General features: G+C 42.4%; 5 protein-coding genes and 2 non-coding genes across 8 annotated transcripts; 3 read left to right on the forward strand and 4 right to left on the reverse strand.

The window, feature by feature from the left end:
• Positions 1 to 10595: 10595 nt before the first annotated feature.
• Positions 10596 to 17760, forward strand: LOC132817669 (T-cell-specific surface glycoprotein CD28-like). The gene is made up of 3 exons (XM_060828168.1): positions 10596 to 10782; positions 15956 to 16062; positions 17584 to 17760. The coding sequence occupies exons 1-3, from the start codon at positions 10596 to 10598 to the stop codon at positions 17620 to 17622; spliced, it is 333 nt and encodes a 110-aa protein (XP_060684151.1). The 3' UTR covers positions 17623 to 17760.
• Positions 17761 to 24581: 6821 nt separating this feature from the next.
• On the forward strand, positions 24582 to 44199 carry LOC132817599 (cytotoxic T-lymphocyte protein 4-like). 2 transcript variants are annotated; one of them, XM_060828103.1, is made up of 5 exons: positions 24582 to 24669; positions 36583 to 36954; positions 39248 to 39348; positions 40518 to 40650; positions 42430 to 44199. In XM_060828103.1, the coding sequence occupies exons 1-5, from the start codon at positions 24606 to 24608 to the stop codon at positions 42462 to 42464; spliced, it is 705 nt and encodes a 234-aa protein (XP_060684086.1). In that variant the 5' UTR covers positions 24582 to 24605; the 3' UTR covers positions 42465 to 44199. The 2 variants fall into 2 exon arrangements, with proteins under 2 accessions (XP_060684086.1, XP_060684087.1); XM_060828104.1 differs by lacking the exon at positions 40518 to 40650.
• Positions 44200 to 106158: 61959 nt separating this feature from the next.
• On the reverse strand, positions 106159 to 406840 carry bmpr2b (bone morphogenetic protein receptor, type II b (serine/threonine kinase)). The gene is made up of 13 exons (XM_060827667.1): positions 405475 to 406840; positions 269637 to 269816; positions 245275 to 245448; positions 155650 to 155760; positions 144489 to 144580; positions 142241 to 142471; positions 125853 to 125967; positions 124711 to 124871; positions 123768 to 123915; positions 121616 to 121752; positions 117537 to 117721; positions 109740 to 111022; positions 106159 to 108150 (listed from the first exon to the last, which is right to left on the reverse strand). Exons 1-13 carry the CDS (start codon positions 405536 to 405538, stop codon positions 107894 to 107896), a joined length of 3138 nt encoding a protein of 1045 aa, XP_060683650.1. The 5' UTR covers positions 405539 to 406840; the 3' UTR covers positions 106159 to 107893.
• Positions 218524 to 224347, forward strand: LOC132817274 (uncharacterized). The gene is made up of 2 exons (XM_060827668.1): positions 218524 to 219741; positions 222354 to 224347. The coding sequence occupies exons 1-2, from the start codon at positions 218662 to 218664 to the stop codon at positions 222795 to 222797; spliced, it is 1524 nt and encodes a 507-aa protein (XP_060683651.1). The 5' UTR covers positions 218524 to 218661; the 3' UTR covers positions 222798 to 224347.
• Positions 406841 to 455201: 48361 nt separating the features above from the next.
• On the reverse strand, positions 455202 to 489309 carry nop58 (NOP58 ribonucleoprotein homolog (yeast)). The gene is made up of 15 exons (XM_060828105.1): positions 489230 to 489309; positions 487644 to 487720; positions 486665 to 486717; positions 483009 to 483133; positions 480883 to 481019; positions 479316 to 479380; positions 478373 to 478507; positions 470511 to 470656; positions 468003 to 468129; positions 465759 to 465922; positions 463456 to 463590; positions 463224 to 463285; positions 461158 to 461303; positions 458858 to 458973; positions 455202 to 455463 (listed from the first exon to the last, which is right to left on the reverse strand). Exons 1-15 carry the CDS (start codon positions 489272 to 489274, stop codon positions 455416 to 455418), a joined length of 1581 nt encoding a protein of 526 aa, XP_060684088.1. The 5' UTR covers positions 489275 to 489309; the 3' UTR covers positions 455202 to 455415.
• On the reverse strand, positions 470111 to 470194 carry LOC132817754 (small nucleolar RNA SNORD11B). Its single transcript, XR_009644920.1, has one exon. It is a non-coding gene; the product is annotated as a small nucleolar RNA SNORD11B (small nucleolar RNA).
• On the reverse strand, positions 487476 to 487561 carry LOC132817755 (small nucleolar RNA SNORD11B). The gene has a single exon (XR_009644921.1). It is a non-coding gene; the product is annotated as a small nucleolar RNA SNORD11B (small nucleolar RNA).
• Positions 489310 to 505408: the final 16099 nt, after the last annotated feature.

A 505408-nucleotide genomic window follows, 5' to 3' on the forward strand; every position in this document is an offset into this window, starting at 1 on the left:
TGAATAGGAAGAGTTTAGAGGGATATAGGCCAAATGCTGGTAAATTGAACTAGATCAGTTTAGGTTCCATAAGGTCTAGGTCTAGTTGGCATGGATGATTTGGACCGAAAGTCTGTTTCCATGCTGTATAATATTATGATTCTATGACTTTGTGACTCTCCAATGTGGGAATTTGCAGCAAACTGCAAATGCTGAAAATCTGAAATAAAAACAGAAAGTGTTGGAAAATTCTAGCAGGTCTGACGGTTCTGCAGAGACAGAACTGAGGTAACAGTTAGAAACTGAGGAAAGTTAGAAAAGTAATAGGTTTGAACAACAGGTGGGTGGAACAAGTGAAGAGGAAGGTCTTTGATCATGTGAAATACAGGAGAGGTTAAAGAACTAGTCTCCCAGAGTCAAAAGAAGGAATGATGGAGGAAAAAACAGAAGACGTGTCCAGAGCATGTGGGTCGCTGACTCTGAGCAAAACCAAAGAGAAAACTAAAACAACAAAGAAAAGGAAACAGAATAGGCATGTAGATTTTGGTGTAAAATTGTTGAACTCAATGTTCAGTCCTAAAGGGTGCAACGCTTCTAATCAAAAGATGTATTGTTCCTGAAGCTTACATTGATACTCACTGGAGCACTGCAGTCAGCCAAGAAAAGTCAGTGTCACTGAGAGAAGGAGAATTTAATGACAGGTTAACTGAAGCTTGGCATCATGCTTGCTGACTGAATGGAAGTATTTTCCAAAATGGTCACCCAGTCTGTGTTTAGTTTCGCCAGTGCACAGGAGACCACGTTGTAAATAATGACTACAACAGTGTGGAGGGAAGTATAAAGAAATTGTTCCTTCCTCTGATTGGAATGTTAGGGGTCTCAGAGAGTGAGGAGAGGAGATGCAAGGACTGGTCTTATACCTCCTGGAACTGCACAGGAAGGGAACAGGGTGCTGAGGGGGATGGCAGATTGGATCAGGGAGGGAACAGTCCTTTCAAAATGTTGACATGGGAGGGGAGGGGAAGATGTGGTTAATAGTGGCATTACACTTGAGATGATAGGAATGGTGGAAAAGGAACCATTGAATTATGAGACTTATGGTGTGGAATATGAGAAAAAGAAAAGTCCTAATGTGACTGTAGGAGAGAGGGGAAGGAGTGAGAACAAAAGTGTGTAAAATGTGCTTGACGTTATCAGGGACCCTATCAGCCACAGGGGTGTAGAATCGTCATCCAAGGACAAAAGAAGACACGCTTTCTTGTGGAATCTTAGACCTTCAGACCAGACGGATGATGCCACTGAGGGGGAACGTGGATGGGAATAGGAAGAGGCTAAGGCTAATCCCACGGGGTTTTCAAGAGATAATAGCATTGGTGTCTGTCTCTAATCACAGTGGCTCAGTGATAAGCACTGCTGCCTCACAGCGCCAGGGACCCGGGTTCGATTCCAGCCTCAGGCAACTGTCTGTGTGGAGTCTGCACATTCTCCCCGTGTCTACTTGGGTTTCCTCTGAGTGCTCCAGTTTCCTCCAACATTCCCAGAGATGTCTAGGTTGGGTGAGTTGGCCATGCTAAATTGCCCATAGTGTTCAAGGATGTGTAGCTCAAATGCACTAGTCAAGGGAAACATAGAGTAATGAGGTAAGGGAATGGGTCTGGGTGAGTTACTCTTCAGAGGGCCGGTGTGGACTTGTTGGGCCAGTTTCCACACTGTCGGGATTCTATGATAATCACCTCAGAGAAGGTGATGGTGAGTTACCTTCCTAAACTGCTGCAGTCCATGGTTACTCAGAATGCCATAAAGAAGGGTATTCCCGAATTTTAACTCAGTGACAATGAAGTGCCGACAGCATGGTTACCAATTGGGATGGCATGTGGCATGGAGGAGAACATGCAGATGGTAGTGAACCCATGTCTTTCTAGATGATGGATGCTGCTGGATTGGAAAGTGCAGTGAAAGGAGCCTGTGTGAGTTGCTATAGTGCATCTTGTAGATGGAATACCTGACTGTGTGTCGGTGGCGAAGGCAGTGATTATGGGCAGTGATGGATATGGTGCCAGTCAAGTGGATCATTTTATCCGAGGTGGTGTTGTTGGAGCTACACCAATCTGCATGGATAGGTATTAAATAGCGGTCCTAGCCAGTGCTGCTTACAAACAATCAAACCTATCTGAGGATGGGAAGCCTGGTAAGGGATGTCCAATTGCTCTGCACAGTGGAGGAAAGCCATTGAAGAAAAACATCAACCATCTCAAAGAGAAGAGAATATGACAGGGGAAAATGTGTTCATGGGTTGCAGTCACAGAGGATAACATCTACGCTATTGGTAAAAGCTGTTTATAAGTGTACTTGTTTGGAAACTTGACAGACTGGAAAGGTTTAAGCATGGAGATTGGAGACACCAGCGCCATCAAGGGCTGAGAAAAGGAAAAGGATGGGACAGGAAGTTTTGGTTGATAGATGGTCAAATATGATTTTTTTTTAAAAGAGCATCAATCTAATTTCTTTCCATTTCCACTGACCCCCTTCGCACTCACTCTCTTTCGTTATTGACTGCCCCTCACTGATACACTCATCTAACGGGTCTCTCAGTGAACATTTCAGCACAGTGCACGACCGGCCACATCTGGATCTGAGTCTTTCAAGAGGATCAAGCCCAGGAGGCGGTGAAGCCACAGACAGGAACCACAACGACAAGCCCAAAAGCTGACATTGTTAGAAAGGAAGTAGCAGTGTACCTGTGTGGCTGAGCAGGAGGCAGCTCTGGGCTTCCTGTTTACAGTGTTTCTTCATCGTTAGTTCAGTTTTTGTTATGAGTCAGGGTATTGGGATAGAGATCACTCTACTTCCATATCAGGCTGTCCATTCAATAACTGGCCTGCATGCCGAACAATTACTGACTTAAAAGTGAGCTCTGAATTTCCTGACTCACCTATTGCACAAAACCAAAAACACTCCGACCGCGTGGCTCAATATAAAAGCCTTGTCAAGTAAATACCGGGATAGTAACAAATCCCCGAAAGACTAGTGAGTCTCGGAAAAAATTTCAAATTGAAATTGATACCATTTGATTAGTTGAGAGTATTGAAGGATATGGAATAAAGTGGGTACACAGAATGAACATACAGATCAGCTTTAATGTGACTGAAAGGTGGGTAAAATCTCAAAGGATTCTATCTCAATATTTCTATCTGTGCCAACTTTTAGTCTAAGCCATAATAGTACTAGATTTCCTTCAATCCGACTCAGCATCATCTTGCTAGGCTGTAGGTCACTGCTCAGTGGAAACTCAACAGATTTAAGCGTGAGGTAAAGACGTAGACAAGTTTGGTGCTAATACCTTCTATGGCGTAATATCTTCAAATATTGCATGAGGTATTATGGGCAGCACGGTGGCACAGTGGTTAGCACTGCTGCCTCACAGCACCAGAGACCTGGGTTCAATTCCCGACTCAGGCGACTGACCATGTGGAGTTTGCACATTCTCCCCGTGTCTGCGTGGGTTTCCTCCGGGTGCTCCGGTTTCCTCCCACAGTCCAAAGATGTGCAGGTCAGGTGAATTGGCCATGCTTAAATTGCCCGTAGTGTTAGGTAAAAGGGGTAAATGTAGGGGAATGGGTGGGTTGCGCTTTGGCGGGTCAGTGTGGGCTCGTTGGGCCGAAGGGCCTGTTTCCACACAGTAAGTAATCTAATCTATTACAGGGCATTGGTGTCAGGGAAAATTCAATGCACTAAAGCTCTCTGCACTTTTAAGACCACATGGATAGAGTTCAAAGGATTCTGGTTATTGTAGACAATTTAGCACTAACGTGACCAATACTGGGAGGTTGAACCAGGCAGAAAACAAGCCAACTATATGCCAGGACCATCAGTGACTGGATAGATTGGGTCAAAAGCAACTTCTGTACGTCTGCCTTGTTCAAAGTGTCCAATTATTAAACCTAGCGTTAAGACAGACTAACCCATTCTCAGTATCCCTAATCCATGGATGAAAGATTCTCAAGGGTCTGAAGGACTGTAGAATTGAGGTTAAAATCCTGAAGCCATCGCATTTTTGGTCCACACTCCAAAATCCAAAATAATAAATGACTCCATCCTTCCCTGGCAACTGTCTGAGATTAAATAAATCTATCCACAAACTTGATGTCGTATTAAGTACCATGGTATGCTTCTGACTGGATATTTGTGCTGTCACTAAGACCACCATTTTCCACCTCTGTAACATTGCCTGATTCCCCTTGCCTCAGCTCATATGCTGCTGAAACCCTCATTAACACTAAACCGTTCCAACAACCTCTTGCTGACCTCAATCCCTGAAAACCTGAGGTTATCCTAAATGTTATTGCCTGTTCATTAGCATGTAACAATTCCCAGTTGGCCCTGTGCTCACAGACACCCATTGGCTCCAAATCAAACAAAGTCTCAATTTCTAATTTCCATGTTTGCTTTTAATTGTGGTTCTGACCCTCACTATCTCTACTGCAACCACCCCATAACCCTCCGAGATATCTCCACTCTGCTAATTCTGGCCTTTCGTGGATCCTCAGTTGCTTTAATACTGGGGGTTGTGTCTTCTATTACCTCAGACCTAATCTCTTAAGTTCTCTCCCTACATCTTCCCACTTCTCTTTGGTTAATAATGCTCCTGAAAAGTGTCTTGTGAGGTTTCAGTATGTTAAGGGATCTATGGAAATGATTGTCGTTGATTAGATTAGATTACTTACACTGTGGAAACAGGCCCTTCGGCCCAACAAGTCCACACCAACCCGCCGAAGCGCAACCCACCCATTCCTCTACATTTACCCCTTTATCTAACACTACGGGCAATTTAGCATGACCAATCCATCTTTGGACTGTGGGAGGAAACCGGAGCACCCAGAGGAAACCCACGCAGACATGGGGAGAACATGCAAACTCCACACAGTCAGTCGCCTGAGTCTGGAATTGAACCCGGGTCTCTGGCGCTGTGAGGCTGCAGTGCTAACCACTGTGCCGCCGTGCCGTCCACCGTTGAGTTAGAAATGAACAGTTTTAGTGAGTCAAGAGCCATCCAGTTCAGTCATGAGGAGAATTTTGATTACTGATTGGTTGAGTAAGATGGACATAGTATGCAATGAGCATGGCCACGCAGAGATTAAAGGGATAGTGGAGACAGGAGGCAATGAACTAAAAGCATCTAACCAGACTTGGCAATCCTAAATTCACCTTTAGTATTTTGAGCAAGTTAGAAGGGCATACAACTGTGCCAGGGCAAGACACGATCACCCCCTCCCCCAGACCTACTGTCATCAGCTGCAGATTCCAAGTTTTCATGTGCGAGACCTTCATCCAAGAATACCAAGACATCAAAACTATCCATCATTCCCTTTTTAGTTAAAACAAACTTCCCAACTTGGGCCTGGATCTCACCATTGAATATCATCAGGAGTGGAGAGGAGCGGATTATTTTGAAATATCAGCAACTAAGATTTTAAAGAAAATTGAGTGAGGCTCTGTTTGGATTGGATCAGTGAGAACTCACATGAAAAGGAAAAGATTCAATATTTAGCACTATTAGAAAATAGGCATTAATAGATTTTACACAAAATGCAACCTATTGGGATTCGGCACTGCTGTTCAATGTCTTCCTGCTTGAGGGTTAAATCCTACAATGTCTACTTGCTGCTCAGTTTCCAGACAAAACAAAGGTGTAATGTATGTGTTACAAGACAGAAACTGGTCTTTCCAACCAAACAATCTGTCTTGGTGCTCACCCCTCAACGAAACAAATATCTCAACTCAATTTACCCTCCCTGTTACCAAAACTCTTCTCTCCCCTCCCTTTATTCACTTATCCAAAATAATCCTGAACATTGACATATATCCTGGCTCATCCACAAAGGGGATTTCACTGCTTTAACCTTTACTCTGTGGCTGTGTTGCAATCTGGTTCCTCTGCACCTAATTTAATTTGTCAGTTCACAATGAGCTTTACTGTGGCCTTTATCTTCCTTTATTCACTTGTGAGATGTGGAAGTTGCTGACTAGCCCGCATTTATTGCCTGGCCCCTGGTTGCCTTTGCGAAGTGGGTGGTGAGCTGCCTTCTTGAACCATTGCAATCGATGTGCTTTAGGTTGACTCACAATGCCATTATGAAGGGAATTCCAGGATTTTGACCCAGCAACAGTGAAGGAACAATGACATATTTCCAAGTCAGGATGCTGAGTGGCTTTGAGGGGAAATTGCAGGTGGTAGTGTTGCCAAGTATCTGCTGCCCTTGTCCATCTCGAGGGAAGTGGTCATGGGTTTGGAAGGTAAATTTCTGCAATGTATCTTGCAGATAGTATACACCGCTGCTACAGAGCATTGGTGATGGAAGGTGTAGATGTGGTGCCATTCTTAGACAGTACAAGCTTCTTGAATGTTGTTGGAGCTGCATCCATCTAGGGAAGTGGAGCAACTGCTTCGATTTCAGTATCTGAATTATAGAACTGCTAGTGCAGAAGAAGGCCATTCAGCCCCACACCAACCCTCCAAAGAGTATCCAACCCAGACTCAGAACCCTACCCTATAACCCTGCATTTTCCATGGCTAATTCATTAGTCCTACACATCTCTGGACACTATGGACAATTTAGCATGGCCAATCCACTAACACACACATCTTTCAACTGTGGAAGGAACTCCACAAAGACAGTCAAACCCGAGACAGCAATGCTAACTGCTGAGTCATCGTGCCATCCACCTAATCCATTTAACTTGAGAATATACAAATAGATAAGTCCTCTGGGCCAAAATAATCCTGAATACTGACATATATCCTGGGATTTATCCTAGGATTCTCTGGGAAGCCAGGGAGGAGATTGCTGAGCCATTGGCTTTGATCTTTATGTCACCATTGTCTACAGGAACAGTGCCATAAGACTGGAGGATAGAAAATGTTATCCCCTTGTTCAAGAAGGGGAGTAGAGACAACTCTTGGTAATTATAGACCTGTGAGCCTTACTTCAGCTGTGGACAAAGTGTTGAAAAAAGGTTATAAGAGATAGAATTTATAATCATCTAGAAAGGAATAAGTTGTTTAGGCATAGTCAAGACAGTTTTATGAAGGGTAGGTCGTGCCTCACAAACCTTTTTGAGTTCTTTGAGAAAGTGACCAAATAGGTAGATGAGGATAAAGTGGTTGATGTGGTGTATATGGATTTCAGTAAGGTGTTTGACAAGGTTCCCCACGGTAAGTTATTGCACAAAATATGGAGGCATGAGACTGAGGGTGATTGAGTGGTTTGGGTCAGAAATTGGCTAGCTGAAAGAAGACAGAGGGTGATGGTTGATGGAAAATGTTCATTCTGGAGTTCAGTTACTAGTGGTGCACTGCAAGGATCTGTTTTAGATCCACTGCTGTTTGTTGTTTTTATAAATGACCTAGGTAGAGCGTAGAAGGATGGGTTAGTAAATTTGTGGATGACACTAAGGTTGGTGAAATTGTGGATAGTGCAGAAGGATGTTGCAGGTTACAGAAGGACATAAATAAGCTGCAGAGCTGTGCTGAGAGGTGGCAAATGGAGTTTAATGCAGAAAAGTGTGAGGTGCTTCACTTTGGAAGGAGCAACAGAAATAAAGAGTACTGGGCTAATGATAAGATTCTTGGCAGTGTAGATGAGCAGAGAGATATCGGTATCCATGTACATAGATCCCTGAAAGTTACCACCCAGGTTGATAGGGTTGTTAAGAAAGCATATGGTGTGTTAGCTTTTATTGATAGAGGGACTGAGTTTCGGAGCCACGAGGTCATGACGCAGGTGTACAAAATTCTGGTGCGGCCGTACTTGGTGTATTGCGTACAGTTCTGGTCGCCACATTTTAGGAAGGATGTGGGAGATTTGGAAAGGGTTCAGAGGCGATTTACCTAGGATGTTGTCTGGTATGGAGGGAAGGCCTTATGAGAAAAGGCTGAGGGACATGAGGCTGTTTTCGTGACAGAGAAGTAAGTTGAGAGCTGACATAATTAAGACATATAAGATAATCAGGAGGTTAGATAAGGTAGACAATGAGAGCCTTTTTCCTCAGATGGTGATAGCTAGCATGAGGGGACATAGCTTTAAAATGAGGGGTGATAGATTTATGACAGATGTCAGAGGTAGTTTCCTTACTCAGAGAGTAGTAGGGGTGTGGAATGCCCTGTCTGCAACAGTAGTAGACTTGCCAACTTTCAGAGCTTATAAATGGTCAGTGGATAAACAGACGAATGAAAATGGAATAGTGTAGGAAAGATAGGCTTCAGATTGGTTCCATGGGTTGGCGCATCATTGAGGGCCAAAAGGCCTGTACTGCTGCAATGTTCTATGTTCTAAATTAGGAGCAGAAGAAGGACATTTGGCCCATTCAGCCTGCTCCATTTACACAGATATGAAGCTGGCATAAGCAGTCTGTCCCACACTATGCTATCGAGACCCGTCCAAACCAGACCCTTCAGGCATTCTACTTAGATCGCACCCACTCCTGAATTTTTGTATCCTCACCATGGAGACACCAAATAAAAAGATTTTTAAAGGGCCAATAAACGAAAATAAATATACTGGAAAGTTCCTCTCCACCATCCTCGGCTGATCAAATCTAACCCAGGAGAGTCACACAGACAAAATGTTAGCTGTACAGACCATTTACCTTTCCTTCTGCTCCAGATGTCAGATACAGGGACTCAACAGTCATGACAACAGGCACCAGTATAATGCAATGGTTCACTCCTGAATTGGAGTAGTTTGCTGCTACCCTGCACATTCAGTTTCTTCTCTCCCACTGGAAATTCTGACTCCTTATTATACCAGTACTAACCTGTGCTTGTTAGATCCCATAACGTGCTGCCATGTTGGTGGGAGATCTCTGTGGTGCATTTGTTTTTTTGCCTGTCGTAAGAAAAATATAAGAAATAGTAGCAAGATTAGGCCTTTCGGTCCCTTGAACCTGATCAGATTATGGACCTTTTATTGTCAAGACCCCATCATCCTCCTCCTGCCATAATTAGATATCCATCTTTGTCTGCCCTGAATATAATCAATGACCTTGTTTCCACTGCTCATTGGGAAGAGAATTCCAAAGGTCAGGCATTCTTCTAAAAAAAAATTTCTTCATGTCAACCTTAAGTGGGAGAGCCTTATTTTTAAACCATGTTACCTAGTTCCACCTTCCATCCATGTGAGAGCATGATGTGGAGTAGGATGGAATCCAAGAAGCACGGGTTAGTGCTTCACATCAATCATGTCAATCCCCATCAGCATCTTTAATGTTTCAATAAGGTCACTTCGCATTGTTCAAAACTCCAATAAACATAGATTCATAAGCTCAATCTTTCCTCATAAAACATCCCGGGAATCACCTTACTGAACCTTCTCTGAACTACCTCCAGTGCAAGTGTATCCCTACTTAAGTGAGAAGGCAAAAATTGTACACAATATTCTAGATGCAATCTCACCAAAGCCCTGTACAACTAGATCAAGACTTCCACTCATTTATGTAATTAAGGCCAATGTTCCACTTGCCTTCCTAATTTCTATCCCCATCTCATGATAACCTTTTGTGGTTCATGTTCAAGCACACCCAGATCCCTCTGCACCACAGCATTCCACAGCCTCTCTCCACTGAAATAATATACTGCTTCTCTTTTTTTCTTCAATGTCACAGTTACTGACATTGTATTCCATCAGCTAAATGTTGATCTACTCACATTACCTAATTATAAGTCCCGTTTCCTTCCATCTCAGCTCCTATTGTCCTCTCTCCTGTAATTTCATCTCTTCCTCCACAGATGCACAGCAATTCTCTTGAGCTTGCATCTCACATCATATCCTTACTCCTGAGATCCCAATCACTGACAAGATCATCTCTGAGCCTGTTCCTGCCCCTCTCACCTCCTCCCTGCCCTGTCCCAATCTAACCGCAACACTCTTCAGTTCCTTCCAGCCATTTAAAAATCCCAAATTTGACAGTCCAATTGTTTGTGAGGTTTCTGAAGTAGCAGTTCTGACACAAATCAGGACAAAGCAGTCCTTTTAAGGGCACACGAACCAAGGCATGATAGCTGGAGTGTTTTTGATCTGCAAAATGCAACTCATGACTCCTTTGTCAGCAATATCCGAGCACAGCACCTAAATCATCAAATAGGATTAGGCAGCAGCTGCAAGGGAACACCAGCCCAACAGGTCACACACCATTCTAACTTGGAAATGAGTCACTGTAATTTCATCATCACTGGGTCAATAGCCTGTAACTCTCTCCTCCTCAATCAGCGGGAGGTCCACATGGGCTACAATGGTTCAAGGCTGCAGCTCTCAAGAGCTGCTCTGGGATGGGCTATAATTGGCAGCCTTGCCAGTGGGGTCCAAATCATCAGATGCAGAAAGCTAGCTTACAATCATGAAACATCTTCACATTATTTCATAGAGCCAAACGTGGACATCTTCAACCTGCACTTTGTGAAAGCCAACCACAGTGGCGAGGCCAGCCTGGCGTGTGGATTTGGGCGCCGTCAGAGGGGTGAAGAATTCCAAGTTGTCCTGTACAAGGGCATATGGAGGAATAAAAACACCGAGGTTTGTACATCTTACTTCATCAATGGAACAATGAAAAGTTCAAAGAGGATGGGCCTGTTGCACTGCAAGGTTTCGCTGAGTCGGAATAACGTATCAATAACCATCAAGGGCCTCAACGCAACTGACACAGATAGGTACATCTGTGTAGTTTTAAACACACACCCGCCGCCATTTTATGAGAGCTCTGGGCAATGGACTATCATCTACATCAACCAGGCAACTAGCTGTCCTGTAGGTGAGTGCTCAGTGTAACCTGCTTCCTTTATATCTCAGCAAAACATTGGGAGACTCGTCTTCAAGTGTCCGCTTCAACTGTGCACACACTGATTCCCAGCCCCAATTTCCAATCCATCGTGAGCTCCCTAGCTTTGGAAAGGTTGCCTCTACAATCAGTGAGCCTTCAGAATGGAGGGGAAACAAGCTAGACAAGACCCTGTGGCGCAAACACTCAAAAGATGGCCTGAACCCTCTCCTTGGTTCACTCTTGAGCTGTGTGTGAAATTGCTCTAAAATACGCCCAGCCATTGCCACCCTTGATCTAAACATTACATAACTTGCTGAGGGCCTCTGTTGGCAGCTTACAATTACTACAGTCTTGCATCCTCACTGAACAGCAACACCGAAACCTAGAACCGTGCAGGAGACTCACCGCTACTCCTCGAACTCCTCACTCACTTAGTGGTCAGATTTTAACCCTGTGTGAGTGAAAGGGATTTAAGTGAGTTAAACTCGGAATGACATCCAATTCCACTTGGAGGTAAAAAAGCAGAAAATTAGCTCTCGCAGATTGAAGAGAAATATGGCCTAGGCTCAGTATTAGGAACACTGCATTTTTATTAAAAAAATTTATGAGTAGGACTGGGGATACAGAGATTAAAGTCAAGACGTGCAGATCCTGTAAAAGCCAGAATTATTTGCGACAGATCTCAGGAGAATACATTCAGGCTTATAAATCACGGGGCCACATGTCAGGTAAGATGGATTGCAAAGGAATGTTGAACAATGGATTTTTCTTGGAAGAATGAGGGTGGAATTTGAAGGGATTGCAGGAACAGAGAAGACCGGAGATGTACATACACAAGTCTTTGAAGTTGACTTGTTGCCCAAAAAGAGTTTGCGATCTTTGCCTTTGAAAACAGAGCCTTAAAGTACAAAAGTAATGACACTATGCTGAACATTTCTAAGGCTCTGGGTGACTCCAGAAGAACAGTTAATCCAGTTCTGGGGCACCACACTTCATGGTGAAGTTAAGGCCAAAGAGAGACCACAGGAAATAATGACACAAGTGGAACCATGGATTGGGACGTGAGCCATGTGGAGAGACTAGAGTGGCCCAGGATTGTTCTTGTTAGAATACTGAAGGAGATTTAATGGAAGTGCTCAAATTCATGAAAGGTTTTGATGGAATAAATAATGAGAACATAGGAATATATGAATGAAGAGCAGAATGTTGCAGCTGCACAGGACATTGGTTAGACATCTTATGGAACATTTTACGCAGTTCTGGTTTCCCTCTTATAGGAAGGATGTTGTGAAAGCTGAAAGGGTTCAGAAAAAATTCACAAGGATGTCGTCTGGATTGAAGGGTTTAAGCTATAGGGAGAGGCTGAATAGGCTGGAGCTGTTTTCCCTGGAGCATGGGAAGCTGAGGGGTGACCTTATTGAGGTTTATAAAATAATGAGAGGCATGGACAGGGTAAAAAGACAAGAGAACTAGAGGGCATGGGTTCATGGTGAGAGGGGAAAGATGTGAAAGGGACTAAGGGCGCAAAGGGTGGTGCATATATGGAATGAGCTGCCAGAGGAAGTGGTGGAGACTAGTACAATTACAGCATTTAAAAAACATCTGAAAAATGTGTTGCTGGAAAAGCGCAGCAGGTCAGGAATGAAGAAGGGCTTATGCCCAAAGCATCGATTCTCCTGCTCCTTGGATGCTGCCTGATCTGCTGCGCTTTTCCAGCAATACATTTTTCAGCTCTGATCTCCAGCATTTGCACTCCTCACTTTCTCCTAGTTTAAAAAACATCTGGACAGGTATGTGAATAGGAAGGGTTTAGAGGGATATGGGCCAAGTGCTGACAAATGAGATTAGATTAATTTAGAATATCTGGTTGGCATGGACAAGTTGGAATGAAGGGTCTGTTTCCATGCTGTTACATCTCTATGACCCTAAATAGGCCATTAAGCCCCTCCGCCATTCAATAAGATCATGACTGATCCAATTCCTCCATATTCCCACCAATCACACCCCAATAAATTCTCCTGCCCTTTGGCACCACCCTCTATCTATGTAAGACAGTGCCTCTGCAGCTTCCACTGTCCCTCCCCTGAGTATCCTTGGATGCATCTCTACCAGTCCTCATGCCTTATCGACTTTAAATACAGATAGACTATCTAATATTTCCTTTTAATCAATTGTAAACTCTTCTTGTAATTTAATTATCCCCGCTTTCTCCTTGCCCTACACAGCATCTTCTGTGACAGTGACCCATGTCTCACTCCCCAACTATTTCCATCTACCATAGATGTACAGATGTTTTATGGTAGGAAAGGAAGCCATTCAGCCCATCGTGCCTGCATCAGCTCTCTGGTCAGTTTAATGTAATGCTATTCTCTTGCCTTTTTCTTGCACATTGTTTATTTTAGATTAGATTCCCTACAGTGTGGAAACAGGCCCTTCGGCCCAACAAGTCCACACCGACCCGCCGAAGCGGGTAAATGGGCATCCAAAGTCTCATTAAACCTGGCACCACCACACTCTCAGGCAGCAAATTTTATCCACTTAGTTAAAACGGTTTTCTCTCAACTCGCATTTAATTCTTTTGCAAAACTGTGCCCTCTGGTTCTCAATCCATTTATAAGTGAGAACAAGTCATCTTATCTACTCTGTCTAGGCCCATCATGATTTTGAAACCTTCCATCAAATCTCCTTTTAGCTTTCTCCCCTCCAAGAAAAACATTACAACTTGTCAAATCTTTCCTCATAAACATGTGTCTCATCCCTGGAACCATTCGCCTCAACCTCTTCTGAGCTTTCTCCAAGGTACTTACAACCTTCCTCTCATGTGGTGCCCAGAACTGCAAACAATACTCCAGCTGAGATCTTACCGGTGTCATATATACGTTCCTACCTGTCCTTATACTCTATGCCTTATGCTCGAGGGATTTAGGAGCCCGAGTTCATGATTTTCTTAAGGTTATCAAGCAGGTTCAGTTGGTAGTTAGGAAGGCAAACACAATGTTAGCATTCATTTTGAGAGGACTAGAATGCAAGAGCAGGGATGTCCTGCTAAGGCTGTATAAGGCTCTGGTCAGACTGCATTGGAATATTGTGAGCAGTTTATGCCCTGTATCTAAGGAAGGATGTGCTGGCCTGGGAGTGATCCAGAGGAGGTTCACAAGAATGAATGGCTTGTCATATGAGGAGCTGTTGAGGACTTTGATTCTGTATTGGATGGAGGTTAGAAGGATGAAGGGGATTGAATCTTCCACAATGCTTAGGAGGTCTGGGTAGCTTGGATGTGGCAAAGATGTTTCCATTAGTAGGATCCAAGGACACAGACCCTTTTCATCTGGGATGAGGAGAAATATTTTCAGCCAGAGGGTGGTTAGTCTGTGAACCTCATTGCCACAGAAGTCTGTGGAGGCCAAGTCACTGAATATATTTAAGACAGAGATAGATAGGTTCTTGATTAGTAAGGGGGGGGTCAAAGGTTATGGGCAGAGGCAGGAGAATGGGGTTGGGAAACAAAATCAGTCATGATCGAATGGTAGAGCTGACTCCATCAACCGAATGGCCTAATCCTGCTCCAATATCCCATGATCTCTAAATAAATTGTTTCTGTTAGCAATATTTTGAGAAGAGTTTTAGCTCAGGTTGGTGACATGTATGTGAGTTAGCTCGCTGAGCTTGGAGGTTTGTTTACAGATGTTTTATCACCATACTAGATAACATCATCAGTGAGAGTCCCCGGTGAAGCGCTGGTGGTATGTCCTGCTTCTCTATTTATAGGTCTTGGTTTCTGAAGGTGGGCGACATCAATTTTGTTTTTTTTAAGGGAAGGTAGATAGGATCTAAATTGTTTCTGTCCTTGAACCCTCTAAGATATTCTGCTTCTGAGTATTGCAATGCTCTCCTTATCCAAAGACACCATCCCTCCTAATTTCCTTTCCTAGCCTTTCTTAATAACGTGTAACCAGGAATATTTAACATCTGCTCCTATTCTTCCTTGAGCCACATCCCTGTTACCACCACACATCATAATCCCACAACATAATCTGTGCCTATCATTCCCCAACCGGATTCACACACATGCAGTTTAACCCTGATATAGCCTGCATTATTTTCAACTGTATTCTAACTCTATCCATTAATTTCCTATTCTTTATTTAGGATAGATGTTCGGCACAACATCGTGGGCCGAAGGGCCTGTTCTGTGCTGTATTGTTCTATGTTCTATTTTAGTGGTGTTCACCTCTCCCAGCATTTTATGCATCATGATAGCACTTTCTAATATCCTTATTGGTTCTCACAACTGATCTGAGCTAGTTTAAAACCTCCCCAGCAGTTCTAGCAAATGCACTGTAAGGAACTCAGTCCTGACTTTGTTCAGATGCAAACTTTCCAGATTTTGCAGGTGCTATTTCCTCACCATCTAGTCCCAGTGTCAAGGGAATCTAAATCTCTCTTTCCTGCATCATCTTCCCAGCATCAATCTGCTTTATTTTCCTATTTCTGTACTCACTGGCATGTGGCTTTGGGGGTAATCTGGGGATTATTACTTTCAATGACTTGAGTGCTAATTTCGTACCCAGCTCTGTAAATTCCAACAGCAGGACCACATTCCCCTTCCTACGGGTGTCATTAGTGTCAAAGTGAACCATGACCTCACTCTGTTTGTCCTTCCCCAGGAGAATGTCCTGCAGTAGTTTTGTGACACCCTTGACCCTTGCACCAGGGAAGCAAAAATCTATCATGGAGTCACTGCAAGTCACACCTATCTGTGCTCACAACTAAAGAATTCCCTAAAACTGCTGCCTTTCCTTTCTTCTCCCTACCCTCCTTCATTCTGCCTCCAGCTTTCCGTCCTTTCACACAGAAACTGTACAAATCCAATTCCAAATCCTTATGGTAAGAGCAGGTACTCTGTCCCACCACCTGCCCTATCCCACAGGCACTGTAACCCATCTACATTTCAAACATTTATCCAATGCATCCAAGAAGCAGTGTCCCACTCAGCTCCCCACGCTTTCTCAGGGACACTGTTGCCAATCTGACTCCACACCTTTCCGCAGACATACTGTATCTTTTCAACGTACTACTCTTTTGCAAAGCCTGTGCATTTAATCACTATTCCCACTGGGAATCCTGGAGTCTGTGGATTACACTGGGATGCTTTCTATTTCAGATGAGGGAGCCAGCAATGGATTTTTGCCGACTATAATTCTTATCGTCCTTGCCGCACTGCTGTTCCTGTACAGTGCATCCTTGACAGTGTTGTACTTCAAACACAAGGTATGTATTTGAAGAATTTATCCTGCACTGTCTTCTGATAACTCCCTGTCACACACAACCAACAATAAAGCCCCCCAGTACGTCCCACACATTTCCATTTAGAGTTAGCTAAAAATTGTAAGCTTGTGAGTTTATATTCAGTTGTGCGGTTATCTCGGGCAAAGGCATTGGAAACTGATTTCTACTGTTGCCCCCAGGACTCTCTCATAGTCTCCTGGTTTTAATCTTTCCGTGACTTATATACCTTCTAACTCATTCATTTTTCCATTACATAGTCCTTTAATATTTGTTGGTATTAAATGATCCCCCAACACCCACCCTGACAGTCTGACAGATTTATTCACTATTGCTGGCGAAAGTCTACACAATGCGGTGACTTGGAGTCACTGATACCAACTGATGTTACTACAGGACAAGAATGATGTCCATCATATTTTGTTTAAATTTAGTGTGATGGTCCATCACTGACTCATAAACACAGCAGGCTGCAAAATTTGTTTTACCAAGAAAACAGGAGTCTATTACACAAAAGAAATAAAGATAGAATAAAAAATACCATGCTATCTATATATAACGCAGTATGAAAGAAAGGTTTGGAGGCCAAGCACTCAGGTGGGACTAGTTTGGTTTGGGAACATGGTCTGTGTGGACTGGTTGGACCAAAAGATCAGTTTCCATGCTGTATGACTCAAAAAAATGGTAAAACAAAATCTCATCTAATCCCCCTCATCATCATTTTATAATTAAACAAAATCCAGAGAAATTTTCCTTCTCTGTTCAATCTATAGGTTTAATTTAACTGCTTCTTCACAGTTCCCCTCCTATGAGCCGTGAAGACACACAGAATTAAGAGTTTTGACTTTCTCAGCTTTGAATAACCATTTCATGTTTCTAGTCTGACTTCAGTGAGACTACACACGCTCACTGAGGTAACGTATTCCCTAACAGCACGGAACAATCTCCTTTTTCTAGGAGGGATTATAGTTTCGCTGACCCCATGCAATTCTCCTTCAAACTGAACCCAAAAGCTATTGAATGAAAAAAACACTTGCTCATCCTCGATACTACAACTGCTAATGGTTTAATGCTTTCTATCTCATGTTGTAGAACCCCACAAAATAAACTTCCATTTACACTCCAGGGGTCCTTGCATTCTATGGTACATGCGGATTTAGAAAATCATGGTTCCAGAAAAACTGACCTGATTAATTTTAAACCCCTTCTCAAAAAGAGGTCAACATGAATACAGCACTAGTTTGAAATCCAAACTCTAACAAAAATAAGATGTACCTATAAAAAAACACATCTTTCATCACACTTTTCTTTTGTAACCTAAAGCCATCAAGGGAACAGCCTTCCTCATTGTACACTTGTACTTACTGATTGGGCTGTTATGCTTTTGTTTCTTACATAACGTTACCATTGTTATCAGCCAGCTGCCCTACCTAGTCTCAATAACAATTGATACAATAAACCAAACTTGTACTTTGTCTTGATTGTATCTTTCTTCTTACTTCTCAGATGAAGGACGATACTATTTACATAAATGTCCGGAAGTAGCAGCATTGTGGAGTGATCTGATGTTATTCATTTCTTCATCTACAGTTTATGTGATCATCCTATAGCCACGTCCCCTTCCCACTTACTATCTGAGATATCCTACTTCAATGATCACTAAATCTCTTGACTTATTGATCTTATAAAGTATTTGATAGTGTGATTGCCATTTCAGTCACATTCAATTCACACATTCAACCAATGTCAAGACATGTCAATGACTGATTCACCACAGTCCCTCAGTGTGGACAGGAGTACCTGGCTCTGTGATGTGTCTTGACTATTGAACGCCTATTCTATGCTCACTGACTCCCAGTTGCCACATGTGACTCTGGGCAGCTCTACGCTATTGCATAATGACTGGTCAAAACCAGATAGGAAGCAACTCAAACAGGTAATCTTCAAAATGTTGCCTGAACTGTATGCTCTTGTCACTGCTGTGCGTGATATTCTTATTCAATAAAGGTCAGGGTTGAGTGATGACCTGGATTGGAGAAAGATCATCACCAGCTGCATCTACTTTATTTGACGCATACCGGGATGATGTATCTTCCTCAGAGATAAGAATAGATGACTCACCTCAGGCAAATAGTGCAACAAGAAAATACCTAAGAAACATTGAGGACAGATGATGACTCTATCAAAACACAAGCCTAAATGAAGGAAAGAACATCAAACGTACTCACACCTACTGTCTATCATGCCCAATGCCAAAAGCTTATAGGGACTGAGGACAGTAACATTGCTGATAATCCACTGAGAACCATTTGTCAACTATGAGATATTGTAGAGGACAGTCTGTTCCAAACACCAGTAAGGCAGCACCATCAGTACAACGACTGCAAACAATTTGAAGAGGAGAGGGAATGGGTTTGAGTAATATTGGCTTTCCAGTGTTTCCCTGTAGTGGGGAAATGTAGTATGTCAATATGACACTGAGAAGCTGAAAGCAAGATCATTGGATGTAGACCCAGTGTTGTTGCTGAGTGTCTGCCACATTGGATATTATTTGCAACTCAACACATTTCTATAAACAATTATTTGTTATTGAGCTTCCTGCTCACTGAGTAGATATTACAATGTAATAAAATGGCCTATCTGATCAAATCCTATTGTAATCTGAGGTAATCTTCTTTACTGTCCACTACACTTCCAATTTTGGTGTTATCTGCAAACTTACTAACTATACCTTCTATGCTCACATCTAAATCATTTATATAAATGACGAAAAGTAGTGGACCCAGCACTGATCCTTGTGGCACTCTACTGGTCACAGGCCTCCAGTCTGAAAAACAACCCTCCACCACCACCCTCTGTCTTCTACCTTTGAGCCAGTTCTATATCCAAATGGCTAGTTCTCCCTGTATTCCATGAGATCTAACCTTGCTTAGCAGTCTCCCATGGGTACCTTGTCAAATGCCTTACTGAAGTCCATATAGATCACGTCCACCACTCTGCACTCATCAATCCTCTTTGTTACTTCTTCAAAAAACTCAATTAAGTTCATGAGACATGATTTCCCCCACACATAGCCATGTTGACTATCCTTGATCAATCCTTGCCTTTCCAAATACATGGACATCCTGTCCCTCAGCGTTGAAAATGTGTTGCTGGTTAAAGCGCAGCAGATCAGGCAGCATTCCAAGGAACAGGAAATTCGACGTTTCGGGCATAAGCCCTTCATCAGGATTACCTACAACAACTTGCCCACCACTGACGTCAGGCTCACTGGTCTACAGTTCCCTGGCTTGTCCTTACCACCTTTCTTAAACAGTGGCATCATGTTAGCCAACCTCCAGTCTTCTGGCACCTTACCTGTAACTATCGATGAATCAAATATCTCAGTAAGAGGCCCAGCAATCACTTCCCTAGCTTCCCACAGAGTTCTAGGATACACCTGAGCAGGTCCTGGGGATTTATCCACTTTTATGCATTTCAAGACATCCAGCACTTCCACCTCTATAAAATTGACATTTTTCAAGATGTCACCATCTATTCCCCTCCATTCTATTTCTTCCATGTTCTTCTCCACAGTAAACACTGATGCAAAATATTCATTTAGATTAGATTACTTACAGTGTGGAAACAGGCCCTTCGGCCCAACAAGTCCACACCGACCCGCCGAAGCGCAACCCACACACTTACCCCTTACCTAACACTACAGGCAATTTAGCATGGCCAATTCACCTGACCCGCACATCTTTGGACTGTGGGAGGAAACTGGAGCACCCGGAGGAAACGCATGCAGACACAGGGAGAACGTGCAAACTCCACACAGTCAGTTGCCTGAGGCGGGAATTGAACCCAGGTCCCTGGCGCTGTGAGGCAGCAGTGCGAACCACTGTGCCACCGTGCCGCCCTGCAGCACAAGGATCAGAGCTGGGTCCACTCCTTTTTGTCATTTATATAAATGATTTAGATGTGAGCATAGAAGGTATAGTTAGTAAGTTTGCAGATAACACCAAAATTGGAAGTGTAGTGGACAGTGAAGAAGGTTACCTCAGATTACAACAGGATTTGATCAGATAGGCCAATGGGCTGAGGAGTGGCAGATGGAGTTTAATTTAGATAAATGTAAGGTGTTGCATTTTGGGAAAGCAAATCTTTGCAGGACTTATACACTTAATGGTAAGGTCCTGGGGAGTGTTGCTGAGCAAAGAGACCTTGGAGTGCAGGTTCATAGCTCTTTGAAAGTAGAGTCACAGGTAGATAGGACAGTGAAGAAGGCATTTGGTATGCTTTCCTTTATTGGTCAAAGTATTGAGTAGAGGAGTTGGGAGGTCATGTTGCAGCTGTACAGGACATTGGTTGGGCCACTGTTGGAATATTGTGTGCAATTCTGGTATCCTTCCTATTGGAAGGATGTTGTGAAACTTGAAAGGGTTCAGAAAAGATTTACAAGGATGTTGCCAGGGTTGGAGGATTTGAGCTTTATGGAGAGGCTGAGTAGTCTGGGTTATTCTCCCTGAAGCATCGGACTCTGAGGGCTGACCTGACAGAGATTTATAAAGTCATAAGGGGCATGATTAGGATAAATAGACAAGATCTTTCCCCTGGGGTGGGGGAGTCCAGAACTAGAGGGCAGAGGTTTAGGGTGAGAGAGGAAAGATATAAAAGGGACCTAAGGGGCAACATTTTCACACATGTATGGAGTGAGCTGCCAGAGGAAGTGGTGGAGGTTGATACAATAGCAATATTTAAAAGGCATCTGGATGGATATATGAATAGGAAGGGTTTGGAGGGATATGGGCCAGATGCTGGCAGGTGGGACTAGATTGGATTGGGATATCTGGTCGGCATGGGCGGGTTGGACTGAAGGTCTGTTTCCCTGCTGTACATCTTGATCACTCTATGACTCTATTTAAATAACATTCAGCTTCTATGTTCTTATCATAGCGTTTAACCTCACATTTTCCCACATTGTAACTTCAAAAGTGCTTCAATAGCTGTAAAATCAGGTGGTCGTGAAAGGTGCTACGCAACTGCAGCCTTGCTTTCATTCCTGACTGCTAAACTGGGTGTGAAGAGTAAGAAGCTGAGCCAATTGTTTGTTATACCCAATCACATCCTCTTAGATCCTCAGAGGAGATAGCAGAGCTAATTTACGGTCAACTGTTTGATGAACGCAACGAGGCAGAAACAGTAGCGTGTTTCAGTTACTCTAATTTTAACTGGGACACCATCTGTGTGAACACCATGGAGGCCACTGAATTTCCTAAGTTGCTTTCAGGAGCCAGTGTGTAGTCTGTCCACCAAATTCCAAGTTTCCTTTGAGGGAACAATCTGGGTAGATGGAAGCAGTTTCAATGGGAGGAAGTTTTGGAGCAATAGTGGTCATGATTGATTTGGATGTACATCTTATTGTGCATTTTCCATCTCTTCATTTGTTTAAAAAAAAATCCTTTCATCTTTCTATTCCTCTATCATTTAGTATCTCCCCCATCTCTTGCGGCTCCACACAAAGGCCGCCTTACTGATCTTTAAGGGGCCCAATCTCTCCTTAGTTACCCTTTTGACCATAATGTATTTGCAACAACCCTTTGGATTCTCCTTAATTCTGTTTGCCAAAGTTATCTGGTATCTCCTTTTTGCCCTCATGATTTCCCTCTTAAGTATACTCCTACTGCCTTTATACTCATCTAATGATTCACTCAATCTATCCTGTCTACACCTGACATATGCTTCCTTCTTTTTCTTACTAGATCCCAATTTCTCTCATCATCCAGCATTCCCTATACCTACCAGCCTTTCCTTTCACCCTGACAGGAATATACTCTCTCTGAACTCTCGATATCTCATTTCTGAAGGCTTCCCATTTTCCAGCCGTACCTTTATCTGCGAATATCTGCCCCCAATCAGCTTTTGAAAGTTCTTGCCTAATACCGTCAAAATACCCTTCCTCCCAATTTAGAACTTCAACTTTTAGATCTGGTCTATCCTTTTCCATCACTATTTTAAAACTAATAGAATTATGGTCACTGGCCCCAAAGTGCTCCCTCAGTGACACCTCAGTCACCTGCCCTGCCTTATTTCCCAAGAGTAGGTTGGGTTTTGCACCTTCTCTAGTAGGTGTTTGCTGAAAGTCTGCAGAAAGCTACAGAACAGAGGGATTTAAGATACCTCATTCATGAATCACTAAAAGCTTGTACCCAAGTTCAAATGGGAGAGCAAATGGAATTCAGGGCTTTATCTCAAAGGGAATAGAGTACCAAAACAAGGTGGTTTTGCTAAAACTGTATAAGGCTCTATTCAGAAGGCATTTGATAGGTTATCACATGTTCAGCTACTTAAGAGCCCAAATTATTAGAGGTGCAATCTAGCATGAACAAAGGATTGGCTAATTAATGGAAGACAGAGATAAGGGAGCATTTTCAGGATGGCAACCTGTAACTAGTGGAACACCACAGGGATCAGTGTTGGGGCCACAATTATTACAATACGTATTCATGACTTGGATGAGGGGAGTGAATGTACCACAATCAAGTTTAAATGGAGAAAGACTGCAGAATAGGGGGATCCAATAGTCTTTGTTCAGGTATGGAGGGACTGTCTTAGAGAAGTTGAGAACTTTGGGCCTTTACTTGTTGGAATATAGAAGAATGAGAGGCAAACTTATTGAAGCACACAAGATGCTTATGGGCTGAACATGTTGATGTGGAGAAGTTGTTTCCCTTGTAGAGTCCAGGATCAGAAAGAATAATCTCAAAATAAAGGATTGGACATTTTAAAAATTCATAAGGAGGAATTTCTTCTCTCTGAGGGTAGTGGAATTATTCACCACGGAAGGTTGTTGAGGCTGGGTCATTAAGTATATTAAAGGTTGAGGTAGACAGATCATTAATTCGTAAGTGAATTGAGGGTTATGGGGAAAAGCAAATGAGGTTTATCAGAGCAGCCATGATCCCATTGAGTGGCAAAGCAGAGTCGATGGACTGCATAGTCTTCTTCACTCCTATGCCTTATGGTCTTAAACACGGCAACTAAAATGTGTGGGAAAATCCCCCACAAACAGCAATGAGACAATGGTCAGAGCATCTAGTTTGGTCACCTTGATTGAAGGATAAATGTTGGTCAGGACACTGGAAATGCCATCCCTATTTTTCTTTGAAATAATGCTATCTTTTATCTCCAATTGGAAGGGTCGAAATGGCTTCAGTCTAATGTCTCATTCAAAAGGCAGCACTTCCAAAAGGTCAACACTCCCTCAGTACTGAATTGGAGTTTCTGATGTATAGTGAATGGGACTTGAACCCAAAGAGCTTGGGCCACAGAGGCAGAGTGCTCCAAACTGAACTCTGACTGACACAGCAATTGAAATCTCACATAGTAGCCGTGGGGTCTGACCTCAGCAAGACAATTCAATGGCACCCATAGACCTGCTCTCCAGAAGCCTTGACAAGCTAACATATCCAAGGGGCAGTAGGAGGTCTCCTGTCAGGGTCCTGGATGCGTTAGGAATGTTAAAATGCAGAACCTTCTCATACCTTGTCAGGGTGGAGAGCCCATTCTCAACAGCTTTCAGCCAATCAGAGACCAGGCTGCCCATGATTGGTCCAGATCCAGTCTTCATTGAAGGGAAGGGGAAAAGTGATCTCCAGCCCATACATCCCACCTCTTGAACACATGCTGCATTGCACACACTCCTGCCCCCTGCCCTTGACCCCTGAACCCTGACACCTGCCCCCTACTCCTTATGCTGGACCTATACTGGAAGTAATTGATGGGGACATTTAGAGGGAGAAAGTGAGGCCTGCAGGTGCTGGAGATTAGAGCTGAGGGTGTGGTGCTGGAAAAGCACAGCAGGTCAGGCAGCATCCGTGGGGCAGGAAAAATCAACGTTTTGGGCAAAAGCCCTTCTTCAGGAGCTTTAATCCGTATCTAACCCCATGCTATCCATGCCCTGGGAACGTTTGGTGTGAGTAGTTTAGAAGGAGCTTTACCTTATTTCTAAGCCTGTGCTGTAACAGTCCTGGGAGTGTTTAATGGGGAGAGTGTAGAAGGAGATTTACTCTCTATCTAAACCTGTGATATATCTATCCTGAGAGTGTTTGATGTGAACAGTGGGGAGGGAACTTATTGCTAATAACTTATTGTTGACTGTCTGGTAGGATTCAGTGAGATTCCTCAATTGAACTCCCAGGACAGATATCCCTCATCTCAAAGAGTGAAATATTCATAAAGTCTCAACAGGGCACCAAACAGGAAACGGATGAAGTCCCAAAATGTAGGGGTTATCTCAGTAAACGTGCTTTGCTGCTAGGTGTTTGAATAATTCTGAATCAACTGAATGGGAGTTACTGTGTTGTATAAGATAGCTTTCTAAACTGTGAAACAGAAAATCTCCCTCGTCAGCCTCCTACACAGTTTTGTTATCTAGGCCAGGCTGCTTGTAGAGAAGCGACCACATCCTGTCAGTTAATTGGCTTCCTTGTGACTATAATAGTCATTGTTCCTGCTTCATCTGAGAAGGATAAACCACGGGCATCATGAAGCGTCTGGGTCACTTTGCCGCTTGGTTCCTCTGCCTTCTAGAGGTCCTGCACACACCAGGTAACTATTTCTGCTCTTTTCTCCTCTGGTCTATTATATTACTATGCAGTCTAGATTAGAGTGGTGCTGGAAAAGCATAGCAGGTCAGGCAGCATCCGAGGAGTAGGAAAATTGACGTTTCGGGCAAAAGCCCTTCATCAGGACTGAACCCATTGATGTGCAAGAGAAGGATTTATATTTTGATTCATAATCTGTTTGATCACCCAGCTGACCAGTGCTGGAATGGGCTGTTGGCTTCGATCTTGGAACATCACCCACTAAGGTTGACTTTTTGGTATTAAGTGTTAAATCAAGGAGGTTTTGGAAAACTTGCACAACATGTAAACTTTCAGCATCCAGTTCTCAGCGTTGCTCTATAATGGGGATGTAAGGATCATGGAATCACAAGGGTGGCAAGAGAAACGAGGGAATGCATGGTGAATGGTAGGACCCCGGGAAGCACCAAGAATCAAAGGGACAGAATCCCCACAGTGTGGAAACAGGCCCTTTGGCCCAATAAGTCCACATCAACCCTCCGGGCCGTTCCCCTACCCTATTATCCTACATTTACCTTTGATCAATGCACCTAACCTATACATCCCTGAACACTATGGGCAATTGAGCATGGCCAATTCACCTAACCCGCACATCTTTGGACTGCGGGAGGAAACCAGAGCACCCGGAGGAAACCCATACAGACACAGGGAGAATGTGCAAACACCACACAGACAGTCGCCCAAGGCTGGAATCGAACCCGCTCCCTGGAGCTGTAAGGCAGCAGTGCTAACCACTGAGCCACCTTGATGTGCCTGTAAGCCATTCCTTATGGTATCAAGGAGGTGGATAAAATGAAAATCCTTTATTAGCCAAGGTGTAGAGTTTAAGAGCAGGAAGATTATGCTGGAATTGTATAAAATGTTGGTTTGGCCACATTTATTACGTGTGGTTCTGGAATCCATGTTATAGGAGCCATGTGACTACACTAGAGAAGGGGCAGAGGTGATTTACTAGGATGTTGCCTGGGCTGGGGAGTTTCAGTTGTGAAGAGAGATTGGAGAGAATGGGGTTGTTTTACTGAAAGCAGAGGAGATTGGGAAGGGCCATGATTGGGATGGATAAAATTATGAAGGGTATAGTTGGCATAAACAGGAAGAAACTTTTCTCATAATAGAGGGATCAATGATCAGGGACATAGATTTAAGGTAAGGGGCAGGAGGTTTAGAGGAGATGTAAGTCAAAACAGTTTCACCCAGAGAGTGGTGGTAATCTGGAACTGTCTGCCTGTAAAGGTAGGAGAGGCAGAAACCCTCATAACGTATCTGAGGGATACCAGCCTATGGACTGAGTGCTAGAAATAGAATTAGAATAGTTAGGCGATTGTTTCTGACCGGCAGGGACGTGATGGGCTGAAGGGCCTGTTTCTGTGCCGTGGATCTCTATGAATGTATGACTTTATGACTCCAGCTATGAGGGCCTTGAGATTAAGAGGAAAGGCTCATTTGGGCCTTTTCTCTTGCAGAGAGGATAGATGGGGAGTGTTGGGAAATTTTGAAAGACTTCAAGAGACTGATTAGGGAATGGCTGCTTCCAATGGTTTGCAAGATGTTAAGAAGATTGAAACTAAACAATCCCAAAAGGAATTGTGAGAAATGGTTTCACACAATGTTAAAAGGATTTAGACGGCTATACATTTGATAACAAAGAATCTAAGAGTATATGAGGAACTTGAGGTTACAGCAGATAGCTTCAGGTGAAGAGTTAGCAACAGACAACAAGACAGCTCACAGAGCCTCCAATGTTACAATAACAATGATTGATTATTTGGCCTCAGTACCCCTGGATTTAGCTTGTTCCTGACATAAGTGATCAAGTGATTCCTGCTCATGAGTCTGAATGGATCGTGAGCTGAAAGTGGGATTCAGGATTGTGAGAGTCTCCAATCTAGTTCCCATTAACATCCGCTGGAAGCAAAAGACTTGCATTTTTGTTGTGTCTATCACAAGTTCAGAATGTCACAGGGTGTTTCAAGTCAATAAAACAACTGGGAAATATAATCATTGTGAAAGCGGAGTCAGCACAGCAGCCAATGTATGAGATAACAAGACGCTGTGACAATGAGATTAGTAACCAGATCATCTGTTTTAGTGTTGTTAGCTGAGAGATAAGCCCTGACCCCAGGAAGAATCCCCTGCTCTACATGCCTGAGCAGGCAGGAACATGCTCATTTAATTGTTGTCACCTCTGGCAGTGTGGCATGCCCCAAGTGCCACACATGTTGAACTGAAAACTCTGGATGGGGCTGGGGTTTGGTGTGGTACTGGGAAGGGGGGACAGCGAGATAGAATGTAGCTAACGTCTCTGAGACCAGGAGACTTGAATTCCACCCTCACCCATCTTTCAAAAAGAATGGCCTCAAATAACATTCATCGCGTGTTTAGGTCTGAAGAATTGTACTTTGTGCCAGACCTGGCCAATGATTGAAGTGGGAAATTTGACCTCATTGTTGCAACAAAGTGTCAGAAGAGGCTGACTGGGCATGCTCACTCAAAGAACAGGTGCATGTAACAAATACCAAGAAAGTGCTGGAGAAACTCAGCAGGTCTGGCAGCATCTGTGGATAGAGAAACAGAGTGAAACTGGTTCAAGTGCAGTCGGAATCCTTTTCGTACAAAGTCATCCTGCACTCAGAATTTTAACTCTGACTCTCTCTCCACGGATGCTGCCAGATCTGCTGAGTTTCTCCAGCATTCTCCATGTTTGTCTCAGATTTCCAGCATTGACTGCATTTTACTGAGATTGGAATAGGAATCTGTGGGTTTCAGAGTGGTACCCTCCACTTTGACAGTCTCTCAGCACTGACAGGCGTCACTGCCATACCCTGGAGTCCTGGGGACACAGTGCTGGCAGTGCCTTCCAGTACCTCACGCAGGTAGGCCTCAGTCTCAGTTTAGCTACATACGCTTTGCAGACTGTATGCTGAAGAGAAAGAGCCAGGGCTGTTCTCTACCCAAGCAGCATCTTGTGCCTGGCTCAGAGACAGGGAGCAAGTGCAAGGAGCCCTGGAGGACTTTGACTCACCAGTGTCCTAGCCAAATGCAGAGCTCCTCCATAACTGGGACTTGGGTGCCTGAGCTTGAAAAGCCAGCATACAGATGGGGTCTTTGATTCGCCATCACATCAAAATCCACAGCGCAAATCTTTTGCTTGAGGTTTTAATCCCTTATTTGGAAATCGAAAACCTGAAATTCGGTTACTTAAAGGGTGAATGTTTAGAGGCATTCTATTTCACAATTTCATTCATAACATTCTGTAAGGCAGAAGGGAAATGATCAAAGGGGCACAGATGGAGTTCTGATACAGAATAGTTCTGATCTAATTGAACAACAGAGCAACCAGAAAGATATGGGCACAAGTATTGTTTCACTGAAAAACATCTCAGAGAGAAAAACAAAAACGTTGCATATTTTTCTATGTATTTGTTCATGGAACGTGGGTGCCACTGGCTTGGCCAGCATTTATTCCCCCATCTCCAGTTACCCTTGGGAACGTTGTTGTGAGCTGCATTCTTGAACCACTGTTGTTTATGTGCTGTCCATAGGCCGACAATGTCATTAGGAGGAATTCCAGGATCTTTATCCAATGACACTGACAAAAACAACAATACATATGGAATTACACCATTTCCCCACTCCACCACACTCTCCCGAAACACAATCCTGTCACTGTTTCTCGAAATCCTATAATTGCCAGTCTTCCACCCCAATTCACTGTGCACTTCCAAGTACTCTGCAATCTCATTCTTAATAACAGATCCCAAAATCTTATGAATGGCTGTAATCAGGTTAAAAAGCCTATAACTTCCTGTCTTCTGCCTCCCTAATATCTTAGTCAAGGAGTGTCACGTTAGCCATTTTTCAGTCCTCTGAGACCCTCCCTGACTCCAAGTGATTTCGGAAAGATCGCCACCAATGCCTCTCCAATCTCTTCAACTAACTCCTTCAGAATTCTGTAGGGATAATCGTGGGAAATACAGACCAGTCTGTCTTAGGTCAGTGGTGGGCAAAGTATTGGAGCGGATTCTGAGAGACAGGACTAATGATTACTTGGAAAACCATAGTTTGATTAGAGATAGTCAACATGGCTTTTCGAGGGCAGGTCATACCTCACAAGCCAAATTGAATTCTTTGAGGATGTGACAAAACACGTTTAAGAAGGTAGAGCAGTGGATGTGGTGTATATGGATTTTAGGAAGGCTTTTGATAAGGTTCCCCATGGTAGGCTCACTCAGAAAGTAAAGAAGCATGGGATACATAGAATTGGCTGGCCCATACAGGACAGAGGGTGGTGGTAGATGTGTACAGTGTGGAGCTAGGTGACCAGTGGTGTTCCGCAGGTATCAATTCTGGGACCTCTGCTCTTCGTGATTTTTATAAATGACTTGGATGAGGAAGTAGAAGGGAGGGTTCGTAAGTTTGCCGATGACACAAAGATTGGTGTATTTGTGGATAGTGTGGAGAGCTGTTGTAGGTTGCAACGGGACATTGACAGGATGAAGAGCTGGGCTGAGAAGTGGCAGATGGAGTTCAACCTGGAAAAGTGTGAAGTGATTCATTATGGAAGGTCGACTTTGAATGCAGAGTACAAGGTTAAAGGCAGGATTGTTGGCAGTGTGGAGGCACAGAGAGATTTTGGGGTCCTTGTCCATAGATCCCTCAAAGTTGCCACCCAGGTTGATAGGCATATCAAGAAGGCATATGGTGTGTTGGCTTTCATTAGCAGGGGGATTGAGTTTAAGAGCCATAAGGTTATGTTGCAGCTCTATAGATTCCTGGTTAGACAATGCTTGGAATATTGTGTTCTGTTCTGGTTGCCTCATCATAGGAAAGATGTGAAAGCATTAAAGAGGGTGCAGAGGAGATTTAGCAGAGTGGTGCGTAGACCAGAGGGCATGTCTTATGAAGAAATGTTGAGGGAGCCAGGACTTTTCTCATTAGAGCAAAGAAGGATGAGAGGTGACTTCGTAAGTGGTGTACAAGATGTTGAAAGGCATAGATGGAGTGGGTAGTCAGAAAATTTTTCCCAGGGCAGAAATATCTACAATGAGGGGCACAATTTTAAGGTGATTGGAGGAAGGTTTAAGAGAGATGTCAGAGATAGGTTCCGTACTCAGAGAGTGATGTGTGTGTGGAATGCACTACCAGCAAATGTAGTAGAGTCAGATACATTAAGGATATTTAAGCAACTCTTGGATAGGCACATGGAAGTTAGTACGATGAAGGGTATGTAGGTTAGTCTGATCTTGAGGGCTGAAAGGCTGTATTGTGTTGTCCTGTTCTATATTCTGTGTTCTATGTTCTAGTCCATCCAGTCTGGGTGATTTATTCACCTACAGACCTTTCAGTTTCCCCAGCACCTTCTCCACGACACTCACCTCTGTCCCCTAACTCGCTTGAAGGTCTAGTATGCTGCTGGTGTCTTCCACTGAGAAAATTGATGGAAAGTACCAATTCAGTTCCTCCGTCATTTCTTTCCTCCCCATTATTACTTCTCCAGCCTCATTTTCCAGTGGTCCAATGTCCACTTATGTCTCTCTCTTCCCTTTTAGATATCTGAGAAAAATACTTGCAATCTTCTTTTATAATTCTAGTTAGCTTACTCTTATATTTCATCTTCTCCCCCTTCATAGCTTCTTTAGTTATCCTCTGCTAGCTTTCAAAGACTTCCCAATCTGCTGGCTTCCCATTAATTTTCACCAAATTGTATACTTTTTCCTTTGCTTTTATGCTGTTCATCACCTCCCTTGTCAGCCATGGTTGCCTTTAATATGTCTCATCTTCCTTGGGATGAATTTCTGCTGTACCTCCCAAATTACTCCACAAAATTCCTGCCATTGCTGCTCCACCATCTTCCCTACAAGGCTCCCTTTCCAATCGACTTGAGCTAGCTCCTCCCTCATGCCTTTGTAGTTACCTTTAGTCAATTGTCGTACTATTACATTCTATTGCAGCTCTCGTCCTCAAATTGCAAGATGAATTCTAACTTATTATGGCCACTGACCCCTCGGTGTTCCTGCACTTCAAATTCCCTAATCCAGTTTTCCTCATTACACATCACCAAATCCAGAATTGCCTGTTCCCCTCAAGAGTTCTATCACAAGCTGCTCTGAGAAAGAAAACATCCTTGCGGACGTTCCATAGACAACTTTTCTTGGGATCGGCGACCAACCCAGTCCACCTGTCGATTGAAATATTCAAGCTGTAGGTTGTGACTGCCTGGAACACAGCATCAATGTAACTCTCCCACCCCCACATCCGCCACAGCTTCTGAAGTTCTGATCCCAGCTCATTAACTCTGAGCTGAGGATCCTTGAGCTACAGCCACTGATTGCAGGTATGGCTCCTATGTCATGCAAGAACAACACATCGCCTTTTCTCACATAGTTAATTAGCTTTTTCACGTATTGTTCAGAAAATCTCATTTTCAGATAGTCCCCAATTCATCATACGCCGTTCTGAACCTAGTATTATTATTTAAGGCTAGTCCCTAATGTAAGTCCTTCATTAGCCAATCGGTTGACAGTTTCTCTGTGATGTCACTTAAAATAATTTAAAACAACATGAACACCAGAATGATCAAAATCCCTGGGTTGAGGTAGCGCTGCCTTTCCCTCACTCAAGTGAATCTGGACACATTTTCCGTTGCATAGGCCACACAATCCTTGGGTTTAAATGGTACTCCTTACCCCTGGCACTGCCCTTCCCCCACTCGTTTGTGACTCATGAATCCCGTTTAGAACATACTTTGTTTCCTAGATTGATATGCATGTGGCTTTGTTTAAATGTCAACAATGGCACACAACGCAGGCACCAAAAATAGATCATCATCCAGATTAACAGTATGCTGGCGGTAGGTCCATGCTCTGTCGTCACGCAGAGCTGTCGATCTGTCTCTCAGTGGAACAAGCTGCAGTCCACTGACAAAGAATATAGGCTCATCTATGTCATTCACTCCCACACCTTGCACACACAAAGGTTGGCCTCTTGATTCAGCAGAGGACCTCTCCCTCTACAGTTGCTATAAATAATGGACCAACCCCAACATCATTTCTGTTGATTGTTTCTGCTCAACCTGCAGCCAGACAGGATGCTCGAAGGAAAGCCCAGTAAAACTTGTGAATGGTCTGACTTGTTTTGTATACCTCAGAACAGCGCTCCAGTCTGACCAGTACACTCATTTGCGGGTGTTCTTGCTTTATTTACTGGTTTTTCCCTCTGGGCTGTGACTGGAGTAATGGAGAATAATGAGGGCCAGTGGCCTGAATTTAGTGCCTGAGTTGATGGGGGGGCAGTGGATTGTTGGAAATCAGGGGCCAGTAAGTTACAACTTGCTTCTTGCAATATAAGACTGGGGCAAATTTTCATCCTCCTCCCACAATTCACAGTGCAGAAACAGGCCGTTCAGCCCAACTGATCTGTCCCAGTGTTTATACTCCAGATGCACCACGTCCCACTTGAATTCAGTCTTATCCCCCCGCCCCTGTATCTGTCTCTATACGACTATACCAAGCATGCAGCAAGTGTCCCAACTTCTCCCTCTGCTATCCCTTATACACACCAGTAGTGTCAGTCCCCACTCTACCTGCTCCTGGTCATGGCTCCTGCCATGTTTAGTTCTGTCATAGGGCCATATCTGTTCTGTCAGTATGAAATGACAGCCCTGCGGATTACAAAATCTAATTCTGTGCCTGGACAATCATGATGGTTCTAACCTGACCACAGCTAAACAAGCTGCCTGGCTTTATGGTTTGTCCTCTCCTCATACTTTATCTTGTGGTTCAAACTCTGTGGCTTTGTTGTGTGTGGCTAACTAGCAGTCATTACCTGTAGAAAACCACGCAGAAGTCTCGACTGACCGGCATATGTTACGAAACAGCCCTTTCAGAACTGGCTGTCTAGTTCTATTTATCCACTTTCCCCTTTCAGCATAAATTAGTCAAATCTAACCAACAGTCTCTCCCTAATCTGTTGCTTTCCTTGTCTCTTTTTATCAGACTTGATACTCGGCACTCGCTCCTTCCTCTCAGATCTCTGAATTCCCCATCCTCCCTGGATTGATAACAAGGGCCATCAAATCCCTCTCCTCAAACACATTTTTTCTAAGGACTTCAACTCAGGCAAACCCTCACCTTCTCCTGATCCCATTCGTTCACGTGAAGAACGCTGTGTCTGACGAAAGGCCCTTACTCATTGTCTGCTAATGCTTCACCTGAGCCAATTTTCTTGGCAGTTATTTTAAAATATTCTTAGTTTACCATTTCCCTCTACACCCTGGGTGTGGGTAAAGAACAGATCCGGAATCTACCTCAGGCAGTTGTTATTTTGAACTGCATGCCTCCAACTTGTTAAATGAGCTAACCACTACAAAACAGTAACTTGAAATAAAAACCTGACAGGGAGAAAGTGAGGACTGCAGATACTGGGGATGAGAGCTGCAATCTTCTTCCTGACTTCTCCGCTCCCACCCCCTCTCTGGCCTATCACCCTCACCTTAACCTCCTTCCACCTATTGCAATCCCAATGCCCCCTCCCCACCCCCCACCCCCCCAAGTCCCTCCTCCCTACCTTTCATCTTAGCCTGCTTGGCAAACCCTCCTCATTCCTGAAGAAGGGCTTATGCCCGAAACGTCAATTCTCCTGCTCCTTGGATGCTGCCTGACCTGCTGCGCTTTTCCAGCAACACATTTTTCAGATAAAAACCTGACAGTCCATTCATCACTTGCCAACAATTTATATCATCACATAGAATCCCTACAGTGTGGAAACGGGCCCTACAAATCCACACTAAGTCTCTGAAGGGTAACCCACCCCACTACTCTACATTGACTAATGCACCTAACCTATACATCCCTGAACACTATGGGCAATTTAGCATGGTCAATCTGCCTAACCTGCACATTCTTTGAACTGTAGGAGGAGACCAGAGCACCCAGAGGAAACCCACGCAGACACAGGGAGAATGTGCAAACTCCACACAGTCACGTAAGGCTGGAACAGAACCTGGGCCCCTGGCACTTTGAAGCAGCAGTGCTAACTACTCAGCCACTGTGCCACCCACATCAAATGCATGTTGATCACTTGTACTGAATGTGGCTCCTCCTCTGTTCTTTTGCTATAATTTGAAGTCCATTGCTACTTCGGGGGTTGTCGTACAGTTTTGATCCTCTATCCAATTATTTTATGACCCTAACAAAATCATCAGATTATGTTACAATCTGGTTAGGAGCCAGGAACCTTTATTTTTAAAGTAAAATGAAGGTATGATCCAGGGGACTTACAAAGAGGAAAAAGCCGCAAGTTTTACAGATCTCAGAAGTCAAGATTTTACTACACAATTTAGGACAGTAATACAACGTACAACACATATCTTAGATTAGATCACTTACAGTGTGAAAACAGGCCCTTCGGCTCAACAAGTCCAAACTGACCCTCCGAAGAGCAACCCACCCATACACCTACATTTAGCCATTCATCCATCACTACGGGCAATTTAGCATGGCCAATTCACCTAGCCTGTGGGAGGAAACTGAAGCACCCGGAGGAAACCCACGCAGACACAGGGAGAATGTGCAAACTCCACACAGACTGTTGCCTGAGGCGGGAATTGAACCCAGGTCTTTGGCGGTGTGAGGCAGCAGTGGTACCCACTGTGCCACCATGCCGCCCATATGTGACTTATTTCTCGCACCAGAATTGACATGGTAACCATAGGTAATTGACTATGATTGAACAACCCATCGTTCACATCAAATAACAAATGTTAGATTCATAGAGTCATAGAGATGTACAGCATGGAAACACACCCTTTGGTCCAACCTGTCCATGCTGACCAGATATCCCAACCCAATCCAGTCCCACCTGCCAGCACCCGGCCCATATCCCTCCAAACTCTTCCTATTCACATACCCATCCAAATGCCTGTTAAATATTGCAATTGTACCAGCCTCCACCGCTTCCTCTGGCAGCTCATTCCATACACGTACCACCCTCTGCGTGAAAAGGTTGCCCCTTAGGTCTCTTTAATATCTTTCCCCTCTCACCCTAAACCTGGGCTCCCTGACCCCAGGGAAAAGACTTTGTCTATTTACCCTATCTAATCCCCTCATAATTTTGTAAACCTCTATAAGGTCACCCCTCAGCCTCCAACGCTCCAGGGAAAACAGCCCCAACCTGTTCAGCCTCTCCCTATAGCTCAAACCCTCCAACCCTGGCAACATCCTTGTAAATCTTTTCTGAACCCTTTTAAGTTTCAAAAACATCTTTCCGATAGGAAGGAGACCGGAATTGCACACAATATTCCAACAGTGGCCTTATCGAGTCAAATCCCATGGCTTTCTCAGTAACTCCCTCCGGATGTTAATGATATAATGGGTCACCAAATCTTCTTAATATTTAAGAAGGATTATAGTTCTATACTTTGCCAAACATTCTCTCAGGAGACAGGCCAGCATGGACTGCCTCAGTAACTGCTCCTGTTATGGTTGATCACATACTGGCCAGTCCTGGGTTCACACTCCCGAGGCTCTGAAACAATTCTCCAGTGTGTATTTGCCAGCACAACTCCAACTTTTCACTGACAGCTAACTTCACCAATCTAAACCTGTCTCTGGGTATTTCCCGAGCTCTGCCCTTGCTCAATGTATGATCCCGTCTCATCCTCACAGCTGCACTGACGTATTAATGCTTGTAGGCTTCTTCTGAGCTCCCCATGGCTTCCCCCAATATGTCGTCCCATTTCAGATCCCAGGAGTCCAACTCTTGGCTACCTTTTTGTTCCTAGTCCCTGTGTTTGTTCAAGTAGCACAGAACCACCCAAATGTCTAGACTTTTTCTCCGTTAAACAGTTATAATTCATTCATCCTAACATGGGGCCTGCCCCTATCTCCGTCTCTTTTTACAACTGTCTGTGACCTCAGAATGGATTCTCAGTGGCCCTTGTATGGTCCTAAGTGACCTATTGAAATCCTTACAATAAGACCCATCAGTTCTGCAGGGCAGTATTGAACACTGCCTACCCTCTACTCCAGAACTGAAGTTGCCCCGCATGTTACATTTCACAGAGATTCCTTGGTCCACCTGCATATGCAGAACACAAATTTTATCACACCATCTTGTTTTTAATTATCCTGCTAAAAACTACAGATTTGCTAAATCATTAGAATTAACCATCACAAATAAAAATTGTCTATAATGATGTTTTACTTCCTTTGATGGGCCATATTGGGTTGATGATAAGTGATTGAAGTCTCGATTGACAACTTCCTCCACCTCTCTCACACACTTTGCAGGCCCTCCTCCCCCAACCCTTCCACCCTCCTTCACTCACAGCAGCCCTATTCCCATCTCCCTCCACCCTCACCCACTCAGCAGTTCTTCTTCCCACTCCTTCCAGCTCATGTGTCTTTTGGAGATGGCTCCACCTGTTGTCCTCAACCAACAACCAGTGACCAGAAACTTTCCTTCGATGACAACTTCCACTTCCATCTGGAAGGGCAGATACATGGAACACCATCACCTACATGTTCCTGTCCGAGCCACTCACCATCCTCATTTGGAAAATATTGTCGTTCCTTCAGTGTCACAGGGTCAGAATACTGGAACTCCCTCCTTAAGGCAATTGTGGGTCTTCCTACAACACAGACTGCAGTACTTCAAGAAGGCAGCTCACCACCACCTTCTCAAGAGCAACTAGGGATAGGAAGTAATTGCTTGCTCAGCCAACAACACATATGGCCCATGAAAGAATAAAGGAGACTTCTTACATTTTGACAGTTGAAGCCACAGGTTAAATGATAGTGTTTGACCCACTGTTCAGTAGTTATTTGTTTCTGCTTAAGATTAAGTTCTTTTCCTTTGTCTTTCCCCCTCTCTGCCTCAGCTCTCGCGCTTCAAGTCCTTCAGCCTAGACGAATCCTGGCAGACAGCCACAATGTCACTCTCGAGTGTGCGTACGATACCACTGGAGATGGACCTTTTGAGCAGTTTGGCATCATCATTTATAAAGGAGAACCCACGAATGACACTGAGGTCTGTGCTATGTTCTTCAATAACAGTGCCAATCATTTCAAGACGGCAACTGCTCCAAACTGTCAGGCACAAATCCAGAACGGCAGTGTCTCAGTAACGCTCAGTGGGCTGAACACATCCCACAGTGACTTGTACATTTGCCACATGGCGAAAATACATCCGCCTCCCTACATCGAGGGCAAAGGAGATGGGACTTGTATTTTCATCGCTCCAGAGATGCCTGGTGAGTGCAGACATCTGAAATATAAACAAAATAACTCTCCACGTACTTTGGGTAGCAACTCTGGATTGAGAAAGACACACAATTAGCATTTAAGTCTCACAGTCTTTTATGCAGGAGAGGCGTTTACAGAGAATAGGTTTTTAGAAGGAAGATCTAAAGCAACAGACAGGAATGAATAGTGAGATTCTAAAGGATACTCAGGCTTGTTTCCTGCATCAATAGAACCAACAAGGAGGAATCTCAATTTTTACTTTCTTCATCCATTGGATATGGGCATCTGTTGCCCATATCTAACTGCCCCTGAACTGAGTGTCTCACTCAGGGGTTGGTCAGACCGGCAGATTTCCTTCCCTGAAGGATGTTAGTGAACCATTCACTTTTCCACTTGACAATTGTTTCATGTTGTCACCGTTGAGACTAGCTTTTTAATTCCAGTTATTATTAATTAAATTTAAATTCTTCCTGTTGTCCTGATAAGATTTGAATGTGCATCCCTAAAACATGACCCTTGCATCATAAGACCATAAGAAACAGGAACAGCAGTAGGCCATTCAGCCCCTCAAACTTGCTCCACCATTCAATAACATGATGGCTGATCTGACGTTCCTCACATCCATTTTCCTGCCTTTTCCCCATAACCCTTGATTTCCCTACGGTTTGAAAATCTATCTATCTCAGCCTTAAATATAACCAAGGAGCCTGCTCTCTCTGTGGCAAGGAGTTCCACAGATTCTCAACTCTCTGAGAGAAGAAATTCCTCCTCATCTCAGTCTTTAATTGGGCCCACCCCTTTATTCTGAGACTATGACTTCTGGTTCTAGACTCTCTCATGAGGGGGAACAGCCTCTCAGCAATTACCCTGGCAAACCCTTAAGAATGCTACATGTTTCAATGAGACCAAATATATATTTTCTAAATTCCAATGAGTAGAGTCCCAACCTGCTCAACCTTTGCTCATTAGACCATCCCTCCATACCAGGGATCATCCCAGTGAACCTTCTCTGAACTGCCTCCAGTGAAACAACATCATTCCGTTACATTATATTTAGTAAAATGAGTGGCTCTATTGGAGTAGGTACATTTATTTTCTAGCAATCATGAGGTCAGACTGCCCAGGAGTGCTGAGGGCAGTTTGGGCATCAGACCTTAGGGTGAATAATGATGGACTTGGAGGAAGTACAGTACAGATTTAACTGAATGATGTCTGAATTCCAAGGGATAAGGTTGAATGAGAGACTAAACAAGCCAGGTTGCATTCTCTGGAAGTTACTAAGTGGAAATGTAAAAGACACTGAGGTGGACAGACAGAGAGAATCCATTTAGATTGAGGAATGTAGGGCTCATGACCATCATCTAAAAATTCGACTTTTCAGGAATGAAGTTAGAAATTTGGAACTCTACATCAAATAGTAATTGATGCTGGAAATTTGGTTAATTTTCTCAGTAAAATTGAGAGTTCTCTGATAGGTAAAGGTACATAAAGATTTAGGCTCCAATCAACTGTGATCCTATTGAAAGGGAGAACTGGTTCCAGGGTCTAAATGGTCTCCTCATCCCTATTCCTACATTATGGGGTGGATTAAATGACCAGAGTGCTTTACTGTCACTTTATAGAGTGCAATAAAAAGGAGGCAGTGATAATAGACACCAGTCATGGAAAGGGAGAATTAAGCACAAACTGCTTCTGAAATGCTTTCCATTTGAAAGAATTGTCAATGCCGCCAGTGACAGAAAGGAAGAGAGAGTCAGAAATGGAGATTCAAAACTGTGAAAATACAGTGGAGGCAACAGGGGCAGAGAGGAAGACTCAATTAGTTCTTAGGATGTTAGCGTGACTTACTAGCAACACTGAGAGCAGTTGTCTCAGTGGCTGGTGAGCTCTCTGTTGACTTGCTGCAGACCTTGGAGTGTAGGATCACCCATAGCATTGACAAGGCTTTTGACCCAGCGACAGTGAAGGATGACAAACATAGTTCCAAGTCAGGATAGTGAGTAGTATGGAAAGAGAAAAAGACAGAGCCTATGAATGGAAATGACAACACACATGGACTGAATCAGAGAGGGTAAAATATGGAAAAAAAGTAAGAAGAGAGAGAGAGAGGGACAGTGAGAGAGAAGACAAGAGAGATGACACAAGGTGAGAGACAGAGGAAAAACCAAACTATTCCTGCACAGTCTGCATCTGTAAGAATTAGGGTGCTGGTGATTTAATGTTTAAAGATGCTCTCTGCCTCACTGACCAGTTCTGCTGTCAAGACAGAAAACTGTGATAACATTGTTCTGTGTGTTTCAGAGGCAAAGCCATGTCCAGAATTCACTCAGTCCTTTATGATTGTATTGGTCATCGCTGCACTCTTCATGTTCTCCAGTATCTTCATTTCCTGCATACACTGGGTAAGTATCACAAAGGTATGGAAATGGAAAAGCTAAAATTGACTTCATTGAATGTTAACTATAGTTTGCCAATGGCTTACTGGGTGTCAATACAATCTATCAATACCAAGTGTCTCATAGGAGAGTTTAAACAAGGCCAGAGGACAGATTGCTGGCTACAGGATTGTGAGATCATGCTTACAGACCAAGGTATTGGTTAATGAGTGTACAGGACAAATAAGCCTAGGTTATCAAGTAACAAGTGCAGGTTACCAAAGATTGAAAACAAATTGTCAAATACTAATTACTGAGCGCAGGTGACTGAACACAGTGTACACATTATGAAAGAGTCAGGTCAAGTTATTGTGTACACACTAACCCCAAGTCTACCTAATCACTCCCTCCCTCAGGCCTACCTTCCCACTTCCTCCCTCAGTCCAATCTCCTCACCTCCTGCCCTCCAACTGGAAACAACCTCTTCTAACCCTACTGAGCTCCTTAACCTATCCCTCACTCTATCTTCCACCTACCCACATCAAAAGGAGTGAGACAGACACAGGGAGAGACAGACTAACAGACAGGTAGACAAAGAATTGGATAAAGGTAGATAACAAAAGAGGAGGAAAGAAAGATTGATAGGGACAGAGAGAGAGAGAGAGAGGCAGATAGGTAGAGGGACAGACAGAGATGGAGAGAAAGAGACCAAGAGCCAGAGAGAAAGAAAGACTCAGAGTGATACTTCAAAATCTCCAAGTAACTCAGACCTATTCCTTGCAACACCTGGTGTTGAGGAAGTCAGTAAATTATAGAGACCACGAAGAACTACTACCCCAAGACAAAAGGAGCTGCCCCCTCCATCAACCCTAGCCCAACACCAAACACGGCCATTGAGTCAATTCACAGGGAATTCCCTAACAAGCACCATGTGCAGTCACCTCAAACAAAGCACACAGCAGTGGAAACCCATTCAGCTGGAGCTGAAAGTAACACCTGGTCAAGAGGTCAATGGCCAGCTCCCCCTTCACAATCTCACCTTTCACACTCACATGCACCCCTACTTTTCTCCTGCCCTCTTCCTCTCTTCCTCCCCCTTGCCGTTCCTTGTGCTCTGCTCCTCCTGTCTGTCTCTCCGTTGTGTTTTGTCATGTTAATGTGTTTCTCTGCTCTGTGTTCAATTTCCCCCTCCACAGCCTCTTGGTACCACCGCTTGTATTCTCAGGATGAAGGAGGCAGTTGACATGAAATGTGAACTGATTCACAATTATGACGAGCCTGCTACTGCTACATGGACTGGCCAGCGCTGGGAGACAGGCCCAAGGCAAGGCAAGTACATCCAAGCTGGACTCTACCACTCTCTCAAGCCTCTGTGCCATCTCCCCTGCATCCCTCTTCAAAATATATTTTCAAGATGCCGTTGGCAAGTTCGGCAAATTCCTACTCACCCTTCTGAAGGGTGGGCTTATGTTCCTTGACCAACTGGTAACAGAGTGACTCACTGGACGGGCTTTACAAAGTAGTTACAAATCAACGATATTAGTGTAGGACTGGAGACCAACTATTAATGGTAGGTTACCTTCCTCCAATGACAGTCATGAGGCAATCAGCTTTTAATGACAATCTGTCTGCATCATGGTCGCTCACACTAGTTTTAATTTCCAGAACCTTTACTTGCTGAATTTAACTTCCCAATTAGCCACAGAGGGGAAGGCATGTCCACCTTGCCTATTCAGTAATATGACCCACCATACCACCATGCCCTTTATACTCCTTTGTCAAGCTTGTTGCTTTCTCTGCAGCATTGTTTCTGCTATAGCTTACGCCTTGTGTCCACACTTTTCTTTGTCAGTCACCCCTCCCCCAGCACACTGACACTATCCCAGAATGGATGACTCCAATCACCTCCCCTCGGCTCATGTCAACAAGAGATGTTCAGGACAGCTGATTTTTTTTTTGGACTCGCACTACACCATGAGAAGGATTTCTAACTCACCTTTCGAACTGATTTTCTCCTGTCCACCGTCCATGATTGAACACCCTCCAACCCATTTACAGCTAGTTCACAAATCCCTTTCCCCTTACACAGGTTCCTCCTTCCAGTTTGGAGGCACACTGATTCTGTTCAATGATGGAAGAGAACTTGGTTCATTACCAGTTGACTGATGGGTTTCCAGAATTCCCCTGAGTTGGGAAGACTTGGTGTGATCTAATTAGTGTTTAAGAGACGAGCAGGATATGGACTGGCAAATACAGAGGAGCTGCTTCTTCTGTTGGAGAAGGTACAGAAAGGAAAGTCAGCTTGGAACAAGAATTGGGTCAATTGTGAGGGGTATCAGAATCCCCTTTTCTAATAGGCAGCATGGTGGCTCAGTGGTTAACACTGCTGCCTCTCAGCACTAAGGACCCAGGTTTGATTCCACCCTCGAGCAACTGTTTGTGTGGAGTTTGCACATTCTTCCCATGTCAATGTGAGTTTGCTCTGGTTTCCTCCCACAGTCCAAAGGTGGTTTGGCCATGCTAAATTGCCCATAGTGCCCAAGGATGTGCAAGCTAGCGGTGTTAGCCTTGGAAAATGCAGGGTTATAGAGAGAAGACATACAGGTGTGTCTGGGTGGGATGCTCTTCAGAGGGTTGGTATGGGCTGAACAGTCTGCTTCCACACTGTTGGGACTGTAATGAAGGATGATGGGTCTCTGGAGCTGGGCCATTTGGGCAGTCAAGAATGAGATTGACCAATTTTGTTGGTTAAAGGATATCAATAAACAAAGGGCAAAAGGAGGAGAATAAAACAGAGGTGCACATCGGCTGTGACCTAACATAATAGTGAAGCAGCCCATGGGGCAGAATGGCCACATCCTATTCTAACTCCCTTCATGTTTGGATGAATGGTATCATTCCCTTCTAGAACCAGCAGCAAGACAACAGTGGCTTATTACCATATCAGTTGAATTTTGATATAAATTTTCAATTGACAGTCCTTAACCCAAGATGTCAGGAAGTAGTGTGAGTCTGCTATTGGGGCTGAAGGATGACCCTGAGTAATATTGCCATGCGTCAATCTGAGCCGCTTGGATTTACAAAGTCTTTCTCTGTCTGTTCCTTTAGAAGTTGCTAAAGAACCGAGAAGAACAGAACAATGAATACGTCAACATGGAACCTCCTGAACACAGCTCTGGAAGAAGACGAGGGAACCACATGGGCTACCGCATGTAACACAATGTCATGTATCAAACTCACCGAGCGGTGCAACTGAGGCCTCTCCTGGAGAGATCTGGGCAAATCCTGGAAGATTCCTGAAGGAGCTTCACCCTCTTCATCTTTTCCACGTCCCTCAATGAGCTGGCGTAAATGCCACTGACTTGGGTGTTATTTGAATTCTCTCCAATGTTTGTCGAAGGCAGCAGGCTTGTGCAGTTCAGAAACACAGGCACTGCAAGCTAATATTTAACCTCTGTCACACACAGGAAATTGGAGCTGGGCCAATCCTCCCAGAGGCCCAGGCTTCATTGCAGTTGAGTCAAGCCCTTCCACATCCAACAATACTCCACATTATATTCCCTTCATTGAAAAATTTCAAAAATAACATGGGAGTGGGAACCCAGTCAAGTAAGGCTGACTTGCCCAATTTCATTAACATGTTTCTTAATGTTCCTTTCTTAATCCCCCTTCCCCATAACCCCTGGCTACCTTCCCAATTACACCATATGCGACTCCAAGGGTTGAGAACATCCCTTGATATCCACTCCCTCATTTCCTTTCTCCCTCTTTGTCTCTCTTTCTCTGACTACACACTCTTTTTCCAACCCTCTCTCTACCTCCTCCTCACTTTCTTCCCTTCCCTTTCTTTTCCTTCAGTCCCTTTCATTTTTGTCCCTCAGTCTCCTGATTGGGAGGCCACGCAGTGACAGAACAGACAGATACAGTCAGACATTGTGAGACATAGTCATCAACATGAGAAGACACATTCAGCACCAGAATGAAGTTTACTTGAGTTGGTATTCAAGCAATATTAATGTAGCTGATCATACCATTGCTATCAATATTTGTGTCTTTGTATATTGTGTCGTTTTGTGTGTCTGTGTCCTCATATGTAACTGCAATTGTGCTATGTCCGTGTGTGTGTGTGTGTGTCTATCTCTGTGTATGTGTTTCTCTCTTTCTCTCTCTATGTTCACTTTCTCAGTTCCTTTTTCCTGTGAACTCACAGGAATGTCAACGCAAGTGTTATATGGATGTGCCTTCGTGTTCACCTGTAAAAAGCCTTATCAGTCCCAAAACTATTTCAAGATTCCTTCTAAATTGTAAAAAGTGTAAAAGTTATCATCATCCTATGAGACAGGAACGATGAAGTAGTATTTTAATATGCTTATGTAAACAATCTACTATTTATGTCAGGTTATTACTGGGTTTGTATCAGCATTTCCACTATCTCAAATTTTGTGTTACCCAAATATTGCTGTACAAAGTGGTACACCAACCAGGTCCTGGCTCTTTAATATGTCACATATGAGCATACAGACCAGCTGATCCACCAGCCTCCTCATACTAACAGGCTGTACAGAGGGAAGGTGCTCACACAGAGGTGGTCCTTGATAGGAGGTTCTGAAAGGCCACGTCAGCACAGCCTCACACTGGACACAGACTGGAGCAGAGCAGGTACAGAACCAAGCACCAGCTCCAATGATACCTGGATCTTGAATGATTGTTCAGAGACACACGAACTCAAGCTCACAAGATTGTTGCCAGCCGATACTACAGATTGCTTGCTCTTTTCTTCAGTAGGTGGACTTAGTATGATGTCAACAATGAACATGCTTGTGTGATAATTGCTACTTGTAGACATCTGTTCCTCAATAAATTGTCACATTGAACTCATTCTGCCCATATTGTGAATTCATGTTAATCAACCGTTAAGTGATAAATGGACCCTTGTCATCACCAAGACTTCTATACTTTTTCAGACTGTGCATATCACCATTTAGGGGGAGACGCTGGTCTTGTGGTATTACTGCTGGACTATTAGTTTAGAGACAGAGTAATGTTCTGGGGACCTGGATTCGAATTCCACCACAGCAGATGGTGAAATTTGAACTCAGTAGCAATCTGAAAACAAAATTCTAATGCTGAATTCGTTGCTAATTGGGAAAAATCCATCTGGTTCTGCAACGAAGGAAATCTGCCATCCTTACCTTTCTCTGGGATGGCATAGGGGATTTCAGTTGCAGTCTGAGGCTGGTTAACCCTCCTCCTCAGTACTTTCCCAGAGGTCTCACTGCACCTTTCTTCACTCAGATACTTTACACTTAACAGCAGTGGTGAGAACTGAGCCACGCTCAAGGATCCCAAGGGCAAGAGTGTCATTTGCCTGGTGCTGCTGAAGAGAAGCACTACAGGGAGGTAGTGGCTGCTGCTGGTGTGACACCCACCTCAGGCCTTGAATTGCCTCTGCATCTGGGCATCCTGCTCCATGAATCACTGAAGGCTGGTTAACAATGGCAGCAAGTAACCAGGAGAATAGTAGAATGTTTTCGTTTGTCACAAGGGGAACTGAATACAAAAGTAGGATTATTCTGCTTCAGTTACATTTCAGGGCATGCTGAGACCACATCTGCAGTGCTGTGCACTGCATTATTCATCTAAGGAAAGATGTAAATGTGTTGCAGATAGTTCACATAGGCTTTACTAGACTAATGTTGGAAAACGTGGTGCTGGAAAAACTCAGCAGGCCAGGCAGCATCCGAGGAGCAGGAGAATCGACATTTCAGGCATAAGCCCTTCTTCTGCCCGAAACGTCGATTCTCCTGCTCCTCGGATGCTGCCTGGCCTGCTGAGTTTTTCCAGCACCACGTTTTTCAACTCTGGCCTCCAGCATCTGCAGTCCTCACTTTTTCCTTTTACTAGACTAATACCTGGAATGGTCAGGTTGTTTTATGAAGGAGGATTGGACAGGCTATGTTATAACCACTGAAGGTTAGAAGGTCTGACTTGATTGCAACATAAAAGATCCCTGACAGGACTCGACAGAGTAAACATGGAGAGGATGTTTTCTCTTGGGGCAGACTAGAACGAGGGGTCACTGTTTAAAATTCAGGGATCATCCATTTAAAACAGAAATGAGGCCTTTTTTTCTCTCAGACAGTCGTGATTCATACAATCATACAGCTGGGTAACAGACCCTCTGGTCCGACTTGTCAGTGCTGACCAGACATCCCAATCTGACCAATTCCAGTTGCCAGCATTTGGCCCATATCCCTTTAAACCTTTCCTATTCACATTTAATTTGGGAGGCACAGCGGGAATTCACCCCAAGGAAGAAGAAACATATTAAGGGGAGGATGACAAGGCAGCCATTGCTGTCAGGAGACGTCAGGGACAATAAGTCTGCAAGGCTCAACGTTTTACCAAATCTCCTCAGAGTGCACTTCTTTGTTCAGATATTTATGCACTCAAATCCCTTTAATTCTCTGCCTTACACAACGTGGCTCCCGGAAGGGTGTAACTGGGTTGAGTATTTGCATTTATTCAAATTAAAGATCATTTCAAATCATGTAATACCAGCCACAAGGCTAATCTCACAAAACAGCAGGAAGTTTCTAAAGGTCAGTGGTCCCAAGGTTAATTTATTAGCTTTGATAGTGGATTGGCTAATCAACTGAAAGCAGAGAGTTGGGATGAATCGGTCTTTGGCTGCACATAAATGCAAATATGAGAGGTGGCAAATGTTTTTTTCTCTCATTGGCAAGATGTAAATAGTGGGTCTTCAGGCCCCAGGTACTTAACCATCTAGACAAGTGGTTTAGATTCAGGGGTAGAAGGTACTATAGTCATACTTGCAGATGACTCTAAAATAGATGGGAAAGTAAGTTGAAATGAAGAAATAAGAAATTTACAAGTGGATATGAATACGTTAGAAGAATGGTCAAAATTTAGCAGATAAAGTGCAAAGCAAGAAAGCGTGAGGTCATCCATTTTGGTCATCGGGACGGAAGGGTCTTTTTTTTCGAAATGGAGAGAAACTTCAAAATGCTTCAGTGCAGTGGGATCTGGGTGACCTCTGTATGAATCACAGAAAGCTAGAATGCAAGTACAGAGTGTAATTGAACAAAGAATAATAATAAAGAAAACAAAAGGGATTCTGCCATTTATTGCTCAAGGAATAAAATGCAAAAGTATTGCTGCAAATGTGCAAAACATTAGTGAGATCGCACCTGGAGTACTGCATATAAATTTCCTTTATTTTCAGTTATGGGATGTGGGCATCACAGGTTGGCCAATATTTATTACCCATCCCTAGTTACCCTACAGGAGATGCTGCCTTCTCGAACTGCTGCAGTCCGTATGCTGTGGGTTTGCCCACAATGCCATTAGGGAGGGAATTCCAGGATTTTGATCCAGTTCAGGGAAGGAACAGTGTTGGTGAGGTTGTCAGTCAGGTCGGTGAGTGATTGGGAGGGGAACTTGCAATTGGAGGTGTTCCCTTATATCTGCTGCCCTTGCCCTTCGAGATGGAAGTGGTCACTGGCCTGGAAAGTGCTGAATAAGAAGCTTTCGTGAATTTCTGCAGTGTATCTTCCAAAATGCATCACCTCGCGTTTGCCTGGATTGAACTCCACCTTCCATTTCTCTGCCCAACTCTCCAATCTATCTATATTCTGCCGCATTCTCTGACAGTTCTCTTCACTATCTGCTATAATGAGAGAAGGTCCACTGCACTGATTGTAGCGATGAGGGGTTTGGCTTATGAACAGTGTAGTTTAGGCATATAGAGTTCAGAAAAAAAAGGAGATCTAATTGAAATATACAAGATGCTGAAGAGATTGATAAAGAATAAAGAACAGGAACAGACCCTTCAGCTCTCCAACTCTGTGCCAATCCAGATTCTCTATCTAAACCCTTCGCCTAAGGATCTGTATCCCTCTGTTCCTTGCCCATTCATGTATCTGGGAGAAAGTGAGGACCACAGATGCTGGAGATCAGAGCTTAAAAATGTGTTGCTGGAAAAGCGCAGCAGGTCAGGCAGCATCCAAGGAGCAGGAGAATCGACGTTTCGGGCATAAGCCCTTCTTCAGGAATGAGGAAAGTGTGCCCAGCAGGCTAAGATAAAAGGTAGGGAGGAGGGACTTGGGGGAGGGGCGTTGGGAATGCGATAGGTGGAAGGACGTTAAGGTGAGGGTGATAGGCCGGACTGGGGGTGGGGGCGGAGAGGTCGGGAAGAAGATTGCAGGTCAAGAAGGCTGTGTGAGTCCAAGGGTTGGGACTCAGATAAGGTGGGGGGAGGGGAAATGAGGAAGCTGGAGAAATCTGCATTCATCCCTTGTGGTTAGAGGGTTCCTAGGCGGAAGAGGTGGCGCTCTTTCTCCAGGCGTTGTGTTGCCATGGTCTGGCGATGGAGGAGGCCAAGGACCTGCATGTCCTTGCCGGAGTGGGAGGGGGAGTTAAAGTGTTCAGCCACAGGGAGGTTGGGTTGGTTGGTGCGGGTGTCCCAGAGGTGTTCTCTGAAACGTTCCGCAAGTAGACGGCCTGTCTCCCCAATATAGAGGAGGCCACATCGGGTGCAGTGGATGCAATAGATGATGTGTGTGGAGGTGCAGGTGAATTTGTGGCGGATATGGAAGGATCCCTTGGGGCCTTGGAGGGAAGTAAGGAGGGAGGTGTGGGCGCAAGTTTTGCATTTCTTGCTGTTGCAGGGCAAGGTGCCGGGAGTGGAGGTTGGGTTGGTGGGGGTGTGGACCTGACAAGGGAGTCGCGGAGGGGCTAGTCTTTCCAGAGCGCTGATAGCGGTGGGGAGGGAAATATATCCTTGGTGGTGGGGTCAGTTTGGAGGTGGCGGAAATGACGAAGGATGATACGATGTATCCGGAGGTTGGTGGGGTGGTAGGTGAGGACCAGTGGGGTTCTGTCCTGGTGGCAATTGGAAGGGGCAGGGTTCAAGGGTGGAGGAGCGGGAAGTGGAGGAGATACGGTGGAGAGCATCGTCAACCACATCTGAGGGGAAATTGCGGTCTTTGAAGAAGGAGGCCATCTGGGCTGTACGGTATTGGAACTGGTCCTCCCGAGAGCAGATGCAGCGGAGGTGAAGGAATTGGGAATATGGGATAGCGTTTTTACAGGGGGCAGGGTGGGAGGTGTAATCTAGGTAGCTGTGGGAGTTGGTCGGTTTATAGTAAATGTCCGTGTTGAATTGGTCACCCGAGATAGAAATGGAGAGGTCTGGGAAGAGGAGGGAGGAGTCTGAGACGGTCCAGTTAAATTTGAGATCAGGGTGGAAGGTCCTAGTAAAGTGGATGAACTGTTCGTGGGAGCACGAGGTAGTGCCGATATAGTCATCGATGTAGCGGAGGAAAAGGTGGAGGCTGGTGCCAGTGTAGCTGCGGAAGATGGACTGTTCCACATATCCGTTGAAGAGGCATTCATGCATCTGTCTAAATACTTCTTAAATGACTCTACTGTGCTCCCTCTACCACTTCTGCTGGCAACGTGTTCCAGGCACCCACCATCCTCTGTGTATAGAACTTTCCACACATATTTCCCTTCAACTTTTCCCCTCTCACTTTAAACTTGTGACCCCCTAGTAACTGAAGCCCCCACTCTGGGAAAAAGCTTCTTGTGATCCACCCTGTCTATACCTCTCATGAATTTGTAGACCTCAATCAGGTTCCCCCTCAATGCTAATGAAAATAATCCTAATCTACTCAACCTCTCTTCATAGCTAATGCTCTCCATACCCAGGCAACATCCTGGTGAACCTCCTCTGCACACTCTCCAAAGCATCCACATCCTTTCGGTAATGTGGCGACCAGAACTCTACACAATATTCCAAATGCGGCCAAACCAAAGTCCGATACAACCGTAACATGACCTGCCAACCCTTCTACTCAATGCCCTATCCCATGAAGGAAAGCATGCTGTATGCCTTCTTGACCACTCTATTGATCTGCATTGCCACCTTCAGGGTACAATGGACCTGAACACCCAGGTCTCTCTGTATATCAATTTTCTGCAGGCCTTGTCCATTTACCGTATAGTTCGCTCTTGAACAGGATCTTCCAAAATGCATCACCTCTCATTTGCCTGGATTGAACTCCATCTGACGTTTCTCCACCCAACTCTCCAATCTATCCACATTCTGCTGTATTCTCTGACAGTCCCCTTCACTGTCTGCGACTCCACCAATCTTAATGTCATCTGCAAACTTGCTAATCAGAGACCACCTATACCTTCCTCCAGATCATTTATGTATATCACAAACAACAGTGGTCCCAGCACAGATCCCTGTGGACCACCACTGGTCACAGGTCTCCATTTTGAGAAACTATCTTCCACTACTACTCTCTGTCTGCTGTTGCCCAGCCTGTTCTCCCTCCATCTAGCTAGTATATCCCTGGACCCCATGCAACTTCACTTTCTCCATCAGCCTACCATGTGGAATCTTGTCAAACACCTTACTGAAGTCCTTGTATATGAAATCTATAGCCCTTCCTTCATCAATCAACTTTGCCACTTCCTCAAAGGGTTCTATTAAGTTGCTAGAACATGACCTTCCCTGCACAAAATCATGTTGCCTATCACTGATTAGCCCATTTTCTTCCAAATGGGAATAGATCCTATCTCTTAGTATCTTCTCCAGCAGCTTCCCTACCTCTGACATCAGGTTCACCTATCTATAATTACCACAATTATTGCTGTTCACCTTCTTAAACAAGGGGACAACATTAGCAATTCTCCAGTCCTCCAGGACCTCACCCATGTTCAAGGATGCTGCAAAGATATCTGTTAAGGCCCCAGCTATTTCCTCTCTCACTTCCCTCTGGATAGATTCCATCTGGACCTGGGGATCTGTGCATCTTCATGCCTTTTAGAATATCCAACACTTCCTCCTTCCTTATGCCAACTTGACCTAGAGTAATCAAACATCTATCCCTAACGTCAACATCTGTCATGTCCCTCTCCTCAGTGAACACTGACGCAAAGTACTCATTAAGAATCTCACCCATTTTCTCTGACTCTACACATAACTTCCCTCCTTTGTCCTTGAGTGCGTCAACCCTTTCCCTAGTTACCCTCTTGCTCCTTATATACGAATAAAAGGCTTTGGGATGTTCCTTAACCCTGTTTGTTAAAGATATTTCATGACCCCTTTTAGCCCATCTTAATTCCTCATTTCAGATTGGTCCTACATCCCGGTATTGTGCCAAAGCTTCATCTGTCTTCAGTCGCCTAGACCATATATACGCTTCCTTTTTCCTCTTAGCTAGTCTCACAATTTCACCTAGGAGAAAGTGAGGACTGCAGATGCTGGAGATCAGAGCTGAAAATGTGTTGCTGGAAAAGCGCAGCAGGTCAGGCAGCATCCGAGGAGCAGAAGAATCGACGTTTCGGGCATTAGCCCTTCTTCAGGAATTCCAGCTACACATTTTCAGCTCACAGTTTCACCTGTCATCCATGGTTCCCTAATCTTGCCATTTCTATCCCTCATTTTCACAGGAACATATCTCTCCTTTACTCTAATCAACCTCTCTTTAAAAGTCTCCCACATGTCAAATGTGGATTTACCCACAAACAGCTGCTCCCAACCCACATTCCCCAGCTCCTGCCGAAGTTGGCCTTCCTACAATTTGGCACTCTTCCTTTAGGACCACTCTCGTCTTTGTCCATGAGTATTCTAAAACATACGGGATTGTGATCACCTCTGCTGAAACTTCAACCACCCCAACACCACGTCCAGTCTGACCCCTTCCCGAGTTGGACTCATCCAAATGGAAATAGATCATATCCCTCAGTATCTTCTCCAGCAGCTTCCCTACCGCTGACATCAAGTCGACATAGAAAGGGTGTTTCCTAATGTGGAGCAGTCTAGAATGAGAGGCCATGGGATTTAGAATAAAGGGAAGCAGTTTTAAAACAGAGGTGAGGTAGAATTACTTCGCAGAAAGTGTTGTGAAATTGTGGAATTCTCTATTCCAGAGTGTGGTGGATGCTGGGCCAGTGATTGAATTTAAGGAGGAGGTAAGCAGATTTTTAATGAGTAGTGGGTTGAAAGGTTATGGGTAGCAGGTGGGAAATTGGAGTTAAGCTTGAGATGATAGTATCAAACTGCAGAGCATGCTCAAAGGGCTGAATGGCCTACTCGTGCTCCTAGTTCTCACGCTTTTTTGTCAAGTCATTGAGCATCATTTACGATCTTAACGTTTGCATAAATCTCTGCATCATCTGCAACTTTGAAGTTCAAGACCCAGCACAATATTTGAATTATTCATAAAAATAGTAAAGTGCCAAGTCTGACATTTGCGACGCCGACGGTCATCAGTCTTCAAACACATCTCAGTCTATCTATGACTAATCTTGACCCGTGTCCTTTCAGTCAATTCTCAATCCAGTGAAATATCTTCACAGTAACATAGATCATGGAAAATAGGCCCATGAACAGACCTTTGAACTTACTCCCCCATTCAAAATGATTATGGTTGATCTTCCAACTTAATACCCTCTTCTTGCTTTCACTACTGGTCTTTGATCTCTTTAGTGCTAAGAACTATATCTAACTCCTTCTCAAACACATTCAATGCTTTGGCCTCAACCATTTTCTGCGTAGAAAATTCCACAGGGTCACCACTGTCTGGTAGAAGAAGTTTCTGCTCATTTCAGTCTTAAATGGCCGACCCTGTATTCTCACACTGTGGCCGCTGCCTCTGGACTCCCTGCTGCCTCACCCTGATAGAAATTTACATAAGTTTTTCATGAAATCTCCCTTATTCTTGCAAACTCCTGTGAAAGTAGTCCTAACGGATCCAGTCTGCCTTCATACATCATTTCTGCCATCCCAGGAATCAATCTGGTAGGAGAGACATCAACCTCATCAAATATTTTTTGGATGCTAATGACATTCCCTTATCCATCTAGTCAGAGAGGTGAAGAATGCATTGGCAATAGGATAGCAGACATATGCTAGATGTACCTACTCCCCACATGCCCATCTGAACAGCGGGTGCAGTATTTTATTCCAGCTGATTACAGATAAATACTACAACTGAAGCAAGACATGCGCATTTCTGTCTCTCTCTGTCTACAAGTCACAACATAAATCTAAATGCACTTTGGAAGGTCAACCTCAAATGTTGAATATAGGATTAAAGACAGGATTCTTGGCAACATGGAGGAACAGTGTTCAAGTGCATAGATCCCTCAAAGTTGCCACCCAAGTGGGTAGGGTTTTTGAGAAAGCAGATGGTGTTTTGGCTTTCATTAACAGGGGGATTGAGTTTAAGAGTCGCGAGGTTTTGCTGTAGCTCTACAAGACCCTGGTGAGACCACACTTGGAACATTGTGTCCAGTTCTGGTTGCCCTACTATAGGAAAGATACGGAGGCTTTGGAGAGGGTGCAAAGAAGGTTTACCAGGATGCTGCCTGGACTGGGGGGCTTGTCTATGAAGATAAGTTGACTAAGCTCAGACTTTTCTCTCTGGAGAGAATGAGGAAGAGAGGTGACCTGGTCGAGGTATACAAGGTAATGAGAGGCATGGATAGAGTCAACAGCCAGAGACTTTTCCCCAGAGCAGGATTGACTGACAGGAGGGATCATAGTTTTAAGAGATTAGGAGGAAGGGATAGAGGAGTCATCAGAGGAGGGTTCTTTACGCAGAGAGTTGTGAATGCATGGAATGTGTTGCAAGTGATGGTGGTGGAAGCAGTCATTAGGGAAATTCAAGTGACTGCTGGACATGCACATGGATAGCAGTAAATTGAGGGGTGGTAAGTTAGGTTATTTTATTTATATTAGAATTAATCCTCGGCACAACATTGTGGGCCGAAGGGCCTGTTCTGTGCTGTACTTTTCTATGTTCTATGTTCTAAATGTTTTACCCAGACAGATGACACACACACACAAAACTTTCTCTGTAGGTGCCAATTTTGAAAGAAAATTATGTCATCCAACACTTCTTTGTTACATCGAATGCAGAAAAATGCAGCACGCGGACAGGCCCTCTATCCTATGTTGTGCCACACATAATGCTAAATTAAACTAATCCCTTCTACCTCCCATTGGGTCCATATCCCTCCAATTCTCGTATAGTCACGTGCTAATCTAAAAGTCCCTGAAATACCCCCATGGGACATACCTCCACCAACACCCCTGGCAGCAAGTTCCAAACTCCTATCACTCACTGTACAAAAAAACTTGCCCCTCACATCTCCTTTGAACTTTTCCTCTCTCAGAGCGGAAAAATCACTCTGACTTGTCAACCCTATCTGTGTATCTCATAATGTGATAGACAAGTTCTCCCCTCAGCCTCCACTGCTCCAGCGAAACCAACCCAATTTTTTCCAGCATCTCCTTATAGCTTATACCATCTAATCCAGGCAGCAGTGCTTGAGAGAAAACAGGATAAGGTAGATTTGAGATGGCTTTCTGTGCTCTGGCACATATAGACAGGTGTCATTAAGCACAGGCAATTGTCACCGGGACCTTTTGAGGCCGTTCACTCAGGAAACATTGACAATGACTCTTTCAGAGAAATGTGGCACATGTTTTGCAGTTAATCTAGTCAGCTGGAGGCATGTGACTTGTGGTAAGTTCAGCAGTTCCACAGGCTCAGCTGCTTTTTCAACTCAAACCATACTATTTGTAATAAGTGTTTTTTTTTTGTCTACTCGCCTTTCCATGACCTGGTTTAAAAAAAACAGTTCGGAGTTGAGTTTGGAAAAAAAAAACTGATGGTCAGATCCTGGCTCTAGCTGTAGTTGTGTTGGACCAGTCCGCATTGTTCTCAAGCACATATCATTGGGCTTGGCTACAAAGGATGTGTGGCTTCAGGACTCCTTACTGCTTCAAGCAAGATAAATCAGTCATGTGCTTCACTCACCTCAGGAGGCCTTGGCAGACACTTTGATATCTAATCTGATGATCAACGCTGCTTTTTTTTTAGTTCATTCTTGCATTGTTGGCAAGGCCAGTATTTATTGTCCACCTCTAATTGCCCTGATAAACCATTTCACCCTCATTGCTGTGGGTCTGGAATCACATGGAGGCCAGAACAGGTGGAAGATGGCAGCCTTTCTTGCCTGGAGGACTTTTAGTGAACCAGATGGGCTTTTACAACAATTGGCAGTAGTTTCATGGGCACTATTAGAGTAGCTTGTAATTCCATAGGGTTTTATTGAATTCAGATTTCACCATCTGCTGTGATGGGAATTGAACCCATGTTTCCAGAACATTATTCTGTAATTCTGGGTTACTAGTCCAGTTAACATTATGGCTATATTAGACCACAATCAAAAGGAGAGGGTACAAACCAACCTGTAGCAGAAAGAAAGCAGGTTAAAGAGATGAGCAGCACTCCTTTGTGCGGGTCAGGGATGCAAGGATGTGCCAGACATTCTGAAGGCAACTTTAATTGAGAAACTCACTGCACTACACTGATCCTGAAGGGCATCTTGAATTTGGCTTTGGATGACTAGGGTCTTGTCCTTGTTGATTCCCATCCACACCTCCAGCTCATAAATCCCACCTCACACCACTGTGACTGCCCTGGAGCAGTTTCAAGACATTGACCTTCCTGGGTCTGTTCTGACTGCGATCAACAGTGTCTAGTCAAGTGCAAAATGGAGGGTACCCCGAGATTTGCCTTAGTCAGTGAGAGGCAGCTATTATATCTTCACAGCATAGCCGCAGTGTTGAAAACATCAGCTCTGTTATCAAACCGAAAATCGTAGCTTTCTGTATCCTCCCTCACCCCCCCAACAGAGAAACCAAATGTTATATCCTCTGATCAAAGTTGACAAAGTGCCCTGACCTCATTCGCTTTCATAAACATGCAGAAGGCAATAATTAACAGACTCTTACATAACTTGCTCTAGATAATAAAAGGTGAAAACAACTAACTCAATCTTGCTCAAGACCCATTGAAACTGGGAGGTGGCTGTTATTTTCCCAGCAGCAACCTCAGACTTTAGGAACTTGTCATGAAGCATTGGCTACTCCCTGCATCCCCACAACCAACCCGCACATCCCCACCTTGGAGTGCAGGTTCATAGTTCCCTGGAAGTAGAGTCGCAGGTAGATAAGATAGTGAAGAAGGCGTTTGGTATGTTTTCCTTTATTGGGCAGAGCATTGATTATGGGAGTTGGCAGGTCATGTTGTGGCTGTACAAGACATTGGTTAGGCCACTTTGGGAACATTGCATGCAGTTCTGGTCTCCTTCCTGTTGGAAGGATGTTGTGAAACTTGAAAAGGATCAGAAAAGATCTACAAGGATGTCGCCAGGGTTGGAGGATTTGAGCTATAAGGAGAGGCTGAATAGGCTGGGGTTGTTTTCCCCAGAGCGTCGGATTCTGAGGGCTGACCTGACAGAGGTTTATAAAATCATGAGGGCCATGGATAGGATAAATCGACAAAGTCACAGGAGGCTCCCAAGTACTGAGGATGTCACCTAGACAGGGGACGAAACGTCTGCAACACAAACTCCCAGCTCGGCAAACAGAACCACAACAACAGACAAAGTCTTTCCCCGGGGTGGGGGAGCCCAAAACTAGAGGGAACAGGTTTAGAGTGAGCGGGGAAGGATATAAAATGGACTAAGGGGCAACTTTTTCATGCAGAGGGTGGTGTGTATGTAGAATGAGCTGCCGAGGAAGTGGTGGAGACTGGTAGAATTGCAACACTTTAAAGGCATCTGGATGGGTGTATGAATAGGAAGGGTATTAGAGGGATATGGGCCAAGTGCTGGCAAATGGAATCAGATTAATTTAGGATATCTGGTCAGCATGGATGAGTTGAACTGAAGGGTCTGTTTCCATGCTGTACAACTCTATAATGCTATGACTCTATGACTCTTTGTAGCCTTCATTAGTCTTCAAAGCTCCCAATCCCCTGCCATCCCCCCACTTACACGCACCCCCATTTCCCTGTTACCCGTCCCCATTACCCTGAACCTGTGTCTCCTCCCTAAATCTTCCACCACCAATGGCACCTTCCCCTGATCCCACTCCAACATCTCCAGACTTCCCAGACCTTGAACTGTCAAAGTAAAATCTAAACCTCGGACTTGCCTGGCTGAACTAAACAGCGAATATGCTGACTATCTGGGACCTGTGTCTGTGGCGCTCAGGGCCGGTCCGCGTACACTCATTGTTACGTGTTCTGCCTGAGGAAATTTCCAAACGTATTCGGCCCCTTGGGCCTGCTCTATCATCCAATAAAGCTGTTCTGACTACCCCATTTTCTCAGCTCCCCGCAATAACCTTTCACCCCACCTTGTATACCAAGAGTCTATCTGTCAATGCCTTGAAAATATTCGAAGATTCAGCATCCGCTGCCTTTTGAGGAACACAGTTCCAAAAAAAAACTCGCAACTCTCTGAGAGAAATAATTTCTCCTCATCTCTGTCCTAGAAATGCCAGGCCTCATTTTTAAACAGTGATCATTCCCCCGCCCCACTCACCAATTCCATCTTTCTACAATCAGAAAGATGGAAGGGTGGGTGACCTCAGTGTAAGATGTCTCTATTTATAGCCTGAAGCTAGAGTTAGGGACAGAGATGGTGTTGGCGTGAAACGCAATGGGACTGTCACTGGTGTAACCAGACATCTGCTTCATTTGATTTATTTGTTGTCCCATGTGTTTTGTTACAAAATGCAATGAAAAGTGCTGTATTGTGTCGCTACTCGCTGGGGTCATCTTAAAACACAGAAAGATAAACCAAAACACAGAATATAAAGATAGAAGAATAAAGAAATAAAGAGAAAATGTTGAACTTATAGTCCTTTGTTAAGTACTCTACCATGGGACATGGGTCTGCTGGTCAGGCATGAGCCCCCTTCACAGCGTCACTATCACTGGGTGGCACGGTGGCTCAGTGGTTAGCACTGCTGCCTCATAGTGCCAGGGACTCGGGTTCAATTCTTGCCTTGGGTGACTGTCTGTGTGGAGTTTGCACATTCTCCCCGTGTATGTGTATGCGTGGGTTTCCTCCAGGTGATCCGGTTTCCTCCTGGAATCCAAAGCTGTGCAGGTCAGGTGAATTCAGGTGAATTGGCCATGCTAAGTTGTCCATACTATTAGCTGCATTAGTCAGGGGTAAATATAGGCTAGGGGAATGGGTCTGGGTGGGTTACTCTTTGGAGGGTTGGTATGGACTTGTTGGGCTGAGGGCCTGTTTCCATACTGTAGGGATTCTAATTCTAATTAAAAGTCACCACACTCAGCGCCATCTCACTTCCACCAACACCCTTGCTACTAGGGGGTCCTTGCGAGACCTAGCCAAGGCAGATCCCCATTGGCCCAAACCCACCTCTGCTGCCACTTCCAAGAAACTGTGCTGTACTCAGATGCCACTGGAAACCAACCTCATCTCCACCGCAGCAGCCCTGAGTCAACGATACACCCAACCTCTCCCAGCGCGCACTGGGCCTACTTGCTGATGATGCTGTTGCTGTGAGTCCTCAAGCCCTTCAACAAGAGGTAAGTGAAATAAAAGAGATAGAGCTGCAGGTTAAGGGACACACAAAACAAGTGGGTCTCAAAGACTTTCTGATCATTGCCAGGCATTGATAACATCATTTTAGATTAGATTAGATTGCCTACAGTATGGAAACAGGCCATTTTAGCCCAACAGGTCCACACTGACCCTCCTAAAAGTAACCCACCCAAACTCATTCCCTCACCCCATATTTACCCGTGACTAACGCACCTAATGCTACCATGGGTCAATTCACCTGACGTGCACATCTTTGGATTGTGGGAGGAAACCGGAGCACCCCCCACACAGACACGGGGAGAATGGGCAACCAACTCCACACAGAAAGTGGCCCAAGCCAGGAATCAAACCCAGGTCCCTGGTGCTGTGAGGTAGTCATGCTAATCACTCAGCCACCATACCGCCTAGATTTTAACACATTCAATAACTTTGCCAGCACTTTCCCAAGGAGAAAACGCCGGCCCAGCCAGTGACACTCACAACCCATGAGCAAACGTCAAGAACTGGTCAACTTCAATGCTTACCTTGAAAAATGTCATGGAAATGTTGCAAAGTTCACGAGGACATGATTGGAGCAAGCAAGGGTAGCACTTGGACCATTGCTGAATCCTTAAGGTGCTGCGATCACCTTAGACAATATCCCAACCCAAAGTCAGAAAAGCAACAAAACAAATGCAAAACAGGACAGAAAATCTGAAAGCAAACAGCAGACCTGAGGAGTTCACTTAGTTTCTTATCGACAGATGCTGCCTAACCTGCTGAGTATTCCCAGCTCTCTGTCATTTAATATCCAAAATACCTACTTGCTATGTGTATGGTGGCTCAGTGGTTAGCACCGTTGCCTTACAGTGCCAGGGACTGACCTGCTCCCAACTCCAGTCGCTGCCAATTGCTGAGACATGCTGCCAGGTTACTTTAATACCCCTCCACCAATTGTCCCATGATTTAGAGGCAGTTAGTGAACTTCTTCCTGGATTAAAGGACATTCTGGGCTTCTGCAAGAATTTCTAGTGCCCCTCAGGGGTTCAATGGTGATATTTGATTATTACAGGGCACGCACCAGGGACTTAATTTACCACCAGTTGCGGTGGCAATTATATAAAATTGTGGCGTTATCAATTCAACACTCTCTGAAATGACAGAGACAATTCAAAGGTCTCATCCTCCAATCATCTCTTTCATTTATTCTCACACCTTTCAAAACCTCAACGTAGCTGTATGTGCCAATGAGTTCTGTTGACTATGTTATGTGTGAAACACAACAGCTTTTTTACACAGATCCCAGAAACAGCAATGTGATGGAGTCGCTACTGTGTGAGAAGAGGCCATTCAGCCCATCAAATCTGAACCGATTCTCTGAACAGCAACCTACCCACGCCTAACCCCGCATTTACCATGGTTCATCCACCTAGCTTGATCATTCCTGGACACCACAGAACAATTTAGCATGGTCGATTCATCTAACGAGTGTATTTTTGGAGGAAACCCATGCAGACACAGGGAGAACATGCAAACTACAGACAGGCAGTTACCCAAGGTTGGAATCAAACCCATAATTGCCACTGCAACTGAAGTAAATTAAGTCCCTGGTGCGTGCCCTGTAATAATCAAATATCACCATTGAACCTATACACTTCCCAACAGCTCCTGGTGACATTCCCTGAGGGGCACTAGAAATTCTTGCAGAAATCCAGAATGTCCTTCAATCCAGGAAGAAGTTCACTAACTGCCTCTAAATCATGTGACATTTGGGGTAGGGGTATTAAAGTAACCTGGCAGCATGCCTCAGCAATTGGCAGCGACTGGAGTTGGGAACAGTTCAGTCCCAGTTTGTAGACAGCAGTGACTTCAGCTCTTGTGAGACAATTGGCCAGGTAGCCTCAGCAGAGCAGAGGTGGACTCCCTATGATGGGGTGAGGAGGTTGGGTGGGGGGGGAGGCGGTGGTGCTATCAAACCTTGGAGCTTCTCCAGCAATAATCCAGCACTTTCCCCATCCGCTGGGACAGCATTGCTCCCATTTGATCCCTGCAGCAAAGTGGATCTCCTCCCAGTTTAAAGGATCCCTGGGTATCAGTCAAGGAGCCAACTCAACAGTCAGCCAACACAGAGTCATTCACATCAGCAGCAAAGGCTCCATTAAATGATATAAGGCCCTCTTGACCCACGTCTTTCCTGATATATGAAGGGCTTATGCCTGAAGCCTCAACTCTCCTGACCTTCAGATGCTGCCTGACTGCTGTGCTTTTCCAGCGTCACACTTCTTGACTCTGACCTCCAGCACTTGCGGTCCTCACTTTCTCCTGACACATTCCTGATCAAGACCTTATGCTCGAAACATCGACTCTCCTGATCCCAGCACCAAGGGGCAACATCAAGGACTTGTTGAGCCGGCATACATTTGCCGGTGACTTGCAACGATACGATGTGAATGGGCTCAGAATCCCAAGGGCGTATTTGTGATCCATCCTGTCAGAATCCTTCTCCTGACACAGGGAAGGAAACACAAGCGAGGGAGCAGTCCTTTGGCACTGCTTGGCCAGGCTGAAGGTCAGTGCTATGTCCAACAGTGGATCATGTGGGATGGATCATTGTGGACCAGCCCAGCCACTTCACCAACGCCAGCAGACATTTCCCAGGCTGAGATCTTCCAGGCCGCGTTGAGGAAGGAGACTGGAAAGCTGCTTTGAGGCAGGGGAAAAGTTACCCTACTTGAATATGGTAGGCTGCCCCACATCGATGAGGCATCTCCCCAGTTACCAGACCTATTCCCCCACCACCCAGATATCCCAGCATCCACTGTGGAATGCTCCTGTCAGCCCCCACCCAGTGCCGGAGACTTGCCCCACACAAAGGTAGGAGAGCACCATCTGCTCTGCCAGACTTAGTCAAGTGTCACGTAGCCCAGTGCCTTTTGGGATGACTTCCACTCAGCCAAGTGAACCTTCTCTGAACTGCTTCTAATCGAGTACAAACCTTCCTCAGTAAGGAGACCAAAACTGCACTGAGTACCAAGATCCTGCCTCAGTAAGCACTGCACAGCATTTACACTGCATCCACCATCTCATTTACACTGCATCCACCATCTCCCTTACACTGCATCCACCATCTCCCTTACAATAAAGGCTAACATTCCATTTCCCTCCCTCTTCACTTGTTGTACCTGCATGATGTGTTTATGTGATTCACATACAGATCCCTCTATATCATAGAGTTCTGCAGTCTCACTCCATTTAAATGGAATTCCCTCCATAATGGACACAGCACATGGACTGAAGCAGTTCAAGAAGGCAGCTCACCTACTCAAGGGCAACTAGGGACGGACAATAAATGCTGAACTAGCCAATGGGGGCCCACGAATGAATTTTAAAAGTTAAATGTTTTAAAAACACTCTTTCCTGTCTGTATGGCTTTGTTTCATTTTCTTTTCTTTCTTTTGTGCAATAATATTCTATTATTGAAGAACACCTTCAGCCTTGTGTGACCAATCACCATGGTAACCAACTGCAAGCCTTAAATGTGTGATCTCTGAGGCCAGGGTTCATTCTGGACTGGTTTAGTAATGCTACCAGCTATGATCATACCATATCCCACCAACGCTAGTCTTTTCCTTTTTATGTTGTTTGTTACCATCCAGTTGGGGGGCGCAAATAGATTCCATTCTTTGTCCCAGCTATATAGATATTCAACAGTACAGAGTTCAGTATCAAAAACAATTCAGGCAAGGCCCCTTAACAAATAAAGGAATAGTTTACTACAAATAATACCTACTCGAGCTTGGATGTCCAAACAACAAACGAAGATTGAAACTATGTAAATATATATTACTCCCTTTCTAGAAAATTAACATGCACACAAGGAACCTCCAAGCCTCGACAAAATGTAAAACTGCTGTGTTAACTCGGAAGTATCTCTGCCAAGTAACTGTTATATTTTGAAAAAAGAACTAAGTTACAGATTATCTTAACTGTTGCTCTACAGCCAAAATAATTTTGTCCGTTTGACTTCAAAATCTGAGAAAAAAAATTGTTGAATACACGCAGTGGGGCTTATGCTCGAAACGTCGAATTCTCTATTCCTGAGATGCTGCCTGGCCTGCTGTGCTTTGACCAGCAACACATTTTCAGCTGTGATCTCCAGCATCTGCAGACCTCATTTTTTACTCGAATACACGCAGTGATCCAGCCTCCACAGCCTTCTGGGGCAGCACGGCAACTTAGTGGTTAGTGCTGCAGCCTCATAGTGTTAGGGACCCGGGTTCGATTCCAGCCTCGGGTGGCAGTCTGTGTGGAGTTTGCACATTCTCCCCGTGTCTGCGTGGGTGTGCTCTGGTTTCCTCCCACAGTCCAAAGATGTGTGGGTTAGGTGAATTGGCCATGCTCAATTGCCCGTAGTGTTAGGTGCATTAGTCAGAGGGAAATGAGTCTGGATGGGTTACTCTTCAGAGGGTTGGTGTGAACTTGTTGGGCCGAAGGGCCCATTTCCGCACTGTAGGGAATCTAAATATAAATATAAAACGAATTCAATAGGTTGACTCCCCTGTGAATGAGGAAATGTTTCCTTCTCTCAGTCCTAATTGGTCTAACCTGGCTCCTGAGACTGTCCCCTCTGGGTTCTGGACTTGCCAAGCAGGGACACATCTAGCCTGTCCAGCTCTGTTAGAATTTTATGTTTCAATCAGACCTCCTTTCATTCTTCTAAACTCAAGTGAGTACAGGCCTCGTCGAACCAATCTGTCCTTGTCGAACCAATCTGTCCTGCAATCCCTGGTTTCAATCAAGTGAACCTCCACTGTCACTTCATCTGCGGCAGGTATATTAGATAGGGATTCTGGATTAGTGGTGCTGGAAGACCACAGCAGTTCAGGCAGCATCCAAAGTGCAGCGAAATCGACGTTTCGGGCAAAAGCCCTTCATCAGGAATAAAGGTAGAGAGTCTGAAGCGTGGAGAGATAATCTAGAGGAGGGTGGGGAGAAAGTAGCATAGAGTACAATGGGTGAGTGGGGGAGTGGATGAAGGTGATAGGTCAGGGAGGAGAGGGTGGAGTGGATAGGTGGAAAAGGAGATAGGCAGGTAGGACAAGTCCGGACAAGTCATGGGGACAGTGCTGAGCTGGAAGTTTGGAACTAGGGTGAGGTGGGGGAAGGGGAACACTTTCCTCATCAATGTGGACTTCAACAGTTTCCTCATTTCTCCTTCCCCCAATCATGCGCCCTCTCAATCTCCTCTGCTCCTTGGAAAATAACCCCAAGTCTGTACAATCTTCCTTCATACCTGAAACTCTCCAGCCCAAGTAACATCCAGGTAAATCTCCTCTGTACCTTCGCCAGTGGTGTCATATTCCTTTTGTAATGTGAATTCCAGAGCTACACACAATACTCTTGCTGTTATCTAACCAACATTTTACACATTTCCAGCATAACCTCCCTGCTTTTAAACTCTATGCCTCACCTGTCCTGATACCTTCCGGGTAAAAAATGAGGTCTGCAGATGCTGGAGATCACAGCTGCAAATGTGTTGCTGGTCAAAGCACAGCAGGCCAGGCAGCATCTCAGGAATAGAGAATTCGACGTTTCGAGCATAAGCCCTTCATCAGGAATCACTGATACCTTCCGGGGCCAGGGTATATGTACAGCAAGATCCCTTCAAGCTTCAGTGCTTCCCAGGACCCGACCATTCATCATGCCCTCCTTTGCCTTGTCTTTGTCAATCTTTTTCGATTCACATATAGAAGATTATACCATCAGTTGTTTTTTATTTCCCCTGCATATTTACTCTCATTTTCTATTTTACCCTTTCTGGTCAATATTTTAGTCCTTTTTTGCTCCCAGTCCTTAGGCTTACTGTTTTTTCTTGCAATATTTATACCACTTCTTTGCTTCTAATACTACCCCTAATATGTTTCGAAAGGTATGACTGAATCACCTTTCCTGTTGTATTTTTGCGCCAGAAAGGAATGTTCTAATTTATGCATATGCTCCTTAAATATTAATGATTGCCTATCCAATGACAACGCTTTTAGTAAGGGTCATCAATCCAGTCATTGACAACTCATGCTTCACACCCTGATAATTCCCATTATTTAGATTGAGAACAAAATATTTCCATATGTGAAAATAGTTAGTGCAGTTTAGGCAGTTTAACTGCATGACCATAAAAAAAAGCAGTCAATGGTTATGTAATGTTTTATACTGCTAAACATAACCATGTGGAAAAGCTTGGGGTACAGGAAGCTGGTGTTGAGAATGGTTAAGCCCTGAAAATTTTCCATTAGCAGAAGGTCTGGCAAAACAGAAGTTGCAGCACAAACCACAGAGGTTATGAAGGCCAGGATTAATAGGATATGAAACAATAAACTACAGGCTAAAAGGGGTAGCAATTAACACTTGATTGGCATGTAGTCTATTCTGGAGCAATGTTGCATGGTATTTTGCTCTTAGCTCTACTCTCTACTGCATTTCCCAAGTCATTTCCTATTGTGTGTCATATTTCACAGTATTATGTTCCTCTCCTCTCTTCCTTACCATTAGATTAGATTAGATTAGATTCCCTACAGTGTGGAAACAGGCCCTTCGGCCCAACAAATCCACACCGACTGTCTGAAGAGTAACCCACCCAAACGCCTTTTCCCTCTGACTAATGCACCTAACATTATGTGCAATTTAGCACTGCCAATTCACCTGACCTGCACGTCTTTGGACTGTGGGAGAAACCGGATCGCCCGGAGGAAACCTACGCAGACACAGGGAGAATGTGCAAACTCCGCACAGACAGTTACCTGAGGTTGGAATCGAACCCTGGTACTGTGAGGCTGTCGTGCTAGCCACCGAGCCACTCTTCACCGCTGTGAGCATTCTTCATGTTCACAGAGATGAAGAGTGAAGCAGATAAATCCAAAACTAGCGTAGTGAATCTCAGAGCCCCCACCACCTGCACTATCTCCCCTCACCCGCATGATCTTGACGCCCCATTCACACTATCTCACCCCTCCCTTCACACTGTCTCACTGAGGTCCTCCTTCCCTTCACTCACTGCTTTGTGCTGTGTGTTGTCTTGATCCAAGCTTGTTTCTTACAAAAACACGTTCCTTCTATCGCTGCAGCCAGTGCTGTTTGCTTTGCAATTTTTTCTTTCCAAAGGTTGAACTAAATATGTCCAGTTGATGTTATCCACATTGTTTTCTCAGCAAACGCATCTTCATAACAGCCCCATAGAAGCTTTCCCTCTCTGTTTTTCTATTTCTTGCTAGCTTTCTCTCAAAATCCAGCTTTTTACTGGTTTTCAATCAAATTTTGATGGTTTCTACAATGTGCTGACCTACCATTATAATTTGTAGCATTGAACAATTTCTTTGGGTTTAATACTACCCTTAACCTTCATAGTTAGCAATGCATTGTGCAGGTTTCCCATGGAATAATTCATTCTTCATGGAAGACATTTTTTTGAGAGTTTAGAAGTTTCTTTTAATATGTTTGCCACTGCTTCTCTTACCTTTTAACCTAGATTTCCAGTCTGTCTTCAAACCTTGTTAAATGCCTTTATTCAATAAGGCACAAGTCAGGAGAGTAATGCAATAACTCCCCACTTGCCTGATCGAGTGCAGCTCCAACAACACTCAAGAAGCTTGAACACCACATGGGACAAAGTAACAATTGACTGCACACTGTTGTTAACATTCACACTCATCCTGTGGCATAACATGACCGTGATGCAAACCAACTACAGGATGCAAAGCAGCACCACACCAATGTTCCTTCACCAGCACCACTCGACCTACATCCTCTGTCACATCATAGAACAAGAGCAACAGATGTGTAGGACACCACGTTCCCAAGTTCCCCAAACACAATGCTGCTTTGTTGTTTCAATGTCACTGGGTCCAAGTCCTGGAGATCTCTTGCTAATGGCATGGGGGATGGTTAAAGATTGGAGCGGGAAAAGGCGTTGGAAGCAAAGTTGTAGAAACCCTACAATGCAGAAGCAGGCTAGTCAGCCCATCGGGTCCATACTGACCCTCCGAAGAGCATCCCACCCAGATCCACCTTATCCCTCTAACCCTGCATTTCCCATGGCTAAACCAACTATGGGCGCAACACGCTACAACTTGCCCGAAGATGGGAAAGGAATGCCATCCGAGAAAGTTCCACCTGCGAACAACTGTCCTTATAAATAGAAAGCAGGAGACAACAGCTTTGCTTCACTTGGAGGTCGCCACTGATGATGTTACCTAGCCAGGTAATGAAATGTCTGGATATCAAACCTGCAGCTCAGCAAGCAAACCTACACCCTAAACCTCAAACTGAGCTACAAACCTTCACAAACCTTGCACAAACTAACTACCGTCCACACTAACAGCAATGTAGCTTTGCCAATCCACCTAACCTGAACATCTTTGGACTGTGGGAGGGAACCAGAGCAAACCTAGCAGAATGTGCAAGTCAGTCACTTGAGGGTGGTCCCTGGTGCTGTGAATTTGTCGTGCTAACCACGGACCCACCATGCCACTCTTGAATACCCTTCAGACAGAAGCAGATGGTTAAGCAAGGGGTGAAATGCTATCAGAGTAGGGAGAAATGTGGATTTGAAATTATAATCAGATCTTTTTGAAAGGTGGAGCAGGTTTGAAGGGCTGAATGGCCTCCTTCCTATCCTTGATTCATAAGGAGTATGAACTCTCAAAGGTATGGACAAGAAATGATTCGTTGCCAGTGATGTCCATATTGCAGGAATTAAGAGACAGACTGTCTTCCTGGTGAGTTAGGTTTGGATTTTACATTGGTTCCTGGGATAACTATACCTCAATTTGAAAATCTTTCCATGGCCCCACCTTCCTCCTTCTCTGTAGCCTCCCTCACATCTACAATCCAGTAAGACCAAGTCACAGAGTCATGGCTCTCCTCTTCTGACTCTGGATTCTCTCCATCCCCAATTACTGTACACTGATTTCACAGTCAGTCACGTGTTGTGAAGAGCTGGCTTTCTAACATGTGAAAATATCACAGTCTGCTTCTCTGACCTAATTCCTGAACTTTGGTTCTGGCCAGGAGCCCATTGAAGGATGGAGGAGCACATGGCTTTAGAGGAGGCTTGGAATCAGTGCAAATGTGGCAGCAGCAAGACAAGGAAAGTCCAATGCATCAACGTCTGTGTTTACCCAAGGAATATGCAACATATCTCCCTCCAGTGAGATGGGGTCAGAAAGGGAGTATGTGAAAGTGTTAACTGCACCGCTATTTTAAACAGCATTTCAATTTCATGGCGCATGCTTTTGCAAGCGATTGAAGTCAAGAGGAGATGGGTTGTACAGCAATCTGTTGGCTCATTAAAAGTCAGGCAAACACTGGAACAACTAGCATCCACTGCTGCCTTCACATTTCTCACCAGGACAGAGTTTGTTGACAGAAGCTACGGTGGGTGGCCAATCACAACATTAAATGCAAAATGAATCTCGGTGGTGCCATGCGATGCCTATAATAGATTGGATCTGGGATGAAGAGTGAGATGATCTTCAGTTACACCCATCAGTACAGTGATGTGCATAGGGAGAGCTCAGAGGGGAACAGCACAGATTGAGGAACACGGGACATTGGGGGTGGTGGGTGTGGTTATGGGAGGTATTACCTGCATATCAGAGAGAGAGAGAGAGAGAGAGAGAGTACAGGCAGAGGCTCAGGAACGACAATTGTGGAAACATCCTGCAAAAGTATAATCCTCTACTTGACTTCGCCCAGGGTGTCATTGACTGCATACACATGCACACCACAATGGTCCCTGAAACATTTCCAAAGGAGATGCATTTACTAAGGGCAGCACGTCACTGCCCATCTCCTTTTCCAAAAAGGATGTGAGTTTGGGGAATCAACATACCATCCCTGAAGGTTAAGGTGAAGTAGTTTGACTCACTCTTGTTGGACAGGGCCATTGTCTGGCACTCAGTGAACCAGTTGTGTTCGTCCAAGATGAAGGTTGTCAGTGCCATCTAGAGGCTAAGCAGTGACTGGTCAGACTACGGTCAGGCAGAAGCAATGAGGTCATAGACGGGGGATTACATCTCACTGGTCAACAAAGGCTTTGAGCCCAGATTGTTCAGGTGAAAGATCAGTGCCTGACCCACTCTGTCTCAGGACCTTCTCGAATTCCACCACTTAAGCATTAAACCAGAAAAGAAACCAATGTTTTTCGTGAAAGATAAACCTGTGGCTACCTCTTCGGGGGAACTCCCTGTGAGAATAACATCAGATCATTCTCCTCCTTTTGACAATAACAGGCTGCTATTTTTCTGCCGATTATGATGAGTCATCAGCTCGTTGAGGTTTGAGGGCAGTTTGTGGAGTTAGAATGAGAAACGCAAAGTGGTGACTGCTCCTCAAAGGGGTTCAGCTCTGCACTTGACATGCCTATTGCCCTCTCCCGCCATCCATTATGGCAATTGAGAACACGCACTTCTACAGGCACCACAGCCATTCGTGGCCACAGATATGTCCACCTTTCATGCATGAGAGCTGGGTCTTGGAGGGAGCCAGTGATGTGTTTGTATGTGTATAAAAGCAGCCTATGATGCCTTTGATTGAAGTGTTTGCTGGAGCACTGGAAACAGATTCTTACTCTTGTCTCTAGAACAGGAGTCACAATGTCAGAGGGTTCAGGTCTCATAGGATTCAGTCCAAAATCCCAGTTGACCCCCCAGTACATTTCTGAGGGAGTGCTGAATTGTCAAAGGTGCTTGTCTTTTGTTTGAGGTATTAACAAGGGTCTCCAACTGATGTAAAAGATCTTCTACATCCTATCATCCGTCGCCATTTCCGCCACCTCCAAACGGACCCCACCACCAGGGATATATTTCCCTCTCCTCCCCTATCAGCGCTCCGAAAAGACCACTCCCTCCGTGACTCCCTCGTCAGGTCCACACCCCCCACCAACCCAACCTCCCGGCACCTTCCCCCTGTAACCACAAGAAATGCAAAACTTGCGCCCACACCTCCTCCCTTACTTCTCTCCAAGGCCCCAAGGGATCCTTCCATACCCGCCATAAATTCACCTGCACCTCCACACACATCATTTACTGCATCTGCTGCACCCGATGTGGCCTCCTCTCTCTTGGGGAGACAGGCCGCCTACTTGCAGAACGTTTCAGAGAACACCTCTGGGACACCCGGACCAACCAACCCATACACCCTGTGGCTCAACACTTCAACTCCCCCTCCCACCCCACCAAGGACATGCAGGCCCTTGGACTCCTCCATTGCCAGACCATAACAACACGATGGTTGGAGGAAGAGTGCCTCATCTTCCGCCTAGGAACCCTCCAACCACAAGGGATGAATGCAGATTTCTCCAGTTTCCTCATTTCCCCTCCCCCCACCTTGTCTCAGTCCCAACCCTCGAACTCAGCACCACCTCCCTAACCTGCAATCTTCTTCCTGACCTCTCCGCCCCCACCCCACTCCGGCCTATCACCCTCACCTTGACCTCCTTCCACCTATCGCATTTCCAACGCCCCTCCCCCAAGTCCCTCCTCCCTACCTTTTATCTTAGCCTGCTGGGCACACTCTCCTCATTCCTGAAGAAGGGCTCATGCCTCGAAATGTCGATTCTCCTGCTCCTTGGATGCCGCCTGACCTGCTGCGCTTTTCCAGCAACACATTTTCAGCTCTGATGTAAAAAATCCCCTGATACTACTTCAAAGAGATCCCAAAGAAGGTCCGATTTTTTGACCAATATCTAACCACCGATCGAAATCACAGAAAGAGTTCATCTGGGTGTTAGTGCATTCCTCTTTGTTAAAGTTGCTGGATGCAGATTAGCTACTGCATTTTTGATCTGACAATGGTATCTTAAGTTAGAGTAGAGAAATAAGTGAAAAGACAGAATTAAAGGCTCTTTATCTGTATCTATTACAAAATAAATGAATTGGGAGCAAAAATATAAATAATAGAAATGGTTACAAGTGAGCAAGGCTCAGACCTGAACATTCAAGGGCATTTAACATATTTGAATGACCAAATGAGAGGAAAGGAGGTATCAGTCAAGGATTGCTCAGTGCAGTAGCGACAAATGATCTTGGTTCACAAGATCAGAGTCGAGAAACAATTTGGGTTAAGACAAGAAATGACAAAGAGGTCACTGTTGGTAGCCATGGATAGGCCTTGTAACCATTACTACACTGCAGGACAGAGTACTAATTGATAAATATTGGGGATTTGTGAGAAAGGTAGAGCAAAAATCATAGACAATTTTAATTCATACAAACTGGATGGATCAAATTGGCAGCAATGAACTGCAAGATGATTTCATAAAGTATATTCAAGGAGTACTTCTTAAAAAAATACATTCTGGAACCAATGAGGTTATTTCAGACCGGTTAATGTGAAATGAGACAATACGAGTTAATGACTAATAATAGATGTCTAGGAAAGACTGACATTAATGTGTTAGAATATCACATTCAGTTTTGAGGGTGAGTAAACTGTGCCTGAAACTAGTACCCCAAATTTATAAACAGTTATATGAGTCTAATAAAAGAGATGATAATGTGCAACGGGAAATTAGGTTAACCGTCAGGGCATTAGAAAAATATTGAAGAAGGTAGTTCATAACTCACAACAAAAGCATGTTCCATTGAGAAAAGATGGTTCTATGAGATAGATGCGCGATCCATAGTTAACAAATGAAGTTATGAACAGTATCAAATTGAAAGAAAAGGCATCCAATGCCGTGAAGATTGGTGGCAGGCTAGAAGATTGGTTAAACTTTAGAAACCAGAAAAGCTTGACTGAAATAAAAGAGGTAGAAATTAGATTATGAGAGAAACCCTGAATGAAGCAGACTGCTGGGCATCTACAAGTGGGGAATTAATAATTGGAAATGAGGAAATGGCTGGAGCAATTACTTTGTAACATCTCAGCGGAAAACACAAAGTGTTTCTCCAAGGAAAGATTGAGAAGAGGCAGAAGGGACTGACAACAATCATAACACAAGAGAAACAACGCAGGGAAAACTAAAGGCTGAGAAGCCCCCTGCGCCAGTTGGTTTGTATACAGGGGTCTTAAGTGAAATGGCTCATTTCCAAAATTCTGGAAGGTTCCAGCATATTAAAAACTACAGATTTAACACTACGATTCAAGAAAAGAGGATAGCAGAAAGCTGGAAACTGTATTCTAGCTAGCACCTATCTGTGGGAAAAGGCTAGAATTCATCTTTAAGAAGGTAGGAGGGAACATTTCAATAATAATAATACATTAAGGCAGAAAGAAATGATTTTGTGGAAAGGAAATTGATGACTTTATTAGAGATCCTTGTAGCTGCGATAAAAGGGGTGGATAAAGGGGTACCAATATATACAATATATTTGGATTCTGAAAAAGTATTCAATAAGGTGACATATTAGCATTGAGAGAAGTCTGGCTAAGTGATAGGAAACTGAGAACAGGAATAAATTGATCACTTTCAGGATGGCAAGCTATCACTAGTGGATGCCACAGGGATCAGTGCTGGGGCCACTATTTACACCCAATATTTATAGAACATAGAACATAGAACATTACAGCGCAGTACAGGCCCTTCGGCCCTCGATGTTGCACTGCCCTGCCAGACTAATCCGAAGCCTATCCCACCTACACTATTCCATGTACATCCATTTGCCTGTCCAATGACGACTTAAATGCACTTAAACTTGGCAAATCTACTACCGTTGCAGGCAAAGCATTCCATACCCTTACTACTCTCTGAGTAAAGAAATTACTTCTGACATCTGTCTTATACCTATCTCCCTTTAAATACAAAGGGAAATTATGTCTGACCAACTCGTAGGAGTTTTAAACATGTCTCAACCAGAGTGGAGAAAGGGGAACCAGCAGATGTGTTGCATTTGGTCTTCCAGAAGGCATTCAACGAGGGGGAGATAGTGTATTGGCGAGGATATAGTATTGATTAATGGGTATGAAGCAGCCAATAGGGGTTAGGGTTTTTTGGGTTGGCGACCCATGACCAGTGAGGCTTCACTGGGATCAGTGTTGGGACCGCAACTGTTTACAATATATAATAATGACTTGGAGCAAGGAAGTGAATCTACTGTAGCTAAATTTGCGGACTGCACAATAATAGGTGGGAAGGAACATTGCGAGAGGGATACATACAGTCTGCAGACAGATATTAATAGTTTAAATGAGTGGGCAAAAACATAGCAGATGGAATACAATGTGGAAAAATGTGACGTTGTTAATTTGGAATGGAGAACAAAAGAACACTATTATTTAAATGGAAAAAACTGCAGAAAGCTGAAACATTAAGGATTTTGGAGGTACTTGTGCTGGGAACACAGAAAGCTAACACATGGGTGCAGCGGGCAATCAGGAAGGCTAATGGAATATTGGTCCTTATTTCAAGGGGGTTGGAGTATAAGAGTAGAGAAGCCTTACTGCACCTGTACAAGGTGCTAGTGAGACCACATCTGGAGCACTGTGAGCAATTTTAGACGCCTTATTTAAGGAAAGATATTTCATTGGAGATAGTTCATAGACAGTTCATTAGGATGATCTTTGGTGTCGAGGGATTGCCTTATGGGCAAAGATTACTCAGCTTGGGGCTGTACTCAGTGGAGAATGAGAGGTGATCTCATTGAAACATAGAGGATTCCTAAGGGATTTGATAGTGTAAAGGCTGAGAAGATGTTTCCCTTAATGGGGGAATCTAGGTTTAGAAGGCAGAATCTCAGAATAAAGGGATTCCAATTTAAGGCTGAGATAAGAAGGAATTCTTTTTTTTAAGAGTCTTGAGGGCATTTAGAACTGCCTACCACAGAGTCCTTGTGTACATTTAAGGCTTAATCAGTAGGAGAATCGAGGATAATGGGGAACAGACAGGAAAATGGATATGAGAAATGACAGATCAGCCATGCTCCTATCGAATGGTGGAGCAGGCTCAAGAGTCTACACCAATTCATAATTCTTGTGGTCTTATGTACCGTTCCCCCCCCCATTGAAGCTCCGGGCCATGGACAACGTACTTCCTACTGTGAAGATACTATGGTTTTAAGAGGTGTATTGCATCAATTTTTTCTTAAAGAGAGGTTTGAACCATAGGCATGGAGCTGTCAATTAAACAGCTCGTGAGGCCTTGCAGGCATTTTTTAAAAGTTAGAACCATCGAAGCAGCACGGGTGACACTGTGGCTCAGTGGGTAACACTGCCGCCTCACAGTACCAGGGACCTGGGTTCGATTCCAGCCTCAGGTGACTGTCTGTGTGGAGTTTGCACATTCTCCCCGTGTCTGTGTGGGCTTCCTCTGACTCCGTCCCGCAATTCAAAGATGTGCAGTTTAGGTGAATTGGCCATGCTAAATTGCCCATAGTCTTTAGGGATGTGTAGGTTGGTTGCATTAGTTAGGGTAATGGGTTTGGGTGGGATACTCTTCAGAGGGTTGGTGTGGACATGTTGGGCCTTAGGGCCTGATTCCACACTGTAGAGATTCTATGACCATGAATTAGTGGAGTCAGGCTCCCACAGAACTGTAGTTTTAGTGCAATTTTTGGCAGTTGTCAGGATTTTTAAATTGTCCATGGAAACTGTGGCTCTCTTTCTACCTGACCTTTCTCTCTGTTACAGCTAAATCTTAGAACATGGAACACAGAACATAGAACAGCACAGGCCTTTGATGTTGTACCGAGCTTTTATCCTATTCTAAGATCAAACTAACCGCACACTCTTCATTTTGCCATCATCCATGCCCCTATCCAGGAATTGCTTAAATGTCCCTCACGTATCTGACTCTACTACCACTGCTAGCAGTGCATTCCACACACCCACCACACTCTGTGTAAAGAATTGACCTCTGACATCTCCCCTATACTTTTCTCTAATCACATTATTTCCGCCCTGGGAAAAAGTCTCTGGCTATCCACTCTATCTGTGCCTCTTATCATCTTGCACACCTCTATCAAGTCACCTCTCATCCTTCTCTGCTCCAATGAGAAAAGCCCTAGGTCCCTCAACCTTTCCTCATAAGACATGCCCTCCAGTCCAGGCAGTCCATCTCCACTGCACCTTCTCTAAAGTTTCCACATCCATCCTATAATGAGGCAACCAGAACAGAACCCAATATTCCAAGTGTGGTCTAACCAGGGCTTTATAGAGCTACAGCATAACCTCACGGCTCTTAAACTCAATCCCCCTGCTAATGAAAGCCAATACACCATATGCCTTCTTAACAACCCTATCAATCTGGGTGGCAACTTTGAAGGATGTATGGATGTGGACCCCAAGATCCCTCTGTTACTCCACACTGCCAAGAGTCCTGCCTTTAACCCTGTATTCTGCATTCAAATTTGACCTTCCAAAGTGAATCACTTCACACTTTTCCAGGATGAACTCGATCTGCCACTTCTCAGAACAGCTCTGCCTCCTGTCAATGTCCAGTTGCAACCTACAACAGCTCTCCACACTATCCACCACTCCACTGACCTTCGTGTCATCAACAAACTTACTAAACCACCTCATCCAAGTCAGTTATAAAAATCACAAACAGCACAGGTCCCAGAACAGATCCCTGCGGAACACCACTGGTCATTGAGCTTCAGGCTGAATACTTTCCATCTACTACCACCCTCTGTATTCTATGGGCCAACCAATTCTACATCCAGACAACCAAATTACCTTGTATCCCATGCCTCCTTACTTTTTGAATGAGCCTACCATGGGGAACTTTATCAATCACCTTGCTAAAGTCCATATACACCACATTCACTGCTGTACCTTCATCAATGAGTTTTGTGATTTCCTCAAAGAATTCAATAAGACTTGTGAGGCATGACCTGCCCCTCGTAAAGCCATGCTATCCATCTCTAATCAGTCAATGATTTTCCAAATAATCATAAAACCTGTCTCTCAGAAGCATCTCCAATAACTTGCCCACAACCAACGTAAGCCTGACTGGTCTGTAATTCCCACAGTTATCCCCATTCCCTTTCTTGAACAAGGGGATAACATTGGCCACCCTCCAATCATCTGTACTACTCTAGTGAACAGTGAGGACACAAAGATCATTGCTAAAGGCACAGCAATCTCTTCCCTCCCTTCCCGTAGTAACCCTGGGTATCATAGAATCCCGACAGTGAGGAAACAGGCCATTTGGCCCAACAAGTCCACACTGACCTAATGCACCTAAACTACACATCCCTGAACACTAAGGGCAATCTAACTTGGCCAATTCACCTCAGGGGCACATCTTTATATGGATTGTGGGAGGAAACTGAAGCATGCTGAGGAAACCCATGCAGTCACGGGGAAAATGTGCAAATTCCACACAGAAAGTCAACCGAGGCTGGAATCGAACCCGGACCCCTGGCGCTGTGAGGCAGCAGTGCCAACCACTGAGCCACCGTGCCACCCTGGCCCAGCGTACTTGTTTATCCTCATGCTTTTCAAAATTTCCAGCACACCCTCCTTCCTAACATCAACCTGTTTGAGTGATTCAGCCTGTTTCACTTAGTCCTCATTTGCCCTCTCACTAGTGAATACTGAAGCAAAGTATCCATTAAGGACCTCTTCCTTCAATTGTCCTTCTCCTCCCTGAATCACGTGTGTGACGATCTATTTTACTGATTATGTCTTTGTCAAAGGAGTGTTCATGGGATGTTACTATGCTGGAACAGTTGTTGTTTCATAGTTAAACAATCTACTTTTCTATTAAGCTTTCCAACAGAGTTAGAGGTAACGCCAATTCTTCTTTCTTTTGTTTACATTTTAACTGGGAGTAAGAATAAAATGTAGTTTCCTCAAAGCTGACTAGAGTGACCAATTGAATTACATCTACAACACTTGCCTTTGAATAAGATAAAAGTTACGCTCTAGGTTATCTTGATATATTTGCAGGAGGTTTGGTCTGGCCCAGAGTTAAAAAGCTCTCTTGGACACATTTTAAGAATTTTGGCCCCTCTAAACCTTTCTCAGTTTGCCTATCCCAGTTAAAGTGCGAATCCCCAGTATCATTATCCTACTATTTTTACACTTCTCTGAAATGTGCCTACATCCTTGTCCTTCTGTCGCTCCCTGACTGTTTAGTAATCTATAGTACAGTTCCAAGAATGTGATTGTCCCATTTTGTTTTTACATTCTACCTACATGGTATCAATTAAAGAGCTTTCTAAGGGATCATGCCTCCTTACTGAAGTAGATGGTACTTGGTCAATATCACGACATTAACTCGCCTTTTCTAACCTTGCTTGTCTCGCCCGAGGATCAGTCCCCCTGGAATATTGAGCTGCCTGTCCTGCCCCAAACTCAAACATGTCTCTGCGTGAAGTGAGAGTTCAACCATCCTCCTCCTTGCAATGATTAGATGACGCGCAATTTTATTTGTTCATCCGTTTATTCAAAGGAGAATCCCACATATTTAAAGATGGCGAACACACTCTGCTGATTTTTGACCTTATCATTGATAGCGAGGTAGTTGGCTCTTTGATCCATTCTCTGGTTCCTCCTCATGGCAGATGGATATACGCCTCCCAGTGGAGGCTCATACCCCTGTTAATGCCAACAGCTAGGACCTCCCACACTACTGCTGCCCAATTAGGAGCAGCCTGTTGCAATTCCTGCAGAGAGATTAGTTGGGGGAGCTACTACCTTTCCATCCATTCTCCATGCTCCGTTGAAGTCTTTGTGTGCTCCCCACCTTTCCCAATCTAATCAGACAACCCAGAAGCTTGGCACAATCTGGGACAAAGCAGCTTACTTAATTGTCCCCTCATCCTCAAACATCCACTCCTTCCACCATCAATGCTCAGTAGCAGCAGTGTGTACCATCTACAACATGCACTACAGAAGTTCACCAAAAATCCTTAGACAGCACCTTCCAAACCCACCACCACCTGCAAGGACAAGGGCAACAGATACATGGCAACACCACCACCTGCAAGTTCCCCTCCAAGCCACTCACCATCCTGACTTGGAAGTATATCAATGTCACTGGGTCAATATCCTGGAGCTCCCTCCCTAAGGATATTGGGGGCCAACCTACAGCATGTGGACTGCAGCAGTTTAAGAATGTAACTCACTATCACCTCCTGCAATAAATGCTGGCCATCAGTTTTGCCCATGTCCCATGAGTGAGTTGAAAAAACTCTCCCTTGGCTGCTTCCTTACTAATCCCTGATGGTAACCTCAGGAATACCCTCCCGCATGAGTAAGTCTTTCACTGCTGCTACAAACTCCTCTCCTTCATGATCAGTCAGATCCCTCGTAGCCTTATCCACCAAGCTTTTTTCTAACTATTCTGGTATGTCTATTTTCCTCAGCACTTTGACTTTAATCACTGCCAGCTCCTGAGGTATTTCTACGGCCTCCAATAACTCTGACTAATATTTCATATTGAATCGCAAGGTGACAAGATGTTACATATCCCCTCTGGCTCCATGGTCTCAATATAATCATGGATCAGTCTGAATTCGAACCAGCTGTCAGTGGAAATATTCACTCTCTTGCCTCCTGTTCAGTTAACAGCCTAGATTCATTGTTAAACATCACACAACACTAGGTTATAGTCATTCAATTCATTGTGTAAGTTCTGCAACTTGGGCTGAATTTTCCTCAGACAGGCATTCCTAGGCTACTATTCTTTCTCCATCTTCTACTGCTGCCCAATCAGTTCAAGAGATTTACAGTCATAGATTCATAGAGATGTACAGCACGGAAACAGACCCTTTGGTCCAACCCGTCCATGCCGACCAGATATTGCAACCCAATCTAGTCTCACTTGCCATCACCTGGCCCATTTCCCTCCAAACCCTTCCTATTCATATACCCATCCAAATGCCTTTTAAATGTTGCAATTGTACCAGCCTCCACCACTTCCTCTGGCAGCTCGCCCCTTTGGTCTCTTTTTAGGCCTCTCACCCTAAACCTGTGGCCTCTAGTTCTGGACTCCCCCACCCCAGGGAAAAGAGTTTATCCATTTACTTTATCCATGCCCCTCATGATTGTATAAACCTCTATAAGGTCACCCCTCAGCCTTCCACTCTCCAGGGAAAACAGCCCTTTTCTCCAGGTCGAACTACATGTAAGGTCAGATCCTCCTAAACTAAGGATTCCTCCCTAACTGTGTCGTTTCAATATCTTAAACTATACGAGGGGAGCTGTTGCCAATAGTCTCCACCTGAAACGTCGACATGCCTGCTCCTCTGATGCTGCCAGACCTGTTGTGCCTTTCCAGTTCCACATTTTATCAACTCTGACTTCCAGCATCTGCTGTTCTTACTATCTCCAAGTCTCTGACTATTCAGCCTTTTCTCGGAAGAGCCTCCCCCTTTGAGCTACATTGACTTGCTGCGACTTGTCACACGCTAAGTGCCTGTGAGAAGACAGAAGTCGATTTAGTCTTACCTCCTGGGCATAGTCCTATCACCAAAGAGTGACTCAAGTAATCTCCCATTCATGGTTTAATTACAAATGGCGAAGCTGATGTGTGGTTCTGTTCCAGTATTCTTACAAACTCTATTACCTCTCACTAAGTGGAATGGCCCATAATCCATTATCCATAATCTCTGAATAATATCAACTGAGATTTACCAGCCTCAATTCAGTCTGGTATTCTCCACTTCCCAACCTACAGATCATTCATCCAGTAGTATTAAAATTATTCAGTGATCCACCTTGTGGATACTCCTCACTCAGTGTCCTAACTCCCAAGATCCTAATTGTTCCAATTTGAATTCTCTTCCTTTAGACTTTGATTTTGTTCATTTCAGCGGGTATCAGTGTGTGTACGTGCACATATACATGATATTCAAATACCATGACTTACATTCTTTACACTCATGTGATCTTAGCTAAAGATCTGTGAATTATTTTCCTATTTCCTACATATGATCCTGAAGGCTTGAGTGATGGCTCATCTGTCAGCTCTCTTATAAGTGGACAAACATCATCAAGAGAATGCTATCAAGTTACTCCTCTTATCTAAGCCTCTCTTTCATTAAAACATGTATTGATACCAAATTGATACACTATTGTGTCGAGGCACAGTGAAAAGCTTTGTCTTGCGAGCAATACAGGCAGATCACAGAATGAAGCAACATAGATAAGTCAATAACAGGTAAACAGCGGCAAATTTCCTCAGCTGCCTGAGGAAGAAGAGATGTTGTTGGGCCTTTGTAACCAGTACATCCACATGAAGGGCCCAAGAAAGTTTGTAGTGGATGACCACTCCCCAGGAGCTTGACACTCTCCACTCTGTGCTGTTAATGTAGGGGGGGGCATGAGTAACATCCCGCCGAAAGTCAGTAATGAGGATTTAAGGCATTGGGGCAAGCGTTTTTGGATGTAATTATATTATCACCTCTTTCCTTCAAACAAAGTTGAAAGCCATGTATGTAGTTTCTCTGAACAAAGAAAGTCACTCAAGGAAAGTCACATTCAAACAAAAGATTACTGAACACAGTCAAGTACAAAAACAAACTTCTCAAATACAAATATCTTTATTTTATTTCCAAATGACTGTCTTTTTAACTTCTCGGTTGCTAATAGAGGTTCGAGAGTGTGGTGCTGGAAAAGCACAGCAGGTCAGGCAGCATCCAAAGAGCAGGAGGATCAACTTTTCAGGCATAAGCCCTTCATCATAAGCCTGAAACATCGATTCTCCTGCTCCTCGGATGCTGCCTGACCTGCTGTGCTTTTTCAGCAACACACTCTTGACTCTAATCTCCAGCATCTGCAGTCCTCATTTTTGCATTACTAATAAAGGTTGGTTAGTGAGTGAGCAGGATGTATGTTTTCCCGCATATGACTTGCCCGCCACCCTTGTTTTTAGCTTAAGTATTAGAAGAGCTCATATTTTGCTCTTACAGCCAAGGTAAATAATTAATACATTTAGATGTTTTGATGAGTTTTTAATATTTTGATAACAATAATGTCTTATCCTATGTGTCAATCAGTCCTCTCTACACAACAGCCTTACTTGCAGACTGCTTACATGAAAACAAAGGCCATCTCAACTTTCTCTGTGTCCTACCTTAACCATATAAGCTCCATCTGCAAGACTGACTTGGCCTTCCTATTACAGTTGCCTGTACGTCACCCACTATTGCACCTCCACTCCATTCCCATTCCCTTGTCATATTACTTTACACCCCCATCAGCAGCACTAGCAAACACGCCACAGTTTTTAAAGGAATTATTGATGCCATACTAAGGTCAGCGATGCCGTTGCTTTGACGACTTCACACACACCTCGCCTCAGGAGTTCACCTCTTTGGTTCAAGGCTGCATCGAGGTGTTTCAAAAACTGTAAAGCTGTATCAGGTGGTGAAGGAGCAGTGCTCTGAAAGCTAGTGCTTCCAATTAAACCTGTTGGACTATAACCCGGTGTTGTGTGATTTTTAACTTTGTACACCCCAGTCCAACACCGGCATCTCCAAATCACATAGCCACATGGTACTGGCATAAAGGAAACTCGGGGAGTAATGAGCAGGTTATTGCTGAGTTAGTGCGGCTTGATAGCACAATCTATGGCATCATTGATCACTTTGGGAGCGGACTGCCAGGATTGATTTCATTCTGTTTTCTGAGAGGAGTTTTCCACAGTGCTCAGTAGGTGCTCTGTTTCAGCTGTCATAGAAATGTTTAGATAGAAATGCAGCTGGTTCAGGGGCACAACTCTCGGGAATTCTGGTCTTCACTGTATTCCGTTCCTTCAGCTTTTCCCCGTCGAGGCTAAGATGGACCATCCTTTCAGTATTTCAGGCTAAAGATGGCTGTAAATGTTCCAACCTTGTTCTTTTTGCCCTGAAGTGTTGGGCCACTGACTCGTGGAGGATGGGGATATTTATGGAGTGTCTCCGTAGAATTAGTTCATAGAATCCTTACAATGTGGAAGAAGGCCATTCAGCCCACACCGACCCTCTGAACAGTAACCCAGCCAGATACCCACACCCCACCCCCCACCACAACCCCCACCCTTTCCCTGTAATCCTACATTTACTGTGACTAATCCACCCAGCCTGCACATCCATAGACACAATGGGCAATTTAGCATGGCCAAATCACCTAGCCTTAGGGGGGAACCTGGAGCACCAAGAGGAAGCCCACGCAGACATGGGGAGTATGTGCAAACCCCACACAGACCGCAGTCTGTTGAGCTACTATAGTGTCCCTAACTGTTGTTTAACTGTACACTGCACATGGCAGGACTACAGAAGCTTCAGTTGATCCGTTGATTGACGGATCACTTAACTCTGACCATTGCATGCTTCTTCGGTTTTTTATCATGGCATGCAACTCCGTGGTTGGGGGCTTCCCCAGCTTGGCGCTCCATTTTACAATATGCCTGGTGCTACGTCCCTTGTTGAACCAGGCGTCATCCTGTCACTGGAGGGCAGAAGTGGAATGAGAGATGCCAAGCCATGAGGGTGTCGATTGGAATGGAATATAATTTTCTTGCTAATAATGACTCTCAGACCTCATGAAAGTCAAGTTTAAAGCTACCGGACTTGATCTAAACGTGCCCTATTTAGCACAGTGTAGTGCTACGCAATGCGATGGGCATTGTTCTCATTGTGAAGGTGGTGTTTTGTCTCCCATAGAACGGTGCACTGATGTATCCACTCAATATAATGATGGACAGAGCACCTACAGCAAATAGACTGACTATGGGCGGCACAGTGGCACAGTGGTTAGCACTGCTGCCTCACAGCGCCAGAGACCCGGGTTCATTTTCCGCCTCAGGCGACTGACTGTGTGGAGTTTGCACGTTCTCCCCGTGTCTGCGTGGGTTTCCTCCGGGTGCTCCGGTTTCCTCCCACAGTCCAAAGATGTGCGGGTCAGGTGAAATGGCCATGCTAAATTGCCCGTAGTGTTAGGTAAGAGGTAAATGTAAGGGTATGGGTGGGTTGCGCTTCGGTGGGTCAGTGTGGACTTGTTGGGCCGAAGGGCCTGTTTCCACACTGTAAGTAATCTAATATGCCCTTCAAGATTGAGCTGCTATTGAGATAATCTGGTGATGGATGTTGAAGTCCCTGTCTCAGAATACATTCTGTGCCCCTACCACCCTCAGTTCTTCCTCTGAATGATTTTTTCATCAGGAATAGGAACGAGCAGAAGGTTACCTTGCCATGAAACTTTGTGGGGTATGGAATTAACATTGAGGATTCAGAGAGTTACTCCAACCCAAAGGTTTATGACTGTGCCACCAAATTTGACGGATCCAAGATGCTGATAGGACAGGGAATGCCCACAGATGGTGATGTTGGTGTCTGGGACACCATCTGTAAGATATGATTCTGCGAGAATGACTATGCCAGGCTGTTGCCTGGATAATCAGTGATGGATAGAGCTCCCAATTTTGATACAAGTCCCTGGAGAAAGGTTCTTTGCAAGGTGTTGGCTGTTCCAGTTTTATTCTTCTTAGCATTTTGGAGCAGTTTGAGTCGGTTTTCTGGGCCATTTCAGAGGGCACTTGAGATTCGATGATGGATCTGGATAATGCATTTGTGAGAATTGCAGTGATTTACCAGAATGGTTCCAGGGTAGAGGGCTTTTAGCTACAGGGTTAGGTTACAGAAACCTATGGCTGCTATCTTTCGAGAAAGGATGTTTGAAGGTAGGTCTGGGAGAGACATACAAAGCTACGACTGGTTTAAACAAAATGTGAAGATGCTGGTGTTGGACTGGAGTGGACAAAGTCGGAATTTACACTTCACCAGGTGGTGGTCCAACAGCTTTTATTTAAAATTACAAGCTTTTGGAGCACTGCACTTCACCTGACAAAGGTGTTTTGGTAGTACATAGTAGGGACCTCAAACCTATTGCCTCCGCGGGTGGAAGCAGAGATAATTGATGATTTTACAAGAAAATTGGACAAGCACTTGAAGGAAATAAATTTGCAAAGGCCTGAGGGAATGGATGAAAGAATGAGAACTGACTGAATTACTTTACAGAATCAGAGTTATTTTCGTAAGACCTAGTATTGAACTGAAAGACCAAACAATCTCCTTTTGTACCGTAAGTGCTAGGTTTGACTAATTATTTGAATTCAAATTTCCCAGCAGGCATGATGGGGTTTGGACCTAGAGGTAATTAATTCAGCCTCCTCACCAGCAACAATCACTGTGCTGTTACACCCACAGATTCAGTCTAAAGATACGGTATTTGATTTGATTTGATTTATTATTGTACCTAGATACAGTGAAAAGTTTTGTTTTGCCTGCAGTACAGGCAGATCATAACATACAAGGGCACACAGATAATTGCGTGATCGAACAGAGCTCGAACATACAGAGTAAAAAATGAGGTCTGCAGATGCTGGAGATCACAGCTGCAAATGTGTTGCTGGTCAATGCACAGCAGGTCAGGCAGCATCTCAGGAATAGAGAATTCGACGTTTCGAGCATAAGCCCTTCATCAGGAATAAGAGAGAGAGAGCCAAGCAGGCTAAGATAAAAGGTAGGGAGGAGGGACTAGGGGGAGGGGCGATGGAGGTGGGATAGGTGGAAGGAGGTCAAGGTGAGGGTGATAGGCCGGAGTGGGGTGGGGGTGGAGAGGTCAGGAAGAGGATTGCAGGTTAGGAGGGCGGTGCTGAGTTGAGGGAACCGACTGAGACAAGGTGGGGGGAGGGGAAATGAGGAAACTGGAGAAATCTGAATTCATACCTTGTGGTTGGAGGGTTCCCAGGCGGAAGATGAGGTGCTCCTCCTCCAGCCGTCGTGTTGTTGTGTTCTGCCGGTGGAGGAGTCCAAGGACCTGCATGTCCTCGGTGGAGTGGGAGGGAGAGTTAAAGTGTTGAGCCACGGGGTGGTTGGGTTGGTTGGTCCGGGCGGTCCAGAGGTGTTCTCTGAAGCGTTCCGCAAGTAAGCGGCCTGTCTCACCAATATAGAGGAGGCCACATCGGGTGCAGCGGATGCAATAGATGATGTGTGTGGAGGTACAGGTGAACTTGTGGCGGATATGGAAGGATCCCTTGGGGCCTTGGAGGGAAGTGAGTGTGGAGGTGTGGGCGCAAGTTTACATTTCCTGCGGTTGCAGGGGAAGGTGCCGGGGGTGGAGGTTGGGTTGGTGGGGGGTGTGGATCTGACGAGGGAGTCACGAAGGGAGTGGTCCTTGCGGAACGCTGATAGGGGAGGGGAGGGAAATATATCCTTGGTGGTGGGGTCCGTTTGGAGGTGGCGGAAATGGCGGCGGATGATACGTTGTATGCGGAGGTTGGTGGGGTGGTAGGTGAGAACCAGTGGGGTTCTGTCTTGGTGGCGGTTGGAGGAGCGGGGCTCAAGGGCGGCGGGCTCCCAGGAGGAAATGCCATCCCATATTCCCAATTCCTTCGTCTCCACCGCATCTGCTCCCAGGAGGACCAATTCCAACACCACACAGCCCAGATAGTCTCCTTCTTCAAGGACCGCAGATTCCCCCCAGACGTGATCGACGATGCCCTCCACCGCATCTCCTCCACTTCCCGCTCCTCCGCCCTTGAGCCCCGCTCCTCCAACCGCCACCAAGACAGAACCCCACTGGTTCTCACCTACCACCCCACCAACCTCCGCATACAACGTATCATCCGCCGCCATTTCCGCCACCTCCAAACGGACCCCACCACCAAGGATATATTTCCCTCCCCTCCCCTATCAACGTTCAGCAAGGACCACTCCCTTCGTGACTCCCTCGTCAGATCCACACCCCCCACCAACCCAACCTCCACCCCCGGCACCTTCCCCTGCAACCGCAGGAAATGTAAAACTTGCGCCCACACCTCCACACTCACTTCCCTCCAAGGCCCCAAGGGATCCTTCCATATCCGCCACAAGTTCACCTGTACCTCCACACACATCATCTATTGCATCCGCTGCACCCGATGTGGCCTCCTCTATATTGGTGAGACAGGCCGCTTACTTGCGGAACGCTTCAGAGAACACCTCTGGACCGCCCGGACCAACCAACCCAACCACCCCGTGGCTCAACACTTTAACTCTCCCTCCCACTCCACCGAGGACATGCAGGTCCTTGGACTCCTCCACCGGCAGAACACAACAACACGACGGCTGGAGGAGGAGCGCCTCATCTTCCGCCTGGGAACCCTCCAACCACAAGGTATGAATTCAGATTTCTCCAGTTTCCTCATTTCCCCTCCCCCCACCTTGTCTCAGTCGGTTCCCTCAACTCAGCACCGCCCTCCTAACCTGCAATCCTCTTCCTGACCTCTCCGCCCCCACCCCACTCCGGCCTATCACCCTCACCTTGACCTCCTTCCACCTATCCCACCTCCATCGCCCCTCCCCCTAGTCCCTCCTCCCTACCTTTTATCTTAGCCTGCTTGGCTCTCTCTCTCTTATTCCTGATGAAGGGCTTATGCTCGAAACGTCGAATTCTCTATTCCTGAGATGCTGCCTGGCCTGCTGTGCTTTGACCAGCAACACATTTGCATCCATGGATGAGAGATTGGCTTGCATGATAGTCTGGGCCGTGTTCATAACTGTCTGTAGTTTCTTACGGGTGTCCTGGCAGAGCAGATGGTGAACCAAGCCGTGATGCATCCAGCTAGAATGCTTTCTATGGTTCATCGATAAAAGTTGATGTGGTTCCTTATGGACGTGCCAAACTTCCTAAACCTCCTGAGGAAGGAAGGAGTGTTGTTGTGCCTTCTTGACTGTTGCATCCACATGGGAAATCCAGCACAGATTGTTGGTTATCTTCACTCCTAGGAACTTGATGCTCTTGACTCTGTCTACCCCAGCTCCATTGATGTAGATAGGGATGTGCCCTCCTCCGTGCTTCCTGAAGTCAATGATCAGCTCTTTAGTTTTGCTGACATTGAGGAAGAGATTGTTATCTTTGTACCACAGCACCAAGCATTCCATCTCCTTCCTGTATTCTGTCTCGTCATTGTTTGATATCTGGACTACCATGGCGGTGTCATCAACAAAGCTGTAGATGGAGTTCAGAAGACATTTGGCGACATAGACACGAGTGTACAGGGTGGGGCTGAGTATGTATCCTTGCAGGGTGTCAGTGTTGAGGATTATCGTGGAGGAGGGGCAGTTGTCTATCTCCACTGATTGCGGTCTGTAGGTCGGGAAGCTGAGGATCCAGTTGCAGAGGGTGGAGCTGTGACGTAGGTCTCAGAGTGTGGAGATTAGTTTGAATGGGATTATCGTGTTGAAGGTGGAGCTGTAGTGGATAAGTAGAATCCTGACTATCCAGATGTTCCAGGGCTGAGTGTAAGGCTAGAGAAATGGCATTTGATTTGGATTGTTTTGTCGGTATGCAAATTGTAAGGGATCAGGGCTAGAGTTGCTGTGAGCCATGACTAACTTCTCGAAGCACTTCATAATCACGAAGATCAGAACCACCGGGCAGTAGTTGTTGAGGCACATTGCATTTGTTTTCTTTGGTACCGGGATGATGGTGGTCTTCTTGAAGCAGGTGAGGACGTCAGATTGGAGTAAGGAGAGGTTAAAGACATCAGCAAATGCCACCACTAGCTGGTCTGCACAAGATCTGAGTGCACAGCTGGAAATTCCATCTGGACCAGTCACTTTCTATGGGTTCACTCTTAAGAACGCCGACCTGGTGTCTGCAGCGGTGACTGAGGGAACAGGCATATCTGCGGCTGTTTGGGCTGGTGACACCATTTCATTGGAATTCTGCTTGAGCTGAGTGTAAAAAACATTGAGCATATTAGGAAGGCATATGTTTTTGGCCACTATTCTGTTCTGTTTCATTTCGTATCCCATTGTATTCCTGTACGGAAGAAGCATAATACCTAATGCAATGTATTTGTTCTGGGAGTGTTTGATGAACAAAGTGTAGAAGCAGCTTTACGCTGTATCAATCCCATGCTGTACCTATGTTGGGAGTGTTTGATGGGGATGGTGTTGTGGGAGCTTTAGACCATGTATTTAATCCCATGCTGTACCTCTCCTAAGGGTATTTGATGGGGGACACCATTGAAGGAGCTTTACTCTGTATCTAACCTTGTGCTGTACCTGCCCCCAGGGTGTTTGATGGGGGACAGGACAGAGGAAGCTTTACTCTATACCTATCCCTGTGATAAGTTAAAAATCACACAACATCAAGTTATAGTCCAACAGGTTTAATTGGAAGCACAATTAAACCTGTTGGACTATAACCTGGCATTGTGTGAGTTTTAACTTTGTACACCCCAGTCCAACACCAGCATCTCCAAATCATGACTACTATCCCTGTGTTGTATTTGTCCTGGGATTTTTTATAAAGACACTGCCAAGGGAGTTTACTTTCATTTTACTTTCAAATTAAAAGTAGAGAGCCAACTCTACTTTCAGTTTAAAAGAGTAGAGGGAATTTTACTCTGCATCTAACCTGGTTCTGTCCCTGTCCCAGACATGTTTGATATGGACTGCATTGAGGGAATGTTACTTTCAGTTGAAAAGAGTTGGGAGAGCTTTTCTGTCAGTTTAAAGGATGGAGAAAGTTTGATTGTGTACCTAACCGTGTGGTGTACCTGACCTGACAGTGTTTGTTGGGGACAGTATAGAGGAACCTTAACTCTGTATCTAACCCCATTCTGCCCTGGGAAGTTTGATGGGACAATGTAAGGGGGTTTTACTCTGCATATTTGAATTGCATCAATTTAGTGTCTACTGCTGAAATTGGTGAGGTTTCTGTAGTATGCCCTGTGACTCCGTTTCCCCACCCCCCCCAAACCCCAACCCCAACCCTAACCCTAACACCCTCCTTCCCCTTCTCACTTCCTTTCGCACTTTGAAAATCTTGATGACATTTGAGATTCTTGGCAGGTGCAGTTCCAACCAAATTAATCTTGATATTTGTTCTGCCGTGTGGGTGGTTTTATATTGTGGCTGACATCGTCAGTTGCAGGAAACGTATTTATCGATCATTTCATCGCGTCAAGTTGTGCTGAATTGCAAGTCTCCCCTGTGTGGCTGCGCTGCACTCAGCCTTGTAAAATGTTGCATTTTACTCGGAATGACAGCCCCTTTGTATCAGGTTCCTGCTGCCTTCTTCAAGTGGGGGACTCGCATCTCTTGCACCTCCTTTTCCTCACCCACAAATGGCCAGGTCAGGAGCCAATGCAGCACTGACAGCTAATGCGCTGGCTCAGGTGTGTACACAAGTATACGACAAGGAACATGGGTAGGCCACACAGCCCTCCAAAGTCTGCTCTGTCCATCCACGGGATTACAGCTGATCTGATTTTAATCTCAACTCTATCCCTGATAATCTTTCATCTCCTTCAAGAATCAATCGCCCTCTGCCTTTAAAGATTCTGTAACCATTGTCTTTTGAGGAAGGGAACTGAGAGAGAAAAAAAAATGTTTCTATGCCTTTGTGGTAAATGAGCGATCCTTTATTTTTTAATAATGACCCCCAGGTCTAGACTTTCCCACAAGAGGAAACATCCTTTCAGCATTGACTCAGTCAAGCCCCCTTCAAAATTTATATGCTTCAATTGAGTCACCTCTTACTCCTCTCAACTTCAGAGAGACAGCACTAGCCTGTCTAGCCTTTCTTCATAAGGTAATCCACTCATTCCAGGTATTAAATCAGTAAACCTTCCCTGAACTGCTTCCAACACATTCACATCCTCTTCGAAGTAGTGACATCAAGACAAATGAAGGACACTATTAAATTTGTCCCTGGCACAGCTCTTCACCCATTGACCTGACTCAGCAACCTTCAGCCAGTAATTGAGGCAATGAGAGTTCATATCCACATTAATGCAGCATAAAGAAACATTGGGAGTAAAATAGTGGTATCAGTAAAAATCTGCACAAGGCTGCTGGACCATCTTTAAAACCCTAACACTAATGCCCTTTATGTCCTGCTATCCCGACCTATTTATGAGCCGTGTTCACAGCTAGCATGGTTGACAGTAATAAGTGGAATCTGAAGTGGCTGAGCAAGGCACTCAGTTGTACAAAACATCATGAGGTTATTCAAGGAGGTAGCCCACGACCAACCTCTTAAGGGTCAGAAAGATTGGAAATAAATGCTGATCTCAGAATCAAAATCTAATTTTTTCTTTTACAGATTCTCTCTTTCCCACCACCCCACTGTTTTTTTTATCGCCCTCTCTTTCTGAGCCATTTCAAGCTATGCAGAAGAGACATAGCACACACAATAATATATAGATGATTTGGAGCTGGGGGCCACGTGTTATGTATCAAGGTTTGCAGATGACACTAAGATGAGTGGCAGATCAAAGTCTGCTGAGGACTGTGAAATTTTACAGACGAACACATACATTAAAGTGAGCGGGCAAAGGTCTGGCAGATGGAATACAATGTTAATAAATGTGAAGTCTTCCATTTTGGTGGGAATAACAGTAAAAAGGATTATTACTTGAATGGTAAAACGTTGCAGCGTGCTGCTGTGCAGAGTGTCCTTGTGCATGAATCACAGAAGGTTGGTCTGCAGGGACAACAGGTAATTAGGAAGGCAAATGGAATTTTGTCCTTCATTGCTAAAAGGATTGAGTTTAAAAGCAGGGAGGTTATGTTGTAGCTATACAGGGTGCTGGTGAGGCCACACCTGGAGTACTGCGTGCAGTTTTGGGCTCCTTACTTGAGAAAGGATGTACTGGCACTGGAGGGGGTACAGAGCAGGTTCACTAGGTTGATTCTGAAGTTGAGAGGGTTGCTTTATGAGGAGAGACTGAGTAGACTGGGATTATATTCATTGGAATTCAGAAGAATGAGGAGGGATCTTATAACAGTATATAAAATTATGAAGTAGGGAGATTTTTCCATAGGCGGGTGAAACTAGGGACAAGAGGGCACAGCCTCAAAATTAAGAGGAACAGATTTAGGACTGAATTGAGGCGGAACTTCTTCACCCAGAGGGTTGTGAATCTATGGAATTCCTTGCCCAGTGAAGTAGTTGACGCTTCTTCAGTAAATATTTTTAAATGCCAAGATAGATATTTTTTGAACAGTTAAGGAATTAAGGGATACAGTGGTGAGGCGGGTAAGTGGAGCTGAGGCCATGAAAAGATCAGCCATGATCTTATTGAATGGTGGAGCAGATTCAAAGAGCCATGTGCCTTACTCCTGCTCATATTTCTTATGTTCAGACTTGAAATGTTTACTCAGTTTCTCTCTCTCCTCAAACACTGAGTTTCTCCAGCATTCTCTGGGGTTTCTTTCCCCAGATTTCCAGCATCCTCAGTATTTTGCTTTTTCCACTTATGATCTATCTGAATGAAGTGATACTCCTTCCTACCCTGGTCCCACCAGTCCTGAACTTGTTTCTTTCTCAGTCTGTTTCTGCCCGTTTTTGTTTTGTTCTGTAGTCATGCTCAGGATGAGTTCTGCTACAGACACCATGTATCCCCTTGGTCAGACAGAGAAAGTACAACACCCAACCTGTTAGCAACAGAGACGGATCAGCTTCCTTGCTTTGTGAGCTTTGCGGAGAAACGGCAAGGCAGGAGAGGGGTGTGTATATGGCAATCTGGTCCAAGTGCCCCCAGCTAACATAATGGTGGAGGGAACTGGGCAACTGGGGGGAGGCAGTAAATGCTGGCCCAGCTAGCATCACCAACACCCCATGAATGAATTTAAAAATGTCTGATTACCAGAATTCCAGTATTCACTTGGCACTATACATCTTCAAAGCAAGTTAGAAGAGAAGAGAAGTCAAAGCTAACATTTCGGGTCCGGTGACCCTTCCTCAGAAGAACAACTCCCCACCCAACTAGGAAAATTTGCCATCCACATTCTCCTCCATGGCGAATTAACTGGGGCTAAAGAGACTGAGTAACAGGAAGGGGGCGTATCAAAGTGAAATTGAGAACCTTTGATGGAAACAAGGTTGAGCTCTTGAAGATCATTGACATAATAAATGATTAATTTCTAGAAATATTTCTGACGAAACTTTACTGATGTATTTGTGATAGAGAGGACATTCCCTGCACTGAGATGGGGTAAATAGTCTGGTTGTAGCTCTCAGTCAGAAATCGGGTAAGAAAGGATGATGCTGCAATAAAGGAAGCTCTAGGATTTTTTTGTTCATTTAAATTATTTGTTACGAGCAGAAAGCAAAATTGGAACACAGCACACACTGTTTGAATGGACTGAAGTTATTTGCCATCACTCTGACTGAGACGAAATACTGAGGATGCTGGAAATCTGAAACAAACTGCTGCCAGACCAGCTGAGCTTTTCCAGCAACTTCTGTTTTTGTTTCTGAGGGGTTGCTGTGCTTGACCTCCCTGTTGGTCCCACCCCACCCTTCCCTGCTACCATTTTAACTCCCAGGTTTTTAACAGGGTCACTGATTCCACTGCAAGCAGACTCGGGCCTTGCGAGTTTTGAAATGTCACAATTCAGAGCCCAGCATCATGTCAACAAAGAATCTCATGGATTGCTTACAGCCACAGACCTATCTACTGTTACACACACTGAATTAACCACATAGAACCATGGGCCTATAACATGTGATGAAAACTTTGTGAAGTTATCATAACTCCCCCCAAATGACCTGCTCCTAAATCCCACCTCAGGCGACTGACTGTGTGGAGTTTGTACGTTCTCCCCGTGTCTGCGTGTGTTTCCTCCGGGTGCTCCGGTTTCCTCCCACAGCCCAAAGATGTGCAGGTCAGGTGAATTGGCCATGCTAAATTGCCCGTAGCGTTAGGTAAGGGGTAAATGTAGGGGTATGGGTGGGTTGCGCTTTGGCGGGTCAGTGTGGACTTGTTGGGCCGAAGGGCCTGTTTCCACACTGTAAGTAATCTAATCTAAAAAATTTACTAGCTTCGATATACACTTACTATGAAGTTTTCTAACACCATTTATTTTACGTAAAAGAGGAATAACTATTTATTAATAATGAAAGGTACTTCACAAATTCTAAGAATGGAAATGATGCAAAGTCTTAAAACCACCAACTAACTACATGGACTATTCACCCAAAATCCCCCTTTTTCCCTTAACTGGCACTTAAACCTGACAGACAAGTCAGAAGGTTAGGAGTGGAGGTTAGATATTATTAAAGATAGAGAGAAATGTGGCAAGTCACGTGGCTAGACTCAAAGCATTTGAAACTCAGGTTAGCAGTTCTAAACTCTGATTGTGTTAAACCCTTCTAAGCAGCTCTCAGATAGTTTGGTGAGGAAAGAACTTAAACCTTCGATAGAGTTACAGAGTTGGGTTGGTTCCTTCTTCTGGGCAGTATTCTGGTGGTACAACGCCAATTGGCCACTCATGAATTGGCTTCTCACTGAAAACGGTCTTCCAGTTGACCTTTACTGCTCCAGTCACAGTTATCCGCGCTTTGCTTCAGGCAGCGCTCCCCCATGGTTCCCGAGTAAGCAGCACTCCTCCTCTCCTGGAGCAATCCTTTCTCAGATCTCACTGCCAAAACTTTAGCTGCTGACTCCTCAGACAGGGATGCTGGGTTGATTGTACAACTCCAGCCCTTTGGTTTTCCCTCCAGATTATAACTGTTCTGAATGGTCACTTTTGTATGTGTTGCCAGGTTCAGGGAGTTAAACTCCTCCTTGACTTTCTGTAGCACGGGGATGACCGATCAGTAGACAATCCGGATCTATGCTGACTCCTGCAGTCTGTAAGGTTGATGCCCCAGTGGGGTCGGGTAACTGAATCATGAACTTTACGCAGAATCTCACTGTTGACTCACGGCACCAATGACCCAGTTTGGATTCCAGCCTCCGGTGACTGTCTGTGTGAAGTTTGTACATTCTCACCGTGTCTGTGTGGGTTTCCTCTGGGTGCTCCGGTTTCCTCCTGCAGTCCAAAGATGTGCAGGTCAGGTGGATTGGCCATGCCAAATCACCCATAATGTCCAGGCTATGTGGGTGAGCCATGGGAAATGCAAGGTTACAAGGATGGAGTGGGTCTGGATGGGATGCTCTTCAAAGGGTTGGAGTGGACTCGATGGGCCAAATGGCCTGCTTCCACACTGTAGTGGTGCTGAGAACTTTTTTAAAAAAATGATATTAGAACTTAGTTATAGAATGAAACATTAGAAAGTACAGATAGGGGTAAAACACAGCAAAACTGGACATTGACCAGGAAATGTTTGGTCTGGATTTTTCAATAGCTAAATACTCATTTCTGCATTGAGACTCTGCAGAATCCCTGACATAGCAAAGGGAACAGCCGGGGAAATTGAAGATCCTGCTATGTAATTCCCCAGTGCCTGGAATCCTCTGAAGATATCCATTTAAATTAACGAATCCAGAGGGTCTGCTGAGTTTAACATTTACTAAGGAAAAACTAGGAAAATTCAGTCTAACTTCTGAGTAGCTATTCAACTAATTCCCCCAAGTTACGACACACACCCTCAACTACCTAAACACTAACCCTCTACCCTCAACACCTCATCTCCCTCTGGGACCCAATATCACCACCGAGGACACAACACTTCTCACTCACCATGAGATACAGAATCCACTATCGCTAGACCTGACAGCCCCCTCCCCGAAGACTGGAACTGATACCATTCTCTATCCAACATTCCCCTTTCTGCCCTGGGCATCCCCTCCCCACTATAAACCACCCTGGGACCAGATAGATCCCTAAAGCCCCCAAGACCTGACAGACCCCAAACCTGTGGTACCTTCACCACACCCCTGGGGTCCAATAACCTTCCTGGGACTGGACACACCCTTGAGGCCTGATACCCTCCCCAGCAGGAACCTCTAATGCCCTGGCACCTTAACCTCACAAGTTACCTTATATCCTGCAGAAGTGGCCGTCTGAGATGACAAACATTTAAATTAACAGAACACAGCAACCGATTGCTTTGAAAAAGATGGGACTGTCTGCCTTCCCCCACTATCCTGTTGTTTAGATTACTTACAGTGTGGAAACAGGCCCTTCGGCCCAACAAGTCCACACCAACCCACCGAAGCGCAACCCACCCATACCCCTTACCTAACATTACGGGCAATTTAGCATGGCCAATTCACCTGACCTGCACATCTTTGGACTGTGGGAGGAAACCGGAGCACCCAGAGGAAACCCACGCAGACACGGGGAGAACGTGCAAACTCCACACAGTCAGTCGCCTGAGGCAGGAATTGAATCCAGGTCCCTGGTGCTGTGAGGCAGCAGTGCTAACCACTGTGCCGCCGTGCCACCCACTATTAACCCAATGTATTCAATAACCCAAAATATTTACTCTTAAGTTTAATTGTAGGCTATCATAGAATAGAATCATAGAATCCTTACAGTGTGGAAGAGGTCACTTGGCCTGTCAAGCCCACACTCACTTAACCCATATATCCCTGAACATTATGGACAATTTAACAAGCCAACCCACTTGACCTGCATATCTTTGGACTATGGGACGAAACGGAAGTAGCTGGAGGAAACCCATGCAGACACAGGGAGAATGTGCAAACTCCACACAGTAACCTGAGGGTGGAATCAAACCCAGCTCCCTGGCACTGTGTGGCAGCAGTGTGGCATGGTAGCTCAGTGGTTAGCACTACAGCCTCACAGTACCAAGGACCCAGGTTCAATTCCAGCCTCGGGTGACTGTGTGGAGTTTACACATTCTTCTTGTGTCTTTGGGGGATCCCCCCCACAGTCCAAAGATGTGCAGGTCAGGTGGATTGGCCATGCTAAATTGTTCATAGTGTTAGGTGCATTAGTCAGAGGGAAATGGGTCTGGGAGGGTTACTTTTCAGAAGGCTGGCGTGGACTTGTTGGGCCGTAGGGCCTGTTTCCACACTGTAGGGAATCTAATCTGCTAACCACTGTCTTGCCCCAAAGGCTGCTTGCACTTTCTTTTCTGAAGTTTACGACACATAGCGCATTAAAGCTTTTCGGATTGGAAAAGCCTCCTGCTCCTCAGATGCTGCCTGACTGGCTGTGCTTCTCCAGCACCACACTTTTTGATCTCCAGCATCTGCACTCCTCACTTTCTCCTATTGTATTTATGTGGTCAGTCCAGTTGAGTTTCTAGTCAATGGTAACGCCCTAAAACCCAACCAAACCCCCCCCACCCCACCCCCAACAGTGATGCTGATAATGGGCAATTCAGCAATAGTAACACCATTGAATGTCAAGGGTGGTGGTCAGATTGTCTCTTCTTGGAGATGTTCATTCTCTGGCATTTATGTGGCATGGATGTTACTTGCCAGTTGTCTGGTCAAACCTGGATATAGTTGCATTTGAATCTGGGTGGCACAAAATGAGCTCTCAGCTGCATATTCACACTATTTCAACTTACATATGTCAAAAACATCTCCACTACTAACCTTCCCAACTCTACTCTTCCTCATCTGCTGAAACACTCAGTTGTATCTTTATTACCTCTAGACCTGACTATTCTCTGCACTCTGACTGACTTCCTGTCCCCCACCCTGTATCAATTTAATGCCATCTGTCTGCTGTTTATATCCAAACTCGTACCTTGTCCTACTCACCTATCACCACTCCCCCCCACTCCTTTCTTGCTGAACTACCCTGGCTTCTGGTTGAGCAGTGCTTCAATTTTAAAATTCTTATTTTTGTCTCCAAATCTCTCAATGTCTCCACTCTTGCTACTTCTGTAGCTTTCTCCTGCCTTACAGCACTCCACAATACCTGGACTCCGTCAATCTGATTCGCTTGCGAACCCCTGATTTGGTTATTTATTTGATAGCTGTACATTCAGGCGCCAAACCATTGGAGTCAGCTCCCTAAACCTCACTCCTTCCCTTTCCTCATTTAAGACACACCTTAAATGCTGCCTCTTTATCAATGCCCTAGTATCACCTTATTTGGCTTCGTTTTTGATAATACTGCTGTGAAGCACCTTAGGCCTTTTACATGATTTCTTCTCAAAAGACGCAATTCTATAAATGGAAAGATATGTTCTTCAGAAAATCACCACTTTGCTGAAAGAGTGACAGAATAAGAGTCACTGAACTAGCTAATGGAAACCTAGCAGGTTGCTGAAATAAACAGGTTAACCACCTAAAGGTGACAGAAATCAGTACTACCAGGAGAGCTGAGGCCAGCGAGAAAACAACCAATAAAACCCAATCGTCTGGGAACTGATGTCACAAGGGAAGAACATGGTGAACTTAACAATAATTGCAAACCTCAAATACGTAATATCATTATTAAAGAAAATGAGGCTAGCTTATCTATTCATGATTTGGAGATGCCGGTGTTGAACAGGGGTGTACAAAGTTAAAAATCACACAACACCAGGTTATAGTCCAATAGGTTTAATTTCAATTAAACCTGTTGGACTATAGCCTGGTGTTGTGTGATTTTTAACTTTATCTATTCATGACAAACTAACACAGCAAAACCTTCCAGTCTCATTTTAAGGTGTCGAATTTATTGTGTGGATTGGGGAATTATTAGTTTACCTGGCATAAAATCCAAGGTTACTGGTGCCCCAACATATAGTCCTAGATTAGGAAGACCATCTTTGGCCAGTTTTACTGACCTGATCTCAAACATTGACTTTAACAAATAGAAGACATGTTTCTCAATTGTCACTGGGATAGGGTATTAAAATATGTTGTGCCTGCATCTTCTCTCTTCCTGTTCACTGTCGGGAGCTGAACTAGACTTTTCACTTTTGGTTTTGCACTTAACCATGAAATGATACTTTAATCATTTATCCACTACATCACCAAGGTGGTCTGTTTCTACCTTCGGGCCTCAGATCCTTTGCTCCTGAAATTCTTGCCCGTACCTTTATTACCTTTTGACTCAACTGTTCAAATACTATCGTAGCTGGCCTCCCATCTTCTACCCTACATGAAGCTGAACTCGCTATCACAAAGATTAATCAACAAGGGAGCCAGAGTGTTTTTGGGAGCGGAGAGGATGGCAGAAGGCAGGAAAGTGGAGTTAGAACTACGATCAGATTAACCATGATCTTAATGAATGGCAGAGCAGATTCATCGGGCTGAATGGCTCACACCTGCTCAGACTTAAGTTCTTTCTTATTAAGCTCTGCTATCCATTTCCTAACTTTTAAAACGTCCTGCTAAATCATCACCTTTGCACATGCAGACTGATGCAGCAAATCTCATATGTAAAATTCTCAGTCTTCCTCACAAAATCGTCCATGGCATCACCCCCTATATTTCTGTTACCTTCTTCAGGTTAACTTAAAATCCTTCAACATCCATGCAACTCATTGATACTTGCCTCCTTAGCGCATTTGAAATCCATTGCTCAACCATGTACCTCTAACTGCCTGGACCAGAAGCTCTGGAATTCCCTCAGTAATTCTTGCCACCTCTTCACGTTCCTGATTTAAGACATTCTTCAAAAAACTATTGTGTGGGCAATTGTATCAATTGGTAGCTTGAAATCAAATTTGTTTGGTCACACTCTTAGGAAGTATTTTGAGGTACCTTATTATGTTCAAGGTTCTATCAAGTTGCATCTTCTGTATTTGAGTCAAATCTTTTAGGAGTATTGGTACTGAGGGTGACTTTGTATTCACAATCTCTCTCAGATTCTCAGCACTTTCATGTGAATGTGAGGCATGCAATAAGGAGAGATGATATCTCGGAAGGGTCCTCAAATGAAGCTTTGTGGGTAGAACTTAGGAATGTTAAGGGACAGCCAGATGACTGGGAATGTACTATAGGCCCCAAAGAGTCAGAGGAAGATAGAGGAGCAAATATGTAGACAGTTCACAGAGGTGTGTAAGAGTAATAAATGGGTAATTATCCTAGGGGAACTTCAACTTTCCCAAATTAAATTAGGATAGCCATAGTGTTAAGGGTTTAAGAGATGGTGAATTACTCCAAATACATTCAAGAGAATTTTTTATATCATTATGCAGGAGGCCCAACAAGGGACAGCACAGTGCTAGATCTGGCTCTGGGGCAAGAAGCCAGACAAATGTTTAATGTGGCAGTTGGGGGTGGTTTTATAATGATCACAACATGCTGCTGTTCAAATTTGTTTTGGACAAGAAGAAGGATAGCCCGAGAAAGATGGCTTTTGATTCGGGGAAAAGGCAGATTTCTTAAAAATAAGCAGGATCGCCAAAATTGCCTGGTAATTCTGCAGCAGAGCAAAGGGGGATATTCAAAAAGGAGCTGAGGAGAGTACAAGTCCAACATATACCTTTTGGGGAATTGTAGCAGCAATAAGTTTAGAAACTCTGGATGTCTAGAACAATTCAGGACCAGATGAGGAAGAAGTGAAAGGCATTCAGCAAGTCCAAAGGAAGTGATTCTGCTGTGGTCCTAGTTGAATATCCTGGCAATTCTGGTATAATATGTGCTTTGTTAACATGAGTTGGCTATGTGAACTTTCTATTGAATGGGTACAGCGATTTTCTATAGCAATCTTCTATAGCATGATTTTCTATAGCGCGGGATTGTTGAAGGTTGCAACTGTTGTGTTATAGCATAATGATCCGTAGGAAATACAAGAAGGAAATTAAGGAAAGTAATTGGTAGAGTAAAAAGGGAGCTTGAGAAAGGACTTTTTAACAAGGACTGGGAACAATTCTAAGATATTTTATAAATACATTAAAGGCAAGAGGTTAACCAGAAAAAGAACAGGGTCCATTAAGAACCAAGGGGATAACCTGTATGTGAAACTGCAGGGTATCATGGTTCAGTAGTTACTACTGCTCACAGCAGCAGAGACCTGGGTTCAATTCCAGCATCTGGTGACTGTCGGTGTGGAGTTTGCACATTCTCCCCGTGTCTGTGTGGGTTTCCTCCGGGTGCTCCGGTTTCCTCCCACAGTTCAAAGATGTGCAAGTTAGGTGAATTGGCTATGCTAAATTGCCCATAGTGTTAGGTGCATTGGTCAGAGGGAAATGGGTCTGGGTGGGTTACTCTTCAGAGGGTCGCTGTGGACTTGTTGGACCGAAGTACCTATTTCCACACTGTAGAGAATCTAATTTTTAAAAAAATCCTCGTGTCTGCGTGAGTTTCCTTCAGGTGCTCCTGTTTCCTCCCACAGTCCAAAGATGTGCAAGTTAGGTGAATTGGCTATGCTAAATTGCCCATAGTGTTCAGGGATGTGTAGGTTAGGTGCATTAGGTGGATATAGGGTCAGTGTTGGGCCGAAGGGCCTGCTTCCACACTGTATGGATATCCAGGTCCCTTTGGTCCTCATATTGGAAGGTTAGTAAATGAATACTTCAGTTCAGTGTTCACTCTCTGGAAAAGAACAACATAGGTACAAAATTCAGGAAAAGAGATTGTGAGGAAGTTGCAGTTTGATGTAAGAAATGGGAAAGTATTGGAGGCACTGTCATGTTTAAAATGGACAAATCCCTTGGCCCAGTGAATTGCACCCCAGGCTGCTGTGGGAGGCGAGGCAGGAAATTGCAGGGCTTCTAACACAAATATGTTATTCTTTGCTGGCCATAGGAGAAGTGCCAGAGGACTGAGGGATGGTAGAAATAAACCAGGAAAGTACAGTCTGGTAAGTATCTCGTCAGTGATGGGGAAACTGCTGTAAAAATTTCTAAAGGAGAGAATTAATATCCACTTGGAAAGGCATGGGTTAATTAGGGCTAGTCAATATGGCTTTGTTGAAAGAGATCAAACCCAACAAATTTCTTAGAATATTTTTGAAAAATGTGATCAAGTGTATGGATGAGGGAAATTCAGTTGATGTGGTTGATATGCATTTTTGCAAATCTTTTGACAAGCTCCTGCATGGGACACTGATTGTGAGGATTTAAGTATATGGAACTCACTTGTCTTGATGGATCAGAAACTGGCTTAATAATAGGACACAAAGGTTAGTGGTAGAAGACTGAGTGACTGGAGGCCAGTGTCCAGCGGTGTACCGTAAGGACCAGTACTGGGGACTTTCATTGTTTAATATAGATGAAAATGTGGGGGGAATGTTCAATAAATTTTCAGATGAAATCAAGATTCATTGAGTTTTTAATAGGGAAAATGGTTGTATGTTACAGGAAGATAAAGATGGTTTGGTCAGATGGGTAGATGGCATTTAACCCTGACAAGTGGAGATGATGCACTTTGGAAGAAGAAAGATGAGGGAGTATATAATGAATGGCAGGACACTGGGTAGCTTAGAGGAGTAGAGGGATCTTGGGGTAATTATTCACAGATCCCTGAAGTCAGCAGAGCACATGAATAGGATAGTTAATAAGGCATATGGGACACTTGTTTTCAATAGGCATGGCGTACAGTGTAAGAGCAAGGAGGTAATGTCAGAGTTGTACAGAGCGTTGGTTAGGCTACAACTTAAGTAACTGTGTGCAGTTCTGGTTACCTCACTACAGGAAGGATCTGATAGCCCTAGAGGAGGTACAGAGGAAATTGGGATGGGATGGGATGCAGAGTATGGAATGGAGAAATTGAGTTATTAGGAGAGATTAGATAGGCTTGGATTGTTTTCGTTAGAGCAGTGAAGACTGAGAGGGGACATGATTGAGGTGCATAAAATTGAGGGATATGGACGGGTGAATAGAGAGCACTGTTCTTCTTGGTTGCGGGGTCAATCAGGAAGGGCTACAGTCTCAGGGTAAGGGGCAGGAAATTCAGAGGGGACTTGAGAAAAAGCTTTTTCTCTTCGAGAGTGGTGGGAACCTGGAATGCACTGCCTGGGAAGGTAGTAGAGGCTGGAAACCTTGAAATCTTTAAAAAGATATTTGGACGAGCACTTGAATTTATAACATTCAAGGATATGGGGCAAGTACAGGAAATTGGGATGAGCAAGTCTTTAGTGGTAGTTATGTCAGTGCAGAATTAATGGACCAAAGGGCCTTTTCTGCACAGTGTCACTCTCTGATGATGATTCTATAACATCCTTCCCTATAGTGAAGGAGCCAAACAGTGAAGACTCCTGATTCAGAGACTGACTTTTGCCCCAATTATCAGATCTTATTTCTGTTTCTTCTCAGCCAGCATCACAATGTGATGTTAAATAATGAAAGAGTGACACCTGTAAAGACAAACAAGGAGGGTGCGTCGTGTATGTTAGCTGCTCCAGTATGGTCCTTTAGTTTTTTTCCTGTACGTAAAAGTAGTTTGGTATTAGAAGAGGTGCCTTCCAAATGATATGTGATTCTTTGATGCATGTCCCCGAGTGGATTATTTATCTAACATGCTTCTTATGCTGTGATACATATAAAACAAACATCAATAATGACTTAATAGTTAGCTGTGTGAGTCTTTTGACCCTATGAGTTCAAGACCCAACTTTAGTACAAAACAGCCGCCTGTTCAGTGAAATACCAAAGGGGCACTGCATTGCCAGAGGTGACATCTTTCTAATTAAATATTAAAACAAATACCTCACTGGCCACTGGGGTGGTTGTGTCTACCTTGGATTCCAGCATCCACAGTAAAAATTTCCACAGCAATATTTTGAAGAAAAGCAGAATCTTTCATCCCAATGCCCTGGCCAATACCAACACTAAAAACAGACGAACTGCTCATTCATTACATTGCTATTACCAGGACCACGCTGTCCACAAATTGGTTGAATCTGACATCAAGACAATCACTATGTCTAATTGTAAAGGGGTTAGAGATGTCATGCAAATATTGTTCGTCCTGTTGCTACAGGTTTCATCAGTCATGGCATCCAGTGTAAGAGCAAGGAGGTAATGTTACCTGGATACCTCTCCTCCAGGTATTTTCAGCCTCCTGGAGCACCATCTCAATATGGCTCTTCCATTGTTCTCTTGATTGTTCCCCAACCCTTCACCTTATCCAAATTCAGTTGCTCTAGTCCCACTGCAGGACAATGGTCACTAGGTCCTTGCTGTACAGCTGAAAGTGATATGAGCTATTTGTTTTATTATCCCACACATTTGGAGAGGCAAAGGAATGATTGGGGTAGTCAGCATTGTGTGAGGGATATTCTGTCTCACAAACTTGAGTTTTTTGTGGAAGTAACCAAAAAGATTGATAAGGGCAGAGGGGTAGACGCTGTTTACTTGGAATTTAATAAAGCCTTTGATAAGGTTTCACATGGTAGATTAATTAGGCAAGTTAGATCACATGGGATGTAGAGTCAGTTGCTAGTTGGATACAAAATTGGCTTAATGGTAGGAGACAGAGGATGGTGGAAGAGTTGTTTTTGGACTAGGAGCCTGTGATCAGTGGCGTTCCACAAGGATCAGTACTAGGTCCACTTTTGTTAGTCATTTATGTAAATGATTGGATAAGAATATAGGAGGCATGATTAGTAAGTTTGCATATGACACAAAATTGGTGGCATAGTGGAGAGTGATGAAGGTTGTTCAAAATTACAAAGAGATCTTCGTCAATTGGATCAATGAGCTGAGAGGTTGCAGATGGAATTTAATTTGGATATATGCAGGCTTTGCATTTTGGTAAAATAAACAGGGACAAAACTTCTTCAATTAATGGTAGGGCCTTGGGTAGTGTTGTAGAACAGAGAGACCTAGGGGTTCATAATTGTTTGAAATTTGCATCACAAATAGACAGGAAGGTTAAAGCGGCATTTGGCATGTTTGCTTTCATTGCTCAGGCCTTTGAGTATTGGAATTGGGACATGTTGAGGTTGCAATGTGGTGAGGCCACTTCTGGAATACTGGGTGAAGTTCTGCTTGCCCTGTTATAGAAAGAAATTACCATCCTGGAGAGGGTTCAGACAAAATTTACCAGGATGTTGTGGGGAATGGGTGTTTGGGTAAGTGCTAGGCCAGGGCGGCACGGTGGCACAGTGGTTAGCACTGTTGCCTCACAGCGGTTAGCACTGTTGCCTCACAATGCCTGAGACCCGGGTTCAATTCCCAACTCAGGTGACAGACTGTGTGGAGTTTGCACGTTCTCCCCGTGTCTGCGTGGGTTTCCTCTGGGTGCTCCGGTTTCCTCCCACAGTCCAAAGATGTGCGGGTCAGGTGAATTGGCCATGCTAAATTGCCCGTAGTGTTAGGTAAGGGATAAATGTAGGGGTATGGGTGGGTTGCGCTTCGGCGGGTCGGTGTGGACTTGTTGGGTCCAGACCCGAAGGGCCTGTTTCCACACTGTAAGTAATCTAATCTAAAAAAAAATTTCATTCCCAGGTTAGGAACATCATGGACCAGATGTAAGATCTCACTGTACCCTCAAATAATCCTGAGGCAAGCACAGTACAGATTAGCAGGTCCCCACCTTGCCAGCGCGCTGCATCAGCAGATCCAGAACATTCACGAGAGCATAGTTCACATGCTGGTATTGCGTCCTCTATCTTTGCCCATTTGCAACAAGTTCAAGACTTGCCATGGGGCCCTCAAGTAGCAGCCAGCCAACACAGCTCTCTGGCAAGGAACATTTTTTTTCAAAGGAGTCTAAGGTGGTTGTATTTGTGTTTCTAGATTGTTAATAGGAGTTTGAGAGAGACAAAAATGAAATAAACCCACAAACAAGATGGTTGGCTTTGTCATGAATATACTCTTTAATATGCAGGATTTTACAGCCAGCTAGTCACCTCAAATAACTCAGAAAGCTATACCAGTAAACTTTGTTCTTCTCTGATTATTGGAACTCCGGGTTACCAAAGCATTTACTTACAGTGCTTATAGAAAACAGGTTCTGGTTTACAGTTGTCCATAGTGCCAGCTGACTTCTTAAAAATTAATTCTGAAGACAACAGTAGTTTGAACAGCTTCATTCAGACACATTCAACATTACAATAACCATGCATTACGAACTTTACAAAAACACACATCCCATCTGCCCGATCAATATTTATCCAAGAGTTGACAAGGATGTCAAAACATCTAGTTTTGAATTATTAGATGACACAGGCTGATGCATCATTAAACATTACTGGAGGTGACATCCCAAGGCTGTGATTTCAATTCTGAGAGGAATGTCTGTGAGAAAAGTTACAATTTGCGAAGTTCACTTTGAGTCACTGGACAGTGGCACAGAGTGCTCTGATATACACAACCAGTAATGGGATGGAAATAAACAAAAAATCAATTTCAATAACATTATAAAATGCCTTCAACTTCTACAGCATTTCAATGTAATAACTGAAAATGCTCTTATAATGTTTTGTTATGTTAGAGAGTAATTAACACATTTTTATATTTAAAAAGCGAGGATTGTGAAGTAGTCGATTGCCCTGGAGTCATAGTCTCAAAGCTGCAGTATACTTCAATAAAGGGGCTGGTATTTTGTCATTATTAAGGTAATTTGATTGTAATATTGATTAATGTTACCTGATATTATATATCTTTGCACTATTTCCCCAACACTTGGACACAGCCTCCAGTACAGACTGGGATGGAACAGAGATACAGCGCCACAGGATATATTTCCAGGCCCTGTTTGAAATGAATTTACTCCCCAAATCTAATGCATTTCCTCCACTACCTACTATAATCAAAAGATATTCCCTGCCCCTAACACATTCCAAATTGTCTCTCTCTCCTTTACTGAAAACACGAACACTTGCTGAGGTACAGTTCCACAAGCACTGCTCACCATCCACTAATACACCAAAGGTTGTCATGTCCCCACCCCACCCACAATACACATACGTTTGTACAGTGAATATTGGTGAAGTGTCTGACTGCAAGGCCATCCATGCACAAGGCCATTTCTGTTTTCACACCTGAATGCATTCCAAATTATTTGTCAATTCCAACCAGACACCTTGGCTGAGATTAGCAGAGGAGTGGGCTGGGAGTTAAATCTTGGAGCCTGAATGAACCTTGCCAACAGGAACACATTACTTGGTAAACTGTTAGAGGTATTACCTCCTAACTAATCCTGTTCACTTCCCTAACTAGTGCAATTGCTTCTCTGCATACTAAGTATATGTTGTAAAGGATAGGCTTGAGCTTTAATCCTTAAATCCAAACAAACAACATTAGTTTGATGAAGAACCTGAAAATGACATGATTATAAAGCTATCTGCACTAACCAAACATGGATTCTTAATGTTTTCAATAAAAGGGATTTCTGCTGTGATTGAGAATTAAACTTTCCTATTAAAAGGATAATCTGCTCCCTCCTCCCATCACCCCCATCCAAAGATTGTCAAAATGGGACAAGCAATGTTTGGATTGAGCTCAACCTGAACAAACCAGCATATTCTGCAGAAAGATAACTGCACAGCAGCCTTGATTTGGAGATGCCGGTGTTGGACTGGGGTGTGCAAAGTTAAAAATCACTCAACACCAGGTTATGGTCCAACAAGTTTAATTGGAAGCACACTAGCTTTCAGAACGTCGCTCCTTCATCAGGTGATAGTGCCTGATGAAGGAGCGACGCTCTGAAAGCTAGTGTGCTTCCACTTAAGCCTGTTGGACTATAACCTGGTGTTGTCTGATTTTTAAATTTGCACAGCAGTCTGTTAGTAGTGACAAGAGACCCTCTTGTCACTGCAAAAGGGTCAAAATTCAAAACATTCTTCTGTCTTTTCCCTTGACTGGCAATAGATCTAGTGTTTTCTATTCAGATTGCAGGATTCATAACATTAAAAGGCTTCTTTGGGGATTCTAACTGCAGTCAACATACAATCAGTAAAGTTGCACAGCAGATAGTTTGGAATACCTGGCTTGACACTCTAGGGGCAGGTGATCAATTTGTCAATCCTGCCTGAAAGGCCCATCACCCAAAGACATCAGTTAAGAAAAAGCCCTTTGACATGGGTCACTGCTATGTTTCAAGATGGGTAATAATCCAAGCCAGTAACAACTCCCACCCACCGAACCAATGGCACATTCCCCTCTTTTGACTCACCCTGCTACTAGCCTGCATGACACAGAGAATGTGAATGGAAGAAATTCAAAGAGTGCTATACACAATATAAATACTTGTATTAGGGTTTAGTCCTTCTCCCTTGTTGCCCCCCCTCCACCTCTCCTAACATTTGGTGTTGCAATCTAGGGAATATTCTTTGCATTGCAAATCAGCAAGTACTACTTCTCCATGAAGTCCATTAACAATGAGTTCAGCCTGGTATTAAGGGATACTAGTTGAGAGGGGAATTCAATCCCAGCAGTCAAACTGCTGCATCATCTGAGACCAGAGAGCTAAGCTCAAACTTGAAGATTAAATCTGGCCCAGCAGGGTCTGAATGGTGGAGTGCACTAACCAAATTCCTTCCTGTGAGGTAATCACAGAATGACATCTGGATGTGTAAACTGTATTTTAATTCACAACAGTTTCATACTGGTACAGTTAATGTATTCCAAGTCTTCACAATAGCAGTTGCAATTCCAAGCATGATTCAGGGCAATATTTTTAACTCATTTTTAATTTATATTCAGCCCCATCTGACTGAGAGAATGAGATATCCGTCCTGCTAACAGGCTCCACTGGAACCAAACCAAATATGCAGGCTATTCTGCAGCCCATACAATCCTAACCCAAGTCTGACAAACCAACTTTGAAATGAATGCAAACTAGTGTTTCACTCTAACCCACAATTTTATCAACCCCCCCCCCCCCCCCCCCCCCCCCCCCACCCCCCCCCCCCCCCACCCTCCATGCTCCAGTCCGTCACTGACGCAACACAACCAAATGGTCAGTGATATTCTAAACCAGATTCGGAGAAGCCACAGCATCAAGGTTTAAAGCAAGCAACTAAATTAGCACAGCAAGCTTCAAACAGAGATCTCATAGCAAGGAAAGAGTCTTTCCCCTTTCCCTCTCTTTTTTGTAAAAACCAAAGGTAGAAGGGTGTAGTGTAGGCTGTAGCTCAGCAGAACTGAAAGCAGCAAGTTCCTTTTAAACTTTGATCTTGAATTAGGCCAGCTGAATGCCACCATCTTTTAAAAAACAATTTTTATGAACTCAGTGAACTTTTCAAGGCAAGGACTGAGTGCTGTACAAAAGGAACGTTTTCCACTCCGGGCACCCATTGTCAGGACTAAATGCTCATAAGGTCCACAAAGATATGGGAAAAACACACTGACCTTTCAAGTGCTCCAAGGCAGGCACAGTATGCCTTAGATATAGACTGTGCTTTAACCTACTCTCCTCTCCTCTCTGTTCTAAGTGCATGACACAGTTGCAACATGCCCCTACTACAACAGAGACTTTTTTCCTGGGTTCCACATCAGTCACAGTATGGCCCTTTGTGTGAGGTTTTAAGTTTAGTGTCAATTAGGGACAATTTTGTACAGTAAGTCCAAGACAACTATGAACTGTATTGAAAGAGACTGACTTCTTGGAAAATTTGAAGAGGAGATCCAGAACTGGATTTGTTCCCATGCACCAGAGAAGAAACACTAGCATCTACCTTAGCACATCGCCCAGTTTGCCAGATCAACCCTCTCAATAAGGCATGAGAAGATGGCGCAAAATAAAATTGGTGCTGAGGGAATGTATCCAGCACTAAAGCTTCAAAAGAGATGTAGCACCATTATCAAACACAACTTTAGTACGGGATTTTACGTTCTTGTTTTGAGTTTAAGTGCATGACCCATTATTATTAGCCGTGAACTGATGGGTCAGATACCTGACGGCTGAAAGGCTAATGGGAATTTTACAAACACGGAAGGGAGATATGTGCCACCATTTTTCCACACTGGGGACCACGCATGCTGTACCAGCAAAGGTTTCCAGCAGAAATGGGGATTAGGGGAGAGAGAGCGAAGAGAAACAAGATCACCACCAGCCCATGCACTACCAGCAACCTTTAGTGATATACAGAGACGCAAGTTTTAAATAATAATTATCTTTTTTCAAAAGCATTACTAAGCTAAGCCTATTGCACATTCCAACAATTTTTTTTTTAAAAAAGGGTATTGTATGTTTCATAATCCAGTGACAGAATCAGAATAGCTGTGGAATTGGCATCAAAGGAAAGACAAAAGAAAACAAGTTTGCCACATTGTTCAGCATGAGTTAAATATGCCTTGAGGAACCATTTATACGCTCACAGCAAGAGGGGCAGCTGACTGCTAATGAGCATTGACAAGTTGTGTGCTGCTTATTTTATCGAAACCCCCGTAAGACACAGTGCTTGCCTCTGGGTAGGCATCACTTAAAGATTAACTCATTTCCTTTCCAAAAAAAGTGCAACAAAAGGGAAAATAACAAACAAAAAAAGCTCTCAAATATTAGATATTCTAAGCTTCTGCTGCATAGCTGATCTCTAAAGCAAGTCTTGATTGGGGAAAGGGCAGTCGGGTGGGGAGTCAAGGGTGGAATAGCTGTCCCTTCAGATTTGTTTCTTCTCTCTTTCTCATTACTAAGTATAAAGTAAAAGTCAAGGATTCACAGGCAGTTCACTCCTGTTTCTCTGCCAACTGTTGCTGTGGCAGTGACCCCGCTGCCACCCTCGACTAGGTAAACGGTGGTGCTGGATTTTGAGCGCCCCACTGCACCACTGTTGTTGTTGACCTCACCATCAATGGGTTCTGTTGAAATGACCCACGTAGAAGGTCGCCATCTCTTTAGGGAATATGGAGTTTTAACTCGCTTTTTGATCTTGTCTCCAGAGGAGGCTTGCTTATTCTCCTGCGTCGTCTCACCTGGATGGGTTTGGGCAGGGGAAAGAATAAAACATTATGTCACTTCAGTAACGATCACTGTACATACTGACTTGCCTCACAATCACCCACAGCCTCTTATGTTATTTTCAAATCATCAACATTTTGTTTTATCTGTTTTGCTGAAAGTTGATGAGTTTCCCATGGTATTGTCTACAGACAGTTTAGGATTTGGAGCACATTGTGACTTCTGGCAGATTCAAAGGGCCTAATATTGGAAAGTCGCTGCTTGGTTACACCACGTGGACCACTGGCAGAATCAGGAAAATAGAAACATGTGAGACGTCTTCTAAGTATCTGGACCCAGGTGAGAAGAACCCAGTATAAAGAGATTGGGTAGCTTTTTCACTTCTTTGATAAGAGTGTAGCTAAAGGTGGCAAATGAACTGTGACAAAGGCATGCAGCATTATATACAAAGACTGTATACAAATAAATACATGTTTTTCCTACACCTTGCCTGAAGGTACTGACCCTTTGTTGGCTCCATGATCACTTTCACAAGTAACCCTAGACAGACCAATGCTTCCCAAACATCATCTCAGTGATCTCATTTTGAGGCCCGGGAATTGTCATACCGCCTCATTGAGAATAGCACAAAGTGTTTGGGAACAGGAGTGGGAGCTGTGAGAGCGAGGGGCTGAACGGACCTAAAAGCAAAGTATTACTCCAAAGGGCCTGAATTCAGAATGTCAGAGCTCTTTGAAATAATACTTTACTTTTAGGTCGTTACAGATCCATTCAGTTGATCAGTTTTTGGTTGGGCTCATGAGCAGGAGATATGCTCCCTCAAAGGGTAACTTCTTCACAAAGAGTATGGTGTGTGGATGCAATAAACTGCCAGATAACGTGGTGGAGGCAGGTACTATTACAACATTTAAAAGGCTTTATATATACACATATGAATAGGAAGGGTTTAGAGGGATATGGGCAAAATGCTAAGCAAATGAGAATAATGTGGGCGGCATGGTGGCACAGTGGTTAGCACTGCTGCCTCACAGCGCCTGTAGACCCGGGTTCAATTCCCGACTCAGGCGACTGACTGTGTGGAGTTTGCACGTTCTCCCCGTGTCTGCGTGGGTTTCCTCCGGGTGCTCCGGTTTCCTCCCACAGTCACAAAGATGTGCGGGTCAGGTGAATTGGCCAAGCTAAATTGCCCGTAGTGTTAGGTAGGGGGTAAGTGTAGGGGTATGGGTGGATTGCGCTTCGGCGGGTCGGTGTGGACTTGTTGGGCCGAAGGGCCTGTTTCCACACTGTAAGTCTAATCTAGTCTAAAGTCAAATTGGGTGTTTAATTGGCACATACAAGTTGGATCAAAGGGGCTGCTTCTGTGCTGTTTGATTCTATGTCTCATGTATGACAATCTTTTGAGTATCAATAGCCATCTCAAAACTGGATATTTGTCATGAACATGTTTGTTACTTTCCAGATTGAGTATTTGCGTGTCCAGTTTTACAAATGGTTAACAATTAGCACCCTGAGTCCTGCCCCTCCAATTTGAGTAACTCAAGAATTACCCACCCAGACAGGCAGCAGTTAACTCCATGTAAACTAGGAATTCCCTCCTACTTACATTGTATACTACAGCTGTCCAAAACATTGGCTGATGAAAGATCGAGCGAGTTCGGCCGCTCAGCTCTCCTCCCTTGTCGCCGTGCTACTGGTACCGTTTGGTCATCCTGGCTGTCGGTCAGTGCTCCCTCTGCCACCGTGCACTGATTGCTGTTATTATTGTTGGAGTTTGTCCTCCCCTGATCAAGTGGTCGGTCTCTCCTGTCCATTAGCCGCTCGACAATAACGTCATCACGTGTGGCCTGTTGCTCCCTCCTCAGGAGTGGCTCATGCTCATCTGGGCTGGAGTTTATGTTCACTCTGCTGTCCTCGCCACTAAACTGGGACTGGAGGATCTCGTGGCTCCGGTGACTTGATGAATTGGACGTCTGAGGACTGGACACTGAGCCATTAACATATTGCTTGACCACTGGATGTGGGTTCCCTGCATGGCATCTTCCAGCGATGCCATTTGCTGTGACAGTTACTACTTGGGGCTCACCTGCATTTATGGTATTCATTTTTGCCACCCCAGTCTCCACCTGCTTGAGATTGGACTTGTGCTTACCGCCAAACTTCAGCCGCGATTCCTTCGACACATTTTTGGTGTTGAGAGGAAGGCTAGTAGGTCTCTTGGGGATGTTCTGTTGCTTGGGTAGGGGGTACATTTGAGTGGCTGGGATGTCAGGGATCAAGCAGACCTGACTGGTGCTCGGCTGTGAGAAATCCTGGTGCCCGGTTACTTCAGCTGCCAGCTTTATTAGAGGGTACAATAAACTGGGGTTGCTTCCGCTAAGAGGATCTGGCCCACTAAACTGCTTCAGGGAGTGCTCCATCAAATTTTCATCTGAGCTCTCCTTGAGGTTTTTGTCCACCTCCTTAGGATCTAGCTTGTTGGTCTCAAGGTCTTCTTCAGTCAGCTGCAGACACACTGGGGTGGGGCCCAGGGATGACAGCAAATTTCCTGCTTGGGTGTTAGTGTCCTCAGAGTATTGCGTCTCTGATATGGTGGACATGGCAGTGCTGGGAGTGAGGCCTGCAGTATTTGTGGTGGTGGTTGTTGCTGATAAACTAGTGACACTAGTTTCCGGGCTAGGGATACGAGCCTGAGCCTGCTGCCTTTCATAGTTGATGGAGTTACGGTTCTTCTCACTGGCAGTCGATGGGGTTCCAGATGTGGAGTTGTCTGTGGAGATGTTTTTTACCATGCCTTCAGAATGGTGAAGGGAATCTTCAATGTATGAGGAAGAGGAATAATCGGGGTAGGGTCCCATCTTTGGCACTCGCCGACTGTGTGAAAGGTTTCTGCAATAAGAAAGCCAAAATGTCAAATAGCAATACTGGTAAAAGAATAACGGGAATGCTGGGAGCTGTCCAGGACATGGAGATAAACGGGGTAGAATGGGAGATACTAGTGCAAGGAGACAATTGAAGAGAGGACACTATTAGAACATTCAGTTTAGAGACAGCAGAGGCTTAAATGAAAGCTTCAGCAGCAGAAGAGTTGAATTGGTTCAGGAGATGAGCAATGTTGGAGAGCGGGGGAATAGACAGGCTTTATCCTGAGAAGTATGGGCCCTGGAAATGCCCACTTCAGAATCAAATTGTTGCCAAAACTGCAAACAATCTGGTTCAGCCTGAAGTAATAATTGGGAAATGATGACAGGCAATGATATTGATAGTTATGTTAAAGAACTGATACTGGGAATTGAAAGCACTAAAATGATCAAAACCATTGTCTAACTACTGTAGGATTTGCATGTTTCAAGTCTGAATACCAGATAAGCAGTTTGATAGCACAGAGACATTTGAAGGGTCAAAAATAATAGCAATGAATTAGAGCTGCATACTGTTTGTATATTAAAGCTGACCTTAAATCTCGCAATGTTATCACTAAGTAATAGCACATAGATAAGGAAAAGAAGGGAGTTAAGGATGGTCCTTAGAGGATTTCAGAGGTGACGATGTAGGTGTGGGCAAAATAATACAACGCTGTGGATGTTCTGGTCATTACTAGAGAAGTAGGAGTTGAAGTAAGTTAAGGAACAGTCCCACTGAGCTGAGCTATGGAGGAAAAGTGTTGAAAGAAATTAGTGGGGATGATTGTGTTAGTGCTGAGGCCAAGGAGAAAAAAAAATACACCACAGTCAAGTCAGAGGACACTGTTTATGATTTGACTAGAGATATTTCAGACATGGAGACCCAACAGGAAAGATCTAAATTTGAAGTCTCAGGAAAAAATAAATGAGCAGGAATCTGGGAAGTGTTAACACCTTTAAGAACTTTCAAGAAGATTTTACTAGCAGAGGACATACATATCGAAGTCTACAGCCTACCTGTATATCCAGAAGCACATATTTAAAGCTGAAAAATAGAGTTCATAATAATCTCAAATAAGCAATACTTTAGAAAGCTTAGAGGAATATAGAAAGTACAGAGGTGAAGGTAGAAAGGACCTTATGAAAGTAAAGAGAGGATATGGGCAAAATACTGTCAAATAAAATGTTTAAAAATCCAAAGATACTTTATCAGTGTATTAAAAGGATGACTAATTTATCAAATGTGTACGTGATAACTTAAGGGTCAATGCAGAAGGTGAGGGCAGGGCTGTTGTGAGTATTCCTGATGAAGAGCTCCTGCCTGAAATATCGATTTTCCTGCTCCTCGGATGCTGCCTGACCTGCTGTGCTTTTCCAGCACCACTCTAATCTCCAGCATCTGCAGTCCTCACTTTGGCCTCTTCTGAGTGTTTTGTCTCTTCACAAAGGAGAGGGATGATGCAGACATTCTAATTAAAGAGGAGTGTGAAATATTAGATAACGAGAACAGAAGTATTGGGGAATTAATCTCTTGAAAATGGATAAATGACCAGGGAGAGATGAATTGCCTGTTAAAAAAAAACTAGGGATAAAACATGAATGCGTTGAGAATATTTTCCAATCCTCATGAGATACAGGTGAAACATGAGAGGACTGAAGGTCTGCAAATGTTGCATTATTATTTAAAATTCAAATAATAACAGTTAGTCAGTCTGGCATCAGTGGTGGGAAAATCACAAAGTGACGTGAGAGGTGGGATTATTTGGATGGTCATTAAATCAGGGATGGTCAGCAAGGTTTTGAGTTGGATGCAAAATTAGCTCAGCGACAGGAAACAGATGGTAATGGTTGACACTTGTTTTTGCAAAAGAAAATTGTTGTCCACTCGTGCTGCACACATTTCAGTGTTGGGTTCCCTACAGATTGTGGTATGTATGGATGTTTTAGACTTAAATGTGAGAAGTAATTTGTTGACAATACAAATATTGGACAGGTAGTTGATACTGAAGAGGATGGCTGTGACTGCAGTATGATATTAATGGTTTTGTTGAGAGGGTGGAAAGGTGGCAAATGGAATTCAATTGGAAAAGTTATACATTTGGTGAGGGCAAACGAAACAAGGGAATATGTAATAAACGAGAGTGTTCAGAGAGGGCTGAGCAAGTGAAAGACTGGATGTAAGTTTGCTCGCTGAGTTGGAAGGTTCGTTTTCAGATGTATCATCACCATACTAGGTAACATTACCAGTGAGCCTCCAGTGAAGCACCGGTGTTATGACCTGCTTTCTACTTATGTGTTTAGGTGTCCTTGGGTTGGTGACGCCATTTCCTGTTCTTTTTCTCAGAGGACAGTAAATCCAGAACCTCAACCAGAGCTACAAATCTTCTCAGAACTCACAAACTGAAAGACTCCTGAACACATACCCATAGGTCTCTGAGGGCAACAGGACAGGTCATTCAGGTGGTAAAGAAGGCACATGTGTTTTAATGGGCAAGAGGTTGAATACATGCAGGGATGAATTGCTACAAGACACAGAATAGGCCACAGGTGAAAGTTTGTGTGTACAGTTCTGGCTATCACCTTAAAGGAAGGAGGTAGTTGCTCCAAAGACCAGATAGTAAAGATTTACAAGAATGTTGCCAGGACTTGAAATTGAAACTATGAGCAAAGATTGGACAGGTGAAGGTTACATAAGAAACAGGAGCAGGAATAGTCCATTTGGCCCCTCAAGTCGGCCCAACACCATTCATCAAGTTCATAGCCAATCTGCCTCAAGCCTCAACACCTTTCTCATGACAGCTCAGCACAGCTGTCAGTGCCCTGATATTTCATGCACCTCCTTTTTAAATACTTTCAAATACAGCCTTCACAACTCTCTGCAGTAGAGAATTCCAGAAAGCACTACACTCTGGGAGAAAAATACCTTCACACTTCAGTTTTAAATGAGTGTCCTCTTATTCTGTAACTATGTGCCCTAAATTCAGATTTCCCCCTTGAGTGAAAACATCTTCTCAATATCTATCCTATCAAGCCCCCTCAGATGAGTATGATTAAGTAAAATCATCCCTCATTCTTCTAAATTTGAATGAATAAAGGCCTAATCTGTTTAATTATTCTTTTTAAGTAAACTCTTTCAACATAGGTTTTAGCCAAATGAATCTCTTTAAAATGCCTGCAATGCCAATATGTCCTTTCTTAAAGACAGAGATGAAAACTGCACATCGTGCTCTAGATGCAGCCTCACCAACACCCTGTTCAATCATAATAAGACTTCCCTGTTCTTAAACACCAACTATGTGGCAATAAAAATCAAAATTCCATTTGCCTTTGTAATTATATTTTGCACCTCTATGCAAATGTTTGTGTTTCATGTGCAAGAACCTCCAAATCCCTTTACGCCACACTTTTTGGAATCTCTCTCCCTCCTCCAGTACTTCAGGTGCAGATCTAAGTTCCTTTTCAATGAGTTAATGGCTTCTGTCTCAACCCTTAAACTGGGCATTGAATTTCAGATACCCTGCTATCCTCTGGGGGAAAGGATTTCTCCCCATGTCCCTTCAAGCAATCATCTCAAACCTGTATCCCCTACTAATTGACTTCTCCACTTGGGAAAACAAGAATTCCCTGATCCCTGTACCCTTATTTATTGCATTTTGTACACCTTATTACACCACTCTTCAGACTTCTCTGTTCTGAGGAAAACAGACATAGAACATAATGTGGAATCGGTTTGGTTGTAAATAGTAAATGACACGGGAAAGAAGTATAGATGGGAATTGTCTCTGGGGCCTCAAAAAGTTGCCTCACTATAGAACAAAATATAAATTGGCATATAATGGAAGTACGTGAGAAGAACACTACAGTTGCCATGGGTGATTTTAATCTTTATATTAACTGGACAAATCATATGGCAAGGATAACATTAGATTAGATAGATTAGATTACTTACAGTGTGGAAACAGGCCCTTCGGCCCAACAAGTCCACACCAACCCGCCGAAGCGCTACCCACCCATACCCCTACATTTACCCCTTACCTAACACTATGGGCAATTTAGCATGGCCAATTCACCTGACCTGCACATCTTTGGACTGTGGGAGGAAACCAGAACACCCGGAGGAAACCCACGCAGAAACGGGGAGAATGTGCAAACTCCACACAGTCAGTCGCCTAAGTCGGGAACTGAACCCAGGTCTCTGGCGCTTGTGAGGCAGCAGTGCTAACCACTGCATCACCGTGCCACCCACAAATGAAAGGTGAATTTATAGAGTGCATCAGAGATTGCATCTTAGAGCAAAACATTGCAGACTCTTCCTGGAAATAGGCTATTCTAGATCTAGCAATATGTTATCAGGGAGGATTACTAACAGATCTCACAGTTCAAGATCCTCTAGCAAGTAGTAATCACAACATAGTAGAATTTTAAATTCTATTTTAAGGAGAGCAACTCGGGTCTCAACCTGATGTACTCAATTTAAATCAGGGTAATTACAGAGCACAAAGAAAGAGTTGTGTAAATTGACTGGGAAAATAGATGAAGGGAAAACCAAATGATTTGTCTCAGTCACAGTAATAGAAAAGTTCATGAACACTTTGTACTTTTTGGAGTTGACAGGGGCAGGGAGAGGGGGTTAAAAGAGGAGGAATGCATAAATTGAGAGTGTTGTTTGTAAGGCGACAACAGTAAGGATCACAACAGCCCCTCAGAGATGATGTTAAGAAGGAGAATGTGCTGGAAATTTTGCAAAACAGGAGGATACATAAGTTCCCTGGGCCAGATGGGATATATCTGAAGTAAGGGAAGAGATTGCTGCACCTTTGGCAATGATCGTCCTCACTGTCCACTGGAGTAGTACCTGATGATTGGATGTTATTCTTTTGTTCAAGAAAGGGAATGGAGATAACAGTGGGAATTACAGAGCAGTCAGTTTTACATCAGTTGTGGGCAAATTATTGGAGAGGATTCCGAGAAACAGGATTTATGATTACTTGGAAAAGCATAGTTTGATTAGAGATAATCAGCAGGTCATGCCTCACAAGACTTATTGAATGCTTTGAGGATGTGACAAAACACACTGATGAAGGTAGAGCAGTGGATGTGGTGTATATGGATTTTAGGAAGGCGTTTGATAAGATTCCCCATTCAGAAGTAAGGAAGCATGGGATACAGGGAAATTTGGTTTCTGTATACAGCATTGGCTGGCCCATCGAAGACAGAGGGGCTAGTAGATGGAAAGTATTCTGCCTGGAGCTTAGTGACCAGTTCTGCAGGGATCTGTTCTGGAATCTCTGCTCTTTGTGATTTTTATAAATGACTTGGATGAGGAAGTGAAAGGGTGGATTAGTAGGTTTGCCAATGACACAAAGGTTGGTGGAGTTGTGGATAGTGTGGAGGACTGCTGTAGGTTGTATTGGGGCATTGACAGGATGCAGAGCTGGGCTGAGAAATAGCAGATGGAGTTCAACCTGGAAAAGTGTGAAGTAATGCATCTTGGCAGGTCAAATTTGAATGCAGATTACAGGGCTAAAGGAAGGATTCTTGGCACTGTGGAGGAACAGAGGAATCTTGGGGTCCACGTCTATACATCCATCAAAGTTGCCACTCAAGTTGATAGGGTTGTAAAGAAGACGCATGGTGTGTTAGCTTTTATTAACAGGAGGATTGAGTTTAAGAGCTGTGTGATTATGTTGCAGCTCCATGAAGCCCTGGTTAGACAACACTTGGAATATTGGGTTCAGTTCTGGTCGTCTCATTGTAGGAAGGATGTGGAAGCTTTAGAGAGGGTGCAGAGGAGATTTACCAGGATGCTGCCTGGACTGGAGGGCATGTCTTATGAAGAAAGGTTGAAGGAGCCAGGACTTTTCTCATTGAAGTAACGAAGGATGAGAGGTGACTTGATAGAGATGTACAAGGTGGTGAAGGCATAGCCAGAGACTTTTTCCCAGGGTGGAAACGGCTATCACGTGGGGGCATAATTTTAAGGTGATTGGAGGAAGGTTTAGGGGAGATGTCAGAGGTTGGCGGGTGCGTGGAATACACTGCCAGCAGTGGTAGTAGAGTCAGTTACATTGGGACATTTAAGCGACTCTTGGATAGGCACATGGATAGTTGTAAAATGAAGGATATATAGCTTAGTTTGACAAAAGGATGAAAGGTCAGCACAACATCGAGGGCTGAAGGGTCTATACTATGTTGTACTGTTCTAAGAGAGGTATGGAAAATAGCTGCAAGCTTACCCAAATATGGGATAGCAAGAGGGATGAAGAAAGGTAGAGGAATAGTGATGAACTGGAGGTGAATTCTGCAGTGAAGAGGTACCACAGAGTGGAAAAATATGGTGTAGCAATAAAGGAAGGAGGCAGAACAATCTGAATACCAAACAAAAAGTAAGAAAATGGTGATAGAAATAATGTGCTCAGGCCCAAATGCAGTAACCAAAATGGACTGAAAGAAATCCAGCTTTGATAAACATGCTTTTCCCTTGATGTTTGGCTACTTACCGTTCGTTCTGCATAGCTGTTGTGGTAAACTGTGACATAGGATTAACGGTTGGACTCACAGACTTGTTTCGATCCCACATAACCATTAGCTCTGCCATTCTCTCTTCTGCACACTGAGCTGTGAGCCGAGCCTCTGCATCCTGGTCCCAGCAGTCATCCATTGTTTCCTTCAGTGACCGAACAGCCTGTGAAACAAGGAAATTATTCTCTTTTTTCCCCAATTCCAGTGCATTTTATAAAAAACACAGCTTCCTCCATTCCTGCTTGGCAGCGATGATTCATACAAGGATAGATCAAAGCAAGCAGACTAAATTAATTTTAGAAAGATACTGGAAGGGCTCTAGTGGCACAATAGTAGTGTCTCTACCATTGGGGCAAAAGTTCCAGGTTCAAATCCCACCAGTCCCAAAAATGTGTCAGAACAGGTTGATCAATGTTTTTTTGAATTTATATTAAAATTAGAAAGAAACACTTACTGACGTAAGTGGAGTGGAGCCAGGATCTATCTACCAATAACTGTCTGACTCGCATACTTGCCCAGAAGAATCATTGGTAATAATTGGAGTGGCAATATCAGCTGATTTTCCTTCCACAGCTTAGGTCTTTTTTTAATGACTAGATCAAACCAGTAACTGGATTGAGATTGTCTATAGGAATTGTGGATCTTCCAGGATTAAGCAAATTTTCATTCCATTAATTCAGGGCTGGAACTGAACTCAGTTCTTGGAACCTCTAGTTCATTGTGCTATCCTCTATTTTATACTCAGGAAAGACATTCCATCAGCCGTCAGATAGGAAAAGCATAAAATATATAAAAACATAAGTGAAAATATATGGGTTGAATGAGAAATAAATGAGGAACGATCACTTTGATGGGATTGTACTATAGGCGTCCCAATATCAGCGGGAAATTGAGAAACAAATATGTAGAGAAATCTCAGATATTTGTAAGAATAGTAAGGGTTGTAATAGTGGGTGATTTCAATTTTCCAAATATTGACTGGGACTGCTAGGAGAATTGTGTTAAAGGCTTGGGTGGTGAAAAATTTGTTAAATGTGTTCAAGGAAATTTTCTTTATTGAAATGTAAATGTCCCTACGAGAGAAGGAGCAAAATGTGACAATCTCTTGGGTAATAAGATTGGGCAAGTGACTAAAGTAATAGTAGGGGAACATTTTGGGTCTAGTGATCATAATTCTATTTGTTTTGAAGTAGCTGTGGAAAAGGATAAGCCTTCCATAACAATTGAAGTTTTCAACTGGAGTAAGGCAAATTTTAACGGTATGAGACAAGAATTTTCAAAAATTGAATGAAGTAGACTGGTCACAGGTTGCCTGGTAAGTAGGAGGCTTTCAAACACTGAAGTCATTGTGTTCCTGTAAGAGTGAAAGGTAGGGCTGGTCGGATTGGAGAACAATGGATGAATAAAAACATTGAGGTTCTAGTCAAGAATAAAAAAGAATCATATGTTAAATATAGACAACTGGGTTCAAATGAATCTCTTGAATAGTATAAAGAGCAAAGGGAGCATTCTAAAGAGGGACAATAGGAAGATAAAGATAGGATATGAGATAGCCTTGGCAAATAAGGTCAAGGATAATCCAAAGAGATTCTACAAGTATATTAAGAGCAAGAGAGCTACCAGAGAGACAGTAGGGCGGCTTCAAAAACAAAGATCTTTGTGATGAACCTCAGGAGATGGGGAGATACTAAATGAGTTTTTTATGTCAGTTCTTACTGTGGAGAAAGAAATGGAGGCTAGACAACTCGGGGAAATAAATACTGAAATTTTGGAAACAGTTCACATTACAGAAAAGGACTTGCTGGAGGTCTTAGAAAATATAAAGGTGGATAAATCACCAAGACCCAATCTAGTATATCCCAGGACATTGTGGGAAGTTAGGAAATTGTGGGGACTCTTGCAGAAATATTTGTATCATCTACAACCATAGGTGAGGTGCTGGATGACTGGAGAGTGGCTAATGTTGTGTCATTGATTAAGAACGGGTGTAAGGAGAAGGCTGGGAACAGTAGACCTGAGAGTCTAACTTTAGTGACGGGTGGGTTGTTAGAAGTCATTCTGAAAGATAGGACTTTAATGCATTTGGAGAGGCAAGAAACGATTTAGGGATAATCAGCATGGTTTTGTGTGAGCGAAATACTGTCTCAGTACAGGGTTCACTTTTGGCATTTTATAAATAATTTAGATGAGAATATAGAAGGCATGGTTAGTAAGTTTGCAGATGACACAAAATTGGTAGTATAGTGGACATTGAAGAAGATTATCTAAAAATTACAAAGGGATTTTGATTAATTGAGCCAGGCTGAGGAGTAGCAGATGGAGTTTATTTTGCACTTTAGTTAAACAAACAAGGGTTGGGCTTATACAATTAAAAGTAGAAATCACACAACACCACGTTACAGTCCAATAGATTTATCTGGAAGCACTAGCTTTCGAGGCGCTGCCTCTTCATCAGGTAGTTGTGGAGCAGGACCAGAAGAGACAAAACATATAGCAAAAGGGTTACAGTGTCACGGAGTTGTAATGGCATATGAAACAAACTTAGATTAAATCTTGCATCTTTTAGGATGGAATAAACTAGCTTAGACTTTTTAGTATATAAATTCAAAAACTCCTTTTAAGTTACATTCTCAAGGTGGCTTAGTTTATCTAACAGTAGGTGTTATCTTAGCTCAGACAATGTATTAAAGGTGTGAACTTAAAGTCTGATCGAATGTTGAGTAAGTTTTATTTCTAAATTGAGACTTTCAGAATCCTACATGGATTTTGCATATGTTGAGCAAAATAAAATGTAATTCTGCAACTACAGATCTACTCCATAAATTTATATGTGTGCACATGCAAGAGAGACAGAGCGGGTGTATGTATGAGAGCATGCACATGGGTGTGAGCACATGTGAAAGTGTGTGTGTAAACTTGATCAAGTATGTGTGTGAGTATGATGGGGTATAAGCCTGTGAGAGGGTGCGTGCATGGGTGTGATTGCAGGGATGCATGTGCGCATGAGAGAGAGTCTGTATTAGAGAGAGAGAGAATAGTGCAGTGGAGTCACCTGTAGTGTGACATGAACCCAGGATCCCACTTGAGGGGATCAAACTTGGCTAACAGCATCTGCTCAGCCACTTTGCATTGTTGCTTGCCTCAAAGTCCACCTTGGAGGATGGTCGTCCAAAGGTCTGAGGCTGATTGTCCCGGTCCTGCTCCACAACCATCTGATGAAGAGGCAGCGCCTTAAAGCTAGTGCTTCCAGATAAATCTGTTGGATTATATCCTGGTGCTGTGTGATTTTTAACTTCGTCCATGCCAGTCCAACACCGGCATCTCCAAATCATAATTAAAAGTAGGGCAGAGAAACGAAGGGTTCAGGTACATAATTCTTTGAAGTTTGTGTCACATATCGATATGGTGGTTAAGAAGACATTTAGCATGCTCGCCTTCATGGCTCAGACATTTGGGTGTTATGTTGAGGTTGTACAGGACATTAATGAGCCCTCTTCTGGACTACCGTGTGAGGTTCTGGTCACTTTGTTATAGGAAGGACATTATTTAGCTGGAGATGGTTCAGAAGACATTTACCAGGGTGTTGCCGGGAATAGAGGGCTTGAGTTATAAGGAGGGGCTGGATAAGTTGGGACATTTTACATGGAGCTTAGAAGGTTGAGGGGTTGAAGAGTTTTATAAAATCATGAAGATTATAGATAAGGTGAATGCAAGTGTATTTTCCCTCAGTTGGGTGATTTCAAGACTTGGGGGCATATTTTTTAAGGTGAGAGGAGAAAGATTTAAAAAAGACATGAGAGGCAATTTTTGTTTTTACAGAGACACTGGTTCGTGTGAGAAATGAACTTCTAGAGGAAGTGGTGGATGTGGGTACAGTTACAACATTTAAAAAACATTTGCATAAGTACATGAATAAGAAAGATTTCGGGGATATGGACCAACCACTGGCAGGTGGGACTAATTTGATTTGGGATTATGGTCAGTATGGACTAGCTGGACCAGAAGGTCTGTTTTCATGCTGTAGGATTCTATGACATTATAAATCCTGCTTGCTCACCAGGCTGTTCTCTTTCCAAGCTTCAGGAAATTTGGGTCGCTGCTTCTCCCGAGAGACCAAATGCTGCATATCCTCGAAAGTAGGATGGTTCCCCACCTCTGCCTGGAAAGCCATCTGGTATTCAGGCACTGACTCTCCTGGTCATGGGACAAATAAAATCACGTCAGAAGCACTGTAGAGCATTTCTCCTGATGAGATAAGCAATAGAAGACAATCTCACTATGCATCATCCTTCCACTTCCCCCATTATCATGGCATCAGTATGATTCCTAATTGATTTTAACAGTTGTACTACAGAGCACAAGTCATCCATACAAGTCAAAAGTAAGTCATATATTTTTGAACAAAGTCATAACGCCTGTGTTCCTGAAAGATCATAATGGGTCTCTTCGCTGCAGCTCTAAGAGTCAGGAAGCACATTGATAGGAAAGTAAATTATGAAAATGACACAGTAGGTTACAGATTGATATAGATAGGTCGAGTCAGTAGGCAAAGTGGAATACATTGAAAGAAAATGAGAACTTAATGTTTATAAGATCCTAACTTTAAGAAATGCATCTTGTAGCACAGTGGTAGCATACCTACCCCGGTGTAGAAGGTTTAAGTGTTTTTCTTTGATGATATATATATATTATATATATATATATAGTGACTTCGTGTACAGGCACAATTTCTAAACTTGCAGACGATATGAAAATTGAAAGCATTATGAACAGAGAACAAGATAGTTTAGAACTTCAAAGAATGTAGACAAACTATGGAATGAGCACTCAGGTGACAGATGAAGTTCAATATTGAGAAATGTGAACCTATTCATTTTGATATGAAGATAATGACAAGACAATATAACATAATGGAGGCATGAATCTGAATGTCATGCAGAAGCAAAGCAACCTGAGTGCATATGTGCAAAAATCATTATAGGAGGCAGGAAATCTTGACAGCACAGATAATAATGCATATACTAGCCTGCCGTTAATTCGTAGTGGCATACAACTATAAGATACTGTTCTGGCATCAGCTGGAATAGTGTCTCCAATTTTGGGCATCACACTTTAGGGAGGGTGCAAATGTTTTGAAGAAAGTGCTGGAAAATTCACAAAAGTAGTTCCAGGGATGAGGAACTTCAGCTATAACAAAAAAACTGGATAAATTAGAACTGCTCTTCTTAAAGAAAGCTCTTGGGGATTTAAGAGAGGTGCTCAAAATTTTAAAGGAGTCTGGACAGAGTAGATAGGAAAAAATGCTCTCACTTGCAAAGGGATCAAGAATGAGAGGATACAGATTTAAAGTAATTAGTAAAAAAAGCAAATGTAAGTGGTTGAGATCTGAAAAGTACTGCCTGAGAGTGAGGTGGAAGCAGGTTCAAATGAGGCATTCAAGAGTTGGTCAGTCTGCTGAAAAGGAGAATGCACAGGATTATGAGAAGGAGGAGTAGAATGGCATTAAATGAAATGAAGCATTGGTGACCTGGCAAGTACGTGATAGGTCGAAATGTCTCTTACTGTATTATAACGATTCTGTGATTCTTTGAACAGACTTGTAGATGATTGAAGAACTAGAGGGCACAGTTTTAAAATTAGGGTGCGACTTTCAGGACAGAGATAAGGGTTGGGTGACCTTGCTTCAGAAGGCAGTGGGGTCACAAGCCATTGAGTATTTTCAAAGCAGAGCTAGATATATTCTTGTTTGGTCGGGGTCATCAAAAGCTGTTGGGAGTAGACTTAAATTTGGAATTCGAAACACAATCTTACTGAATGGGAGAGTGGATTTGAGGGGCTGAACGACATGCTTCTGCTCCTGGGTCGTATGTTTTATCTGCAAATGTGCATGCACACATGCAAGAAAGACAGCAATCTACTGAGAACTTTGCACTCCTCCCATCCTGATCTTTGATTTCTATTGCTTCACTATTGCTGGCATGTCTTCATTCACTTCAGCCGAAAACTCTGGAAACCACTCCCCTAGACTCTTCTCTCTCTGTGCATAAGACACCTTTCAAAGCTTGCCTCTTTGACCAACTTTTGGTAAATTGTCCTCATAACTCTCTATGTAGCACAATGTCAAATTTTGTTTTATAGCACTCCTGTGAAGCAACATTAGACATTTTCTATGTAAAAAGGCAATGTGTTAATGTTTGTTATTTTCTTACCTGGGAAAAGATCTGTGCACTTCATAAATATTTCCCAGTAGATGAGGCCTAGTGCATACATATCCACCTGCTTGAGAGCAGAGGCACAGTCTCGCAGGTTTACAGCTCCCTCTAGCACTTCAGGTGCCATGTAACGGATTGTGCCAACCTGTGGAAGAGGGGACAAAGAAAGAAACATCACTGCCAGAAGAGGAAAATCTTTTGTGTTTTCAATGCTTCACACAAACACTGAGAATCAGCACTGTCAATTCCAACTGACTGAATGTCTGCACCATTTGGAGAAATGCTGTTGCCTGGGAATCAGATTTGTTTTGGCCTCAGGTCAAACAAGTAATTTCCAAAACTGCCCAGTTTCACAACCTCACTAAGCAACAAAACATCGATGCGCTGAGAGCTGCAGTTTAAGGAGAGGTGTGATACATCAAACAAAAGGAACAGGGAAACCTAACTTTGTGAGCAGACTCTGCTAACGGTCCAAGCCTCGACTGGCCATGTCAGTTAGAGGTTATATAAGGATATTTTTACATGTTGCACAGCAACTGAGCTTCAAAACAAATAAGTCATCTTGTGACATTCTCAATCTCTCAGAATTGCAGTAATTCCTTATTAATCAGAGTCACAGTGGCAGCTTTACTAAATTTATGGAAACTCTGAAAGGTTATATTGCATTAGAACATATACAGTGCATTACTCCTTACACCCCTGTAACATTGCCTTCTACCAGTAAAACAGGTGTATGATAACTGTCAGTCCCACTCAGCACTGCCTCTATACATGTGCACAATAGACAATAATATTCCTAATAGCACTTTTCCGAGCATATACACATCAGGTGGTGATATAACTGATGCCATTACACTTGCCAATGGTATTCCCTTGTGTTTTAAACTCCAAGAAAATGTGCTACGATACCTGTATAATCTTCAACTCTTATGTTGCTCACCTCACTGATGGCTGCAGTATCCTCCTCCCCAGGTCGAACCAGTCGATTACCAGTCAATTTCATGGAAAGGCCAAAGTCACTGATGGCACATGTGCCATCATTCTTCACCAGCACATTCCTGCTGTTGAGGTCCCGATGTGTAATGGCTGACTTATACTGATCTAATGGAGTGATAAATGTTTCATTGTTAGCATGCTCAGCTAGAACTATCTGGTAGACACAGATTAAGAGACTCCTTCCTCAAGGTGTAGTCCCTTTGAATAAAAAATAATAGGCACTTTTGTCAGCAATCACCCAATCAGCAACTTTTCACTCTAGGAACTTGGCAGAATTCTGAGTTAAGCAATATGGTAAAGGGATTTTAAGTCATTCCTATTGTTTGGAGGGAAAGAGAGGAGAAAATTACAAAGCATGAATAGAGGCAAAGATAAAGATAAAGAGAAAAGGATAAGAAAAAAAGCAAACTGACAGGCAGTGGTAGAAGGAAATGCAAGAAAAAGGGGAGAAAGGAAAATGGCAAGGTAAGAAAATGGGAAGATTGGAAAAGACGATGCAAGTGAAACAGAAAAGGGTCAAGACTGAGTGTTTAAAACAGACCACAATAGGCAGACAGGAAAGCTAAATGGAGTGAAAGGATGTTCTACCCCATATCCATCATTGTTGTAACTTTACGTGTGAACCTTTGATAGATATATCTGCATATCAGAATGACCCCACTACACGATAATGATGTTCTGTACAGGTTTGCCTCTTGTACAGTCTCAACACTGATCCCTTCATGATTTGAAATGCGACAATTGAAAACTGGGCATTTACTGCTCTTTCATCTTTCAAAATTTATTCCACCCACATGGATTCTAGAACTTTACAAACAAAGTGAACAGTTGGTTGATCCATCTTATACCTTACTGGGGTCAGATTGTCAGTATCTCACTGGGGATTGGTAGGCTATTTAAAAAAAAAAGGCAGTTTTGGATCAAGACCCTATATTCATATCACATACCACTGTGTATCAAATATTACAGCTTTCAAAGCAAACAATATGCAAGTGATTTCAACACGCAGACCAACAAAAACCATAAATGACAAAAGGTCAATAGACAGTAAGATGGGCAGGTCTTATGGATGCTGTGGTCTCTCACCAGCTCGTAGCAGTTCTGTGTGAAGGTAAGCAAGGCCCTTGGTGATGGAATGTGCCAGCCGACAGGAACTAACCCAATCATTGCTGTGTAGACTCAGGTACTTGCATAACGAGCCCTAAATGTCAAGGGAATAGAAATATATTAAAATAAAAGTAATTTATGCAGTCACATTGAAATTTGCAACACAAGCTTGCAAAAATAATAACTAAAGTCATTTAATTGTTGATCCTTCATTGGAGAGGTGGTGGCATTATAGTAATTCAAGGTTAATATTTTGGGGACAAGGGCTTGAATCCCACCACGGTAGATGTGAAATCTGAAATTTTAAAAAAACTAATCGTGATGACTATGTAACTTCTGTTAATTGTCATAAAAACTCAGGATTTCACTAATGTCCTTTAAGAAAGAAAATCTACTGTTGTTACTTGGTCTGGCCTACATGTGACTCCAGAACCATAGCAATGAGTTGTCTCTTAACTATCTTTTGGGCAATTAGGGATAGACAATAAATGCTGACCCAGCCTGCAATGATTTCATCCCATGAACAAATTTAGAAAATGTTCCAAATACCTCACAAGTTCAACGTCTTTATTACAAAGACATAAACGAGACATGGTAAGGGATGGCAGTGAGAAGCAATTTTGCATTTAGCGGTGTTGGCAAGAACGCAAATGAGGACAATGAAAGATCTCATCTGTGCTTTCAATAATGCAATGGATTCTTTAACTGATCACTTGGACAGACAGACAGACAGTGGGTGGCTTTCACATCTATTTCTATAAGAACTGTACCATTCCCAGATTTTGTGCTGAGATCACTGCAAGGGGATGAGCAATCATTTTGTAAAAGAAACATTTGGTTGTACCCAGCGTTGGTGGTGGTGGCAACAAGAACATTTGAAATCTAGGAAGTTTTAAACCGTCCCAGAAAAACAACATTAGCTGTGCAATCAACTGTCCTGAGACTGACTAACTTTATTGTTCTTTAAATTTTAACATGCACCCATCACTAACCAAATCCCAAGAAGAAACATATACCCAATGGAATATCTCCCCATTCAGCTTCCTCCTTATTACTTTGCCATTACAGTAGGGTTAGGTGTGCATCCAGCAGAAATTGAGGCACTAGAATCCAGAAGCAAGTACTCATATAAGACAAAAGGCCCAGAATAAAGGTGTGCCAATTTAAGATTGAGATGAAGAGGAATTTCTTCCTTTAGATGGTCGTGAGTCTTTGGAACCTCTTGTCACAGACACTGCATATATTTAAAGCTGAAATAGATAAATTCTTGATCAGTCAGGGAGTCAAGGGTTAGGAGAAAAACACAGGAAAGTGGACGTGAAGAATGTTGGATCAGCAATGACCTTAATGAATGGCAGAGCAGGTTCAAGCGGCTGAACAGCCTATACTTGTTCCTATTTCTTATGGTCAATGGCACATCGGTATTTCAGCATTGTGCAATCTCCAATTCAATGTCATTGTCCAATACTTAACTTTAATTCTCAACTGAATATCACAAAAACAGACCTGGTCCCATAACTTGGGGCTAGCAGTGACTAATAAAAGTAAAAGCTGCTGGAGGCTGATTAACAATGGGGCAAAAAGGTCAGCGTGGTTCTTTTTATTAAATAATGGATTTTCTTCCAAAAGAGTGCTCAGCAACAGAGGTTGTAACTATTTTGAAGGTGTGCTTAAAGAAGTGGACATCAGATTGCCAACAGAAACTATTTCTAGAGATTTCAGAAGGCATTCAACAAACTTCAGTATAAGATTGTTACTTTCAGCTGAACCCATGGTACTGAATGCAAATTACTGACCTAGGAAATTGGTTGAGCAGTAGAACACACAGAGAGGCAATAACGTGCAAAAACTTGTAATTAAGCGATCGGGTGTATCCTCAACTAATCTCAACTATTCACCACATTTGTTAATACTTTTATGATGGAAATGGAAGTCAGATCCAAATTTTCTGATGACACAAAGATAGCTGGCATTACAAGCAGTGTGGCAGAAACATAAAATTACAAAGAGATTAAGCAAATGGAAAAACCTTGATAGGTCTCACTGTACAAAATAGGAGTTCACCTACTTCGGGACTAAAATGGATAGAACAGCATACTTTCAAATGGGTAAACAATACAAAACTGGAATTCTGAAGATATCTGAGGATCTGAACATATTGATCATTAAAATAATCAAAATAAAATTGGATGGAATTCTGTCTTTTGTAGCAAGAGGATTAAAATATGACAGAGTGGAAATCATAGCTCAGATATTTATTTATTTATATGTTCATTCCACATCTGGAGTATTAATTAATTCTGGACACTGCATCTTTAGAAGTTTATCTTGGCCTCAGAATGTAGGATGGTGTATCACAGCGATACCTGGATTATTATTGTGGTTTATGGCTGTCAGTGATTTGTTGTCAGATACCACACTGACCTGCTTTGTGCCACTCTCACACATTCATGACAGGTTATCTGAAATTGCTGTCATCTGTCATCTAACTCTGCAAAAATCAAGATCTCTTTGTGATGTCCTCCATTTTACCCTCTAGAATGGAACTCTGTAGTAGTTTTTAGCTTTGGTCAAACTGTTGACTTTTGCTTCCATTTCGTTCATGGAATGCAGATGTCAATGGCTGCAGCAGCATTTATTACCCTTCTCTAGTTGGTGCCTTTTGAATGGCTGCAGTCCATGTGCTTTAGACACACAATGTCATTAGGGAAGCACTTCCAGGATTTTGACCCTGAGACACCTATCTGCTGTCCCTGTCCTTCTAGATGGAAGTGATCCTACTGTGTTGTACTGTTCGATGTAGGTTTGGAAGGTACTGTTTTTAGAGCTTTGGTGAATTTTTGACATTTCCGTATGTCACTATTTAGATTTATTTTTGCTCTTGTAATTTCTAACACCTCTTCAATTATCTTATGGTCTGTCCATGGAGTTGAAGCATACGTTATGCACCCACATTTCAAAAGATGCTATTTTATTTTACAAATCTTTATTTACAAGAACACAGCATTAAAAACAGGAGCAGGATTAAACTATTTAGTTCTTCGAATTTGCTCCACCATCAATGATTCATCTTCTTCACTACCATTTTCCTGCACTTTCGACATATCCCTTGATTTTTGTTTTTGTTTCTGATCTACAGCATCTACAGCATTTTCGGTTTTTACTTCATGAGTTCTTTCTAACCTCAATTTTTCTTGCTGTCAGCATTCCCTTCATCTTCATAAAATTAAATAGCTATCTGTATGCTTCTGACTACAGCATTACAATTACCATCTTCTCTTACAAATTATAAGTAGACAAATGTACTTGTTCTGTTGTTACACCATTCAATCTTCACTTTGGTTACTTCTCGTACTTTTTCTAATTAACATTGAGTACAAACACCAAAACAATCTATACTCTAAACTTCTAGGTTTTACCTAATCTGCGATATTTTGTAAGGCCATTCTTGGTTTTGCAGTTCATAATATTCTGTCTGTAACTTTTACCCTTGTAAATACACCGAATTCTCTGAAAACATGATACAACGCTGCATCTCTTGCAGAGTTACATTGTACTTTGCTCAAAAACTGCATGAGTCTATGTAAGACTCTGTTAACTCATTTTTTAAGATTAGAATCAGTCTACACATTATGGCATAGACAACAGCACAGAAGGCACGAATACCTTCAACATATTATCTGGGCTGACACCAATTGTTAAAGTTAACCTGAGAATGTAACTTTTAAAGAAAGTTTTTGATTTACATATGAAAGAACATAGAAAAGTACAGCACAGAACAGACCCTTTGGTCCACGGTGTTGTGCCAAGGTTTAATCCTAATGGAAAATATAGTAACGTAACCTACGCATCCCTCAACTCACTGCTATCCATGTGCATGTCCAGCAGTTGCTTAAATGTCCCCAACCACCACAGCTGGCAACGCATTCCATGCATTCACAACTCTTTGGGTAAAGAACCTACCTCTGATGTCTCCTTTATACCTTCCTCCTAATATCTTCAAACTACGACTCCTCGTATCAGTCAATCCTGCTCTGGGGAAAAGTCTCTGGCTATTGACTTTATCTATTCCACTCATTATTTTGTATACCTCGATCAGGTCTCGTCTCTTCCTCCTCCTTTCCAAAGAGAAAAGTCCGAGCTTATTCAACCTTTCTTCATAAGATAAGCTTTCCAGTCCAAGCAGCATCCTGGTAAACCTTCTTTGCACCCTCGCCAAAGCCTCTGTATCTTTCCTATAGTAGGATGACTAGAACTGGACACAATATACCAACTGTGGTCTACCAGGGATATTAACATGATCATTCTAACAGATGAGAGACTTAACAAACAATCAAGATATTTTTCTATGTATAATTTCAGTTACATCACACTGTAAACTTTTGCTATAAATTCTGGTCTTACAATTGTGTACTCCACAACTTGATGAAGGAGCAGCGCTCCAAAAGCTAGTGCTTTCAATTAAACCTGTTTGACCAAAACCTGTCGTTGTGTGACTTTTAACTCTGTACACCCCAGTCCAACACTCCAAATCATAGAAGCAAACAGAAATGCTTACATATGCATCACATAGACAATGAAAAGCATTTGATTGTGTTTATCACTAAAAGCTGATAGATGTGTTGTTGAATTGTGACATTGCCAGGAAAGATGAGAAATTTGTCCAGAACCTATATTGGGTAAATCTCACATCCTTACTGCCAATTTCTATTATAAATTTACTATGTGTTACTATGCAAGATAGAACTTTATGAAAAACAACAAAGAATGACTACAAGGGAGAAATTAAGTGTCCAAGAGAAAGTTAAACAGAAATACAAAACAATGACAGATTCTACAGGTAAAAAGGAAGGATTAAGTAAAGTGAGCATTGATCCTCCAGCAGAGAGAATTAATAATGAAAAATAATTAATTTGTGGATGAATTGGACAGATATTTTGTATCAGCCCTCACTCTAGATGATACAAGTAGCATTGTGGGCCCTGGGGTGAGTGTCAGAATAAAGAGATCTAGGGGTATGCAGGTGGACTGAGAAAATCAGGTTGGTAGTGGATTGCAAAAAAAGGAATTTGTGGGATGTCTACGAGATGGCTTTTTGCAGAAGCTTGTGGTGGAGCCCACTAGGGAACAGGCAATACTGGATTTAGTGTTGTGCAATGAGGCAGACTCGATAAAGGAGCTTAAGGTGAAGGAACCAGTGATCATTATACGATTGAATTTACTCTGCAATTTGAGAGGGAGAAGATAGAATCAGAGGTAATTACAGCTGAAAAAAGACAACTACAGAGGCATGGCGGAGGAGCTAGGTAGAATTTACTGGGACAGAAGCCTAGCAGGAAAGACAGGCAGGAGTTTCTGGGAGTAATTCAGGAGACATAGCAGAGATTCATCCAGAGGAAAAAGAAGCATGGTACATGGAAGATGAGGCAACCATAGCTGAGTAGGCAAGATGGGGATAGCATAAACGTAAAAGATAAAGCATATAATGTGGTGAAGACAGTGGGAAACCAGAGGATTGGGAAGCTTACCAAGACCAACAGAGGGCAACAAAAAAAAAGAAATAAGGAGGGAGAAGATTAAATATAAGGGTAAGCTAGCCTTCCTAAAGGAAAACTGTAAGAGTTTCTTTAGATGGATAAAGAGCAAAAGAGAGGCAAAAGTAGATATTTGGCCACTGGAGAGATAGCAGTGGGGAACAAGGAAACGGCTGAGGAACTGAAAAATTACTTCACGTCAGTCTTCATGATGGAAGACACAAGTATCTATACAAGGTTTTCAAGAAAAACAAATACCCAATAACACAATCCACCAATACCTCAGAAACAAACCCAACCAAGCAGATACAACACAACCAAAAACTACAGCCTCATTATCTTACATCAAAGACATATCAGAAATGACTTCCAGACTACTAAGACCCCTTGGCATCATGGTAACCCACAAACCTACCAACACACTTAAACAGCAGCTAATGAAACTAAAGGATCCATTAGACAGTATCAGCAAATCTACCGTTATTTACAAGATACCATCTTGAAAAATACTACATCGGACAAACAAGCAGGAAACTTGTCACCAGGATACATGAACACCAAGTAGCCACCAAAAGGCATGACCCACTATCACTAGTTTCCATACATACAGACGAAGAAGGACACCATTTTGACTGGGACAACACGCACATCCTAGGACAGATGAAACAAAGCCACACATGAGAATTCTTCAAGGCATTGCATTCTAACCAGAACTCCATCAATAAAAACATTCATTTAGATCCTATCTACCTTCCCTTGAAAAAAGAACCAGAAATGACATCACCCATATTAAGAAACCAAGACCTATAAACAGAGAGGCAGGACATACCACCAGTACTTCACTGGAGACTCTCACTGATGATGTTACCAAGTATGGTGACAAAACATCTGAAAACAAATCTTCCAGCTCAGTAAATCAACTTAAAAACTTATCATCAACCTGAGCTACAAATCTTCTCAAAAATCATTAACACAAGTAATATCCCAAAAATTCGAGAGAGTGAGGGGACAGAGCTGAGTATGGGGCCATCACCAAGGAGAAAGTGCTAGAAAAACTGAATGGTCTGAAGGTGGACAAATCACCTGGACCAGATGGACTATACCCCAAAGTTCTAAGGGAGATTGCTGAGGAGGTAGCAGAGGCATTAGTGGTGACCTTTCAGGAATCTCTAGAATCAAGGAGGGTCCCAGAGGACTGGAAAATAGCTAACATGACAGCCTTGTTTAAAAAGGCGAATAAGGTAAAAGACAGAAAATCACAGAACAATTAGCATAACCTCGGTTGTGGGTAAGACCCACGAATCCATTGTGAATAATAAGATTTCTGAATACTTGGAGGTGTATGGTGAAATCAGCAAAGATTTCATGACAAGTTTCATCAAGGGGAGGTCATGCCTGACAAATCTGCTAAATTCTTTGAGGAAGTAACAAGCAGACTAGACCAACGAAAGCCAATGATTGTCGTCTATCTGGACTTCAAGAAGGCCTTTGACAAAATGCCGTACATGAGTCAGATATGGATCCATGGTGCTAAAGGCAAGGTGCTAGCATGGAGAGAAGCTACGCTGCTGACAGAAAGCACATAGTGGGAATAAAAGGGTCCTTCTCAGGGTAGCAGCCGGTGATAAGTGATGACCTGTAAGGTTCAGTGTTGGGACCACAACTTTTCACTTTATACATTAATGATATAGATAAAGGAACTCAGAGCATTCTGGCTAAATCTGCAGATCATGCAAAGATAGATAGAGGGACAAGTAGCATTGAGGAAGCGGAGAAGCTGCAGAAGGATTTGGACAAGTTAGGAGAGTGGGCAAAGAAGTGGCAGATGGAGTACAACATGGGAAAGTGTGAGGTCATTAGTAGGAAGAATAGAGGCATGGACTATTTTCTAAATAGAGAGAAAATTCAGAAGTCTGAAGTGCAAAGAGACTTGGGAGTTCTAGTTCAGGATTCTTTCAAGGTAAGCTTGCAGTTTGAGTCAGTGGTTAGGAAGGCTAATGCAATAACGGCATTTATTTTGAGAGGACTTGAATGTAAAAGCAGGATGCATTTCTGAGGCTCTATAAGGTTCTGATCAGATCACATTTGAAGTTTTGGGCTCCATATTTCAGGAAGGATGTACTGACCCTGGAATATGTTCAGAGGAGGTTCATGAGAATGGTCCCAGGAATGAAAGCTTAACATATGAACAACCTTGAGGACTCTGAGTCTATAATTCAATGGACTTTAGAAGGATGAGAGGGATCTAATTGAAACATACAGACAGAATATACTGAATGGCCTGGACAGAGTAGGTTTTGGGAGGATGCTCCCTTTGGTAGGAGAGACTGGAACCTGAGGGCACAACCTTACAGTAAAGGGAAGATCCTTTCAGGACGGAGATAAGGAGAAACTTCTCCAGCCAAAGATTGGTGAATCTATGGAATTCATTGCCTCAGAAGGAGACCAGGTTATTGAGTATATTTAAGACTGAGATAGATACATTATTGAGTATCAAAGGATAGAACGTGGAACATACAACAGTATAGCACATACAGGCCCTTCAGACCTCAATGTTGTGCCAACCTTTTATCTTACTCTAAGGGTTATGGGGAGAAAGCAGAAGAATTGGGTTGAGAAACCTATCAGCCATGACTGAATGGCAGAGCAGACTCGATGGGCTGAATGGCCAAATTTCTGTTCCTCTGTCTTATGATCTTATGAGTACAGGTTCATAGCTCCTTGATAGTAGTCATAGGAAGACAGCATGGGTGAAGAAGGCTTTCAGCATGCTTACTTTCATTGGTCAGAGCACTGAGTATAGGATTTGGGGCAGCTTATTGCAGTTCTACAAGACATCGGTAAGGCCACATTTGGAGTACTATGTGCAGTTCTGGTCGCCCTACTATAGAAAGGATATAATTAAAGTACAAAAAGTGCAAAAGAAGATTTATTAGGATGCTACCTGCACTGGAAGGTTTGAATATATGGACAGCTGGATAAGCTGGGAAATTTTTCCTGGAGCGTAGGAGACTGAGGGGTGAGGCCTATGAAATCATGAGAGGCATAGATAAGGTAAATAGCAAATAGCTTTTCTCCATAGTAGGGGAGTCTAAAACTAGAGGGCATATGTTTCGGGTGAGAGGGGAAAGATACAAGAGTCCAGAGGGGCTTTTTTTTCACACAGAGGGTGGTGAGTGTCTGTAACGGGCTGCCAGAGGTAGTGCTGAAGGCGAATACAATTATGTATTTTAAGAAACATTTAGACAGGTACATGGATGGGATAGGAATGAAGATACAAGGTCAAAACTCAGCCAAATCGAACTAGATTAACTGTGAAAACTGGGCAGCATGGACAAGTTGGGTCTAAGGGCCTATTTCCATGCTGTAAACTTCTATGACTCTAAGGAACATTCCAAAAAGAACTGAGAATCAAGATGTAAAAGATGGAGATGTGATGAGCAATGAACCATAGGGATCAGCAGCAAGCACTCAAGAGTTTTCAATGTAAACTAATGACTTGAATGAAAGAATGAAATGTATGGTTGCTAAACTTGCTCAAGATGCAACGGTAGGGAGGAAACTAAGTCATGAATAGGATATGAGGAACGTACAGAAGTATATAAATAGGTAAAGTAAGTGAGAAAAAATCAGACAGAGTGTAATGTAGAAAGATATTAACTTGTCCACTTTGGCAGGAAGAGCAGATAGAACAGCATATTATTTAAAAATAGAAAATACTACCTGCACTGTCCAATGAATGCCACCAAATGGAGCGCACAACTTCAGTTCAATGGCAGTGAGGAGAAAATTGCCACAGAGTTTTTAAAGGTAAAAATGAGAGAGTGGGACTTGGAACTTGGGAATGATAGAAATGGCAGGAAGTGAAGGAAGGCCAAGGAACTGAGTACAGGAGTGAAGAATGCGAAAACAGGCAGGCCGGGAAGTACCCAGCAAGAAATGTCAAACTGGAATGCACAGCACTAAACAAATACGTTGTCACCATTTTATAAATGCCGTTTAGCATTTATAAGACAGATAGCAAAAGTTTCCAAAATACAAAAAATGAAAAAGAGTGGCTAAAGTAAACACTGGATTTTTAAAGGATGAGAAAGGGAATTTAGTCATGGGATATGAGGAAACATTTGAGGCATTGAATAGGCATTTTGTGTCAGTCTTCGCTGTGGAGGACATGAATGACATGTCAATAAATGACAAAGAGACAAAGGTAGGTGAGGACCTGGAAACAATCACTATCACGAAAGAGATAGTGTTGGGCAAACTAATGGAGCTAAGTCTCCTGGACCTGATGGAATGCATCTCAGGGTACTAAAAGAGATGGCAGAGGAAATAGCAAATATAATACTACTGTTTTAAAAAAAGGAGATAAACCAAAGATGGGGAATTATGGCTTAACTTCTGTAGTGCGGAAAATGCTTGCGTCTATTATCAAGGAACAAATTGGCAAGACACCTAGATAGAAATTGCCCTGTTGGGCAGACACAGCATGGGTTCATGAAGGGCGGGTCATGCTTAACTGAGCTACTGGAATTCTATGAAGTCATTACGAGCAAGGTGAACAATGGGTATCCAGTTGATGTGGTGTATCTAGATTTCCAAAAGGTATACGACAAGGTGCTGCACAAAAAGCTACTGTATAGGATATAGCTGCAAACCATTACTGGCAATGTATAAGCATGAATAGAGGATTAGTTAACTAACAGGAAACAAAGAGTGGGGATAAATGAGTGCTTTTCTGGTTGGCCGTCAGTGACTAGTGGTGTGCCTCAGGGATTAGTGTTGGGTCTGCAATTATTCACAATTTACTAGATGATTTGGAGTTGGGGACCACATGTAGTGTGTCAAACTTTGCAGATAACAGTGGTTAGCACTGCTGCCTCACAGTGCCAGGGACCTGGGTTCAATTCCAACCTCAGGCGACTGTCTGTGTGGAGTTTGCACATTCTCCCCGTGTCTGTGTGGGTTTCCTCCGGGTGTTATGGTTTCCTCCCACAATCCAAAGATGTGCAGGTTAGGTGAATTGGTCATGCTAAATTGCCCGTAGAGTTAGGTGCATTAGTTAGGGGGAATGGGTCTGGGTGGGTTACTCTTCAGAGGGTCGGTATGGACTAGTTGGGCTGAAGGGCCTGTTTCCACACTGCAAGTAATCTAATCTAATCTAACACTAAGATAAGTGGTAGAGCAAAGTGTCCAGAGGACTGAGAAACTTTGCGAAGGGACTTGGATAGTTTAAGTTAGTGGGCAAAGGTCTGGCAGATGGATTACAATGTTAATAAATGTGAATTCATCCATTTTGGGAGGAAAAACAGCAAAATGGGTTATTAGATGAGTGGTTTAAAAAAAATTGCAGCATGCTGCTGTGCAGAGGGACTTGGGTGTCCTTGTGTATGAATCATAGAAGGTTGGTCTGCAGGTGCAACAGGTAAATAAGGCGGCAAATGGAATTATGTCCTTCATTGCTAAAGGGATTGAGTTTAAAAGCAGGGGAGGTTATGTTGCAGCTGTACAGGCCACATCTGGAGCACTGCATGCAGTTTTAGTTTCCTTTCTTGAGACAGACACTAGAGGGGGTGCAGAGGAGGTTCACTAGGTTGATTCTGGAGTTGAAGGGGTTGATTTATGAGGAGAAACTGAGTAGACTGGGATTATATTCATTGGAATTTAGAAGAATGAGTGGGGAATCTTATAGAAACATATAAAATTATGAAGGGAATAGATGAGACAGAAGTAGAGAGGATGTTTCCACTGGCGGGTGAAACTAGGACAAGAGGGCATAGTCTCATATTAGGGGAACAGATTTAGGACTGAATTGAGGAGAATGTCTATACTCAGAGGGTTGTGAAACTATGAAATTCCCTGCCCAGTGAAATAGTTGAAGCTTCCTCAGCAAATGCTTTTATAGCTATGATTGATAATTGTTTGAACAGTAAAGGAATTAAGGATAGTAGTGAGGGAGGTGGGGGAAACACACTTACTCCTGTTCATAGTTCTTATGTTAAAAGTGAAATATATTAACTAAGTCAACTTTAAAAGGCAACACCGTACAATTTTGTTTTCTTTATTTAAGTAAGGATACAATTTTTGAGGGACTTTTTTTTCCTGAACCTTCAGAATTCTCTTCCCCAGAGAGCAGTGGAGGTAAAATATTTCTAAAGTAAAGACAGATAGATCTTAACTATTGAGGGAGCCAAATGTTACTGGGAACGTAGGCATAAATGTGAGGGCACAATCAAATGAGTAAATTACCTTACTGCATAGTGGAGCAGGCTTAAGGGCAAATTGCTTACTCCCGAACCAAATTCATATGTTAAGACATACTTTACCTCAGTACCTTAACAAATAATAAATACCGCTAGGTATTATAATCCAGGAAATACAACTGCCAATTTGAGCTTAGCAAAATTCCGCAAACAGCAATGCGATAACTACTGTTTTCTGTGATGTTAAGTATTAAGCTAAATATTGCCCAAGACTCCAAAGCTACTTTCCCTGCTCTTCAAAGTAGTGCCACGCAACATTCACCTAAGCAGGCTAATATTTTAATTTTGCATCAAAATGACAACTAAGTCTCAATTTTAGCAGAGATTTATTAATGCACATGTTCCAAATAAGTGGGCTGCCCCATGTTGAAATAAATTAGGCAGATCTTGGTGAATTAGCCTATGGAATGCACCTCACTAAATCTACATACCATACTTTGGGAGAACTACCCTATCTAATTTTACTGCACTCCTGATTAGGGTGTGGCACAGATTTACTGTGTCACCTTAGCAGCAAATCTGAGATAACACTAGGTGTGTCAAATAAAGCCCCAATCCTATCCTTGCCTAATATCTAGACCAAACATGTGTAGCAGCAGCATCGGCAGCAGCTATTGCATTGGGTCATGAAGCTTGACCCATTTTTTGCTCCTCACTGTAGTAACTCAATAGCCTTATCGGTAATAACCTCAAGCTGAGGGAGATCAGGCAACAAAAAAAGTAATGTTCACTAATTTAGACAGTAGTCAAAGTGACCACATTGCAGATATTGGGCTAACAACCTTATTGAAACAGTCAAGATTCAAGGTTGTTTCCCCTTGTGGGGGGGTTTAGGACCAGGGCTATCATCTCAACGTAAGGGGTCAAACATTTAAGACAGAGAAGAAGAGGAGTTTCTTTTCTGAGAGGGTGTTCAATCTTTGGAATTCTTTTCCACAGAGGGCTGTTGAGGCTGGGTCATTAGTATAATCAAGGCTTAAATAGACAGATTTTTTAAAAAAGTTATGGAATAAAAAGGTGAAATGCAGGAAGGTTGAGTCACGGAGTATCAGATCAGCCATTATCTCATTGAATGGCAGAGCTTCTATGTCTTGTAGTCTTATAACCTCTTTGTTCACGGCTATAAACAGTCCAAACACTTCCACCTATCCAACTTGCTAACCTGAGGTTGTTGCATACACCATGGGCCCTGACATCATTTTGTGAATTACATTACTTGCCACTTTCAATGTTCATAAATTCAATTCCACTGAATCTAAATAAGTGGCTGTTTCGGTGTAGTAATGTTGAATGTCCTGCAAGGGGAGCTATTGATTTATAGATTAAAAACAGTTCTCAGTTGCTCTGCCAACAGGCTTCACACATCAATTATTTCTTCTCATCTGAGAGCCCAATTAAAATGAGATGTTTTGGTAATTCCTCATCAATCCATCCTGGAGACTGCACTGCCATAAGTGACTGGGATTGATTTTACAGATTTTTTAAAAAATTGGAGTTGCTGCTATAGTTACTATCAAGAGTTATTTTCGTGATAGTGACAGTGCATTATGCTGAAAGTGCTGTTGCAACACATTGGACAACAGATTGTCATTCACTGGCCAACAAGTATTACACATACAGTGACTGAAAGTAACTGTTAAAGTAGACAAATTAGCCTATTTTGTCATTGTTAAAAGTTTATTTCCCTCTATCACCTTGCATTGTCTGTTCTACCACTAAGGAAATTATTGTTATATAATTGCAAGTAGAAAAGTTTCCACCATGGATAGAAATTGGGATTAGGTTGAACTCTAAATGGTTTCTTTCCACCTAGTCCAAGTTCAAAGGGTGAGGGATGTTAGTTCTAGTCTGTTTCAGGACCCAATGTCGACATTAGTAGCTTTTGACTATTTTTAAATTCATTCATAGAATGGAAATATCAATGGCTGAACTATCATTTATTGCCTTGCCTTAGTTGCTGTTGAAAAGGTGGTGGTGAGCTGCCTTTCTGAAATGCTGCAGTCTATATGCTATTGATAGGCCCACAATGCTATTGTGATCTAGAATTGTGATCCAGTGACAGTATTTTCCAAGTCAAGATAGTGAATAGGTCGGAGGGAACTTGCAGGTGATGGCACTTCTATATATCAGCTACCCTTGTCCTTCTAGGCAGCAGTGGTTGTTGACATGGAAGGGTGCTGTCTGAGGAGCTTTGGTGAATTTCAGCAGATTTCATGTAGATGATACACACGACTGCTCCTGATTATCGGTGGGGCAGGTATTGAATATTTGTGGATAAGATGCCAATCAAGCAGCTGCTTTTTAATGGGTGGTATCAAGCTCAAGTGTTGGACCTACACTCATTCGGGCAAGTGGGGAGTATTTCACCACACTCTTGACTTGGCCAGGCTTTGGGGAGTCAGGAGGATGATTAATCACTGCAGTATTCCTATCTTTTGACTTACTCTTGTAGCTATTGATCTATTTGTTTGGGATTGCTTCGTCCAGTCTCTCTCCTGCTATTAGTGCTGTTGCGTCGCTTCACCAGGATGACATTTCATGTTTTTTTGTAATGCCTACTGCTGCTCTTGGCTTACACTTCTATAACCTTCATGGAACCTGGGTTGATTCTCTGACTTGATAGTAATGGTAAAATGAGGGAATATGTCAAGCCATGAGACTACAGATTGTGTTGGGAGTACAATTCTGCTGGTGCTATTGGTCCATAAATGACAGATCTGCAGACACCAGTCCCGTACCCTAGAACAATGACAGACACACAAATGCAAATGTTCCAGTGTTATTTTAACTGGCATACGGACACCAGTACTGTGTTATGCAATGACACAATCACATACACCTGCACTGCACTCCAACATTATATAGTGACAGATTCCCTCAGATGACAGTATTTTATCTCAGTAATTTACAGGAACAGACCTGCAGGCTCCAGTACTGTCTCCTAATACTATATAGCGATAGGCCCACATGAGTATTGCACTTCCATACAGACCTGCACCATCTGTATTCTGACTGTTATACATCTGAAAATCTCTACCTAATGCGGGAACTATAGAATTTACAATTACATTGTTGAATAGTTCTCATAATTCAGTCAAGTTTTAAAGTTAGGTAAATTTCTTCATCTTCACATTCTGATATATCAGGTTCAATGACAAAAACAATATATAAATTACATATGAAAGAAATGTCTACCATATATGTTACTTTTATTCATTCGTGGGACACGGATACTGGTCAAGCCAACTGTTATTGCCCATCCCTAATCAAGAAGATGGTCTTGAGCCATTTCTTTAACAGTGCAGGAACCACGATATAGCTTCAGGATGTGTGTGTCTTGGAAGAGGACTTGTTGCAGTGTTATTATGCTGGAAGAAAGTGAGGACTGCAGATGCTAGAGATCAGAGTTGAGAGTCTGGTGCTGGAAAAGCATGGCAGGTCAGGCAGCATCCAAGGAGCAGAAGAATCGGCGTTTCGGGCATACGCCCTTCATCAAGTGGTAAAGGTCACAGGATTAGAAGGTGCTGTCAAAGGAGGCTTGATGTGCTGCTGCAGGACATCATGTAGATGGTACACTGTGACATCCTGTCACTGTACATCAGTGGTGGAGGTAGGAAAGGATTGAGGCGGTAGATGGGATGCCAACTAAGCAGGCTGCTTTATCCTGTATGGTGTCTCAAATGTCACTGAAGCTGCACCCTCCAAGTAAGTGGGGAATAAAGCATCGCACTCTTGATTTGTTTCTTGTAGATGATATCCAGAGTGTGGTGCTGGAAAAGCACAATAGGTCAGGCAGCATCTAAGGAGCAGGAGAATTGACTTTTCGGGCATAAGCCCTTCATAAGCCTCTACGTGTCCATCTTCCTTCCCACCTATCCGCTTCACCCTCCTCTTTGACCTATCACCATTACCCCTACCTTCATCTGCCTATCGCACTCTCAGCTACCTTTCCCCCAGCTCCACTCTCTCCTACTTATCTCTCTACCCCCTTGGCTCACAGGCTTCATTCCCGATGAAGGACTAATGCCATGGTAAATGTGGAGTTATGAGCTGGGGCTGGGTCAATCTGAATTAGATGCTCTTCGAATGCCAAATGGCCTCAATCTGCACTGTATGGGATTCTCTGATCCACACATAAATACTTTTGAAAATGTGAATTTTCCCAAGAGCACTACAGTAGTGCAAAGCATTTCCACCAGAAAATACTACTGAAGATTGTGTAGCCTACAGCAGCATGTACATTAGAATGGTCAGAATTTTCCCAATAGCAAACGTTTAAAAGCTCTTGAATGCATGGTCCAGTAGACCTCACAAAATAACATGGCCAATCCTTCAGTACCTATTATTTGTGCTGGGTATTTCACAAATAATGCTGATGATTCAAAATCTTGGGTGCCTCAAATATCTAAAATGTATTATTGTATGAGAACAGACCAACTCCATTAATATGAGTTCCACCGCAGAACACAAATTTCACATGTTCAACATTCTCATTGGCATCAGTAAATGCTCAGAGTTACCTTGTTGGCTTAATTACTCTGACCTTCCCACAAGAACCGTATAGAAGACTTACATTGGGATAGTACTCCATCACCAGCATATACTCTGTTCTGCCATCACTCGATATTCTTTCCTCGCCAACAATGAAGCGTGCTATGTTCTCATGCTCCATCAGCGGGAGCCTGTATATGTCTCTTTCATTGATGTAGTTCTGACGGTTTGAGGCACTGAAGATTTTCACAGCAACAGGGCGTTCATTCAATGACCCTTTATATACTGCACCATAGCGACCACGCCCGATCACCTGGATAAAAAAAATTGAACACTTATTTCATTGTAATTTCATCCTATTCAAACCCCATCTGAAATCTTTGCTCAAATATTATTTGGGAAAAAATTAATGTTTTGAATTCAAAAGAGACAATAACTAATGGCTAATTCATCAAAATGGCCAAACCTCACACATGTGCAGGTTACTAGATGATAGACATCACATCTGCACCAGATTTCTCTCCATTCACCAATCCTACCTCCTGAACTGATTATAACATCAGGTCACAGTCAACTGATCTACTATTGGTGGATTGTTTTCACTCCCAGCTCAAGTGACAACATGTGCTTTTGCTAATTTCTCAATAGCAACTTGCATTTAAGTGGTATCTTAAACTAGTAAAATATTCATGGGGCAGAATGGGTGCGAAGGGAGGCAAGAGTGAGGTTTATGGAGGAATTTACAAGAGCTCAGGCCTCAACAGCTGAAGGCACAGCCATCTGAAAGTGGGGATGCACAAGGTGCCAAATTAGGAGGAGTGCAGTTTATCTGTACAGCTAGACATGTTTACAGAGAAAAAGAGGAACGAGAACAAATTGGCATTTGAAAACAAGAATTCTAATTTTAACTTTGAAATGTTGCTTAATTAGCAGAAACGTAACTTAGTGAGTAGAAGAGTGAATACGACTTGATGCAAGTTAGCTTCTGGCAGCAAAACTTTGCATGATCCTAAAGAGAGCAAAAGATGTCAAGGCAATGAGGGTTCATTAGAATAATCAAATCAAGAAACAGCTGGTCACAGATGATTTTCAGCAACAAATGAGCTGAGATGGGACAAAGTCAGGCAACATCAATATATTTCAGTGACAGTACGGTTATATGGTTACAAGTTCATCTCAGAGGCAAATACCAGATTAGCAACCATCTAGTTCAGCTTTAGACAAGGGAGATGGAGTTGGTTATAGCATGTGGTGGGGGCCAAATACAAAGGCTTTGACTGGAGGAAATTTCTTTTCAACCAGTACTGAATGGGACAGGCATCCAGATGATTTACAGACAGTAAATAGATTGGTAAATGGAGGTAGTGGTGTCAACGAACATGTGGATTCTGAAAGCAGTGTTTTGAAATCATGTTGCCAATGGGCAAAATGTAAATGACAAATGGAAAGGGGAGTTCATCAAACTTAACAATCCTCTTGCAATGATTGAATAGAAAGGAATGAAAGCACATGAGTTCCATCCAACCAGCTAGATGGTAGTGGAGGGGTACAAGTGAATAGTTGGGTTACCGGTGTCGAAGACTATAGGTAGATTGTGATGGATGAGGAGGAGCAGCGTATCACAATCGCAGAGTATGTGACTTTGATGACAGTCATTTTCATAATGTAGAAAAGGCAGAAATCCTTGTAGAGCCCCAAAAGGGTTTGACACACATTTGAAAAGTACAAGACATTCAAGATCTGTGGAGAGGAAAGAGAGTTTGGGACGGTAGTTGGCAAAAACAAAGTGGTCATGGATTTTGAGAAGGTGGCAGATTTTAAACAAAGGGAAATAAGAGTGAGAGAGAAAATTGCTTACAATATCAGGTAACGTGGGATTGAGAAAGAAACATAAACAAATTTCTGGAGAAACTCAGCAGGTCCTGCAGCACCTGTAGAGAAAGAAACAGAGTTAACGTTTCATGTTCAGTGACCTGTGTTCAGAAACCAGGAAAGGAAATTGGGTGGTCAGCAGTTTAGGAGGTTTAGGTCAAGGGAATACAAGGTGACATCTTAGACAAGGTGAGTTCAAAGACAGCATGAGGGAAACAGGAAGCTAGACAAAAATGCAAGTTCAGGAGGGCTCCTCTTATCTCTTATCAATCAATGGACTACACAACTAATTTGATTGGAACCCAGGAGCATGGCAACTAATCATAGCCACAATAATAATCAGCTATCCATGCATGAAGCTGGAATCAAACTTGGTAGTTTATAACATGGATGCTTTTGGTCCATAAAAGACAGCTGCTTCTTTAGAACATATAGGAGCTAAAGTGGGATTTACATACCTCAAGCAGTTTTAGACTGTCCAAGTCCAGGAATGATTCAGAAGGTGCAGCCTCCATCATGTTCATGCTGTGAAGTCCATGCTTCCTGTCCCCTGGTTAAATAAGCATCAATGATGGCAAATAATGAAAGCACCAACTTTACAGTTTCTGTATTCATATAGTTTGTAACATAAATGGTGCAGAATAAGACACCATTTTATGACTACTATGGAGATTCTATATATGCAGCTGCACAGTTCGTGCTCGTGATTCAAATGTTGTTGGGTCAGTAGGGATCATGAGCATCAATTAATTATTTCATATTAACACTGGGAAAATAAATTGATAACTAGCTCTGAAATATAGAGCTGAAAAATGTGTTGCTGGAAAAGCGCAGCAGGTCAGGCAGCATCCAAGGAGCAGGAGAATTGATGTTTCGGGCATAAGCCCTTCTTCAGGATTCCTGAAGGGCTTATGCTCGAAACGTCAATTCTCCTGCTCCTTGGATGCTGCCTGACCTGCTGCGCTTTTCCAGCAACACATTTTTCAGCTCTGATCTCCAGCATCTGCAGTCCTCACTTTCTCCTGTAAAATATAGATAAAATAAGAAATCTACTAATGATATCCATCTCAAGTTAACAACTCCAGTTAATTAATTTTGAAAATCCAAATGACTGCATATGGCGGAAATCAGAAACAAAAGTTGCTAGAAAAACTCAGCAGGTCTGGCAATTTCTGAGGAGAGAAAGCCTTCTTCAGAACAGCTCTGAATACTGCCAGATTCTGCCACACCTACTGAGTTTATCCAGCAATTCCAATTTGATGAGGATGTTAATGTCTGGAAGAGGAATGCTTCCCATTTCACATATCCAGTATCAAAACTCCAAGAACAGCACAGCACAAGTGAAATACAAAGGAAAGTTCCATCTACAATGATCCATCACACACTGGCACCGCACAGGATACATGTAAGTGAAGCTCCTTTCCTAATGCCCTTCAAAGTGCCTCAGTCTCACAACCTCAGAACTGTAGGATCTATCACACCCATGTGATCTTTTCCAATTCCACATCCTCTCTAACATTGCAAATTAGTGTCAATTGGTACAGATTTGTAACAAGGGAGGTTTACATTTTTCTCCAATCTAACTAGAAACTAAGTGGAAACTACCCATTGCTCAATTCATATTCAAATCATATAGCTATCAGAAACATCACCAGGCTAAATGGGAACAAAGTTCCAGAGGTGGAAAGCCAGCAATAAACTACTGTCCCTAACTTGGCAGCATTAGGGCCAAATTAAGAATCATAAGATACTTAAATGTGGGAAACTTGAAAATTGTTAGTGATTCTAAAACACTACAGAAACATATCACTAGTAACCGTATTCTCAAACATACCAGAGAGTCAAGAATAATAATTAGAAAAAGCAATAAATTGCAAATGTTGAAAATATTAAAGTGTTAATCAGACTTATCCCAAACTGCTGCCAAAAAACCTTCTGTGCATTTTCATCAGCTTCAGTTGGCACTGTCACTTTCAGTTGGCAGTGACAGAAAGCTCTGTCGTCTGGAGCATCAGATGGCCTTATTGGACTAGTTTACATACATGGTCTAACTGGCTTCCTTCTGACAAGCATCACTGATTCATCCAAGGTGGTAGTTCATATCATCAGCTGTCCATCTGAAATACTGTTGGCCAAGTATTGTAGCATAGACAGCATTCCAATGAGACCTGTTCATATATTCACCAACAAAAGCACTGGCTAGATGTCTTCCCCATAGCGTAGGACTGTTAAGATTAATCGTTGTGGCCTTCCTTCTTCCATAGCGGAGATCAACATTCTTAAAAAAGAATTACAGTTTTTCTGTGTTTATTCTTTTATGGAATATGGGTATCATTGGCAAGGCTTTTTTGTTGCCCATCCCAATTAGCCTTGAATTGAGAGATTTCTTAGGCCTTGTTCAGGGGGCAGTTAAGAATCAACAGACACATTATTGCCTGTCTGGAGTCACACATAGGGCAGACCAGTAAGGATGGCAAATTTCCTTTACTGAAGAGCAAACTAGTAACAAACTGTACAGGTTTTTACAACAATGGATGACAACTTCAGGAAGGTAAAAAAAAACTGCAGATACAGTCAGTTAGAAGAGGTAGCCAAGTTTTGCAGGAGATTCCTGTGGCTATCCCCATCTCAAATACATGTGAGTTTTGGATGCTGTTGAAGGGGTGACTCTCAGGTGAACAGAGCACTGATAGCCAGACCTCTAGTACTGTGATTGGCTCTACTGTAATGAGGGAAATGTCAGAATCCCTTATTATAATCGATTGCTTGGAACATCTAGTTTGGGGCACAATAGAAGTTTCTGCGGCTGTAAGCGAGACATGAGGACAGTATGTGTCCTCCTTGGTGGCAGGGTAAAGGTTGTCTCGGAGAGGGTGCACAATGTTCTGAAAGGGGAGAGTGACCAGTAAGAGGTTGTGGTAACGTTGGTGCCAATGATGTAGGTAGGGAAGGGATTGAGGTCTGCAGAGAGAATACAAGAAACTAGGCAGTGGTTTAAAAGTAGGTCCTTGAGGGTAGTGATAACTGAACTGCTTGTAATGCTACGTGCTAAGGAGAGTAGGAACAGGAAGATAGAGCAGATGAATGTGAGGTTAAGGGGACGCTGCAAGGGGCAAGGATTCACATTTTTGAACCAATGCAATATCTTCAGGGTAGAGAGTTGTATAAGAGAGACAGATTTTACCTGAATTGGAAGAGACCAATATCTTTGCTTGGAGATTTGCTAGTGCTACTAGTAATAGTGAGAAAAGAGAAAAGGCTGAGGCTGGTACAGGAGGTAAGGGGAGCAAGTCAAACAGTCAAAACAGACAACAGCTTGGCAGACAACAAGGAAAGACTGATGAATTAAACTGCATTTACATAAATGCAAGAGGTCTGACACATAAAGCAAATGCACTTTAAAAACCGATTTGTGGGATGTGGGCTAGCCAGCATTTATTGCCTGTCCCTAGTTACCCTTGAGAAGGTGGTAATGAGGTATCCTCTTGAACTGCTGTAGTCTACTTGCTGTGGGTTCACCCACAATGTCATTACGGTGGGAATTCCCGGATTTGACCCAGTGACAGTGAAGGAACAACGATGTATTTCCAAGTCAGAACAGTGACCGGCTTGCTGAGGAACTTGAAAGTGGTCGTTTTCCCACGTATCTGCTGCTTTTGTCACTCTAGATAGCAGTGGCTGTGGGTTTCACCATCGAAATGGTGAATTTCTGCAGTACATCTCTTAGTGCATACTGGAGGGAGCGAATGCTTGTGGATGTAGTACCAGTCAAGCAGGCTGCTTTGTTCTGAATAGTGTCAAGCTTCTTGAGTGTTGTTGGGCTATACTCATCCAGGCAAGTTGGAAGTATTCTATCACATTCCTGATTTGTGCTTTGTAGATGGTGGTCAGGCTATGTATGGGGAATCAGGAGGTGAGTTACTTGCCACAGTGCTTCTCACCTCTGACCTGCTCTTGTAGCCCCCACTGTGTTTATGTAGCGAGTCCAGTTGAGTTTTTGGTCAATTATAACTCCCAGAATATTGATTGTTGAGGATTCAATGAAGATAATACCATTAGGTGGTGGTTAGATTGTCTCTTATTAATAACGGTCATCACCTGGTATTTGTGTAGTGTGAATGTTACTTGCCACTTCTCAGCCCAACCTGGATATTGTCCAGATCTGGTGCATTTGAACACTTCAGTACCTGAGGAATTGCAAATGGTGGTGAACATTGTGCAATCATTGGCAAACATTCTCACTTCTGAACTTATGATGGGGGAAGGTTACTGATGAACCAGCTGAAGCTGGTTGGGCCAAGGACCCTGAGGAACTCCTACAGAGATGTCCTGGAGCTGAGATGACTGACCTCCAACTACCATGACCATCTTCCTATTTGTCAGGTAGGACTCCAACCACCGGAGAGTTTTCCCCCTGATCCCATTGATTTCTGTTTTGCTCGGGCTCCTTGATACTACACCAGGCCGAATGCAGACTTGTGTCAATGGCTGTCACTCTCAAATGGCTGTCACTCTAGAATTCAGCTCTTTTGTCCATGTTTGAACTAAGGCTATAATGAGGTCAGGGGCTGAGTGGCCCTGGTTAGGGCGTGATTTGGAACATGGAGCTAGTATATTATAGCTGTTACAGAAACATGGCTCAAGCCTGGACAGGACTGGCAGCCGAAAGTTCCGAGGCATAGATGCAATAGGAAGGATAGAAAGGGAGACATAAAAGGAGGGGGAATTGGTGTGTTTGGATAGGGAAAATATTATGACTTTACTTAGGCAGAATATTCCTGGGAGATCATCCAGTGAGGTTATGTTGGTGGAACTGAGAAGTAAGAAAGGGATGAACACTCTGCTGGGATCGTATCATAGGCTCCTCAATAGTCAACGGGAAACTAAGAAGCAAATATGTAAGAGGAATTTAGATATCTGTAAGAACAAAGGGTTATAATAGTAGGGAATTTAAACTTTCTAAACATTTGCTGGGGCTTCAGTGAGGGAGAATTTGTTAAATGCGTTCAAGAAAACTTTCTTATTCAATACGTGGATATATCAACAACAGAAGGAACAATACTTGATGGTATTAAGACAGGAACTTACAAAGGTTGACGGCGGGGGGGGGGGGGAGGCTATTCAGACATGGGAACTTAAATGAGAAAACGAGAGTTCAGAGACAGTACGTTCCTATTAATGTGAAGGGCAAGGCTGGTAGTTGCAGGGAATGCAGGATGAATGGAGAAATTGAGACTCTGGTCAAGAAAAAGGAGGAGTCTTATGTCAGCTATAGACAGCTGGAATCAGGTGAATCCCTAGAGGAGTACAAGGGCAATAGGAATGTACTTAAAAGGGAAATCAGGAGGAGGACACGAGATAGCTTTGGCAAATAGAGTTAAAGAGAGACCAAAGAGATTTTAAGCACTTTAAGGGCAAAATAGTAACTTAGGAGAGAATATGGCCTCTTAAAGTTCAGCATGGAAGATTTATGTGTGGAACTACAGGCAATGGGTGAGATACTAAACAAATATTTCATGTCAGTATTTACTGTGGATAATGTCATGGAAGCTAGGGAACTTGGGGAAATAAACAGTGATGTCTTGAAAAGAGTTCATATTACAGAGGAGGTGGTGCTGGAAGTCTTAAAATACATAATAGGTAGATAAATCCCCTGATCATAAATTTCCCAGAACTTTGTGGGAAACACGGTAAGAGATGGCTGGACTCCTTGCTGTGATCCTTGTATCATCGATAGTCACAAGTAGGGTGCCAGAAGACGTGGTTGACTAAGGAAAAGCCAGGAAACTATAGACCAGTGAGCCTTACATGAGTGGTAGGTAAGTTGGTGGTGAGAATTCTGAGGGATAGGATTTACATGCATTTGGAAAAGTAAGCACTGATTATGAATAGTCAACATGGATCTGTGCGTGGGAAATCATGACTCACTTACATGATTGAGTTTCTTGAAGAGATGACAAAGAAAATAGACAAAGGTAGAGAGGTAGATATTGTTTGCATGGGATTCAGCAAAGCGTTCAACAAGGTTTTGCATGGTAGATTGGCTAGTAAGGGTAGATCACATGGGATCCAGGGAGAGCTCGCCAATTGGATACAAAATTGGCTTGAATATAGGAGCTAGAGAGTGGAGACTGATGGCAGCTTTTCGAACTGAAGGCCTGTGACCAGTGGTGTACCATAAGGATTGTTGCTGGTTCCACTGTTTTTCGTCATTTATATAAATGATTTGGATGAGAAAATAGGAGGTATAGTTAGTAAGTTTGCAGAAGACACCAAAGTAGGAGTAGTGGACACTGAAAAAGATTACAGTGGAACTTCGATCAGATGGGCCAATGGGTCGATGAATGGTGGATGAATTTAATTTAGATAAACATGAAGTGTTGCATTTTGGTAAGACAAACCATGGAAGGACTTCTACAGTTAATGGTAGAGCCCTGGGGAATGTTGCTGAATAAAGAGACAGAGGTGCAGGTGCACAGTTCCTTGAAAGTAGATAGGTGAAGATGGTGTTTGGCACACTTGCCTTCATTGGTCAAAACACTGAATATTGGCATTGGGAATGACATGTTGCAGCTTTACGGGTGATTAGTGTGGCCACTTTTAGAATACTGCATACATTTCTGGTCGCCCTTCTATGGAAAGGATATTTTGAAACTTGAGACGGTGCAGAAAAGATTTACAAGCTTGTTGTCTGGACTGGAGGGTTTGAGTTACAAGAGGAGGCTGAATAGGTGAGTACAATTATAACATTTAAAAGGCATGAGTATATGAAGGGTTTAGATGGATATGGGCCAAATGTTGGCTCATGGGACTAAATCAGATTGGGATGTCTGCTCAGTGTAGACAAGTTGGACTGAAGGATCTGTTTGCTTGCTGTATGACTCTCTGATTCTGAGATTCTGTAACCAATGATAATTCTCATGGGCACCATAACTGAAACTCTCAATTGCAGACATACTTATTGAATTCCATCAACTGCCATTGTGGGACTTGAACCTCTGTGCATTAGTGTGAGCTTTTAGATTAGTCATTCAGTGATATTACCAAGTTACAACAGTCTTCACTGGTTTGTGCTGGTCCATGCTGCTTTTACAAACAGATTTCAGATATAATTGTGGGTATGCTCGCCGAGCCGGGAAGTTGATTTGCAGATATTTCGTCCCCTGTCTAGGTGATATATTCAGTACTTTGGAGCCTCCTATGAATCACTGCTATACTGTCTCTTCTGGAATTTATTTGGTTTCATTCCTGCTGCTTCCAGTTGCCTTTTCCGGTTGTTCATTACAGTGGCCGGTATACTGGGTCTAGTCTATGCGCTTGTTGATGGATTCTGTGGATGACTGCCACGCTTCTAGAAGTTCTCTGGCTGTCCCCTGAAGAGCTTGTCCTATCATTGTTGTTGAATTTGTGGTCCTTGTCATCTGCGTGTTTGGCTACTAGAGACAGTTGGTAGTGGTGTTCAGTAGCTATTTGGTATCGGGGATGTGGATTGCTAGTTGTCTGCCTATTTGTTCTATATCGTGTTTCATGCAGTCTTTGCATGGAATCTTGTAAACTACATTAGTCTTACACATGGTCTTTTGTTCTGGTCAGCTGTTGTCTGTGCGTGGCTGTCAGTTTATGGGCTGGAATTCCTAGACAGCATCAAGAATATAAACATAGATGAGGACAAAGCAATGGTCTCATTTGACGTAATGGCACAGTTCACTGCAATTGACAAAACTCTAGCCAGAGAGACAATAGCCAACCTCCTGGACAAACAATACAGATGCCATGACAGGGAACCAATCGACAAGGATGACATACTGAAACTACTAGACCTTTGCCTGACGACACACTGCACATTCATCACTCAGATATATGAGCAATCAATGGAACACCCATTGATTCACCCATCTTCGGGCTCATAGCAAAAGCAGTGATGCAAAGATTGGAACAAACAGCCTCTCACAAATCCAACCCAAACTCTGTATCAGGTATATGGGTGACACTTTTGTAATTATTAGGAGAACAGAGATTGAGAACATACATCAGACTATCAACACCATGCTCACTGGGGTCAAATTTACGAGAGAGGAGGAAACCAACAACCAACTCCCATTCCTGGATGTGATGGTAGAAAGAACACAGAATGGTGAATGCACTACAAGAGTGTCTACAAAAACAACACACATGAACCAGATCCTGAACTACAACAGCAACCACCTGAACACAAACAAGGGAAGCTGCATTAGGACCCTATTCAAATGGGCTACAACACACTGTAGCATTCCGACATGTGAAGACAAGACGACGACGACCTCCACAGAATCTTCACCAAAAGCAGATATCTCCACAACTTCATCTGCAGATGCCCAGCAGAGAAACAATGCAACAAAGACATGGCACAACCCAACACATGAGCCATGCTACGTTATATAAAAAAATTCTCAGAATTAACAGCCAGATTTCTCTGACTATTTGGAGTCATGACAGCCCATAAACCGACAGCCACGTCCAAACAATAACTCACCACAGGAAAAGACCCTATACCCATCATATGCAAGACTAACGTAATTTACACGATACCATGCGAAACCTGAATGAAACAATAAATAGGACAAATAGGCACAGAATTAGCAATCTGCATCCACGAACACCAACTAGCCACTAAACGTCATGACTAGCTGGTCCTGGTAGGCATACAAACAGATGACAAGGACCACAAATTCGACTGTGATTCGACACCGATCACAGGACAAGCTAAACAGAGGAGAGCAAGAGAAATTCTAGAAGCACTGCAATCATCCACAGACTCCATCAACAAACACATAGATCTAGACCCAATATAACGGCCACTACAACAAGCAACCAGAACCGGCAACAGGAAGCAGCGGCAATGAAACCAAATAAATTCCAGAAGACACATTACAGCAGTGCTTCACAGGAGGCTTCAAAACATTGAAAATGTCGCCTAGTCAGGGGACAAAACGTCTACAAATCAACTTCCCAGCTCGGTGAACATACCCACAAGTACGGCAACCAGCACCCAAGCTACAAATCTTTAATTTCAGATATAATGGATTAATGGCTTGTGTGGTGGTCTGTAGTGAGCATTCTTTGGCTTGCTCTCTTGAAAGCACAAGTATTTTTCACTATAATTGTGATCTGAGTGCTGTAGTACAATGGAAAAGGGCAAACATATAGGATTCTTGAGGGTAAATATACGGAGAAGGCGTTTTCCCTCTTGGAAGAGTCTAGGACCAGAGGCCACAATCTCAGAATTAAAGGGACACCAATTTAAGACTGAGAAGAGAAGGAATTTCTTCTCTCAGAGGGTTTGAGGGTCTTTGGAACTTCTTGTCACATACAGCAGTGGGGGCAGAGTCCTTATGTATTTAGAGTATCCATTCAGCCATGATCCTATTGACTGGCAGAACAGGCTGGAGGGGTCGAACGGTTAGTTCCGTTCCTGTTCTTATGGTCGAACAATCTAAATGAGAGGAAAGGTCAGTCAACATGCAATGAATCTGTTGTGTCTTTATCGCATAGCGTGGTCTATAAAACAACAGTTGGGAGATTTTGTGTCATGAAGGAGGTTTTGATGTACAGGAGATTCTGTTACCATACTCCTTACTTGGAAGGTTTGCAAGGACACTTATATTCAAATTGCACTACGGTGTTAGAACAAAGGGGCCCAAAACAATCATGCTATCTTTTAATTTTAGAACACAGAAGCTAATTAAGCAAAACAAGATGAACAGTGAGTTTACCAAAACAAAATTCAACTTGTCATTATCAATGTTTTTTAGAGTAATCACAGGCACGAAGTGTCCCACAAAAATCGTGATCATCCACAAAATGATTCACTACAGTTTCTGAAGCATCAGTTTTTAGTTACATGAACACTGGTCATCCACATTTATTTGAATGTATGGCAATGCAGATGCAGTAATTAAAAAGGGTGGACTGTGTGTGACCTGCAAAGACACTTTCAGGTTGACAGTTCATACATGAAACATTACTTGCCAAGCTGGGCCAAGTGATCATTTTTATTTGACTGTGGTTGGCATCCCAACCAATGCACTTTAAAGCAAGGAGGAGTGGAGGCCTTTGCTGATTTTCTTGTACTCCTTCACCCAGGGACACTGAGACCAGGTGTAACAGCACAATTGAAAACTGGTGGCTGCTGAATAGTGATCTAGACAACAAGTGAAAAATATAGATAAATCTGAAATAAACTCTGCTGGCATTTTCGGGAGCCATTAGAACTCAGATTAAATGAAAACTTTAAAGTCCCTTTGTTTATTTTATATGTTTTGAATTAGCTAACCTCGAGATCATCAAATTCTGGCTTTTGTAACAATCACATAGGCAGATACACACTCCTGACCCCTGTCCAGTGACTACTGAACATGCAGATTCCTACTTCTGATCATTATCTAGTGCTCCTGAATATTAATCAATGGCTTTTGGGTTGGCAATACAGGTATATGTAAGCCTGATCATCTTACACTGAGTTCTGTATGCATGTATGTCAAATAAGCAGAGGATAAGGATTGGCTGTATTGTTCTCACTTCTGAGTGGGTCTCACTAGCTAGATAGTGCATGAAGAATAGCCAACTAGAGATGAAGAGATGATCACTTTCCTTTGACGAGTAACAGCCACAAAGTATCAAATTGGAAACAAGGAGAAAGGTTTCCAGGAAAAAAAAGGTTACTTCCATCCATTTTATGCTAATTATTGCCTGAATTCATTTGGAAACTATAACAAATAAATCTCAATCCTTTCATGGCTCGTGTTCAAATTCAGTAAAATAGATTTAACTCTGTTTAAATAGATATGATGAAAATTCATGTTAACACCAGAGATTTCCTTTACAAACATGTATTTGGAATTGGCTTTAGCATATCCTCATAATTGCTGTGCAACCAAACAGATGTAACTTGAATCTTCCTCACCTCCGATTTTGGCTGCTCCCAGACCAAACTCTGTCGTGACAATTTTCACTCTCTCTTTCCACTTTTTTTTCTCCTTGTCTCCTGTAGACACCTCTCTCCTACACTCACACCTCCTTCCACTTCTCCCCTCTCAAGTACTGTGCCCTCTGAAATTCCTATCCTCATTCCCATACTAAGTGGATAAGGTGGTAAAGAAAGTGTATGGCATGCTTGCCTTCATTGGTCAGGGCAGTGACTATACAAGTCACTTTACAGCTGTGCAACCTGGTGCTGTGTGTATAAAGCTTCAGTTAGGCCATATTTGGAGTAGTAGTGTGCAGTTCTAGTCACCATGCTTTAGGAAGGATGTGGAGAGGGTGCAAAAGAAGTTACCAGGATGTTGCATGGATTGGGGAGCAAGGCAGAGAGTGAGAGAATGCAAGAGAGAAAGAACACGCAAGAGAGTGAGGGGGCAAGACAGAATGACAGCGTGATTCTGAGTATGAGATTATGAGTTAGACAGTGCATGAGAGAGAATGCAAAAGTGAGAGAGAGTGCAAAACATAGAGACAGTAAAATGCAGAAACTGAGTGAAATACAGAGAGTGCAATACAGACAGAGGCAGAGAAAAGGAGTGCGAGTGAAAGAATTTTGAACCTTCTTTAAATTATGACGGCATATTATTTGCTGACACTCACCTGCGAGCATTCTATACCCAAAGAAGAAAGCTGCAATCAGAACAGCTACAACTGATACCGATGCCAACGCAATTACAATTGTCTCCTCCTTATAGTGCGGTCTCCAAGTACCTAGAACACAAAGATAAATTGTGGTGTTGTAATGCACTTTAATCATTTTATTGCTACCAATTTACTACATACAATAAATGTAACAATATGAAAGAAAGAAATGTATTTGTAAAACATCTTATTAATAGCTCTCAAAAATCCCAAAATACTTCACACATCATGAACCACACTGAGCTCTGATATTACAGTAGTTAGCACAGTAGACATTTTCACATCATTACAGCCCACTAACAGCAGTAAAGAAATTAATTGTTTTTAGAGCTGTTTATTGAGTCAGGAATATTCTCCAGGAAACATGGAAGTTGCCTGCTCTCTTCTTAATTGTACCCTAGGTTCTTTGATTCCCATTGAACGATTAAAATTAGCAATGGGACAAGTTTCCAAAGAACTTCAACCTGTGCTCTTCAGCCACTGCAGCACACCAACTAAGGGGCTACTGACTGATTCAAACTGGCTTGTGTTTAACTAATTGATTATAATAAATCTTCTCCCACCAGCTTTCGTCCTGTATTTCAACACAGTGGCTCAGTGGTTAGCACTGTTGCCTCTCAGCGCCAGGGGCCCATGGTTCAATTCCAGCACATTCTCCCCGTGTCTGCTTGGGTTTTTTCCGGTTGCTCTGGTTTCCTCCCACAGTCCAAAAATGTGCAGCTTAGATGAATTGACCATGCTAAATTGCCCATACTGCTCAGGGATGTGTAGGTTAGGTGCATTAGTCAGGGGAAAACGCAGAGTAAAAGTGTAGGGGAATGGGTCTCCATGGGTTACTCTTCGGAGGGTCAATGTGAATTTGTTGGGCCAAATGACCTGTTTCCACACTGTAGGGATTCAATGATTCTATTTCATAGCTGAAGTGTTCATATTAAACATACCAAAGGTATAGAAAAATAGAATGTATAAACTAATCTGTGTGTTCAATGAAATAGTTAAAACCAATATCAAAAGATTCTCTGGAGGTGCACTTTGTAATGAATGGGTTTGTCTGAGCAGCAGTGGGGATGCAACTACTGGCCATCTCATGACTGAACACTGAAGAAGGAGAACAAACTTGAGTATTTCATATAGTGGAGGTGAAGTATATCGCTGGTAACAATGTATGGGAAAATAATTGCATCAAAGGCAACTTAATGTAAAGCTGCATCACATGCCAGGAACTAAACTTGGGGTGCTTTATCAGTGCTATTTTATGTTTTTTACTTGTCAGTGCCTTTAATCACCTGAATCTGTAGTTTCAAAGGAAGGCACAAGAAAAATTAGTTACTACTCTCAATTCTCTGCACTGGGATTTGAAGGAACAACTTTTTGAATAAGGATGATGGCTGCATTGAGATCTAAAAGATGGAGCAAGATGAGATGATCAATAGCTTTGAGGTCCTGTGGGTAACTGCCTCAATTCAATTATTTATGTGAACTCAAGCTGATGATTTGTCTTCTTAAGCGAGATGCATTACCTCCTACTGATATAATAGGAAAATACTGCAGATGCTGGAAGTCTGAAATAAAACAGAAAATGCTGGAGAAATTCAGCAGTTCTGGCAGCCTCTGTGGAGACAGAAATGCTTCAAATTTCGTATGACTCTTCTTTCAGTGCAATGCGAGAAAAACGCTTTCACACAGCAAGTAGCTTGCGTATAGAATGCAGTGCCTGGAAATGTGGAGGAGCATGATCCAAAGAGGCATTCAAGAGGGCATTGAATTATCACATGGATAGAAATTGCTGCTAATTGGAACCATTAATGGCTGCTAATGGATGGTTTGTCATAACAACCCATGTAATGACAAGGCCTGGCGTGTGGAGATTGGGCGAAGGACATGGCAGAAGGTGCTCTCATCCAAACCATTTATATAAATGACGAAACGTAGTGGATCTAGTACCGATCCTTCTGGCACTCCACAGGCTTCCAGTCTGAAAAGCAACCCTCCACCACCATGCCCTGCCTTCTACCTTTGAGCCAGTTCTGTATCCCAATGGCTAGTTCTCCCTGTATTCTGTGAGATCGAACCTTGCTAACCAGTCTACCATAAGAAACCTTGTTGGGCGCTTTACTGAAGTCTATACAGATCACATTCATTGTAAATTCCCTCATCAATTCTATTTGTCACTTCTTCAAAAAACTCCAGCAAGTTAGTGAGGCATGATTTCTCAGGCACAAAGCCATGTTGACTATCTTCAAACAGTCCTTGCTTTTCCAAATACATGTAAACCCTACCCTCAGGATTATCTCCAACAACTTGACCACCACCGACGTCAGGCTCACCAATCTATAGCTCCCTGGCTTTTCCTTACCACCTTTCTTAAATAGCCAACCTCCAGTCTTCCGGCATCTCACCTATCGATGACACATATATCTCAGCAAGGGGCCCAGCTTCCCAAAGAGCTCAAGGGTATACCTGATCAGGTCCTGGGGATTTATCCTTTATGCATTTTAAGACATTCAGCACCTCCTCCTCTCTAATATGGGCATTCTTCAAGATCTCACCATCCATTTCCCCACACTTTGGCTTTCATTAACAGGGTGATTGAGTTTGAGAGCCATGAGGTTTTACTGCAGCTCTGTCAAACCCTGGTTAGACCATACTTGGAATATTGTGTCCAGATCTGGTTGCCTCATTACACAAAGGATGTAGATGCTTTAGAGAAGGTGCAGAGGAGATTTACCAGGATGCTGCCTGGATTGCAAGGTTTGTTTTATGAAGAGAGGTTAAGTGATCTGGGGCTTTTCAGACTGGTGACTTAACAGAGGCATACAAGGTAAAGACAGGCACAGATAGCCAGAGGCTTTCCCCCAGAGCAGAAATGGCTGTCACAGGGGTCATAATTTTAAGATGTTTGGAGGAAGATATAAGGGAAGTGTCAGAGAAATGTTCTTTACGCAGAGAGTGATGGGTGTGTGGAATGCATTGTCAGCAGTGGTAGTAGAGTCAGAGACATTAGGGACATTTAAGCAACTGTTGGGAAAGCACATGGATGGCAGTAAATTGAGTGGTGTGTAGGTTAAGTTGATCTTAGATTAAGATAAATGCTCGGCATAACAATGAAGGACTTGTACTCTGCTGTACTGTTCTCCGTTCTATTCTATATCTTCAACGCCCTTCTTCACAGTAAATGCTGATGCAAAATACTTGTTAGTATCTTCTCCATTTCTTGCAGTAGGCTGCCTTACTGATCTTTGAAGTGCTCTATTCTCTCCCTAGTTACCCTTTTGTCATAATGTATTTATAAAATCCCTTTGGATTCTCCTTAATCCTATGCCAAACAAAAATGTCACAGAAGAAAGAGCAAGAATCTAACTACTTTCCTATGCTACTCACTGGCATGACCATCAGCCAGTATGTAATCATTAACATCTCCAGGATCATCATTGATAAGAATCTTAACTGGACCAGGTAGATAACTACCGCTGCACTATGGCCAGGGATTGAGCATTCTAAATCAAATGATTCAATTTTGACTCCTCAAATACATTCCAACACTGACAAAGCATAAGTCAGGGGCATAATAGAATATTGTCCATTTGCCTGGATTGGTGGAGCAACAACTGCCCGAAAGCAGCAGTCTAGTTGGCTAGATAGCTGGTTTGTGATGCAGATTGATGCCAACTGTTTCAATTCCTATACTTTCACCATGAAAGTGTCACATTCTGAACCCCACTTTGTGTGTCAGGCAAGGTAACCCTCAAGTTAAACTAATCAGTTTTCTCTCTCTCTAATGAGAGAGCAGCCCATGGTCCTCTGGGACTATGGCAACTTCCACTTCACTTCAACACTATCTTAGACAAAGTACTTGTTTGTCAGCATGTACAGTGACATAAATATTCACTTCCTCCACCATCAATGCATACAATCTACAGGATGTACTGCATCAATCTATCAAAGTTTCTTCAGCAGCACTTCCCAACTCCACACCCTCCAATACTTGAAAGAATACTTTAAAGGCACTAAGGAAATGCCACAATCAGCAAGTTCCCCTCCAAATTTCACACCATTTTGACTTGAATCATATGTTACTATTCCTTCATTATTGTTGGTCAAAAGCATTTTCACCATCTGAACTGCAGAGATCCAAGGCAACTTGGATCAGCAGCTTCTCAAGAGCAATTAGGAACGGGCAATAAGTTCCAGAGGTTCCAAACATTGCCAAGAATGATTTGTTTCATAAGGTGTGAAACCAATTTGCACACAAGCTCCCACAGCCACCTCTTTTCTAATGTTGATCGAGGGATAAATATTGCCTGGGACTCTGGGAGAATTTTCCTGCTCTACTTCAAATTCAACTGAGTGACTACCTCAAGGTTTCATCCAAAAACAGTTTTTCTGGCCCTGCAGCATTCCCTCATTGGTGCACTTCAGTATCATCCTAGATTATGTGTGCAAGTCTGTGGATTGGGGCGAGAATCCATGACCTCCTGACTCAGAAATAAGAGAGCTTTCACTAAGTCAAGGCTATGAGTAAATTCTGAATTTAGGTGTGTGACCAGGATTACATCAGAAGTATTGGAAAATTCCGAGAATAGCCCTTATACTAAACATTACGGTCAGGTTACCTGGTATTTCTGGTCAGGTTGCTTTGAAGGCTCTCAGTGGAGGCACATAAGGGCTGAGAAGCAGAATATTTTGCTTAACTACTGGTCAACTTGATTTAAACAAGACACTGAACATGATTAGAGTAAGAAAGGTGAGTCTATTAATCTACTTCATGATCTTGATTGCAAACTATATGCAGCAGTGGCAAAATATACTCAGTGATAACTAGAGACATGGCAGAATATCAGTGATATCTAATGTTTAATTCAATGCCCAAGTGCTCCACAAAACCTTGCAACAACTTGTGCTATACAAGGTGATAATTATCATTAGCAGAGATTTGTATAAAGTCAACTCCTGATCAACTTCATAGATCCAATTGACTTTCATAGACTTGTGCAAGGACAGCTAATTATCCATATTCACTGATAGACGTACCACCAACAACTTTCCTCTGATTTCACCAGTCAGTCAACCATAGTTTGGCTAAATTAATTCACTGAAGGCAAATAAGGACAGTGTACAGAGCAATCCAAAGCTGATGCTTGACCTATGAATAACAATGATTCCCAGGTCATCACATATAAGGACCAATTTCCTGACATTAGCCGTAAACATGTCTTACAGCAGTGTGAACTTGTGTTCTCCACAACAGTTTGGGAGAATTCTGCATCTTATCTTTATATGACTTTAGATAGTCAAAATAAATGGGATTTTTTCTGAGCTAGCTAAATGTTTCTGGGAATTCATACATCTGTACAAAAGAAAAAATAGGCCAATGCATATTGCAACCAACTTAGCTTGTGTTTGTGGGAGCCAGCTAGCTTGGTATTAGATAGAATGGGGCCTTAATTTGTATTTAGTTAGTTGACAGTTCTCCAGACCACAGAGGCACTATAATTACTCCATCATGCCTTAGGAAAGGGAGGGAAGAATAAAAAATTGAAGGTCATTGTTTCTGTTCATTATACAGTGAGCACTGCAAGAAAGTTAATTTTTGACAGTGCACTTTACCTGATGACGGAACAGCACGCCAACAAGGATGAAATTGGTTCATACATGAAGAATGAGTACTTACAGGAGTATTAGGTGCTATATTGGAAACCATACCCCTCAACGCTAAGTGCTTTAACATAGTGAAGGGAGAAGTAAAGCAAAGTAAATGATAAAAATACACATGTAAAATTGTGAGGCAGTAAAAAGCTAGTCTTTTGTGCTTAATAAATCTCTTTTATGTGGCTATGCAACAGCTGTCATTTCCTGGTCATGGGAGTATGGGTGTTTTGGGTCATTGCATATAGTTCAGACTATGACTTCAGTGTTTGGGAATGATTTTTCTTATTGAAGAAATGATGGCCACCTAACACAATGATATACTGCAGCACTCTCTACAAAATTAATTACTGATTCGAAGTTGAGTGTATATATAAACTGGCCAAGCTAAATCTTTCATCACAAATCTCTAAACGCGACATAATATTATACTGTACCATTTGCCATTTCTTTTTTGAAATACTAAGATAGTTTTCCACTTATTTGCTGAGTTTTAATTGAGCTCATTTCAACCTTGTTTTAGATTGTTCATGCTCAAGCAGCCCTAGTGATTTAGTTATGGAGAATGGCAAGCCCCAGGCTCCCAAACATATCGTTAAACCATTGTAACCAATAGGATCACAAGTTTCATTGAGAATCTGTGCTGATTTCGACCAGATAAGAATTAAAGGCAATTTGAAGACACAGACAAACAGTCAGGCAAGATTGATCACAATCTCCATGCCTTGGTGTGGGACAAAGATATCAATAAGCTTGATTAGAATTCCTTGAGGAACAACCCTTATGGCAGGGATCGATCTTCTTCCATCAGAAGTGCACCATAATATTAACTGACCTTACTGTAATCAATGAGTACTGAAACTATTACACTGCTGTAACAGTGCAAACGAGACTGCACCCACTAGTACTGTACCCACGTTATACTATTGCATCCCAGTCCTCCAGAAGCTTGCATTCAAAATTTCATGCATAATAAATGGTCACATAGAGAAAAACGTATAGTCAGTGGACTGCAAGCTTGGCAAATGGCAGTACCTGAGGTGAGGATAGGGCAATGCACAACAGTCAGTAGATACAGGAGAGATAGTGAGAAAATTGGAAACAAAATATTCAAAAAGGAATCTTCATTTACATGGCTGCAATAAATCAATACCAACGCTGGGCATGCTCTTAGTCAAGGGATTTCAGGCTCTTTATCATTGATTTCCACCTGATAAATATAAATAATTCCCAGGTTTTTCCTGCCATGTGAACCATCTCATTAACAAATTGATGGAAGGAGTTTTCCATGTAAAAGGAACAAAGATGAGCAGTGGAATTCTCCAGAGTGTCCAGATTAGTATTTATTACTCTAGTATATTAGTAAACAAGTTATCTGATCATTATCACAAGTGCTAATTGTGGTATTTTGGTGGGATGAATGAGCTGTGCAAATGATTCTTATATTACTAAAATGGCCACATTTCAATAGTACTTTATTGGCTGTAAAGAATGTTGGGATGTCCTGTGGTAATGAAATGCAAGATTGTCTTCTCTTTCCCATGGATGTAAATGAGAAATAGTTAATGCATCTGAGTTAACCTTGTGAATAAAAAATAATTTGATCTCCCTAAGTTTTAAAAATACATTTTGCGCAATCAACCTGTATGGGAAATTATTTGATCTGCTGGCATTCTATATCAATGAAATGAACTGAAAAGTGATTGGCTGATACAAGCATCAGTTTCAGTTCATAATTCTTGAGGGGGGTATGTAAAGAAACATGAAATGAACTATTTACTTTCTTCAAAGTTAATACCTGATTACAGTACAGTAATTTAACAAAAAATGGGTGGGAAATACATTTGTTGTGGTATTCAATACATAGCAAATGAACAGCTCTCACCTGCACCCTTTTCCACCCTGCCTCCCTAGTCATTTTCACCACTTTAAACAAGTTCACTAGAACCTAAAAAGACTGCTTTGAAAACATAAATGGCTTAAATAACACACTAAAAAAATTCAGGATTTCCTGCCTGCTGATCAGATGAATTGCATGCCTGTTTGATCGGGCCAAGGGTTATGTTTACAAATCGTGGAGCCAGACCAGTCTCAAGCCTGGAGGCACACTGTCTGTTCCCAGCTACTGTTTCGCTCCTTCTGGCAAGCTCTTCCAACAAACAGCGTCAACAACATTTAAAATACATTTTCATTCATGCAGAGAGACCAGCCCAGAATTAAAAACACTGAAAGAGGCCAGAGAACTATCCATTGAAATTGCTGCATACGCAGCTAATTTAAGTATACACTGATCTCATGAGATACAAAATAGGCAAGTCACAGTTTCAACCTGTAACAGCAGAACTGAAATGAAAACAAAGTTTTTTTAAGAAACACACTGGATTTGACAGCTTCTGTGGAGAAAATATTTGGGTGGAATCTTATAAGGCCCTGAACAACATGAGCTCAGGCAAGAAATCTGGGAGAATTGGCTGAGAAGTTCAGCAAGGTCTTTTTCAATGTCAGGAGCAACAAGTCACATTTCCCAACACAGTTTGGGTGTCAAGGCATAATTCTCTCTCGGGAGTGGCAAGATGCCTATTATCAATTATTATTGCTTCATTAACACCAAATTTGATCTTGTGGATATGCAAGTTCATTTTCTGCCACACATCAGATAGTAACTAGACACCAAGAATGCTCAACATGAAAGTCAGTGGGTACCTCGCGACTCAAATTCACTGCTTGCTCCTATCTTGGACACTTGGCACCCACATCTTAGGGCATGCTCCATGGGTACTGAACGCACACATCCCACATCCATGTACCTTGGCTTACAACACACTGCAGCATCTTCACACTATCGTGGCGCACCTCTAATTCATTTACAACATGGTTCTGCACTTTGAAATGCACTGATACCTCTTATTGCTATGCTGCTGCAGGGACATTTTGCATTCATGGTCAGGCACCAGTCCACGGGTTAGACCAGGCTATGTCACAGGATACTCCCTTGCTCTCCTAGTGCTTGCACATTTTGCACCGACTTGGATGCTCACAAAAGTCTGCCTTTTAGCCCAAAGTCAGACAGCTTCTCTGGGTTGTTAGCTGTCACCAGTCAAGGGGATGGATATGTTGCTGCATGCCACCATGTTACACCTGCACCTTGTGCTAGCAGCGCATACAGCAGACACATTGAATGTACTTCATCCAAATGACTAAGTCTCAAAGTCAGAGGGGCACAGTGCTCAATTACATCAAGAGAAATATCTTTTAGTCAGAATATCCTGGTACAATAAGCAAAGGACAGCCTTTGATGCCAGTCCAGGGGCTTAGAATGGTCAGGTGATCACTTGGGACAGAGCTGAAAATGTGTTGCTGGAAAAGCGCAGCAGGTCAGGCAGCATCCAAAGAGCAGGAGAATTGACATTTCGGGCATGAGCCCTTTTACTGCCTGACCTGCTGCACTTTTCCAGCAACACATTTTTAGCTCTGAACTCCAGCATCTGCAGTCCTCACTTTCTCCCTGATCACTTGGGACAGTCAGGATTAAAACCCTCTCTTTGAAGAGAGTAGGAAGTTGAATGTTGGCCACTATCTGTTTTGGATCATCTGCCCTATTAAGGGCCATTTTCCCTTGGAGCGAGTGCAAGTGAGAGACTAAGTGAGATGAAAATGGTAACATTGCTGTTACTGTTAGTGCAGGTGAGTGAGTGAGTGAGTCGGAGGCACAGAGGCCATGCAAGGTTATCAGTGTGAGGATTTTCGGAAGATGTTGTCAGTAACAGTGAAAGTGATAGAGGCTTGGTAGGCAACATTGATCAGGATAGCAGGGTCTAGCATAGCAATCTCTACTATTGATCCTCAGGCTAGTGAGCAAGCTACCTGTACAGCACACCATCCACCCGAACCTTATGCCTCTGTCGCAAAGTGCAGTCTCAATTTTCTCTTCTCTGCCATGCTTGCGCAGGACAGCTTCGGACAACAGTGGATATGGGGGCGTGCAACAGCCTTTCCAATATGTCACTGAAACCAGGACAATGGTCAAGTCCAGGTTGTCTAACTATGGCAAGTTCTTCTAGCCATAGCCATAGTGTGTAGTCAAATCAGGTGAGAAGAGTGCCATAGAGGGACAGTAGGAAGTTAATGAAGTGAGTTTCGGACAACGACAAGAAAACCTGCAAGGACTCATGGAAAGAAATCCTTCAGGAAACTGGACAAAAATTATGCTAAGACAAAATATTGTAAAATTCAGCTGATTAATAAATTAACTTTTTAATACCCTTCCAAAGAGGAGCCATGTTGGATTCTAAACAATAACTCTGTTTCTCTCATTATATATGCTGCCAATCTGACTGAGTTTTCCTTACGTTTTGTTTTTAATCCAAAGAACAATACCTCAGCTAGAACACATGAAAAGGAGGCATGAATCTTCAAATGCCTCTGAACAATCCTTTGTCTCTTTCTTCAGTTACCTGTTGACTCCTCTAACCCTTTGAACTCCCTCTTCAGTTACCTGTCCCCTCCCACGAACCTCTGACTCCCTCTTCAGTCATCTGTCCTCCCACTGACCCTTCAACTTGCTATATAGTGTCTATATCCCATGACTCTTGATTGTGTGCTCTGAATATTCTACTGTGTCTTATCACATCTCCATTCCATACTAAGGACACTTGGTACTCTTTGGAGTAGTAGAGATATATATAGAAACAGACCCTTCATCTATGCCAATTAGGTATCCTAAATTAATCTAGTCGCAATTGCAAGCATTTGGCCCATATCGTTCTAAACCCTTCCTATTAATATCCATCCATATACCTTTTAATTGTTGTAATTGTACCTGCTTCATCACTTTTCATACAGTTCATTCCATTCCCCACCCTGGGAAAAGACCTTGACTATTCACACCATCCATGCCCCTCTTGATTTTATAAACCTCTACAAGGTCGCCCCTCAGTCTCCAATGCTCCAGGGAAAACAGCCCCAGCCTATTCAGCCTATCCCTATAGCTCAAACCCTCCAACTTTGGCAATAGCCTTGTATATCTTTTCTGAATTCTTTCTTGTTTCATAACAGTTCCCAGCCCAATTCGTTCTTCTAAATCCTATGATTCAAGCAGAGAATGGAGATAAGGGGGTCTTTTTCAGAATGGCATCCAGTGACCAGTTGAGTTTTGCAGGATTCAGTGCTGCGACCACAACTATTCACGTTATACATTAACGATCTGGACAAAGGAATGGAGGGCATTGTTGTGAAGTTTGCAGATGATATAAAGATAGGTGAATGTTGAAGAAGTGGGGAGGCTGCAAGAAGTGGACAGGCTTGGACAGTGAGTAAAGTGGCAAATGAGAAAAGGTGGAAACGTGTGAGATTATGCATTTTAGCCAGAAGACTAGAGATATAGACAATTTTCTCAGTAAAAACAGACTTTGGAAATATGAAGCACAAAGGGACTTAGAGTTCGCAGCTCAGGATTGTCTTAAGGTTAACATGGCAGTTAGGAAGGCCATTATTGGAATACGGCATGCAATTCTGCTTTCCCTGCTACAGGAAGGATGTTGTGAAACTTGAAAGGGTTCAGGAAAGATTTAAAAGGTTGGAGGGTTTGAGCTACAGGGAGAGGCTGAGTATACTGGGGCTATTTTCCCTAGAAGATCAGAGACTGAGGGATGACGATACAGAGGTTTATAAAATCATGAGGGGCATGAATAGGGTAAATAGATATGGTCTTTACCCTGGGGTGGGGAAATCCAGAACTAGAGGGCATAGGTGTAGGGTAAGAGGGGAAAGATTTAAAATGGACCTAAGGGCAACGTTTTCATACAGTGCATGTATGGAATGAGCTGCCAGAGGAAGTGGTGGAGGCTGGTACAATTCACAACATTTAAAAGGCATCTGGATAGATATATGAATAGGAAGGGTTTAGAGGGATATGGGCCAAGTGCTGGCAAATGGGACTAGATTTATTTAGGATATCTGGTCAGCATGGACAAGTTGGACTGAAGGGTCTGCTTCCATGCTGTACATCTCTTTGTGGAGGCAATGTTGTAGTGGTAATGTCACTGAGCTAGTAATTCACAGCCTCAGGCTAACATTTTTTGTGGCATGGTGGCACAGTGGTTAGCACTGCTGCCTCACAAAGCCAGAGACCCGAGTTCAATTCCCGCCTCGGGCAACTGTCTCTGTGGAGTGTGCACATTCTCCCTGTGTCTGTGTGGGTTTCCTCCCACAGTCCAAAAATGTGCAGATTAGGTAAGTTGGCCATGCTAAATTGCCTGTAGTGTTAGGTGAAGGGGTAAATGTAGGGGAATGGGTCTGGGTGGGTTGCTCTTCCAAGGGTCGGTGTGGACTTGTTGGGCCGAACGGCCTACTTCCACATTGTAAGTAATCTAATCAAATCAAACAGCTTTCCTATAGCAGGGAGACTAGAACTGAATGCAGTATTCCAAAACTGGCCTCACCAATGCCCTGTACAGCCACAACACAAAATCCCATCTCCTATACTCAATGCATGGACAAATAAAGGCAAGCATACTAAATGTTTTCTTCACCATCCTGTCTACCTGCGACTCCACTTTCAATTAACTAAGAACGTACACTCTCTTTGTTTGGCAACAATTCCCAGGACCTTACCATTAAGTATATAAGTCCTGCCCTGATTTGTACCACCAAAATGTAACACCTCACACTTATCTAGATTAAATTCCGTCTGCCACTTCTCAACCCATCTGTATAAGGTCCCATTGTACTCTGAAGTGACCTTATTCGCTGTCCACTACATCTCCAATTTGGTGTCCTCTGCAAACTTACTATCCATTCCTCCTAAATTCATATTCAACTCATTTATATAAATGACAAAAAGCTGTGGACCTATCACCGATCCTTGCAGCACACTGCTGGTCAAAGGCCTCCAATCCAAAAATCAATGCTCCATCTCCTATATTCAAGCCAATTTTGTATCCAAGTTGCTAGTTCTCCCTATTTTCCATGTGATCTAACTTTGCTAACCAGTCTACTATGGGGAACCTTGTCAAAGGCCATATAGAACATAGGACATTACAGTGCAGTACAGACCCTTCGGCCCGCAACGTTATATCGACCTGTGAAACTAATCTGAAGTCCACCTAATCTACACTATTCCATTACCATCCATATGTTTATTCAATGACCATTTAAAAACCCTTAAAGATGGTGATTCTACTACTGTTGCAGGCAGGGCGTTCCATGCCCCTACTACTCTCTGAGTAAAGAACCTACCTCTGACATCTATCTTTTATCTATCACCCCTCAATTTAAAGCTATGTCCCCTCATACTAGCCACCATCCAAGGAAAAAGGCTCTCAACTGTCCACCAGATGTAATCCTCTGATTATCGTGTATGCTTCTATTAAGTCACCTCTCAAACGTCTTCTTTCTAACGAAAACAACCTCAAGTCTCTCAGCCTTTCCTCATAAGATCTTCCCTCCATACCAGGCAACATTCTGGTAAAGCATCCTTCCTGATGCTTCCACATCCTTCCTATAATGCAGTGACCAGAACAGTACGCAATACTCCAAATGCAGCGGCACCAAAGTATTGAATAGTTGCAACATGACCGCATGGCTCCAAAACTCAATCCCTCTATCAATAAATGCTAACACACCATACGCCTTCTTAACAAACCTATCAACTTGGGTGGCAACTTTCAGGGATCTATGCACATGGATCTCTCCGCTCATCCACACTACCAAGAATCTTACCATTAGCCCCGTACTCTTCATTCCTGTTGCTCCTTCCTAAGTGAATCACCTCACTCTTTTCTGCATTAAACTCCATTTGCCACCTGTCAGCCCAGCTCTGCAGCTTATCTATGTCTCTCTGTAATTTGCAATATCCTTCTGCACTGTCCACAACTCCACCGACCTTAGCGTCATCCACAAATTTACTAATCCATCCTTCTCTGACCTCCAGGTCATTTATAAAACTGACAAACAGCAGTGGCCCCAAAACAGATCCTTGTCGTACAACACTCATAACTGAACTCCAGGATGAATATTTCCCATTAGCCAACACCATATAGACATCATCCACTGCTCTGTCTTCATCAATCCTCTTTGTCACTTCTCCAAAACACTCAATCAAGATTAAGAGATACGATTTCCCATGCACAAAGCTATATTGACTATCCCTATTCAGTCATTGCCATTCCAAATACATATAAATGCTGTCCGTCAGAATCACCTCCACCGCTGATGTTCAAACTTCCCTGGCTTTTTTTTTTAACCACCTTTCTTAAATACGTAACAGCGCCATGTTAGTCAACCTCCAGTCTTCCACACTTCACCCGTGACTATTGATGATCAAATATCTCAGCAAGGGGCCCAGTAATCACTTCCCTGGCTTCCCACAAAGGTAGTTGAGTACTGTATCTGTACAGTATCTAATCATAGGTTGCTGGAAAAGTTCAGGTCTGGCAGCACCTGTGAAGAGAAATCAAGGTTTACATTTTGGGTCCAGTGACCATTCCTCAGAATTTTAGAAGGGTCACCTGACCCAAAGTGTCAACTTTGATTTCTCATCATAAATGGTACCAGACCTGCTGAACTAGTCCAGCAACTTCTGTTTTTGTTTCTCGTTTATAGCATCTGCCGTTCTTTCGGTTTTTATTTAATATCTAACTATGTTGATTTTAAATTCTAAAATTTCAATTAAGCTCCTTCCCTCCATCTTCTGTCAACCATCCATAAGAAGCAGAAACCGGAGTAAGTCATTTAGTCTCTCGAGCCTGCTCTGCTATTCAACAGGTTCATGGCTGATCCAACATTCCTCACACCCATTTTCCTCCCTTTTCCCCATAACCTTAATTCTCCTACCAATCAAGAACCTAACTCTGCCAGAAATATACACAAATATTTACACTCTGAGCTCTCAACCTCTCAAAAATGAAATTCAACCTCATCTCAGTCTTAAATTGGCACCTCTTTATTCTGAGACAATACCCCCCTGGTGTTAGACTCGCTCAAGTGGGAAAAAAAATCCTCTAAGCATTTACCCTTAAGAATCCTATGTGTTTCAATATGCTCATGTCTCATTCTTCTCAATTTCAGTAAGTAGCATCTCAACCTGTCTCATCTTTGCTCTTAAGACAACCCTCCGTAACATTCCAGTGAACTGCCTCCAATGAAATGATATATTTCCTTTAAAAGGGGAATCAAAACTGCTCACAATATCCAGATGTGGTCTCACCAACACCTTGTACAGTAGCAGTAAGACTTTTATACTCCAACCCCCTTGAAATAAGGGACAACATGACTACCTCCTGTACCTGTGTTTCATGCACAAGTACCCCACAATTCCCTTTGTATTGCAATTTTCTGTAATTCTTCTCCATTTTAACAATACTGGTTTTTTGTTCTCCCTTCAAAATGAACCTCACATTTTCCCACATTCTATTCCATTTGCCAACTTTTTGCCAACTCACTGAACCAATCGATACCTCCTTATAAACTGTTTGCATCCCTCTCACAACTTGCCTTTCCACCTATTTTTGTGTCTCATTAAGATATAAAGTATTCAGGCTTCCCTTTTTGCCATTTTTAATCCTAATCTTTCACTATACTTTGGTCCATTTGCCTCTCGCTCTTGATTACTCTTATCACTCTTACATTTTACTGTTCCTTCTTTTATTACTGTCCTTGTTGCTCTTTCACTGGTCACCTTACTTAGGTTTCCACCCCCTGCCATTCTAGTTTAAAGCTGCACTCAAAGTTGTTTGTCTTTATGCAGGTTGATACCAGAGTATATTCAATTGTGAGGCAACATAAAAGCAGAAGCTAAGTCTTCTTAATATCCACACACCAAAGCACAAAAACTAGGCTTTATTTTCTCTCTCCCTCCACCTGGACCCCTCCCTGTGGACTTTTAGCTGCACTTGACCTGTTCATTGACTACTGTTGATGTGACATAAACACCTTAATTTCTCTGTTCCCCTCACTCATTCTAACCTGCCTCCCTCTAAACTGACCGCACTCTATGTTGCCAGATTTTACCTTGACTATACAATCAAACTGGCTGACAAGGGTGGATCCATTGTTGTCTGGCATACTAATCTCTAACTTGTGATGGCTGAGTACCCCCGGACCATGACCCCACCATCGAACATCATAGTGCTGCCTCCACAACAGGTAACCTCATTTCATCTGGAGTTCTCCCTCCACAGCTTCCCACCTCGCATTTCCACAATCCCTTACAGCAACCTTCTACTTTCTTCCCAAATCCATAAACAAGGCAACCCATTCTTTCAGCCTATTCCTGTCCCATGTAACTTATTTCTTCCTCCTTTGAATCAATTTTCTTTCCCTTTGTTGATTTGATCTGGTTTGATTTATTGTTGTCACAAGTACCCAGGTACAGAGAAGTGTTGTTTTGCATATTCTACAGGCAGATCGTACCATACAACTTGCAGCAGGTGGCAGAACAGAGTGCAGAATACAGTATTACAGCCACAGAGAAGGTGCAAAGAGAGATCAACATTACCATCTGAGGGGTCCATCCAAAAGTCCAATAACAACAGGGAAGAAACCCTCTTGCTGAATCTGTTCCTACATGTTTCTGTATCTTCTGCCCAATGGAAGAGTGTGGAACAGAGTATAACCAGGGTGGGAAGAGTCTTTGATTATGTTGGTTGCTTTCTTGAAGCACTGGGAAGTATAAATGGAGTCAATTGGCAGAAGGCTAGTTTGTGTGATGGATGGGCCTGCATTCATGACTCTCTATAGTTTCTTGCGGTCTTGGGAACAGCAGTGATGCAGTATTTTACTGTGTCCAGTGTTTTCCCACTGACATGTATGGTTGTTTTGACGCTTTACAACGGTTTTCAAAATTTCTGGTTTGTTGGCACTAGCAATCTCGTCTTCACCGTGGATGTGCAATCTTTCTACACCTCCATCCTCCAATCAATCCCCAAAATAGGCTTTCTACTTCTTCCTTGAGAGTTGGCCTGAACCATCACATCCACCACCAACCTCCTCCACCTGATAAAGCTTGTCCTCACTTCAAACAATTTTGCCTTTAACTCTTTTCACTTTCTTCAGATTAAACATGTGGCCGTAGGTACATACCCGGGCCCCAGTCACATTGGTCTCTTTGTGGGTTATGTGGAACATTCCTTGTTCCGATTCTACTCAGATTCTTCCTCTTCACGCTTTCTCCAGTACATTGACAGCATGATCAGTGCTGCTTTCCTCTGTCGCCCGGAATTGGAGGAATTTATCAGTTTTGCTCTCAATTTCCACCCTGTTCTCACCTTCATCTGGTTCATATCCGACACCTGGCTTCCCTTCCTTGACTTCTCAGTTTCCATTTCTAGGGATAGGCTGGCCACCAATATCTAGTACAAACCCACCAACTCCCACAGTTACCATGACTGTACATCTTTACACCTTGCTTTCTACAAGGACCTTTCCATTCTCTCAGTTTCTCTGTCTCCATTGAACCTGTTCTGATGAAGGGCTTATGCCTGAAACATCAACTCTTCTGTTCCTTGGATGCTGCCTGACCTGTTGTGCTTTTCCAGCGCCACACTTTTCTACTCTGTTCTCCAGCATCTGCAGTCCTCACTTTCTTCTTTTGTTTTGATTATGCCACCTTATGCAGGGGGTTCCTCAGAAATGTCCACTTTTCACTTAAACTAAGAATTCCCCAGCACTGTGGGTGACAGAGCCCTCAGCTGTGTCCAACCCATTTCCCACACTTCTGTCCTCACCCCTTCTTTCTCATTCAACAACAGGGTGTCCCCAAACTTCATTTTCCCTCCCAGCATCATTCATAGTCAAAGCCATTCCCTTCTCCTCCCTTGTCAGCATTCTGCAACGACCATTCCCTCTAGGACACCCTGGTCCATTCCTCTCCACTCCCAACACCTTCCCATATCCGCACAGCACATTTCCATGGAATCCCTCTTCACTACGCAAAGCTCCAGACACATTTTTCAGGTGAGGCAACAATTTATCTGCACTTCATTTCAATCTAGACTAATGTATTTGCCGCTCAAAATGTGGTCTCCTGTACACTGCGGAGACAAAACACAGTCTGGGTGACTGCTGAGAGCCTACCCTTTGTTCATAAAAATGACCCTGAGCTTCCAGTGCGCCCCATTGTGTTCCCAAGCTAACATTTTTGTCTCACACTTGTTGCAATGCTCCAATGAAGCTCAACACCTTATCTTCTGCCTCGGCACCATACAGCCTTCAGAATTCAACATGGTGTTGAACAATTTTTAACATGATCACTCTCCTCCTTATTGGTTACCCTCCCCCTGTACCACAAATCCTGCATTGTATGAGCTGCTACCTGCACAACCAGTTTTCAACTATTTGTACTTCCCATTAGTTTCCTATCCAGTATTTATCTCTCTCCCTCTGGTTACTGTCGTCCATAGTTATTTGCCTGTGCCTTTTTTCTCTCTGTTTCTGAACTCTTGTCTCCACGTATGCTGTTCACTGTACCCTGACCTCATGAGTTTAAATAACATTCTTTCCGAGATATCTTCAGTTTTGACCAAGGATCACTGGAATCAAAATGTTAACTCTTGTCAAGTTTCTTATATTTCCTCTGTTCAAATCTGGGACACACTGTCTTTACTGAAACAGCTCCCTGCAAGTTTTTCTGCTTGAAGCAATAAAGGCAACTTAGGATAGCACTTCATTCAGGGAATAGTCCATCTTATGGCTGTATTGAAATTTGTGATTAGCATTTTAAATGTACTATTTATCTTCTTGCATCTTCTGAATATATGGATGCTATTTCAATCAACCAATAAACTTCAGGTTAAACCACAACCAGTTGTCTCTTTCTAATGACGACTTGGATTATGACAACTTTAAACCCTCCTTATAACTTGCTACATCACTTGTAGCACATACATTTCTTAAAATCTAGCTCTTTTACCAAGCTTTTATTCACCTGATCTAATATTGCCACAAATGGTATGTTGTTAAACCTTTATTAAACGTTCTTGTAAAGGCCATCTGAATGCTTAACTGTATTAAACATATTGTTTAATTAAGCCATCACTAACAGCTTTGTTCAACTGGCAATATTTTGTTCTCAGGATCATACAAGTTGCCAGCGTAACTTCACCAAAGGCACAGATTCCAACACAGCCCTCTGGTTGAAAGTCAAATGCAATCAATTATTTCCACTGCCACATTGCTGGATCAAATCCCACTCTAGTCAAGCCAGTGCTGTACAACTGGATTAAATCCCGAAGTGTCATCTTAGCCAGTAGCATTCTTGCCTCTTAGTCAGAAAGTTGCTATTTCAAGTCCTACTCCATGATCTAGGCACAAAAATTGAGACTACCGTCCAGTGTAGTACTGAGGAAATACTTAACTGTCAGAGGGGCATTTCTTTTTGGTTCGCTCATGTGTTGTGGGTGTTGCTGGTGAGGACAGCATTTATTGCCCATCCCTAATGACCCAGAGGGCAGCTGTGGATCTGGAGTCACATGTAGGCCAGACCAGGTAAAAGACATTAGTGAATCAGGTGAGTTTTGATGACAATCACAATCGTTATCATTAAGTTAGCTTTATATTCTAGATTTTTTTGTTACTTCAAATTTCACCAACTGCCATTGAGGGAATTCAAATGAACGTCCCAACAATATTAAAGCGGGTCTCTGGATTACTAGTCCAGTGACATTACTACTACACCACCACCTCCTCCAATTCATCTGTCTTCAACCACAAGTCAGGATTTCTTCACTGATCAAAAAAGTAACGTGAAGTTATTTAAGCATCGAAAGGGGCTGTACTTTTTGTTTAAAATTCTACATTATTATAGTCCAATGTCAAACAGTTCAGGAGAAAAACAATGAAATCAGTGATTAATAGTTTAAGTTCTAATTTTGCTTCAATTTTATGGAGAAATAAAGCCCAGAGGAGGCCAAAACATAAGCAGAGCAGAATCAGTCATTTACTGTGTGTGCTAAAAGTGAAAACTGAATTTAAATGCCATTTTCAATTGCCTTTGAAAACACCAAAGCACAGGAGATGTCCTTCAGAAGAGATTTTAAACTGAGAACTGACTGGAAATGAAAGATTCCATAACTCTACCTGACAGTACTGTACAGGGAGGCTCAATCAATTATTTTCTAAGAAGAAAGAATGCGCAACCTTATGAGGAGAAGGCAGGAAAGACGCACAAAACGAGCTGCTTCTTCAGTGAGGAACCCCAGGTACAAGGGGCCAATTAGCCTTCTTTAATGTTGTAATCTTTCAATGTTAACTTTTCCAAAGCAAAGCAGTGCCTTTTCAGTGTCAAGGCACACTTTTGTGACTCAAACAATTCCACTGTACGTCCACTTCTGTCACATAGCAGGCAACAGTATCAGCCACCTATTCACACACAGCTCAGGTGGCTTACATATGTGCAATCGATAGCGGCAACTAGTGAAAGCAGATATTATCTCCAATAATAGACACTGAGGTTCTGGTGGAAATCAGAAGCAGGGATTCAGCATCAAAGCTCAGGTTAAAGAATGCTGTTTCCCAAACGTCTTGTGGCACCTTTACTAATTTGTTGCAGCACACAGGTTGAAAACCACCATAGTACTCTATTGGATCTAAAGCACTCTGGGAAAAATAATGCTCACGAGAAAAATTAAAAATACAAGCCCTTTTCCTTTCAAAGCACTCATTTCAGTACAGTCCATCTGGTTAAAATCCTACTCAAGTATGAAATTCCAGTATAGTATACTTGTTTCACCTCTATGCCCCCGATTCCATCCCTTTAGCTGCCAACCGTCTCCGAAACCCCATCCCCATTCCCAAAGTTCAAGATCAACAGTCACAGTTCCTACTTTGCTACTCCACACTAGCCTGTGATTTCAAGGCAGTGCAACAACAACTTGGATTTTTATCTTTTTTTCGTTCAATCATGCGATGCAAGGCCAGCATTTAACACCATACCTTAACTGCCCCAAGGAGGTGAGTCACCTTCTTGGCTATAACTGAATGACTTGCTTGTCCATTTAAAGAGCAGTTAAGGATCAACAATATTGCCTTTGTTCTGAAGTCACGTACAGATTCTAAAGGCATTAATGAACACTAGTGCCTCTCGGATATTGCCCAGGTACACTGTACGCAAAAAAGCATGATAAATCTAATCTGGCCAATTACTGCCTCATCAGTCTACTCTCAATCGTCAGTAAAAAATTTTTGTTCACTCATAGGATGTGGGTGTCTCGGGTTAGACCAGCATTTATTGCCCATAGAGAGGGCAATTAAAAGACAAACACATTGCTGTGGGTCTGGAGTCACATGTAGGCCAGACATAGCAAGGATTGCACTATCCTTCTCTAAAGGACATGAGCAAACCAGATAGGTATCCGGCAATCAACAATGATTTCATGATCATCACTTGATCCTTAATTCCAGGTTCTTTATGGAGTTTAAATTCCATCATCTGCCATGGCTGGATTTGAACCAGGGTCCTCAGAATATTCATTGAGTTTCTAGATTGGTAGTCCAGTGATAATACCATTAGGGCATTACCTCATCTAACATGATGGAAGATGTTATCAACAGTACAATCAAGCATCACCAGCTCAGCAATAACCTTATCACTAACACCCTATTTCAATTCTGCCAGGGCCACTCAGCTCCTGACTGCATGACAGCTTTGCATCAAGCACAGAGATGAAGTGAGAGTGACAGCCTTTGACATCAAGGCTACATTTGACATAATGTGCATCAAGCAGCCCTAGCATTGGATCAATGCTTGGAATCAATGGATATCAGGGGCAATCCCTCGGCTGGTTTGAGTCATACCTGAGACATAGGAAGATGGCTGTAATTGTTGGAGGTCAGTCATCGTAGCTGCAGGACATCTGTACAGGAGTTCTTCAAGATATTGTCCGAGACCCAACATCTTCAGCTGTTTCATTAATGACCTTCTCTCCATCATAAAGTCAGAAGTGGGGATATTTGCCGATGATTGCATAATGTTCAGCACCATTTGCAGCTCTTCAGATACTGAAGCAGTCCTTGTTCAAATGTAACTAGATCTGGACAATAACCAGGCTTAGGCTGACAAATGACAAGTAGCATTCATGCCACACAACTGCCAGGCAATGACCACCAGATGCAATTAAACCACCACCACTTAATATTCAATGGCATTACCTTCACTGAACCTCCCCCACTATCAACATCTCAAGGGTTACCATACAGCTCACCATACAACTCACCATATAAACAGTGGTTACAAGAGAAGTTCAGAGGCTAGGAATAAGTAACTCACCTCCTGACTCCCCAAAGCCCGTCCACCATCAATAAGACACAAGTCAAGAGTGTTGGATGGAATACTCCCCACTTGCCTGGATGGGTGCCATCCAGATGAAGCAGGCCACTTGATTGGCACCACATCCACAATCCCCACTGACGCTCAGAAGCAGCAGTGTGTACTGTCTACAAGACATACTGTATATATTCACCAAAATCTTCAGACACTCCTTCCAAACCCACGAGTACTTCCATCTGGAAGGACAAGGACAAGGACAACAAGTACATGGGAATACCACTACCTACACATTCCCCTCCAAGTCACACACTACCCTAACTCGAAAATATATCACTGTTCCTGTATTCTCAATCAGTCAAGATCCTGGAATTCCCTCCTTAAGGGCATTGTTGGTCAACCTACAGCATATGGGCTACAGTGGTTAAAGAAAGATGCTCACCACAACCTTCTCAAGGGCAGATAGGGATGGATAATAAAAAAATGCTGGATAGCCGATAGTCCTTACATCTCACAAGAGAATAAAAAAAAAGGTTGCTATGTTACCGAGTAGTTTCATGGTCACCTTTTCTGATACTTGCTTTTTTAAAATACTCTCTAATCAGTCTGTTTGGAAATGTTAGCCCACACCTGTGGAGTTATCACCCAGGCTTCTTAACCTGACATGAGTTAGAAGTTAAGAAGCAGAATTTTGGATGATCTTGAATTTTGAAAGGAGAACCAGGAAGCAGTACTTCTTAGGGCTACTGTTTTGTTTTCGGAGGCCACTTTTTCTTTCAGAGGCTGTTTCATTTTTTCCAATTTCTGGGTGAAGCAGTCAAGTAGTAACACCACCTCTTTTGTTATAGTGACGTGTAGGGTATTTAACTTACAAAAACAGATTTCGAAATATTTATCAATATCCTCAGTAATTATCAAACATATTAAACTTAAAGACATGCAAGGAAAGCCTCAATTTCCTGGATGTCACAGCATTTAAATTGGTACAAGACAATAGGCAAAAAATTTGGCAACACTTTCTTTTCAAAACCATTTACTAACGTTGTGAAATGCTAGTATTCCCAATTAATGCTTGAAGTGTCTCAACAAACTGGGCAGACTTAGAGAGGATTGGATTGTTTGTCACAATCACTTCAGAGCAAAAGTGAATGGGACACTTCTTAGCCAGTTATTCAATGAAGCATCTTTCACTGGTATGCACAAAGGGAAAAAAAAACAATTGAACCTAGCTGCAACCATGTAACAATGTTGAAGTTAACTTTCCAACTGCTTTCAGGTAATTGTCAAATGTAAATCTTTGCCTTTTTGAACCTCCAACATGCTATTCATTACTCAGCAAAAATGGAGGTATTCTCTCCCTTCCTCTTTTCACAGTGTGGCGTCAACTGGCATGGTGAGCCATTCATTCCCTGGTCTCTCACAGCAGGCTTCAATATCACCTCATTGATAGACACTAATATTTTATCTCTGATCCTTCACACAGAATGAATGCAAATATCATTACTCAGACACACTGAGGTTGAATTTTGCAAACAACAGGTCTTTCTTTCTGTATTGTCTGAAGTTTCATATTACCAAATTAACACTCATCATCCCAAAGCAACATTTCAATCTCATTGCGTGGAGACCTATGTCTACCACAATCACCTGTCTGAGAACAGTTGTCATGCATTTCTAGTCATGCCTGAACAGATAATTTCTGTATCATAAAACTGATAATCATCTTTATCCAGCCAGTTAAGTACGATGATTTTGGTTTGTCTCATTATATGATGCATATTTCATTATCTCTGCCCAAAGAAGGACAAGAATTGTGATTCTCATTTGTGAGCAATGATGTCAGTGTGAGGCAGTCAAACAGTGTACCACCATATTCACAACTGTTGATGTTGGCTAAAGCACAACTTTATTTATTATGCTAGAGGTACTCTATAAATACTTCAAAAGTGTTTCACAGAAGCATTATAAAATAAATAGGTTAACTTCCACAACCAAAAAGTCTGTAAAAGTAGTAGGTAGGTTTTAAGGACTAGGCGAAAGTGAATACTGCAGATGCTGGAGATTAGAGTCAAGAGTGTGGTGCTGGAAAAGCACAACAGGTCAGGCAGCATCAGAGAAGCAGGAAAATCAACGTTTCAGGCAAAAGTCCCTCATCACGATTGAGGCTGCAAGCCGAGGGGGTGGTGAGAATGCCTATGAGCAGGAAAGCAAGGCAGAGAAAGAGATTTAAGGAAGGTATTCCAGATTTTAGAGCCGGGTGCAAAGCCATGACCAATGCCTGGAGCCTCACCACACTTACAAGTGGCGATTTTAGTGCCTACTCTCTGGAGGGAAGAAAGAATGTCATCATGGGTCTGAGAAGTTATGGTGAACAGATTGAGTGCCTCACCATGACTGTGAGCCATAATACTGAGGACCATGCCCTGTTTAAAAGCTTGGGAGCAAATACTTAATCAGACAAGTGATGTTATGGAGCTTGCTCTTTGAAGAAGCAGGGATAAGTTGCTTCATTTTTTTATTTCTCAAATTTTTTCAACTCTTTGTATGCATTCAAGCATTGTAAATAGCTTTGAAATAAATACTTCTTTAACAGTTCTGCACTCTTTCTCAAAACCTTTTCAAGAATAGAAAGCAGAAGCTCTGACCTATGATATACTTAAAAATTTTATTAGTAGATCAAGAGGGAGCACAGAAGGAAGGTTTGTGAATGTTAGTAATACAGACAATCGCACAAATATGATTCAATATTCATACATGTAACTTTAATTATACTTGTTATAATACGGTGTTTAAATGGTCCATCTGAAGCACAAAACTCTAATGAAATATATTCTCTGATGAACTTCTTCAACCTGTATTAGACTCTAGACTCTAAACTCCAACTCAATGTTACACACACTACCCTCATTAGGAAACTCTCGAGTGTAACACTTTCTCAATTCAACTCGAGGCTTTACACAATTTTCAGTTACAATGTAGGGCTGCCAGTTCAGAATCCTTGATTTTAGAAGTCCCAAGTCACATGTATATAGAGTCACAGAGTTTGACAGTACGGGGACATGGCCTTTGGCCTAAACTGGTCCATGCCAACCAAAACATCCATCCATGCTAACCCCACTTCTCTGCACTTGGTTCCATCTCCGCCCTGCCAGCCATGTGTGTAAGATGTCTGAGTTCTGACTGTCAAAACAAATGATCCTCACCCAATTCAAGGAAGGCACTCAAATGAGAGCAGGACAAAGAAGGTGTTTCAAAGATTCCCTGAAATCTTCCCTCATGAAAAGCAACATATATGTAACCACATGGGAGACCTTCGTTCAGAAGAAACCGACTTGGAGAAAACATTTGTATGAAGGAACACAATGCTTTTGAGAACACTGGGCAGCAAGAGTAAGTACAGAAGGAGAACTGGAGAATGGAGTGCAAATGATCTCAAGGCCAACGAGCAATTCCATCTTCTGGAAACACTGACAAATGTGTGGTTGGAGATATGGCTCTAGGGTCGGTCTCACCAAGCGTGCAAAGACCAACAGAACACATGACCCACAGAACAGCCTAGGTGGGCAGTCACAATTGTTGGTGTAACTACTGATGGCATTAACACTGAACCTTTGATTTGAACACTATTTTGTACGGTCTTGTTAGATGCACCTTGTTCACTGCATGTAATGTATCATGCATACTTCTTGGGATTCTACCAAAATTAGTGCATTTACTAGCATGCCAGGGTGCCCAGTCAGAAACAGGATTTCATATCTTGAGTTGCCACAAAACTAGCTAGACTTCAGATTTAAGAATTGGGAGCAGGAGTAAGCAAGTCAGCCTCTTGCACCATTCAATACAATCCTGGTAAATCTCATCACTGTCTCCACACCACTTGCCTGTCTGCTCGCCATTACTAATTAAAATCTCTCCCTCCTTAACTTGACCCATTGTCCAACATCCACCATACTCTGAGGTGCTGAGTTCCACAGATTCAAGACTCTTTGAGGGGAAATAATTTTTCCTCATCCCTGTTTTAAATCTGCTTCCCTTTAACCTAAAACTATGGCTTCTCATTCGAGATTGTGCCACAAGTGGAAACAACTTCTCTAAATCTACTTTATCTGTTCCCGATAGCATCTCACATACCTCAAATCGATCTCCTCTCATTCTACTAAAATCCAGAGATGATAGTTCTAAATTTCTAAATGGGTAAAATTTGGTGAATATATACTTTGATTTCTCTTCCTTGTCCATTAGTGCTGGACTGTTTTCTTTACGAATTCTCCAGATGCAAGTCTTCAACTCACCAAGAGTACTCTTTCATGAAGTACCTTCTGAAGATTTGATTTGTTTCTTGGTGAGTATTTGACGCAAATGATACACACAGGAAGGCCAGCCAAATGTCTGCTCCTTCTCATTGAATTGATGTATTGGGTTCTTCTCTTTTGTACTCGATTCCAAAGTAACTTCGAAACTAGCACCAAACTAAGCTTGTTTCTTCAATGATTTATCAGCCTGCTTGTGAATAGTGCACATGCACACCAATGAGCTTAAGTGGCCAAAGTGGGAAGTGTTCTTTTGCCTCTGCCATTGAACGTAGAGGGCTGTTTGTGCCAGGGTTTGTTAGTCTGCTTTTGTGTAAGCAATATATCTCAACAAATAATGGGCAGATTGACAAATCTTGGTATGCAGCCAAGATGCGGCTCGAGAAAGAACTGGTTAGTTTTCGAAAGGATGCAGATCCAGATCCTAGATGTTCTAAAAGCGTTTTTGATTGGATTTATTATTGTCAGATGTATTGAGATACATTGAAAAGTATCATTTTGCATGCTACCCAGGCAAATCATACCTTATACAAGTACATCAAGGCAACAGGACACATTGCAATGTATAGTGTTACCGCTACAGAAAAGATCTGAGATTTGTTAACATTGAAAAATAGGTTGAATTGACTTTATTTAGAATGTTGCTTATTGTTTTATTTACAGGGTTATCGATTGTCTCAGATGCTGTGGTGGAATTTGTCCCAACTGTATAAATATGAGCAGACTTTTCAGAGCAGGTTGTTCAATGTGTATTGATCTGAGGTCCCAAGGTAGAGCTTGGTAATTGTCATAAGGTTGTGCCTTTCATTTATCTTGCCCCTCAAATGTTCACACTATCTATTATTACTACTATATTTGTTTACACCACTATTTTTGTCAGCATCCTTTTCTTCAGTTAACACTGATATCAAGTACTCATTCAGTCTAGCTTTGCTTTGTGAATGTAAATCACCTTTATTATCTAGAAGTGTCCATTTAGTCTCTCTGCAGAAAATCATCTAAAGTGCATTAATGTGATAAAACCTGGGAATGTATATTGTTAACAGGGAGTCAGCTCTCAGATAACATTCAAACAGATCATTGGGCAAGTTATGTTGAGACAGGTATTGCATGTTCACTTCAAAGGTTCCATTGTAATTTTTCTAAGAAAGGGTACCTTGCTCCATAAAAAGATGTTTCCTTCCCTCCGATTTAAGTATTTGTATACATTCTCAGGTGTATTTCACTGTATACACAGCCCAGTTTTTCAGTGTTACTTGGTCAGTTTATGAATGAAAATCTTACTAACTTTAGCAAGTCAAACTGATAACTTTTCCCTGACTACAAGAAACAAAGCAACAAGAGGTGAAACTAAAAATAAACTACTGTAAATACTCTGCAAGCCAGGCAGCAGTACAAGGGCAATTGTCTAGTGTGCAAGTTCAAATTGAATACTGTATCCTCCTCAGCAGGTTGTCTCACAGTTCCCCTGCCGAAGTCTAAGACTTAATGCTAAAATTCATGATAACTGAGGCAGCTATCAGTACAAAGACATCTAAATGCAAAGTTAGCAACTTAACTTTTTTTTTTAATTTTCCTATCCACCTGGGAGATAATTTTGTGGTCCCCTGGAAAACCCCCATTGGCCCCAATTTGTAGATTGCTAATTTCCAAGTTAGTTTACAGCATAAGCATCATGGTTACGCAAAGTGCCGGGCTAATGGTAAGATTCTTGGGAGTGCAGATGAGCAGAGAGATCTTGGTGCCCATGTATACAGATCCCTGAAAGTTGCCACCCAGATTGACAGGATTGTTAAGAAGGCATACAGTGTTTTGGCCTTTATTAATAGAGGGATTGAGTTCCGGAACCAGGAGATTAGACTGCAGCTGTACAAAGCTCTGGTATGGCCACACTTGGAGTATTGTGTACAGTTCTGGTCACCGCATTATAAGAGGGATGTGGAAGCTTTGGAAAGGGTGCAGAGGAGATTTACTAGGATGTTGCCTAGTATGGAAGGAATGTCTTATGAGGAAAGGCTGAGGGGACCTCGAGGCTGTTCTTGTTAGAGAGAAGGTGGTCGAGAGGTGACTTAATACAGACATACAAGATAATCAGAGGGTTAGATAGGGTGGAGAGTCTTTTTCCAAGACAAACACGAGGAGACACAAATTTAAAGTGAGGGGAGATAGGTGTAAGACAGATGTCAAAAGTAGTTTCTTTACGCAGAGAGTAGTAAGGGTATGGATTGCTTTGCCTGCAACGGTAGTAGATTTGCCAAGTTTAAGTGCATTTAAGTCGTCATTGGACAGGCATATTGACGTACATGGAATAGTGTAGGTAGGATGGGCTTCAGATTAGTATGACAGGGCGGTGCAACATCGAGGACTGAAGGGTCTGTACCGCGCTGTAATGTTCTATGTTATTTTACTTAACAAAAGATCTTGCCCTTTTTGTTCTTTAGTAACTGGATAACAAGTGGTAGCATGAATGCAACAGTTTCTTCGTCCATGATGTTGGTCATGCTCCCTTTTGAAAAGCAACTTGTTCCACAGTGGAATTTGAACATGGCAACTGAACTGGTGGTAATTGCTCAATTAATAATTTCATATTTCACAACAGTTTGTGTTTGATTGTGACCGAAACTGCTTTCAGACATTATCTCTGAATTAGCTCTAATTTTAAAATATGCTTCCTTGTTTTTCACATTACAATAGAGACTACATTTGAAACATACACCTAAAGATGTGTGGACCTTTGTCTAAAGCAGTGTCATAACAGACTGAAAGCATATACTCTTTATCGCATTTTTCACCTGGGAACCCTGCAGCCTTCTGGATTTAATATCAAGTTCAATAACTTTAGGGCCTGAGCTCTCTCACACTCTTGTTCCTACACCCAGACACCAGGCCTTGTCATCACATAGTCTGCTATTACACACCACAGACTGTTAGCCACCAACAACTATTCACCCTGCTAGCCAGATCATTCTTCATTCCTTGTCTGTCCAACTGCTCTTCTCTCTGTCTGGGTTCTATCCCCATTTACTATAATTTATTCCTTACTCCCTCACAAACCTCTGCATGTAAACTGACATTTTCCTAGCTACCGTCAATTCTGAGGAAGGGTCACTTGACTCTGATTAACTCTGACTCTCTCCATATGTGCTGCCAGACCTGCTGAGCTTTTCCAGTAATTTTTATTTTTGTCTCTGATTTACTGCATCCATAGTTATTTAACTTTTTAATTAACAAGATTCTAATGGCTTTGGGCTACATAAACACTGCATGTATTCTCAGGCACTGAGAATACTGATGGATCTATGCCAACCAAAGTCAGAGGATTACCAAACTGTACTCAGTAAGTCGAGTAGCGTGCCCAACTTCAGGAGAGGAGCATAGGTGTGCATTTTTTTTAAAGCAGGAGTGGGATTTGAAATTTTCCTTTTCCGAGCTTGCGGTGCCAAGGAAAGAATTGTTCAAATGGTTTCAAGGCAATCAGATTTTCAATAGAATAGAGTTACTGGCTAACATGGGCCAAGCCAGGGGTAGAATGGGTGCCTTTACTGGCAGAGAAGCACAGAGGAAGCCATAGCTTTCAGATACAGCTATAATATAAATGCAGCTTGAAAATATTGTAAGGCTTTGCAGTTAAGTTCATAAGATACGGGAGCAGAATTAGGCCATTCAGCCCACCGAGTCTGCTCTACCATTTGATCATGGCTGATATGCTCCTCACCCACATTTTCCTGCCTTCTCTCCATATCCCTTCAACCCATTACCAATATAAAAACTGTCTAACTCCTCCTTAAATTTACTTACTGTTCCAGCATCCACCACACTTTGGGGTAGTAAATTCCACAGATTCACAACCCTTTCGAAGAAGTAGTTTCTCCTCAACTCTGTTTTAAATTTGCTACCTCTTATGCTCAGACCATGACCACTTGTCCGAGAATGCCCCACAAGTGGAAGAGTCCACTCCATTTCCCTTCCTATAGCAAGGCTATCAAACCCCTCATCTCTGGGGTCATAGAGTCATAGAGATGTATAGCATGGAATCAGACCCTTTGGTCCAACCTGTCCATTCCGACCAGATATTCCAACCCAATCTAGTCCCATCTGCCAGCACCCGGCCCACATCTCTCCAAACCCTTCCTATTCATATACCCATCCAAATGCCTCTTAAATGTTGCAACTGTACCAGCCTCCACTACACCCTCTAGCAGCTCATTCCATACACGTACCACCCTCTACATGAAAACTTTGCCCCTTAGGTTTCTTTTATATCTTTCCCCTCTCACCCTAAACCTATGCTCTCTAGTTCTGGACTCCCTCACCCCAGCGAAAAGACTTTGCCTATTTATCCTATCCATGCCCCTCATAATTTTGTAAACCTCTATAAAGTCACCCCTCAGCCTCCAATGCTCCAGGGAAAACAACCCCAGCCTGTTCAGCCTCTCCCGATAGCACAAATCCTCCAACCCTGGCAACATCCTTGTAAATCTTTTCTGAATCTTTCAAGTTTCACAACATCTTTCCGATAGGAAGGAGACCAGAATTGCACGCAATATTCCAACAGTGGCCTAACAATGTCCTGTACAGCCTCAACATGACCTCCCAACTCCTGTACTCAATACTCTGACCAATGAAGGAAAGCCGCCTTCACTATCCTATCTACCTGCGATTCCACTTTCAAGGAGCTATGAACCTGCACTCCAAGGTCTCTTTGTTCAGCAACACTCCCCAGGACCTTACCATTAAGTGTATAAGTCCTGCTAAGATTTGCTTTCCCAAAATGCAGCATCTCACATTTATCTGAATTAAACTCCATCTGCCACTTCTCAGCCCATTGACCCATCTGGTCCAGATCCTGTTGCAATCTGAGGTAACCCTCTTCACTGTGTCATCTGCAAACTTACTAACTGTACCTCTTTTGCTCGCATCCAAATCATTTATGTAAATGACAAAAAGTAGAGGACCCAGCACCGATCCTTATGACATTCCACTAGTCACAGGCCTCCAGTCTGAAAAACAACCCTCCACCACCACCCTCTGTCTTCTACCTCTGAGCCAGTTCTAACATTTTGCAAGATTCACCATCTATTTCCCTACAGTCTATATCTTCCATATCCTTTTCCACAGTAAATACTGATGAAAAATATTCATTTAGTATCTCCCCCATTTTCTGTGGCTTCACACAAAGGCCGCCTTGCTGATCTTTGAGGGGAGGGGAGGTTGGAGCCCTATTCTCTCCCTAGTCACCCTTTTGTCCTTAATATATTTGTAAAAATCCTTTGGATTCTCCTTAATTCTATTTGCCAAAGCTATCTCATGTCCCCTTTTTGCCCTCCTGATCTCCCTCTTAAGTATACTCCTATTTTCTTTATACTCTTCTAAAGATTCACTCGATCTATCCTATCTATATCTGACATATGCTTCCTTCTTTTTCTTAACCTAACCCTCAATTTCTTTAGTCATCCAGCATTCCCTATACCTACCAGTCTTCCCTTTCACCCTGTCAGGAATATACTTTCTCTAGATTCTTGTTATCTCATTACCAAAGGCTTCCCATTTTCTAGCCGTCCTTTTACCTGCGAAAATCTGCCTCCAATCAGCTTTCGAACGTTCTTGCCTAATACCATCAATATTGGCCTTTCGCCAATTTAGAACTTCAACTTTTAGATCTGACCTATCCTTTTCCATCACTATTTTAAAACGAATAGAATTATCATCGCTGGCCCCAAAGTGCTCCCCCACTGACACCTTAGTCACCTGCCCTGCCTTATTTCCCAACAGTAGATCAAGTTTTGCACCTTCTCTAGTAGGTACATCCACATACTGAATCAGAAAATTCCTCTCCATCTAAACCTTTAACACTATGGCAGTCCCAGTCGATGTTTGGAAAGTTAAAATCCCCAGCCATAACTACCCTATTATTTTTACAGATAATGGAGATCTTCTTACGAGTTTGTTTCTCAATTTCCCTCTGACTATTAGGGGGTCTATAATACAATCCCAATGAGGTGATCATCCCTTTCTTATTTCTCAGTTCCACCCAAATAACTTCCCTGGATGTATTTCCGGGAATATCAGCCCTCAGCACAAGTGTACTGCTATCCCTTATCAAAAATGCCACTCTCCTTCCTCTCTTGCCTCTCTTTCTATCCTTCCTGTAGCATTTGTATTCTGGAACATTAAGCTGCCAGTCCTGCCCATCCCTGAACCATGTTTCTGTAATTGCTATGATATCCCAGTCCCATGTTCCTAACCATGTCCGGAGTTCATCTGCCTTTCCTGTAAGGCCCCTTGCATTGAAATAAATGCAGTTTAACTTATTAGTCCAACCTTGTCCCTGCCTGACCTAACTGTTTGACTCATTTCTGTTCTCAACTGTACCAGTCTCAGATTGATCTCTTTCCTCACTATCTCCCTATAATTTCCCACATTTTGGTCTATAATTTCCCGCATTTTGCCTCCCTTCCGTTTTGAATAAGGTCGTCATATTAGCAATTTTTCAATCCACTGGAACCTTTCCCATGTCCAGAGAATTTTGGAATATTGTAACCAATGGATCTACTGTCTCCGCTGCCTTTTCCTTTAATACCCTAGGATGTAGGCCATTAGGCCTAGGAGACGTGTGTGTCCTCAATTCTAATAGTATACTTAGTACCTTATCCCTATCAATGTTGATTGCTCTAAGTTCTACCTTATCTTTTGCCTCTGACTTGCCTGTTCCAACAGGAATGGTACTATTGTCCTCCACTGTGAAAAGTGAGGTAAAGTATTGATTCAGTATCTCAGTCTTCTCAGTATTCCCCACTATTAACTCTCTGGTTTCATCTTCCAAGGGACCAACATTCATAGTAGCGACTCTCTTCCCTTTTCCATACCTATAGAATCTTTTGCTATCCTTTTTGATATTTTGTGCTTGTTTTCTTCCACAAATCCACAAAAAAGATTAAACAAAGTTTTGAAAGGGCAAATGGACAATGTATAAAATGAACCAAGCACCACCCAGGGATATAGCAAGTAATATCCGATGGTCACGACCCCATAACAGGAAGACTTAAAGTTATATGAATTAGAATACTGTTGGGAACTTAATATTCAAATACTAACTGGAACGAACAATAATTCTCATTCCTCTCAATGTGAGATATGCAGATTCAATTTCATGAAGAGAAAGGAAAAACACGCATGAATTTCTGCTGCAAATGACATCTGCTGAACCAGCACTATTATCTAGGTGTTACTGATCTAATTGGATGGAAAATGCAGGGTCAGCTGCATTTCCACTTATGTCCTATTAGGTAAGCAGACCACGATGTCCTGCATTGAAGACTGTTCGGAGTCAAAATCATTGCAATAATGGACAAGGGACTGCACGTGGTAATCAGCAAAGAGTAGTTATGAAGTTAGTACAGAAGACTAGATACTTTTGTAATGGTCACCATGAACCTTGTATGCTGTGTTACAGTCTGGTGCGAGGGAAAAAGACATCACAGACAGTGTGCAAAGTATTATGCAGGAGGAGTAAGCCAGAACTTGTAATTATTAGGAAGTATACAAGTGTTTGAGGTATCATCAGGTTCTCTGTATTTTGCCTCAAATCCAACTGTGGAATGAATTTGCATTTGCAGATTTGTATTCGCAATTACATTCTATTTCGTTCAAAAAGCACACAGCCTGTAGGCAGTCAGTCAATATGGCATTTTATAAACGGCTACTTTGGAAATAAAGCCAATCTGACTCCAGTTTAAGACAGACAGGCTCTAAACAAGACCTCACACCTAAATATATTGTTTCACCTCCTTTATATCGAATGATAACACTTTGTTATCTCAGGACAGTGACTTGAAAGAAATTTTGGGATTTGCATATTAATCAATCAAAACCTACAGCTCCACTATAACTGATTAAAGACTTAAGAGCCGTCTAAGGTATGTTCAATTCACTTACATGAACAGTAGGATCCTTTGATCTAAGACCTGATGAAGGAGCAGCACGCTGAAAGCTAATGTTTTCAAATAAACCTGCTGGACTAAAGCCTGTGTCATGTGATTTTTGATCTTGTCAAATTCAGTCCAACACAAGCACCTCCACATGATATTTTAAAACTAAACAAATTATGATCACTGGTCCCAAAGTGCTCACCCACTAGCATATCAGTCACTTGCCCTGCCTTATTTCTCCAAGAGGAGGTTAAGTTTTGCCCCTTCTCTTGTAGGGCCATCTACATATTGACTCAAAAAAAATTGTTGAACACACTTGATAAATTCCTGGATGTAGGTTTGCTTGCAGAGCTGGAAGGTTCATTTTCAGACGTTTCATCACCATACTAGGTAACATCTTCTGTGAGCCTCTGGATGAAGCACTGCTGGCTTTTGCTGCTTTCTATTTACATGTTTTGGTTTCCTTGGGTTGGTGATGTAATTTCCGGTGGTGATGTCATTTCCTATTCTTTTTCTCAGGGGCTGGTAAATGGGATCCAAGTCGATGTGTTTGTTAATAGAGTTCAGGTTGGAATGCCATGCGTCTAGGAATTCTCGTGTATGTCTCGGTTTGGATTGTCCTAGGATGTATGTATTATCCCAGTCAAAGTGGCGTCCTTCTTTATCTGTAAGTAAGGATACTAGTGAGAGAGGGTCATGTTGTTTTGTGGCTACCTGATGTTCATGTATCCTGGTGGCTAGTTTTCTGCCTGTTTGTCCAATGTAGTGTTTGTTATGGTTCTTGCACAATATTTTGTAAGTGGCTTTAGTTTTGCTTGTTGTCTGTATAGGGTTTTTCAAGTTCATTAGCTGCTGTTTTAGTGTGTTGGTGGGTTTGTGGACTACCATGATGCCAAGAGGTCCAAGTAGTCTGGCATCATTTCCGAAATGTCGTTGATGTAGGGGAGAGTGGCTAGGGTTTCTTTACGCGTTTTGTCTACTTGACTGGGTTTGTTGCTGAGAAATCGATGGACTGTGTTGATTGGCTACTCATTCTTTTTGAATACACTGCTGTGTAGTTCCTCTGTGCTGCAGTGTGTGGTGGCATGTTGAAATAATGTTCTGATGCAGCTTCATTTGTGGATGCTGGGATGATTGCTTCCGTAGTTCAATATTTGATAAATTTCTCCCTATTCAAGCCCTTGACACTATGGAGTCATAGAGATGTACAGCATGGAAACAGACCCTTCGGTCCAACCTGTCCATGCTGACCAGATATCCCAAACCAATCTGGAAAACAATAATCCCCTACTGTTACAACCCTATCGGTTTTACAACTATCTGCGATTTCTCTATATATTTGCTCCCCAATTTCCCGCTGACTACTGGGGAGGGGATCCTATGGTACAATCCCATCAAAATGATCACCTTCCTTCTTATTTCTCAGTTCCACCCAAATAGTTGCACTGGACGATCCCCCAAGAATATCCTCTTAAGTACTGTTGTGATGTTTTCCCTCATCAAAAATGCCACTCCTATACTCTCTTCCTCCCCTTCTATCCTTCCTATTGCATCTGCATCCTAGAACATTGAGCTACCAGTCCTGTCTCCCCCTCAGCCATGTTTCTGTAATAGCTATGACATCCCAATCCCACCCATGCCCTGAGTTCATTTGCCTTAATGTCGGGCCTCTTGCATTGAAACTTCTCTGAGATAACATCAGATGATATGCAAACATTGTCCAGAATTCCTTTGTCCTTAACTTGTCATGTCATCATGTGACTTCAGATTAACAGCAATATGGTTGACTCTTAACTGCTCTCTAAAATATCCAAACAAGGCACTCGGGTGCATCAAGGCACTGAAAAATCTCAAAAGTGAAAGAAAGCTGGACAGGCCACCGAACACTTTCCTTCGTACTGAAAATGACAATGGTAAACTCAACCCTGCAAAAGTTCTCTTGACTAACACCAGATGGAGATGCCAGAAAACTGGGAAGTTGCCAACTTTATAACTTTGTTCAAGAAACGTTGTAAGGATAATTCCACCCACCGCAGACCAGTCCAGTCAGTGGGCCTCTAGAAACAATTATTTTGAATAGAATCAGTGGTCACATGGAAAATGGTGGGTTAATTAGAATGAATTAGCATGGAGTTTTAAAGTCGTGTTTCATTAAATTGCTTTTTTAAGACGACTATTTTTTAAAAGAAGAATTAACAGAGAAAGCTCGAAAAAGTAAAGCTGTTGTTAGAGTAAAACATAGATTTCCAGAAAGCATTTTGTATATTTCTGCTACTGAGCAGCAGTGGAGGAGGGAATGGATATTTGTGAATGTGGCACCAGTGAAGTAGGCTGTTTTGTTCTGGATGGTGTCAAAGCTTCTTGAGTATTGTTGGAGCTACACACATTCAGACAAAGTGGGGAGTATTCCATCACACGCCTGATTCTTGCCTTCTAGGTAATGCACAGGCTTTGGAATCAGGTGGTGAGTTATTCATTGCAATATTCCTATCTTCTGACCTGCCATGGTGGCCACTGTGCTTATATGGCAGGTCCAATTGACTTGCTAGTCAGTGGTAACCCCAAGGATGTTGATAGGGAGATTAAATGATGGTAACACCATTGAATGTCAAGGGTGCTAGTTAGATTGTTTCTTATTGGTGTTGGCCATTGTCTGGCATTTGTGCAGCATGAATGTTAATTTCCACTTGTCAGCCCAACCCGGATATCGTCCAGATATTGTTGCATATGAACATGGACTGCTTCAGTATCTAAGAATCACGAATAGTGCTTAATATTATGTAATCATCAGCAAACAACCCCATTTGTGACCTTGTGAAGAAGAGAAGGTCATTGATGAAGCAGTTGAAGATGGTTGAGCTTAGGACACTATCCTGAAGAACTCCTGTAGAGAGCTGAAATGACAGACCTCCAACATACGCAACCATCTTCCTATATGCTAGGTATGCCTCCAACCAGTGGAGCGATTGCCTTCTGATACCCACTGATTCCATTTTTACTAAGGTCCTTGGTGCCACACTTGGTCAAACACAGTACTGATGTCAAGGGTTGTCACACTCACCTCTGGAATGCAGCTCTTTTGCCTATGCCTAAACCAATGGTGTAATGAGATCTGAATAGCCCTGGCAGAATCCAAACTGGGTGTTACTGAGCAGGTTATTGCTGAGCAGATGCTGCTTGATAGCATGGTTTATGTCACCTTCCATCACTTTACTAACGGTTGAGAGGAGACTCATGGGATGGTAGTTGGCCGGGTTGGATTTGTCCTGCTTTTTCTGTACAGCACATACCTGGGCAGTTTTCCACATTATCGGGTAGATGTCAGTGTTGTAATTGTACTGGAAGAGCTTGGTTAGGGGAACAACATCTTCTGGAGCACAAGCCTTTAGTACTATTGCCGAAATGTTGTCAGGGCCCACGGCCTTAGCAGTCTCCACATGTTTCTTGATATCATGTGAAGTGAAATGAATTGGCTGAAGACTGATATTTGTAATGCTGGGGCCCACTGGAGGAGGACGAGATGGATTATCCACTCGGTACTTCTGTCTGAAGACTGCTGCAAATTCTTCAGCCTGCTGACTTGGCTCTTATACATTAAGGATGGAGATATTTGTGGAATCTCCTCCTCCAATGAATTGTTTAATTGTCCACCACTATTTACAACTGCCTGTGGCAGGACTGCAGAGCTTCAGTTTGGTCAGTCAATTGTGGAATTGCTTAGCTCTGTTTATCACTTGCTGCTTATTCTGGTTGGCATACAAGTAGTCTGTTTGGGAGCTTCACCAGATTGATAGCTCATTTTCAGGCATGTCTGGTGATGCTCCTGGCATGCCCTCCTGTAACTCTCCATTGAACCAGGGTTGATCCCCTGGCTTAGTATTGATGGTTTAGTGGGAGATATATTGGGCCACAAGTTTGAAGATTGGAGCATAATTCTGCTGCTGTTGATGGCCCACAACACCTAATGGTTGCCAAGACTTGAATTGCTAGACCTGTTTGAAAACTGACCCATTTTGCATAGTGATAGTGCCACACAACATAATGGAAGTTATTCTCAATGTGAAGGCGAAACTTAGTCTCCACAAGGACTGTGCGATGGTCACTCTTACCAATACTGTCATGGACGGGGGCATCTGCAGCCAGCAGACTGGTAATGATGAGGTCAACTGTGTTTTTCCCTCATAATCACAGTCGTGGAATCATACCTCACAGATCATGTCCTAGACAATATTATTGCCATTCCAAGGTATGTCCTGTCCCACTGGCAAAACAGAAGCAGAAGAGTTGACAGCACAGTGGCACATAGTTGGGACTGAATTGCTCTGGGAGTCTTTCAAATTGACTCCATACAGCGTGAAGTCCCATGGCATCAGATGAAACTCATTCAAGCAAGCCTCCCACTGATTACCATGTACTGCAATGTATTTGCCCCGCCTTAGCTTAAAAATCAGTATATCTTCTTGTTAAGCACCACATGAAGGAAGCACCAAAGCTGGTCAGGCTGCTCAGAGTACTCTGGTGGGGGCATTCAATGTCCACTGCTATCACCAAATTTGGCCTCAGCAGTACAAATACTAACCAAGCTGGTTAAGTCCTAAATTACATAACTGACAGAAGAGGTCAGTGGCAGGCAGTTTCTTAACATCTGCATGGACCTCCAAGGCCCACGAATGTTATCAACTTCCAGAACTGGAAGTCAATGCCGTGATCGGTATGTTGACCCCAATTGCTGTGTGCAGAAGACTGGAGCAGCTGCATGTGTGCACATCTTCACAGCTTAGCAGGCACATTGGTGGCAGGTGATGAAGGAACAGGAAGGGAAAATTGTAATTGGCTTCACCTTCACTAATCTGCGTGATTCTTCTGGTGATGAAGTACTCAGTTTCGCATTGAGGATACTGTCCACCATGTTGTGTGGTACTACCATCATGCTACATGGGATAAATGTTGAAAGATTAAGCAACTTATGACTGGGCATCCATAAGGTGCTGCAGGCCATCACAGCAGCAGAACTGTACTCCAACACAATCTGTAACCTCATGGCCAAGCATATCCCCCACTCAACTATTATTATCAAACAAGGAGGTCAACCTTGGTTCAATGGATAGTGCAGGAAGGCATGTCAGATACAGCACCACTCATGCTTAAACATTAGATGTCATCTTGGTGAAGTTATAGTACAAAACTACTTGTATCTAAAACAGCATAAACAACAAGTCATAGATAGGGCTGAACAATTCCACAATGAACCGATCAGATCTAAGCTCCACAGTCCTACTTAATTCAACATATACTGCAGGAAAAGGCTCCATATATGTTCCTACCCTTATCAATGTCAGAAGAGCTGAGTGGATGACTCATCTTGGCCTTCTCCAGTGATCACCAGCATCACAGATGCAGTCTTCAGATAATTCCATTCACTCCAGGTGACATCAAAAAACAGATGAAGGCGCTGGATAGTACAAAGGTTATGGGCTGTGTCAATACTCTGGCAATAGTACTGAAGACCTGTGCTCCAGAACCTATGGCTCCCCAAGCTATCCAGTTAAAACAGAAGCATTCACCCGACAGCGTAGAAAATTGCCCAAGCACAACCTTTTTCGAATCTAACTCCAAAAGCTACCGTCCCATCAATCTACCCTCAATCATCAGTAATGTGATATAGGGGTGATCAAGAGTGCTATCAAGCAATTCTTGCTTAGCAATAACCTACTTAGAGGGGCGCAGTTTAGGTTCTGTCAGGGCCACTCAGCTCCTGACCTCATTATAGCCTTGGATAAAACATGGACAAAACATCTGATTTCCAGAGGTGAGGTGATAATGACAGTCCTTGATATCAAGGATGCTTAACAAAACTGGAGTCAATGGGTATCACAGAGAAAACTCTCTGTTGGTTGGCATCATGCCTAGTGCAAAGAAAAATGTTGGAATGTTGGACATCAGTCAAACTCAGCTCCAGGACATTATTGTATGATTTCCCTTGGATAGTGTCGAAAGTCCAGTCACCATCAGCTGCTCCATCTCACCTTCCCTTTTTCCTAAGTCAGAGTGGGACATCCTCTGAAGGCTGCACAATATTCACAAGATTCTTCAGATACTGATGCCATCCATGTCCAAATGCAGCAAGACCTGGAAAATTTCCAGGTTTAGACTGACAAGTGGCAAGGAACATTCACACCAAAGACCAGACAATTACCATTTCCCAACAGGAGAGAATTGAGCCATTGTCCCTTTACAATTCCTGCATTACCCACAATCAACATCCTGCAGGTTACCACCAATCAAATACCGAATTGGACTAGCCAAATAAATACTGTGGCTCAAGAACAGATCAGAGACTAGGAATCTGTAGCAAGTAACCCTCCATTCCTGATGAAGGGCTTTTGCCCGAAACATCGATTTTCCTGCTCCTCGGATGCTGCCTGACCTGCTGTGCTTTTCCAGCGCCACTCTAATCTAAACTCAGCTCCTGGCTCACCAAAGTCTGTCCATCATCTACAAGGCACAAGTCAGGATTGTGTTAAAAAAATCTTTATCGCTGGGATATCATCAGACAATGTGACTCTCTCTCCTTGGGATATCATCCAATGATAAGCCAACTGTGCGAAATACCATCAGGCAAGGTGAGAGACTTCTTATTGGCTCTGGGATCCCAAAGGCATGCCAACGTTCTCTCTCAGGGCCATCAGACAAGATGTAAATATCTCTCTCTCTGGAATATCAGCAGATGATGTGCTTTTTTTTGTTTCTCCCCATTTTGGGTAGTCAGGCAAGGTGTCAGTTCTCTCTTTCTCTTTGAGATACCATCAGGCAAGCTGTCAACTCTCTCCCCTTGGTATGCCATCAGGTAGTGCCAACTATCACACAAGATGCCAGCTCACTCTCACTGGGATGCCATCAGGTCAGAGTATCAGCACTTTTTTCTCTCTGGATTACCAATCAGAGCAGTTATCAACTCTCTCCCTCTTTGGGTTACCATCAGGCAAAGTGCCCATCTCTCTCTCTCGGTTACCATCAGGTGAGATGCCAACTCTCTGGTCATTGTCAGGTAAGGTGCCATCTCTCTCTCTCGCTGAGATCGCTCAGGTGACATTTCATTCTTTCTCCAGGATACTAAGAGGTAAGATGTCAACTCTATCTCCAGGATATAATCAGAGGATATGCCAGAAAGCAAAGTGGCCAACTCTCAGTGTCTCTCTCTCTCTGGGATACTATACTTGGATACCATCAGCTATGTGCCAATCCTCTCTCTCTGGAATACCACTGGTATATATCAATTCTCTCAAATACCAGTGGACAAGATGCCAACTTCCTTTGTCCTTGATAATAACAAATGAGGTGCCAATGCTTTTCCTCTTCAATACAATCACCTGTCTTTCTTGGAAACTGTCAGGTCAGGTGCAAACTCTATCTTTCAAGTGGAGTATCAAGTGAAGCATATCCACCCCTACCGTGCCCCAAAAAACCGCCTCCCAAGTGTTCAGAGAGTGAAGTCAAATGCATATCGTCTCCAAGCCAACAAACTATTTTGCAAACACAGCAACTGGGATTTTCAACATTAATTGTAAACCCAGCAGCAGTAGTTGGGATGGGTGGTGGGTTGTTGATTTATTACAAAATATAACAGCAGGTAAAGAGATCCCAAAAGCAAAGTTACTCTGGTTGAATAGAGATCAGGTGACAAGGGAGGGGAGACTGCAGGGCTTGCGGGGGGGGGGGGGGTGGATTGAAGAGAGAGAGAGAGAATGTGTGTGTAATTTTAATTAATGCAACAAAAGTATTCCAAATGTTGTGTGTTAGGAGATAGCGATTATCAAAAATTCTCTCTTTTGGAAGTTGGATAAATATTCCATTTGAACATTAAACAAGAGGGCAGCTAATCTCTTAGAATGACCATATCAGTCGCTGAATGTACAATGTTGCTCGTTTATTGTTGCTGTTTCAACAGCTAGTTGTCAGTTTGAATCACTGTGCAGACAGTGTGCCTTCAAAATCTGTTGTTGTGTCTTCGCCATTCAAACAGATTAGCCAGCAAGGTTACTTTTATCATCACAGTAATTCACTGAACTTTACTAAACTTCACGCCCACTTCCTCTGGTCTGTTTACTGTGCTTCTGGGTTGAACTTGAGGTTACGGTTAACATTACTTGGCATCTACCACATTATTCCTTATCAAATAAACCTCGTGCCGTGTGACTTCTGACCTCATCCTCAGAACAGAGGGTATTTAACATGCCAGGTTATAAATAAAAATTGTCAGATTTGCCTACTTTTCTAACATTACTGAACTGAAGTTGAAGTGATTTTATCAAGTGACTTTCATCAGACTAGCTAAAAACTGAGAGAACAGTGGATGTGGAAATCAGAAACAAAAACAGAAGTTGGTGGAAAAGCTTAGCAGGTCTGGCAGCAGCTGTGAAGAGAAATCAAAATTAACATTTCAAATCCTCAGAGCTGATGGTAGCTAAGAAAATGTTGGTATACATGCAGAAGATAGGGTGGGGAAGGATAAGGAGTAAACAATAGGTAGGGTTAGAACCCAAAGAGACAGAAGAACGTTGGACAAACAAAGGAGTCAATAAGAATCTGGCAGGGAGAGTGAATAGTAGAGACTGTTAGTGACTAACAATAGGTAGTGTATAATGGCAGACTATGTAATAACAAGGCCTGGAGTGTATGGTAGGAGGCTAGGACACTGCGGAGTTCAAGCCTTAAAATTATTGAATTCTATATTGAATCCAGAGGCGTCAGGATCCCTAAGCAGAAAAAGAGGTGTTGTTTTTCTTGAGCTGCGCTTCGCTGGTGCACTGCAGCAAGCCGTTGGCTAGGGAAGAGGATGCTATGTTAAAGCAGTTGGCAACTGGAAACTCAGGGACTTGTCTGAGGACAGAATGTAGATGTTCTATGAATTGGTCATCCAGCCTACACTTTGTTTCCCCAATGTAGTTTCAGGGGCATGTGCCATCGAGCTGTGGGGGAATGTTGGGAATGAAGGAAGAATACACCAGGCTGTCCCGGAGGGAACAGTCCCCGTGGAAGGTGGACAAGGCAGGGGAGAGCAATATGTGTTTGGTGGTGGCATCTCGCTAGAGGTAGCAGAAATGGCAAATGATGAACTTCGGGATGTGGTGTTATGGATCAGGCCAGAACCTCTCAAAATGTTTTAAGAAGGTAGCCCAGAGGATAATTTTTTTTAGGCAGATGTAAAGTGGATGCTGTATTCCAGGTGTGACGCTGGTCAAACCACTCAACTTTAACAAAAGATAATTTATTTAAACATTACAGCTGAAACACAAACAAAAGAAAACAGAATTTACAATAACAAATTATTTGATAACCCAACCAATGCAACATTGCAACATAACAAAACTGTTCCAATCCCTGCAATATCCCATTAACACATCCCTTGCCAAAAAGTAAATTCAAACACAGGTTCTTTCAGACAGGAGTATTCAGAGAGAAAGTTCAGGCAAGACTCTGTTCAAACATGGAACCTCTTTTCACTGTAGCTGCTTCTCTGTTACCAGCAGTTTTCAACTGCCTGCTAAAACTACCCAAAACTAAACTAAAATGTAAAAAACCTGAACTAAGAGAACTGGCTATTCCCCTGTCATTGTTCAAAGTAATTATTTCCAGACAAATTGGCACCTCTGCCTTTACGACCCATGTTGAAAAAAACCAAGGACAACATAACCTTGTTATTAGGACAGCACTGTCACAGTGGATGCTGGTGGGATGGTGGGTAAGGACAAGGGGAAACCTATCGCTGTTCCAGGACAGAAGGTGGGGGAGGGCGCAAATGCAGGAGATGGGTCGGATCAGGTTGAGGGCCCTCTCAACAAGGGTACTGGGAAATCCTCAGTTGAGGAAGAAGGCGGACGTTTTGGAGGCTTCCTTGTCACAGTTGGCCTCATCAGAACATATACAACAGGGATGGAGAAACTGAGAGAATGGAATGCAATCTTTACAGGAAACAGGGATGGGTGGATGTACAGTCCAGATTGCTGTGGTAGTCAATGGACTTACAATACTGTTAGCCACTAACAGTCTTCATTAACAGCCATTCACCCTCCTAGCTAGATAGTTATCGACTATTCTGTCTGACCAACTGTTCTTCTCCATCTTTGGGGTCTATCCTTACCTATGCTTTACTGCTTACCCTTATCTTCTGCATATAAACCAACAGGTTCCTAGTTTCCATCAGTTCTGAGGAAGGGTCACTAGACCCGAAATGTTAACGTTGATTTCTTTAAACGGATGCTAGCACATCTGCTGTGCTTTTCCAGCAACTTCTGTTTTTGCTTAATCAGACTAGCTGTTCTCCATGTTTTCTCTACATTGGAACATAGTTTATGGTGCTCCCTACAGCTTATGATGTAAACCAAACAATACCTCATCGACTATTAACTTGGATTCGGAGATAAAAAAAAGAGTACATACACTTCAAACACAGAAATTCAAGAAAATGTTACAGTTCACAGACCTAAATTTTGAACAGATATTCTCAGGGAAATGCTCAACAGACATATGGAGGTTGTTAAAGAAGCACTCGCTGCTAGTGCTGGACAGGTTTGTTGCACCTAGACAAGGAAGGGATGGTAGTTGAAAGAACCTTAGATGACAAGGGATGTGGAACATCTAGTGAAGAGGAAGAAGGTTGAGGAGGCAAGGACAGACAGGACTTTAGAGGGTTACAAGGTAGTCAGGAAGGAACTGATGAATGGACTTAGGAGAGCTAGAAGGGGCATGAAAACAGAAGGGGGCAAATAGGATTAAGGAAAATCCTAAGTCATTCTATGTTTATATGAGGAACAAGAGGATGGCCAGAGTAATGGTCATGTCGATTAGGGATATTAGAGGGAATTTGCGCCTGTAGTTGGAGGTGGTAGGGAAGGTCCTTAATGAAAACTTTGCTTCAGTATTACCCACTGAGAGGGGCTTGACATTTCAGAGGACAGCGTGAAACAGACTAATATGCTTGAACAGGTTAAGGAGGAGGATGTGCTGAAAATTTTGAAAAAAACTTAAGGATAGATAAATCCCCCGGTCCAGAAGAGATATACCCAAGGTTACTACAGGAAGTGAGGGAAAGGATTGCTGCACCTTTGGCGATGATCTTATCATCCTCACTGTCCACTGGAGTAGTGCCAGATGATTGGAGGGTGGCAAATGTTATTCCCTTGTTCAAGAAAGAGAATAGGGACAATCCTGGAAATTACAGATCAGTCTTACATCTGAGGTGGGCAAAGTATTGGAGAGGATTCTGAGAGACAGGATTTATGATTATTTGGAAAACAATAGTTTGATTAGAGATAGTCAGCATGGCTTGTGAGGGGCAGGTTATGCATCACAAACCTTATTGAATTCTTTGAGGATGTGACAAAACACGATGAAGGTAGAGCATTGGATGTGAAATACATTAATTTTAGCAAGACATTTGATAAGGTTCCCCTTGCTGAGCTCATTCAGAAAGTAAGGAGGTGTGGGATACAGGGAAATCTGGCTGTGTGGATGCATAATTGGTTGACCCATAGAAGACAGAGGATGGTAGTAGATGGAAAGAATTCAGCCTGGAGCTCGGTGACCAGAGGAATCAGTTCTGGGACCTCTGCTCTGTGATTTTTATCTATTAGTCTGATCTTAGAGTGAGATAAAAAGGTCAACACAACATTGAGGGCTGAAGGGTCTGTATTGTGCTGTACTGTTCTTTTTTTAATACATCCGGGTCCTACAATGCTGTGAGATATAGATCAGAAATAATCTCTCTCTATAATCAAGCAGTCGAGAGTGTGGTGCTGGAAAAACCCAGCAGGTCAGACAGCATCCAAGGAGCAGGAAAATCGATGTTTAGGCAAAAGCCCTTCATCAGGAATCATTTTCCTGCTCTTTGGATGCTGCCTGACCTGCTGTGCTTTTCCAGCACCACACTCGCGACTATAATCTCCAGCATTTGCAGTCCTCACTTTCGCCTCTATAATCAAGCAGCCAACAAGATTGTTTATGGAAGTGGTTGACACTAATGAAACTGAGCAGCAGACCCAATTTCAAAACAACTGTAGGGAGTGAGGTGGGTTAGATCAGTTGGCAGGACAGTTGGTTTGGAATGCAGAATTATACCAAAAGCGTGGGTTCAATTCCCACAACCAGCTGGGGTTACCATGAAGGATTCTCCTTCTCAACTTCTCCCCTCACCTGGGGCATGCTGACCCTCTGATCTGCCAGCCATGACATGAAATACTGTTGGTCCAAACAGGTGAACGGTCACATTGGCAGGACTGAGCGTGGAAGGTTCTGGGCAGTGCGGTGGCTCAGTGGTTAGCACTGCTGCCTCACAGCACCAGGGACCCAGGTTTGATTCCTGCCTCGAGCAACTGTCTATATGAAGTTTGCACGTTCTCTCCATGTCTGCATGAGTTTTCTCCAGGTGCTCCAATTCCGTCCCACAATCCAAAGATGTGCAGGTCAGTGAATTGGCCATACTAAGTTGCCTATAGTGTAAGGTGCATTAGTCAGGAGTAAATGTGGGATACGGGAATGGGTCTGGGTGTGTTGCTCTTCAGATGGTTGGCGAGGACTTGTTGGGCCGAAGGGCCTGTTTCCATACTGTAGGGGATCTAATCTAAACCAGCAGGTCATCAGGAGTGAGAGCAGCTTTCCACTTTTGTGTTTGCTTCCTGAGTTAGTGAGCTAAATCAGTATGGTGCTTCTGGCCTTTGGAGAGATTTGCAACATTATTCTGTAGGCACAGTACCAGATCAAGTTTTGTGTTTTAACAGTTTTCAATTCTCTTTTTCTGCCTCATCATCACTGTTTCCAGTTTGCCTTTGTTTGGCGATGGAGGATCATGGAATCAGCAGACTCCATGATTAGATTTCTCATCTGTGAAGCTCACACTAGAGACTTGATTACTGTGCTGATCAAGTTCTATACAGTGAAGAATGCTGTCTTTCAGATGAGATATTTAACTTTGCCCTGGCTGTACATAGATAGGTGCAAAAGAATGCACGATAGCATTTAAAACACTTAGAATTATTTTTGATGATATGGCCATTTGTTATTTTCAATCAAAACAACTTTCCAGGTCATTATCACATTGTTGTTTGAGGGAGATTGTTATGTAAACTGGTCACTAGATTTCCAGACATTCAACAGTGACTACACCTCAAAATTTGGTTGCAATCTACTTTGACTGCAGGCCTTTCTTTCTTGCTATCCTTAGAGCTCCTTACCCACACTTCTCTCACTGTTGTTCATCACAGTGCACTCAAATGTGTTACAGGTTACAATCCCAACTATGATTTCCTCTTAAACTTTAGGACTACCAAATGTGTGCTGTGAGAATGGAACAACTTCATGTGCAAAGCTAGACAACCACATTAACTGATGAGACTTAGTAGACTGTCATTAGGAACAAGAAACCTCTCCCAAAACTGTTTTCATCCTCCTAATGTGGAGGTGCCAGTGTTGTACTGGGGAGGACAAAGTCAGAAGTTACACGACACCTGGTTGTAGTCCAACAAATTTCTTTGAAATCACAAGCTTTCCAAGCACTGTCCCTTCATTAGGTGAAGTGAAGACAGGACACAGGTACAGAATTCATCAGTAGTGAGATCAAAAGATCATACAAATGATGTACGTGAAGTGTTGACAGTCTCTGCAAGTGATTGAAAGTGTCAGACCGTGAGAGTGAAGTGTCAACAGCCGAATGGCAAGTGAAGGATGACCTATAATCCTATCAATTAAGGCACAGAGATAATTATAAAAAATAAAAATAAGGTGGTGCTGGAGTTAAACCAAATGACTGGAATAACATGATAGGTATAAGAATTATGTGCCAACGGTCTAACCAAAGTAACAAGTAAACCAAAACTGTACAATCGAATTAAGGTAGAGAGATCATAAGTTATCAAGGTCATGGCATCAAAAGGAAGATTTTACAGATACAGAATAGTACAGTGTGGCTTTATGTAGCTTGTAGGACTATAACCTGGTGTCATATCACTTCTGAGTTCGCCTTCATAGATTGTACTGGTCTGTACTGTGCAGTCCTAGAGGCCACACAAAGTCTAGATCAATGCTGCATCCATTTGTTAGGTCTTGAATTGAGAATCCTAACAGGTCTTCTCATTGAGCGTGAGAATGTATCCACTAATGAAGCTAGAATTTGCCTTTTCCAAACGTCCAGACCAACAAAATGAAACAGAATACAATAAAGAATCAGTTTACTCCTGATAACTCAGTCATTATTGTGCTTAAAAGACAAGACTAATTTTTTTTTTATAAACAATATTTAGAATTAAATAGCTTCAGCAACACAGACAAGTACTAACAGGAGGAAAAATTCAAACTGACTTATCAGATTATCTGAATTTAACTATGAATTAAGAGGAAACTTAGGAACATAATGAAAGGAGTTTCATGGGCCACAAGAACCAACTGTCAGAGCTTTGAAGCCACAAACTGCTCTGGCCAAAAGGTACTCCAACTGTCATTGGGGCAAAGCTTAGCAAAAGCAACTAAAGCAAGAGATTACTTGTGGAATATGCAATTGCTCAAATAGTTAACATAACTGGGTAACATAACTAAAAGACACTGGGTATCTAAAGGCCATGTTGACTCATCCTTGCAGTTACAGTTTATTTGTATAATACTAAAGTTTAGAGAGGTGAACCTCTTCAACAGTACCATTACAGACACTTAGATAAGATTCTCAGAAATGTTGCAAAATAGGCAAAATGTTTGTATAATTTTTTTTAAAAATCGAAATGTGTCAATAATTCTACTATTAGAACAGAATTTTAAAAATCAAGAGGAACAAACTTGTAAAGTGAGCAGTAAAAATGAGTGAATTTTGGAATTGGTTACTGGGAACACAAATTAAAAATCTGGACACACATAATCAATAATTTTTCCAACTGAAGACATTCATGGTCTCAAAATTAATCTCAATATCTAATCTCAATGGCCTGCAGCTGATTTCCATGGTGCAAATGGATTTTCTTTAATCCCCTTCCACTTTGACACTACAACCTTTGCTTCTCTTAAAGGGTTCTGCTGGCTAAGATAACAGTAGCCCTATGGGACGTCACCCATGGTCCTGGTTAATCTCTTTATTCTTACATGGGGCATTGAAGGAATTCAAGAATAAATCACATTGCTCTGGATCTGTAGTCGCATCTAGGCCAGACTGCAGACTTCCCTCCTAAAGGGAATAAGTGAACAAGGTGGGTTTTTATGATATTTGATATGGTTTCGTGACTGAGACAAGCTGTTACTTTGAGCATTTTATTGATTGAATTTAAACTGCACCAATCACCATGGTGGGACTTGTGTCCACATCCCCAGAACATTAGCCTCTATATCTGGTTTATAACACTATGGCATTACAACCACATACGTCACTGTCTCCACTATGAATGTGTTTTTAAACTGAATTCATTTTAAAATTTTTATTTGATTTTTAAAATAACGTTTTCTAATCTTATTTCCGAGGAACACACAGAAACATTCAGCCAAAGAGCTTGCTCCATCATTCTAGATCTTCAATGCCACTTTCCTACACTATCCCCATATTCTTTTGCATCATTTGTCTTAGAAACCTCTTGACTTTGTGGCTTGAACCTTCCCAACAATTGAGCTGGCAGAGTCCTCTGAAGTAGAGTTCCAAAACTTCACCACCTGTTGAATAAAGGAACTCCCTCTCATCTCTGTTTTAAATAACTTTATCTAAGATGATATCCCATGCTTGAGTTACCTGCCTGAAGAAACATCTACATCCATTCTCTCAGACCCTGAATTGAGAATTTCAATAAGCTTACCTCTCACTCTTCAAATATCTAGGGAATGCACACCAGTTTTCTCAATCTCTCATAAACAATTCAGCTATCCCAGTATCTTTCTTTAGATAAGGAGATTGAAATTGTAAAGTGTAAAGTTGAGGTCTCACCAAAGCTGTATACAACCACAGCAAGATATCTTTACACCCCCAGGAAATGAATGCCAATATACCATTTGTCTTTCTAATTGCTTGCTGCACCTGCATGCTAGCTTTTCACGACTCATGGACATGCAGATCTTTCTGGGTACCCAAGATTTCCCACTTCTCACCACTTAAGAAATATTCTACCTTGCCTTTTATTCTATCCAAGTAAACAACTTCACACTTATTGATATTATATTCCATCTGCCATGTTCTAAACCATTCAATTAGACTCTCCAAATCCTCCTGAAGCCTTCAGGCAAGCTCCTCACAACTTACATTCCCATACTATTGGGTACCATCAGCAAATCTGGAAATGTTACACTTGATCCCATATCCAAGTCATTTATATAGATTATGGATAGTTATTGACCTACTACTGACCCTTGCAGTTAAAAATTGTATTCTGAAAATGATCCATTTATTCTTATTCTCTGCTTTCTGTCTATTAACCAATATTCAATCTATAATAAAACATTCCCTTCATTTCCATGTGTTTGAACTTTATTTATTCACCTCTTGTGAGGAATCATATTAAAAGCCTGAAAATCCAAATGCACCATATTCATTGATTCTTCTTTTCAATGCTACGAGTAACACCATCAAAAAATTCCAATAATTTGTCAAACATGATTTCCGTACCATAAATTCTGCTAAATTTTAATGTTCTTTTCTAAATGTTCAGTTGTCACATCTTGTATAATAGATTCTGATTTTTTTCCCGCCTACAATATCAAGCTAATAGATCTGTCATCCTTTACTCTTATAATTTTCTCAAATATTGGTGTTAGATTATTACCTTCTTCTAAGAACCTTTCCAGAATCTAAAAAAATTATGAAAGATCAGCACCAACACATCCACCATCTCTTTTGCTCCTCCCGTTAACACTCTAACCTTATGTACATCCTGTCCAGGAGATTTCTCAACTCTAAATCTAGCTAATTTTTCTACCTATTTACTAATACAAATTTATTTTAGCTATTCAATTACACAAGGTGTGTGGTATTTCTGGAAGATTTTCTGTATCTATTTCTGTGGGCATACACAAAGCAAGTATTCAGTTTCTCTGCCATTTTCCTGTTATCTACTGTAAGTTATCTTGTTCCCTTTTATAACGGGTCTACATTTATCCTTGTTAATCCTTTTCCTTTGACATATCAGTACCAGTTTTCACAGTTATCTTTGTGTTCCTTGCTAGTTTGCATTCATATTTTCTTTACATTTTCATAATCAGTTTCTTGGTCCTCCTCTGCTGGATTATAAATTGCTCCCATTCCTCCATTCTACCACTATTTCTCAGGCATGTTTGGCCAACTTGTCCCTCATGCCTCACTTTTCTTTACTCAGATTGAAGACTCCAGTTTCAGAACAAACTGTAGCACATTCAATTTCTGTGTAAAATTCTATCATATTATAGTCATTATTTTCCAATAGCTCCTTTAAAGGTTATTAGTGAGCCTTTTCTCCTTACATAACACCAAATCCAAAATAGTCCAATTCTCATGCTCCAGAAACACAATTAGGAGTTCATCTCCCACAGAAATAGTGTCAACTTGATTCCTACAACCTTATCTTTTAGCCTATTAACCAAACTAACCTTTACCAGAAAGTTAATATTCCCTGTCCCAAGTCTAGACTCCTCTGGTTGTGCTTGCTGAAGACAGTTAATTAGATTAGATTACTAACAGTGTGGAAACAGGCCCTTCGGCCCAACAAGTCCACACCGACCCGCCGAAGCGCAACCCACCCATACCCCTACATTTACCCCTTATCTAACACTACGGGCAATTTAGCATGGCCATTTCACCTGACCAGCACATCTTTGGACTGTGGGAGGAAACCGGAGCACCCGGAGGAAACCCATGCAGACACGGGGAGAATGTGCAAACTCCACACAGTCAGTCGCCTGAGGCGGGAATTGAACCCGGGTCTCTGGCGCTGTGAGGCAGCAGTGCTAACCACTGTGCCACCCAAAATGGTGCTTGACTTATTGTTGAAGACGCTTGAAACATACGGATACTGTCAACAGTTTATAACCCATCCTTAACTGGTCAGAGTGGTTAAATTGAAAGAAATGACTAAAGACAGTAATTATGTTTGAAGCCATCTCAGTCACACCTGGCACTCATTATTCAAGACAATTAGTTGAATGTTTCACACCAAGCACTGTGCTCCTATACTTGCTGACCTCTATTGGGTCCTGGTCAATCAATGACCTGTGTTAAAAGTTCACAGTTTTTTTCAAATTACTCCACAGCAGATGTCTGCAATCTTCTCCAAACTCATAACCCTCCAAATAAGTCTGTGCCATCAAACTCCAGCCCTTGAACATCTGTTTATCATTGCTTCACCAGGGGAGACTGTCCCTTCAGCTGCCCTAGGTCCAGAACTCTTGATTTCCCTCCCTGAACTTCACTGCCTATCTTTCCTCTTTTAAAGCACTCCTTAAAGACTTTCTTTCTTTGACCAAGCTTTTGATAACTTTCTCTTATGTAGTGCGGTACTCAATCTCGATCCTGTAAAGTAGCTTAGGGCATAATATAATTTTACATTACTGTGATTTTTGTGCGAGCTCTCATATTTAATGTTTTGTTTTTCTAACAAATGGCAATAACAGTATTTACAAATCCGATCAGTAAATACATTACTATGTGATATCAAGTTGAGCAATAGCAAACTGCAGTATTTAAAACTGTACAAAATGGCTCAAAAAGACATTAACTATTAAAATAAGCTGACTCTGCTGAACAGGGAAAGCAGTGGAGAACTTGGTACTTTTAAGGTTTTATTGTCACTCAAACTGAGAAGTTTGAGGGATGACCTGACAAGTCAAGGTTATAGTAATTAATACGAACAATGGCAAATAATTTTCACTTGGTTGATAAGATAGTAATGAGAAGACACTTTTTTATTGAATGCAAAATGAACCTACACAGAGGCAATGTAGAATATGCCACAGATTAGCTGGCTGGTCGGAAATAATAAATATTATTGGTTTTGATGTACTAAAAGGAGATTGGGATTAGGTATGCAGAAAGAACAATTGCAGAATTAAAGATCCAATAGCTCTGTTTCTCTGCTAGAACCCATAAATGGGTATTTATTTTTAGTTTTTTTTAAATCTAAGCCATATTCGGCCATTTATCTTTCAGTGAGACAGCCCAGTCAAAACATTTCAGTTGTTCCTATTGGTCCTGAAGCTCGGTCTTTCATTTTTCCCAATTTTCACCTCTTTCAAACCTTTGGCTTTGCTGAAGTACAATTCTAACAGCTTTCACCTTCCTGTAACTTGTTTAACTGGCCATTGTACATTTGGGACTAGACCATGAGTTTTGCCATATAGCCAAGTCCAGCCATGTCACCTGATGTCCACTAACGCAAATTTTGTGAATGTGACCACAAGACTGTGGCACTTTTTATCTCATTGTCATGACAAGTACTGTATCATTGATATGGAATGTACTGACTTTTCAGCAGGGATCAATGATTATCAATCATGGAGCCTTAGCTAAGTTTCAATTTCCATAGCAGGTCAGGCAGCATCCAAGGAGCAGGAGAATCGATGTTTCCGGCATAAGCCCTTCATCAGGAATCCTGATCTGCTGTGCTTTTCTAGCACCCCACTCTCGACCCTGATCTCCAGCATCGGCAATCCTCATTTTCTCCTCCTTCAATTTCCAACGGCCAGAGTTGATTGGGACAGCAATTGTAGCATCCAACTCCTGCTACTCAGTATAAAGAATAAGAAGCTGCAAGAGTTTCCTGTTTATTTAGCAGGATAAGGATTGTCTGTTGTGTAACTGTTAGGACTTCCTGTTGATATATTTTCCAACAGCAGTCCCTGGTTATCAGCCAGGAGCAGGGACCTTGGCTAATATTTCTTTCCTTTGGCCTTGTAGTCCCAAGTCAACTTCTGCCCTAACCGGACAGAGCCAGCATAACAGAGAACGGAGAATTAACTTGCATACACTTTCACTAACTTGATGCCACAGCAGACCAGGTAGGGCATCGACTTTTTACAGTCTTTGAAATTTAAAGAACTTCCCCAAAGATAAGACACATCAATGTTAAAACAGAGATGGACAAAATGCTCAGTGCAGGGGACTGATAAAATATGAATGAGAGCGAACAAATTCATGCCAGTCATTTTAACTGACAGTCAAAACAGCCCTTGCAGAAGCATTTTATGCATTTACATTCTTATGCACAGATTTACTTTCATCCTGATCATCACTCAGAAATCTGTGGAGACCGATAAAGTGACTGAACAAAAGCCAGGAACCTTCCTGCAGAGCATTCAGCTGCTTAAAAACATTATTCTCCATTCACATATTTTATGTATCAAGTTACATTGAATTCCACAGGTAGTGGTGCACAGCTATGTACTGATTCTCATTGAGCGTAGTTTCACAGATACTGGAGCCCTCTATCTGATAACTTCCACAGCCTGGGAGATTGTTGATTTATGCTAGAAATTGTATTGTAGATTGACCTTTGGTCTCTTAAGTTAATTGTTTTGACAGCCCAGTTACTGAATGCTGCAGGATATCTGACTCTCAGACATTATTACTTCTCCTCACCCAACACATACAGTATATATTGATTTTGTGAAATACAGGGATGACTTTTGGAGGTTTAAATGTTAAACAAGGAAGGTGACACTGTGTTGCAACTTGTGGCTAACTTTTGCTGAAAACAAAACTTTAACAATAACTGTACACAAGGGGAATGTATGCAGTTGAAGTGTAAATATTTAAAAAAAGGTTGTTGACACTGACTTGATTTCAATGATTGTAGTTACTATTTGATCTGCTCATAAACTGAGCATCCATATCCCCTGCTGATCTCTGTTCTTGCCTTAACTCATCTGCTGAAGAAACCTTCACTCATGCCTTCATTACCTTTAGACTGGACTGTTCAAATTTTCTTTCTGGCAAGCCACCAGTCATCAATCCTCTATAAGTTTGAGCAATCCCAAAATTATCCAGAGGTCACAACTGAACATTTTTTTGTTCTTCCAAAGTATCTGTTTTCACCCAATCACTGGCAAGCATATCTCCAGCGATTTGAGGTCCAAGCTCTGGAATTCTACTTCCTCATCTTTCTAGCTTTCCACAGCTCTCTCTGAATTCAAAGCTACCATACACCCTACCACTTTCAGTGACCACATCTTTAATTTCCTTCTTTGACTAAATGTGCATCCTACACTGCTTATAATGCCACCAGTCTTTGCACTATAAATTTAGGTACATTGTTTTCTCTCCCATCATCTTAGTTATTAATAAATATCATGAATGGTTCAAGACTCAGCACAAATCTTTGTAGAAGTTAGGTCATACAAATTCCACTATCTATTCATAATTAGCTAATTTTATCAAATGCATTCTGGAAGTCCATGCAAATACTGCCCATAGACATTTCTCACTTCACTACTTCAGCCACGTCTTCAATAGATGTACTTCGGAAATTATGAAGCATGATCGACCTTTTACAGATTCATGCTGGCTCTTTCATCAGCAGAGAGTTTAAAGTGCATGGTCACCCAATCTTCCATGATAAATTCTCGTAATTTCCAACATTAGACATTAGGCTGACAGTTTCTCTTTTTTCCCCTCTTCAACCTTTTCTAAATAGTGGAAAGGCATGTTGGCTGAATCAAGGCGATTTTGGAAGGTTAAGGTTAGGACAGCTACAATATTCTCACCATTTTCTTTTAAAATGCAATGATGGAAAGCATGTAGTCCAGGGATTTGCCACTTTTAGCTTGCTGATGCTAATTTTGATAATTCGTTGTCTCTCACTTACCATTAGTTTCCCTGAGATTTCCAGCAGCAAACCTCTTCCTCTATGGTAAGTCTATGTCCACCAATTCCTATTTCTATCATGGTAATTTCAAGGAACCCACAGCTAACCACCTATTTTTCAATAATTTAACTGTAAAACTATATTTCTTTCAAGATTCTTTTTACGCACCCTTCTTGTAGCTTTCATTATGCATGTTCATCCTTTGCTTTCCTTTATACTCTTCCTTCGGCCAGAATCTGTGTTATTCTTTTGCATTTGGTTTCTCTTACTTTGATGTTATTTCTTTCCTCTTGTCCATTGTTGGCTTTTTGTTTGCTAAGTGAAGTTCTTGCTCTTTCAGAGTACAAACTGTCCTGTAACCCATTAATTTCCTTCTGAACAACCACCGTCCCCACCCACCCAGCCAAAACCCCTGTATCCACTGTACATCTATTCATACAATTATAGAATCCTACACTGTGGAAGCAGACCATTTGGCCCATCAAGTGCACACCAATCCTCCAAAGAGCATCCCACTCATATTCATCCCCTTGATTCCTGTGAGCCTGCATTCCTTATGGCTAATATCTGCCTAGCCTGCACATCCCTAGACATTATGAATAATTTAGCATATTCTATCCACTACACATCATTGGGCTGTGGGAGGAAACCAGAATAGCCAGAGTAAACCCACACAGACACAGGGAGAATGACCAAATTTCCTTTAGACAATCGCCCAAGGGTGGAATCAAACCAGGCTCCCTGGCACTGTGAGGCAGCAGTGCTAACCACTGAGCCACCATGCCACTTTCAGTATCTCTCAGTTATTTTACCATTTAGCAAATCTCACCAGAATACTGTGAATGGTCTCAACCTTAGGTAGATCTAAAACTTTAATAGGTAAAATACTTTCAAACACTAGATTGAACTTGATGATATTAAAGTCATTATTAGACAAATGTGCACACATTGCCTCAGTGTGAACTAAATTCATCTCATAGTTCATCACTAGTATAGCATGCCTCCTTGTTAGTTCTAGGACATACTGCTGCAGAAAATATCCTAGACACAATTATGTAATTCAATCATTGCTTTTCTGACACTTGATAGTCTGTTTATCTCAAATTACATAAACTTAATATACCCCATTAAAACCACTCTACCTTTGCTATCTAAGTAGGATCCTCCTCAATGGTTCTACCAATCAAGAGGACAATAATAGGATTGCCTTTGCCTCTATGTCACATACCATTCTTCAACTGGACATATGTCCTTGCCTAGCTCAGTTCCTTCATTGAGGTTATGTCATCGAGTCATAGAGATGTATGGCACAGAAATAGACCCTTTGGTTCAACTCAACCTGCCAACAAGATATCCCAACCTAATCTAGTCCCATTTGCCAGCACTTGGCCCATATCCCTCTAAACCTTTCCTATTCATGTAATATCCAGACGCATTTTAAATGCTATAATTGTACCAGCCTCCACCACTTCCCCTGCAGCTCATTCCATACACATACCATCTTCTGTGTGAAAAAAGTTGCCCCTTAGAGCTTTTTTATATCTTGCCTCTCTCACCCTAAGCCTATGCCCTCTGTCATTTTTATTGAATTTCCTACTTATCATCACGGCAGTTCCCTGAGAAAATGAGAATTAAACATGCCACTTATCTGAGGAGAACAATGTTTAAAATTGTATCTGACCCTACCCTGCTTTCCCTAACTGACTGAAACTATGTAATGAATGAGTTTGCCATACTTTGCTGAATGAACAGCAACTACCAAAATAGGTTTCTTGGAGTTTGATCTGACAGAAAGCATACCCATTTCTAAAGCTGCTGAGTAAATATTCATTACAAAGGTAACAGGGTCTTTGTCCATAATAGAGTTGTAAAGATGACTCGAAGCATTGTAGTTGCGTGCTAAGATTGACTGAACGGATGGACAGGAGAGTCAACAGATTACTGCAATGAAATGCAAATGCCAAACTGGAACAGCCTATTTTAGCTAAACACAATTGTCATGAGCAGCTACATATTTCAGGTTTCACAGCAAAGTGAGAGTCTATACATTTACCGGGAAAATTTGAGGACTGCAGATGCTGGAGATCAGAGTCGATGGTGTGCTGCTAGAAAAGCACAGTCAGTCAACAGCACCTGAGGAGCAGGAGAATCCATTTTTGAGCATAAGCCTATCATCAGGAATGAAGCTTTCACCGGTTTCCTCATTTCCCCTCCTTCCACCTTAACCCAGACCCAACCTTCCAACTCGGTCCTACCTGTCCATCGTCCTTTCTACCTATCTGCTCCACCCTTCCCTCTGACCTATCACCTTCATCTACCTATTGCATTCTCAGCTACCTTCCCCCCAGACCCACCCCCTCACAGGCGCTGGAAGATTGCTGGTACCTGGATGTACTGGTTGAGAATCTTTCGTAATAGTTGGATAATTCTAACAAAAGCCACAAAAGACTGTAGATAAAACGCCTTCATTAACAGGAAACAATACTTAGTATGAATGCACAGAAAAAGTCCACTGCACAAACACTATTACTACACCAACAAAATGGGCACTTTCTACCTGGCTTAGCTGTGTTACTATAATTATATCTACGGAATGCAAAAATCACTATACTAGGTTACTTAATGCACCCAACTAAGAAATCTCTCAGCCTATCCTCCCAGGTTACATGCTGCTTCCTACTTAAAAATGAACAAACTTGGTACCCAAAAATAGAAGAATAGATCTTGGAATTGGTGGGCATTCAATTGTAAGCCTTATTCCTCTATTACCAGACATCCATGCACATCTGTCACTCACATCAATCAATGAAATTTAAAATCAGGAATTCTGGACATTTTCCCCATCCCTCACCCAGAGATACTGAAGCTAACTGCAACACTGTGGTCAAAACAGGGGGTTCTTTTCTCGGAACATCCCTGATGAAACTTCATTCAAGAATAAACTTACATCCGAAAAGACAGAGATGCTCCCTCCCAGTAGGGAAACACTTCAATGTTAAGGGACATTCAGCCTCAGATCTTCAGGTGACCATCCTCCAAGGCTGACATTGGAATACGCAATAATTCAGTGTGGCTGAAAGCCAAGTTTGGTGCCCATGAAGATGGACTCAACCTGGACCTTGGGTTCATGTCACATTACAGGTGACCCCACCAGACTATACACTCACATACAAACACACATACACACACATTCACAGAGATTTTCCCTCATATACATGCTCTCTTACAGACACGCATATACATCCCCCACACTCCCACCACACGCACACCCTTTCACAGGTTTATACTCTGTCTCACTCTCTCTCTCTCACACACACTCACACACACAGTCTCTCTCTCTCTCTCTCATGCGTACGCGCGCACACATAAGTCTATGGGGTGAATTTGCATTTGCAACATTCTAATTGCAGGCACATTCTATTTTGCACAAAAAGCACACAATCTGCAGGCACTCAATCCATGTGACATTTCATAAATTCCTACTTCGGAAACAGAACCAGGCTGACTCAAGATTTGAACACAGACAGACTCTAACCTCAAACCTTTAATGCATTGTATTGAGCTGAGATGTCACTTTTGTTTTATATAAAACCTTAAGTTATCTCAGGAATGTGACCTGCAAGAAGTTCTGGGATTTACGTATTAATGAATTGAAACCTGCAATCCATTCTAAAAGAGGAAAGACTTAACAGCAATCTAGGTTTGTTCAATATATTGCATTAGTTGTATGACACTATGATCTTGTGCTATAACTTCTGTGTCTTATGATCTTGCCCCAGTAGCTACCTGATGAAAGAGCAGTACTCTGAAAGCTAGTACTTCCAATAAACCTGTTGGACTGTAACCTGGTATTGCGTGATTTTTTTATGTTATCCTAAAAGAAAGCACTTTCCCATAAAAAATTCCCACCCAAAGACCAAAAGGTGGCACCCTAAAAATCTGAAGTTCTAAAGATTGGAATTTACATCATGGGTTAGGTAAAGGCTGTGGTGGTAGACATTGGGTGGTGTGCAGGTTGTAGAATTAACGATTTTATTTTGAAAGATGAACAGGAGGGAGTGAAAGAAAAAGTGAGAACAGGTGTCAGTATGCATTCAAATGAGAGTGCATAAGCTTGAGCAATAGTAAGAAGAAAAGGCAAAGTGTTGCAAACGACAGAACTTGCTCTGTGTGGTGGAGGCTGAACTTTGTCTGTTCAGTGGAGGTTCCAACAGCAAACCAGGGATAAGACCCACCTCAGCCATGTCAGAGAGTCATAGAGTCCGACAGCAGAGACAGGCCCTTCTGCCCAAACTGGTCCATGCCAACCAAAATGTCTAACCACGCGAACCCCATTTCCCCGTACTTTGCCCATATCCTTCTAAACCTTTCCTACCCATGTATTTCTCCAAATGCCTTTTGAATGTTGCTAATGTATCCATCTCAACCACTTCCACTAGCAGCTATTCCATATGCATACCTCTTTCTGGGTTAAAAAGTTGCCCCTCAGCTTCCCTTTTATTCTTTCCCCTCTAACCTTAAACTGATGCCCTCTAGTCCTCAATTCCCCAACCCTGAGAAAAGACTGAGTTCATTCACCCTGTCCATGCCTTTCATGATCTTATACACCTCTATAAAGGTCCCCCTTCAGTCTCCTACATTCTAAAGAAAAAAGTCCTTGTAAATTTCTTCTGCACTCTTTCTAATTTAAGAACATCCTTCCCATAGCAAGGTGACCAAAACTGCACATAATACTCTATGTGCGGCCTCGCCAACGTCCTGTACAACTGCAACATAACTTCCCATCTCTATACTCAATGCCCTGACTGAAGGTCAGTGTGCCAAAGCCTTCTTCACTGCCCTGTCTACCTAATTAATAATCCAAATTATTAATACAGATAACAAACAGCAATGGGCCTAGCACTGACCCCTGAGGTACACCACTAATCACAGGTCTTCAGTCTAACAAGCACTCTTCCAATATTACTCTCTACTTCCTACCATCAAGCCAATTGTGTATCCAATTTGCCAGCTTGCCCTGGATTCCACTCAATCTAATCTTCCAGAGCAGCCTACCATGTGGAACCTTATCAAAGGTCTTACTGAAATCCATACAGACTACATCTACCACCTTGCCCACTTCATCAAAGAACTCTAACAAATTTGTGAGTTATGATCTCCTATGCACAAAACCATGTTGACAATTCCTAATGAACCCCTTTCTTTCCAAATGCATCTTATCCCTCAGAATCTTCTCAAGTAACTTACAGACGTTAAGCTCACTGGTCTGTAGTTCCCAGATTTTTCTTTGCCACCCTTCTTGAATAACATTTGCTACTTTCCAGTCTTCCAGAACCTCACCCTTAGCTAATGATGATGCAAAAAGTATCTGCCAGGTTCCCCGCAATTTCTTCTCTAACCTCTTGCGGGGTCCTTGGATATATCTGGTCAGGACATGGGGATTTATCACTTTCATACATTCGAATACATTGTACACCTCCTCTACTGTGTTATGGACTATCCTGAAGATACCGCCACTAACTTCCCCAAGTCTTCATGTCTTTCTCCACAGTAATCACAGAGGAGAAATATTCATTGAGGACCTTGCCCATATCCTGCGGTTCCACTCATACATGTCCACATTGGTCCCTGAGGGGTCCTATTCTCTCTCTAGTTATTCTTTTTCCTTTAATATACTTAAAGAACCTCCGTCCCAGATGAATTTTTTCATGTTTCTGCCATTCGTTCCCCGATGCCAGACTTCTATCCCTTCTGTGTGATGTGGATTTGTGATCCAAAGATGTGCAGGTTAGGTGAATGGACATGCTAAGTTGCCCATAGTATCCAGGTATGTGCAGTCTAGGTGGGTTAACCATGGAAAATGCAGTGTTACAGGAATAGGGTAAGGGTTAGAATACTCTTCAGAGGGTCAGTATGGACTCAATGGGCTGAATGGCCTGCTTCCACACTGTAGGGACTTTATGATTCTACTGCTATGGAGGGGTAGGGAGGGACAGGTTTAGCATAGAGTTTCCTCATGGTGGGCTGTAGTAGAATTTCTGTCAGAGCATTTGAATGAAAGCTGCTGTGCAAATGGTTACTGCTCTCTTCCCTTTTCCTGCCACATGGTAGAGTCCAATCCTTTTGTTTGGATGGTGATGGGGGAGGTGGGCACTCGACTTAATCTGGTTTTATCAACGAATGCAGGAACTGGTGTTTCTTTTCACCTTTATAATAATTATAGGAAAGGAGGGAAATTTGCTTCCTTACGCTGATATCTGACTGAACATATGTTGTGGTGATCAGTTGATAGTAATTTGCATGTTTTAATATCTCTTTTAAACTGACCTTTACACCAAAAAAACTGACCTGAAAATTACTACTACTATTCATTATGGTTTAAATCTCCAGATAAGAGCAGTTCAAAGAGTAATTTTTTTTTGCTTTGAAATGTATTTTAATAAAATCCTCTCTGAAGACCTGCAAAAAAAGTTGGGAGGTAAGAGAACAGTACTGCACCATCCTTTTTTCTGTTCTCGCCTCCACCCGCCTCCTCCACACATCCAAAGCACAACAGCAAAAGAAGCAAAACAAGGATCATTCATGAACTAGGCCTTAGTGAGCAGGAAAGCTCTGAACTCATAATGCCAAGTCTTGTTTCACTCTCCGCCTTCATCTGCTTTTTATAAGAGCAGACAGGCTTCTACCTTGCCAGCCAGCAATAAACACACATTAGGGATGATTAATGAGGGGCCTGATGAGGGCTGGCATTTCGTTTCATTCCATTTCCTTGAAGAACAGAGGGACCCTTGCCAAGCCCTGTCCGTTCGGTTCTACTCACGTGACCTGAAATGCCTCTGGGAATCATTTCTGCAAATACAGCTGAATAGCAGTTAAACCTCGCCTTGCAGGGGTATATCAGTTAACACGCAGCTGTTGTTGATAACACCCTGCGGGGGGCCCCCAGCCTGAGTGGCGAGTTTAAGTCTCAGTGCAGCAGTTTTCTTTCCCTTTTCTCCCTTTGTTTTTCTGTCTGTTTTGAACTTCAATTTTTCAGCTGATAAATGGATGAGTTTGATCCTAAAGTTGTCGAGGAAGATGCAAGAGCTATAGCAGCTTCTTTGTCTCTGACTTCTACCTCTTTTAAGCAAGAAAAGGAGCCTGATCTGGACAACAAAGGAGACTGCTTGTTGACAAAGGAAGAGGGCAAAGTCTGGTCTGGCAAACACACTATGGAGGAGAAGAGATTGCTGGCTTTGCAACAAGACAGTGGGATTCCATATAACACAAAAAAAGCAACAGCCTGGGGTGTCAGAGTTTGGGACGAGTGGGCTAAAACTCGAAATAGCTATATCATGGAGCAAGGTGTCCAGCGTAATGAACTCTTCCTTTATGTGCCCGAACTCTGCTATGAAATCACCCACGATGAACTGAATTTCTGGCTATGCAGATTTGTACTTGAAGTTCGGAGACAAGACGGCTCGGAGTACCCACCTAATTCTCTCCGTCTCCTTTGCTGTTCAATCTTGCGGCACCTGCGGGAGAACTGCAGGCGCAGTGACATTGATTTCTTCAATAAGCTAAAGCTGGACTTTGCCGAATTCCGGGCCACCCTTGACGATCGGATGAAGCAACTCCAGCGGCTGGGAATTGGGCTGGTGAGGAAGCAGGCCCAGCCGTACACTGAGGATGATGAGGAGAAGTTATGGCAGGTGGTCTTCCATCTACGAGATGCAAAGAGCTACAGTTATGCTGTCTACTTCTATGTGTGCAAAGTCTTTTCCCTATGTGCCGCCAAGGACCACCATAAACTAACAGTCGACCAGTTTAAATTTGGATGTGACATGATCAGCGAGTACGTGGAGTTTACTGGCAGGCCAAGCAATCCTCAGGACAGCCTTGACAAGTTGAAAATTGTCCAGACAAGACAGTACGCAGATTCCTTGAATCCAAGGTGCATAGTTTCACTGCTGCGACGCTACCTCAATATGATTCCCCCACAAGGTCCATTTTACCGCCGCCCTGTGCCTGGTACCATGCAGTTCTCTGAGCAGGCAATTGGAGTTCATACATTGGAACGATTTTCCAAAGAAATATGTGAAGCTGCAGGAATTTCAGGGCACCATACTGGACATTCTGGAAGGGTAAGCAACAATGATTGGCAGTATTTGCAGCTGACTAGTATTGAAGTAATTGCAATTGTGCGAGCGACAAATTAAAAATTGGTCCTGAAAGGAACGTTTCTGTGATTGGGGATTTAGGGGAAAGAACAATGGCAAATGGTGTATTGAGGCACCACAGGTAGCTAATTTATCTGTAAAAAGTAGATCCAATCTCTTAAGTGACTATATACTTCTGGTTAACATGAAAATCATATTGCTGTATTGCAGAATGGCTATCCAATTCTCCAGAGTTCAGCTTTCCTATATCTACAGCATTTTTAACCACATCACTAGAAGAAGTTTTTTTTGAAAGTAAAGGTATGACCCCCACCTACCTTTGGACCCATGTCCAGAGGTGTCTTTAGACTACACAAAGACAACTGATGGTACAGGCTTCCAGACTTCTCCATGGTAGTGAAGAATCACACACAGCATCTCAGAACTGGTGCCTGAAAGCTATATTCCACTAATTTCACACTGCTGTATGCAATTCTGCAATGCCACAGTATTGTATCCTGGTGCACCATTGTCCTTCTATCTTGTAGTGATGCTCTAAGATAAAGCAAAAGCAGAGGTGCTTCACACTCAAAAGGCAAACACTGCACAAAGATACTCAACCAGCATGACATCACGTAACAATGTTCCATTTCCATAATATCACAGTATAGGCATTGTAACTATATAGAGATATGCTCCCAAGTCCAAAAGTTCATTCAAACTCAGTTTATTCAATGGCCCACATCCAGCATCAAAGTGCTGGAGAAACCCAGCAAGCCTATCTAGAGGGAAACAGGGTTAGCGGTTCACATTCCAGATGATTCTTCTTCAGAATTGAAAGGGGCTGGAATTTTTTTTTATCATGTTGACGTAGGAGGGAGAGGAAGGGAAAAGAAGAAAAATGTGTTTTCCTGACAATAAAGTCAACAAGGCAGAAACAGAAATGCTAAGACAGGGGTAATAAAAATGGAGGTCTGAAATTGTAAAACTCAATTCTGAACCCTAGAGGCTGTAAAATGCCTAAACAAAAATGTTTTGTTATTCCAGCTTGCATTAAACTTTGTTGGAACATTTTAGAAGCACAGGATAGAAATATTTTCATGGGAGCAAAATGTTTATCAAAATGTAGGCAACTGGTAGTTAACATCCATTAATACAAAAGTATCAAAATGCTATTCTGTCGTGTAAGGCATCAGGGCAAAACCAATCTTACTTCCATCTGATGTCCATGTATATATAATTCCTTCTAAGGGTCATTTCACCGGATAATTAAAAGCAGGAATTCTGTCTAATTTGTCATTTAATAACTTGAGGCAAAAGGTAAATTTTAGTATCAGCTAATGCAACCCATAATGAGATAAAGTAACTCAAACTGAAAATCAAAACTGGTTCCAGAGACCAGCGGGACATCACTCAATAAGACAATAGGAAATAATTCTGCACATGTATGAACCTAGCAGCTTGACTAGCTTTGCTGTGTCAATGAAGTGGACCAACAGTAGCAAATGCTCTTTAATACTTAATGTATAGTAGATTGTAAAATGTGACAAAACAGTAAATCTGAAAGCTTCAACAAGGGTTGGGATTCAGTTCATAGAGTTCCAAATTCTTGAATTACAAACTTAACTAAAATGAAGAAAAATTACAATTTTCCAAGGTTGAATGTGCCCTGAGAGAGACATCCAAGGGGTGACCTGATGGAGATCTTTAAAGTTGTGAAAGGTCTTGTTAAAGTTACCAAAAAGCAACAATGGCTCAACAGTTAGCACTGCTGCCTCTCAGTACCAGGGACCCAGGTTTGATTCCAGCCTTGGGTGATTGTCTGTGTGGAGTTTGCACATTCTCCCAGTGTCTGCGTGGGTTACCTCCAGGTGCGCTGGTTTCCTCCCACAGTCCAAAGGTGTGCAGGTTACTTGAACTGGCCATGCTAAATTGCCCATAGTGTTCAGGAATGTGCAGGTTAGGTGTATTAGTTAGGGAAATGGGTCTGAGTGGAAACTCTTCAGAGGGTCTGTGTGGACTTGTTGGCCAAATGGCCAGTTTCCACACTGTAGGGTTTCTATGAACTGCTGAGACTTTAGGGAAAGAGCAAGACTAGAGACTGATTTGTTGCCACTGGGAGAAGTTGAGGAAAATGGTATAAATTCAATTTAAGGAAAACTAATAAGGGGATGTTCACGGACTGTTTGGGCTGTTGGGCCTGTTTCTATCCTCTAATCAATGCAATTCACCATAAAATTAGATAACTCAATACAGAATGGGAATGGAACTTGATCTTCTGGTCTGTTTGGCTCAGTACCAGATGTCCTGATTGCCTGATCTGCTGTGCTTTCTCTAGCACCATACTTTGTCAACTCTGACTTCTCCAGCATCTGCAGTCCTCACTATCTCTCAGTATCAGAAACAACAGCATCTGTATCTTCTGCTTGAAGGAAGAGATTCTGATCTATATATGGGATACCAGCTGATTTTTCTCCTAGGTTCAGATAATTCCAGACTCCTCAATCCCTGCTTGCTGTCCTATTATCACTCCGACATTTCCCACTCTTTGGAATTCCAATCTGGTTTAACTGTTCTTTATTTTTGTGCATGCACAGGTCAGCAGTGCAACAACCCTATACAACCGTGGCTTTGATGAGCAGTCAATTAAAGAACGCACAGGGCCAACAGGCAGTTTGGCAAAAGGCTACAGGAGAGCCTCTCTTGCTCAGATGAAGGCCATGTCAGACTGCCTGCAGCCTCCTAATCCATTGAAGATGTCAGCTTGTTCACCTTCATCATCATCTTCATCTGATGACCATAGTTCTTCACCAGATGAAGGCCCAAGCAATATCATCATCATATCTGAAGACGGGACTGATCACCCACAAGAAGCTACAACTATATTCAGCAGACCTGAGGTGATGATCACAGAACAGGGTGGTGTACTGAAGATTGAAATGCCATCTAGGACCTCACCACTGATGCCCTTGACTTCACACCAGACCATTACAAAGTTAAAAATAGTGAAAGGAGACATTGTACTAGAATTAAATTTGTAAGTGTGCCAAGCAGCGTAAATTCCAAGTTCAGTATTGCACAATTTAGATTACACACATTCAAGTTAGTATCAGATGGTTGTAACAAAGGGTAATTGATCTGAAACGTTCTCTCTTTACAGGTACTACCAGACCTGCTGAAACTTTCCACTAATTTTTAATAACCTTTTATTTCAGGTTTCCATTTTCTGCAATACTTGCTTTTAATATTAGCAAAAGGTACTAGAACATAGAACATGGAAAATTACAGCACAGAACAGGCCCTTCAGCCCACCGAGGATTATTCCTAATCTAAAATAAAATAACCAACCTATGCACCCCTCAATTCACTGCTATTCATGTGCATGTCCAGCAGTCACTTGAATTTCCCTAAAGACTCTGTTTCCACCACCACCACTGGCAATGCTGTCCATGCATTCACACCTCTGCGTAAAGAACCTACCTCTGAAGTCTCCTCCATACCTTCCTCCTAATATCTTAAAACTATGACCCCTCGTGCCAGTCAGTCCTGTCCTGGGGAAAAGTCTCTGGCCATTGAATCTATCCATGCCTCTCATTACCTTGTATACATCGATCAGGTCACTTCTCTTCCTCTTTCCAGCGAGAAAAGTCTGAGCTTAGTCAACCTTTCTTTGTAAGACAAGCCCTCCAATCCAGACAGCATCCTCGTAAAATTCTTTGCACCCTCTCCTAAGCTTCTGTATCTTTCCTATTGTTTTACATCTTTCTTTCCTTCAAAAATGAACTCATCTTTGCAAGGCAGGAGTCCAGTAGTCAAGTGACTAATCTTCCCGAGACTCAACTGTAAGTGTCAAATTGTTCAATTTGGGAAAACAATACTGTCCTCACAAACATTCAAGTACAATTTCTAGCTGATACGTTTGGATAGTGATAAGAGCAGGAACCCAAGCTATTTCTAGGCTAAAGGTGGGAAAGCCGAAATGTCTTGATTGTTATCATAGTTGAGGTCAGTTAGTTCAGTACAGAATTGGAATCAAAAATACAGAGTTTGAGAATTTTACAGCTCAATAATAGACTAGTTTTGCGTTACTGTATACCAGGGAACTGTGAGGTGCTTTAAAACTCCACTGCCGATCGGCATACCTACCGCGCGCACTGACTCATTAACCAAATGTAATCCCTACATTTGGCCCAATAAATTCGCATCGACCTTCCAAAGAGCATCCTACCCAGAAGCACCCCCCTACCTCTTCCCTGTATCCCTGCAATTCCTATGGCTAATTCACCTAGCCTGTACATCACAGGCAATTTAGCATGGCTAATCCACTTAGATTGCACATCTTTGAACTGCAAGCAGAAACCCACACAGACATGAGAGATTGTGCAAACTCCACACAACAACACGCGGGGGGTGGAATCAAAACTGGGTCCCTGGTGCTGTGAGGCAGCAGTACTCACACTGAGTCACCATGCTGCCCATAATCATTTTTTAGTATGGATTGCCTTGCTCAAGTGCTTACATCAGTGTCTAATTCTGATTTGTTACCAGCATCACAGAAATTGATAGCTTGGCCTGAACTACTTCATATCACCAGAATTTAACTAGATGATGTAATGGAGCTAAACAATATTTCAGTGTTGAATCTCAGCTACTTTTTCTGTCGGTAATAATAAAAAAAAATCACAAATAAATTGATCTGGATAATATACATCAATCTAGGTTATTGGGCATACACAAAAAAAAGTGCCAAACTTAGCACTAAATTGGCAACATAACAAGGCCAAACAACTGTTGGAGTTGGGAAAGCAAACAGTCCCACACTGGTGTAATCTCAGGAATTTTGGCTAAGGTTAATTGTTGAAGCAAAAAAAACTTTTGATTTGGTTGCGTTTGACTAGACAGTGTGAGAAACTTACACTACATCTACTCCATGCTGTCCTTTACCCTTGAGGGTTTCGTAGGGACAGTGTTGAGATACTTATTGTGCATCCAACTGTGTTGTATCTGTTTTACTATAAGTTTTCATAAAATTGTAGCCCATAAGAGTTGATAACATATGGCAGGATTACTGTTGTGCAAGTTTGCCATTGTAAATAGATAGTAGAACAATATTGATGTATAATGAAGACAGGTCAGGCTGTTTCAAACAACCAATAAATTGAACCAGAAAGGAATTATTCTGTAATTAAACAATGATTTCCTGTAGTTTCGTTGCCTTATATTTCAGATACTGTTCAAACTCTGTAAATTTGATCCTTTATCTAACTACTGAAAAGTAATATTTTTGTAGCATTTTAATGTCTCTCAGCATTTCCAAACTGCTTCACATAAAATGAATTGTGTTTTGAAAAATACATAAAGCAGGTGCAGCATGCTTTGGATAAACAAGTGATAATAGACAATGAGAGTTTTGCTCACATCAATATCTTGTAGATCAAATCTGGAGATTAATTATATGATTAGTTATATTTCAGTTATAATTGCAGACATAGGCCCAGATTTTCACCATTTTGGAATGACTCACTGATGTGTCAAAAATGGCGCAAGTGTTTGGAAATCCTAATTTCCACCCTCAAACACTGCATTTCCTATTTTTACAGGGGTGAGAAGGTAATTTGGGGGTTGGCGGGGTGGGGAGGTTGGGAAAGAGATGAGGAGGAGGCTGGCATTTTATGCATTTGGGATTTACAGCTTTTACTGGTCATATGAAACATCAGCTAACTCCATTCAATTCTGACTTTGACATCTACTTAACATGAAAACCAGATTCGGCTTCTTTAGAGAAGGTCTGGACAATGTGGAATTCACTTAGATATCCAGCACACCTATAGAGAGAAATAAGGTACACCTTTTGGATCTGGCCCTGCGTCACCTGCTGTCCGTGTCAGAAGCCCTTTGGTGGAGGGATGGTTTCTGTTGGGAGAGTTCAGGTGCCTTTTGAAATTGATAACAATAGGTACAATGTTAAAAAGAACAAACTCATTACTGTCAAATTCGTTGGAACACAGCTCTAAATATCAACTGTTAGAAGCACCTATCAAAGGGGCATTTGAAAGAAACCTGCCACAAGTGTTAAAGGGAGCTGACAAATGTGACCAAAAGACCTGTCAAGAATGTAAATCTTTGAGAAAATTGCCTGCAGTTTCATTCTGATCTGTTAACATAAACCTGATGGCTTTTATTAGTTGATTAATGCTATGTGGTTGATTTCACAACCATTCATTATCCCAGCAACATGCCTTCTAATCAAAGTTTAATTGTCAGCTAGAAGATGATGCTGATTCTTGCTGTATTTGATTGAAATGTTTATAGTCAGAAGGTTTTATCTTATTGAAGAAATATAAATGTGGATTTTTTAAATAAATGCAACTGTTTTTCTCAATATAGGGAAGTCTGCAATGTACAGAAAGTTATCTTATCTCATCTCTGAATGGATATGGAGATATATCCATGACGGATATCAAGTGAGTTGGCATGGTTGGTGAAAGAGCAATGTGTGGTGGTTGGAGGCATGAGTTGTCATGAGCTTTCAAAGGATCTTTCAACTATTCTTTTGATTCTTTAATGCTGAACAGTGTCAGGTCCCCGAAGCAGGTCTTCTGGGCCACCCACCATGAATTCTAATTGGGCCCCAACCTTGAACCAAAAACAGGGTAGGCTGGTGTTTGAGGAATGAGTTCTAGTTGGTGGGCATGAGCAACAGGATCAGGGTAGAGGGACATGCAAAAGTATATATTAAGCCTCAGGATTAGGTGAAAAGCAGTGAGAGGGTAAGCATACTTTAACAGCTACAGCTTCAGGGAACTGCTGATTGGGGTAAAATATTAAACCATGACATCATAAATAAGTGATAGTTTGATTGGTTTGTGATTTTAAAATATCTGTTTTTTTGGAACAAAGGGTTAACTGAGAAACTATGGGAATAAAAGAAAGTCAGGCCAATATATTAAGGAATATAAGTAAGCCAAGTAGGGTAAGGGAAGTACAGTTAGCACAGGGAATGTTTAGGATTTTTTTTAGCAGTTAAGTTTTTTTCAAGAAGAGTATGATCAGGCTTAAAGAAGTCAGGGCAGCAGAACTCACATCCGTGAAATGCAGATCCTGTGCTACGTGGCAAATTATGGAAGTCAGTTGCTCCTAGTGACCAAGTGCGCAGGAAGTGTATCCAGCTGCAGCTACTGGCAAACCGCATTTTGGAGCTGGAGCTGTGGGTAAATTCACATGAGTATCTACGATGCTTTGCATATCATGGATAACATATTCAGTGAGATGATCAATCGTAGATGAACAAGCAGACAGAGCACAGATGACAACCAGGCAGAGTAGAGGAAACCAAGTAGTGTAGGAGTTCCTTATGGCCACCACCTTTTTCTAAAAATTACTATTTTGAATACTGTTAGGAGATGACTGTGCAGGAGGAAGCAATGGGAGACAACCTCATGGCACCATGGGTGGGCCCACTGCACAAGAAAGGAGGAAAAAATATCAGGGGTTTAATTTGTAAGGGGAACACATTGGTGTTTCCGGAGCTACAAAAGAGACTTCATGATGTACGTTGCCTCTTTGATTCCATGATCGGCGATATCACGATCGGCGATATTATTGAATGGCTGCAAAGCATTCTGAAAGGATAGGGCAAACAGACAAAGATTGTGGTATATACTGGTACCAACAACTCTGGTAGAAAAAGGGAATGAAGCAAAAACTTAGGAAGCTAGGAAATAGATTAGAAAAAAAGACCCAAAAGGTGGTAATCTCTGCATTCTTCCAGTGCCATATGCTAATCAGTATAAAATGAATGCTTGACTAGAAAGATGGTGCAGGAGGGAGGGTTTTAGATTTCTAAAACACTGGGATTATTTTGAGGGGTTTTGATACACATAAAAAGCAAATGGATTGCATTTGAACAACAGTGGGGGCAGCATCCTTGCAGGTTGTTTTGCTCGTTCCATTGGGGAGGTTTAGACAAATTTTGCAGAGCCTGGGATCCTGAAAGAAGGTTCGGCAGATTAGAAATGACAGCAAGTGAGTCAGGAAGGTACCGAAATTATCAGCCAGTTAAGGTACAAGAGAATTTGGCAAGATTGGATGTTTTGTATTTTAACATTAGGAGTCTGATGAACAAGGCAAATGAGTCGAAGACAAATTAAAACACAAGGGTATGATGGCAATGCTATCAATGAAACATGTTTGGGAGAGGGGTGGGCCTGGCAGCTTGATATCCCAGGATATAGAATCTTCAGGCAAGACAAGGAAGAAGTTAAAATAGGAAGGAGTGTCACAATATTGATCAGGGAATCTATTGCAGTAGCAAGGAGGGATAACATGTTAGAAGGCTCCACAAATGAAGCCATATGGGTAGAAAGTTAAAAAAAACAAAAGGAGCTGCTGGGAGCCTCCTAACAGTACAAGAAAAACAGAGGAACAGATATGTAGGAAAATTTCAGGCAAGTGTAAAAGTTATTAGGGTAGTGATAGTAGGGTATTTCAATTTCCCCAACATTAATTGGGGCAGTCAGTGTGAAAAGTTTAGAGGGACCAGAATTCTTTAAGTACATGCAGAAGGACGTTTTAAAGCCACTATGTAGAATGCACAACAAGATAGGGAGTGTGCCTGAACTTAATTTTAAAGGCAATTAAGAGCAAAACGCGGGCATAAAAAGATAATGGCAGGTAAAATCCCCAAGTTATCTTATAAAAGTATTACAGCTATGATGGTACTGTGCCTTTAAAACAGATTTGTTCTGCGCTATTTCTCTTGCAAAAAGGCATTGCCACAGAGATGACTGAGTGTCTGTTGATAGATGCAGTGTTCTCTCTGTCTGTTGTAGCAGAAATCTTTCTCTCTACCACCAGATGGTTTCTTTTAGTATTTCTTTCTCCTGGACTGGAAGGGAGATGAGAAAAATTTGGTTTATTGAATTTGCCTTTGCCAAGAGTGTATTTATGGGATATTGCCATATTGGAACAATTGATAATTAGTAGTTAAATAATATATTACTTTATTAAGTATTTCAATGGAGTTAAAGATATGAAATTTTCTTTTGTATGTTAATTAATTGTGCTGTAAGAAAAAAGTCTGCTTTGCTTAAAGATTCAACTGAATCTTATTTGGAACACAGCTTTCTCCTTGACATATTTTGAGGTGATTTGGTCTGCTTCATAACCAGGCTAAAAGGATAACTAAGAAAACAGGGCCCATTAAGGACCATTGTGTCCACTGCGCATAGAGTCGGAGGACATAGGCAGGGTTCCAAATGAATACTTGGTGTCAGTGTTCACTAGTGAGAGGAATGATGTGAGTATAGAAGCAGGGAGAAGGGCTGTCATATAATTCAAGAAATTGGCATAGACGGGGAGGACGTTATGAGTGGTCTCGTGGTGTTACAAGTAGGGAAATCTCCAGGGCTGGATGAAATATATTTAATTTATTGAGGAAACATCAGGAGCACTGGCAATAATTTTCAATTCCCTTCTAGCCATAGCAGAGAAGCTACAGAACTGAAGGGGATTCTGGGTAATCCAAGATGGAGGACAGGAAAAATTTCTGACTGTAAGAGCTGCTTTTTGTTTTGAGGTATTTTAGGTGTTTTGGAACTTTGGAAAGTCAAAACAACAGCAGTTTGAAAAGGGAGAAAAGAAGACTGGGCGGCACGGTGGCACAGTGGTTAGCACTGCTGCCTCACAGCGCCTGAGACCCGGGTTCAATTCCCGACTCAGGCGACTGACTGTGTGGAGTTTGCACGTTCTTCCCGTGTCTGCGTGGGTTTCCTCCGGGTGCTCCGGTTTCCTCCCACACTCCAAAAATGTGCAGGTCAGGTGAATTGGCCATGCTAAATTGCCCGTAGTGTTAGGTAAGGGGTAAATGTAGGGGTATGGGTGGGTTTCGCTTCGGCGGGTCGGTGTGGACTTGTTGGGCCGAAGGGCCTGTTTCCACACTGTAAGTCTAATCTAAGACAAAGGAAGCACATGGTGAGGACAGTGCAGGAGAGAGACAGAGAGAGAGAGAAACAAACAATCTGCATAGTTACTGCCTTTGCTGTTTGAATTCGTGTATCGCTGGACATCAGAGTGCATCTGGGAAAATTAATAAACAGTGAAATTCACAACTAATCTTGGAGGAACTGTTGGGCGGAGTTTACAGCACAGAATCAGATAACTTAGTTGTTGTTTTAAGTCTGTCCTAGAGAAAGGCTGCAGTAGTGGGTACAGTGGATTCTTTCTTGATGATATGTTTTTGGAGATAACTCTCTTGATTAAACTTAAAATATAAGCCATAGCTATTAATTTAACCTGGGGCAGTGTTTGCAGAGGAATAAGATGGTGTTATTTTCTGGGTCTGTAGATTGTGAAGGAGCAAAAATGGCCTTTGCAGTGATATATACTTCTTGTCAGATGTGGGAGTTTAAAAAGAGTTTAAGGGTTACTGCGGATTATATCTGCCATAAATGCTGTTGGATGTGAATCTTATCAGATCGAGTGGATCGGTTGGAGAGACAGATAGAAGCGAGGAGGAATTTGCAACAGTATGTGAAGGATGGCAGTTATAGAAAGGGGGGAAAGTCTCAGATACAGTCATATAGATGGGTTAACTCCAGGAAGGGTAAGAGAGGTAGGCAGCTAGTGCAGTAGTCTTTTGTGGATATACCCATTTCAAACAGGTATGCTGTACTGGAAAATGTAGGGGGTGATGGATTCTCAGGGGAACGTAGCACGAACAGCCAGGTTTCTGGTATTGAGACTGGCTCTAATGCAATGAGGGGTACGTTGGCTTCCAAGAGATCAATTGTGTTAGAGGATTCTGTAGTCTGAGGTACAGACAGCCGTTTCTGTGTCCAGCAGAGAAAAAGCAGAATGGTGTGTTGTTTCCCTGGTGCCAGGATCAAGGATGTCTCAGAGAGGGTGCAGAATGTTCTCACGGGGGAGAGGAGGTCATTGTCCACATTGGAAGGGAAAAGGTTGAGTCTGTGAAGGGAGATTAAGAGAGTTAGGCAGAAATTTAAAAAGGAGGTCCTCAAGGGTAGTAACATCTGGATTACTTCCAGTGCTAAGAGCTAGTGAGGGCAGGAATAGGAGGATAGAGCAGATGAATTCATGGCTGAGGAGCTAGTGTATGGCAGAAGGATACACATTTTTGGACCATTGGAATGTCTTTTGGGATAGAAGTGACCTGTACAAGAAGGACGATTGCACCTAAATTGGAAGGGGATTAATATACTGGCAGGGAAATTTGCTAGAACTGTTTGGGAGGATTTAAACTAGTAAAGTGAGGGGGGGATCCCGGGAGATAGTGAGGAAAGAGATCGATCTGAGATGAGTACAGCTGAGAACAGAAGTGAGTCCAACAGTCCGGGCAGACAGGGACATGGTAGGACTAATAAAATTAAACTGCATTTATTTCAATACAAGGGGCCTAACAGGGAAGGCAGATGAACTCAGGGCATGATTAGGAATATGGGACTGGGATATCATAGCAATTACGGAAACTTGGCTCAGGGATGGGCAGGACTGGCAGCTGAATGTTCCAGGATACAAATGATACAGGAAGGATAGAAAGGGAGGCAAGAGAGGAGGGGGAGTGGCATTTTTGATAAGGGATAGCATTACACTTGTGCTGAGGGAGGATATTCCCGGAAATACATCCAGGGTAGTTATTTGGGTGGAACTGAGAAATAAGAAAGGGATGATCACCTTATTGGGATTGTATTGTAGACACCCCAATAGTCAGACGGAAATTGAGAAACAAACTTGCAAGGAGATCTCAGCTATCTGTAAGAATAATAGGGTAGTTATGGTAGGGGATTTTAACTTTCCAAACATCAACTGGGACTGCCATAGTGTTAAAGGTTTAGATGGAGAGGAATTTCTTACGTGTGTACAAGACAATTTTCTGATTCAGTATGTGGATGTACCTACTAGAGAAGATGCAAAACTTGACCTATTCTTGGGAAATAAGGCAGGGCAGGTGACTGAGGTGCCAGTGGGGGAGCACCTTGGGGCCAGCAACCCAAGGGAACTCCTGAAAACTCCTTGGGAAGCTAAAGAAGTGATTTCTGGGCCTCTTGCTGAGATATTTGTATCATCGATAGTCACAGGTGAGGTGCCAGAAGACTGGAGGTTGGCAAATGTGGTGCCACTGTTTAAGAAGGGTGGTAAAGACAAGCCAGGGAACTATACACCGGTGAGCCTGACCTCGATGGTGGGCAAGTTGTTGGAGGGAATCCTGAGGGACAGGATGTACATGTATTTGGAAAGACAAGGACTGATTCGGGATAGTCAACATGGCTTTCTGCATGGAAAATCATGTCTCACAAACTTGATTGAGATTTTTTGAGAAGTAACAAAGAAGATTGATTAGGGCAGAGCAGTAGATGTGATCTATATGGACTTCAGTAAGGCGTTCGACAAGGTTCCCCATGAGAGACTGATTAGCAAGGTTAGATCACATGGAATACAGAGAGAACTAGCCATTTGAATACAGAACTGGCTCAAAGGTAGAAGATAGAGGGTGGTGGTGGAGCGTTGTTTTTCAGACTGGAGGCCTGTGACCAGTGGAGTGCCACAAGGATCGGTGCTGGGCCTTCTACATTTTGTCATTTACATAAATGATTTGGATGCGAGCATAAGAGGTTTACAAAATTATGAGGGGCATGGATAGGATAAAAAGGCAAAGTCTTCTCCCTGGGGTCGTGGAATCCTGAACTAGAGGGCATAGGTTTAGGGTGAGAGGGGAAAGATATAAAAGAGACCTAAGGGGCAACCTTTTCACACAGAGAGTGGTACATGTACGGAATGAGCTGCCAGAGGATGTGGTGGAGGCTGGTACAATTGCAACATATAAGAGGCATTTGGATGGGTATATGAATAGAAAGGGTTTGGAGGGATATGGGCCGGGTGCTTGCAGGTGGGACTAGATTGGGCTGGGATATCTGGTCGGCATCGACAGGTTGGACCGAAGGGTCTGTTTTCATGCTGTACATCTTTATGACTTTATGACAGTTAACATCATAGCATTAATTCAACAAGGGAATAAAGAATAAACTAGAAAACTCCAGGCTATTCAGTCTAACATCAGTAATGGGAGACTAGTTAGCAAGGTTAGATCTCATCGAATACAGGGAGAATTAGCCATTTCTACCACACAACTGGCTCAAAGGTAGAAGACAGAGGGTAGTAGTGGAGGGTTGTTTTTCAGACTGCAGGCTTGTGACCAGTGGAGTGCCACAAGGATTGGTGCTGGGTCCACAATTTTTCGTGATTTATATAAATTATTTGAATATGAACATAGGAGGTGTAGTTAACTAAGTTTGCAAATGACACCAAAATTGGAGGGGTAGCGGACAGCAAAGAAGGTTAATTCAGATACAACGGGATCTTGATCAGATGGGCCAATGGGCAGAGGAATGGCAGATGGAGTTTAATTCAGATAAATGTAAAAAGCTGCATTTTGGGAAAGCAAATTGTAGCAGGACCTTACTTAATGGTAAGGTCCTGGGGAGTGTTGCTGAACAGAGACCTTGGAGTGCAGGTTCATAGCTCCTTGAAAGTAGAGTCACAGGCAGATAGGATAGTGAAGGCAGCATTTGGTATGCTTTCCTTTATTGGTCAGAGTATTGAGGATAGAGGTTGGAAGGTTACGTTGTGACTGTACAGGACATTGGTTAGGCCACTTATGGAATATTGTGTGCAATTCTGGTCTCCTTCCTATCAGAACGATGTTGTGAAACTTGAAAGGGTTCAGAAAAGATTTACAAGCATGTTGCCAGGGTTGGAGGATTTGAGCTATAAGGAGTGGCTGAATACACTGGGGCTGTTTTCCCTGGAGCGTCAGAGGCTGAGGGGTGACCTCATAGAGGTTTATAAAATCATGAGGGGCATGAACAGGATAAATAAGATAAGGCCTTTTCCCTGGGGTGGGGGAGTCCAGAACTAGAGGGCATAGGTTTAGGGTGATAGGGGAAGGATACAAAAGGGACCTAAGAGGCAACGTTTTCACACAGAGGGTGGTGCGCATATAGAATGAGCTGCCAGAGGAAGTGGTGTAGGCTGGTACAATTGCAACATTTAAAAAGCATCTGGATGGGTATTTGAATAGGAAGGGTTTAAAGGGATATCGGCCAAGTGCTGGCAAATAGGACTTGATGAAGTTGGGGTATCTGGTTGGCATGGGCAAGTTGGACTGAAGGGTCTGTTTCCATGCTGTACATCTCTATGACTCTCGTCGGGAAACTATTAGAAGCAATTCTGAGGGACAGAATTAATCTGCATTTAAAGAGGCAAGTATTAATCAAGGATAGTCAGCATAGTTTTGTAAAGGGTAGGTCATGTCTGACCAGCTTGATTGCATTTTTCAAAAGATGACCAGGTACGAAGATAAGGACAATGCAGTTAACATAATTTAGTTGGACTTCAGCAAGGCTCTGGCAAGGTCCAGCATTGGAGACTGATAAGCAAAGGTAAGAGCCCATGAGGAACAAGGGAATGTGACTAATTGGATCTAGAATAGGCTGAATGCAGAACACGAAGCGTGACGTCAAGTGGTGTTTTTGTGAGTGAAAGCCCATCTCCAGTCGGGTTCCACAGGGATCAACGTTGGGATCCTTGATATTTGTGGTATACCTGTACATGAATGATTCAGACTTGAATATAGGAGGGTTGATCAGCAATTTCAGGGATGATACAAAAATTAGTGTGGCAGAAAATGTTGAGGAATATAGTCTTAGATTACAGAATGATATAGGCGGGCTGGTTAGATAGGCTACGCAGTGGCAAATGGAATTCAATCTAGGTAAGTGTGCGGTGAAGCTCTTGGGAAGCACCAAGGATCAGAGGATTATTGGAGGATCAAGGATCATTGCATGTCCACTGGGAGTGAATAATGTGATCAGAATTTAGTCAATTCATTGGCCGATTGTTAGAGGAAGTAGGAGTACACGTTTTTGAGGTAACTTAGCAGAACAAAAGGTGTTCTCAGGAAAAGCCTTCAAGGCTACATTTGAGAATTACATGCCCTGAAGTGATCATCACAGAAGATAAAGAACCATGAGGCAAAACCTCCACGCAGAGCAAAGTTATCCACTTCACTCAAATTGGAGTGGTATTTGTTTCAAACCAGTTCTAGAATCATCGAGATATACAGCATGGAAACAGACTCTTCGGTCCAACCCATCCATGCCGACCAGATATCCCAACCCAATCTAGTCCCAACTACCAGCACCCGGCCCATACCTCTCCAAACCCTTCCTATTCATATGCCCATCCAAATGCCTCTTAAATGTTGCAAATGTACCAGCCTCCACCACTTTCTCTGGCAGCTCATTCCATACACATAGCACCTCTATGTGAAAAAGTTGCCCCGTAGCCTCTTTTATATCTTTCCCCTCCCACCCTAATTGTATGCCCTCTAGTTTTGGAATCCTCCACCTCAGGGAAAAGACTTTGCCTATTCACCCTATCCATGCCCCTCATAATTTTGTAAACCTCTATAAGATCATCACTCAGCCTCCGACGCTCCAGGGAATACTACCCCAGCTTGTTCAGCCTCAACCTATAGCTCAGATCCTCCAATCCTGGCAACATCCTTGTAAATCTTTTCTAAACCCTTTCAAATTTCACAACATCTTTCCGATAGGAAGTAGATCAGAATTGCATGCAATATTCCAATAGTGGCCTAACCAATGTCCTGTACAGCCACAACATGACCTCCCAACTCCTGTACTCAATACTCTGACCAATAAAAGAAAGCACACCAAATGCCTTCTTCACTATCCTATCCACCTGCGACTCCACTTTCAAGGAACTATGAACCTGCACTCCAAGGTCTCCAAGAACCTGCAACACTCCCTAGGACCTTAACATTCAGTGCACAAGTCCTGCTAAGATGTGCTTTCCCAAAATGCAGCACCTCACATTTATCTGAATTAAACTCTATCTGCCACTTCTCAGCCCACTGGCCCATCCGGTCAAGATCTTCTTGTAATCGGAGGTAACCCTCTTCGCTATCCACTACACCTCCAATTTTGGTGTCATCTGCAAACTTACTAACTGTACCTCTTATGCTTACATCCAAATCATTCATGTAAATGACAAAAAGTAGAGGACCCAGCACCGATCCTTGTGGCACTCCACTGGTCACAGGCCTCCAGTCTGAAACGTTAGTTAAAGATATGGTTAAATGTGAATTAAGGAGGTTGCCACAGTTAGAGGGTATGAGCCATAGGGAGAGGCTGAATAGGCTGGGGCAATTTCCCTGGAGCATCGGAGGTTGAGGGGTGACCTTATAGAAGTGTATAAAATCATGAGGACTATAGATAGGGTGAATAGCCAAGGTATTTTGCCCAGGATACCGGAGTCCAAAACTAGACAGCATAGGTTTCAGGTGAGAAGGGAAAGATGTAAGAGGGACCTAACAGGCAACTTTTTCACCCAGAGGATGATGCATGTATAGAATGAGGTACCTAAGGAAGTGGTGGAGATTGGTATAATTACATTTAAATGGTATCTGGATGGGTACATGCACAGCAAGGGTTTGGAGGGATATAGGCCAAATGATGGCAAATGGGACTAGATTAGTTTGGGGTATCAGGTCAGCATGGATGAATTGGATCGAAAGGTCTGGTTCCGCACTGTATATCGCTATGACTCCAAGTAAGGTATAGTGAAGTCAAATGAAATGAGTCAAAGTTAAAGTTAAATTAAGCGAGTTAAAAAGTAAATGTTGCAACTAATGTACGTTTCAATACTGGCACTGAAAGAGTTACAATAAACAAGGGATTAGTTAAGTAGTCTGAGTGTTCCCTGCCTTCTGTCAGGCATCTATGGGAAGAATACCTAGATAAAGGTTTGAGTTCTCCTTTTTGGGCAACAATATCAACTGGAAAATTCAGATTGGCAAAGGTAGCCTAGGTACGGAATTCACAGAATATATTCAAGGTAGATTTTTAGAACAGCACATTGTGGAGCCAACCAAAGACGAGACTATACAAGACTTGGTACTGGCCAACGAGATGGGATTAATGAGTAATTTCAGCAAAGTTGCCCCAAGGTAGCAGCAAATATGACTCAATTTTACATTCATTTTGAGGGAGCGACAGCAGTCCAAGACTACTTTGTGAAATTTAAATAAGGGCAATTATGAGGCCATTAAAATACAGCTAGCTGAAACAAAATCGGGAATTAGGTTGAAGGATAGGTTATAATAGCGATGCAGTGACAGATATTAGGAGGGATATTTCAGAATACACATTCCAACAAGCAACAAAAATTCTGAGCAAAGAACCTGCCATTCATGGTAAACTAGAAATGTTGAAGATAGTACCAAACTTTAAGAAAAATAATATAATTGTGCAAAGATGGTTGGCAGGTCAGAAAACTGCACGGAACATAACAGTAAAGAATGACAAAAAATTAATAAAAGGTAAAAATGAGGGTTCGAGAGAAAGCTTGCCAGAAATACAAAAACAGGTAAGAGTTTCTATGAATATTTTTAAAATAGTTAACAAAATGAGCATTAGCCCTGTAGAAAATCAAGATTAGAACATTACTAATAGGAAATGAGAAAATAGCAGATGATTTGATTAGATATTAAAATATGTTTTCACTGTAGAAGTTGCAGAAACATCCCACAAGTAACAATACATTTGTATGTTCGTGAAGTGGAGAACTCGGGGAAAATCAAGCAACAGAAAGTGGTACTGAGTAAAGCTGCAGGTCGACAGAGAAGTAGATTATGATGGATTTATCCTAGGTTCTTATAAGAAGTGGCTAGTGAAATATAATTATACATTAGTTTTAATTTTCTAAGACTCTTGATTCGGAGAAAATTAGATTAGACTTTCCAATTAGATTAGTGAGTAGATGAAATTGTAGCAAATGGAGTATAATCTGGGAAAAAGTGAAATGGTTCATTTTGACATGCAGAGTATAGAAACTATACTATTTAAATGACAAAATATTACAAACTCAAATGCACAGGGATTTGGGTATAGTTGTGCATGAATCACAAAAAATAAAAAGTAAATAATTAGAAAAGCTAAAAGAATGTTATCATTTACTACAACGGGAATTGAACACAAAAATGGGGAGGTTATGCTTCAGTTACACAGGGCACTGGTGAGATCAGATCCAGACTGACTCCTTGTTTAAGGAAAGATGTAACTAAATTGGAGCAAAATACCTGGCTACAAAATATTCAAGAAAGATAAAGTAACAAAAAGCTGCAGAGGAACAGTGGCAGTATAGGTCCAAGCATCTCATAATTGCAAAAGGATAATGTTTTGAGACTTCAAAGATAGCTGAAACATTTATAGAAAGACATGAGGGGCAAATATTTTACACGAAGGATGGTTTGCATGTGGAATGAACGTCCTGAGGAAGTGGTGGATGTGGGAGCAATTACATTGCTTAAAAGACATTTTATAGGACATGAATAAGAAAGGTTTGGAGGGATATGGGCCAGGAACAACTAGTTTAGTTGGAATTATGTTCAACATGGATTGGTTAGACCAAATGGTCTGTTTCCGTCTATATGACTCTACATGGTCAAATCACAGCTTATGGGCAAACAGGTACAGTGCAAATAGGTGACTGCCAGTCAGTCTGAAAGGCCTAGGTAGGTAATGAAGAAATCTCCACAGTATCTCATATTCCAACCCGTATTATATTCTGAACACTGGCATGACTGATAGTTGATGTGAGGTGTGGAGCCACAACCATCTTCAGCTGCTTCATCAAATAATAGAGGAAAGGTATAAGGTCAGAAGTGGGGATGTTCGCTGATGATTGCACAATGCACCATTCATAACTCCTCAGACACTGAAGCAATCCATGTTCAAATGCAACAAGGTCTGGAGCTCTGAAGAAGTCACATAAACTCGAAACATTAACCTACTCTCTCTCCATGGACGCTACAAGATCTGGACAATATTCAGGCTTCAACTAACAAGTGGCAAAAAACATTTTTGCCACACAAATGCCAGGCAATAGCTATTTGCAATAAGAGATAATTAACAGACGTCCCTTGACATTCATCGGTGTTACCATCACTGAATCCCCCACGATCAACATCCTGGGAGTTATCATTGACCAGAATTTCAACTGGACTCACCACATAAACACAGTAGCTACAAAAGCAGGTCATAAGCTAGTAATACTGCGACTGGTAACTCACCTCCTGACTCCCCAAAGCCTGTCAATCATCTGCAAGGCACAAGTCAGGAGTGTGATGAAATATTCCCCACTTGCCTGGATAAATGCAGCTCCAACAAAGAAGCTTGACACCATCCAGGACGAAGCAGCCTGCTTGACTACACATCCACAAAATCCCTCCACCAACACTCTGTAGCAGCAGTGTGTACTATGTAGAAATTCACCAAAGATCCTCAGACAGCATATTCCAACTAGAAGGTATGCTTCCCTTTATCGGTCAGTGCATTGAGTATAGGAGTTGAGAAATCATGTTTTAGCTGTACAGGATATTGGTTAGGTCACTGTTGAAATGCCACAGGATTGGGACAGAGCAATGCTCAATTTGGGGGTAATAGTTACATCAATCATAACTATTCAGATGAGACAAGAGGTGGGAGGTATAGTAATGGGAACACATTTGTGGATTGAGAATTGGAAAAAATGAAGAACTGATAACTTATGGGTTGCAAAAGATATGACATTTTAGAAGGAACAAGTTAAAAGGATGAAAAACCGAGGTTGTCTGCTGTTTACAAAAAAAAGTCAAGAGACTTTGGGAGAACAGCTTTTAAAAGAGAGATAAGAGAATGCTCTATGGCCTATAATTGCTGGACAAAAAGCCTGAGTTTTCTTAAAAAGGCCAAGTGCAGAAGATTGCCTAGCAACAGTCTCCTACAAACAGTAGTTTGTATTGCAATAGACTTGAGGGGGGTTCAGTTGTGGGTAGGCTTGCAAGGAAGCAATGATATTACCTCCATCCCTCTCCCAACGCCACCATCAAACCCCCCCCACCCCCACGGTGCTTAATGAAAGCTCAATTCTCTGGGTGTAGGGCAGCACGGTGGCTCAGTGCTTAGCACTGCTATCTCACAGTGCAAAGGACCCAGGTTCAATTCCAACCTCAGGTGACTGTGTGGAGTTTGCACATTCTCCCCGTGTCTGCGTGGGTTTCCTCTGGGTGCTCCCATTTTCTCCCACAGTTCAAAGACGTGCAGGTAAGGTGAATTGGCCATGGTAAATTGCCCATAGTGTTCAGGAATGTGTAGGCTAGGTGTATTATTCAGGGGAAATGGAGAGTACAGAGGAACCTCGATTATCCGAACGTCGACTATCCAAACAAGATCACAAGCTCCCAATGCTTGGCTAAACTGTGTTATCCAACATTTGATTATCCAAACAAAATACTCCCTGCCCATGTCGTTCAGATAACAGAGGTTCCTCTGTAATAGGGTAGGAGCCAAATAGCCTGTTTCCACACTGTAGAGACTCTATGATTCTAAATATCTCAGTGGAATACTCCAGGAGAATCGGAGAAATTCCGAGAAGTCCGAATCTCTGACCACTACAAACTCTGAAAGCTGAAATGTAAACTCAATCATGATACTTAAATCTAATGTACCTGTCACTCAAACAGAGGGGCTCCCATTGCTCTGTGTTGACAGCAACATGGTCCCACCAACAGAAACTACTCTTTCACTTTGAATTTTTGATGAATAGGGCTTTCTCTACTTTTCCACTCACAATTGCTCTGCAAAGCTGTACATCTCATCATGTCAATGTATAAATATGTTTGGATTAAGAGAGATAAAAATTAGTCCTGCAAAGTAGTTTTGTTGATAACCAATTTACCATGTGTTTGAAGCCTAAATTTGTTTCTAATAAGCAAGTTACTTCAGAGTTTATTGAAGTAACCTGTGGAAGTCTTTTGTTCTGGATAAAATAATAAAGTCAAACAGCACAGCACAGAGACAGATCCTTCGGTCCAACTTGTCCATGCCTAACAGATATCCCAACACAATCTAGTCCCACCTGCTCTCTGTTAAATGCATAATTTGTTGTTCTAAGAAATGACCTTGATATCAGTCCAGGAACTTCTCATTGAGGCTATTATAACCAAGCTGAATTATTCAGTTTACGTGCCGATTACACAATTGTAGATATTCATTTATAGAGTCACAGAGATGTACAGCATGGTAACAGACCCTTCAGTCCAACTTAACCGTGCCGACCAGATATCCCAACCCAATCTAGTCCTACCTGCCAGCACCTGGCCCATATCCCTCCAAACTCTTCCTATTCATATACCCATCCAGATGCCTTTTAAATATTGCAATTGTACTAGCCTCCATCACCTCCTCTGGCAGCTCATTCTATACACATACCACCTTCTGCGTGAAACATTTATTACAAGCACCCGAGTTCCTCCTTCTATACTTCATCTGACATAATGGTCACTGCTCATCTGAGGATTACTCCAACAAGTGAATTTTTGTCGATACTACTCCTTATTTCCATTCAAACCAATTCTACAACCTGATTTTTTGAACTACGGTCATTTCTAACTACTCTACCAATTCCACCTTTGACATGTCCTTTGCCTTTTCAAACTTACCTATTCTTCTTGAACATCATACCACTGAGAATATTCAGGAACCAATCTTGGTCAAGCTACAGCCACCTCTCCATAATGTCCATCAGATCATATTTATCCACTCCAATGTATGCTATCAGTTCATTTACTTTGTTATGAATTCAACAAAGAATGGATGCATGCAAAGCTTTAGCGTTTTCTTTGTTATTTTTGTAGCATCTAGTCTTGACTGCAGGGATAGACTTCTGACCTTCATTTTCGATGTTAGTACTTTGCTTGCCTGCCTTGACCTCATTTCGATTTGTTACATTTACCCAACCTTTCAGTTGCTCAACAACCCCCACCCTGTTTTATTTAAAGTTTCTCTTTTTCTACAGTTATGTGACTCATGAGAACACCAATCCCAGCTTGATTAAGGTGTAGACCGTACCAACAGTACAAATCCCATCTCTCACAGTACTGGTGCCAATGCACCATGAACTGGAACTCATTCCTCCCAGTCTTTGAATCAGGCTTTCACTACTCTTGAAGGGCTTATGCCCGAAACGTCGATTCTCCTGCTCCTTGGAAGCTGCCTGACCTGCTGCGCTTTTCCAGCAACACATTTTTCAGCTTTTATTACTCTTGATTTTTTTGTACACCCTCTGCCAAATTGCACACAGTTTGGGTCGTATTTCAGAGATTTTAAACTTTGCAGGTCCATTTTTTAGCTGAACACATACTTCTCATATTCTCTCAGGAGAACCTTTTTCCTAATTCTACCTGTGTTGTGGTGCAGACCCAGTGCATGACCGCTGGATTCTCCCTTTTCCAATCCAAGTTATTCGTTGGCCCAGAGCAGCATTCCTAAACCCTGGTATTGGGCAGACACAATATTGCTGCCTATTCTTTGTTGCAGAGAACTGTGTCAACCCCCGTCATTACACTGTCCCCAATTCACATTAGATTCCTTCTTACCCCCCCCCCCAACTATGGTGCCAGTACCAACTGGCTCATCAACCCCATGGCCTTCACTCTCATTGAAACAAGCTGGAAAAACCTCAAATCTGTTGGACTAACACAAAAGCTAAGACTCCTTAACCAGCCTCACTTACAGCCATATCACTCACCAATCAGAACTCTTTATTCCAAGGGAGTGACCACCTCCTTGGATAAAATGTCCAGGTAACTTTCTCCACAGTGTCTGCAGCCCTGCATTCAACTCAGCAACTCAGAGCTAAAGTTCCAAAAGATATAGACAAAACTGCATGTCTGTTTGCCCTGGATTGAAGATGCAGAATCTGGTTTTAGAGAGTCAGTTAGGAGCAGCAACCAGGATACTGAAACATATGCAGACAACCACAGCCTTACGAGAGAGCTCGAATAATATGAAGACTTCAGTTAAGAACTGGCAAATAACAAAAGGAAGCATATGTGTGTGTGTACATATATAATGTGTGTTTCTGTGATGGGTGTAGTGTGTGTGCTTAATCACAAGCTTTCCAACAGCACCAATGACACAGGATACCTAATTAAGAAACAGAGAAAACCAATGCTATTGCCTTCAAATCCATTCACCTCCATAAATCTTTTATGTAAAATAAACACAAATGCTTTGCTGTCTCTGGAAAAACAATGTGATGTAATTACGAAAATATAACTGTATAGTAACACAATTATCAGCCCACTGGAGATTATTGTACCAGGGTTTTTGTCTACCTCATGAGTAAGCTGTGCTCATTTTGAACCTCAGTGGAGAAATACTTGAATAGCATGCAGGGAGCCAATGCTAGGCATATGCAATAAAACCACTCAAACTCTGCATCTAAACTCTGTCAAAAGTTTATATATGAGCATTCACTCAGACCTTTCAGGATCATACTGACATCCAGAAACTTCCACATTCTGCAGTTAGAGCACATCATCTAGCCTGGGAGAAAATGAGGAGTGCAGATGCTGGAGAGTCAAAGTCGAAAAGTGTGGCACCGGAAAAGCACAGCAAGTCAGGCAGCATCCAAGCAGCAGGAGAGTCAACGTCTTGGGCATAAGCCTAATCTACCCTGCTTCTCTAATATGAGTTAATCCATTGGTAATTGCTAATTAATTTACAATTAGTACAGCCTCCACCCCTCAAGATTTTAGCACTGCCAGTAAACTTTACAATACTGGTGAAACAAAACAAGACCTAAAAAACTGAAAAGATTTACAATTTCTAATATAACAGTTATTGATTCAAGCTGCAAAAAAATTAAAATTGATTACTGGAAGTTGAAAGAAAATGTATGAAAAGAAACACCTTTTCTCCATCCAGCACATACAGCATCTCCATACTTTTCTCCATACAGCATCTTGCAGTAGGCTTTCCTTAAAGTGCCCCATTTTCCCTATGTGCCAAATTTCAATTCAAACAAAATACTATCTCAACCATTGTCTCACTTAGGTAAAGGCTCCCTCACACTGACAGTGTTCCTTTATTGACCAGTTGTAAAAGATCATGGGACTTAACTCAAAACAATCAAACTGATAATCCTCTCAAAATTTAGAAACAAATTGCTTGTTAAATTACCTCGCTATTTTTTGCTGTGTAAAACAGAGCTACTACTTTTATTCAACATTCCTACTTTTGAACAAAAAAATGTTTGGCTATGCAATATTTTAGAAACCTAAGGTTGAAAAAGTATCATACACAAAAGAACCAGATATTTTGAGCTCAAACCAGTATGTTATCTTGTTGAGTCTTACACGATGTAGATTGTTCATGAATGAAAGGAGTGCAAAAAGCATCCTGGTAATAATGCAGGGCCAGGAACAGAAACCAGAACCTCAGAGTTGGTCCTAGCTGCCCTCAGCCTTGACCTCACACAAGTGCCCTTATAGCCTGGACCCAGTTACTGTCCCTTGATGTACTTCTCCTCTGTCCTGGGCTCTGCAGTAGCAGTGTTCACTTGATGGTGACAGGTAACAGATGAAAAATTTCAAATAAAACATTCTGCAACATAATCATTATGTGACATTAGCTGTAATTCATCCCATGTTAAAAATCCACTGTCTGATTTTCCGTAGTGCCTAACAGGTTCAGTGTGCATGCAAAAGAGCAATGACAGATCAAGACCGAACACGACATATTAGTGTTCAGATTTTTAAAATGCATCTTTTGTCTCACATATGTATAATAATAGATATGTATTCATTGCAACTGATAACTGTCTCCATCACAATCCCTATCCACAAATACCAACCAATTAATTGTTTCTAGCAATTTGCTTTATTTCAGATTTCTAGAAGCCATGGTATTCTGCTTTTGCTCATCACATTTTTCTCAATTCTGCCTTCCAAATCTTTCTGTTGAGTCTCTTCACTGAAACTTGAATTCACCTTCTTTTGAATTCTTCCTCCTCTCAGCATCCTCAATGTGCATTCAATTAAAAATTCTTTCCCCACACCCAGAAACCACAGAACGCTATTTCTCCATTTTCCCTTGTACAATCTACATATTGTTAAAACTGAAGGTTCATGTCAAATGACTGCAAATGTGACTTTCTTGATCTCTAACTTTTTGTCTTATAAATCAAGAAAGCAATGGCCTATATTGTAAGAAATAAATACCAGAGTGTCTGAAATGATTCATAAGGATTTTTCTGACATTCTCAGATCAATAGTCTCCACCAACATAAACACAAACATTCCCTTTCCTTGCTCTACATTGATTTAAAACTTCTATACATTTCCATTTTCCATTGTAGGAGAGATGACTGGCAATATTCAGCAGAACTGGCAACAGGTGACAAAATGTTAACTGTTTCTCTTTATACTGATACAATCTAACCTGGATACTTCTAGCAGACTCCTGTTTTGTTTACAGATTGCCAGCACCTTCACTATTTCTGCTGATAAGTCAATGACTTCAAACGTTACACTTCTTCCTCTGTCCATAGTAGTTCCACAGTGTTCTGCTGTAGTTATAAATAGAATTAGCTACTTACTGGGTGGTACTGTTTCCGTCGGGTCAGGCAGTGGGACAAAGTTCTCGGTGAAATTGACATTGCACATGTCGGTACTACAGCAGCAGAAGCGGAAGGTCCCATTTTGTCTGTGGTTTACCACCACACACTCTGGGGAGCAGCAGTCCTCCTTGTCACCAACATGAGCCCAGCAGCCTTGCATGAATAAACAGAAAGAAGAATATTAAGTCAAAGACATTGCTGGAGCCATTTGACCTATTTTTCTCATTAACCTGATCAAAGATTCTATTATACTCCTGTACTTGGCCCATTTCCTTCTCAACAGTTCCCATTTATAGATGCAAGAAAACGTTTCCTTTGACTGGGGAGTCTAGAACCAGTTACAGGATATTGGGTTGGCTATTTAGGACTGCGATGAGGAAATATTTCCTCAATCAAAGGGTGGTCAACCTGTGGAAATCACATCTGGAAGACTGTGAAGACTGGATCATTAAGTATATTCCAGAAAGAGGCAATAGTTCTTTAGATATTGAAGACATCAAGTGTTATGCATAGAAAGCAGGAATATGGAACTGAGACAGAGCATCAATCATGATTGTATCAAAAGGCAAAGTAGGCTCAAAGAGCCAAACAGCCTACTTCTGTTCCTAGTGTCTATGTTAATGCATTTTGTTTGAATAAGTGAACTTAAGAAAAGCAGACACTCAGGTGGTGGGGCTTGAATGCATACTCCACGTTTGCATCATTTATAAATGCTGTAATTGTGTCCAGTACACACAACAAATTCATTAACACAGACCATCACTCTTTTGTTTTGTTTCCAGTCACTCAACCAGCTTAGTATCCATAATGTCACTGTGCCATTATTTGCTGGCTCAACTTTTCTGATGAAGTGAATATTGCAGATTTGTCTAGGACTTTTTGCAAGTCCACGTACATCACACTATCATATAACTTTCTGGGTGGTCATAAAAAATCTCAATCTAGGTAGGTAAAAATAATTTTCTCTTAACAAATCCATGTTAGCCTCATTTGTCCAAATGCTTTAACTTTACAACAACTTGTGGTGCATCCTTGCCTCTGGACCAGAAATGTCGGGTTTAAGTCCCACCTGCAGGTCGAATAACATTCTCAACAGGTTGATTAAAAAAATGTCATACCTGAAAGCTTTCCCATCACCAAGGTCAAACTGTTGTTGTTGGGTTTATGCTTAAACTTTTGTTTGATTTGAACAAGGGTGTAATTTTCCAGTCCTCATCCAATACCTCCATATCAAAGGAGGATTGGAAGATTATGATCAGTGCCTCTGAAATTTCCACTCAGATTTCCATCAATATTCTCTGATGTGTTTTATCCGATCCTGGTAACTTAAGAGCTTGAAATACAACCAGCTTTAATCTCTCCACTTTCTTAAATTTGGAAGCAAAAATGTATTGGGAAGGAGAAATTCAAGGGGATAAGTGAAAAGGTAAGGGTGAAGTTAAGACCCTGTAACTGACAGGTAGCAACATAAAAGCAGGCAATGTGAGAACCCTCACAGATAGCCAGAAAAACATGGACCTCTGTGGGAATTAGGAAATAATCAATAACAAGAATTTTCTAGCCAAACATGAGTAGGATTGAAGGTAAAATAACAACAAGGGTCCACCTTGAGCCATGTCTGGGGAGCTCAGGCTCATGATTTGCATATTCTGTACAATGTGGGAGATCCTAAATGCTCCTGGCAAATCTGGATGAGCATGTGTGAAGGAAATACCTCAGCTGGAGCACTTCAAGCTCTGGGATACGATGCTGAGCAGTAGCTAGGGAAGCTGTGGTTTATTCATGAGGGTGAGAAGATGGGCTGATAAAAAATGTTCTAAACCATGAAAAGGCCGATTTCACTTATATGGAAACAATTTGGTCCAAGTGACTGGAGCAGCTACTTGCAGGCATTGGTGATTCAGATCAGGGAAAGAAATTTATGGAGGAAATAGCAAAGAGTACAGGGTATCTATAAAGACAAAGGGTGGGAACAAGATAAAAGAACCCCGAGTGTCAAGATAGGTTAAAGTTAAAGATTAAGAAGAAAAGAGAAGCTTACGGCAGATACTAAAGGCTTTATAAAAAGTGCAAATTAAGAAAGTAATGAGAATGCAATTTTGGAGAAGATTTATAGCTCAGGTTGTAAGTTTGCTCAATGAGCTCGTAGATTTGTTCTCAGATGTTTCGTCACCATGCCAGGTAACATCATCAGTGAGCCTCTGATGAAGCGTTGGTGTTCTGACCCATTTGCTATTTGTGTCTTGATCTATTGTTGTGAGTGATATCACTTCCAGTTCTTTTTCTGAAAGGTTGATAAACGGGGTCCAAATCAACATCATAATATCATTGAAACCCTACAGTGTGGAAACAGGCCATTTGGCCCAACAAGTCCACACTGATCCTCCGAACAGTAACTCACCCGGACCCATTCCCTTACTCTAAATTTTTACCCCTGACTAGTGCTCCGGTTTCCTCCCACAGTCCAAAGATGTGCAGGTCAGGTAGATTTGTCATGTTAAATTGCCCATAGTGTTAGGTACATTAGTCAGAGTGAAATGGGTCTGGGTGGGTTACTCTTCGGAAGGAGGGTGTGGAGTTGTTGGGCCGAAGGGCCTGTTTCCACACTGTAGGGAACCTAATCTAATCTAATATATTGCACCTAACTTACACATCTCTGAACACTATGAGCAATTGAGCATGACCAATTCACTTAACCTGCACATCTTTAAATTGTGGGAGGAAACCGAAGCACCTGGAGGAAACCCACGCAAACACAGAGAGAATGTGCAATCTCCACACAGACAGTCACCCAAAGCTGAAATCCAATCGGGGTCCCTGGCGCCATGAGGTAGCAGTGCTAACCACTGTGCCACCCATTGTTAATGGAATTCCAGTTTAAGTGCCAGGCCTCTAGAAATTCCTGTGCGTGACTTTTGTTTAACCACTGGACAGACAGGCAGGAAACAAGCCACCAAGATACATGAGCACCAACTAGCCACCAAAAGACAGACCAACTATCACTAGTGTCCATACACACAGACAAACAGGGACACCAGTTCGACTAGAACAATACAACCATTCTGAGACAGGCTAAACAAAGACATGCACGGGAATTCTTAGAGGCCTGGCACTTAAACTGGAACTCCATTAACAACCCAACATCCTGGCTTCCACTGTGCTCTCAGTTCCATTCTAATTTGACACTCACTAATTTTAAGGTTGTGCCCACGGGTCCTAGTCTCCCTGTCTAATGGAAACAACTTCCCAGCGTCCACCCTTTCAAAGTCATGCATTATCTTGTAAGTTTCTATTAGCTCTCCCCTCAATCTTCTAAACGCTAATGAATACAATCCCAGGATCCTCAGCCGATCATCATGTTAGGCCTGCCATTCCAGGGATCATCCATGTGAATCTCCCTGGATGTGCGCCAGTGCTAGTATGTCCTTCCTGAGGTGTGTGGCCCAAAATTGGACAGAGTATTCTAAACGGAGCTTAACATAGTCTCAGAAGCACCTTGCTGCTTTTATATTCCAACCCCCTTGAGGTAAATGAGAACATCACATTTGCTTTCTTAATCACGGACTCAACCTGCAAGACAACCTTTAGAGAATCCTGGACTAGCACTCCCAGATCCCTTTGTACTTGGGCTTCATGAATTTTCTCACCATTTAAAAAATAGTCCATGCCTGTATTTTTTTTCCAAAATGCAATATCTCACACTTGCTCACGTTGAATTTCATTAGTCATTTCCTGGACCACTCTCCTAAACTGTCTAAATCTTTCTGCAGCCTCCTCACCTTCTCAGTACTACCTGCCTGTCCACCTAACTTCGTATCATTGGCAAACTTCGCCATAATGCCCCCTGTCCCCTCATCCAGATCATTAATATATAAAGTGAACAGCTGCAGCCCCAACACTGAACCCTGCGGGACCCCACTTGTCACCAGCTGCCATTCTGAAAAAGAACCTCTTATCCCAACTTTCTGCCTTCTGTCAGACAGCCAATCCCCAATCCAAGCCAGTAACTCATCTCAAACACCATGTGCCCTCACCTTACTCAGCGACCTCCCATGAGGCACCTTATCAAAGGCCTTTTGGAAGTCTCGATAGATAACATCCACTGGGTTTCCCTGGGTCTAACCTACTTGTTACCTCTTCAAAGAATTCTAACAGGTTTGTTAGACACAAACTCTCCTTACTAAATCCATGCTGAATGCAGGCAATCACATCGCCTCACTAAGGACATATCCTGTACATCAGGTTTCAAGTAATAGTCTGGGGCACAGATGGATGTTTCAGCCATCAATGAGACATCAGGATGGTATACTGCTTCCCTGGTGCCAGGGTCAAGGATGTCTCTGAGATGGCGTAGAATGTTTTGAAAGATGACAATGACCAGAAAGAGGTCGTTGTGTACACTGGTACCAATGACAGAGGCAAAGACAATATGGATAGTAGGCAGGAGATTAAAAAATAGGTCCTCGATGGTAGTAATATCTGAACTACTATCAGTACTACATGCTATGAGATTAGGAATAGGAAAATAGAAAAATGAATGCATGACTGAGGAATTGGTGCAGGGGGCAAGGAACATCATTGTTAGACCATTGCAATCTCTTCAGAACTAGAAATAACCTGTACAAGAGGGATGGCAAGGGGACCAATGCCTTTGCGAGAAGATTTGCTTGTGCTACTCAATAGGATTTAAAAGTAAGAGTAAGAGTGTGTGTGTGTGTGTGTGTGTGTGTGTGTGTGTGTGTGTGTGTGTGTGTGTGTGTGTAAACAACGTGATAGCGTGAAAAGAGAAAAGGCTGAGGCTGGTACTGTAAATAAGGGGAGCAAGTCAAACAGTCAAGGAAGACGATAGCTGGCAGGTAATGAGGTAAGACTGATAAATTAAATTGCATTTACTTTAATTCAAGGGACCTGACAGGTAAGGCAGATGAACTTAGGGCAAGGTTGGAGACATAGGCACAACAATAGAAACTGCTAAAAAAGCTCAGCAGGTCTGGCAACATATGTGGAGAGAAATCAGAGTTAACATTTCAGGTCCAATGACCCCTCCTCAGAATACTTCTGTTTCTAATTGTTTCGGATTTACAGCATTCACAGTTCTTTCATTTTTTTTAAATGGGGCATGGGACTCAGATAACATAGCTAACAGAAATAGGCTCAGGAATGGACAGAATGGCAGCTTAATGTTACAGAGAATAGATGCTGCAGGAAGAGAAGACAGGTAGTGGCATTTATCGTTAGGGATAATATTACAACTTTACTTAGAGACAAACAAGAAAGGGATGATCACCTTGTTGTGATTGTATTATAGGCCTCCCAATAGTTAGCAGGAAATTGAGAAAAAAATATAAGAACACAAATATCTGTAAGAATAATACGGGTGTAATATTAGGGGATTTTAACTTTCCAAATGGACTGAGACGGTCTAATACGTCCAAGACTTATTCAATATGCGAATGTTACTAGAGAAGGAGCAATATTTGACCTTCTGTTGGAAAACAAGGCAGATAAAGTGACTGACTTGCTTTGGAGCAAGTAATCGCAATTCTATTAGTTTTGTTATAGTTAGGGAAAAGGATAAAACTGATCTAAAAGTTAAAGTTCTAAATTGGAGTAAGGCCAATTTTGATGGTATTAGGCAGAAACTTTCAAAAGTTGATTGGGGAGGCTATTCACTGGTAATGGGAAGGTTGAGAAGTGGGAAGCCTTTAAAAATGATGAAATGAGAGTTCAGAGAGAGAGTATGTTCATGTTTCTGTTACTCTGAGGGGCCAAGGCTAGTAGGTGGAGGGAATGCTGGATGACTAGAAACATTGAGGCTCTGGTCAAGAAAAAGAAGGAAACATATGTCAGGTATAGACAGCTAGGATGGATTGAATCCTTCGAGGAATGTAAGGGCAGTAGGAGTACACTTAAGAAGGAAATCAAGAGAGCAAAAATGGGACATGAGAATGCGAAGAATAACTGCACAGAATAGGGTCCCTTCAAGATCAACATGGCCTTCTGTGTGTGGAATCTCAGGAGATATGTGAGCTACTAAACAATTATTCTGCATCAGTATTTACTGTGAAGGAGGACATGGAAGCTAGGGAGCTAAGGGAAATAAATAGCAATGTCTTGAAAAAGAGTCCACACTAAAGAAGAGAAAGTGCTGGAGGCCTTAAAACACATTAAGGGAGATAATTCCCAGGATCTGATCAGGTGTTTCCCAGAACTCCGTGGGAAGTTAGGGAAGAGACTGCTGCGCCCCTTGCTGAGATACTTGTATCATCAACAGCCAAGTGCGGTGCCAGCGAACTGGAGATTGGCTAATGTAGTGCATTATTTAAGAAAAGCTGTAAGGAAAAACCAGGAATCTATACACTGGAGCTCCTTAAATCAGTGGTGGATAGATTGTTGAAGGGGATTTTGAGGGACAGAACTTATGTGCATTTGGAAAGGAAAGGACTGATTAAGGATAGTTACCATGGCTTTGTATGTGAGAAATAGTGTATCACTAATTTGACTGAGATTTTTCTGAAGAGCTGACAAAGATGATAAATGAAGAGTGGTAGGCACTGTCTATATGGACTTCAGCAAAGTGTTCAACGTGGTTTCATATGGGAGACTGGTAAGCAGGGTTAAATCACATGGAATCTGGGAGAGCTGGCCAAATTAATACAAAACTGCCTTGAAGATAGGAGACATAAAGAAGTGGCAGAGGGTTGCTTTTCAAAGTGAAGGCCGGTGACCTGTGGTGTGCAACAAAAAATGGTGCTGGGTCCACTGCTTTTCATTATTTATATAAATGATTTGGACATGAATACAGAAGGCACGGTTACTAAGTTTGCAGATGACACCAAAATAGGTGGTGCAGTGAACAGTGAAGATGATTATCTCAGAATACTGTGGTACCTTGATCAGATGGGCCAATGGACTGAGGAATGACAGATGAAGTTTAATTTATATAAATTGGAGGTATTGCATTTGGTATGGCAAACCAGGGCAGTACTTATACAGTTAATGGTAGGACCCTGGGCGGTATTGCCAAACAGGAAGATCTAGGAGTGAAGGTGTACTGTTTCTTGAGAGGAGAGTCACAGGCAGAAGGTGTGGTGAAGAAGGCACTTGGCATGCTTGCCTTCACTGGTCAGGACATTGAATATAGGAGTTGGGATGTCATGTTGTAGCTGTACAGGACATTGGTCAGGCCACTTTTAGAATACTGCATACAATTCTGGTTGCCCTACGAATGATGTTGATAAACTTCAGAGGGTGCAGAAAAGATTTACAAAGTTGTTGCCAGAATTGCAGGGTTTGAGTTCTGTAGAGAGGCTGAATAGGTAGGGGCTTTTTACTCTGGAGCACTGGAGTCTGAGGGGTGACCTAAAGGGATTTATAAAATCATGAGGGGCATAGCAGTGAATAGCCAAGGTCTTTTTCCTAAGGTGAGTGAGTCCAAAACTAGAGAGTAAAAGTTTAAAGAGTGAGGGGAAAATTTAAAAAGGACTTGGGGGTCAATGTTACCATGCAGAGATTGGATCGTGTATGGAATGAGCTGCCTGATGAAGTGGCTGAGGTGAATACAATTGCAACATTTAAAAGGCATCTGGATGGTTATATGAATAGGAAGGGTTCAGAGATATATGGGCCAAATGCTAGTAAATGGGACTCGGTCATGATTGGGATGTCTGGTTGGCGCGAACGAGTTCAACTGAAGGGTCTGTTTCCGTGCTATGGGACTTAATGCCTTTCTATGATCAAAGTGGTGGTAGGTTGGCCCACAGCAAAACCTCAAAACAAAGATAAGCCTCGTCAAACAGTTAAAACTTTCTTCAAGATCCACGTTGGCAAGCCTTTGTAAATGTTGATTCAAGATAGCAGAAAAGTCCTACTACAACAAAATTTGAGTTTGATTACTTGATGATTGGTATCCAAGAGGGTATTTTACTATTTCTAAACACGCCAGCAGTTCACACTCTGGAAAGTCAACCTACATCTGATTTGGAACAGTTATGTTGCTTAGCAAGATCAAAATCAGAATCAATTATGACAAACATCTGGCTAAATGGTTATCTGGTTCTAAGCTAGTCTTTATACAGCACTTAGCTTGGAGCAGCAGTTGGAAAACCCCCCCAGCAGTAACCAGGATGTGGCAACATAGTAATCAGTTAGCCTAGAAATTTAGCATGGTGTGAATAAAGCAGAAATATCGTGAGAATTTTCAGTGTGGTTCATGTTGATGACATAACTTTAAATATGAGAATGGCTCTAGTTTGGTGAGAATTGGGCCCCTGGCAATTACTACTTAACCCTCTCTTATCCAACAGTTTTACAGCAATGGGAATTTAGTTAGTTAACCTTTTCATAACATTAGTGATAGGAAGTCTAACAAAATTAGAGAAATAATTCTCGTCTAAGATATTGATTGTAAGTTTAAGAGATGTCAGGAGAGGCCAACAGAGTGGAATGTGTAGCTTGTCATAGTGAGGAGTCCTGAAGCTGCCAGTGTCCTAGATGATCACACATGCAGGAATTACTCTGAGCTGCAGAAGCTGGACCTTTAGATTCAGAGCTTGAGCAGTAATCATGGACACCACACACATTCATAGGCTGATGGAGAAAGTGGGTACTAGCTAGATAGATAATGAACTGGCTAGGTAACAGGAGGGTATTGTAGTGGATGGAAGTTTCTCAAAATGGAGAACTGTGACCAGTGGTGTTTCACAGGGATCCGTGTTGGGACCACTGTTGTTTGTGATATACATAAATGATAGAACATAGAACATAGAAAAATACAGCGCAGTTCAGGCCCTTTGGCCCTCGATGTTGCGCCAATCCAAGCCCACCTAACCTACACTAGCCCACTATCCTCCATATGTCTATCCAATGCCCGTTTAAATGCCCATAAAGAGGGAGAGTCCACCACTGCTACTGGCAGGGCATTCCATGAACTCACGACTCGCTGAGTAAAGAATCTACCCCTAACATCAGTCCTATACCCACCACCACTTAATTTAAAGCTATGCCCCCTCGTAATAGCTGACTCCGTACGTGGAAAAAGGTTCTCATGGTCAACCCTATCTAAACCCCTAATCATCTTGTACACCTCTATCAAGTCACCCCTAAACCTTCTTTTCTCCAATGAAAACAGCCCCAAGTGCCTCAGCCTTTCCTCATACGATCTTCCTACCATACCAGGCAACATCCTGATAAACCTCCTCTGCACCCGTTCCAGTGCCTCCACATCCTTCCTATAGTATGGCGACCAAAACTGCACACAATACTCCAGATGCAGCCCACCAGAGTCTTATACAACTGCAACATGACCTCAGGACTCCGGAACTCAATTCCTCTACCAATAAAAGTCAGTACGCCATATGCCTTCTTCACAGCACTATTTACCTGGGTGGCAACTTTCAGAGATCTGTGTACATGGACACCAAGATCCCTCTGCTCATCCACACTACCAAGTATCCGACCATTAGCCCAGTACCCCATCTTCTTGTTAGTCTTACTAAAGTGAATGACTTCACACTTAGCTACATTGAACTCCATTTGCCACCTTTCTGCCCAGCTCTGCAGCTTATCTATATCCCGCTGTAACCTGCCACATCCTTTCTCATGGTCAACAACTCCACCGACTTTTGTATCATCCGCAAACTTGCTCACCCAACCTTCTAGCCCCTCCTCCAGGTCATTTATAAAAATGACAAACAGCAATGGTCCCAAAACAGATCCTTGTGGAACACCGCTGGTAACTGCACTCCAAGATGAACCTATACCATCAACTACTACCCTCTGTCTCCTTCCAGCCAGCCAATTCCTAATCCAAACCTCCAACTCACCCTCAATGCCATATCTCCGTATTTTTTGCAGTAGCCTACCATGGGGAACCTTATCAAATGCCTTACTAAAATCCATATACACCACATCTACCGCTTTACCCTCGTCCACCTCCTTAGTCACCTTCTCAAAGAATTCAATAAGGTTTGTGAGGCACGACCTGCCCTTCACAAAACGATGCTGACTATCCTTGATCACATTATTCCTATCCAAATGTTCATAAATCCTATCCCTTACAATTCTCTCTAAGACTTTGCCCACAACAGAAGTGAGACTCACCAGCCTATAAGTTACTAGGGTTATCCCTACTCCCCTTCTTGAACAAGGAAGGTATTAGTGGTCTAATTAGCAAGTTTGCAGATGACACTAAGATTGATGGAGTAGCAGAGAGTGAAGGGGACTGTCAGAGAATACAGCAGAATATAGATAGATTGGAGAGCTGGGCAGAGTAAAGGCAGATAGAGTTCATTCCAAGCAAATTCGAGGTGGTGCATTTTAGAAGATCCAGTTCAAGAGCAAACTATACATTAAATGGAAAAGTCCTGAGGAAAATTGATGTACAAAGTATCTGGATATTCAGGTCCATTGTACCCTGAAGGTGGCACCGCAGGTCAATAGAGTGGTCAAGAAGGCATATGGCATGCTTTCCTTTATTGGACGGGGTATTGAGTACAAGAGTTGGCAGGTCATGTTGCAGTTGTACAAGACTTTGGTTCGGCAACATTTGGAATACTGCTTACAGTTCTGGTCACCAAATTACCAAAAGAATGTGAATGCTTTGGAGAGGGTGCAGAGGAGGTTGCATGGTATGGACGGTGCTAACTATGAAGGGAGGTTGAATAGATTAGGATTATTTTCATTAGAAAGACAGAGGTTGAGGGGCACCAGATTGAGGTTTACAAAATTATAACAGATATAGATGGGGTGGATACCAAGAAGTTTTTTCCCCCCAGAGTGGTGGGCTCTATTATTAGGGATCACAAGTTCAAAGTGAGAAGGGAAAAGTTTGAGGGAGATATGCATGGAAAGTTCTTTAAGCAGTGGGTGGTGGGTGCCTGGAACGCATTGCCAGAGGAGATGGTACAGGTGTATACGATAGAGTCATTTAAAATGTATCTAGACAGATACATGAATGGGCAGGGAGCAGAGGGATACAGATCCTTAGAAAATAGATGACAGGTTTAGATCGAAGATGTTCAACAAGGTTCCCCATGGGAGACTGGTTTGCAAGGTGAGATCTCACTGGATATAAGGAGAACTAGCCATTTGGATACACAACTGGCTCAAAGGTAGAAGACAGAGGGTGGTGGTGGAGGGTTGTTTTTCAGACTGGAGCCTGTGACCAGTGGAGTACCACAAGAATCGGTGCTGGGTCCACTACTTTTTGTCATTTATATAAATGATTTGGATGAGGTATAGTTAATATGTTTGCAAATGACATCAAATTTGGAGGTGTAGGGGACAGTGAAGAAGGTCACCTCAGATTACAACAGGATCTTGACCAGATGGACCAATGGGCTGAGAAGTGGCAGATGGAGTTTAATTCAGATAAATGCAAGGTGCTGCAGTTTGGGAAAGCAAATCTTAGCAGGACTTGTACACTTAATGGTAAGGTCCTAGGGAGTGTTGCTGAACAAAGAGACCTTGGAGTGCAGGTTCATAGTTCCTTGAAAGTGGAGTTACAGGTAGATAGGATAGTGAAGGCGGCATTTGGTATGCTTTCCTTTATTGTCAGAGTATTGAGTACAGGAGTTGAGAAGTCATGTTGCAGCTGTACAAGACACTGGTTAGGCCACTGTTGGAATATTGCGTGCAATTCGGGTCTTCTTCCTATCGGAAAGATGTTGTGAAACTTGAAAGGGTTCAGAAAAGATTTACAAGAATGTTGCCACGGTTGGAGGATCTGAGCTACAGGGAGAGGCTGAACAGGCTGGGGCTGTTGTCCCTGGAGCGTTGGAGGCTGAGGGGTGACCTCACAGAGGTTTACAAAATTATAAGGGGCATGGATAGGATAAATAGACAAAGTCTTTTTCCCTGGTGTGAAGAAGTCCAGAACTAAAGGGCAGAGGTTTAGGGTGAGAGGGGAAAGATACAAAAGAGACCTAAGGGGCAACTTTTTCACACAGAGGGTGGTATGTGTATGGAATGAACTGCTAGAGGACATGGTGGTGGCTGGTATAACTGCAACATTTAAAAGGCATTTGAATGGGTATATGAATAGGAAGGGTTTGGAGGGATGTGGGCCAGGTGCTGGCAGGTGGGACTAAATTGGGTTGGGATATCTGGTCGGCACGGACAGGTTGGACCAAAGGGTCTGTTTCCATTCTGTACATCTCTATGACTCTATGTGGATCGGTGCAGGTTTGAAGGGCCTGTTCCTATGCTATAATTTTCTTTGTTATTTGTTCATGAGGCTGAGAGTTATGTGATACATAGCACAGTTAGAGAGGTGGTCACACCGCACCTCAAGGGGCTATAAGAAACAAAGGAATGGATGACCATCCAGACAGTCCAGAAAGGACAAGTAGGTAGGACAGGAGTTATAGTATTGAGGGTTTAGAAGAGTGGATTTCTTGAAATATATCCAGGAGAGTTTTTTGTATCAATATGTAGAAGGCCCAACGAGGGATGATGCAGAGCTGGATCTGATTCTACACAGAATATAGAACAGTACAGCACAGTATAGGCCCTTCGGCCCTCGATGGTGTGTCAACTTTTTATCCTACTGGACATTCTAGGTAAAGAAACCCAACAAGTGTTTGATGTGACAGTGGGGAAACATTTAGGCAATCACAATCACAACACAGTATGATGCAAATCTGTTCTGGATAAGGAAAAAAATGGCCTGCAAAAGATTGCTTTAGACTGGGGGAAAGTCAGATTTTCTTAAAATAATGCAGGGTGTGGACACAGTAGACTGGGAACAGCTCCTTGCAGGTAAGTCTACAGTGGAGCAATGTGGTGTTGGGTGGGGAGAGGGGAGGTTTGGCATTCAAAAGGAGTTTGGGAGTCTACTGGCCCAACATGAACCATTCAGTAAGAAATGGTGGAGCAATACGTTCAGAGCACTCTAGATGTTCAAGACAATTCAAAACTGGATAAAGAAGAGTAGGGCTTTTAGCAAGTCCAAAGGGAACAATTCAACTGTGGCCCTGGAGGAATACAGGAAGTATAGAAGGAACTTAAGAATGCAATTGAAGAGCAAAAAGTGGTCATGAAAATGGACTTGCAAACTGGATTAGGGAGAAGCCACAAGATATTGGAAGGGTGTTAAATGAATATTTCTCTTCAGTCTTCACTCTAGAAAAGGAGAACATAGGTATGGAATTCAGGAAAAGTGACTGTGAGGAACTTGCATAGTTTTATGTGCAATGCAGAAGTACTGGAGGCTCTGCTGGGCTTACATGCAAATCCCCTGGCCCAAATGAATTGCATCCCAGGCTGCTGTGGAGGCAAGGCAAGAAATTGCAAGGTCTCTGACTAAATTTTAAAATCCTCTCTAGCCACAGGGGAAGTGCCAAAGGACTGGAAGACAGCTAATGTGGTTCCACTTTACAAGAAGGATGGTAGAGATGAATCTGGAAATTATAGACTGGTGATTGTCATGCCAGTGGTAGGGTAACTACTGCAGACAATTCTGAAGGACAGAATTAATGCCCATTTGGAAAGGCATGGTTAATTAGGGTTGGTTAGCATGGCTCTGTCAGAGGAAGTTTAAATTTTTCAAAAATGTCAGTGTGTGTGGATGACCAAAGTTTAGTCGACGTAGTTTATGTGCATTTTCACAAAGCTTTGATAAAGTTGCACCTGGGAGACTGACTGAAAAGGTTAAAGCACGTGGAGTTGTGGGAACCTTGACGAGATGGTTCAGAAACTGGCTTAGTAACAAGACACAAAGTGTAGTGGTAGAAGGCTGTTCCAGTGACTGGAGGCCGGTATCCAGCAGTGCACCCCAAGGATCATTACTGTGACATTTATTTGTTACATACATAAATGATATAAATGAAAATGTGGAAGGAATATTTTGCAAAGTTTCAGAGGAAAACAAGATTCATAGAGTTGTTATTAGCGAAGATGGCAATAAGTTACAAGAAGATATTGATGGGTTAGTCAGATGGGTAGGAGAAAGTGAGGACTGCAAATGCTGGAGATTAGAGCTGAAAATGTGTTGCTGGAAAAGCGCAGCAGGTCAGGCAGCATCCAAGGAGCAGGAGAATCAATGTTTCTCCTGCTCCTTGAATGCTACCTAGTCAGATGGGTAGACCAGTGGCAGATGGCATTTAACCCCGACAAGTGGAGATGATGCACTTTGGAAGAAGAAACAAGATGAGGGAATGATGAGGCAGGACACTGGGTAGTTTTGAGGATGGAGGGATCAGAGGATAATTATTCACAGATCCCTGAAGTTGGCAGAGCATGTGAATAGGATAGTTATGAAGGCATATGGGACACTTGCTTTCATCAGTTATGGCATAGAATATAAGAGCAAGGAGACAATGTTGGAGTTGTATAGAGCATTGGTTAGGCCATAGCTAAAGTATTATATGCAGTTCTGGTCACCTCACTACAGGAAGGATGTGATAACACTCGAAGAGCTACAGAGGAGATTCATCAGGATGTTGTATGGGTTGGAGAAGTTGAGCTACTGAGGAGAGATTAGATATGCTTGGATTGTTTTCCTTAGAGCAGAGAAGACTGAGGGGAGACATGATTGAGGTGTATAAGATTATGAGGGGTATGGACATGGTGAATAGAGGGAAACTATTCCCCTTAGTTGAGGGGTCAATCATGAGAGGGTGTGGTTTTAGGATAAGGGGCAGGATATTCACAGGGGATTTGGGTTACAGCTTTTTCACTCAGCGGGTGATGGGAATCTGGAATGCACTGCCTGGGAAGGTAGTGGTGGCTGGAAACCTTACCTCTAAAAATATTTGGATGAGTACTTCAAATATCATAACATTCAAAGAAATGGGGCAAATGCTGGAAATTCGGATTAGTACAGTTTTAGTGGTAGTTATGTTGGTGCAGACACGATGGACCGAAGGGCTTTTTCTGCGCTGTATACATTTATAATTATGATCGATACAGACGTGGTCGTATCAGTAATTGCAGAACCAGATTTTAATAAAATGCGTTCTAGACTTCTGTTTTTAATATTGAGTAAGATTTCAGCTAGGCTGAGAACCTATACCAGGGGATCTTTACATACTGAGGGTTACAGTCTCTTATGAGAAGCAACTGGTTGAGTTACCAGTGCTAGTAGCAAAAGGCTCAGGCCCAAGCTTGATGGGACAAAACTGGTAGCGAGGAATTCACCTAGACTGGCTTCACATTTTTCAGTTAGAAAATGGCTGTTTGAGTGACATTCTAATTAACTACCCAGAAGTCTTCCAGAATGATTTAAGAAATATTAGTGGAACCAAGGTCACCTTGCATGTTTACCAGGAACCAATTCATCAATTCTCCAATGCCCATTCAGTGCCATTTGCTTCATTGGCAAAAGTACCAGTAGAAATCAGAAGGTTGGAAAGTGAAGGAATCATCAAATCAGTCCAATTCGCAGAATAGGCAGCACCAATCATACCGACTTTTGAAGTCTGACGGATCAGTTTACATTTGTGGGGATTTTAAAACAAATTATAAATCATTTTTCACAGCTGGATAAATATTCAATCCCTCAGCGGGGGGGGGTGCTGTCCTTCACGAAGCTGGGCATGAGTCAAGCTTACTTGCAATTGCATTTACACCAGGATTCCCAGGCATATGCTACAATTAATATTCATAAGGGCTGTACCAATAAACGAGACTGTCATCTGGGGTATTGTCAGCCTGTGAAATTTTTCAGCAGGTGATTGAGAACATCTTGCAAGTTCTATCTCAGATCAACATTTACCTCAATGATGTCCTGTTAACAGGGAGAACTGATCAGGAACACTTAGAGAACTTGGATATAGGTGATCAGGCTTCCACATCTGTCCAGGAGCTAAAGTCAACTCTTGGGCTGGTAAATTACTCTGGAAAGTTCATATGTAACCTAGCATCCATCTTGGCATCTTTGCATCAACGCCTAAAAATGAATCAGCCTTTAATGGTCACACAGACAGCCCCTGGTTTTCAATGAAATAAAGAAACATTCATCATCTTCAAAGGTGTTGGCACACTATGATCCCAAGAAAGATATGATGTTGACAAGTGATGCCTCCCTGTATGACATCGGAGTCATATTAGCTCATAGGTGACCTAATGGAAAGGAACGCCCAAGAATTTATGCAACCAGGACTTTGGCTGATGCAAAGCATAAACATGCTCAGATAGAAAAAGAGGATTGGTGGTTATATTTGGATTCACAAAGTTTCCCCAATACCTTTACAAATAAAAATTTGTGATAATCATGGACTACAAAACTCTACTTGGACTGCTTAAAGTGTACAAAGCAACGCCACCCATAGCTTCGGGCCACATTCAGCGGTGGGCTCTAATACGATGCGCTTATAATTATATGTCAGAACATCAGCAAGGCAGTCAAATAGCAAATTCAGATGCACTGAGCCATCTCTCATTAGCAGGAGGGTGGTGTCCAATGGAACAGTCTGTAAGGATATTAAATTTTCTAGACATGATCCCAATCACAGATGACAATATCAGATTTTGGAACAGAATGATCCAGTCCTTTTAAAACTAAAACAACTGGTATTAATGGGGGAGCACCAAAGGGTAGTCACAACTAGAACTGAAACTTTTTGGATGCAGGCAGACCAGCTCACAGAGGATGTCATAACGTTATGGGGAGTAAGATGCTTGTCCCAAGCAAAGTTCGCTGTCAGGTTCTGACTGAACTTCACCAGAGCCATCCAGGAGTCTCCAACATGAAGATGTTGGTGAGAACTTACGTCTGGTGGATGCAGACATAGCTGTGTTGGTAGGGAAATTCCCAAGGTGCCAACAAGGACAAAAAGTACCATTAGCAGCTCCCCACACTCGTGGGAATGGCTGGGTAACCTTGGACTCGGTTGCATGTTGTCTGTGTAGGTCCTTTCATGGGTTCGATGTTCTTTGTCAGTATAGATGCACACTCAAAGTGGCTGGATGTGCACAGAATTCTTTCAACAAATATGGGGACAACGATAAAAAAAACTACCCTACATCATACATTATCCAATCAATCAACAAAAATCATCCAATAGCCTGGCAGAAAGAAGAGTCCAAACTTTGATGGATAACTTGAAGAAACAGCCTACAGCCTCACTAGATACCACAATGTCATGATTCCTATTTGACCATGGGACCACCCAACATGCATAATTGTTAGAAGTCGCCACACCAGGTTAAGTCTGATCTTCCCGGACAGGTCAGGGGGAGGCATCAGGAACTTCAATACTGGACACAAGATTTTGCCATGTGACGAAGACAGTTTGATGCAGATGACGACGTTTGGTGTAAGAATAATGGAAATGGCCCCACAATGGTCAGAGGCATGAATGACACAAGATTAGGCCCAGTAACGTATAAAGGTGAGATGGTCCTGAATAAGCATGTGGACCATATGAAAATCACAAATTTGCAAATAGTGCAGGAGCAAAATACACCCTGCCCCACTGAATATTCGGAAATGCTGCTGAAATGCATGGACTCACCATTTCCATCAGAGATGGAAATGACAAAAGTAGCTACCTCTATGCCTTTGCCACCAGAACAGTGAAAATCTACCAAGCTTCTCCTAACGTAAGAGGTGAGCTCCTGTGCATTACACGCTGCCCATATCAGATGCTGAATCAGAGGAACCTGACCTGGCACTAAATCACCCCAGGAGGCTCACCAAGAAAAAGGACTGGCCTATGTCTGTGGAATCAGAAGGGAGGGGACGTAGTGACTATAATGAGCTCAGCCAGCTGGACTTCACATATGAATTCACTATAGGATTACATTTACAGCCCCAAGTAGTAAGTCCTGTCTAACATACAGAGTGGCAGAGATATTGACACTCTGATGCCTGACTCTGAATGAGACTAAGACAAGGACTGAACATATATAGATAAAGGGTGACTTGGTGTTGGAATACTGTCCACTGCGGAGTTATTTCAGAAGGCATATGGAATACTTGTATTTTATATCTCAGCTAATAATGGCAGGAGCAAGGAGGTTATGCCGGACCAGCTTAAAATGCTGGCTAAGCAACAAGTAGAACACTGAAAGCAGTTCTGCTCACTGCCTTACAGGAAGGATGTGACTGTACAAAGCTTACAAATGGATTTACTAGGTTGTTGCCTGGGCTGGAGGGTCTGAGTTGTGAGGATATATTAGGTAAGTTAACATTGTTTTCTTTGAGCAGTAAAGGTTGAGGAGAAGCCTGATAGAGGTGAATAAGATTGAGGATCATAAACAGAGTGGACAGGATTGCAGTTTCCCCAACAGCAGATGAGTCTGTAACCAAATTGCATAGATTTGAGGTAAGAGGTAGAAGGCTAAGGGGAGGGTTGAGAAAAAAACCTTTTGATTTACAATAGGAATCTGAAGCACATTGTCTAAAAGGGCAGTTGTTCAGAAACTCTTGTAACATTTAAGCTGTACTTATATATTCACTTCAATTTCTATAGTGGCCAGGGCTAGAATTGGAAAGCAGGATTAGCATTGTCAGTTGAATGGTATGGACACCTGTCTTATCAACATCTATGAGTACATAATTGCTGGGAACATTATTGAGACTGAAAGCTGATAAATGCCAACAGCCTGATCACCTATACCCCCGAGCATTAAAGGAGGTGGCTACGGAAAGACTGGATGCATCTTCTTAAATTCTGTATGTTCTGAAGCAAACACAATATATCGGAAGGTGGCAAATTAACCCCAATGTTTTTTTTAAAACGAAGTTGGAAGGGAGAAAACTGGGAATTACAGACTAGTGAGCCTAACATTAGAAGTAGGTGGCTGTTATAAAAGAGGTGACAACAGGGCATCGGGAAAATACCAATTGGTTAACACAAATTCAACTTGGATTAATGAAATGGAAATCACGTTTGACATATCTATTGAAACTTTTTGAAAATGTAACCTGTAAAATAGATAAAGGGAGAACCAGTGAATATAGTGTATTTGGATTTTCAGAAAGGTTTTGATAAAGTCCCACATGAGTTTTTTTGTACAGGATCAAAGTCAATGAGTTGCTAGCAATATACTGTAAGGGAATGAGAATTGGTTTAACAAACAAGAAACAGAGTAAGAATAAATCAGTCTTTGAGAATGGAAGGTAAGAGTGAGAGAGCAGGGATCAATGCTTGAGCCCCAGCTCTTTACAACATCAACAATTTGGAAATTTGGAGCCAAATGTAAATTTCTAAATTTGTGGATGACACAAAACTAGATGGGATTGTAATCAGTGAGAAGAATGTAAAGAGGCTTCAAGGTGATTTAGACAAGTAGATTAAATGGACAAATACATGCCAGATACAGTACAACATGGATAAGTGTGATGGTGTCTGCTTTGGTAGGAAAAACATCGTGACATGTCATGACATTGTGACATGTAAAATGGGCTTGGGTGTCCTTGCACAGAAGTCACTGAAAGTCAGAGTACAAATACAGCAAACAGTTAGCAAGGCAAATGATCGTTCAATGCAAGCAAGTTTCAGTACGGGAGCGCAGTTTTGGTCTTCTTATCCAAGTAAAAATTACTTGCTATAGACAGAATGCAGTAAAGATTCATTGGACTGATTCTGGATTAGTGGTGCTGGAAGAGCACAGCAGTTCAGGCAGCATCCGAGGAGCAGTAAAATCGACGTTTCGGGCAAAAGCCCTTCATCAGGAATAAAGGCAGAGAGCCTGAGGGTGGTGAGATAAGCTAGAGGAGGTTGGGGTTGCGAGAAAGTAGCATAGAGTACAATAGGTGAATGGGGGAGGGGATGAAGGTGATAGGTCAGGAGTGGATAGGTGGAAAAGAAGATAGGCAGGTAGAACAAGTCATGAGGACAGTGCTGAGCTGAAAGTTTGGAACTAGAGTGAGGTGGGGGAAGGGGAAATGAGGAAACTGTTGAAGTCCACATTGATGCCCTGGGGTTGAAGTGTTCCAAGGCAGAAGACAAGGCGTTCTTCCTCCAGGCGTCTGGTGGTGGGGGAGTGGTGGTGAAGGAGGTCCAGGACCTGCACGTCCTCGGCAGAGTGGGAGGGGAAGTTGAAATGTTGGGCCACAGAGCAGTGTGGTTGATTGGTGCGGGTGTCCCAGAGATGTTCCCTAAAGCACTCTGCTAGGAGGCGTCCAGTCTCCCAATGTAGAGGAGACCGCATCGGGAGCAATGGATACAATAAATGATATTGGTGGATGTGCAGGTAAAACTTTGATGGATGTGGGAGGCTCCTTTAGGGCCTTGGATGGAGGTGAGGGAGGAGGTGTGGGCGCAGGTCTTGCAATTCCTGCGGTGGCAGGGGAAGGTGCCAGGATGGAAGGGTGGGTTGTAAGGGGGCGTGGACCTGACCAGGTAGTCATGGAGGGAACGGTCTTTGCGGAAAAGGGTGGGGAGGGAAATATATCCCTGGTGGTGGGGTCTTTTTGGAGGTGGCAGAAATGTCGGCAGATGATTTGGTTTATGCGAAGGTTGGTAGGGTGGAAGGTGAGCACCAGGGGCGTTCTGTCCTTGTTACAGTTGGAGGGGTGGGGTCTGAGGGCGGAGGTGCGGGATGTGGACGAGATGCGTTGGAGGGCATCTTTAACCACGTGGGAAGGGAAATTGCGGTCTCTAAAGAAGGAGGCCATCTGGTGTGTTGTGTGGTGGAGCTGGTCCTCCTGGGAGCAGATACAGCGGAGGCGGATGAATTGGGAATACGGGATGGCATTTTTGAAAGAGATAGGGTGGGAAGAGGTGTAATCCAAGTAGCTGTGGGAGTCCGTGGGTTTGTAAAAAAATGTCAGTGTCAAGTTGGTCGTCATTAATGGAGATGGAGAGGTCCAGGAAGGGGAGGGAGGTGTCAGAGATGGTCCAGGTAAATTTAAGGTCAGGGTGGAATGTGTTGGTGAAGTTGATTAATTGGTCAACCTCCTCGTGGGAGCACAAGGTAGTGCCAATGCAGTCATCAATGTAGCGGAGGAAGAGATGGGGTGTGGTGCCAGTGTAATTACGGAAGATCAACTGTTCTACGTAGCCAACAAAGAGATAAGCATAGCTGGTGCCCATGGCTACCCCTTTGGTCTGAAGGAAGTGGGAGGATTCAAAGGAGAAATTGTTATGGGTGAGGACCAGTTCGGCCAAACTAATGAGAGTGTTGGTGGAAGGGTACTGTTGGGGACGTCGGGAGAGGAAAAAACGGAGGGCTTGGAGGCCCTGGTCATGGCGGATGGAGGTGTAGAGGGATTGGATATCCATGGTGAAGATGAGGTGTTGGGGGCCGGGGAAACTGAAGTCTTGGAGGAGGTGGAGGGCGTGGGTGGTGTCTCGAACGTATGTGGGGAGTTCCTGGACTGGGGGAGGGGGATAGGACAGTGTCGAGGTAGGTAGAAATGAGCTCAGTGGGGCAGGAGCATGCTGAGACAATGGGTCGGCCAGGGTGGTCAGGTTTGTGGATCTTGGGAAGGAGGTAGGATCGGGCAGTGCGGGGTTCCCAGACTATGAGGTTGGAAGCTATGGGTAGGAGATCTCCTGAGGTGATGAGGTTCTGTACGGTCTGGGAGATGATGGTTTGGTGATGGGGGGGTGGGGTCATGGTCAAGGGGGCGGTAGGAAGAGGTGTCCTCAAGTTGGCATTTGGCTTCAGCAGTGTAGAGGTCAGTGCGCCAGACTACCACTGTGCCCCCTTTATCTGCTGGCTTGATGGTGAGGTCGGGATTGGAGCAGAGGGATTGGAGGGCTGCGCGTTGTGAGGGTGGGAGATTCTGAGGATGGCAGATTTGTCATTGTGCAGAAAGACTGAATCACCTGAGCCTCTCTTTACTACAAGAATAAGAGTGGATTTCTGGACAAAATGGATGCTGGGATGATCTTTCTCCTAGTAGAAGATCCAGTACAAGGAATTCAAAATCTCAGGATACACAGTAAGGCATGTTGGACTGACAGGAGGAGAGAGGTAAAATTCTGAATTTGGTGGAATTCCCTGCACAGAAGGCTATGGAGGTGAAGTCACTAAACATATTTAACAGAGATTTCTAGAGGCTAAGGTCAGGTGTATGAAAAGAGAGCAGGAACATGGCATTCAGAAACAGTACTAGATATGATCACATTGAATGGCTGAATGGGCTTAAATGGGCCAAATCGCCATATGTAAATCCCTTAATCAGCCACACTGTTCTTTTAGTACTCTGGCAGGAGGCTGGAAGAACACAGCAAGCCAGGCAGCATCAGAAGGTGGAGAAGCCGACGTTTCGGGTATAACCCTTCTTCAGGACTGGAGGGTGAGTGTGAGGGGCACTGCAGATAAAGGGGGAGGTGGAGCTAAGGTGGTGAAATGGGGATAGGTGAAGACAGGAAGACAGTACGATCTGGTTGGTCATTGGGAGGAATGAATCCAGTTGGTGGCAGGGAGAGGGGCTGGGAAGGGTGTCCGGGTATGGGGAGGGAGTTTATTTGACAGGCAGGAGGGTGGAAGAACAGAGCAAGCCACTTTGGATTTCAGCATCTGCAGTTTTTTTTTTGTCTCTAACACTGTTCTTTTATACAGTTATTTAAATGCCTGTAGAAGACACCTGGATTCCTCTGATGTTAGCCACCAGTCTCTTCTCATTTTTTTTTTTTGGTCAGTTCATAGAGTCATCTCTAATCTTTATATATTTAACCTGTTTCTCACTTTTCTGCTTCACTTTATTATCTATAACTTCTGGCACTCAGAAAACATGAGCTTTGCTTTTATCTTTTAACCTCGTGGGAGCATACCTCAACTGTACTATGCCTAATTGATCTCCTCTTTAACACAGCCCAGTCTTTCACTATAAACAGTGCAATATTTAAATTTCAACAATGTGATGCATAGAATTGAAACATCAGCTTAAGATGCCACAATTTAGTATGAAGTCATTAGTTCACTATGGTTGTGTATGTAATCAGTTTCCTCCAATACTTCATGACTGTGTGAAGTCTGAAAGAATGGCTATACCAAACCAATGGATGTGAGCAGTGGTTTGCTGAGCATTTTTGGGCCAATCTGTTCTATAATTTAAAAAACAATATTAAGGTATTCCTTTATTTGCCACTTTTCTCGAGTCTTACTCGAGTCTTATCAGTTCACTCTGGTTACCGAGGTCAAAGGTATTGATTCCAAACCTCTAAGATAGATTTGGATTTGCATTAGGTTAAACACTGGCCTTTCAACTCTAGAATTTGGATCAAATCTAGCCCAAAATGAGAACATTAAAATCTCCTCTGTCTGATGATTCCAACAGTCTGATACAAAATGAGCTGAGCAGTCACAATCTAGATCCTAGAGGCCTTGCTTTGGCACAAGCCAACAATCTGGTGGCAAGGACAAAGGACATTAAACTGTCACTGTTATTTCATGGTTCATACTGATGAATCTCAAAGTCACATATAAGGTTAGACCATAAACTCTTAAATGCCTTGAGACTTTTTATTCAGAGAGCTTATGGCAACATAAAATACCTGTCAAGCACTGTGGCACCACTCTACTTTCCTACGTACCCAGACTGCAGCTGCAAACTCACTCCATTACAGTTTGCTCTGCACATCAGTAGAACCTAGTTCTTTTAGGGTTTTCATCCATATTTTGACATTCACTTTTGTTTCATTAATCTGATTCTCCTCCAAAGTCTGCAGATTCAGAACAAGTAATGCAAGAGTACTCAATAGAGTCCATATTCCCAAGCAAGACAGACTTTGAATGAACTCAATAAATTATACACTTGCAAAATAGCATGGATATTCAGTGACACAAAGTCAAAGTTGAAGGAACACTAGGAGAAATGACTGTTAAAACATTATGGGCCTCAGTTGTTCCCAGTACATCTGTTGGCCCAGTTCAGTTGTGCAAGTGACTTCACCAGGTCAGACACTGGAAATTATATTGTATGACGAAGCCAAGTGCAACTGGCACATGTACAAAATTGAAGTGAAATGGTTTCCCAGAATTTATTCAACCTACACAGGGGCACGTTGTAGTGTCAGCATGCATACATCATCTGGTCATGAAATGGTGAACTGCCTTTCAATTCTACAACTCTCTGCCTCCCATTATCCAGGATCTGCATATTTCCTTTTTATAGGGTGAGATGATATTCCCAAGATGCCCAACAACTGTGATCAGAAAAGAAACAGCTGTTTTAGGAAGACCTGTGTAAAAACCAGGAAAATTTAGGAATTTTCATTGATCCACATGCAAAATTAACTACAGAATTTCATGCTACAGCTCATGAACCTTGTTAAAATTACAGTGTATTGATCAACGCTACTGTTATTACCAAACGAAAGTGGGTGGTTAATGACGAAATTAGATAAGGTACATAATTCTGTCCTATACTACGAAACTTTCCCTGAAGGTATTGTTCAATAAACAGAACAAAATGTTCTGTTTTTGGAAGAGACACTCACCTTGTTTCATCATGCGGATCCCTCCATCCTGCATCTTTTCCCACAGTCCATAACACTGACTTCCCTTCTCACACAAGACTGTGCCGTTGTCCCGGTTAATACGTTCTTCACTGATGCCCTGAGGCTCAGAGCGGGAATATGAATCTCTAAAGGCACAAAGCCGCTCACCACTCTGGGCACCTAGGAAAGTAAATAAAAATTAAGACAATGTTATAAGTTAAGATCAAACTAAGGCAAATATTCTCAGAAAGACTGCTTAAATTTTATGTGGTAACATCTATGTTACTAAATTCCAGGCAAAGGGATTCAAATAGCTAAGAACAGTCAATGCCCTACTGTTCACAGGACTATGTGCATTCATGGGTAGATAATTTTAAAACAAACTTGGATGACTTGTTTTCTTGTAATTGTACATTATGAATTCCTTGAAAATGAGTCATTTTCACTGCGCAGCACTTTTGTTTGCATAATTTAGATAATTCTTCATGTTATCATTGCATTCAAGAACAAACAACACACAAAATATGAGGGAGATGTAAGGATACCATCTAAAATACCTTTCATCTCTTTCCTCTCCCATGCAGCCCCACCTCTGACCCCAACACCATAAAAAGTAAAAAGGAAGCACAGATATTTCAGAACAAAGGGAAGTCAAATGGGGAATTTGAAATGTGGAATTGCAGCGTAGCTCATCATGAATTTCTGCTTCCCTTTCCTCAAATTCTACTCTACTCATATTATGTGTTAGCAAGCCAGATCATGAAATGTACTTGTCATTCCTGAAAAAAGTGACAAACATGACTGCTTTTCATTTGCATGTATTAGGTTTCATGACACATCACCATTCATCTTTTCCCGTCACAATCACCAGCCCAAAAACATCCACTCGAAATGAATTTGTGGACAAGCATGCAGGAGGACACTCAGCACACAGTAAAGATAAAAGGTACAGTCATATTGCCTTACCAGACCATGCAGCTGCTCTCTCATTAGAGAGAGACACAACTGATGGTGGTTTAACCCAAGGGTCACCATGCCTACGTGAGGGGAGAGGTTGAGAAGGAGAATTGCAGGAATTGAACCCATGCTGTTGGCATCACTTCACAACACAAAACCTTCCGACCAACTGTACTAAACCAACCCGCTCGCAACACAGTATGAGTAAGCAAGAATAAACATGGGTCACACAAGCAGTATGTGGCTCACCAGTCAATGAGCATCTAGTGCCCCTTGAGAGAACAGCATAGGGATCCAGATTTCTTGTGCTGTTTTTAAAAGAAGGATGTCTCGAGTATTAATGTAATGCTATGGGATCATATCACAAAGTGTGTTCAAAGACAATTGAGTGGAGGAGTACCTCCATCTGCGACACCAAAGTGGATGACTTCACAGTATTGTTAGATTAGACTCTAGGCAACAAGGCCAAGATGGAGGCAAGTTTTGGATTAGACCTCACTGATTTCTTAAAGCAGTCTAGAAGTACAGTGAGAAATTTTTTTTACAATGGCTGCCTTACAATGGTGCCATCTTAGGTACAAGTACCTAGATACAAATCTTGGGATACAAAAAAAATGGAAAAGTAGTAGCATTACTTAGAATCTAAAAAATAACTTTTTTTGTTTAGATTAGATTACTTACAGTGTGGAAACAGGCCCTTCGGCCCAACAAGTCCATACCGACCCGCCGAAGCGCAACCCACCCATACCCCTACATTTACCCCTTACCTAACACTACGGGCAATTTAGCATGGCCAATTCACCTGACTCGCACATCTTTGGACTGTGGGAGGAAACCGGAGCACCCGGAGGAAACCCACGCAGACACGGGGAGAACGTGCAAACTCCACACAGTCAGTCGCCTGAGTCGGGAATTGAACCCGGGTCGCTGGTGCTGTGAGGCAGCAGTGCTAACCACTGTGCCACCGTGCCGCCCTTAGAAATAATAAAGTTATAACACAGTTAAAGGATTGACTTTACAGTCCAGTAAAGAATTTCAAGTAGCAGCAGCTCAGCACATTGTCTGACCACCCATGCCAGACCCCAGTTCAACAACGGTCCTGCTCTGCTCCAAGCCTCCCAATCCACTCCACACAGGCATTCAGTTGCACCAAGATAAGTTAAGTTTCGTTGCTCCAGGACTTGCTCCCCTTTGCGCTGCTCCAGGACTGCTAGAAGGATAGAAAAAGAACAGGCAAAGCAGAGGAGCTCCACGTGAAGTGTCCTACTCTGCCGCCTATTCTACTACTACAGCGGCTCATTCTGGATCTGTGGTCATGAGGATGGATATAACTTCACAGAGGTCAGATTCCATCACCAAGTCATTCTTTACATGACTTGGTGTTTTATGATTTTTAACTTTATTTACACATGAATATTGTAGTCCTTGACTTTAGTACTGCCTCATTCAGAGTCAGCTACCAGAGTGTCAACAAGGTTTCTCTGATTGGACCAAATTAACAACCTCAATCAAGGAATTCCTATTGTATGATGTCCAGCTAGTTGACCTCGTTCCAATCACTGCAAGGCTGCATTGTCCAGTACTCATGGTGTGACAAGAATAGAGAAATTGCAGCATCCCATGGCACTACATCCAGCTCCCCCATAGATGTTAAATACATGTGATTAAGACTGCCAACTTCCACTTCTGTGCTATTCTTCACCTTCACCCTTGCATGAGCTCATCTGTTATTGAAAACTTTAGTTGTAACCTCTAACATGCACTGATGGAGGCTTAGGCAGTGTCCAGGCTTCTCAGCCCAGGGCTCATTCATTCATCGGCTTTTTTCTTTTTTTTCCTTTAACTTGCTTTTTTTCCTAAGATTTTAAAGTGTTTTCTTAAAAGGAAAACTTACCTTGGATCAACTGAAAGCTGGAGCAGTCTCAGCTGGAGGCATGGAGCGATGCAGAGGGCCAGAGCAAAGCAGGATGGAGGCTTGCAGTGGAGTGGTTGAGGACTGAAGGGAAGTGGGCTGAAGGCATGGAGCAGTGCAGAGCAGGTGAGCGCCAGACAGGAGTGGGCTGGAGGCATGGAGCAGACTGAGCTGCAGACTTTGAGGAGAGTGGAGCAGGCTGGTGGCACAGAACAGAGTGGGGACAGGTGTTGACTGGGGACTAGTGCGGGAAGTCAGCGGCTTATGAAGCCAGTCAGGCCATGTGTGGGAACCCCTGCGCTGATCTACTGCGGTGTAATGTTTACCTGTAATCTGTTTATCTAATTGTAAGGCTTATCCTTTTAACTGTATGTCTTATTTTCTAACTTACAGTATGAATCACTGTAAGGTAATGTAACATTTTGCATCTTTATTTCTCTTTTCATAAGATTGTACCTAAGATGGCACCATGAGGGGCAACTTTGCAAACCTTTCACTGTACTCCTGTACCTGAGTATACTGACAATAAAGCTTAATTATACCTAGTTCTAATAAAACCAAAAACCTATATAGTAACACGATTGGTACACATTCAGCACATTGTTTGGGTAAGGGCTTGTATGCTGTTGCTCGTCCTTGTCTTTCTTCTTCAAAATTTTAAAGCAGTTACTTCGCACCGTATGCTCATGCTGTAACGTTCCTCTTTCTACTTGTATCTTTCTACTGTGTCTGCACATGATTTTTTGACATCTTTGTATATATTTATGTTGGATGTAATTTTGCTGCCTTTGTGTGATCATCATAAATCAATTCAATACAATGAAGCACAGAGTCTCATGAAAATCGTCAAACAAAAATGGTTGGACAGAACTGATTGACTCTGCCAGTGAAATATCAGTAGAATTGGCTCAAATACATTAAAATGGGCTGTATTTTTACACCAAAATGAAGTATAACTATTTCATACTTGCTAATGTGATGCACTGCTGATTCTGATGCATAAGAATCTGTGAACCTTTACAGGCCTGAGCAAAATTATTACAATAAAATATGACTCTTCACTGCCGACTGAGTAATTAGGGATAGGGAATAAATGTTAGCCTAGCCAGTGACACTCACATCATGGATACGGCGAATAGCTAAGGTCTTTTCCCCAGTGATGGGGAACAAGTTTTAAGGTGAGGGGGGACAGATTTAACAGACACCTGAGGGGTAGATGTTTCATACAGAGGGTGGTTCACGTATCAAACAAGCTGCCAGAAAAGTGGGAGCGGCAGGTACAAATATAGAATTTAAAAGGTATCTGGATGGGTACATGAATGGGAAGGGCTGAGATGGGTTTGGCAAATGGAACAAGATCAGTTTAGAATAGCTGGTCGGCATAGTCGAGTTGGACCGAAGGGTCTGTTTCCGTGCTGTATAATTCTATAACTACATGCTGAAACTCTCAAAGTTTATTCTGAAAGGAGCTTTCCCTTAAAAACTAACTTTTACAATTGATGTGCCAATATAGTGGCATGCAATGTCAATCAAAGAATACTAAATAAAATGTAGGAGAAAATTACTGATGCTGGAATTTGTGCTGAAAACAACCAATGTGTTCTCTCTCCATGGATGCTGTTTGAATGCTGTGATCCCTAGCATTGGTTGTTTTAATACTAAAGAAAAGATTAGAGTTCAATCACTGCCTGGTGAGATTCTGAGCCAAATAAAACAATGCCTGAATTTCTATTATTGCTCAGTATCTCAATCAGACTAATAGTTAAATCACTACAAATGTCCACAATATAGAACATAGAACAGTTCAGCACAGTATAGGCCCTTTGGCCCATGATGCTGTGCCAAGGATTTATATTAATCTAAGATCAACCTAACCTACACACCCCTCAATTTACTGCCATCCATGTCCAGCAGTTGCCTAAATGTCACTAATGTCTCTGACTCTACTACCATCGCTGGCACTGCATTCCATGCACAAACCACTCTCTGCATAAAGAACTTACTCTGACATCTCCCCTATACCTTCCTCCAATCACTTTAAAATTATGACCCCTCGAGAGCCATTTCTGCCCTGGGGAAAGGTCTCTGGTTATCTACTCTACCCGTCCATGACTACCTGGTCAGGTCCACGCCCCCCAACAACCCACCCTCCCCTCCTGGCACCTTCCCCTGTCACCGCAGGAAGTGCAAAACTTGCACCCACATCTCCCCTCTCACCTCCATCCAAGGTCCCAAAGGAGCCTTCCACATCCAAAGTTTCACCTGCACATCCACCAATGTCATTTATTGTATCCGTTACTCCCGATGAGGTCTCCTTTACATTGGGGAGACTGGATGCCTTCTTGCAGAGCACTTTAGGGAACATCTCTGGGACACCCACACCAAGCAACCCCACCGTTCCGTGGCCAAACATTTCAACTCCCCCTCCCACTCTGCCGCGGACATGCAGGTCCTGGGCCTCCTCCACCGCTACTCCCTCACCACCCGACACCTGGAAGAAGAATGCTTCATCTTCTGCCTCGGAACACTTCAACCCCAGGGCATCAATGTGGACTTCACCAGGTTCCTCATTTCCCTTCCCCTCAACTTACCTCAGTTCCAATCTGCCAGTTCAGCATCATCCTTATGGCCTATCCTACCTGCCAATCTTCCTTCCCACCTATCCACTCCACCCTCCTCTCCAACCTATCACCTTCATCCCCACCTCCATCCACCTATTGTACTCTTAGCTAGCTTCTCCCAAGCCCTACCCCGCTCCCATTTATCTCTCCACCCCCAAGGCTCCCTGCCTCATTCCTGGTGAAAGGTTTTTGCCCAAAACGTTGATTTTCCTGCTCCTCGGATGCCGCCTGACCTGCTGTGCTTTTCTAGCACCACTCTAATCTAGACTGTGCCTGTCATTACCTTGTACACCTCTATTAAGTCACTTGTCTTCCTCCTTTTCTCCAATGTGAAAAGCCCTAACTCACTCAACCTCTTTTCACCAGGCAGCATTCCTGGTAAATCTCCTCTGCATCCTCTCTCAAGCATCCACATCCTTCGTATAATGAGGCAACCAGAACTGGACACAATATTCAAGTGTGGTCGAACCAGGGTTTTGTAGAGCTACAGCAAAACCTCGCGGCTTTTAAACTCAACACGCCCTTGTTCAACACATTTTCAGTCCAACTCGGATGGAAATATTTCTGGATTGAGTATTGCAGAATGAAATGAGCCTAATTGTTTGTGGATGGTTCTTGAATACGTTGCTGGGGTTAGGGGGTATGTAGAGTAACAGTAGATGTTCCCATTCCAATTCCTAGCTGTAACTGTTCAGAAACGATCAAGAAAGGAAAAGGAAAGTGGAGTGGCAATATCACTTAAGAAAAGGCATTGTAGCATTGGAAAATAGAGGATTTCCTTCAAAGTATTAGGACAGAATCCACTTCAGTAAATGAGCAGAAAAAAGGTATGATCTCACTCCTTGGGTAATCTACAGTCTTCCAAATAGAGGAGGAGAAGTAGAGGACGTGCCTGGAAATCACAAAGGTATGCAAGAACTTGAGGACATGATCTAAAATGATCCCATTTGCTATTTGCATCCAGTAAAAGGAAAGGAGGGAGACAAATCTCTGAAATGTGTACAGAAGAACACCCTTGTTCAACGTGTTTTCAGTCCTACTCAGATGGACGCATTCCGGGATGGAGTGCGTGTGCGTGTGTGTGTGTAGCGGGGGGAGCTCTTGGATAAGTTGCCAAGTGTTGATACCTTATCTATAAGTTTCTCAAGATCGTGGAGGTGGAGATTGTGGAAAGCTTTGCCATAGTCTTCAAATATTCCCTACATTCAAAGGGAGATGTGAGAAGTCTGAAGGTGACAGATGGGATACCTTTACAAAAGAATGGATGTAAATCCATTCTTATTATGTATAAATTGGATGATTTAACATCAGTGGTGGGTATGATTTTAGAAACAATAAACAGAGCTAAATAAAACAAACAACCACAAAGGTTGGAGCTGATTAAGGAGAGCTAACACAGATTTTTATTAGGCTGCACTAATCTAATAGAATGTTTTGCAGAAGCAACAGAGAAGGTTGACGAAGGGAATGCAGTGGGTGAGTTTAGATGCCTTCTTAAATCCACGGGACAAGTAAAGAGACTGATTAACAAACTCAGGAATCAAGTAATAGGAGGGTTAATGATAGATTAGATAAATTGGCCTACTCGTGGAATATGGAAGTTGCTGTGTAGTTTACTGCCTGTCCTGAGTTGCCCTTGAGAAGATGGTGGTGAGCTACCCTTTTCATCCAACGCAGTCCACATGCTACAGGTTGACTCACAATGCTATTCGGAAGGGAATTCCAGGATTTTGATCGAGGGTCAGTGAAAGAATGGCAACATATTTCCAAGTCAGGGTGGTGAGATGTTGAAGGGAACTTTCAAGTGATGGTGCTTCTATGTATCAACTGTCCAAGTCCCTCCAGGTGGACATGGTCTTGGGTTTGAAAGTTGTTGTCTAAGGATCTTTGGTGAATTTCTACAATGCATGTTGTAGATAGAAAACACTACTGCTATTGAGTGTTAGTGGAAAAGCGAATAGATATCTGTGGATGTAGTGTCAATCAAGCAGGCTGCTTTGTCCTGGACAGTGTCAAGTTTCTTTACTGTTGTTGGAGCTACATCCATCAGGTATTCCATCACACTCTGGACTTGGTCCTTATGGGTGATACACAGGGTTTGGGGATTTATTGCAGAATTCCAAGCCTTTGACCTACTTTTGTAGCCACTGTGTTTATGTGGCAAGTCCAGTTGAGTTTCTAGTGATTGTTTAACTAGTCAGTAAGGGTAACACCATTGAATGTCATGGTTAAATTGTCTTTCAGTAGTGATGATCATTGCCTGGCATTTGTAAGATGCGGATGTTACTTGCCACTTGTCTGATATTGTCCAAATCTTGTTGCATATAAACATGGACTGTTTAGAACTGGAGGAGTCACAAATGGTGCTGAACATTGTGCAATCATTGGCAAACATCCCTATTTCTTATGATGGAGGGAAGGTTGTTGGTGAAGCAGCTGAAGATGGGCCGAGAACATTACTTTCAGAAACTCCTAGATTAGATTAGATTCCCTACAGTGTGGAAACAGGCCCTTCGGCCCAACAAGTCCACAATGACCCTCCAAAGAGTAACTCACCCAGACCCATTCCCTCTGACAAACGCACCTAACACTGTGGGCAATTTAGCATGGCCAATTCACCTGACCTGAACATCTTTGGACTGTGGGAGGAAACCCACACAGACACAGACAGAATGTGCAAACTCCACACAGACAGTCACCCAAGGCTGGAATCAAACTCAGGTCCCTGGTGCTGTGAGGCAGCAGTGCTAACCACTGAGCCACCGTGCCGCCTCCTACAGAGATGTCCTGGAGCCAAAATGACTGATCAACAATCACAGCAACCTTGCTACGTGCAAGGTATGACTCCAACCAGTGGAGAGGCACAACAGGTCAGGCAGCATCCGAGGAGCAGGGGAGATCGATGTTTCGGGCACAAGCCCTTCATCAGGAATGCCCGAATGTCAATTTACCTGCTCCTCGGATGCTGCCTGACCTGCTGTGCTTTTCTAGCACCACATTCTCAACTCTGATCCCCAGCACTTTCCTCACTTTCTCCAACCAGTGCAGAGTTTGCCCATGATGACCACTGATTCCAGTTTGCTAGGGCCTCGTTGATGCCACTCAATTCAATGTGTCAAGGGCTGTCACTCTCACTTCACCTCTGGAATTCAGCCCTTTTGTCCATGTTTGAACCAAGGTCAGAATCTGATTGACCCTGGTGAAACCCAAACTGGATATCCATGAGCAGGTGCTGCTTGATAGCACTACTGAAGACACCTTCCATCACTTCACTGATGATCAAGAGTAGCCTGATGAGGCAATAATTGGCTGGGTTGGATTTGTCTTTTTTTTTGTACAGGACTCACCTGGGCAATTTTCCACATTGTTGGATTGATGCCAGTGCTGTTGCTGTACTGGAATAGCTTCCCTAGGGAAGCTGCATGTTCTGCAGCACAAATCTTCAGTACTATTACTTGAAAGCAGTCAGGGCCCATAGCTTTGCACTATCCACTGCCTCCAATAGTTTCTTTATACTATATGGATTGAATTGAAATGGCTGGAGACCACTGTAGGAAGCTACTATGGATCATCCACTTGACACTTCTGGCTGAAGATTGTAGCGAATGCTTCAGCCTTTTCTTTGCACTGATGTGTTGAGCTGTTCATACATTGAGGATGAGGACATTTGTGGAGCCTCCTACTCGAATGAATTGTTTTACTGTCCACCACCATTTACAACTTGATCTGGCACGATTGCAGAGCTTAGATCTGATCCATTTTTTGAGGAATTGCTTAGTTCTATCACTTACTATTCATGCTGTTTGGCATACAAGTAGACCTGTTTGGTAACTTCACCAGGTTGACACCTCATTTTTACATATGCCTGGTGCTACTCCTAGCATTCCCTCCTGCACCGGTGAGGTCCAGCAAGTTCTCATAGTGGCGAGGGCACCAATGGAGGTTAGATGGCACTGAAGAGTCGCGACTTTTGTTCTATTGGCAGCACGGCTTGGGATTCATGCCTGGCCACCAGGCCAAGGTCTATGGTAGAGCACTTAACAAGAAGGACCATGAAATGGAATACTTTTTCTTTGTTTCTTTATTCTTCTGCCTTTATATTCTATGTTTTGGTTTTTTTTCTGTGTTTTAAGACAGCACTAGAGAGTGGTGACACTATACAATGCTTTTCACTGAATTTTGTGACAAATTACATGTGACAATAAATAAATCAAATCAAACCAAATCAACTAACAAAAACCAGTTGCTTTGTATAGATTTAGTATTCATTTGAACAAATTTGAATAGGATGGGGGTTGGGAAAGGAAGAGCAAGCAATCATTCAAATTTTACTTGAAACAAAAATACTTCACATTCAAATTAAAGGTGTGTGTGTGCATATGCGCAGATGAATAACATTTGCATTTCTTCCTAGGAGGCTGTCAGTGACATTACAATGAAGGGGTTTTGCTCAGTCTGAATTACTGGAACACACTCAACCCCTAATATCCAGGTGCTGCAGCTGGCTACATGTAGCCAGCTGCAGTACCTGGATATATCGGAATAAATTAATTGAACTGCACAGATAAACAGCAGAGGTTTCCAATTTGCCATTGAACCAATATCATTACTATGGTACAACAGAAGAAATGTCTGCAACCTTCAGCTCATAATCACTTCAATCTTGTTAGTTAGTCCTTCCAATCAATCACAGAAAATTTAAATATCTTTTCAAAAGTTACCAACCTCCACAATCATTGAAACACTACATAAAATTAGTATTTATTTGCACGCAAGAAACAGTTATTGCCATAAGTCATCAAACATCACAACCTTTTTATACAGCAAACAGTTTTAGGTGATGATAGAATAGCTGTGGAAGCTGGCAACTTTTAATAGGTGCTGGAATAGGACTGCTAACAGGATTTCAAGTTTTCAGACTGAAGTCATCCTTGACAACTATGTCAACCGTGCTATGTGCTTCTCTCATTATTATCCTTACTAATACAGGTACTACCATTGATATAAGGTGACATAGAAATAACTCCAACCAATGTCTGCCACTCAGCTTCATTCAAACAGATTCCACGTATTATTCTTCCGATCTGAGATCCTCCATTACTATCATAGTGATCTCATCCTTTACATCATTACTAGTCCACTTCTTTTTCCTTCTCATCTGTCCTTCTTAAATGATGAATATCTTTGAATATTCAGTTCCTAGTCCTGTTCACCATACAGCCATGTTTTAATAATGGCAATTAGATCATACCTACTTATCTCTATTTGTACTTTTAGTCAGCTAACTTTTGTGATGGGTAAATATGAACTTGTCCATTTTAGGCAGAAAGAACAGAAAAGTAGTAGCCTACTGAAGTGGAGAAAGATTGAAGAATTCCGTAATATAAAGGGATCAGGATGTCCGTGAATCACGAGAGTACATGAATTATAAAGTCAGCGTGCAGGTACAGCAAGTGATTAGTAAGACAAATGGAATGAAGTCACTTATTGCTAAGGGAATGGAATACAAAGATAAGGATTTTTTTTTGTCCAGCTCTACAGTGCACTGATGAGACCATATCCAGAGAACCGTGCATAGTTTTGGTCTCTTAATTTGAAAGATATAACTTTCAAGCAGTTCAGAGAAGGCTCACTCAACTCATTCCTGGGAAGAAGGACTTAATTAGTGAAAAAAGGGTAAAGTGGTTAGGTCAATACCCACTAGAATTTAAAAGAATGCAGGGTGATCTCACTGAACAAAAAGATTTTTAGGTGGTTGGATTAGATGAATACCCAGAGAATATTTTCTCTTGTGGGGAGGCCAAAACTAAAGAATATGGTTTTAAGAATAAGCGAACTTCCTTTGAAGACAATGACAGGAGAATTCTTTCTCTGAGAGTCATTAATCTGTAGAATTTCCTTCACCAGATGACAGGGGAGGATGGGATCTTTAAATTTGTTCAAGGCGGAGTTAGATAGTATTTTGAGAGAAAAAGGGGTCACATGTCAGACAAGGAAGTGGAGATGGGACTACCACCAGATCAACCATGATTTTATTAAATGGTGGAGCAGGCGAGAACAGCCATCTATGGTCTCCTGTTTCGATGTTCCACGTTCATATCTAATTTCTCACATACCAGCACATTGTGAACAAGATTCTTTGTCCCAAATTAAAACCATTGGGGTTGAAATCCGTTCTTCAGATGCAGCTCCAGACCCAGGTCAACATTAGCACATTCCTATTTGACACTGAAAGGCACGAATGACTCAACAATAATACAGACTGGAGGGAAGTCATAGGCTGGGAGTTTCCTCAGCACAGAAACCTGGCAGAATATTGGGTATTTATACATTCCATGAAACAAAGTATCTTCTTCATTTAGTTATCAAATCCCCTCCTCCGTGCATTGGCCCCTTGCAAATCAGGTTTATTCTAACTGCACAGCCTCCCCACCCCACCAAGAATACTGGAAAACAAGAGTGAATGCATCCCCACAAATTAAACAGTCTCACTACTGTTAATTCTACCTTGTAGTAGTACTACAAAAAGCAGCTTACAAGTTCCTCGTGTTCATTACAACAAACATGCAGGTACAAAATGAAATTAGCTGCAAGATCCCAGTTTCAAAAAAACCATCAAGCAGGTATAATTCGCCCTTTTGCACCTATGGTGGGAAGAGAAAAATCAGCCAAGCTCTTGATACTTTTGCTGGTAAGCAGATGTCTGGATATCAGGTGAGAACAGAACCAACTCAGCTACACTACAAATAAGACAGAGTCTGCTACTCGTAATTACATGTTGTCTAGAATGCTAATCCCATAATGAAGCAAGTAGCTTTGTGTACATTACTCTTCCCAAATAGTAATAGCTAAGATTGGGAGGGCAAGTTCTGACCCACAACATCAGCATAACTTAAATACATAATTAAAAGGTGCTTTGATTGACTGAAACACAGTATTAAATAAAGCTACTAAACAGGATTTTTATGCTATTTTAAGTAAATAGCCCCAACAATAGAGTCCATGAAACTTCTCAGTTCCAAACATTTCTTTGTGAAATTTGCAACAGCAAGCCTGACGAGTAATTATATTTATTTTTACTCTTCAAACTTGAAAATCCTACACTGACTCCATTTTCCATGGATCATCCTCCTTTATTACACAAGTCTGCTTATCTCAGGAGAGGACGGGAGGAATGAGCAAAATAATAGCAAAGAAAAGGTTTTGACTAGAATGTTTCGGGGGCTTTAATACAGATTTAATCCATAGTAGATTCTTATGTTGATACACCAGTCCAATTTGCTTTGAGCTCACATGCCTTCAAGCAGTGTTCAAAGTGTGAGAAAGACCATTAATTTAGTCAGTTTAGTATGGAAATTTAATTTGGTACAGTGTCAGAATCTGAAAATCTGTACACCCTAGCACACTTTCAGTTGTGCTTTTTTCCTCCTTGTTTTTTCATAAGTCTCCCTTTCCAAAAGTGCACCCTCTTGTTTGCATACAGTTCCGCCAAAGCTGCAGTCCTTCAGTTACTACATCCGTCTGTTAATTTCACCAGTGGAATTTGATAACAATGTTATTAAAGCTGAACCTGATTTTTCTTTCCTCTCTCGCCCAAAGCCTCAGCTCACTCCAACTGCATGCACTTGCACAATTTTACAGTGTGCTGATGGATAGCAACAAAATGCACACCTATGTGAACACACATACAGGTAGGTCTTCTTTAACATTACACTTGCATTCCAGTGAAACCTCGCTTCATAGAAAATTGCTCAAAATAAATTATGGGGTCTATGGGAAAAGTGCGGTTAGGGACTAACCAGCAAATATCACTCACGATCGCTCAAAAATCAACCAAAATTCTAACACAAAGTATACCTCAGCCTGAATGAAGGTATAATTCATATTTATCAATGAAATGAAAGTAAATATAACACTGTACATTTAAAAAAATTAACGCAGGGACAGATGGTCATCATGGTGTATTATTCCTAAGGGAGATACATCTCTCCTTACGCTCAAAACACTTAATAATATCTAGCTTCTCTTCCAGTGTTATAGCCTTTCTTCTGTGTTCACCACCCATAATGTTATCATCAAGATGCTTACTGCTAACATTCTTGTCATAATTGGATACAGCATTGGCTCAAAGGTAGAAGACAGAGGAGAGTGGTGGAGGGTTTTTTTTCAGACTGGAGGCCTGTGACCAGTGGTGCGCCACAAGGATCGGTGCTGGGTCCACTGCTTTTCGTCATTCATATAAATGATTTAGATGTGAACATAGCAGGTATAGTTAGTAAGTTTGCAGGTGCCACCAAAACTGAAGGTGTAGTTGACAGCGAAGAAGGTTACCTTAGAGTACAATGGGATCTTGAACAGTTGGGTCAATGGGACGAGAAGTGACAGAATGGAGTTTAATTTAGGTAAATGTGAGGTTCTGCATTTGGGAAAGGCAAATCAGGGCAGGACTTATACATTTAATAGTAAGATTCTGGGGAATATTGCTGAGCAAAAAGACCTTGGAATGCAGGTTCATAGTTCCTTGAAAGTAGAGTCGCAGGTAGATAGGATAGTGAAGAGTGTTTAGTATGCTTTCCTTTACTGGTCACAGCATTGAGAGGTCACGTTGCAGCTGTACAGGACATTGGTTCTGCCACTTTTGGAATCTTGTGTGCAATTTACAAAGCTGCTGTCAGGATTGGAGAGCTTATGTTATAGGGAGAGGCTGAATAGACTGGGGCTGTTTTCCATGGAGCGTTGGTGGCTGAGGAGTGATATAAAATCATGAGGGGCATGGACAGGGTAAATAGACAAGGTATTTTCCCAGAGCGGCAGTGTCCAGAACTAGAGGGCATAGGTTTAGGATGAGAGGGGAAAAATTTAAAAGGGACCTAAGGGGCAACTTTTTCACGGAGAGGCTGGTGCGTGTATGTAATGAGCTGCCAGAGGATGTGGTGGAAGCTGGTACAACTACAACATTTAAAAGACATCTGGATGGTCTATGAATAGGAAGGGTTTGAAGGGATATTGGCCAAGTGCTGTAAAATGGGACTAGATTAGATTGGGATATCTGGTGGACATAGGCGAGTTCGATCGAAGGGCCTGTTTCTGTGCTGTACATCTCTATGATCCTATGACTATACCCCTCCACTTTTTTTTAAAAAGGGATAACTAGGAGTAGTGTATCTTTCACACTGCTCAATGTATCATTCTCAGAAAGCTGCTCCCTGTACAGTACCTTTCTCAGAAGGCTGCTCGGTCAGCAGCTGACACCGGCATATGTACAGAACTGTACAAAGACCAGCAATGACATTGGCACATGCAGAGAACAAAATGCACAAAACGATCACCGCTGGAATTGCGCTATTGCGAACACTGTTAAGCATTCTCGAAAATACCGTTACTTAATTCCATAGTGATATTATAAGCAAATTGCGCTGCCAGAACATGCGTTACCAAGAACTATTTGTACACGCATTCACTCTTTCCAGCAAAGATTGTAAACATTATCAAGTTTCACTCCCACTGCCCAGTTCCTCTACTGAGCTCAGGTAACTTTGTTGCAAACTGGCTCACATGGCTCAGTGCCTTGTTATGTGATGCATATAGTTGCAAAGTAATCAAGAATCTTCTTTTTTCACTTGCTGTGATACTTGCCCACTGTATTGGTGGATGATCCATGAAAAAGAGTCAGCAAACAATGTAGGATTTTAAATTTTTGAAGATTTAAAATGAATGGAAATATTCATCAGGTTTGCTATTACAAATTTAACATGGAAATGTTTGGAACTGAGAAGTTTAATGTACTCTATTGTTGGTGTAGCTATTTCAGGATCTTGTTAAATGGCTTTATTTAATACTGTGTTTCAATCAATCAAAGCACCTTTTAATTATGTATAATCAGACTTAAGTTGTGCTGATGTTGTGGGTCAGAACTTGTCAGATAAGCAGACATTGGCACCAACTGGCTCCTTGTTCCAGTGGCCATTCTTCACATGGCAGACAATGAACCATGAGACATGACACAACTGACTTTAGATGAATCTTTGTTCGAAGTCTATCTTCAGCAGGGGCCATTGGGAAGGTAAGACCACAATAAGACCAAAAGGCATAAGAACAAATGTCAACCATTCAGCTCATCATGTCTGCTCTACCACCAAAACAGATCATGGCTGATTTGGTAATTGTCAGCTTTTCTCTCCTCCCTTTTCCCGATGACCTTCCATTTTCCTGGTTGATTAAAAATCTTACTATCTCAGACATGAATATATATATATATATATATAATGCACCAGCCTCTACACTTTTCAGTGGTAAAGAACTGCACAGATTCACTGCACTCTGAGAAGAAAAAAAATCCTCATCTCTACCTCCAACAGACGAGCCCTTACTCTCCAACAATTATCCTAACAGCATTAAACAAATAAAGAGATAGTACTGCATTTCGGATATAATACATTGTAACCTATACAAGTGGAACAAGAACCAATGAGTCTGACATTGACCACGGTGGATGCGGGGAATATAGCATGAAGCAAAGCTATAAAAGACCAACTACAAATTCAGACTAGTGCAGCAAGACTCTCAATCTCAGACAGTGCCACCTGACCCCATACATTCACACTTGCATTCAACTTTACTCATCTGCCCAATAAAAAGATTTTTGTTGCATACTGTATCGGAGTCAGAAATATGTACTACTTTTTGAAAAAATGATCAATCAATTCATGCTGGAAGACGTTAATTTATTTTAATTCAAATATTGCATGGCTACCACTTTGTCGCTTCCAGTCCAATGATTTTTAATGTGCTGAACTCCAGAAAATCAAGCTCGTCCACAGGCCTGACAAGTGTCAAGTGAAATCACTGAATTTGGAGTAGCTCTTTCACACTCACATAGATAGAACATTACCATGTCATACAGGCCCTTCGGCCCTCAATGTTACTCCAACTTGTGGAACCAAACTGAAGCCTATCTTTCCTACACTATTCCATTTTCATCTGTATGTTTATCCAATGACCATTTAAACGCCCTTAAAGTTGGCGAGTCTACTATTGTTGCAGGCAGTGCGTTCCATGCCCCTACAACTTTGAGTAAAAAAACTACCTCTGACATCTGTCCTATATAACCCCTTAATTTAAAGCTATGTCCCCTTGTGCTAGCCATCATCATTGGAGGAAAAATGGTCTCACTGTCCACCCTTTCTTACCCTCTGATTATCTTATATGTCTCAATTAAGTCACCTCTCAACCTTCTTCTCTCTAATGAAAACAGCCTCAAGTCCCTCAGCCTTTTCCCCAGAAGACCTTCTCTCCATTCCAGGTAACAGTTTAGTAAATTTCCTCTGAACCCTTCCCAAAGCTTCCACACCCTTCCTATAACATAGTGACCAGAACTGTACAAAATACTCCAAGTGCAGCCGCACCAGAGTTTTGTACAGCTGCAACATGACCTCATGGCTCTGAAATTCAATCCCTCCACCAATAAACGCTAATATACTGTGCGTCTTCTTAACAACCCTATCAACCAGGATGGCAACTTTCATGGATCTATGTACATGAACACTGAGATCTTTCTGCTCTTTTACACAACCAAAAATCTTACCATTAGCCCATTTACTCATTATTTCTGTTGCTCCTTTCAAAGTGAATCACCTCACACTTTTATGCATTAAACACCATTTGCCACCTCTCAGCCCAGCTCTGCAGCTTATCTATGTCCCTCTGTAATCTACAACATCCTTCAGCTCCACCGACCTTAATGTCATCTGCAAATTTACTAACCCATCCTTCTACGCTCTCATCTGGGTCATTTATAAAAATGACAAACAGCAATGCCCCCAAAACAATCCTTGTGGTACACCACTAGTAACTGAACTCCAGGATGAACATTTCCCATCAACCACCACCCTCTGTCATCTTTCAGCTAGCCAATTTCTGATTCAAACCACTAAATCACCCTCAATCCCACGCTTCCGTATCTCTACTCCCCTTCTTGAACAAACGGACATTTGCTATCCTCCAGTCTTCTGGCACTATTCCTGTAGACAATGGCAACATAAAGATCAAAGCCAAAGGCTCTGCAATCTCCTCCCTGGCTTCCCAAAGAATCCTAGGATAAATCCCATCCGGTCCAGGGGACTCATCTATTTTCACACTTTCCAGAATTGCTAACACCTCCTCCTTGCAAGCCTCAATCCCATCTAGTCTCGTAGCCTGTATTTCAGTATTCTCCTCAACAACATTGTCTTTTTCCAGGGTGAACACTGATGAAAAATATTCATTTAGCGCTTCCCCCATCTCCTCAGACTCTATGCACAACTTCCCATTACTATCCTTGATTGGCCCTAATCTTTCTCTAGCCATTCTTTTATTCCTGATATACCTATAGAAAGCTTTAGGGTTTTCCTTGATCCTATTTACCAACAACTTCTCAGGTCCCCTCCTGGCTCTTTTTGGCTATCTCTTTAGGTCTTTCCTGGCTAACTTATAACTCTCAAGCACCCTAACTGAGCCTTCACGTCTCATCCTAACATAAGCCTTCTTCCTCTTGACAAGAGATTCAACTTCTTTAGCAAACTTCGACTCCCTCACTCGACCACTTCCTCCCTGCCTGACAGGTACATACTTATCAAGGACATGAAGGAGCTATTCGTTGAATAAGCTCCATATTTCAATTATGCCCATCCCTGTACTTTCCTTCCCCATCCTATGCATCCTGAATCTTGCCTATTTGCATCATAATTGCCCTTCCCCCAGCTATGACTCTTGCTCTGCTTTATATAATTATCCCTTTCCACCGCTGAAGTAAACGTAACTAAATTGGGGTCACTATCATCAAAGTGCACACCTACCTCTAAATCTTACATCTGGCTAGGTTCTAACCCAGTACCAAATCCAATGTGGCCTAGCCCCTTGTTGGCTTGTCTACATACTGTGTTAGGAAACCATCCTGCACACATTGGACAAAAACTGACCCATCTAAAGTACTCGAATAAAAGTATTTCAAGTCAATATTTGGAAAGTTAAAGCCCCCCATAACAACTATCCTGTTACTCTCGCTCCGAACCAGAGTTATCTTTGCTATTCTTACCTGTACATCTCTGGAACTTTTTGGAGGCCAACAGGATGACCTCTCCTTTCCTGTTTCTTACCTCAGTAAACGGGCCCTCAAACGACCTTTCTACCACTGTAATAACCACTTGACTAACAGTGCCACACCTCCCCCTCTTTTACCATCTTCTCTGTTCTTACTGAAACATCTAAATCCAGGAATCTGCAACAACCATTCCTGTCCCTGCTCTATCCATGTCTCTGAAACGGCCACAACATTGAAGCCCCAGGTACCAAGCCATGCTGCCAGTTCACCCACCTTATTCTGGATGCCCCTGGCATTGAGTTAGACACACTTCAAACCGCCTTCTTGCTTGCCAGTGAACTATTGCAACCTTGAAACCTCATTTCTGACCACGTTACACTCAACATCCTGGACACTGCAAGTCCAATTTAGGTTCCCATCTCCCTTTTGAATTAGTTTAAACCCTCCGGAAGAGCATTAGCAAATCTCCCTCCCAGGATATTGGTACCCCTTTGGTTCAGGTGCAGACCATCCGGTTTGTAAATGTCCCACCCAGAATGAGCCCCAACCATCCAGGTAACCAAAACCCTCCTTCCTGCATCATTCCTGTAGCCACGTGCTCAACTCCTCTCTGTCCCTCTTCGTCTCACGAGCACATGGCACGGGCATCAAACCCGAGATGATAACTCTGTTTGTTCTACCACTAAGCTTCCACCCTCGTTCCCTTAACTGCCTTAAATGCCCATCCCTTTTCCTACCTATGTCGTTAGTACCTATGTGGACCACTACTTGAGGCTGTTCCCCCTCTCCCTCAAGGATCCTGAAAACATGATCCGAGACACCACAAACCCTGACACCTATGAGGTAACACACTAACCATGAGTTTTACATTCCCACAAAACCTCCTATCTATTCTCTCTAACTATGGAAGGGGGAACTTACTTGAATGGAATGGAACTTACTAGAGATTCTTTTCACTTAGGCCCAACTCAAATCAACAGATTGAGCAGAATTGCATCCCAACAAACTTAACAGAATTTGAATGCAGGTAGCAAAGGTGGAAACATAGAAATCAGAGCAGGCGTAGGTCATTCCACCTCTTCAAGACTGCTCAAGCATTCAAGATCATAGCCAATCATCTAGTTCAACACCATATTCCTTAGTTATTCTCAAATCCATTGAAACCATTCGTAACTAGAAATCTACCAGTCTGTCTTGGCTGAGCTTCCACAGCCCTCTGGATTGAAGAAAATAAATCTAATCCATTGCAATAGAAAAAAAACTCCTGTAAAAACAGCAAATACAGCAATATTTTATGGGAATGTTTCTCTGCCGGCAGCTCACAGGCTAGTATCATTTCCTAGCCTTCAATGCAGATGCAACATAAGCACAGTATTTCAAGAAACTATTTTGTCCATCTCCTTTTATTTTTGTTTCATTTTCCTAGTCTGCTGCAACATCTAATTCCCCAGCAATTGAAGCATTTAGGTAATAAACAACCAAGCTGCAAGGAGATAATGTACATTCAAAGAACAATTTTTCAACTACTCTGGCTAAGTAACCCTTTAATGTTATTATTAAAAAACAAACTGAACAGAATGTCAGAGAACATTGAGAGGGCTGATGTCACAATCTCCTTCCAGCATTGTCTTCAAAAAGATCCAGCAAACAGGTAAAACATTTGGAGGAAGTTCTTCCATGATGAAGAACCATCACAGACATTAACCTACTTACAAACTGTGTGTCCAACCCCATGCACCCACACACACACACCCACACACACACATACATACTCACACACGTTCAGATCAATGAGAACTCCAAGTATTCCAATTTTTTTTCATCTCTTTTTCAGGAATATCTTCCTCCAAATACAGCACTGGGATATAGTTGACAACTGGCAGTTCACTGACTGGCATTCTTTTAAGTACCAGCCTATGTGCCAAAAGGTAGGTTAAAATGAAAAGGCATTGGAAGCCTAAACTGAGCCTGATCCTATTCTCTTGTAGCATTCACAATCAATGCTCTCCAGGAGGCAATACAAGACAGTGATCCGTAGCAGGAACCTTGGTTGATTATTCAGCTCAGTACCCCAAACAAACAAATAAAACCGAAATATTCACCCATTTATAAAGTATTTTCTAGCATTCAGTACCATCTGAAAGTACTTCATAGAAATTTGAGATGTGGTAATTTCACAAACTGTCTCTGCTTTCAGCCTCATTTACATAAGTAGTATATTTGTGGTAGCTGGAAGCAGTCAAAGCCGCAGAACTCTACCACTGGAGATCCGAGAAGTATTTAAAGTTTTTCTCCTGTTTCATCAATGAGCTAGCCTTTCTTTGGAGATAAAATCTTCACCACACGCTTGGATAGCTGCAGCTGCAAAACTCCAGTTCCTGTATATCAACATCTAAAGAACAAACACAGATTTTCTTTGGTGGTGCCAGTGGAGCAATATTTTGCCTCTCTCCAGATATCGGATCTCTGTATCTAAAACATGCTTGATCAAAAAGGGTTTAAGTGAGCAACTCACTTATTACAACAGCAGCAGCTTTCTCTGAAGCCTTGAAATGAGCAAGAACTGCAATATTGTATATGAGCACCATTATAACCATTTCAGAGCAATTGGGTATTGGCAACCAATATATTGCTTGTGTCCTGTCAACATTAAATAAAAAAGTATTCAGGATCAAAGTCATATTGGTCTATACAGCTCCTCTATGCTGCATTAGTTTCACATCCAGCAGCAGAAGGCCGATAGAAAGTTGGCTCTTATGCATGGTCCTTGAGAGAGAGAGAGACTGATGTGGGATATGGCAAGGAGGTAAGAGGATGGGGTTAACTTATCAAAATTGCAAAGGATTACTGGGTCTTTTCCCAGCCCTAAAAGATCTGATGAAATCCTCGAAGTAGAACCCCATATGTGCTTTCATTAAGCTGATGTCACTATGTGGTCTAAAGAAGGAACAGAAGACAAAGGAAGAAAACAAAAAATAGTTAACTTACTAATTTATTTTGCAGCTTACACACACAATATAAATATTATCCTGAAGGTTAACTTCTCCATTCACCAGTTGATAAAGGCACTAGATGACCCAACTGGGAAAATCCTATATTTAATAAGTGGGCACTCAGTGTCATGTTGTGTTAACATTATTGCCATTGGGCAGCACGATGGCACAGTGGTTAGCACTGCTGCCTCACAGCGCCAGAGACCCGGGTTTGCACATTCTCCCCATGTCTGCGTGGGTTTCCTCCGGGTGCTCCGGTTTCCTCTCACAGTCCAAAAACGTGCAGGTTAAGTGAATTGACCATGCTAAATTGCCCGTAGTGTTAGGTGCAAGGGTAAATGTAGGGGAATGGGTCTGGGTGGGTGCACTTCGGAGGGTCGATGTGGACTTGTTGGGCCGAAAGGCCTGTTTCTACACTGTAAGTAATCTAATCTAATCTAATCTATTACAATAATGCAGCCTTGTTGTTCTTAATTTGGTAGACAGCCTTCTCCACTTTGTGCAAGGCTAGGATGTTGTTGAGCTCATGGCATGTAGAACCCTGCAGGATACATTCAAGAACACTCGTATCAATGACTCATATCCTGGTTGAGGAAGTCTCTGAAGTGCTAGTTGCAGCATTTTTTGATGGCTTCGTTATCTTTGATACGAGTCATTCCATCCTTAGCCAGCAATGACATAACAGCAAGATGAAGGTCTTTCATCCTGAACATCCGCAAGATCCAAATAGCCTGGAATTGTGCAGCAAAACCCCGATCATCAAGGCCCACGAGGAGGCCAATACCTCAAAAGTGTCATGTCAGCCACAGCAGGTGTTGATGAAGATATCCAACTGTGCCTCAATGTGCTAGTGCAGCCTTCAGCAGCCTGAGGAAAAGGGTGTTCAAGAAGATTAACATCAGATCCGACACCAAGATTATGTTTTACAGAGCTGTTGTGGCTCCTGCCCTCCTATATGGCTCTGAGACGTGGACTGTCAACAGCAGACTCCTCAAGGCACTGTAGCAGTATACCAACGATGCCTGTGCAGGATCTTGCGAATCAACTAGGAAGAATGACACAACAACAAAAGCATCCTCAACCAGGCCACGATCAAGGCACTGACCATCCTTGATCAGCTATGATGGGTTGGAAACATTGTCCACCATGACCAAAATGAGACCCCCCAGGCAGATGCTCTACTCCCAGCTTTGAAATAGCAGGGGAGTCCCAGGTGGACAGAGGAATTGCTTCAATGATAACTTCAAAGTCTTTGTGTTGAACTGGGGAATTCTCACAGACACCTGGAAATCACTAGTCCAAGACCGTCCAAAGTGGAGGAGGAGCATCCGTCAAGCACCTAGAGACTTGCCATCGGGAAAAAATGGAAGCCAGGCAAAAGCAGCGAAAGGAGCACATTGCCACACCAGTTCCCCATCCACTCCTTCCTGTGACCACCACCTGTCCCAACTGTAACAGAATCTGCAGGTAGCCAATTTGGTCTGCACAGCCACCAGTGAGCTCACTCCGAGAGTGAAGAGTCATCCTCGTCTGCAAGGGATCGTTGATGACAACAATGCAACTCTTTCTGGAGTCGAAAAGAATGGCGCTGGAAAAACACAGCGGGTCAGGCAGCATCCGAGAAGCAAGAGAGTCAACGTTTTGGGCATAAAACATTCATTAGGAATGTAGAGGGGGAAGGGGAATGAGAGATAAATAGGGGGTGGGGGTGGGGCTGGCGGAAAGTAGGTGGGAAGACGATAGGTGGATGCTGGTTGGGGGAGGAGGTGATTATGATGTCAGCGAGGAGGGTGGAGCAGATTGGTGAGAAGGAAGATGGACAGGTAGGTCAGATCAAGAAGGTGGTGCCAAGTTGGAGGGTTGGATTTGGAATGAGGTAGGGGGAGGGGAGATTTAGAAACTCGTGAAGTTGATGTTGATGCTGTGTGGTTGAAGGTGAAAGATGAGGCGTTCTTCCTCCACTTGGCAAGTGGCTTTGATTTGGCAGTGGAGACAGTCCAAGACTTGCATGTCCTTTGGAGAATGGGAGGGGGAATTGAAATGGTCAGCCACAGAGCAGTGGGGTCATTTGGTGTGAGTGTCCCAGAGATGTTCCCTGAAATGCTCTGTGAGTTGGCATCCTGTCTCCCCAATGTAAAGGAGACCACATTGAGGGCAACGAATGCAGTAGATGAGGTGGGTGAATGTGCAGGAAAATCTCTGCTGGATATGAAAAGATCCTTTGGAACCTTGGACAGAGGTGAGGGGGGAGCTGTAGGCACAGGTTTTACAACTCCTCATTATTTAGGGATAGAGAGGGAAACATATTCTTGGTGGTGGGATTTGTCTGTAGGTGACAGAAATGGCAGAGGATAATGCACTGTATCCAGAGATTAGTAGGGTGGAAGATGAGGACTTATGGCGGGGGGGGTGAGCGGGTTCTGTCCTTGTTGCGGTTGGAGGGGTGGGGTTCAAGGGCAGAGATGCACTAAGTGGAGGAGATGCGCTGGAGCGCATTGTTGATCACGTGGGAGGGGAAATTGTGGGATGTCCTGGAGTGGAATTGCTCCTCCTGGGAGCAGATATAGCAGAGACGGAGGAATTGGGAGTAAGGAATCACGTTTTTACAGAAGGGGAATGGGAAGAGGTGAAGTCAAGGTAACAGTGGGAGTTGGTGTGTTTGAAATAGATTTTGTTGTTGAGTCAGTCACCAGAGATGGAAAGGTCAAGGAAGGGGAGAGGGGTGTCGGAGATGGTTTACGTGAACTTGAGGTCAGGGTGGAACTTTAACATTCCAAAAGTCAATTCTTCCCAACTCTCAAATGTTAACAAACAATTTTAAATAAATTCCTGCATTTGGCTCACAATCTTACCAAAGAACCAAATTTCTTCCTTGGGCCACACTTTACCTATGCACTAATTTTGTTGAATCCCATTCAGTATTTTGTGAAAAAAAAACAAAGTGAAAACACTGCTTTGCTAACGTTCAATGGAAGTAATCAATGGTTTGCACCAAGTAATTTCAGATAGAGTTAAAACTGAGGCAGTTAGTCTTAGCTGCCTGACAATCTGCACTTCAGGACCCTTGATGAAACCTGCTCGTGTAGAATCTGCTTAATGACAGGCTCAATCTCAGTTGATGTCCCTGCTGCATCAGTGCCTGAGCTCATTGGAGCTCCGACCATTCAATTGAGGGTTAAGGACTACACAGCTTCCATTGAACTATTCAATGTGGGCAGTCAAGTTGTTTTGGAAAAGGGGACACAACTCAAGAAAGTAAACAAATTGTTCCAAATAAAGGAAACTTCAACTGCAACAATCTCAACACGGAAATGAAGGAAGGAGAAATACATGAGCAAATACACATCTGTATAAGAAATGAAGCTGAAATGATTATCAGTGCAGACAGACTGATACAAGCAGTACACTCATTGGAGTCTGCTCAATATTTAACTCCAAGTCTTTACAATATCTTCAAAAAGACTACACCACCACAAAACCATCCTGGCTGCTCAACTTCCTGCTGTGGTCTCCTGCAAAGTTATTAGTATTGAAGTGAACAGCCAGCAATTAAAATGGCAGTGTCTGTGTGAGAGAGGACAGCTTGGGGATTTTAAGAGTTTCCTGCACATCAATTATTTTCTTTTTCTTTCATTTTTTACATGTCCTCCCATTTCAAACTCTTCACTCCTGAAGACTACAAGGGGTACAATGCCACCCTAGGGAAAAGAGACATACCATTCACCTTATCTATGTCTTTCATGATCTCAACCTTCTACAGTCCAGTGAAAAAAGTTCCAGTCTATCCAATCTCTTCTTATAACTCAAACCTTCCATTCCTGGCCACCTCCTGAATCGATAAAATCTGGAGCTGGATAAAGCATAGCAGGTCAAGCAGCAGGGAAGCAGGAGAGTCAACATTTTGGACATGACCCTTTATCAGGACTGGGGAAGAAGGGGACTGAGAAAGGGGCTCCAAATTTTATCGACCCTGACTTTCCAGCATCTCCAATCCTCACTATCTCCAAATCTCTTCTGAACCAGCTCAACAATATCCTTCCTATTACAGGGAGTCCAGAACTGGACACAGTTCTCCAGAAGTGGCTTCAACCTCAGTATAATGTCCCAACTCTTATACTCAAAGGTCTGAGCAGTGAAGGCAAGCATGCTAAAATGTCTACATGTGATGCAAACTTCAAAGAATTACACATCTGAACCCTATGTCTCTCTGTTTTACAACACTACCCAAGGCTGTACTTTCAATTCTATCAGCCTTGCCTTTTACCCATACCTTGCATTTATCCAAATTGAACTCCATCTGCCACTCTTTAGCCCACTGACCCAATTGACCAAGATCTCTTTGTAATCTTAGATAACCTTCTTCACTGTCCACCCTTCCATGATTTTGGTGCCATCCGTAAACTTACTAACCATGGGGAAAGTCATGTGCTCTTAAGTCTAAGCACAATGAACCAGTGATTGATAAGTAGGAGTATTACAAGTTTGATCTGAAGAATTTGCAGGTCTCAGTTATTCTTCAAATACATTGGATTGTCCTCCTAAACAGGCATTTTGCTGCCCAATAGGCATCAATTTTAAGACAATCACAATCATGTTCCAGGTATTCTGGAAAAAAAATTCCTAGTGATTTACTGAGCCAATAATTGCCTAATGAGTTACTGAGCCTCATAGCCAATTAATTCATCTCAGTTGTAGCAAGATATAGACAAACTTCAATTTGTCATTAGACGCCCCCAGCATACCCATGTAGATGTCAGATGTGAACCTAACTGCAGTCAGTTCTAACGCTTCACTGCGTTATAAAGTTTGTTATCAAGATCAAAAGGTAATAATTCCACAGGATACCCAGCTTTTCCAAAAGGTACCTTCTGCAAAAACAGACCTTTAGAGTATAGGAGTTGGGAGGTCATTTTGGAGTTGTACAGGACATTGGTGAGGCCTTTTCTGGAGTACTATGTGCAGTTCTGATTACCCTGTTATAGAACATAGAACATAGAAGGATTCAGCGCAGTACAGGCCCTTCGGCCCTCGATGTTGCGCCGACCGAATCCTACCTAACCTATACTAGCCCAATAACTTCCAAATGCCTATCCAATGCCCGCTTAAATGACCATAAAGAAGGAGAGTTCACCACTGATACAGGCAGGGCATTCCATGAACTCTCAACCCGCTGTGTGAAGAATCTACCCCTAACATCTGTCCTATACCTACCACCCCTTAATTTAAAGCTATGTCCCCTAGTAACACCTGACTCCATTAGCGGTAAAAGGTTCTTAGTATCTACCCTATCTAAACCCCTAATCATCTTATACACTTCTATCAGATCTCCCCTAAACCTTCTCTTCTCCAATGAGAACAGCCCCAAGTGCCTCAGCCTTTCCTCATAAGATTTTCCTACCATTCCAGGCAACATCCTGGTAAACCTCCTCTGCACTCGTTCTAAAGCTTCCACATCCTTCCTATAGTATGGCGACCAAAACTGCACACAATACTCCAGATGAGGCCTCACCAGAGTCTTATACAACTGCAACATGACCTCAGGACTCCGGAACTCAATTCCTCTGCCAATAAAGCCCAGTACACCATATGCCTTCCTCACAGCACTATTTACCTGGGTGGCAACTTTCAGAGATCTGTGTACATAGACACCAAGATCCCTCTGCTCATCCACACTACCAAGTAGCCTACCATTAGCCCAGTAATCCATCATCTTGTTATTCCTACCAAAGTGAACGACTTCGCACTTAGCTACATTGAATTCCATTTGCCACATTTCCGCCCAGCTCTGCAACTTATCTATATCCCGCTGTAACCTACCACTTCCTTCCTCACTATCCACAACTCCACCGACTTTTGTGTCATACACCGACTTTTGTGTCATATTATTATTATTATTAATATTAATAATAATAATAATATGACACAAATATTATTAAACTGGAGAGGGTTCAGAAAATATTTGCCAGGATGGGAATAGAGGGTTTGAGGTTATCAAAACAGGCTGGATACTTTTTCACCAGAGTGTAGGAGGTTGAAGGGTAACCTTACAGAGGTTTATAAAATCATGAGGAGCGTAGATAAAGTGAACAGCGAAGGTTTTTCCTTCAGGTGGGAGGAGTGCAAAACTCAGGGGCATTTTTTTTAAGCTGAGAGGAGAAAGATTTAAAATATGACAAGGGGCAACCTTTTTACACAAAGAATGGTTCATGTAAGGAATGCAAGTACTGTTACAATGTTTAAAAGACACTTAGATAAGTACATGAGTGGGAAAGGTTTGGAGGGATGTGGGTCAAATACAGGCAGGTGGGAGTAGTTAAGCTTGGGAATATAGTCAATGTGGTCAGTCCACTAGTTGGACCAATGTCTGTTTCCATGCTGTATGGCGAAATGGCTTATTACTTAATGCTTACCCACACCACCCACCCTATCTTATGCATAAAAATCAACTTTTTCCTAGCTACCTAGTTATGAAGAAGGGTCACTGGACCCAAAAAAGTTAACTGATTTCTCTCCACAGATGCTGCCAGACCTGTTCAGGTTTTCCAGCTATTTCTGATTTTGTTTCTGAAAAATTATGGTCAGTATCCCTGCAATTGTCACACTCATTTCATTGGTTACGCACCAAATGTCAGCCTAAGTTATATGCTCAAGTGTCTGGAATGCCACCTGAATCCACATACCGAGGTAAGACCAACGAACCCAAGCTGACACCCTGATGTAATGCAGTAACAGGCCAACATATGCCGTGCAACAACTGAAGCTTTTGATGATTTTCAAAGCTGAAGCACAGGACAGATTAAATTCTGTCCACAGTTCTTGAGGTTATAGGATACCAATATTAAATTTCTAATTTTGGAATAGCTATAAAATTAATACTTTATTAATTTCTGCAAATACTATAGCACCGTGCAGCAATAACCATTATTAGTTTCAAATCCAGTTATACACACAGGAGCTTTTACAGTAATAAAATTTGTCAGCTCTCATTACACATATACAGCTGCTATGCATAGAAAACTGTGTGTTTAGGAAAGCAAAGAAGAACCCCAACATTTATGTTCCTATCAGTCTACCACAATATCATTAAAACACAATATTTAAATCACAGTATATACCATTGCCACTTAAAATGCAGCTAATATTTCTAAGAATAAATCACCAAAAGGTTTCAGGATCAAAATTCAGGAGTACTGTGTAAATATAAGTTATTGAAGAAACAATGTAAATATCGCAAGCCATACCAAAGAGGGCAGAATATAGTATACATTGAGGGCCTGTGGGAAAGTTAGGCAACACAAACCATGCTTTAACAGGTGTCTTTTGAGAAAGCATTTAAGACAGAGAGGTCAAAGAGATTAGGAAAGGGACAGGGTTTCTTCATGTGTTTCTTTCACACATATGGTTTCTCAGTTTTATCAAAAGCTTTCACAACATTCTATTTCAAAATCTCTCCACTTATTGCTGTAATATTTCTCATGCAGTTGACAGGACAGAAAAGACAAACATTTCTTCAATATCTTTGAAAAGATAACAAGTAAATACTTAGTGCAAAGAGACCTGATATTGATTAATAAAGATTACATGCATGCAGAAGAACAATTATCAGACTTGCTTATTTCAAACAATACAACGTATACCACAAAATAAGGTTCCATTTTCTCACACATGCATCTAATTTTTTCTAAATGCATTTATTGCATTAGTCTTATCAAAAGCATTCTCTTGCGTTTGCAAGGCAAAAGGGATTTTAAATTTAAAAATCCAAATTACTATACTCATAGTCAGAGTTGCACAGCATGGAAATAGGCCCCACGAAATCCCATTTGCTCGCATTTGGTCCATATCCCTCTAAATCCTTCCTATTCATGTACTCATCCAGATCCCTTTTAAATGTTGTAATTGTATCAGCCTCCACCACTTTCTCTGGCAGCTTATTTCATACATGCACAATCCTCTGCATGAAAAGGTTACCCCTTAATTCCCTTTTAAATCTTTCCGCTCTCACCTTAAACCTGTGGCCTCTAGTTTGGACCCCTCCCCCACATCCTGGGAAAAAGACTTGGCTGTTCATCCTATCCATGCCCCTCAATGTCCTGTACAGTGGGAACATCACATAAAAGTTCCTATGCTCAATCCACTGACAAATAAAGACAAGCATACCTTCTTCACTACCCTGTCTACCTGCGACCCCAAGGTCTCTTTGATTGACGACACCCCGAGCACCCTACCATTAAATGTATATGTTCTGCCCTGATTTCCTTTGGCAAAATACAACACCTATTTATCTAAATTAAACTCCATCTGGCATTCCATGGCCCAAAGCCCATCTAATTGAGGTCCCACTGTACTCTAAGATAACCTTCTTCACTGTCCAGTACACAAGCAAGTTTGGTGTCATCTGCAAACTTACTAATGAGACCCCCTAATTTCACAACCAAATCATTTATATAAATGACCCAGCACTGATCCTTGTGGCACACCACTGGTCATGGGTCTTCAGTCCAAAACATAGTCCTACCTTCAAGCCAATTTTGTATCTAAGTGACTAGCTTTCCCTGGATTCCATGTGATCTGACCTTGCTAACTAGTCCACCATGTGGAACCTTGTTAAACGCCCTGTTCAACTCCACATAGACAACATCCACTGTTCTGCCTTCATCAATCTTCTTTGTCATTTCTTCAAAAAGCTCAATCAAGTTGGTGAGACACAATTTCCCATGCACAAAGCCATGTGTTCATGTAACAAGTTGACTTGAGGTGATTTAGTAAAATTACATCTAATTTTCTCTTCATGGTGGGTATTTCTTACAGGTCTCACTCAAGTGACTATGCTTCATGTGAAAGAAAGGATGGTTAAGCATTGACAGCATATTCAACTATGGACAGTATGAAAGTTAATCTCACCCATCATTCAATCATAATAACCTACTGACTGCACAGTAACAGAAATATAAATCTGCACGATTCTTCCTTCTGCTTCCTCAGCACTTTCATTGGAGGCTAATTATAACGCGTAGAGACACAAGTTGTAGGACTTTGGAAAGTGGAGCATATGCAGGGTCTCTCAGACTAGCCAAGCGACAGCCTGACACAGTCATACGCACGGAATCATATCTTACAGATGATGTCCTAGACACCACCATCATCATTCCTGGATATGTCCTGTCTCACCAGCAGGACAGACCCAGCAGAGGTGACAGCACAGTGGTATACAGTCGGGAAGGCGTTGCTCTGGCAGTCCTCAACATTGACTCCAGACCCCATGAAATCTCATGGCTTCGGGTTAAACATGGGCAAAGGAACTTCCTGTTGATTACTACATACCGTCCTCCCTCAAATAATGATCTGTACTTCTCCATGTTGACCAACACTTAAGAGAAAGCATTGAGGATGGCAAGGGCACAAAAAGTATTCCGGGTGGGGGATTTCAATGTCCACGATCAGGAGTGGGCTCAGCAACACTACAACTGATTGAACTGTTAGGGCCTTACGGATATAGCTGCTGGACTGGGTCTACAGCAGGTGGTGAGGGAACCAACAAGTGAGGAAAATATACTAGACCTCATCCTTACCAATCTGCCATGTCAGTACTGGCAAGAGTGACCACTGTATATCCTTGCAGAGACAGAGTTCCATCTTCATGTTGAGAATAATGTCTATCATGTTGTGTGGCACCTCAACCATGCTAAATGGGGCAGACTTCGAAGAGATCTAGTAATTCAACAGCGCAAGAACTGTACTCCAGCACAATCTGTAACCTCATGGCCCAGCATACCCCCCACTCAACCATTACCATCATGCCAGGGGATCAATCCTGGTTCAATGGAGAATGCAGGAGGGCATGCCAGGAGCAGCACTAGGCATACCTGAAGATGTGGTGTCAACCTGGTGAGGCCATCAATGAAGACTACTTGCACACCAAACAGCATATGCTGCAAATGATAGACAGAGCTAAGTGATCCCACAACCAGCGGATCAGATCTAAGCTCTGCAATCCTGCCACACCCAGTCATGAATGGTGGTGGACAATTAAACAGGTGGTATCAAAAAACGGTGGGAGACTCTGGATACTGCAAAGGGTACAGGCCCTGACAACATACCAGCAATAGTACTGAAGACTTGTGTTCAAGAACTTGCCACTCCCCTAGCCAAGCTGTTCCAGTACAGTTACAACACTGGTATCCACCCGATAATTTGGGAAATTGCCCAAGTGTGTCCTCTACATAAAAATCTGGACAAATCCAATTACCTCCTCAACAGTCTACTCTTAATCATCAATAAAGTGATGGAAGGTGTCATCAATAGTGCTATCAAGCAGCACCTGGTCAGTGATGCCCAGTTTGGATTCCGCCAGGGTGACTCAGCTCCGGATCTCATTACAGCCTGGGTCCAAACATGGACAAAAGAGCTGAATTCCAGAGGTGAGGTGATAGTGACAGCCTTTGATATCAAGGCTGCATTCGAATAAGTGTGACATCAAGGAGCCCTAGCAAAATTGGAATCAATGGGTACCGGGTAAAAACTATCTGGTAGTCGGAGTCACACCTGACACATAAGAAGATGGTCGTAGTCGTTGGAGGTCAGTCATCTCAGCCTCAGCCCAACCATATTCAGCTGCTTCCCGCCATCATAAGGTCAGAGGTGGGAATGTTTGCTGATTATTGCACAATGTTCCGCACCGACGTTCGCAACTCCTCAGATACTGAAGCAGTCTATGTTCAATTGCAACAAGATTTGGACAACATCCAGACTTGGGCACACAAGTGGCAAGTAATGTGCGCTATACCAATGTCAGGCTATGACCTAATAAGACACAACCTAACCATGACCCCTTGGCATTCAACGGTGTTACCATCATGGAATCACCCTCCAGCAACATCCTGGGGATTATCATTGACCAGAAACTCAACTGGACTCACCACATAAACACAGTGGCTATATGAGCAGCTCAGAAGCTCGAATACTGCAGCAAGTATGGGCGGCACGGTGGCACAGTGGTTAGCACTGCTGCCTCACAGCGCCTGAGGCCCGGGTTCAATTCCCGACTCAGGCGACTGACTGTGTGGAGTTTGCACGTTCTCCCCGTGTCTGCGTGGGTTTCCTCCCACAGTCCAAAGATGTGCAGGTCAGGCGAATTGGCCATGGTGAATTGCCCGTAGTGTTAGGCAAGGGGTAAATGTAGGGGTATGAGTGGGTTGCGCTTCGGCGGGTCGGTGTGGACTTGTTGGGCCGAAGGGCCTGTTTCCACACTGTAAGTAATCTAATCTAATCAAGTAATTCACCTCCTGACTCCTCAAAACTCCTCCTGTATACCATCTAAGGCACAAGTCAGGAGTGTGATGGAATTCTCCCCACTTGCCTGGAAGAGTGCAGCCCCAAAAGCACTAGAAGGTTGACACCATCCATTACAAAGCAGCCCACTTGATTGGCACAACACCACAAGCATCCACTCTTTCCACCACTGACACTCAGTAGTAGCACTGTGTACTATCTATCAATGCACTGCAGAAATTCATCAAATATGCTCAGACAGCACTCTGCAAACTCACGACCATGTTGATCTAGAAGGACAAGGGTAGCAGATATATGGGAACAACATCCACTTCAAGTTCCCATCCAGGCCACTCACCATCCTAACTTGGAAATACATCACCGTTCCTTCACTTCACTGGGTCAAAATCCTGGAATTCCCTCCTCAATGGATTGTGAGTCAACCCACAGCAGGAGGACTGCAGAGGTTCAAGAAAGCAACTCACCACCACCATCTCAAGGGTGACTTGGGACAGGCAATAAAATGCTGGCAAGCTAGTGACACTGACATCCTACAAATGAATTTTTAAAAATTATTTTATCGAGAACCAACAACTTAACCTTTAAGTCGCCTAGCTGATACTACAAAAGCACAACACAAGGACTGATGAATTTCACACTAAAGGATAATTCAACTGGTAACTACATAAAAACAGTGCTTTCGGCAACAACTAAACATCACTGAGGACAAGCAGACCAGGACGATTCCCAAAGCCTGTGCACTGGGAGGAATATCAAGCAATCAATCAGTTTCAGCACATCTAGTTGCTGAGTTGAGCAACACTGAAGAAGTTTTTAAAAGCCAAATGATAAGAACCTAGAAAATCAAAAGAATTGATTCAATCAACAGCAGAACCTGTGACTGAATAGCAACAATGGATGCAGTCCGCTCACTACCAGGGAATTGATGAGAGTCAGATCATTGAAGGTCGCAATATCTCAGTATATCTAGCTCTCAGAGCAAATGACAAATGCTAAGTATGCTCTTTGGGCACAGGAATTCTCATCAACTAAAGCTCTGAAGCATGAAATTGCTGAATTCTAAGCAGGTCTGACCAAAATGCCTTTGTGCTAATTATTACCTATATATACTCTAGCATAGGGAAATTCCCTGCAAGTAACTATGACAATGCTGGTAATTCCTTATCTGTTCATCTCTGGAGGAATTATTTTGTAAAGTGAATGTATTCTTGTTATATTGGAAGTTTTTGGATTATTATTTAAAAGACCACATGTCTATCTTGAGAGCAAATCACAGAAAACAACACATTTTGATTAAGTTATTTGGGAAATGTTACTGATTGATAAATACTTAATTTGTAAAATACAGCATTCAGTCACAACTCCAGTGGTAACTCAGAATCTCAAAGAAAATCATCCAAATTAAATTCCAACATGTAATTCACACTTCCACATCGGCTACACTCCGCACAAACCAGCAATACACTTTATTAGATTGCATCCTGCAACTCACTCCCAGGTTATGTGTTGTTCTACATAAAAACCACCTGAGCCTGCCAATTAGACTCAAACAACACGCTCTGACCACATTACATTACTCCTTCCAAAACCTGCTGTTACAATAGGCCTCATCACAAGAGTTGAGACACTATATGATGAGATTCAATCTTCTCTCCATCAAGTACAAACCTTCATTTCTAAGGAAGAGTTAAGAAGAATCAACTTGAACACTTCAGCAATCAGTAGAATACAGTAACTGTTATGCATCACAAAAAGCAAATAAGCATAGTCAGAAATAGATGACCAAAAAAACTACTCTCAACTCATTCTCAGGCTGCAATACTACCAGAAACCTTTAACTCAATTAAATGATTGTATCGCACTGCCAGTTATCTATTATTCTGCAATTCTATTTTAAATTGAGAAATTGAGGTAATAATTGAAGATGAGCAGGCAGGAGAGTATAATGAGGAAACATACCAAGGTCTGGAGTTTATTACTTGTACCTATAAATTGTGCTCATTTGGAGTACTGCATACAATATTTTGGAGTAATGTGTACAATTCTGGTCATCCTATTGTTGGAAGGATGTCATTAAACTGCAAAAGGTGCAAAAAAGAGTTACAAGGATGCTACTGAGATGGAAGGGTTTTAGTTATAAGCAGAGACTGGATAGGTTGGGATTTTTTCCTGGAGCGTAGGAGACTGAGAGGTGACCTTATAGAGGTTTACAAAATCGGGGGGGGGGCATAGATAAGGTATTTTCCCCAGTTTAGGAGTCCAAAAACTAGGGCAGGCTGCCAGAGGAAGTGGTAAAGGCAAGTACAATTACAATATTTAAAAACACATTTGGACAGGTACATGGATAGAGGGATAAAGGCTAAACACAGGCAAATGGGACCCTGGGTGGCATGGAGGGGTTGGGCCAAAGAGTCTGTGCTGTATGACTCAGTGACTATAAATGTAAGAGTAAAAGAAGAAAGATGGACGAGACGCTCTAACGTCCTGCATAAAAGAAGTGTTGCAGAGTTCTACAAATCATTGCTGCTGTCACAACTGTTTGAATGAAGATAAGACAAATCTGGCAGCTGCAAAACTCAAACATTCACATTCAACAGACAACAAATATCAAAAGCAACTAACAATGACCGCAATTATGAGTTTGCAAATATTTGACAACTTGAACCTTTAAGACTAAACTTTATAGCCTACTACAGGCTTCCTTAGCAATTGCACGATTGATCATAACTGTTTGTTTTACTGGAGATCCATTATGGAGCTACTTTGTACAGTGGCCTGCATGGCGAGGTTAGAGAAAAACCTCTTAAAGGACAAGTTGCCCAGTGAATCGCTCCCATTTCTAAACTGAAAATTCTCTGGTTGTGTCAAGATGAAACCTATTTTGAAAGAGTGACTGAAGGAAGATTGTACTTCCTCAGCAAACTGTTTGCAAGACCTCCACGACAACCACATATGCCAGAATAACAGTAACAGACTCAGGAATATTTTACACTTTATCCTTTAGCCTTCAGGAATAATTTACTGAGCATGGAGTTATTTGTCAGAAAGCTTTGCAGACAAATCTGGGTTTTTATTCATTTATCTGGAAGAAAAAATATGCATGTATGTGCGTTTGTTTTTTGGGATTATTTGGAGGAATAAGCATTTATGCTTGTACATTAGTGACTGCATCTGTTAACCAATTATTGCATCTTCATTAAATAAAGTTTGCTTTTATAATAATTCAAATATTGTGTTTCAGAGATCCTGTCTGAAATATGCTTGAGACAAGGTATCCAATTGATCATCTTGGTAACAGGAAGAAGTACTTTCATTTTAATAAAAACTGAAAGAACTGTGGATGCTGGAAATCAAACAAAAATGGAAATGGCTGGACAAGCTCAGCAGGTCTGGCAGCATCTGTGGAGAGAAATTAGAGCTAGTATTACCCACTGAGCTTTACTGCCAATGAATTTTAATGTTGAAGAAACGTGTATATTTGGAAATGAAGTCATCAGATCAGTAGTGTTACACAAGGCGAGAGAGGTGCACGACCATGCTTGCCTTGTTACTCCATGGGTCACAACATAAAACTGAAAGTGAAAACAGAAATTGATGAAAAAGCTCAGCGCGTAATATTAACTCTAAATTCTCTCCACAGGTGCTACCAGACCTGCTAAACATTTTCAGCAATTTGTTTTTACTTTTATTTTTACGTTGTGACCCATGGAGTAACAGGACAAGAGTCAGATCAGTAGTGTTACACAAGGCTGGAGGGTGCACTTTCACTCTCATCCTCTTACTCCACATGTCATAACATAAAACTGAAAGTAAAAACAGAAATTGCTGAAAAAGCTCAGTGGGTAATATTAACTCTGAATTCTCTCCACAGGTGCTGCCAAACCTGCTAAACATTTCCAGCAATTTCTGTTTTTACTTTCATTTTTATGCTGTGACACATGGAGTAACAGGTCGAGAGTGCCAATGCACCCCTCCAACCTTGTGCAACACTACTGATTTGATTACCTCATTTCCAAATATGCATGTTTTTTCGACTTAAAAATTCATTGGCTTAATTCCTTGGAGATAGTCATCCAGAACGAGCATGTGCTATAGATAATGAGTGAGGACAGGATTGGGACTGGCTGCAGTATCTTGCACAGTTAAATGTCGGTACTGATATTTCTGAGCTTGCATGAGAATAAGTACTTTCACAGGACATCAGGAAGGACAGTAAATTGGAGTAGCAAAGTGATAGCCATGCAACATACATGAAGCCATCAATTATTTCTATATATAGACAGATGGATGTTAAGGAAAGTGAATGGTTATGCCTACTGCACCATTAAGACACTGCTGTCGACAATGCAACCTCTATCTCTCTGAATTCCCAAAGGTAGAATTATAGTACAGACAAAGGCAATGTAATAAATGACATAGGGTTTCTGTGGTAGATTTACTGGTTAGTGCTCAGTTCTATAATTTTCCATGAAAATTCTTGAATCATTTTGGTTCAATGATTTTTCTATATTTTTGTTTTTTATTGATAATCTCTGAACAGTAGCTGTTGTAGGGCAGTATAACCTTCTTGCCAATAGAAACAACATCCTTATCTAAGCCTCAATTACATTTCCTCTTTGGTTAATTGAAGTTCAGGGACTCGCAAGTGCTTGCTTATCGTTCTGGCACCAAAATCACTGCGTTTTCAGCTATGGCCACTCTGAAGGTTAATATTCTCAATGCAATCCAGATAAGCAATACTGCTCAATACAAACTGAAACCAATCCAATTCAATCTTACTGTAGAACATAAACTGTCAGCACCATGAAGTCAAAAGAACAAAAATCAAAGTTGTTGCAGCACTAGGAAGGTTTAGAGAAGTGTCTCACAACAACAGCACAATATCTGTCACAGAGTCATTGAATGATACAACATAATTCGTTTGAATCCAACTCATTCGTGCCGAACAAGTTTCTCAAACTAAACTAGCCCCATTTGCCCTTTTCTAAAGATACCTTATTCATGTACCTGTCCAAATGTATTTTAAATGTTGTAACTGTACTTGAATATGTCAGTTCATTGCACATATGAACAGATTTGTCCTCCTATTTATTGGCTCTACCATCACGTTAACTTTTTGATGTTATGCATATGATCACCCTAACCCCATGAACAATAACATGCAATAATTTCTCACTATGTTAAACCAAAATATTTTTTCTGTCTTCTTCCTACAAACGTGAATCATATTTCATTGTATTCCATCAATGAAATGTTTTCTATATAAATTACACAATACAGACAGCACACATGGGATGTAGCAAACTCTGTCACACTCTGTACTTTCAGGTTGCAATGTTATAACATCCAATCAGAAAACTGTCTTCCCTCAGGGACAAGATCTCATGGGGTCTGGAAGTCTGAACTGGGCAGGGAATGGAGATTTTAATATATCACTGAGTTAGTCTGTTCACAGGATGCTGCATAAATACTTGAGTTAAATTTTAAAAACTCATCACTGACGTCAATAAATACACTGCACTAATTGTATTTTTTTCAAAGCCTTTAAGAGGGAATGGAGCCTGGCTCAACAACCAACACAACTACGAAATCAGATGTTGCCATGCCTGTCATTTCCTGCCCATTTGATGTTAGACTGAGAGAAACAAAATACAGTCAGACCATTTCATAATACAAATCTAAGCTCGTAATGGGGAATGTGTAAAACTGCCTCCCGAAATGCACATCTCACAGACATGAACCACAAATCACAAAACATGACAGCCAACATAAATGCAGGATATTTTCCAGCTCATATTATCTCAGTGTCCAACTTAACTCCTGCAACTATTATCCTGCTCAATGTTAGTAATACAAAATGATGCAAGAGAAAAGCAACATGCCTAAGTTTGACAGCCCATTACCCTTTGTGTTACTCTGGGAAGGAGGCAGCAGACTAGCAATTAGGAATATTTAACATATTTTAAATTTGAAAATCTTTCATACAACATACCCCAAATCCTACAGTCATAGAGATGTACAGCATGGAAACACACCCTTCGTTCCAACCCGTCCATGCCGACCAGATATCCCAACCCAATCTAGTCCCACCTGCCAGCACCCGGCCCATATCCCTCCAAACCCTTCCTATTCATATACTCATCCAACTGCCTCTTAAATGTTGCAATTGTACCAGTCTCCATCATATCCTCTGGCAGCTCATTCCATACACGTACCACCCTCTGCGTGAAAGAGTTGCCCCTTAGGTCTCTTTTATATCTTTCCCCTCTCACCCTAAACCTATGCCCTCTTGTTCTGGACTCCCCAACCCCATGGAAAAGACTTTGCCCATTTATCCTATCCATGCCCCTCATAATTTTGTAAACCTCTATAAGGTCACCCCTCAGCCTCCGACGCTCCAGGGAATACTGCCCTAGCTTGTTCAGCCTCTCCCTGTAGCTCAGATCCTCCAATCCTGGCAACATCCTTATAAATCTTTTCTGAACCCTTTCAAGTTTCACAACATCTTTCCGATAGGAAGGAGACCAGAATTGCACGCAATATTCCAACAGAGGCCTAACCAATGTCCTGTACAGCCGCAACATGACCTCCCAACTCCTGTACTCAATACTCTGATCAATGAAGGAAAGCATACAAAACGCCTTCTTCACTATCCTATCTACCTGCGACTCCATTTTCAAGAAGCTATGAACCTGCACTCCAAGGTCTCTTTGTTCAGCAACACTCCCTAGGACCTTACCATTAAGTGTATAAGTCCTGCTAAGATTTGCTTTCCCAAAATGCAACACCTCACATGTGTCTGAATTAAACTCCACCTGCTACTTCTCAGCTCATTGGCCCATCTGGTCCAGATCCTGTTGTAATCTGAGGTAACCCTCTTCGCTGTCCACTACACCTCCAATTTTGGTGTCATCTGCAAACTTACTAACTGTATCTCTTATGCTCGCATCCAAATCATTTATGTAAATGACAAAAAGTAGAGGGCCCAGCACTGATCCTTGCGGCACTCCACTGGTCACAGGCCTCCAGTCTGAAAAACAACCCTCCACCACCACCCTCAGTCTTCTACCTTTCAGCCAGTTCTGTATCCAAATGACTAGTTCTCCCTGTATTCCATGAGATCTAACCTTGCTAATCAGTCTCCCATGGGGAACCTTGTCGAACGCCTTACTGAAGTCCATATATATCACATCTACTGCTCTGCCCTCATCAATTTTCTTTGTTACTTCATCAAAAAACTCAGTCAAGTTTGTGAGACATGATTTCCCACGCACAAAGCCATGTTTACTATCCCGGATCAGTCCTTGCCTTTCCAAATACATGTACATCCTGTCCCTCAGGATTCCCTCCAACAACTTGCCCACCACTGAGGTCAGGCTCACTGGTCTATAGTTCCCTGGCTTGTCCTTACCACCCTGCTTAAACAGTGGCACCACGTTTGCCAACCTCCAGTCTTCCAGCACCTCACCTGTGACTATCGATGATACAAATATCTCAGCAAGAGGCCCAGCAATCACTTCTCTAGCTTCCCACAGAGTTCTCCGGTATACCTGATCAGGTCCTGGGGATTTATCCACCTTTAACCGTTTCAAGACATCCAGCACTTCCTCCTCTGTAATCTGGACATTTTGCAAGATGTCACCATCTATTTCCCTACAGTCCATATCCTTTTCCACAGTAAATACTGATGCAAAATATTCATTTAGTATCTCCTCTATTTTCTGTGGCTCCACACAAAGGCCACCTTGCTGATCTTTGAGGGGCCAGATTCCCTCCCTAGTTACCCTTTTGTCCTTAATATATTTGTAAAACCCCTTTGGATTCTCCTTAATTCTATTTACCAAAGCTATCTCATGTCCCCATTTTGCCCTCCTGATTTCCCTCTTAGGTATACTCCTACTTTCTTTATACCCTAAGGATTCACTCAATCTATCCTGTCTATACCCTGACATATGCTTCCTTCTTTTTCTTAACCTAACCCTCAATTTCTTTAGTCATCCAGCATTCCTTATACCTACCAGCCTTCCCTTTCACCCTGACAGGAATATCCTTCCTCTGGATTCTTGTTACCTCATTTCTGAAGGCTTCCCATTTTCCAGCCGTCCCTTTATTAGCAAACATTTGCCTCCAATCAGCTTTCAAAAGTTCTTCCCTAATACCGTCAAAATTGGCCTTTCGCAAATTCAGAACTTCAACTTTTAGATCTGGTCTATCCTTTTCCATCACTATTTTAAAACGAATAGAATTATCGTCGCTGGCCCCAAGGTGCTCCCCCACTGACACCTCAGTCACCTGCTCTGCCTTATTTCCCAAAAGTAGGTCAAGTTTTGCACCTTCTCTACTAGGTACATCCACATACTGAATCAGAAAATTGTCTTGTACACACGTAAGAAATTCCTCTCCATCTAAACCTTTAACACTACGGCAGTCCCAGTTGATGTTTGGAAAGTTAAAATTCCCTACCATAACTACCCTATCAATATTACAGATAGCTGAGATCTCCTTGCAAGTTTGTGTCTCAGTTTCCCTCTGACTATTGGGGGGTCTATAATGCAATCCCAATAAGGTGATCATCCCTTTCTTATTTCTCAGTTCCACCCAAATAACTACCCTGGATGTATTTCCGGGAATATCCTCCCTCAGCACAGCTGTAATGCTACCCTTACCAAAATGCCACTCCCCCTCCTCTCTGGCCTCCCTTTCTATCCTTCCTTTAGCATTTGTATCCTGGAACATTCAGCTGCCAGTCCTGCCCATCCCTGAGCCATGTTTCCGTAATTGCTATGACATCCCAGTCCCATGTTCCTAACCATGCCCTGGGTTCATCTGCCTTCCCCGTTAGGCCCCTTGCATTGCAATAAATGCAGTTTATTAGTCCTACCTTGTCCCTGCCTGCCCTGACTGTTTGACTCACACTTCTGTTCTCAGCTGTAACCGTCTCAGATCAATCTCTTTCTTCACTATCTCCCTGGGTCCCATCCCCCCACCTTACTAGTTTAAATCCTCCCTCCCAAGCAGTTCTAGCAAATTTCCCTGCCAGTATATTAGTCCCTTTCCAATTTAGGTGCAATCCGTCCTTCTTGTACAGGTCACTTCTACCCCAAAAGAGATTCCAATGATCCAAAAATGTGAATCCTTCTCCCATACACCAGCTCCTCAGCCATGCATTCATCTGCTCTATCCTCTTATTCCTGCCCTCACTAGCTCATAGCACTGGGAGTAATCCAGATATTACTACCCTTGAAGACCTCCTTTTTAAATTCCTGCCTAACTCTCTGTAATCTCCCTTCAGAGTCTCAACCTTTTCTCTTCCAATGTCGTTGGTTCCAATGTGGACAATGACCTCCTGCTGGCCCCTCTTCCCCGTGAGAACATTCTGTACCCTCTCTGAGGCATCCTTGATCCTAGCACCAGGAAAACAATACACCATTCTGCTTTTTCTCTGCTGGCCATAGGAACGTCTGTCTGTACCTCGGACTACAGAATCCCCTAACAGAATTGATCTCTTGGAAGCCAACGTACCTCTCGTTGCATTCGAGCCAGTCTCAATACCAGAAACTTGGCTGTTCATGCTACGTTCCCCTGAGAATCCATCACCCCCTACATTTTCCAGAACAGCAGATCTGTTTGAAATGGGTATATCTACAAAAGACTCCTGCACTAGCTGCCTACCTCTCTTACACTTCCTGGAGTTAACCCATCTATGTGACCATTTGAGGAAAAGGCTGTTCAGCAGATAGACAGAGAGGAAAGGGGCAATCAGCCAGGTTTTCAGGCTCTTGACCACTATCCAGTAACAGCCAGGCTAGAATTGCATGTGTGTGGATAATGACTGAGAATAGCATCAGGCTCAGCTGTCTTGCCTTCCAGAGTTGGAGCTCACCGTCTAGACTCACATATTAAAGAACAGGCGGTTGGCCAAGGCTACAGAATCTGTGGAACAGTGCCTCCAGCATGAGTCAGTCTTTAAGGACAGAGAAGGCAAAAATACATAGAGAATGAATAAAAAGCATGCTATTACCCTGAATGATACTGATATTGCAGACATTGTTTTATTGATTGTGGTACAATGCCAAACAGAAGCTGTAATATCACTCTTCTTATTATACAGCCAATTGCTAACAAAACAGTCTGTCAAGGTTGCCCAACAAGGCAAAGTGATGTATTATTCTATGTGTTGCTAAAGAATTGTCAGCATATTTTTCTCTCGGTTGTACAATTTTTGTGAGCTTTATCAGCAATCTGCAGTTAAGATGTGCAATTATATTCTGGGTTAAATTCATAGGGGAAGGGAAGGGCAATTTTATGTCCGTGGTACCTAACAGTTCCCATGATGACATCATTGTTATCAGTGTCAGAGCAATCAAGTTCCTTAAACATAACTGAACTCTCATTCCAGTGATGGGAAAAGTGTTTTAAAGGCATACAAACATATTCACAAAGACCCTAACTACCTAAAATACAACGCATATGAATACACCATTCAGTGCAACTAATGTGGGCTGTTGTTTATACTGCACAAGCCTTCTCCCATTTCATCTGCCTTATCCAATTTATAAGTTGTTCTGAACATCACTTTAAAAATTAACCTTGCATCAAGTTGAAGTCACAGTAAGAAGGTTTAAGAATTTTGCGTAACTCTTTTGCTACGTATTTTTGATCTAACCTATTTTGTATACCTTTTACAAATAAATTTACTTCTGTGAAGAACTGCAGGGAACAGACATTGCTATACAGACAGTACTTGTATTTTGACCATCTAGAAATTAGATAATTTTTTTATTTATAACAAAATGACCAGCATATCTATCTTAAAGGAAGTAGTCTATTTATAACCCACTTTACTGCCCTTTCCAGTGTTCTTCTTTTTCAACTCCTCAACCAATAAAGGATTCAACAGTCCTTTATAGCAAGCACAATAAATATAAATTTATTATCATGTTTCATGAACCAAAGTCCTAAATTTTTTTAGATGCTCTTTCTTGGGATAATCCAGTGTCTGTTTCCTCATAGCCACCTTTGAAGGAGAATAACCTTCCACCTTTCATTCTCTTAAAACCTCTTCAGTCCTGTTTAGCTTTGAATACAGTTAATTGCATAGCCTATAGAGCTCTCTGCAGGATGAAGCTGAGAATAATAAGAGTAACAGGCTATTCGGTTCCATAGGTTTTAGGGTGAGAAGGAAAAGATTTAAAAGGGTCCTAACGCAACTTTTTCACAGAAAGGGCGGCACGCAAATGGAATGGGCTGCGAGAGGCAGTGGAGGATTACAACATTTAAAAGGCATCTGGATGCTTATATGAATAGGAAAGGTTTAGAGGAATATGGGCCAAATGCTTGCAATTGGGACTACACTAGACTAATGATATCTAACTAGTATGGACAACTTGAACCAAAGGGTCTGTTTCCATGCTGTACATCTCTCTGACTCGAGTCTGCCCTGTCATTCAGAAAGATCATAACTGATCTGCCCAGGCCTCAATTACTCTTTCATATGAGCTCCTCAAAGCCTTCAATTACTTGACAGTGCAATGTTAAAAGATCAAATGAGAATACCTCTCTGAATGTTAATGCAATATTAAAGGGTTAAACTGCACTGTCTGGGGATCCAAGATGGCAGCGATCTAGGAAGATCACGTTGCTGAGCTCCATACTGCAGTGCAAGCGGGATGAACTTTTAACCTGCCCTATCTGGACCACTGCGATATCCTGGGACTCTGGAAAGGTTGTGGAGTCCCAGAGACTGTTAAAAGTCAACTTACCTAAGTTTTCGCCATCCAGGGATGCTGGAGAAGGGAGGAGGAGCATCTGAGGCCGGGCCCGCAGCCCAGCCTGCAGGATCCTCAGACTCCATTTCTTATCAGGACCTGGTGAAGGAGCTTGTGAAATCTTACGAGATGTTGTGTAAGCAGATAGAGGAGAAGCTGGCCCTGATCTCTATCATGCTACAGAAGCATGAACAGCAGCTGGGAGTCCTGGAGAAAGGACGGATGAGGTAGAACACAGGGTTCCACAGTGTTGGAAGCTGAGACCGTTTGCTCCAAGGATAGGATCCAAGCCCTGGAGACTCAGGTCCATAATTTGCTTGACCAAGTTGATAACCTCGAGAACAGGGGCAGGAGAATAAAATATTCAGATCAGCAGTCTGCCGGAGGGTAAGGAAGCTGAGCAGCTGGTTGAATTTATTGAGGACTGGTTGCCAAAATTCATTAACGTGGAGGCTGGAACGAGGGGCTTGAAGGTAAAGAGAGCTCAACAGGTCATGGCGTGGAGGTCAGGTCTGAATCAACCTCCCCGCCCTATCTTGGTGTGGTTTCATCATTATAGAGATAAGGAGAGAATCATGGAAGCTTCCAGAATGCAGGGGAAGAATCCGAAGGTCATAGTTTACGAGGCTCTAAGTTAGTGCTCTTCCAGCGGCAGTGATCCAGAAAAGAAAATCCTATGACGGTGTCAAGAGAAGACTGAGGGAGCTTGGAATCCAGTACTCTCTGAGGTATCCAGCAGTGTTTCGGGTCACCTTAGATGGATCTGTATATCTCTTTGACGCATCAGAGAAGGCAAGAGACTTTGTGGACAAATTAATTTAATCTGAACAATTTAGTATGTACAAATAGTAGTGCTGTTTGGGTATGTTTTTGCTTTTTTCTTTAACAAAAAGAGGAAGCCCAGTCAGGACTTTCTTTTCCTATCTTTTTTATTGGTAATAATCTGGTCTAAACTATCTTTGGTAGTGGTTGAGATGTGTACTTGCAATTTCTAAGTTAAGTTATACCAAAGGATGGGTGGGGTACCTACCCCTTTTTTTTCCAAAATTTCTTTATTCATATTACTATTCCATAGTGTAGTTTCTTTCTTTTCTGCTTGTGTTTGCAGTGCTTTCGAGCTAGGAGGGGGGAAAATGGTCAGGATGGCTAGATGCCTACTTACGGGCAGTTTATGCCCGGTTCAAGTACTTAAATGCCTGGGCAGGACGAACAGCAACGTCTCCTCGAAGCATGATTGAAGGCAGCTGAGAAGGCTTACTTTGACAGGCCTTCGTTAGTCAGACTACAGAGAATCATGGCGCTGCAGTCTACATCGAATTCCGTGCTCACGCAGACAGCAAAAGAAGGACCTTACTTTTGTAAAGCAAAGGGTATATGTGCATGGTGACAAGCCAGGCAAGTACCTAGCATATCTCACCAGGAAAAGGAGCATCCCTCAAGACATTACAGTGATCATGGAAGTGTCTGGGAACCTAACATGTGAATCCAAAAAGACTAATGCAGCATTCCAGAGATTTTACTCTAAGTTATACCAATCTGAGGGTTGTGAGGAGGGGTGGGCCAAGATGGAGTCCTTTTTCAAGGATCTGATGCCCAAAAATAGTTTTTTTTGTCAATGCCCCCTTATCAGAGCAAGAGGTGCAGGAGGATGTGAAGCAGCTTCAGAGTGGAAAGGCACCTGGCCCTGATGAACTTCCCAGTGAATTCTAAAAGGAGTTTATAAACCTATTGTCAGGCCCAATGCTCAACGTGTTCAATGACTCGTACAGGAGAAAGTGAGGTCTGCAGATGCTGGAGATCAGAGCTGAAAATGTGTTGCTGGAAAAGTGCAGCAGGTCAGGCAGCATCCAAGGAGCAGAAGAATCCACATTTCGGGCATGAGCCCTTCTTCATTCCTGATTCTCCTGCTGCTTGGATGCTGCCTGACCTGCTGCGCTTTTCCAGCAACACATTTTCAGCAATGACTCATACAGTCATGATCGTCTCCTGCCATTTCTGAGAGAGACCAATATTTAGCTTATTGTTAAAAAATGGAAGGTCCCATAAGACTGTGCTTCATACAGGCCCATTTCACTCTTAAAAGCGGACTTTAAAATCCTAAGATTCTTGCGTTAAGACTGGAGACCATGTGATCTTCTACTGTTAAAGGGGACCAAAAGGGCTTCATAGAGGCAGAGATTGATAAATTCTTGATCTCGAAAGGAATTAAGGGCTACAGGGAAAGTGCGGGTAAGTGGAATTGAAACACCCATCAGCCATGATTAAATGGTGGAGTGGACTCGATAGGTTGAATGGCCTTGCTTCCACTCTTATGTCTCATGGGCTTATATGGCAGCCCTTTTTGGAATACCTGGACACAGATTTGTCTGCCACACTAGTAAGAGCTTTTATATAGCCATAACAATTGTACTTTACGAGTCCAATATCCAGATAGAGGGAAACTGCAAAGGTATGAATATGTGAAAAATAATGTTCTCGATATTTGAGAGTGAGTGCTTTGTTTGGCTGAACGGAGTTATTTTTATTAGTTTGTTGTTGGTTATTATTTAGTTAAGTAATTAGTTGGGGTTATTCATTACATATATTTTTCTATACATATTTATACATTTGTACATGAGGATGGTTTGGGTTTTTTTGTGCTGGTTGTATTATTTTGAATTGTTTTGTTTTGTATTTGTTGTAACATTAAAAAAACCTATTTTTCAATAAAAGTATATATTTTTTAAAACTGCACTATCTTTGGGTGGGGACAACAATCATGAAAGAATACAGATGACCATCCACTGCAATTCCCACTTCATTTAGACAGTCATTTGCTGTTGTGGTTCTGTTCACCGACATAGGAATTTGTGTTGCAGACGATTTGTCTCCTGTCTAGGTGACATCCTCAGTGCTTGGGAGCCTCCTGTGAAGCTAATCTGTATTGTTTCCTCCAGCATTTATAGCGGTTTGTCACTGCTGCTTCGGGTTGTCAGTTCCAGCTGTCGCTGCAGTGGCTGGTATTTTGGGTCCAGGTCGATGTGTTTGTTGATAGAATCTGTGGATGAGTGCCATGCCTCTAGGAATTCCCTGGCTGTTCTCTGTTTGGCTTGTCCTATAATAGGAGTGTTGTCCCAGTTGGAACTCATGTTGCTTGTCATCTGTGTGTGTGGCTATTAAGGATATCTGGTCGTGTTGTTTCGTGGCTTGTTGGCGTTCATGGATATTGCTATAATTCCCCTGCTATTGGCAAGTTTCATTCAGAAATGCTTTCTGGCCAGAGGTATGCAGCACCTGCATTGTCTTGGGGAATCAGAGTCAGGAAGTCATCTGCTTAACAATTCCCCAGGATTAGGGCATTAGCATTATGTCTGAGAATGATCTTATTCTGCCATTGTACCTGGGGTAACTTGTGACTGTGAGTAACTGGGGGTTGTCTTGAGTGACATGCGACTGGAGGAGTGGCCAGAGTATCTGTGAGCATGGCCAAATGACCTGTATAAAGGGAATGTATTTTCTTTGTTCAGGGCCTCACTTTGACTCAACTTTGCATGCCTGCGAGGGGGGTCAAAGGGGGTCACCTAGCTTGTACACACTTTAATAAACTTTAACTATTCGCAGAAGTTGGTGTGTGCGAATTGCATCTCGAGTACGAAACCTTGGGAACAGAACCTAACAATAGTTCAAAAATTTATTTAACCTCCGCAACTTTCTGGTCCAGGCATTCACTACCCTCAGAGATTCACTACCTTTGCATTCAGTTTAAATGAAATGTCCCCTTATTTTGTAACTAGGTCCTTTATTTCAAGATCCCCTCACTCATGAAATTATCTGCTCTACACCTATCCTGATGAAGAGCTTATGCTCGAAATGTTTACTCTCCTGCTTCTCAGATGCTGTCTGTCAGGGTGTGCTTTTCCAGCACCACACTTTTTGACTCAACAGCTATTGTGCTAATCCACCACAAAATTTTGTATGTTTCAATTACTTCTCCCCTCGTTCTTCAAAAACTTTCTAACAAATGAATGTCTAACCTGTTTAGCCATTTTTGATACGTCAACCCCTTCATCCCAGGGATTAGCTTTTGATTCTCTTTTGACCTGCCTCTAATGCTAGGATACTCAATCCTTATTAAGACTTGGACTTCCTGCAGTCAACAAAAAAAAGCATGGATACCAGTAAGGTCTTTCCTACGGTTCACAAAAGACCATGCAACATTTCCCAAGGCACACCGCTTGTGAAATTGGATTAAATAATGGGATGCATGAAATGCAGATGCTCACGTCTATTTGGTACAACAGATATGCAACTAGGAATGTACTCATGCGCAGAAGAACATACCACTACACAACATCACTAGACATCCTCACTATTTTGAAGGTGTTTCACAAATTTATGATGCTGTTCAAAGCCTCTGAGAACATTTGAAATGGGTTCTGTGGCAAACCTTGCAAGTACGCTGATGTCTAAGTAGCAAATCAGAAAATAAAGAGGACAGGGTGTCAATCCTCTCCCATACATGGGGACTGAAAATGTACACATTACACCAGGTGTGCCCTGATCAGCAGCCTATGTAGTCACAAGACTTCCCACTTTTGAATTCCAAACCCAACACAATTAAGGCCAAACTGTATTTGCAAATTATTATTATTTGAGGCACCTGCATGCTAATCTTTTGTTTTTCATGTAAAAATTCCAAATCCCTCTGTACTCCAGTTTTTTGCAGTCTTGTTCCAATTATAGTTAGTCTGCCTTTTGACTCATCCTACTAAAATGCATTACTTCACACTTTCCACCATTAAATTCTATCTGCCAAGTTTTTACCCATCCATTCAAGCTCCACTATATCTATCAGATGCTAGGCTACAGTTTCCCATTTGTCTTCCTCTCTTCTTCAATAGTGGTACCACATTAGCAGTTTTCAAATCTTCATGGAACTCTCCCGGAATTTAGTAGAGTCTAATATTTTAACCAATGCTGCAACTATCTCTGCAGCTGCTTCCTTGGGTGCAGGCTATCAGGTCTTTCGTAACATTAGTTTATAAAATACCTTGAACTTCAGAAGAGAGAATGTTATAAGATCTTTCCTCCGATTAGCACCTTGTATATCTGATAACTTTGGGATAGTGTCCACCAGGAAGACCAATGCAAAATATTGATATAAATTATACGCCACTCCATGTTCTTCATTATTAGTTCCCTAGTTGAATCTTCTCAGGTCTCACACTTACTTAGAGCCTTTGTGACACAGTGATAGTGTACTTCCCTCTGAGCCAGAAGACCTAGGTTCAAGACCCATTGCTCCAGGGATGTTTAATAACACCCCTAAAAATATTGGCACAGTGGCTCAGTGGTTAGCACTGCTGCCTCACAACACGAGGGACTTGGGTTCAATTCCAGCCTTGAGCAACTGTCTGTGTGGAGTTTGCATTCTCCCAGTGTCTGCATGGGTTTCCTCCCACAATCCAATGATGTGCAGGTTAGGTAAATTGGCCATGCTAAATTGCCCATAGTGTTCAGGGATGTGTAGGTTAGGTGTGTTAGTCAGGGGTACAGGAATGGGCCTGGAAGTGTGGGCTTGTTGGGCCAAATGGCCTGTTTCCACACCATAGGGATTCTATGATTCCACCTCCCACATTTACTTTACTTACTCTCTTTTTCATATATTCAAAGAAACTCTTGTTTGTTTTTACATTTCTTGCTAAATTACTTTTATAAGCAATTTTCTCCCTCTTGGTTAGTTTTTGAATCAGCAATGGATGATTCTTTAAAAATCCCAATCATCTGACCCACTACTTGTCTTGATTCCTGAAGAAGGGCTCATGCCCAAAACGTCGATTCTCCTGCTCCTTGGATGCTGCCTGGCCTGCTGCGCTTTTCCAGCAACACATTTTCAGCACTACTTGTTTTCACTACATTGTATACCTACTACACACACTTCTTGACTGTTTTTGTTAATCAAAGGAATTCCACATATTCACTACCATCAGAAAAGAAATTGCTTTACATTTCAAACTTAAATGGGTGACCCCTTACTGTGTAATTGTGCCCTCGGGTCCTAGATTTTTCCACAAAAGGGAAGACCACACCCACACCCCCAACATAAAGACTAACCCAAAGCATTATTTAATCCCTCTGCCATTTCATGGTACTCCATTATTATTTGTCCTGCCTCACTTTGAGATTTGGCACCACGAGGTGGATAACACAAAATAGTACCTGAGGGGACATCTTTCAGAGGAAGCATTAGAAATGAAAACCCTATTTGTACTCTGAAGTGAATGTAAAAGATTCAATGGCAAGTAAGCAAAGAAGAGCTAGACACTGTTCCCTGATCACTGCTCCAGATAACACATAATCCTTTACCAAATAGCTAAAATTATTTGGTCCTTGATTTTTATCACTGCCAATGAAAACTTACTATGAACTATTTGAGTTAAGACAGTGAAGATATCCTTTGGGATATCCTACAGTTGTGAAAGGCATTGCAGAAATGCTGGTTCTTCATTTCTTACTTCATCTGTGGCTTACCAATGTATTAGAAGAAATTCAAAATGAGTTTTTTATTTTTACTTTTGATTTACAATAATTAACATTCAGAATCACATTTTCCTCTCTGTATGCAGTTCTCTGAAAAATATGAGGCTGGATTCTATACTCCCTGGTCTTCAGGTGTAAAAGCAGAAGACCATGTAAAACTTATTGAGTGACTTCCACACTCTGCTCTCAGATTGAAGAATAGTTTGGGTGGGAGGAAATCCCTAGATTTTGGGTGGGGAAGGGGGCTGATGGTGTGGTGGGGGTGAAGGGGTTCAGCATTGGACGGCCCAACTATGCTAGTATTTCGTTTAGTAAGCTCAACAGCTCAAGCTCCATGGGGTAGTGCCAGGCCAGGGTACAGAATATGTCCTCCTTTGTAGGTATCCTCGGCCCATCAGAGACATCCACCTCCTTAAATAGCATTCCATCTTTCAAGTCCAGCCTCTTGAAACTAACAATTTCACCCCACCCAATATCTGACTTGTACTCCAACCTTTTGGGCTCCTCAATATTGTGGTACAGTCCGTGGTTCTAACAGTGGTCACCACATTCGGCTGGTGTTGGCCATGCGATTGATTGGCAGAATTCCAAGCCTCCTTCTTGAGAAAGAGGTCAATGGTGCTCCCACAGCAGCACTCCATAAAATCCAGCCCACCAAATTACAGAATTATTTGCAGCACAGATGGAAGTCATTCAGTCCAGTATTTTCACACTGGCCAATAAGGACCCATCCCACTTAACAAGCTTTTATCTATAGCCTTAGAGATTGCAGCATTTCAAATGCATAAAAGTACGTTTTAGATGTTAAAAATTTTCTGCATATAACACCCTTTCACATATTCAGTTCCAGATGCCCACCACCTCTGGGTAAAAGAATTTTCCTTTTGAATTCCCTCTAAACCTTTTACCCCTCTTACAATAAATTTATGCCTCTTGAAATCAGATTCCTCAACTAAGGGGATAACAGCCTTCCCACCAAATACATCTGGACCTTTTGTATACCTGTGTATAATTCAAATCAGATCTTCTGTCAGTCTCCTCTGCTAATAAAATTAGCTTATCCAATGTTTCATCCTAACTGAAATTCTCCAGACAGGACAGCATCTATGTGAATCTCCTTGTGAATCTATCCCTAGTTCAAACACATCTTTTCTATGGTATAGTCAGCAGAACTACACACAGTACTCTAGCTACAGTTAAGCCAGTGTTTGCAGTTGTGGTCCCCTTTTAAAGAATTAATTAGACTCAAATTTAGCATGATCAAGTTTGAAGATGACATAACATTTAGTGAAGAAGATACTGATGAAGCTGTAGACAGGATAGTGAAATTGGTAGATACAGTGTAGATGGAATCCAATGCAAAGAAGTGTTAAGTAGTGCATTTAGGCTGCAAGAATATAGAAAAACAGCCTATTATAAATAGCTCCATTTTGAAAATGTAGACAAGCAGAGATGCCTTAAGGTCCATGTGTAGCCATCAATTTTTTTTAAAATTGGATAAATAGATAAAGACAGTCAAAATATACATTGGTTACTTAGATTTAAAAATCAAAAGCATAGAATCTAAAAGCAAAATGGTCATGCTAGAACTTGATAAAACACCGATTAGAATTTAGCTTGAGTACTATGATAAACCTGGATATCACACTTCTGGAATTATGTAAAAGTATATTAAATAGCCGTGGAAAGAGTTTACCAAAATGTGACCAGGGTGAAGATTTTCCACTATTAGAGGCTGAAAACATTCAGACATTTTGCTACTATAGATCAAGAAAAATGACCTCCTCGACAAGTATATCCATAACCAGGATCATGTGTTTAAAATCACTGGGGCAAAAAGACCTAGTAGGAAGCTTCTACAATTTTTTTTTAACTCCAGTTGTTGTGAATTGAAAAGTCTACAAAGATGATGGTGGAAGCTGATTCCACAAATAACTTTTAAAAGGAAACTGGACTTGAAGATCAGGAACATAAGAGGGTTATAGGCAAAAAGTAAAGGTGTGGAATTAAGCATGTCATGCAAAGACCCAACACAGATGAGACGGGCTCATTAGTTTCTTTCTATGCTGTAAATTTCAATGAGTCTGAGATTCTCAGGACTTTATAAAGCTTCATAGCAAACAAACTGTTATTTCATAGGTAAAAGAGAAGGCAATAAATGGAAAGCATTTTTTTTAAAAACAGAATGTGACTAGATAACAGGGTCTTTGGTGATGTTGGTTGAGGGATGACTGTTGGTTAGGATACTGAGGACTCAATCATTTTGTCTGGATGCCATAGGATCTTCTGTTTTCTTCATTATATCAACAAGGTCTTGGTTTTACAAAGTTAAAAATCACACAACACCAGGTTATAGTCCAACATATTTAACTGGATGCACACTAGCTTTCGGAGTGACGCTACTTCATCAGGTGATAGTGGAGGACTCAATCTAACACACCAAGCGCGGCATCTCCAAATCAGTCTTGGTTTTAGTGTGACATCTGAAAGATGATATCTGGTGATGTAGCATACCGTTGGCAGTGCACTGAAGGGTCAGCTTGGACGAGGTATTCAAGTAGTCGGTGTGAAATGTTTCTAATAAATCTGCTTGAATTGTGAGAAACTTCCAATATTAGTTATGGGTTCTGCATTTCCAAACTTGGAATTAGTATTCAGAAAGCAGTACCCAAATAATTTTTCTCGTCATTCGTTTGATATAATAATTACTATCTAGTATCTCACCAACATGAACATTCATGTTCAAGTACAACAAAACTTTATTTATGATATTTGTCTCAAAAATTACTGAGTACAATTTAAAATCAATTACAGACAAATAACCTCTTTGAAGCCAATCTTTGCATATATCAAATTAAGATAATGTTAGATCATAATGTTAATAATGATACCCTCTAGTGTATTAACATTTAGGTTAGATTTCCAAACAGAAGCAGTGTGGATGGAATCACCCCAGCAGGAGTCAGTTGTTTCAGGATGTAGGATTGACTAGGGTGAACCATGGGAAAGAATAAATCCAAAATAAATTGGGAAAGTCCACACATACCATTATTGTTACACTAAAATAGTTGTATACTTCAAATATACTTTGACTTTAAAAGATACTTATTGTTAATTGTATACTAATAGTGTTAATGGCGAGTGGTGAGCATAAATTAGAAATTCACTTGGACCTCTAAGAATATATACGGACTTAAATTATGATAATCGAGTTGAAGAGTTCCGGCATGTAATCTGCATGATGTAAATCACTGCTTGAAACAGTGTGAAAATATTGGTTGCAGTTGTATTCTTCACCAGCTGGACAACAATATCCCAGGGTGCCCTGAAGTTCTGAAAGCAGCTTTTGAATGCAGGTCTTCCTCTCTTTGTGTCACTCCATACCACAGCAGCCTTAAAACTATAAACAGAAGCAATCAGCTCTTGACCAATCTTGCAAGACTTACATACCAAACCTTCTCCCCAAGGTACTTTTAAATCTAAACTAAAAACAAAATCTGGTTTTCAAGTTGATATCGGAAGATTTTTCTTTATTTTTACAAACTGCACAGATATAGAGGGCTGAGCTTTCACAGTTAATCTCAAGTTCAGCCAACACTTCTGGGTTGAGCGTCTAGCTGTGACAGAACAGCAGTTATAATTTTCCTGTAGGCCATCAAATAAAATACTGCCTCTGACAGTCTTTTCTAATTAAGGATAATGGGTGGATTTTGGATGCGAAAGGCCCAAAAGGAAGGCCTGATTCAATTCCAGCTGACAGCTCTACCAGGGGAGAGATGGGTAATTCTTAGGAAGCAAGTGACCCCAAAAGTGCCTCAAAATGGAAATACTCACTACTGCAATGGGGAGAAAAATCCCATATGGCAACAGGCTGAAAAGTTTCAGTTAAGACGGCAGATTGGGACAGAGTGGTGTTGCATTCCTTCAGAGATTGAAAAAGGACCTGATTGAGATGTATAAAATAATGAGGAGTATACATAAGGTAGACAGAAAGAAACTTTTCCCTTGATGTAGGGATCAATAACGAGGGAGCGTAGATTTAAGGTAAAATAAGTCATTAGATGTGCACTTGCAATGACAAAGCATACAAGGTTATGGCTGAAAATGTGTTGCTGGAAAAGTGCAGCAGGTCAGGCAGCATCAAGGAGCAGGAGAGTCGACGTTTTGGGCATGAGCCCTTCTTCAGGAAGGGCTCATGCCCGAAACGTCGACTCTCCTGCTCCTTGGATGCTGCCAGACCTGCTGCGCTTTTCCAGCAACACATTTTCAGCTCTGATCTCCAACATCTGCAGTCCTCACTTTCTCATACAAGGCTTTGGGCCAAGTGCTGAAAAATGGGATTTCGATTGGTGGTTGTTTCTGACCTGTGGGAACGTGATCAGCTGAAGGGCCTTTTTCTGTGCTGTAGATTTCTATGGTCTATTACACAGCTATCAGACTACAAGAGGTTCAAGGCAGTCCCTCCCACATGTCGTAAGTAACATTGACCAAAAGCAAGAATACTCATTCCCATCGTATATTACTTGAAAATCAGCTCTATCTGTAACACCTCCATAATCTCACATGCTCCATTTAAAATCTTTTTAGTATTCAGAAAGATTAGGGTGGCACGGTGACTCAGTGGTTAGCACTGCAGCCTCAGCACCAGAGATCCGAGTTCGATTCCCGCCTCAGGCAACTCTTTGTGCAGTTTGCAAATTCTCCCCGTGTCTGCATGGGTTTCCTCCGGGTGCTCCGGTTTCCTTCCACAATCCAAAGATGTGCAGGTTAGGTGAATTGGCCATGCTAAATTGCCCATAGTGTTAGATGCATTATTCAGGGGTAAATATAGGGTATGGGAATGGGGCTGGGTTGCTCTTTGGCGGGTCAGTGTGAACTTGTTGGGCCGAAGGACCTGTTTCCATACTGTAGGGAATCTAATCGAATCATAAAAAATAGAAAATGTGACTATGCAGGTCCTGCTTATGCAGCAGGACAAAGCTGGCTAAGTATTTGAAGTTCCTTCATTTTAAGCAGGTTACTTATTCACTAAAGTAGTTCACTATTTTAAGGTACAACTATAATGTTGGGCAAAGGGTAGAGTGAAAGTTAAACTATAGCCTGAGTGCAAAACTCGTCTGTATATTGAAACTATTTTTCCCTCAGTCTATATTCACTGAGCATCTCAGTAAATTCTACCTTTGAAATTGACAAATGTTTTATTTTCCTCAAACAATAATGCTCAAAAATGAGAACAACCTCTTCTTAACTTAATTCTGAATTGGCTGCATGCTCAACTCTATTGCTAATTTATAGGATCATCAAAATGTAACAGCAAAATCTGCACCAGCTTTCTAAATGAGCAGTGCATTGTATGCCATTTTCCATCATTCTCCCTGAAACTCTCCACATTCTTCCTTTCCAGGTAACAATCTGATTCCCTTAAAATTGCCTTAATTGAACCGGTTTCCACTACATTCTTAGGCATTGTATTCTAGATCTTAACCACTCGGCTCATGTCATCATTGATTCTTTTGCCATTAAATTCCATGAGTATCCTTTCGTTCCCAATTATTCTACCAATGATAATAAATGTCTTCCCAACACTGTCCTAACCTCTCTTGATTCCTAATATTTCCAGATCTCCCCTCAACTGTTCCCTCTCCAAAGAAAACAGTCCTGGCTTTTCCAATCTATCCATTTAACTGAAGTTAGTCATCCCTGGAAACCCGCTCCTGAATATTTTTGCACTTTCTCTCATGCCTTCACAGTTTTCCTGAAGTGCTGTGCGCAAAATTGTTTGTGATGCTGCAGTTGCGAGGGAGCGTAGATTTAAGGTAAAATAAGTCATTAGATGTGCACTTGCGATGACAAAGCATACAAGGTTATGGCTGAAAATGTGTTGCTGGAAAAGTGCAGCAGGTCAGGCAGCATCAAGGAGCAGGAGAGTCGACGTTTTGGGCATGAGCCCTTCTTCAGGAAGGGCTAATGCCCGAAACGTCGACTCTCCTGCTCCTTGGATGCTGCCAGACCTGCTGCGCTTTTCCAGCAACACATTTTCAGCTCTGATCTCCAACATCTGCAGTCCTCACTTTCTCATACAAGGCTTTGGGCCAAGTGCTGAAAAATGGGATTTCGATTGGTGGTTGTTTCTGACCTGTGGGAACGTGATCAGCTGAAGGGCCTTTTTCTGTGCTGTAGATTTCTATGGTCTATTACACAGCTATCAGACTACAAGAGGTTCAAGGCAGTCCCTCCCACATGTCGTAAGTAACATTGACCAAAAGCAAGAATACTCATTCCCATCGTATATTACTTGAAAATCAGCTCTATCTGTAACACCTCCATAATCTCACATGCTCCATTTAAAATCTTTTTAGTATTCAGAAAGATTAGGGTGGCACGGTGACTCAGTGGTTAGCACTGCAGCCTCAGCACCAGAGATCCGAGTTCGATTCCCGCCTCAGGCAACTCTTTGTGCAGTTTGCAAATTCTCCCCGTGTCTGCATGGGTTTCCTCCGGGTGCTCCGGTTTCCTTCCACAATCCAAAGATGTGCAGGTTAGGTGAATTGGCCATGCTAAATTGCCCATAGTGTTAGATGCATTATTCAGGGGTAAATATAGGGTATGGGAATGGGGCTGGGTTGCTCTTTGGCGGGTCAGTGTGAACTTGTTGGGCCGAAGGACCTGTTTCCATACTGTAGGGAATCTAATCGAATCATAAAAAATAGAAAATGTGACTATGCAGGTCCTGCTTATGCAGCAGGACAAAGCTGGCTAAGTATTTGAAGTTCCTTCATTTTAAGCAGGTTACTTATTCACTAAAGTAGTTCACTATTTTAAGGTACAACTATAATGTTGGGCAAAGGGTAGAGTGAAAGTTAAACTATAGCCTGAGTGCAAAACTCGTCTGTATATTGAAACTATTTTTCCCTCAGTCTATATTCACTGAGCATCTCAGTAAATTCTACCTTTGAAATTGACAAATGTTTTATTTTCCTCAAACAATAATGCTCAAAAATGAGAACAACCTCTTCTTAACTTAATTCTGAATTGGCTGCATGCTCAACTCTATTGCTAATTTATAGGATCATCAAAATGTAACAGCAAAATCTGCACCAGCTTTCTAAATGAGCAGTGCATTGTATGCCATTTTCCATCATTCTCCCTGAAACTCTCCACATTCTTCCTTTCCAGGTAACAATCTGATTCCCTTAAAATTGCCTTAATTGAACCGGTTTCCACTACATTCTTAGGCATTGTATTCTAGATCTTAACCACTCGGCTCATGTCATCATTGATTCTTTTGCCATTAAATTCCATGAGTATCCTTTCGTTCCCAATTATTCTACCAATGATAATAAATGTCTTCCCAACACTGTCCTAACCTCTCTTGATTCCTAATATTTCCAGATCTCCCCTCAACTGTTCCCTCTCCAAAGAAAACAGTCCTGGCTTTTCCAATCTATCCATTTAACTGAAGTTAGTCATCCCTGGAAACCCGCTCCTGAATATTTTTGCACTTTCTCTCATGCCTTCACAGTTTTCCTGAAGTGCTGTGCGCAAAATTGTTTGTGATGCTGCAGTTGACCCCAAGCCAGTGTTCTACACAAGTTTCATGACCTTGTTCTTTTGATCCAAGTCCCTATTAAAAGTCTAGATTACCGTATACTTTATTAACTACTTAATAAAACTGACTTTTCAGTGATTTAAGCATGTACATCCCCAACTCCTCAGCTCCTGCACGCCACTGAGAATTCTTCTCCTATTTCCTATTGTTTCTCATACTTTCTGCAGTGGACTTCATCCGCCACATATCCACCCATTCATCAATCAGTCCATATACTTTGAAGTTCTACGCTATCTACTTCACGATGCTTCCATGCTTTCCATCATTCTCAAATATTTAAGTTGTACCCTACAAACTGCACCAAGATCTATGTTATTAATATACATTGGAAATACCAAGGGCTCCAAGAGTGACCTACTCCACTACAAACCTTCCTCATATTAGATAAACAACCATTCACCATTACTACTGTTGCCCAGTCAATTTTACATCTACGTTGTTATCGTCATTCCACAAACTATCACTTTGCTCAAGTCTGTTGTGCAACATTGCATGAAATGACTTTTGGAAATCTATCAATACCACTGCCTTCATCAACCCTTTTTGTCATTTCTTCAAAACAAAATGTTAGCAAGTTACTTAAACATCATTTGTCTTAAGAAATCCAAGTGTGCTTTCCTTAATTAAACAACATTTGCCCAAGCAACCTTTTACTTTGTACTAAAATCTTTGAAGATTAAATTCTTGTTTACCTCAGTAAAGTAGGTATAATTTCATGTGACTTCATTTTGTACACACACAAGTGTCCTGTTAGCACTGAGAGGCTTTAAGAAAGCTCTGCCAGCAAATGTGCTTTTCTACTGAACGAGGGCATAGTTACTAACAGCATACCAGTTTTCATTCATTATTTGTGTGCTGAATTAGCTCTCTTCTGAGACAGCACTCAATGCCACTATTGGTATCAACAGTCATAGAGATGTACAGCACAGAAACAGACCCTTCAGTCCAACTCGTCCATGCCGACCAGATATCCCACCTGCCAGCACCCGGCCCATATCCACCCCAAATACCTCCCATTCATATACCCATCTAAATGCCTTTTAAATGTTACAATTGTACCAGCCTCCACCACTTCCTCTGGCAGCCAAATCCATACATGCACCACCTGCTGTGAGAAAAAGTTGCTCCCTTGATCTCTTTTAGATCTTTCTCCTTTCAACCTAAACCTATGACCTCCAGTTCTGGACTCCACCATGCCAGGGAAAAGACTTGGTCTATTTGCCCTTTACATTCCCTTCATGATTTTATAAACCTCCATAAGGTCACACCCCAGTCATCAATGCTCCAGGGAAAACAGCATCAGCATCTTCAACTTCTCCCTTTAGCTCAAATCCCCCCTCTGACAACATCCTCGTAAATCTTTTCTGAACCCTTTCAAGTTTCACAAGGAGGGAGACCAGAACTGTATGTGATATTCCAAAAGTGGCCTAACCAATGTCCTGGAAAGCCGTAATGTGACCTCTCAACTCCTATACTCAATACTCTGACCAATAAAGGAAAGCATACCAAACACCTTCTTTACTATCCTATCTACCTGTGAGATACCACTACATATCACTACTTTCAAAGAGCGATGAACCTGCACTCCAAGGTCTTTTTTTTCAGCAACACTCCCTAGGACCTTACCACTAAGTATATAAGTCTTGCTAAGATTTGCTTTTCCAAAATACAACGCCTCACATTTATCTAAATTAAACTCCATCTGCCTCTCCTCAGCCCATTGGCCAATTTGATCAAGATCCTGTTTTAATCTGAGGTAACCTTCTTCGTTGTCCACTACACTTCCAATTTTGGTGTCATCTGCAAACTTACTAACTATACCTCCTATGGTCACATCCAAATCATTTATATAAATGATGAAAAGTAGTGGAAGCAGCACCGATCCTTCTGGCACTCCACTGTCAGTCTGGAGGCCTGTGATCAAACAACTCTCTACCACCACCCTCTGTCTTCTACCTTTGAGCTAGTTTGGCACCCAAATAGCTAGTTATCCCTGTATTCCACGAGATCTAACTTTGCTAACCAGTCTCCCACAGATGAAACTAGTTGAACACCTTACTCAAGTCCATATAGATCATGCCACCACTCTGCCCTCACTATTTCTCTTTGTTACTTCTTCAAAAAACTTAATCAAGTTCGTAAGACATGATTTCTCACTAGCAAAGTCATATGTTGACTATCCCTAAGCGGTCCTCCTTGAAAGAGAAAATAAATTCCAGTGTTCCATCAAATAATCTCATTGTCAGATACAAAATTGAAACAGAGTAAAGCTTCGTTACATGATTCTACCCAATACTGCTAGGGCAGCTGGCAATTGGCTTGAAACAGTGGAGAACTCCTTCTACAAAGCTTTATGATGAAAAACTCAGTCTAATTCTCCCCTATTGCCTCTGGATTCTTTCTTTGCATTTTGCATCGAGTCTACCTATGATCCTCCAGAATGGATGGAGACCAGCCAAATTCAAGAAAACTTTCAAGTGTATGAAACAATAAGTTGCAAAGAAAGGAACAGTAGGTACCATTTAATGGATGTAGTGAAGAAATTGAAACTAAAGTTCCCACATTTTCTTAAGTTAAGATAAATATTAAAAATGGCATGAGTCAGAAACCCCAAAGTACGGTCAACATCTTAACTTGTAAAATATGTGCTTTGTTTAAAAAATACTTGCATTTTTTTGGACTCACCTCTTACTTCTAAACTTTATTTAATATTTCTTCTTGTGTAGTAACTAATGAACTTTCATTTTTGTTAATTCAAAGAAGCCTGGTTAAATTGGTTCCTTTAAAAACACACAAGTTCATTTGGGTCTGGGAGAAAGACATCCACAACCACTTTGTAAATTAATTGTAACAAACTGCAGACCTCACCTTGGGTCTGACCATAACAATATCGATAATTTAGAATCAGAAACCATGTTAATTGATCAAATTTGCACATTGACCAGGACGTTAGTCAACCATTCTATGCTCTGGGCAAGCCAATCTGAACTACCAATTTTTTTCAGTTTTAAAACAGTGCCAACATATGAGCCCTACAAGTACTACAGGAAAAGCACAATACTTATCCACAGTATGAAAGGAGGGCCCTATTAGGAGAAATTAGGGGAAACAACATTAAGTCTAACCACAACAGAGTTGAATATGCGAGTAAGTGAATAGAAAAGGTTCAACCAGAAAAGTTCAGAAATGATTGCAAGATAAGAGGGATAGCAGAACAAATGCAGTACTGCTGTCAGGGAACATTCTTTCCATAAACATGAACAATCTGGATGGGAACCAAACAGAGGTATAAAGAATGGAGTCAGGCTTTCACAGATTTCAAAAGAGCAACTCCCATTTGTTGAAAATGCCATAACGTGCAAGGATTTTTCAGCATAGTTTCAGAATACCTAAGGTTCAAGTACCCAAGGATCATCCCCACTGACAGCTAAGGACGAGTGGCACTTATCAAGATCAGGGAGACACTGAACACTTGTTGGAAAGAGCACACAGAGCCCAACAAGAGACTCAGCCTTTGACATGAATGCCCTCAACCACATCCCACAGCATTCAACTCAGTTCACAACACCAGCTCAATACTAGGGCAAATAGGCCATTTGACAGTTGAGAATAAATAAGGCTGTCAGCACAGACAGAATCCTTGTTGCAATTCTAAAATAGAGCAGAGAAGTTCCAGTGGGGATTGCAGAGATGCCATATAATGTGACCATTTTCAAGAAAGGAGATAAGACCGATTATACTAAGTACTGAGGGGTCTCCCTGCTGTCTGCCACAGGGAGAACCATTGCAAGAAATCCTACTGGCCTCTGTCAATGTCTGTAGAGCTCATAAAAGTCACAATGTGGATTCCATCCGACAAGAAGCTTAGTGCACAGTAAGACAAGGCCAAGGAAAATACAGAAACCAAACTCTACACATGGCCTTCTTCAGCTTCACTAACGCCATGGATTCTGTTAACCAGAAAGAACATTGGAATGCCTTCCTCAAAATCAGTTGCCCAATTCATCATCAGCTTCTGCCTGGAGCACAACAGTATACAGGCTATTAGCTTCATGAACAGATCCACCATAAATCCAACGTGTAAAAAGGCTTGACTCAATACTCTTCTCCAATTTCCTTGCCACAACATTCAACACCATATCTAAGAAGCATCCTGCTGGTATTAGTATAATCTACAGGTCAAGTAGTGAACTGCTCAGCTTCACCTCCAATCTAGAAACAAGTCTATCCCAATCTCTTCTACTGAGCTGCAATATGCAGATGATGTTTGTTTGTTTTCACACACAGACATCAAGCTTCAAACTATTATCAATGCATTAATAGGGATACATGAAAGAACAGGCTTAAGACTAAAAAATCCAAAAGACAGCCTGCTCCTACTGCACAATACTATCCAGAACCATGTCAACCCTCTGGACAATGTGCATTACTTTTCATATCTTTCAAGCCTCCTATCAACTAAGGTAGCATCAACATTAAAATTCATTATCACCTCCAGTGTGCCAGTGTAGGTTTTGACCATCTGAGCAACACCATCTGGTGTTGGTTGACAAGACCTCAAGACAACACCAAGCCCTTGTTCTACAGGGCAGCAGTGTTGCCTGCCCTTTTGCATGTGTCAGAGACATGGATAACATATTGCAGACACTTTAAATTCCTTGAGAAATGACTCCACAAAATCCTGAAGATCTAATCATAGAATCCCTACAGTGTGGAAACAGAACATTCAGAACATCGAAGTCCACACCGACCGTATGAAAAGCATACCCTCCAGATCCCCCTCCCCTCCCATTCCTGTAACCCAACATTTCCCATGGCTAATCCACCTAGCCTGCACATCACCAGACACTGTGGGCAATTAGCATGGCCATTCCACCTAACCTGCACATCTTTGGACTGGGAGGAAATCGGAGCACCAGGAGGAAACCAACACAGACACAGAAAGAATGTGCAAACATAGACAGTTGCCCATGGGTGGAATCAAAGCTGGGTCCCTGGCACTGTGAGGCAGCAGTGCCAACCACTGAGCCGTTGTGCTGCCCAATGATAGGATGAATGCTCCAACATCAGTGTCTTCTCTCAGATCAACGTCCCCACAGCTGCATTTGATAAAAGCAGTTTGGTCAGTGGGATATTCAGGATAAATACAAATGGGTACAGGTGTATCACTGGTCATGGCAGCAGTGAGAGCAAATGTAAAATGTTGTTACAAAGACACGCTAATGTCAAACATTAATTTTTGATTCATTGGCTAGAGATAGACATTGGACCTTTTGTAAAGGATTTTTAACCAAAACAAGGACATTGACTGAAATTAAAAATGATAGTCAGAATTTGCATACCATGAAGTCCAAATTCTACTCCACTGGGATTGAGACCTAGGACTTGCAAAGGTTTCACTAGAGACAATGAATTCATAGAAATATGTAAACAGGTTTCTGACCGCTTTATGACATTGAAGATATTCACAGTAATCAACCAAGGAAGAACAAACCTTTCAGAAGTTAATTGCTGAATATAAAATAACTTGATTTTCTTAAAATCGGTATGCAGATGTGAATTAATCAAAGCTACTTTCTGGTATCTACAATGCATTTTTAGACTTCTCATGGCAGAAATTAAATGACCAATCAAGTTGTGTGTGTGTAAACTAAGAACATGTATCAGCACTAGCAGCTAAGAGAGGAAGCTGCTGCTGTCTCTCTGTCTCATTTATGATGGTGCCAAGTTTGTTCTGTTTGATTGTGCCTACATTCCTGCGACAGACATAAAATATTTAAAAGGATTCAACTTCCACAGCACTGCTTCCAGAAAAGGAAACTAATATTAGCCACAGCTAAACTACCAGCTGAGAATCAAAACTTCGGATAGCTACAGCTAGACTAGACAGTCATCTTCAACCAGTGAATTCTTAGCTTTTTGTTTGCACATTGAACCTTACTTTGGCCAAAGTTCATTTCCTACTCTGTAATTTGTATTTTTCCATGTCTGGTTCAAGTGTGCAAGCTTATACGTGAGTTACAGAGCTTAGGATGTATTTTTTTTTTCAAATACTTTCACCTGAATGAGCTTCAGCACAGTAAAACCAAGTCCATACCTGTTTGACTCAAAGTTATCTGTATGATCCACACATAAACAGATAAGTATACTATGAATTGGCAAATACTTCCTACTTAAATTCAAAATCCTACAAACAAGGAGTAGGGAGCCATTCCACTCCTCCCCAAATAATCATAGTATATAAAGGATATCACACAAAAAAAGTGTACAGCATAAAATGCACTGCCCTGGGAAATTTTCCCTTCAATCTCATAGTACCACTATGCTATAAGTCCAGATTTGTCCTTTTGTATTTGGATAGTTACAAGCAGACAAAGCCAAAGCACTTGGATGGAGTTGTGAGCAGGGAACAAGTTAGAAAGGATATTAGTTGTGCCCAACACTACACCTGGCTTAGTTAAGCATGTCAGTGTGAAACTCTGAGGGTAACCTTGCAAAATTCCCAAATGAAGCCAGATCTTCAACAGCAATGTATCAGTTTAGCTTCCAAGAACAGTTCACAAAAAACAAAGTTGTCCCCATTGTCCTACGTCATTAGAAAGAGACAATAGTGGTGGTTTAACCAGAAGGTCGCTGGCCTGAGATGAGATGGTGGTTTCTAAGGGGAGCCCTTTGTGGTAAGGGCGCAGGCGTTCCAGTGAGAGAATTGAATCCAGGCTGTTGGAATTACTCTGAAAAACAAAACAGCCATCCAACCAACTGAGCTAACCAATCACCCCAGTTCACAATAACCTTCTAAAAATAGACACATTCATAAATAATTATGAAGGAATGAAGAGTTACATAATGTTACAACCAGATTCCAGGCACACCCATCTCCGTACCAGACACAGAGCATTTCCCCATTCTCCCAGCAAAACAATGGAAGGAAATTGAAGTATGCAGACTGGGAAGGGTGGAGCAGTCATCTACAAGAATAAATGCTGGATTTTTTGGCAGGGACTGCTGGATGGTGATCAGCAGTAGGAACTCTTGCCAAATTTCCCATCCCAGAGCATAAGGTGCCAAGAACTATATTTGTTCCATTTTATCCTGTAGCCAAGCTAACCTTGGATGCTGACATAGGTCTGACTTGATCACTAATTCTGGAAGTGATGTCCGTATCTTCACAACTGTGTAATGGTTTCTCCTGTCCTCCATTTCAAATCCTTTGCATTTGATCCTACATCAACAGATATAATAACTGAAAACAATCCACTTCTAACTAATTACTCCTATCTTTTCAAAATTTTAAATACCAATAACATATCTTCATCTAAAAAGAGTACTTCAGTTAAAAATTCAGAGCTTTGGTATAAATGAAAGAAGGTTTCAGTAAATCTGAAAGCATTTATAATTCAAGCAACCTCCAGGAATAAATGATTATTTATTCCAGGTTCCTGGTAGAGACTTCAGGAGTAAGTTTGCGATTATTATGGTGAAGTCAATATTCCATTGTGTGATGCAAGATCAGTACTAGCATTCAGCTCCTCAGATTGTTCCACAACTCAATTAGAAAATGGGAGAACGGCACAGCATTTAATTCAATTCATTTTTGATTCACATCCATTGAATTCATTTTTGAACATTTCAGTTGTTTCAGTATCTCAAGTTTTATGCAGGGACACAATCATATTTTCATTACAAGAGTAATAACAAAGTGCTTCCTGAATTTGCACCTGAACAACAGCTTGCACTTTTCAGAATGTCAAGATAACAAAACTTCCCAATGTGTTGTGCAGGAATATCACAAAGTAAAATTTGACATTAAGCCAAGTATTAACAAGTCATTTGATCATCTGCTTTAAAGGAGGCAAGAATGCCTGGAAGGAGAAAAGGAGAGGGAGACAAATGTAGAGAATTAGGGAAGAATTAACAGATTTTAGAACTATGGAAGCTGAAGGCATGACTATCAATGGAACAATTAAAATTTGGGTTGATCAAGAGGCCAAAATTAGGGGAGCACAGGTATCTTGGAGATGTGCTGGGTCTCCTCCAATGCTTTTCCCCTGTCATATAGCTGGGTGGGACTGTATTTACCTAGTATCCATTCCTATCTATCAATAGCAAGAGAATAACTTGCAATGGCTTCTCTTCCTCCCAATCCCACACTGAAATCTCTGATTCCTTCTATGGATTTATCCTTTGCTCTATTTCTCATCTAGATGCTACACCTTGATTGTACTAATCCAAAAATAAGCAAGTTTCCAAATGAACAACAATGAGAACTAGTTCTATTTCACTGCCACATCTCTAAACCTCACCATTGTCTCTAAATTGCGAAGCTTATTATCATTCAGTACTGCACGAACAGAAATTTCCTCCAATTAACAACTGTAAAGTCTGAAACCATTGTCTTACACTGCCAACAAAAACATCACTTTCTAACTATGAGCTCCAACTCGCTCCCTGGCAATTGCTTGCAATCTTGGCTTCATATCAGACTTTAAAATGAACTTCCAACCACATATCCATGCCATTAACAAGACTGCTTATTTCCACCTCCATAACATGCTTGACTTCATGTGTCTCAGCTCACTTACCAATGATAACTTCACATATGCCTTCATGACTTCTAATGCACTCTTTGATTCTAATGCATTTCTCAAAAATGGCCTTCCACATTCTACTCTCTGCAAACATGAAATCATCCAACACATATCAACTCAGGATCCTGTTCAATCATCACTCCTCCTTTGCTTGCTAACTTACATTAGCTCCACGTTAAGCAGAGTCACAACTTGAAATATTTTATCCCTGTAAAGTCCCTTCATTAATCATCTCTCCTTATTTTGGTGATCTCCTCGACCTTCTTGTGCTCCTCCAACTTTGGCCATTCATGCATCCCTTATTTTAGTCATTCCACAATTGCTGGCTGTGCCTTTACTAGTGTCTGAAGTTGTCGATTTTACGTTCTTGATTTTACTTACAGTCCTTTCATCAAAATATTTCTATAAATAGTGGAGCCCCAAGCACTGCTACCATTGCACCCCACCAATCCAATAATTACCCATTCATTCCTATTGTTTTGTGTCAGTCAACCAATACTCAATCTATACATATTACCCTATCTTAAGAGTCCTAAGTTTTTGTAATGACTGGCATCGTATTGAGTTTTTTTTCCAAATTTCAGCTTACACGGATTCCCCCTCATCTGCCTTGCTAATTAGAACCTCAAATAAATCTTGACAGGTTTGTCAATGGTGATTTTCATGTTTTTGCATCTTCTTCTGTTACCTGTTATCCTTATTCCCATTGTAATTTCTTTTGTCTCTGTCTAAGAGATATATATTGCTCCCATCAATCTTTTACTGTTTGCACACCTATGAAGCTTTTGCAATCTTTTTACGTCTTTTCCTAGCTCTCTCAGATTCCATTTTATCATCAATTTCTTGATTATTCTTTGCTCTATTCTAAAATCATCCCAATCCTCAAATTTACTACCCTTTCTGATTATATTATATAGCTTATCCCTTCAATATAATGCTATTTTTAACTTTTCTTGTTCGCCATAGTTGCTTTCTCAATGGGGTTTTACTTTCAGAAATGTGCATTCATTGCAAATTATTAATTAATTCTTTAGAAGTCCTGGGAGTTGCTGTAGAGCTGGAAGAGGTTAAGGATAAAGAAATGGAAGGGCAAAAAGGAATTGAAACAGGAAGATGCACTTTTTAAATTTGAGGATGAATGAGAATTTTAGTACGAGAAGGAATGAGACAGGAAAAATGGTTGGTGTTACAGAAATTTTTGGAAGTTTTGTGATATAGAGGGATCAAATCAGATGTCAAAAGATAAGAGTAATCTGTGCTACCTTACAATTTGCAACACTGGGAAAGGTGATAATTTACGCTGTCCCAGTTATGGCATCTTACCATGCAGAAGTTAGCTACTACATTTTCATATACTTGTTTGGGGACACAAGCTGCCTTAAAATAAAATTATTTCATCTATTTTGTAGGTTAACTGCAAAACATTGGTCAAGACTTCAAGAGGAGGTCTTCTTTGAATAACACCATGAGGTTTTACACTTTCTCTTGAGCAAGCAAGTAAGGGCACTTTATGTAAAGAGGCTAGTTAGCTCTGTTGGCTAAATGGCCAGCATGTGGTTCAGAACATCACCATCAATGCAGATTGCATTGCAACTCTGTTTGAGGTGAACTTGGAATCTAGCTTCTCGCAATGCCTCTATGAAGAGCACAGTCAGGATGAATCATCTGCAGAAAATGAGACAAATACCTGCCTTCAGCCAAAGCACATGGGATAGGGCATGATCCGCAAAAGTCAAACTCCTCCAGCCATCCTCCATCCCTTTGACATTTGCAGTTATATTTCTACCTTCCACAACAATGCTTGAGATGTCTCACCTTATCTCCACTTACACCTTCAACTTTGACTTGAACATTTTCCACACTTCTGTTCTCATCCCTTCCCCCCTCTCCCAGGTTACATTAGGGCTCCTCTTGTTCTCACTTTCAATACCATAAGCCTCAGTATTCAATGGTTCCATTTTCACCATTCCTGCCACCTCAAGCATAATGCCACTATTAAATATATCTTACCCACCCCTCTCATGTCAACATTCTGAAGGGACTGTTTCCTTCCTAATACCATGATCCAATCTGCAGTCACGCTCAGCACCCTGTTCCCTTCCTGTGCAGTTCCAGGGAAGTACAAGACCAGTCCTTGCATTTCCTCCCTCCTCATTCTCCAAGACCCCAAACACTCCATTCAGATTAAGTAGCAATTTCTTTATATTTCTCTGAATCCAGACTGTTGTAGTCACTGTTTATAATGTGGTCTCCTCGACGTTGGGGACCTAAACACAGACTGAGTGACAATTTTGGACAATACCTCCATTCGGTCTGCAAGCATGAGCTTCTGGTAGCCTGTTATTAAATTCTCCACTTGCTGTGATACTGACTTTTCTCGGCCGACTAACTGCTCCAGTGAATTTCAATGTAAGCTTCAGGAACAACATATCTTTTGATTAGGGACATTGCAGCCTTTAGGACTGAACATGAGTTCAACAATTTTACTTTATAACCTGCAAGCCCATTGTGTTTCCTGTTCTTTACTAATTTAATTTTCTCTTTTTTCTTGTCGTCAGCAGCACACCTGCTCTAGGCACACAGAGTGATAGAGATGTACAGCATGGAAAAAGACCGTCCATTCAAGACCCTTGCCAACCAGATAACATAAATCAATCTACTCCCATTCACCAGCACTTAGCCCATATCCCTCTAAACCCTTCCTACCCATATACTCATCCAGATGCCTTTTAAATGGTGTAAGAGTACCAGCCTCCATCACTTCCTCGGGTAGTTCATTCCATACACACGTCACCCTCTACATGAAAAAGTTGTTCCTTGGATCCCTTTTAAATCTTTCCCCTCTCACCTTAAACATATGCCCTCTAGCTTTGGACTCCCCTACCTTGGGGAAAAGACCTTGGATGTTCAGCCGATCCATGTCCCTCATAATTTTATAAACTCTAGAAAGTCACCCCTGAGCCTCTGACTCAGCCTATTTAGCTTCTCCCTATAGCTCCAACCCTCCAATCCTGGCAACATCCCTCTAAGTCTTTTCTGAATCCTTTCAAAAGTTTCACAACATCCTTGAATTGAATGCAGTATTCCTAAAGTGGCTTAACCAATGTCCTGAACAGCTGCAACACGATCTCTTAACTCCTATACCAAATGCCCTAACTAAAAAGGGCAAGCATACTAAATGCCTGCTTCACTATCCTGTCTACTGGGATTCTACTTTTGAGGAACTATGAACCTGCACTTCAAGGTCTCCTTGTTCGGCAAAACTCCCCAGGACCTAACCATTAAGTGTATAAGTTCTGTCCTGATTCCCTGTATTTTCCATTTTTATTTTTGACATTATCCTTCTTCTTTGTTAGCAAAGCATATTTTGAACTGCATAACACAAGGATGATGAACAGGAAATTTAGGTCAGCCATTGGTCATATACGAGACTGCTCATTTGTCGGCTCATTCCTACAAGTTCATTTTATTTTTTGTGCTGTGGTAATAAGGTTTCAAACATTCATAGTCCACATGTAATACAAGATTAGTCTGATTACCCTTTCGCCTGATCATCCCTTGCAAATTATGTCTGATGTTTCTGCGGGAATCCACAAGAATCACCTGTTCCAAATTTTCCAAAGTGCTCAATCTCAGGGGCTATGGCTGAATTCGCAATGGACATCTGATATTGATGTTGTGTGCATAAAACATATCTTTAGACATAAGGTTGCAAGTGGAACATAGTGAGGAAGTTCAGGCAGAAGGTCCTGCAGCTTAAGGGTTACAAGAAAGCTCAGTCTGGCTGTCCGACATAAGGGTCCTTGAGTTCCGCCCCTCCAACCACCACCAGGACAGAACCCCACTGGTTCTCACCTCCACCCCACCCCACCAACCTCCATATACAGCGTACCATCCGCCGTCATTTCCGCCACCTCCAAACGGATCCCACCACCAGGGATATATTTCCCTCCCCCCACCCCCCATCAGCTTTCCGGAAGACCACTCCCTCCGTGATTCCCTCATCAGGTCCACACCCCCCACCAACCCAACCTCCACTCCCGGCACCTTCCCCTGCAACCGCAAGAAATGCAAAACTTGCGCCCACACCTCCTCCCTTACTTCTCTCCAAGGCCCCAAGGAATCCTTCCATATCCGCCACAAATTCACCTGTACCTCCACACACATCATCTATTGCATCCGCTGTACCCGGTGTGGCCTCCTCTATATTGGGGAGACAGGCCGCCTACTTACGGAACGTTTCAGAGAACACCTCTGGGACACCCGGACCAACCAACCCAACCACCCCATGGCTCAACACTAATTTCCCCCTCCCACTCCACCAAGGACATGCAGGTCCTTGGATTCCTCCATCGCCAGACCATAACAACACAACGGTTGGAGGAAGAGCGCCTCATCTTCCGCCTGGGAACCCTCCAACCACAAGGGATGAACTCAGATTTCTCCAGTTTCCTCATTTCCCCTCCCCCCACCTTGTCTCAGTCGAATCCCTCGAACTCAGCACCACCTTCCTAACCTGCAATCTTCTTCCTGACCTCTCCGCCCCCACCCCACTCTGGCCTATCACCCTCACCTTGACCTCCTTCCATCTATCGCATCTCCATCGCCCCTCCCCCAAGTCCCTCCTCCCTACCTTTTATCTTAGCCTGCTGGACACACTTTCCTCATTCCTGAAGAAGGGCTTATGCCCGAAACGTCGATTCTCCTGTTCCTTGGATGCTGCCTGACCTGCTGCGCTTTTCCAGCAACACATTTTCAGCTCTGATCTCCAGCATCTGCAGTCCTCACTTTCTCCTGTCCTACATAAACATGACCTTCTTTTAATTTCCTGGGATTTATTTGCTCACATCATAGAATAGTTACGGCAGAAAGGGAGACTATTGAATCCATCATGCCCATGTCAATTATGTGAAATTCCTACTTTTCTGCCTTTTCCCTGCAACTCCACAAATAGTTCTTTTCAGCAGATTTTTATTCAAAACTATTCTGAAAGCCACAATTAAAATGCGCCTCCATAACAGTCAAGCAATATATTTCAGATCCCAGCTTCTTGCTGCATAAAGGAGATACTTTCCCATATAACCTTTGTTTCTTTTACTAATTATCTCTGGCCTTTCCACTCTTTCACTCATGAGAATAGTTTCTCCTCAACTAATCTATCCAAAATTCTCAGGATTTTGAACACGTCTACCAAATCTCCCCTCAATTTTCTTCCAATGCAACCCTCATCCCTGGAATCATTCTTAGAATTTTTCCGTCTTCTTTCAAATGCATTTGCATTCTTCCTAATATGGTGCCCAAAGTAAGAAGCAATAGTCCAGAGCTAAGGCCAAACCAGTGGTTTTATAACATTCACCATAACATCCCTGCTTTTATATTCTAATCTCTATTTATAAAGTGTAGAATCCTATATGCCTTATTAGCCACAGAGTCATAAGATGCACAGCACGGAAACAGACCCTTCAGTCCAACTCGTCCATGCCAACCAGATATTCCAACCTAATCTAGTCCCACCTGCCAGCACCCAGCCCATATTCGTCCAAACCCCTCCCATTCATATACCCATCCAGATGCCTTTTAAATGTTGCAATTGTACTAGCCTCCACCACTTCCTCTGGCAGCCCATTCCACACGTGCACCACCCTCTGCATGAAAAAGTTGCCCCTTAGGTCTGTTTTACATCCTTCCCCTCTCACCCTAAACCTATGCCCTCCAGTTCTGGACTCTACCATGCCAGGGAAAAGACTATGTCTATTGTCCTACCCATGCTCCTCATGATTTTATAAACCTCTGTCAGGTCAGCCCTCAGCCTCTGATGCTCCGGGGAAAACAGCACCAGCGTCTTCAACCTCTCCCGATAGCTCAAATCCTCCAACCCTGGCAACATCCTTGTAAACCGTTTTCAAGTTTCGCAACATCCTTCTGATAGGAAGGAGACCAGAAATGCACGCAATATTCTAAAAGTGGCCTAACCAATGTCCTGTACAGCTGCAACATGACATCCCAACTCCTCTAGTCAATACTCAGACCAATAAAGGAAAGCAGACCAAACACCGCCTTCACTATTCAACTATCTGTGACTCTACTTTCAAGAAGCTATGAACCTGCACTCCAAGATGTCTTTCTTCAGCAACACTATTAACCAACTTCTCAACTGAACTACTAGCTTAAATGATTTGTGTGCATATACCCTAAAGTCATTCTGCTGCGAGATCTCCCTTTAGAATTGTATCCTATTTATTTCATACACTATTCTTCATTTTTCTTCCAAAAATTCATGACTTCACATTCCTTGCAATAAAGTTCATTTTTCACATGTCTGCTAGCCTATGCACACTCTATCCTCTAGGGATGACATGACTTCAGGTTTTGAATTATCTGCAAATTTTGAAATTATGCCCTTCATGCCCACGTTTACGTGACTATTGATCACAAGACGTAGTCACCCTCATACCAATTCCCAAGGAACCATACTATACTAACCAAACTAACTGCTGCTGGTCTAAAAAAATCCCTTCACAACCGCACAACCTCTTCTCAGTCAGTTTCCCGACTTCATATTCATCCTGCCATTGGCTCTTTTAATGGGCTTTACTTTCCTGTCAGGTATATTATGCGCCTGCATAACTACACTCTTTGTTACCTCATCGACAAATTCAGTCAAGTTAAGAACAATTTGTCCTCGATAAATACAAGCTTTCCTTAATTAATCAACATTTGTCCATGTAACTATTAATTATGTTTTGGAGAATCATTTTGAAACGCTTTTCCATCAGAGTTAAAATTACCTACCAGTAGTTGCTGGGCATTTTCTAACAACTTTACTTTAAACAAAGTAATATTTCCAAATCTCTGACACAACCTGTATCTAAGGAGGACACAGATCACCAAGGAAATGTGGTAGCACTACCTCAACTTTCTCCTTACTTGCCTCAGCATCTTCAGTTGCATCTAATCAGGTCCTGACGATTTTATCAAGTTGCTAGGTACATTTAATTAATTTTTAATAACCAGTGTTTCAGCTATTGCCACTTTCACTGTAATTATGGCAGCATCTTCTTCCTATTTTAAGAAAATCAAACATAGTATGGGTTCATTGGCTTGGGGCAGCATTTATTATCCATCTTTAGTTGCCCTTGAAAAGGTGGTAGTAATCAACCTGCTGGAACCACTGCAGTCCATTTGGGGTAGGCATGTCTATAGTGCCATTAGAGACAGAGTTCCAGGATTTTGGCCCAGCAGCACTAAAGAAACAGCAATACATTTCCAAGTCAGGATGGTGAGTGGTTTGGAAAGAAACTTGCAGGTGATGGTGCTCCCATGTATCTGTAGTCCTCGTCATTTGATATGGTAAAATTCATGGATTTGGAAGATGCCGTCTAACAGCCTGGTGGATTTCTGTAGTACATTTCAGCTGGATGAGAGATGATAAACATTGCTGCAATGTCAGTGGAGGGAGTGAATGTTTCTGGCTGTGGTGTCATTCAAACAGACGGCTTTATCCTGGATGGCTTCAAGCTTCTTTAATGCACTCATCCAGGCAAATGTGAAGTATTCTATCACGCTAAAATCTTCGAGTAAAAAATGAGGTCTGCAGATGCTGGAGATCACAGCTGCAAATGTCCGCCCTCCTAACCTGCAATCCTCTTCCTGACCTCTCCGCCCCCACCCCACTCCGGCCTATCACCCTCACCTTGACCTCCTTCCACCTATCCCACCTCCATCGCCCCTCCCCCTAGTCCCTCCTCCCTACCTTTTATCTTAGCCTGCTTGGCTCTCTCTCTCTTATTCCTGATGAAGGGCTTATGCTCGAAACGTCGAATTCTCTATTCCTGAGATGCTGCCTAACCTGCTGTGCTTTGACCAGCAACACATTTGCAGCTGTGATCTCCAGCATCTGCAGACCTCATTTTTTACTCGAAGATTTTAACCTACTGCGAATCCTCTTACAAGGATGCCTTCCTTGAAGAAGCTCTCTTCCTCCCTCTACAAAGATTTCAGTGAGTCCCTCTCTCACTGCACCCCCCAGGTCATCTCCTCTGCACAGAAGCTCTTCAGCCACGTTCTCAAACAGACTCGTTACCACAGCCACATCTCCTTCCTCAGCACCTGCCTAAGGAACCGACTGATCCCACATGGAATCCGATGAATTCAGATTTCTCCAGTTTCCTCATTTCCCCTCCCCCCACCTTGTCTCAGTCGGTTCTCTCAACTCAGCACCGCCCTCCTAACCTGCAATCCTCTTCCTGACCTCTCCGCCCCCACCCCACTCCGGCCTATCACCCTCACCTTGACCTCCTTCCACCTATCCCACCTCCATCGCCCCTCCCCCTAGTCCCTCCTCCCTACCTTTTATCTTAGCCTGCTTGGCTCTCTCTCTCTTATTCCTGATGAAGGGCTTATGCTCGAAACGTCAAATTCTCTATTCCTGAGATGCTGCCTGGCCTGCTGTGCTTTGACCAGCAACACATTTGCAGCGATTCTATCATGCTGATAATTTGTGCTTTGTAGATTGTGGACAGATTTTGGGCGGTTAGATGGTGAATTACCCACTGCAAGTGTCCCAGCCACAAACCTGCCCTTGTAGCCATGGTATTTGTATGGTTAGTCCAGTTCAATATCTGGTCAATGGCAACCGCCAGGATGTTGGTAGAAGGAGATTCGGTGATAGTGATACATTGAACATGAAGAGGCGGTGGTTGGACCATCTCTTATTGAAAGTGGTCATTGCCTGGCACTTGCGTGATTTGAATGTTATTTGCCACTTTTCAGCCCAAGCCTGGATATTATGCACATCTTGCGCCATTTGAGCATAGATAGCTTTAGTATCTGAGAAGCACATTGCCCAATCATCACCAAACATCCCCAATTCTGATTTTACGGTGTGGGTAAGTTATGGAAGATGGTTGGACAATACTCTGAGAAATTCCTGCAGAGATGTGGGCGGCACGGTGGCACAGTGGTTAGCACTGCTGCCTCACAGCGCCTGTAGACCCGGGTTCTATTCCCGACTCAGGCGACTGACTGTGTGGAGTTTGCACGTTCTCCCCGTGTCTGCGTGGGTTTCCTCCCACAGTCACAAAGATGTGCGGGTCAGGTGAATTGGCCAAGCTAAATTGCCCATAGTGTTAGGTAAGGGGTAAATGTAGGGGTATGGGTGGGTTGCGCTTCGGCGGGTCGGTGTGGACTTGTTGGGCCGAAGGGCCTGTTTCCACACTGTAAGTCTAATCTAATCTAATCTAATCTAATCTAAAGATGTCTTGGAATGGAAATGATCGATTTCCAACCACCACAACTCCCTTATGTGCCAGGTGTGGCTCCAACCAGATTTATCCCCCAGATTCCCATTGACTCAAGTTTTGCTAGAGCTCCTTGATGCTACACTTTGTCAAATGTAGCCTTTTATTAAGGTTAATCACTCTCACCTCACCTTTAGAATTCAGCTCATTTGTCCATGTTTGAACTAAGGCTGTAATAAGGTCGGGGACCTAGCGGCCCCGGCAGTACACAAATTCAGCATCAGTGAGCAGGTTATCACTGAGAAAGTACTGCTTGACAGCAATGTTGATTACACCTTCCATCACTTTATTAGCGATTATCAGTTGACTGTTGGGGTGACAATTGGTCAGGTTCAATTTGCCCTGCTTTTTGTGTACAGTTCACCTTGGACAATTTTTGGGCTGTTGCCACTGTTGCAGCTGTACTGAAACAGCTTGGCTAGGAGTTGGAAATGTTGTCAGGGCCTATAACCTTTGCAGTATCCAGTGCTCACAACAGTTTCTTAATAGCTCATGGAGTAATCAAATTGGCTGAAAACTGGCCTTTGTGATGCTGGAGACCACTGGAAGAGGCCAAGATGAATCATCCACTTGGCATTTCTGGGCAAAGGGTCAGCCTTATCTTTTGCACTGACATGTTGAGCTCCCTCATTATTGACAAAGGGGGATGCTTATGGAGCCTCCTCCTCCAGTGAGTTGGTTAATTGTGCACCAAATTCACAACTAGATCTGTCAGGATTGCAGAGCTCATATCTGATCCATTTATTGAGGAATTGCTTAGCTCGGTCTATTCTTGTTGCTTATACTGTTTGGCATCTGAGTAATCCTGTTTTGTAGCTTCATCAGATTGATATCTCATGTTTAGATATGCCTGGTGCTGCTCCTGGTATGTTCTCCCGTACTCCTCACTGAACCAGTGTTGATCCCGTGGTTTGATACTAATGGTAGAATTGGGGAAGGTGTGTTACAGATTGTGTTAGAGTAACAGTGCCTTGATACAAACAGATGCAAAGTATTCATTTAACATCATGTTTATGCCCTCTGCCTCCATGTGTAAATATACTTTCAACCCTTTAATTAGCTCCATTCCATTTTTTAAGCACTCTTTTACTACTCATATATTCATAGATGACTTTTGGATTCCTGAGCTTTTGCTTACTTTTGTTGGGGCAGGAAAAGAGTGATCAGCAGAGATATGTATTTAATAAAAAGTGAAAACAAAGGAAGTAGTTTGAAGCAAACAGAGAAAGTGGGAATAAAAGAAAAGTTGGAATTGTAAAGTCAGGCAGGCTGATTATGAAATCAGTGAACTATTCCTGCCTACCAACCCCCATCCAGCTTGAATCAAAAGCTGTCTAGCCTCCAAACAATGAATACCTGGCACATGTCCAAACTACGCTTAATGAGCTCTTAGCAACTCCCTTGCATTGCAGACAACTTCCAGAGAACAAACAATAGAATTGTAAAGACGGAAGCTGTTCAGGGGGGAAAAAAAAGGAAAAATCAAAAGGGAAAACAATCAATCAGAGGTCCCACAGTTGATAAACGCAATCTCTGTAAAACATTCCAAACTTCTCAGAAATTTAAATACATAATTTGTTTCGGACAGGAGACCCGGAAAGCTCAGCCTCACATGTTTGAAAGAATTCAGCACAAAACATTAACTACTTTTTGAACAACATTGTTGCAACACTGAAGACGCTTTGAGGTTTGCCATCTACAATTGTGGCTAAAAAGGACATCATTAAAGGAGTCAGCTTGTTACTAGGAAATAACCGTGTGCATATCTTTGTGATCCACTGTCTATGATTTTGCTGATCAGATCTTCTACAAACTGTTAACATTTGGACTTCTGAAGAGTCAGTGCGTTTCGCAGTCAGCTAAGCCAAGATCATCAACATTGTCCTATTCCTTGTCAATATCTATGACAGGGACGCATCAGTGAGTCAAGTATAGTAACAGTTATTAGGTTGCAATCTGTGATTATAATTAAATCACAGAAACTTTATCTGTATGGATTTCACCAGATGTTACTAGGGCAGAATAACCTTGGATGTGAAAACATATTATTCTTGTGCAAGATGGCAGAAGGAGGAAGAGAATCAAATTCACCCGAGACAGTTTTTCATTTCAGCTGGATGAGAGGTGGCAAGATGGTTCAATGGTTCAAAAATTTAATTTTCCATCCCTCATGACCCTCCTGGCTCAAAGCGTGCATTCTTTTTCGATTCTCATGGTCCCTATATTTTTGGAAAGTGTCGATTATTTCAATTATCATCTTTTTCTATCACTTTTTAGTCAATAATAACTCCCTTACCAGAATTAGAAATGCAGTGGATTCACAGGAGAATCATAAAACACTGAGACAGAAGTCAATATTGGATGAGATGACTAAAAATGTGCTCCAACACACATTTTAAGCGATTCAGGAGGAAAATGAGATAGAAACATGGAAAGGTGTAGAAAGGTAGTTCCAGACCTTGGTACTGAGGCAATTAAAATCATAGCCACCAATGGTGGAGTAATTAATTATAAATTGGGAATATATAAAAGCAAAAATTAGAGAAGCAGAGATAGCTCAAAGGGTTGTGGGTCTGGAAGAGACTGCAAAGAAGAGGAGGGGGTGATGCCATGGCCAGACTTGCAAACAAGGATGAATATTTTAAAGCATATTTTAAAATGTCATTCTTTGACTTAGAAACAAATGTAGGTCAGTAAGCACAGGGTGACAGGGCACTGGACTGAGTCATAAATGTATAGAATTGTACAACACTGAAACAAACCCTTTGGTTCAACTTGTCCACACAGACCTGATTTCCTAAACTGATATCCTATTTGGCAGCATTTGGCCTATATCCCTCTAAACCCTTCCTATTCATGGATGCCTTTTAAATGCTGTAATTGTACTTACTGAAAGTTAAGAAATGGCAACTGTGCTTTGGATGACCTCAACTTTACAAAAGGTAGGATGTGGGAAACAAGCCAGCAGCACATTGATATATCTGGGTCTTGAGATAACAAAGGCTCGAATGGGGCTTTCTGCAGCAGATAATCTGACTTAGCCCCTCCCTCAGTGTAAGTAACAGAGGTGGAAACCACCAGTGTTACTGATGGCACGAATATGAGTTCAGATGCCCTCATGGAAGCATAACTAAGACCAAGATTTTGAACAGACTGGCTCAATCTTAAAACTATTGCTTGGAACAGGGATGGAAATGTTTAAAAGTGAGAGGTTATGCACTTTGGTAGGAAGAATAGAGGCCGGCATAGACTATTTTCCAAATAGGGAAAGGCTTCGGAGATCTGAAGCACAATGGAAATTAGGAGGCCTAGTTCAGGATTCACTTAAGGTTAACATGCAGGTTCATTTGACAGTTAGAAAGACAAATGCAATGTTAGCATTCATTTTATTTAGAATACAAGAGCAGGGATGTATTGCTAAGGCTGTATAAGGCTCTGGTCAGACTGCATTTAGAATACTCAGAGCAGCTTTGGGCCAAGTATCTAGGTACAGATGTGCAGGCCTTGGCACCGGTCCAGATTACGTTTATAAGAACAATGCTGGGAATGAAGGGCTTTTCATCTGAGGGACAGTTGAAGACTCTGGATCTATACTCAAAGTTTAGAAGGATGAGGGGTAATCCACTGAAACTTACAAACTACTGAGAGGCATGGACAGAGTAGACCATGGAAAAGACGTTTTCCACTTGTAGGAGACACCTGAGGTCACAGCCTCAGATAAAGAGACTAACCTCTAAAGTCACACAGATGTACAGCATGGAAACATACTCTTCGGTCCAATTTGTCCATACCGACCACATATCCCAACCCAATCTAATCCCACCTGCCAGCACCCGGCCCATATCCCTCCAAACCCTTCCTATTCATTTACCCATCCAAATGTACCAGCCTCCAACACATCCTCTGGCAGTTCATTCCATACATCTACCACCCTCTGCGTGAAAAGGTTGCCCCTTAGGTCTCTTTTATATCTTTCCCCTCTCACCCTAAACCAATGCCCTCTTGTTCTGGACTCCCCAGGGAAAGACTTTGTCTATTTATCATATCCATGCCCCTCATAATTTTGTAAACCTCCATAAGGTCACCCCTCAGCCTCCAAAGCTCCAGGGAAAACAGCCCCAGCCTGTTCAGCCTCTCCTGATAGCACAAATCCTCCGACCTTAGCAACATCCTTGTAAATCTTTTCTGAACCCTTTCAAGTTTCACAACATCTTTCCGATAGGAAGGAGACCAGAATTGCACACAATATTCCAACAGTGGCCTAACCAATGTTCTGTACAGCCGCAACATGACTTCCCAACTCCTGTACTCAATACTCTGACCAATAAAGGAAAGCATACCAAACGCCTTCTTCACTATCCTATCTACCTGCAACTCCACTTTCACGGAGCTATGAACCTGCACTCCAAGGTCTCTGTTCAGCAACACTCCCGAGGCCCTTACCATTAAGTGTATAAGTCCTGCTAAGATTTGCTTTCCCAAAATTCAGCACCTTGCATTTATCTGAATTAAACTCCATCTGCCACTTCTCAGCCCATTGGCCGATCTGATCAAGATCCTGTTGTAATCCGAGGTAACCCTCTTCACTGTCCACTACACCTCCAATTTTGGTGTCATCTGCAAACTTACTAACTGTACCTCTTATGCTCGCATCCAATCATTTATGTAAATGACTAAAAGTAGAGGGCACAACACCGATCCTTGTGACACTCCACTGGTCACAGGGCTCCAGTCTGAAAAACAGCCCTCACCCACCACCCTCCGTCTTCTACCTTTGAGCTAGTTCTGTATCCAAATGACTAGTTCTCCCTGTATTCCATGAGATCTAACCTTGCTAATCGGTCTCCCATGGGGAACCTTGTTGAATGCCTTACTGAAGTCCATATAGATCACATCTACTGCTCTGCCCTCATCAATCTTCTTTGTTACTTCATCAAAAAACTCAGTCAAGTTTGAGACATGATTTCCCACGCACAAAGCCATGTTGACTATCCCGAATCAGTCCTTGCCTTTCCAAATACATGTACATCCGGTCTCTCAGGATTCCCTCCAACAACTTGCCCACCACTGAGGTCAGGCTCACCGGTCTACAGTTCCCTGGCTTGTCTTTACCGCCATTCTTAAACAGTGGCACCACATTTGCCAGCCTCCAGTCTTCCGGCACCTTACCTGCAACCATCGATGATACAACTATCTCAGCAAGAGGCCCAGCAATCACTTCTCTAGCTTCCCACAGAGTTCTCGGGTATACCTGATCAGGTCCTGGGGATTTATCCACTTTTAACCGTTTCAAGACATCCAGCACTTCCTCCTCTGTAATCTGGACATTTTGCAAGATGTCACCATCTATTTCCCTACAGTCCATATCCTTTTCCACAGTAAATACTGATGCAAAATATTCATTTAGTATCTCCTCTATTTTCTGTGGCTCCACACAAAGGCCACTTTGCTGATCTTTGAGGGGCCAGATTCTCTCCCTAGTTACCCTTTTGTCCTTTATATATTTGTAAAACCCCTTTGGATTCTCCTTAATTCTATTTACCAAAGCTATGTCCCCATTTTGCCCTCCTGATTTCCCTCTTAGGTATACTCCTACTTTCTTTATACTCTAAGGATTCACTCAATCTATCCTGTCTATACTCTGACATATGCTTCCTTCTTTTTCTTAACCTAACCCTCAATTTCTTTAGTCATCCAGCATTCCTTATACCTACCAGCCTTCCCTTTCACCCTGACAGGAATATCCTTCCTCTGGATTCTTGTTACCTCATTTCTGAAGGCTTCCCATTTTCCAGCCGTCCCTTTATTAGCAAACATTTGCCTCCAATCAGCTTTCAAAAGTTCTTCCCTAATACCGTCAAAATTGGCCTTTCGCAAATTCAGAACTTCAACTTTTAGATCTGGTCTATCCTTTTCCATCACTATTTTAAAACGAATAGAATTATCATCGCTGGCCCCAAAGTGCTCCCCCACTGACACCTCAGTCACCTGCCCTGCCTTATTTCCCAAGAGTAGGTCAAGTTTTGCACCTTCTCTAGTAGGTACATCCACATACTGAATCAGAAAATTGTCTTGCACACACGTAAGAAATTCCTCTCCATCTAAACCTTTAACACTATGGTAGTCCCAGTTGATGTTTGGAAAGTTAAAATCCCCTACCATAACTACCTTATTATTCTTACAAATAGCTGAGATCTCCTTGCAAGTTTGTTTCTCAATTTCCCTCTGACTATTGGGGGGTCTATAATACAATCCCAATAAGGTGATCATCCCTTTCTTATTTCTCAGTTCCACCCAAATAACTTCCCTGGATGTACTTCTGGGAATATCCTCCCTCAGCACAGCTGTAATGCTATCCCTTATCAAAAAGGCCACTCCCCCTCCTCTCTTGCCTCTCTATCTTTCTATCCTTCCGGTATCATTTGTATCCTGGAACATTCAGCTGCCAGTCCTGCCCATTCTGAGCCATGTTTCTGTAATTGCTATGACATCCCAGTCCCATGTTCCTAACCATGCCTGGAGTTCATCTGCCTTCCCTGTTAGGCCCCTTGCATTGAAATAAATGTAGTTTATTTTATTAGTCCTACCTTGTCCCTGCCTGCCCTGACTGTTTGACTCACTTCTGTTCAGCGTACCCGTCTCAGATCGATCTCTTTCCTCACTATCTCCCTGGGTCCCACCCCCCCACCTTACTAGTTTTAAATCCTCCCAAGCAGTTCTAGCAAATTTCCCTGCCAGTATATTAGTCCCCTTCCAAATTAGGTGAAATCCGTCCTTCTTGTACAGGTCACTTCTACCCCAAAACCCCAATGATCCGAAAATGTGAATCCTTCTCCCATTCACCAGCTCTTCAGCCATGCATTCATCTGCTCTATCCTCTTACTCCTGCCCTCAGTAACCCGTAGCACTGGGTGTAATCTAGATATTACTACCCTTGAGGACCTTCTTTTTAAATTTCTGCCTAACTCTCTAGAACTGAGATGAGTGGGAATTTCTTCAGCCACAAAGTGATGAATCTGTGAAACTCATGGCCACAACAGGCGTGGAAACCCAAGTCATTGAGTGTATTTAAGACAGAGATAGACAGGTTCTTGATTAGTAAGGGGATCAAAGATTCTAAAGAGAAAACAGGAGAATGGGGCTGAGAAACATAGCAACGATGATCAAATGGCAGAATAGACTCAATGGGTCGAATGGCTAATTCTGCTCCTGTATCTTATCGTCATTTGGTTAGGAAACGGAGTTTGGAACCGAGACCAAAAGCAATGGCTTCAATCTTCATATTAATTAATTTAACTTATTTATTTAATTGGAGAAATGGATTAAAGAATCTCCAGACACTCATACATGTTTTATTATTTAATTAAACAGATATATAGTTCTTCAATATCTATGATACTATTATACCCACAGATCACATCCAACTAACTATGATGCTTTAAAGCAAGCAGTGCCTGAGAATCTGTGATGCTACTATAACTTCCGACGGCACCCTAGTGACATTCAATTCATATTCTCTTGTCTCCCTCAATATTTTGGGATAGATCCCATCACCTTAATACTTTTTTTAAAAGACATACTACACCTCTTCCTTTTTAATAGCAATTTGGTTTAGAAATTTGACACTCCCTTCTTTGAGATCATCCTCAACTGAATACTGACAAAAAGTATTTGTTTAGGACCTCACCTACATCTTCTGACTCCACACATAGATTCCCTGCTTTGCTCATGAGTGGGCCAACTCTGTCCCTGACTGCCCTCTTGCTTTTTATACATGTATAAAAAGCCTTGGGATTCTTCTTAATCCTGTTTGCAAATGACTCTTCATGACCCCATAGAGCCCTTCTAATTCCTTGCTTAAGTTCTTTCCTACTTTCCTTATATACTTCCTTATATCACTTCCCATCCACCTGGACCTTGTATATGCTTCCTTTTTCTTTTTGACCAAGGTCATAACATTTCTGGTCATCCAAGATTCACGTAAGTTGCCATATCTATACTTCATTCTCACAGGACCATGCCGCTCCTGAGCTCTTATTAACTCCCATTTGAAACACTCCCACATGACTGATGTGGATTTTCCCTCAAACAGCCTACTCCATTCAAAATTCTCCAGTTCGTCTAACATTGTTGTAGTTCGCCTTCCCCCAATTTAACACCTTCACCCAAGGGCGACAGCTATCCCTATCCACAAGCATCTTAAAACTTACGGTATTATGGTCACTACTCCTGAAATGCTCCCTGACTGAAACTTCACTCACCTAGCCGGACTTATTTCCCAAAACCAGGTCCAATATAACCTCTTCCTCCAGAATAACTCACTATCCCAGAATATTGATGGAGGCAAGAGAACAAATTGCTAGACCATATTTACATCCTCTTTGGTTACAGGCGAGATCCCAGAAGACTGGAGAATAGACAATGTTGCACCATTGTTTAAGGGTAGCAGGGATAATCCAGGAAATTACAGGTCTATATGCCTCACGTCAGTGGTCGGGTAATTATGGGTAGAAATTCTCAGGATCAAGGTTTAAATGCATTTAGAAGAAAATGGACTTATTACCATACACAGCATGGTTTTGTGTGGGGGAGGTCGTGCCCCACTAACTCGATTGGATTTTTTGAGGAGGTGATGAAGATAATTGATGAGGGAAAAATTGATGATGTTGTCTATATGGATTTTAGTAAAGCCTTTGACCAGGTTCCTCATGGCAAGCTGGTACAAAAGATGAAGTCACAAGATATCAGAGGTGAGCTGGCAAGATGGATACAGAACTGGCTTAGACATTGGAGGCAGACGGTCGGGGTGGAAGGATGCTTTTCAGAGTAAAGAGTTGTAATGAGTGGTGTTCCACAGGGATCAGTGATGTGACCTCCGTTGTCAGTGGTCAACATAAACAATTTGGAGGAAAACATAACTGGTCTAATTAGTAAGTTTGTGGACAATATTAAGATTGGTGGAGTTGTGCATCATGAGGAGAACTGTCAGAAGATATAGCAGGGTATAGATTGGTTGGAAGAATGGGCAGAAATATGGCAGATGGAGTTTAATCCAGTGAGGTGCAGCATTTTGGAAGGTCAAGCACAAGTAGAAATTATACAGTGAATGGTAGAACCCTTAGGAGTATTGATATGCATCTGGACGTTTTGGCCCACAGATGAGTGACAGTGACAGCACAGGTAAATAAGGTAGGAAGTAAGGCCTATGGAATGCTTGCCTTCATTGGAAGAGGCATGGAGTATAAGGATACGCAAGTTATGCTGCAGCTTTGTGGAACTTTAATTAGGCCACACTTGGAATATTATGCTCAATTCTGGTCACCACAGGTTTATCAGAATGTTGCCTGATCTGGGGATTTTAGCAATGAAGAAAGTTTGGATAGTTTGGGTTTGTTTTCACAGGATTGCAGGAGGTTGAGGGGTGACTTGATACAAGTTTATAAGATTGTGAAAGGCACAGAGTGGAAAGTATGAGGCTTTTTTCCAGGGTGGAAGTGTCTATCACTGGGGGATACAGGTTCTAGGTGTGTGTGGGACAGGGGAGCAGGTGAAGCTTAAAAGAGATGGGCGAGGCAGGTTTTTCACACAAAAGGTGGTGAATGCCTGGAACACACTGTCAGAGGAGTGGTGGTGGAAGCAGACACAATAGCAGCATTCAAGAAGCACCTGGGTGAATACATAAATAAGAAGGAATTAGAGCAATATGGATCCTGTAAGTGAAGACAGTTTTAGTATGGAAAATGTGTCGGCGCACACTTAGAGAGCCAAAGGCCTGTTCCTATACTGTTCTTTGTAGTCCACAGACTGTGCTCTAGTAACTTCTGATACTATAGAACAATGACAGAGCCAAAGACTCTGCAATACCATTATAATCACAGATTCCCAATAGTAACTATTACTTTTATATATTTGCCCATTATGTATGATAGCATTATATAATTTCATTTGGCATCTTTCGTATCTGTGTTACTCATATGCTCACAGACGGTGCCCAGTAACCAACTGCATTCAGAGATGATGCCCTACTATATGTTAGGTTATTAAACCCACTGACATTGCTCAATACCTTTGTTACAGGCAGTACCTCAGTGACAATGATACCAATTAATAGGACAGCTATATCAATTAATAGGACAGCACATGTGGTGGTTGTACTATTAATCTACAGAAAATGTCTGGCAACTGAGAAGTATTAAAGCACAGAAGAATGCCCATCGAACCTGTACCCGCTCTCTATGGAGCGATGTAGGTAGCCCAATTCCCCCGCTCTCTCCTGCAATTTTTACATCACCCACGTGAATTCCATTTCACTTTAAAATCATCTCTGTGATACTATAAAACCCAAGGACAGAGCCCAAATATCAGAGAGGTAATTATACGAAAGTTCCTTAGTAATTGTTTACTCTTATAACCGTAAAAAGTGTCCACTTATCTGTAATAGCGTTACATAATCATGTACAGTACCCTAGTATTAAGCCCACAGATGACAATCTAGAATCTGAAATAGTACTAACCCACAAATGGTGTTCTACCACCCATGATAGAATAACTATACACAATAACCTAGGACATTTGATATTACTGAGCCTATGGAAAGTACACCAGTACAATAATAGAGTCGTGGAGCTGTACAGTATGGAAACAGACCCTTCTGTGCAACTCATCAAGGTCAACCAGATGTCCCAAGTTAAACTACTTCCATTTGCCAGCATTGGCCCACATCGCTCTAACACCTTCCTATTCATATACCCATCCAGATGCCTTTTAAATGTTGTAATTGTACCAGCTTCTAACACTTCCTCTGGCAGCTCCTTCCATACTCACACCAGGTAAAAACGAGGACTGCAGATGCTGGAAACCAGAGTCTGGATTAGAGTGTTGCTGGAAGAGCACAGCCGTTCAGGCAGCATCAGAGGAGCAGTAAAATCGACGTTTCGGGCAAAAGCCCTTCATAAAGGAAGGGCGGAGAGATAAGTGAGAGGAGGGTGGAGGTGGGGAGAAAGTAGCATAGAGCACAATAGGTGAGTGGGGGAGGGAATGAAGGTGATATGTCAGGGGGAGAAGGGATGGAGTGGATAGGTGGAAAAGAAGATAGGCAGGTAGAACAAGTCATGGGGACAGTGCTGAGCTGGAAGTTTGGAACTGGGGTGAGGTGGGGGAAGGGGAAATGAGGAAACTCTTGAAGTCCACATTGATGCCCTGGGGTTGAAGTGTTCCGAGGGGGAAGATGAGGTGTTGTTCCTCCAGGTATCTGGTGGTGAGGGAGCGGCAGTGAAAGAGGCCCAAGACCTCCATGTCCTCAGCAGAGTGGGAGGGGGAGTTGAAATATTGGGCCACAGGGCAGTGTGGTTGATTGGTGTGGGTGTCCCAGAGATATTCCCTAAAGAGCTCTGCTAGAAGGCGTCCAGTCTCCCCAAAGTAGAGGAGACCGCATCGGAAGCAACGGATACAATAAATGATAGTGGTGGATGTGCAAGTAAAACTTTGATGGATGTGGATGGCTCCTTTAGGGCCTTGGATGGAGGTGAGGGAGGAGGTGTGGGCGCAGGTTTTGCAATTCCTGCAGTGGCAAGGGAAGGTGCCAGAATGGGAGGGTAGGTTGTAGGGGGGGGGCGTGGACCTGACCAGGTAGTCATAGAGGGAATGGTCTTTGCAGAAGGCGGAAAGGGGTGGGGAGGAAAATATATCCCTGGTGGTAGGGTCATTTTGGAGGTGGCGGAAATGTCGGCAGATGATTTGGTTTATGCGAAGGTTGGTAGGGTGGAAGGTGAGCACCAGGGGTGTTCTGTCCTTGTTACAGTTGGAGGGGTGGGGTCTGAGGGCAGAGGTGCGGGATGTGGACGAGATGCGTTGGAGGGCATCTTTAACCACGTGGGAAGGGGACTTGCGTTCTCTAAAGAAGGAGGCCATCTGGTGTGTTCTGTGGTGGAACTGGTCCTCCTGGGAGCAGATACGGCGGAGGCGGAGGAGTTGGGAATATGGGATGGCATTTTTGCAAGAGGTAGGGTGGGAAGAGATGTAATCCAGGTAGCTGTGGGAGTCGGTTTGTAAAAAATGTCGGTGTCAAGTTGGTCGTCATTAATGGAGATGGAGAGGTCCAGAAGGGGAGGGAGGTGTCAGAGATGGTCCAGGTAAATTTAAGGTCAGGGTGGAATGTGTTGGTGAAGTTGACGAATTGCTCAACCTCCTCGCGGGAGCACGAGGTGGCACCAATGCAGTCATCAATGTAGCGGAGGAAGAGGTGCCGGTGTAATTATGGAAGATCGACTGTCCTACGTAGCCAACAAAGAGACAGGCATAGCTGGGGCCCATACGGATACCCATGGCTACCCCTTTGGTCTGGAGGGAGTGGGAGGATTCGAAGGAGAAATTGTTAAGGGTGAGGACCAGTTCGGCCAAACAAATGAGTGTGTTGGTGGAAGGGTACTGTTGGGGACGTTGGGAGATGAAGAAACGGAATGGTTGGAGGCCCTGGTCATGGCGGATAGAGGTGTAGAGGGATTGGATATCCATGGTGAATGTGAGGCTTTGGGGGCCGGGGAAATGAAAGTCTTGGAGGAGGTGGAGGGCGTGGGTGGCATCTCGAATGTATGTGGGGAGTTTCTGGACTGGGGGGATAGGACAGTGTCGATGTAGGTAGAAATGAGTTGAGTGGGGAGGTGCATGCTGAGACAATGGGTCGGCCAGGGTGGTCAGGCTTGTGGATCTTGGAAAGAGGTAGAACCGGGCAGTGCGGGATTCCCAGACTATGAGGTTGGAAGCCTTGGGTGGGAAATCTCCTGAGGTGATGAGGTTCTGTATGGTCTGGGAGATGACGTTTATGTGATGGGGGGTGGGGTCATGGTCGAGGGGACGGTAGGAAGAGGTGTCCTCGAGTTGGCGTTTAGCTTAAGCGGTGTAGAGGTCAGTGCACCAGACTACCACTGCGCCCCCTTCATCTGCTGGTTTGATGGTGAGGTCGGGATTGGAGCAGAGGGATTGGAGGGCTGCTTGTTGTGAGGGTGAGAGGTTGGAGTGGGGGACGGGGGTAGACAGGTTGAGGCGGTTAATGTCCCGGCAGCAGTTGGAAATGAAGAGGTTGAGGGCGGGTAATAGGTAAGCACGGGGTGTCCAGGTGGATGCAGTGTGTTGGAGGCGGGTGAAGGGGTCCTCGGAAGGTGGGCGGGAGTCCTGACTGTGAAGGTAAGCTCAGAGGCAGAGGGAGAAGTGTCGATGTCACGGCATGTATTAAATTCATTGATGCGTGAGCGGAGGAGGATGATTGTTCATCCTCAGTGAGGGGGAGGTCTGGAGGGATGGTGAAAACTCAGCAGGGCTGGGAGCTGGGATCTGGTGTGGGTGTTGAGCTGGGAGTGCGGGCAGAGCCTGTAACTGGAGTGGGTGTGGTGGTGGGGGGAATGGGGTTGGAATCATGAGCAGGGGTGGTGTTCCCCTCAGGGTTCTGGGGGGCGGGGATGTTGACAATCGGATCTATGGGGGAGCGTGTCTGCAGAATGCAGGTGAGTGGTGTTGGTGGAGGCGGAAGTGGTGGCAAACATGGCAGTGGGGTGGGCGGAAGTCACTGAGTGTGTGACATCAGCGATGATGTGAAGGGCGGAAGTGATGTCACGTGTGGTGCATGAGGGGCAGAAGTGGCTGTGGAAGCGGCCATGATGGGGTGGAAGTGACATCATCAGTCAGTGTGGGGACGGTGGCTGCACGAGCCGCATGGCTAATGGCATCCGAGCAGTTCCAGAGGCCGGGGAAATCTACTGGAATGTTTGAGGAGTGCTGGTTATGGAGGTGGGTAGATAAAAGTTTGCTGTACTTACAGTTTTTGATGTTTGAGATGGAGTTGAAATACTGTTTGTTGAGAGTATGAATTCTTCTGATAATCTATACTCACACCACCCTGTGCGTGAAAAAATCTTTTCCCTCTCACACAGAACCTATGCCCTCTAGTTCTAGACTCTCCTGCCCTCGGGAAAGGACTTTGGTTGTTCAGCCTATCCATGTCCCTCATAATTTTATAAATTTCTAGGTCACACCTCAGCCTCCAATGCTCCAGGGAAAATAGCCCCAACCTATTCAGCCTCACCCAACAGCTCAAACACTCGCAACATCCTTGTCAATCTTTTCTGAATCCTTTCAAGTTTTGAAACATCCTTTCTATAACAGGGAGACTGGAACTGAATGCAGTATTCCAACAGTGGCCTAACCAATGTCCTGCACAGCCATAACATGACCTCCCAAATCTAATATTCAATACACTGACTAATAAGGGCAGCATACCAAACACCTCTTCACTATCTTGTCTCCCTGGGACTCCACTTTCAATGAACTATGAATCAGCACTTCAAGTTCTCTGTTTTCAGCAGCATTCTCCATGACCTGAACCATTAAGTTTATAATTCCTGCCCTGATTTGCTGTTCCAAAATGTAGCACCTCACATTTATCTAAATTAAACTCTATCTGCCACTCCTCAGCCCATCTGATTAAGGTCCTGTTGTGTAATCTGAGGTAATCTTCTTCAATGTCCACCACACCAAGTTTGGTGTCATCTGCACAATTACTAATCATACCTCCTATATTCATATCCAAATCATTTATATCAGTGACAAAAAGCAGTGGACCCAGCACCAATCCTTGTGGCACTCCACTGGTCAAAGGCCTCTAGTCTGAAAAGCAATCCTCCACCACCAACAACCTCTATCTTCTATCTTCAAGCCAGTTCTGTATTCAAATGGCTAGTTCTCCCTGTATTCCATGTGATCTAACTGTGTTAACCAGTCTACCATGGAACTATGTCGAACACCTTACTGAAGTCCACACAGTCAACATCCACTGCCTTCAACAATCCTCTCCGTTACTTCTTTAAAAAACTCAATCAAGTTAGTGAGACATGATTTCCCATGCACAAAGTCATGTTGACTCCTTTCCAAATACACGCAAATCCTGACTCTCAGGATTCCCTCCAACAACTTGACCACTACTGATATCAAGCTCACCAGCTTACAGTTCCCTGGCTTTTTCTTCCCACCTTTCTTAAATAGTGGCACCACGTTAGCCAATCTCCAGTCTTCTGGTACCTCAAATATCTGAGCAAAGATCCCAGCAATCACTTCCCTACCTTCCCACAAAGTTATAGGGTACATTGATCAGGTAGTGGGGATTTATCCACCTTTGTGTGTCTTAAAATGCCCAATACCACCTTCTCTGTAGTTTGAACATTTTGAAAGACGTCACTATTTATTTCCCCAAGTTTTTCCCTACCAAAACCTTCGCCACAATAAACACTGATGCAAAATATTCATTTAGTATCTCATCCATCTCCTGAGGTTCCAATAATACAATTAAACCTATGGGAACTATCTAGTAACCTTAACATTAAATACAGAGCATATCCTAGTAACTGATGTTATTAAGACAATAGACAATAAGTGCAGGAGTAGGCCATTCTGCCCTTCGAGCCTGCACCACCATTCAATATGATCATGGCTGATCATCCTTAATCAGTATCCTGTTCCTGCCTTACCTCCATAACCCTTGATTCCACAATCCTTGAGTGCTCTATCCAACTCTTTCTTAAATGAATCCAGAGACTGGGCCTACACTGCCCTCTAGGGCAGAGCATTCCACACAGCCACCACTCTCTGGGTGAAGAAGTTTCTCCTCATCTCTGTCCTAAATGGTCGACCCTGTATATTTACGCTGTGTCCTCTGGTTCGGCACTCACCCATCAGCAGAAACATGTTTCCTGTCTCCAGAGTGTCCAATCCTTTAATAATCTGATATGTCTCAATCAGGTCCCCTCTCAGTCTTCTAAACTCAAGGGTATACAAGCCCAGTCGCTCCAGTCTTTCAGTGTAAGGTAATCCCACCATTCCGCCCCATAATTGACCTTGTGAACCTACGCTGCACTCCCTCAATAGCCAGAATGTCTTTCCTCAAATTTGGAGACCAGAACTGTACACAGTACTCCAGGTGTGGTCTCACCAGGGCCCTGTACAGCTGCAGAAGAACCTCTTTGCTTCTATACTCAATCCCACTTGTTATGAAGGCCAGCATGCTATTAGCCTTCTTCACTACTTGCTGTACCTGCATGCTTACCTTCATTGACTGGTGTACAAGAACACCCAGATCTCTCTGTACTGCCCCTTTACCTAAGTTGATTCCATTGAGTTAGTAATCTGCCTTTCTGTTTTTGCCACCAAAGTGAATAACCATACATTTATCCACATTAAACTGCATCTACCATGCATCTGACCACTCATCTAACTTGTCCAGGTCACCTTGTAATCTAACATCCTCATCACATTTCACCCTGCCACCCAGCTTAGTATCATCAGCAAATTTGCTAATGTTATTGCTAATACCATCTTCTATATCATTAACACATATCATAAAAAGCTGCGGTCCCAGTACTGATCCCTGCAGTACCCATTGGTCACTGCCTGCCATTCCGAAATGGAGCCGTTTATCACTACTCTGTGTTTCCTATCAGCCAACCAACTTTCAATTCAAGTTAGTACTTTGCCCCCAATACCATGCGCCCTAATTTTGCTGACTAACCTCCTATGTGGGACTTTATCAAAAGCTTTCTGAAAGTCCAGGTACACTACATCTACTGGATCTCCCTCATCCATCTTCAGAGTTACATCCTCAAAAAATTCCAGAAGATTAGTCAAGCATGATTTCCCCTTCATAAATCCATGCTGACACTGACCTATCCTGTTACTACTATCCAGATGTGTCGTAATACCATCCTTTATAATAGACTCCATCATCTTTCCCACCACAGAGGTCAGACTAACTGGTCTATAATTTCCTGTTTTCTCTCTCCCACCTTCCTTAAAAAGTGGTACAACATTAGCCACCCTCCAATCTGCAGGAACTGATCCCGAATCTATCGAACTCTGGAAAATAATCACTACAGATCCATGATTTCTCAAGCCACCTCCTTCAGTACCCTGGGATGTAGACCATCAGGCCCCGGGGACTTATCAACCCTGACCTAACAGTTTCTCCAACACCAATTCCTGGCAAATATAAATTTCCTTAAGTTCAGGTCCTTCAGCCACTGTTACCTCTTGGAGATTGCTTGTGTCTTTCCCAGTGAACACAGATCTGAAATACCAATTCAATTCTTCTGCCATCTCTTTGTTCCCGTAATATATTCCCCTGTTTCTGTCTTCAAGGGCCCAATTTTAATCTTAACCATTTTTTTGCCTTTCACATACCTAAAAAAACTTTTACTATCCTCCTTTATATGATTGGCCAGTTTACCTTCGTACCTCATTTTTTCTCTGCGTATTTCCATCTTAGTAATCCTCTGTTGTTCTTTAAAAGCTTCCCAGTCCTCCATTTTCCCACTTATCTTTGCTATGTTATACTTTTTCTCTTTTAACTTTACATGTTTCTTAACTTCCCTCGTCAGCCACGGCCACCCATGCCTCCTCCTAGGATCTTTCTTCCTTTTTGGAATGAACTGATCCTGCACCTTCTGCACTATACACAGAAATATCCGCCATTGTTCCTCCACTGTCATCCCTGCTAAGGTATTGCACCATTGAACGTTGGCCAGCTCCTCCCTCATAGCTCCATAGCTCCCTTTATTCAACAGAAATATTGTCACTTCCAATTGTACCCTCTCCCTCTCAAATTGCAGATTGAAGCTTATTGTATGATGGTCACTACTTCCCAATGGCTCCTTCACTTCGAGGTCCCTGATCAATTCTGGTTCGCTGCACAATACCAGATCCAGAATTGCCTCCTTCCTGGTCGGCTCCAGCATCAGCTGTTCTAAGAATCCATCTCTGAGGCACTCCACAAAGCCTCTTTCTTGGGGTCCAATACCATCCTGATTCTCCCAGTCTACCTGCATGTTGAAATTCCCCATAACAACTGTAGTAACATCTTTGCAACAGGCCAACTTCAGCTCCTGATTTAACTTACATCCGACATCCAGACTATTGTTTAGGGGGCCTGCAGATAACTCCCAAGAGGGTCTTTTTTACCCTTAGTATTTCTCAGCTCTATCCACACTGACTCTACATCCCCTGATTCTAGGTCCCCCCGCGCAAGGGACTGAATATCATCCCTTACCAGCATGGCCACCCCACCCCCTCTACCTGTCAGTCTGTCCTTACGATAGCACGTGTAGCCTTGAATATTCATTTCCCAGGCCCTGTCCACTTGAAGCTACGTCTTAGTTATCCCCACAATATCGTATCTGCCAATGTCCAAAAGAGCCTCAGGCTCATCCATCTTATTTCTAATGCTTCGTACATTCATGTATAGTATTTTTAATTTGTTATTGACCTTCCCATCAACTCCTATTTCACTCAACCTTACAGAATGATCCCTTTCTGAGTTTTCTGCCTCATTGATACAGTTGTCTTTCTTGACTTCCCTTGTTCTAACTTTCCCTCCAATTTCCTTCTTAAAACATCCAGTTTGTCGCCTCCCCCCCCCCCCCTACTTAGTTTAAATGTAGCTGTGTCGCAGTAGCAAACCTGCCTGCCAAAATGCTGGTCTCTAACCTATTCAGGTGCAAACCATCTCTCTTGTAGAATTTATGATTATCACAAAACATACCCCAGTGATCAAACAATTTATCAGTGCTGCAATATGCTCAGTCAGTAGCTGAACGTGCACACACTTTCCACACTTATATGAGCCAGACACACCAGAGTCATTGACCTCCCACATCAAGCACGTAGCACACTAAACCAGCTTGGCAGTCATGTCTTCACCTTCTTAAACTGTGGCGTAATCACTTCATTCAACCTCCTTGTCAAAGACTCCTGAGCTAAAGCTTCACTCTTCAATCCACAGGAACTTCCTTGGACCCTCTTTCTGGGGCAAGTCTGTGGACTTTTAATTTAGGTTAGAGGAGGAGGGAGGGAGGCTCTACTTTGTAGGACCTGGGTTCTAGAACACACCCACTCAAATAACAATCACTTATCTTCCTGACCGGCTTTGTGCTCTGCCTTCACTTCCGCCCAGCTCCCACCGCTCTCTAATGCAAAAAAACTATAATGTAAATATCTTGCCCTCTTCCAAAATTAGTTACTTAAAGAGGATGATAATCTCGCCTTCCCATTGTTTGTTCTATGATGGAACATCTGTAATTCTTTGCAATGGTGAATTCTGAAGATTCACAATGTTCTGAGGAATGAATGCCTCAAGATATAGAATCATTAGTTTAGACTGAAATTGTACCAAATGTTTTAGATTTCCTAGCCAGGGGACAACATCTCCATTGTGGCAACTCCTTCAATTTTTTTTACACTCTGATACAGATACCTCTCAATTTCTAACTGAGTAGCTAAGTTTCTAGTATTAAGCAAGTGCCACAGGCACAAAATGCCAACAGCTGATGAGTTACTTTTTTTTTCTTTATTTATGCATGGGATGAGGCCGTCGCTAGCTATGTAGCAATTATTGCCCATCGGGCAGTTAAGACTCAACTCATTGCTGTGGATCTGGAGTGACGTGTCAGCCAGACCTGGTAAGGATAGCAGTTTCCCTCCCGAAAGGACATTAGTATGTGGGTTTTTTCCAACAAGTGGTAATAGATTCAAGGTCATCATTACATTCTTATTTCCAGATATTTATTGAATTCAAATATCATAATCTGCTGCGGTGGGATTCAGACTCAGGTCCCAAGAACATTTTCTGGGTCTCTGGATTAACAACCAGCGATAACACCACTAGGCCATCATCTCCCATTTTTACCTGTGGACCCGTGTACTCCTTGTCACAATTGTATCTTACAGTCTGCATACTTAACTGGTGTTTAAACTAAATTTCTGGGTCACAATAACTCCAAATTTGATTTAGAAACTTTCTTCAGAAGTGAAACATCTCCACACAAAAACCCCTCTGAAAGAACAGGAACAAAAACTTGATTGGAGAGGGAGACTGTTTTGGGGAGTACAGCGCAACATGTTGAGACACATCTTAAAAGCATTGTAAGTTGGAGAAACTGAAAATGGCACAGGCCAAACATGGCATTTTTGTTGGTTCATGAAGAATTTTACATTGCTATTGGCTCACATGTGGCACAAGTCAAATTAGGAAAACAAAACAAGAAGATGGACCCATGAAGCCAAAACAAAGTACTAAAATTACTCAAGGTTCACTATTTTTCCAGAGCATAACACATAGGACAGTACAGCACAATAACAGGCCCCTTGTGCATCTGTACTTCCTAACATATCACAATGTAAATTCTACTGTACCCTTATCTTCACATTTAACATACTATACTGCATCTGCCACGTGCTTGCCCACTCACTTGATTTGTCTAAATCACCTTGAAGCCTCCTCATAACTCATAATTCCACATAGCTTTGTGTGTTTTCAGCTATCTTGGAAATGTTGCATTTGGTTCCCGTGTTCATGTCATTATAGAGTCAAAAGCACCAATCTTTGTGGTATCACATTAGTCACTGTCTGCTATTCAGAGAAAGTTGTTCCCACACTCTATTTCCTGTGTGTCAAACAGTTCTCAGTCTGTGCCAATACCCCCTATGCCATGTGCTTTAACCTTGCCTACTAAATTCCTATGAAAGACCTTATCAAAAGCCTTCCAAAAAACCAAATACACCACCTCTAGTGGTTCTCCCTCAGCTATTCTGTAGTTATTTGTTTAATGCCTTCACTTACATCTCCACTATTGTTTGAGAATATGGAAAGTACTGCATAGAAACAGATCTTTCAGCCCACCAGAACTGTGCAGATAATGATGCCATTCCAAACTAATTCCATCTGCCAGCACATGGTCCATACTCCTCTATTTCCTACCTGTTGATGCATTGGTATAAATGCCTCTTAAATGTTGCGATCGTATCTGCTCCTGCCACTTCCCATTGCAGTGTGGTCCAGGCACCTACCACCCTGTATATAAAAAACTTTTGTCACACATTTCCCTTAAACTTTTCCCTTTAAAAAAGTCAGAGAGCTAGAGTTCAAGGTCTATATGGTCCAGTGAGGGTGAACAGCAAGATTGGCAAAAATAGGGAAGCCTGGATGACAAGAGATATTGAGGCTTTGACCAGAAAAAAAGGAGGCATGGCTCAGGTACAGGCAACTGGAACCAAGGGAATCCCTAGAGGTATATAGGGAATACAGGAGTTTACTGAAGAAGGAAATCAGGAGGGGGAAAAAAGAGAGCATGAGATAGCCTTGGCTGAGAAGATTAGGGTGAATCCAAAGAGGTACTTCAATTATATTAAAGGAAAAAGAATAACGAGAGAGAGAATAGGGCCCTTCAAGGACCAAAGTGGACATGTGAGTGTAGAAGCACAGGAGATGAGCGAGGTTCTCAATTAATATTTCTCCTCTGTTTACCACAGAGAAAGACATGAAGACCTGGGAAAGTTAGTGGTGATATTGTGGGGCCAGTCAATATTACAGTGGTGGTGATGTTGGATGTATTAGAATATGTGAAGGTGGATAAATCTCCTGGTCTGATCAGATAAATCCAATAAGAGGCTACACAAGAAATTGCGGGGGCCCTGGACGATACTTTTGTATCATCGTGAGCTATGGGTGAAGTCCCAGAAGACTAGAGGGTAGTGAGTGCTGTGCCATTATTCAAGAAGAGCTGCAAAGAAAAGCCTGGGAACTATAAACCAGTAAGCTTTGTGAGTGGGAGATCATGCCTCACAAGTCTGTTATATTTGATGAAGCGACCAGGAAGGTTGACAAGGGCAGAGTAGTAGATGTAGTCTATATGGAGCACCTGCAGTTCTCACTTTTCTTGTTGTCTAAATGGATTTCAGTAAGGCCTTTGATAAGGTTTCACAGGATAGGCTGCTCTGAAAGGTTAGATCACATGAAATCCAGGGCGAGCTGGCAAATTGGATACAAAATTGGCTTGATGGTAGGAAGCAGAGGGTAATAATGGAAGGATGCTTGTCAGATTGGAGGCCTGGGACTACTGGAATGCCTCAGGGGTTGGTGCTGGGCCTATTACTGTTTATTATCTATATCAATGATTTGGTTGAGAATGTACAAGGCATGATTTGCTGATAACACTAAAATAGGGCAGTATTGTGGACAGTGAGAAAGATAATCAGAAATTGCAGCAGGACATTGATTAGATGGGGAAGTGGGCCAAGAAACTGCAAATGGAGTTTAATGTAGATAAGTGTGATGTCTTGCAATTAAGAAAGTCAAATCAAGGTAGGTTTTTCATGGTAAATGGTAAGGCCTTAAGGAGTGCAGTGGAACAGAGGGGCCTTGGAGTTCAGGTTCACAGTTCTCTGAAAGTGGAGTCACAGGTAGACAGAGCAGTGAAGAAGTCTTTAGGGATACTGGCCTTCAACACTCAGGACACTGAGTAAACAAGTTGGGAAGTTATGTTGCAGTTATACAGGACATTAGTGAGGCCACACTTGGAACGTCGTGTTTAGTTTTGGTCACCTTGAAATAGGAAGTATTGGTTCTGTTCGCCGAGCTGGAAGTTTTTGTTGCAAACGTTTCGTCCCCTGGCTAGGAGACATCATCAGTGCTGTGGAGCCTCCTGCAAAGCGCTTCTTTGATGTTTCTTCCGGCATTTATAGTGGTCTGTCCTTGCCGCTTCCGGGTGTCAGTTTCAGCTGTCCGCTGTAGTGATTGGTATATTGGGTCCAGGTCGATGTGTCTGTTGATGGAATTTGTGGATGAATGCCATGCCTCTAGGAATTCCCTGGCTGTTCTCTGTCTGGCTTGCCCTATGATAGTAGTGTTTTCCCAGTCGAATTCATGTTATTTGTTGTCTGAGTGTGTGGCTACTAGGGATAGCTGGTCGTGTCGTTTCGTGGCTAGTTGGTGTTCATGTATGCGGATTGTTAGCTGTCTTCCTGTTTGTCCTATATAGTGTTTTGTGCAGTCCTTGCATGGTATTTTATAAACCACATTAGTTTTGCTCATGTTGGGTATTGGCTCCTTTGTTCTATTAAGTTGTTGTCTGAGCGTGGCTGTTGGTTTGTGTGCCATTATGAGTCCTAGGGGTCGCAGTAGTCTGGCTGTCAGTTCTGAAACGCTCCTGATGTATGGTAGTGTGGCTAGTCCTTTTGGTTGTGGCATATCCTCGTTCCGTGGTCTATCTCTTAGGCATCTATTGATAAAGTTGCGCGGGTATCCGTTTTTGGCGAATACCTTGTATAGGTGTTCCTCTTCCTCTTTTCGCAGTTCCGGTGTACTACAGTGTGTTGTAGCTCTTTTGAATAGTGTCCTGATGCAGCTTCGTTTGTGTGTGTTGGGGTGGTTACTTTCATAGTTTAGGACTTGGTCTGTGTGTGTTGTTTTCCTATGTACCCTTGTGTACCACCACAAGCTGTTTTTCAGAGTTTGAGCTTTCAACATATTTGTTTTACTGTGGCTCTCCGTTTCATTAGGTAAAATCTAACACACTGCAGTTTGTGCATGTACCATTGAAAGGAGAAAGCTTGATCTATACATGCAGCAGTCAGACATTTTGGGAAAAGTTCCCAATATTTTCTAATGTATCATGAATTCTATTAGTGTCTGTACATTTTAATTTTAATTGAGTGCTTCAAATCAATTTTTTTCACATCAAGAAACTAAGATGCACTTGATGAACTACAAAATGAGTGCTGCTATCAGAGGGGAGTGATCATTACTGAGAAGCTTCAACCAATAACTAACACAGCTCAAACATCACTGCACATAAGTTGTTAAGCTACAGGCTTCTAGATATGCTGAGAATGTAAAAGGTATTTAAAAATTAAAATATACTCTCCTCTTTATGTGGAATGATTTGATGTGATTTGATTATATCATTACCTGTACTCAAATATAAAAGTACAGTGAAAAATGTATAATGTCACCACAGGTGCCATCTTAGGTACAAGTACCTAGGTACAGAATCTTAAGAACAAGGCAGAAAAAAAGAATGAAGTTAAAAGTTAAACATTGCAGTAATTATAGTATAGCGTAAAATATGCAAAATAAGGTTAAAATTTATGCAATGCCGACATATTGAGTTTCTAAGAAGGATAAGACCATAAGAAATATTAATAGGATGAGGCTGTTTGGCCCCTCGTGCCTGCTCCAATATTCAACAGAATCATGGCTAGTTTGACTTACCCAGCATTCACTTTCCTGCCTTTTCTCTTTAATCCTTGATTCCCTACTGATCAAGAATCTATCTCAGCCTTAAATATCAATAATGCCCCCGCAACTTTCCTGCAACAAGGACTTCCAAACACTCACAACTCTCCAAGAGAAGAAAATTCTCTTCATAGCCCCACTTTGACTCACTTTCAGTGTGAATTGTGGACTAATCCCAATCAGATTATTAGCTGCACCTCATTGGCATCAGCTTCAGGGTTTGAGAAGAAAAAGTTTTGATCAACCAAGGTTTTCTTCATGACAGCAAATATTAGATCCCTGCTCAAAAATATGCACAAACTACTAATATTTAGTCTTACTTCAAATGTGAAGACTGAAAAGTTGAGAAACATACTGGAGATTTGTCCATACTGTCCGTGATCGGTTCCTTGGATGAGCAGTTTCTCCAAAGAGTGAATTAATTGGATTTATTCATGGAATTTAAATGAATGAGAACTGATCATATTGGAAGAAACAAAACGCTGAAGGTGCTCAACAAGGTTGTTTCAGGATATGGCATCAATCAGTTAGGCCTGAGATGAGAAGAAATTTCATCACTCAAAGTTATGAATCTTGGGAATTCTCCACCCCAGAAGTGGATACTCCATTACTGAAATATCTTTAGGTCCAAAACAGATTACTTTCATAGTCTCAGGAAATCAAGCGATCAGGGAATTAGTCAAGAAAGTGAAGTTGAAACAGAAAAATAGCAGCTATTGTACTGAATGGAATAAGTTCAATGAGCCTTATGATCTACTCCAACTCTATTTCTTATGGTCTTACAAAACTCTACCTCAGTCCAAGACTTCAGAAGAGAGAACTAAAAGGAATTTGAAAATAAAGATGGCGTACTGTGGTCTAATCCACATAACCTGGCTCCGAGGCCAGGACACTGCCACGGCACCACAATAGCTCACTGGGCATAAGGGAAGCCAAGATGAAGTTCATCACTTGAATACAATCAAACAAAATTACGAATGCAATTAACAATTTGCCCCACAGAGAACTTAGTTCTGCCTAGACTCTGAATGAAATGGTGAAACGCTCGACAATATTGATTTCAATCAGTCTGGACTATTAGATTGTGATGTCTGAGAACTGTATACAAAACAAAAATAGGCAGTGAATAGCATTAACAATGTCCACATTAGAGCAGCAGAGCATAACAACAATAGGTCAGCAAACAATGACAATGACACTGGAACTCAACAAGCACAGCGACAGTATGTTTGTACTATCCCTTTGCCTTACTCCACATTCGTGGGTTCCCTCAAGCTCAACATAACCAGCTGATTTGTTCTACCATGGATGCCTATGGTACTTACTCAACTCTGACTCCTTAGAATATACACCTATTGCTGTAAATACTATATTTCTGCATTGTTGAGTTTGTACAGCTTCATCCAACTACTCTATCCCAGTAGCTTAAAACTAGAAGAATAAGTTTAGACAAAATACAATGTTACTGAGATAAGGAAGAAGGATGCAGTGTTAATACACACATATCAGTATGCTCGGCTCTAAACTAGATGAATTCTGGTTTTAACTAACATAACCTGAAAAGCTGCATCCAATATAGAACAGCAAGGCAAAGGTTTTAGGCTGTATTTGCAGAATAGCTTCAAAATACAACCAAATGATTCTGAGTGCTGTATCTGAAGGATAGTCTCAAAGTGCACAGATAATACAAAGGTGTCAGTAGATCATCAATTCCCAAAGCCTGGATCCCCTGCAACTAGCAACAGCCTGACAGATTTGCTGTGGCTGATAAAAACAGAGTCTTTCCTGGATCCTACCATGAATAAATCAAGCAAGTTTATTCAGACCAGTAACCAAAACAGAAGTTGCTGGAAAAAAAACACATAACACATAACTTCTGTTTTCTGTCCATAGATGCTGCCAGACCTGCTGTGTTTTTCTGGCAATTTCTGTTGTTGTTTCTGTTTTCAAGCATCTACAGTTCTTTGTTTTTTTTATTTAGACCTGTTACTGGCTACATGGGATCTGTACTTCTGAACCATGAGTATCAAACTGCCATCAATATAAAAGTAACTTATGGATATTTTAAATAAATGAGATAGGTTTCTGAGGCTGGCTTCATTGTAATTAATTTCCATGCTACCTCTACACTCTCCCTGTAAACAAATCATCACCAACATAACAATGTTTTTCTTGAAGGTATGTGCTAGAAACTGCAGACAATATTCAAAGTTTGACCCAGACGTTGCCCTTAAAGAGAGAATACTTTGTTTCAACTTAGCATTTAAATATCTCCAGGATGCATCCTCGTGCTCAACTGATTTTACTAATAACCACTCCAATGGCTAGATAGTTTGAGAGATTTATTAATCACCACCTCAAAAACTCATTTTTTCACCTTTGGAAATGAGGAGCCCACCAATCTTTCTCCTTCCAATAAGTTGATAACACTGACAGTTTTGTCAACTGTCAGAAAATGTCATGTGGTTTAAGCCCACTGATTCGGAAAGAAAATCTGGCCAGCCTGCGACACCAGACCCACAGTAACGTGGCTAACTTTTAAGTGTCCTCAGATATGGCCCAGCTAGCCACTCAATTGTAACAATTACTACAAAGTCTCAAAAAAGAAACAAAACCAGGAACAACCTGGACACAGACTACAGCAGTGCAAGGTAGCTCACCACCACTTTCTCAAGGGCAGTTAATGACAGGCGATAAAATGCTGGCCCAGTCAGCAATGCCCATGTCTGAGTGTAAAAAAATTGAAGGATAATGTTGAAAGTAGAGATCAGGAAAACCAAATGACATCAATAAGGAAGTAACTTATGCATCAATAAAGAAAGAGGGCTTGTCGGAAAGCTGCTGCAATTCTTGGGACAATTTTAATCTTCACATATACGGAGTGCGTGCAGCAAAATGTTGGGGGGGGGGGGGGAGCGGCAATAGGATTAGGGTTAGGTAGTCCTCTCTCCAGCAACCACTGCCCCGGTCATCACAGCCCTTTCTCTCTAACTGCCTGAATCCACTGTCACTACTGAACTATTTCAAAAGCATTCTTCTTTTCTGAGCATGCACAGTACAGCAGCAGGGCATTTAGAAAATCAAACTTGAATCAAGCAGAGTCAGCATCGTTTTCTGACAGAAAATTTAGTAGACTTCTTTATGGACATCACGCAAAGTGGACAATGGAGAACCAAAAGAAAAAGAGAACCAATACTGTGTTTGGATGTGGAAGGTAAGATTAGATACAAGGTAAAAAGGTCACAATGTTAAAGCAAAAGCTTAATAATATATTAGAATGTCTAACAGAGAGGAATAAAGAGTCAAGACAAATGGATAATTATCCATGAAACTCAATGACTGGCTTTCATAATTGCAAATGGGATAGATTATAAAAGTAGAGGTTGTTTTACAACTGAATAATACACCGATGAGACTACATCTGGAGTAATGTATTTTTGGTCTCCTTTCTTAACTTACATTGGAGACAGTGCAAAGAAGGTTCATAGAACAGTACAGCACAGTACAGGCCCTCCGGTCCTCAATGTTGTGCTGACCTTTTATCCTACTCTAAGATCAAACTACATACATACCCTTCAACTTACTATCATCCATATGCCTATTCAAGAGTCGCTCAAACGTCCCTCATGTATCTGACTCTACCACCCTGTACCACTGCTGGCAGTGCATTCCACACACCCACCACTCTCTGTGAAACAAACCGACCTCTGACATCTCCCCTAAACCTTCCCCTCCAATCACCTTAAAATTATAGCCCCTTGTGATAGCCATTTCTATCCTGGGAAAAAGTCTCTGACTATTCATTCTGTCTATGCCTCTCATCATCTTGTACACCTATATCAAGTCGCCTCTCACCCTTCTTCGCTCAAAGGGAAAGCCATAGCTCCCTCAACTTTTCTTGATAAGACATGTCTTCCAGTCCAGGCAGCAGTCTGGTAAATCTCCTCTGTACCCCCTTTAGTGATTCCAAACCCATCCTATAATGAGGTGATCAGAACTGAACACAATATTCCAAGTGTGGTCTGACCAGGGCTCTTTTGAGCTGCAGTGTAACCTTGCAGCTCTTAAACTCAATCTCCCTGCTAATGAAAGCCAACACACCATATGTCTTCTTAACAACCCTATCATGTTGGGTGGCAACTTTGAGGGATCAATGGACATGGACCCAAGATCCCTCTGTTCCTCCACGCTGTCAAGAATCTTGCCTTTAACACTGTATTCTGGATTCAAATTTGACCTTCCACAATTAATCACTTCGCACTTTTCCAGGTTGAACTCCATCTACCACTTCCAGCTCCGCATCCTGTCAATGTCCCGTTGCAACCTACAACAGCCCTCCACACTATCCACAACTCCACCAACCGCACGTCACACAGAGGGTGTTTCGTGTATGGAATGATTTGCCAGAGGAAGTAGTGGAGACTGGTACAATTGCAACATTTAAAAGGCATTTGGATAGATATACGAATAGGAAGGGTTTTGGAGGGATATGGGCTGGGTGTTGGCAAGTGGGACTAGATTGGGTTGGGATATCTGGTCAGCATGGATGGGTTGGACTGAAGGGTCTGTTTCCATGCTGTACATCTCTATGACTCTCTGACTCTATGTCATCGGCAAACTTACTAACCCACCCTTCAACTTCCTCATCCGAATCAGTTATAAAAATCACAATCAGGAGAGGTCCCAGAACAGATCCCTGCAGAATGCCACTGGTCACCAAGCTCCAGGCTGAATACTTTCCATCTACTACCCCCTTCTGTCTTCTATGGGCTAGCCAATTCTGTATCAAGACAGCCAAATTTCCTTGTTTCCCATACCTCCTTACTTTCTGAATGAGCCTACCAAGAGAAACCTTCTCAAACGCTTTGCTAAAACCCACATGCACCACATCCACTGCTCTAGCTTCAATGTGTTTCGTCACATCCTCAAAAGAATTCAACAAGGCTTATGAGGTCTGACCTGCCTCTCAGCAAACTATGGTTTTCCAAGTAATCATAAATCCTGTCTGTCAGAATCCTCTCCAATAATTTGACCACCATAGATGTAAAACTGGCTGGCCTGTTCAGTAGATTGATTTTTGGGATGAAGGAGTTTGTCTCACGAGGAAAATTTTGCTTACTGGCGTTCAGAAGAATGAGTGGCGATCTTATTGAAACACGGTACAGTGGCTCAGTGGTTAGCATTGCTGCCTCACAGCGCCAGGGACCCAGGTTCGATTCCAGCCTCGGGTGACTGTCTGTGTAGAGTTTGCAAATTCTCCCCGTGTCTGCGTGGATTTCCTCCGGTTTCCTCCCACAGTCCCAAGCTGTGCAGGTTAGGTGAACTGGCCATGCTAAATTGCCCGTAGTGCTCAGGTTAGGTATACAAGTCAGAGGAAATGTAGAGTAAAAGAGTGAGGGCATAGGTATGGGTGGGTTACTCTTCAGAGGGTCGGTGTGGAGTTGTTGGGCCAAATAGCCTATTTCCACAATGTCATGATTCTGTGTTAAGAAGGTATGTTTCTCCTTGTAGGGTTATCTGAAACTTAAAGGCACAGTTTCTAATTCAGCGGTCTTCCGTTAAAGATGTAGATGAGGGGCAATTTCTTCTCTTAGTGAGTCGTTAATCTTTGAAATTCTCTGCCTCAGAGAGTAGAGAGTATTGAAAATTTTTAAGGCAGTTAGATTTTTCATGTACAGGGGAGTAAAGAGTTTTGTACACCAGGCAGAATGGGAAATTAAAGCCACAATCAGATCTGTCATGACCCTACTGAACAGCAAAAGAGAGTTGAGAAGCTAAATGACCTATTCTTGCTCACATTTCTTGGATTCTTATGAAATGAGCATAAAAGACCAGTAGATATAATCATAATTCAATCTTTGTTAAAGTCATGTCCTTTTTCTGCATTATACTTGGATTTAATATTTATAGTTGAGCTACAAATTTGAGAATTTTGAAGACAAAGTAGCTGATACATAAAACTCTACCACACAGGTTGAGATGCTAGTTGAGGTGCTAAAGCAACATCATTTGTGGAAGGATACAGTTGCAGTGTGATGAATTTATACCAGCAACTTTCAATATGAATGTAGATGCGAAAATTTATCATAGTAAAAAATAATAGATAGCATATATGATCAAATCACATTTCCTGTTAGCCTTGCACAAAAGGTTTTCAAGATCAAGTGTCTTTGCTGATGGTTAAAGATGATTTAGGGAGGCAAATTCTGCCACAAGCATCATTGTGGTGCCTGCTTTCAGCATTGACATCTGTTGCCAAGTCACTGCAATGTCTGGTCATCATAGCAGTGCACACCAGCCTACAGAAGGTATCATTTTTTTCTGTCATCAGCAAATGACTCTCAGGTACGATAACCAACATCTAGAGGTCTTCACTTCATACTTGATAACATCCTTGAACTAGCACCCTAATGGTTATCTGCCTCTGGTTACCTCATTGTACAGCGAATCCTTGGATATGTGACAGCCTTACATGCCATGGCAAGCTTGAACTTTGTTTAAGGAATGCTAACAATCCTTTAACTTTGAGACGATTGCCACATTCATATTTTTGACCTCCCTTTCCTTTATTCTTTCAAGGAATATGTTGCCCAGGCCAAAATACCCTTGAACTGATTTGGTTGCTTGGCCACTTCAGACGGCAATTAAGAGTCAACCAGACTGCCACAGATTTGTAGTCAAATGTAAACCATACCAAGGTAAGGATGGGAATTTTTTTTTCTCCAAAGAAAACCACTGAAGCAGATCACTTACAATTTATAATATCATGGTCAACAACATTGAGACTAGTTTCTAATTCTAGATTTATTAGCCAAACCTAATTCCAGCAGTTGCTGTAATGGGATTTGAACCAACATCCCAGCATATCACCTTAAATTTTGGGATTATTAGTCCAGTGACATTGCCATTATACCATTGTTTTCAACTGTTGGGATAAAGCTATAATGTCTAAAAGTGTGGTGCTGGAAAAGCACAGCAGGTCAGGCAGCATCCAAAGAGCAGGAGAATCAAACTTTTGAGCATAAGCCCATCATCAGAACGCCATACTTTTCAACCCTGACTCTCCAGCATCTGCAGCCCTCACTTTCGCTGAAAACTATAAAGTGCCACAGATGTTCTATAATATATGCAACATACTATAATATGCCCAAGCTACCCACTGATAAGTTTCAATTCTTGAAAGCGGTTCATTATCCATGTTTCACAGATTTGATTAGAGCACGAAAGGAAGCTAGCTGGAAATGTAAAAACAAATAACAAGACTTTCTTGAAGAGTCTGAAAAAATTAAATGAATATTGTCCTCTAGAAGACAAGAATAGATGGTTAATAGTAGATAAAGATATGAGGGATGTAATGAATAAAAATGATGCTTGTGTTTTCACTAAAGAGAATATAAAACTATCCTGTAATACCCGTACGTCTGGAGGTTGAACAAAGAGGGGACTTAGGTAAAATTGTGATCATTATGGATGTGGTACTTAGCAAACTGCTGGTAGATCATTCTCTGCATCCTGATGGATTTTAGCCTAGAGTCTTGGCAAGAGTGACTAATGAAGTGGTGAATGCATTGGTTTAATTTTTAAGCAGTAATTTATATTGCAGACATTTCGTCCCCTGTCTAGGTGACATCCTCAGTGCTTGGGAGCCTCCTGTGAAGCGCTTCTGTGATGTTTCCTCCGGCATTTATTGTGATTTGTCTCTGCCACTTCCAGTTGTCAGTTCCAGCTGTCCATTGCAGTGGCCAATATATTGGGTCCAGGTCGATGTGTTTGTTGATAGAATCTGTGGATGAGTGCCATGCCTCTAGGAATTCCCTGGCTGTTCTGTGTTTGGCTTGTCCTGTAATAGTAGTGTTGTCCCAGTCGAACTCATGTTGCTTGTCATCTGCATGTGTGGCTACTAAGGATAGCTGTCTTCCATTTTGTCCTATGTAGGGTTTTGTGCAGTCCTTGCATGGGATTTTGTACACTGTTGGTTTTGCTCATGCTGGGTATCGGGTCCTTTATCCTGGTGAGTTGTTGTCTGAGAGTAGCTGTTGGTTTGTGTGCTGTTATGAGTCCTAGTAGTCTTGATGCAACTTCTTTTGTGTGTGTTGGGGTGGTTGCTTTCGTAGTTCAGGACTTGGTCTGTGTGTGTGGTTTTCCTGTATACCTTTGTGGTGAATTCTCGGTTCGGTGTTCTCTGTACCATCACATCTAGGAACGGGAGTTGGTTGTCCTTTTCTTCCTCTCTAGTGAATCTGATTCCTGTGAGTGTGGCATTGATGATCAAGTGTGTGTTTTCTATTTCTGTGTTTTTAATGATTACAAAGGTGTCATTTACAAATCTGACCCAGAGTTTGGGTTGAATTTGCAGTAAGACTGTTTGTTCTAATCTTTACATTACAGTAATGCAAAGAGGTTGCATCAAGACACTGTTCAAAAGGGCAACAACACACTGCAGCACACCAGAACTGCAAAAAGAGGAAAAAGAACATCTCTACAATGTATTCGCCAAAAACGGATACCCCTGCAATTTCATCAACAGATGCCTAAGGGAAAGACAACAGAATGATGACATGCCACAACCCAAAGGACTAGCTATGTTAACATACATCAAGAACATTTCTGAACTGACAGCCAGACTACTACGACCACTAGGCCTCGTAACAGCACACAAACCAACAGCTACTCTCAGACAACAACTCACCAGGACAAAGGACCCAATACCCAGCATGAGCAAAACCAACGTAGTGCACAAAATCCCATGCAAGGACTGCACAAAACACTACATAGGACAAACAGGAAGACAGCTAGCGATCCGTATCCATGAACGCCAACTAGCCACGAAACGACACGACCAGCTATCCTTAGTAGCCACACACTCAGATGACAAGCAACATGAATTCAACTGGGACAACACTACTATTACAGGACAAGCCAAACAGAACAGCCAGGGAATTCCTAGAGGCATGGCACTCATCCACAGATTCTATCAATAAACACATCAACCTGGACCCAATATACTGGCCACTGCAGTGGACAGCTGGAACTGACAACCAGAAGCGGGAGAGACAAACCACTATAAATGCTGGAGGAAACATCACAGAAACACTTCACTGGAGGTTCCCAAGCACTGAGGATGTCACTTAGAAAAGGGACGAAACGTCTGCAACACAAATTCCCAGCTCGGCAAACAGAACCACAACAACGAGCACCCGAGCTACAAATCTTCTCACAAACAGTAATTTATAGGCCAGGTAGCTTGATGTCTATCATGGGGGAGGACTTAGAATCAATCATTAAGGAGGTTGTAACTGGCTACCTGGAAAAACTCAAGATCATCCAAAGAGTTAGCAGGGTTTTGTGGAAGGGAAATCCTATTTAATCAACTTATTTGAGTGATTTGAAGTAACAGTTAAAGGGGAGCCCTTTGATGTACTGCACTTGGATTTCCAGAGGCAACTGATAAGGTTTCACATGTAACGTTACTGCGCAAAGCAGGAGCTCAAGTTAGAAAAAAAATAATGTGGATAGAAGATTGTCTGGATGACAGAAGAGAAATGGGTCTGTTTTGGATTGGCAGCACATGACATTTGGGATCGTGTAGAGGTCTCGCAGGCTATCATTTTCAAGTAATATCAATGATTTAGGTAAAGGGTTTGAACACATGCTAGCAAATTTGCAGATGACACAAAGATATTAGGAAAATATTTTGTGAAGGTGAAATAACCAGAATGCAGACTGACATAGATAGGTGAGTGAATGGCCAAAAATCTTGTAAGTGGAATAATAATGCAGGAAAAAGTAAACTTGTTCACTTCAGCAGAAAGAATTACTAAAGCAGATTATTAACTGACTGGAGAACAACTGCAGAATTCTGAGATGCAGAGGATTTAGGAGTCCTGATACAGGAGTCACAGAAGCTTAGGAAGACTAATTGTGTACTATCCTTTATTACAAGAGAAACTGAACATAAAAGTAAGGATGTTATGCTTCAGTTCTACTGGGCACTGGGAAGACCACATCTCAAATATTGTGCATAGCTTTGGGCTCCATTATTTAAGGAAGAATATAACTACTTTGGAGGTGGTTCAGAGGAAGTTGATACCTTGAATGAGGGTGTTGTCTTATGAGGAAAGATTAAAATCACCCGCACCAATCAACCACACCACCCCGTGGCCCAACATTTCAACTCCCCCTCCCATTCTGCCAAGGACATGGAGGTCCTGAGCCTCCTTCACCTCCGCTCCCTCATCACCAGACGCATGGAGGAAGAACGCTTCATCTTCCGCCTTGGAACACTTCAACCCCAGGGCATCAATGTGGACTTCAACAATTTCCTCATTTCCCCTTCCCCCACCTCACCCTAGTTCCAAACTTCCAACTCAGCACTGTCCCCATGACTTGTCTGGACTTGTCCTACCTGCCTATCTCCTTTTCCACCTGTCCACTTCACCCTCTCCTCCCTGACCTATCACCTTCATGCCCTCCCCCACTTACCTATTGTACTCTATGCTACTTTCTCCCCAACCCCAGCCTCCTCTAGCTTATCTCTCCACGCTTCAGGCTGTCTGCCTTTATTCCTGAAGGGCTTTTGCCCGAAACGTCGATTTCGCTGCTCCCTGGTTGCTGCCTGAACTGCTGTGCTCTTCCAGCACCACCAATCCAGAATTATGAGGAAAGATTGTATAGCTGGGCTTGTTTTCACCAAAGTTCAGAACAGCAAGGGATGATTTGACTGAACAATGATCATGAATGGCCTTCACAAGGTGGATGTGGAAAGAACATTTCCTCTTGTGGGTGAATCCAGAACCAGGGGACACTTAAAATTAGGGGTTACCCTGTTAAGGCACAGAAGGGGGATTTTTTTTCTCTGAGGACTGTAAGACTTTGAAATTGTGCCTCAGAAGGCGGTGGAGGTGGAGGTGGGGTCATTAAACACTTTTAAGGCAGAGGTAGCTAAATTGATTCCTTTGCCTACCATGAATCTGAGGCTTTTGGTACAGATGAGAATGTGGAATTTGGAAAACAAAATTCAGACATGACCTCAAGTTCAAAGGGCTGAATGGCCTAGTTTTACTCCGAATTTACATGCTTATATGCATTCATCATGCATGTGGTACTTTTGGACACCTTTCAGGAAACACAACTTGCCCAAACTTGTAATCAAACACACAAGTATGAATATGAACAGTCGTATCTGGAGCAAACAAAATTTTAAAGTGTCTGTTTAACCATGCTCACACCCTACACTCTACATTACATTCACATCAGCGTAGTGCATCCTTTTGTCAAAGTAGCCTTTCTACCTTTTTAAACCTGTGTGTTCAGATGACATAATACAGCTGTGTATATAATCAAAGCCTGGACGATAGCAGAGTATAGAAATAGATTGGTTTCCTTGGAGATTCTCCCCACCAGCACTGTAATTAATCAATGGAAAAGGTTTGTAGCCAGGAAGAACGAACCCTGCTCTAAACAACATGTTCTATTCCTGAAAGGAGGAAGGCTGTCTCCTGGGAGATATCAATCACATTTTAAGAATGTAGCATTATTGTGCAACTCTGCAAACATAAACTGCCACACTGCAAATTTCAACCTCTGAAATCCAATCATGAAAAGGTTGTTATTGCATAAGACATCCCAGCAATACCTGTCTAGGCAACAGGCAAAATCCAGACCAGAGACTGTTTTTAACATTTTTAAAAATATATTGATTCCTCTTCCCTCCTCCACATCTTGTCCTCCAGCTACCCGCTTGCCATGATAACTGTCATATTGGTGTCACCAACTCAGCAGTAGACCCAACCGAAGGCAACAGGCACCCTTTGTGATGTGGCTCAGCAGTACTGTACTGCATGGCAACGCATACATGCCATGTCAGACGTTGCCCTTGTTCTCCCCTCCACCAAAAAGGGATACAGAAATATCACAGATCCTCATGTATAAAGAAACTTCCACATATCAGGATCCAAGCCTGAATAGGCAACCATAAACAGCCCTGTTACTGACAGTTCCACAGAGTCCCTGCATGAGTCAGGCTAGCAGCAGTGCTCCATGAGTTGATCAAAGCTGAGTCACTCTGGTAAAGCTCGTATGCAAATGACAATCATAAGTAGCAGCTGGGTGCAAGTTTCACAACGAGAGTCTTGATGGCATAGTTTCCATTGATTCCCTTTCACCACTGCTGATGTGATAATGCTGCTAACTGTGATAACACTAAGCCACACACAGATACTAAAAATCAATTTTGCAACTCTGAAATATATATGCTTCTGCTGTATGAACTCCTCATGAATTTCAAGCAGTTTGGGGAGAGGGGGGGGAGAAAGAGGTGGTGGTGAGAGGTGTTGAAATTCCAAATTTCTTGACCAACTGGCCTCAGTATCTGAGCTAAGGAAGAAAAGTAAAATCTATTCAATGATTTAAGAGATGAATGTGCAAAGATGTCACACAAGGGCAGTACTAGACTCAGCTGTGACAGAACTCTCACATCAATACTCTTTTTTCAAGTTTGGTGCCCTGCACTAAGAGCCTTAGTTACACAACAAAAAGAAACAACTAGATTGAGCAGATGACCAGGTCATCAGAGGAGCAATGCTGTAATTCTAAATGCTCCTCAGAAAAGCACCAACATAACTGTTAATGCCTATATTCTGTATAAATTTTAATACTCATTGCAACAATCTAATTTACACCTCTTCAACATTCTTCTCACTGTTTTCTCTGAGAGTCACAATTCCATTCCTGTCTGCGTTTTAGATCCCTTACTCCAATAATTGTCTCACTCTAGGAATCTCAGAAACAACCCAAGATCAGGAAGAGGTCATCAAGTGTGGCTGATGTGCATCTTATCTTTAGTTGACTAACACTCAAAAACCTTGAATCTTAGAATTGTTATAGCACAGGAGAAGGTCACTTCATCCAGTGTGACTGTACAGCTCTCTGTGTGAACCGTATACTTTGAGAATTTCCTACCTTCTCTCTGTAACCTTTCTTTCTCAGAAAATAATCCAATTCCTTTCTTCTGGATTCCCTTACGAAAAAAAATCCTTCCACCTTTTCAAATCCTTTTAATCATTTTAGTCATCTCCTGTACATAGATCCATAATCTTCTCAACTCCAGAGAAGTCTGTTAAATTTAACCTTTTTTGACATGGTTCTTTCTGATGGAAGTGTATTACAATCCCTCCAAGACCAATATATCCCCTGAGGGATTGCAGGTGAGTTTCACGTCACTGTAGCCTTTTGTGGCATTTGCCAATTGAGAGAAAACAATGAGTTATTAGCTAGGTGATAAACAGCTTTTTCCCCCTTACTGCCAGCAGTTTAGAACCCAGAAAAAAAAGTGGAATATCATATTTATCGTCACTCTTGATCTAATAAATAATGATAAAGATCACAATTTGCAAGTGAAAATGAACCATTTGTTACATAATTTCTTACACACAGCCATCTGTTTTGCTTTATGATAGAATGGCCAAATTTCACACAATATGTGCTGATAGCAAAGGGCTCCATCCCTTCCCCTATTTAAACCTGTTGAAAATGCAAGCCTTTGACATCCAGTTATTAATACACAGTGGCTATGAGTAATTCAACATATTTGAGGGATGGAGCAATTTTGCATTGCATAAAACAATCCAAACTCTATGCACAGGCACAGTGTCACATGCTAGAACTTTGTATCAGGCTGAGTTTCCACAGAACATGCTAGAACTTTGTATCAGGCTGAGTTTCCACAGAACATGCTAGAACTTTGTATCAGGCTGAGTTTCCATTTTCTTCCTCCCTGGATTTCAAAACCAAGACTTGTTTTTTAATAATAAAAGCATGCTATACCACATTCATAAACCAGTCTGAATATTATCCAAGATTTTCACTGATGGGTGTATGAAATTATAATAGTTCAAGTGAATGGGATATAACAAACATCCAGCAACACAATTAGAGACCCCATTCTGAAACATTTAGGTTGTGTCAGGAAATAATAAATGTGAACCAACACTGGATTGACACTACAGGTAGTGGCTGTGATGGGAGAAACTTGACAAAAGGAGTTATTGCACAATCCTTATTTGGTAATATTAAATAGCATTATTCATTCTTCTATTACTCAGGCCATCAGAAATTCTGACATCTACATCCTCATCACCTATCCTCACTTACGCCCATCATCCGGAATATTAATTTATCTTCCATAAACCTCTATATGGTTACAATGACCCCTAGCCATACATTCTAGCACACACCATTTCATCTTTCAGCTCTGCTCTTCTCTGCGGCCCTCTACCTTTGTTCTATCTTCAGCAGCCCAGATGCTGAAGCTCTCACTATCTATTTCCACTTGATACAAGTCTACTTACAGACTGCATCAGATTTTCTGTTGATAGTAAACTATTCAGCCTGGTGATCAGGGTAAGGGAGTTTGACACTACGTAAAGGGACCTGGATAAATTAAGCAACCAACAGATTTGCACACAGAAATGTGCATACTCTGGTATAAGAATCAAGACCATACAATGTAATGTTACTCACTGGGCAAAGATCACAAAAATTCTGATGTGGTCACTGTCCATTCATTATAGTTACCTAGTTAATAGAGGTCTTTTGGCATTGCATTGCAGCTAACAGGTTATTTTAATCCATCACAACTCACTGCTAAAAATCAAATTCAGAATATTGTGAGCAATTTTCGGAATCTTATTTCTTGAAGTAGGTACTTAAAATTCAAAATATGAATAATAAGGAGAAGAAAGAAGCAAGTTATTAATGTATGATAATAACCTCGCATACAGGGTTCTGTGATGGATCAAGCAACCTCTTCATTCTCTCCTGGGAATAATGTTTACACTCAAAAAAGATTAACATTGGAGTCTCCTTTCTCAACTAAAAACAAGAAGTGCTGAAGAAACTCAGCAGATTATACAGTATCTTTGGAGAAATGGAGAGTTAACTTTTTGAGTTCGATGTGACTTCTTCAGAACTGCTTTTTCTCTATACTGGCTGCTATATGAAATAGTTTTGAAATTGAGTGAAATCTGTGTAGAATTTAATCTCATTTGAGTAGTCTCTGAACATGGGTGAGAAACTATTTTCATAAATGGTAATGTTGAGGAAGCATTAATCAACATCCATTTATGCACATTTGATTTAAAATTTGATGTTGACATATGGTCCCAAAGAGAAAAAGAATTTTAGTTCCAGGTACCATCAAACAATCAGGACAGCAGGGGGCCAGAATTACATCCATTATGTGGGGCAACACATGTTTTAAAAATGAAATATATCCCTGAATACACAAAAGAATAAATATTCCAGTAATGAGTCATATAAGTCAGACACCAGCACAGGATACAAGCCTGTGGGGCAAAAATCTTTAAAAGATAGAAGCATGTTTTTTAAAAAATGTCCAAGATACAATTCAAATTAGAAACCATCAAAATGTAGCTTGAATTTATTTTAAAAATCAAGAGAAAAGGCTGTTTTCCCAAAGAAAAAAATGCACAGAACTGACCTTAAGGATAAAAAATGTCCCACAATAGAGCTCTTTGACCCTTTGCAGCTGCTCCACCATTCAATATGTTCATGACTGATCCTTGATCTCAATACCATATTCCCACCAAATATACCCCTTGATACCTTTAAAATCTAAAAAGTGATATATATCTTATATATATTCAGTGACTTAGCCTCCTCAACCTTCTGTGGTAGAGAATTCCATTGCATCACTACCTTTGAATGAAGGAACTTTTCAACTCTGTCCCAGATTGTCTAACCTGAATCCTGAGACTGTCCCCACTAGTTCTAGATTTCCCAACCAGTGAAAACATTCTACCTACATCTTATGTTCCCATCCCTGTTAGAATTTTATGTTTCAATCAGATCCCCTTTCATCCTTCCAATCTCAAGTGAATACAGGTCCAGTCAAACCAATCTCGCCTGTAGGGCAGTCCTGCCATCCTTAATGGAGCTCCAATGCCATTTCTTCTATCAAGTATCTCTTAGAGACGGCAAGACTTCACACAATAGTCCAGGTGCGTTCCCACTAAGGCCTTGCGTAACTGCAGTAAGACATCCTATTTGTAAACTTTCATTGTAAGAAGATTTTAGTTTATCTTTTGCCTTTCTACATATTTGTTGGATCTGCCTGTCTACTTTCATTAACTGGTGTACAAGGACATCCAGATCCCTTTGAGCATTCACACATATCACAATTTAAATTCTACTCGGCCCTTAAATTCCACATTGAAAATAATAACTTCATATTTAGCCACGTGTACTGCATCTGTCATTCACTCGACTTGTCAAAATCACTGCAAGCCTCCTCGCAACTCTCAATCCCACATAGCTTTTTGTTAGCAAACTTGGAAATGTTGCATATGGTTCCTTTGTTCAGGATATTTATTTATACATACATATATCATGAATAGCTGGAGCCCACTAATCATTTGCTATATTAGTTACTATCTTCTACTCAGAAAAACAGTTATTCTTCCTGTCTGTCAAACAGCTCTCAATTCATGCCAATATATTATCCAATATGCTATGTGCTTTAATTTTGCCCATTAATTTCTCACGCAGGACCTTAGCTGAAAATCCAAATACACCACATCCACTGGTTCTCCCTTAGCTATTCTGCTAGTTACATATGGCCCTTCAGCCCACCAAACCTATGCCAACAATGATACCATACTGAACTAATCCCATCTGACTGCATGTGGTCCATATCCCTCTATTCCCTGCCTGTGCATCTGGCTGAATAAATGCTTCTTAAATGTGGCCATCATAGCTGCTTCTATAACAGACTGTGGCAGTGTCGTCCCGGCACCTACCACACACTGTGTAAAAAAAAACACTTTCTCCCTCTCCACTTAAACCAATTCCCCCTAGTATTTGACATTTCTACCCTGCAAAATAAAAAAAAACAGGTTATCCACATTATCCATGTCTCATAATTTTATGCACTTCTATCAGGTCACACCTCAGCCTTTAACACACTCTAGCAAAAATAATCCCACTTTGTCCAACCACTTCTTCTATTCACTCCAATCCAGGTAACATCCTAGTAAACCTCTTTTGCACACTCTCCAAAGCCTTCACCTCCTTCCTGTAATGTGGGGATCAGAACAGCACACAATAATCCATGTGGCCTCATTAAAATCTTACACAGCTGCAACTTAACTTGCCAACATAATGCCACAATCACTGAAGGTAAGCATCTTTATCATCTTACCCAATTGTGTTGCTATTTTCAGGGAGCTATGGTGTTGGACCCAAAGATCCCTCTGGATATCAATGCTCCTCAGGTCATAACATTTACTATATACTTTCTTCTTGTATTTGACCTCCCAAAATGCATCACCTCACACTTATCTGGATTAAACTCCATCAGCCATATCTAAGAATGTAAAGCTTCCTCCACACTGTCCTGATCAAACTCCAAGGCAAGTACAACATAGGTTTAACCCTGGATTCCCCTACTGATCAAGAAAATATCTTAGCCTTAAACATAAACAAAACCCCCATCCCCACAGCTCTCCTGTTGCCAGGAGTTCCACCAAGATTCTCAACCCTAAAAAACAGTCTTAAATTGGTCCCCCTCCTTATTTTGAGACTATACCCTATGGTTTAGGGTGAGAGGGGCAAGATTTAAAAGGGAACCTAAGGGGCAATTCTTTCACGCAGGTGATGCATGTATAGAATGAGCTGCCAGGGAATTGGAGGAGGTTGGTACAATTACAACATTTATAGGGAAGGTTTAAAGGGTTTTGGACAAAGTGCTGGCAAACGGGACTAGATTAATTTAGGGTATCTGATCAGCATGGATGAGTTAGACTGAAGAGTCTGTTTCCATGCTGTACATATCTATGACTCTATAAAAGGATGCCGCTCTTTGGCTCCTCAAGCTTGTTCCAACATTGAATAGAATCATGGCTGGTCTGATGTTACTGATCAAATATTTATCTTACAAGTTGTAGCAAGACTCTCAATCTCACAGAAAAAAAGTTCTCCTTATCTCAGTCTTAAATTGGTCTTCCCTTATTCTGAGACTATGCCCACTATCCTAGACTCTCCCATGACTCTCCTCTCAGTATTTACGTTGCCAAGTCCCTTCAGAATCCTATACGTTTCAATGAAATCATCTCTCATTCTTCTAAACTCCAGTGAGTAGAGTCCCAACCTGTTTAGCCTTTGCTTGCCATATCAGAGATCATCCTAATGCAACCTTCTCTGAACTGCCTCCTATGAAACAATATATTTCCTTAAATAAGGAAACCAAAACTGCTCACAGTATTCCAGATGTGGTCTCACTAGCACAGTTGCAGCAAGACTTCCCTACTCTTACAGTCCAACCCCCCTTGAAGTAGGGGACAACATTCCATTAGTCTTCTTGTTTACTTGTTTTCTTTGTTTCATGCACAAATGCCCAATATTATCTGAGAATTTATTTTTTAAATCTGACAGTGCTACTAGCCCACTGCTGGTGTCAGTTTACATGTTGACAATGACCTTGCATGCATTTTAGGCTTCAACCTACTCTGCTCAACACAAATAGGGCTACCATGCTGACCAGATATCCTAAATTAATCTCATCCCATTTGCCAACACTTGGTCCATATCCCTCTAAACCCTTCCTATTCATATATCTATCCAGATGCCTTACAAAAAGTTGTAATTATACCAGCCTCCTCCAGTTCCTCTGGCAGCTCATTCCGTACATGCAACACCTGCTACGTGAAAGAATTGGTTCTAAAAGTAACTCAAAAATCCACAGATACTCAAATGGAAATATACAAGACCACAGCTACACCTTGGCATTTTCTTCTGTACATATATCAGACAATTAGCTTCACTCCTTATCCCAATGTTCTATGTTTCTATGGTCATGCACTTTCATATTAAAGATGTAGCATTGAAATAATAATTGTAAAAGGCACCTGGAAAAAGGCTCATCAAGCTCTGGTGTTAAAACAATACTAGGAAACAGTACAAGTGAGTGTAGGTTTCGAATTCTGGTGCAGTACTGATGGGTATAGTTGCATCACGGGTAAAGGTCTGTCTGTGTATAGCACTGTGTCTGTACAAGGGTATAGCAATCATAGAAACAGGTTTGTCACTGTAATACACAGGGGGTACAATAGCCATAGTGAATGCCTAACTATAATTGGAATATACTGATGTTTTTGAGAGAGAAAATTTGAACTGATGAATTAAGAGCACTTAAATACTTTGACTGATGTCAAACATTTACCTCAAATCAAATATATCTGTTAAACTATTCAGTAATTAGATTTACTTTTCACAATTCAGATGTGTGTTTTAAAACTGAGACATACACATTATTCTAGGTGCAAATATAAAGAACATTAAGGTTTGATGTTTTATCCATCATGCTGCTAAGGAGGAGCCTGTGGAGATCTCAATTAGCCAAAACCAATGTGTTAAGAAGGCTCCAATAGCAGCAGTGTTTCTCACGTGCAGGATGCGCTGCAGAAATCTACCAAAATTCCTTTGAAAGCACCTTCCAAACCCATGACTACTACCATCTAGAAGGACAAGGACAGCAGACAGATGGGAACACCACTACCTTCAAGTTCCCCTCCAAGTCACACATCAACCTGATTTCTAAACATATTGCCATTCTTTCACTTGGTCAAAATTCTAAAATTCCCACCCTAACAACATTGTGGGTGAACCTACAGAAATAGATTGCATTGATTCAAGAAAAGACCTCATCTCCACCTTCTCAAGGGCAATTCTTCATTCATTATTCTTTATTCATTCACGGGATGAGGGCATTTATTGCCTATCCCTAATTGCCCAGAGGGCAGATAAGAGTCAACCACATGGCTGTGGTTCTGGAGTCACATGTAGGCCAGACCAGATAAGGTTGGCAGTTTTCCTCCTGAAGGACATTAACGAACCAGTTTGGTTTTTCCAACAATCGACAAGGAATTCATGGCCATTGTTAGACTCTTAATTCCAAATTTTGTTGAATTCAAATTCCACCACCTGCCATGGAGGGATTCGAACCTGGGTCACGACAACACGACCTGGCTCTCTGGATTAACAGTCCAGTGATTATACCACCAGGTCATTGCCTCCTCAGTGAGAGAGTGAGACAGACAGACAGTGCAAGAGATACTGAAAGACAGAGAAAGAGAGACACATGGGGAGGGAGAGAGGGGGACACACACACACACACACACACACACACACACACACACACACACGGAGAGAGAGACACAGAGAGGTGGAGAGAGGGAAGGGGGGAATAGAGAAAGACGGGGGAGGAGAGAGACAGAAAGAGACGGGGGAGGAGAAAGGGACAGGGGGGTGGAGGGGGAGGGAGAGCGGGGACACAAGGAGAGAAATGAAGAGAGGGAGAAAACGGGCAGTTGTTACATCCTCCGAGATTGTACTGGAAGTCCATGGGGAATCTTGCTGATTACCACTCACTCTTAGCTGATGATCAGTACACCCTCCATGTCAAGCACTGATTGGAAGAAGCACTAAAAGGCAGAGCACAAATGTACCCTGGATGTGAGATTCAATATCCATTACCAAGAATGACACCATAGCACACCACCATGTATCCTTGCCAACATTTCTGTCTTGGATCCGCTGCAGGGCTCAACGCAAGCTGGATGAACAGCACCTCATTGTCCACTTGGGGACTTTGAGGCCTTCAGGATTCAATATTGCTTTCAATAAATTTACAGCCTGAATATCTCATTCTATATCTTTTGCCCACCCTAAACGCCAACTCCTACCATGACACGGGTACTTTCAGCACATCTAAACCATTTTCACTCAATTCTCATTATCCAGCTTTTGTTCTTCCCTATCATCAATCCCTTCATCTGCATAATTTTTCTCCTCGCTCTCTCTCTGTCCGTTCTCAGCCATTATGGGAGTAATATAGCTGAAAATATGTTGCTGGTTAAAGCACAGCAAGTCAGGCAGCATCCAAGGAACAGGAAATTCGACATTTCGGGCCAGAACCCTTCATCGGCTCTGGCCCGAAACGTCGAATTTCCTGTTCCTTGGATGCTGCCTGACCTGCTGTGCTTTAACTAGCGACACATTTTCAGCTGTGATCTCCAGCATCTGCAGACCTCACTTTTTACTGGGAGTAATATAGAACAAGTATCTCTCCCATTTCTAAGAATACAGAGATGATCCCTACTTGCTGCTTCATGACAACAACAAAACAAGGATGCAAATCTCTTCTTCTCTGCTCTAAATCACAGCCTGATGAACCAATGGCTATATTAGTACCTCATTACTGTTCCACCTTTTCAGTTATCTTTCTTGATGTTAATTGTTAGAATAGTCAGACTTCACATTATTGAAGGAACAGACTTCAAGGATCTACAGCAAAGTCCTTGCAATTCTGGGCACTCAGTTACTATGTCTTAAAAGTTCAACTTGCTCACTGTGCAAATACTAGTGTCCCTCCAAACTGGCAGTTGCTTCAATAAGGTCATTAACACTCAACCGAACTGGTTTAAACAAAATTAACTTTCAAACGAGAAACAGGATTAGAAAAAAAGACTGAGACAGTTCATCATGATTAGCTCCCCCAGTGGTTCAGCTGGTACATACATGAAGTAATTCAGTAAAAAAGACTATAAGGTTCCGCGTTAGAATTGTAGTCAGTACCTGATGTCAGATGTTCATTGGGACCATATTTAGGCATTGCTTTCCCTTTCTAGAACAGAAACATTAGTCAGGGTTTCCATTCCTATTTATGTCAAGAACTCCTGCTGGAAAGTGGGTGTCAAGAAAGGATGCAATCCTTCTCAGCTTCAACAATCACTACAGGTGAACAGCCATGAGTCACACAAATAGAAAATATCAACTTGTATGCAAATCAGAAAGTTGCTGAAGCTTGTGGAACCCACATCACTGAGACTGACCACCATTGGCAGTAAAACAAAAGTATATTAATTCAGCAACTGAAATAGAAAACTTGCAAGCTAACTGAAAGTTAACAATAGCCATTTGAGGTGATTTTCTGAGATGATTAAATATATAAGTAAATTTTGTGGTCTAGCATTTGTCAGAATGTCACTGTTTAGCATTCCACCATCACAACTCTTGTCTGAAGCCTGCTACTTCACTTAAAAACTTTCAAAACAGCAGTCCAATTACAAGAGAGAGACAATTTTATTATTGTTGGCTTACTGCGCAGAATTAGAAGGGGAATAAAATACGGCAATAGCATTAATACAGCAAACAGCATTTTCAGGATTCAAGGCATCATTAAACTTTTTACATTTTAGTATACAGGGGATATAGTATCAACTGTTCGTGCTGTTCCCTGTGACTGTTATCAGGTGCACTGAGGTACACTACTACTTACTGTGTAACATCAACATTATCAGTATTTAGAGACATATGACTAGTGGTTGTTCATCCATGATCTTATTGAATGGCAGAGTCAAGAGTCCAAATGGCTTAATCTTACTCTGTCTCTGTATTGTTGTCTATATTCAACTTCTTAAATTCTATACTCTCATATTTAAGAAGCTTTTTCTAAAACTGACACCAATTTAGTTCGACATATTTGCATTTAATGTAATTTCAACACAGCTTCTCTAAAATTAGTTTCTCTAAAATTAAGTCATGATTGATTTTCTCTTTTTATGAAATCATTTATAAACAAAAGGATAGGAAAGCAAGTGACTCAACAAGATGTCCAATAATTCTCAGTGCTGTCTTATTAGCCTTATACCATTAACAATTGTTCAGAGGAGTTCAGTTTTCAGGGAACAGAGACACAGGCCATGACTTACAGGGGACAGTCTATATAGGAATATCCTGATCAGGCAAAAGGAAAAAGAAAAGCAGGATAGGAACATGGAACTTGCAGTTGAGCCAAATGTACAATTTCCATCAGGAGTTAAATGAGCAGGATAAAGATGGCTAATTTGCTTCCTCTCCACTTATAGAAAGTATAATACATGCATTACCACCCCAGTCAATATCAATTAATTTGGCATTCTTCAATTATAATGGAGTGGGAGGTTGTATTTATAGGTTTCCAAAGACAAGTAAAATAAATCACCAAGATTTAACATATGATAGGTCAAAATCCTGGAAACCTCCTCACTGCAGCAAAGTGAGTCTTACCCACAGTTAAAAAAACCTCCAATCCCGGCACTTCCTCGTCAGGTCCACAACCCCCACCAATCCAACCTCCAATCCCGGCACCTTCCCCTGCAACCGCAGGAAATGTAAAACTTGCACCCACACCTCCTCCCTTACTTCTCTCCAAGGCCCCAAAGGATCCTTCCATATCCGCCACAAATTCACCTGCACCTCCACACACACCATCTGTTGCATCCGCTGCACCCGATGTGGCCTCCTCTATATTGGGGAGACGGGCCGCCTACTTGCGGAACACTTCAGGGAACACCTCTGGGACGCCCGAACCAACCAACCCAACCACCCCGTGGCTCAACACTAACTCTCCCTCCCACTCCACCAAGGACATGCAGGTCCTTGGACTCCTCCATCGCCAGAACATAACAACACGACGGTTGGAGGAAGAGCACCTCATCTTCCGCCTGGGAACCCTCCAACCACAAGGGATGAACTCAGATTTCTCCAGTTTCCTCATTTCCCCTCCCCCCCACCTTGTCTCAGTCGATTCCCTCAAACTCAGCACCGCCCTCCTAACCTGCAATTTTCTTCCTGACCTCTCCGCCCCCACCCCACTCCGGCCTATCACCCTCACCTTGATCTCCTTCCACCTATCACATCTCCATCGCCCCTCCCCCAAGTCCTTCCTCCCTACCTTTTATCTTAGCCTGCTGGACACACTTTCCTCATTCCTGATGAAGGGCTTATGCCCGAAACGTCGAATTTCCTGTTCCTTGGATACTGCCTGACCTGCTGCGCTTTAACCAGCAACACATTTTCACCACAGTTAAAAGAACTGCACCCACTGCACCACACCTTCTCAAAGACGACTAAGGATGGACAATGAATGCTGGCCCAGCCAGCGATGTCACATCCCATGAATGCATAGGTAAAATGGTATATTTGCGGGTGTTAAATGCACTTTATTTGTTCATGGCCAAGCCAAAAATCCATCCTCAATAAGCACTACCAAAAACTGATCACTTTAATTTCCAATTTGTGGAACTTAACATGCACTAATTGGCTGGATTGTTTGCCAAGAAGTTCAAAGTTAAAACTTTCCTCATTTTGTACTGATTTAGTTTCAGGTAAGGAAAAAGTACTTTTGAACTGGGGATGAGAAAAATTTGGAGGGAGCCACACAAAGAAGCAGGACTAACTGAAATCATTTGTCCTCAGAGACATTAAAGGAAAATCTAATCCTATCTAAATTAATCACGCAATATCTAAACAATACATTTCTCAGCAGAATAATGGGAGAAACCCTTAACTTCCATTTCCTGATCCAAATGTAGTGTCATTTACTGCCCCAGATGTGATTAAAAAACTCAGTTCAAACTTGGAATTTAAGCTGGAATGTTCCAGCAATCCTAACCAATCATTCAATAGCAATCACTAGTATAGCAAGCACATTTAACATTATGAAACTCCCAAAGTGCTTCCTAGTAGCATTATAAAACAAGCCACATGAGATATTAGTCAGATAGTCAAAAGCTTGGTATGTGTTAATAAGTGCCTTAAAGGAGGAAAGGAAGGTAGGCAGAATGGTGCAAGGAGGGAATTCCAGAGCTTGGAACTGAGGCACAACCTCTACTGGTGCAGCAATATAAATTGGTAAAGCAAAAGAGTCAGATATCTTTGGAAATTGTGGATTTGTAAGAGATTATAGGATAAGAAGTGATAAACCCATGGTAGAATTTGAAAAAAGGATGAGAATTTTAAAATCAATAGTTGCTTGTCTGGGAGCCAATGAAGGCTAGGCCACTACTGGAGTATCGTATCTAATTCTGGTCTCCCTGCTATAGGAAGGATGTTGTGAAACTTGAAAGGGTTCAGAAAAGATTTACAAGGATGTTTCCAGGGTTGGAGGATTTGAGCGAAAGGGAGAGGCTGAATAGGTTGGGCCTGTTTTCCCTAGAGAGTCAGAGGCTGAGAGGTGACCTCAGAGGTTTATAAAATCATGAGGGACATGGATAGGATAAATAGACAAAGTCTTTTCACTGGGGTGGGAAAAGTCCAAAACTAGAGGGCATTGGTTTAGGGTGAGAGGGGAAAAATATAATAGTGATCTAAGGGGCAACCTTTTCACACAGAGGGTGGTGCTTATATGGAATGAGCTGCCAGACGAAGTGGAGGAGGCTGGGACAATTGCAACATTTAAAAGGCATTTGGATGGGTATGTGAATAGGTAGGGTTTAGAGGGATTCTGGCTGAAAAATGTGTTGCTGGAGAAGCGCAGATCAGGCAGCTTCCAAGGAGCAGGAGAAATGTCGATTCTCCTGCTCCTTGGATGCTGCCTGACCTGTTGCGCTTTTCCAGCAACACATTTTTCAGCTCTGATCTCCAGCATCTGCAGTCCTCACTTTCTCCTTAGAGGGATACGGACCAAGTACTAGCAAATGGGACTGGACTAGGTTGGGATATCTGATCAGTATGGACGAGTTGGACCAAAGGGTCTGTTTCCGTGCTGTATATCTCTATGACTCTGAGTACATCGTGTGATAAGGAAATGTGGAGGTGCCACTGTTGGACTAAGGTGGGCAAAGATAAAAATCACACAACACAAGGTTATAGTCCAATAGGTTTATTTGGAAGTAAAGCTTTCGGAGCTTGTGCTGCTGGACTATAGCCTGGTTCTGTGTGATTTTTAACTTTAATAAGGAAATGTGAGTTGCCCCAATTAAGGCACAGGTGGCAAGGTTTTTTAAAGACCTCAGATTCTCCTGCTCCTTAGATGCTGCCTGACCTGCTGCGCTTTTCCAGAAACACATTTTTAACTCAATAATTTATCCCAATTTGAGAAATTTCTCATTGATCAATTTAATTGATGAATATCCAATTCAGAATCATCTAGACTTAGTTTTTCCCTCGTCGAGTAACCAGTAAAACATTCTCCTTTTGATTTCCTTCACTCTCAAAAAACCTTTTGAGTATATTCACATGACACACTCGGATTTCTTTCTATTTGACGTTGTTGCATCCTGCTTCATCACATGTTGTGCTACTTTCAAATGCTGTCTGGCCAACTCACCCACTACACTTAATCTTGCCCCTATAATTTGACACATTGACTTACCAATTTCTCCTTAATTCATTTCAGTGGTCCTCTCACCTCATACCCAAAGATAATTCAAATGGACTGAAATTTAATTGATTAATTAGTTGCACCACTAATTACAAAAGGTACAAGTGGAATTCCTATATCCCAATCCTCTGAATAGTGTTCAATATAAGCCCTTAACATGGTCTTTAAAGTCTGATGCCACCATTCTAATGCTCTCTGTGATTCTGAATGGTACACAACAGATTTGAGTTGTTTTATTCTGAAGCTATCCATAACTTCAATAATTTTGATATAAAATATTACTCTTGACTTGACTGAATTTCTGTGGATACTCTGTATCTCGTAAAACAAATTGAGTAACTCTTCTACAATCCTTTTGGCCATGATAGTGTGTAATGTAATGGCCTCCGGAAATCTAGTAAACACATCCATAATGGCCAACAAATACGGATTCCCACTTTGTTTTAGTTAAGGATACTACATAATCAATTAAGACTCTTGTAAACAGTCCCTCAAATGGAGGAAATGGGTATAAAGGGTGCTGACATTATCACTGCCTGAGGTTTTCTAATTACAGTTCATTCTGCTATAATGCACATTTTGTCAGCGCAAATTGGCTATAACACGATTGATGAATTGTGGACACTTTGAATAACGTAAACTTTCGACTAAACAGGTATAGCGATTTTCTATTAGCAATCTTCTACAGCATAATTTTCCATAATGGAATTTTCTGTAGCACGAGGTAGCAGAGAAACACAACTGTCACGTTATAGCAGAATGACCTGTAAGTTCAACATCTTATTCAGTCCAGGCCAATAAAATGCTTTTGTATTCAAGTCTTCCTTACACTTGAATGATCGCTGACTGGTAATTCATGTGTTACTGCGACACCTCCGTTCTATGACTCATTGGTAGTGCAACTTGATGAATTTCTGCCCATTTCTCATCTGCCTGAATATGCAATGGTTTCCATTTCCTCATTAAGACCTGATTTTTAAGATATTAACATTCTGAGATTCATAAAGATTCTTCTTCTGTGTATGCTTCTTGATGCAATTGCTTTAGTTTTTTGTCTTTCTGTTGCAATTGAGGAAGTAATGATCAGGTTAGACCAAGGACAGACAATGAATGTTATCTACCTGCACTTCAAGAAGGCCTTCGACAAGGCGCCACAAAGGAGGCTGAGTAAGATAACTGGCCATGGTGTGAGGGGCAAGGTGGTAGCATGGATAGAACCTTGATTGTCTGGCAGAAAGCAAAGAATGGGGATAAAAGGATGGCAGCCAGTGACAAATTGTGTTCTGCAAGGGTCAGTGTTGGGACCACAACCTTTCACTTTATGCATTAACGATCTAGACGAAGGAACTGAGGGCATTCTGGCTGAATTTGCAGATGATAAAGATAGATAGAGGGACAGGCAACATTGAAACAGTGGGGAGGCTGCAGAAGGTTTTGGACAGGTTAGGAGAGTGGGCAAAGAAGTAGCAGATGGAGTACTGGGAAAGTGTGAGGTCATGCACTTTGGTAAGAATAAGGAGAAAGTGAGGACTGCAGATGCTGGAGTACCAGGGTTGAAAAATGTGGTGCTGGAAAAACACAGCAGGCCAGGCAGCATCCGAGGAGCAGGAGAATCGATGTTTTGGGCATAAGCCCTGAAGAAGGAACTAGTAGGAATAATACAAGCATGGATTATTTTCTAAATGAGGAGAAAATTCAGAAGTCTGAAATGCAAAGAGACTTGGGAGTTCTAGTTCAGGATTCTCTCAAGGTAAACTTGCAGGTTGAGTCAGTAGTTAGGAAGGCAAATGCAATGATGACATATAATTTGAGAGGACTTGAATATAAAAATAGGGATGCACTTCTGAGGCTCTGGTCAGATCACATTTGAAGTATTGTGCGCAGATTTGGGCCCCATATCTCCGAAAGGACTGTGAAAGTGACGACTGCAGATGCTGGAGATTAGAATCGATTGTATGGCACCAGAAAAGCACAGCATATCAGGCAGCATCCGAGGAGCGGGAAAATTGACTAATCTGATTCCTAATGAAGGGCTTATGCCTGAAACATTGATTTTCCTGCTCTTTGGATGCTGCCTGACCTGCTTTGCTTTTCCAGCACCACACACTCAACTCTCAGGAAGAATATATTGGCCCTGGAGCAGGTTCAGAGGAGATTCACGAGAACGGTCCCAAGAATGAAAAGCTTAACATATGAGGGACGTTTGAGGACTGCGGGTCCATACTCAATGAAGTTTAGAAGGATTTGGGGGATCTAACTGAACCATACAGAATACTGAATGGCCTGGATTTTGGGAATACGTTTCCTTTGGTAAGAGACTGAAACCTGAGGGCACAGCCTTAGAGTAAATGGAAGACCTTTTAGAATGGTGATAAGTAGAAACTTCTTCAGCAAGAGAGTGGTGAATCTAAAGAATTCATTGCCACAGAAGGCTGTGGAGGCCAGGTCATTGAGTATATTTAAGACGGAGATAAGATAGGTTCTTGAGTATCAAGGGAATCAACAGTAACGGGAAGAATGGGATTGAGAAATGTATCAGCCATAATCGAATGGCGGAGCAGACTCAATGGGCTGAATGACCTACATTCTGCTCCTATGTCTTATGATCATATGGTCTAATTCAGCTAATTTTTCAAAACTAAAAATATCCACTTTGTCCTCAAGCACTTTCTTCTTAAACAGTTGAATAAACATAGTTTCTGATTATTGAACTTCAACAACCTTGTCTGTATTCCTTGACTTCTCCTCCTGTTTCCACCTTGTGGTTTTGTGACATTGTTACAACAATCAAGAAAATTCCAGGGCATACTCTGTAACACTTGAGTTGCCTGGTCTTCCATTGACTTTTCAATCACAACAGGCATCACTCCCACCTGTGATCCAGCTATATCATTACCAGGGATAAACTTTTTTTGGAATTAAGAACTTCTCTATTACTCTTATCTTTGCTTCAGTACTTCTAATGGGACTCTCCAACCTCACCTTATATAATGGAACACTGCTCCCCTCGTCATGAATGCCACATGTTATCACTTGCTCTGGCAATACTCTTTCTGAATTACAGATCTCCTCATCACTCGCCAAAGATTAACTTGCTCCTGTATCTCTTAGAAATTTAATTACTTTACTTTGCCTCCTGCATTCATAAGTAAACCTTATCCACACAAGTAATTTCTTTAAAGAGCTCTGGCCCTTTTCTTCAACCAACCCCTGACCAAGTCGTACATCCTTCTGCAGCTTTTTACTAGCTTCCACTGTGCTTTCCTTTACCATTTCAACTCACTGGCTTATCCTGTTTTCTCACACCTGTCTTCCCAGTGCTTCTTCATGTGGCCTATTTTATTGCAGTGAAAACACCCAAGTATTTTTACTTCTCTTTCCCTCTCAATGGTTTCCTTATCCTGTGTGGTAAACTATCTTTATTATCTTCAATGAGATTTCCTTTTCCCTTACCACTGAGGATTTTTCTTTTCACCAATTTCTATCCCTCACAAATGGAGATTGACATTGAAACCAAACATTGATTTATGAACCAATTCAAACATCTGCCATTTCTGCTGCTAATCTTGTAGTTTTAACTCTGTGCTATTCCACATGAGTTCTCACTACTTCAGAAAGTGACTTTTTGAACTCCTTCAAAATAATAATCAAAGAGGGCCATATGTTTGATCTATTTTCAATGTCCTTATTCACCAATCAAAGTTATTTTGATCCTTTCAAACTCTACATACATTTGACTAGGTTCCTTCTTTAGATTTTTGAAACGTTGTCTGTAGGCTTCCAGTACTAGCTCATGTGCTTGAAATGTTGTCTGTAGGCTTCTTGTACTAGCTCATATGCTAGCCCTAAAATGGTTTTTTTCACCTCATCATAGACTCCAGATACCTCCTCTGATAGTGATGCAAATACCTCACTAGCTTTACTGACCAACATCCACACAGTCACAGGCCATTTCATTTGTTTAGCCATTGTTTCAAATGAAATCAAAAAAGCTTCTACATCTTTCTCATCAAACGTGAGCAACAGTAGAGCATGTTTAAACAGATCCCCACCAGGCCTTTGATTACAATAGGATTGCTCTCCATCATCGTCGTCATCTCTACTCCTAACTTTCACCTCTACTTTTGCTGTTTTAAGTCGACTTTGGGTTTTCAGTTCCAACCACTGAAATTCAAAAATTCTGTCTTTCTCCAGCTAGGGCATATTTTGTTTTTCTCTGTCTTCTATTTTTAATCTTAATTCAAAACTATTTAATTTCTTTTCCTCTTTCTTGTTGTTGTTTTTCTCTTGCCATTGCTTCTAATTCAAGCTGCTTCATTTGCAATTGAATGTTAGCAATCTTCAATGATTCTAATTACATTTCTGGCAATTGTAAATGTACAGCTATTCCTGCAATTGTTTCCCCTTTCCTCATAGACATAGACAACTTCAATTTGTTTACCAATTCTGAAAGTTTTGCCTTGCTCACTTTCTGTGACTTCTTCCATCCCCAGGAAACTCTCAGTGACTGCAAGAACTATTATTATACATGGCACACCTTAATGAAGTCCATATAGATCACATCCACGCTCATCTGCTCTGCCCTCATCTGGAGACCATAATCAGATTGGCCATGACCTCGAAAGGTGAATGGCCTCTGTTCTTTAAGTGGTGTGTTCCTATAAAATGAAGACTGGCCCATATGTATTGAGGAAGAAGATTAAATATCCAAGACAAAGCTTCAAAAATTACATAATTAGAAAAACTATGAAATTATTATATTTGAAAAATTTGGTATTTCACAAAGGATACCAGAGATTGCCAATCGTTTCACATAGTGATGGCAAACATCAAACCAAAAGAATGACTAGGATAAGATTACGTCCAATCAAGGATAGTAGTTGGAAATGTGCGTGGAGTCCAAGGAGACAGGGGAAGCACTAAATGAATATCTTTCCTCCGTATTCACACTGGAAAAATACAATGTTGCCTGAGACACAGGCTACGAGACTAGATGGCATTGAGGCTCACAAGGAGGTGGTGTTAACAATTCTGAAGAATATGAAAATAGATAAGTCCCCTGGGCTGGATGGGATTTATCCTAGGATTCTCTGGGAAACCAGGGACGAGACTGCAGAGCCTTGGACTTTGATATTTAGATCATCATTGTCTACAGAAGTAGTGCCAGAAACTGGAGGATAGCAAATGTGACCCCCTTGTTCAAGAAGGGGAGTAGAGGCAACCATGATAATTACAGACCAATGAGTCTTACTTTGTTTGTGGGTGAAATATTGGGAAAGGTTATAAGAGATAGGATTTACAATCATCTGGAGAGAAATAAGTTGATTAAGGATAGTCAACACGGTTTTGTGAAGGGTAGGGCGTGCCTCACAAATCTTATTGAGATGGTGACCAAACAGGTGGATGAGGATAAAGCAGTTGATGTAGTGCACATGGATTTCAGTAAAGTGTTTGATAAAGTTCCCCACAGTGGGCTATTGCACAAAATATGGAAGTATGGGATTCAGGGTGATTTACTGGTTTGAGTCTGAAATTGGCTAGCTGAAAGATAGATGTTGGTGGTCCATGGGAAATGTTCACTCTAGTGGTGTACTGCAAGGATCTGTTTTCGGGCCACTGCTGTTTGTCATTTTTATAAATGGCCTAGATGAGGGCGTAGAAGGATGGCCTAATAAATTTGCAGATGACACTAAGGTTGGTGAAGTTGTGGATAGCGCTGAAGGATGTTGCAAGTTATAGAGGGTCATAGATAAGTTGTAGAGCTGGGCCAATAGGTGGCAAATGGAGTTTAATGCGAGAAGGTGTGAGGTGATTCACTTGGGAAGGAGTAACAGAAATAAAGGGTACTGGACTAATGGTAAGATTCTTGATAGTGTAGAAGAGCAGAGAGATCTTGGTGTCCATGTACATAGATTCCCTGAAAGTTGCCACCCAGGTTGATAGGGTTGTTAAGAAGGCATACAATGCATTAGCTTTTATTGGTAGGGGGACTGAGCTTCAGAGCCACAAGGTCAAGGTGCAGCTGGTCCGACTGCACGTAGAGCTTGCATTCCAAAGAGACACTCAGCTTCTGAACTTGTTTGAACCAAGACTTAACATGAACCAAACATCTAAATTCCAGAGATGAGACAAGGGTAGCATACTTTGATATGAAGGCCACATTCAATTGAATGTGGCATTAAGGAGCCCCAGAAAAATTAAAAATCGGGGGCAATATCTCCACAGTTGGAGTCATTGTTGGCACATAGGAAACTGGTGTGGTTGTTGGAGGTAAGTCATCTCATCACAAGGACATCTCTGCAGGATTCCTTAGCATCCGGTCCTAGGCACCACACCTTTAGCTGCTTCATCAATGACCATCCCTCTATCAAAAAGTAAGATTTGGGATTTTTTTTGATGATTGCACTATGCTCGTAACTCCTCAGATGATAGAGCAGTCCTGTTCAAATGCAATAAGATCTGGACAGTATCCACACTTGGGCTGACAAGCGCAAGTAACATTCACACCACACAAACGCCAGGCAGTGGCTGTCTTCAATACAAAGCTAAACTAACCACTGCCTTATGACATTCAATGGTGTTACCATCACTGAAATTCCCACTATCAATATTCTGGGGGTTACTATTGACCAGAGACTTAACTGAACTCACCATATAAATACTATGGCCAGTAGAGCAGGTCAGAGGCTCAGAATACTTAAGAATCCCTATAGTGTGGAAACAGGCCAAACAAGACAACATTGACCCTCCGAAAAACATCCCATCCAGACCTATCCCTCTACCCTATCGCTGCAACCCTGCATTACCCAAAGCTAATCTACACATCCCTGAACACTATGGGTAATTTAGTGGGGTCCATGCACCTAACCTGCACATGTTTAGACTTTGAGACGAAACCAGAGCACCCAGTGGAAACCTACACAGACACAACAACTCCACACAGACCGTCACCCGAGGGTGGAATCGAATCTGGCTCCCTGGCACTGAGAGGCTGCAGTGCTAACCACCCTACTGTGGTGAGTTACTCACCTGCTGATTCTCTAAAGCCTGTGCACCATCTACAAACTACAGATCAGGAGTGTGATGGAACACTCCTTCAAAATACCTCAAAAAGGAGCAGCTCTTACAGCCAGAAATTTTTCCCGCCCTCCATCTTCAATTACCCCAAATACAATTTTAGCCTAAGGGGCAACTTTTTCACGCCGAGGGTAGTACAGGTATGGAATGAGCTGCCAGAGGATGTGGTGCAGGCTGGTACAATTGCAACATTTAAGAGGCATTTTGAATGGGTATATGAATAGGAAGGGTTTGGAGGGATATGAGCCAGTTGCTGGCAGGTGGGACTAGATTAGGTTGGAATCTCTAGTCGGCATGGACGGGTTGGACCAAAGGGTCTGTTTCTATGCTGTACATCTCTATGACTCTATGACTCCCCACTTGCTTGAATGGAGGCAGCTCGAACAGCACTCAAGAAGCTTTGTGCCATCCAGGACAAAGTAGCCCACTTGACTGACAAGCATATTCACAAGCATCCATTCTCTTCACAAACACTTAATAACAGCAACGTGTACTATCCACAAGATGCACTGCAGAAAATCTCCAAAAATCACCGAAGACAGCACATTCCAAATCCATGACCACTATCATCTAGAAGGTCAAGGGCAGCAGATACATGGGAATACCATCCCTGCAAGTTGCCCTCCAAATCAGTCAACACCGTGACTTGGAAATATATCACTGTTCCTGGGTCAAGATCCTGGAATTCCCTCCCTAATGGCAACGTGGGTCTACCTGCAGCGCATGGGCTGCAGTGGTTCAAGAACATAGCTCAACACCACCTTCTCAAGAGTGACTTGGGATGGGCAATAAATGTTGACCAGCTGGTGACACCCATGTCCTGTGAGTAAATAAAGAAAACCTACGTCTAGCCAACTGCATACCGTAATGGACACAGAACTTCCGGCAATGTTGTTGGTAATTAACTCTACAAATCTGTAAGAAAGGCAAAGATAAATCAACAATTGCAACTTCTTTCCCACCAAATCTGGATAACAGAATATAAATGGCAAATAGAACATTGTCTGCACTAAAGTGAATACTCTGGTGCAGAGTGGTCTACATTTGCTGAACTTAATTCTTCTGATGCAAGTTGGTGGTAGACAGTCCAACACTAATGGAAGACAGCAAGTGTCGAATATTAAGATGTTCACAGGCAGCAAACCCATGCCCACATGTGCAAAAATATACTTGCAGACAGATGACAGAAAACACACTGTAATGCAAACTGTGGTCATTTGTTCATTGGTACAAAGCCAAATTATATCACATGCGCCTTAGATAACAGGACCATCTTGGTCTGTCTCAGTCCATATATTTGCTGGATGACCCTGCTGTGCTACATAAGATATTACTACATCTGTTTGACCATGAGATTTACAGGCTCATGTGTATACCTTGACGACTGTGCACAAAAAAAGATGCTTGTCAAATCTTGCGAGGGAAGAAATCCTAGACAATTACTTAAATGACCCCTCCCCTGTTGCAACTGTCCACTCTCCCCTTCACTCCCCTGTCCCTTACTCTCTCTCCACCTCCTCCCTTTCATCCTGTCCAACTCTACTCATCTTCTTACTGATCTACCCCCTCTTGGTCTCCTTTCCTCTCTAACCCCTGCCTGCCCCCCATACACACACTTCTCCTACTCTCTCCCCCACCACCACCACCACACACCCAGTCATGTAGGTGACAGCGAGCTTGACGCAGTCTCTTTAAATGTTCCTCCAACCTTTCCCCAACACCACCCCCCCCCCCAAAAAAAAACAAAAAAATCCCGGGGCCGTGTTCGAGACCCGGGAACATGTTTCCAGTCACTTACAGGCCACGACGTTCACCCAGGCGGCGTGAATCCCGAAGAAGAGCAGGCATACGGAAGCGGCCATATCCGACCCGGGGTTTGGGGGAAAGCGAAGTAATCAATGCACGACGACGACGACGAGGGAGAGGGGGTTGGGGGGGACGTCGGCAGTGCGGCTCGGCCCAGTTGAGCCGCGGCGGTTACTGACAGCCCGGCCGCGCCACGCCGACAGCTCGCGACGGTCTCATGCCCTCGCGGAGGCCGCGATTTGAAAGTCTGCTGGGCGCCCCCCCCGGGGCTCGCGCTCACAACCGCCCGCTGGCCCTAATCGGACCGGATTCCTCACCCGCTCCGCTCAGACAACACACACACACCCGCAGGAGATAGAATTATTATTTCCCTCCTTTTAATTCCTCGACTGTTGCTGGGGTTCTTTTTCTTTCCCCGCACCGCACAAAAAAAAAATCCAGCGGAAAGAAAAGCCGCCGGCGGCGTCCCAGACAAACCGTGGATGGGTGGGATTGATTGAAAAAAAAATCTTTTTTTTGTTGTGTGTGTTCGACAACTGTTCTACTCGTGATCACGGAACAAAATGTTCAGGATTATCGACGCAGATATGAGAATCCCCGTCTGTTCGATCGCTGTTGATGATAAATCCTCTACAAACTTCAGTCGTGTGTTGGGGATTTTGAAATAATATAACTTGCCATAATGGGAAACGAGAAAAAAAAATTTCCTACGACCCGTCTCCTCGACGACGACGACGATGATTTTCCTTCTCTTCCTGACGGAATATTTGTATATATTTCCTCGCAGACTTGTCTGAGATTTCCTCTTCAGTGCATGGGATTTCTTTCCCTCCCCTTCCCCCCTCTCGAGTGAAGCGAGATCGATCGAATTTACTTTTAATCTTTCTCGAAATAATTTCCACCCCCGCTTCCAAGCGCAGGTCTTCGGCCGACGGCGTGTGTTTTTTTTCTCTCTTTTTTGTGTACGTTTTACTTTCCTTCTCAAACCGTCCTCGGGAGCTGCACCGCAAACTCTTCGTCCTGGTGGTGGTGGTGGTGGGGTGGGGATTTATTTATTTAGATTTCGCTCTTTCGCCTGGCTCCCGTTCAAATTTATTCTGCTATTTCTCTCTCTCTCATCCTGCAGCTCCTGTATATACAAAAAAAATTAAGATTTCCACTACCGAAGGTTCATTCCCCCCCAGCCGGTCATCATGTCCGTCCTTCCACCACCCCCCCCCTCTTCTGATCTGAGGCGGTTTGGTTGGTGGGTGGGGGGGGGCAAATCTGGTCCACTCAAACCAGCTTTAGGTTCACACTTTCAGGATTAAAGGGCAGGAGGCACTAGCAACTTCCGAAAGAATCTCTCCTAACCCCCCCCCCCAACACCAACCCCAACCCCAACCCCAACCCAAGCCGTTCTGCTTTATTTCTGCTAGAATTGTGTGGAAGTTGTCTTTCTTGCTTCCTTCACCCTGTGCAAACTCCAGGAGACCACAAGGGGTTTCGGTGGGAGGTGCCGAAAACGCTTTCTTCTCTATTCCCCCTCCCTCCTCTTCCCAGCCAAGTCGATTCCTGGGATCTTTTTCCCACTCCTGTCTCTTATGTCCGTGTTTTGCGTGGCTTTATTTTTTTTCCCGCCCCCTCACCCGGAGAACCACGAAGGCTGGGCTGGATTGAGCTGATCGCGAACAGGGAAAGACAGCCACCGAAACCAGACACACAAACACAGCAAGCAAAGACGGGAAACGCCCGCCAGACACGCCACGGTCACACCGAGCCTCAGGCGGTGTCTGAATCCGAACAGCTCCCTCTATAGTGCTCTACGTTTAAAGGGGCAACGCAAATTAAAACCCCCTCTCCCCCCCAAAAAAAGAGCTCTGAAGTAGGAATGGACAAATTAGAAATTCTGGTTTCTCTCATAAAGGAGTTCTACAGCTCGCAGTGAAACTACGCTTTCAATGTGCCAGCTGTGTTTCAAGACCCTCCACTGAGGCATCAGGAACAAATGAACATTGAGCCAATAAAGATGCATAAGCAGTGAATGCAAATTTAATGGAATCAGTGGAATTCAAAGCAGCAACCTCAACGAGGAGAGAGAGGTGAAAGGGTCTGGGGCAAGAAGCCTAGATTTGAGGCCTAGGTAGCTGAAGGAACTATTGCTAATATTGGGGTGAGAAGGGAACTCACAAGTGGCCTTATTCAAAGGATCAAGAGTTCAGTGGGTACTCGAGATACACATCTACCCTCACAAGTACAATATTTCGTTAATAATTATTTGTCCACCAGCACTTTTCTCTGTAAAACTAAAGTATTTCCACCTCAAGTAACTTTTCCATTAATCCTCTCTTTATACAGATATTTGGTATGCAAATCCACATGGGCCCAGCTGTGCCACTCTCGCTTTGTAGAATCTGTTGAACTTCCACTTTTCCTCGAGTTCTTTTTTCTAACCACTGCAGTGATGACTCTGTCAGATACTTCCTAAATCACATTGACCTAAAATATATTAACCATATTTATATATATGTTAGATTACTTATAGTGTGGAAACAGGCCCTTCGGCCCAACAGATCCATACCGACCCTCCGAAGAGCAACCCAGCCAGACCCATCCTACAAGGATATATCCTTTTAATATTTCTTTATCATATTTTTAGTGCTGTGATGGGAGTAGTGTGCTGATACACCAGCTCCGACAATGGCACGTGTATATAAATTCAATTACCTAATTAGCCAATTGCTTCTGTTTTGTACTCTTTATCAGAATAAAAGAAATGTTAACCAGGTTTCCCTAATGAATTCTTAAGGAACAAAACTTTTCATGAATTAACTAGAAAACACTGGTTAACTTCTAAGCTCTGATCCCCTGAATCAAAAATTATATCCTTTGGATTGTGCACACAGGCACATTGTCATGAGCCAAAAAGAGGTCTCTGTAGATATTTTTGATTTAAAAAGGCAGAATAGGGGACACAAAAACAACCCAAGGTCTAGAAACAAGGGATATTCATGTCCACTGCATTTCCTGAAGATGACACAAAATTGCAGACAGCCATAGATTGTTGGTAGATGTCCAGTTCTAATTGCAGCCAACTTAGATTCAAGCCTTTTTGTGGCCGGGGGCGGGGTGCAGTGATGGCTCTGGTCACAGTCCACCTCTTCCAGTTTGCCAGGTGAGCAGAAATATTGACATTTAGAAACTCTATCACGCTTCCAAGCTAGTTAGCAAAAAAAAGGAGTCTGACAGCTTCTTAGGTCTCTTCTTTACTGACTCCTGGGGTTATGAAATAGATCAGAAAGGGTTGCTAGGCAACCAGAGGAGTGGAAGGGATAAAAAGTACAGAGCCTTTGGAAACTGGCTTGGCTGAGTGGAGGAAGGTGAAAGGTAATACATTCAGCACCCCCACCCCACCAAATCTTTTGGAGCCTTCTGGACTTTGTACAGGGAGATGAGAGAGGAGGGAAAACAACTTTATATAACTGAGTTTAATCCTTTCAAAGCTGGGTTTTTCAGGAAAAATAATAAACGCTAATTATAATTCCTCTGAAAGCTTTGCTTACATGTTTCTGCATTTCCAGTCAATCAATCAATCTATGATAACTGGAGTCAAACTGGAGTCTTCCATAACGGTATCTATTTGTGGGTCTTCAAAAGGCTGAAGAGGTCAATCCAGGATCCACGGATTCTATTGCAGTGTGGGCATTGGTGGTTAGAGGTTATGGTAGGTGGTATTTCTTGATGTTCTGTTTCTCCTTTCACAAGAGCCCCTTCTGTTCAGCAGCATGACAGAGATGTTTTCATGGCGTATAGCTCCCTGCTGGATGATGTTTCTCCAGTGTTCCATTGTGTAGCCATGTCCTCTCAGTGCAAGGTTTGTGAAGCTTTGTAGCTCAGGTTGAGGTTTAGAATATTCCAACGAGCCATCACACACTACAGCACAGACAAACTTCGGAAAACAGAGGAAAAACACCTATACAACGTATTCAAGAAGAACGAATACTCAAAAATACAGTCCGCAGATTCCTCAAGAACAAACCACGACAAGCAGACCAAACACAGCCAGAAACCCTAACGACCTTACCGTACATCAAAGAAGTTTCAGAAATGACAGCCAGACTACTGAGACCCCTCGGAATCCTAGTAGCACACAAACCCACCAACACTCTCAACCAAAAACTAACAAACTTAAAAGACCCAGTACAACCCATGGACAAAACCAACGTCATCTACAAAATTCTATGCAAGGACTGCCACAGACACTACGTAGGACAAACAGGAAGAAAGTTAGACACCAGGATACACGAACACCAGCTAGCCACAAAAAGACACGACCCTCTCTCCCTCGTAGTCCTACACACGGATGAAAAAAAACACCATTTTGATTGGGACAACACATCTATCTTGGGACAGGCTAAGCAAAGACATGCCAGAGAATTCCTAGAGGCCTGGCACTCCAACCACAACGCCATAAACAAACACATAGATCTAGATACCATCTATCAACCCCTCAGAAAACGAACAAGAAATGACATCACACAAACCCCAGGAACCCCATCCAGGAGAAAGATATAAATAGAAAGCAGGAGACAACAGCTTCGCTTCACTTGGAGGTTGCCACTGATGATGTTACCTAGCCAGGTAATGAAACGTCTGGATACCAAACCTACAGCTCAGCGAGCAAACCTACACCCTATGTCCTCTCAGTTATTCATGACAAGGAATTTCTTGAGTTTGGTCCAGAAGAAGGTTACCCCTAACCACCAGATTAAAAAGGGATCATGATCAAATGGGTCAATGGGCTGAGGAGTAGCAGATGGAGTTTAATTTAAATAAATGCCAAGTGCTTCATTTTGGGAAAGCAAACCTTAGCAGGACTCATACACTTAATGGTAAGGTCCTAGGGAGTGTTGCTGAACAAAGGGACCTTGGAGTGCAGGTTCATAGCTCCTTGAAAGGAGAGTTACAAGTAGATAGGATAGTGAAGAAGACGTTTGTATGCTTTCCTTTATTGGTCAGAGTATTGAGTAGAGGAGTTGGAGGTCATGTTGCGGCTATACAGAACATTGGCTTGGCCACGTTTGGAATATTGCGTGCAATTCTAGTGTCCTTCCTATCGGAAGGATGTTGTAAAACTTGAAAAAGTTCAGAAAAGATTTACAAGGATGTTACCAGGGTTGGAGGATTTGAGCTATAGGGAGAGGTTGAATAGGCTAGAGCTGTTTTCCCTGGAGCATCAGAGGGTAAGGGGAGACCTTATGGAGGTTTATAAAATCATGAAGGGCATGAATAGAGTAAGTATACAAGATCTTTTACCTGGGGTGGGGAGTCCAGGACGAGAGGGCATATGTCTAGGGTGAGAGGGGAAAGATATAAAAGAGACCTAAAGGGCAACTGTTTCACACAGAGGGTGGTGCATGTGAGGAATGGGCTGCCGGATATGGGCCAGGTGCTGGCAGGTGCGACTAAATTGGGTTGGGATATCTGGTCGGCATGGACAAGTTCGACCGAAGGGTTTGTTTCCATGCTGTACATCTCTGTGACTCTATGTTATCTTTGAAGTGTTTTTTTTGGACGCCAGGGGCTTCCTGATCTTCAGTCAGCTGGGAATACATGATCTGTTTTGGGAGGCATGAGTTGGACATTCAGATCACATGGACGATCCATCAGAGTTGCTGTTGAATTATGGTAGCACTAACAGTGGTGTTGGTGCACTAGTCTTTCCAGGTGCTCCTCAGGACTTTTCGTAGGGATCTCTGGTGGTGGGTTTTCCAGTGCTTTAAGGTGCCTAGTCAGTTCCATATTGCAATGGGGGAAGGACAACAGCTTTGTAGGCCTGAAGTTTAGTCTGGATCTATAGTTCATGGTCTTCAAACACACTTCTGAATTGGGCAAAGGCTCCACTGGCTCAGCTCAGATGGTGTTTATTTCTGCATCAATGTTGGCCTTGGCGGAGAGAAGGCTGCTGAGGTCATAAAGTCGTACAGCATGGACACATGCCCTTTGGCCCAAACCTGTCCATGCTGAGCAAAATGTCCATCCATGCTAACCCCAATTCCTTGCACTTGGCCTATATCCTTTTCAATGTTTCCTTTCCATGTATTTGTCCAAATGCCTTTTAAATGTTGTTAATGTACTTGCCTCAACCCTTCCCCTGGCAGCTCATTCCACACACGTACCACCCTCTGTGTAAAAGGTATGGGAAGTGATCCCCACGTTCAAGGGGATGGTTATTGACCCTTATTGTAGGAGGGATGAAGGGACTGTTTAGTGATGGGTGATCATGTAGTAGGATTCCATTTTATGTTACGGGTAAGGCCTAAGAACGTCAATGCATTAGCAGGATGCACTGCAAATCTTCTGCAGAGTGTACTGCGATGGTGTTGTCATCTGCATATTAGAACACCAAGATGAGGTGGTGGAGACCTTGCCCTTGGCCTTGAGCCAGTGAGATGGAGAATGGCAGCAATGAAGATGGTGAATAGGGTCAGTGCAATGATGCAGTCCTGCTTAACACCCACCTTCACAGCGAGAAACCCAAACTCCAATCCATAATTGCTAAGCATTGTCACCTGCATCTCATGACACATTAGCCTCAGCATCCTGATGAACTTATCAGAGCAGCTGCATTGTGACAGTCTCCTCCAGAGACCTGGCAGTTAAAGGTGTCAAAGCCTAGTTGGGTGGATAAAGGCCATGTAAAGTAGTTGTTTTTGTTCCCGACATTTTTCTTGTAATTGATATGTGAAGATCATGACTGTTATTCCTCTGGATGGGCAGAAGCCATACTCAATTCAGGAAGTATTTCCTCTAATAATGGCAGAGGATATTGGCATGGACACGTGCCAGTGGTTGAGAGGAGAGAGATGCCTCTGTAATTCCCACAGTCAGCCCTGTCACCCTTTTTAAGAAGGTCACAAACAGAGCATCCCTAAACTCCAAGGGGAGTTCTTCTTTGAGCCAAATCTTCAATGGTAAAGCATGTTTGTAATTATTGGGGCTGTGGGCCACCCTCCTTTCGTATATTTGCAGGAATCCCATTAGGACCAGCAGCTGTGTTCTTTCTTAGGCTTCTTAAGGCATTTTGTGCTCCTGGGAGCATGGACTAGTTGAACCAAGAGGTCTGTTTCCATGCTGTATGAGTCTATGTCACCTTGCATGGATCTCTGGGGGATTTTGTTAATGATTTCCAAGTTAATGTTGGTATGATGGTTGAGGAATTCTTGGAAACGCTCTCTCCAGCAGGTGTTTATTGCCTTGTTGTACTTGAGTAGTTTGTCCGTCTTCAGAACACACAGGGTTTAAACCACGGTAACTTGGACTGTATACTGCCTTGGTGGTGCTTAAGAAACCTCTTATATCATGGGCATCTGCTAGCTGCTGGATTTCCAATTTGTTTTTGAACTCCTATACTCTCTTCAGGACATCAGCCTTAGCTGTGGCATAGGCCCTTCTTTTGGCCTTGCAGTTGATGTCATTCTGCCTGTCACAAAGGCTTTCTTTTTCTTGAAGTTTAGCTGTTTAATTTCTGCATTTTCTCATCAAACCAGTCCTGATTGTTTCTGGACTTGTGCCCAAGGGTGTTATTGCAGGGTACTGAGATGGTTGATTTAAACAGACTCCAGTGTTCTCCAATGTCCTCAGGCTATTCCCTAGGTAGATTTTTAGCAAGTGAGGCCTGTAGCTGTTGCATCATGGTCATGTCACCCAGGTTCTCGATGTTGAATCTTGACTGGATCTGATTCTTCGGAATTTTCTTGTTTCTGTGTAGTCTGATGGACATTCTGGAATGATAAGGCAGTAATCAATCCAGCAGCCAGCTGAGCTGATCATAGCCCTGATGACATTCACATCCCAAAGGTCCCTGGAGCAATCAATGGCAGTCAGCAGCAGGTAAAGTTCTGCAAAGTGTTGGCTTGTTTACAAGAAAATACATGGTTAAAAAAACCTCTTCAAACTGGAGAATGGCTTAATAGTTCAAAACTTCCAGTTTTTCCAGGTTTTCCTTAAATATAAAAATATATTTTCGACAATAGCTGCTCTGATGACACTATCTTCCATATCAAAGTTTCTGAAATGTCACCCTTCCCTCAACTTGTGATACTCTCCCTTGTGAAAAACATAACCTTTACAGGTAGCACTCCCATTTCCATATGCTTCTAATTCAACCCATAAATGTGCAATTCCTTTCATTCCCTATTCCACAGCCACTGCCCGATTATATTCCATCATTTCTTTCGTGTCCAATGTAAACCAAAGTATTTTCCCCTCTCCTGTCCGCTTTCTAACAATTTCAATTTCCTTCCTCTGAGAAGATTCCTTGAAGCATGCTATCCAGGACCCCAAACACTGCTTTCAAATAAGGGAGAAATTTATATGTACATTCCCCAGCCTAGTATACTGATTTCACTGACCTGGTTTAGTCTCCTCCCCATTAGGGGAAATAAGCACCATTTAGGTGGTCATTTTACAGTACATTACAAGTTTGGTCCCAGGATCTTTGTGATTTTTTTTACTGCAAGTTCTTCATTCAAATCCAACTCTGGCTTTTCTACCTTTGGCCTTGTACATATTTCCAATAAACCTTACTGAAAACTTGAGGAACAGCATTTTATCTTGCTGTTCAGTACTTTGCAGTTCTGAGTCCTTAATTTTAAATTGACATAAAGGTCGTTATGCTTTAACGCGCATTTCGTCAACAGGAATTCGATGTAACATGATTGACAAATTGAGGATGCTGTTTCTAAACTGTGAACTTTTAAAACAGGTTGGCTGCAATACAGTTACATTGCCAACACTTTGGGCACTGTTTCTAAAATACGATTTTTCTATAACACGGGGTTGTAAACGAACGCAACCATCGCGTTTTAGAAGGACTGACTATATTGTTGAAATTATCTATGGATTTCACTTTTTCTTTGACAGAAATACTGGTAGCTTAAAATAAGTGAGTCAGCATCCCAGGTTGATACTTAGGATGATCACATTCCATTGAACACTTTACTAATAAAGTAGTCAGCATTGTTGGTAACTTTCCTTCTTTGTTCCTGCACTGCTGGAGCCAGCTTTGTTTTACCAATTTTCCTGCCTTACGCCTGCAATCCCTCTCACCTCCCACCACAAATACTTCAACTGCTCAATCACACAATTAATTTCTTGTTATTATCACCAACCTCTTTAATTTTTTCTGAGTTATTAACTGAGTGCCCTGCATCTCTTTTGACCAAGGAAGTAGGTACTGATGAAATCTTATTTAATTCATTCATGGGATGAGCACTTTTGAAAGCTAGGCAAGCATTTATTTCCCATCCCTAAACACCTAGAGGGCAGCTAGGAGTCAACCACATTGCTGTGGATCTGGACTCACGTGTAGGCCAGACTAAGTAAAAATGTCAGTTCCCTTCCCTAAAGAATAATGGTGAGCCAGATGGATTTTTCCAACAAGCAGCAATGGATTCATGACCATCTTAAATTCTTAATTCCAGTTTTTATTAAATTCAAGTTCCACCTTCTCCTGTGAACTTGGAACATTACCTGGGTCTCTGGATTACCAGTCCAGCGAAAATACTACTAGGTCATCATCACCAAGTCATTGTGAAAGAGGAAATAGTTGATTTGAATGGGCTAACAGTTGATAAAGAGAGCTTTTAAAAAGGTTGACTGCATATGAAGTCATCAATACCAAGTTGGTTGCAACTACAGATACTGAAGGAAATAAGGAAACAATTGGTAAAGTCCAGGCCATAAGCTTCCAACTCTCCTTTGATACAGCGGTTGTGCCAGAGAACTGGAGAATTGCAACTACCATGCCGGTAATAACTCAGGAAACCCAACTGGAAAGGAACATTAGTTTTTAAAAAAGAGCCACTACTCATGGCACACATGGAGTAGCCTCAGCCCAGAACAGATAGTTCTGCAGGCACATCCCCGGGTCTGGTTTATTTTCTTTTATATTTACAATACTCTAACACACTTTCCCATCACCAAATTACCATGACTTTTCGTTTTTGGTATTAACTGTCACCAGTGTAGCCAATTAGATATTTGCATACAATGCCCATTATATGTAATGCAGACCATCAAAAGTAAGGGAGAGTGGAAACAGCCTAGATCAAACTAGAATTGAATGGTGAGGTCAAATAATATATCCCATGTGATGCCCACCTCTCTCTAAAGGCATCGAGAGTTTTGGTGGATATCATGTGCTACCTTGCCAAAGACATCCTGATGCAAATGTAGATGTGGATTGGGTCTGTTTTTCTCATCCACTAGTGCTGTTACACACAACTGCATTGTTTTCTTCCATCACAAAATCACCATGAGTATTTTTTTGTTTTTAACTATCAACCACCATCACTAAATTACTCATGCAGCCAGCTCAATATTCACTTACAAAGCCCATTACAGGCAATGTAAACCATCAGAAAATGAAGGTGAGGGTGTTAAATCAAAGTGGAGATGGATAGGGAGATAAAGCACTCTATTCCTGCAATATTCACCACTCTCTAAAAGCATTGACTGTGTTGCTGGACACTATGTACTCCTTCTTCAACGACACCCAAGGATGAACATAGCTGTTGACTTGGCTTTTTCATATGCAGAAGTGCTCTTATACAAATATCTTTTCTCCCTCCGTCACCAAATTGTTATGACCTTTTTCGATTTTAGCAACTGAATGTCACCAGTGTAACCAATTAGATATTCACATACAAAGCTTGTAATAGGCAATGCAAACCATCAAGAGTGAGGGAGAGATGGGAGAATTGGAAGGTGCCATACTAAAATGGAGTTGGAAATGGAGATAAAGCACTGTATCTCCCATGGTGCCCATCTGTCTCTCCAAAGGCATCTAGGGTTTTATCTGAGCTCTTTGGGACCAATCAGACACTTCAACCAGTAGGTTATAAATTAATTTACCCAGGTGTCCCATAAAATAAGAACAATTGAATAGTACAGACACAAGTTGGTACCAATGCAAACTGTCACAACTTCATTAAGGAACAAATAACAGAAAAACTTCAACATTAAAAATACTATTCCTAATCCTGTCCGATTCCCTTAGTTGTTACAATACCTCTCAATGTCTTTTGTAACTTTAGTTGAGTTCGCAAAGTCATTGTTTTCTCTCACTCTGTGTGGTCAATCAGTCTTTGCCTTTGCCACACCAGCAACATCTTCTTCGTTTCCAGAAGATCCAAGAGATCGGTCTGCAGGTGTACCACTTTTATATATCTTTTTGGAATGGTTTTCTGGAGTGTTCTACAGTTCTGGCAAATCAAGGAGACCTACTTAATGGTTTGAAACATTGACAGTCATTTAAGTGGCTTGTTAATGTTTGTTTCTTTGTGTAGCAGGAGTCGGTACCTTCCTGTTTGGGCCCTCCTTTGTTTGGTGGATAAGTTATTGAGGATATTTCTGCCCAAGATAACTGTTGCCTTTTACATATATGCTACTATCATTAGCACCAGGCGCTGTGTTTGCAATTTATCTAGTTTCAGGGTTTTGTGACCTTAGAGTTTTACTTGGCCAATGTACCCAGTATGTCCTGCTACTTAGCCAAGTTGGCAATCTATCGTATATACTCTGTAAAAGTCAAATTTTCTTTAGTCTGTTTTTAAAGGTTCAATTTATAGGGTTGACTAATACACATGTATTAGTTTTGAGGGGCTGAAGTACATCCTACAGTTCAAAATACCTTATTGTTAGTAGAAGTTGATTTGATCACACAACTAATCCCAGGTAAAGAAGAAAAGCAATGAATTACGGTAAAGGTAATTACCTGATAAAAGCAAGAAAAACAAGAATGAATTACTGGTAGGAAATTTTATTTATACATACCGGTATGAGAATTTGACATGGGAAAGATTCATTGAAATCCTGCAAAATCACACTGTTCAACATTGTAATGGTCTTGTATAACGGCACACTTAAAATGAAACATTCATTAAATTCTGAATGTGTAAGCATCTTGAACTTTCCTGCCAAATTCTTCTGTTTCCCTCCTATTTACTCTCATATGTTATGAACCTCAGCAACAGTAACAAATTTGTCAAAGAATTAAAGACATATGTAGCTAATATATCTCACTTTTACTCAGATATAATGGCACAATAAAAATGATTAACTTTTTAATGATATTAACTTTTGGATATATATTGAACAAACTGCGATAAGTACTGATAGCCTTGGTAACAGTCTGAATGATTGAATGAATCAAAACGTGCTGTAGTAAACCAATTGGGCTAAGTCGAGTTACGAATGAATAGTAAACAAAGGACGATGACTGGAGTTACCAGTATTAATGAATGACTAAAGAAATTGAGGGTTTGGTTAAGAAAAAGAAGGATGCATTTGTCAGGTATAGACAGGATAGATTGAGTGAATCCTTAGATTAGATTACTTACAATGTGGAAACAGGCCAATTCACCTGATCTGCACATCTTTGGATTGTGTGAGGAAACCGGAGCACCCGGAGGAAACCCACGCAGACACGAGGAGAACGTGCAAACTCCACACAGACAGTCGCCTGAGGCGGGAATTGAACTCAGGTCCCTGGTGCTGTGAGGCAGTAGTGCTAACCACTGTGCCACCGTGCCGCCCCCTTAGAAGAGTATTAAGGCAGTAGGAGTATACTTAAGAGGGAAATCAGGAGGGCAAAAAGAGGACATAAGATAACTTGGGCAAATAGAATTAAGGAGAATCCAAAGGGTTTTTACAAATACATTAAGGACAAAAGGGCAACTAGGGAGAGAATAGGGCCCCTCAAAGATCAGCAAGGCGGCCTTTCTGTAGAGCCATAGAAAATGGGGGAGATACTAAATGAATATTTTGCATCAGTGTTTACTATGGAAAGGACATGGAAGATATGGACTGTAGGGAAATAGATGGTGACATCTTGAAAAATGTCCATATTACAGAGGAGGAAGTGTTGGATGTCTTGAAGCGCATAAAGGTGGATAAATCCCCAGGACTTGATCAGTGTACCCTAGAACTCTGTGGGAAGCTATGGAAGTGATTGCTGGGCCTCTTGCTGAGATATTTGCATCATCGATAGTCATAGGTGAGGTGCCGGAAGACTGGAGGTTGGCTAACATGGTGCCACTGTTTCAGAAGGGTGGTAAGGACAAGCAAGGGAACTGCCTGACGTCGGTGGTGGGCAAGTTGTTGGAGGGAACCCTGAGGGACAGGATGTGCATGTATTTGGAAAAGCAAGGACTGATTAGGCATAGTCAATATGGCTTTGTGTGTGGGAAATCATGTCTCACAAATTTGATTGAATATTTTGAAGAAGTAACAAAGAGGAGGGCAGAGCAGTAGATGTGATATATATGGACTTCAGTAAGGTGTTCAACAAGGTTCCCCATGGGAGACAGATTAGCAAGGTTAGATCTCACAGAATACAGGGAAAACTAGTCATTTGGATACAGAACTGGCTCAAAGGTAGAAGACAGAGGGTGATGGTGGAGGGTTGTTTTTCAGAATGGAGGCCTGTGACCAGTGGAGTGCCACAAGGATCGGTGCTGGGTCCTCTACTTTTCATCATTTTGTATAAATGATTTGGATGCAAACAAAAGAAGTATAGTTATTAAGTTTGCTGATGACACCAAAATTGGAAGTGTAGTGGACAGCGAAGAAGGTTACCTCTGATTACAACAGGATCTTGATCAGATGGGCCAATGGGCTGAGAAGTGGCAGATGGAGTTTAATTCAGATAAATGTGAGGTGCTGCCTTTTGGGAAAGCAAAACTTAGCAGGATTTATACACTTAATGGTAAGGTCCTAGGGGGTGTTGATGAACAAAGAGACCTTGGAGTGCAGGTTCATAGCTCCTTGAAAGTCGAGTCACAGGTAGATAGGATAGTGAAGAAGGCGTTTGGTATGCTTTCCTTTATTGGTCAAAGTATTGAGTTGGGAGGTCATGTTGCAGCTGTACAGGACATTGGTTAGGCCACTGTTGGAATATTGCGTGCAATTCTGGTCTCCTTCCTATCGGAAAGATGTTGTGAAACTTGAAATGGTTCAGAAAAGATTTACAAGGATGTTGCCAGGGTTGGAGGATTTGAGCAATAGGGAAAGGCTGAACAGGCTGAGGCTGTTTTCCCTGTAGCGTCGGAGGCTGAGGGGTGACCTCATAGAGGTTTACAAAATTATGAGGGGCATGGACAGAATAAATAGACAAAGTATTTTCCTGGAGGTGGGGGAGGCCAGAACTAGAGGGCATAGGTTTAGGGTGAGAGGGGAAAGTTATAAAAGAGACCTAAGGGGCAACCTTTTCAAGCAGAGGGTGGTACATGTATGGAATAAGCTGCCAGAGGAAGTGGTGGAGGCTGGTGCAATTGAAACATTTAAAAGGCATTTGGATGGATATATGAATAAGAAGGGGTTTGGAAGGATATGGTCTGGGTGCTGGCAGGTGGGACTAGATTGGGATGGGATATCTGGTTGGCACGAGGGGTCTGTTTCCATGCTGTACATCTCTATGACTCTGTGACTCTATGCAGTTTCCTTTGTAAGAGGTTTATAATGTGATATAGTAGGGTCAATGTTTACACAAGATATATGGAAAATACAAGATTCTTTGGCCAAAAATAAGGGGTCAACTTTTACATGAGATCAAGTTTTATATGAGTATATAAAATATCTGTGTTTTAGCTGCCAGGACTTTGCTACACGTCTACCCTTTTGAACGGAAAGAAGCTTATGTTAAAGAATTTCAAACCTAATTGTAAAAGTTTGTTCTGGTTGTTGTAAGGGATGCTTACATGTTTGTGTGAAAGTCATTGAGCCATTGTGTACATTGGTCAAGCTCGTCGTCATACATCTGATAAGTGATATAATTAAATAACAAAAAAAACTCCGCCTTAATAACTTGTACAGAGTTGTAAGTCTTAGATCTATCTTAAATCTCTGTGTATGTGTACACAGTCATTATTCATGGCAAGTGTGCCCATCTGTTGGAATATATTTTTTCCAGCCTGTAACCTTAACCACCAGTGTACTGAGTATCAAAATGAGTGCAATTTTGACCATAGCTAAAGGTCAGAGGATGAATTTATATATCGCTGTCATTTATGAATGTCACTTATCTTCATATCTTCAGTAGATGTCCATTACTTCTATTAGACCGATCCGTACAGGGATATGAGGTTTAATAGAAAAAAGTGCTGTTGGTAATATTACAGATTCAAACTCCATACTGATACTTCCGGAGTGACACAGTATTCACCCTCCCACCTCGATGAGACTCTCACGATGTAGGTCCTCAGACTTTAGACTCCAAAGTACAGGTCAAATCACTACTTGTTTTGAAACCACATATTTCCTTCCCTGGAACTGTTCATCACTGATCCAGGATGGAACTTGCCCTTGGCTAGCCTGTCTGAGATCCTCCCTCAGTTGTTCAACCAGCCAGTTTCCACAGATTTTTCCAGCGTGTGATTTTGTTGTCCATGATTTTACCCTGGTTGATGGTTTTTGCATGACCTTTGAGTATGGTCATTAGATGGTGGCTAGCTTAGTTGCAGGTCAATTGTCCAGTTCCCAGTTAATTGTCTTACTGTTTCCTATTGGTTGTCCTCATTTAATTTCTCCAAGTCTTGTTTGACTTATTGGGTCAAGATCCTGAGTTTTTTCAAAATAAATTAGCCAAATCAAGGGTATTAACTGACACTCGTGTCCCATATGCTATATATAGCTAGTTCATTACAAATTTCTCTTCTCAAATGCTTATTAGTTAAGGGCCGTGGTTTATCGTCCTCATATATTTGTGTCCCTCATCCCATTATCCTACAAGTCAGGTATGAATATGGTTGTTTCAATGGGAAGGGCACCATTTCATTAGCTGGATCCCTGATATTATTGGCATTAATTTGTGGGTGGATATTGAATAAAATTTTGCCTGTGGACTTAATCACTAGTCTATCATGTGGACTTGGAATGCTATGGGACAAGCTGGGGAAGGGACTTTTACTGCTGGCCTTGGTCTGTTTTTAATTCCATATTCTAGAAATTCCCCTTGGGGCATTGTCTATTCCTTTGTCTAAGGCATCCCATCGCCATGAGGTCATTTTCAGAGAACACCCACCGAATATCCATGATCCCTATGCTAGTGTAATAAAATTTGGAACTCCCACTGAGTTTTCTGTGCAACATAAGTTTAATATTACACCTGAAAATAACCAATTTCACGCATTAAATCAAAGGGATCCCATTCACGCCCACTGTTGCTTCAATTGGGTTGTACCTTATCTACCCTGGACACCTATGTTTTCTATTTGCCCTGCTACATTTTTACATAAAACAATAATACTTACATATAAGAAATAAAAGGTTTCATGTAGACTTCATTGTTGCCTTGGAGTGTTTTCTCTGACATGTTTCCAAGAAGAGATCAAGAATAATTCATGTAAGTATCTCTATTCACTTACCAATCCATATTTTTAAGTAACACTACTCAAATAGTTACCCATTCCTGCCCCACCCCACCCCAGTCCTTTAAGATATTTTTATCTGTAGATAAAACTGACAATGTAAAATACATCCACTTCATTTTGCAGCAGCGTAGGGGCTGGCTGTTTGTAAAATTTTTTTTTTTAAAAGCCACTGAGCAATTTGGGTGTCCAGAGGTGCTGAACACTGGTGTACAATGGAGGGGTGTTGTCACTTAGTTCCGTGAATGGCAACAGTTGGATTGGGATTATATGGGTGGTTCTGTTGAGCGAGGACCTGGTGGGGTCAGCGTCCTCATCAGAGCTGGGTGTCGGGTGAGGGGAAGACAGTCGTGTTCCTCGGACCAGTTGTATTTTGTTAATCAGTCTCAGGTTATGTGACTGTAACGCTGTAGTCTATATCTGGGTGGAGAGACTAGAGGAGCGCACAGCATGTTGTCAGGAAGAGAGTTGGTATCTGACTCCTCGTCCATGGAGTGGTGAGAGTAGTTACTGAGACCATTTTACACAGGGCTGGTACCGGATTCTATCTTCCCAAGCATGGTGTGAAAGTGGTGGAATTATTTTGGGCAGCTTAGGACTTACTCTGATATACATGGTACCAACACATTTTACCGGAGTCCATCAAAGGTTTAAATATTGAGGGGCTAGCGTCATCCATAATGGAATGTAGTCGTGAAAATCTGGGAGCTGAAATTAATCAGGTTTGTAAACTAGGAGCATAATTTGTTAACCTATCTCGTATTTGAAGGGATGAATCTTGCTGTCAAAATAGGCATGAGTCTTGCTTGTGGTTTGTGCGAATTTTTATTGCTGCAGCCATTTGTGCAGGCTTTGTGTTTTCCAGCAGGGTGCAAGCAGTGGATCCATAGGCTAAGGCGTCCATTTCGGGTTTGGAAAGATCCAAGCCTAAAAGAAGCCAAGGAGCAGGAGAATCGATGTTTCGGGCATAAGCCCTTCTCCAGCATCTGCAGTCCTCACTTTCTCCTAGTTCCTTTTAAATGTTCGACTCATGTGCTCAACAATGCCTCATTATTTGATTGGGAATGGTGGGCAATGTTGAATTTCTAATTTATACATGACTTGTCCAGTGAAGTGGATGCTTTGATCAGAATCACCACTTGGGGGGGAAGGCCCCAGTGTGTGAAAACATGTTTTACTGAGATTGTAGATATGACCTTTGCGCGTTTGTACGTGTGGGAAACGTTTTAATTCATTTAGTAAAAGTGTCAATGTTAAGTAGAATATATTTGACAATTATGTAAGGATTATGTAGTCAAGCTGGAGGTTAGTCCAGGGGCCCTCTACTGGTCATGTATCACAAGTTACATTTATTAATGTACAGCTACAGGTTGTTTTGTGCATGGATTATGCAGTTATTGAAGTAATATTTCAGGTCTTTGTCAAGACTGGGCCACCAGCACAAAGCTTTAACTCATTGTCGAGTGACATCAGTGCCTTGTTGCCTGAGGATATCATGAAATTGGTAAATTATTTGATTACGGTCATGCAGTGGCACAACATTGGGACTGGCTTTGAGACCAGGTCACTTTAATTGAAAATTTGTTTTCCCACATTTTATAGCTGTCTAGGTAGTTACCTTGGAGGATAAGTTTCAAATCGAGGTAGGAACCCTGGACTTGTCTAATAGTCTCGACATTTATCAGTTTGACTATAATAAGTAATAACCATGGTTTGCACGAATTCAGGAATTGGTGGTTGCCAGGTGTTTCCCTGATATGTCCCTTGTTTGGCCAGTTTGTCGGCTGTAATGTTTCTAGCTGGGAAAGTTTTACTTTGACGACCCCATAACTCTGTCCTTGGGCCTGCAAGAAAATGTATTTTAACAGAGGTGTAGATGGGAGAGTCCTTCCGTCTGTAGAGATAAAGCCAGATTTTCAGAGTGGGACAAAGTCTGTGAGACTGTTGCAGACATACATGCTGTCGGAATGGACGTTTAGCAGTAGTGGGAGCTGTTCCAGATTAGCTACCGTGTGCGTGACTGCAGCCATCTTGGCGACTTATGCACTAATGTGTTGGGGAGCTTTAGAGCTATTTCCATTAGAGGGTTGCCCCCGTGATCCTTAATGTATAAGCCACAATCTGTTTTCACTCCTGTTGTTGCTGCCAGGATGGTACCTTAGATGTTGCCCCATCTTCCTAGTCTTCCCATTGTCAGGGCCCAAGCTTCGGTATGTTGGACCTCAATCAGGTCAAATACCTCAAATGTTTTGGCTCCACTGTCAGTAGCATGTGTTATTAGGGTGCATAACCAGTTTATTTGTTCTTGAGGAGTGAGTTGGGAGTGGTGCATGTTACCAAACACTCAGGTAAATTGCAACGTCAGCTACTGGGAAACGGAAGTCGGACTTTCCCTTTTTTTCTGATGACATTTATCCAACCTAACTATGGGATTTCCCCCATAATGGCCAATGGCAGCTAAGACCGCTGTCTTCATTTGTTCCAGACTCCTGTTGCCAGTATTTTGTAGATCTGGCAGAGCTGAAATTACTGCAGGACTGAGGCATCTAAGCCATACAATACCATTTCCTGTTAAATTTTATCAAAGAAGGAGTACGGGTCAGACATAGCATCGAAAACTGTGACCTTATTAGCAACGTCAGTCAGTTGGATATTGGACAAGGGGGTTGTATGCATAATCTGGTCATGGTCGCATCTGTGCCGGGTGACCAAGGGGTTCATCGGTTCTGGGGCAGGAGAGACGGCTGATGGGCCTGCAGCTCTAGGGAAAAGCAGTGGGGGGCCTCCATATATGCTCTTTCAGAAAATATATCTCGGACCTCTACTGATTTCTCCTCATCTGACTCCTGTGTTCCCTGCCACATAAAGGCCACATATTATGCTGTTACAGGCTAATAACAGGTTTTCTAAGTTCTCTATCTTTTCAGGACATTTTGTGTGCTTCCCAGTTGTAGCAGTTTTGATCTTTCCTCTATTACAATTGTGCAGGATTCTTACTATTGCTTACAGCTCTTTTCATTTCTCTTCTAGGCAATCAAAACAGGCCAGGTTCCCTGAAATGTCGACTTCTCCACCTCCTGATACTGCCTGGCTTGTTGTGTTCTTCCAGCTTCCTGCCTGTCTACTTCAGGTCAACAACTTCCCTGCTTTCATTTGAATAGATCTTTTCATATTGGGAGTGGAATTCACCCACGTGGATCAGGGTTTTCTGAATTCTGGTGTGCCATTCTTCAACTACAAGTTTTAACTCTTCCAGTTCAATTTCTAATTGCTATATCGCTATTGCTGTCATTATCTTAATGGTCTTCTTTGGTAATTTGTTATGTGCTTCTCACCATATGTCTTGGGCCATGGAACCTGCAGTCCAGGGCCAGTCTGCGTTGCTAACTTCTGTCCACTTTTTAAAAAGGTATTGTATGAGAGAGTCCTCCCAAGTCAGATGAGGGGATGCTTGCTCCATTTGTTAGTAAGCATATTATTTCTGTTCCATGTTATTAAGGTTGGGGGAAATTCTTCTTGCAGTGTCTCTAAATCTAAGATGAGTAAAACTAGAGCACAGTAACCCATTTTAATACTTCCCAGAGATATATCTTTAGATCTCTGACTGTAGAGTTTCCCACACCTCTTTATTGTGTTTATCCCTGGGTCCCTGACCCAATATCTGCTACTTATTCCAGGTAATCTTTTAACACTTGGCAGTTAGAACATAGAACAGTGAAGTATAGACAGTGCAGTATAGACCCTTCAGCCCACAATGTTGTGCTGACCTGTGAAATCATCTAGCCTATACTATACCATTATCATCCAATGTTTATCCAATGACCATTTAATGTTGGCAGGTCTACTACCATTGCAGGCAGGGCATTCCACACCCCTACTACTCTCTGAGTAAAGAAACTACCTCTGATATCTATCCTATATGTGTCACCCCTTTGTGCTAGCCATCACCATCCTAGGAAAAAGGCTCTCACTGTCCACCCTATCTAATCCTTTGACCATCTTGAATGACTCAATTACATCACCTCTTAACCTTCTTCTCTCCAATGAAAACAGGCTCAAGTCCCACAGTCTTTCCTCATAAGACCTTCCCTCCATATCAGGCAACATCCTGGTAAATCTCCTCTGCACCCTTTCCAATGTTTCTGCATCCTTCCTGTAATGCAGAGACCAAAACTGTATGCAATACTCAGATGTGACCGCACCAGAGGTTTGAACAGCTGCAACATGACTTCATGGCATCAAAACTCAATCCCTCTACCAATAAAAGCTAACACACCATACACCTTCTTAACAAGGTAGGTGGCACGGTGGCACAGTGGTTAGCGCTGCTGCCTCACAGCACCAGAGCTGAAAATGTGTTGCTGGTTAAAGCGCAGCAGGTCAGGCAGTATCCAAGGAACAGGAAATTCGATGTTTTGGGCAAAAGCCCTTCATCAGGAATGTTGAGGAACCACAAGTGTGGGTGTAAGTACATGAAAGTTTTCGGTACTTACTGTCTTTAATTTCTGATATGGCAAGGAAGAACTGTTTGTTTAGTGTATGGATTCTTCTGTAGATAAAGAACAGTAGAGTTCCTTTGCAAGTTTGTGAGAGTGTTGTCCTGAGCTGGGGTAGGGCTAATTGCAGTGAATGTAGGTAGCAACGCATGGCTGCAAGGGTGGAGCGGAGGATCCGGAGGGAGGTCCGTTGCTGGAGGCTTTGGATTTGTTGTAGGTACAGGTTGTCCTGGTTGGGTCCAAATTTTGTTGGTTGGAATGTAGTCCGGAGTCCGTGCGGGATCAGTCGGTTCCGTAGGCAGGTGCTGAGGAAGGAGATGTGGCTGTGGTAACGAGTCTGTTTGAGAATGTGGCTGAAGAGCTTCTGTGCAGAGGAGATGACCTGGGGGGTGCAGTGAGAGAGAGAGAGCCTGATGAAGGGTTTTTGCCCGAAACGTCGAATTTCCTGTTCCTTGGATGCTGCCTGACCTGCTGCGCTTTAATCAGCAACACATTTTCAGCTCTGATCTCCAGCATCTGCAGACCTCACTTTTTACTCACAGCACCAGAGACCAGGCGACTGACTGTGTGAAGTTGGCACATTCTCCCCGTGTCTGCGTGGGTTTCCTCCAGGTGCTCCAGTTTCCTCCCACAGACCAAAATTGTGCAGGTTAGATGAATTGGCCATGCTATATTGCCCGTAGTGTTAGGCAAAGGGATACATGTAGGGGAATGGGTCTGGGTTGGTTGCGCTTCGGCGGGTTGGTGTGGACTTTTTGGGCCGAAGGGCCTATTTCCACACTGTAAGTAATCTAATCTAATCTAAAACCCCATTAATTTGGGTGGCAACTTTCAGGGATCTATGCACATGGATACAGATCTCTCTGCTCATCCACACTACCAAGAATCTTACCATTAGCCCATTACTCTGTATACCTGTTACTCCTTCCAAAGTGAATCATTTCACACTTCTCTGTATTAAACGTCATTTGCCATTTCTCAGCCCAGCTTTGCAGCTTATCTATGTCCCTCCACATCCTTCCACACGGTCCACACTCCACCGACTTGAGTGTCACCTTCAAATTTACTAACCCATCCTTCTCTGCCCTCATCCAAGTCACTTATAAAAATGACAAACATCAGTGGCCCCAAAACAGATTATTGCGGTACATCACTAGTAACTGATCTCCAGGATGAACATATCCCATCAAACACCATCCTCTGTCTTCCTACAACTAGCCAATTTCTGATCCAAACTGTTAAATCACCCTGATTTACCCTCATCCACCTGTTTGGTCACCTTCTCAAATAACTCGATAAGTTTTGTGAGGCATGACTTACCCTTCACAAAACCGTGTTGACTATTCCTAATCAAATTATTCCTTTCTAGAGGAATTTAAATCCTCTTATAATCCTTTCCAAAACTTTGCCCACAACAGAAGTAAGGCTCACTGGTCTATAATTACCAGGATTATCTGTACTCCCCTCCCCTGCTATCCTCCAATCTTCTGGCACTATTACTGTAGACAATGACGACATAAAGATCAAAGCCAAAGGCTCTGCAATCTCCTCCCTAGCTTCCCAGAGAATCCAAGGATAAATTCCATCCGGCCCAAGGGACTTACCTATTTTCAAACTTTCCAGAATTGCTAATGCATTCTCTTATGAACCTCAATCCCGTCCAATCTAATAGTCTGTATCTCCATATTCTCCTCAACAACATTGTCTTTTTCCAGTGTGTATACTGGCGAAAAATATTCATTTTGCACCTCTCCTATCTCTTCAGACTCCACGCACAACTTCCCACTACTGTCCTTGACTGGCCCTAATCTTACCCTAATCATTCTTTTATTCCTGACATACCTATAGAAAGCTTATGGTTTTCCTTAATCCTACCTATCATAGACTTCTCATTGTCCCCTCCTGGCTCTTCTTAGCTCTCTCTTTAGGTCCTTCCTGGTTTATTTGTAACTCTCAAGCGCCCTAATTGAGCCTTCACTTCTCATTCTTTCATAAGCCTCCTTCTTCCTCTTGACAAGAGATTCAGCTTCTTTCGTAAACCACGGTTCCCTTGCTCGACCACTTCCTCCCTGACAGATACATACATATCAAGGACATGCAGTAACTGTTATTTGAACAAGCTCCACATTTCAATTGAGCCCATTCCCTGCAGTTTTCTTCCCCATCCTATGCATCCTAAATCTTGCCTTATTGCATCATAATTACCTTTCCCCCAATTATAACTCTTGCCCTGTGGTATATACCTATCTCTTTCCATTGCTAAAGTAAGCAATGATGTAAGTAAGAAAAGATGTTGGCTATTCACCCTATCCATGCCTCATGATTTTATAAACCTCTATAAGGTCACTCCTCAGAGTCCAACGCTCCAGGGAAAACAGCCACAGCCTATTCAGCCTCTCCCTATAGCTCAAACACTCCTGCCCTGGCAACATCCTCGTAAATCTTTTCTGAACCCTTTCAAATTACACTACATCCTTCCTTGAGCAGGGAGACCAGAATTGCACGCATTATTCCTAAAGTGGTGTAACCAGTGTTCTGTACAACATGACCTTCCAATTCAATTCAATAAAGGAAAGCATGCCAAAATACCTTCTTCACTATCCTGTTTACCTGAGACTCCACCTTCAAGGAGCTATGAACCTGCACTTCAACGTCTCTTTGTTCAGCAACACACCCCAGGACCTTACCGTAAAGTATATAAGTCCTGCCCGATTTGCTTTTCCAAAATCTAGCACCTCACATTTGTCTACATTAAACTCCATTTGCCAATCTGACCAAGATCCCAATGTACTCTGATGTAATCTTTGCTGTCCCCTACACCTGTGATTTTGGTGTCATCTGCAAACTTACTAACCATACCTCCTATCTTCACATCCAAATCCTTTAAATAATTATCAGAAAGTAGTGGACCCAGCATCAATCAATGTGGCACACCGCTGGTCACAGGCCTCCAGCCTGAAATGAGCCTTATTTTTATACTTTTTTGGATGATATTCTCAAACTTTCTATAGTTTAGGCCAATCAGAGAGACTTGCTTAATGGTTTGAAGCTGTTTGGTCAGGTTAGCAAGCTTTTGTTTTCGCAGCTGGGAATTTGTTACATAGATCTGCTTTTTACAATATCCATCAGTGTTCTTACACATAACTGAATGATTTGTTACCCGTCACCAAATCACCAAGACTTTTTTTGTTTTCAATTATTAAATACCACCAGTAAATCACCCTTGCAGCCAATTAGATATTTACATACAAAGCCCATTAAGGACAACGCAAACCATCAATAGTGCGGGAGAGATTGGGAGAGCGGGAAGGGGCTAAATCAAAATGGCGTTGGAGGGGGAAATAAAGCAGGTCATCATCTCAACCATATTTACATATGGGCAATAAATGTTGACCCAGTCAGTCATGCCTGCACTAGTTGAACAAATATATCAAAGGCTTATGAACATTTAAATGAAGCTGGAAGCTTCACCTGCTTTTGGCTGGAAGAGTTAATATCCAGGATATTTCTCATCATTAATATTACTTCTGGAATTCAGAGCTTCCTAGGAAGAAGTAAGGAAGCAGGCTACCAAGAGCACAGAATAGCTTTGCACTTGTTCCACATAAGAGACAAGAATTACTGTGGCAGAGGATTTTTAGTTGTTTTAAGTGGGATTTGCATTTTTTGTAGTTCAGATTAGCCCTTCTCACTCTACTTGATGAGTTGAGATGTGCCATTAAAAATAGTGTTCCCAAACTTTGGTTTAATTGAGAAAGGTAGAATGTCTGTTCAAATTCCTCTTACCTGCAGATAACTAGAACCTACAGTATGAATAATGGAAGCCTAGCAAGCGTAAGTGAGATATATTCTGAGTCCTACTAATTATCGTAAATTGATGCACGTGTATACAATAAGTACTGCATTCATCCTCCAGCAGTTCAGCATGCGCTCTTCAAGTCACCACCATGGATGGCTTATGGTAGAGGACGATAGAGCTGAAAATGTGTTGCTGGAAAAGCGCAGCAGGTCAGGCAGCATCCAAGGAGCAGGAGAATCGACGTTTCGGGCATGAGCCCTTCTTCAGGAATTCATGCCCGAAGGAATCATGCCCGAAACGTCAATTCTCCTGCTCCTTGGATGCTGCCTGACCCTGCTGTGCTTTTCCAGCAACACATTTTCAGCTCTGATCTCCAGCATCTGCAGTCCTCACTTTCTCAGTAGGAAAGGATATACAATATATACGATACAATATAGCACAGGAACAGGCCTTTTGGTCCACCAAGCCTGCACTGATTCCAATCCTTATTTAGACCCACTACTTATTGCCTATACATGGTTTCTATTCCTTTGTTTGCTTCCCATTCAAGTGCTATCAAGATACATCTTAAACATTGCTAATGTGTCTGTTTCTACCACCTTCACTGGCAGTGTATTCCAGGTACCCACCACCCTCTGTGAAAAATTTTCCCCACAATTCTCCCCTAACCTTTTCACCTCTCACCTTGAACCTGTGCCATCTTGTCATTGACCTTCAATCCTGGGGAAAAACCTCTGACTATCCACCCTATCTATGCCTCCACAGGTTGCCCCTTAGCCTCCGTCTTTCCAGTGAAAACCATCTAAGTTTATCGAACCTCTTATATCTAATATCCTGCAAACCAGGCAACATCCAGGTAAACCCTGTCTGTACCCTCTCCAAAATATTCACATGTTGTGGTTGTGTGGCAACCACTGAAGCAATGGCTACTTGCCTCCCAAATAGTGTTTAGACAATATTGCTTTTAGTTTGTTTATTACAGTAAAAATCTTGTCATGTGACAGATCTTTCATCCAGTCATCAGAAATACAAGTAACTTATTAAAGTAATCAGTCTCCACAGGAATCAGAATGGCATAACAGCCATAGATGGCATGAAGGAGAACAATTTACTCACTGAGTTGCTATAATCTGAAATGTATTGCCTGAATGTTATGAAAATAGAACTGATGATAGTTTTCAAATGGGTATTGTTTAAATATCTGTAAGGGAAAGGATTGTAGTGCTCACTTTTGACATGCTTCTCATCCAGTATCATCCTTTCTGATCACCCTCAATGATGCAACTATGTAAGTGCATCTGTGATGGTGGAAGATGCAATTGCTTGAGGTAACAGCGCTAGTTCAATAGCTTCCGTCTTGTCTGACGATTCCAGTAATATTGTTGCTTTACTGGGATTCTTCACCTCCACAAATGAGTGTGTGAAAGTCTATGAGAAAGAGATCATGAGGACTCCCCTCTGATGGTACAAGGCTTCTACAGAACTGAGGGTTCCCAATACAGCTGATGTTTAAGCATGCTGCTGAATAGTCAGGAATGAAATCTATCTCCTTGGTCTACAGAATTCAATATTTTTCCTATCTCCCTTAAGTCATGATGGTAGAGCGAAAACTGGCTTGATAGACCATTTGTTTTTTTTTTCAATTTGGTCACCATATTGGCTAATCACTGAACACACTGACAAGAAACTGCTAATGTACTTTTAACGAAAGAAAACAAAATTATTATACAAAAGAATAGTTAAATAAAGCAAAGCTATAGACATAAGACAATTTGGAAAGTTTCATTATAAACAACAAAATATAATTCAGTCCTTTTCTCCCCAACAATAGTCTTTACAGATATATGCACCATCCTTTGCATGAAAAAGTTACCCCTTATGAATCATTCTTGTCTCACCTTAAACCTATGCCCTCCAGTTTTGGACTCCCTTACCTCGGGGGAAATATCCTTAGCTATTCACCTTTTCTCTGCACATGAAACAAGCTGCCAGAGGAAGTACAAGGGGCAAGTAGAATTATAGCAGTTAAAATATATTTGGACAGTCTATGGATAGGAAAGATTTAGAGGAACATGGGCCCAAATGCAGGCAAAATAGTCTAGTTCAGCTTAGTTCTGGTCTGCATGGACAAGTTATAACTCTATACACAATCCTAATGAAGTATCGCTCCTTTTAAGACCGAATGACGTGGGAGCAGGAGAAAGCCATGTTAACTGGAACAGTGCTCCACCATTCAATGAGGTCATGGCCGATCTGATAATCTTAAACCACAATCTCCTGCATTTTCTCTAAAGGCTTTTTAAAAACTCAACTGGTGAAGTTACAAGCATTTTCTTTGAGCAACCTCTGCATTCATATGATTCTCTCCATCCGCCCCAAGATACAGACAGACTGCCTTTTCTTTTGAATACAACATTTGAACTGAACCAAATTCTAGCCTGTCTTTCCCTTTCACTGTGCCATAAAAGTTCAACTTAATAAACACTAAACACTTCAGTAATTATCTCACCAGGTAGCTTTTCTAGTCATCTGGCTTAAGTCATTGATTTCTCTGAAATTATGTTTTGACCCACTGCTACAAAAATGTTGCTGACCACTAAAAGGTCACCTTAATGTGGACAATGACATATTATCACTTATACTCTACAATGAACAACACAGTAAAATACAGTGAAAAGCCTCAATTGTCCCCACAATCCAGCATCATTTTGAACATGGGTCCTGAGCTAGCTGACCACCACCCCTCTGCTGTCTTTGCTGGACTCACTGTTGCAGTCAGGTGCTGTCTTTTCATTGTTGGGCCCACAACGCCAATGGGCCACCAATGCCAAGTATTGTGCTGGACCCACATTTGATTCCCTGGCTCTGCTGCAGCCTCGCTGATAACCAGGCTCTGGGACCACCGGAACCAAAGCTCTGCTGCCCCACCATACTGCTGAAAACCAGGAGACCCAGCTCCAGACCTACCACAACCAGGAACCTTGGCTCCACGGATCTGCCCATCAACAACATCGGAAGTCCCTTGGCTCAGTTGTTGCATTGACAACGGCTGGTGTCCCTGCTCTAGTCCTACCACAGCCGGGAGTCCATGGCACCATGACGACCATAACCAGGAGCTGCTGCCGCCTTGCAGATAACCAGGAGTGCCTGCTCAAGACCTACCAAAACCAAGAACCTTGACTCCAATGCAGCTGTCCCGCTTGGAAACCCTAACCACCGCTGCTTCAGCCACTGCCTGATTGATACCTGGAGTTCCTGCTTTAGGCCTACCACAGCCAGAAGTCCCTGGCTCCACTGCCAGGCTAGGGTCACCACCTCGCCAAGAGTTCCACACCGCTGCCCTCCTCTACGATGCCATCTTCTGCGCCACCAATAGGAAACGATGAAGACAAAGTAAAAAGACAAAAAGGAGAAGGAAAGTAGGGAGCAAGTGGCTGGTTTGGTTCACACTGGCTCAGGAGCACGAACACTGCCTATCTACCTCTACTTTATAACCCATATTCGCAAATAATAATATATTATATAGTTATACTACAGCTCCATGCTGAGCAGAAAACAAGAAATTTTCATTTTCTATCAAAATTTCCTCATTATTATTCACCTCCTTATTTGCCATGAATCTATCTGCTTTAGCTTAAAAATATTCAAAGGATCTGCTTCAAACTCACTTTGAGAAAGAATTCTAATTTTCTGTAAGAACTTTGTTTCCTCAACCTCTTAGTCTTCATTGGATGATCTCTAATTCTAGATTCTTCAGCTCGGGGAAACATCCTTTCCTTTCCACATGCAATCTTTCAAGATCCCTTAGTATCTTAGATGTTTCATCAATGCATGTTTGACTCTTCTAAACTCTAATGGATACAAGTGCAAACTTACTTCAAAACAACAATTTGCCCATTCCAGATATTAGTCTAGCCAATCTTCTCTGAACTACTGCCAAGGAATTTAAGTTATTTCTTAAGTCAGGAGCTCAATATTCTACTTAGTACTCCAGATATAGTCTTACCAAATGTCTTGTATAACTGAAGTTGAACCTCTCTACTTTAGCATTCCCTTCGCAATAAAAAATTACCTGAATTTTAATCTTTGGCGATTCATGCACAAGGAACCCTAGATCCTTCTCCATCTCAGAGTTGTGAAAGTTCTCACCATTTAGATAATATGCTTTTTAGAAAAATTCTTCTTTCCTGCCAAAACAGACAATTTCACATTTGCCCCCATTCAACTGCATTTGCTCGATCTATTTTTATTCACTTAACCTGTATAGATCTCTTTGTAGCCTCATTATGTCCTTTTAACAACTTACTTCATCAGGTCAAACACAGGCAAAGAAACTCCTGCTGATTACCATTTACTGTCCTCCCTTGGCTGACGACTGTGTGCTCCTCCATTTTGAGCAATACTTGGAGGATGTATTGAAAGTGACAAGGGTGCAGAAAATACTCTGCTCAGGAAATTTGAGTGGGAGCCACCGAGAGTGGTTCAGCAGCAGCACTATTGATTGAGTTGATAAAGTCCTAAAGGATATTGCTGCTTGACTGAGTCTGTGATAGGCGGTGAAGGAAACAATAAGAGACAAAAATATATTCAATGTCATCCTTACTAAGCTGTGTCTTGGAGATACAACTGTGCATGACAGCATCAGTAGGGGTGACGACTGCACAGTCCTTATGGAGTTGAAGTCCTGCCTTCACACTAAGAATACCTTACATTGTGTCATGTGATACTATCACTGTGACAGACGTTTTTTTAGAACCCCTACAGTGTGGAAACAGGTCCAACAAGTCCACACTGACCCTCTGAAGAGCAACCCACCCAGACCCATCTCCCTCTGACTAATGCGCCGAACACTATGGACAATTTAGCATGGCCAATTCACCTAACCTGCACATCCTTGAACTGTGGGAGGAAACCAGAGCACCCGGAGGAAACCCATGGGGAGAATGTGCAAACTCCACACAGACAGTTGCCTGAGGCGGGAATTGAATTGGGTCCCTGGCGTTGTGAGGCAGCAGTGCTAACCACTGTGCCGCCCCACTTGAGACAATCTAGGAATTCAAGACTTTCATAATGCTACTTGACACTGTCTGAGACCAATATAAATGGGCCATGTAACTTCCTTAGTAAAATTTAAAAATGATTGTGACCAGTGGAACAGTGGGAGTAGAAAAGGACCTCTCAAATCTCAGTCGAAGAATAAACAGAAGCAATCCGCTTTGAGCAAGGTACGAAAGGTCAATGCTCTCAGCAAAGAGGGCAGTAGCTGGCGGTAAATAAGTGAAAAGAAAATCATAACTCCAGTAGAGGATATGTACCACTGGCAGGGATAAAAACACTCCACTCACCCCATAGAATGTTTGGTGGCTCAGCAAGTGGCCTGGCAAATGGAGAAAATAGAACGAAAACTTAAATTATTGAGTTTTCAATTAATTGTGAGGCAATGAATTCAGAAGCCTGTTCAAACTAACTTGGTATTGAGCACTTTTAGATGGGAGATCATCCATTAAACCCAAACTTTCTTCATTGAAAGTCTCTACATGCCAAATGCAATAGCGTGCCCATAGTGTCTGCTGATTGAGACAGTCAGTTGTTCTCTCTGTGATGTTCATTGCAAGGAAGGAAACAAAGAACACATTATAAGAAGCTTCTGCCACTAACTGTGGATGACGTAGGCATTGCCAATTAATCTGGAAAAGCTCTGCAAACGGAAATGTTTTTGCGCGCCAAAGTATGCTCTCAGCTCTCATGCCAATGCTCAAGCCTGCAAGTATCAGAATATTGTGTATTGCCAACTTATTTCCTCTTCCTCAGTCAGCAATGATTTTCCCTGAGTTACAATTCCATGAATATTGGCAGTGTTTATTTCAAATTTGAGGCTAGGCAGAAAGAGATGGCAGATTACATCTGGCATTCACTTCAGCAAGTAATCGATTTACTGACCAGGGAACTGTAAACTATCACATATTTTATGCTCCCTCCCTCCCTGATTCAGAGGCCCACGGACTGTCGCAATATTACTAAGTGAAAACTGGTTGAGATCAGGTAACTCAGCATAGGCTGTGGGCTGTGTGCTTGATCATTTGGATATAGCACAGAGAATAGTAGGGTGGCAGCAGTAAGGAGGTTGAAATGACCCACAGATGGATTTAGTATTTGTTGTAGCAATAAAGGAAAAAATCATTCTGTGAACTAATTGTTTATCAGGTTAACAATTTTGTATAATTACCACTGACTTGTGTTTCCATTTACACAGAGATCAAAAGAGTTGTATCAGTATCAATACCATTGGTTGTGCTGGTAATTTTTCTACAGACATGTGGTTTATTTTTAGTTTTAGTTGTGTCTTTGTACTTTCTGGTTTACGCAACACAGCAAGAAGAATTGTTATATTAAGACTGTTCAGAGATTTTTATCCTTTCAATTAGTTATTTTCTACTTTTGCCGTTTTCATTCACAAGCAGATTTCCTGCAGTATTGCTCACAGATAGTTAGAGGGTTTATGACTAAACATAATAAATGCTGTTAAGGTGGGGTTCTTATAACCGATATGTTTTATGAAGACTATAAAATTAGAAGCTTATTCCGTCACCTAACTGTACCTGACTATGCCTAAACTCGGCTCTATGCTGTTGAAGCTCTTTTTCATTCCGTTGTCACCTACAGACATTTTTCATTCAGAAATGCAAGATGGGCATCACTGAATAATTTAGCATTTATTGCCAGTCTCCTAAGAAAAAAATAAAGACGTACGTTTTGAACCACAGCAGTCCATGTGCTGTAGGAGAATCTCCAACATCGTTAGGCAGGGAATTCCAGAATTTTTGACCCAGTGAAAGTACAGTGATTTATTTCCAAGTCAGGATGTTGAGTGGCTTTAAGGGGAACTTACAGGTGGTGGTGTTCTGACATATCAGCTGCCCTTGCCCTTAAAGATGGAAGATGTTGAGAGTTTGGCAGGTGCTAGGGAGCTCTGGTGAATTTCTGCAGCACATCTTTCTGACACTATACACAGTCGTTCCTGGAGCCTTCTTGGTACATCTCCCTGGCTTTCTTGTACACTCATCATGATCATTGGTGGTGGAGGGACTGGATGGTTGTGGATGTAGTGCCATTCAAGTGGGTTGCTTTGACCTGGATGATGTCAAGTTCCTTAAATATTGTTGGAATTGCAATCATCCAGGAAGGTGGGAGTATTCCAACGTATTCTTGACTTGTATTTATAGATGGTGAACAAGCTTTGGGGAGTCAGAAGATGAGTTATTCACTGTAGGATTCCCAGCCTCCCATCTGCTCTTGTAGCCATTGTATTCATATGGCTAATCTAGTGTGTCAACGGTAACTCTCAGGATGCTGATAGTTTGGGATTCTGTGATAGCAACACCATTGTTAAGGGTCTATTGTTACATTGTATTTTATTGTAGACAGTCATTGTCTGGCACTCGTGGAATGTGAATCTTGTCAATTTTAGCCTGAGTTTGAATATTGTCTGAGTCTTACTGCATTTGGACATGCACTGCTTCATGAATGATGTTGAACTTGATTAATCCATAGGTTTCCTGACTTCCCTCCCAACTCCTTCATTCAGTATTTCACTTCGTGAACCTTGTCTGAACCATTCTAATGCAAGTACATCCCTCCTTAACTAGAATGACCAAAGCTAAATACAACATGTTAGTTGTGGTTTCACCAATACACTGTACAGTTGTAGCATGATTTCCCTACTTTTATACTCCTGACCCTTGTAATAAAGCCAGCATTCCATTTGCCTTCCTAATTACTATTATATCTGCATGCTAACTTGGTAATTCATAGGTAAAAATCACACAACACCAGGTTATAATCCAACAGGTTTAATTGGAAGTACACTAGCTTTCAATTAAACTGTTGGACTATAACCTGGTGTTGTGTGATTTTTAACTTTGTACACTCCAGTCCAACACCAGCATCTCCAAATCATTGGTAATTCATGTACACCTAGTACTCTCATGTATATCCTCTCATTTTCCCATATTATGTGCCACATGTCAATATTTTGTCCATTGTCTTAACCTATCTATGTTCTTTTGTAGATTCTTTGAGTTCCTCTTTATATTGTTTTCCTACCTATATTTGTTTTGTCTACAAATTTGGCTACAATACACACAGTACCTTCATTTATAGTTTAGCAAAGTGTCAACACCAACTCCTGTGGAACTCACTTGGTGTTTGCAACATGAAAATTATCCATTTATCTAGACTCTGTTTTCTACTAGTTATCCAATCTTCTATGCATAATATATTACACTCAACACCATAAACTTTTATTTGTGTTTATGATTTTGTTTCTTCCCTTTGTAACTAATGGTTTTATAGTTGCAGTTTTCCAATCTTCTGGATATGTTCCAGAATCTAGGAAATTTGCAAGATATCCAATGTATTCATTCCTTTCTTTTAAACCCAAGAACGTGGGCGACTGGTTGTGCTGTGTTCCCATTAGTTTTCAGCATATTTTATCTTCAATAATATTTTATTTGTTATTTAAGTTTGCCCCTTGCTTTTTTGCTTTACTTTGAGTTCTTTTTCATTATGAAAACAGTGTACAATAACTGTTTAATGTTACTGCCATTTCCTTGTTCCCTATTAATTCCTCAAGCTCAACTTTTTATGTTCTTTACTTGAGACATAGGTATCACTGGCTGGCCATAAATTATTGCCCAGCCCTAGTTGCCCTTGAGAAAGTGGTGATCAACTGCCTTCTTGAACCACTGCAGTCCATGTAGGTTGACCCATAATGCCCTCAGGAAGGAAATTCCAAAGTTTTGAACCAACAACTGTGAAGGAATGGCAATATCTTTCCAGGGTATAATGTCAAGTGGCTTGAAGGGGAACTTACAGACAATGGAAGTAGCCTGGAAATGGAGGGTGTTGGTTAAGGATCTTTAGTGAATTGCTACAGTGCATCTTGTAGAATGGACACCCTGCTACTAAGGGGTGTAGCGCGACCCACGCGGCCACCGGGAATGACCACCACTCCTCCGTCGCCGCAACCATTTCCACCCCTCCGGTTGCCGTCGACGCAGCCACTTCCGCCCCCACTGACATCACTAACCTGCAGGAGCACAAATCCTCAGGTTTCCCCGCCCCCACGCCGTCTTCCGTCACTACGCATAACCCCGCCCCCACGCCATCTCCCGTCGCTTCACGTAACCCCGCCCCCACGCTTATTTCCGTCACGACGCATGACCCCGCTCCCACGTCGAGCAACGTCACCACGTCTAACTCCGCCCCTACTTCGATCTCTGTCCCCGCCCCTAACCCCGCCCCCAGCTCCAGCTCCAGCTCCAGCCTCACACCAGGTCCTAGCTCCCAGCCTTGCCGGATTTTCACCATCCCTCCAGATCTCCCCCTCTCTGGGGATGAAAGATCAGTCCTCAGCAGGGGCCTCACCTTCGTTCCCCTACGCCCTCGGATTAATGAGTTCAACACGCGGCGAGATATTGAACAATTCTTCCGCCGCCTTCGCCTCCGTGCCTACTTTCACAACCAAGACTCCCGCCCACCCTCTGACGACCCCTTCTCCCGCCTCCAACACACCCCATCCACCTGGACACCCCATGCAGGCCTCCTACCCGCCCTCGACCTCTTTATAGCCAACTGCCGCCGTGACATTAACCGACTCAACCTGTCCACCCCTCTCACCCACTCCAACCTCTCACCCTCAGAACGTGCAGCCCTCCACTCCCTCCGCTCCAATCCCAACCTCACCATCAAACCCGCAGACAAGGGAGGCGCGGTGGTAGTTTGGCGCACTGACCTGTACACCGCTGAGGCCAAACGCCAGCTCGCGGACGCCTCCTCTTATCGCCCCCTTGACCACGACCCCACCTCCCACCACCAAACCATCATCTCCCAGACCATCCAGGACCTCATCACCTCAGGGGATCTCCCATCCACCGCCTCCAACCTCATAGTCCCACAACCCCGCACCGCCCGTTTCTACCTCCTGCCCAAAATCCACAAACCTGCCTGCCCCGGCCGACCCATTGTCTCAGCCTGCTCCTGCCCCACCGAACTCATCTCCCAATACCTCGACACGGTCCTGTCCCCTTTAGTCCAAGAACTCCCCACCTACGTTCGGGACACCACCCACGCCCTCCACCTCCTCCAGGATTTTCGCTTCCCCGGTCCCCAACGCCTTATTTTCACTATGGACATCCAGTCCCTGTACACCTCCATCCCCCATCACGAAGGACTCAAAGCCCTCCGCTTCTTCCTTTCCCGCCGCACTAACCAGTACCCTTCCACTGACACCCTCCTTCGACTGACTGAACTGGTCCTCACCCTGAATAACTTCTCTTTTCAATCCTCCCACTTCCTCCAAACTAAAGGAGTTGCCATGGGCACCCGCATGGGCCCCAGCTATGCCTGCCTCTTCGTAGGATATGTGGAACAGTCCATCTTCCGCAACTACACTGGCACCACCCCCCACCTTTTCCTCCGCTACATCGATGACTGTATCGGCGCTGCCTCGTGCTCCCACGAGGAGGTTGAACAGTTCATCAACTTTACTAACACCTTCCATCCCGACCTGAAATTCACCTGGACTGTCTCAGACTCCTCCCTCCCCTTCCTAGACCTTTCCATTTCTATCTCGGGCGACCGACTCAACACAGACATCTATTATAAACCGACTGACTCCCACAGCTACCTGGACTACACCTCCTCCCACCCTGCCCCCTGTAAAAACGCCATCCCATATTCCCAATTCCTTCGTCTCCGCCGCATCTGCTCCCAGGAGGACCAATTCCAACACCGCACAACCCAGATGGCCTCCTTCTTCAAGGACCGCAGATTCCCCCCAGACGTGATCGACGATGCCCTCCACCGCATCTCCTCCACTTCCCGCTCCTCCGCCCTTGAGCCCCGCTCCTCCAACCGCCACCAAGACAGAACCCCACTGGTTCTCACCTACCACCCCACCAACCTGCGCATACAACGTATTATCCGCCGCCATTTCCGCCACCTCCAAACGGACCCCACCACCAAGGATATATTTCCCTCCCCTCCCCTATCAGCGTTCCGCAAGGACCACTCCCTTCGTGACTCCCTTGTCAGATCCACACCCCCCACCAACCCAACCTCCACCCCCGGCACCTTCCCCTGCAACCGCAGGAAATGTAAAACTTGCGCCCACACCTCCACACTCACATCCCTCCAAGGCCCCAAGGGATCCTTCCATATCCGCCACAAGTTCACCTGTACCTCCACACACATCATCTATTGCATCCGCTGCACCCGATGTGGCCTCCTCTATATTGGTGAGACAGGCCGCTTACTTGCGGAACGCTTCAGAGAACACCTCTGGGCCGCCCGAACCAACCAACCCAATCACCCCGTGGCTCAACACTTTAACTCCCCCTCCCACTCCACCGAGGACATGCAGGTCCTTGGACTCCTCCACCGGCAGAACACAACTACACGACGGCTGGAGGAGGAGCGCCTCATCTTCCGCCTGGGAACCCTCCAACCACAAGGTATGAATTCAGATTTCTCCAGCTTCCTCATTTCCCCTCCCCCCACCTTGTCTCAGTCGGTTCCCTCAACTCAGCACCGCCCTCCTAACCTGCAATCCTCTTCCTGACCTCTCCGCCCCCACCCCACTCCGGCCTATCACCCTCACCTTGACCTCCTTCCACCTATCCCACCTCCATCGCCCCTCCCCCTAGTCCCTCCTCCCTACCTTTTATCTCAGCCGGCTTGGCTCTCTCTCTCTTATTCCTGATGAAGGGCTTATGCTCGAAACGTCGAATTCTCTATTCCTGAGATGCTGCCTGGCCTGCTGTGCTTTGACCAGCAACACATTTGCAGCTGTGATCTCCAGCATCTGCAGACCTCATTTTTTACGTGAAGGGATTGGATGTGGTTTCAATCAAGTGGGCTGTTTCATCCAGGATGGTGACACGTTTCTTGTTGAAGCTGCATCCATCCAGGAAAATGGGAGTATTCTATTGTACTCCTGACTTGTGCCCTTTTAGATGGCAGATAAACTTTGGGGAGTAACTGCAGTATTCCTTGCCTCAGAACTGCTGTTGCAGCCACTTTATTTAGAAAATAAGTCCAGTTGGAACAATTGTAACACCCAGGTTGTTGATAGTGGAAGGATTCAGTGATGGTAACACCATTGAATTTCAAGAGGTAGTGGTCAGATTATCTCTTACTAGAAATTGGCATCTTCTGGGATTTGTATAGTGCAAATGTTACTTGCTACTTATCAACCCCAGCCTGGATACTAGACTGCTTCAGTATGAGAGTCGTCAAATCTTTCTGAACAATGTGCAATCACCTTTGAACTTCCACCATTACATTAGAGGGAAGGTCATGGATGAAGTAGTTAAGATGATGAAGTTCAGCTAATAGCCCAAGGATCTCCTGCACAGGTGTTCTGGAGTTGAGATGGAGACATAGAGAATGCAACATGGAAAGATACCTTTGGTCCAATTGGGGTCTATGCCAGCCAGATACCTTAAATAAATGTAGTCCCATGTGCCAGCATTTGACCCATATCCCTTAAACCCTTCCTATTCACACAACATTTTAAAGGTTTCTGAATGGTATAATTGTACAGAGCAGAGGTGACGTTGGGACCAGGAGGTTGCCAGGAAGGCAATTAACAGTATACATTTGGGCTGCGGCTAAACTAGAGACACTACACATGTAGTATCTCCTTCCCACCTCCCTCCTTTAAGCAGAAGAAAAGGACTCTAGAGTATGGGTTTTTCTTTTCTTTTATATATTTTAAGTTGAGTTAGAGCTAAGGCTTACAATAGCAGAGGACCTCAGATCTGAGGCTTGTGCCTCTTGCTTGATGTGGGACCTCAGGCTGATTTGTAGGGGCATAGTCATAGGGGGTTCTATCGTAAGGGGAATAGACAGGTGGTTGTGGCCAAAAAAAGACTCCCAGATTGTATATTGCCTCCCAGGTACTCAGGTCAGGGGTGTCACCAATCGACTGCAGCGCATTCTGAAAGGGGAGGGTGAACAGCCAGTTGTCGTGGTGCATATAGGCACCAATGATAAGTAAAAAAAAACAAGAGGAGGTCCTGAAAGCAGAACTCTGGGAGCTAGGAGAGAAGTTAGAGGATCTCAAAAGGTAGTGATCTCAGGATTGCAACCAGTGCCACATGCTAGCCCAGGTAGAAATGAAAGAATAGACAAGGTGAACATATGGCTTGAGGGATGGTGTAGGAGAGAGGGGTTCAGATTTGTGGGACAGTGGGACTGGTTTGGGGAAAGTGGGTCTATTACAAATTGGATGGTCTACACCTGAAGCAAACTGGAACTCATGTCATAGAGATGTACAGCACAGAAACAGACCCTTAGGTCCAACTCGTCCATGCCAACCAGATATCCCAATCCAATCTAGTCCCACCTGCTAGAACCTGGCCCATATCCCTCCAAACCCTACACATTCATATATCCATCCAAATACTTTCTAAATGTTGCAATTGTACCAGCCTCCACTACTTCCTCTGGCAACTCATTCCATAAATGTACACACCCTCTGCGTGAACAAGTTACCACTCAGGTCTCTTTTATATCTTTCTCCTCACCCTAAACCTACACCCTCTAGTTCTGGACTCCCCCATTTGGGAGAGTTTTTCTTCTGGTGTCGGGAAAGATTTAATTTAATGTGGCAGGGGACTGGGAACCAGAAGAGAAGACTAGACAGGGAGGTGAAAACTAGAGAATGTAAGGAGCAGGATCATGAAGTTAGCATTACCAAGGGGAAGAGTAGGCAGATAGCAGATGGACGCAAAGGAACTGGTGGTCTGAAGTACATATGCTTTAATGCAAGTATAGTGGGTTAGGCAGACAAACTTAGGGCTTAGATTGGTGTCTGGGAGTATGACATTATTGCAATCAGAGACTTGGTTGAGGGAAGGGCATGATTAGCAACTAAATGTTCTGGGATAAAGGTGCTTCAGACAGGACAGGGAGGGTAGTAAAGGGGTGGGGGGGGGAGGAGTTGCATTGCTGGTCAGGGATGATATCGCAGCTGTGCTAGAGGACACTATGGAGGGCTTGAGCAGTGAGGCATTATGGGTAGAGCTGAGAAATAAGGGTGTAGTTACATTGTTGAGGCTGTACTACAGGCCTCCCAGTGAGCATGAGGTAGAAGAACAAATAGGCAAACAGATTATAGAAAGATGTAGAGGCAACAGGGGTGGTGGTGATGGGAGATTTTAAATTTTCCCAACATTGACCATTATACACTTTGTGTCAGAAGTCTGGATGAGGCAGAATTTGAGAGGGGCATCCAGGAGAGTTTTCTAGAGTATAATGTCAATAGTCCAACTAGGGAAGGGGCCATATTGAACCTGGTGTTGCAGAAAGTCCCAGGCCAGGTGGTAGAAGTTGCAGTGGGGGATTGCTTTGGGAATAGTGACCACAATTCTGTAAGTTTAAGAATACTCATAGACAAAGATGGGAACAGACTTAAGGGAAGAGTACTAAACTGTGCCAAGGCCAATCATATCAAAATTCAGCAGCAACCGGGAAATGTGGATTGGGGGCAGCTATTTGAAGGGAAGTCCACATTTGATGTGGGAGGCTTTCAAAAATAGATTGATAGACATATGCATGTCCCTTTAAAAACAAAGGGATAGGAAAAGCAAGATTTGCGAACCGTAGGTAACAGAAGAAATTGTGCAACCAGCCAAGAGGAAAAGGGAACATCCATAAAGATCCAGACAGCTAAAAACAGAACAGGCTTTGGAGGAATATTGGAAGAGTAGGACCAATCTTAAACGAGGAATCAAGCGAGTTAAAAGGGGTCATAAAATAACTTTAGTGAGCATAATTAAGGTGAATCCCAAGGCCTTTTATTCATATATAAAAGGCAAGAGGGTAACGAGAGAAAGGGTTGGTCCACTGAAGGAGAAGGAAGGTTGTGTGTCAAACCTGAGAAAATGGGTGAGATTCTCAATGAATACTCTGCATCAGTGTTCACTGAGGAGGGGGACATGATGAATGTTGAGATTAGAGATAGAAGTTTATTTACTCTGGATCACATTGACATAAGGAGGAAGGATGTGTTGGGTAGGCTAAGGGATATTAAAAGGTGGACAAATCCCCAGGACTGGATGGGATTTATCCCAGGTTGCTGAGGGAGGTGACAGGAAATAGCTGGGGCCCTGACAGATATCTTTGTAGCATCCTTAAACACAGGTGGAGTACCAGAGGACTGAAGAGTTGCTAATATTGTCCCCCTGTTCAAGGTAGTAGGGATATTCCAGGTAGCTATAGACCAGTGAGCCTGAAGTCAGTGGTGAGAAAGTTGCTGGACAATGTACTGAGGGATAGGATCTATTTATATATGGAAGAGAATGGACTTATCAGTGATAGGCAAAATGGTTTTGTGAGAGAGAAATCGTGCCTTACCAACTTAGAGTTCTTTGAGGAATTGACCAAGTTGATAGATGAAGGGCTGGAGATGTCATATACATGGACTTTAGTAAGGCATTTGATAAGGTTCTCCATGGTAAACTAATGGAGAAAGTGAAATCACGTGATGTACAGGATGTTCTAGCTAGGTGGATAAAGAACTGGTTGAGCAACAGGAGGAGTAGTAGGTGAAGGGAGTTTCTCGAAATGGAGAAAGGTGACCAGTAAATGTTCCACAGGGAAAAGTGCTGGGGCCACTGTTGCTTGTGATATACATAAATGATCTGGAAAAGGGCATTGGTGGTCTGATCAGTAAGTTTGCAAATGGACACAGATTGGTGGACTAGCAGAAAGCATAGGGACTGACTGTCAAAGGATACAAGAGAATATAGATAGACTGAGTTGGGCAGAAAAGTGGTAGATGGAGTTCAATCCAGGAAAACATGAGGTGATGCATTTTGGAAGTTTAATTCGAGAGTGAATTGTAGCATAAACATAAGAGCCTTGGGAAAAGTCGATGAGCAGTGTTCAGATCTGTTGTACCCTGAAAGTGGCTGCACAGGGTGTAGAGTGGTCAAGGCAGCATGTGGTATGCTTGCCTTCATCGGACAAGGTATTGAGTATAAAGCTGGTAGGTCATGTTAAAATTGTACAAGACTTTGGTTCGGCTGCACTTAGAATACACATTACCAAAAGAACGTGGATGCTTTGGAGAGGATGCAGAGGTTTGAGGATGTTGTCTGGTATGGAAGGTGCTAACTACGTAGAGAGGTCGAATAGACTAGGATTGTTTGCATTAGAAAAAAAAAGATTGGGGGGGGTGCGGGGGGAGAACCTGATTGAGGTCTACAAAATCATCAAGAGTAGAGACAGGGTGGATAGAGATAAGCTTTTTCCCCAGGGTGAGGGATTCAATGATGAGAGGTCACATATTCAAGGTGAGGGGAAAAAAGTTTAAGGGGGATACACATGGAAAATACATTACACAGATGGTGGTAGGTGCCTGGAATGCATTGCCAGCAGAGGTAATAGATGCAGGCATGGTAGATTCATTTAAGGTGCTTCTGGACAGATGCATGAGTAGGTGAGAAGCAGAGGTATACAGATCCTTAGGAATTGGGCGATAGGTTTAGACAGTGGATTTGTATCAGCTCAGGCTTGGAGGGCTGAAGGGCCTGTTGCTGGGGTGTAAGTTTTCTTTGTTCTTTGTTCAGGTTTACTGCTAATTTTGCAACATTTTTATACCTTCTATTTCAATTTGGTAGCATCCTTAACTATTACTTGAGTCAACAGATGGTACATCATTTTCATGGAGGCTATTTCTCAATGGAACATACCTTCATTGAGTGTGAAGCAAATTCTCCTTAAATGTCAGCTACCAATTCTCTACCTTTTAACCAATTTTCCCTATCCTCTGTAGCCAATGCCAGCTTTGTAATGTCTTGATATTTAAGACACTTATTTCAAAACCAGGTTTCTCACCTGTAAAATTCTAATGATTTCTCTCTCCTCAAACCTACCTTCAATTTGGTTTATCCAATCTGTAAAGAAGATTAAAATTCCACTATTTAGAGTATTTCTTACAGGCCCCCATCATTTCTTGACTCATACTATCCTACAGTGTTGAAACAATCACTCCCACTCTGGGGTCGGTTAAACGACACCCAGCGGTATCATCTTTCACATGCAATTGTTTAAACTTCATCCAACCTGATTCTACATCTTGATGTTCTGAGCAATTTCTTGCAACTACATTGCTGCTATTCACTAAGGTAGTAGCGCACTGCAAAACAAGCCCCACTACTGAGTCAGAAATTTGTGAAGATTTGAATAAATCACTAAAAATTGTCTAGTTTTACCTAACTAATTCAGACTAAAGGAATATGCATAATACTAAGTTTTCAGGAACAAGAAAATATTTAGTGTTAAACTGTTTTCAACCAGTGGTGAGAAAACATGGCTAGTAACTAATATTTTATCTTTCTTAAAATTCACATGCAATAAAAACAAATACAAGAGATAAGTATTATACTGGGGGAAGAAACAAAATCAGAAACAAGAGTTTGGGTACCAACTCCGATCACAGACGTGCAACAGATGTTTTCTTTTAACTCGCACCCGATTCTTTGCTGATGAGATAAGATTGTTTTTATAGTGATGCTTTCATTCCCTGGTTGAGAATCTAAACTTTTCAATATCTCTAAAAAGATGTTTTTGCCCCTTTCACAAATCAGGAGTGTAATGGAATGCTTCTCACTTGCATGGATGGGTGCTGCTCCATCACTCAAAGCTGACACCATGCAGTAAAAGCAGCTCTATTGATTGGCACTACATCCCCAAGCATTCACTCCTTCGCCACTGATGCTCATTACACATTGCTGCTACTATCTACAGATACACTGCAGAAATTCACCAATCCTTAGAGAGCACATTGAAAACCCACTGCCAATTCCATCTCTAAGGGAAAAGGCAGCAGCTACATGGGAATAACACCACCTGCAAATTCCCCTCCAAACCACTCACTGTCCTGACATGGAAATAAATTACTGTTTCTTCACTGTCACGGAGTCAAAATCCTGGAATACCCTCAAAACAGGCATTGAGTGTCTACCTACAGTAGATGGATAACAGTGGTTCAAACTAGCTCAAGGGCAACTAGGACAGGCAATAAACACTGGCCATATTCCATAGGTTGAATAAACAAAGAATAACTTCCATAATTTCAATATAGCGGTAGTTTTAGTCCACAGTGCAAAAGTGATCTTTACAATACTTATCCCATCCTTATCAACAGAGCTACCAAACCTTTCCTTTTATCTCATCATTTGAGAAAATCCAAAAAGCTTGAATATTTAACTTTCAGGTTTCATCACATTGACATCTCTGTGATGGATATATTATACTTATTCTTTATATTTATGCTTTCAATTCATCCATCTTTACAAACATTTCATGAATTTTGGATTAAGAAACTTTAATTGTCATTTTATAATTTTTCCCTTAACGAGCCTATTTGCTAATGCACTGTTTTATGATCTGTTCTTTCCGGTTGCACTTGGTTAATCCTCATTTAAAAATCAAATTAGCACAACATCATTTCTCATTAAATCTCCTCTGATTAATCCTTTTAACTATTTAGGTTAAAGCCCTCTCCACAACTGCAATAATTAAATTCACTGGGATATTAGGTGCCAGTGCAGTTCCATCCTAATTGAAAAGGCTCTCTTGTTCCTCAGAGTGCCAGGTCCCCATTCATTGAAACCCATTTCTTCCACAACAATCTGAGCCACATATTTAGTTCTCTGATCTTATTTTCTCGATGCCAATTTGGCCATGCCTCAGATAACCAAGAGATTACCACCTTTGTGGTTCTGTTTTTCAATCTAGCCTCTAGCTGCACATAATCCCTCAGGAGATATTCTTTAGTAGTCCTACATTATTGGCACCCATGTAGATCATGGCAAATTGATTCCTCCTCTGCCATTCCAAATTTTTTTCTAGCCCTGAGGAGACTCCTTTAACCTTAGCACTAGGCCAGCAAGACAACTTTTGTGATTTATGCTCTCCACTGCAGGATCTGCCTCCCTTTAACTAGACCTTCCCAGACTGTAACTACCTCCATTTTTACTCCTTACAACTCATATCTGTATTTGATTCTGTATCTTGGTGCTATAGTCTGCTTGTTCAATCTCCCTGTTGTCCCTGCTCTTCTCTACTCAAGCCAGATGCTTGAACCTATTAGACATTACAAGGATTCAAGTTCCTCCGATGTGACCTCCTGCACTATACCGGTTTTCCGCAGTCACACCCTCTCATCCCTGACCAAGAACCAAATCTGAAGTGCTTAACATTAGTGTCATTGCCTTCCGGATCCAAATGTCCAGGTAACCACCTTCCTCCCTGATGCTCTGAAGTGTACAAAACTCAGAATCCAACTCATCAGTTCTGTCTCAAGTATGTCAAGCTGTAGACATGGCTACAATACATCAAACTGATGTACCACAAACTACAGTTGCAACTTATCACCTACTTTAACATCTTTGCTGTGTTTTGGCGTATCACGTTTTGAAGTATCACTCAAAAGCAGGGGGTCTCAAATTCAACTTTCAAAAATTCTACACTTACACATGTGCGCACAGTGAAAGTTATTTGATGTACTTAACAGTAAGCCCAATTAGTTTCATTATTATTCTGGAGTCGTCACTGGGTCCAAAATGTTAATTCAGCTTTCTTTCAGCAGATACTGCTGAGTTTTTCCAGCAATTTGTTTTTGCAACACCATTATCCTTGAATATACCCTGTCTTAGTAACAGGAAAGGCCAACCAGTAGTGGTGGCACAGTAGAATGCAGCGAGTGCAGAGTCACCCTGGAATCCTCAACATAGACTCCAAACCACATGGAAGTCCCTTGGCATCAGGTCAAATGTGGGCATGTGAACCACCTGGTAATTAGTACCTATCTCTCCCAAATCCAAGTGAATGAATCCATACTCAAGCATGTTGGACACCAATGGAAGAATCAGCGGTTGGCAAGGATATGGAATGCACCGAGTAGGTAACTAAAATATCAAAGCACCAAGAGTGACTTCAGATACTGACACAGTCCATGTCCAAATGCAGCAAGACTTTGACAATATTCAGGTTTGGACTAATAAGCAAATAATGTCTCATATAAATGCTGTCCAATATTTCCAAAGGAATCTAACCAATGCCCCTTGACATTCAATGGCATTACTATAACTGAGTCCATGACTATCATCTTGGTGGTTACCGTTGACAGGAAACTGTAAAGGCACAACCATAAATACTGCAGCTGCCATGCAAATCAAAGGTTGGGAATTCTCTGAACCTTCTAGTTTGGCAAGTTGCACAAAATAAAGGTGGTGATGGAATACTCCTCAAATATCTAGATGAGAACACCACCAACATTCAGGAAGCTTCAGGTCATCCAGGACAAACAGGCTCCTTATTTGGCATCTCAATGACCATCTTGAGCATTCACTTCCTCTGTCACTGCCACATGGTAAAGTTTGCTAATACTATCTATCTACAAAATGCACTGCAGCAATTCAACCCAGCTGGTAAGGTCAAAATCTTAGAACTCCATCCCATCAGCACCACGGAACATACTTAATCCTTAGCTACTGCTACAGTTCTAGAAGACAACTCATCAGCTCAAGGGCAATGTGAGGTGGCTAGTAAGTGCTGGTGGAGCCTGTAACACCAACATCCTCTGAACAAAAAGTAAAAAAAGGACAAAAGTTCAAGGATTAGCTTCCCTTAGGAATCCAAGCTGTATTTCTTTACCAATTGTTTTTCAAAATAAGTGCTTATCTCTCATTAACCCATGCTCCAAGTAAGAATTAACTTTGTACTGAACAATTGTCTTAAGAATTTTCCCACCAAAGGGTTGGCAATGTTCCCAGTTTTTTGAACAAGGATGAATTACAGCTGTCAACTGCAACATTTTGTTTTTCGGCAACACACTGCAAAGTGCAGTTCTGCCACCTGTTGGTCATATTTTGATGATGCAAATAAAGCACAACGCTGAGGATGGAGAAGTAGGTCACTGAGCCTGCCCCACTATTCAAGATGATCATGGCTCATCTGATAACAAAACTCCTTTCCTCAGACCCCTTGATTCTCTTATTAATTTAGATTGTCAGATGTTTAGAGTTAACTAAAGAATTTCACAGAACCACCACCCACAGAGACAAAATTCCTTGTAATCAATGGGCAACCCCTCAGGATTATGCTCTCTGGTCTCCAATCTCCCACAAGGGGCAACATTTACATTTAACTTGGAAAGCTTCTGAGAATACTGCATGTTTCAATAAGACCTCTAAATCTCATAACTCCAATGCAGGCCAAACCTATTCAACCTCCCCTAAGAGTTCCTCCAAACCTGGTATCAGCCAGTAACCCTTCTCCAGACTGTCCAATGCCAAACCTAAAACTTCACAATGTTTAGGTATGGTCTAACTGATGCCTTGTATAGTTTTAGCAAGACTTTCCTACTTTATACTCCATTCAGTTTTAAATAATGTTCCAACACTCCATTGCCTTATTATCAGAATTTGTTTGATAGCTTTTTGTGATTTATACAAAGACCTCCAAAATCCATATGGCGCAGTCATATTAAGTCCTCTATTATTCCTGCCAAAGTGCATAACCTCACATTTAATCCATCTGCCAATTTTTGCCTCATTTATCCAAATCCTCTGCAGTCTGTTATCCATATTCCTCACCTTCCATCCAAGTTTGTGTCCTGTTAGCATGGCAATAGTACATTTGCTTCCCTCTTAGCAGCTGTTATAAATAAATGTGGCATGAGCACTGATCTTCGTGGCACTCCGTTAGTTTCAAGTTGCCATCACAAAAATGCCCTAGAAGAAAGTGAGGACTGCAAATGCTGGAGATCAGAGCTGAAAATGTGTTGCTGGAAAATCACAGCAGGTCAGGCAGCATCCAAGGAGATGAATCGACGTTTCGGGCATGAGCCCTTCTTCAGGAATGAGGAAAGTGTGCCAAGCGGGCTGAAATAAAAAGGTAGGGAGGAGGGACTTGGGGGAGGGGCATTGGAACTGCGATAGGTGGAAGGAGGTTAAGGTGAGGGTGATAGGCCGGGAGTGGGGGTGGGGGCGGAGAGGTCAGGAAGAAGATTGCAGGTTAGGAAAGTGGTGCTGAGTTCGAGGGTTGGGACTGAGACAAGGATTTGGCGCAAGTTTTGCATTTCAACGCCAGGACCAAGCAACCCAACCACCCCGTGGCTCAACACTTCAACTCCCCCTCCCACTCCACCAAGGACATGCAGGTCCTTGGACTCCTCCAGCGCCAGACCATAGCAACACGATGGCTGGAGGAAAAGCACCTCATCTTCCACCGAGGAACCCTCCAACCACAAGGGATGAACTTAGACTTCTCCAGTTTCCTCATTTCCCCTCCCCCCCACCTTTTATCTTAGCCTGCTTGGCACACATTCCTCATTCCTGAAGGGCTCATGCCTGAAACGTCAATTCTTCTGCTCCTTGGATGCTGCCTGACCTGCTGCGTTTTTCCAGCACATTTTCAGCTCATCACAAAAATGCCCACCTTTTCCAACTGTATATCAGCTTGCCAATTCTCTATCCATGCTAGTATGCTCTCCCCAACACCATGGGCTATTGTTAAATAACCTTTGTACAATATTCTATGAAATGCCTCTGACAAATCCAAATCAACAGGTTCTCCTTTATCCGCACTGTTCGTCATCTCAACAAATTCTAATAAAATTGTCAGGCCTGATTTTCCTTTCATGAAGCTTTGCTGACTCTGCTTGATCATACTGTTTCTCAATATCTGTCTGCTATTACATCCTTTACAATACTCTAGTGGTCCCCCAATGACTGGTCTATAGTTAACTTTTCATATTAAATTCACACTCCAATACTACTGTTGGTGGCATTTAAAGTTATGCATCCTAATTAGCCTACTGATATTACCACTGTGTCTATCTCCTCTAAACTGAGGATAGTGAAATCCAATTGGTGTGTTTAGGTTAACACTGGTAGTTTGGTAGTTTTGACAAGGAAATGTGAGGTACAGAATACAATTTGAAAAACAGGCAAAATACAGATACCGAAAGAAAATATGAGATTAAATGAAAGATATTCAGGTATTGATTAGTTTGTATGTTTTTATGAAAATAAGTGCTCCTGTCACCATGACCCTCCCATTGCCTCCCCTCTTATTCCACCCTCTCATCAGTCCCCCATCCAACCCCAGTTGAGCAGCACTGTTGTTTTACCACCAGAGGTATCATTAAAAATGCCTGGGCAGCATTATCACTAAATATTTGCAGGTGTGTTGTGTTGGCAACAAATTCTTCCAATTTAACTCCTAGGCTGATACTCACTCAGAAAGATGGCTTCCTGATGAAGGGCTTTTGCCCGAAACGTCGATTTCGCTGCTCCTCGGATGCTGCTTGAACTGCTGTGCTCTTCCAGCACCACTAATCCAGAATCTGGTTTCCAGCATCTGCAGTCATTGTTTTTACCAAGAAGTCTTCTTTGTGCAGCTGGTCTTAACCTGATTGAGTGGTACTACATCTTAACTAAAGCTATTCTGATACTATTTTCTCCGTTTTACCTGATCCCTTCGCAGAACTGTGCTTCATAGTGCTTAAGCAAGCAATTTAGACTGTTTTTAGCGTAGCTCCCTTGATCTTCTCAGGTAGTACATACATTGCATTTGGTAAAGAATCACATTTTGTGGTTCCCTTTACTCAATTATCAGTCTAACATTCATGTTCCTCCAATTTGCTCACCAGCTGAACAGAGTTGGAGCAGCCAGAGACATTTCCAACCAGGTCTGGCCATTAAAGATAGAGCCTCCGCTCAAAGAGGAATTCCAAGCTGTAGCATTCTTGCCTGACATCCCAAAATGAACCCGGCTTGCCCAGCAAAGCTTATGTAAAAGATACCAGTATGACAACAAAATGATCGTAATCAAATTGTGCAAAACTCATATCAGCTAATGTTGATAGTAACTAAATACATAATTTCCGAATAGCCCAATATTAAAAGTTAACTATCACTAGTTGTACCACATGCAAGACCAGCAAGACACCTTACAAAAAAAAAATCCAATGCCAAGAAAGCATAAGTTTTGTTAATCTTGGTATTACTCCAGCTCAAAGTACACTGTATGACACTCACATACGGCAAATAGTTGAAGTGACAAAAAACACAATTTAATGACATTTTCATGTTGCCTTTGTAATTACAGTAGTCCCCTTGTACCTGCAGGGATACATTCCAAGACCTATTGTGGAAGCTTGAAACCACAGATAGGAAATGTGAACCCATTCATTTAAATGGGCAATTTACATTCTCAGCAGCCCAGTCCCTGGTTCTGCAATGTTCCCTGTGATACGTTCGGTCCATGGTAAACCACATCTAACAAACCACAGTTGTAGGACCTGCAGTTACGAGGGTCGTCCTGTATTCTTAAAATGTTGTGTTGTCAATCGCGTCTAGTTGTTTTTTTGAGAGCCACAGGTGAGTATTTCCCAGATCACCAGTAGCAGAACTACTTCCACAATCAGTGCCGTTTCTTTGCATGCATCCCCGGGCAATGACTGTCAAAGTCTGCCAAAATGTTTTTCCATTCATTTTCAGAGAGCTGTGATCAGGTATAATAACCACTTGGGCCAAGATTAAGCCAACTCAGCATTAAAACGTAACCTTTGTTATTGGCTGCACGAACAGAGCTAGTGTTCTACGTTTCTCTATGAATAAATATACAGATGTTTAGCAGCCAAAAGCAGACAAATTCTGATAAACTCAGCACATCTGGGAGTTGCTTTCTACACCAGTCTTACCTGCTCAAAGGAAGGGTGGAAAAATGTGCCGGCCAGTCCAGGTAAGGATGGGAAGGCTTCCTTCCTGACAAGTATGCACTAGCTTTGTTCTTAGTCACTTCTACTGAAAATAGCACTTTAAAGAATTCAAATGATTTTCAAAATACTTTGTTTGTGTATTCTTTCTGCACAATGGAAAATGTGTTTGACAAAATGTCCATTATTCCAATTATTACCATTACAAGAAACAAATGTTTTGGGCCACAGTTTATTTGAAAATGAAGCCCCATTTCTTATACCAAAAGGTTTACCATTTTCATAGAAAAATAACTGAAGAGTCTTGCTTCAATCGAATGGTTCTGGTAACTGCCATCAAAAAACATTTGCCTCCTTTTGAGTAAAGAGGACAGTCAGGGCCGACTGAAGCTTTGAACAGAATTAGAGTCTATCATTTACTGGAAACAGGTCACTCGCTTTTCACTTTCTTTTTCTTCTTCTTCTTCTTTTCTGGGATCTGAAAATTTTTGAAAAGTCAAAATGTTAATTATTATAACCTATGATTATACGAAACCAAAGTGCTGGAAATGTTCAGCAGGATCTGGCAACATTTATGGAGACAGAACAAAGAATTACAATTGTAAGCACAGCAGGGTACAACCTCTTTGGAACCAATTCCGAAGGGAGTGCATACCTACTGTTTGACATTCAAAAACTCCAGAATTAGAATATTCTCAGTTCATTAGAAAGTAGTAAGTGTTACATTGTCATTCAAGAGAATGAAAGATGCAAAACAAGGGATGATTTACCAGTGAGCCTGACAGGAAAAGAGGTAGAGCGTGGAAAAAGACACTTTGATCCAATTTGTCCATGTCAACCAAATGTCCCAAACTAAACTAGTCCTGTTTGCTCCCGCTTGGCCCATATTCCCTGAAATCTTTTCTATTCATGTACCTATCCAAATAACTTAAATGTAACAAATGTATCTGCATCTACCACTTCCTCAGACAGCTCATTCCATATACTGAAAATGTTGCCCCTGCAGTCCGTTTTAAATCTTTCCCCGCTCACCTTGAAAATATGCCTTCAATTTTTGAACTCCCATCCTAGGGAAAACACCTTAGCTATCCACTTTATCCATGCCCATTATTTTATGGACTGCTAAGATCACCCCTCAACTCCTATGCTCCAGCAAAATAAGTCCCAGCCTATCCAGCCTCTCCTTATAACTACTACATCCAATCCCAGCAGCATTCTTGTAAATCTTTTCCAAACCCTCTCCAATAATATCCTTCCTAGAACACAGCAGGGGACTTCAAGAAGAGGCCTCCTCAACATCCTATACAGCCTCAACATGATATCCTAACTCAGTAGTCTGAACAATGAAAGCAAGTGGGCAGCACAGTGGTTACCACTGCTGCCTCACAGGGCCAGGGACCTGGGTTTGATGCCAGCTTTGGGCGACTGTCTGTACAGAGTTTGCACATTCCTCCCACAGTCCAAAGATGTTAGGTGATTTGGCCAAGCTAAATTGCCCAGTGTTTAGGGATGTGTAGGTTAGGTGCATTAGTCAAGGGTAAAATGCAGAGTAATAGAGTAGGGGAATGCGCCCAAGTAGATACTCTTCAGAGGGTCAGCGTGGACTTGTGGGGCCAAATGCACTGCTTCCACACTGTAGGGATTCTATGAAGGGTGCTAAATGCCTTCTTAACCATCCCATGATGCAACTTTCAAAGAATTATGTAGCTGAACACCAGCCCCAGGTTTCTTCAGCAACAGTACAGTTGTTGAGGAAACAAAATATATTGCAAAGGATTCAATGGACAAAATAAAAGGAAGTGCCAGGAATTGAGGGGCAAAACAACAACATGGGAGCAGGCTGGCAATCAATATAAAAGAGAATCTGAAGTCTCGTCCCTATAATTCATAACAAGGATAGTAACAGGATGGGGACAATTCAGAACCAAGAAAGAGCTAAACAAAAGAAAGAGTCAGTCAGTTGAAACAGCATGAGCATTTTACACCTGACTTTACGAAGAAAGTACTGCCAAGTGAAAGAGGAGAAAGCTGAAATATAGGAGGAGTTAAAAACTGAAAAAAAGCTGGTATGAGGAAAGTTGATTAATCACCAGGACCAATGGCACACAAAAGGTTGCTGACTAAAGTCAGATTGGCGATAATTTTCTAATCTCCACAGATACAGGGTTGAAAAGACCCAAGGACAGCAGAAGAATGGCTTTGTTCAAAAATGGTGCAAGGATAATCCTGGTATTGACAGGGCAATTATTTCAGTGACTGGGAAACTTTTCTGAATAAAAATCTAGAACAATGCAGATCACGATTAGGGATCAGGATAGTCAATTGGAAACAATACTGACTGCAGGTTCAAAAGGGGAGCTCAATGACAGCTCCTATGACGGGACAGGGAAAATAAAATCAAAGAACAGACTTATGTTCGCCAAAAATGGTCATGGTGGGGGGGGGGAGGGGGGAAGAAGGAAGAGATCAAACCTCCAGACAGAATGATGTAACCTCATGTTCGTGACTGTATCCAAGATATTGTGGATGGCAAGGAGGTAATAGCTGAGGCATTAAGAGATATCTTTGTATCCTTTGTTTGAGAAGGAAAATAGAGAACATGACGTCAGTAGTGGGGAAGCTAGTGGACAAGATTTATTCACTTTGGAAGTGAATGGACTTGATGGTGATAGGCTACATAGGTATGTGCAGGGAAGGTCATGTCTCACCAACTTAAGATTGAGTTTTGAAACGTGGAGGAGCCACTGTTGGACTAGGGTGGATCAAATCAGAAGACACATGCTATCAGGTTATAGTCCAACAGGTTTACTTGAAATCACAAGCTTTTTAAGCACTGCCCCTTCATCAGGTGAAGAGTCAGACTTCACTTGAAGGAGTAATGCTCCAATAGCTTGTGACTTCAAATAAACGTATTGGACTATAACTTGATATCATACGATGACGTTTTTTGAGGTAGTGACAAGAATGATTGATGAGGAAAAGGCAGTGGATATTGTCTACTCTGACTTCAGCAAAGCATCATGGCATGCTGAAACAAAAAGGTAGAGTCTCGTGATCCGGAGTGTAGGGCTAGATGGATACAGAACTGGCCTGGTCATAGAAGACAGTATTGTGGAAGGGTGCTTTTTGGAATGGAGATCAGTGTTGGGACCTTACTTGTTGGTAATTTATTAAAGTGGTCTGAAAAAAAATGTAGGTAGCCTCATTAGTAAGTTTGCGAACAACACCAAAATTGAAGGAGTTGCAGATAGTGATGAGGTTTGTCAAAGGACACAGCAGATTGCAGATTTGGGCAGAGTTATAGCAGATGGAGTTCAATTTGGACAAATGCAGGGTGATGCATTTTGGATGATCAAATTCAGGTGCAAACAATGCAATAACTGGCAAAATACTTAGCAACACTAACATACAGAGGGATGATTGCCCAGGTCCACAAATCCCTTGAAGTGGCAACACAGGTTGCTAGGATGGTCAAGACAGCATACAGCATGCTTGCCTTCATCAGCCAGGGTACTGAATATAAAGGGTGGTGGGTGCCTGGAACGCACTGCCAGTGGAAGTGGTGGAAGCAGGCACGTTAGAAAATGTTCAGGGTGTATCTTGTTGTTCACCTTCCATTTGTATCGGAGGGACAGAAATAAGTAGCGGGGCTATGTAAGAATTAAGCATCAGCACAGGCTTGGCAGGCTGAAAGGCCTGTTCCTGTGCTGTATTCTTAGTTTCACTTAAATACCCTTGCACCTTGCTTCATTTAACCCTGTTTACTTTCCCTGAATCAATCCCCAACCCAAAACAATACTACCCAAATCGTAAGAGCACCCAAGATTTATGTAACTACTACCTGCATAGCACTTCAATCCTCACGCTCTTACCTCTTCTGTAAGAAAGGAAGTTGATGGTTCCTCCTCTTCCTGTGTTACATCCATCTCCTGCTGCTTCTCTTTCTTCTTTTTCTTCTTTGTTGGTGGCTCAGCTTCTTCAACAGGTTCTTGAAATAAGAAAGTATATAATTATGATTCCATCCAGAGTGCAGCACTGGTCCATTGATTTCTGAACTCAGACCAGTCAGGAACAGGAGAATCCACATGGTATGGAGTAACTCACCATGCACTTGACTGACAGAAAAATCAAAAAGCCACAACCTTCCAAACAAAGACTTGGAAGCTCTTAAACCTTGGGGCAACTCAGCTTATAAAAACAGACCTGTAAATCTGAACAAATTCAAATCAGGAAAGCTAATAAGGACAGCGAGTAGCCGAACCAAAGGAGGAAATGGACAATACAAAAACAAAATACTGCAGATACTGGAATTCTGAATTACAAAAGAGAAAACAGTGACAATCCTCAGCATGTCTAGCAACACTGGTAGAGAGAGAAAATGGGTTCTCATTTCAGGTAAATTGCCTTTCATCAGCATTGGAAAAAGTTAAGAAAAGTAATAGTTTTAAAGTACAATGGAAGAGAAAGTGAATGATAGCATGAAAAACAAAGACGGGGGATCAATAATTGTCTTGGGACAATCAGAAGATGCCTTCAAAAAATGCATTCTTTGGAAAGTGCAAAGTTACGAATAGTCACCATGCAAAAATCAAAATAAACAAACAGGAATAAAGGTTACAAACTGAAATTGTTGAATTCAATGTCCAGCCCAGAAGCCTCTGAAATACTGATTCGAAAGATACAATGTTGTTCCTTGAGACAACACTAAACGTCACTGATGCCAAAGCTGGAGTGGAGAATTAAAATGAAAAGGCTATGGAAAGCATAGGGTCACACTTGCAAGCTAAATTTACCTGATGTAAAGGGTGGCAGGATCACAAACAGCAAATGATACATTACACAACTCAGTGGCACAAGCAATCTGCCATTTCACCTGTAAAATGTGACTGGGTTTTCAACAGTGAGCAGGTAAAGCAATTGTAGCGTCTCTTATGTTTCCATTGGAAGGTGCCATGAAAAGGGTGGAGGCTGTTGAAATAAAGCCAGGGACTGACCAGTGTTGGAGGACACTTTCTTCAGAAGATGTGTTCGGTGGTAGCAGAGAGAGCTGGTGGAAATACTGGAGAATGATGTACTGAATAAGGAGACAGCTTGGGAGGAAGAGGAGGTCAAGGAAACACTACTGTGAGCTTTTAGAGGAGAAAGAAAAAGAGCTAAGTGGAACAGACAGAGTCAGGACCTTATCAACTTTGATTAGGGGTGATGCCCCTTCAAACAAGAAATCAATGCCAGTATAGAAGGTCTCATATGTCAACGTAGAATCCTCACAACGACAGTGAGGGGATTAACTGCAAACAAAGTAGCTACAGATTCATAAGGGATTTTGACAGATAGCCAATTCTCAGATATGTGAGTGAGACAAGCCGAAGAAGAGGACAGTTCAATTTGGAGGATGGGAAGGAAAGGGAAAAGATTGACAGGAAAGAGTGAAAATGGGAAACCATGTAGTTGAAACTTTAGTTCAGAAAATGGCAACAACAGTATACCAGAGAGGAAATAAAGAAAGGAATCTAAGGAGAACTAGAATGAAGAATGCTCCACATATTCCAAAGTTAAATACAGAAACCTTGTTGAAAAATGTGAACGGAGTCAAAGCTCAACACAAGAGCACAATCAACCAAATTGAGGGAAAGGATGATGGATGAGAAATGGAAAGCTTACCAGTTGTGCAAAATACAAGAGAATACTCTTTCAAAACTCAACTAATCACGCAGAAGGGAGGGAAATAAGTGGCAAAACTTTGTGTCAGTAAAATTTGTTTAATCTGTTCTGAGATATGGTTCTCAAAGAGATCCAGAAGATAAAATGCCTTGCACTCCCATAGCCAAGAAGCTATGCAGTCAGATAGCCTGAACGATGCACATTTATCTTGAACAAGCAACACGAGTATGCAAAAACCTTATCTGCCCTATTTGGTAACAGGAGGGAAGAATCAGATTAAGAGCCTTGCAGAAAGCAGGAAAGAGATGTGCACAGCTACAAATAACAGTTTATGTTGAAATTAAGAACTAAGACTGAGACATTCTCATTGCAGACAGCAATCCTAATCCCCATCCTCACGTGAAGTGTCATACAAACTGAAACGATTATTTGAACCAGTTCAGGATCCAAAAAGACTAAATATACTGAAGTGGTTAAAAACCCAAAAGTAGAGTTCCAAACAAAAACTAACCTGTCAGAGCAGGCTCTGAAAGCCGGGCCTTTTTTTTGGATTTCACTTCTTTCTGTTCTTCCTCATTATCCACTTCCTCAAACTTCCTTTTCTTCGAGGCTGAAGGGAGAGTCGAGTCTCCAGATGGGTCATAGGTTTTGACCACACTGAGCAGAAAAAATAAATTAGAATAGTACAAAACATTTTCTTCCAACTCTCAACCATTTTCATCCGGAAGGTATTGATTATTTCTGGCGTACATGCTTCGTACTCACAACCCTTTGGATCTTATAAGAGTTCTAAGCCATGCAAGACCTAGACAGGTAGTGTTGACCTTCAAGCAGAAATTCTGTTCTCATTCAGTACCCACACACATTTTACAAGTGACTCAAACATATTGAACAGTTTCAAATTCAACTTCTACCCTGATTGTGATCAACTGACTTAGCAGACATCGATATTGCCTTGGGCCACCTGGTCTGGAGAGCTGGGTGCCAAAACAAAACGTGCATGTTACTGTTGAGGCCATTGTCGAAGATTTCAAACATGCCTCTTTCATATTAGCAACGTTGAAAAGAAGTTAATCTCCAGAAATAAATATTATTTCCGAATCTTGTGACTGAAAAATTGGAGGAGGAATCCTTTGAGGATGCGATCACGATGATAGATACGATAGTGCATTAGATGCTGCCCAAATGGACTTTAGCAAGGCCTCTGATAAGGTTCTGCATGGTAGACTGGTTAGTAAAGCTAAATCACATGGGGCCCAGGCAGAGCTAACCAAGTGCATACAAAATTGGCTCGACGGCAGGTGATAGGGTGGTGCGGGGAGGGTTGCTGTTTGAACTGAAGGCCTGTGGTGTTCCAAAGATTGGTACTGGGTCCATGATTTGGATGAGAATTTAGGAGCCACTGTTGGTATATTTGTGGATGACATCAAAATTGATAGTTACGGTGTACAGTGAAGGTAACTTAATATTTGATCAACTGGGTCAATGGGCCAAGCAGTGGCAGATGCAGTTTAATTTATATAAACTTGTGAGGTGTTGCACTTTGCTTTACACAATTAATGATAGGGTTATGAGGAATGTTGTTGAATAGACACACCTAAGGGTTCAGGTACATAGTTCCTTGGAAGTGGAGTTGTAGATAGACAGGTTGGTGAAGGCAATGTTTGGCACACTTGCCATCGTTTGTCAGTGCATAGAGTACAGGGTTAGGACATCATGAAGCAGATGCACAGATGGTTGGTGAGGCCACTTTTGGAATACTGTGTACAGTTCTGGTCACCCTGCTATAGGTAGAATACTACTATATTGGAAGGGGTGCAGGAACGATTTACCAGAATATTTTCTGCACTGGAGGGTCTGAGTTATAAGGAGAGACTGGATAAGCTGAGATGCTTTTTTCCTTGGAGTTTGAGGGATGACCTTGGGAGGTTTGTAAAATCATTAGGAGCACAGTTAAGGTGAATAGTAATGGTCTTTTTCTTAGAGTGGGAGGTCAAAACTAGAGGGCATAACCAAGGAGAGAGTAAAGCTTTAAAAAGGACCCAAAGGGCAACTTTTCCACACAGTGTAGTTCACATATCAAATGAATTGCCAGAGGAAGTGGTAGATACATGTAACAGTTACAATATTTAAAAAAACAACTGGATTGGTACATGAATCAGAAAGGGTTTGAGGGGTATGGGCCAAACACAGGCAAGTAGGGTTGGTTTAGTATGGAAAATACAGTCATCACGGAGGGTCTGCTTCCACGTTGTATAACTATGCTTCTAACTGGGCAACAGGGAATGTAGACAAGATCTGCACGAAGGCCAAAGTGAGGACTGCAGATGCTGGAGATTAGAGTCGAGAGTGTGGTGTGGATTCCTGATGAAGGGTTTCTGCCCGAAATGTCGATTTTCCTGCTCCTTGGATGCTGCCTGACCTGCTGTACTTTTCCAGCACCATACTAAGACTTCCACGAAGTCACCTGGCTTTTTAAAACTTTTCAATTTCTGCATTTCCTAAGAAGTACCTTCCCTTCAGAATAGGATTCTACAAAATCTAACAAATTTTAAAATTGTTCTTTAGGACACATACCTCTTGTGCTGGTATTTATCAAATTGTGCACGGGCCTTTCCTGTACCACTGATCCTTCTCATCTACAAATCAAAAGTGTAAGTAAAGGTTAAAACAAACACTTTAGGGAAGTACAGATGACAAAGACTAATATTCCGCAAGATAACAGTTACTGGTATCTCAGGCCAAGTATTTCTGAATAAACATGTTCCACAAGGGTCTCACTGACTTGGACATTCCAGCAGTTACTTACCCCCTTTTCTTCCAAGTGTCTTATGCGGATTTCTAGCTTGGCTCTGTTTTCCACACCCATTTCTGCATTTGTATCCTCACCCAGAGCATCATATCGAATTGCTAAAGCTGACTTCGCTGCCAACATTCTGGAGATCTATAGGGAGACAAATACAATTTCAGAATTTTTGTTTTGTAAGCTCCTGATGGTCAGTGAAACATTTTCTCACTTCTCAAATCCAAACTACTCTAGGTCAAAGATAGAATGTCAAATGTTAATATGTCTACGCAGGATATATCGACAGACATCTTGAAGTACAATCCCCCTCAACTAGCACACTTCTTTTCCTCCCTTTGGCATTCAATTCTTCACTTCTCTCTGCTCTTCAAAGTTGTTGGCACTTAGAGTTTGTACCCCAACATCTTCTGATGGGAATACCTGCTATTCACATCTGAACCAGAAAAGTGTTTACAGCCTTTCAGACATTGAACTCTCAGGTAACAATATTATTTTCTTGATACTGAGTATAGATAATTGCACAGGAACCATGGCTGATTTTCTCTGCTCTAACTCAGCAGCATTGAAGACAGTTGCTTCACCAAGATAAAATCGTGGGTGAAGTCAACATTTTCAATTTTGACATGACAGCATGTAGAATTATCTGAATCATGTGCTGTGTTCATTCCAAACATACCGTTCAAAATTATTTTGTTTTAAAAACTGTTAAGAGGGAAACCTTCATCAACTGGACATTTAACCCCAAACTAATCAACTCACCATACAGTCATGAAGAGGAAGGAATAGCTATACTGTCTCGAAAAATCCTGTTCACCATCTACAGCATAACAGAATACTTACCAATCACCTGGGTAAGAACAGACACACGACACAATCAACTCAAAGTAGCTTGCTTCACAAGCTAAATACCGAACCTCCCGCAACACGCAGGTTACACACTTCAATTACAAGCTGCACTCAAGAAGTTAGCCATTAAGGAGAACAGCAATATTTATCTCAAGGGGTCATGCTGATTCACAAACTGAATATTGCTCCTTGTTTGTCATATAAATAGTAAAGTTATGAGATGGAAAAGCCTTAACTCCCCAGGATATACAGTGCTGACAAGTAAATTGCATTCACAGTCTTCAAGCGGCAGGTAATAAATGCCAGTGGTACCCACAGCCTGTGAACAGACTGGGATCAGTTCTGGGTGCGGTTGGACTGGTAAAATCTGGGCAGCACTGCAACAAATGTCTTCAGGCAATACTTGCTATCAGGGAAGGTTGTGGAAGAATTACAACAAAAATGGCAAGGGGTTGGGAACCAAAACAATGAGATAGAAGGAAACAAAGACGTAAACAAAAGATAGAATAGGAAATAGGAAAAACAAGCAGCGAGTTCAAGGGCAAGAATCAAATGGGGCCTCAGTGCAAAATAATGCAAAAGGGACTAAGAATGTTAAAGAGTGCGAAGGACTTGTGCCTTAATGCACCTTGACAGTGAAATGAGTCAAGTACAGGAGCAGAGATGTCATGCTGCAGTGTACGGGGACTTGGAGACCACTTCTAGAGTATTCTGGACTCCTTATCCAAGGGTGGATATTCTGACTAAGGAGCGAGCGCAATGAAAGTTTACGAGACTGAATCCTGGGGTGGCAGGACTAACACCTGAAGAGAGACTGGATCAGTTAGGACTATATTCAGAGTTTAGAAGAATGCAGAGAATCTCAAAAACTTATAAAATTGTAAACAGGTCTAGACAGGGTAAATACACCCAATGGCCAGGGAGCACAGAACCAGAGGTCACAGTCTAAGAATGTGTGTTGGGCCATTTATGACTGAGGGGGCAAGGAAAAATTTCTTCACCCAAGTGTTGATAGCCTGTGAAATTCACTACCACAGAAAGCGGTTGAGGCCAAACATTTGAATGTTTGTTTTCAAGAATGAGTTACATTCAAGCTAAAGGGATCAAGAATATGGGGAGAAAGGGGGAAACAGGGTACAGAATTGGGAATCAAACATGGAACTTCGAAGTGCCAAAATGACATTCTCCCACTCCTAATTTTTTTTTAGGATTCCAAAGGCTATTCCATAGCACAGAACTAATCAAAAAAGCACACGTGCAAGCTCAAAGATGCTATAGGATAGCTGTGTAGGAAATATGAAAATCATTTTACTAGAACAGATTGGGAGTGCAGAGGAAATTCATTTACATCTAGTTTCTGTTATATCAGACCAGACAACATTTCATGTTGACAGTGGACCGGAAACAAGAAATGCTTGTTTTTCCAACAAGTTCACTATAGTATATTTACAGCACCTTACCTTGCCTTTGTTCTTTGGTGTGGTCTGCCCAACCAATGAGGCATGGTAAATTAAACCATATTTTGGAGTATCTCTTCTTGTTTTCAGTGCTCTAAATAGTGCCTTTTCTGCACCCAGGATCTGCACAGTGGATGCAGGATGCTTTGCCAGATTCAACAGAGAGCCTTTGAGGAGGAAAATCAGATATCATCTTATACACCGAAACCAAACTGGCTCTTTGCAGAGCAATCCAGGCTGCTCAATTCTTTTATTTTATTCCCACAGTCCTGAAAGTTTAATTCATTCAACAACTCATCCAATTTCTTTTTGAAATCACTGACACTCAGTTCCATCCCACGCATTCACAATCAGCAAGATCCACGTCGTTACTACTCGCAGTATTGTTTCTCCTGTCCTCCTCACATAAGGGCTCAAGGTCATGAGTTTAAACCACTACAATTAATAATAACAGCTCATCTTTGTCTGCCTTGTCTAAAGCGGTTATGATTGAGCTCTTCAAATAAATTTCCCCTCAAACTTCGTTATTCTAAGAAGTCTAACCTTCAGCCCATCCTTGGGATTAAAATCCCGAAACCAGAAGCCACTTGGATACCTCTGCACTTTTTCCAAGCGTCCCACGTTCTCCCAAGATAGTCACGACCAAAACTAAATGCAATATTCCAAGTGTGATCTAATCGGAATTTGAGAGAGGTTCAACCTAAATTCCTCACTTTTGTACTCAATATTGCTACTCATGAAGTCAATAATTTGTTATGCTTCACTAATTCCACTCATTGTATCCTGCCATCTTTGAAGATCTATATACATGAACCCCCAGATCACACTGCTTCTGCATAGTTTAGAAGTGCCACTAAATTCACATGGTCTCTCCTTTACCCTTCTGTCAAAATGCATCACCTACTCCTTTTCTATACCATCACCAAAGCCCCATGATCAATATCCTAAGCATTACCATTAATGAGAAACCAAACTTGACTAGCCAGATGACTCACTTCAAGAGCAAGCCATCGCTCAGAATTCAGCAGCAACTAACTAACTTCCTGAATGAGCCTATCCACCACCTACAGGCACAAGTCAGGAGTGTGATAGAATACACTCCACTTGCCTGGATGCATGCAGCTCCAAAAACACAAGTAGCTTCACACATCCAGGACAACACAGCCGGCATGACTATCACCGTGTCCACTTCGTCTACATGCATGCAGCCACCCTGATGTTCTGCCAACAGCAGTATAGCTTTCCGTTTCCAAACATCGTAGTCACACATAGGGCTCAAAGGCTCATGCAGCTGATGAGAAAATTAAAGCAAATACTGTCCACGATCACTTCTGTCTGGAAGCACATGGGCAGCAAATACTTGGGAACACCATCACCTCCACGTTTCCCTCCCAGCTATTCACCATCCTAATTTGGAAGTCTGACAGTTTCTTCACTGGGTTAAAATCTTGCATCTCCCGACAGCATTGTGGATCTGTGTATCTATATTAAATGACTGCAATGATTCAAGGTGGTAGCACACCATCTTCTCAAGGCCAATTAGGGATAAAAATAGCTACTGGCTAAGAAAACAATTTCCACATCCCTTGACTGAAAGGAGTTTAGAATATAACCTGGTACATTTAAGCCCCAGTCCTGGTCATTTGATTGCCATGTGTCAGTAATGACCGATTACCATACCACGTGCTTAACACTGAATATATGGCTCCATTCATTCAATTTGTCACGTATACAACAAGTATGTATGAAGCATTCTTACTTGACCACATGTTCAGCTGTCTTTCTGGTCGCAGGTTTTACACATTTGCCATTTCTCTCTCCTAATTTTAAAAACCTTACATTATTTCGTTTTATTATTCTTTAGACAGTGCAAGAGAAACGTGCAATCGTTAGTCTACTTGCTTCCATTCTGTGAATTTTCAAATTGTTTTCAGTACTACATTTTCCACCCAAAACTTACACTCTGCTTCAAAATGCCTTGGTCTACATATTAACTAATCTTTCCTCCCATCTTTATCTATATTCCCACAAGCAGCAAATATATTAGTTAGTGGATAAATTTGCATTTGCTCATTTTTTCCCCACATAGGTACTCCTTACTGTAGATAATGATGGTTATAATATTATTCTGAACTTATACTTGTTAATGCGGCAGGTACTTTCCCAAGTAAATCAGAATAGCATTGCCAGTATTATAGGTACCGATAGGAGTGTAACTGGAGAGGCAGCAACCACAAAGCATCCTACCTGCGTGTGCTATCAGTCTGGCTCCTACCAGCTCTCCAACCATCACAGTCAAGTTGGGTGCAATAGCCATCATTCGGTTTTTCAGGTAGTCATAGAGCTGTGCACGGTACTCCGAGATCTGCACGACCTTGAAGGGATGGGATGAATGCAATGTCACACACAGCAGAACTGCACAAACTCTATTTAATACATATCATTACAAATACAAAATCTCCTAAAATCTGACCGAAGTGAAACTATGAGAGATATAGTACCATAGATTTGCACTGAATCTCTGTCTCAAGCCCAGTTCCTAGTGAGAACCGATTCACATCAAAAACCTGAAATATTGGGACCCTTGATCTGAAAGCATTACCAATAGGAAGGAAATGAAGACCATTAACAGCCTATGGCCAGTAGAAGAGAACTGCATGAAAAAGGAAAGTTATAGACAGAAGGTGACCATTACACAGATGGAAATGGAAAAGAGAAGGCAGAGACAGAAAGAGGAACAAGGGATTTTGAGTGATCAAACACACCACAAAAATGGCTTAAGTGACAGGGTAGTAATAAAACAGAACTAGAAGCTCCTGCAACAATGATGTACGCATGACCTAAAATGAACCAAATTCTAAAAAGTGTTTAGCTCAAAGCAGACAACCAGATGTGAGCCCGGTGGAAAGGAAACTGCACTATTAGAACTGACGTGACCCCAATGAGAGGGGGTTCTTAAATATTGGGTGTTAGCCCTGACTGAAGGCCTGGGATGGAATACAGATTTTACCAAAAAGGGGCCAAACAAATTAAGTGGAGATCCTGCACACCAGAGGCAGACCTAGAAAGACGGAGGTTGGATACTCTCATCTGTTCAGGGAATCGTGTGGGTTTTCATGGTTACCAAAGCTGCATCTTTGCGGAATTAATGTTTTAAACTAAAAAGTAGTCTACTGCTTATAGCACCAGCTCCTGTGTAATCTTTAATGATTCTGATTTGTACAAAGCTACAGAAAGTGAAATCTTGATGAAAAGTTCTTTACTTGGGAGTCATTCACTAAAATTAATTTCAGTTTATGGCTTTCCTACTGTAACCTTTAGAGCAAATGATGTTAGCTGTTAATGCCAACTTTGAAATTTCAAATGGAATAGCTTTCATCCCACCTGGAGTGGGAAACGGAATCTTTAACAACTTTGAAACAAATCTTAAAAGATACTACGTGACCAACACTGGAGATCCAAAAAGGAACCATTCCGAAGCCAGTGAAAAACGTCAACACTGAACAGTTTCATGGTAATACACAAATCCAGGTTCAGGAAAATATATCAGCTCATTACTGAGGCAGGGCTGCTTACAATTGAAAAGGGGGAAATAAAATGCAGTTCCAATATATTTTATTTGAGATATAATAATAGGAAATTACTTCAGAAAAGCTACATAAGCCATGAGGCGGTGATACCACGCATGAAGAGGGAGCTACCTGGAAGCCTTGAAGTTGACCAACACCTACACTCAGGAAACATGAAAGCTTCTGAAACAAAGTCACCTAACAAATAGTCTAGGGATAATGCATGCATTCAGACATGAAGATTTTGTTTGCAATTTCAGGATAAAGGACGAAGGCAGTGATGAGGTGAAATTTCTTTAAAGAGGTATGAATCCCTCAAAATTTCTACTAGAAGCCATCAGTGTTTCATTCAAAACATGGGTGTGGGGAGCAAACAGGTTTCTTGTCTCTCAAGTGATATGGAAAGCAGGTGCAAGGCAGGAACAGAGAGCAATGACTAAACTGAAAAGTAATTTTGTGTGGTTGCATGATGTACTGCAACGTTATGTTCAATGCCCTCAAAAAAGGTAAATAGCTACAAAACATTTACTTTCTAATCACATTAATTAAAATTGTCACTCAAGGCTCAAACAATTGTCAGTGAAGATTCAGCTTCAGTAGGTGTAAAGCAAAATTGAAAAAAATTATAACAAGGTTTTCAGCATGTCATGATACTACAATACGGACTTACTCCAGACTTAATCCTGACATCTGCATAAAGCCCTGTTGTAAACATACGCAGTGTGGAAGTACAAATACAGCACCTTACAAGGGTGCTCCTATCAGAGTAATCATGCAATCCAGCACTGACAGCCTCAGATGAGGTAGTGACTGAAAACCTTCAGCATTTAATCAGCAAGAGTGACAAAGTCATCATCATCACTGCTGCCAGTGCTGGACAGGGACTCTGGTCACATCCCTGAAAGGAAGAAAACACATTTTAAAAATAGATGTATCATGAGAGATAAATAATCACAGCATTTAGCAGAATAAAGGTTACCATTCATGAACAGATTGATGCTACCCACTGGAAGACTTTTGTGTAAAATGAATTTCGCCAACCTCTCAGTTTGCAAATCACAAAGTAGACCCCAAATGAAGCTATTAGACAAAGCTGAAAATTCTCGTCATTCAAAAAGAAATTTCAACACAACAACATCCGAGGGTTCAACATGAGGGTTGAACAAAATAATCAGCATTCACCAACCTGATCACAAAGGTGTATAATGTGCTCGATGTCTTCCTCAGATACTTCTGTCCCCATGGATATTTCAGCCGCAACCTTCACTGCATTTTCTATCTCCTCTGGCAAAATGTCTGAAAGATCTGTGGTAGCAGTGTTGGTTCTGTCGCCTGTTAAGTGATGAACACAAAGAACTAAAAATCAACTCACTTCATACTAGCAAACTATAATGAATTCTGTCATGACTAATTCACTTAAAGCATTGTGCTCCTTTAAGATTCTCTACCACGAAGGCTGTGGCTATTCAGCCGCTGGTAATGTTCAAGAAAATAGCAACTATTGGGAATTAAGGGTTGAGGCCAAAGGTCAGCCATCACCTTTATTAAAACTGACTGGTATAGGTGTTGCCCGGGTGAATGAACCATTAATACTGATCGACAGTTAACAATCAGGCTTTGTAACGTATGAGACCAGACAAGTTAACGTTGATTGGTCAGAGAGTCTATCTATTTGATTTAAAATGTAACAACATTTGGTTGTTAACTGTCAACCAGCATTAAATGGATATATTCTCTATGGCTATGCCTTCAAGGCCACTTGCCAATCAGCACTCTCCTCTCAGTATAAATGTTAATTCTCTCCTTCAATTGTATTCTTGCATAAATTTCTAACGCCAAAAGTGCAACACCAGAAGTGTTGACGTCTTTTTTTTTCCAACCAATGTTCCAAGTTATAGTCTATTCACTATTAATAAATTTGCACTTCAATGAAATCCATCATGGCTAAGCTTGTATGTCAACTTCACCTTAGAGCACATTATTTCTATATCCTGCATAAAGGAACAAATACCAATCTGTCTTATATGCACAATGAAACAGCATTCCAAAGGTCTTGGGGATACAGAAATCCATGGATTTCTATCTCAACCCAAGACACGACCCCTTAATCTCTGGTTTGTCATCTTCAAGGAAACCAGAGCCATCTTACCAAAATCCTTCCACAATGATCATAATTTTCACTCTGCTCAGCTGCCAATTTGTCAGGTATTTCCACTACTTCATTTTTATTCCTCAAAGATTTGATTTCCAGATTCTAAGAAACATCGGCCTATCTGACATTCATGGAATTACAGCTACCTTGTTACTCTCCAATCTTCTTGCAAGGCTACCATAATATATACTTTCTGATTCATCTGCAAGTGACTTTATAGCAACATTCCAGTCTCTCAGCATAGGAAAAGTATTTTGCTTTCCTCTTTTCCTGCCAGAATGAATGTCACAATTCTTCATGTATTATTTGCCTGCCACACGTGTACACTCATACACAAGCACTTTGCATTCCAACTGCTTATCTTCCTTACCTTCATGCTCAAGCATATTTGGATATAAAACACTTGGTCTGCTCATCTAAAGGGCTGCCGCTTCAGTAAACAGCTGCTCAGTTTCATGTGTTCTGTCATTTCACGTGTTCTGTCATTAGTCAATATGTATCACTCCCATCAGCCATTAATTTTAAAATTTCACTGACACAAAGGCATTTTCAAAATCCAATTATGATTCTCTTATCGTCTACGTTAATTAAAAACTCAAAACTGGCACAGCATAGTGGCTCAATAAATACCATTGCAGTCTCAGTGCCAGGGACCCCGATTTGATTCCAGCTTTGGGCGACTGTGTGTGGAATCTGCACATTCACCATGTGTCTGCGTGGGCTTCCTCCCCCAGTCCAAGGATGGGCAGTGAGGTAGATTGGCCATTAGAAGTGCAGGGATTTTGTTTTGGGGGTGGGGGTGGGGTGGGGGTGTGTCAGATGCTGGAGGTGTGGATTCAATGAGTTGAATGGCCTGTTTACCGCATAGGGATTCTAAAATCTAATCTGTGTGTCCTATTAGCACAGTTCCCGATATTAGTTCCAATCTTCTTCCATGAGGTGGCCGATTTTAGGGGGATAAAAACCAATCTAGTGCCGGTAAATAAGAACTTGACGAAGGTTGCAATGCTGTGGTATTGTCATTGCAGTAGTGACCCAGAATACTCTGGGAACATGGGTTCAATTCCCACTGTGGCAGATGGTGAAATTTGACATTTGTTTTCAAACAATGATCAAAGAAACATTAGTTTAGGTATAATCAGTGTATATCACGAGACAAAGGCAGAACAAAGCAAGAACTGAGCTTTTGGTTAAGGAAAAGCAGGAAACATATGTAATGTATAGACAAGAGACACCGAGAGAATCCTTCGGAGAATATAAGAGGAAATAGGAGTAAACTTAACAGGGAAAGCAGAAGAGCAAAAAGGGGACATGAGATAGCTTTGGCAAATAGGTTTTATGATAATTCAAAGGGTTTTTATAAATACATTAAGGACAAATGGGTAACCAGTGAGAGAATTGGGCCCTTCAAAAGAATCAGCAAGGTAGCCTTGCATGGAGCTGGAAATGGGAGAGATATTAAACGAGTATTTTGTATCAGAACTTATTGTGAAAGAGGACATGGAAGATATAGAATATGGGAAAGGAGATGGTGACATCTTGAAAAATGTTGCTGGTGAAAGACTTTTGCCTGGAACGTCGATTTTCCTGCTCCTCTGATGCTGCCTGACCTGTTGTGCTTTTCCAGCACCACACTAATCTTGAAAAATGTCCAGATTAGAGGCAGCGGTGCTTGATGTCTTGAAATGCATAAAAGTGGATAAATCCCCACGGTCTGATCAGATGTACCCTAGAACTCTGTGGGAAGCGATTGCTGGGCCCCTTGATGAGATATTTGTGTCATCAATAGTCATAGATGAGGTGCCAGAAGATTGGAAGTTGGCTAAAGTGGTGCCACTATTTAAGAAGAAATGTGTTAAGGACAAGCCAGAGAATTAGAGACTGGAGAGCCTGACAGTGGTAGTGGGCAAGTTGTTGAGGGAATCCTGAGGGAAAGAATTTACATGTATTTGGAAAGGCAAGGACTGATTAAGGATAGTCAACATGGCTTTGTTCATGGGAAATCACATCTAACAAACTTGATTTGAGTTTTTTGAAGTAACAAAGGATTGATGAGGGCAGAGTAGTAGATGTGATCTATATGGACTTCAATAAGGTGTTCGACAAGAATTCCCATGGGAGACTGGTTAGCAAGGTTAAATCTTAAAATACAGGGAGAAGATAAGGGATGGTGGTAGGTTGCTTTTCAGGCTGGAGGCCTGTGACCAGTGGAGTGCCACAAGGAACGGTGCTGGGTCAACTATTTTTCGTCATTTGCATAAATGATTTACATGTGAATGTAGAAGGTATAGTTAGTAAGTTTGCAGTGGACACCAAAATTGGATGTTTAGTGGACAGTGAAGAAGGTTATCTCAGATTACAACAGATCGGCCAATTGTCTGAGAAGTGGCAGAAGGAGTTTAATTTAGATAAATGAGAGGTGCTGCATTTTGGAAAAGCAAATCACAGCAGGATATACACACTTAATGGCAAGGTCCTGGGCAGTGTTGCTGAACAAAGAGACCTTGTAGTGCAGGTTCATTGCTCCTTGAAAGTAAAGTTGCAGGTAGATAGGATAGTGAAGGCAGCATTTTGGTATGCTTTCCTTTATTAGTCAGAGTATTGAGTACAGAAGTTGGGAGGTCATGTTGTAGCTGTACAGGATGTTGATTCAGCCACTTCTGGAACATTGCATGCAATTCTGGTCTCCTTCCTATTGGAAGGATGTTATGAAACTTGAAAGGATTCAGAAAAGGTTTACAAGGATGTTGCCAGGGTTGGAGGATTTGAGTTATAGGGAGAGGCTGAACAGGCTGTGGCTGTTTTGTCTGTAGCATCAGAGGCTGAGGGGTGACCTAATATAGGTTTATAAATCACGAGGGGTATGGGTAAGATAAATTGACAAGGTCTTTTTCTTGGGGGGTTCCAGAACCAGAAGGCATAGGTTTAGGGTGAGAGGGAAAAGATATATATATATAAATAAATAAACCTAAGGGGCAATATTTTCATGCAGAGGGTGGTGTGTGTCCAGAATGAACTGCCAGAGGAAGTGGACGAGGCTGGTACAATTACAGTATTTAAAAGGCATCTGGACAGGTAAATGAACAGGAGGGTTTAGAGTGATATGGGTCAAATGTTGGCAACATTAGGTTGGGGTATCTGGTTGGCATGGACGAGTGGGAGCAAAGGGTCTTTTCCTTGCTGTACATCCCTGACTCTAAAACTCGAGTGACAAAAGACTAAATAGAATGAAGCAAGAAAAGCTCAGATTACTAGAGCAAGTGAGACAGGATGAGTAAATTTTTCAGATGTGCAAAAGGAAGAGAAGCAAGCATAGAGTTTGGCAGGTGACAAAACAGAACTCCAATTCTTCTGCAAAGACATGAACTGTTAAAGAAAGTGGGGTTATTCCGGGATTAATAAGACTGATGCATGGAAGCAGTGGGGGCAGCAGGAATTCAATTTTTGTCTTTACCATTGAAGGTGAGCTACAAAATCAGCAAAGGTGGTGGTAAGCAAGAGACTGGATGGATTTAAAAAAACCAAATCAGAAACCCTGCCAGGTACCTCACTGTTGATAAGCCACCAAGATAGGATGAGACGTACCCAAGAAAAATGAAAAAATTAGTAAGCTACTTAGATATACTGCTGATGTCAAAGAATTGAACACCCACCAGTTAAGTTTTAATCTAGTTCAAGTAAAGTACAAGAACAAGCACAGCAAAGAGGTCATTCATTCTAACTGCAATGATAGGAAGACTTGGAAATTACAATCCAGGATAAGTTAGGCCACTAGACAAATACAGATTGAGAAAACAGATTTGTAAATGGCAAATAATGTTCAGTTGTTTTTGAAGTAATATCAGGGGATTAATACAGGTAGCAGTGACTGATACTTGCCAAAAAAAAACTTGCCACGTAAGAGATTTGAACTTTGTTAGAACAGCAGCTAAACAAAAAGGATGGCAAATAAAAATCAAAGTTTGTCAAAACAATAGGTAACAACAACACGTTGTTTTCCAAACTGGAGTACGTTTGTGGGTATTTTCCCCAGGGGCTAGAGTAAGGATGAGTGCTTTGCTTGTTCTACATGAAGACTTTGATTTAGGTCTGCAGGATAATTTCAATATGAGGCACAAAACTGGGAAGAACTGCAACGACAGACTTGACTTCATAAACTTGTGAAATGACTGGACATGCAGATGAAATTTGAAGCCATACATGGGGAGGGGAGAGGGCAATAAAAAAAATGGTTTGAAAGGGGATGCAGAAATAGAGATACTGGGGATATGCAAAGTAGCCTTAATTCTCCCAGACAGTGGAGCTGCTTTCTCATTTTAGAGAGCTAGGCTGGTCATGGCTTAATCAGTGGATCACACCTGAGGCAAGGGGAGAGAGTGAGAAGGACAGCATTGTAATGTCAGCCAGTATGGGAACAGAACCAATGCTTTTGGCATTTCTCTGATTGCAAAACCAGCCAACTAAGCTCATCAATCCCCTAGTTGGCATTTTTGTACAAATCAAAGGAGGTGGCAGGGTAGTTCAGAAAGCACAGAGCATAAGGCACCCTGGATTTTACAAACAGAAGCACAAGTTAAGAAGAGAGAAAATTACCATCAAGCTGACTAAAACACTGATTGTCTCAAAGCGATAACTGCTCAATTCTGAGAACCATACTTTAGGTGTGAAGGCAATAGAGGTGTTGCAAAAAAAAAAGTACATAATAGTCATTCAAGATATGAGAGACTAGAGTTGTTTAAAAATAAATTTAACCTATTTTTCTAATCTGTTCAGAAAAGTTACTACACATGTGAAGTAGGTAGGACTTGAATCCTGGCCTCCCAGTTCAGGGATGGTGTTACTATCACGAGGGGGCCCCAGAGACTTCAATAAATTTTAATTTAAACTAGTTTTCTATTCACCCTGCACGGATGGTTATTAACCAGCTCTGGAGCAGAAGGACTTGAACTTGGGCCTCCAGTTCCACTGCCATTACCAGTGCATCAATACGAGATCCTTCACAAACCTATTTTGCTAACCATCCTGTTCACACGTTATTACACTCCTCTGGAATATGTGGGATTTGACCCAGGGCCTCCAGGTCTAAGGGCAGGCATATGTCCACCGTGCCACAAGACAGCCCCTATTAACTTCAGTAATTGTTTTTTGAAAAGCGAGCCAATTTTTTCGAATTAACTTGTTCAGAGATATTACTACACACCTCTGGAGCAGGTGGGACTTGAACCTGCCACCTCCCAGTCCAGGATTAGGCACATAACCACTGTGCCACAAGACGGCCTTCAGAGACCTCTGCAATTCTTTTCAGGAACCCATTTTTTAAATCAACTGGACTCAAATAGTGATATTATTACACATTTCTGGAGCAGGTGGGACTTGAACCCAGGACACTCAGTCGACAGTTCCCTACCACAGTGCCACATGAGGGTCCTCACAGGTGTGTCATAATTGTTTTTTCAACATTTAAATTTAACCTATATTTCGAAGCAATCCGTTCAGACACGTTTTTACATACTTCTGGACCTTGTGGGATTTGAACCTGGGCCCCTCAGTCTAGGGACAAGGGCACGACCACCGCACTGCAAGAACATAGACAGATTAGATAAATGCCATCTAGTTGTCTTAATAGAAGAAATGGTTAATGGGACAATTGAGGGATTCAACATCATGAGGAGTCTAGACAGAGTGGACATGGAGAAACGATTCATTTTTGCAGGAAGTCCAAGAACCACAGGACAACAATTCAAATTGAATGGCTGAAAGGTCAGCAATGCCCAAGAGTACAACAAAGACAGAATCGATCATTTTAAGGGAATCGGAGAACCTCAAAAACATTTGCAGGGCTACATGAAATAAAAGTGGGAATAATTCAGCTACTCTTGCAGATATGAACATGACAGGCAGATGGCATCCTTTTGTACTGCATTCAATTAACAACTGAATTTATTCATTTCCAATAGCCACTTTTCTCAGCTTTTTATTCCATTATTCATTGCAAAGATAAGAATTATTTTTTGATGTTCTCAATGTTCAATATAGTGCTCCAAATGACCTTAGCAAGTAGTCCATATCAGTTTGCTTAAAAAAGGGTAAAAAATGAGGTCTGCAGATGCTGGAGATCACAGTTGAAAATGTGTTGCTGGTTAAAGCACAGCAGGTTAGGCAGCATCCAAGGAATGAAGGGCTTATGCCCGAAACGTCGAATTTCCTATTCCTTGGATGCTGCCTAACCTGCTGTGCTTTAACCAGCAACACATTTTCAACATATCAGTTTGCTTATTGAGCATTTCATACTTTAGTTTTTTTCAGCACATCAAGCTCGAAAACTACTGTGAATGTACATCCTCCAAATATTAGTTTGCAGATGGCAAATTTGCATGTTTAAGATCCTACTTGACTACTGCATTACGCTTGCTGCATGCACCAGTATTTTTGCATTTATACTCCGCTTAGCAATTGTCTAGAATAAACTCTTACCAGTGTTTTGCCACTTCTTGTTAGCTGTCCAAATTGTTCCTAGCCTCCATTTTCAGAAACAGGATCTTTTCTCTTTAGCTCTCTGATTAATCAGTATTACTCCCACTTGTTACATTTTGATGATCTATTTTCTAAATCCAGTTTCTTGAAATGCTTAAGTTCTCAGCCTCAGTCACTCTGCAATCTATAACTATGACAATGGAGATCAATGACGATGAAATCAAACATTTTTGATTCTGCTACTGCTGCACTTACTGCTGTTGATCTAGTGATCTTAATTTGTACAAAGTGCTAATCTATTCTCCAGTACAGATTTTTCTTTTCTTATTTTTGAATTTAATTCTCCCCCTACTCCTGCCCTGGATTAGCTTAATGGATGTGTGACATAGAATAAAGTGAAAGCAAGAATAATAGACGTGTACCTAATTTCCGCACGCACTTGCAGTATGCCAAGTTATCAGTAACGGTTTTTCCAAGTTCTGGGAAATGCCAGCCATACCACTCTCTGCAGCGCATGACGTAATTGTTTAGCTCTTTATCCAAGTCATCCAGCAGAGCTGCAGAAAACAGACTTCAATAAGAACAAGGAGCATAAAAAACACACATCGTATCATTTACTCATGATGTTCTTTTCAAATAAATTAACCAGACCCCGATCTTTGTACAGATCTCAAAAGTTGGATGCAAAGAATACAGAATATATATCAGATAATACACCACTTTAGTTCTTAATTGTCCATTCTAGACTATTAACACTCAGAAGCCAAGCAGCTCAGCAACCTGCTCTAGCTTTCTGTCAGTCTGCTGGACTTCAACCAATCTAAAACTATGGGGATAGACTGGGAAGTCACGCCTGGGAAACCAGTTAGCTTGACTGTTATACCCTATTGCTCAGTTGCACAAAGCAGTGAGTGATGTAAATTGTTCAAATTCAGTACTTAACCTTCCTTAAACCATGGTATCATACATGGCCGAAAAATAATTCAGAACCAGGGAAATTTTTTTACTACCCTTGGTTTCATGTAACAAGAATTATCAAACAAAAAGCTGTGAATTGCAGTCTTCGCAGTTAATTTTCACCCAAGTAGCCATTGTCACATCTTGAGCCGAAGTAATGTGCATAGGAAGGCCATTCAAACAATAGATATCCCAGTCAACATTCTCCAACAGAAGAAAATGGTTTACACATTAGCCAAAATAATAATCAGAAATAGAGATGAACGAAGAAAACACCAAAGCTCCCATTCTTTGAAATAGATTGTTTCCAGCAACCGAATAAAACAATGAACCACAATTACATCAAGCCAAATATATTCAAACACTGGATACTTTTGATGCTTACGCTGATTAGCCTCTTTTACTTACAAATTGCTTGTACAATCATAGTATCCACCTTGTCAGGGCTGAACTTCAATTTGTAACGGGACAGGCTGTAACAAACCAAGCAATGTGCACATTATACAGTGACAAATTTGCCGTCACATTCCATTACACCCAAACAGGTTCTACAAATTAGTTGCAGATCCCTCTACCAATTACAATTTATATAAAGCACCAGATCATTACACCACCCTAAAATCTGTCCATCAGGTTGTACAACCCATCAGCTTTGATCAGCTGCATTGTCAATAATATACAGCATTAGCCTGCCCAATGCTTTCTCTGACACGGAGCTAACTGGTGTGCAACTATCCCAGAGATCCTACCCTGTTACAGGTTTGCATGCAGCAGCAGAGGAAGGATCCTGTGGTGCAATGTACTGTTCCTATCTCTAAGCCAGAAGCGAAAAATGTCTTGCTGGAAAAGCGCAACAGGTCAAGCAGCATCCAAGGAGCAGGAGAATTGACGTTTCGGCCATAAGCCCTTCTTCAGGAATGAGGAGGGTGTGCCAAGCAAGCTAAGATAAAAGGTAGGGAGGAGAGACTTGGGGGAGAGGCATTGGGAATGCATTAGGTGGAAGGAGATTAAGGTGAGGGTGATAGGCCAGACGGAGGGAGGGCGCGGAGAGGTCGGGAAGAAGATCGCAGGTCAAGAAAGCGGTGCTGAGCCCGAGGGTTGGGGACTGAGATTGGGAGGGGCGCAGAGATGAGAAAGCTGGAGAAATCTGCATTTATCCCTTGTGATTGGAGGGTTCCTAGGCGGAAGGTGAGGCGCTCTTCCTCCAGGCGTTGTGTTGCCATGGTCTGGCGCTGGAGGCGGCCAAGGATCCGCATGTCCTTGGCAGAGTGGGAGGGGAATTAAAGTGTTCAGCCACAGGGTGGTTGGTGCAGGTGTTCCAGAGGTGTTCTCTGAAACATTCCTCAAGTAGGTGGCCTGTCTCCCTAATGTAGAGGGGGCCACATCGGTGCAGCGGATGCAGTAAATGATGTGTGTGGAGGTGCAGGTGAATTTCTGACAGATATAGAAGGATCCCTTGGGGCCTTAGAGTGAAGTGCGGGGGGAGGTGTGGGCACAAAAGTTTTGTATTTCTTGCAGTTGCAGGGGAAGATGCCAGGAGTGGAGGTTGGGTTGGTGGGGGGTGTGGACCTGACGAGAGAGTCACAGAGGGAGTGGTCTTTCCAGAACGCTGATAGTGGAGGGGGAGGGAAATATATCCTTGGGGGAAGGGGAGGGAAATATATCCTTGGTGGTGGGGTCTGTTTGGAGGTGGCGGAAATGACGAAGGATGATACGATGTATCTGGGAGGTTGGTGGGGTGGTAAATGAGGCAGAAGCTCAAAGTTCAAGTTCCTGTTGTCCCAGGGGTGTGTCACACCCTATACCACAGACTGATTAAAGTAACTGAAGTTAATGGCAAAACTGAACATTTATGCATATGTAGCCCCAACTGGTTGGAGGTTGATTAATTGCACAATTCAGTTACTGCCGGACAACTGACTAGAAATCTGCAAATGAGTCCTACCCTTTTCATTTTAGCACATGGGGCTCATACCTGTGTGCAAGGCCAAGAGACATGGCACTTATCTCACGAGGTGGCAATCCACTGATTAATCCATTCACCTGGGTTCGAATTCCTCTCATCAACTCACCAACTGTAGCATTGTGAATGCAACTCAAGTTAAGTTTGTCCTGAAAACAAAAAAAAAGTTTCCTCAATTACAGCATTTAATCATTCAGAAGCCTCATTCCCAAATAGGTTGTAAGGCAGTCTCCAGGCTGTGACTGGGTCCTTTCTGCAGTGTGTTCATATCTCGATTTGCACACAAGTTTGAACACAATGCAGGGAAACAAAGCAGTTGCCCCAAAGTGCAGAAATATTCCTATGTTGATGTCTTTAAAATTATACCCCAGTATATGATAGTCCAATTTAAGAATGCTATTCGGGACCCTCTAATCCCCAAAAAACCTGTGATGAAAACTTCTTAAAAAACATTTAGCATCATTGTATTTCGTAAACTTAAAAGGTATGTTTTGGTCCCAGCAACAATGAAATATGGTCACTAAGCAGTCATGTCATATGGCTGTTTGAAAGGTGCTGGATAAAAGTCAGAAGTAACATATTTGCTAGTTGTTACATTCAAGGATGGATTATGCAAATGTCTAATTGAAGCAGGGTATTGAAAGCTTGATTCACCATACAATGGCACTTGGAAAGGTGAAGAGATTTACCAGAATCATTCTAGGGATGACATCAGTGAGTATAGCTCTAAGATTTGATACAAAGTACAAAATTCTAACAAGCTTAGATAATTAAAGAGGAGGAAACAACACAAATTTGTGATAGAACTATGGTACAACATTTCTTGTTTGAAAATCTTCAAACTCAAAGGGAACATAAGGAAACACTTTAACATAGAGAATACCAATAACTGGGTCTTACTGCCTAAAAGTGTGGTGGAAGCAGGGCCAATGAACAATCTCAAAATGAAACAAAAAGGAACTTGATGGGAAGCCTTTTGGCATAACGTGGGAGGAATGCAACTAACTGGGATTAGTCTACAGCAGGGCTACCAACTTTTCATGTCAATTTTGTTTTAATATTCAGAAAACCAGTCAGCAAATTTCAAAAAGATAATGTTTTACACAATTGTAAAAATGAATTTCAGAAAACAATAAATCAAAATCTTATGCAAATGACTAATTAACAAAATTGGCTCTAAGATCTGACAGTTTATTTCTCTTTGCCTTTCACTTAAACATCAAAGCGACAGATAGACAAATTGGACCCCCTTACAGGCCAAACTCAGGAGCTAGGTTTAATATAAACCAAGTTTACCTATACCCCTGGTTGTGCAACCTCCGAGTTGATCTTGGCAGAATTCATATCAATCTTGGGTCCAGAGACCTGTCAGCCTGGGGTTTTCTCAGATCTTAGCCTTCTTGGACAGCGTTATTTGGGAATGGTGGGGGGGTGTCTGCCACATCCTCCCTCCTCATAACGTATCGTCAACCACTTGAACCCTCACCTCTTTTGCACATGCCCTCACGACACTCACTTGTACCTTTCTTCCCTCCCTCCATCCTCACCCTCACTTAATCAGCTCCTGCCCCAAGATTCCACTCTCCCAACACATAGTCCCCTCCATATGGCCCAGTTCACCCAATGCCTCCCTCCTCACCTTTGCCATCCACCCATTCTCCCTCATCGTACTCCTCTCTTGTTCCATCTTGCTAACTCCTCCCCCCCCCGCCCAATATCGACCCAAACTCCAGCCCCCACTCCCTCCACAACCCCCTCTTTCTCACTGATACCTCCCCCTGCCCTCACGGCAAAGTCTAGAAGGGCCTAATGGGCCATCAGTGATATGATTATTACTAAATTATATCAATTCAACTTGGCGAGTTATTGCCTAATGCTATGCTATAACTGGAGTCAAGCCTACTGCCACTTGACAATAAGTACTAAACACGAACATCTCCATGTTCAAACATAAATGGCCTCCACGTCCAAACAATTTGAAGACGTGGAGATTAGAAGGGAAAAGGGAGAAGACTTCAAATGTCTAAACAAAGTTAGATTACAATAGTTAAGCAATCCTTTTGCAGTTCCATTCTCTTACTTTCTAGTCAAAATGCACTGCCCACCGTTTTGGAAATGTTTAACACTAGTTTCTTTACCTTTATGACACCTCCAAGTTTGGCATCTGCAACAGCCAACTGCTCGTGCGCTTCCTTGGCAGCAATCTTCTTCAGCACTTTCTTCAGGCTTTTACCAAGCTTACCTTCTACCAAGGCAGTCGCAGCTACAAAACAGGAAGTCACAGATTAAAACAAAAGGAATACAGATTGAATCCAAGCAAGACAATTTGTTGTAACAGAATACAATAAATGTCCGTAACTTCACCAGCTCCCATCAACCAGCTTTAAGCCCCCTTTCTTCCCCCCAGATATCATTTGCTCAGAACTTTCCAAACAATGTGATACCTTATGAACTGTTCCTTCCCTACATCGACACCGAACCAAAACCATGATTCAATACACAATCTCATACTCTAAATTATGATTTAGAGTATGAGACACAGTGGCTCAATGGTCAGCACTGTGCCTCATAGCACCAGGGACTGAGTATGGTTCCAGCCACAGTTGACTGTCCACATGCAGTATGCGCATTCTGTCCATATCTGTGTGGGTTTCCTCCCACAGTCCAAACATGTGCACTTTAGGTGAATTGGCCATGTTAAACGCTCGATAGCGTTCACGGATGTGTCAGGTTATATGCATTCGTCTGGGGAAATGACCAGTAATAGGATAGGGGAATGCGCCCGAGTGGTACTCTTTGGAGGGTCAGCATGGACTTGTTGGGCCAAATGGTCTGTTTCCACACGCAGGATTCTGTGATAATTTCCTAGCAACTCCAACTTCTCAGCCTCACCCCCTCTCAAATGCAACCAAACGTTCCATTATTAAAGTTCATGATACATTATCTTCCAGGATTTAAGAATAACACTGGTGACACACATTTAGCTTTCAACTAGATTTTCATTGTTTAAGTGGGAATGGATGCACAACACCAGAATTCCTTCCCAAAAAGCATTGTGGGTCTACCTGCAGTGCATACACTGGAAGCAGTTGTTATGAAGGTGTAGAAGTGCACTGTACCTTTAAGACAGTGACAGAATGCTGGAGAATCTACAAATGTAACATTCGGTCCAACAGCTATCACTGGCTGAATTGCTTGGAGACAAAAACAAATTTGAATTTGGCCAGTTTAAATTATACCCCAAAATACTAACCTCCAGTCAAGTTTGAATTTAGTATATTGACAATATTAAAAGTCAATGAAACAATCCAATGCTTTGGTGTACAAGACCAGGAAAAATTGAGGGGAGAACCACCAAGCCGCCAGCATACACAGACCACCTGAAACACAGCTCTCTTAAAAGGTACCTTTATCTACCAATGACCTGTGACTCAGAAATCCCGAAGAAGAAAATCTACAGATGAAGATTCAAAGGGAAGATTCAACAGCTGCCGGATTTTGAAGTTTGAATATTTGGTAAATCTTACATTGGGGTTTTAACGGACAAGTATCATAGAAGGGAAAGTAAAAGATAGGTTAGAGGAAAGAGTTGCAAATCGTTGTTAGTTCATTTTCTCTGTTATACTTTAATAAATAAAAGTTAATTTTTACTTTAAATAGTTCTTGGTCTGTCAAATTTTCACAATTACTGCACGGATAAATCTTTAGTGTTGCATGTCGTAATGGTGCCAGTGTAACTGCAGAAGATGGTCTACGCCTGTCTCTTTGTCGATTACATGGCACCATCTCCCAGACTATACACATTCTCATTACCTCAGGGGATTTCCTACCCACAGCTTTCAATCTCAGTTTGGGAACCCCGCATCACCCGGTTCTACCTCCTACCTAAGATCCACAAGTCTGACTACCCCATCGACTCGGTCTGCTCCTGCCCCACCGAACTCATCTCCATGTACCTGGATACTGTTCTCTTGCTCCTCGTCCAGGAACTCCCCACATATGTTCAGGACACCACCTATGCCCTTCACCTTCAAGACTTTTGTTTCCCCAACATCTCATCTTAACCATGAAAATCCAGGCCCTACACACCACTATCCACCTGAAGTAGGCCTCCAAGTCCCACATTTCCTCCTCGCCTGACGTCCACACCAGTACCCTTCTACTGACACTCATTCTTTTGACTGAACAGGTCCTCACCCTCAATTTCTCCTTTGAATCCTCCCACTTCCTCCAGATGAAAGGGGTGGGCAAGGGCACTGCATGGCCCTACCTATGTCTGTCTCTTTTTCGGTTACATGAAATAGTACATTTCTGCAGTTACACAGGCATCATTCGCCCCCTTTTCCTCCGCTACATTGACGACTGTAGCGGCACCACCTCATGCTCCCACGAGGCGGTTGAACAGTTCATCAACTTCAACACATTCCATCCCAATCTTAAGTTCACCTGGACCATCTGAGCCACCTTCACCCCCTTCCTGGACCTCACCATCTCCATCAACAGTGACCAACTCAACACTGACATCTTCTACAAACCCACAGACTCCCACAGCTACCTGCACTACACCACCTTGCAGCTTGCCTCCTGTAAAAACACTATTCCTTATTCCAAATTCCTCCGTTGCATCTGCTCCCAAGATCAGTTCCATCACAGAACACACCAGATGGCATCCTTCTTTAAAGACTGCAAATTCCCCTCCCACATGGTTGATGATGGCCTCCAGCACATCTCATCTACTTCCCACACCTCCAGCCTCAAACCCCATCTTTTCGACTGCAAAAACAATAGAACCCCCACCCCCCCAATCGATCCCACCAACTCTATATTATAGATCGCATCATCCTCCGCCATTTCTGCCACTGACAAACAGACCCCACCAGAGATGTATCTCCCTCCACCCCTTTACGTTTTCCATAAAGACCAGTGCCTCTGCGACTCCCTTTTCGGGTCCACTGCCCCCCCACCAACCCACTCTCCCATCCTGGCACCTACCCCTACCACTGCAGCAATTGCAAAATCTGTGCCACACCTCCCCCCAAGGCCCAAAATAGCCTTCCACACCCAGAGTTCTACCTGCACTTCCACACATCATTTACTGTATCCATTGCTCCCGATGCAGTCTCCTCTGCATTGGGAAGACAGGACACCTACTTGCAGAGTGTTTCAGAGAACATCACCAGAACGCCCGCACCAATCAACCCCCACCACACCGTGGCCAAACACTTCAACTCCCCCCCCCCCCCCCACACTCTCCCAAGAATATGCAAGTCCTGGGCCTCCTCCATTGCCACTCCTTCAGCACCTGACGCTTGGAGGAAGAACGCCTCATCTTCCACCTCAGGACCCTCCAACCCCAAAGGATCAATGTGGATTTCACCAGTTTCCTTACTTCCCCTCCCCCAAAATTATCCAAGTTCCAACCTTCCAAATCAGCACCGCCCTTGTGACCTGTCCATCTGCCTTCCCACCTATCCGCTCCATCCTCCTCTCTGACCTATCACCATTACCCCCACCTCCACCTACCTATCACACTCTCACCTACCATCTCCCCACCTCACAGCCCCAACCCCCACCCATTTATTTCACCACCCCCTCAGCTCAGAGCCTCGTTCCTTATGAATGGCCTTTGTCCGAAACGTTGATTCTCCCGCTCCTTGGATGCTGCCTGCCCTGCTGTGCTTTTTCAGCATTCTCGACTGCTTATCTAGTCGTGCAGGAAGTGCTGTTTATTTCAAACAGGCTTAACTGACTCAATATTTTCAGTGTTAACAACAGTGGATTGAGAATTCCTTACCTGCAAGAGCTTCTGTGGTATCTTGAAATTTTTCAAAATGTTTTAACTTCACACTGCAGACAGGAAAGAAATAAAAATATAAAACATTTATTTTCTCCTGCCCTCCTCTGGTAAATATACTAAATTATGCTCCTTTTAATTTCACTGGTACCTTCCCCAAATGGCCATCCTTCACATGGAATAGGGTAATACAATGATATACATACTCCTGTTCTCAGTGTAACACTATTTAACTAAGGCAGCCAATTCCAACCACATTCTCTCTCATGTGCATTTCAGGAAATGCGATTCAGCAAATGTTCTAGCTAACCTTTCCCTCCGGCTTCAGACTGAAGGGTCTGAGAAAACAGTTAACCATTTTGAATCCTTCCGAAAAGCCTCTGGACAAAAGGTGTCCCAGAACTCAAAACGTTTACCTTGTTTTCTCTCCCCATGCTGCCAGACCTAAGTATCTCTGGCAAATTCAGTTTGTTTCTACCAGGAATTCTGATGTGCAAGAGTCAAATGCTCTCAGTCAAGACAGCAGCAGATTTATCATGCTCACCTGAACACATCAGGCATTGAAAAGGAAACAAAAATTCTTCAAACCTCCTTTTGCTTTACTGTAATCTTTCCTCAACCTGCATCTAAGGTTCTCAGGCATAGAGAGAATTAAGTCATTCATAAAATCACCATCTAATAGTCTGCATGTGAATCCTGAGAGTTCCTTTTCCGTATCTCTATTCATACCAAATACACACACTGAAATGCTAATTCAAACAGTACTATTATGGTGTACCAGCAAGGTGATGGTGATTACACAATCCAACACTGGCAGTCTCAGATGAGGTAGTGACTGAAAAAACCCTCAGTACTTAATCAGGAAGAGTGACATTGTCATCATCATCATTGCTGCAGTGCTGGACAGGATATTTGCATTCATTTACATACAAAGATTGTGTTGCCATTTAAGCAATAAACACAATTCAAAGTAACTTACAGTTTATTTGCTTTTTCAGCTGTTTCAAACTCCCGCCATAAATTGTCCACTTCACGGAGTTTCTTCTCATCCAGGACCTATGGTTAGAAAAAAAATAAATCAGATAACAATAGTTTAAATTGATCTTTCCTAAATCAGCTTCTGTAACCCAGAGCCAGAGAAAAACACAACCAGTGCCAAACCTAGCAGAAAATACAGCAAAAGCCTCTGAAGGGTCCCAGAACTCAAAATGTTTCCCTTGTTCGCTCTCCACATACCCTTGCTTAGTACCAGAGTGAGGGCAAAGAATAGCCATTTATATAAAGTGTGGAGAACAGTACCTGATAAAATAGCATCTTAGTGAAGCAATCAGACCATATGAAAAGTTAATTTTTAAGTCTTTAAGCATGGGCCTATGGTGAGTATTTTAAATACACATAAAAGGTACTGAGTAAAAAAAACGGGAACGACAGAAGTGAATGAGAAACCAAAAGTACAGAAAATATACAGTCTCCTCTATTTCAAGGAAAACAATCCAAGTCTATCGAACAATATTAAGAACTGAATATTGAAGCAAAACAGAAATTGCTGGATAAACTCAGGTCTGGCAGACAAAAGTTAAACTTTCAAACCAGTCAGTTCTGACAAAGTGTCACTGGACTCTAATTCACTCTACTAGACCTGATCAGTTTCTGTTTTTGACCTAGCCTGTCCAATCCCTCTCCATAGTCTATATTCTCCAGCCCTCTCAGCAGCCTCTTTTGCTCCTTTGAATGCTAACTGACCAGAGCTTTTTTTCCAGCAGCACGCTTTATCAACAATTACTAAGGCTGGAGAAAGTTCAAAATCACACAACACCAGGTTATTGTCCAATAGGTTTATTTGGAAGCACTGGCTTTCAGAGGGTTTATTGTCCAAAATAGGCACCCTCACTCGTGCAATCACATTCTACCTAAAGTGTGGTGACAAGAACAGCACACAATACTCTAACCAACGTTGATTAGAGTTACAACATAAGCTCCTTAACTCTTGTATTCAATGCCTCGTACTGTGTCCTATATAGATTAGATTCCTCACAGTGTGGAAACAGGCCCTTCGGCCCAACAAGTCCACACCGACCCGCCGAAATGTAACCCACCCAGATCCATTTTCCTCTGACTAATGTACCTAACACTACGGGCAGTTTAGCACGGCCCATTCACCTGACCCGCACATCTTTGTGACTGTGGGAGGAAACCGGAGCACCCGGAGGAAACCCACGCAGACACGGGGAGAACGTGCAAACTCCACACAGTCAGTCACCTGAGGTGGGAATTGAACCCGGGACCTGCACGACCAGGGTGATCGGAGAGGGGAGGGGAGGAGAGGGGAGGGGAGGGGAGGGGAGGGGAGGGGAGACAGAAAGCGGGACAGAGGTAGGGAGTTGGAGACAGAGAGAGGGGGCTGGGGACAAAGGTAGACCTGACTGAGTGGCGGGAGGGGAAGGTCCGATAGGGGGAATGAGACTCAAGCATAGCGCACAGACCGGGTATGGAAGTGTGAGAAAGGGGAAAAGACCGAGGACAGGGGCAATATACTCGGGAAAAAGTGAGCTCGATGACCATTACCTTGAAAATAGCATATCCCGCCGCGGTCTCAAACAGCACCAACATGGCGAACAACTCCTCACTGACCACGAGGACAGCCGCGACCACGGCGCATGCGCATTAACCGTGTTGATCCGGGTACGTACTGCGCATGCGCATTCACTGTGGTGACGGAGGCAGGATCGGCGCATGCGTAATAGCCGTGGTAAACGAGGCTCGCACGGCGCGCATGTAGTAGCCGTGTTGAACGAGCACGCACGGCACATGCGTATTAGCCGTGGTGAATGAGGCGGGAATAGCGCATGCGTAATAGCCGTGGTAAACGAGGCTCGCACGGCGCAGATGTATGAGCCGGAGTGAATGGGGACTCTCATGGTGCACGCGTATCAGCCGTTGTGAATGGGGGCTCGCACGGCGGATGCGGATTAGCCGCGGTGAATGGGGGCTCGCACGGCGCTTATGTAATAGCCATGGTGAAACGGGGGTCGTACGGCGCATGCGTATTAGCCGTGTGAATGGGTTTGCACGGCGCATGCGTATTAGCCGTGGTGAATGGAGTTGCACGGCGCATGCGTATAAGCCGCAGTGAATGAAGGCTAGCACAGCGCATGCGTATTAGCCGTGTTGTCTGGAGGCTTGCACGGCGCATATGTATGAGCCGTGGTGAATGGGGGGGTCGCACGGCGCATGCTCACTACCAACGGTCGCGGCCCGTGGAGTACTACAAGACGGAAGAATGGCAGATGACGTAAATCAGAAGCAAAAGCGGAAGTTCCTGGAAAAGCTCAGCAGGTCAGGCAGCATCCAAGGAGCAGGAGAATCCAAGGAGCAGGAGAATCCAAGGAGGTGAATGGACGTTTCGGACATAAGCCCTTGAAGAAGAAGGGTTTATGTCCGAAACGTCGATTCTCCTGCTCCTTGGATGCTGCCTGACCTGCTGCGCTTTTCCAGCAACACATTTTTTCAGCGCTGGCAGCATCTGTGAAGACAAGTCCAAGTTAACGTTTGTAATCCAGTGACTCTTCCTCAGAATTGAAGTAGCTGGGAAAATGTCGTTTTATGTGCAGAAGACTGAGTGGGAGTAAATGGTAGATGGAGGTAGAGCCCAAACAGAGAGACCAGTTGGGATAATGATCTGGCTAGAACGGTGAATACATTGTATTTGTTAATGGGGACCGTTTGTGGCTAACAATAGGTAGTGTGTAATGTCAGACGATGTAATAACAAGGCCTGCAGTGTGTGATAGGGGGCTAGGACATAGAGGAGTTCAAGTACTGAAGTTATTGAACTGGATATTGAGCCCGGAAGGCTTCGGGGTCCCCAAGGAGATGATGAGATGTTGTTCTTCTAGCTTGTACTGAACTTCGCTGGAGCACTGCAGGAACCCTGAGACAGAGATTATGGCCAGGGAACAGGGTTGTGTGTTAAAGTGGCAGGCAACTGGAAGCTCAGCATCTTTTTGGCAGACAGAACGTAGATGTTCTGCAATGCGGTCACCGAGTCTATGCTCTGTTTCCCTAACGTACGTAGTGAATGCAGTATACTAGATTGTGAAAAGTGAAAGTAAAGTGCTGCTTCACCTGGAAGGTATCTTTGGACACTGGGATACTGAGGAGGATGGAGATATATGGGCGGAAATCTAGTCGTTATGGATGAATTGGACCAAAGGGTCTGTTTCTGTGCTATACATCTCTGTTACATTTAGGATTAGCATTGCTCACTGAACTGTAGGTTTGATATCCAGATGTTTCATTACCTGGCTAGGTAACATCATCAGTGGCGACTTCCAAGTGAAGTGAAGCTGTTGTCTCCTGCTTTCTATTTATATGTTTGTCCTGGATGGGGTTCCTGGGGTTTGTGATGATGTCATTTCTTGTTCGTTTTCTGAGGTGTTGATAGATGGTATCTTGATCTATGTGTTATTTTATGGCGTTGTGGTTGGGGAGTGCCCAGGCCTCTAGGAATTCTCTGGCATGTCTTTGCTTAGCCTCTAGCTTAGCAAGCAAAGACATGCCAAAGAATTCCTAGAGGCCTGGCACTCCAACCACAACGCCATACACAAACACATAGATCTAGATACCATCTATCAACACCTCAGAAAATGGACAGGAAATGACATCACCACAAACCCCAGGAACCCCATCCAGGACAAACAAATAAATAGAAATCAGAAGACAACAGCTTCGCTTCACTTGGAGGTCACCACTGGTGATGTTACCTAGCCAGGTAATGAAACGTCTGGATATCAAACCTACAGCTCAGCGAGCAAAGTTACACCCTAAACCTCAATCTGAGCTACAAACCTTCACAAATCTATGTTACATGTTCGGCAGTTGCAAGGGAAGGTGCCACGGGATTGTGGGGGAATGTTGGGAGTGAAGGAAGAGTGGACCAGGGTGTCCTGGAAGGAACGGCCCCTGCAGGAGACAGATGAGGGAAGGGAGGGGAATATGTGCCTGGTGATGACATCTTGCTGGAGGTGGTGGAATTGGTGGCTGATGATCTGGATGTGGGTGCTGGTAGGATGGTAGGTAAGGACAAGGGGAAAGTGAGGACTGCAGGTGCTGGAGATCAGAATCGAGAGTGTGGTGTTGGAAAGGCTCAGCGGGTCAGGCAGCATCGGAGGAGCAGGAGAATCGACGTTTCAGGCAAGAGCCCTTCATCTGGAATGAGGCTTGAGAGCTGAGGGGCTGGAGGGAAGGTAGCTGAGATAGGTAGATGGAAGTGGGGGCAATGGTGATAGGTGGGAGAGGAGGGTGGACTGGATAGGTGGGAAGGAAGATGGACAGGTAGGACAGGTCATGAGGGTGTTGCCGAGTTGGAAGGTTGGAACTGGGATAAGGTGGGGGGAGGGGAAATGAGAAAAGTGGTGAGGTCCACATTGATGCCATGTAGTAGAGGGTCCTAAGGCGGAAGATGAAGCATTCTTCCTCCAGGTGTCGGGTGGTTAGGGAATGATGATGGAGGAGGCCCAGCACCTGCATGTCCTTGGCAGAGTGGGGGGGGGTGTTAAAGTGTTTGGGAACCCTATCGCTGTTGTGGGAGGGAAGAGAGGGGGTGAGGGTGGAAGTGCAGGAGATTGCTCAGACCTGGTTGAGGGCCCTGTGGCAATGGTGCTGGGAATACTCGGTTGAGGAAGAAGGTGCACATTTTGGAGGATCCTTTGTCGAAATTGCCCTCATCAGAACATGTGCGATGGAGACGGAAGAACTGAGAAAATGGAATGGAGTCTTCACAGGAAACAGGGAGCGAGGATGTATAGTCCAAGTAGCTGTGGGAGCTAGTTGATTTAGAGTGGATATTAATGGCCAGTCTATCCCCAGAAATGGAAACAGAGATGCCGATGAAGGGAATTCACTGCCATATAAGGCTACCAAGGTCAGGTCATTGAGTATATTTGAGATGGAGATAGGTATGTTCTTGATTGTCAAGGGGATCGAGGGTTACTGATGGAAAGCGGGAGAATGGGGTTGAGAAACCTATCAGCCATGGTTGAATGGTGGAGCAGATTCGATTGGCTGAATGGCCTAATTTCTGCTCCTTTGCCTTATGGCCTTAAGAGAAAAGTCAGAGATGGACCAGATGAAAGTAAGGGCAGCTTTGGAAGCAAAATTGATGAACTTTTCCAATTCTGGATGAGACAGGGAAGCAACACCTATCAATATTTCGGAGAACGAGTTGTGGTTGGGGGCCAGAGTAGGACTGGACCAAGGAATGTCCCTCGTATCCCACAAAGAGACAGGCATAAATAACTGGGGCCTCTGTGGGTACCTATGGCCACCCCTCTGACCTGAAGAAAATGAGATGAGTTAAAAGAAAAGCTATTGAGAGTGTGGACGAGCTTGGCTACGTGGAGAGGGGTGGTGATGGGTGGGGATGATTCAGGTTTTTACTCCAGGAAGGACTGGGACGCCCTGGGACCATCCTGGTCGCATATGAACATATAAAGGGATTGCACATCCATGGTAAAGAGGAGATGACTGCAGCCTGCAAACTGGAAATTTTGAAACTGGCATAAAGTGTCAGGAATCATGGGTATGCCAGTTTTTGACAGTTCCTATACATTAATCATGCAGCTTCATGGAAGCGCTGTTTTGATAGTAAGTTTCTTAAAGGGGAGTCGTGGCCCTGTTTAATATGTATTTAAAAATGTATAAATCCATAAATAAAAGTTAGAACTAGGTAGTACAGTATTATAGAAATAGTAGTGTAGAAGGAAATTTCAAAGGGATAAAAAGCAGCAGACTGTAGGGACATAATGATGGAGGAAACTGTTTGATGCCCTGGAGCCTATTCGGGTCCCAAGAAATGATTACTAAGGGCTAATTAATAATATAATCTTTCCATAATTTCAAGTGAGTTATGGAACCAATGAATAGGGGTAGCATCGCTCTGAGTATGTTACAGTTAACACTAAGTCAGTCTTTGATACAGAAACAGGTCTAAACACTGCTTGCAGCATGAGACCAATAAGAATTGAAAGATATAAAGAAACAGTAATGGTTTGGCAGCCGGGGAAGGGATGTTTATCTTGTAAGAGTAGAATGTAACAAAAATGTGACTTTATAAATGAATGGAAATGCGGTATAGTAAACATAGTGTGCTTGTGAATGACTTAGTAAAGAGAGTTATGATACAATATCTCACAGCTGTCATGCCAGGTCAAGCACACAGCATCCTCACAGACCGATAAGGACAAGCACAGACTTACCCTGGAAAACTAATGTATTTGTGTACTGGAATACAGTTGGCAGAAAGCGTTCTTGCAATGACCCATGTAGAGAGAAGGGGACGTGCCTTTGACACATTAGTAATCCCATTGGATGCTGTGGCCTTGACCTTTACGATCAGTTAGCTGAGGGCCAGAAAACATTTTGAAGGATGCAGCAGGGAGTGATAAGAAGAGTCAAAGAGATGTACAGCCCGGAGGTAGACCCTTTAGTCCAACTCATCCGTGCCGACCAGTTATCCTAAATTAATCTCGTCCCATTTGCCAGCACTTGGCCCATATCCCTCTTAAACCTTCCTATTCATATGTCCATGCAGATGCCTTTGAAATGTTGTAATTGTCCCAGCCTCCATCACTTCTCTGGCAGCTCATGCACCACCCTTTGCATGAAAAAGTTGCCCCTGAGGCCCCTTTTGAACTTTTCCCCTCTCATTCTAAAACTATGCCCTCTAGTTCTGGACTCCTCCACCCCAGTCTATTTACCCTATCCATGCCCCTCTTGATTTTTTAAACCTCTGTAAGGTCATCCCTCAGCCTCCGCACTCCAAAGAATACAATCCCAGCCTATTCAGCCTCTCTCTATAGCACAAAACCTCCATCCCTGGCAACATCCTTGTAAATCTCTTCTGAACCCTTTAAAGTTTCATAACATCCTTGCTTTAGCAGAGAGACCAGAAGTGCACACAATGTTCCAAAAGTGGCCTAACCAATGTCCTGTACAGCTACAATGTGATCTCCCAACCACTATACTCAATGCTCTGACCAATAAAGGAAAGTATTCTAAATGCCTTCTTCACTATCTTGTCTCCTTGAGGCTCCACTTTCAAGGAACAATGAACCTGCATTCTAAGGTCTTTTTGTTCACCAACACGCCCCAGGACGTTACCGCTAAGTGTATATGACCTGCCCTGATTTGCCTTTCCAAATGCAGCACCTCACATTTATCTAAATTACACTCCATCTGCCTCTCGTCGGCTCATTGCCCATCTGATCAAGATCCTGTTGTAATCTGAGGTAAGCTTTGCTGTCCACTGCACCTCCAATTTTGGTGTCATCTGCAAACTTACTAACTGTACCTCCTTTTTTTACATCCAAATCATTTATATACATTGACAGCTATTCCCTCAGTGGAGACTTCTTCTGGCCCATTAGAAGAGCTCTGATTACCTGGACACCGAAAGAAAAGAAAACCACATACAAGACTAATTTTTGTCAAGTTGCCAAGTTCATCAGAGCCAAATACACCCTGGCCAAGTTTAACTGCACAGGTGGTAACTGGTCTTTGGTTTGTACCCAGTAATAGTTTAGGTAGAGGTTGTGATTGATTGAGAAATTCTGTGAATAAAATTGCGTTGAATTGAAAATCGACTCTGACCCTTCCATTTGTCTCACAAACTTGAATATAGTGCTTGAATAAAATGTTATATAGAAACTAGTTGAAGCATCCAAACTATGGACAACAGGAATAATGTGGAAATATGGCATGATGGTAGATGATTAACCAAAGGCTAGATTGGCAGAACAGGCATGAGGGGCTGAATGGCTTATTCCCACTGTAAAAACAATGACTGCAGATGCTGGAAACCATTGGAAAAAATATTTCAACCGCTTTTTTAAAATCAATTCTCAAGTTCTCGATGAATAAGCAACTTGTATTTATTCATAGCATTGAGGAACATTGACAGTGCAAGTTTTTATTGTCCTTGAGAAGGTGTGTGTGAGCTATCTTCTTGAGCCATTACAGTATACGTGGAAAATACAGTCCTACAGTTCTCCTGTGTAGCAAGTTCCAGGATTTTGACCCATCAACAATGAAGGAATAGTGGTACATTTCCCATACAGGATGGTATGTGACACTGGGGACAGCTTCATACTTTGCAAGTGAGAGATCTGATAGAGGCAAATATTTTCCATACTTTTTTACAGGCTATTTGGGACAAGGGGAAACAACCTTATGTTGAGAGCCAAGGAAATAAAGAGTGTAAATTATGGAGATGTTGACCATATTCTTCAGTCTTCCTTAAGAGGTAGGGATAATGCTAGGGGACTGGAGAACTTCAAATCTTATACCTATGTTCAAACAAGTGTGACAAGATAAAGGCAAAGACAGGACAGTCACATTAATCTCGATGATGGGAAAATTCGTAATGGTGCCAACACAGGAGAAAATATTCAGGCTCATTCCTGATGAAGAGCTTCTGCTTGAAACGTTGATTCTTCTGCTCCTCGATACTGCCTGACTGGCTGTGCTTTTCCAGCATCGCACTCTCGATTCTGATCTCCAGCATCTACAGTCCTTACTTCCTCCTAATATTCAGGCTCAGCTCATCCACCCCAGGCCCGCTACATTCTTTTTCTCTCTCTTTCCTTTTCATCTTTTTTCTTTTTCTTTTATCTTCCTGATGTTTCAGGGAGGCTGGTGCAGTGTTGGTGGTGATTCCTGGCTCATAGGCCCGATGCTTGGACTCCTGGAATGGCAGCAGGGCCTCAGCTGCTGTGATGGCAAAATGGAGACTACTGGCTTCATAGGCCTCATGTGTGGACTTCTGGAATGATGCCAGAGTGGGGACTCCTGGCTGCAGGAGTCCCGGAATATGGAGTCTTTTGGCCGGGGTCATTGACTGCGGCAGTGTCATTGACTGGAGTGGGGACTCCTGAGTGCAGTAGGCCTGGAGTAGGGACCTTGCAGAAGTCTTGGAGCCGTGTTTGGGACCCCAACCGATGAAGATTAACTCCATTTAAGTACTTTCTTGTTATTCTTTCATACCTTAAAGTGGCACCAGATTGTGGTGACAGAACATTTTTCACTGTATCTCCCTAGATATGTGTGACAATAAATCATTCATTCATTCAACTTTTAGGAGAGGCAATTAAGGACAGTGATTATAGTAATAAATATCAGTTAATAAAGGAAATTCAGTGCAAATTTTAAAGGGCAAATTGTGTTTAACTAAGTTGCTTGATTGTTTTGATGAGATAACAAGACAACCGATGAGAGGAATGCCCTTGTTATGGTGTATGTGGATTTTCAAAAGGCATTTGACTTAGCGCCACATAAGAGGCTTGTTTGCAAAGTTAGAACTACGGAATGAAAGGGACAGGAGCAGCATGGATATGAAATTACTGAAATGACAGTAAACACAATAGTTTTAAGTTGTTCCTGCACTGAAGAGAAATATATATTATATATGTACGTATATATGAGCTGCCGAGGAGTGTTCAAGTCACTGCCTCCTTTGTTATATATTAATGACCTAGATGTTGGTGTGCAGGGTACAATTTCAAAATTTGACCTGTGAAGATGATACTGATAAACTGTAAGGGAACGTTGACAGATGGTGCAGACAAAAAAAAGAGAAGCATGATTCATTAAGTCATTGAAGGAAGCAGGATAGTTTTAGATTAGATTCCCTACAGTGTGGAAACAGGCCCTTCAGCCCAACTAGCCCACATCGACCCTCCAAAGAGTAACCCACCTAGACCCATTTCCCTCTGACTAATGCACCTAACACTGTGGGCAATTTATCATGGCCGATTCACCTAACCTGCACATCTTTGGACTATGGGAGGAAACTGGAGCACACGGAAAAAACCTTCGCAGATACTGGGAGAATGTGCAAACTCCACGCAGACAGTTGCCCGAGGCTGGAATCGAACCTGGGACCCTAGTGCTGTGAGGCAGCAGTGCTAACCACTGTGCCACCCCAAAAACACATTGAGAAAGCGTTTAATAACATATGAGGATGCAAGACTTTATAAGTGGAGGCACAAAGTACAAAAGCAAGGAAGTAATGATGAAGATCAATCATTGGTTCAGCATTAACTTATAAGAGAGTAACAGCACTCCTGGCTAAAGACTTCCATTCAGAAAAATCAGTGTGGACTTGAAAGAGCTTCAAGACTAGTTACACCTGGCAATTCAAGACTCTGCTGAGGTTCTGTAGGAGCATTGCTGGTTTGAGGTTTTGGAAAGGTAACAAACAAATTAAAACTCTGAGTCAATTTGCAAATCCCTTTTGGGCAAAGGAACATCTTGAAATTAATTATTCAAAAATATGCACTGGTAAGACGAAAAGTAAAAAAAAAAATTATTGTGAGTGGCTTCAGCAGGAAAATCAAAGGGCCGAGGAATTATTTATGCCAGGGTCACAGCACCGGAATGCCTTGAAATGAAATTAGGCTGGAAAATTTAAAAGCTAAAGCAGACAGAATCTGACAGAAAAGAGACAAAATTTTTGAATATGATATAAAGTAGAGGTCTATAATTTAAATTGTGGTTTGGTTGGGAACAATTTATTAAAGCTGAGTGAAATCCATTTACTTACAAGTGGCAGGAAATTTCCATGTTGACCATAAGTACACAAGTAAGAACCCCAGTAAGTAGCACAAATATACAGAATTACTATTTTAACAGAATTAAAATCTTTAGAAGGAAAATAATTCTTCATTGCTCTATTGAACAGTTTACAATTTTAAGACAGGACAAATAAGTCCTGCCCAGATTTGCCGTTCCAAAATGCAGCACTGTACATTTATCTAAATTAAATTCCATCAACCCCTTCTTCGGCCCAATGGCCAATCTAATCAAGATTCTGTTGTACTCTTCACAGTCTGCTATACCTTCCATTTTGGTGTTATCTGCAAACTTACCAATTTATACCTCCTATGTAAATGACGAAAAGCAGTGAACCGATTCTTGTGGCGTACCACTGGTCACAGGCCTCCAGTCTGGAAAGCAAACCTTCACCACCACCTTCTGTCTTCTACCTTTGAGGCAGTTTCGTATTCAAATGGCTATTTCTCCCTGTGTTTCATGTGATCTAGCCTTGCTAACCTGTCTACCATGAGGAACCTTGTCAAATGGCCTACTGAAGTCCATATAGATCATGTCCATTGTTCTGCCCTCGTCAATCCTCTGTTACTTCAAAAAACTGAAGTTAGTGAGACATGATTTCATGTTGACTAACCTTAATGATTTCTTGCCTATCCAAATGCATGTAAATCCTGCCCCTCAGGATCCCCTTCAATAACTTGCTCGCCATTCATGTCAGGCTCATTAGTCTCTATTTCCCTGGTTTTCCTTACCACATTTCTTAAATAGTGGCAACATGTCAGCCAACCTCCAGTCTTCTTGCACCTCACCTGCAACTATCAATGATCTAAATATCTCAGCAAGGGACTCAGCCTAACTTCCCACAGAGTGCTAGGATACACCTGATCAGATCCTAGGGATTTCTCCACCTTTACATGTCTTAAGACATCCAGGACCTCCTCCTCTGTTATATAGATATTTTTCAAGATGTCACCATGTATTTCTCCACATTCTGTATCTTCCATGTCCTTCTCCACAATAAACACTGTTGCAAAATTTTTGTTCAGTATCTCCTGCGGTTCTACACGTTGTCTGCCTTGCTGATTTTTGAGTGGTACTATTCTCTCCCTAGTTACCCTTTTGTCCTTATTCTAATTATAAAATCCCTTGGATTCTCCTTAACTCTATTTGCCAAATAATCCCCCTTTTACCCTCCTGATTTCCATCTTAAGTATACTCCAACTGCCTTTATACTCTGATAGGAAGTCTGCTGTCTCTCTCTGACATATGCTTCCTTCTCTTTCTTGATCAAAACCTCAATATCTCCCATCATCCAGCATGCCTTACACCTACTAATCTTGCCTTTCACCTGAACAGTAGCATACTGTCTCTAGACTCTCATTATCTCATTTTTGAAGGCTTCCCATTTTCCAGCCATCCTTTTACCTGCGAACATCCACACCCAGTCAACTTAAAGGTACTTGCTGAAAACCGTCAAAATTGGCCTTGCTCCAATTTAGAACTTCAACTTTTAGATCCGGCCTATCCTTTTCTATCACTATTTTAAAACTAATAGAACAATGGTCGCTGGCCCCAAAGTGCTCCCCCACTGACACCTCAGTCACCTGCTTGCATTATTTCCCAACAGCAGGTCAAGTTTTGCGCTTTCTCTAGTACATATATTCAAATACTGAATCAGAAAACTTGTTTGTACACACTTAACAAATTCCTCTCCAGCTAAAACCTTAACACTATGGCATTCACAGACTATGTTTGGAAATTTAAAATGCTCTATTTTTCTTACCTATTCTTCTTACCAACCTATTCTTCTTACAACTGAGATTTTGTGACAGATTTATTTCTCAATTTCCTGCTGACTATTGGGGAGATCTATAGTTCAATCCCATTAAGGTGAGCATCCCTTACTTATTTCTCAGGTCCTTCCAAACAACTTCCCTGGATGTATTCCCAGGAATGTCCTCCCTAAGTAATGCCATAATGTTATCCCTTATCAAAAATGCCACTCCCCCTCCTCTCTTGCCACCCCCCCCCCCATCTTTCCTATAGCATTTGTATCCTGGAACATTAAGCTGCTGGTCCTGTCCATCCTTGAGCCACATCTCTGTAATTGCTATGATATCCCAGTCTCTTGTTCCTAAGCATGCCCTGAGTTCATCTGCTTTTCCTATTAGGCCTCTTGCATTGAAATAAATGCAGTTTAATTTACCTTGTTCTCTGCTTTATTCCTGTCTGCCCTGACTGTTTGACTTGCTCTTCTTCACAATTGTACCAGTCTCCAATTGATCTCTTTCCTCACTATCTCCATGGGTAGTGAGGTATCTCCATGAGAGAGCCCCTCACCTTACTAGTTTAAATCCTCTTGAGCAGCTCCAGCAAATCTTCCTGCCAGTATATTAGTCCCCTTCCAATTCAGATACAATCCATCCTTCTCATGGAGGTCACTTCTATCCTAGAAGAGATTCCAATGATCCAAAAATGTAAACCCTTATCCCCTGCACCAGCTCCTCAGCCACACATTCATTTGCTGTATCCCCCAATTCCTACCCTCACTAGCTTGTAGCACCAGGAGTAATCTAGATATTACTACCCTTGAGGGCCTCCTTTAAATTCCTGCCTAGCTTCCTATATTTTCCCTTAAGATTCTCATCCTTTTTCCTTCCTATTTCGTTAGTTTGAATGTGTACAATGACCTCCGAAATATTCTTCATGCTGGCACCAGGGGTGCAACACACCATTCTAATTTCTCACTGTCGGCCACAGAAACATCTGTCTGTGCCTTTAACTAGACAGTCTCTTATCACAGTCGAATACTTGGAACCTCATTGCATTACAGCCTGTTCTAGTACCAGAAACTTGGCTGTTTGTGCTACATTCCCCTGATAGTTCATCACCCCTATATTTTCCAAAACAGCACACTTGTTTGAGATGGAGATAGCTATAGGAGATTCCTGCACTACCTGCCTCCCTCTCCTACCTTTCTTGGAGATAATTAATCTACCTGTCCATATCTGCGGTTTTGCTCTCTTCCTATAACTGTCATCCATCACACTCCCTAGCTCCTTTAAATTCCTCATTGCCTCTGACTGCTGCTCCAATCAATCCATGCAATCTGATAGGATTTAGAACCAAATATACTTACTGCAGACATAATCATCAATAACATGGATAAATCTTACTAATCACCTACATCCAACAGGAATAGCACATTAATCTTCTAAAGGCCATCTTTGCACGTTAACAATCTACAGAAAATAGCACAGTCTTACTGCTCTAAAAAACACTGCTCCAGGCTAACTTAGTACCTATGTTTTATATTTTTAAATTTTAATCAAGAGATAGATCTTAATAAAACATATAACCAAAAAGAACGCACTCCCTATTAAAAAAAAAGATGGTAAGGTTACAATTAAAAACCATGCACTTATCTGCTGTGAGCTCTCACACACAGGTTCCTCCAAGGTCAGCTGTGAATTTTGCTGCTGGTTAATTATTTCTAGACACACGCTAATTCCAGAAATACTTGAACTCAAACAGCAAAGGCAGTAGCTATGCAGAATCACTGCTGTGTCAGACAGCAGTGTAGGTTTCTTTCTGTCACTGCCCATGTGGTCTCTGCCTTTGTTCTCTTCCTCATTTTTTTAAAAGTGCCATTGTTTCATACAGTCGTGGATGGGGAAATGGGGAGAATGGCTCTGGATCAATTGTGTCAACTGCGCCTCACAGGAGTCTCAGTAACCATGTCTAACTAGCTAATGTAACTTATTGTACCAAATTGCTATCATGTAATAAACTGCATCTTGTTAAAAGAATTGACTCTTCCTGTTAAGACTCACCAGATTTGCTACTCCACCACTGTAAACTAAACTGATCCTTCCACTCTCAGATATTACACCTGTTCTAGGTACCAAACTTTAGGACAAATGTGAATATATCAAAGAAGGGCAGAAAAGTTTCACAAGAACGTTTCCAGGAATGGGCAACTTCATTTGCATTGTTATGCTGGAGGAATTGGACTGTTAGTTTTGGGGAAAAAGATGATAAAGAAGAGATTTGATGGAGACATTAGATACCAGGAAGAATCTAACTGGTATAAACTGGCAGAAGAATCCAGACTAAAGGATACTGATTTACAGTGATTGACAAGAAATCAACAACAACATATTGAAAAATGTTTTTACACAGTCAGTGGTTAAGATTTTGAATGCACTGCCTGGGAGTGTCAGATTCAATCAATATCTTCAAAAGAGAATTGTATATTTATCTGAGGACAAAGGATTTGTAGGTTACCAGGAAAACAAAGGGAAGTGGAATGAGGCAAATTGTTCTCAAAGTGAGCTGGCATGAAAATGACAGGCCACATGGTCTCGTTCTATGCTGTAATCACTAGATGATTCTATGTAGCATTGTCAGTCTGCATTTTATACTCATCCTCAGTTGTCCTGAAAAGAGATAATAAGCCATCTTGACCTGCTCAGTCCTTATGGTGATGGAAAATTGTTACAGTGCAAAAGAAGGCCATCTGGCCAATAATGTCTTTGCCAGCTCCCTGAATGAGTGATGCACCTACTGTCATTCCCCTGCTTTCGCTTTATAGTCTAGCATATTCTTCCACTTCAGATCATCATCCAATTTTTTCTTGAATGCCTATATTGAGCCTATCGCACCCTCAGGTAGTGCATTCCAGATCTTAACCACTCACTGTGTGGAGATTTATCTTCATTTCACCGGTAACCATAAATTATCTGATATCTATGCCTGCTCATTCGTGATCCTTCCACTGGTGGAAACAGTTTCTCCCTGTCTATTCTTTTCAATCTTCTTGTGATTTTGAAGACTTCTATCAAATCTCCTCTCAACATAATTTACTCCAAGGAAAACAATTCCAAAGTCTCCAGTTTATTTACATAATTGAAGTTCTTTATCACTGGAATTAAAATCATTGTATGTTTTCTTCAACCTCTAATTATCTTTTTTAAAGTGCAGTATCCAGAACTGGATGCAATAGTCCTGTTGAACCAAACCAGTATTTTGTATAAGTTTGATATACAAACTTGCTCTCAATTGCTGTGGCCCTGTTAACCACGGCTTTGTTAATCACCTCTCAACATGTTTTGTCTACACTTCAGAAATACTTTACACATTAATTCTGAAATCAAAACAGAAAACTTTGGTCTCTGATCCTCTCCACAATTTTTGCTTAAGTGCTTCCAGCAATTGCTGCTATTACTTCAAAGCACTTTATAAATTGCAAAGCGCTTTGGGATGCCCTTGGGTTGTGAGATGTTGCAGAGATGTAAGTACTTTCTTTCTCCATATAAAAGAAATGCAAAAGTCAGGAAATGTGCAATACTTTAAAATGAAGTTGAACTTGCCTGCCACCCTGGTCCAATAAACCCTTTCCATCTAATACTGCCACCCCCTCCCACCCACGCATCCCATATCTCTACTCCCCTGTTGCTGAGGACCACCTTTGCTCAATTATTTACAGGGAAATCTCATACTGTCATTGGTTTCTCTTTAGTATCAAGGATGGCTCTTTGTTGCATGTAAGTCCATTCCAACTGAACTGGGCAGTCCACCCGAACATTCCAATGAAAACAAATTTCTGGAGACTCTCAGCAGGTCTGGCAGTATCTATAGAGATTGAAAGGAGTTAATGTTTCAAGTCTGACTTGGCTGTTCTTTAGAACTGAAAGGAGCTTGAAAATGATTCCTTTTATGCTATTGCTGGAGGGGAAGATGGAGTGAGTGAAATAGTTGGTGAGAGTGCCCAGAACAAAATACAAAGGAATTGTAAATGGTGATAAACGAGATACAGATATATAAAATAGATATAAATGAAGGTTTGACATGGAGAAAATTGGTTGGCACTTTTGAGAGAAAAGATAGCAAATAAGGGTCAGCTGGCAGCAGGGTGTAATAAGTGGGGATGTAATACAAATTGACAGAAGTTATACTCTAAAGGTGTCAAAGTCAATATAGAGTTCTAGAGACTGTGTGTTTAAGTGGAAAATGAGGTGTTGTCGCCCCAGCTTGTGTAGCTGGCCAGGGGCAAAATGTTATCTTGAGATCAAGATGGTTAAATGAAATAGAAAGCAACTAGACGGTTTAGGTCATTCCTGTGGATAGAATCAAATCTGCATTTTGTCTTGCCCCTCTATCTGACTCAGAATTGTGTGAATGCTTTAATTCCAAAGAATTATGCTCTTTTAAGTAATGTGATGCTTGGCCATCTTGTCCCTGCCTTCAGTGTCCAAGATGTTTTGAATGCATCTCACATGGAATCTGTCCAAATGCTTGATCAAGTCTTAGTCCATGTTTCGCACATACATGGGAGAGTAGTTTTGTCTACAGTAAGTTTTGTTATTAGTGTAATGCTTTATTTATTCCACAACTTCTTGTGTAAGGACAAATACTTGAGTTTGTTCTGTGACAACAGTGTGATGTTGCTGTTCCTTTAACAAGGTTGTCCTTGGCTTTTTTTTCAGAGAGGTTGTAATAGCAGTGATTCCGTAAAGTCTGGCTTGGATGGGTTTTAGGACCAATTTGATTATAGCTGCCAGATACTGCCTCAGGCAAAAGTCTTTCAATTAAAAAAAACTCGTATAACGAAAGGGGAGTAGTCAGTTCTTCTAGCTCAGCTTTTCTGCGGTTTTGTTTGGCAGTCTGGCTAGCAAGCAGTGGAGTTTTGAAGCTGCTGGACCCAAAGAAGCAGATCGATGCTGATCCCCTCTCTCTGACATCTCTCTTGTCAGAGACCCTGTTTGATTTTTACCTTTTGTGCCAAGGCTTATTTATGGGGATTGTTGCAAGTATTTGGAACAGCATCATGAAGTTGGGATAATCTGCTGGCTTTTCAGATCAGCCGTTTTACGGTATTCAGTCCTCTTTTATTAGTATTTCATTCAGCAATCTTGTAAATAAAATTCTGTTTTGTTTAGAACTAAGTGGTTGACCAGCTGCATCTCTCCTGGGATATCCACCTTATAATTGCTTAAAACAACGAGCAAAGATAGGGTCTGGGCTACTTTCTTGAAATATTCCGAGGAGGTCTGGCCTGGTCCATAACAACAGACAAGTCAGGAGATTTGTCTTGAGATAGGTGATATACAACATTTCATAGTTGTGTTATTGACAG

The sequence above is a fragment of the Hemiscyllium ocellatum genome, chromosome 7 (assembly GCF_020745735.1).
Source record: "Hemiscyllium ocellatum isolate sHemOce1 chromosome 7, sHemOce1.pat.X.cur, whole genome shotgun sequence".
In the NCBI taxonomy this organism is placed as follows: domain Eukaryota; kingdom Metazoa; phylum Chordata; class Chondrichthyes; order Orectolobiformes; family Hemiscylliidae; genus Hemiscyllium; species Hemiscyllium ocellatum.

Coding starts and splice junctions, on each gene's coding strand:
- LOC132817669 (XM_060828168.1), top strand. CDS start 10,596: ATGGGCCTGTTGCACTGCAAGGTTTCGCTGAGTCGGAATAACGTATCA. Junction 10,783..15,955: donor GGCAACTAGCTGTCCTGTAG/GTGAGTGCTCAG, acceptor TTTCTATTTCAG/ATGAGGGAGCCAGCAATGGA. Junction 16,063..17,583: donor TGTTGTACTTCAAACACAAG/GTATGTATTTGA, acceptor CTTACTTCTCAG/ATGAAGGACGATACTATTTA.
- LOC132817599 (XM_060828103.1), top strand. CDS start 24,606: ATGAAGCGTCTGGGTCACTTTGCCGCTTGGTTCCTCTGCCTTCTAGAG. Junction 24,670..36,582: donor AGAGGTCCTGCACACACCAG/GTAACTATTTCT, acceptor TCTCTGCCTCAG/CTCTCGCGCTTCAAGTCCTT. Junction 39,349..40,517: donor TCATTTCCTGCATACACTGG/GTAAGTATCACA, acceptor CCCCCTCCACAG/CCTCTTGGTACCACCGCTTG.
- LOC132817274 (XM_060827668.1), top strand. CDS start 218,662: ATGGATGAGTTTGATCCTAAAGTTGTCGAGGAAGATGCAAGAGCTATA. Junction 219,742..222,353: donor ATACTGGACATTCTGGAAGG/GTAAGCAACAAT, acceptor GTGCATGCACAG/GTCAGCAGTGCAACAACCCT.
- bmpr2b (XM_060827667.1), bottom strand. CDS start 405,538: ATGGCCGCTTCCGTATGCCTGCTCTTCTTCGGGATTCACGCCGCCTGG. Junction 142,472..144,488: donor ACAGTCTAAAACTGCTTGAG/GTATGTAAATCC, acceptor TTTTTTATCCAG/GTGATCGGGCGTGGTCGCTA. Junction 125,968..142,240: donor TGATGGAGTACTATCCCAAT/GTAAGTCTTCTA, acceptor CTTGACATTTAG/GGCTCGTTATGCAAGTACCT.
- nop58 (XM_060828105.1), bottom strand. CDS start 489,274: ATGTTGGTGCTGTTTGAGACCGCGGCGGGATATGCTATTTTCAAG. Junction 486,718..487,643: donor GCTGAAAAAGCAAATAAACT/GTAAGTTACTTT, acceptor TCCTGTCTGCAG/TGTGAAGTTAAAACATTTTG. Junction 463,591..465,758: donor CACCAAAGAACAAAGGCAAG/GTAAGGTGCTGT, acceptor GTCTCCCTATAG/ATCTCCAGAATGTTGGCAGC.